This window comes from Hemitrygon akajei, chromosome 5 (assembly GCF_048418815.1).
Source record: "Hemitrygon akajei chromosome 5, sHemAka1.3, whole genome shotgun sequence".
Classification (NCBI taxonomy): Eukaryota; Metazoa; Chordata; class Chondrichthyes; order Myliobatiformes; family Dasyatidae; genus Hemitrygon; species Hemitrygon akajei.
The window spans coordinates 125,889,688-126,306,330 of record NC_133128.1 but is presented as its reverse complement, the minus strand read 5'-3'; the positions used below and the strand labels follow the sequence as shown (position 1 = coordinate 126,306,330).

Here is a 416,643-nt window from a genome sequence, read left to right as displayed (position 1 = left end):
CATCAACTCTATCTCAGCCTTTCAAAATTCATTATTTTTTAATGAAATATCCCCTCATTCTTCTAAACTCCAGTGAGTACTAGCCTAGACTCATCAAACGCTCCTCATACATTAATCCTTTCGTTCCCAGGGTCACGCTCATGAACTTCCTCTCGACCCTCTCCAATGCCAACACATCCTTCCTTAGACAAGGGGCCCAAAACTGCTCACAGTACTTCAAGAGCTGAATGACCAGTGCCTTATAAAGCTTGGACATGATATCGTTGATTTTGCATTCCAGCTCACTCGAAATGAATGTCAACATGAGATATTAGGCAGGTTCTCCAGATGGAGCCAGAAATTTGTGGCTGCAAATGAGATTCATACAGAATGCATGGTGGCGAAGGAGCCACATGGCCTATAGCCCCCATAAAACACAGCATAGCACAGTGCAGTCCCTTCAGCCCACAGTGTTGTGCTGTAGCAACCTTCTAACCATGCTAATGGAAAAGGAACACTCAACCTAATCCCTTCCTCCAGCCCTGGGCTCCCCAGTCTTTCAGGTCACGATTCTTGAAGTACACAAAAAGTCCTTATCTACCTTTTAATTCTATCAGTTATGTTAAATCTCAGTCACTTGGTGTTTCGTCTCTTAGTTCACAAAGATAGCTCCTTCCTGTTTACTCAGTTAAGCCTCTCCTCTGTTCCAACCAAACCAACCTGTCCAATCTTTCTCTCTGGCGCTGACTTTCCAAGCTTGGCCACACCCTGATGAATCTCCTCAGCAGCCCCCTCGAGTATATCTACATCATTCCTGCAACGCGGGGACCAGAGGAGTGCACAGCGTGACCAAGAAGTGCTAAATACAATTCTACAGTAACTTCCATGCTCTCACTTCCTAAGCCATGGAGGAAATGCCTCCCAAGTTCTTTTCTCACTGCCCAACTGTCCTGCCCAGCTCTCAGCACTGTTACTGAAGTACAAGAATAGTCATTGATTTTCTGACATACTAAAGACAGGGTGAGGGAGAGGTAACCTGGGGCTCCAATACTAAAGATAACAATCTTGACTGAAAAGCTGGAGCATATAGACATTAAGAAAGAGGATGTGGTGGAGTTTTTGGAAAGCATCAAGTTGGATTAGTCGCCGGGACCAGATGAGATGTACCCCAGGCTACTGTGAGAGGCGAGGGAGGAGATTATTGAGCCTTTGGAAATGATCTTTGCATCATCAATGGGGATGAGAGAGGTTCCAGAGGATTGGAGGGTTGTAGATGTTGTTCCCTTATTCAAGAAAGGAGTAGAGATAGCCCAGGAAATTATAGACAAGCGAGTCTTACTTCAGTGATCGGTAAGTTGATGGAGAAGATCCTGAGAGGCAGGATTTATGAACATTTGGAGAGGTATAATATGATTATGAATAGTCAGCATGGCTTTGTCAAGGGCAGGTTGTGCCTTATGAGCCTGATTGAATTTTTGGTGATGGGACTTAACACATTGATGAAGGTGGAGCAGTAGATGTAGTGTATAGGGATTTCAGCAAGGCATTCGATAAGGTATCCCATGCAAGGCTTATTGAGAAAGTAAGGGGGTATCGGATCCAAGGGGACATTGCTTTGTGGATCCAGAACTGGCTTGCCCACAGAAGGCAAGGACTAGTTGTAGACAGGTCATACTCTGCATGGAGGTCGGTGACCAGTGGTGCGTCTCAGGGATCTGTTCTGGGACACCTTCTCTTAGTGATTCTTATAAATGACCTGGATGAGGAAGTAGAGGGATGGGTTAGTAAATTTACAGATGACACAAAGGTTGGGGGTGTTGTGGATAGTGTGGAGGGCTGTCAGAGGTTACAGCAGGACATTGATAGAATGCAAAATATGGGCTGAGAAGTGGCAGATGGAGTTCAACTCAGATAAGTGTGAAGTGGTTCATTTTGTTAAGTCAAATATGATGGCAGAATATAGTATTAATGGTAAGACTCTTCGCAGTGTGGAGGATCAGAGGGATCTTGGGGTCTGAGTCCATAGGACACTCAAAGCTGCTGCGCAGATTTACTGTGTGGTTAAGAAGGCATACACCATGGGATTGAGTTCAAGAGGTAATGTTGCAGCTATATAGGACCCTGGTCAGACCCCACTTGGAGTACTGTGCTCAGTTCTAGTCGCCTCACTACAGGGAGGATATGGAAGCCATAGAAAGGGTGCAGAGGAGATTTATAAGGATGTTGCCTGGATTAGGGAGCATGCCTTATGAGAATAGGTTGAGTGAACTTGGCCTTTTCTTCTTGGAGTGACGAAAGATGAGAGGTGACCTGATAGAGGTGTATAAGAGGATTAGAGGCATTGATTGTGTGGATAGTCAGAGGCTTTTCCCCAGAGCTGAAATGGCTAGCATGAGAGGGCACCATTTTAAGGTGCTGGGGAGTAGGTACAGAGGAGATGTCAGGGGTGAGTTTTTTACACAGAGAGTGGTGAGTGTGTGGAATGGGCAGCTGGCAGCGGTGGCAGAGATGGATACAAAAGAGTCTTTTAAAAGACTCCTGGATAGCTACATGAGAGCTTAAAAAAATAGAGGGCTACGGATAACCCTAGGTAATTTCTAAAGTACATGTTCAGCCCAGCATTGTGGGCTGAAGGCTTGTATTGTGCTGTAGGTTCTCTATGTTTCTAATCATGTATGCTGCTGGTATTGCTGCAGCACATGAAAGCATGGAGCTTTTGCTGGAGTTTAGAAGAATGAGGGGGGGATCTCATTGAAACCCATCGAATATTGAAAGGCCTGGATAGAGTGGATCTAGAGAGGATGTTTCATATAGTGGGGGAGTCTAGGCCTTGAGCACACAGCCTCAGAATACAAGGACATCGCTTTAATGTTTTCATTGGAGAGATGAGATCGGGAGCCTGACTTCAAGGTGGGTGTTGTCTTCTGAATTTTTCAGGCCTTCTGAATTCTGACTATTAATATAAATTATAATAAGGAATGTATTTCAATTTAATGTGTGTCTATATATAAAATAAGTAGTACAAAAAGAGAGCAAAAATAATTCACGGATTGGTTTATTGTCTGTTCAGAAATCTGAAACAGGAGGGGTAAAAGCGGTTCCTAAAATGTGAGTGTGTGTCTGCAAGGTCCTGTGCCTCCTCTCTGATGGTAATGATTAGCATCATTAGCATTATAGGGTCTCATCAGCAAGAATGACGAGTCAGCTTACAGAGAGGAGGTGCAGCGGCTAACAGACTGGTGCAGATCCAACAACCTGTCTCTGAATGTGAACAAAACAAAAAAGATGGTTGTTGACTTCAGGAGGGCACAGAGCAACCACGCTCCGCTGAACAGCGATGGCTCCTCGGTAGAGATCATTAAGAGCACCAAATTTCTTGGTGACCACCTGGCGGAGAATCTCACCTGGTCCCTCAACACCAGCTCCATAGCAAAGAAAACCCAGCGATGTTTCCTGCGTAGACTGAGGAAAGCCCATCTCCCACCCCCCATCCTCATCACATTCTATAGGGGTTGTATTGAGAGCATCCTGAGCAGCTGCATCACTGCCTGGTTCGGAAATTGCACCATCTCGGATCGCAAGACCCTGCAGCGGATAGTGAGGTCAGCTGAGAAGATCATCGGGGTCTCTCTTCCCGCCATTACGGACATTTACACTACACACTGCATCCACAAGGCAAATCAGCATTATGAAGGACCCCACGCACCCCTCATACAAACTCTTCTCCCTCCTGCCATCTGGGAAAAAGCACCGAAGTATTCGGGCTCTCACAACCAGACTATGTAACAGTTTCTTCCCCCAAGCTATCAGACTCCTCAATACCCAAAGCCTGGACTGACACCTTGCCCTACTGTACTGTTTATTATTTATTGTAATGCACTACCTCTACATATTGATTTAGAAAACTTTCCTGAACACATTTTACAAACTCTAACCCATCTAGACCTTTAACAGTATGGGAGTCCCAATCAATAAGTGAAAAATTAAAGTCCCCTACTATCACAACTTTATGTTTCGTGCAGTTGTCTGCTATCTCTCTGCAGATTTGCTCCTCCAATTCTCGCTGACTATTGGGTGATCTGTAATACAACCCCATTAATGTGGTCATACCTTTCCTGTTTCTCAGCTCCACCCATATGGCCTCAGAAGGCAAGCCCTCTAATCTGTCCTGCCTGAGCACTGCTGTAACATTTTCTCTGACTAGTAATGCCACCACCCCCACCACCCCCCCCCCCCACCCACCCTTCATCCCTCTGCCTCTATCACGTCTGAAACATTGGAACCCTGGAACATTAAGCTGCCAGTCCTGCCCCTCCTGTAGCCAAGTTTCACTCATGGCTACAATGTCATAAGCTGCCATTGAGCTGGTGCTTAGCTATAGTCATGGGTGTAGACAGAGGAGAGCTTTACCATCCTCCCTCTCTAAAACAATAAATGTTCTAGTCACCCCTCTGTCCTTGCAGCACCAATTCCCTTGCCGCATGTAAGCTTCCAAATCTGCCTCCGCTGCTTCTAAACCCCTCACATAGTTGTGAGTCAGCGTTCAAAGCAAAGGCAGAAAAGAACCCTATTTATGTATGATGACACCAAAAGAGGCTGCTCAGCCCATTATATTCATGCCAGCCCCCAACAAAACATCCCCACTTCTATTGCCCTTCTTATTTCCCTGCACTTGTGTAACTTGGTCCCAAGCAACACACATAACATGCTGGAGGAACTCAGCGGGCCAGGCAGCAACTATGGAAAAGTGATCAGTTGACGTTTTCAATCCAGTCCTGATAAAGGATCTCGGCCCAAAACTTTTCCCCCTTCACCCTTAACCTATGTCCTCTGGGTTTTTTTCTCCCCTAGCCTCAGTGGAAAAAGCCTGCTTGCATTCACTCTACCTATACCCATCATAATTTTATATACCTCTATCAAGTCTCCTCTCATTCTTCTACGCTTCAGGGAATAAAGTCTTAACCTATTCAACCTTTCTCTGTAACTCAGTTTCTCAAGTCCCAGCAACATCCTTGTAAACCTTCTCTGCACTCTTTCAACCTTATTAATATCCTTCCTGTAATTCGGTGACCAAAACTGCACACAATACTCCAAATTCGGCCTCACCAATGCCTTATACAACCTCACCATAACATTCCAATTCTTATACTTAATACTTTGATTTATAAAGGGCAATGTACCAAAAGCTCTCTTTACTACCCTATCTACCTGTGATGCCACTTTTAGGGAATTTTGTATCTGTATTCCTAGATCCCTCTGTTCTCCTGCACTCCTCAGTGCCCCACCATTTACCTTGTATGTTCTACCTTGGTTTTTCCTTCCAAAGTGCAATACCTCACACTTGTCTGTATTAAACTTCATCTGCCATTTTTCAGCCCATTTTTCCAGCTGGACCAGATCCCTCTGCAAGCTTTGAAAACCTTCCTCACTGTCCACTACACCTCCAATCTTTGTATCATAAGCAAATTTGCTGATCCAATTTACCACATTATCATCCAGATCATTGATATAGATGACAAATAACAATGGACCCAGCACCAACCCCTGTGGCACACCACTAGTCACCGGCCTCCACTCAGAGAAGCAATCCTCCACTACCACTCTCTGAATTCTCCCTTTAAGCCAATGTCTAATCCAATTTACTACCTCACCATGTATACCGAGCGACTGAATCTTCCTAACTAACCTCCCATGCGGGACCTTGTCAAAGGCCTTACTGAAGTCCATGTAGACAACATCCACTGCCTTCCCTTCATCCAATTTCCTTATAACCTCCTCGAAAAACTCTAATAGATTTGTTAAACATGACCTACCCCATGCACAAAGCCGTGTTGACTCTCCCTAATGAGTCCCTGTCTATCTAAATACTTGTAGATCCTAACTCTTAGTACTCCTTCCAATAATTTACCTACTACCAATGTCAAACTTTCCAGCCTATAATTTCCCGGATTACTTTTTGAGCCGTTTTTAAACAATGGAACAACATGAGCTATCCTCCAATCCCTCGGCACCTCACCCATAGATACCGACATTTTAAATATATCTGACAGGGCCCCTGCAATTTTAATACTAGTCTCCTTCAAGGTCCGAGGGAATACCCTGTCAGGTCCTGGGGATTTATCTACTCTGATTTGCCTCGGTAGAAAGCACCTCCTCCTCTTCAATCTGTATAGGTTCCATGACCTCACTACCTGTTTGCCTTATTTCTATTGACTCCATGCCAGTTTCCTTAGTAAATACAGATGCAAAAAAAAATTGTTAAGATCTCCCCCATTTCTTCTGGTTCCATACATAGCTGATCACTCTGATGTCCAAGTGGACCAACTTTATCCTTTACTATCCTTTTGCTCTTAATATACTTGTAGAAGTTCTTCGGATTATCCTTCACCTTGACTGCCAAAGCTACCTCATGTCTTCTTTTAGCCCTCCTGATTTCTTTCTTAAGTATTTTTTTGCACTTTTTATACTCTTCAAGTACCTTATTTGCTCCGTTTCCTATACATGTCATACATCTCTCTCTTCTTTATCAGAGTTCCAATATCCCTAGAGAACCAAGGTTCCTTATCCTTATTCACTTTGCCTTTAATCCTGACAGGAGCATACAAACTCTGCACTCTCAAAATTTCTCCTTTGAAGGCCTCCCAGTTACCAACGACATCCTTGCCAGAGAACAACCTGTCCTAATCCACACTTTTTAGATCCTTCCTCACTTCTTCAAATTCGGCCCTTTTCCAGTTAAGAACCTCAACCCAAGGACCAGATCTATCGTTATCCATGATCAAGTTGAAATTAATGGTGTTGTGATCACTGGAACCAAAGTGTTCCCCTACACACACTTCCGTCACCTGTCCTAACTCGTTTCCTAATAGGACATCTAATATTGCATCCTCTCTAGTCACTACCTCTACATATTGATTTAGAAAACTTTCCTGATCACATTTTACAAACTCTAACCCATCTAGACCTTTAACAGTATGTGAGTCCCAATCAATAAGTGAAAAATTAAAGTCCCCTACTATCACAACTTTATGTTTCGTGCAGTTGTCTGCTATCTCTCTGCAGATTTGCTCCTCCAATTCTCGCTGACTATTGGGTGATCTGTATAACAACCCCATTAATGTGGTCATACCTTTCCTGTTTCTCAGCTCCACCCATATGTCCTCAGAAGGCAAGCCCTCTAATCTGTCCTGCCTGAGCACTGCTGTAACATTTTCTCTGACTAGCAATGCCACCACCCCCCCCCCCCCCACCCACCCTTCATCCCTCTGCCTCTATCACGTCTGAAACATTGGAACCCTGGAACATTAAGCTGCCAGTCCTGCCCCTCCTGTAGCCAAGTTTCACTCATGGCTACAATGTCATAAGCTGCCATTGAGCTGGTGCTTAGCTATAGTCATGGGTGTAGACAGAGGAGAGCTTTACCATCCTCCCTCTCTAAAACAATAAATGTTCTAGTCACCCCTCTGTCCTTGCAGCACCAATTCCCTTGCCGCATGTAAGCTTCCAAATCTGCCTCCGCTGCTTCTAAACCCCTCACATAGTTGTGAGTCAGCGTTCGAAGCAAAGGCAGAAAAGAACCCTATTTATGTATGATGACACCAAAAGAGGCTGCTCAGCCCATTATATTCATGCCAGCCCCCAACAAAACATCCCCACTTCTATTGCCCTTCTTATTTCCCTGCACTTGTGTAACTTGGTCCCAAGCAACACACATAACATGCTGGAGGGACTCAGCGGGCCAGGCAGCAACTATGGAAAAGAGATCAGTTGACGTTTTGGGCCGAGACCCTTTATCAGGACTGGATTGGAAGAGGAGAGGTCAGAGTAGAAAGTTGGGGTAGGGGAGGAAGAAGTAAAAGGTGAAATCGGGGGAGGGGGAGGGGTGAAGTAAAGAGTTAGGAAGTAGATTGGGGAAAGTGATAAAGGGCTGGAGAAGGGGGGATCTGATAGGAGAGGACAGGAGGCCATGGAAGAAACGGAAGGGGGAGGAGCACCAGAGGGAGGTGATGGGTAGATAAAGAGATACGGTGAGAGAGCGATACAGGAAAGTGGAATGGTGAAAGAGGGTGATGTAGATTACCCAAACAGACTCACAGGTGAAGTGTCGCCTCACGTGGAAGGACTGTCTGAGGACCTGAAAGTGGTAAGGGAGGAGGTGTAGGGGCAGGTGTTCTCACAGGAGATTAGTGTGCAAACTTAAAGCACACGGTATTGGGGGTATGGTATTGATATGAATAGAGAATTGGTTGGCAGACAGGAAGCAAAGAGTGGGAGTAAACGGGACTTTTCAGAATGGCAGGCAGAAACTAGTGGGATACCGCAAGGGTCAGTGCTGGGAACCCAGTTGTTTACAATATATATTAATGATTTAGATGAGAGAATTAAATGCAGCATCTCCAAGTTTGCGGATGACACGAAGCTGGGCGGCGGTGTTAGCTGGGAGGAGGATGCTAAGAGGATGCAGGGTGACTTGGATAGGTTAGGTGAGTGGGCAAATTCATGGCAGATGAAATTTAATGTGGATAAATGTGAGGTTATCCACTTTGGTTGCAAGAACAGGGAAACAGATTATTATCTGAACAGTGGCCGATTAGGAAAAGGGGAGGTGCAACGAGACCTGGGTGTCATTGTACACCGGTCATTGAAGGTGGGCATGCAGGTACAGCAGGCGGTGAAAAAGGCAAATGGTATGTTGGCATTCATAGCAAAAGGATTTGAGTACAGGAACAGGGAGGTTCTACTGCAGTTGTACAAGGCCTTGGTGAGACCACACCTAGAATATTGTGCACAGATTTGTTCCCCTAATCTGAGGAAAGACATTCTTGCCATAGAGGGAGTACAGAGAAGGTTCACCAGATTGATTCCTGGGATGGCAGGACTTTCATATGAAGAAAGATTGGATCGACTAGGCTTATACTCACTGGAATTTAGAAGATTGAGGGGGGATCTTATTGAAACGTATAGAATTCTAAAGGGATTGGACAGGCTAGATGCAGGAAGATTGTTTCCGATGTTGGGGAAGTCCAGAACGAGGGGTCACAGCTTAAGGATAAAGGGGAAGCCTTTTAGGACTGAGATGAGGAAAAACTTCTTCACACAGAGAGTGGTGAATCTGTGGAATTCTCTGCCACAGGAAACAGTTGAGGCCGGTTCATTGGCTATATTTAAGAGGGAGTTAGATATGGCCCTTGTGGCTAAAGGGATCGGGGGTCTAGAGAGAAAGCAGGTACAGGGTTCTGAGTTGGATGATCAGCCATGATCATACTGAATGGCAGTGCAGGCTCGAAGGGCCAAATGGCCTACTCCTGCACCTATTTTCTATGCTTACAAGGATAAGTGCCAGGAGGGAAATCAGAGGTGAGGGACAAGTGGACAAGGGGGTCACGTAGGGAGTGGTAACTGCGGAGAGCAGAAAGCGGGGGAGACAGAAAGGTGTGTTTGCTTTCTAGCTGCTGCCGCTCCACCAGGAACATGCCTGCGAAAGGACCTTCGCAATCTGCTCAGGTTTTTGGGCGAAAGAAAACAGCGACTGCTGTTGCTCATTGCAAAAGGGGAAATGGCCTCATCAAAGTGAATGGCAGGCCTCTGGAACAGATTGAGCCAAAGACTTTACAGTACAAGCTGTTGGAGCCAGTTCTGCTTTTGGGCAAAGAAAGGTTTGCTGGTGTCGACATCAGAGTTCATGTGAAGGGTGGTGGTCACGTAGCTCAAATCTATGCTATCCGTCAATCCATTTCCAAAGCATTGGTGGCTTACTACCAGAAATATGTAGATGAAGCATCCAAGAAGGAGATCAAGGACATCCTCATCCAGTATGACAGGACTCTGCTGGTTGCTGATCCTCGTTGTGAGGCCAAGAAATTCGGTGGACCTGGTGCCCGTGCACGTTACCAGAAATCTTACCATTAAAATGTTTTATTTTGATTTGTGGCAAATAAATATCTAACTGTCAAAAAAAAAAAGGTGTGTTTGATGGTGAGATCCTGTTGGAGGTGACGGGACCTCACTCTACGTCATGTCTCACAGATAAACAGGAAGCTACAGCGGGAGCAATGGACACAGTAGTCCCAAGCCTTCCCATCAATTCCTGTCACCCGTCACCCAAGCTAAAGGTCAAGTTACCGTGGCCAGCTTACTTACTATCTTATCATTGTGGCGTGGGATGGAACCAGAGTTTGGCGTTGCCATGGAGAGGGCATGCAAGCCACACACAGATGGCTCATGAGATCATGAGCCTGAGTTACTGGAGCGAAGAGGCGGCAGCAGCAAATGCCAGCGAGAAACAACGCACTCTGCTGTGGGAACTCAGTTACAGGCCGAGACGCTGAATCAGGACCTGGTGTTTGTTTGGGCTTTTGCTCCAACGTCTAGTGTCTGTACTAACCACAGCGCCCCTACCCTGGGAGTGTGAGTGCGCTGAACTGGGCCGAGCTCCGGGAGTGGGTCACCAGTGCCGAACTGAGCCCACGTGAGCAAGAGCACAGTCCCACTCCCAATGTCAATGGGAGGAAATCGGCTCCAATGTCAGCCCTCCAAATCTACTCATCAGGGCGTTTAGACAAGATGTTCTTTCTCCAAGTCGAGCACTGGTAGAGATCGATTCTCAGTGGCTGTCTTTTTTTTTCATGAAGTGCTCATTTGTTACTGTAGAAAGGCAATGTATTCCATGGGGCCCCTGCACCCCACTTCCGCCCTCGCAATCCACTGCCACCGGTCTCCAGCAAACGTCTCCCCTCCCCACACCCACCACATCTCCTACCCTCCCATTCCACCTCCACCAGTCCTGGCTGAATCTGACTGTTAGTCAGCTCTGCGCTGGTCTTGTGGTGAGTGATTTACTATAACCTAGAGTCAAAGAGAGAACCATCTCTCACCTCAGTCCAGATCCCTGTCAGTGGACGGTCCTGTGTCTGGCCCAGTGTGACCCACAGCTCAATGTGGCCAGAGGTAATGAACCAACATAATTTTTTTTAATTGCTGAAGCATTTTATCTTAGATCTTAGATGTTTTTGTGAAAAGGAGACATCAAAAATCTCTTCGGGGATCTCCCCGTTCTTAACAACTTGTTTTCGATCTGGAGCACATAGCTGTTCAGCTTCAGAATGTGTTGAGTCATCAATGTGATGAGGTGGAAGGGCAGATTCTGCACTGAGAGACCCAAAGGTGCTGCTCGATCCCCGAGAAGAAGATTTGTATTCTCTCTGAGCTCCAGGAGCTCTCCCCTCTCTGCTCCTGACGTTGCTGGGAGTGCAGCGGCAACAGCCACCCGGACACCACTCCCGTTCTTCACCGAGGAATGCAGTTGCCACCCAACCAGACAGTGCAGCTCGGGGCAAGCAAGTGTGAAGAAACGCAAACACACGAGGAAATCCGCAGGTGCTGGAAATTCAAGCAACACACACAAAATGCTGGTGGAACGCAGCAGGCCAGGCAGCATCTATAGGCACATGCATGACTGACGGTACACATGCATATTGTATGGCTGTGTGCCTCCATGAGAGAGCAGGTCATCATCTTTCAAAAAAACATCTGAGAGTCAATGCGTAACCAATAAAAGTATGCATCTAAATCTCCTTCGTCCACGTTGAGTCACATAGGCCAGACGCTGACCCTCCACTGATGGGACCAGTGTGTGTGTGTGTGTGTGTGTGTGTGTATATGCCAGCTAAAGTTTGCTCTTGTAGCATCTCAGGAGATTTATTATCATCTCCACTTGAAAGTCTTTCTTTTTGCTGAATTTAAAAGCTTGTACTTGGTCTGAAGGGTTTGTAGGTTAATGGATGAAGATGAATGAGTGGAATTTATAATTACACATTGTCGAATTCAAGTTATCTACTTCTTGCAGCTCCATTATGTCTGGGGTGGCTAATTAGCATAGCGATTAACATAATGATATTGTAATGCCCACGATTACCAACTGGGGTTAAGTTCCTGCCACTGTCTGTAAGGAGTTTGTATGTTCCCTCTGTGACCACGTGGGTTTCCTCTGGGTTCTCTGGTTTTCTCCCACACTCCAAAGGTGTGCAGTAAGGGGTAGGGGGTAGGGTTAGTGAGTTGTGGGCATGCTTTGATGGCACCAGAAGCATGGTGGCACTTGTAGGCTGCCCAGAACAAGATGGAGGGGACAGTGTCAAGGTTCATCCCCAGCAGCTGCGTGACAGAGGACTCTCTGATCTACGGGCTGTTCCCGGGGACGCACACCGAGACCAACATCCGCTGCTGCTGGCAGATCATCAACTCGGTGAAAGACGCTCTTTGGTCGGCCCGAAACTTGATGGTCTACCAGCACACGGAGATGTCCGTGGGGGAATGCTGCCGACTGGCACATTCTCGGCTGCGGGAGTACGTGCTGAGGGACGCACTCAAACTCGGTGCAGCCACCGCAAAGGCCCGGTGGGGAAGGACCACGGTCTAGGGTTCTTCTCCCGCGGGAGTTGAGGGGTAGGGGGTCAGGGTGTATACCCCTCAACAAGTGTATGTAAATATGAAGTAACAGAGTGCCACCTGGGTGGCAAAAGTGTGGGAATGTAAAGGAAACATTTGTAAAGGACTGAGAGTCATTGAATGGTTTATTGTACATAATTTTAATTTTGAATAAAATATATTTTGATTAAAAAAAGAACAAACCTCACAGATTTGATTTGACATGAATGAGACATTTCATTGTGTGTTTTGATGTACGTGGGACAAATAAAGCTAATCTTTATCTATAAAGACCTCCTTTATTCTATTAGATTGTGATAAAAACCTGCAGCGATGATGTTTCTCTGAAAGGTAGGGGCTGTGAGAAGAGGAAGAAGAGATAGATTTAGTTGCAGGTCAGTTGATGTGTCAGTGAACTCCCTGGACACAGCATGGCTACGGAACAAGAGGAGGACATTCGCTCCATCCACTCTGGTCCTATGTAAAGGCAACCTGATAAGTCTCACTCTCCTCACACTGTTCCCAGAATCATTCTGTGGGAACAGAAACACAAATTAGCCTGAGAGTCGGCTAGGTCTAGAGAGAACCAAGGAGCAACGAGGGATTGTCTCATATTTTCTCGTCTAATCAATTGACTGCATTACCAGTAAACTAAAAGAAAAATTGAACAATATTAATTAGGCCTCGTCCAGATGAAGTATGGACAGATGACGGGAGGGTAATACCATTGCAATCACTAGTACGAAACATGATTCATTACTCTAAAGTTGGATCACCTACCTGGACACACATATCCAAGCTCTTCAAAGTCCCACTGCAAAGGTGTCATTGAATATTAAAGAAAAAACAAGCAACAACTCATCACCTATTGACGTTTCTGTATCGCTCTGTCCCCATCTCAGAGGACATTATTCCTCACAAACACACACAAGTTTCCACCTACCTTGACTGTGCGTCTTCCTGCCCTATCCTTATATAGACTCCATTTCATTCTCCCAGTTTCTCCCCCCCATTATGTTGCTCCAGTTATGAGACTGTCCTTACAGTTGCCTCAGATGTATCCACTATCATCACACAAACCAGCCTCCCCTCTCAACTCCATCTACACTTTCCGCTGCCTCGAGAAAACGGTGAATGTAATCAAAGACCCCTTCCACCCCGGTCATTCTCTCATTCCCATCGAAGGCAGTACATCACTCGTACTTCTTCCAGTCTGTGCACCGCACTCGGTGTTCACAATGCAGTGTCCTCAACACTGGAGAAAGCAAACACAGACCGGGTGAGCAGTTTACGGAGCACCAGCGCTCAGTCTATGGGAGGAACCTTCAGCTGTGTGTTGCCTGCCACTAAAGCTCAGTATTTCGCTCTGACAATTTGTCTGTGAACTCCTGCACAAGAAAAATACACTTCATCTTCCATTGGGACATACTGAAGATTTCACACTCAATATCACCTCACCAATTTCAGATAACTCATTTTTTTTTGCTCACTCTTATGATTCTGGCTTAGCTTTCCTCCTCTACTACCTGTGGGGCACATGCACACATATACACAGACAAACAATTTGCTTCAATCTGCCTCTTTCATTCCTTTGGTCTCTCCCTATACTGATATTCCTTCTGTTCTACACATCACACACACACACACACACACACACACACACACACACACACACACACACACACACACACACACACACACACACACACACACACACACACACTTGTTTCCTCTCTTACCCAATGCTGGCAAAGGATAGCTGACTAGAGATATCAAGAGTTCAACTTCCTGGTTGTCAATTCTGGGCCCAACATATTAATACAATTATGAAGAAGTGACTCTAGTAAATTTCTCCAGATGTACTGTGGAGGGAATTCTAATTGGTTGCGTCACTGTCTGGTATGGAAGGGCCACTGCACAGAATTGGAAACAGCATCAAGGACATCTTCAGAAGGAGATGACCCAATGTGGCATTTAAAAATAAATTTAATTTGTGTGCGTATATATATATAATATATATCTTTCTTATTATGATTTATAGTATTTTATATGTATTGCACTGTACTGCTGCAGCAAAACAGCAAATTGTATGTCAGTGTTATTAAAGCTAATTCTGTGCTTCTCACTCCATGGTTGCTGCCTGACCTGCTGAGTGTTTCCAGCATTTCAGTTTTTTATTTCAGATTTCCAGCAAGTACAGTTCTTTTTTTAAATTTCATGCATCATCTATTATTGATTCAAACCCCTAAAGTATTAATGGATAGTATCACATTTCATAAGACATCATGGAAATACAAAGCTCAGAACTGAGACTACAAAAACACATCAATTACTGACAGTTTCAAAGAGCAATATGAATCTGAGGGTTAAAGATTGTGGTTAAACCATACCAGGAAAGAATTACTTGTGTGTCACATTGTTCACAAGGGCAACCATTTGTTATCACTAATGATAAAATAATATTCACTAAGCAGTTTCAATTTCCTGGCTGTCAACAGCTCTGAAGATCTATCCTAAGCCTAATATATTGATGCGATTACAGGGAAGACACTGCAGCTATATTTCGTTCAGAGTTCGAGGAAACTTCGTATGTCACCAAAGACTCTCACAGATTCCTACTGGGGAGCGTATTCTGACTGGTCGCATCACCATCTGTCTGGTATAGAGATGCCACTGCACAGGATCGGAAACAGCTGTAGGAAGTTGGAACGCAAATGTGGGAAAGCCTGCAGATGCTGGAAATCCAAAGCAACTCACATGGAATGCAGAAGGAACTCAGCAAGCCAGGCAGCATACAAGAGTAAAGAGTCGGCTGTTCGTTCTTTTCTATAGATGCTGCCTGGCCTGCTGAGTTCCTCCAGCATTTCATGCAGAAAGCTGTAACCTCAGCCAGCTCCATCATGGGCACTAGCATCGAGAACATCATCAAAAAGCGATGCCTCAAAAAGATGGCATCCGTCACTAAGCACCCCCATCACCCAGGACATGCCCTCTTCTCATTGTTACTATCAAAGAGGAGGTACAGGAGCCCGAAGACACACACAACATTTTAGGAATAGCTCCTTCCTCACCACCATCAGGTTTCTGATTGGGCAATGATGCCTTGAACACTACCTTTTCCTCCCCTTTTTATTTGCTCTTTTTGCATTACTTATTTAATTCAATGATATATCTATAATATTTCTTACAGTTCAGTTATTAAGTATTGCAAAGTACTGCCAACGCAAAGCAACGTATTTCATGACATGTGCCAGTGATAATAAACCTGATTCTAATTCAGCGAAGACCAGCACGTGAACCCAAGACCCAGATGCCCCTTGCCCACATGGAGGAAAAAGCTCAAGACAACTTCTAACCCTCTGTCATGAGACTATCCTCTAGTTACACTGAGGTGAACACTTGCCTTCACAGTCTACCTCATTATGGCCTTGAACCTTAATGTCTGCCTGCATGTACTTTGATTCTGTACCGCTTTATTCTGCTTTCACAATTACACCCATGTGACCAAGTACATGTTTGGAAGGTTTGAGGAAACTGGAACACCTGGAGGAAACACATGTGGTCATGAGGGGAACGTACAAACTCCTTACAGACAGCGACAAAATTAAACCTGGGTTGCTCGCAATGTAATAGCGTTACAATCACCATGACACTACCAAGCCACCCATACAGATTATTTCCTTACATTAGCACATTGTAGAGTTACAAGAGTAAACAAAAATTCTGTTATTGATTTTCCCTTGACCTATCACAATGTGATGAGATGATTGGTATGCAAAACAACTGCATCACAGTACATGTAATAATAATAAAACATTTACCATTTACCAGCCAGGACAATTCCAATTAGGAGTGGACTTGATTCACCAATGTCTTCAAGCAATTATTCCAACATCTCTCAAGGAGAGGCAACCCCCTGATAAAGGAACCTCCTCTGCTCTTAAGGAGAATGACCAGTTCCTTTCTACACCTGGTGCACAGAATGCAACACCAAGATCCTTCCTAGCCTCACTGGTTCCATCCCAGTAACAAATCAAGTACTAACGTTCCAACTGCATCTTATCTCACAGTAAGCACAAGAGATTCTGCAGCTGCTGGAAATCCAGAGTGCCACACACACACACACACACACACACACACACACACACACACACACACACACACACACACACACACACACACACACACACACACACACACACACACACACACACACACACACACACACACACACACACACACACACCAGCATCCCTGAAGAGCAATAAACAGTCGATGTTTCAGGTCGAGATCCTTCATCGGGACTGTCAGATGTCAGATCTCAGATTAATAAACACAAGAGATGAGGTGGTATCTGTGGAGGGAGGTAAACTGCAGATGTTTGGGCTGATGAAGGGTCTTGGCCCAAACTATCAACTGTTTGTCCCTCTCTGATTAATACCTGTCTACCTTTACTCTACCTCTTTCATTTAGCAGTCTTTTTGCCTGTTAATGCAAACCAGGGTCAAATGCACAACTTTAAACAGCTTTGTCAGCATATCCTTTTGGTAACTGAAGTGCTAGTTTTCTGTATCAATACTGTAGGTTTATATGTTTCATTTTCTCATGTGTCACGTTTTTCTTGCTTGCACAATATAACTCACTTCATCTGAGTTAAACTTAGTTAACTATGATCAATTTTCCCTTGGGAACTGGACTGTAAACTGGGCTTCATGCTTGGTTTCTTTTGGCTTCAATTATACCAGTGTCTAAGGAGAATGTGGTAACCTACCTCAATGACTATCGCCCAAAAGCACATATCCACTGTGATGAAGTTCTTTGAGAGGTTGGTGATGAAACATATCAACTCCTTCCTGGAAAGCGTCTTGGATCAAATCAAGTTTAATTATCATTCAAACCATACTTAGATGCAGCTGAATGAGACAAGGTGGCCAAGGTGCAAAATGTTCAAAGTAGCAAGCAAACATTCAAAAACAGCAAGTAATATAATTTAAAATATCAAGCAAAGAAGCATATTCACTCAGAAACAAAACACATGTAGGCCAGCAATCGATGATGCAGTCTCCCGGCAGTTTACAGACGCACACAGCCCAGCCTGTCCCTCCATCAGGAGGGCAGCACCGACGGGCGAGGCCAGGCCCAGCCAAGCTGAATCAACAGTAGTGCTTCCGCATCACTCAACTGGCCTGCAGCAGCAGGCAGACCCAAGGCTTGAGGCCTAGTTCTTGCAACAGCTGAGGCTACACAGCTCCTTTGTTGACTATCCCTTCACCAGACAAGGGTAACAGGCCTGTGGCAACTTATATTATCTGCTCCAATTTTCCTACCAGTCCAACAGGTCCACAGCAGATGCCATTTCATTGGCTCTTCACTCAACCCTGGAACATCTGGACAACAAAGATGCATACATCAGGACGCTCTTTATCGACTATAGCTCAGCATTCAATACCGTCATCCTCTCAAAACCAATTGATAAGCTTCAAGACCTTGGCCTCAATACCTCTTTGTGGAATCAGATCCTTGATATCCTCACTTGTGGTCCCCAGTCAGCTCAGATTGGCAACATCTCCTCCACAATCTCTATCAGCTCAGGTGCACCACATGCTATGGGCTTAGCCACCTCTCTATTCACTTTATATTTATGACTATGAGGCCAAGCACAGCTCCAATGCAATATTTAAGTTTGCTGACAGAACCGCTGTCATTGTCTGAATCAAAGGTATTGACGAATCAGCAAATTGGAGGGAGATTGAAAATCTGGCTGAGCAGTACCACAACAATAACCTCTCACTCAATATCAGCAAGACCAAGCAGCTGATTATTGACTACAGGAGGAAGAAACCAGAGGTTGATAAGTCAGTCCTCATCAGGAGTCAGCAACTTTAAATTCCTCAGTGTTATCATCTCAGAGGACACAACACATAAGTGCAATTACAAAGAAAGCATGGCAGTGCCCCTACTTCCTTAGAACTTGTGAAAATTTGGCATGATATCTAAAACTTTGACTAACTTCTATAAATGTGTGGTGGAAAGTATATTGATTGGCTGCATCACAGCCTGGTATAGAAACACCAATGCCCTTGAATGGAAAATTCTACAAAAGTAGTGGATATGGCCCAGTCCATCACAGATAAAGCCCTCCCAAACTTTGAGCATATCTACACAGAACGTTATCACAGGAAAGCAGCATCCATCATCAGGGACGCCCACCACCCAGAACATGCTCTCTCCTTACTGTTGCCATCAGGGAGGAGGTACAGGAACCTCAGGACTCACACCACCAGGTTCAGGACCAGTTAAAACCTCTCAACCATCAGGCTCTTGAACCAAAGGGGTCAACTTCATTCAATTTCATTTACTCCATAACTGAAATGCTCCCACAACCTATGGACTCATTTTCAAGGACTCTTCATCTCATGTTCTTGATATTTATTGTTTACTTATTTATCATTATTATTATTTCTTTCTTTATGTATTTGCACAGTTTGTTGTCTTTTGCACATTGATTGTTACTTTGTCCATCCCGTTGGATGCAGTCCTTTATTGATTCTATTATTTTTCTTGGATTTACTGAGTAAGCCCACAAGGAACTGAATTGCAGGGTTGTATTTGCTGACATATATGTATTTTGGTAATAAATGTACTTTGAACTTTGAACTTTAGTCAGATTCCCATCTGGAATCATGGTTTTGTAACCAGACATTGTCACTCAAGATGGTTGGGTTGGGACTTGAGCTGAGGTGGGGTCGTGGTCGTGGGGAGGCTTTGCAAAGTGACCTTTCATGAAGAATAATGAGGTGGCCTTCTTCAAAGAAAGAGGCTTTCCTTCCTCCACCATCAATGCCAGATGACCTCCTTCTTTAAAGAAGGGGTCTTCCCTTCCTTCACCATCAACACTGCCCTCACCTGCATCTCTTCCATTTCATGCACATCTGATCTTCACCCTATCCTCCCACCAGGGACAGGGGTTCCTCTTGTGCCCACCCTGCCAGCCTCTGTGACCAGCACATAATTCTCTTGTAACTTCCACCATCTCCACCACCAAGCACATCTTGCCCTCCCTCCCCCCCCCCCCAACAAACTGATTTCCAGAGGGATCCCTCCCTATGTGACTCCTCTGTCCACACATCCTTCCCCACTGATCTCCCCCGGTACTTATGCTTGCCCCACACCTGCCCCTACACCTCCTCCCTCACTACCAATCAGGGCCCCAAAGAGTCCTTGCACGTGAGGCGACACTTCACCTGAGAGTCTGTTTGGGGCATCTACTGTATGCAGTGCTCCCAGTGTGGCCTCCTGTATATCAGTGAGACCCAACATGGACTGGGAGACCACCTTGCCATGCTCCAATGCTCCATCCACCAGGAAAAGCAGAATCTCCTGGTGGCCAATTCCACTTGCCATTCCCATTCTGGCATGTCAGTCCATGGCCTCCTCTACTGCCACAATGAGGCCACACTCAGGTTGGAGGAGCAACACCTTGTTTTCCGACTGGGTAGCTTCCAAACAGATGGCATGAACATCAATTTCTCAAACTTCCAGTAATTGCTTCCCTTCTCTCCTTCGCCATTTCCCTCTCTCACTTTATCTTCTTGCCTGTCCATCACCTCCTTCTGGTGCTCCTCCCCCTTCCCTTTCTTCCATGGCCTCCTGTCCTCTCATTTCAGATTCTCCCTTCTCCAGCCCTTTCGTCTCTTACACCATTCGACTTCCCAGCTCTTTACTTCACATCCTCCCCCTCTCCCAGTTTCACCTATCACTTACCACCTCGTACTTCTTCCTCCCCTCCTCCCATCTTCTTACTCTGATTTCTCCTCTTCCTTTCCAGTCCTGATGAAGTATCTCGGCCTGAAACATTAACTGTTCACTCTTTTCCATTGGTGCTGCCTGGCCTGCTGAGTTCCTCCAGCATTTTCTGTGTGATGTACAGCAAGATTATCTCTGATCCCTTCACCTCTTCCTTCCCTTCCTCAGCCCCCTCTCCAAAGCCCAAGTAAAGTGCACCCTTTGTCACAGGAAAACACCACATCTTGCCTACCTGGGCCTTGTTAAAATTGGGACAACATTTTCACACAAAAAAAAAACACATTTGCAAAGCATCTTTCACTAATCTAATATGCTCCCAAGTTACATTCAACCAATTTGCTTTGGGAGTGTTCTCATTGTCATAGTGGAAAATTTAGCAGGCAATTTGCAATCCCTACTAATGTGACAATAACATTATGACTTTTTTACTTTAAGTGCCATTATGATAAAGTTTGGCCAAGGCTATTCATTTGCATATGGGCATCTTAGGATGTGATGGTATTGAGTTTGCTGTCTGCAAAGTTCAAACAAAAATCTTAAGCCCTGTACGATAGAGGTAGGTACAGGTACCCTCAGTAAAGCAGTTTATACTTTGACCACCTACTCTTTCAAAGGCTCAATCACTTCCCTGCTTATCTGCCATGGTGAGCTTAACTGCCAATACTCATTATTTGAGCAGTGGGTCCCCGTACCTACCAAGGAGGAGATGCTTCCAGCTAACAAAGTAGTTTGAACACAATTCATTTATCTTTTAGTGATACTTTAGATAATATTCTTAGAACATATTTAAAAGTCACAGAGGTTTTCTATCTCTTCAAAGGTTTCCAAATTACAAACAATTTCTAAAACAGAGAAGGATTTAAAGCACACAGGTACAATTCCAATAAGCTAAAAAGACATGCCAACAAGCTGCAGACAAACCAATAGTCCAGTCAAATGCAGAGGAATGGATTCTAGTCACACATTCTTTCTGTCATTCTTCTTATCATTTCTTGCCCATTTCCTAACAAGCCTGACTGCTCTAACATCTAGTCTGTTCTTTGCTACTAGGTAACTTCACCCACATGTGATGTTCTCAATGATATCCATCAGGCCAGGTGATGCATTGTTAATGAAGCTGAAGTGGACCCTACTGTTTTCTAGGGATTAAATAATGAGCCAACAAGAACTGTATTGTTCACTTGTTTACGACAAGAAGCTGAGAAAGGAATAGTGGTTTAACTTACTCAATAAACAACTGTTTAACCCCTTGAACAGGCCAATTGGTGTGCTAGAAAGCTGAGATTGGCAAAAAGGCCCCGAGATTGGTAGGTCAGAGTGCTGGCCACAAGGGTTGCAATCCAGCAGAATCAGCAGCAAGGATGTGGCACATAAAAGGGAATGGTTTTATTTATGAATTACAAGATGGTCTGAGCTGTGATGGTCCATTGAGTTGTGCTCATATCTAGTTTTTTTAAATTTTTTTAGGTTTGTAGGGATGGTTTTGGGACAGAGAGGAGAGTTAGAGGTCAGATTAGGTTTAGGGACAGGGATGTGGGGAATTAGTGATCATGACAGAGTCTAAATCTCTGCTTTCACGTTCAAAGGTCAGCGATGTGCATGTGGGACATCTGAGGCTGGTAGGAAGTGACTAGGGCCCTTTCCTTTAGGTCAGCGAGTCACTGCAGGTTCCAGAGTTAGAGTTCCAAGTGGCCAGGAGGAATGAGCTCTAATGAACCTGTTGTAGGGTCCCCGGCCCAAAACGTCGACTGTACTCTTTTCCATAGATGCTGCCTGGCCTGCTGGGTCCCTCCAGCATTTTGTGTGTGTTCCGATGTGGGTTCATGAATGAGCGTGACTGGAGTTCGAGGCCTAGTGTTCAGTAGGATCGGGCGTTTCCTAGGATCAATGCCAAGGATTGAAGCTCAAGTGTTGAATCGGAAGTCGGGAAGTCGAAGCCCGACGGCCAGAGCTGATTCTGCAAATCTCTGCGGGTCCACTGCCTAATGTTTGCAAGCCTGGTTCAAGACAGCTGGAGGCTGGGAGGCCTGTTAAAGGACCTGTGTTTGTGCATGGGTGGCGAGGGAGGGTAGGAGCTTGTTGTGCTGTTGTTGTTTGTTGCTTGTTGTGTTCGGTGTTGTTCTGCTGAACATTCTGGGCATGTTATGTTGGAGCTGGAATACGTGGCCACACTTGCAGTCTACCCCTCAGGAGTTTTAACACCAACAACACTTTCCCCTGTAGGTTTTAACATACATATGGTAAAATGACCCTTGAAACTTGAATGTGACTCCTGGGATTAACACTGGCATATATTAATGGGTCGAATGGCATTTGTCATCAGCAAACATGATGTGCAGACACTGGACAGACTCAGCAAGGTAACAGAAGGAACTCCTGCAACATTTACCTCCCCCCACCCCCACCCCCATGGTGGAGAACAAGGCATTAGACCTCCAGCCCATGCTTGGAGTTCCTGCATCTCCTGATTGGAAGCATTGACACTCCATCTCCACAGATTCCGCCTGACCTGCTGAGTATTTGCAGCAGCTTGTGTTCTTTCTTCCACTTTCTCAAGGGATGCGACCATCTTGGGACCAAGACCATTTATTGCCCACTCTGGGTTGCTGCTGGAACTTGAGGAGTGGTGAGTGACAATCAGACCCACTGATGCACCTGGAATCACGTACAGGCCAGGCAGGGCAAGGATAGCAGGATTCCTCCACTATGCGTTGCTAGTCACAAGTAGACAGGGTAGTGAAGAAGGCCTTTGCCAGTCAAAACCTCGGGTATAGAATTTGGATAGCATTCTACACTGTACAAGACGTTAGTGAGAACACACGGAGTATTTCGTGCAGTTCGGGTCACCCAACTATAAGAATGATGTCATGAAGCAGCAAAGAGTGTATTCAAATTGACAAGAATGTTCCCAGGATGTTACCAAGGATTCATTTATAGAGGCGCACACGGTAGATAAAATCATGAGGGGCCATCAAGACTAAAACGTAAATCATGAGGGGCCATCAAGACTAAAACGTATGCACTCTCAAAGGGCCGCACAGAAAGAGAGAGCACTTTGCTTGTAGAAGATCCAATCCATTCATCAATGTGATCGATTGGTCACATGTTCACTCGTCACATTCTCATATCCGATCCGACCTGAGGTAAATTATTCTCACAGAGGATGGGGAGGCGGAGGGTGCATGGATCAAGCTGCCAGAGGAAGGTATTGGGTGGGAATAATTACAATATTTAAGTACATGGATTAAAAAGGTTTAGAAGCATTTAGGCAAACTGGGACTAACTGAGGTAGGTAACCTGGCTGGCATGGATGAGCTGGGTCAAAGGCTCTGTTTTCAGGTGTGACACTAGGGTTCTGTACCCAACGTGACCAACTGGTACCACAGCATGCAGGTCACTGGTTGGTCTATCTCCAGTTTTCAGTCACTGTCGGAAAACACCCACAGTCCTCTGTAGCAGGCGTGTGTGTGTGTGTGTGTGTGTGTGTGTGTGTGTGTGTGTGTGTGTGTGTGTGTGTGTGTGTGTGTGTGTGAGAGAGTGTGTGTGTGTGAGTGTGTGTGTGTGTGTGTGAGTGTGTGTGTGTGTGTGAGAGTGTGTGTGTGTGTGTGTATGTGTGTGTGTGTGTGTGTGAGAGAGTGTGTGTGTGTGAGTGTGTGTGTGTGTGAGAGTGTGTGTGTGTGTGAGTGTGTGTGTGTGTCTGTGTGTGTGTGAGTGTGTGTGTGTGTGTGTGTGTGTGTGTGAGAGAGAGTGTGTGTGTGTGTGTGAGTGTGTGTGTGAGTGTGTGTGTGTGTGTGTGAGAGTGTGTGTGTGTGTGTGTGAGTGTGTGTGTGTGAGTGTGGTGTGTGTGTGTGTGTGAGAGTGTGTGTGTGAGTGTGTGTGTGTGAGTGTGTGTGTGTGTGTGAGAGTGTGTGTGTGAGTGTGTGTGTGAGTGTGTGTGTGTGTGTGTGTGAGAGTGTGTGTGTGTGTGTGTGTGTGCGTGTGTGTGTTGCTCTGGATTTCCAGCAGCTGCAGAATCTACAGCGCACGCAGTAGGCACTCTCTTCACATCTGCTTCATCCCCTGGATCCAGACACAAATGTCCTTCCACTTCTAAACTTCCATGGCAGCTGTGTGAATGTCTGGCAGCAGAAGACATGGGAGAGGTTGTTTTTTCCGAACTCAATCATTCACGAGTTCAATAGTTCCATTTAATATCAGGGAATATATACGATATACAGCCTGAAATTCTTGCTCTTTGCAGACATCCACGACAACAGAAGAGAGCCCCAAAGAATGAGTGACAGTAAACTATGTTAGAACCTGATGTACCATCAATAACTCTCGGAGACTGGAAGTGAACGATAGGCTTTTATTAACAGCAAAAGGGAGCACGACATCTCGGAGACTGAGGGAGGAGCAGTGCCCCAATCGCCTTTATACAGGGGTCTGTGGGAGGAGCCACAGGAGCAGTCAGCAGAGGGGCATGTCCAGACAGGTATACATAGTTTACCACAGAACCCCAAAGCCGCTTCTCCCAGGCACATGCAGAAGCAGAGATCGACCATCCGCCTCCCCCACTTACTTCACCAAAAAGCATCAGCACCCTCCAGTCACCAAGCAAAAAACAGCAAAGCCCCAAGAAAGTCCATGATCTGCAGAACAACCAGAACTAATTGTTGACCCAACAATTTGACACATCACAGACCCTCTCTCTCTCTCTCTCTCTCCTCTCTCTCTCTCTCCTCTCTCTCTCTCTCTCTCTCTCTCTCTCTCTCTCTCTCTCTCTCTCTCCTCTCTCTCTCTCTCTCTCTCTCTCTCTCTCTCATAAAGGGATAGAGAGGTGTCCCTCTTTCACAGCAAGAGGGGAGATCAACAAAGACAAACAACTCAAGGACTTATGGTGTTAAAGTCTGCCGCGTCACTATTTTCTCCGAGTTCTCCGACCCGAGGATCGGCAACAAATTCCCCGACCAGCGAGGGAAAGAGAGAGAGTATGCATTTCGTTAAATACAGAGTCTCTGACAGCTGATCCGCTGTTTCTGATTTCTCCCACAACGCTTCAGTCAGCGGCGCTGCCATAGAATCAGCTCGTCCCCAAAGCCCTCAGTTCCCCGAAGCTGCTCTCGTCTTCCAGGCCACATCCTTGGGATATGGAAGTAACGGCTGGTCAATGAGCTCCAACGCAAAGAACCAAAGCTTGAGTGTAGCTCCAGGTCAGAGTCTTCGACAGAACCCCATCCACCTTGAAAAGGGAACAGAGAGACATTAAAGGTAGAGATTAAGCAATTTCGCAGATGAGCTCGAAGGAGTCTCTGCTGGGTGCCATTGTAGCTCTGCCCACCTCCCCCAATAATGAGGTGGGGGAGAAGGAAATCACCAGGAAAGGACAATGAAGGAAACACTCAAGGGCCACCTACCTCAACCATTGCGTATACATCAGCCCTTGTCCCCTCACTGAGGCGGACATTACTTCCAAACCCACTTTGTCAGTAACGGTCAGATAGATGAGAGTACTAGGGATCAGGTCTGTCTGCCACAGGTCCACACACACACACACACACACACCACACACACACACACACACACACACACCACACACACACACACACACACACACAACACACACACACACACACACACACACACACACACACACACATTTTTTTAAATTAAGGGAAGATAGTTGAGAATGTAAAACTGCCTTAGCCTCACCAAAGTCCAAAGTTTAACAAATTCATCTTTACACACACAGTTCCAGCCGAGCCGGGCCCAACAGATGGGGAGGGAGTTTATTCATGAGAAATAGTCCTTCCAGCACCAACTTTATGGGATCTTCCAGCCTCTTCTACCCCCCCTCCAAATGCTCCTCTTGCTCACAGCCCCCAATCCAGTTCTGTCAGCACTCTAAAGCCCTTCTTCCCCGCCCTCCCACTAGCAAAATGAGCCTCTCTCCCCACCTCGTCTCAGCTCCCACCACAAGCGAGCGCAGGGCCTGGAGCCCACCCAGCAAGGAGGCCGGTGCTGTCCCTGTCCTGGAGTGTGAGGTGGGAACGTTACTCAGCATTGACCCTTTCCATGCCTGCCCTGAGGTTGGCAAAAACACTCTTACTTGCCCACTGCTTTATCTGGTCTTGAAGGTCTTTGCTGTTACATTATGGAAGCATTATTATTCTTGTCTGGCAGAGTTCGATGGGAACGTTTAGAGCACCTTTCTCAAAGTTCCAAGCTTAAAGTAAATTTATTATCAAAATACGTATCTGTCACCATGAATTCTTTTTCTCGCCGGCATTCACAGTAGAAACAGAGGAATGCGATGGAATACTTCATCAGATGTGCAAAAGAAGCAGACTGTGCGTATGCAAAAGAAAACAATTAAGTAAATAAATTGAATAAATAATACTGAGAACGTGAGTTGTAGAGTCCTTGAAAGTGGAATCAGTGCAGAGTTGAGGTGAGTGAAGTTACCCAGGCCGGTTCAGGAGCCGGATGATTGAAGGATAATAACTGTTCCTGAACCTGGTGGAGTGGGACCCAAGGTCCCTGCTCCTGTACCTCCTTCCCGATGGCAGCAGCGAGAAGAGAGCAAGGGTTGGATGGAAGTCCCTTGATGATGGATCCCCTTATCTATGTCAAGTATAGATATTTTTATTAACCACGCATCAACCGGTTCCACGGCAGCCCATCCCCCAACGTCACCACTTCCCTTTTGCATTTTGAACTTTTTTGATGACATTTGCAATTTCTGGCAATTGCTGTTCCGACCCTGTCGATTTGTGTGTATAATCTGCAATACCACGTGGGTGGGTAGCTGTCGAACTGCGGTCAATGTCATCGTCGGTTGCAGAAATATGTTCTAAAAACATATTTTTCGATTGTTGGATCGTGGTGAATTTTGCTGAATTGCTATTCACAATAGACACTCAAGAAACTCTCAGACATGGGGCTCAAATCCATCTGTGAACTTGCCACGCTGTGGTGAACTACATATACCTGTCTGGACTGCTCCTGTGGCTCCTCCCACAGACCCCTGTATAAAGGCGATTGAGGCCTGAGCCCGGCCTCATTCTCCAGGATGTAGTGTTGTTCATTCTTCCAGTCAATAAAAGCCGATACCTCACTTCTTACGTCTCAGAGTGAGTAATTGATGGTGCATCATTTTTATTGACTGGAAGTTAAAACATGGAAACCGTTTTACGTCCGGAACGATTGGATTTGGACCCCCAAGACCCTGAAGCAGCTCTTGCCTTTGAACTCTGGCTTGCATGCTTCCAATCATACTTGGAGGAGGTTCGTGCAACTGACCCCGCTGTTAGGCACAGAATTCTCCTCTCGAGAGTCGCCCCAAAAGTTTATTCATTCATCAGGGACCTCTCGACCTACGAAGGGGCGCTTGACGCCCTCAAAAGACAGTACCTGCGGCCGGTGAATGCCGTCTACGGCCAGACATCGCTTGGCCACGCGCAGACAGCGCCCTGCGGAGTCGACCGCTGAATTTCTCCAAGCTCTGCAGGCACTCGTGCGGACTTGTGACTGCAAAACGCTCACAGCGGAACAGCATGCGGAACTCTTGGTACGAGACGCCTTTGTTACAGGAATCAGGTCAGTGTATGTGTGCCAGCGGCTGCTGGAAACGGCTGATCTGACCTTACGCTCAGCGATCGAGACGGCTGAACTGCTGGAGGCTGCTCTGCACAACGCTGACGCTGTCCAGCCGCGCGATTCCCCCGCCGGGTCCGTGGACACCTTCGACCCCGCCGCCACCGGTTCCCGTGAGCGAATTCACCAACGACGCTGCCAGTCGCAGTTCCACGCACTCCCCGAACTCGTCAAACCGAAAGCTGTGTTATTTTTGTGGGCTTCAGAAACATTCTCGAAACAGTTGCCCAGCTCGAGAAGCGACCTGCTCCAGCTGCGGAAAACCGGGCCATTTTGCCAGAGCCTGTAAGTCTAAACCGCGCGCGGGGTCGAGCAGCGCTGCGTTTGAGACATGGGGGGCCGCCATCTTGCATGCCCGGATGTGAACGGCCATCTTTGCCGGCGTCACCATGCCCCGCCCCCGACTCACCGGAGTTTACCGGGCACCAAGACGGCATTTCAACTCTGGCCACTGTAACCCTCGACCAAAGCGCTCCGCACCAGCTTGCAAGGTCAATGATGGACATCCTGGTGGAGGGACACAGGACTAGCTGCCTGTTTGACACGGGCAGCACTGAGAGTTTTATTGACCCGGACACAGTGCAACGCTGCGGACTCGTGACACGGCCAGTAAGTCACAGGATCGCCTTGGCTTCTGGGTCGCATTCCACAGACATCCGGGTGGGTTGTGTAGCGACATTGGTGGTGCAGGGCACAGAATATCGGAACTTTGTGCTCCTGGTCATGCCTCGACTGTGTGCACCTGTGCTATTGGGGCTGGACTTCCAGAGCCATCTCAAAAGTGTGACTATGGCATATGACGGGCCCCTCCCACCACTCACTGTCAGGAATCCTCAGTTTGGTGGGACTTCGCCATATACTCCGTTACCACACGCACATACACACCGAACCACACATCCCGCCCAGCCACCATGCCGATAGCTGTGTTACTGACACTACTTGCAGCCTCTCCACCCTCAAGATCCCTCCCCCACCGCTGTTCGCCAACCTGACCCCCGACTGTAAACCTGTGGCAACTAAAAGCAGGAGGTACAGCGCAGGGGACAGGGCCTTCATTCAGTCAGAGGTGCAGCGGCTGCTCGGGGAGGGGATCATCGAGCCAAGCACAAGTCCTTGGAGGGCCCAGGTGGTTGTTGTTCGGACTGGGCAGAAAAATAGGATGGTCGTGGACTATAGTCAAACCATCAATAGGTTCACGCAGCTTGACACGTACCCCCCTACCCCCGCATCGCGGATATGGCCAACCAGATAGCTCAGTACGTGTACTCGACCATAGATCTGAAATCCGCTTATCACCAGCTCCCCATCTGCCCAGAGGACCGCCCCTACACCACCTTCGAGGCGGGCGGCAGGCTCTATCACTTCCTACGCGTCCCATTTGGTGTCACCAATGGTGTCTCAGTCTTCCAGAGGGAAATGGACCGGATGGTGGACCAGTACAACCTGAAGGCCACATTTCCCTATCTAGATAACATCACCATCTGTGGTCACGACTGGTCGGATCACGACGCCAACCTCCAACGATTTTGCCAAGTGGCCGAAGCTTTGAACCTTACTTATAACAGGGACAAGTGTGTGTTCAGAACCACCCGACTCGCTATCCTTGGGTATCTCGTGGAAAATGGGGTCATTGGCCCTGATCCCGACCGTATGCGCCCCCTGTTAGAACTCCCTCTTCCCACCACTCTCAAAGCCCTCCGGCGGTGCCTGGGCTTCTTTTCCTATTACGCCCAATGGGTCCCCCATTACGCAGACAAGGCCCGCCCCCTGGTCAAGTCTACCACTTTTCCCCTCTCTGCTGAAGCCTGTGCGGCCTTCAGCTGCATTAAAGGGGACATTGCCAAAGCAACGATGCATGCGGTGGACGAGACCATTCCCTTCCAAGTAGAGAGTGACGCCTCTGATTTCGCGCTTGCCGCTACCCTCAATCAGGAAGGCAGACCAGTGGCATTCTTCTCTCGTACCCTTCAAGGCTCTGAACTTCGGCACTCCGCAGTGGAGAAAGAAGCCCAGGCCATAGTGGAAGCTATTAGGCACTGGAGGCACTATCTCGCCGGCAAAAGGTTCACCTTGCTGACCGACCAGCGCTCAGTTGCGTTCATGTTCAACAACCAACAGTGGGGCAAAATCAAAAATGATAAAATTTTGCGGTGGAGAATAGAACTCTCCACCTACAATTATGATATCCTGTACCGGCCTGGCAGACTCAATGAGCCCCCTGATGCCCTATCCCGGGGAACGTGTGCTAGCACACAGCTCGACCAGCTATACACCATTCATGCCCATCTTTGCCACCCGGGGGTCACCCGATTTTACCATTTCATTAAAGCCCGGAACCTGCCGTACTCCCTTGAGGACATCAGGACGATGACCAGGGACTGCCAGATCTGCGCTGAGTGCAAACCGCACTTCTACCGTCCTGACACGGCGCAACTTGTCAAGGCCACCTGCCCTTTTGAGCGACTGAGTGTTGACTTTAAGGGCCCCCTTCCCTCCACCGACCGCAATGTCTATTTTCTCAGTATTATTGACGAGTACTCGCGATTCCCCTTTGCCATTCCCTGCCCCGACACCACTACCACGTCCGTCATAAAAGCCCTGCGCCAGCTCTTCACTCTGTTCGGATATCCCTGCTATATCCACAGTGATAGAGGGTCCTCCTTTATGAGTGATGAGCTGCGCCGGTACCTGCTAGCTAGGGGCATTGCTACTAGTCAGACCATGAGTTACAATCCCCGGGGAATGGACAGGTGGAGAGGGAGAATGCCACAGTGTGGAAGGCCACACTTTTAGCCCAAAAGGGTTGCCGGTCTCTCAATGGCAGGAGTTCCTCCCTGAGGCACTCCACTCTATCCGCTCCCTGTTATGTACGTCCACCAATGCCACCCCTCATGAATGCCTATTCTCTTTTCCCAGGAAGTCTGTCACTGGGACCAACCTACCAGTTTGGCTGACGTCCCCGGGGCCAGTGCTGCTCCGGAAACATGTGAGGAGTAATAAATACTCCCCGCTGGTCGAGAGGGTTCACCTTCTGCATGCTAACCCCCAGTATCCCTACGTGGTCTTGCCTGATGGGCGGGAGGACACGGTCTCTGTCCGCGACCTGGCGCCCACCGGAGCAGCAGACCACTACCCCGTACACTCCACGGTAACAATGAACCCTGTACCCGAGGTGACACCGCGCACACTGTGCCCCACACAGACTCCTCACGACGCTCATGTACCGGGCATCTCGTATGCGTCTATTCCGGGGGCCTCGCACACACGTGAGGGATCCCTGACACCTCCAGTTAGGCCAGAACCAGCACAACCTCCGTCTCCTGTGCAATCACCACCTCCGGCACCTGTGCAATCACCACCCCCGGCACCTGTGCAATCACCACCTCCGGCACCTGTGCAATCACCACCACCGGCATCTGTGCAATCACCACCTCCGGCATCTGTGCAATCACCACCACCGGCACCTGTGCAATCACAACCACCGGTAACTGTGCAATCACCACCACTGGCACCTGTGCAATCACCACCCCCGGCATCTGTGCAATCACCACCTCCGGCACCTGTGCAGTCACCACCACCGGCACCTGTGCAATCACCACCACCGGCACCTGTGCAATCACCACCCCCGGCATCTGTGCAATCACCACCACCGGCACCTGTGCAATCACCACCCCCGGCATCTGTGCAATCACCACCACCGGCCCCTGTGCAATCACCACCCCCGGCATCTGTGCAATCAACAACACCGGCATCTGTGCAATCACCACCACCGGCATCTGTGCAATCACCACCACTGGCATCTGTGCAATCACCACCACCGGCATCTGTGCAATCACCACCACCTGCACCTGTGCAATCACCACCACCGGCATCTGTGCAATCACCACCACCGGCACCTGTGCAATCGCCACCACCGGCACCTGTGCAATCACCACCACCGGCACCTGTGCAATCGCCACCACCGGCATCTGTGCAATCACCACCACCGGCACCTGTGCAATCACCACCTCCGGCACCTGTGCAATCACCACCACCGGCATCTGTACAATCACCACCTCCGGCACCTGTGCAATCACCACCACCGGCACCTGTACAATCACCACCTCCGGCACCTGTGCAATCACCACCACCGGCATCTGTGCAATCACCACCACCGGCACCTGTGCAATCACCACCCCCGGCATCTGTGCAATCACCACCACCGGCACCTGTGCAATCACCACCACCGGCACCTGTGCAATCACCACCACCGGCACCTGTGCAATCACCACCGGCATCTGTGCAATCACCACCACCGGCACCTGTGCAATCACCACCACCGGCACCTGTGCAATCACCACCACCGGCATCTGTGCAATCACCACCACCGGCACCTGTGCAATCACCACCTCCGGCACCTGTGCAATCACCACCTCCGGCACCTGTGCAATCACCACCACCGGCATCTGTGCAATTACCACCTCCGGCACCTGTGCAATCACCACCTCCGGCACCTGTGCAATCACCACCTCCGGCACCTGTGCAATCACCACCACCGGCATCTGTGCAATTACCACCTCCGGCACCTGTGCAATCACCACCTCCGGCACCTGTGCAATCACCACCACCGGCATCTGTGCAATTACCACCTCCGGCACCTGTGCAATTACCACCTCCGGCACCTGTGCAATCACCACCTCCGGCACCTGTGCAATCACCACCACCAGCATCTGTGCAATCGCAGCCGGAGCTACGTAGATCGCAGCGACAGATTCGACCACCTGATAGACTTAACCTGTAAATATACTTGTAAGAAACTTCGCCACCTGGGGACTCTTTTAAAACAAGGGGTGTGAATGTGGTGAACTACATATACCTGTCTGGACACGCCCCCCCCACCCCCGCTGACTGCTCCTGTGGCTCCTCCCACAGACCCCTGTATAAAGGCGATTGAGGCCTGATGCCCGGCCTCATTCTCCAGGATGTAGTGTTGTTCATTCTTCCAGTCAATAAAAGCCAATACCTCGCTTCTTACGTCTCAGAGTGAGTAATTGATGGTGCATCACACGCCAGAACAATGGAGCAGATGAACATCAGATCCATCTCCCCACCCACTCAATCACAGCGCCAGGGTGATGGCTGATGGCGAAAGGTTCCAGGGAATGAGAGGTTTTGAATCCAGTTTATTAACAAAAGAGGTTTAAAAACCTCTGAGTTATAGTTGCTTCAAAATAAACAATACCTCCTTTTTCATTGGAGGTTTTGGGAAGGGTACCTCCTAATTCAACTTGTTCCTCAGGTGACTTTTGACCTCACACAAGGAATTAGGGAACTTCGAAGAATTCTCAAAACACCGCCCTACTCAGGATGTGCTTTGCTTGTTTTCATGGGAGCCTTTACAAAACAGATAGCTCTGAAATCCTCCACGGATCACTCCCAACACCTGGATCAAAAGACTCCCACCTCTGGGCCAGGGGAGTGCCTGGGAGTGGCCCTACAAACCGGGAGAGCTAAGGAAGCAGGAGATACGAGAACTCTGGTGTTTAGTATCCACTTGTGTGTGCACAACAGGCCGGTTTCAAAATCAAATCACGTTTAATTATCATTCAAACCATACAGCCAAACAAGACAGCATTCCTCTGGAGGCAAAGTGCAAAATATTCAAAATAGCAAGCAAACATTCAAAAATAGCGAGTAACATAACTCAAATATCAACAAAGAAGCATATTCACTCAAAGAAAAAAACATATATTGTCCAAGACCCTGAGCGACAATGTCCAGCAACCGATGGGAGAGTCTCCCGGCAGTGTACAGGCGCACGCAGTCCAGCCTGTCATTCCATTGCTCGAACACAGGAGTGCAGCACTGACGGGCGAGACCAGACCCCAGCCGAGCTCAACCAGCTGTAGCGCTTCCACCTCTCCCACCTGCACTGCAGCAGCAGGCAAGACCGAGGCTTCGGGCCTAGTTCTCACTACAACTCAGGCTACACAGCTCCTATGCCGACTGTCCCTGCACTAGACAAGGATAACAGGCCCACGGTAACTTACATTTCACTGTCCAACAGAGTCTTGCGATCGCAAGTAAAATGGCCGAGACAATCTCCCATAGTCATACTGCACCATCTCCGAATAGCAGGCAGCAAGACAGTCTGCAGCCAAGTCAGCTCTTCCAAACACAAACCAGTTCCTCTGACATCCCAACCGGCTGCTTTGACACCTCGAAAGGCTCCTCAGATATCCCAACTGTCTCCTCCGATATCCTGACTGGCTCCTACAATACCCTGACCGGTTCCTTCGACACCTCAGCCGGCTCCACCACCAACACTGGACCAGCTACTCCAATTGGCCTAATCTCAAATAATAATGAGGCAGCCTACAGAGAAGAAGTCATCACCCTGACACAGTGGTGTCAAGAAAACAATTTCTCCCTCAATGTCGGAAAAACAAAGGAGCTGGTTGTGGACTACAGGAGGAATGGAGACAGAATAACACCTATTGACATCAGTGGATCTGTGGTTGAGAGGTTTAGTTTCTCAGCATACACATCACTGAGGATCTCACGTGGTCTGCACGTAATGGCTGCATGGTGAGGAACAGCACAACAGTGCCTCTTTCACCTCAGACGACTGAGGAAGTTTGGAATGGGCCCCCAAGTCCTACGAACTTTCTGCAGGGGCACAACTGAGAGCATCCTGACTGGATGCATCACTGTCTGGTATGGGAACTGTACCTCCCTCAATCACAGGACTCTGCAGAGAGTGGTGCGGACAGCCCAGCACATCTGTAGATGTGAACTTCCCACTATTCAGGACATTTACAAAGACAGGTGTGTAAAAAGGCCCAAAGGATCATTGGGGACCCGAGTCACCCCAACCACAAACTGTTCCAGTGCTACCATCCGGGAAACGGTACCGCAGTGTAAAACCCAATACCAACGGGCTCCAGGACAGCTTCTTCCAGCGAGCCATCAAGCAGATTAATTCACACTGATACAATTGTATTTTTATATTATATTGACTGTCCTGTTGTGCATACTATTTATTATAAATTACAATAAATTGCACATTGCACATTTAGACAGAGATGTAACATAAAGATTTTTACTCTTCGTGTATATGAAGGCTGTAACTAATAAATTCAATTCAATTCGATCAACAAGCAGCTCATTGATGGAGTAGCCCTGCACTACCGATGTTCTTGGAGTAAAGTTGTCTTTGGATCATAAAAAAACAAAATTTTACAAAGAACAAAACAGCTTTGGTTGGTCCACGAGAGGCCGCTGCATTTGCACGCGCCGCCATCTTCCCGGAAGTTAAGTATCTGCTTGTGTGTGCTCAGCTGGCAGATTTGCGTCAGCTACTGGCAAACATGGCCTGGAGATGACTGCAAATGCCTGGGAAATTTGGGTCGTCACTTCACTGGATATATCTTCGCATTCTCCACTGTACTGACACCACAGGGTGGAGGACTTACCCCCTCCAAATGGTGCACAATCCCCTCTTTCCATGTGCACTAGTCCTCAGGTAGAGACTGAAGGAGCTGTGATCTTCCTGGATGCGGACAGGCTGGGTGGTGGGGGGGGGGGGGGGCGGCCTGAGGCTGACTCCCATTCTGATGTTGATGTCTTCCAACTTCACTCTCAACTATGAGTTTAGACATTGTTTCTGTTACTGCATCACCAACAACGCTCAGTTCATCTCTACTGAAATTCGCTGGGCCTAGTCAATTCAGTCCACAGTGGCACAGTAGTGTAGTAGTCAGCCTAACGCTATTACAGCACCAGCAAGTCGGGTTCCTTTCCTGCCCTGTCTGTGAGGAAATTGTACGTTCTCTCGGTGACCAAGTGGGTTTCCTCCAGGTTCTCCAGTTTCCTCCCACAGTCCACAGACGTACGGGCTAGTAGGTCACATGGATGTAACTTGGCAGCTTGTGCTCGTTAGGGTGGAGGACCGTGTTACCGTGCTGCATCTCTAAATAATAAAAATAATTTAAGATGAAGGGTCTTGATCCAAAATGTCTACTGTTCATTTCCCTTCACAGAAGCTCCCTGACCCATTGAGTTCCTCCAACTGTGGTTCATTTTTTTCCATTCCAGGTTTCAGTATTTTATGTCTCCGAAGAGAATTGTCTCCTGAAAGCAATCCTTTAGTAAGCAAATAACTTCAGCAGAATCTCAATTCCAAAGCAATTTGCATCAAATGATTATAAATTTTCTCTGTCATCTCTCCTCTGGTTGTGGAACAGAAGGAATCCTCCTAGAACCCGGTGGGAATAGTGCCTGGGCGCAAAACAGGGGCAGCTATCTTATTCGAATTTTCCATCAACTGCATGGGTAACTTTTAAAATGTTCCTGTGGGTCATGAGCAGGAAGGGAATGTTGTATGGTGGGGGTAGGTCTCCACTGTTCAATGTAAATGCTCTGGGATTCGCTCAGCCCATGGACAGTGAGACAGCTTGGGTGACCACAGCACCTGAAGGTTCAACCATGGGGTGACTGGAGAGAAAAGAAAGAGCATTTGTCAATAGGACAGGATTCAGAGATGGTGGAAATCCATAAACGCAAGAGACACTGCAGACGTTGGAAATCCAAAGTAACACACACAAAGTGCTAGAGGAACACTGAAATGCAACCATTTTAATTCCACTGCCCATTCCCATTCCTACATATCGACCTACGGCTTCCTCTATTGCCATGGTAAGACTACTCTCAGGTCAGAGGAGCAACACCTCATATTCTGTTCGGAAGTCTCCAATCTGATGGCATAAACATCAATTTCTCCAACTTCTGGTAATTTCTCCTTTTCCATTCCCTATTCTGGCTCCCCTCTTAGCCCTTCTCTTCTTTTCACCTGCTTATCTGGTGCCCTTCCTCCTCCCCTTTCTCCTGTGGTCAGCTTTCCTTTCCAATCAGTTTTCATCTTCACCCTTTTACCATTTCCACCCATCACCTCCCAGCTCCTCACTTCACCCCCCTCTCCCACCCGCCTACCTAACCCCTCACCTGCATTCGCCTATCACCTTCCAGCTTGTACTCCTTCTCTCCCTCCACCCCACCTTCTAATTCTGGCATCTTCCCGCTTCCTTTCCAGTCCAAGTGAAGGGTTTTGGTGCCTCCCGTTGATGCTGCCTAACCTGCTGAGTTCCTCTGGCATTTTGTATGTGGAAATCCACCCCTTTCTCCCCACCAACATTGAAGACTTAAAGAAATGCATCACTGGATAAGGAGAAGGTTGGTGTTTTCTAACTCTTTCCAGCAACAGGGTGCTTTGTGTAGTCAGCCCTGTAGAGTCCATTGCTGCCTTGCAGACTTTATGTGTTTCCTCCCACATGCCAGAGACAGGGTTTAAGATCAGAGTTTTCCTTCTCCTAGATGATCTGCCAACCACTGCTGATGAGCCCCATCTTCCCAAAGTGTCTGGTTTTAAGGTGTCTTTGCCCCTTCTCCTGTCAGTAGAAACAGTTCTGCCAGATTTAGTAGCTAAGCTACTTGTGAAAGCTAGGGTCCGGACTTGGTTGTCAGTGGCTATTTGGGACGCACACCATTGGGAGCATTTAATAGGTAGTGGGAGCTTATCCTTACTACCTTCCCCGGTGACAACAGCCTTAAGGAACTCATTCTGTCTAAGGCTTTCAATGTTTGATAGGTTTCAATGAGATCATCCCTCATCCTTCTAAACTACGTTTGATAATAGCTGGCCAGGGAGACATGAAATAATTACACAGGTAACCCACGTAGGGCCAAAACAAAGTTTCATTGCAACACTCACTCATGAGGTCCAAGCATCATTGCTGGAAAATGAAACAGCAGATGCTGGAACCAGGAACAGAGGAATAAATGCTGGAAGAACTCGGCCAGTGAGGCAGCACCTACGGAAAGTTCTGATGAAGGAAGCGTTCACTGTTTTCTCTTTCCACAGATGCTCTTAGATTAGTTGAGTTTTTCTGGTATTACTGGCTTGATTTAAAAGAGCATTAAAAGAAATGATAAGGATGTGGAGGCGGACCGAGAGAGACAGCAGTTTTCAGTATAAATCAGCAGACGAAGAGAGAGCCATGATGAGCTGAGGAGTCTGTCAACACACCAGAGCAGGTACGGCCAGTGCCCAGGAACAGCCAGTGCTCACTGTTCCAGTCAGGATGGGGCCCTCAGCCCCGTCTCTCAGTGCCCAGGAACAGCCAGTGCTCACTGTTCCAGTCAGGATGGGGCCCTCAGCCCGGTCTCTCAGTGCCCAGGAACAGCCAGTGCTCACTGTTCCAGTCAGGATTGGGTCCTTAGCCCCGTCTCTCAGTGCCCAGGAACAGCCAGTGCTCACTGTTCCAGTCAGGATGGGGCCCTCAGCCCCGTCTCTCAGTGCCCAGGAACAGCCAGTGCTCACTGTTCCAGTCAGGATGGGGCCCTCAGCTCATCTCTCAGTGCCCAGGAACAGCCAGTGCTCACTGTTCCAGTCAGGATGGGGCCCTCAGCTCATCTCTCAGTGCCCAGGAACAGCCAGTGCTCACTGTTCCCGTCAGGATTGGGTCCTTAGCCACATCTCTCAGTGCCCAGGAACAGCCAGTGCTCACTGTTCCAGTCAGGATTGGGTCCTTCGCCCCATCACTCAGTGCCCAGGAACAGCCAGTGCTCACTGTTCCAGTCAGGATTGGGTCCTCAACTCATCTCTCAGTGCCCAGGAACAGCCAGTGCTCACTGTACCAGTCAGGATTGGGTCCTTAGCCCCATCTCTCAGTGCCCAGGAACAGCCAGTGCTCACTGTTCCAGTCAGGATTGGGTCCTTAGCCCCATCTCTCAGTGCCCAGGAACAGCCAGTGCTCACTGTCCCAGTCAGGATTGGGTCCTTAGCCCCATCTCTCAGTGCCCAGGAACAGCCAGTGCTCACTGTTCCAGTCAGGATGGGGCCCTCAGCCCCGTCTCTCAGTGCCCAGGAACAGCCAGTGCTCACTGTTCCAGTCAGGATGGGTCCTTAGCCCCGTCTCTCAGTGCCCAGGAACAGCCAGTGCTCACTGTTACAGTCAGGATGGGGTCCTTAGCCCCGTCTCTCAGTGCCCAGGAACAGCCAGTGCTCACTGTCCCAGTCAGGATTAGGTCCTTAGCCCCATCTCTCAGTGCCCAGGAACAGCCAGTGCTCACTGTTCCAGTCAGGATGGGGCCCTCAGCCCCGTCTCTCAGTGCCCAGGAACAGCCAGTGCTCACTGTTCCAGTCAGGATGGGTCCTTAGCCCCGTCTCTCAGTGCCCAGGAACAGCCAGTGCTCACTGTTCCAGTCAGGATGGGGCCCTTAGCCCCATCTCTCAGTGCCCATGAACAGCCAGTGCTCACTGTTCCAGTCAGGATTGGGCCCTCAGCCCCGTCTCTCAGTGCCCAGGAAAAGCCAGTGCTCACTGTTACAGTCAGGATTGGGTCCTTAGCCCCGTCTCTCAGTGCCCAGGAACAGCCAGTGCTCACTGTTCCAGTCAGGATTGGGTCCTTAGCCCCGCCTCACCCTTCCCAGGGACAGCCAGTGCTCACTGTTCCAGTCAGGATTGGGTCCTCAGCCCCGTCTCTCAGTGCCCAGGAACAGCCAGTGCTCACTGTTCCAGTCAGGATTGGGTCCTTAGCCCCGTCTCACCCTTCCCAGGGACAGCCAGTGCTCACTGTTCCAGTCAGGATTGGGTCCTCAGCCCCGTCTCTCAGTGCCCAGGAACAGCCAGTGCTCACTGTTCCAGTCAGGATTGGGTCCTTAGCCCCATCTCTCAGTGCCCAGGAACAGCTAGTGCTCACTGTTCCAGTCAGGATTGGGTCCTTAGCCCCGTCTCTCAGTGCCCAGTAACAGCCAGTGATCACTGTTCCAGTCAGGATTGGGTCCTTAGCCCCGTCTCTCAGTGCCCAGGAACAGCCAGTGCTCATTGTCCCAGTCAGGATGGGGCCCTCAGTTCATCTCTCAGTGCCCAGGAACAGCCAGTGCTCACTGTTCCAGTCAGGATGGGGCCCTCAGCTCATCTCTCAGTGCCCAGGAACAGCCAGTGCTCACTGTTCCAGTCAGGATTGGGTCCGCAGGTCATCTCTCAGTGCCCAGGAACAGCCAGTGCTCACTGTTCCAGTCAGGATGGGGCCCTCAGCCCCGTCTCTCAGTGCCCAGGAACAGCCAGTGCTCACTGTCCCAGTCAGGATGGGGCCCTCAGCTCATCTTTCAGTGCCCAGGAACAGCCAGTGCTCACTGTTCCAGTCAGGATTGGGTCCTTAGCCCCATCTTTCAGTGCCCAGGAACAGCCAGTGCTCACTGTCCCAGTCAGGATTGGGTCCTTAGCCCCATCTCTCAGTGCCCAGGAACAGCCAGTGCTCACTGTTCCAGTCAGGATTGGGTCCTTAGCCCCATCTCTCAGTGCCCAGGAACAGCTAGTGCTCACTGTTCCAGTCAGGATTGGGTCCTCAGCCCCGTCTCTCAGTGCCCAGGAACAGCCAGTGCTCACTGTTCCAGTCAGGATTGGGTCCTTAGCCCCATCTCTCAGTGCCCAGGAACAGCCAGTGCTCACTGTTCCAGTCAGGATTGGGTCCTTAGCCCCGTCTCTCAGTGCCCAGGAACATCCAGTGCTCACTGTTCCAGTCAGGATTGGGTCCTTAGCCCCGTCTCTCAGTGCCCAGGAACAGCCAGTGATCACTGTTCCAGTCAGGATTGGGTCCTTAGCCCCGTCTCTCAGTGCCCAGGAACAGCCAGTGCTCATTGTCCCAGTCAGGATGGGGCCCTCAGCTCATCTCTCAGTGCCCAGGAACAGCCAGTGCTCACTGTTCCAGTCAGGATGGGGCCCTCAGCCCCGTCTCTCAGTGCCCAGGAACAGCCAGTGCTCACTGTCCCAGTCAGGATGGGGCCCTCAGCTCATCTCTCAGTGCCCAGGAACAGCCAGTGCTCACTGTCCCAGTCAGGATTGGGTCCTTAGCCCCATCTCTCAGTGCCCAGGAACAGCCAGTGCTCACTGTTCCAGTCAGGATTGGGTCCTCAGCTCATCTCTCAGTGCCCAGAAACGGCCAGTGCTCACTGTTCCAGTCAGGATTGGGTCCATAGCCTTGTCTCTCAGTGCCCAGGAACAGCCAGTGCTCACTGTTCCATTCAGGATTGGGTCCTTAGCCCCGTCTCTCAGTGCCCAGGAACAGCCAGTGCTCACGGTTCCAGTCAGGATTGGGTCCTCTGCCCCGTCTCTCAGTGCCCAGGAACAGCCAGTGATCACTGTTCCAGTCAGGATGGGGCCCTCAGCTCATCTCTCAGTGCACAGGAACAGCCAGTGCTCACTGTTCCAGTCAGGATGGGGCCCTCAGCTCATCTCTCAGTGCCCAGGAACAGCCAGTGCTCACTGTTCCAGTCAGGATGGGGCCCTCAGCTCATCTCTCAGTGCCCAGGAACAGCCAGTGCTCACTGTTCCAGTCAGGATGGGGCCCGCAGCTCATCTCTCAGTGCCCAGGAACAGCCAGTGCTCTCTGTTTCAGTCAGGATGGGGCCCTCAGCTCAACTCTCAGTGCCCAGGAACAGCCAGTGCTCACTGTTCCAGTCAGGATTGGGTCCTTAGCTCCATCTCTCAGTGCCCAGGAACAGCCAGTGCTCACTGTTCCAGTCAGGATGGGGCCCTTAGCCCCGTCTCTCAGTGCCCAGGAACAGTCAGTGCTCACTGTCCCAGTCAGGATTGGGTCCTTAGCCCCATCTCTCAGTGCCCAGGAACAGCCAGTGCTCACTGTTCCAGTCAGGATTGGGTCCTTAGCCCAGTCTCTCAGTGCCCAGGAACGGCCAGTGCTCACTGTTCCAGTCAGGACTGGGTCTTCAGCTCATCTCTCAGTGCCCAGAAACAGCCAGTGCTCACTGTTCCAGTCAGGATTGGGTCCATAGCCTCGTCTCTCAGTGCCCAGGCACAGCCAGTGCTCACTGTTCCATTCAGGATTGGGTCCTTAGCCCCGTCTCTCAGTGCCCAGGAACAGCCAATGCTCACTGTTCCAGTCAGAATGGGGCCCTCAGCTCATCTCTCAGTGCCCAGGAACAGCCAGTGCTCACTGTTCCAGTCAGGATGGGGCCCTCAGCTCATCTCTCAGTGCCCAGGAACAGCCAGTGCTCACTATTCCAGTCAGGATGGGGCCCTCAGCTCATCTCTCAGTGCCCAGGAACAGCCAGTGCTCACTGTTCCAGTCAGGATGGGGCCCTCAGCCCCGTCTCTCAGTGCCCAGGAACAGCCAGTGCTCACTGTTCCAGTCAGGATGGGGCCCTCAGCTCATCTCTCAGTGCCCAGGAACAGCCAGTGCTCACTGTTCCAGTCAGGATGGGGCCCTCAGCTCATCTCTCAGTGCCCAGGAACAGCCAGTGCTCACTGTTCAAATCAGGATGGGGCCCTCTGCTCATCTCTCAGTGCCCAGGAACAGCCAGTGCTCACTGTTCCAGTCAGGATGGAGTCCGCAGCTCATCTCTCAGTGCCCAGGAACAGCCAGTGCTCACTGTTCCAGTCAGGATTGGGTCCTTAGCCCCATCTCTCAGTGCCCAGGGACAGCCAGTGCTCACTGTTCCAGTCAGGCTTGGGTCCTCAGCCCCGTCACTCAGTGCCCAGGAACAGCCAGTGCTCACTGTTCCAGTCAGGATTGGGTCCTGAGCCCCATCTCTCTGTGCCCAGGAACAGCCAGTGCTCACTGTTCCACTCAGGATTGGGTCCTTAGCCCCATCTCTCAGTGCCCAGGAACAGCCAGTGCTCACTGTTCCAGTCAGATAGATAGATAGATAGATAGATAGATAGATAGATACTTTATTCATCCCCATGGGGAAATTCAACTTTTTTTCCAATGTCCCATACACTTGTTGTAGCAAAACTAATTACATACAATACTTAACTCAGTAAAAAAAATATGATATGCATCCAAATCACCATCCCAAAAAGCATCAACAACAGCTTCCAAAAAGTTCTTAAGTCCTGGCGGTAGAATTGTAAAGCCTAATGGCATTGGGGAGTATTGACCTCTTCATCCTGTCTGAGGAGCATTGCATCGATAGTAACCTGTCACTGAAACTGCTTCTCTGTCTCTGGATGGTGCTATGTAGAGGATGTTCAGATTTATCCATAATTGACCGTAGCCTACTCAGCGCCCTTCGCTCAGCTACCGATGTTAAACTCTCCAGTACTTTGCCCACGACAGAGCCCGCCTTCCTTACCAGCTTATTAAGACGTGAGGCGTCCCTCTTCTTAATGCTTCCTCCCCAACACGCCACCACAAAGAAGAGGGCGCTCTCCACAACTGACCTATAGAACATCTTCAGCATCTCACTACAGACATTGAATGACGCCAACCTTCTAAGGAAGTACAGTCGACTCTGTGCCTTCCTGCACAAGGCATCTGTGTTGGCAGTCCAGTCTAGCTTCTCGTCTAACTGTACTCCCAGATACTTGTAGGTCTTAACCTGCTCCACACATTCTCCATTAATGATCACTGGCTCCATATGAGGCCTAGATCTCCTAAAGTCCACCACCATCTCCTTGGTCTTGGTGATATTGAGACGCAGGTAGTTTGAGTTGCACCATATCACAAAGTCCTGTATCAGTTTCCTATACTCCTCCTCCTGTCCATTCCTGACACACCCCACTATGGCCGTGTCATCAGCGAACTTCTGCACATGGCAGGACTCCAAGTTATATTGGAAGTCTGATGTGTACAGGGTGAACAGGACCGGAGAGAGTACGGTTCCCTGCGGCGCTCCTGTGCTGCTGACCACCGTGTCAGACCTACAGTCTCCCAACTGCACATACTGAGGTCTATCTGTCAAGTAGTCCACTATCCAATCCACCATGTGAGAGTCTACTCCCATCTCCGTTAGTTTGTGCCTTAAGATCTTGGGCTGGATGGTGTTAAAGGCACTAGAGAAGTCAAGGAATGTAATCCTCACAGCACAACTGACCCCCTCTAGGTGAGAGAGTGATTTGTGCAGCAAATACGTGATAGCATCCTCCACTCCCACCTTCTCCTTATATGCAAACTGAAGAGGATCCTGGGCGTGCCTGGTTTGTGGCCTCAGATTCTGTATTATCAGTCAGGATTGGGTCCTTAGCCCCGTCTCTCAGTGCCCAGGAACAGCCAGTGCTCACTGTTCCAGTCAGGATTGGGTCCTTAGCCCCGTCTCTCAGTGCCCAGGAACAGCCAGTATTCACTGTTCCAGTCAGGATTGGGTCCTTATCCCCGTCTCTCCCTGCCCAGGGACAGCCAGTGCTCACTGTTCCAGTCAGGATTGGGTCCTTAGCCCCGTCTCTCAGTGCCCAGGAACAGCCAGTGCTCACTGTTCCAGTCAGGATGGAGCCCTCAGCTCATCTCTCAGTGCCCAGGAACAGCCAGTGCTCACTGTTCCAGTCAGGATTGGGTCCTTAGCCCCATCTCTCAGTGCCCAGGAACAGCCAGTGCTCACTGTTCCAGTCAGGATGGAGCCCTAGCTCATCTCTCAGTGCCCAGGAACAGCCAGTGCTCACTGTTCCAGTCAGGATTGGGCCCTCAGCCCCATCTCTCAGTGCCCAGGAACAGCCAGTGCTCACTGTTCCAGTCAGGATGGGGCCCTCAGCCCTGTCTCTCAGTGCCCAGGAACAGCCAGTGCTCACTGTTCCAGTCAGGATGGAGCCCTAGCTCATCTCTCAGTGCCCAGGAACAGCCAGTGCTCACTGTTCCAGTCAGGATGGGGCCCTCAGCCCCATCTCTCAGTGCCCAGGAACAGCCAGTGCTCACTGTTCCAGTCAGGATGGGGCCCTCAGCTCATCTCTCAGTGCCCAGGAACAGCCAGTGCTCACTGTTCCAGTCTGGATGGGGTCCTTAGCCCCATCTCTCAGCTGCGCCTCTCAAGATCCCAGTTTGTTCAGATAAACCTGAGTACCTAATAAAGAAGCCACAGAGCGTATGTGTTATAACAGCTCCTTATAACCCTAATTTCCTTAACGCTGTGGTTTTAGGGAGTGCTGAATGCTAAAGGCGATGTATGTAATTACTCCCATTACAAACATAGAGAGCTACATTGGAGAGAAGGGCTAGACTGATCTTAGAGTAGCTTAAGTGGTTGGCACAACATCGTGGGCCAAAGGGCCTGTACTGTGCTGTAATACTCTATGCCCCAATAAATATTAGCCATAGAGTCAGGGAGTAATACAGCACAGAAACAGGCCCTTCGGTCCATCTCATCCATGCCAACCAGGATGTCAATAGTAATGTTTGGCCCTTATCCCTCGAAACATTTCTTATCTATGTACCTATTCATAAGTCTTTTAAATGCTGTTATTGTATCAACTACAACCACTTCCTCTGTCAATTTGTTCAACAGACACAAAACTCACTGCATTAAGAAGCTGCCCCTTGAGTTGCTTTGAATGTATGTAAACGTGTGCCCTCCAGCTTTTGATTCCCTTCCCCTGGGAAAAAGGTTGTGTCCAATCACTCTCTCTATGGCTCTCATGATTGCAAACACCTCCATTCAGTCAGCCCCTACACTACAAGCAATAAAATCCTAGGTTTAACAACTTCCCTCTATAACGCAGGCTCTCGAGCCCTGACAACATCCTTGTAAATTTCCTTTGCTCTCTTTCCAGCTTAATGATGCTTATATTCACAAAACCTCTTTCTCTGGAAACTGTTGGAGGCTGAATCAGGCTACTTGAAATTTCAGCCATCATATGTGCAGCGAGTCCTAATTCAGCTCCAGTATCTGCTCAACAGAGGCCAAAGCTCACAAACAAGCCTACAGTTATCTCTAAATTTGACTGTTTCAATCCACCCTTCATTGTAAAATCATTCTCTCATGGGCCTTCAGGTGTGGGGATTCTGAACGCTGGGATTCAAAATTCTCTTTCTCTTTAACTCCAGCCCAAAATCTCCATTTGTTCCTTTGCGTCAAATATTGGTCGATCAAGTTTTTTTTTACCCCTTGAGGTGTTTTCTCATATCTCTTCATGACCTGGAGGTTATGTGGCTTATCAGAGTTCCCCATTCCCAAATCAATTGTCCTATCACACATCTGCATGTTGGGGCAATGTGTGTAGTCAATTACCTACCCTATCAGCATGTTTTTGGGATGATCTTCGATGTTAAAAGTTCTGTGTACATTTTCCAGCATACTTTATTGAATATAGAACGGGCTGTTCAGCCCACAATAACATGCCAATGTTGATGCTTATTCTTACTAAATGTCCTCTTGCCTTGTATCATCCATGTCACTTCATGGTCATGTGTCTGTCTAAACTCCACAAAACAGTCTGCTTGCACTACTACCCTGGGTAATCCATACCAGGCAACTTCCACCCTCTACGTAAAAAACTTGCCCCACATGATGCATTTATACTTCCCTCTTCTAAATTTAAAAGCCTGTCATTAGGTGTTTGATATTTTCACACGAAGGAAAAGATTCCAACTGTCCTTATCTATGTTTCTCATAATTTTAAAAACCTCTACCAGGTTTCCACTCAGCACCTGACGCTGTAGGGAGTACAACTCAAGTCGAAATTTTCCACGAATTTTGCAATGTCATGACTAGAAAGAGTTGATATTCAGAGAAACTCATATTATGTTAACACACAAAACCAAAATCTGGAAGCCTCGCAGATTGTTGAAAACATTTCTCAACCACCTAAAATTGCCTGAGATCAGCAAGAAAGCCAACTGGTAAAATCCTCGATAATAAAACTGATGTCATGGGTCAAATCAGACACAGAAGTTCTAACCTTTATTACCTGAAATGATCATGAAGACATTGAGGTTAACTACTCAGTTCACAAGAATTTGATGTGACATAATTTGCTTAGCACACTTATAAGTGGTTGACATTAGGAACAATTTCATATGTTAAGTTTAATTTTCCCCTATCATTCCTTTGCCCCATAACTACCCATGTCTGGAAACTCTCCAGTTCCAGCCATGTGGGTGTTTCAAGGTTTGACTGCTCTGTCTCAGGCATCCATATTACCCAACAACCTCACCCTCCAACATCCAGGCTCTGGAATTCCAATCCCTCCCCCACTCACAACCCCCATCTTTACTTCTTAGTTCTCAAGTGAAAACGCACTTCAAAATATTTCTACTTGATAGAATGAAATCTGCTGCTGGCCTTTAAGTAAGGATTTTACTTCTCCACATTGTCAGAATCTACCTCTGCCTGATTCCATAAGGCCATAGGATTAACTTCCTTCCCTACTATAGACTGGGGCCTTCTTAATGCAGGAGGCTTAGATGGAGCAGAATTTGCTTGGTGCATCTAAGAGGATTCTTAAATCAATATGTAGATAGTTCAACAAGAGGAGGGGCTGTACTGGACCGGGTATTGGGTAATGAGCCTGGCCAGCTGACTGACCTTTCAGTGGGTGAGCAGTTAGGGAACAGTGACCACAACTCCTATAAGTTTTAAGATAGCTATAGATAAGGGTAAGTATGGTCCTTGCAAGAGAGTATTAAACTGGAGGAGGGCAAATTACAAGAGCATAAGGCAGGAACTAGAGAGAGTTAATTGGGAAACGCTGCTTTTGGGCAAGTCCACATCTGACTTGTGGAGGTCATTTGAAGACCAACTGCAGAAAGTACAGGACAGGTATGTTCCGGTCAGAAGGAGGGACAAGGATGACAAGGCAAGAGAACCCTGGATGTCCAGAGAGGTGAAGAATTTAGTCAAGAAGAACCACTTAGGATTATAAAGGTGCTGGAAAAGAACTCCGGAAAGGGACTGGGAAAGCGAGGAGGGGCCAAGTTCATGGCAAATAGGATTAACGAGAATCCCAGGGCATTCTGTACATTAGTCAAGAGTAAGAGGATACCCAGGGAGAGGGAAGGACCACTTAAAGGGGGGAACATTTGCTTGGATACGGAGGATATTGGTGAGGTCCTTAACGAGTACTTTACATCAGTATTTACCAGGGAGAAGGACATGGAGGGTAGGGAGATCAGTGCTGAGTGTATTGATATGCTAGGGCATTTTGAGTTAAAGGAAGAGATAGTGTTGAATCTATTAAAGGGTATTAAGGTGGGTAAATCCCCAGGGCCTGTTGGAATATGCCAAGGTTATGGAGAGAGGCAAGAGAAGAGACTGCTGGGGCCTTGACCAATATATTTATATCTTCTCTAGCCAAACATGAGGTCCTGGAAAACTGGTGTGTAGCTAATGTTCGTCCATTACTCAAAAGGGAACCAGGGTTAATCCTGTTCACACTGCTGATGCATGACTGTGTCGCAGGATTCAGCTCAAACCATGTCAAAGAACAAAAGAACAAAGAACAATACAGCACAGTACAGGCCATTCAGCCCACAATGTTGTGCTGACCCTTAAACCTTAAACTGTCATGACACAGCAGTGGCTGTCCTCATCAGCAACAATGATGGCTCGGAGCACAGAGAAGAAGTGGGGCGACGGCTGGACTGGTGTGAGAACTACAATCTAAGTCTGAACATGGAGAAGACCAAACACATGATTGTGGACTTTAGGAACCTTCCCCCTCTGCGCATACATGGCTCCTCCATTGAGAGTTAAGTGCACCAAGTTCACATCACCTCACCTGGTCCCTTAATATAATTTCCATGAATAAGAAGGCACAGCAGTGCCTCCACTTCCTGAGGAGAATGAGGAGAGTGAGGTTCTCCCTCCACCCTATATCTTAACTGAATTTTTCAGGAGCACCATTGAGAGGATCCTGACAAGTTACATCTTCATCTGGCATGGGAGCAGCAGAGTATCAGACTGGAAGTCCCTACAAAGGACTGTGAGAATGGCCAAGACAATCAAAGGGGTCTCCCTACCATCCATCGGGGATATTTATCAGGATGGTATACCTGTATATAGTTAAATGACAATAAACTTGACTTGACTTGACTTGACTTGAAACTGCAGGCCAGTGAGTCTCATGTTAGTGGTTAGGAAGTTACTGGAGAGAATTCTTAGGGATAGGATTTATGAGCATTTGGAAAAACAAGGTCTATTTAGGGAGAGGCTGCATGGCAAGTCATGTCTTAATAACTTGATTGAGTTTTTTGACGAGGTTATGAAGGTGATCGATGAAGGGAGAGCTGCGGATGTTGTTCACGTGGATTTTAGTAAGGCATTTGACAAGGTCCTCATGCGAAGCTCATCCAGATGATTAAGGTGCACGGGATCCACGGTGAATCAGCCGTTCTCGATTCAGAACTGGCTTGCGCATAGAAGACAGAGGGTATAATCAAAGGCACTTATTCTAGCTGGAGGTCTGTGATCATGGTTTTCCACAGGGATCTGTATTGGGACCTCTGCTGTTTGTGATGTATATAAATAAACTGGATGAAAATGTAGATGGGTGGGTTAGTAAGTTTGCAGATGATACGGATTGGTGGTGTAAATAGTGTAGAAGACTGGCAAAGAATACAGCGAAATATAGGTCATTTGCAGAGATGAGCAGAGAAATGGCAGATGAAGTTTAACCCAGCCAAATGTGAAGTGTTGCACCTTGGTAGGTCAAATGTAAAGAAATAGTACACTATTAAGATCAAGACCCTTAACAGTTTTGATGAGCAGAGAGGAATCTTGGGGCCCAAGTTCTTAGCTCCATGAATGTGGCTGCACAGGTTGATAAGGGTGGTTGAGAAGGCTTATGGCATGCTTCCCTTTATTAGTCAAGATATTGAATACAAAAGCCAGGAAGTTGTGTTATCTGGAGTTCTGCATACAGTTCTAGTTGTTCCTTTATAGGAAGAATGCCAAGGTTTGAAAGAAGGCCGAAGAGGTTTATCAGGATTTCAAGATTGCTTAATGTCATTTCCAGTACACAAGTGTAAAGGAGAATGAAATAATTGTTACTCCAGATCTGATACAGCCAAAAAAACCAATAAGAACACAATAATAAAGATAAAACACAATAAATACAAATACACAGATAGCTTACATACATTGATTATGGACATACAGTATATCCATAAAGTGATGCTAGGCACAGGAGTGTCTCTACATAAGTTGACTCTGACAGGAAATGGTGAAGCCGTGGTAGTGTGAGGTTTGGAGGGCTGGGTTAGTGAGTGCAGATTGTTGATTACCTTTACAGCTTGGGGAAATTAACTGTTTTTGAGTCTGGTGGTCCTGGCATGCAACGTAGCCTCCTCCCTGATGGGAGTGGGACAAACTGTCCATGAGCAGGGTGGGTGGGATCCTTCATGATGTTACTGGCCTTTTCAGGCACCGTTCTGTATATGTGACCTTGATGGTGGGTAGACTGATCTAGTGATATCTTACACAGTTTTGACTACCAGTTGTGGAGCTTCCTGTCCATTGCAATACAATTGCTGATCCAATTTCTTTTTAAAAATTAGGCTATTTGGCCCTTTGAGTCTGCACCGCCATTCCACCCTGGCTGATTTATTATCCCTCTCAATCCCGTTCTCCTGCCTTCTCCCAGTAACCTTTGAGCTCATACTAATCAAGAACTGATCAAACTCCACTTTAAATGACTTGGCCTCGACAGCAGTCTGTGACAAAGAATTCCACAGATTCACCATCCTCTGGCTAATGGAATTCCTCTTCATCTCTGTACTAAAGGGATGACCTTCGATTCCAAGGCTGTGCCTTCAGGTGCTAGACTCCCTAGCACCTGAAATATCCTCTCCATGCTCGTTCTATCTAGGCCTTTCAATATTCGATCACAAAGTAAAGAATGAATGAGCAGCACGTTGTTGAGGGAGGGTCGGGTGCTTGTTGAGGATGTTAATTCAGGCTGTTTAACTTCTACCTGGGGTCCAGGAAGCTATTGGGCAATTAATACCCCATCCAGAAAGCAAGCCCCTTATTTCAGGAGGATCTTTGATTCCTGACTCCAATCAGACTCTTTCCTTTATATCTCTGATACAAAGTGCATACTTACCAAAGCATCTCATGAAATCCTCGTCTTTGTCAAGAGACCATGGGTTCAAATGCCAAACCAGAGATAAGGAAAGAATCTAGTTATCAAGTGAGGAGCAATTGTAGTGACAAACAGAAGCTATACATGCATACACAAGTCATAAGATGGATGCCCTGGAATTCTTTCTCTTCATCAACAACAGATCAGTTTCTCTTATTTCACACTACTACTTACAGGACTTTATACACAACATGGCGCTGGTGTTAGACAAATGATCATATATATTAGAAGCAGTACATCAAAAAATCTCTGTGCGATTCGATAAGATCATGGATAATCTGACTCCACATTCTCACTTATCCCTGGGTTGTCCTTCCCCTCCCTTTACATATCAGGAATCTGTCTCGACCTGCCTTAAAATTTTTCAGAGGTTCTGTTTATAGCCTTTCCATAAGGAAAAATGTTCCAAAGACTTACAACACTGAAAAAAATCACTAATTTTAAGTGAACATCCCCTCATTGTTAATAGTTTTAGATTTATTTCATTATAACTGTCGTTGTTTTGCAGTATTACTTAAGTGAATACCACTCTCTGTAAAGTGTTTCGAAGTCCTAAAAGATGAGGGGTGGTGATAAGGAAAGAGGTACCATGAAAACAATCGTTTTAAAATCTTAAATCTGAATTTTAATGTAAAGGTTGAATCTTCATGTCTGTTTTTAATCTTCCCATACAGTGATTTCTGCTTCACATCCAATCTGTTTTCTGTTGCTTATCCCTCAGTCATGTTTCTCCTCTTCCTTTGATAGCCTCTTCACATTTCCACAATCTATTAACTCATTGACAATAATGGCCTTTTTCCTATCTTCTTATACTGATTTGCACTCATTTGAAGTGAGGCCATTAAATGCTCAAGAATGAAACAGCCCCAGAAGAAAGGAACCCTTGATGTTTCAGGTCAAAACCCTGCATCAGCATCCTGAGTAAGGGATCATGGGGTCCACATCCACAGCACCCTTAAGGTGGCCACGCATATTGATAGAGTAATAAAGCAGATGATAGTTGAGGCACTGAGTTCAAGAGTCAGGAAGTGGTAAGAAGAATGTACAAACTCTTCACAGAAATGGTGAGAACTGAACTCGGGTAGCTGGCGCTGTAACAGCACTTTGCTAATCATTATGCTACCCTATTTTTTGAGAAGGTAATCAAACCGATATGTGGAGTGCATTTGGGGAACTATAAACCTGACAGATTTATCAGGAAAGAGCCCAGAGGATAACATACAAAGAGCTAAATAGATTCAGCATGAGAAGGTAGAAAGTAATTGTCAGAGGTAGTTTTAGTGAATGGAGGGCTGTTTGCAGGGTCAGAATTTGGCATCTTGCTTTCTATGATATACATTCAGAGGCCACTTTATTAACTACACCTGTATGTCTGCTCGTTAATGCAAATATCTAATCAGCCAATCATATGGCAGCAACTCAATACATAAAAGCATACAGATGTGGTCAATAGGGTCATCTATTATAAACATGAGAATGGGGAAGAAATGTGATCTAAGTGACTTAGACAATGGAATGATTGTTGGTGCAAGATGGGGTGGTTTGAGTATCACAGAAACTGCGGATCTCGTGGGATTTTGCATTTATAGAGAACAGTTTGAAACACAGAAAAACATTCAGTGAGCAGCAGTCCTGTGGGAAAAAAACACCTTGTTAATGAGAGAGTTCAGAGAAGAAAGGCCAGACTGTTTCAAGCTAACTTACTAAACCATGCATTACAACAGTGGTGTGCAGAACAGCGTCTCCAAATGCACAGCACATTAAACCTTGCACTGGGTGGGCTAGATCAGATTGAGACCACGAACATACATTCAGTAGCCACAGGAGAAACCTAATGAAGTGGTCATTGAGTATACTTTTCTCAACACAACATGTTGAACCTTGAAGTGGTTGGGCTACAGGAGGTTCAGGAGGTCCCGGTGATGCATTGGCCACGTTTGACTGTCCGTTGAAGAGCCTTGCTGTCATCTGGAGTAGCTTCTGTACCATGCAGTTATTCAGTATGTTAGGACGCTCGCTACCCCACATTTGTAAAAGGACGTGAGTATAAATGTGCACAGCCCAGCTCTCGTCAGCCTGGATTAGAGGGCATGTGCTATAGGGAGATGTTGGACAAACTTGGGATTTTGTTCTCTGGAGCAGCAGAAGCTGAGAGGAGATCTGATAGAGGTCTAGAAGATTATGAGAGCCATAGATGGAGTAGACAGACAGTGTCTTTTTCCCAGGGATGAAATGCCCAATAACACAGGGCATGCATTTAAGGTGAGAGGGGTAATTTCAATGAAGATCTGGGGGGGGCAAGTTTTTTACCCCCATAGCGAGTAGGGGGTACCTAGAATGTGCTGTCTGGGATGGTGTAGAGGCAGATACATTAGGAACTTTTAAAAGAAGCTTAGATAGTCACATTAATGGAAGTAAAATGTTAGGGTATGGATTTTATGTGGGCAGAAACGATTACTTTAGTTGGTCATTTGAATATTAACTTAATTGGTTCGGCAAACGTTGTTGGCCGAAGGCCCTGCTCTAATTTCTAAAAAAATAGGTACACCTGTTCATTAATACAAATATCTAATCAGCCAATCATGAGGCAGCAAATCAATGCATAAAATCATGCAGACATAGTCAAAATATCCATGTCAGACCAAACATCAGAATGGAGTAGAAATGTGGCCTGTGACTTTGCACACAGAATGATTGTTGGTGCCAGACCGATTGTTTCAAGTATCCTAGAAACTGCTGATCTGGGATTTTCACGCACAACGGTCTCTAGAGTTTACAGAGAATGGTGTAAATCAGTGGCAGTTCTGAGGGCAAAAACATCTTGTTGATGAGCGATGTCAAAGAGGTATGGCCAGGCTGGTTCAAACTGACTTAAATAACCATCCATTACAACAGTGGTGTGCAGAAGAACCTCTCTAGATGCACACCGCGTCAAACCTTAAGTGGTCAGGCGACAGCAGCAGAAGACCACAAACATACTCATTGAGTGTACTTTTCTCAGCAAAGAGTCCGGGGAGTCCGGTGCTAAGTTAAAGGGCAGGACCTCCAAGGTTATCATCTCAGGATTGCTCCCTGTGCCATGTGCTAGTGAGGCCAGAAATAGGGAGTTTAACATGTGGCTACGGAGTTGGTGTAGGAGGGAAGTCAGAAGACTTTTGAATCAATGGGCTCTCTCCCGGGGAAGGTGGGATGTGTACAGAAGAGATGGTTTGCACCTGAACTGGAAGGGGACTAATATCCTAGTGGGATGGTTTGTTAGTGCTGCATGGTGGGATTTAGAGTTGCAGGAGGGTGGGAACCAGAATGCCAGGACAGTTTTGTGGAGAAGTTGTGGAGAAAGATGTTGTTAAAGCCTCAGACAAAGTCATAAGACCATAAGATATAGGAGCAGAAGTAGGCCATTCGGCCTGTCAAGTCTGCTCCGCCACTTAGTCATGTGCTGATCCAATTCTTCCAGTCATTCCCACTCCCCTGCCGTCTCCCCATAGCCTTTGATGCCCTGGCTAATCAAGAACCTATTTATTTCTGCCTTAAATGCACCCTATGACTTGGCCTCCACTGCCAATCGTGGCAACAAATTCTACAGATTTACCACATTCTTACTAGAGTAATTTCTCCAGATCTCTGTTCTAAATGGATGTCCTTCAATCCTGAAGTCATGCCCTTTTGTCCTAGACTCCCCTACCATGGGAAATAATTTTGCAATATCCAATCTGTTCAGGCCTTTTAACATTTGGAATGTTTCTATGAGATCCCCCCTCATTCTCCTAATCTCCAGGGAATACAGCCCAAGAGCTGCCAGATATTCCTCATACGGTAACCCTTTCATTCCTGGAATCATTGTCATGAATCTTCTCTGAACCCTCTCCAAAGTCGGTATATCCTTTCTAAAATAAGAAACCGAAAACTACACACAATACTCCAAGTGTGGTCTCACAAGTGCCTTACAGAGCCTCAACATCACATCCCTGCTCTTATATTCTATACCTCTAGAAATGAATGCCAACATTGCATTTGCCTTCTTCACCACTGACTCAACCTGGAAGTTAACCTTTAGGGTATCTTGCACAAGGACTCCCAAGTCCCTTTGCATCTCTGCATTTTGAATTATCTCCCCATCTAAATAATAGTCTGCCCATTTATTTCTTCCACCAAAGTGCATGACCATACACTTTCCAACATTGTATTTCATTTGCCACTTCTTTGCCCATTCCCCTAAACTATCTAAGTCTCTCTGCAGGCTCTCTGTTTCCTCAACACTACCTGCTCCTCCACCTATCTTTGTATCATTGGCAAATTTAGCCACAAATCCATTAATCCCATAGTCCAAATCACTGACATACATTGTAAAAAGCAGCGGTCCCAACACAGAGCCCTGTGGAACTCCGCTGGTAACCGACAGCCAGCGGAGTAGGATCCCTTTATTCCCACTCTCTGTTTTCTGCCAATCAGCCAATGCTCCACCCATGCTAGTAACTCCCCTGTAATTCCATGGGCTCTTATCTTGCTAAGCAGCTCAAAATCCAAGTACACTACACCCACTGCATCTCCTTTGTCTACCTGCTTGTAATTTCCTCAAAAAATTGCAGTAGGTTAGTTAGACAAGATTTTCCTTTCAGGAAACCATGCTGGCTTTGGCCTATCTTGTCATGTGCTTCCAGGTACTCCATAATCTCATCCCCAACTATCGATTCCAACATCATCCCAACCACTGATGTCAGGCTAACAGGTCTATAGTTTCCTTCCCCCCACCCTTCTTAAATAGCGGAGTAACATTTGCCATTTTTCAGTCATCCGGTACAACACCAGAATCTATGGATTCTTAAACGATTATTGTTAATGCCTCCGCAATCTCTCCAGCTACTTCCTTCAGAACCCAAGGTCCAGGACGTTTATCCACCCTCAGACCATTAAGCTTCCTGAGCACCTTCTCAGTCGTAATTTTCACTGCACATACTTCACTTCCTTGACACTCTTGAATGTCCAGTATACTGCAAATGACTTCCACTGTGAAGACTGATACAAAACACACATTCAGTTCCTCTGCCATCTCTGTATCTTTCATTACAATATCTCCAGTTTCATTTTCTATTGGTTCTATATCTATCCTCAACTCTCTTTTATCCTTTATATACTTAAAAAAGCTTTTAGTATCTTCTTTGATATTAATCACCAGCTTACTTTCATAATCCATCTTTTCCTTCCTAATGACCTTCTTAGTTTTCCTCTACAAGTTTTTAAAAACTTCCCAATTCTCTATCTTGCCACTAGCTTTGGCTTCCTTATATGTCCTCTCCTGCTTTTACTTTGGCTCTGACTTCACTTGTCAGCCAAGGTAGTGTCCTTCATCCATTCAAAAATTTTTTCTTATTTGGAATATACCTGTCTCATAGTTCCCTCATTTTTCACAGAAACTCCAGACATTGCTGCTCTGCTGTCCTTCCTGCTAGTGTCCCTTTCCAGTAAACCTTGGCCAGTTCTCTTCCTATGCCATTGTAATTTCCACTGAAATACCGACACATTGGATTTTATTTTTTCCTTCTCAAATTTCAAAGTGAACTTGATCATACTGTGATCACTGCTCCCTAAGGATTCCTTAACCTTAAGTTCTCTTATCATCTCTAGAACATTGCACAACAGTGGGCTCAACAATAAGCTGCTCTAAAAAGTCATCCCATAAAGACATTCTACAAATTCTCTTTCGAGGCCCTGGTTTTCCCAATCCACTTTCATGTTAAAATCCCCAATGATTATCATGACATTGCCCTTCTGACATGCCTTTTCTATCTCCTGCACCCACATCCCAGCTGCTGTTTGCAGGCCTGTATACAACTGCCATTAGGGTCCTTTTACTCTTGCCATTTCTTAACTCAACTTATAGACTCTACACCTTCTGATCCTATGTCAATTCTTTCTAATGATTTAATATCATTTCTTATACACTGAGCTACACCATCCCCTCTGCCTACTAACCTAACTTTCCGATACACCGTATATCCTTGGATGTTCAGCTCCCAATGGCAGCCATCCTTTAGCCAAGTTTCAGAGATGGCCACAAAGTCATACTTACCAATCTGTACCTGAATTTCAAGATCGTCCATTATATTCCTTATGCTGCGTGCATTCAAACATAACACTTTCAGTTCAGTATTTGTTGTTTCTGTTTTAACTGTACCACGCTCCTATTGCCCTGTAACTCATCCCACTGGCTGTGATTAAGCCTCATCTCCTGCCTGTCCTTTCTATCATCTCTGTTGCACGCCATCTTTGATTTATTTCTGTTTTCCCTTTCCTCAGCCCTATCACTCCGGTTGTCATCCCCCTGCCAAATTAGTTTAAACCCTCCCTAACAGCTCTATTAAAGCTGCCTGCTAGGATATTGGACCCCTTTGGGTTCAGGTGTAACCTGTCCTTTTTGTACAGGTCATACCTCCCCCAGAAGAGGCCCCAATGATCCAGGAACCCAAAGCTCTGCCCCCTACACCAGCCTCTCAGCCATGCATTAATATGCCTGATCATGCTATTCTTGTGCTTGTTAGCACGTGGCACAGGCAGCAGTCCTGAGATTACTACCCTGGAGGTGCTGCTTTTCAGCTTCCTACCCAACTCCCTGAATTCTTTCTTCAGGACCTCCTCCATTTTTCTACCTATGTCATTGGTACCAACGTGTACCAAGACTTCTGGCTGTTCACCCTCTCCCTTCAGAATACTCTGCACCCGATGCGAGACATCCTGTACCCTGGCACCTGGGAGGCAACATACCATGCAGATATCTCTATCAGGCTGGCAGAACCTCCTGTCTGTTCCCCTCACTATAGAATCTCCTATGACTACTGCATTCCTCAAATTCTTCTCTCCCTTCTGCACCACAGAACCAGGTTCAGTGCCAGAGACGCGATTGCTGTGGTCGTCCTGTGTCAGGTCACCCCCCTCAACGGCATCCAAAACGAGATAACGATTACTGAGGGGATGGCCACAGGGGTGCTCTCTACTATCTGAGCTCTTCCCATCCCTTCCCTGACCATCACCCACTTATCTAATTCCTGCAGCCTCGGGGTGACTAACTCCTTGCAGCTCCTCTCTATCTCCTGCTCACTTTCCCTAATAGGCTGTGTGTAGATCATCAAGCCGCAGCTCCGTCAGGAATCAAAAGGTTGAGCGTGCTGTGACTCGTGTCCTGAGCTGCATATATTTCAATGCAGGAAGTATTGTAGTAAAGGCTGATGTGCTTGGGTATGGATCAACATCTGGAATTATGATATTGCAGCCATGAGTGAGACTTGGTTGCAGGAGGGGCAGGACTGGCAACTCAATATTTCTGGGGTTGGGAGGATTAAACGTCAGGGAAAAAGTCACGGCAGTGTCAGTCTGGAGAACTCATCTAATGAGTCATTATGGGGGAACTGAGAAATAAGAAGGGTATGACCATATTAATGGGGCTATATTACAGACCACCCTGCAGTCCAAGGGATTCAGAGGAACTAATTTATAGAGAGATTACAGAATGTTGCAAAGAAACATAAGGCTTTTATAGTAGGTGATTTTAACTTTCTATGTATTGACTGGGACTTCCATATTGTAAAAGGACTAGATAGGATAGAATTTATCAGACGTGTTCAGGGAAGTTTCCTTAATCAGCACATTGTAATCCCAATGAGAGAGTGTGCTATACGTACTTGATCTGCTATTAGGGAATGAGACAGGGCAGATGACAGAGATTTGTGTGGGGAATATTTTGCACCTGGTGATCACACTGACATTGGTATCAAAGCAAATAAGCAAAAAGATAGGTCAGGTCCCCAGGTTGAGATTCTAAATTGGAGAAAGGCCAATTTTGATGGTATCATAAAGGACTTGGCAAGAGTAGATTGAAATTTACTGTTTTCTGGCAAAGGTGTACTTGGTAAGTGCAAGGCCCTCAAAAATGAAATTTTGTGAGTACATAGCTTGTATGTGCATGGCAGAATAAAAGGTAGAAAAAACTTGTAGGGAATATTGATCTTCAAGAGATATTTGAGGGCTTGGTTAAGAGAAAAAAGGAGGTGCATAGCAAATTTAGGCAAGTAGGAACAAATGAGGTACTTAGGGAGTATAAAAAATGCAATAGAACACTTAAGAAAGAAATCAGGAGGGCTAATGAAGGCATGAAGTTGCCTTGCACACAAGGTGAAGGAGAATCCTTAGGGATTCTACAGATATGTTAAATGCAAAAGGATTGCAAGGGATAAAAATGGCGCTCTGGAAGATCAGAATGGTCATCCATGTGTGGAGCCAAAGGAGATGGGGGTGATCTTAAATGACTTTTTTGCATCTGTAATTACTTAGAAGACAGGGCACAGAGTTTATAGAAGTGAGGCAAAGTGGCATCAACTTCACAGACCCTATACAGATTACAGAGGAGGAGGTCTTTGCTGTCTTGAGGCAAATTAGGATGGATAAATCCCCAGGGCCTGATAAGTTGTACTCTTTGGACCCTGTGTAAGGCAAGTGCAGAATTTGCCAGGGCCCTGGCAGAGATATTTAAATCATCCTTAGTGACAGATGAGGTACCAGAGGATTGGAGGATAGCCAATGTTGTTCAATTGTTTAAGAAAAGCTCTAAAAATAAACCAGGAATTTATAGGACAGCGAGCCTGACATCAGTTGTGGGAAAGTTACTGGAAGGTACTCTATGAGTCCAGATATATAAATATTTGGATAGACATGGACTGACTAGCGAAAGTCAGCATGGCTTTGTGTGTGGTAGGAGTCATCTAACCAATTGTATAGAGTTTTTGAGGAGGTTACCACGAAAGTGGATACCAAGGTAGTGGATGTTGTCAACATGGATTTTAGTAAAGTATTTGACAAGGTCCCACATGGGATGTCGGTCAAGAAGGTTCAGTTGCTCAGCATTCAAGATGTGGTAGTAAATTGGATTAGATATTGGCATTGTGGGAGAAGCCAGAGAGTGGTAGTAGATTGTTGCCTCTCTGACAGGAGGCCTGTGACTAGTGGAGTGCCACAGGTATTGTTGTTTGTCAACTATATCAATGATCTGGATGATAATGTGGTAAACTGAATCAACAAATTTGCAGTTGGCACCAAGATTGGGGATCTAGTGAACAGCAATGAAGGCTATCATAGTTTGGAGTGGGATCTGGACCAGCTGGAAAAATGGCAGATGGAATTTAATACAGACAAATGTGAGGGTTTGCACTTCAGTAAGACAAACCAGGATAGGTCTTACACAGTGGACAGTAGGGCACTGAAGAGTGTGGTAAAACAAAGGGATCTGGGAATGCATGTCTATAATTCATTGAAAGTGGTGTCACAAGTAGATAGGGTTGCGAAGGAAGTTTTAAGCCCATTGGCTTTCACACATCAAAGTATTGAGTACAGGAGATGGGATGTTATGATGAAGTTGTATAAGACATTGGTGAGCCCTAATTTGGAGAATTGTGTGCAGTTTTGGTCACCTACCTACAGGAAAGATGTAAGGTTAAAGGAGTACAGAGAACATTTACAAGGATGTTGCCAGGTCTGGAGGACCTCAGTTTAAAGGAAAGTTGAAAAGGTTAGGACTTTATTGAGAGGAGATTTGATAGAAGTATACAAAATAATGAGGGACATGGATAGGGTAAATGTAAACAGGTTTTTTCCACTGAGATTTGGTGGACTATGGTCATGGGTTAAGGGTGAAAGGTGAAAAGCTTAAGGGGAACATGAAGGGAAACTTCTTCACACAAAGGATCATTAGAGTATGGAATGAGCTGCCAGCACAAGTGGTGCATGTGAGCTCACTTTCAACATTTAAGAGAAGTTTCAATAGGCACATGGAGGGTAGAGGTATGGAGGGAGGGCTATGGTCCTGGTGCAGGTCAACGGGAGTGGGCAGTTTAAATAGTTCGGCAGACTAGGTGGACCAAAGGGCCTGTTTCTGTGTTATACCTTTCTATGACTCTAATAAATAGGGAATGCCTGTGCATCAGCACTGGACTTCGAGGCAGAAGGTCCTGAGTTTGAAACTGGGCAGGTCTGGCAATTTACTTTCATATCTTGCTATAAAAACCCTATGGGCAACTACACTACCCATAGGGTTGACAGAACTCAACAACAACAGTTATGTTATTAAAAAGTAACATGATGTAAGATTAACTTTAAACATTAACCCTGTTTCTCTCCTTACAGATGCTGTCTGACCTTCTACGTATTTCCTGCATTTTCTGTTTTTATTATAACTTTATGTTAACTTGTGGAAAAATCGGTGGAAGTCTATCATGAGTAAAGCCCTCCCCATCATTGAGCACATCTATATGAAACATTGTCACAGGAATGCAACATTCATCAGGGACCCCCACCATCCAGGACATAAGAACATAAGAAATAGGAGCAGGAGTAGGCCATTTGGCTATTCAATAAGATCATGGCTGATTTGGCCATGGACTCATCTCCACCTACCTGCTTTTCGCCATAACCCTTAATTCCCCTACTATGCAAAAATCTATCCAATTTTGGATTATATATATTTACTGAGGTAGCCTCCACTGTTTCATTGGGCAGAGTATTCCTCAGATTCACCACTCTTTGTGAAATGCAGTTCCTCCTCATCTCCATCCTAAATTTACTCCCCCGAATCTTGAGGCTATGGCCCCTAGTCCCAGTCTCACTTACAAGTGGAAACAATTTTCCTGTCTCTTTCTTATCTATCCCTTTCATAGTTTTATGTTTCTATAAGATCTCCTCTCATCCTGAATTCCAGTGAGTATAGTCCCAGGCGACTTAATCTCTCTTCATATTCTAACCTCCTCATCTCTGGAATCAACCTGGTGAATCTCCTCTGCAGCTTCTACAAAGCCTGTATATCCTTCCTCAAGTAAGGAGACCAGAACACTATGTGGTACTCCATGTGCGACCTCACCAGCACCCTGTATAGTTGCAGCATAACCTCCCTGCTCTTAAATTCAATTGCTCCAGCAATGAAGGCCAACATTCCATTTACCTACTTGATAGCCTGCTGCATCTGCAAGCCAACCTTTTGTGATTCATGCACAAGCACTCCCAAGTCCCTCTGCATAGCAGCATGCTGCAACTTTTTTATGATTACATAAAAACTGTATCTTACATTGTTCCTTCCAAAGTGGATGACCTCGCATTTACCAACATTGTACTCCATCTGCCAGACCCTTGCCCACTCATTTAACCTATCTATATCTCTCTGCAGACTCTCCGTATCTTCTGCACAATTCGCTTTTTCCACTCAACTTAGTAACATCAGCCGATACACTCCATTCAGTCCGCTCTTCCATATTGTTAATGTATATCTTGAACAGTTGCAGGTCTAGCACTGACCCCTGTGGCACACCGCTAGCACTGATTGCCAACCAGAGTACCACCCATGTATCACAACTCTCTGCTTTCTATTGGTTAACCAATCCTTCATCCATTATAATACATCACCCCAACTCTATGCATCCTTATCTTACAGATAAGTCTTTTATGCAGCACCTTATTGAAAGCCTTCTGGAAATCCAAGTAAATAATGCCCATCTGTTCCCCTCTATCCACTGTGCTCGTTATATCCTCAAAGAACTCCAGTAAGTTTGTCAAACAGGACCTGCATTGTGGATCTTTTCCCGTCCAGATGCCTCGCTATTTCTTTTTAATGATAGTTTCAAGCATTTTCCAAACTACAGATGTTAAACTAACTGGCCTATAGTTACCTGCCTTTTGCCTACATCCTTTGTTGAACAGTGGTGTGGCATCCACCTTCTTCCAATCTGCTACGACCTGCCCAGAGTCCAAAGATTTTTGGTAAATTATCACCAAAGCCTCTACTATATCTTCTGCCATTTCTTTCAGTACCCTGGGATGCATTCCATCAGGACCAGGGGACTTATCTATCTTCAGGCCCACAAGCTTGCTCAGCATTACTTCTTTAGTGATAGCTATTGTATTGAGGTCATCTCCCATTGCATCCATAACATCTCTCGTTGGCATGTTAGATTGTAAAGACCAACACAAAATAGTCAATAAAACCCTCTACCATTTCCTCATTACTCAGTGTCCATTCCCCCTTCTTGTCCTCCAAGGGACCTACATTCACTTAAGCCACTCTTTTCCGCTTTATATAATTATAACAACTTCTACTATCCATCTTTATATTTTGTGCTTGTTTATTTTCATAATCCAGCTATCCTTTCTTTATTGCTTGCTTAGTAGTTCTTTGTTGCTTTTTGAAGTTTTTCTGAGCTTCCTATTTCCCACCGCTCTTGGCCACTTTGTATGCATTAACTTTTCATTTGATGTCTTCTTTTATTTCTTTCGTTATCCAAGGCTGCCTTCCCCCACCCTTACTGTCCTTGCTTTTAATTGGAATATACTTTTGTTGAGCTCTCTTTGAAAGTCTTCCAGTATTCCTCAACTGTCTCACCATATAGCCTGTGTCCCTAGTCTACACTAACCAAATCCTCCCTCATCCTATCGTAGTCTCCATTGTTTAGGCATAATACACTGGTTTTAGATCAAACTATTGCACCCTCTATTTGTATGAGAATCTCAATCATACATGTTCTCCTCTTGCTGCTGCAATCAGGAAGAAGGTACAGGTACTCACATCACCAGGTTCAGGAACAGTTACTACCTCTCAACCATCAAGCTCTTGAACCAGTGATATAATTTCACTCAACTTCACACCTCATCATTGAACTGTTCCCACAACCTATGGACCCACTTTCAAGCACTCTTCATCTAATGTTCTCGATATTTATTGTTTATTTATTATTCTTTCTTCCTTTTTGTACATGCAGAGTTTATTGTCTTCTGTGCTCTCATTGAACACCCAAGTTGGGTAGTCTTTCATTGATTCTGTTATGGTTATTATTGTGCTGGGTTTAAATATTGAGTATGCCCACAAAAAAATGTATCTCAGGGTTTAATACAATGACATATGTACTTTGATAGTAAAGTTCCTTTGAACTTTGAATTAAGGCACCATGATGTGAGAGTGATGTAAAGGCACAGCTGGTAGAACTTCTGCCTCACAGTCCTAGAGACCTGCGTTCAAATCTTATCTCTGATCAAGTCTATGTGGAGTTTGCACATTCTCCCTATGACCATGTGGGTTTCACCTTGGCCTCTGGTTTTCTCCCACATCAGACAGTCGTATGGATTAGCCACGTAAATTGCCCCAGTGTGTAGATGAGTGGTAGAATGGGAAGGGGTGGTGTGGGGTGTATTATTGAGGACATACAGAATAAAGAGTATTTAGAATATAACTAATGTAAAAATGGGTGCTTGATGGTGGGCCAAATGGCCTGCTTCCATCTCTCTATGGTTATTAGTCATAGACACGACGGGTTGAGGATGGTGGGTGATTAGAACTTATCGGTGTAATAGTTGTGGAATACTTCTGCACATTTAAAAGGTATTTGTGTTAAAGAAGAACTATAACCCATAAAGCTATGGATGGAGAACTTAACAGTGGGAGCACCACCAAAGGTCCATCCTTAGCTTGTTGGACCAAATGTTTTTTTATTTCTATGATGAAGATCCCATTATACTCACCCATCAATCCTGGCAAATAAGTATCAGGTTCTTAGTTTTAAAGGGTCATGAATCTTTTCATTCTCTACGCTGTGGGCTTGGAGACAGTATTATGTACAGGCTGAGATAGTTATTTGGCCTGTAGAAAAGCTGATTGTTATGGAGCACAGTAGGAGAGTGAATCTGAAGTCACGATCAGATCAGCCATGATAATGAGTAGTGATGCAACTTTGAAGAACCATATGACCTGTTCCAACTCCTATTCCTTTTGCTCTCATGTTCTAACTTGCTTTTGCATGTCTGTGAATGGTGATGCTGAAATAAACCATGATGAGATGGCTGACTTGTCATGAATATGCTCTTTAATAAGCAGGATTTACAGCCAGCTAGTCAACCCAATTAAATCAGCAGGCTGTGCCAATAACTTAGTTTTGTTTTCCAATCATTGGAACCTGGAGCTACCAAAGCAATTTGATTACAGCACATATAGAAAACAGGTCATGGTTACAATTGTCCCTGTTGTATCAGCTGACATATTAATTACTAATTCTGAAGTAAATGGAAGATTGAATAGCTTCATTCAGACACATTCAACATTACAATAACCATGCAGTACAAACTTTACAAAACACACATCCCATCTACCCATTCATTATCTTATCCAGAAGTGGTGAAGGGCATCTGAATGGTTTTGATTTGAACTCATTATCAATACATGAAGCATTATTACTGGAAGTAACATCCCAAGGCTGTGACTTCAACTCTGAATTTGTCACCAGCAGGAATGACTGTGAAAAATATTCCTTTGTATCACTGGGCAGTGGTAGTGTTCTGATATACACATTTAAGAAAAAAAAAACAATCTCAACACCTTTATAAAATGCTTCCAACTGCTATAACTCCTCAATATTATAACTAAGGATGGTCTTATAATGTTTTATGTCAGAATAATTAACACATTTATATATTTATATAAGCAAGGTTTGTGAGGTACTTCATGACCCCTGGGTAACAATCTCAAAGCTGCAGTATATTACAGTAATGATGGCTGTACTTAATCAATTCTGCAATTCTTCTAACACAATATCATGATATAAGGTATCTATGCATTATTTCCAGCATCCGAACGTATCTTTGGTATAGGGCTAGAACTGATCCCTACCTCAGATAACTCCAGTGCTGCAGGAAACATTTTGCCTGCTATGGTAAACTTTCTCCATAAATCTAATAGTGTTCCTGACAATTTAATCAGACTCCTGACGTAATTTTTAAATTTACTCCTCTTGCTTTCTCCAAGATGAAAGTACTGCTTCCCCATTAGTAACTCACCCGGGGTCATGTTCTATGCAAATGCCTACAATAATGAGTGTTGGCAGGCAGTTCTAATGTGGCGGGGGGGGGGGGGGGGGGGGCATCACTCTGTTCGCACATGGATTCATTCCAACTGATTTTGTCCATTTTTACCCCGAGGACTTGGCTGAGATCAAAGCAGGACAGGGAGTCAGATCCCAGATCCTTTCTGAACCTTGTGAATTAATCATACAATATTGGTAAGCCGTCAGGATAAATGCTTCTCATTTACTGAAATCAACTACTCATGTCTAACATAACTAGTGCAATTGCTAATTATGGGAAGAACCTCAAGTCTTGATCATTACACCCTAATAAATGACATTCAGCAATCATTGAATGCTTTTGTCTTTTTAGTAGTGATTTTTGCTGGGATTTGGAACTGAATTTTCTTACTGAAAGCAAAATCAGCTTGCTTCCCCCCACACCAAAGATTGTCAAAACAAAAATGGCACAAATGAATACTGGATTGAAGTTCAGTCTAGTAACTAGTAACTTATAACTTTTCTACACTTAGAAAAGAACTAGTATTAAATCCATTACAATAAAGAGACAAAGGTCAGGCATAAGTGAAAATGATATTCAATTGAGGAAGAGTTCACCCTCAAAATTCTGTCCTGTCTATTCTCTTGCTTGTCAATTGCTTCTGTTTATCTTTCAATCCCCTAGCATTCACATCATTAAAAAAATATCCTTTAGAATTTCTAACTGGTGATTAAATGCAAATAGCTGAGCAATTCTGGCATATATTTTAGAATAACTGGGCTTGAGTTAGAGAGTTTAGGGCCAGGTTTCCGATTTCTCATTTCAGGCTGGAAGACTCTCACCAGATGCTTGTTAGTAGAAGCCCAATTATTAAGAAGCCATGCATGTCCACCTACAAACACCCGGCCTCCACCACTTGTTTCATGCAGCTGTTATCTGCCACGACACCGGGCACACAGCACTATGACACATCATTTTGTCTTTGAGTCTGTGGCACTTACAGTTTTCTATAGACTGGCAGTCCCATTCCTGTTTCTTCCACCTCACCCGTTTTGTTTTCTAACATTAATCCAGTTCAATGTGAAAGCCAAAACTGAATTTGCATCCAATATACTTCCATATAGCGCTTTGGTGAAAAAAATTCTTTGTGTCACCTTGGATCCCTTGTCAAGTGTTTTTATCTCTACCTTCTAACATTTTACTACCAGCACCCCCACCCCACAACATCACCTTATTTAAACAAGATTTTGTACACCTCCAACCAACTCTTCCCTCAGCCTTTAGTGCTCCACAATGAAAACTCCCAGATGGTCTATTTTATCCCCATCATGGAAATCCCTAATCACTAAAAACATTCAGATATGAAGGGAATCCCTTTAAGCAGCACCTGCTATAAAAAAAAACTTAGCAACAGGCAGCAATTGAGATTCTGGTGTGATTCCCATCAAACCATTCACCAAGGAGAACCCTGCCCTGAGTCTGGGGATTGGACTGCAGCAGCCAAACTGCTGGAGCACCTGAGATTCAGAAACTAGGACCAAATGTGAGAATTAATTCTGAGCCTGATTCAACGACTGGGCTGCTGTTTTCATAATTCATCGTGAAGTAAGATATGGACATATAAATTGTGCTGGATTTAATTCTTAAAACTGTTTATTGTCATTTACTGCAACTCGATATAACCAAACAAGCTCATCTTTCACACTGGAAGACAGAAATCAAGTATGAACTAAGCCAATAAATGTTATTCACCTGTTATTTATATTTACTGATATTCTGACCAAAGGCAAATAATGGCCACAAGGCCAATATCCTAATGAACTGCCTCCCCTGGAGACTGAACTACTAGCTATAGTGCAGCAACCTTATATTTTCAATCTGATTCACAGAAGCCATGTTTCAAATACTCCTCAACAAAGTGGACATGGTTTACTTTGCATACCTCCATTCTGTCACAAATCTGAAACTGAAGAGGGAATCTTGTCCCTTGTTCCCTTTTTGGCTGCTCTACCTGATGTGCAAGATTTAAATGGTGCTGTGTAAGCTGTGGTGATCCAGGACAAAAGCAGTAAAGGTCAGGGGATCTGAGAGCAGAATTTTTCTTTAAACTTCAAATAGGGATCAGAGTGTCATTTAAGATTCTGCTATTTTGATGAACTTCTCAGGGCTAAGGAAATTAGCACTTCAGAAACATTTTCTACTCAGAGCAGCTATTGTCAGCAACAAATACTCATAAGGCCAACTGTAGGCATAAATCAGGTAGAGGTTAAGGCTAATTACACCTTGTCCTATAATCCTCCCAGGGAAGATATAGCAGGAGTTGGATCCTCTTCTACGTCCCAACTGAGAAAGCCTTAAGTCCATCCTTAGGAGAATATCCAACTCTACCTGAGCTTTGTTTCCCTTATGGATATAATGGGCCCTCTGGAGTAAGATTATAAATCTAGTGTAAATCAGAGTTGTTATGTACAGCGTGTTCATACCAGCTAAGAACTGGACTGAGGCCATTTAATCTTCATCTGTGAAAGAGGCTTCGAGCCAGCACTCAGAGGGACTTGTCAACATATTGAACCCATGAACCAGAAATGAAAATTTACTGCATAATCAGAATCAGTTCATCCACATCCATGTTCACAATAAAGCATGAAACAATACAGAAAAACTGGTGCACCATAAAGACTGATCCATCAGTAAAAATTTCAGAAGCCAAGTAGGTGCAGGATCAGACACACCTTTAGAATGGATTTCAGTGGCTAAGAGTTGAGAGTGAATGGGGGGAGGGGGGAAGAAAATGGCAAGGTATTGGACAATCTAAGTGCTTGGCTCACTAACACAGAATTTTGTATTCATGGGTCTGATGAGAATACTGATTTGACAATTCTACAGGATGGAGGGGAGATGTCTGCCACTGCAATAACATTTGGGAACCATGCATAGTGCACCAACCCTCCATTGCAGGAGTGGCGGATGGGTGTGCAGAAGGGGTGGGTAAAGGGGCTGCAGAGGAGGAACAAGGTCACCACTGGCCCATGCACATTAAGCAACCTTCAGTGATATACAGAGAAGAGACACAACTTTTAAATAATAATTTTCTTTCTTTTTTTAAAAGCGTTGCTAAGCTAAGCCTATTGCACATTCCAACAAAAGATTTTTTTTGTCAAAAGATGATACTATACTCTTTATAATTCAGTAACAAAATCAGAATGTCTCCATACATGGCATCGATGGGGAGGCAAATAATTCAGTGTTTTCCACTTTGCTCACCATTTGTTACACCTGCCCTGAAACCCACGTGCATGATCTTCACCAGAGGCCCAGCTAATCCACAATGAGTGCTAATAAAGTTGTGTGCTGCTCGGTGACCTTGGTGAGACCCTTCGTAGTGCTTGCCTCAGGCTAGGCTTCACTCAAAGATTATCTTTCTTCCTTTCCAAAAAAAAAGTGCAAGAAGAAGGAAAACAAACAAAAAAAAGCTCTCAAAAATTACAGATTTTCTAAGCTTTGCTGCATAGCTGAACTCTAAAGCAAGTCTGAATTTGGGATAGGGGTGTAGTTTAAGTCTGAATTTGGGATAGGGGTGTAGTTCAAGGGTGGAATAGCTGTCCATTTACATTTGTTTCTTTCTCTCCTTACAAAGTACAAAGTAATAGTTAAAGTTTCACAAGCAGTTCAGTCCGGTCTCTGTGCCAACTGTTGCCGTGGCAGTGCCACCACTACCTCCCCCAATCAGGTAAACTGTAGTGCTGGATTTTGAACGCCCCACTGCACTGTTGCTGCCTGTATTGTTGTTGACCTCGCCATCGATGGGCTCCGTCGAAATAACCCATGTCAAGGGTCGCCATCTCTTTAGTGAGTATGGAGTTTTAACTCGTTTCTTTATTTTGTCCCCTGAAGAGGCCTGCTTACTTTCCTTTGTTGTCTCACCTGGGAGAAGAAAAGAGAAATTTGCTGCATCACTTGGTTATCACATTGCTTCAAATACATGGTCCATAATTTTAACATTGAAAAGCTTTCCAATTTTTAAGTTGAGTTGTGAAACAAATCATTCAATATTTTTATTCTTCATGGCAACACCATTAGACTAAAATAAAAGTAAAATGCAGATACTGGAAAGCTGAAATAAAGTCAAAGAAATTCCGGAAACATTTGGAATCCAGGGTGAGCTAGCCAATTGGATGCAAACTTGCTTTGTAGTAGGAGGCAGAGGCTGTTAATAGAGGATTACTTTTCAGACTGGAGGTCTGTGCACAGCAGCAAGGATCAGTGCTGGGTCCCCTCTTGTTTTTCATACATATTAATTATTTGCATGAGAATGTTAGTGGCAGTTGACACCAAAATTGGTTGTATAATGCACTGTAAAGAAGGTTGTCAAGTTTACAATAGGATGAGGAAGTGGATAAAGGAATGGAAGATGGAATTTAAGTCAGATAAGTGCAGAGAGATGCATTTTGAGAAGTTAAACCAGGCCAGGAAATGCAGAGTGAATGACACGGTCCTTGGGACTGCTGTTGAACAGAGATCCTGCAGTGCAGTACATAGTTCCCTGGAAATGGTAATACACATAGACAGAACTATGCGAAAGGCTTCTGGCTTGCTTGCCTCCATCAGCCAAGATGTCACCTTACAGTTGTACAAAATGTTGGTTAGGTCACACAGAGTATTGTGTGTAATTTTGGTTACTATACTATAGTGAGCATTACACTAGATTAAGCTTGATTAAGACAGAGAGCGACAAGAAATTCACAAGTATATTCCCTGGGCTTACGTTTTAAAGTCAGACTGGATAAACTGGGTCTGTTTACCCTGTAGCACATGAAGCCAAGAGGTAACATGATAAAGGTATATAAAATTATGTCAAATACACAGTAGATAGCTTAAAAGGCCATTGTCCGTTTCCAGTGATAGGGTAGACTAAAACAAGAGAGCATAGGTATAAGTGAAGGTGGTGAAGACTTAAAGGGAATCCAAGTAGTAAATTTCTCACACAAGGAATAATTGGTATCTGGAATGAGCTTCTAGAGGAAGTGGTGGAGACAGGAACAACAACAACATTTAAGAGACATGTTCAGTAGATTCCAGTTAATTGATCCATTGGTTTATTAGGGAAGTCACTTTTTTGGGACAACTCTTAAAGAACAAAAACTAATTGAGAAAACAGCCGGGATTTTCTTCATTTATTTGGCACAGTATGCTGCTTGATTGAGATAGCTTCTAACTAGTGTCAGTCATGTGTACTTCTGTGGCTGTAGACACTGCTTAGAGCAAGCAGTTTTTAAATAGTGTCAGTTGCGTGTGCTTGTGTTAAAAAAGCAGTGAGTGTTGTCACTGTCGTTGGTGAGAAATAAGCACTAAAACAATTTAGTACTGTTTTGCTCACCATTGTATCAAGCATTCAGACTTGGAGATGCCAGAAACAGCCAGGAGTAAAAATGAAATGATTTCACTACTTCAACAAGTTAGGACCTACAAAGAATTTGAAGGTATTGACAATCATCTTGAATGTTACAATGAAAATGAAGATTTGGAGAATGCAATCATCAAAAGCTTGTATGAAGTCAGTCCATTACTTGCACTAGGAGTCTGTACTGATTTTGTTCATTTACAACCAATCAAAAGAACACAGCAGGGTACACTGGATGAATATCTCTGTTGATAATTATTAAGAACTAATACACAGTTTTATAGTACAGTAGTACTTTTGGTAGTGTTCTACTTTGTTCTTTATTTCATTTAAATACATAAGCTGTTAAATGGTAGTTTCCATGAAACCTTAGCTAATTGGGGAAGCCACTTAGTTGGGCCAATATGTACTGGTCTCGCCGTGTCCCAATTAACTAGAATCCATAGTATTTGAATAAGCGAGGCACAGTGGAATATGGGATTAATGCAGTCAAATGGAATTAGTATAGATTAAAGATTAGCTTTATTTGTCACAGGTACACCTGAACATACAATGAATTTCATTGCTAGTGTCAATGACCAACACAGTCTGGGTATGTGCTGGGGATAGCCAGCACATGTCGCCATGTTTCTAGCATCAACAAAGCATATGCACAACTTTTACTAACCTAACCTGTATATCTTTGGAAGGTGGGGAGGAAGGCAGAGCACCCAGTCACACAGAAAACGTACAAACTCCTTAGAGTTAGTGGTGGGAATTGAACCCCTATCACAGGCACTCTAAAGAGCTATCAGCGTGGTGGACTGAAGCGCCTATTTTATACACTGCACAATTCTATGACTCTATAGCATTCAGCAGCTCAGGCAGCATCTGTGGAAGGAGAAACAGGGCTAATGTTTCATTCAAAGATTAAATCTTTCATTTCCACTGATGCTGGCTTGCCTGCTGAGTGTTTCAAGTATCCTCTGCTTCTAATATTGGAAATCATTTTGGGATTTAGAGCCAAACTATAATTCCTATCTGAGAATGAGGGTCTTTTCTTCAAAAGCCTATACATGCCCACTCCCTCTGGAAACAGGCAAATAATGTAAATGAAGCAATTTTTCAGTCTCCGGCTCCAAGTGAGTTCTTTAGCTACAATGTTGCTATATGAGGTAAACAGAAATAATAAGTATTTACTGAAAATGTCACCTACGTCTTCCAGTTCCATGCATAAGATTGTCACTTTGGCTCCTAGTGGGCACTGCCCTACCACTAATATAATCATAAAATGCTTCGGGATTTTCGTTGATCTTTCCCACTAACATTATTCCATGACCCCACTTTGACTTATAAACAATTTTTTTGAATACCCCCTTACACTTCCTATGCTCCTGTAAGGCATTACTATTTTCATTCTTTACACCTGCCATAAGCTACTTTTTTTTTAATTCATCCTTTGATATCTCATAACATCCAAGGTTCTTTGGACTTGTTTGATTTACCTTTTACCTTTATGCTACAAATTTCTCTCTAGACCTATTGTTCTTAACTGTTTCTAAGAGTATTTCTGTACCTTCCATGCAGATGGACACAAACATTTGTATAATTTTTCCGCCTTTTCTATAATTTCCAACACATTGGTCCTGAACTATATTTAATTCAGATTTACTCTAGCTGATCACATGTTCTTACCTGCAAGTAATAATTACCATTCCACTTTATCCAGGTCCTGGCTAATGACCTTCTAATTTGCCTTCCCCTAATTTAGGACTTAATTAGAAAAAACCTTTCTTGTCCTTTTCTATAATAACTTAGTTACCCCAAAATTCTCTCCCATTTACCACTCCATCACTTCCCTAAGATTCAGTCCAGTACTGCCACTTTTCTATTTAGATTATCTACGTACTGATTCAAATAGTTCTGGATGCACTGTAAAAAATCTCTCTTCCCCCCACCCCCTAACAGAAAGGTGATCCCAGTTAATACTGTGGAAGTTGAAAACCCCCACTATTATCATCCTATTATTTTTACAGTTTTCTGTGATTTGCCAACATGTCTGCCTCTCAGTTTCTCCAAATGGAGGCATACGATATGTGGTAACACCAGCAAAGTAATCACCCCCTCCCTTATTAGTCATGGACTCTTCGAATAATATTGCAATGCACTTTCATTCACTTCTTCATTATCTAGGGTGCAGAATATAAAAGCAAGGAGGAAATGTTCAATTTTATCAAGATGTGGAAAGGACATTTCCCATGGTGGGGGAGTCTAGGACAAGAGGGCACAGCCTCAGGATAGAGGGATGTCCATTTAAAAAGGAGATGTGGAGAGATTTCTTTAGCCAGAGGGTGGTGAATTTGTTGAATTTATTACCACAGGCAGCTGTGGAGGCCAGGTCTTTGGTGCATTTAAGGCAGAGCTTTATAGGTTCCTGATTGGACACGGCATCAAAGTCTATGGGAAGACGGGCGGGGAGTAGAGCTGAAGAGAGGATAAAAGGATCAGCCATGATTGAATGGAGCAGACTCCATGGGCCAAACGGCCTAATTCTGCTCCTATGTCTTATGGTCATATTACTTAGGCCACAGCTAGGACACTGTGTACAGTTCCCATCAACACACAATATAAAGGATGTCAATATACTGGAGATGATATGGAGAGATTCATTCGGATTTTATTGGAACAGAAAGTTTGAGTTATGAGAAAAAATAGGAGAAGCTGTGTTTTCCTTGGAGCAAGTGGGATGAAAGGTACTTGACAGAAGTAAACAAAATCATGCAACAGTAGAAAATCTTTCTATAAAGCAAAATTGTTCAAAACAAGAAGACGTAGGATTAGGCTAAGAGTTAAGAAAGAGGTTTAGAGGGGTTCTGAGGAGAATGTTTTACATTCAATGGATGCTTGGAATCTCAAGCACATTACCCAAGTAAATGGTGGAGGTACTTCTGCAACATTCGCAAAGCATTTGTCCAAGACCATTCAAAGATGAAATATCTCAAAACACTTCACATACTTAACTATATTTTGAAATAGACCAACTTTCTGCATGAAGGGCAATAGCAAACCCTTTGCTCTTCATGCTGGAAGCACAACAACTTTCCCCGTCCATCTACTGGATGGCAGCTTCATGCTCAGAGCAGCGCCTTCAAGCTTGTCTGTAGCGTGAGTATCATGTGCAACTGAACTAAGTGCCTCTTGTCTATGAGTTAGAAATAATGAGACTGAGAATATTTTTTAACTTTACAGAAGAATTTTTAAAATGCTTATCTCCTCCCCTTCATTCTACCAAGGCGAGCACTATGTTGGGGTCCATTCCCATCAACAAGAATTCTCCAGACCTCTACTCAAAAGCTCAGCTTCGTAGATTTATATGTGATTCAAGCCCCTGAATGTCAGTGGGCTTCTTGAGCATTTATTTGCATCATTAAAGGGCTCATCACTGTTCCTACTATACATGGGCATTTCCCAATAAGAAATGTTGGACTGTCATCACTAGACATTAGTCTTGTTATTTTCTTCTACAGTTGAAGTACTTCAAGAGTTACTCTTCACAGGACTTAATAGATTGTTATAGAATGGATCAATTATCTAATTATCTGCATGGATAAATACTGCTTTTGTGTACTTCATGAGATTACCCTGTGCTCCAACAACATTTAAACAGCTCCTTCTACTTACATGGTGTACTGCAGCCATCCAGAATACTGGCTGATGAGAGATCAAGTGAGTTTGGCCTTTCTGCCCTCTTTCCTTGCCGCCGTGCCACTGGGCCTTGCTGGTCATTTGTCAATGTACCATCCACTGTGCCACATTGATTGCTGTTGTTGTTATTGTTGGAATTTGTCCGTCCCTGGTCAAGCAGACGGTCCCTCCTGTCCATTAACCTCTCGGCAATGATATCGTCCCGAGTGGCTTGCTGTTCCCTCCTCAGCAATGGTTCATGTTCATCTGGACTGGAGTTTATGTTCACTCTGCTGTCCTCCCCACTAAACTGAGATTGAGGGGCTTCCTGGCCTCGATGGCTCACTACATTGGACTTCTGAGGGCCAGGTATTGATCCATTAGCATACTGAATGACCACTGGGTGTGGGTTCACAGCATGATCTCTTCTAGCAATGCCATTCACAGTGACAGTTACCACTTGGGGCTCTCCTGCATTTATGGTGTTCATTTTTGCCACTCCTGTCTCCACTTGCTTAAGGTTTGATTTGTGCTTGCTACCAAACTTCAGTCGCGATTCCTTTGCCATGTTTTTGGCATTGAGAGGGAGGCTGGTGGGACGCTTAGGGATGTTCTGTTGTTTGGGGAGGGGGTACAACTGAGTGGCTGGGATGTCAGGGATCAAACAAGCCTGACTGGTGCTGGGCTGGGGAAAATCCTGGTGCCCAGTTACCCCAGATGCCAGCTTGATCAGAGGGTACAGGAGACTGGGATTGCTGCCACTAAGAGGGTCAGATCCACTGAACTGCTTCAGAGAGTGTTCCATTAAGTTTTCGTCTGAGCTCTCTTTGAGGTTCTTGTCCACTTCTTTGGGATCTAGTTTGTTGGTCTCCAGGTCTTCTTCAGTCAGCTGCAGGCATACTGGGGTAGAACTAAGAGGTGGCAGTAAGTTGCCTACCTGTGTGTTAGTGTCCTCAGAGTACTGTGTTTCTGAAATTGTGGACATGGCAGTGCTGGGTGTGAGGCCTGCAGTGTTTGTAGTGGTAGTCGTTGCTGACAAGCTGGTGACGCTGGTCTCTGGACTAGGGATCCGTGCTTGAGCCTGCTGTCTTTCATAGTTAATTGAGTTGCGATTCTTCTCACTAGTGGTTGATGGCGTGCCAGATGTAGAGTTTTCAGTAGAGATATTTTTTACCATACCATCAGTGTGGTGAATAGAATCTTCAATGTATGAAGAGGAAGAATAATCAGGGTATGGTCCCAACTTCGGAGCTCGACGACTATGTGACAGGTTCCTGCGATGAGACAAAAGACATTAAACAACAACACTAGCAAATATAAGTTTTGGAATGCAGAATGAGGTAGTTAAGAGCTTGTAGCAGGAGATCACATTCTGTATCTCACAAATAACAAGATGGTGTCATTATAAGTATCAGATAAGAGAAATATATCTCAGCACTAAAAACATTTACATAGTCCTTGTTTCAGTTCCTGTTTCCCCACAACTTATTCTCCTTCACACTTTTCTATCAACTTCACTGTGATTCTTATCGTCATTAACCTATACTAAGGGGTGCAGGCAATTAATCTACCAGCACAAGATGTGGAAGGAGCTGGGGAAAAGCACAGAATCACAGGAAGATTGTGAACTCACAGAAGTACTAAGTCAGGCTTTAACTCAGGTCTCTGGACATGTGAGGAGTACCGTAGATGCCGGATTATAAGCCGCTACTTTTTTCCCACACTTTGAACAGCTTTGAACACTGCGGCCTTTACTACGGTGCGGCTAATGCATGATTTTTTTTCATGCCGCCAAAAACATTTTGCCTCGTAACAGTAGACCAATAAAATTGATGAGTAGTTCACAGAGGTCCAATGAAATTGTACGATAAATCAAGCGCACTTTCACAATTAAATTATTGTAAATCAGTCATTTGTACTCACCCTCATCAACATGGAAAACACTCGAAGAAAAGCATTGTGCTGCCTTTATGGCAGTTATTTAGTTTATAATATTTTCGCTTAGTAATTCATTTGTTAGTAATTTCTAGTTAAATTTAGAAGTGTTTTAACTATATTTGTTTTCTGTACTACATCGCGGGATGCTATGACGTCACACCCGGTTTCGCCGCGTCTTGTGGGAAATACCGGTTTGCGATAAACGGGAAGGAGGGGGCGAGCGGCATTAGATCTGAGCGAACGCTGCTTTTAAGTTAAAGGTGATCAATAACTTTTCCTGGTAGGCTGCAGTATATATATTTTTTACCAGTCGTTAGGAGATATTGGAATGTTGTTCAGTAAAAAAGTATACGCAACGTAATTTGTGTTACCGATACGTATGTATATTTAAAAGTAGCCGCGTTACAGGCACGGTTCGAAAAAAAGCATTTGCAATATGTATTTGTTTATGTTATCATATGGATTTAATTAAAAGTTAAAAAATCCTCACGTGTAATATCTTTCTGTGTAAATATCTCATATTACAACGTGGGACACCTGCGGCCGAAAATCCGGTGCGGCCTAAAATCCGGCGCGGCCTAAAATCCGGTGCGGCTTGTACAAGTACAAAATTGATTTTCTTTCTAAAATTAGAGCCAGCGGCTTTTAATCAGGTGCGCTCTGTAGTGCGAAATCTACGGTAGTTGCTACTGTTCTGCCCTAATAGTTTTGATTTTTAATGTTTAATATTATTAATAATAATAACAATTATTATTGCCAATTGTTATTAACATTATTGTTAATAATAACAATAATTTTTAATGTTAATGTTTAACTCAGGAAATTTGAATCCCTCAAAAGAAGAAACAAGACAACTGATGGCAGAACGCAATTGTCTCAGCATGTGAGACCCCATTTCTGAGTCAGTTGTGACTCTGGTTGTGATCATTCAATCTCTATGGAAGAGTGAAAGCCTGATTTAAAGATTAAAGAATAGTTTTATTTATCACATGTACTTTGAAACATACTGTGCAATTTGTCATTTGCATCTACGGCACATCCAAACACGTGCAGCGGGCAGTCTGCAAGTCTCACAATGCTTCTAGTGCCAACATAGCATGCCCACCAACTTTACTAACTCTAATGTGGGAGTAACTTGGAGCAGCTGGAGGAGAACCACACAGTCATGGGGACAGCATACAAAATCCTTACCAACAGCAATGGGAATTGAACCCCAATCGATTTTACAGCTGGCAGTATAAAGTATTGTGCTAAATGCTAAGATGGACATGGCCTCAAAAGTTTGCAGAGAAGATGATGGAGACAAATACTAATTTGAAACAAGGAGATATTTTTGAGGCAGAAATGATTCAAAAGCAAAGTCAATAAATAAGGTGTGAAGCCTTTACATTGTTAATTTGCATTATACTGTACCTTGGAAAAGAATGTTGTGTGATCAGCATTAATGGCAATGAGATCAAAGGAACAGCAATGAATTTACAAATGGCACAAGGAAGAAAAATATAAAGACTAAGATGAAGTTTGGCAGGATACTTGACTGGGTGGGGGATGGCACACTAGCAGAATTGACTGAATTGCCTAAATTATACAATAATGACATCACGAGCCCCCACATTTGTTGGAAGAGAACATAGGATGGATAGGGAGGTGATCTATCCAAGTATAATTCAAACCTAGACCAGCAATAAGAAAATATGGTGCAGTAGTATTTATATGACATGGGAGGTAAAGTATCAAAGAGAGAGAGAAAATAAACAACATCACTAGGTGATAGATATATGAGGAGCCAGAGGAGAAATGAGATAGGGGTAAAAAAAGGAGGAAATGGAAAATGAAATAATGCATTTATGTCTCAATCAAGAGGCAAACTGACGGAAATATTACTGCAAGACACAGAGATCTTACCACTGCTTTTTGTTACTCACCGTTCATTCTGCATGGCTGTTGTGGTAAACTGTGACATGGGATTGACTGTGGGACTCACAGATTTGTTTCGATCCCACATCACCATGAGTTCTGCCATTCTCTCTTCTGCACACTGGGCCGTGAGACGAGCCTCTGCATCCTGGTCCCAGCAGTCGTCCATCGTTTCCTTTAATGATCGCATTGCCTGTGTATGAGAGAAATGATTCTGTTTTCCAGGAATAGCATAATTCCCAAAAAAGCCTTTCCTCCCTCATCCTGCCTAAAGGTGCTCAATCTTCATCTGTGAGTGAAGTAAGAGACATAGACCAAGAAAATAAAAGGGAAATAAAGATTCTTAATAACCTGAGCTACGTAGCTCAATATACACCTAAGGACAAGGTCGTACAGACAACTAGGACCTACACTTCATCTTACAACCTATATTTTACTTAACATTCAATTCAGCAATTTAGGATTAAGAACTTTCCAGGCATATATATTTTAATTTCTGATTTCCAGAATCTTTAGCATTTTTCTTTGGAAATTCAAATCACAATTCTGCTTCGTTCGCTTACATTTACAAAGAAATTTGGCATGTCCCCTTTGACCCTCACCAATTTTATCACTGATCACAGAAAACAACGCATTCTGACTTGCTATGGCAACTGCTCTGCCTGCAGAAGCAAGCAGCTGTTGTTGTGGACACAGCTCAGCGCATCACAGAAACCAACTCCCCTTCATGGACTCTGTTGACACTTGTAATTAATTAATCTGTTTGAACAGTATGCAAGACAAGTTTTTCACTGTATCTCAGTAAGTGGAATTGGTTTATTGCTGTCACATGTACTGAGGTACGGTGAAAAGCTTGCTTTGCATACTGTTCATACAGATCACTTTGTTACAACAGTGCTTTGAGGTAATACAAGTTATAACAATAGCAGGACAAAGTTTAACAGCTACAGAGAAAATGCACTGCAGGTAGACAATGAAGTGCAAAACAAGGTGAATCATGAGGTCAAGAGTCCATCTTATTATAGGGAACCATTCAACAATCTTATAACATGGTAGAAGCTGTCCTTGGGCCTGGTGGTACATCCCCACGTGCTTTTGCACTTTTTGCCCATTGAAAGAGGGGAGAAATGAGAATGTCCAGAGAGGGTGAGGTTTTTGATTATACTGGCTGCTTTACTGAAGCAGTGAGAAGCATAGACAGAGAACATGGAAAAAAGGCTGGTTTTTAAGATATGTTGAGCTTTGTCCACAAAGGAGTTGCCATCCTAAGTTATGATACATTCAGATTAGATGCTTTCTATGACACATTGATAAAGTAAGGTTGTCATAGCTGGGGGTGGGATAGTGGGGATAAGCTATAAGCTCCCATTACCTATTAAATGGTCCCCATGAAGTGCATCTCAAACAGCCTTTGACAACCAAGTCTAGCTCCTGGCCTTCACGTGCAGCTTAGCTACTAAGCCCAGTGGAGCCATTTCTATTGACAGGAGAAGGGACAAAGGTAGGCGCCTTAAAAACAGTCACTTCAGGCAGATGGGGCTGATCAACCATGGTTGGCAGCTCATCTCGGAGAAGAAATCTCTGATCTCAAACATCTGATGCCTGCAGATAAACCCCAAGGAAAAAGCTGGAGCTGAAGTCTCTGAAGCAGTCCCACGTTGAATTCAACGCTGACTGGCAACTCCTGCAAAGCTGCAGGTGCCAAACTCTATCAGTCTCTGCCATTCCTTTGGACTCATCAGCTGCGTGGAGAGGGGAGCCTGCTGCAGGGGCATCTGCTTGCTCCCCACATCCTACTGGAGTGGCTTGCATATCACGTAGACAGCTAAGATGCACGGTCGACCCCAACCAGCAGAGGGCCTCAGATAAAAGTTGATAAGGGTCAATTTCTTTAACTTCCTGAGGAAGTAAAGGCATTGGTGATGTTTACTCCCAGGAACTTGAAGCTCTTAACCATCTTGACCTCAGCACTGTTGATGTAGTCAGGAACATGTACACCACACCCCTTCCTGATGTCAATGACCAGCTCTTTTGTTTTGCTGATATTGAGGGAAACATTGTTGTCATGATACCACGCTATTACGTGCTCCGTCTCCTTCTTATACTCTGTCTCATTGTTATCAAAGTTGATACACAACTTTTGTTATCATCTGCAAACTTGTAGATAGAGTTAAAGCAGCATCTGGCCATAGAGTCACAAGTGCATACTGAGTAGGGTAGAGGGCTGAGGACCCCGCCTCGAGGAGCACCAGTGTTGAGAATAATCACTCAGAGGTCTGCTGCCTGTCCTTACCGACTGCAGTCTGCTGATTAGTAAGTCAAGAATCCAGTTGCAGAGTGAGGTGTTAATTCCCAGGTCTTGGAGTTTGGTGATATACTTGAATTATATTATAGTATTGAAGGCAGAATTGTAGTCAATAAAGAATAGTGTAACATGGGTCTTAACTGTGCAGATGCTTCAGAGATGAGTGTAGGACTAGGGAGATGCTGTCTGCTGTAGACCTGTTTCAATTCTAGGTGAACTGCAATTGGTTTAGGTTGCCTAGGAGGCTGGAGTGTGTCAAAACCAGCCTCTTAAAGCACTTCATAATGATGGATGCCAGAGCTACTGGGCTCATGTGTACACGTATATGTACATTCTGTAAGTACACATGACAATACTGTAATAAACCCATTTACTAACTCTTCGCTAACAGAGAAGAGTTATAATTACCTTATCTCCCATTTTGCACTAGAATCCCTTTTGTCACTTAATATCTCATGCTTTACACTCTCAGGAAACTTCCCTTTAGCTCTGTTCTCCCTTGCCACTTTACAGTCCATCTTAATCTTTCCAAGGGTGTTGCCTGACCTGACGAGTTTTTTCCAACACTTTATTTCTAGAAACAATCCTGGAATTGAACTAAGAATAGTAGAGAAGAACAGCCAACAGGTAATGCATTGAGCTTATGATCCTCATTGTTTTATAAGCAGGAAAGACTTCCTACCAGCTATTAGGCAGTTAAAGGAAAAGCACAAGAAATCCTGTTTGCTTACCAGACTGTTCTCTTTCCAGGCTTCAGGAAACTTGGGTCGCTGCTTCTCCCTGGAGACCAAATGTTGCATATCCTCAAAGCTGGGGTGGTTTCCCACCTCAGCCTGAAAGGCCATTTGATAGTCAGGCACTGCCTCTCCTATTTATGAAAAAGACAAGATCATATTGGACGCTTCTGATTGGGAGTATTATCTAGAACTATTAAGAGTTTCTCATCTTCCACAATTAGAAAGGTACCAGAAAATGATCTCATCCTATAACATATTCACATTCCTGTCCCTGAGGCGCCATTATAGCAACTGGGCAATCATTTTTAGCTTTCAGACCTTTGGTTTACAAGGGTCATAAACAGGCTTAAAAAATCATTCCATTGACTGACACAATTGACTAATCTCTTTCCAATAGATTAGGATGGATCCTTTACCCAAGTTGTTACCCCAGGCAAAGACCATCCACATAAAATTCCTGTCAGCAAAGAACAAGGTGACTCTTTTGTTGGACTTTCCTTCCATTCCTGGTCAGCCCATGTTGTGTTAACGGGATTTGAGTGAGTTCCCAGAACACCCTTGGAAGTTCTTCCATTACAGTGATGGAGAAGAATAATGATGTTCTTTAATAACATTCCTGCCAAGCATCTTGGATATTTTACAATGTTAAGGTTCCCATATAAATGAAGCCTAATTTTTTACCTGGGAAAAGATCTGAACACTTCATGAATATTTCCCAGTAGATAAGGCCGAGCGCATACATATCCACCTGCTTGAGAGCAGATGCACAGTCCCGTAGATTTACTGCTCCCTCCAATACCTCAGGAGCCATGTAACGGACTGTGCCAACCTGTGGAGGAGATTATGGAAATGGAGGCATCACCAAAGGAAAAGGAAATTTACTTAATTTTTTACCACTTCACACTATAAACACTGATTGAATCTAGCATCCAGCATTTCTCTGATCAACTTAATGCCTGCACCATTTAGGATAGTCTGATGGGAAGTTGTTGCCTAGAATTTCAGTCCGCGTATTTCCATTTCAAGGAGGATGTATTCCAGTGCCAAGCAGCGAAAAGCCATAAAATAAGCAGAACTCCATTCACTGCCATGGTTTGAGATGTATTTTCAATTGTGGGAAATTGATGTGTACTACTTTCTAATGCTCCAACAATAAAAACATTTATTCAACGCTCTTGTGGAACACAAACCTTTGCTTTCCTTTTCAAGTTAACCAAAGAGAAGAAAAGCCTGTAATAATTGTGACATTGCTGTTAGTTCAGACGCTATTCTCAGCCAGGCCATATATGCACCAATTTATTCCTAGAACCATTGCTCTCACTGCATCTTTGATTCTATACAATGTCCTGTCCACCACATACTTTGGACCTCTCTCTTCAATAGAACCAATATAGGCTTTGTTGAAGTTGCCTAGGTTGCTGCAGTTCTATTTTCACCATGCCTCATTTGATGCTTTAACTAAATTTCCAGGATCACACAGTTCAAAGATTCTTGGGAGTGTTCATGAGTGTGGGGGGGGGGGGGTAATGATTTTTGGTCATTATGCGATTCAACCTTCTATAATCAATACATGGGTACAAGACCCCTTCCTTCTTCTGTTGGTTTTTGAAAGCTTCCCAATCCTCTGACTTTCCTCTAATCTTTGCTCTATTATATACCCTCTCTTTGGCTTTTATGGTGGCTTTGACTTCTCTTGTTAGCCATGGTTGTGTCATCTTTCCTTTAGAATACTTCTTCCTCTTTGGAATGTATCTATCCTGCGGCTTCTGAATTGCTTCCAGAAATTCCAGCCATTGCTGCTCTGCCATCATCCCTGTCACTATTCTCCAATCAATTCTGGCCAACTCCTCAAAACACGCCTCTGTAGTTCCTTTTACTCCACTTTAATAGTGACACAGTATTACAATCATCAGCTCAACTTTGAATTCTCTTCTAGCGTCTAGTTTAGAGCCCTGTCTTCATTTTAGTCTTGTAGTGTCTCAATTCTAGTCTTAGATACTCTAGCAGTTAGGTCCTAACCATGTCTCGTCACAACCTGATCCTCCAATCAACTAGATCATAGTTGATTGTTTACATCAGAGCCATTTTCCTGCCCTATCCCCATTATACCTGATTCCCCTATCAAGCAAAAATCTACGGAACCATTAAATGCCATCAATGACCAGGCTTCCACAGTTCCTTGGAGTGAAGAACTGCAAAGTTACATCACCTTCAAAGGATAGCAAACACGAGGAAATCTGCAGATGCTGGAAATTCAAGCAACACACACAAGATGCTGGTGGAACGCAGCAGGCCAGGCAGCATCTATAAGGAGAAGCACTGTCAATGTTTAGATGCTGCCTGGCCTGCTGCGTTCCACCAGCATTTTGTGTGTGTTGCAAAGGATAGCAAGCTTGCTTCTTCACAGTCAGAAATAAACTCTTCTTTATTTTGAGATTGAGACTCCTAGTTATGCACCCCTCATCTAGAGAGAACATTCTCCCACATTGAGCTACTTATTTTAAATGTTTCAATGAGATCACCTTTCATTCTTCAAAACTCTACAGAAATGAGGAACTGTCTACTCAAACTCCTACCATATGATTGACCTGTCATTCCAGCAACCAATCTGGAGAATGTAATGAACTCCCCTAGAATAATTATTTTTACACTCTTTAGTAAGGAGACCAAAATTGCACACAATATACCTGTGTTGCCCTAAAGGCATTTGTTTAGCTTTATCACATTTTCGCTTTAGTAATTCATTTGTAATTATTTTCTAGTTAAAGTTAAGGTTGTTGAAAGTAAATTCGTTGTCTGTGGTGTATCGCGGCATGCGATGATGTCACACCCGGTTTTGCCACGTCTTGTGGGAAAATACCGGTTTGGAGAAACGGGAAGGAGGGGGCTTGTGTGTGCAGGATCAGTGCGAGAAAAGTTTTCATTCTACGCACTAAGAAACATCATAGAAGCAACGCCGTAAGTTCATAAGATAATCGATATGTTGAAGTAGAAATGTTAACGCTGATTCTGTTAAAAGTAATGACGGTTGATAAAGTTTATGTTCTTTGTTATTTAAAGAGTTGCTGGATAGTTGTGTGGTGTATTTAAAGCCAGTCGATGGCGTAGGCAGATTCTGACTGTATGTCGTATTTTAATGTAATATAGTTTGTTGTAGTTTTACTTTTGCAAGTATTTATGACGTAAATGCGATGCCAAGAAGGAAACAAATACTGTATATATTTTGCATTGTTTTATCAACAGTTTTCACCATACGTTAATGTGGAAGAGTGAACAGTAAATGGTTTATCTTACTGGGATCCTGCTTCATTGACTACGGTTTACCTCGGTGTTTGGTTCAGAGTTTTTACACCTGAATGAGAACACTACAATACCAGTTGTGGTCTTCCCAAGGGTAGTAAGTCATCTTTTATTTTGTAAATAGCTGAATCTTCTTTCAATAAGGACCAACCATCTGGGAACTGTTCAAGATTTATTATGACTACAGGTCATCACCAGGTTACGGAAGGATTCTGTTCCCATGAGCTGTTCATAACCAGAACAGTGTGCAAGCCAGGAATGAGACAGCGAACAGAGGTCCCACACAGCAGAAGATTTCTGCAGGTGTGCAGCATCCAGCAAACCCATCCAACCTGTCATCCAAACGTTCACTCATATATATGGCTATACATATGTATTTTGGGTGTTCATAAGCTTGGAATCACAATTACACATCGTCTTGAAGAGGCCACACCTGGTGTGTTGTATACAATTCTGGGTTCCTGGATAGCAGATTTGTCAAATGATGAGAGATTCATTACTATGCCTTTATTCTTCTTTGGTTTCAGTTTCAGTGTCTACTTTATCCTACATTTCATAGCTTTAATGTGATGTTTTGTTTTCTGTTTCTCTAACTCATGGGTTCCCAACTATTTTTATGCAATGAACCCTTAACCATTAACCGAGGGATCTCTGGACCCCAGGCTGAGAATTGCTGCTCTAACTGTTCTCATTAATCTAGTAACCAGATGGCTTTGTAAGCATTGGAAACACCTGAACAATCCTGGTCTCTCACTATTGGAGTTTTTCCCTTTGGTGATTCCACTCACCACTTCCCCCCTCACCCCCAGCCCACAACCCTTTCTACAGCTTAAAATATTTTGTTTTCTTTACATTCTCAGGTCTGACAAAACCTCTTTCTCCTATTAATTAATTTTCTGCTGAGTATTTCCCGGCTTTCTGTCTTTTTTATTTACAGTGCATTGAGATTCCAGCTCCACAGCAATGTGGCTGACTAAAACGTGTGGTCAACACTGTCTCACTGCCATTAAATAATGGCAGACTAATAACATTGCTCTATACAAACACAAAATAGTACACAGAAACCATTAATAATTGTTCACACCCATCCCCATGTACATATCAGAATAATATTCTTTATTCTTGATAATGCTGCCCTCTTGTGTTGTAAATCCAAAAGAAAAATTGCAATTATACATCACCCTTTTACTGCTCACCTCACTGATGGCTGCAGTGTCCTCTTCTCCTGGTCGAACCAATCTATTGCCAGTCAGTTTCATGGAAAGGCCAAAGTCACTGATGGCACACGTTCCATCGTTCTTCACTAGTACATTCCTGCTGTTGAGATCTCTGTGTGTAATAGCTGCCTTGTATTGATCTGGAAACACCAAAAATTTCTCAGTGTTAGAATGCAGGTTTTCCTAGATACATCAGTCCCCAGTCACTGTCCAAAATTACCTAAACTCATCATTCTTTATTTAATATCACTGAGGGGATTGAAAACCTTGCTACCTGCAACCCCCAGCCTCTTCCTCTAACAAAAACAGAACATCTATGAACATCTTAGAACATCTATGGAAAAGTTGTCCTTTGTGTGGAAATAAAACTCTCAACTCTCTTTTGATACATCTAACAATCATTTCAAATAAGGAACATTATTTAAAGGTATTAATATGGTGTTAACATTATAAGGTAAAAATGGTTTGTCCTATCCAGTCTAGGCCCATCTCAATTTTATTCATCTCTATTAAATCTTCTTTTAAACCTGTTTTCAAATTCACCTGTTCCTGACTGTGATACATTTCTCAGTTTTGGCATCGTTGTCATCATCAACATTGGCATTCTCCAAGTAGAGGAACATTTCATGGATCACAGTTCATCATTGGATCCTGAGTTAGTAACTTTATTCTAGATCCGCAGGTCTAAACATGGCAAAAGGCATGCTTTCTGCAGCTTCTCTTGCAACATCATATCCTTCCTGTAACGTGATCAGAACTGCAAGCAGTACTTAGTGGGCTAACTTGTGCTTTATAAACTCTTAGCACAATTTCTTCGATCATCTTCATCTCCGTTCATTAAGCAAAAGTAAGCATTAAGAGAATAGAAGACAGTGAGTTCTCTTTCCTCATGTAAGATCTAAATCTTCCTGCCCAAAAGATGATTAGGAACATGCAGAAACGTTGTTATGCATAAGCTTTACTGACTTCATGCCTCTGATTTCTGATTCTTCTTCATTTTAGCTGTCCTTTAAAAATAAAGATAACTCACTTCCACTCCAGTTTTGAGGGTTCTGTGGTAGTTATTGAGATCAATATGAGAATTTTAGACTCTTCCACAAATGGGGCAGGACATGACTGATGGGATAGCTTGTTTGTGTGAATCAAATGTATCTTTGGTCAATGCTTTGGTCTGCATGGCCTTATGATTTTCAGTACCATTTTGAATGCTCCTTCTCATTCATAGTTCATAGGTTTCCAAAAGGTAAGAGGAGATATATCATTTATTTAAGGATGCATCAATCACATTCATGAATCCTTTTCTCTGTCAACCTGGTAATCTCCTTTCATGATAGAGCTCAGGAAAGAGTGTCAGTTTCAAAAGTCTGGTGTGAGGCATGTAAATGACGTGCCCTACCCAATATAGCCAATTGAGGTCTACTAAGGCATCACTGCTGGAGATGTTGGCCTAGGAAAGGATGTTGATATTGGTTCATTTTTACTTTTAGTGACGTTCGGAGGATTTTACATTGGCAGCATTGATCATATTTTTCCAGTAGGTTTAGATAATTGCTGAAGGCAATCCAAAGTCTCTGAACCATATGGGATCACTGCTGCCCAGTGGACCATGAGCTTAGGGCTAAGTCTGAGCTCTTGATCGTCAAATATCCTTTCCCTCAACAATCAGCTTTCACTAAGAGATGGCTTGTGAGATAGGGGAAGTGATTAATATTATCCAGGATTTCATCATTAACCTTTATTATCAGCAGGAAGAGTGGTAGAGAAGGGTGCTGAAGCAGCAGGGAACAGGTATTAGAAAACCGCTGCCTTGCAGGTTTTGAATTAAAGACCATCCTCATAAATGCTTCTTTCATGGACCTTCGCCTCCAGGCAAGCACAAACATGCACACAAATGCTGTCCATCATTGGAAGTGTCCTGACAAGCTGCATCATTGCCTGATATAGGAATTGCAAGGCATCTGATCACAAGTCCCGACAAAGGTTTTTGAGGACTCCTGAGAGGATCATTGGGTTCTCTCGTCCATCCATTCAAGTATTTATCAGGAGTGCTGCATACACAGGGCTCTTAGTACTGTCAGTGATACCTCCCATTCATCAAACAATCTCTTTGACCCCCTACTATCAGGCAGGATGTACTGCAGCATTTAGACAAGGACTGTTAGGAATGGGAACACCCTGCCACCACCCAGGTCTCATCACATATGAAGTGCCAGTGGCATTACACTGTTTACTTTTTAATTTGTGTTGTAAATGCCCCTTATTATTTGTTAATTTATTTGTGGAAATATTACTTTATGTATTACATGTGAGTTATATGTACTATGTTGTGCACCTTGGTCTGGTAGAATGTTGTTTCATTTGGCAGTATACGTGTGTATGATTGAATGACAATGAACTTGAACTTGATACTGCAGCTCAGCTGTCAAGGTTAAGATGGCCTTGATTTTGGAGTGTGGACACTGTAGGTTGAAAAGTATTTGATTATTTCTAAAGGTTAGCTCTACTCCCACAGGAAGTTTAGTGGAAGTGAATTGGCACACTGTGGCAAGAAAGATGGTGAAAAGATTTGGGAGGAATGCTGTCTTGTTTGATTATTTCTGATTTCCTCAAATGCTAAAGGGACTCTTCACATAAGCATAAGCATATCTGAGAAAAACATCTTACGTGAAATGGGCTTCCTTGCACATGAACGATCACAACACTCGTCCTTGTGCATGTGCAATCATGCCACTATTTCTCCAAGTGAACTATCATTTTTTTTTAAAATACCTTTGACTGAAAAAAAAGTGCTTAGCTTTGTCTTCTGTAAATAACTAGGCAGTTCCCTCCTGGAAACTGAAACTCTAACAACAAAACTGGATAGGTGGCCCCAGACATCGCTGGCTTTAGAAGATCAGTGTTTCAGTCAGAAGCTTTGGTAATATACTGAGAAAATGCGAGCCAGTTGCAAACTAAGTCTCAATATCACCAGCACATATAGTAACATTACACATCAGATTTTACAGATACCATCTTGGCAGTAAGCTTAATATACAAGCAAGACAACAAAATAAACAGAAAATGTCAAATCCTAAACACAAGCCAAGACTTAATACTAGCATCATGATAGCAAAAAAAAAGGAGGTCTGTATGCCTCCACTATTGCTTACCAGGTCGTAGTAATTCTGTGTGAAGGTAGGCAAGGCCTCTGGTGATGCTGTGTGCCATTCGGCAGGAGCCAACCCAGTCACTGCTGTGAAGACTCAGGTACTTACACAACGCCCCCTACATGAAAAGAAATAGATATGTGCATTCTGAAATGACCTAAATTTATGCAGCCACTTACATTTCTATAACAGTATTTTACCCTCAGAAATAAAAATGTGCTTTGTTAGCCCACTGATTTCTTCAAAGAACATTGTAATGTAGGCAAAGATGTACAATAAAGATGCACCAAATCAGAAATCAATATGTAGTTATGTCAGTTGAGAGATGAATGTTGGTTAGGACACTAGAAAAACTCAGTGACTACTTCAGCTGTGCTCAGGATTATTGCTGCAATATATAGAACTCCAGCCTCACTAATAAACAATAATTAGTTTATTATTGTTACATGTACTAAGATAGTTAAAAACTTATCTTGTATATCATCCAAACAGATCAATTCATACAATAGTGCATTGAGGTAGTACATGGTAAAAACAATAATAGGATGCAGAATGAAGAGGTTTGTCATGGCTAGAATCAACACCTGCTTCAGCAAGGACCTGGACCCACTGCAATTTGCCCATCACCACAATAGGTCTAAGGCAGACACGATCTCAATGGTTCTCCACATGGACCTGGACAATACAAATACCTATGTCAGGATGCTGTTCGTCGACTACAGTTCAATGTTTAACAGCATCATTCCTACAGTCCTGATCAAAAAGCCACAGAACCTGGGCCTCTGTACCTCCCTCTGCAACTGGATCCTCGACGACATACAGCAGTGAGATATGCCAGCTAGTTGAACGGTGTCACAGCAACAACCTTGCACTCAATCTTAATAAGACCAAAGAGCTGATTGTGGACTTCAGAAAGGGTAAAACAAGGGAACATGAACCAATTCTCATAGAGGGATGAGAAGTAGAGAGAGTGAGCAATTTCGGTGCCTGGGTGTCAATAGCTCTGAGGATCTAACCTAGTCCCAACATATCAATACAGCTATAAAGAAGGCAAGACCATGGCTTTATTTCACTAGGAGTTTAAGGAGATTTGGTTTGTTACCCAAAACACTCAAAAACTTCCACAGATGTACCGTGGCTGCATCACCATCTGGTATGGGGGGGTGGGGCTGAACTACCGCACAGGATAAAAAGAAGCTATTAAGGGCTGTAAAATTAGTCACCTCCACCATGGGTACTAGTCTACTTGTATTCAAGACATCTTCAAGGAATAGTGCCTCAGAAAGGCGGCATCCATCATTAAGGACGCCTATCACCCAGGACATGCCCTCTTCTCATTATTACCATCAGGAAGGAGGTACAGAAGCCTGAAGGCACACACTCAGTGATTCAGGAACAGCTTCTTCCCCTCTGCCATCAGATTTCTAAATGAACAATAAAACATGAACACTACCTCACTACTTTTTTTTGCACTACTTACTTTAACTATTTAATATACATATATACTCACTGTGATTCATTTTTTATTTATCTATCACGTATTGCATTGTTCTGCTGCTGCAAAGTTAACAAAAAATCCTAACATATGCCAGTGATATTAAACCTGATTCAGATTCTGATGAGGAGTTACAGAGAAAATGCAGTGGCGGTAGGCAATAAAGTACAATTATCAAAATGAGGCAGATTTTGAGGTCAACTGTCCGACCTTATAATACTAGGGGAACATTCTTATAATGGTGGGATAGAAGCTGTCCTTGAGCCTGGGGCTAAATGCTTTCAAGCCTTTTATCTTCTGCCTGATGGAAGCAAGGAGAAGTGAATGCCCTGTGTGGATGGGGTCTTTGATTACACTGACTGCTTCAGTGAGACAGCAAGAATTGAAGAAAGAGTCCCTAGAGGGGAGGCTAGCTTCCATATACTGAGCTGTGCCCACAACTTGTGGTTACAGGGAGAGCAATTGCCACATCAAGCCACGGTGCATCAGATAGGATTCTTTCTTTGGTCATCAAAAAAAATTGGTAAAGAGGACATGCCAAATTTTCTTAGCCTCCTAAGGTTTTACATTAACAATGACTGACAGCCATGAGCTGATATAACTAATCCAGAGCAATTCTGCACTGAGGGAGTGAGTTGTGTTATTAATGTCTCATTCAAAGTATGGTATTCTGACAACGGTGCATATCAAATTACCCATAAAGGCCAGCAGGTCAGGTTACATATCAAACACCTATAAAGACCAGCAGTCCATGTTATGGTAAACCAAGGTGCAACTTAAGCTGGAAATGGAATTCTGACCACAACCCACTTAATTTATTTGATGTCAAGACAATTTTTGTTTGTCTCTGGCAGGATTTCCTGGTCTCTGCTTGAACAGAAAGGCAGTACTCAACTGTGATCAAACGCAGAGACTGCAGCCTGAAGAATCTTCGTTAGTTTAAATTCCGAATATTTGTAAGAAAAAGAGGCTGAGGGATTGTTCCCTAATTAGGCTGCTTAAGCTTTAAATAATATTCCTCACCATCATTTAGTACTCCACCTTTACTTTGATTTTAATGCCATTACGTTAGAACACTGGACGTGAGAAAGCACTGTGGTCATTTCCATTCTACGTTGTAAAAGTGCAAGAATTATTCATAGATCATGATATATTCTCTTTGATTAGCCTGAGACCAAACACCAGCAAAAGAGGCAGAATATGGTGATCCATGGTAAATTTTCATTTTATGCCTTTGCCATTACATTTGGAGGAAAGTAAGGGTCCAGCATACATTCAGGTGCAAGAATGCAGAATGAAGTCCCCAGTTGAACTAGCTCTCATTCAATGTTTCAAAGATCTGTCTGCATTGTTCCATACTGTTATGTGACTCTCCTTTCACTGTTTGACATTGGTATATCATTTCTGGATGAAGAATTTCATATGACAAAGTACACGTTGCTGTAGTCCATGAACATTAGGTTTATAGACACCCATTAAAGGACCATGCATTTGTTCCTTTTGAAAAAGCAGTTAAAGAACAGATTACAATGGAAACAGAAAGTGCTGGAAAATATCAACTGGTCAAGCAGCATCTTTGGAAAGAATAACAATTAATATTTCAGACCTGCAATACTTCATTAGACAAAAGAGGTCTGGCTTGGAGGGCAACAGTGGTGTTGGTTCCATGCTTTTGATGCACTTGTCCTTCTGACAGAGGTCATGTCTGGGTGTATTGTAGATGATATAAACTGCTTCCCTGATTGGAGGATGGGGTGAGGTTGGGGGGGGGGGGGGGGGGGGAGAGAGAGAAGGTACGCATGCTCCATTCCTTCCCACCCAGCAGAAGGTACCTATAGCCCCAGAGTAGATAACAGATATATCTCTATCCATCCTACCAGACTCCCAAATAACCAGAGAAATACCCCATAATCCCAAATAGACACCCAAGAGCGTGCAGCAGCAGGCAAATCCATCCCATAGACACCATCAAAAAGCCAGCATAGCTGCTCAAACCAGTAATCCCTTCCAAAAATATCACCTCAGCCTATAGCTCCAAACACACTGCCCAACTCCAGATTACTTGACTCACCTCATACACACCTGTGAAACTCTGCCATATAATTAGAAAAGTTTAACATTGTTCAAAAATCATTTAAAAATTAATTGGAAAAATTTTGTAAAGTTGAAAATTTGTAAGTCAACTTGTTTCCATGTATAAGCGTTCATACATTGGGCTTTTGCAACCTGTAGGGCCTATATGTGAGTAAAGGGTGGAGCTGGGTGACCACAGTCACAATATGGACTGTTCACAATGTGCCACCTGATTAACAAGTTGCCACATCTTCCCTAACCTATTCTCTAGCAGCTGAGAGAAGTCCTGGCTTCACCATCAAGTTTTAAGCCTGGAACCTCCGTGATGTCAGTTACCAGTCAAGAATTCTGCCACTGAGAGGTAGGGATGACTTTAGTTGGTAGGATTTATAGTGCAATTATGCAATTTATAGATCAGTGCATCATGGTGTTTTAAAAGCTCTTTGTTAGTAGAAATAAAGGAGAGGATCATCACATGAAACTGGCCTTCAAATCTGTCAAGGCATCTGCACTCTATATATTGGGCTCTTGGTCCAAGCAGTAAAAAAACACCAGGTTTTCAGGAATCACCCATGCTGAATGGATACTCATAGTTAAGACTGACCATTCTGTATACCAACTCTTCCAGGAGAATGCCATTAAATCAATACGGTACTTTCAAGAATGTGCTTATTTTGTCTACTGTCAATGTGGAGTGGAAAGCGAGTTTGTAAATCTGGTAGAAGCAAAGGATATTAGGAATGGCAAGGATGGAGTGCCACTGGAAGGGTGTGAGAGGTGGCAGAGAAGGAGTGCCAGGGGTGCGGGGTGGTGTAGGAGCAGACACACCCAGCTGTAAGACACCAGGCAAGGTCATTTGATTCCAAACAATTGGTTTATTGATCATTACAAAATGTCTCTTGATGCTTCCTGCTCTCTCTCCTCTCCCTTACCCTTCTCCCAACCATGTCCCCCCTCTCCCTGTCCCCTTCCTACTCTCAGTCCACAACAGAGACCCCTATCAGAATCAGGTTTATCACCACTCACATATGTCATGAAATTTGTTTTTTTTTGTGGCAGCAGTACAGTGCAATACATAAAATTACTACAGTACTGTGTAAAAGTCTTAGGCACTGTAGCTCTCTCTCTCTCTCTCTCTCTCTCTCACACACATATACATAAAATCTACATGTATATGTACCCAAGACTCAGTCTATCTAAGGTAACAGGAACATATAATGCCTTTTATGATCCCATAGCGTCCCAAAGCATTTTACAGTAAGCATTTTGAAAAATATAGTCACTGCTGTAATGTAGGAAGCTTTGAAATCACTTACACACAAGCACATTCCCAAACCGATTGGATTAATGTTTCATATAGAGGTCAGATTAAAAATATTGACCAGACACAGAAATCAGATGGTGACGTTCTCTGCTCAGTCTAAGAAAGACCATAAACCTGGATGATCTCTGAGAGCTGTAGTGTCAAAGTGACCAAGATATTAAAAAAATGATTCATTTGTCACCCCTAGTAAAGTCTTTGAAAGAACACCCACATGTTCTTCTGATGACCTGGCTAATACCTGACCCTCCATAAAATATTCTCTTCACTCTTCATCTCACAGTTGCTGTGTACAATTGGCCGTTCTGCCAGCTGCACAGTACTCATGAGACTTAAGATTAGATCATTATAGGTGTTCCTTTGAGACATTTCAAATATATACAATGATAAATTGGGAAAGGGCATGTCTTCCTTTTTTATCCTCCACAGCACTGAAAACATTGTCAATAGATAATGTCTCCAAAAGGTGGCATCAATCATTAAGGATCCCCATCACCCATGACTTGCCCTCTTCTTATTACTACCATCAGAGAGGAGATACAGAAACCTGAAGAACCACATTTAAAGTTTTAGGAAGTTTGGCAGTGGAGCGAAGTGATGATGGTGCTAAACGGTGACTTCTTTGCTTGCATCTTCGGGAACAGTTCTATTTCTTTCTTCAATATCTCTTTTTTTATTCCTTTTCAATGTTCTTTTGAAGACCCTGACCTGGAGTTGCGTTCTGACTTTGGTTCTTTGCAGGAATGGAACCCGCTCTCAGGGCCTCACAATCAGCCACTTTTCAATATCCCAAGGAAGCAGCCTACAGGATTAGCACGCCTTCAAGGTGCCGGATTTTCATGACTCTGGAGACAGCCAGATTCAAGGCCGGTGCCTCCTACTGAGGCATCGCGGGAGAACACAGAACATCGACAAGCAGTGGGATAGCTGCTGTGGGCTGTGCATCCAGAGACCAGAGCCTTGGGGCCGACTCTCTGGGCGCAGAGTTCAGAAAAAAGAGACACAACAGACTTTTAACATCATAAATCAGCGAGTTGTTTGTTATGTCTTCCCTCTCGCTATGAAACAGGGACACCTCTTTTCCCTTATTAGGGAGAGAGAGACTCTGTGGTACGTTGAATTATCGGGTGATCGAGTAGTCTTTGGGGTAACGTAACTGTGTCTTTATTGATGCTTTGCTGCACACTTGACTGCTCGGTGAGGGGTGCCAATGCTTTTTTGCTGGTGGGGAGGGGGGAGCTCATTGTCTTGCTGCTGCTTGTGCGTGGGAGGGAGGAGCTGGCGGTGGTGCCTTTGAGGCTCTAACATTTAACTGTCATTCATTCTTTGGGGCACTCCTCTGTTAGAAACACAGAAAACCTACAGCACAAGACTTCGGCCCACAATGCTGTGCTGAACATGAAACTAGTTTAGAAATTACCTAGGGTTACCCATAGCCCTCTATTTTTCTAAGCTCCATATACTATGCAAGAGACTCTTAAAAGACCCTATCACATCCGTCTCCACCACTGTTGCCAGCAGCCCATTCCACACACTCACCACTCTGTGTAAAAAAACTTACCCGACATCTCCTCTGTATCTATTTCCAAGCACCTTAAAACTGTGTCCTCTCATGTTCGTCATTTCAGCCCTGGGAAATAGCCTCTGACTATCCACACGATCAACACCTCTCATTATCTTGTACCCCTCTATCAGGTCACCTCTCATCCTCTGTTGCTCCAAGGAGAAAAGGCCGAGTTCACTCAACCTCTCATACGGCATTCTCCCCAATCCAGGCAACATCCTTGTAAATCTCCTCTGCACCCTTTCTATAGTTTCCACATCCTTTCTGTAGTAAGGCGACCAGAACTGAGCACTGTACTCCAAGTGGGATCTGACCAGGGTCCTATATAGCCGCAACATTACCTTCTCGGCTCTTGAACTCAATCCCACTGTTGATGAAGGCTAGTACACCGTACGCCTTCTTAACCACACAGTCAACCTGCGCAGCAGCTTTGAGTATCTTATGGACTCAGACCCCAAGATCCCGCTGATCCTCCACACTGCCAAGAGTCTTACCATTGATATTATATTATGCTATCAGATTTGACCTACCAAAATGAACCGCCTCACACTTATCTGGGTTGAACTCCATCTTCCACTTCTCAGCCCAGTTTTGCATCTTTCGCTGTCCCACCGTAACCTCTGACAGCCCTCCACACTACCCACAACACCGCCAACCTTTGTGTCATCGGCAAATTTACTAAGCCATCCCTCTACTTCCTCATTCAGGTCATTTATAAAAATCACAAAGAGAAGGGATCCCAGAACAGATCCCTGAGGCACACCACAGGTCACCAACCTCCATGCAGAATCTGACCCGCCTACAACCACTCATTGCCTTCTGTGGGCAAGCCATTTCTGCATCCATAAAGCAAGGTCCCCTGGGATCCCATGCCTCCTTACTTTCTCAATAAGCCTTGCATGGGGTACCTTACCAAATGCCTTGCTGAAATCCATATACACTACATCTACTGCTCAACCTTCATCAACGTGTTTAGTCACATCCTCAATAAATTCAATCAGGCTCGTAAGGCACGACCTGCCTTTGACAAAGCCATGCTGACTATTCCTAATCATATTTACGCCTCTCCAAATGTTCATAATTCCTGCCTCTCAGGATCTTCTCCATCAACTTACTAATCACTGAAGTAAGACTCACTAAGTCTATAATTTCCTGAGCTATCTCTACTCCCTTTCTTGAATAAAGGAACAATATCTGCAACCCTCCAATCCTCCAGAACCTCTCCCATCCCCATTGATGATGCAAAGATCATTGCCAGAGGCTCAGCAATCTCCTCCCTCACTTCCCACAGTAGCCTGGGGTATATCTCATCCAGTCTCGGTGACTGATCCAACTTGATGCTTTCCAAAAGCTCCAGCACATCCTCTTTCTTAATGTCTATATACTCAAGCTTTTCAGTCCACTGTAAGTCTTCCTACAACTGCCAAGGTCCTTTTCCATAGTGAATACTGAAGCAAAGTATTCATTAAGTACCTCCGCTACCTCCTCTGGTTCCATACACACTTTTCCACTGTCATACTTGATTGGTCCTATTCTCTCATGTCTTATCCCCTTACTCTTCACATACTTGTAGAATGCCTTGGGGTTTTCTTTAATCCTGCCCATCAAGGCCTTCTCATGGCCCCTTCTGACTCTCCAAATTTCATTGTTAAGCTCCATCCTGCTAACATTATAATTTTCTAGATCTCTATCATTACCTAGTTTTTTGAACCTTTCTTCTTTTCTTTTTCTTTTCTTCTTGACTAGATTTTCAACAACCTTTATGTACCATGGTTCCTGTATCCTACCATCCTTTCCCTGTCTCACTGGAATGTACCTATGCAGAACGTCACACAAATATCCCCTGAACACTTGCCACAATTCTGCTGCACATTTCCCTGAGAACATCTGCTCCCAATTTATGCTTCCAAGTTCCTGCCTGATAGCTTCATAATTCCCCTTACTCCAATTAAACACTTTCCTAAAGGAGATAGAATTATGATCACTATCTCCAAAGTGCTCTCCCACTGAAAGAACTGACACCTGACCAGGTTCATTTTCCAATACCAGATTAAGTACAACCTCTCCTCTTGTAGGCTTATCTACATATTGTGTCAAGAAACCTTCCTGAACACACCTAACAAACTCCACCCCATCTAAACCCCTTGCTCTAGGGAGATGCCAATCAATATTGGGGAAAACTAAAATCTCTCATCACGACAACCCTGTTATTATTGCACTGTTCCAGAATCTATCTCCCTATCTACTCCTCCATGTCCCTGTTACTACTGGGTGGTTTATAAAAAACACCTAGTAAAGTTATTGACCCTTTCCTGTTTCTAACTTCCACCCACAGAGACTCAGTAGACAATCGCTCCATGACTACCTCCTTTTCTGTAGCCATGACACTATCTCTGATCAGCAGTGCCACGCCCCCACCTCTTTTGCCTCCCTCCCTGTCCTTTCTGATACATCTAAAGCCTGGCACTCTCAAGTAGCCAATCCTGCCCCCGAGTCATCCAAGTCTCTGTAATGGCCACAACATCATAGCTCCAAGTACTGATCCACTCTCTAAGCTCAACCACTTTGTTCATGATACTCCTTGCATTAAAATAGACACATCTCAAACCATCAGTCTGAGCTTATCCCTTCTCTATCACCTGCCTATCCTCCCTCTCACACTGCCTACAAGCTTTCTATTAGTGAGCTAACCGCCTCTTTCTCCATCTCTTCAATTTGGTTCCCACCCCCCATCAATTCTAGTTTAAACTCTCCCCAATAGCCTTAGCAAACCTCCCTAGTCCCCCTCAGATTCAAGTGCAGCCCATTCTTATTGTACAGGTCATGCCTGCCCCAAAAGAGGTCCCAATGATCCAACAATCTGAATCCCTGCCCCTTGCTCCAATCCCTTAGCCACGCATTTATCCTCCACCTCACTCCAGTCCTATACTCACTGTTGCTTGACACAGGCAGTAATCCCAAGATTACTACCCTTCTGGTCCCACTTTTCAGCTTCTTTGCTAACTCTCTGTAGTCTGTTTTCAGGACCTCCTCCCTTTTCTTACCTATGTCATTAGTACCAATATGTATCACGACCTCTGGCTGTTCATCTTCCCACTTCAGGATATCATGGGTGTGATCAGAAACAGTGGTTTGCGATATAAACATCAAAAGTGCTTAGATTTTAAAATGATTTTAGGATGGGGTCTATAGATTTAAAAACTAGTTTTAAATATTTCAGATATTATAAAAGTACATTTTAGAACGTATTGAAAATACCTTTGACAGCATTGAAGTAGGGTCTTAAGGTCAGCCATCTGAAACCAAATCATGACCGACGGGCTACGATGTTCTGTGACATTTCTGGCAGCAATGCTTTCAGAGGACTATGAAAAAATGAGTTAGTGACCATGTGAAGTTGTGGACAAGCACAATGTAAGTGCCAGGTGATCAAAAACATAAACCCTGACCCCTATGAGATAACAAGAGTAATTTTCCCATCTGTTATACTCCAATCTCAGTACTGTAACTAGATGGATTTTACATATGTTATTTATATTTCATAACTTGGTTCTTTCACTTTAGCTTATGGGAGAAATCTTATCAGATGAAACTAGTGTGGTTCGAGAGTTCTTTTTGTTGTAACTAGTGTTAATTCTTTTTAAACTAACTTGGTTACTGCTTGCTTTAGAGGACTATTTAAACAGACTTTTAAATACACAAATTTTGTTTATTCTGTAAGACTGAACAGCTCCTCCCATATTCAACTCACTAGCCAGATTCTAGCCGTTGTTTTCAGTAGAAATTACAGGATGGTGATTTAGTTTTACCATTCCTATAATCCAAAGAAGTTGCAGACAGAGCAAGATTGAAGTGAATGCACAAGAATTAGATCCTTTAACCCATTCTGTTGCCAAAAGACATGTTTCCCCCTCCTTTAAATCGAGTTAGCTAGATGGCTATGGAGGAAAGTACAGTCATAGTGTCATACAGCTTAGAAGCAGGCCCTTCAGCCTAACAAGTCTGCAGTACCGATCTGTTGTGGTAGTTAGTAGGGTTTGTCATTAATAGGCTATGTCAATCAGTTAGCCATTCCCACATTGGTGGAGTTCGCATATTGTACAAGCTGGTGGGGTCTCTGCACTCTCTTTCAATATCAAACACAATTTGGTGACATAAGTGGTTGTTCGTTGATGAACTCACACTACACACCAAAGAAGATCCCCAACAGTAAGACTGTTTGTGTTTGGATATATCTATGAATAACATCCAAAGTCTTATCAACCTGGGCGACCTATGGTAGTTTGCTAAGTGAGCTAAGACCTGTCCAAGATTGTAAGACACCACCTTCAGGCTACACCCAAAAGTGGATACATTGTAATAATCTGTGGACCACCGGCCTGGGGAAGTGCACAGAGACACAGACTCAGCAGAGAAGTCAGTCAAACTCTCAGGGAGAGAGAGAAAAGAACAAGACTTTGTAGTCCAAATAAATAAAATACTAAACAAACAGGAGAATGACACAAATACCTGCAGTACCTACCTCTACTTACCTAATAAAGCTCTCTGAGACATTTGATTTCTCTAAACCAGTGGACTTTGAGAGATGGCTCAGATGCTTTGAGAGATTTAGGGTTGCAAGCAATCTCACTCAGCCTTCAGAGGAACATCAAGTAAGCAGACTGATATACTGCATGGCTGACAAAGCAGATGATATCATGAATGGATTAGGACTGACAAATGCAAAATTTGATAAATCAGAGGAAACAAGGTGCAGTTAGAAAGACTGCAGAAAGAAGTGACAGTAGAGCTCAGTTCAAGCAAAACAGACAAGCAAAACAAAAAGCAGGTAAAATGCCCAACTGCAGGAGATGTGACAAGTCTCTAATCCATGTCAAAGAACTCTGTCCAGCAAAAGAAGTGAAATGCCACTAATGCAGTACAGTTGGCCATTATAAAAGCCAGTGTCACTCAAAAACAGTTCTTCAAGAGGTCAAAGAATACCATGATTCAGACGAAGAGAGAACTTTCTTTGGGGCTTTAAATTCAAATAGGCAATGCTGGTGTACCATAGTTCAGTTTCAAAATGAGGTAGTGATGTTTAAAATGGCCATAGCCACCCCCAAATGTCTGTTCACAAAGTTGGTGAACAAAACAGGCATTACGCTAAACCCAACACAGAAAGTACTCATGGGGCCAGGGAAACATATGCTCAGGGTGAAAGGAATGTTTTCTACTTCCATCTGTAAACATGAGAAAGAGTTAAAAGAGAATGTCAATGCTGTTCAGAATCTCTTCTCAACACTACTAGTACAACATGCCATCAAGAAGCTGAACCACATTGCAAGGTTGGATTCATTAAACAATGTTCAGTGGCAGGAAAAGTACCAGAGTTGTTCACAGGCCTGGGGATATTGAAAGAAGAGTACCTTACCATCTGAGGCCAGGAGCGACACCAAGGCATATATCTGATGACAGCAATGCATATATCATGATGAACAAAGTCAAAGTTGAACTTGAGAGAATGGAGGCACTTGACATCACAACTACAGTAAAAATGGACCTACTGACTGGTATGCAAGCACTGTTCCTGTTCCCAAGCCAGATGACACAGTGAGAATCTATGTTGATCTAACAAAATTAAATAATGCAGTGAGGTGGGAGTATTTTATTCTGCCCTCTGTTGAGTACACATTGGGTATGCCAGGTGAAGCAAAGTTCTTCACCAAACTAGATGAAAACTCAAGGCTCTAGTAGATTCATTTTAACCCCTGAGTCACAGAAGCTCACAACCTTTATCACACCGTATGGATGCTATGCCTTCAGGAAAATCCCTTTCGGCATCTCATCAAACCTGAACTCTTTCAGAAGAAAAACTTGAATGACTTACCGCCACATCTGCAAAGATTCAGAATGAAGCTTATGTGATACTGTTACCACATTGAACATGTCCCCAGCAAATCTTTCACAACACCTGACAGTCTGTTGAGGATGGCATGCAAAAGTGAGTAGACGGAAGCTGACTCCACCCTCATGGAAGATACCAACATCTACTTAGCTCAGGTACGTGAAAGCTTTCCTGCATCACATAATAAACTGTATGAAATTCACACTGAGTTGAAAAAGGACCAAATCTGCAGCAAGTTATTGCAATACCTTGAGCATGGATCCAAAGGGGCTCAGGATCTCAGACCTTACTGGCTTGAAAGAGATACACTCACCATTATTGATGGCTTGCTCCTAACCAACTCCAGACTCACTATTCCTGCTTCTATGCACATGAAAATGATCAATCAAATCAACCAAGGACATCAAGGTATCAAAAAAAATGTCACTTAAGAAAAAGGCAATCCGTGAGGTGGCCTGGTCTGAGCACACAGCTGGGAGATTATGTAAAGCAATGTGAAGCATGCAGAAAACTGCACAAAAATCATACTGAACCTCTCTGTCCTGCAAAATTTCCAAACTTTCCATGGCAAATTGCAGGCAGACATTTTTGAGCTGAAAAGAGACAAGCATCTTCTCACTGTGGATTACTACTCACATGATGAGATGTCCAAGCTGTCCTCTACGTCCTTAGCAGCAGTTATACAGCACCTGAAAACTGTATTCGTATGCCGTGGAATACCAGAAACACTTGTGTCAGACAACAGTCCACAATTCATCTGTTCAAAAATTACATCCATTACTGCTCTGCCATCATCCCTGCCAGTGTTCTTCTCCAATAAATTTTGGCCAACACTTTTCTCAAGCCTCTGTAATACCCTTTACTCTACTGTAATACTGATTCTTCTGACTTTAGCTTCAGCTTCTCAAAATTCAGGGTGAATTCAATCGTATTATGATCAATTGCCCCTAACGGTTTTTTTACCTTAAGCTCTCTAATCAATTCTGGTTCATTGCAGAACATCCAATCCAGAATAGCTGATCCTCTAGTGGGCTCAACCACGAGCTGCTCTAAAAAGCCAACTCGTAGGCACTCTAGAAATCCCTCCTCCTGTAATCCAGCTCCATTCTGATCTTCCCAATGTACCTGCATATTGAAGATCCTATGACTATTGTAACATTGCCCTTTTGGCAAACATTTTATATCTCTCTTTGTAATTTGTAGGCTACATCCTTACTAATGTTTGGGGGTCTGTTTATGTTTATGTGAGGAGCACAAGTTGCGTGCAATGGGTAAAGTGAGCTAAATCGCTCAATTTCAGTGACTAATTTCAATGCAGTTCTATAGACAAGAAGTATACACTTAGTGCTCCTTTTTTTCAAGGAGGGGCAATGTTGTGGTTGTTAATGCAATTATTCCTATGTAACTCATAAGGGAGGATTTCACACATTGAACAAGCAGCATTATCAAGAAAGTTCTGTTGAACATTCTGCATGCTGCTGCTGTGCTGGTGTGTGCTCTGCACTCTCCCTCATAACAAAGCACAACACCATCAAACACTCAATTGAACAAATCCGACATCAATCTCATTTTATTCTGCCCATGTTCCCATCAACTTCCCTGACCTGGAGTTACACACTGACTTCGGTTCTTTACGGGACTGGGACCTGTTCTCAGGGTTTCAGGACCGGCCGATGTTTGGGACGCCAATGGTTAGGTCTGAGAGGCAGCCTAGTGTTCAGAAACCTAAGATCTCGGGGCTCTGGAGATGGGTGGATCGAGGGTCGGTGTCATGGCAGGAGACTCGTGTGTCGCCGGGGAGGCCGGAAAATCTTTCGCTATGGTCCCGAAAACCCGAGATCTTTGCAAACTTTGGACACATAGCTTGTAAAAAAAAAGCGACAAAACAGTACCTCTACCAGCTGCATCAAAGTGATACTCCAATTACATAAAATTTAAAATGAAGATTACTTTCTAGCAGGAATCTATGGATAGAAATTGGGATTAGATGAACTCTGATGACTTTTCTTCCACCTAATGCAGCTTACTGACAATAAATGCAAGATCTTAATGCTGGTCTACTGCAGATACCCAGTGTTAGCATCAAGCATAGCAAAAAACACCTCAAATGTGTTTTTTTAGCATTACAGTTTAAGACTGTAAATTTGTTTTTCTTTTAAAATCTGGGTATGAAAAGCTTGTGTCAGGAAAATCAACTATTAAACTGCTTGGCGCCACAGTCGCATAGCGGCTAGCAAGGTGCTAATACAGTTTGAGGGCTTGGAGTTCGGAGTTCATTTCCAGTGTCTTATATAAGCAAGTTTGTATGTTCTTTCTCTTATGCGTATGGCTTTCCTCCCACTGACCAACCACGTAATGGTTAGCATGTTAATTGGTCATTGTAAATTGTCCTGTGACTAGGCTCAGATTAAATCAGTGGGTACTAAGCAGTGCGGCTCAGAGGGCCGCATCACTAAATGAAGTTTAAAAAAATAAAAGTAAACTGATTCTATGATATTCTTCAGAGAAATCTACCTATAATCACCCAGTTTGCTCTCTATGTAAAATAAATATTGTGGTAAAATGTTAAGAGGTTGGGTATTCTTTCACAAGCAACTTATCTTTACACACACCAAACAACCTCTAGTATCTGCAAAATACAAGTTAGGAGATGAATGTCACTGTATTTGCCAAGTTTAGTGGATTTCTATTGACTAAAACTTGGTGGACTGATTGCCTAAGCAGACTATTTGAACAGACTACTGAGTACACAAAATTTGTTTATTCTGTAGGAGACTGTTTTCTTACACCCCTCCCCATATTTAACTCACATGGAGCAAGCCATATCATTCTGAAGCAAAAGTCACAACTGTCCTGGAATCTGGGCAGAGTCTTATAACCACCTAACCAGATTATTAGAAACAAAAATAGAGGGTCAATCTAGTGCAGATGCAAATACCCAACCCCCAAAAGAGACTGGGAACTTGAGGAGCAGGTGTCTAGAGAAACTACTCATAGCTGTGTTACCTGTCCCGTGAGTTTCTCATGAGCATGATGTAACTGCCTTGTGATATTGGGATGTTGTAATTGACTTGTGATATTGGTATAATGTAATTCTCTTCTGATAGTGGGGTGATGTGATGTCATGTGATGGCATGTCCCGCTGGTATAAAAGGGGAGACAATAATTTGTTGCGTAGTTGTTTTGTTGGGAGTCACAGTCTGTGGTTACATATCGTAGACAGTGAGAGAGAGTGAAGGGATACCAGCTTCGTGTGAACCCAAAGAATTGGGTAGGAATCTACAGCATTCTGTGTGTATCGAAGTAATTGACATGAAGTGTGGCACGTACTTTTGGTTAACCCCTGCAAGGTCTTGGGTGTGTGTTGACCACCTCCAGTGAAAGGTCAGTTACTTTGAGAAATCTTATTCTTCGGGATCTTCGGAAAAGGCATTTATCGCCTTTCTTTCTTCAAGGCTCGGCTCATCGCTGGTTCGGGAAGTCTCTCCTCTCAATTATTTCATAAATCACTTGGACTTTTTAAACTACCACTTTAAGACTGTGCTTGAATAAGCTCTGTTAAGAATTCTCTCTAAGTTCGACTGTTTGATATAGACGCGTAATACTGTTAACTTCCATTTAAGTTAGTCGTTTATTTACTTTTTGATGTTTTTGAGTAGAGGTTAATAAATTTTCATTGTTTATTTATAAAAACCTGACTCAATTTCATACCTACTGCTGCTGGTGTGTAACAGCTGTCAGAGTAATAGGATCTACTAGCATTTAGATAGACAGAGTCTGATTAGGAGGAGTCAATATGGCTTTATGCATAAGTCGTGCTTGATAAACCTTTTAGAGTTCTATGAAGAAATAACCAAAAAGGTTGACTTTTAGGATTTCATGAAGGTCTCACATAGTAGTCTGGACAAGAAGGTTAGGCCCCATGGAATCCAGCGAGAGCTAGTTCGGTGGATTCAAATTTAGTCTGAAGGAAGCAAGCAGAGGGTTGTGACTGAAGGTAATTTCATATAATGATGGTTGATGACTAGTGGTATCACACAGGGTTTGGTGTTGGGACCCTTGTTATTTATATAATGATATGAATTGAATTCACAATGCTTTATCAGTATGTTTGCGGATGACACTGAATTAGTAGGTACTGTTTATAATGAAGGTGGTTATCATAGTTTACAAGAGAAGTGGGCTAAGGAGTGGCAAATTAATTTCAATAGATAAATGTAAGGTGATATACTTTGGAAAGTCACCCAGCATAAGATCTATACTATGAATAGTAGGGCATTAGGGAGAGTAGTGGAACAGAGGGACTTCAGACCACATAGTTCATTTTAAGCACATCAGAGGTAGACAGGATAATAGAAAAAGCAATTAGCACACTGTCTTTCATTTTACAGAGCAATGAGTATAGAAGTTGGGACATTATTTTACAGTTGTATAAATCATTAGTGAGGCTGTACTTAGAGTACTGTGCACAGCTTTGATCACCCTGTGACTAAACTGGAAAGTGTGCAGAAAAGATTTATGATGATGTTACCAGGACTAGAGAGCCTGAGTTATTGGGAGGGGTTGGCCAGGCCAAAGGACCTCTATCCATGCTGATTTGCACTAAGACTCTACAATTCTATAACTTATTCAGGCCAAAACAACCTGCTTTATCATTACCAACCTAAGTATTTAGTACTCCATCACCAGTGCACTGTGAGTACGATGTGTTCTATCTACTCAATTAGCAATGCATTTACTCACAAAGCCCCTCTAACATCTAAACCAGTAACCTTAAATCAAATTAGAAAGCATATGAGAACACCACAGTTTTGTCCCTTTTCAAGGCTTACAATATTCAGGAACACAAGAGATTCTGCAGATGCTAGAAATCCAGAGTAACACACACACTCTTTATTCTGCTGAGTCCCACCAGCATTGTGTGTGCTACAATAGTCAGGCTTGGAATTCCTTTATCTATCTTTCTCTGATCTAGTGCAGTGGTCCCCAACCACCGGGCCACAAAGCATGTGCTACTGGGCCGCGAGGAAACAATATGATTTGGTTATATGAAATGATATGAGTCAGCTGCAACTTTCCTCATTCCCTGTCACGCCCACTGTTGAACTTGAACACACGCGAGGTCATCAGTTGGTCATTAACCTACAACTACTCAATGAATAAAAAACAAATGTCGTTTGAGACTTTCTTTGGAAGAGGTGTTAGGGACATAAAAGGCCTAATGATGATGATAACGCAGAGACAGCTGAGGCCGAGACTGCCAAAAAAAGAAAGCTTCCTTCAACAGAAAATACGACGAGTCGTACATAAAATATGGCTATAATGCGACCGGTGACTTGCACGCTCCAAGCCCCCTGTGTGTGATATGTGGAGACAAGCTGTCTAATGAGGCAATGAAGCCCTCAAAACTGCTTCAGCACCTTGAGTCCAAACACCCTGCACTTAAAGACAAACCCATTGAGTTTTTTGAGTGGAAAAAAAGTGAGCAAGCAGGACAGAAGCAAGTGCTGAGAGCCACCATCTCCACAAATGCTGCTGCTCTGACAGTGTCGTACTTAGTGGCTAGCCGTATTGCTAAGGCTAAGAAACCTTTCACTGTTGGTGAAGAATTGATTCTGCCTGCTGCCAAGGACATGTGCCGTGAACTGTTGGGAGAAGCTGCAGCTAACAAGATGGCACAGGTTTCTCTTTCAGCTACCACAGTTTCAAGGAGAATCGATGACATAGTGGAGGACATCGAAGCACAGCTGTTGGAACGGCTTAACAAGTCACCACGTGACGAGGAGTGAATAGCAAAACTCGCTTATCTGTGTGACATCTTCAACCTGCTCAGTGAACTCACTTTGTCACTTCAGGGGAGAATGACAACTGTCTTCAAGTTGGCAGATAAAGTGTCTGCTTTCAAAGTCAAACTCGAACTGTGGGGACGGCGAGTAGACAGGGGCATATTTGACATGTTCCCAACATTAGCTGGGATTTTGGGAGAGACTGAGGCTGCACCGTCCTTCTCACAGCTGGTGCACGATCACCTATTTTCACTGTCGACAGATTTTGAGCGTTACTTCCCAACCGCAAATGACCCAAGACATGCAAAGGAATGGATCCGTGACCCATTTGTGAATGTCCCCGGTGAATCATCCATGTCAGTGCAGGAAGAAGATCAACTCCTCAAGCTTGCAAATGACGGTTGGCTGAAAAGTATGTTTGACATAGCATCTCTGCTGGCATTCTGGATCAAAGTCAAGGCTGAATATCCTGAGATAGCCACGAAAGCACTGAAAAAGTTGCTTCCATTTCCAACATCATATCTCTGTGAAGCGGGGTTTTCTGCAATGAATGCAATGAAAGCGAAATTGCAGAATAGACTGGACATAAGGAACCCCCTTTGAGTATCGCTGTCACCCATCACCTCTCGATGGGACCGTCTTGTTGCAGGGAAACAAGCCCAGGGCTCCCACTGATTCAGCGATATTGGTGTGTTGCAATAATTTTATATATTCATACGAGGAAAATATGCGTTATGTGTTTAATATCCAAACGTTATTTAAAATGTTATGATGCTATTGACTTATAAGTGACGTATAATTGACTTATCACTATATTCATGCGAGGAAAAGACACGCTATGTGTTTAATGTTAAATTCGTTAGATAAACCCTTTTAGAAACAAAATTGAGTGTATTAGCCACTTGTACGTGACTTATAGTTCACTTATCACCTATATTCCAGTCGTGATTAACACCCCCTCCGCCCCCCCCCCCGTCGGCCTGTCTGCAAGTATATTGTCAATATTAAACCGGTCCACAGTGCAAAAAAGGCTGGGAACCCTTGACCTAGTGTGTAGAACTTGCTATCCAACAACACAGTGGGAGTACTTTCTTCTAGCCTGAAAAAGTTCAATTTATTCTGACTCTGCTTTCTTAGTTATGACTAATCTGCAATCACCTCCCCAATACCATATTCTCTCATTGCCCTTTAAAATGGCACATTGTCAAATGCCTTAAAAATGAAAGAATATGGAACTTGGAAGAAGGTGGTTACTCTAGGCAATACAAGAAATGCCATGATGTTATAGAGCAGTGATCCCTCAACGAATGAAAGAGGGCAGAATAATAAATGGTAACTGATTGGTGCCTTAGTGGCAATTAGATTGAAGATACTTCAACAAAAAGAGTGAAAAAAGCATGAAAAAGAAACAGATAACATTAGCCAGTGTTTCAGAGAAGCAAGGTGAGAGTAACAATGACTGGACCATGCTTGAAAGGAGTTAGAAGCGTTTAAGAAGAAATGCTTCAAGAGGTTGTATGTTATTGAAAATTTTAAAAGGGTGTCAGAACAATGCTGGGTACAACATCTTCCTAAATTAAGGGAAATAATTTTGGTCAGTAGTTAGTTTAGTGTAGATTTAGGTCACAGAACATTCACTCAGTGGCCACTTCATTAAGTACAATTGTATAGCTGTTTGTTAATGCAAATATCTAATCAACCAATCATGTTGCAGCAACTCAATGTATAAATATATGCAGACATGGTCAAGAGGTTCAGTTGTTGTTCAGGCCAAACATCAAAATGGGGAAGAAATTTGAAGATCTAAGTGACTTTGACAATGGAATGATTGTTGGTGCCAGACGAGATGGTTTGAAACTGCTGATCTTCTGGGATTTTCATGTACTACAGTCTCTAGAGTTTACAGAGAATATTGTGAAAATGAAATATCATCCATTGAGTGGCAGTTCTGTGGGCAAAAATGCCTTGCTACTGAGAGATCAGAGGAGAATGGTCAGAGTGATTCAAGCTGACAAGAAGGTGGCATTAACTCAAAATCACACGTTACAACAGTGGTGTGTAAAAGAGCACCTCTGAACGCATAACACGTCAAACCTTGAAGTGGATGGGCTACAGCAGCAGAAGACCACAAACATACAGAAATATAGGCAAAGATTATATCATTCAATCTATCAACACCATCATCTCCACTGAACACAGACACGATGGCTGAAATATTTTTTCTTTGTTTTGGATAGTAGTTGCCATCTGCTTATAGGGTCTGTACTTGTTATGAAGATGTCATGATCAATCAGTGTTTCTTTTGAGAGATCAATGGAAATTATGAAGGTTTGTTGGAGTGATTGTAGAGAAATTATTTCATGAGTAGGTGAGGTCAGAACATGTGGGCTAAATAAAGGACATAGAACTTGCTGACATATGAACTGACAGCAGCAGATAGAACTGATTAATTTATGAGATGAAATGATGTCTGGATGAGGGAGACCTATGCGGAGATCTCATATAGACAATATGTGCTCTGTGTAACTAATATTCCATTTGGAGCGCAATTAGATTTACTAACATATCACTATTTATCAAGTATCAGATTTTTGACCAATTTCTTAATGTACTGAAGAAAGCTCTTTCTAACCTCAAACTGTTCCCTTACTAATACAAAGTCCAAGTCAGAGTTGAGTTTATTGTCATATGGGCAAGTACATGTATGCACTGCACAGGTGTATGGAAAAATTTAGTTGCAGCAGCACCATAAAAGCAACACTCACAAGAAAAATAAACATAGATTACAATATGCCAGAAACATATTTTATCCCAGCAACAGATCAGTACCTACCTGTACAATATCCGAGTGTCACAAAATAACGTGGATGCATACAAGTACTGTCCTCCAGTACTATATACCTCAAAACCCTATCTGGTATTGGTAAACGGAGAATTTATAATTATAATACTCAACGTTTCTCACAATTTGAAAGATGAGCCATATATGTAAAGGAATATACTATCTAATTACGAGGTTTTTTTTTCTAATTAAGTGTAGTGGTGACTATCAGACCCGCTGTGCTTTATAGAAAACAGGGTTCCTTAACAGTATCTCCACTATCAGAATTTATCAAGGACCAAAATTTCTACTGAATCTCACAACATGGTTTAAAAAGCCATTTACAAATGAAAGCAAAATATCAGTTCTTGCTATCCATGTTGAGCATTTTGATGTCTGCTGCTGGTTAATTTTTAAAGTCTGAGTATTTTCAATTATTGAGCAAAACCCATTACCTGCCCATGGGTTCCTGTCATAATGCTGATCAATGGGGAGCATCATAGCACACATGTTTTATAGTGCAATATTTTCAGCAGTATCAGTAAATCTTAGGTAACTGAGGAGTTTGATTATTTTTAACATACACAAAATGCTGGAGGAAAGCAGCAGGTCAGGCAGTTTCAATGGAGGGGAATAAACAGTCGACGATTCAGGCCAAGACCCTTCATCAAGACTGGAAAAGGAAGGGGAAAAAGCCAAAATAAGAAGGTGAGAGGCAATGGGAAGGAGTACAAGTTGGCAGGTGATAAATGAAACCAGGTGAGGGCAAAGGTAGGTGTGAGGGGAAGGGGGAATGAAGTGAAAAGCTGGGAGTTGATAGGGGGAAATGGTAAAGAGCTGAAAAAGAAGGAAACTGATAGGAGAGGATGATGGACCATGGGAGAAAGTGGAGGAGGAAGGACATCAGAGGGAGGTGATAGGCAGGTGAGGAGAATAGAAGGAGTAAGAGAGGAGCAAGACGGGGAATGAAAAGGGGGGGGGGGGGAAAGGAGAGAAGAAATTACCAAAAGTTGGAGAAATTGCTGTTTGTACCATCTAGTTGGAGACTACCTAGACAAAATATGAGGTGTTGCTCCTCCAATCGGAGATTGGCCTCAACGTGGCAGTAGAGAAGGCCAAGGAGTGACAGGTCACAATGGGAATGGACAGTGGAATTAAACTGGTAGGCCACCAGGAAATCCTCTCTGTTGCAGAAGGACTGAAGGTGCTCGACAAAGCAGTCCCCCAGCCTACGTTGGATCTCACTGATGTAGAGGAAGTTGCACTGGGAACCCCAAATACAGTAGACGACCCTGACAGACTTACAGGTGGAGAGCTGCCTCACCTGGAAGGACTGTTCTAACTGATTATTTTTAACTGTCCCATAGATCTATCCAAATGACTTACATTGGGGTAGTATTCCATCACCAGCATGTACTCGGTTCTGTTGTCACTGGATATCCTTTCCTCAGCCACAATGAAGTGGGCTATGTTTTCATGCTCCATCAGTGGGAGCCTGTATATGTCTCTCTCATTGATATAATTCTGACGGTTTGAAGCACTGAAGATTTTCACAGCTACTGGACGTTCATCCAAAGATCCTTTATATACTGCACCATATCTACCTCGGCCAATTACCTGAAAATGAAATAAGTGATGTATTTATTTCTAAATTCAAAGTAAATTCATTATTAAAGTACATACATGTCATTACATACTATGCCAAGATTCATTTTCTTGCAGGCACTTACAAAAGAACAGAAAAATACAATAGAATCAGTGAAAAACTACATGCAAAGACTGACAATCAATGTGCAAAAGACAAGCTGTACAAAGACAAAATAAAGCAAATAAATAAATAAAACTGAGAACATAAGTTGCAGATTCCTTGAAAGTGGTTGTGGAATTAGTTCAGTGCGAGGTGAGTGAAGTTGTCCGCACTAGTTCAGGAGCCTGATAGTTGAAGGGTAATAACTATTCCTGAATCTGATGGTGTGGGAACTAAGGCTCCTGTACCTCCTTCCCGATGGCAGCAGTGAGAAGAGAGTGTCGCCTGGATGGTGGGGCTCTTGAGTAAGGATGTCACTTTCTTGTGGCAGCGCTCTTGTAGATGTGCTCAAAGGCAGGGAAGGCTTTTCTTGTGATGGACTGGGCTATATCCACCACTTTATGTAGGGACTTCTGTTCTTGTTAATCGGTATCCCCGTCTTTCCAATTTCAACCCATTTTCTTCTCAACTCCCCAACCCTGTCATGAGGCTGTTACTTCTCCAGTTCAGTAAATAGCAATCAGGTCATTGTTAACTTACTCAAAAGGCTAAAGTTACCAATCCATAGTGAACCACGCCAGACATTGATCTCAGACAATTTTCCATTCCCTTCCTGAACTTCATAAACATAGCCTGACAGACAGAATTTCTTTTTGCTCCCTACCATTGAAAAACTACTCTTGTGTGGTTTCACTGATTCTATAATAACAACTTGTATGGTGCAACATGGTAAAATTTCCAAAGTTTATCAAACAAAATTTGAGATAGTTAATGTTTGATCAAAAAGGTCCAGCAGGGCAGTTGAGAGAATAATTTTAGGGAAGGAATTCCTGAACCATCTGCATGTTCACCAAAGTGGAAAAACATAAAGTCAAGAATGTGGAAAAGGCTGTGATAGCACAGTTATCTTGAAAGATTGTAGATCCAGAAAATGTTAAAGGGTTAGGAAGTGCAAGACCATGGCAGGATCTGGAAACTGAGAACTTTGCTATCAAATCACTGCTTATCTAGAAGCAATATGCACCAGTAACAAATGAGGTGATCAGTGAACTGAATTTCAAGTAAGGTATATTTTGTACAGTAAATGGATAATAGGACTCTAACCTATTTTGATTGAACACCTCTTCTGTTGAGGCATTATGTAAACACATGATGCCTCTTCTTTTAAATAAATCCTCCACACTTTAACAATATTATACCTCATCTCTTCAGTTTAATTGCTCACTGACTAAAGTTAAACCCCGTGATATGTTAATAATCTTAGAGAAGCCTATCATGCTCGAGCTTTGATTCTCATCAATAGATCCAACTGTATGCCTATATGTCCTCCGATATTCCTCTTGCTCTTTCCTGAAGTTACTGGATTACTTAGTAATTATAGCTCCATTATCAATGTACACCCTCTGGCTCCCAATCTTAGGGAGAAACTATTTTGAATAGCGGATATCGATAAACACACAGCATAAGCAGAACGCAGTCAAGATAGATCATGATCTGGAGAAAAAACAAAGGGGAAATGAGGACATTATTCACACCAAGTTACAGTGATCTGAAAAACACCATCTTAAAGAGTGCTGGAGGATTTACAATAGTAAATTTCAAAAGAGAAATGGATATTTGCTTTCAAAGGAAATGGCTTATATAGTTGTGCAAATGGTTGGAGATAACTGAATACATCTTGCAAAGTAAGTAGATGTGATAAGTCTTTTTTCAATAAGGTAAAACATACCAAATGCTCTTTATTATAAGCAAACATAAACAAGGAGTTTACTCAATTAACTTCTTTGAGGACACCAACAATACAAAAAGAAACCTGACCTAAATAAGTCAGTTCTACAAGACCCCAAGAAATACCAATTTCTGTCCTGTCAAGAGTACTCAACAGAAACTTGAGAGGGATCGTTGACATCTTCCTGCTTATAGGGAAGCATTCTAACACTAGGCTGAACAGTTTACCAATATACTGGTCCAGGATATCAAGAGATCTTACAGCTAATTTTTCTCCTTAATGACTGGATCTGGATAGAAGGGGCTACGCCAAAGAGAAGCTTTCTGCATTACTAATTCTTTCTACTCAAAATTTTGAGCAGCTTGGCTGATGACTGTACAAACTGATGGCTTTTCTCACACAACTGACACCTAGCTGAAAGTACAGGGAGGGTATCTAAGTTGGAAACATTACCAAATTCAATTTTTGATTCCCCAGTTTTCCAACAGATTTTAGGTATTCTTCACATCCCAAGTTTGTGTAACACTATAGCCAGCTAATGCCTACTTGAACTGAAATCAATCTAGAATCAAGTTTGGTCTATGATATATTTCTACACTGGGTAGCTGTTTCTCAAATGTATTTATAAAGTACAGTTGGATTTACCTACCTCAAGCAGCTTAAGGCTGTCCAAATCCAGGGAAGGCTCAGAAGGTGCTGCCTCCATCATGTTCATACTGTGAAGTCCATGCTTCCTGTCTCCTAATTAAATAAAAATCAGAACAAAATTATAAACATGGTAAACATATCAAGTCAGTACTTTCTGGTTTCATGTGATTTGTGAAATAAATGATACAAATTTGGATTAACATGTTCACCATATCTAATGTATGAAGAACCTGTAAGTGAAGCGGTGTATTCAGAATTTAGCAAGGAACTCTCTGAAGCTATGGGCTATCAGTTGATTAGAGGATCGAAAGTATGAACTAGCACTTAAAAATGTGTTCTTTGATTCAACAGTAATGATTCAAAGCTTCACTTTAACAGAATTAGGCTTCCTCTATACTGTATGTCCCTTGAATCGGTTAAACAAAGGTTAGACACAGAATAATGTTCTTAGGTTAGATACAAAATGAAGTTCTGTCTACACTAACCCATCAAATACTCCTGTGAAAGATACAATATCAAGTTGGTAACTGAATAAATACATATGCACTACAGGGCTGACCCCATCAAACATCAGGAGTTCAGTCCTGATGAAGGGTCTCAGCCTGAAACATCGACTGTTTATTTTTCTCCGTAGATATTGCCTGACCTGCTAAGTTCCTCCAGCATTCTGTGTGTGTTCCCCATCAAACATGCATATTAGTTTTAGCCTACATCATTCCACCATTAAACAAGTTAACAAGCTTTCCTCTACAAATATCTATCAGGCATAGAACATCATGCTCCACTGCACATAGATATTTTTCCATTTCTTGCAAAAGTAAGCTCGAGTGAGTTTTTGATTTTCTGCCAATTATTCAAAAGTAGAACGGAAGTTTCTGCTATTCCAAACTCACCAAGAAATAGATGCATATTGTCCAAAATTCACATGCAATGTGCAGAACTACCAGAATTGTTAGTCTAGATTCAACTTGAATGATGTCCAAGATGGAAAGACAGGATCAAACCAAAGCTACTAACAAGGTAACAATTAGTGCTACTGGAAATCTCACTCACTGAATTACTCATGCTATCTGGAAACTTTCAATATCAAAATTCAAAAGTTAAAAGTTCAAAGTGTGAACTTTTGAACTTTGACACTGAATTTTTTTCTAATAGCATGAGTTATCCAGTGAGCAAGATTCCCAACGGTATTAATTGATGAGGCACACTGCATCAGCTAATCTTCAGTGAAACTAATTTCAAGTCAACCTCACAGAGCCAGCCGTAGTAATTACACAAGAAATTAATGGTAAATGGTAAAAATATTAGTCAGTCTTCTCTCATATGGAACCTTCCATGTACCTCTGGCATTGCATTTTTTCTTTTAGTTGGTAGTTTCTGTGGAAGTCTGCCAATTATTCTATCAGATGCTCTCATTGGCCTAGTTGACACAAGTTGTCAAATTGGTTTCCATCTGACAGGGGAGGTAGCACTGAAGATTCAACCAAAATGCTATCTCACCCCATTGGACTTTTGTTGAGGATGAGGTTATATAGTAACTAAAGGGCTATCAAACCATGGATGGCATCTTAGGAAGGCTGTACATATCTTCACCAGGTTTCTAAACTAAATTATCCAGAAGGATTAATTGAATATTCATGAGGACTCAATGCCCTGATTGACAGTTTTTCCAATAGCACAAGACTATTGAGACCAACTATCACAGCCTTTTACCCAGCCAGGGTGAGAATTAACCTTGGTTCCTTGTGATTTTTGCTTAGACTCAGTGGGCCAAAGGACTAATTTTCATGATAAATGACTCTGACTATAGCTCAGGTGAATAGTGGCTTTATCACTGTGGCAACTAAATGCCTAGAGAGGTTCTTTTCAAAATCCATTGTATTATGAATATCTGTAATGGGGTAGTAGCACTTAGAGAAAGGAAATTAAAAGGCAATTAATCTGTTTCCAGTTTATCTTGGCATGGGGTAGGGAAACAATTGCAAAACTTAACTTTGTGAGGAAGATTTGAATAGTGATTCATTAACAAGGGCAAATAAAAATAAGGTAGGGACAAGCGGTGTGGCCATTGAGTTGAGTGGATCAGTGTAAGAGTGAGGAGGCTTTGGCTCATCAGGCTTCGGCAAGAACAGGCTTGGGTGAGGTACATATCTGGTAAGTTTCTTTTTCTTCATTTTTCATCCTTTAGTACATTGTTAGACCAGTGAGAATGGCTCCAGAGGCTGGGTTGCATTCTTTGTGTGAGATATGGGAATTCTGGGAGACCTGCAGCCTCCCGGATAATCACATCTGCACCATGGTGCACTGAGCTGCAGCTCTTCAGAGAATATGCTAAGGAACTGGAGCTGCAGTCGATAACATTTGGCTCATACTGGAAACTGAGCAGATGATAGATAAGATCTACAGGGAGGTAATCACCCTTAAGTGGCAGGGGGCAGGCACCTAGGTGACTGTCAGGAAAGGGAAAGGAATTGGACAGCCAGTGCAGATAACCCTATGGCTGTTCCTTCCCCTCAATAATAAGTATACCGCTTTGGATATTGTTATGGGGAAGGGGAGTGGGGAATGACCTATCAGAAGGAATCTGCAGCGACCAGGTCTCTGGCACTGAGTCTGGCTCTGGGGCTCACAAGGGAAGGGGGTAGAAGAGGAATGTAGTAGTGATAGGAGATTCCACAGTTAGAGGAGAAGACTCAAGATTCTGTGGATGCAGTAGAGACACCTGAATAGTATGTTGCCTCCCAGATGCCAGGGTCAGGGACGTCTTGATCAGGTACACAGCATTCTAAAGCAGGAGGGTGAGCAGCCAAAAGTCTTGGTACATATTGCCACCAATGACATAGGTAGAAAAAGGGAGGAGGTCCTGAAGGGAGAATTTAGGCAGTTAGGTAGAAAGCTAAAAAGCATGGCCTCCAGGATAGTAACCTCTGGATTGCTGCTTGTGCCGCAAGCTGATGAGGGTAAGAATAGGATGATTTTGCAGATGAATGTGTGACTGAGGAACTGGCATAGAGGTAAGGGCTTCAGATTTCTGGATCATTAGGATCTCTTCTGGGGAAGCTATGTTCTGTACAAAAGGGGCCTGTACACCTGAATTCAAGGGGGACCAATATCCTTGTGGGCAAGTTTGCTATAACTGTTGGGGAGGGCTTAAAATAACTTGACAGAGGGGTGGGAAACTGAGTGATAGGATTGAGGATCAGGCAGTTGGTATACAAGCAGAGGCAGTGTGTAGAGAGACCATCAAAAACATGCAGATTTGCAAAATTGGAGTCAGTGGGATTAGTTGCAGTGTAATACGGGAACAAACACAAAAAGAGTGACAAATACAGGATTGATGATGTTTTATTTCAATGCACACAGTATACAGAATAAGTTAGATAATCTTGTAGCACAGTTAGAGACTGGCAAGTATGACGTTGTGGGCATCACTGATTCATGGCTGACAGAAGAGTTAGGATCTTAAGATTATAGTTGGAAGGATACAGATTATATAAGGTAAGCACAGGGGGTAGCATGGCTCTGTTGGTAAAAAAAAATGAAATCAAATCTTTAATAGGTGACATTGTATTGGAAGATGTAGAACTTCTGTGCATAGCATTAAGGAACTGCAAGGATAAAATGACCCTGACGGAATTTAAATACAGTTGCCAGGATGTGGACTACAAATTACAACTGAAAATAGCAAATGTATGTCAAAGGGGCAACATTACGATAGTCATGGGGGATTTCAAAATGCAGGTAGATTGGGAAAATCAGGTTGCTGTTGATTTTGGATCCCAAGAGAGAATCTGTATAATAGCTACAAGATGGCCTTTTAAGGTAAAGGAACCCTTAGGAGAGAGAGTGATCATGATATGATAGAATTCAGTCTGCAATTTGAGAGGGAGAAGCTAAAGTCAAATGTATCAGCATTACAATTGAGTACAGAAGCTTGGGAGAGGAACTGGCCAAACTTGGTTGGAAGGGGACACTAGCAATGATGACAGCAGAGCAGCAATGACTGGAGTTTCTGGAAGTAACTTGAAAGGTACAGGAAAGCTGCATTCCAAAGAAATAATATTCTAAAGGCAAGATGACACAACTGTGGCTGACAAGTGAAGCCAATGCCAACATAAAAGGAAAACAGAGGGCACATAATAGAGCAAAAAATAGGGGCCAGTTAGAGGATTGAAAAGCTTTTAAAAACCAATTGAAGGCAACTTAGAAGACATAAACAGGGTTAAGATAAAATATGAAGGTAAGCTGGCAAATAATATTAAAGAGGATACCAAAAGATTTTTCAGATCTATGAAGAGTAAAAGAGGCCAGATATAGAACGGCTGGAAAATGATGCTGGAAAGGTAGTAATGAGGGACAAGGAAATAGTGGATGAACTGAATAACTATTTTGCATCAGTTTTCATTGTGGAAGACACTAACAGTGTGCTGGAAGTTTGAGAGTGTCAGGGGCAGAAGTGAATGCAGTTGCTATTACGAGGGAGATAGTGCTTGGGAAGCTGAAAAGTCTAAAGATAGACACATCAACTGGACCAAATAGACTACATCCCACAGTTGTGAAAAAGGAGCTGAAGAGATTGTGGAGGCAAGAGTTATGATCTTTCAAGAATCACCAGTTCTGGCATGGCTCTGGAGGATTGGAAAATTGCAAACATCATTCCACTCTTCAAGGGAGGCAAAAGAAAGCAAGTTATAGGACAGTTAGCTTGATCTCAGTGGTTGGGAAGATGCTGGACTCAATCGTTAAGGATGATGTTTCAGGGTACTTGGACTTAAGGGAAAACCCTGCCTGACAAACCTGTAGGAAGTCTTTGAGAAAATAATAAGCAGGATAGACAAAGAAGAATTGGTGGATGTGTGCACTTGGATTTTCAGAAGGCCTTTGACAATGTGCCACACATAAGGCTGCTTAACAAGATAGAACCCATGGTACTAACATGGATAGAGCATTGGCTAATTGGCAGGAGACAAAGATTAGGAATAAAGGGAGCCTTTTCTGATTGGCTCCCAGTGACTAGTGGAGTTCCAAGGGGGTCGGCTATGAGACCGTTTCTTTTTACTTTGTATGAAAATGACTTAGATGGAAATTGATGGCTTTGTGGCCAAATTTGCGGATGATATGAAGTTAGGTGGAGGGGCAGGAAATGTTGAGGAAGCAGGGAGTCTACAGAAGGACTTTTGTAGACAGACCAGGAGAATGGATAAAGAAGCAGCAGATAGAATACAGTCGCAGTAGGTGTGTGGTCATGCATTTTGGTGGAAGGAATTAAAGAGTAGACAATTTTCTAAACAAGGAAACAATCTAAAAAATCTGAGGTACAAAGGCACTTGGAGTCCTCATGCAGGATTCCCTAAAGGTTAACCTGAAGGTTAAGTTGGTAGTGAAGAAGACAAATACAATGTTAGCATTCATTTCAAGAGAACTAGAATATAAAAACAAGGATGTAATGCTGAGGCTCTATAAGGTCTCACCTGGAGTACTGTGAGCAGTTTTGGACCCCTTATCTAAGAAGGGAGATGATGACATTGGAGAGCATTTAAAGGAGGTCCATGAAAATGATTTTGGGAATGAAAGGCTCATCATATGACGGTTTGATGGCCTTGGGCCTAAACTCACTAGAATTCAGAAGAATGAGGGAGAATTTCATTGAAACCTATTGAATATTTAAGGTCCTAGATAGAGTAGATGTGAAGTGGATGTTTCCTATAGTGGAGAGTCTAGGAGTAGAGAGCACAATCTCAGAATTGAGGGATGCCCATTTAAAACAGATGAGGAGGAATTTCTTTAGCCAGAGAGTGGTGAATCTGTGGAATTCATTGCCACAGGTGGCGATGGAGGTCAGGTCATTGGGTGTATTTAAGATGAAGGTTGATAGATTCTTGCTAAGTCAGGATGTGAAAGATTATGGGGAAAGGCAAGAGAATGGAGTTGAGAGGGAAATTGTTCAGCCATTGTCAAATGGCAGAACAGACTCAAAGGGCCAAATGGCCTAATTCTACTCCTATGTCTTATGGTCTAAGATTTTGATATATAGGAAGCCCTGATACCACAATTGCATATCTGTATGGACATTTATCTCCAAACCACACTAAGGTATTACAACTTGTCAACTTAATGGCCCAAAATATTAATACTAACTTTCAATTTTAGAACACTGAGACTATTAAAGAGTTTAATAAAACAAATCAATATGTAAATAACAAGTATTTTATGAGTAACACTGCACCTAATGCCAGCTACAATGTTAGGAATTGTTATGTATGGGACATGCTTCAGGAGTTGTGGGGATAGTGGTCAATAAATACAAACTGGACCAGTCTTCAACCTAGGACAAATATAATTGCATGAACAAGCACCACTGACAGCACAGAGAGCCATCTTTTGCTGAAGTGGTAAAAGGTAGCTGTTTTGGCAGTTTGGATTCCCAACAAAAGTGCTTGAATATTAAGAGGTGTTCTTTTCAGTTGAGATGTCCTGCCATTGTAAGTATCCAATTCTATAAAACCACTTGTCTACATCAGGACATTAAAGTAAACTATGTGATTGAAACTACTGGAACTGTATATACAGGTGGCCCCCATTTTCTGAACATTCGCTTTACGACAGCTCGCTGTTACAAAAGACCAACGTTACTGATTTCGCCGGCCGAAGAGTGTTTTCGCTTTTACAAAAAAAGGCAGCGCGTGCCCCGGGCAGCCAAGCTCCTCCCCCGGAACTGCATTCTAGCTGCCATAGCTTAAACACGTGTCTGTGAGCATCTGTGCTTTATCTCGATTTATTTTGTGCATCCTTTAGCAAGATGAGTTCTAAGGTATCGGAAAAGCCTAAGAGAGCTCGTAAGGGCGTTACGCTTAGCGTAAAACTGGATGTAATTAAGCATTTTCATCATGGTCAATGAAGTAAGGACATTGTCCGCACACTGAAATTGCCTGCGTCCACCATTCGCACTATTTACACACAGAGAGAAAGAATTTTGAAAGCTGCTGATGTTACTATTGGTTCTGCTCGTAGCAAGGTGCTCTCTTTTAGTCGGCATCCAATAATGAATAAAATGGAAAGTCTATTGCTTGAGAGGATTGATAGGTGTACAAAGTGTGATGTTCCGTGAAGTTATCTTGTACTTAAGGAGAAGTCAGTCAGTCTTTTTAATAAGCTGAAACAGAAAGCACTAGGCGATGGTGATGAAAATGTTGCGAAAGTGGCATTTAAAGGTAGTCATGGGTGGTTTGATAGGCTTCTGAGGCGAGGGCAGCTTCATAGTTTAATGTTTACTGGAGAGAGTGCTTCGGCTGATACTGAAGCTGCCAAAAAGTTCCAAGCAGAACTGAAGAAAATAATTACAGAAGGTGGTTATTCATATAAGCAAGTGTTTAACTGTGACGAAACTGCAATTTATTGGAAAAAAAATTTCCCGTATGAATTAAAGACATTTTTGCGAAAATGGAATTTAAAGGTAGCCATGGGTGGTTTGATCAGTTTTCGGGCAACGGTAGCTTCATAGCTTAAAGGTTACTGGAGAGGGTGTTTCTGCTGAGAGCGCTTGCATGAGATTTACGCTATGCTTGACAGTGCTGCAATGATTGGAGAAAAGTATTTCTACTTTATATAGGCTGTGTATTTATCATATCATTCCTGCTTTTACTATATGTTAGTGTTATTTTAGGTTTCGTGTGTTATTTGGTATGATTTGGTGGGTTATTTTTTGGGTCTGGGAACACTCACAAATTTTTCCCATATGAATTATTGGTAATTGCTTCTTCCCTTTACGACATTCCGGCTTGCAAACAGTTTCATAGGAACGTTCTACGTTTGGATAGCAGGGGAAACCTGTAATTATCTGCTATATCTTTGTGCTTAAAACATCAATACACTTCAAGATTCTTCCAACAAATTCTACCGAGTTTCCACAACAAGATTCTACCAAGAGATACTTCCACCAACTCTCTTCCTAATGTTTGCTTATTCTGAATAAAGAACTTTTACATCTGTGGACCCTGCCTCCATGTGGCTCATTCAGTCAAAACATTTGGGACTTCATTTGGGATATACTGATCCCAACAACTACAGCAGTCTAATGCAGGAGTATATTTAAATGTAGCACCCAGTAGATCATTTGAGGCAAATAAATGTTTGTTTTTCCCCAAAAGATCAATAAGTACAGAGCAAAGAGCTGTCAAGCTACACGTAAAATTTAATTGTGTGAGTGACAGTGTCACTGATGAAAAGCATTTGGGAGACCATTGGGATAGATGGGTATGGATTTGCTGTCTGCATCTTCTGACAGGAGGGAACAAGGTACTTCCAAGTGCCTTCTTTCCCCACCTCAAACCACAACAATCATGAGCTGGGGTGCTCATATACCGAGTCAGTGTGAGTCCGGCTGGCAGCTGTTTCTCCCATGCCTGTCCATTTTTTGATTTTAGGTCTTTATTCGCTCCTCTCCCACACACTGTTTTTGGTGATTTCCAATTTGCAAACCATATCACAACCTGGCGACTTTATACCTCAGTAGGCCCTCTGAGGGGTACTGGTATTCTTGTCTGGGAGCCTATTTACCTGTACACTTGTTTTAGTGAGTGGGAGAGGGAGAAGGAGGAGGATAAACTTTGAATCAAATATCAGAAGGGGCAAGAATGAAAGAACACTTAATATTCTGTACAGAATGATACAGCAGGTATCATGAGCTTAGTGTCACAAAGGGGAAACTCATGGAATAGATACTTTTATTTTTCTCCTTCCCTTGTCCTTGTGTTTGATATTAGAAATCATTTGGAACTATTTGGAGAGGCTATACTCAGCAAAGCCTGTTAGAGTGGCTCTTAGAGGTCAAGCAATGGTCACCCTCATTTCAACTATTCATAAACCTTGGATGGTTGGAATGAGTCTTTAGGAAAGACTTCCATCCAATTTTCCCTCACAGAGTTGTGGTAATGCAGAGTTTTGGTATAAGCTAAAAGAGATCAAATTCACAGTATACATTTGAAGAAAATGGTCGATACACAAGCAGCATAGTATTGCCGAAGATTACAGAATGGTACATAGATTTCTAGCTGGAATGGGAAAAAAAGAGATATTGAAACTTAAAGGGCAATTCAGACTGCAACTGAGGGAAATGCGAGTAAATGGGGTATAATAATGCGAGTTGTTTGGAAGGCTGATGAGCCCACTTTGACAAAATTTATGAGTTGTACAGGGCAGGGTAATCCAATTTCCTGGAAATGATCAAGGAAGGACTGAGCTCAGCTCACCAGGAGGTCTTAGACTTGGAGAAAGTAGTGGGATCCAATTACCCTACAGCAGCACCAGGACAGAGACTAGAGGAGAGGGAAGAGAGGTCACAAGGTGGCTGTAGTGTCTGCAGCTACAGAGAAGGGAGAGAGAATTTGCTTTGTGGGTCACTGTCTAGAGCACTTAGTGAGGGACTGTTGCACTAGAGATAGAAGTGCAAAGGAGGTGATAAGTGAGAAGTGAGGCCACCCAGTCCATAGTTGGTTAGAGGCAGTAGCCTAACAAGGGAAGAAGGTATGAAAGTCAACAGTAAAATAGACATAGAAATACTGCAGAATCCTCTCTGTCTACATTTAGACAGCATCCAGGTCAGCCAAAAAGCTGATGGGGGTCCTCATTATTAGCACTGATTACTCATGGATCGATCAAGAGCATTGTAAGGAGGCTAGCAAGCTGAAATGTAATTGGACGTGGGGCATCAGTGTTGATAAATAACTAACCTTTCCAAATCACTGGAGATGTTATCTATACAACTAGAGTAGGAGATAAATCAATGAAGGCAGGCAAAGAAAAGTGAGTCAGGTATTTAAAATAGAGGGAGCATATTTTTCAGTAGAACTGTGTATGCCCACACAGTGAGCAAATCACCCCAGGAAAAGATATACTTGGGGAGGAAATTACTGGAATAGACTCACAGAAAGAAGGGATTAAATGGAGAATCCAGGGTCAAAAAACATTTACTGCTCACAGAGCAGAAGCACGGCCCACGTGGCTGCAGCAACTCCAAAATAGCAGGCCCTGAAGCCAAGATGACAAGTACGGATTATGTTAGAAATTCCCAGGGATACAAGCCAAACATGAAGAACTCTGTGAACAGATCAGAATAGGCCTGATTAGAATAGAATAAGTGGAAACAAGGGTCTGAAGTAAAGGATGTACAGGAAGAATGGGTTTTAATTGTTCTGAAGTGGGACTTGCCTTGTATTGTTCTAACTCTAAGACAAACCCATTCTTCCTGTACATCCTTTACTTCAGACCCTTGTTTCCACTTATTCTATTCTAATCAGGCCTATTCTGATCTGTTCATAGAGTTCTTCATGTTTGGCTTATATCACTGGGAATTGCTAACATAATCCATACTTGTCATCTTGGCTTCAGGCCCTGCTATTTTGGAGTTGTTGCAGCCACATTTCTGCTCTGTGAACTGTACGCGTTCTTTGACCCTGGCTTGTCCAACTAATCTCTTCTTTCTGTAAGAATATTGCAGCAACTTCCTCCCCAAGTATATCTATTCCCAGGATGATCTGCTCATTGTTTGGGCATACACAATGAGTTCCACTGAACTATATACTCCCTCCATCTCAAATACCTGAGACTCACTTTTCTCTGTCTGCCCTCACTGTTTTACCTCCTACCCTTGTCCGCAGCATAGCATTTCACAGACATTATCTTTTAAATATCCCTTCATATATTCTCTCTTCTTGACCAGTGATTCATGATCTACTTTTGGTGGTTCTGTTGGGTTGCTAGATTACAATGTATAAAAAGGTGGATTGCCATTTTAGAATTTAGCATGGGGGTACTGTTATAAGGTGCAGGAAGATTTTGATTGGTAGGCATGACCGTGTGACTGATCTAACTGCTCTACCAATTATCAAATAAACAATATATTTTACTTTCCATGATTAATTATTTGACAAAGATAATGAATGCTTACAATTCAGAGAATAGGGCTTAATTTTAATACACAAAGTATTATAGCACCAGTTCTATACCTTCATCATATATATTTTCTCATGTTCCATGCTATTCTGTCTGTGACATAAAGGAATACTGCATCAACTTAAAACTGAAGTTAAATATCCTGAACTAGTTGCTTTCACATCTGTGACATTTATTATCATAAGGTGGCACACATAAATCTCCAAGTTGCTCCCTATTTCTGAAAGAACTGAACCCAGAGCATCCACGGCATCTGTTCGGCTAAGAACGGATGCAAAAAAGCGATTTATTTCGCTCTAACAACACTTGTTGAATTGAATTGAGCAAACTTAGCAAAACCACAGTTGGAAGTAGCAACTTCCTGGTTTTATGGTGTAAAATATATTCCATTTTATGAAGTGACATTCTGGTCTCGTCACATCTGACTAACTGATTTGAATCTGCAGCTTTTGTCAGAATATGTAGTTATAACACTAGATGGCAGCCTAGCAATATGAAGATACTTACAACTATTGATACTACAGTAGTCTTGAACCTAGGATAATACGTATGCAGCGTTAATTATGAGACTTACACTGGGAATGTTGATGATTGCATTTAATGGACTCTATGCAATACTCACTCTCTGAATAGTGAGTATTTTTGCCTTGAACATCCTATGGAATTACATTCTACTGGCACATCTGATCACACCTACATTCAAATAATTTGGATATGCTACACACTGGACCATTGTTACACCACCATCAAGAATACCTACCGTGCTATTCCACGCCCTCACTTCAGGAAGTCTGATCACCTGGTTGTACTGTTCTTACCTGAGTATAGGCAGAGACTGAAGACTGCAACACCAGTACTGAGGACCAAGTAGGTATGGACAAGGAAAACACAGGAGTGCTTTCAGGACTGCTTTGAATCGGTGAACTACATTCAGGGATTCATCTTCGAACCGGGATGAGTATGCTGCACTTGTTACCAACTTCATTAAAACCTATGTGGATGAGCGTATGCCTACAAAGTCTTACTGTACATTCCCAAACCAAAAGCCGTGGATGAACCAGGAGGTACATCATCTACTGAAGGCTAGATCTGTGGCATTCAAGTCTGGCGAGCCAGGCCTGTACCAGAAAACCAGCTATGATTTGCAGAAGGCTATTTCAAGGGTGAAGAGACCATTTCAAATGAGGTTGGAGGTAACATCAGATGTACGGCAACTCTGGTAGAGTCTGCAAGACATTACTTCCTACAAAGTGAAACCCAATAGCATGAATGACAGCAATACTTCACTACCAGATGAACTCAACACCTTCTATGCCCGCTTTGAAAGGGAGAATATAACTACAGCTGTGAAGATCCTTGCTACACCTGATGGTCCTGTGATCTCTGTCTCAGAGGCTGATGTTAGGCTGTCTTTGAAGAGGGTGAACCCTCGCAAGGCGGAAAATCCCAATGGCTCTGAAAACCTGTGCCAACCAACTGGTGGGAGTATTCAAGGACATTTTCAACCTCTCACTGTTACAGATGCAAGTTCCCACCTGCTTCAAAAAGGCAACAATTACACCAGTGCCTAAGAATAATGCGGGCTGCTGTAATGACTATCGCCAGTAGCGCTTACATTGACAGTGATGAAATGCTTTGAGATGTTGGTCATGACTAGACTGAGCTCCTGCCTCAGCAAGGACCTGGACCCATTGCAATTTGCCTATTGCCACAATAGGTCAGTGGCAGATGCAATCTCAATGGCTCTTCACACAGCTTTAAACCACCTGGACAACACAACACCTATGTCAGGGCTATAGCTCAGTATTTAATACCATCATTCCCACAATCCTGATTGAGAAGTTACAGAACCTGTGCTTCTGTACCTCCCCCTGAAATTGGATCCTCGACTTCCTATTCGGAAGACCACAATCTGTGCAGTTTGGTGATAACATCTCCTCCTCGCTAACCATCAGCACTGGTGCACCTCAGAGGTGTGTGCTTAGCCCATTGTTCTGCTCTCCCTATACTCATGACTGTCTGGCTAAGCATAGCTCAAATACCATATATAAATTTGATGATGATACAACCATTGTTGGTAGAATCTCAGATGGTGACGAGAGGGTGTACAGGAGTGAGATATGCCAACCAGTGGAGTGGTGCCACAGCAACAACCTGGCACTCAGTGTCAGTAAGAAGAGCTGATTGTGGACTTCTGGAAGGGTAAGATGAAGGAACACATAACAATCGTCATAGAGGTATCAGAAATGGAGAGAGTGAGCAGTTTCAAGCTCCTGGGTGTCAAGATCTCTGAGGATCTAATCTGGTCCCAACATATCAATGCAGTTATAAACAAGGCAAGGCAGTGGCCATACTTCATTAGGAGTTTGAAGAGATTCTGTATGTCAACCAATACACCCAAAAACTTCTCTAGATGTACCATGGAGAGCAATCTGACAGGTTGCATCACTGTCTGGTATGGGGGGGGGGGGGGTGCAGGGCTACTGCGCAGGACTGAAAGAAGCTGCAGAGGGTTGTAAATTTAGTTCGCTCCATCATGGGTACTAGCCTACAAAGTACCCAGGACATCTTCAAGGAACGGTGTCTCAGAAAGGCAGTGTCCATTATTAAAGACCTCCAGCACCCAGTGCCCTTTTCTCACTGTTATCATCAGGTAGGAGATACAGAAGCCTGAAGACACCCACTCAGCGATTCAGGAACAGCTTCTTCCCCTCTGCCATCTGATTCCTAAATGGACATTGAACCCTTGAACACTACCTCACTTTTTAAATATATTATTTCTGTTTTTGCACAATATTTAATCTATTCAATATATGTATACTGTAATTGATGTACTTAATTATTATTATTCTTTCTTCTATATTATGTATTGCACTGAACTGCTGCTGCTTAAGTTAAATTTCACTACACATGCTGGTGATAATAAATCTGGTTCTGATTCTGATTATCCTTAACATGTAGTAACCATGTACAACTACATGAAGTTACATGTTGACAAAATGCCTTACACAAGTAGAGTCATTAGGGAGAAGAGAGGTCTGGACAGAATAGTTACAAAATTTGCAGATGGTGCCAAAACAAAGGTAGAAAAAACATTTAGGATAAACTAATAAGGCAGCAAATGAGCTAAAATGTGGCATATGGAATGAAATGACACGGAATGAGGGATTAAAACAAAAGAAACTATAATTAAACTGAATAGAATTATGTTGAGTGCTTTGTAAAAATAGTGATTCTTTGAGGCTAGAAGTTCGTATTGAAGAGCAGCTGATGAAGCTGTTAATAAAAACTAACGGCAAATGTTATTTTGTCACTAAAATATATGAAAAAATCATGTGTAAATGAGTTGCTGCATTCAATATTAGTAATGTGAGTTCAAATGGAAAATTGAATAGATTTACGGAATATGGTTCAAATACAAAAGCTAACTTCAAATTTAGCTTTCTTCATCAAAAGGATATAAATTAAATGGAAGATATGACCCAAGTCTTGAAAAGGATTGGAACACGTTAATAGAAGCAGACTGTTTCCAGTGGTTCAAGGATCTAGAATGAGGGACCACAGATAAAAGATTACGGTAAATGTTATATAGACCTGGAACAGGAATCAGGAGAAACATCCTTGCACTGAAAGCTGGATCAATGAGGGATTCATTTCTAGAGTCAGTAGTTGATGCTGAAACTCACAGAAACTAGGTTGTATTAGTGGCTGGAGGAAATCAGAGTGAATATGGACTATGTGAAGAGTAAACAACCTAGATGGAATTGCTGGGGGTGAAACTTTTGCACCAGTTTTACAACTCCTGTGAATTCTAATAATTAAAATATATTTATTTAATATGTTCAAATAAGCTTTTCTATTGACTCACTGAATACACAAATACCACAACTGCTATTAGGAAGTAGAGACCACAGGAAGCTTCAGTAACTGTTTCCAGTTGTTTTGGCACCCCAGGAAGGGAAGAGAGAAACAAAAGATCTGCATCATTTGCTGCTGATCATTATCTAGCTACTAATACAAGTTGAGTACCCCTTATCTGAAATGCTTGGGGCTGGAAATGTTTCTTTAATTGGATTTTTTCAGATTTTGGATATAATAAGATAGTTTGGGATCACCATCATTCCAACTCTGAATTTATGTACTATCAGTAAGCAGTCTTTGTCTAACACTTGTTCATCACACATAGGCACTTAACAGTAAAAATTATCACATACCATTAATATAATGAAAACATAATGTGTGGCCATTAAATTTCTATAACCACCCTGCTGAATATTCACAATTACCTTCAATTTTAAGCTCATCATGACAGATTTTTGCTTATTTCATGATCAGCATATTGTGAAGCAGCATACATTCACTCTGTCTCTAATGAATCGACTCCTTCTATACATGATCGAGATATCCAGTTTTTGCTTTATGCAATGTTTTCCTATTTTTCATTAACTTCTGTTAATTACATATGTGGGGTCACTTCTCAGAACTGTCTGTTGTGCGTTGCCTAAGAACCTCCCAGCGCCTTGTGGAATTTTCCATTTGCTACATCATTGTCAGCACTCAAAAATAAAATCTGGATTTTTGAGGTTTTCGGATAAGGGGTACTGAACCTGCACTGCAAACATCTTTTCTGAAGTCACATACCAATATATTCTCCACAAGAAAGTAAATCAGATACTATTAAGAGTATACTCAAGAAGGAAAGCTGCTTGGGTGGAGACACTGGAGGGCAACTGATACTTGCGGAATTATGTCTAAGCAAAAGATACCGCCTATGGAAGTGGAGAGTGGGGAGGGATGGAGTTTACCATCTGAAATGGTAAGTGCCAGACATTACACTCATTGGTAATGCCTCAATGGTAAGTGGCATACATCACTTCCCACAATTCTTGTATATTACTTCTTTATAAAATCCTGTCCAACTGCAATTTTTTTCCAGTGCTGAGAAGGGGTTGGACTTGGAGCATCAGAGACACAAATGAATCTACAGATGCTCGAAATCTTGAGTAACGCATACAAAGTGTTAGAAGAACTCAGTAAGTCAGGCAGTATTATGCAGGAAATAAAACAGTCGACATTTCAGATCGAGACCCTTCATCAGGACTGGAAAGGAAGAGGGCATTAGCCAGAGTAAGAAAGTGGGGGCAGGGGAGGGGAAGAGTACAAGCTGACAGGTGATAGGTGAGACCAAGTAAGGGGGAAGAAAGGTGGGTGAGGGAGGGGGGGTAATGTAGGAGGCTGGTATGTGATAGTTGTAAGAGGTAAAAGGCAGAAGAAGAAGAAAGCTTCTTCATAGGGCATGTCAAGGTAAGGAGGTGGAGAACCAGAAGGAGCTGATGGGGAGATCATGAAGGAAAGGAGGAGAAGAGAAATGGTGAGTGTAAAACCAGAATGGGGAATGGAAAAAGAAAGATAGGGGGAATGGAGGGAACAAAGGGCAAATATATTGGAAGTTAGAGAAATCAATGCTTATGCTGTCAGGTTGGCAGCTAGCCAGACAAAATATGAGATATTGCTCTTCTAGCAAGTTAGTTTTCTCCGCAGACCAGGCCTGCTAAGTACTTCCATGTATTTCTGTTCATATTTAAAAAATGCAAACTTTTATTCATATACATAGTCTGAGTGAAGAAGAACCTAATGATGCTTCAATAGTTAAATCATTTGCCTATATGTTGGAAGATAGGCCATACATGCAGAATAATAGGCTGCTAGAGATGCTTTTGCAATTGGTGAGAATTAGCTATTTTCAGTTCAAGACAGGAGAATTTGGAGAAAGGAATATTATTGCATAGCACATGCCACATTATGTTTTTTGGGGGGGGGGTTGTGTGTGTGTGTGTGTGAGAGAGAGACAGAGGGGGAGGAGAGAGGGAAAAGGGGAGAGGGGGAGGGGGAGGGACAGGGAGAGAGGGAGGGAGAGGGAGAGGGAGAGGGAGAGGGAGAGGGAGAGGGAGAGGGAGAGGGAGAGGGAGAGGGAGAGGGAGAGGGAGAGGGAGAGGGAGAGAGAGAGAGAGAGAGAGAGAGAGAGTGTGTGTGTGTGTGTGTGTGTGTGCACACCTAAGTGTGAGGGTTAATGAGAAAATATGAACACATGTGGTTACAATCTGTGTGTGTGGGAGAAGTTTGAGAGTGTGGGTGTGTGACAGTGAATGCGTCTGTGAGAGAAAAAGAACAAGCACATGTGCGTAGTGATGTATTTGTGTACACCCTCTTGTAGAGCATGTGTGTGGTTTCACGGTACTCCATATGTTCATTACTATGGTTATACAATTATGTGGTGCGTCCACATGCATGCATGTATGCTTTCATATGTGCAAGGTTGAATGTAATGCTGTGGTATGCTTCCTTATGCAGTGATGCTGTGGAATTTATATGTGCAGTGCTGTGGTTAAGTGCAATATGAAAAATGGCATATGTTTTGATGCATTAGCATATGATTGCCAAGAGTACATATCCGTGTAGTGCTGGTGCTCTTGCTGCAATAGCTTGTGTAAGGGCTATAATATGTATGCATGTGATTATTTTGAGCATTGCTAAAACGAACAGAAAGTCAACACAAATTTCACTATAAAGTAGACACTAACCTGCAAACATTCTATATCCAAAGAAGAGAGCTGCAATCAGGACAGCTACGACAGATACTGATGCCAAGGCAATTACAATTGGCTCCTCTTTGGAATGTCTACTTGAAGGACCTGTAATACAGTAATATGTATTCTCAGTGTTGTCAATCATTCCAGTTCATTTATTTTTATCAACAGGCTAACACATTTTAACAAAAAAAAAGAGAAATGTACTTGTTAAAATTCCTCAGATGTCCCAAAGCATTTTCAGTAATGAAATACATTGCAAAATCTCCAGAAAAACATTAAGCTGGCAAGTATTTTCTGGTTGAGGGAAAGAATGTGTTCCAAGATATTCAAAACACAGCTTGTTCTTCTTTGAATAATGCTCTACACTATTTGATTTCTCCTTGAATCCCTGGAAAAATCCAATGGGAACAACATTTCTGAAGGACAACACTTCCAACTCTGCAGCAAACCAAGCTTACTACTCACCAAGTCAAGACAGTTTGCCCCTTAATTTGTCAGCAGAATCAGACCACTTTTTAGTAGTTCATCCTAGTATTAAACAGCTCCAAATGCCCTTTTAAAGAGTCTCAAAAACACACTATTTATAATTATAACCAACTTTCTTTACACAGTTCAAGCAGTGATCTGAAAAGTTAGCATGCCCACAATTTCTCTCTACCGATCCATTAGAGAAAGGAATTCATTCTTGTTTACTACTGCTAAATTGATGCAAGAATCATGGCCTCAGAATTCTCTGACACAAGTTTCATTCCATTCACATCTCCTCAGCAAATGAAGTAACTATGCTTCTAAGCAAGGCCAAACAATGTTCAGACACGGGCTGGTTAAGTATCAGATAATGTTCACGCCACAAAGGTACCATGCAATGAGCAATTCCAACAAGAAAGAGTTTAGGCTCCTGGGCTTGACATTCAATGGTATTACCAATGCTGAGTCCTTCTTCATCAGCATCCTGGCAGTCACCATTGTCAAGAAACTAAACTAAAGCTGCCATATAAACACCATAACTATAAGAGCCGGTGAGAAGCTGACTATTCTAAATCATCAGAGCACCAGAAATGCCACAAATTTAGAGGGAACATTCGAGAAAATGGAGGATAGTATTTGCTGACATACACTGTATATACTTCAATAATAAGTTTACTTTGAGCTTTGAAATAAATCAAGTTAAAATGAATAAACTCCATGGGGAAAAACCAAGCGATTTGATTAATCTACTAGTATAATGTACTTTTGGACCTCAGGGAGAAGATGGAAATACATATGTCTGGTTAAGAAACTATAAGGTTGGAGGCTGTGAGGAGAAAATCTCTTGAATGACTAGCAATGATGGATTGATAGTTACTGGTGTGTGGCAGAGATATGAGGCAGCCTCAGAGAGTTAGTGCTCAAACTCCACAAGATAGAAGTCAGTTCTTGAAACAACCCTGTCTTTGTCAGCCTGCTGAAATGACAATTTAGAGCCCATACTTAGTGAACAGTGTTTAAGGCTCATTGTAGAGTGAATACAGGAATGTAAATAATTGAAATGGTCAATGTAATTATGGCAGTTTGTACTGAAAAGACCCAAGGAGGCAAGAGGCTTGAATAGGAGATGGGTCAGAATGGACTGATAATTCTGGAGATGACAAATTTTGTCTGTGCATAAGCATAAGCATGTGCTCTCTATTTATAGTTGCTGGTATTGAGAAGTATATGAAAAAGTTGTTTCATAGCATAAAATAATATTTAATGTTCACATTACTCTACTTTCAAATGACATAGAAATAAAGCAATGTAGAGAGAATGAGACACAAAGCATCAAATGGGCATACAACCTATCATATAAATATGCAGCAATGGAAAACAAAATTCAAGTGAAAAGGGATTGGATACCAGTAAGATGGAAAGGTGGAGAGTAACCAGTGAGGGGGTACCCTGGGTAGTAATTTAAAGTAGATTGATAAAACAGGGAGCAATGCACAAGAAACAACTGAGAACAGGGTAAAGTTCCCAGTTTCCTGAAATTACATGACCAACATTACATTTCTTGGTGACCTGCTTAGAATACACATAAATGCATTAGTGAGCGAGGCAGAATATATTCAGCCAAAAGCCTGCTGTTATTCACCAGCCTTGCAAACCCATCAATAACATGGCTGGAAATAATATTTGGATTAAAGCAGTTCAGAATATCCAGAGTACTCTTCTTAAACTCACTCATGAAAAACACTCTGATGTAGGGTCTTGGCTCAAAATGTTAACTATTTATTCCTCTCTATAGACGCTGCCTGACCTGAGTTCCTCCACCATTTTGTATGTGCTACTATGAAAAGCGGCTTATTGGATAAGGAACAAGAGAGATACCAAGAGGGACTCATATTCAGGTGAGGCAATGTATATGATAAACTAAATTAAGTACATGGGATTACTACGTAAATGCACCAAGTAGCCCATGCAGCAGATGTTTATAGTCCACCTGAAAACCCTCTCTATTTTCCTTATATAAAACCATAGGTGTAACCCACTGCTCCCTTCTTACTTGTATGTTGTCCAGTCTCCTCCAAATTTGTTTTCACTTCAACTACGCCCTGTGGTAGTGAGTTTCACTTTCTCACCACTCTTCAAGTGAAGACATCTGCAGAGATAGTATGCTTGATGCTTCTTCAGAATTCCTCAATTTTTTTTAGAAATGTACATATGTTGAACTCTTTTATTTATGCTCTTTCCCCAGAGGGGTTTCCATTCTATCAATCCTAATGAACCTTCTTTGTTTTCTTCTCATCTTTTACCATCCTTTCATATATCGTATCATTCTTGTTTACCTTCTATATAACCCTATCAACTTCCCCACAGCTTTTTATTTAGCAGCCAGAATTACACAGCACATCAAGTTTAACCAAAGTTCAGTACAAATTTAGCATTACTTAATTGCCTTTCAGTTTCATCCATCCACATACAGTACCCCTGAGTATTTGGTTTAATTTTTATAAGGGTATGCTAATCCTGTGGCACAACTTTTAATTACTGGTGTATTTGTACTCCCAGGACCCTTTTTTCCCCCACTTTATCAAGACTCACTACATTCAAGAAAGGACAGCCCTCTCGTATCTTTCTTCCTTTTTACTACCATGCATTAATCTGTGTTAAAATTCATATGCCAATAACTTGCTTACTCTGCATTGACGATTCCCCTGCATATATCTCCCATGATGTGGTATCATCTGTATATTTAGAAACTGTTTTACTAATTCCAAAATTGAAATCAATCCCAGAAATGTTCCTTTTGGAACACCTACCCCAATTTATTCCACTGCTATCTGGCTTCAATGCCAATTGTGCTACATTTTATTTATTTGTTTGTTAATTTATTTAGAGATACAGCACGGCAAGAGCTAAAAAGCCCACGCAGCCCAATTACACCCATGTGACAAATTAACCTTCTAACCCATAAGTCTTTACAACGTGTGAGGAAAGCAGAGCACCGAGAAGAAATCCATGTGGTCATGGGGCGAATGCACAAACTACTTACATGTAGCAGTGGAACTGAACTTGGGTAGCTGGAGCTTTAATAGCATTATGCTAACAGCTATGCTACCATTTCCCCAATAAATGTCCCCTGACTCTACCAAATACTTACTTTAATTAATTTGGCTAGCTTGGGATACACTATCAAAGGCCCTTTGAGAATCTAGATAAATTATGCCTATCACATACTTTGTATATATCTCTTCATAAGGTTCAACAAAATTCATCAAGAAAGGCCTGAAGCGCATGCTGAGTATTATTATACTTTGAGTCATAAATATTCTTTTCATTCCTTCCATTATTCTCTTACCATCCAGGTTAAACCAATCCATCTGCAATTTTTTAGCTATATTTTATTGCATTTCTTTAATGTTAGCATTATATTTATTTGCCAGTCCTCCAGCAAGAATCTGTCTCCTTAATTCTCTTAAGATGCATGGATGCACTTATCCTCTTTGAGTATGTTTAATTTATCAAAGTTCAAAGTAAATTTATTATCAAAGTATATATATGTCACCACATACAACCCTGAGATTCATTTTCTTGCAGGCATGCTCAATAAGTCCATAATATAACAATAACCATAGTAGAATCAATGAAAGACCACACCAAACTTGAACATTTAAGCTGTGCACAAAAGCCACGAACTGTGAAAATACAAAAAGAAAGAAATAATAATAATAATAAATAAATAAACAATAAATATTGACAACATGAGACAAGGAGTTCTTGAAACTGAGTCCATAGATTTTGGGAACATTTCAAGGATGAAGTGAAGTTATCCCTTTTGGTTCAACAGCCTGATGCCTGAAGGTTAATAAATATTCTTGAGCCCGGGTAGTGTGGGTACTGAGGCTCCTGTACCTTCATCCCGATGGCAGAAGTGAGAAGGGAGCATGTCTAGATGATTCCTACAAAGTGAAACCCAATAGTATGAATGGCAGCAATGCTTCACTACCAGATGAACTCAATGCCTTCTATGTATGCTTTGAAAGGGAGAGCACAACTTCAGCTGTGAAGACCCCTGCTGCACCTGATGACCCTGTGATCTCCATCTCAGAGGCTGATGTTAGACTGTCTTTAAAGAGAGTGAACCCTCACAAGGCAGAAGGCCCCGATGGAGTACCTGGTAAGGCTCTGAAAACCTGTGCCAACCAACTAGCGGGAGTATTCAAGGACTTTTCAACCTCTCACTGATACAAGCAGAAGTTCCCACTTGCTTCAGAAAGGCAACAAGTACACCAGTGCCAAATAAGAGTCATGCAGGCTGCCTTACTGACTATCACCCGGTAGCACTCACATCAACAGTGATGAAATGCTTTGAGAGGTTGGTTATGACTAGACTGAACTCCTGCCTCAGCAAGGACCTGGACCCATTGCAATTTGCCTATCGTCACAACAGGTCAACGGCAGATTCAATCTCCGTGGCTCTTCACACTGCTTTAGACCACCTGGACAACACAAACAACTACGTCAGGATGCTGTTCATTGATTATAGCTCAGCATTTAATACCATCATTCCCACAATCCTGATTGAGAAGTTGCAGAACCTGGGCCTCTGTACCTCCCTCTGTAATTGGATCCTCGACTTCCTAACCAGAAGACTACAGTCTGTACGGATTGGTGATAACATATCTTCTTCGCTGATGATCAACACTGGCACACCTCAGAGGTGTGTGCTTAGCCCACTGCTCTACTCTCTGTATACACATGACTGCGTGGCTAGGCATAGCTCAAATACCATCTATAAGTTTGTTGACGATACAACCATTGTTGGTAGAATCTCAGGCGGTGACGAGAGGGCGTACTGGAGTGAGATATGCCAACTAGTGGAATGGTGCCACAGCAACAACCTGGCACTCAACATCAGTAAGACGAAAGAGCTGATTGTGGACTTCAGGAAGGGTAAGACGAAGGAACACATACCAATCCTCATAGAGGGATCAGAAGTGGAGAGAGTGAGCATCTTCAAATTCCTGGGTGTCAAGATCTCTGAGGATCTAACATGGTCCCAATATATTGATGTAGTCATAAAGAAGGCAAGACAGCGAATATACTTTATTAGGAGTTGGAAGCGATTTGGCATGTCAACAAATACACTCAAAAACGTCTATAGTTGTATCGTGGAGAGCATTCTGACAGGCTGCATCACTGTCTGGTATGGAGGAGCTACTGCACAGGACCAAAAGAAGCTGCAGAAGGTTATAAACCTAGTCAGCTCCATCTTGGACACTAGCCTACAAAGTACCCAGGACATCTTTAGGGAGTGTTGTCTCAGAAAGGCAGTGTCCATTATTAAAGACCACCAGCACCCAGGGCATGCCCTTTTCTCACTGTTACCATCAGGAAGGAGGTACAGAAGCTTGAAGGCACACAATCAATGATTCAGGAACAGCTTCTTCCCCTCTGCCATCCAATTCCTGAATGGAATTTAAAGAGCAAACACGAGGAAATCTGCAGATGCTGGAAATTCAAACAACACACACAAAATGCTGGACGAAGGGTCTCGGCCCGAAATGTCGACAGTGCTCCTCTTTATAGATGCTGCCTGGCCTGCTGTGTTCCACCAGCATTTTGTGTGTGTTGCCTGAATGGACTTTGAAGCTCTGGACACTATCTCATTTTTTTTTAATATACTGTATTTCTGTTTGTGCACATTTTTAATAATCGATTCTATATATGCAATTGATTTACTTGTTTATTATTATGTTTTATTTTATTTATTATTATTTTTTTCTCTCTCTGCTAGATTATGTATTGCATTGAACTGCTGCTGCTAAGTTAACAAATTTCACATCACATGCCAGTGATAATAAACCTGATTCTGAATCTGATTCTGCTGTTTTTTTGCGACATTTTGTGTAGATGTGGTCAATGTTGGGGAAGGCTTTATCAGTGATGGACTAGGCCGTATCACTATCTTTTGTAGGATTTTCCATTCAAGGGCTTTCCATACCAGGTTGTAATGCAGCTAGTCAATATACTGTATTCTCCACTAAGAAGTTGTTAAAAGTTTTAAATGTCAAGCCAAACCTTTGCAAACTCTGAAGGAAGTAGAGTCACTGCTGTGCTTTCTTCATAATTGCACTTACGTGCTGGGCCCAGGACAGATCCTCCAAAATAATAACTGAGGAATTAAAAGTTGTTAACCCTCTCCTCCTCTGATAAGGACTGGTTCATGGACATCTGGTTTCCTCCTCCTGAAGTCAATAATCAGCTCTTTGGTCTTGCTGACAATGAGTAAGAAGCTGTTGTTATGGCTTGTATCCAGAGAGCTGTGCCTGTCACGTGACAGCACTGCCCTCACCTGGTCAGAAGGCACACCACATGCCAGTCAACATTTCACCCCTCCCGACTAGTCAATGCACACTTAACCACTGGCCACCTTAATTGGATTAACCCATCTAGCACCAAGCTGTTGGCCCCCCGGTGAATCACCTGGGCTGGACCCTCCAGCCCCCTGAGCTATAAAGGGTGCTACATGTGCTTGGCTTGCTTTCTTTTTGACATCCTTGAGGGACCACCCTACTTCACTCCAGGCTGAAGGCTGCAATACAGCGCTAGAGACACATGGTGAGCTGTGCATTGAATAGGGTTGTGGGAGCATTTATTGTTGTCACTGTAGCAGAGAGCCGTGCCTGCCCTTAGTCAAGGGGTGGCAGATTTTGTAGTTACTTTTCTCTTGCTTGTATGTGTACCTGTACTCTGTCCCCACACTGTTTCCCTGTGTATTATACTACCTACCTGACTTTTCCCACGCTCATCTATTCTAAGCACACTCGTGCAAATATTGTAGCCGCTTGTGTTGTTCCCAAGCTCTTTTCCCCTTGTAAATAACTCCTTATTATTAAAACTGTGTGTCCAGAGCCCTTGCCTTTGAGACCCAAAGAATCAGTCTCACTTCCATCACAATGTGGCTCTACTCAGCCAGATTTTCAATCTTCCTCCTATATGCTAATTTTTCATCACCTTTGATTCGGCCTACAACAGTGGTGTCATCACCTAACTTGAATATGCCATTGGAGCTATGTATTGCCACAAAGTCATAAGTGGAAAGCAAGTAGAGCAGGGGTCTAAGCACACAGCCTTGTGGGACACCTGTGCTGACGGAGATCATGGATGAGATGTTGTGCCAATCTGAACTGACTGGGGTATGCAAGTGAGGAAATCCAGGATCCAATTGCACAAGGAGGTACTGAGGCCAAGGTCTTCTACTTACTAGTTTTGAGGGGATGATGGTATTAAATGCGGAGCTGTAGTCGATAAAGCATCCTGACATATACACCTTTGCTGTCTAAATGTTCTAGGTCAGACACTTCTTACAAGAATATTTAAGTAATTTTCCATATATACAGGATTCTGACCTGTTAGATATTACTTTAAAAATGAACCCTTTAGTGAAAGGTTTTATTGGGAAAATTTATAATTTGTTACAACAGCACAATTACCCTTCACTTAAGATTAAGCAAGATTGGGAGAGAGAATTTAACATGACCTTGATAACAGAGGATTGGTTGCGGATTTTGAAGTTGGTTAACTCCTCTTCGATCTGTGCCAGTCACGCTTTAATTCAATTTAAAATTGTACATTGTTACTATTTGACAAAGGAAAGACTGTCTAAAATGTTTCCTAATGTTGATAGTCAGTGTGATAGATTTAAAACCGAGACAGCCACATTGACACGTTTTGGTCGTGTTCTGTATTGAAATATTTTTGGAAATCTATGTTCTCTACAATTTATAAAGTTCTAAAAATTAATTTACAACCTAATAAATTGACAGTTTTGTTTGGTATAATCCCTCAATATATTCATGGTATTTCTCTATCAGACAAACATGTAATTGCATTTGTTACATTATTGGCCAGAAGGGCTATTTGGTTGAAATGGAAAGATGTTTCTGCTCCTACTTTGATACAATGGTTCTCTCAGGTGATATTTCTTAGTTTGGAGAAAATCAGAAGTCAAACTTTTGATCGTCAATTTGATTTTGAGAAAAGATGGGGTTCAAATCCCCGCTACTATCATCTGATTTGAGTTAAATAATATGGTTTCCTTCCGATTTTTGTTTAAATGGATTTGAGTTGGCAGATTGATGTTTTTCTTCTATGGAAGCTTGTATGATGTATAGCTCCGGGGTTATGCTCCCAATGGGGTTTTTTCCCGTTTTTTTTTAAGTTAGTATGGTTTTTTTTCTTTTAGTTAGTAGGGGTTCTTCAAAAAAAATTCTTAACACTTTTTTTCTTCTTATCATTATTGATATATTGCTCAGCTTTGTTAATCAGTTATTTGCTAATTTAATTCTTCATTGTACATAATGACATATTGACCTGTTACTTTAACGTATTTTGTTGATCTTTAATAATAATTAATAAAAAAGATTTTAAATGAAAATAAATGTTCCGGGGTTGACTGAAGAGACAGTGAAATAGCATCTGTTGTGAACCAGTTGTGCCAGAAGGCAAACTGGAGCAGATCCAAATTGCTTCACAGGCATGAGTTGATATGTTTCATCACCAGATTCTGAAAACACTTCATCATTGTGGATGCAATTGCTACTGGACAACAGTCATTGAGGTAGGTTACCATGTTCTTCTTAGGCACTGGTATAATTGAAGCCTGCTTGAGATTGCCAAAGCAAGCAGTTAAAGATCTCAGTGAACCCTCCAGCCAGTTGATCAGCACAGGTTTTTAGTACTTGGCCAGGTACTCTGTCTGGGCTGGAAGCTTTTCATGGGATCGTCCTCCTGAAGGCTGCACGCATGCCAGCCTCAGAGACTAAAATTATAGGATCATCAAGGCCTTTTACTTTTACATGTTTTACTGTGTACTGTACCAGCAGTTATGGTCGAAATGACAATAGAAAGTGACTTGACCTGACTGTGGGAGTTTGTGATGGTTCTTCCATGCTTTGGCAGTTGGAGTATAGAAGGCATTAAGTTCAATTGGAAGCGAAGTCCTGTTGTTGCCTATGTTGCTTATTTAACTTTGTAAGAGGTGACAGTATTCAAGCCTTGCCACAACTGTTGAGCATGCTTTGTTGATTCAAGTTTAGTCTGAAATTACCACTTTGCTCTGGAGGTGGCTTTCCAGAGATTGTAGCTGGACCTCTTGTAACTTTCTTGGTCACCAGACTTGAATGCCTCTGATCTGGCCCTGCTGACAAGATTACAGATCTAATGGTTCATCCAAGGCTTCTGGTTGTGGAAGACTCTGAATGATATTGTGGGGACACACTCGTCTACAATTGTTTTAATATAGATAAATGGTCATTTATCATCTAGGAATGTAATCAATGAACTAAATCACTCAACTCATTATCCAATATCAGGGCCATCTAACCTACCTCCCTTAAGAATACCAAGTATTTTATCTCGTTTCATTTCCATAAGACCTTAAGACATAGGAGCAGAAATAGCCATTCAGCCCATCAAGTCTGCTCAGCCCTTTGATAATGGCTTATCCACTTCCCTCTCAACTCCATTCTCCTGCCTTCTCCCCGTAACCTTTCACATACTGTGTTAGTGAGAATCTGCTGACCTCCACCTTAAATACACCCAGTGACCTGACCTTCACAGCCACCTGTGGCAACAAATATCACAGATTCACCACCCTCTGGCTAAAGAAATTCCTCCTCAGCTCCATTCTAAATGGATGTCCCTCTGCTCTGAAGTTGTGTCCTCTGGTCCTATGGGGATATTTCCCATGGGGTATTTCAAATTTGTTCCAAAATTGGGAGTTGATTAGGAAGTGTTCTGGAAGAAACTGATCATTTATTTTTCAAATAAGTTATTGATACATCCACTAAGGCAATGCTTGTGTACGCACTGAGAGGGAAGCATCCTATTGGATGTGCCCTCTTTCAGACAAGACATTAAATCAAGGCTGTCTACTATATCAGGTCCATGTGAAAGTCCCTATACCCCTATTCAAAGGAGACTTTTTTATAACCTGACCAATATTCATCCTTTAGCAATGAAAGAGACTTAACTGGTCATGTATTTTATCATGGATTGTGAAATTTGCTCTGCACAAACTTTTCTTTCTGATTTCCCACTTTATAATAGGAATATGTGCTCAACACAAGGTTCTTTCTATGAGCAAATAGAGAGTAAAAATAGAAAATTATTAAAGGGCAGTTAGCATCGGTGTGAAGAGAAAAAGAACTAATGTTTCAAGTCAAAGACTTCACATGGAAAGTGATGAATATTTCCAGCAAATGTCATTTCTTAGTTTTTGAATTAATAGGGCATATTCTTTCACAAGATGAGCAGCTTTGTAACCAACAGTTGTACTTATTTGCCATTAAATGTGGCATAACTTTATGCATTTCAGACTGCCCAGTTATCAATTGAACAGTTAAAGTTAGTAAGAGCAAAATGCTGAGGTGAGATCAACTGAAGTTGACCTCAATGAGACTCAATTAGATTTTGAGCTTGGCTTTTTATAAAGGTGTGAATGATTGGCTTAGTAACAAAATAATTTTCAAAATGATGTGTTTATTAGGTAGATTGATTTAGAGTTCCACCCTCAAGCTGATGAACTGTATTTTGAGATTATACTTCAACAGAAGAGAAGATTGGTTATGAAAATGAATGGGCAGTGAGTTTATTTTTTAAATCTGAGGAGACCTCATGTATAATTGTAATTTATTCAGCATTGGTGACAAAGGCCAAACATCTACCCAATTTCCAAAGCATATTAGGGATTATCTTGAAGGAACACAGATCAACATTTAGGGGATGGGGTTAAACCATACGTTTATAGTTTGTACATTTGCAAACTACTAGATTGCAGTGGTGAAGTAATGTTTGCAGTAATGCTGATAATGCATTTGGCATTATTAATTCTGATGTCAGGTATATTAAATGCTGAGCTATTTTGAGAGAGACATTGACGTAGATTAGTATTTGCAAGCCAGCACCAATGACAATTTATATTTTAAAATTCAAGGTGAAAGCCCAAGTTTGGATAAAATTTCTTGGTTTTAGTTAACAAGGTCACATGGAAGCTGAACAGGAAATTTCACCTCAACAGGATGATTGAAAATAGCCAATGTTCTTTCACTCTTTAAGAAAGGTTCTAAAAATAAATCAGGAAATTATAGGCCGGTGAGCCTGACATCATAGTGGGAATGTTACGGAATGGTATTCTAAGGGATTCGATAACACAGGATCACAAAACAAAAGAGCAGGAGTAGGCCATTTGGCCCATCGAGTCTGCTCCGCCGCTCCACCATGAGCTAAACTATTCTCCCGTCTAGTTCCAATTTCCGGCTTTTTTTCCCATATCCCTTGATACCCTGACTAATTAGACACCTGTAAATCTCCTCCTTAAAAACCCTCAATGTTTGGGCCTCCACAGCTGTATGCGGCAACAAATTCCAAAAATCCACGACCTTCTGGCTAAAAAAATTTCTCCTCATTTCTGTTTTAAATGGGTACCTTCTAATTCTAAGACTGTGACTTCTTGTCCTGGACTCACCCATCAAGGGAAACAGCCTTTCCACATCTACTCCATCCAACCCTTTCAACATTCGAAATGTTTCTGAGATCCCCTCTCATTCTTCTATACTCTAATGAATACAATCCAAGAGCTGACAAATGTTCCTCATATTTTAGTCCCTGCATTCCAGGAATCATCCTCGTGAATCTTCTCTAAACTCTCTCCAACATCAGCACATCCTTTCTAAGATAGGGGGCCCAAAACTGCACACAGTATTCCAAATGGGGTCTCACCAGTGCCCCATAGAGCCTCATCAACACCTCCTTACTCTTATACACTAATCCTGTTGAAATGAATGCCAACATAGCATTCGCTTTCCTTACTGCCGATCCAACCTGGTGGTTAACCTTTAGGGTATCCTGCACTAGGGCCCCCAAGTCCCTTTGCACTTCTGATTTTTGAATTTTCTCCCCATCTAAATAATGATCTGCCCGATTGTTTCTTCTTCCAAAATGTACAACCATACATTTCTCAACCTTGTATCTCATCTGCCATTTCTTTGTCCACTCTCCTAAACTGACCAAGTCTGTCTGCAACCTTTCCGTTTCTTCAACACTTCCTGCTCCTCCACCTATCTTGGTGTCATCCGCAAACTTAGGCACAAAACCATTTAATCTATAATATAAATCATCGATATATAGTGTAAAAAGAAGAGGCCCCAACACCGACCCCTGCGGAACACCACTAGTAACCGGCAACCAACCAGAATAGGATCCCTGTATTCCCACTCTTTGCTTTCAGCCTATCAGCCAATGCTCCACCCATTGCAATATCCTTCCTGTAATTCCATGGGCCCTCATCTTATTAAGCAGCCTCTTACGTGGATATATAAATATTTTGATAGAAATGGACTGATTAAAAATAGTCAGCATGGTTTTGTGCATAGTAGAGCATATCTAACTAATTGTATTGAGTTTTTTGAGGAAGTTACCAGGAAAGTTGATGAAGGCAAGACAGTGGATGGGAATACAGGTACATAATTCACTGAAAGTAGCACCACTGATAGATAGAGTTGTAAAGAAAGCTTTGGGCACATTGGTCTTCATAAATCAAAGTACCAAGTACAGCAGATGAGATGTTATGTTGAAATTGTATAAGCCATTGGTGAGGCCTAATTTGGAGCATAGTGGAATATAATTTGGAGTTTTGGTCACCTGCCTACAGGAAAGATGTAAACAAGGTTGAAAGAGTGCAGAGAAAATTTACAAGGATGTCGGAAAGTCTGGAGGGCCCGAGTTAAAATGAAAGATTGAATAGGTTAGGACTATATTTGTTATAACATGGAAGATTCAGTGGAGATTTGATAGAGGTATACAAAATTATGAGGGGTATAGATAGGGTAAATGCAAGCAAGCTTTTTACACTGAGGCTGGGTGAGACTGCAACTAGAGGTCATGGGTTAAGGGTGAAAGGTGGAAAGTTTAAATAGAACATGAGGGGAAACTTCTTCATTCAGAGGGTGGTGTAAGTGTGCTACCAATGCATGTGCTACATGCGAGTTTGATTTCTATTTTAAGGTAAGTTTGGAGATGTACATGGATGGTAGGGGTATGGAGGGCTATGGTCCCAGTGCAAGCCAATGGGACTAAGTGGTTTTAATGGCTCAGGGTGGACTAAATGGGATGAAGGGCCTTTTTCTGTGCTATACTTTCTATGACTCTATGACTATATAACAATCTGAGTCTCAGCAAAATTGGTAAATCCAGAGCTGTTGCAAGTGCCATACAAGTAGAAGAAATAAATGCAGTGTCCACTTTATTAGGTACACCTGTACATCTGCTTGTTAATCCAATTCTCTATTCAACTAATCATATGGCAGCAACTCAATGCATAAAAACATGCAGATATGGTCAAAGGTTCAATTGTTTTTCAGACCAAATATCAAAATGGTGAAGAAATGTGATTCAAGTGACTTTGACCATGGAATGGTGCCAGATTGGATGATTTGAGATTCTCAGAAACAGCTGAACTCCAAGGATTTTTCAGTATAAGTCTCTAGAGCTTACAGAGGAAAGTATTTAAAAAAACAAAGCCATCCAATGAGCAGCAGTTACAGCTGTGAAAACACCTTGTTAATGAAAGAGGTCAGAGGAAAATGGCCACAGTTTCAACCTGACGGAAAGGTGAGGGCAACTCAAATAACTACGTGCACAACAGAGGTATGTAGTCGAACCTTGAAGTAGATGGGCTATAGCAGCAGAGGACCACACTAGGTTCCACTCCTGTACCTAATAAAGTGGCCACTAAGGATAGGTCATGATAATAACCATGGCCTGTAGTCTGAAATAGGGTTTGTCTGGAGTTCCCACATTTGGAACATTACTCAAGACATCTCTGTTCCACAAAATCAGATGATCTAACTAAGTCAATTTTTCACCATGGTTTACTGATCAATAAAACAAAGAAAGAAAACCTTAAAAAAAACTTGATCTCCATAAATCACTCACCAAGTTCTACCAACCTATTCAAGTTCAGATTTCACTACAAACTTAATTTAAACAGAAAAATATGTGGAATACCTGAAATGAGATGCCAGTGACTATCATTGATATAATGCAGAGTAGTACCTGGGATTTGTAGCAAAATGGATGTCACTGGGTTTCATGGATGCTTGAGTTAACCTAACACCAAAGATGATGCTTATACTTAGTGGAGGGCAAACATGTCATCTCTGACATTAGTCATGGAGTTGTTCATGAGTGCCATGTCTAATTAACTACTTTCTCACTGGAATCCAACCACCATAGTTTTGCAACCATAGGTCAGAAGTGAGGTTGAGCACAAATTCTCAGATAATTAGGCTGCTGCAAGATGTTAACAATAACCAGACATGGGTTTGTGTTAAGTACTAAGTAACATTCACTTCATAGAATTACCAAACAATGACTAACTGCAAAAAATGAGCCTAATTACTTTCCTTTGGTCTTCAAAGACTTAATCTCTGTATCCTATATCAATACCTCAGGCTTTGGGAGGAAGTGATTGGGATGGTCAAAACTGACTGGTAGCTGAATTGTACAAGTTTAGTAAACACACATATGGTGCAGCACATTTGAGGTTGGATATTCTACAGACCTATCCATCTTCTGACAGATCCATCCCAGTTTTCCACTAACTTGGATGATGCACCTACAACCATAAAGTGGTTAACAATATCCTGAAAAGAACATTCTGTATTTTAAAGTATCCCATTCATTTGCTTAAACATCCATTTTACACGAGGATATTTTGTAGAGTGTACTATCTACAGTAGGGGTTCCCAAACTGGAGTCCACAGACTCCTTGTTAAATGGTAAGGGTCCATGGTATTAAAAAGGTTGGGAACCCCTGATCTACAGGGTTAACTGCTCCAATTTACTCAAGATTCTTCAGCAGTACCTCCCAAACTCAGGATGTCTACAACCTATAAAAGAAAAATGCTCGAGGAAAAAACTTTAAGGTGGGATAGGGAGAGTTTAACAGAGGTTTACATGCCATTTTTTTGTTTTACACAGAATAGTAGTTGTCTGACAAGGGATGGGGTGGAAGAAGATACAATAATAACATTTAAGAGGCACTTAAGCACAAGACAGCTAGGAAATGGAGGGAAATGGACCACGTACAGACATGATGAGTTTAGGTTGGCATAGGCATTGTGGGACATGAATAGTCTGGTAGAACTTGATGAGTGGTTGTTCGAGATGAAATAAATTTTTTTGTTCACTGATCTTGTAAATAAGCTGCACTGCATTGTTCAAGGTTTCCAGATCAAAATCCCATATGTACTGTGAAAGAATCTTAATTCATTGTGCATTGTGGAGATTCGAGGCCAACAGCTCATCAGCAAATTCCCAACTGCAATTAGGGATGGCAATTAAATACCAGCCTTGCTAATATCACTTAGATCCAAGAATTAATTTTCTTAAAAGCAATAGGCAACTTATAGCTAAAGTCCCACAAATATTAAGATAAATATACAAACATATTTCTTGAGGACTAAGAGATGACAAAACAAGAATGTAATTTTTAGTTTCTTTAGTATCTTTAAAGTCCACAAGAGAAGGTGTTTTATTTCACAACATCACTTCCTAAGTAACACCATATTCACTGTAGACACAAGAGTAGCACTTGATCTTCTGGCATGACAGCTATCACTGATACAAAGGAAAGGATAAATTCTGGATTGAAATGAATGATGTTCATTAGGGCAAGAGCTTTGTAAAATTTCCAAAATATCATTCACATTAACTCATAAAATCACATAACTTGGTGTTCAATAGAATGGTCTTGTTTTGACCTGAAAAGCATGTGAATGATAGTCTTATTTATGACTCCTGTGATTGTATATACCCCTATCAGGCCATCACCTCAGCCAGGAAAAACAAACCCAGCCTATTCAAACTACTCATTCCCCAGTGCTTTTCTTTATAGATCTAATATTATGTACATTAAAGGTGGGTGCCCCTGCATAGTCACTGAGTCGAGGGCTACCTGGACTGGTTTCAGGAAAGAGTGAGTGTCTGACATTATCTTAGGCACAGTGAAAGAAGTTCATAACATTAGCAATATATTTATTCACCACTTCAAACTTCTGTTATCTGTAACAATTTGGGAAATTCTATTTTCACATTAGTTCAGATGGGCAAAGCAAAGGTATCTTAAAAATTTGACTGAACTAGCAGATTTTTAAAGGAATCCCTCTCTCCATGAATGAAAGCACAGATCTCTCTGATGGTGGTGTCTGAAAAGAGGATGCTATCCAAGTTGCATGCCATCTTGGACAACGTCTCCCATCCACTCCATAATGTACTGGTTAGGCACAGGAGTACATTCAGCCAGAGACTCATTCCACCGAGATGCAACACTTGAGCATCACAGGAAGTCATTCCTCCCTGTGGCCATCAAACTTTACAACTCCTCCCTCAGAGCATCAGACACCCTGAGCCAACAGTCTGGTCCTGGACTTATTTCCACTTGGCATAATTTACCTATTATTATTTAATTATTTATGGTTTTATATTGCTATATTTCTACACTATTCTTGGTTGGTGTGACTGTAACGAAACGCAATTTCCCTCGGGATCAATAAAGTATGTCTGTCTGTCTGTATGATTATGCATACAGTCGGCCCTCCTTATCTGCGAATTCCGCATGGGCGAATTCAACCAACTGCGAATCACAAAAACCCGTTAGTGCTCTTCCAGCACTTGTTGTTCAAGCATGTACAGACTTTTTTTCTTGTCATTATTCCCTAAACAATGCAGTATAACAACTATTTTACATAGCATTTACATTGTATTAGGTATTATAAGTAATCTAGAGATGATTTAAAGTATACAGGGGGATGTGCGTGGGTTATCGTGGATCAGGATCGGAAAAAAATCGGAAGTTCTCTTACTAAGTAAGTCAGAACAGGTACATCCGGTATTATTTAGCATCAGTTAGTCAAACGTTTGCATTCGTATCTAGTATATATTTGACCTTCCTATGCATATAAAACACTTATGAACGTATGTTTCAGCGCTGGGCTCGGGAACAGAAGTTCCCGAGTTCGATCTAGTGACAGATCGCTATCGAGTGCGCTCTCCACCATGCTGGGTTGATGTGGAGGATCAAAAACCCAAAACCCAATAATTAAACCACTGCGGATAAGGAGGGGCAACTGTATTTATTTCTTTGTCTCGTATTATCAGATTGAACCCTCCAGATTTATTTTCAAATACTAATTGACTTCCACATAGGCAATACAATCACTCCTTTGGGTAAGGAGGAGAAATAAGATCATTCAAAGCTACTGCTCTTGGTCATTATCCATTAAGCCTTGCTAGAAATAGAAGGTGTCAAGGCTGATACTAAATCAAGCTTGGTTGTGGTCTTTCCTGATCAAACAAACCTGTCCCCACATCTCCCTCCTTACCACCATTCCAGACCCCAGATAGTCCTTCCAGGTGAGGCAACACTTCACCTGCGAGTCTGCTGGAGTCGTCTATTGCATCCGGTGCTCCCAGTGCGGCCTCCTCTACATCGGCGAGACCCGATACAGATTGGGGGACTGCTTCATCGAGCACCTACACTCCGTCCGTCACAATAGACAGGACCTCCCGGTTACCATCCACTTCAACTCTGCCTCTCATTCCCATCTAGATATGTCCATACATGGCCTCCTCTACTGCCATGATGAGGCCAAACTCAGGTTGGAGGAGCAACACCTCATCTACATTCTGAGTAGCCTCCAGCCTGGTGGTATGAACATTGAATTCTCCAATTTCCGGTAATTCCCACCCCCTCCCCCTTCCCCTATCCCAGGTCCCTCTCTGCCTCTCTCCCCTTTCAACTTTCTGCTTCTTTATCTCTACAGTTCTTTCATGCTTATCCCCTCCCCCTCCCCCCTTTATCTTTCCTCTGATTGGTTTTCCACCTGGCGCCTCTAGGCCCTACCCCCTCCCCTATCTCTATTACTGGGCTTCGGCCCTCTCTTTCCCCCCCCCCACCCCATTCCTGATTAAGGGTCTCGGCCCGAAACGTTGGCTACTCTTTTCTCACGGATGCTGCCTGGCCCGCTGAGTTTTTCCAGTGTTGTGTACGTATTCGTTGATCCACAGCATCTGCAGTTGTATTTTTGTGTTTTGAAACACTCCTGTATTTGAGTGAGGCCCGATGTAGATTGGGAAACTGCTTTGTCAAGCACCAAAGCCGGATCTCCCAGTAGCCACCCATTTTAATTTCAGTTCGCATTCCCATTCCAATATATCAATTCATGGCCTCTGCTACTGTCGTGATGAGGCCATACTTAGGTTGGAGGAACAACACCTTATATTCCGCCTGGGTAGCCTCCAACCTGATGGCATGAACATTGATTTCTCGAACTTCTGTTAATGCCAACCCACCCCCCGCCTCCTTCACCATTCCCCATCCCTTTTTCCCTTCTCTTACCTTATGTCCTTGCCTGCCCATTGCCTCCCTCTGGTGCCACCCCACCCGCTTTTCTTTCTTCCATGGCCTCTGCTCTCTCCTATCAGACTCTTGCTTGTCCAGCCCTGTATCTCTTTCAGCAATCGACTTCCCAGCTCTTTACTTCATCCCTCCCCCTCCCGGTTTCAGATATCGCGGCCTTTTACTCTCTCCCCTCCCCCACCTTTTAAATCAACCCCTCATCTCCAGTCCTGCTGAAGGATCTCGGCCCAAAAAATCGACTGTACTTTTTTTTCCATAGATGCTGTCTGACTTGCTGAATTCCTCTTGCATTTTATGTGTGTTGCTTCGATTTCCAGCATCTACACATTTTTTCTTGTTTATCTATAAGAAGCCACTTGATAAAACTCTAATTACGTTCAGAATTCTCTGGATATACAGAAAACGACAAGGAAATCTATTTTCCTTGTATTAGGATTATTAAAAAGCTTGTGTTTTGGGTCTGTTGCAGTTTTTAAACAATCAGCTTCCACTGATGCAACTTTTCCAGCCTCATTCTAGTCATTCTAATCTTTCAAACCAACATTCAGTACAACGTAAAGCACTGTTGTCAGGAACAAATGGTTCAATTTACACATAATTAAAGAAAAATCCAGAACTTCCTGCCTGTTGATGAGATGAATTGCATGTCTGCTTGATAGAGCCCAGGGTTATGTTTACAAATTGTGGAGCCAGACCAGTCTCAACCCTGGAGGCACACTGTCTGTTCCCAGCTCCTGTTATGCTACTTTTGGCATGTTATCTAAACAATCAGCAACAACAACACTGAAAATACATCTTTATTCACCAATAGAACCCAGCCCAAAACAACAAGAAATGAATGAGGTCAGAGGCCCTTCATCCGCCTAAACTTCTGTTTACATAACCAAGTGAATATGATTGCTGTTAAAATTAAATTTTCAAACATTAAAATTAGTTTTTCCCCCTATGACACATTATTACCCTCATTCAATGACTAAACTTGGAGGACTGAATTTCATGAAGTTTTAAAACTATTGAGCTTCTTAAGGTTAATATTTCCTCTTCTTTTCGTGTGTCTGTGTGCGCAGTTACTAAGCTGGACAGACGACGTGGGAGACTTCCCAGTAGTTAATTTAATAAGAGCAATGTGAAGATGACTTCTACAGTTCAAAAACATTAAAAAAGTAAGAAATAGGAGCAGTAGAAGGCCATTTGGCCTTTCATGCCTGAACCTTCATTGTGAAGTTGTTTTCCTGCTTTCCCCTTGTCTCCCTTAATATCCAAAAGTAGATCAACTTGATTCGCCACCCTTAAGTAAAGAGACTCAGCTTTCCTGGTTTCTGTTCTTGTTTATCACCCAGGCAGGGGAAATAACAACTCCAAATCGACATGCTCAAATCCTGAAGAATACTGTACATTTCAAATGAAACCACCTCGCTCATTCTTCTAATCACAGAAAAATTGGGGCTGGTCTAATTTTAATCTGTCCTCTTCTAATAAATCTGCAACTCCAAGAATCAGCTCAGAGAACCTTTGTTGTTCAAGTGAGACTTCCTTTCTCATATTCTCAAAATTAAAAAAATCATAGTATTCTTTTTGAACTGCATTCTGAATCTGCATATTAATTTTTAGGTTTTGTGTACAAAGGACTCTTAACAGTTTACAGCCTTTAAACATATAAGTAGGACTGCAAAAGACCCCCATTCAATGACCACTACATCTATGATTTTCAATATTCCTGAGAACAATAAAAATCCTGATAGTTTGCACCCATATAGGGCTATAGTAGTGCTGGATTTGCAAGTTTTCTGGATAACTATGTCATTAGTTCACAAACACACTTTAATTACATACTTTTTCATTTATTATTATACACAAGTCATATAATTAATTTTCAAGTGATATAAGTGAGTTTAAATGGAGTGCGAACTATATGCACTTCAGTCCTCAACTGTGGCCGTCAACACACTCTCATTTCCGACCTCAATTCCAGCTTCACTTGCACCCAAAGCCTCTACCCGGATCCTAGACCCCAGCTTCAATGCACTCTGGAACTCCGGTTCTGCCTGCAAACCCAGTTACAATCTGAACCCCTGCCTCAAAGTCTGGATAAATGAGTAAGCAAGGGATTGGGCCACCTGGATTTCCAAAAAAAAAAAAGTTATATTCAACTGTTGAGTTGGAGAATGGGGGGAAAAAGTCATCCGCTCCTCACCTGTAAGGTTCTACCAGTGAACGCACAGATGATTTAATGACAACAAAACCACATATAAACAGGTGAAAAACTGAGCCAACCCCATTGAAGTAGGAGCAAAGAACTGTGGATGCTGAAACATCTGGAAATAATGGAACTGAACTTTTCTATTCACTTCAAGTCAAAGGTGCAGCTTGGTCACATGGACTTCATTTCAGTTCTATTCAGGTTGAGTTCTTTTCTCTTACACTGATTGCAGTATTGGTGCTGCTTCCTGTACTTGTACAAGAACTTGAAAACCCCATAAACAATTTTCACCCTGTTCTGCTTTGGTCACTTTTGATTCATTCCTCCATTTTCTTGACATCTATTTTTCCATCTCAAGTAACAGGTTACGTACCAATATCCATCATAAACCACTAACTCCCATATCTATCTGCACTACACCTCCTTCCATACTGCTTCTCTAAAGGACATCATTTCATTTTTCCAGTTTCTCTATCTGTTTGGCAATGCAACTTTCCACACCAGTGATTTTTTAAGCCTTCCTATTTTGTTTAAAACCATAATTTCCTCTCTACTATTGCTGACAGGACTCCCAATTACATCTCTTCTATTTCACAAATGCTTCTGTTCTTAATCCCTCTCTTCCAGCCAGATCAATAATAGGATTCCCCTTGACCTCGAGTTCCACCCCACCAGACAGTACATTCAATTAATCACCCTGCAGAATTTCCATCATCTCCAACAAGGTTCCACCACTGGACATATCTTCCCTTTCCCTACCCTTTCAGTATCCCAAAGGGACTAATCCCTTTGCAATCCCCTGGTCCACCCCTTCCTCTCCAACAAATGCACCCTTTTGATGGTACTCAATAACGTAGCTGCAGAAGATACAATACAGCTCTTCCACCTCATCCTTTCCAAACACCCAGGGCAACAATAAGCCTTTTATGTGAAGCATCAATTCAACTGCACTTAGCCTATTGCACTTGGTACTTATGATGTGGTCTTCCCTACATTCGAGAAAACCATATTCCAAATGAATATACCTGTTCAGCACCTAAGATTGGTTCTGATCTTCCAGACCCTGTGTCTTTAATTTTCTGTCCTAATCTTGTTTTATCTTTTATATTGTTCCATCGATACACAGCCTACACCGCAGAAACAATAACTCATTTCTGACTTGCTGCAAGACAACCTGGGGACTTAATGTTAATAATTTTGAGTAAAGCTCCCTCATTTCCCACAGATTTAACTGTACCTTAGTGTCAGTTTGTCTCTGGATCATTAGTTCTAACTGCTGATTATTATAGTAATTGTAATTCTGACTACTATGGTTAGAGTAATAGAGAAGTAAAACACAGAAAGAGGCTCTTCAGCCCATTTGGTCCATTGCAAAACCATTTAAACTGCCTACTCCCAACAACCTGCACCTAGACTATAGCCCTCCATATCCCTACTATCCAAACTTCTCTTAAACGTTGAAATCGAGCTCGCATGGACCACTTGCCCTCCCAGCTCATTCCACACTCTTACGACCCTCTGAGTGAAGAAGTTTCCCCTCATGTTCCCCTTAAGCTTTTCACCTTTCACCCTTAAGCCACATCCTCCAGCTATAGTCCTAGCCAATCTCAGTGGAAAAACCCTACTTGCATTTACCGTATCTAAACTCTCATAATTTTGCATACCTCTATTACATCTCCTCTCAATCTTCTACATTCTAAAGAACACAGTCCTAACCTATTCAACTTTTCCTTATAACTCAGATCCTCCAGATGTGGCATCATCATTATAAATATTCTCTGCATACTTTCAACCTTGTTTACATCTTTCCTGTAGGTAGGTGACCAAAACTGCACACAACACTCCAAATTAGGCCTCACCAACATCTTATACAACTTCATAAATCAATGTATTGAGTACAGGAAATGGGATGTTATGTTGAAGGCCACACGCCAAATGCTTTCTTTATGACTTTATCTATCTGTGATACCACTTTCAAAAAATGTACCTGTATTCTCAGACCCCTTTGTGCAACCACACTCCTCAGTGCCCTATTGTTCATTGTGTAAGACCTACCCTGTTTGGTCCTACCAAAACCTCGCAATTGTCCGCATATAATTCCAGCTGCCGTTTTTCAGCCCATTTTTCCAGCTGAAGCAGATCCTCTGCAAGTCATGATAGCCTTCCACACTTCACTCAACTTCATCACTGAAATATTCCTACAACCTACGGATTCACTCTTAAGGACTCATCATCTCATGTTCTCGATACCTATTGCTTATTTATTATTTCTTTCTTTTTGTATCTGAACAGTTCTATCTTTTGCACCATGGCTGAACGCCCAAATTGGTGCAGTCTTTCATTGATTCTATTGCAGTTATTATTTTATTATGGACTTGCTCAGTATGCCTCCAAGAAAATGTATCTTAGGTTCATATATGGTGACATACGTGCTTCGATAATAAATTTATTTTGAACTTTGTACTTTGAACAATGAACTTGCCACAACAAATTACTGCAACACGCACAAAATGCTGGTGGAATGCAGCAGGCCAGGCAGCATCTATAGGAAGAAGCACTGTCGAGGTTTCGGGCCAAGACCCTTCATCAGGACTGAGCCCGAAACATTGGCAGTGCTTCTTCCTATAGATGCTGTCTGACCTGCTGCGTTCCACCAGCATTTTGTGTGTGTTGCAGTAATTTCCAGCATCTGCAGATTTTGTCGTGTTTGCGACAACAAATTACTGCCACTTTTGGTCTTTATGAATACTATACCATTTTGAAATTAAATTATTATAGGTACAGGATAAGATTCTGAGACATTGGAGATGCCACATTATTTTGGAACAAGATTTTTTTTGAGTAATAAGCATGAAATGCTTGCATGTTACTCAAAAACAATGACACACATTGGGAGTGGCCATCCGGACTTGCTATCTAGTTGAGTAATATTGGCATTAATTCAGTAGAAAACTGAATGAATGCTTTATTGGGCAATTGTAAATTAAACAGGAGATTCACAAAGGAAATTCCATTGAAACCATGTGACAATACGCAAGTATCCTTCGTATTGCTTTTAACAAATGTAAAACTTAAGACATCAGAAAGAGTATTAATATTCCAATAACCTGCAATCCCACTGTTTGGAAAGCCTGAATGTTTAGGTTGGCTCACCTGGTCTCAGTTTCCATATTTTCTTTAATACACTTGGGCCTCATTCCCATATTCACATTAAATGCACTGAGCTGGTCCCAAGGTCAGTTTAAACCCACTCGAGCCCCATACCCATGCTTACTGTATTTCATCTATTCCCACAATCACTTTAAAGACACCAGGGCCCTGTTCAGTACTAAAAGTAGATTAATACACTCTGTCCAGGATAGAGGATGTCTTTGCAAACCTTTTTGGAGGGAAACACTTCAGCAAAGTGGACTTTGCCAGGGCTTACTTACAGATGGAGGTGCAAGAAGAGTCCAAAGTGTTTCTCATCATAAATACACCCACAGGGCTTTATTGTTCCATTAAGCTTATTTTGCAATAGCACCTGCACACACACTCTGGCAGAAAACTAGGGACTGGGTTCTGGAAGGCTGCCCAGGTACTCAGTGTTAGTTGGGTGACGTTATTGTTACTGGTAAGGAGGAAAAGGAACATATCCAAAATCTCAAGACAGTGTTAAAAGGTTTAGAAGATTATGGGGTCAGAGCACAACGCAACAAGTGTGAATTCTTTAAACCAAGCATCACTTGCTGTCGTTACACCATTGATGCACAAATATTACAACCAGTGTGTTGAGAAAATTTTAGCAGTGGTGGATGCCCCAAGGCCAAAGGTCATGTGTCACAGCTGAAGTCCTTTTTAGGATTTATCAATTACTACAACAGGCTCCTGCCAAACCTGGTTAATGTGCTCCATTCCTTAAAACTCATTACTACAGATTGGGAAGAAATGGCAATGGACAAAGCAGTGTGAGGTAGCTTTCCAAAAGGTAAAGGAAATAGTAACGGCAGACACTGTACTCACGCACTGTGATCGACATCCAGTGAAGCTTGCCTATAACACCTCACCTTACAGTATAGGTGCAGTCATGTCATGTTATGAGTGATGGAAGTGAGCGCCCCATAGGGTTTGCATCACGTTCCCTTATAGCTGCAGAGAAAATTCATGCACAGATTGACAGAGAGGCCTCGAGTCTGGCTTGGGGTGTAAAATTTTTCAACCAGTACATGTACAGTTGAAGTCAGAAGTTTACATACACCTTAGCCAAATACATTTAAACTCAGTTTTTCACAATTCTTGACATTTAATCCTAGAAAACGTTCCCTGTCATTGGTCAGTTAGGATCACTACTTTATTTTAAGAAAGTGAAATGTCAGAATAATAGTAGAGTGAATGATTTATTTCAGCTTTTATTTCTTTCATCACTTTCCCAGTGGGTCAGAAGTTTACACACACTTTGTTAGTATTTGGTAGCATTGCCTCTAAATTGCTTAACTTGGGTCAAACATTTTGGGTAGCCTTCCACAAGTTTCTCACAGTAAGTTGCTGGAATTTTGTTCCATTCCTCCGGACAGAACTGGTGTAATTGAGTCAGGTTTACAGGCCTCCTTGCTCGCACATGTTTTTTCAGTTCTGCCCACAAATTTTCTATCAGATTGAGGTCAGGGTTTTGTGATGGCCACTCCAATACCTTGATTTTGTTGTCCTTAAGCAATTTTGCCACAAGTTTGGAGGTATGCTTGGGGTCATTGTCCATTTGGAAGACCCATTTGTGACCGAGCTTTAACTCCCTGGCTGATGTCTTGAGATGTTGCTTCAATATATCCACATAAGTTCCCTTCCTCAAGATGCCATCTATTTTGTGATGTGCACCAGTCCCTCCAGCAGCAAAGCACCCCCACAACATGCTTCACGGTTGGGATGGTGTTCTTCGGCTTGCAAGCCTCACCCTTTTTCCTCCAAACATAACGATGGTCATTATGGCCAAACTGTTCAATTTTTGTTTCATCAGATCAGAGGACATTTCCCCAAAAAGTAAGATCTTTGTCCCCATGTGCACTTGCAAACTGTAGTCTGGCTTTTTTTTTATGGCAGTTTTGGAGCAGTGGCTTCTTACTTGCTGAGCAGCCTTTCAGGAAAAAGGGTTTTATTTTTTACCAGCAGAACAAAACCACCCCCTCTGTCTTCCTGCCTGTCCTTTCAATACAATGTATATCCTTGGACATCAAGCTCCCAGCTATAATCTTTCAGCAATGATTCAGTGATGCCTCCAACATCATACCTGCCAATCTCCAATTATGCTGCAAATTCATTTACCTTATTCTGTATACCAACATTCAAATATAACACCTTCAGTCTTGTATTCACCCTCTTTTCATTTTGTCCCCGTTATATGTTGCACCTCATCCAGATGACTGCAATTTTGCCCTCTCAACAGACTCTCACTACACATGGCCTTTGTAAACCAGCTACCTCACCTTCCGCATTATTTTCTGCCCTTCCTACAACACTTCATTCATTGAAACATATGTAGCTCGGGACATTAGTTGCACCATGCTCCACCTTTTGATTCCTAACTTTGTCTGACATCTTACCAACAACTGCCTTCACAACCATTCCACTAATTGTTCTGGCACTCTGGCTCCCATCCCCCTGCAACTCTAGTTTAAATCCCACCATGCAGCATTAACAAACCTTCCCATTAGGTTATTAGTCCTCTTCCAGTTCAGGTGCAAACCATCCCTTCTGTACAGGTCCTACCTTCCCTAGAAGAGTATTTTAAATGCTCTTGATGGTTTCACTATTTCTTTGAGCACAGATCACTCAGAATTTTCAGGCGTTTAGTCTGCAGAATGTCTATTTATAGCACAGTCATTTGTCTAAGAGAGGCTGCCCTGTGTTTTGATTGTTATTTCAGTGAGACTAGCTTTGTTCTGAGATGAAAAATGTATTTTTGTAATTTGTGTGGAAATGGCTTGAGAAACTCTTGCCATTAGAATTGAGACATACATAATACTGCTTATTTTGCCATACATGAAGCTGCTTAACAAGCTACGCACCCATGGTATTACAGGAAAGATTCCAGCATGGATAAAGCAGTGGCTGAATGGTAGGAGGCAAAGAGTGGGAATAAAGGGAGCCTTTACTGGCTGGCTGCTGGTGACCAGTGGTGTTTCACTGGAGTCTGTGTTGGGGCCAATTCTTTTTATGCTGTATGTCAATGATTTGGATGATGGAATTGATGGATTTATTGCAAAGTCTGCAGGTGATATGAAGATAGATGAAGAGACAGGTATGTAGTTTTGTGGTACAGAAGGACTTAAACAGATTAGGAGAATGGGCAAAGAAATGGCAAATGGAATATAGTGTCGTGAAGTATATAGCCATGCACTCTGGTAGAAGAAGTGAAAGGGTTGACTATTTTTTAAATGGAGAGAGAATACAAAATAGAGGTGCAAAGTACTTGAGAGTCATTGTGCAGGATACCCTAAAGGTTAACTTGCAGGTTGAGGACGGTAAATGCAATGTTAACATTCATTTCGAGAAGACTAGAATACAGGTAGTCCCCGAGTTACAAACGTCCGACTTACAAACAACTCGTACTTACGAACCGAGGAAGGAGAACGCCGTCCGCCATTTTAAGTCGTTGCTGTTGACACTGTGTTGAGTGTGTAACTTTGTATTTGGCTTAAATTTTTCTTAGAAAGATTCACCCTGAACGACCCCCACTTTTCTGGTGGGCTGGTGGCGCAGTGAGATCAGCACCAGGTTCCTGAGTTCGATCCAGTGACAGACGCTCCTGAGCGTGCTGGGTTGATGTCGAGCTCACAACTCGACCTCGTAAAAAAAACTGCCACCTCCAGTTTAAATTCCCACGTGGAATATTGAGGAGGAGCAAATACCCAAACCCAGCACAGCCCCCACTTGTCCCATTCAACCTGTCTCAGTGCGGTGGACTTTAGGACCCGGGAAATTCAGTGCAGTGGTCTTTAGGACCCAGTGGACCTTGGGACCCACTGCCTGCAGTGTTTCTGTTCCATTGGTGGGAAGTGATCACGATTGAAAATAAAGTGGAAATAATAGTGTTTGGAAAGAGGTGAAACATCATCGGTCAATGGAAAAGCGTTAGGCTACAGTCGGTCAACGATCGGAACAATTTTAAAGGATAAAGGATAAAGTGAGAATAATGGAGCATGTGAAAGGTCCTGCCCTGATGAAAGCTATAATTATTACTAAGCAATGCAGTGGTTTAGTTATTGGAATACATATGTTTCTTAATTGTTTTATATGCATAGAAAGGTAAAATATATACTATATACCACGACCAACGTTTGACTAACTGACACTAAATAATACCGGATGTACTTGTTCCGACTTACGTACAAATCCGACTTAAAGACGGACTCAGGAATGGAACTCGTTTGTAACCCGGGGACTGCCTGCATAATAGCAAGGATGTAACGTTGAGACTTCATAAAGAACTGATGAGGCATCACTTAGAGTATTGTGAGCAGTCTTTGGCCCCTTATTTTAGAAAGGATGTGCTAAAACTGGAGAGGGTTCAAAGGTGGTTCACAAAAATGATCCCAGGTTTGAATGACGTCATATGAAGAGCATTTGATGGCTCTGGGCCTGTATTCACTAGAATTCAGAAGAATGAGGGGTGACCTCATCGAAACCTATCAAAGGGGGAAAGGCCTTGACAGAGTAGATGTGGAGAGGATGTTTCCTATGGCGGGACCAGAGGACCTCTGAATAGAGGAGCATCCTTTTAGAACAGAGATGAGGTGGAATTTCTTTAGCCACAGAGTGGTGAATCCGAGGAATTCTTTGTCACAGGTAGCTGTGGAGGCCAAGTCTTTCTGTATATTTAAGGCAGAGGATGATACATTCTTTTAATCAGAGTATGAAGATTGAGAAGGGAGAAGGCAGGAGTCTGGGCCTGAGAGGCAAATTGGATCAGCCATGATGGAGTGGAGCAAACTTGTGGTCCAAATTGCCAAATCTGCTCCTATATCTTATGGTCTTAAGCAACAAATGCTGACCTGCAAAAGGATAAATGCAACCTGTGAAATGTTGAAGCATACCAGCTAGCTTGAGCAATGAGAATGAAAATTGGTCCATGCCTGTGGATATGTGTGGTGCTAATGTGTTCCTACCCATGAGGAACTGTGTTCAGCCTATTCATGCTTGCTTCCTATAGACTCCTTAAGGCAGAAGGTAGTCACTAGGTTTAAGCAGTACCATGAAAGTACCTCATTAATACTTTTTGCAAGTTGAACAATAGTAAGCTCAGCCATGTCCAGGAAGGACTCTTAACACAATATGTAGGCAGGCAACTAAAGAAGATGCCATACTAGATCTGGTGATAGGCAATGAATTAGGTGTCAGACCACTCAGTGGGTAAACATTTCAGAGACAGTGGCAACAACTCTCTGAACTTTTCCATAGCCTTGGAGAAGGATAGGAGCAGACAGTGTGGAAAGTACTTAATTGGGGAGAGGGAAATATGATAATATTGCGCATGAACTGGGGAGCATAGATTGGGAACAGATGGACTCAGAGAAATGCAAATTGAAATATGGACATCGTTTAGGGAGCACTAGCAAGGGGTTCTGGATAGGTTTGTACCATTGAGACAGGGGAAGGATGGTAAGGTGAAGATATCATGGCTGACAAGAGATGTAGAACATCTTGTCAAGAGGAAGAAAGAAGCTTATTAAGGTTCAGGAAGCAAGGATCAGAAAGGGTTCTAGAGTTAAAAGGTAGCCAGGAAGGAGCTAAAGAATGGACTTAGGAGAGTTTGAAGGGGACACTGCAAGACCTTAAGGAAAACTCTGAAGCGTTCAACACATATGTGAAGAACAGGAGGACAACTAGAGTTAGGTTTGGACTAATCAGGAATTGAAGAGGAAACATGTCTGGAGTTGGAGGAGGTAGCAGAGGTCTGTAATGAATACTATGCTTCAATATTCATTAGTAAGAGGGACCTTGACATTTGTGAGGACAGCGTAAAACAGGCTGATATGGTAGAATATGTCAATGTTAAGAAAGACTACATGCTGGAACTTTTGGAAAACATTAGGATAGATAAATCCCTGGGGTGGGACGGGATATGCCCCAGGTTGCTACAGGGACTGAGGGAAGAGATAGCTGTGCCTTTGGTGAGTTCTTTACATCCTCACTGAACTACGAGAGTACTATCAGACAATTGCAGGATGGCAAATCTTATTCCTTTGTTTGAGAAAGGAAGTAGAGATATTCTTGAGAATTATAGACCAGTGAGCCTTACTTCAGTGGTGGGCAAATTATTGAAGATTCTTAGAGACAGGATTTACAAACATTTGGAGAAGTATAGTCTAATTAGAACATGCTCAATCAGCACTGCTTTGTGAAAGGCAGATCATGCCTCAGGAGCCTGATTGAATACTGATGAAGGAAGAATTGTGGATGTAGTGTATATATGCATTTTAGTAAAGTGTGTGATAAAGTTCCCATGGTAGACTCGTTTAGAAAGGCAGGAAACATGGGATCCAGGGAAACTTGGTTGCACGGATTTAGAATTTGCTTGCCCATAGAAGGCAGAACATGGTAGTAGATGGAGTGCATTTTACCTGGAGTTTGGTGACCAGTGACATTCTGTTCTGGGACCCCTGCTCTTTATGATTTTTATAAATGACAGATGGGAAGTGGAAGGATGGCTTGATGAAAGTTGCTTAAGACACAAAAGTTGGTGGAGTTGTGGATAGTGTAAAAGGTTGTCATAGGTTACAACAGGACGTTGACACGATGCAGAGCTGGGCTGAATAGTGGCAGATAGAGTTCAACCTGGAGAAGTGTGACCATGAATAAACTCTTGTCAGGCTCCCAGCCAGGTACCAGTATCAATTTTAACTGATGTTTTGATGACTAACAATGCCATCAGAATGGTTAAAATTGATACCTGTACCCGGCTGGAAGCCCAAGAAGACTTTATTTGTCATGTACACTGGGAAAGCATTAGATCTCTGCTTAGGCCATACTTGGAGTACTATTTTCAATTCAGCATTAGAGAAAGTGTAGAGGAGTTTTACCAGGGTGCTGCTTGGATTAGAGCAGGGGTGTCAAACTCATTTTAGGTCACGGGCCGGATTGAGAAAAATGCAACCATGCGGGCCGGATCAGTTGTGCACGCGCGAATGCACGTGCGCGTGCTCCCACAGCTTTCGTTGCCTTCATTTTTTCAACCTGCTCTCATGTGTCTCAGTCTCTGCTATATCTAAAATTGTTTCACTTTACGAATTTCGTTTTTTGTGAAGCAGATTGCCTAGCAAGCATTCTTTTTATGATTGGTATTAACTTACAGTCGTAGATTACAAGAAAGTAGGCAACGAGAAAGAAACAATGCTATTTCGGCTAAGATTGTTTTGGGAGCCATACCTTTTCCATTAATAAACCGTTTGAAATCAAGCATTAGCAAACACAAATGTAGACCTAATGTTGTCCCGTGCATTGATTTAATGTTCAATATTTCCCCTGTAACGCACAAATTGGAGTCCACTCTTCGGATGAAGATAGCCAGCTGTGCAGTGTCCGTCATATCAGCACTTTCATCCACAGCAAGCGAGTATGCAATAAAGTCTTTGCTTCTTTCAATCAACTGTGTTCTTAAATCAGTGGCTATCTCACAAACGCGATCAGCAACCGTATTTCTACTCAGGCTTACATTAGCCAACATTTGCTTTTTGTCTGGACACACGACGTCACACACCTTCATCATGCAGCTCTTCAGAAACTCTCCCTCGGTAAAGGGCCGGGCTGATTTAGCGATCTCTGCTGCCAAAATAAAACTAGCCTTTACAGCAGCCTCACTTTGTGATTTGGTTTTTGTGAACATAGCCTGCTGTGACGCCAGACTTCTTTTCAACTCTTCTACCTTCTGGAGCTTCTGTTTCTTGTCCAGATGCTTGTATTTGTCGTGGTGTTTCGTTTCGTAGTGGCGTAAACCTGGTACCTGAATAAACTCAGCATTAGCCATATCATATGCCATAGGCGCTTCGATTACTGGGGCCAGCTTTAATAGTAATTAGATATTATCTCGCGGGCCAAAGATAATTCCACCGCGGGCCGGATTTGGCCCACGGGCCTTGAGTTTGACATATATGGATTAGAGAATGTCTTATGAAGCTAGACAGAGCGAGCTAGGTCTTTTTCTTTTTGGAGCAGAGGATGAGAGGCAACTTAATAAATGTATATAAAGTGATCAAATGGACAGCCAGAGACTTTCCCCAGGTTGGAAATGGGTAATACTAGGGAACATAATTTTAAGCTGATTGGAGTAAAACACAAGAGGGATGAGACAGAGATAAGTTTTTAAAAGGGAGTGGTGGGTGTGTGGAACACCCTGCCAGGAATGGTGATAGAGGCAGATACATTAGCGGCATTTAAGAAACTCTTAGATAGACACATGGATAATAGAAAATTGGAGGGCTATGTAGGAAGGAAGCATTAGACTGATTTTTGAGCAGGTTAAAATGGCACAACATCGTAGGCTGAAGTGCCTGCACCAGGCTGTAGTGTTCTAATTATTAAAAATTATTTTTGAGAAACTGTATAAATATTTTGTCTGAACATTAAACAAGAAGGTAGTTAATCTCTTGTGTCCTTATCAGTGGCTGTGCATGCACTGTGGCTCAATTATTTCTGCTGTCTGAATGGCCAACAGTCAAGTTGTTTCTCTGCAAAGATACTGGATCTTCTTCAAAATCTGATGTTTAGTCTTCGCCAATCAAGCAAATTATCCAACACGAATTTTCTTAACATAAGAGCAAATTAACTGAACTTCAGTAATCACATTCTCCAGTACTTCTGGTGGAATTTGAGGTTAACAACAACTGACATTGGCTGCATTACTACCAGCAATCCTCCAATAGGTTATCTGAGTCTGACCAAAAAAAGAGGTTCATGTTTGGCCATTTTAGTACTTGCAATAACAAGATTTTGCCCAGGAAATCTTCACATGCCAGGATTGTAGAAATAGATCTGTAAGCATCACACTTCTGTATGAAAATCAGGAGACTATTCTTTTTTCAAGATGGAGCCGAGCTGCAGTCTCCTTTGAGATCATGGCTCAGACTTGGCTGTTTTTTAAGTTCATGGGGATGGTTTAGGGGACAGAGGGGGGGGGGGAGTTAGAGATCAGTTTACGTTTAGGGATGGTGATGTGAGTAAGTTAAAGCTCAGAATAGCATTTAGGGACAAGAATGTGAAGAAGTTAGAGGTCAGGGTTCTGCCTTGCATTCGAAGGCCAGACACCTGGAGCCGTGATGAAGGACATCCACAGTCCAGCCCTCCACTCTGTTCTCTAAGACCAGCAACCAGGAGTCTGTACAAGCAGCAGGCACAAGGAGGCACTAGGGCAAGTCACTGCACCTGGAGTTCGACCTTGGAATTTGGGGGTCCCGTCATTGCCTAATATGGGGGGTAAAAATCAGAGCCCAACGGTTGTTGAGCATTCTGGGAATTGAAGCCCAATGGTCAAAGCCTGGAGATTGAAAACCTGTCCTGGAGTTGGAGGAACGTCCCTGTGGGTGGGTGGGAGGGCGGAAAGTAGTTTATTTCGCTGCTGTTGTTTTGCTACTTGCTGTATCTGTTTTGTTATGTTCTGTGGTTCTGCAGAGCATTGTGGTTATGCTATGTTGGTGCCAGAATGTGTGGTTTTCACATGTGGGCTGCCCCAGCACCTGCCAAGGTGTATTGGTTGTTAATTCAAAACCACTCATTTCACTGTATGTTTCAATGTACATGTGATAAATAAATCTGAATCACTCTGCTGAATATGACCTACAAATCAGCAGCTTTAAAATAGTTTGAGCAGAAAATTCTCTGAAGTGGTCAAATACCCCAGCCACACGTTCAACGATGTCAATGCAATAGCAGTAAAGATGTCTTAAATTCAGGATGGACAAATTGTTTATAAAGCTATGAAGCATTTGTCCAAGGCAGTATTTGCCAACAATATAGGTCATTTAGGCAATGTCTAAGCACTTTCAACTGGACTTACAGATTTGCACAGCGTCATTATAAAAATCAACATCAATAACAGAAAGGTACTTAAGATAGAAAATAAAAGCTAAGAATGGAAAGAGGGTATCAAGAAAATTGCACAGGAGACATAACCTCTACACTATGGTCAAAAGGAACTTGATTTCTCAACAGTGGGGAAAAGCAAACTATGAATGGAACCAAAAATTCCTCATCCAATGCTAGCTTTGTGTGTCTTCAGAGATTAAAAGGTCACAGGCTTAAACTGTGAAAACTCGGTCCAAGTCACAAGCGGGCTTTTTGCCAACATAAACTGTAAAATGCTTAGTCCTGAGGACCTGAGGACCAGTACCTGGGGCACATACTTGTTCCATCATGCCAACATTTGTGTATACTCTCATTCTTGTTACCTCCCACACCATCAACTTTATTTTTCACAATAACATTCTTCATCTGCAGAAGATCATACACATAGCCCAGCACATCACACAAACCAATCTTCCATCCTTGGACTCACTTTACACCGCATGCTGTCGGAGCAGTGCTGCCAGGATAATCAAGGACATGACCCACCCAGCCAACACACTTTTGTCCCTCTTCCCTCCAGGAGAAGGTTCAGGAGCACGAAGATGCGTACGGCCAGATTTGGGAACAGCTTCTTTCCAACTGTGATGAGACAGCTGAATAAATCCTGACCCAGATCTGGGCCGTACCTCCCAAATATCCGGACCTGACTTGCACTGCCTTACTTTCCCTTTTCTATTTTCTAATCATGATTTATAATTAAAATTTTCATATTGAAGTGCAGAATCAAATATCGCGGTGATAATTGTACACTCTAGTATCAATTGTTTGGTGACAATAAAGTAAAAGTAAAGTAAATCACATTACTCAATGAATGCTGCACTGTCAGAGATGTAGTTTTTGAAGACAATAAACAGGGCCTCATACCTGGAAAATCTGAGAGGCTTTCTTTTAATCAATATTTTTCTCTTGACCAACACGTAAAGCAAATTACAAGATTATCACGTTGCCACTGTTATGTTTTGTAACTTCAGAAACTAATTGAAAGAATGCCCAACCAAACAATACACTTACAACATTATTCAAATTTACTGAAACATTAAATACACTACAGCCACTTGATAGACTATGCCATAATCGTCTAACATACTCGTCTAACTGCACTACCTGGCTGGAAGGATCCCTGAAATGCCTCAAGACTGTGAAATGTGCAACCAAAAATGACTATGCAAATCCTTTTGGCTACCTGTTGCAGCCTCATTGATCTTGTTGAAGGCTATAGGAATTCATGTACAACGAAGTCTCAGAATGCAAATGGAACAATTTTTCAACATTGAGTGAAGTTGGATACTACATCCTCAAGCTCAGGCTTTGAGCAAAATCTCCAAGCTAGTTTGTTTTCATGAAATGGAGAGGTAAGCAGTTTGTAGTCCTGGAAATGATATCTAACATTTAAATATCTAACAATTGCATTTGATGATAGCAATTATGATGCAAAGGTTACCTAAGTAATAAAGCTATTATACAATCACCAGGACTGAGCTAACCAAATTTGGCAAAGACAAGTGAAAATGTAAGACATATCCTAAAGTAATTAATGCCAATGCACCTAAGACACTAGATTCCAAATTCACCAATCAAATTTAATAATGCTCAGTAGGATCGTTAACACTAACTGCAACACTACAGTGAAACTTTGACCTAAGTTACAGGAGAGAGAAATAAAACAATAAATACTGAAAAGTCAATAGATCCTCTGTGAGAACACAATTTAAAAACCAACCTAATTGAACTTTTATCCAGAAAAGTTAATGTGTAATTGATTTTTTTGACATTCATTATTGGGAGCAAATTAGGACATTTAGACACACAAACATCAATGTCTTTTCCAGCCAGTTAAGCTAATGTTTAAAAATTACAAAAAAAACACAAAATTCTGTATTTCATCAAGCCAAATTCAGTTACTTGCCAAAGTTCAAAGTAAATTTATTATTGAAGTACATATGTGTCACCACATACAACCTTGAGATTTGTTTTCTTGCAGGCATTCATAGCAAATTCAAGAAAACACAACAGAATCTATGAAAGACCATACCCAACAGGACGGACAAACAACCAATGTGCAAAAGTCAACAAACTTAATAATAGTAAATAAATAAGTGCTAAATATCGAGAGCTTGGGATGTAGAATCCTTGAAAGTGAGTCCCTAGGTTGTGGGAACAGTTCAGTGATGGGGGCGAGTGAAGTACCCCCATCTGGCTCAACAGCCTGATAGCTGAGGGGTAATAACTGTTCCTGAAACATGGTGTGGGTTCTGAGGCTTCTTCCTGATGGTGGGGGTCCTTGATGCTGGATGGTGCTTTCCTGCAACAGTACTCTGTGTAGATGTGCTCAATAGTGGGGAGAGCTTTACCCATGATGGACTGGGCCACATCCACTACTTTTTGTAAGATTTTCTATTCTAGGGCATTGGTGTTTCCACACCAGGTTGTGATGCAGCCAGTCAATATACTCTCTACTACACATCTACAGAAGTTTATAAAAGTTTTAGATGTCATGCTGAATCTTTGCAAACTTCAAAGGAAGTAGAAGGGGCACTGTGCTTTCTTCATAATGGATCCTTTGCTGGGCCTAGGACAGATCCACTGAAATGATAATGCCGGGGAATTTACAACTGTGATTAAAAAAACTGTGAATTTAAAACCCTCTCCACCTTTGATCCTCAATGAGGACTGGCTCGTGGACCTCCGCTTTCCACCTCCTGAGGTCAATAATCAGTTACTGGGTCTTGCTCACACTGAATGAGGGGTTGTTGTTGTGGCACCACTCAGCCAAATTTTCAATCTCGCTCCTATATGCCAAGAGCCTGTTCACAAAATTACACAGGTTGTTCATTCTTTGAAGAAAGTGGGGGGGGGGGGGGGGGAGAACCAGATTGCCTAATTTTAAAACTGGAAGTATGAACCCTCATATTTAAATGAAAAGAGAGCTGGGCTCTGTACATAACACTTCAGTCAAGAAAGGTGAAATCATGAGCCCATTCAAACAGCTTGTACTGAGAGCTGTTTACTACCAAACACCACTGGAGTCTATACAACAACCAACCAAATCTAATGTTCACTTTGAACAGAGAACTTCACAATCCTATTCTAGGTTATTACAAGCATACCTCAGATATCAGCCCAGATCTGAAATCAATTTGTCAGAGCAACCATAATTGTCAGTGGTGTGAGCTGTGGGTAGCATCCTTGCATGAGGCATAAAACTGTTTATTCAAGACTCACTCTGGATACTGGTTTGTGATATCTGTCTCTACTACCATCCCTGGTAATGCATTCAATGCACCTACCATTCTTTGTGTAAAAAAAAAGACCTCTGACAACCTCCCTATACTTTCTTCCAATCACCTTAAAAGTATGCCCTCTTGTATTAGCCAGTAACACTCTGGGGGGGAGGAACTGTCTGTCCACTCTATCTATGCCACTTATCATTTTACATATCTGTATCAATTGCCTCTCATCCTCCTTCACTCCAAAAAAAAAGCCTTCACTTGTTTAACCTTTTCTCGTAAGACATGCTTTCTAACCTGGGTAGCATCCTGATAAATCTCCTCTGTGCCCTTTCTAAAACCTTCCAAACTGTATCATTTCATACTCCAGGTGCCACCTCTGCATCCTGTCAATGTCCCATTGTAACCAATGATAACCTTCTACACTTTCCAGAATAGGTTTGTATCATCTGCAAACTTACCAACCCAACCCTTCCAATTCCTCATCCAAGTAATTTATAAAAATCACAAACAGCAGGGGTCCCCAAAAAGATTCTGGCAGAACACCATCACTCACAGACCTCCAGGCTGAATACACTCCATCTACTACCATGCATTGCCTTCTGTGAGCAATCAAATTCTGAATCCATGCAGCCAGGTTTCCCTTGGATCCCATGCTTACAGATTTTCTATATTAACATAGGAACCTTGTTGAGTTCTTACTAAAATTCATATGCATCATATCCACCACTCTACCTTCATCAATTCATTTTGTCACTTCCTTGAAAAACTCAGTCAGGTTTGTGAGGCACGATGGCCCCCTCACAAAGCCACACTGAAAATCCCTAGCCAGAATATGCTTCTCCAAATACTCATATACTCTCAATAAGAATACTCTCCAATAGTTTTCCCCTCACGGATTATGGCCAGGGACAACAGAGTGTGAGTGTGAATGAGGCAGGTAGAGGATCAAAGAGGAGCCTTAGCCCTTGAGTTTGCCAAACAAGTCCAAGTTTGACGTTCCCTTTAAGGAGGGGAGTTGGAGCTGTAGGAAGGATAAGCAATTGAACCGTAGCACTATAATTCAGGGAACCATTCAAGAGGGGAGTGAGAAAAGGAATGTAGTTTAATTGGGGATAGTATAGTCACGATAATATATACAATTCTATACGGATCGAGAAACCTGAAGGCAGTGTTGTCTGCCTGCTGCCCTGGTTCAGGACACCTCATCTAACCTTCAGAGCAATTTCGAGTGGGAGCTTTTGTGGTACATGTGGTTACTAACTACATAAGAAGTACAAAGTAAGAGGATTTGCTAAGGGAATTTGAACACCCGGGGACTAAATTAAAATGCAGAGCCAAAAAGGTAATAATCTCTGGATTGTTTCCTGAGTTATGTCCAAATTGGAACAGGATTAACAAAATCAGACTGCAAAATGCATGGCTCAAAAATTAGTGTGGAAGTTGTTGGTTTGAATTAATGAGACACTGGTACCAGTATTAGGGAAGGAGGATGTTGTTCCTATAGGAATATAGATGGGGCTTTAAACTGAATAGCAAGGGACTGAGTTCAACAGTTTGGAAAAGTAAAAGGGGAGGAAACTGCAGGAGAGGTTATTGAAATCTCCAGTATAAAGAATAAGCCAAAACTTTAGATAGCCATAAGAATTTAACTTCATACACCGTGGAAACAAAAAAGGGTGGTGTTAACAGGACTGAAGGTGTTATACTTGAATGCACGCAGTGTACAAAATAAAGTAAATGATCTGGTAGCGTAGTTGGAAATTGACAGACATGATGCTGTGGGCATCACTGACTGAGTCATGGCTGAAAAAAGATCATAGTTGTGATCTTAATATCTAAGAATAAACATTGTATTGAAAGGACAGGCAGGTGAGCAGTGGTGTGAGGTGGTTTTGTTGGCAAAAATTAAATCAAATCTTAGAAAGAGGTGACATAGAATCAGAATATGTAGAACCTTTGTGGGCAGAGTGAAGAAATTGCAATAATAAAAAGACCCTGATGGGAGTTATACACAGACCTCTGTACAGTAGCCATGACGTGGGGTACAAATTCCAAAGGGAAATAGAAAAGGCATGTCAATTGCACAATGTTATGATAGTCATGGAGGTATGCAATATGCAGTTAGATTGAGAGAATCAGGTTGGTGCTGGATCTCGAGAGGGATTTTGTAGAATGAGTACAAGATGACTTTATGGTCGAGCCCTCCAGGGGAAAAGAAATTCTGGATTGGGTGGTGTGTAATAAACCAGATTTGATTAGGAAGGTTAAGGTAAAGCAATCCTGAAGAGGCAGTCATGATAATATGATAGAATTCACCCTACTGCTTGAGTGGGAGAAGAAATAGTGGGGTAAAGGTAACTACAAAGGCATAAAACAGAAGCTAGCCAAGGTTGATTGGAAGAGGATATTAGCAGGAACGATGATACAGCACCAATAGCTGGGGTTTCTGGGAGTATTTTGGAAGATGTAGGATCAGTTCATCCCAAAGACGAAGCATTCTAAAGAGAGGATGAGGCAAACATGGCTGTCAATGGAAGTAAAAGCAAAAGAGGGCATACAACAACAAAACAAAAATTATTTGGAAGCTAGAGGATTGGGAAACTTTTAAATCACCTGAACCACATGGACTACACCCCAGTGTTCTCAAAGAGGTAGGTGAAGAGATTATGGAGGCATTAGCAGTGATATTTCAAGAAAAACTAGATTCTGGAATGGTTCCAAAGGACTAGAAAATTGCAAATGACACTCCACTCTTTATGGTTTCCTTAGAGGGAAATATTGCCTGACAAATCTTCTGGAATTCTTTGAGGAAATAACAGGCAGATTGACAAAGAGTCAGTGAATGTTGCTTGCTTGTATTTTCACAAGGCTTTTGATGTTGCTGCATGTGAGGGTGCTAAAGGAGACCACCTGATATTACAAAAAAGATACTAGCATGGACAAGAAAACTGGCTGACTGGCAGAAGGCAAGAAGTGGGAGAAAAGGGGGCCTTTTCTGCATTAGCTGTTGGTGACTAACAGTGTTCCGCAAATGCTGTTTCTGGGCCCACTTTTTTCATGTTAAGTGTTAATGATCTGGTTAACAGAATAGAGGGTTTTGTGGATGGCACAAAGAAAGGTGGAGGGGCAGTAGTGTTGAGGAAGTGAATCGTCTACAGAAGGACTTGGAGTAATAGAGTCAGAGTCATTTAGCACTACAGCATAGAAACATAACACTTCAACTTATCTAGTCCATGCCGAAACATTAATCTCTCTAGCCCCATCGACATAAACCCAGCCCAAGGCCTTCCATATCCCTCCCATCCATGTACCTCTCCAAATTTCTTCAAAGTGTTGAAAGTAACCCCGTATCCACCACTTGCACTAGCAGCTTGCTCCACACTCTCACCATGCTCTGGGTGAATCATGCTCCCCTTAAACATATCAGCTTTCACCCTTAACCAATGACCTTTAGTTGTAGTCTCACCCAACTTCAGTAGAAAAAACCAATATGCATCTACCTTATCTATACCCCTCATAATTTTATGTATCTCGCTCAAATCTCCCCTCAATCTTCTACGTTCTAGGGAATAAACACTTAACTATTCAATCATATTTGCATCTTTCCCGTACGTAGGTGACCAATACTGCACACAATACTCCAAATCAGGTCTCACCAATGTCTTATACAATTTCAAAACAACGCCTGTACTTAATACTTTGATTTACAAAGGCCAATCTGCCAACGCTTTCTTTACAACCTTATCTACCTGTGATACTACTTTCAAGCAATTATGTATCTACATTCCCAATTCCTTTGTTCTACCACCACCCCCCAGTGCCCTGCCACTCACTGTGTAAGACCTACCTATGCCCTGGTTGGTCCTCCCCAAGTGCAAGATCTCACACTTGTCGGCATTATATTCCATTTGCCATTTTTCACTCCATTTTTCCAGCTGGTCCAGATCCCGCTGGAAGCTTTGATAGTCTTCCTTGCTGTCCACTACACCTTCAATCTTGGTGTCATCCGCAAATTTGTTGATCCAGTTTACCACATTGTCATCCAGATCATTGATATAGATGACAAACAACAATGGACCCAGCACTGATCCCTATGGCACATCTCTAGTCATAGGCCTCCAGACAAAGAGGCAACCATTTACAACCTCTCTCTGATTTCTTCCATGAAGCCAATAATTAATCCAACTTACTACCTCATCTTGACCAACAGCCCATGTGGGACCATGTCAAAGGTTTAGACAGATTAGGAGAATAGGCAAAGGAGAAGCAGATAGAATACACTGTAGGGAGTTGCATGGTCATACACTTTTGCAGAAGAAATAAAGGCATAAACCATTTTCTAAATGGAAAGCAAACTCAGAAACTGGAGGCATAAATAGACTTGGGAGCCCTAGTGCAGGATTCCCTAAAGGTTAACTTGCAGGTTGAGTCAGTACTAAGGTAAGCAAATGCAATGTTGGCATTCATTTTGAGAGGACTAGAATATAAAAACAAGGATGTAAAGCTGAGGCTTTATAAGGCGTTGGTCAGATCACATTAAGAGTATTGTGACCAGTTTTGGACCCATAGGTGATCCCATCCCTGAGTATAGGCAGAGACTGAAGACTGCAGCACCAACAGTGAGGGCCAAGAAGGTTTGGACAAGGGAAGCACGGGAGCACCTGCAGGACTGCTTTGAATCAGTGGACTGGGCTGTATTCAGGGATTCATCTTTGAATCTGGATGCGTATGCTGCAGTTGTTTCCGACTTCATTAACACCTGTGTGGATGAGTGTCTGCTTACAAAGACGTACTGTACATTCCCAAACCAAAAACTGTGGATGAACCAGAAGGTACGTCATCTCCTGAAGGCTAGATCTGTGACATTCAAGTCTGGCAACCCAGGCCTGTACCAGAAAACCAGGTATGATTTGAGGAGGGCTATTTCAAGGGCGAAGAGACAATTTTGAATGAGGCTGGAGGTGGTATCAGATGCATGGCAACTCTGGCAGGGTTTGCCAGGCATTACTTCCTACAAAGTGAAACCCAATAGTATGAATGGCAGCGATGCTTCACTACCAGATGAACTCAATGCCTTCTATGTATGCTTTGAAAGGGAGAACACAACTATAGTTGTTAAGACCCCTGCTGCACCTGATGACCGTCATCTCTGTCTCAGAGGCTGATGTTAGGCTGTCTCTAAAAAGAGTGAACCCTCATAAGGCGGAAGGTCCCGAAGGAGTACCCAGTAAGGCTCTGAAAACCTGTACCAACCAACTAGTGGGAGTATTCAAGGACCTTTTCAACCTCTCACTGCTACAGGCAGAAATTCCCACTTGCTTCAAAAAGGCAACAATTGTATAACAACAGTGCCCAAGAAGAATGATGTGGGCTGCCTTAATGATTATCGCCCAGTACCACTCACATCAACAGTGACAAAATGCTTTGAGAGGTTGGTCATGTCTAGACTGAACTCCTGCCTCAACAAGGACCTGGACCCATTGCAATTTGCCGATCGCCACAATAGGTCAATGCATTTAATACCATCATTCCCACAATCCTGATTGAGAACTTGCAGAACCAGGACCGCTGTACCTCCCTCTGCAATTGGATCCTCGACTTCCTAACCAGAAGACCACAGTCTGTGCGGATTGGTGATAACATATCCTCCTCGCTGACGATCGACACTGGCGCACCTCGGGTGTGTGCTTAGCCCACTGCTCTACTCTCTGTATACACATGACTGCGTGGCTAGGCATAGCTCAAATACCATCTACAAATTTGCTGACAATGCAACCATTGTTGTTAGAATCTCAGGTGGTGACAAGAAGATGTACAAGAGTGAGATATGCCAACTAGTGAAATGGTGCCACAGCAACAACCTGGCACTCAACGTCAGTAAGGCAAAAGAACTGATTGTGGACTTCAGGAAGGGTAAGACGAAGGAGCACACACCAATCCTCATAGAGGGATCAGAAGTTGAGAGAATGAGCAGCTTCAAGTTCCTCAGTGACAAGGTCTCTGAGGATCTAACCTGGTCCCAACATATTGATGTAGTCCTAAAGAAGGCCAGACGTCGACTATACTTTATTAGGAGTTTGAAGAGATTTGGCATGTCAACAATTACACTCAAAAACTTCTATAGTTGTACCGTGGAGAGCATTCTGACAGGCTGCACCACTGTCTGGTATGGAGGTCTACTGCACAGGACCAAAAGAAGCTGCAGAAGGTTGTAAATCTAGTCAGCCCCATCTTGGGCATTAGCCTTCCCAAGACATTTTCAGGGAGAGGTGTCTCAGAAAGGCAGCATCCTTTATTAAGGACCTCCAGCACCCAGGGCATGCCCTTTTCTCACTGTTACCATCAGGTAGGAAATACAGAAGCCTGAAGGCACACCACAAACTCAACAATTCAGGAACAGCTACTTCCCCTCTGCCATCCGATTCCTAAATGGACATTGAAGCTTTGTACACTACCTCACTTTTTTAATGTACAGTATTTCTGTTTTTGCACTGTTTAAAATCTATTCATATGTAAAATCTAATCATATGTAATTGATTTACTTGTTTGTTATGTTTTATTTTATTTATTATTTTTTTTCTCTCTCTGCTAGATTATGTATTGCTTGAACTGCTGCTGCTGAGTTAACAAATTTCACGTCACATGCCGGTGATAATAAACCTGATTCTGATTACTAAGAAAAGGTATGCTGCTTTTTGTGATTTTTATTAACGACCTGGATGTGGGGGTAGAAGGGTGGGTTGGCAAGTTTGCAGATGACGCAAAGGTTGGTGGTGTTGTAGATAGTGTAGAGGACTGGCAAAGATTGCAGAAAGACATTGATAGGATGCAGAAGTGGGCTGAGAAATGGCAGATGGAGTTCAACCCAGAGAAGTGTGAGGTGGTACACTTTGGAAGGATAAACTCCAAGGCACAGTACAAAGTAAATGGCAGGATACTTGGCAGTGTGGAGGAGCAGAGGGATCTGGGGGTACATGTCCACAGATCCCTGAAAGTTGTCTCACAGGTAGATAGGGTAGTTAAGAAAGCTTATGGGGTGTTAGCTTTCATAAGTCAAGGGATAGAGTTTAAGAGATGCGATGTAATGATGCAGCTCTATAAAACTCTAGTTAGGCCACACTTAGAGTACTGTGTCCAGTTCTGGTCGCCTCACTATAGGAAGGATGTGGAAGCACTGGAAAGGGTACAGAGGAGACTTACCAGGATGCTGCCTGGTTTAGAGAGTATGGATTATGATCAGAGATTAAGGGAGCTAGGGCTTTACTCTTTGGAGAGAAGGAGGATGAGAGGAGACATGATAGAGGTGTACAAGATATTAAGAGGAATAGACAGAGTGGACAGCCAGCGCCTCTTCCCCAGAGCACCACTGCACCAAGAGGACATGGCTTTAAGGTAAGGGGAGGGAAGTTCAAGGGGGATATTAGAGGAAGGTTTTTCACTCAGAGTAGTTGGTGCATGGAATGCACTGCCTAAGTCAGTGGTGGAGGCAGATACACTAGTGAAGTTTAAGAGACTACTAGACAGTATATGGAGGAATTTAAGGTGGGGGGGTTATATGGGAGGCAGGGTTTGAGGGTCGGCACAACATTGTGGGCCGAAGGGCCTGTAATATGCTGTACTATTCTATGTTCTATGCTGGCATTAGAAGGGTCCAGAGGAGCTTTATGAGACTGCTCCTGGGAATGAAAGGTTTAAAACATGAGGAGCGTTTGATGGATCTGGGTCTGTATTCACTGGAGTTTAAGAATAATGAAGGGGGATTTCTTTGAAACCTATGAATATTGAAAGGCCTGGATAGATTGGACGTGGAGAGGATGTTTCTATTAGTGAAAAATTCTAGAGCAGAGGGCACAGCTTCAGAATAAAAGGATGTCCCTTTAGAAGAGTGATTTTAGGAAAGGGTGGTGAATCATTGTCACAAGCGGTTGCTGGGATCAAGTCATTGATATATTTAAAGCGGAGCATAACAGGTTCTAGATTCGTAAGGATATTAAAAGATACGGGGAGAAGGCAGAGGAATGGGTTGAGGTGGAAAATAAATCAGCTATAATCAAATGTCAGAATAAACTTGATGAACTAAATGGCCTAATTCTTCTCCTATGACAAAGAATGACATTTGCTATCTCCAGTATTATGGTACTACTCTTGTGACTAGTGAGGATGTAAAGATTATTGCGAATGGTGCAATCTCTTCCCTTGCTTCACATAGAAACTATGGTATATGTCAGGTTAAATATGTATGCAAACAAAAGTATGCTGTATACTCAGAAAGATTAAGGTTGACCCTTCAGTGTTGTATTTGGGAAGTGCCACCTTGGAGAAAGATTGAGGGAAAATGCAAAGCCTCTGCAATGCAATTGCTTACCATGAAAACACTGCTGTAATACACAGAGCTTGCTCTGCAATACAGAATTTGGATTTTGCCTCGACTACTCTGCTCTAGGCTTCATCAAAGCCTTGGACTAAGTACAGATAAAAGAGAAGATTTCTGAGCTGTGGAAAGAATGCTCTTGACATCAAGGCTGAATTTGACTAGGTGTAACACCAAGAAACACAAGTAAAAATTAAGTCAATGTACAATATTGAGAAAACACTCCAATGGTCAGTCATTCCTCGCACAAAGTAAGAAGACTGCAGTTGTTGGAAATCTATCATCCCCATGCCAACACAAAGCTCCAAAAGTTTCTTTGGGCATCTGTAGGCCCAACCATCTTCTACTGTTTCATCAGTGGCTTTGATTCCATCACAAGATCAAAAGCAGGAATGTTCAATGCCATTAAACAATCCATCCATGTGGCCTATGGTTAGGCCACACTTAGACCCCCTCCAGTTCGCCTACCAGCCCCGACTAGGATTTGAGGATACCATCATCTACCTGCTGAACCGTGTCTACGCCCACCTGGACAAGCCGGCGAGCACTGTGAGGGTCATGTTTTTTGACTTCTCCAGTGCGTTCAACACCATCCACCCTGCTCTGCTGAGTGAGAAGCTGACAGTGATGCAGGTGGATGCTTCCCTGATGTCATGGATTATTGATTATCTGACTGGCAGACCACAGTATGTGCGCTTGCAACAGAGTGGTCAGCGGCACTGGAGCTCCACAGGGGACTGTCCTGTCTCCCTTTCTCTTCACCATCTACACCTCGGACTTCAACTATTGCACAGAGTCTTGCCATCTTCAGAAGTTTTCTGATGACTCTGCCATAGTTGGATGCATCAGCAAGGGAGATGAGGTGGAGTACAGGGCTACAGTGGGAAACTTTGTCACATGGTGTGAGCAGAATCATCTGCAGCTTAATGTGAAAAAGACTAAGGAGCTGGTGGTGGACCTGAGGAGGGCTAAGGCACCGATGACCCCTGTTTCCATCCAAGGAGTCAGTGTGGACATGGTGGAGGATTACAAATACCTGGGGATACGAATTGACAATAAACTGGACTGGTCAAAGAACACTGAGGCTGTCTACAAGAAGGGTCAGAGCCGTCTCTACTTCCCGAGGAGACTGAGGTCCTTTAACATCTGCAGGACGATGCTGAGGATGTTCTATGAGTCTGTGGTGGCCAGTGCTATCATGTTTGCTGTTGTGTGCTGGGGCAGCAGGCTGAGGGTAGCAGACACCAACAGAATCAACAAACTCATTCGTAAGGCCAGTGATGTTGTGGGGGTGGAACTGGACTCTCTGACAGTGGTGTCTGAAAAGAGGATGCTGTCCAAGTTGCATGCCATCTTGGACAATGTCTCCCATCCACTCCATAATGTACTGCTTAGGCACAGGAGTACATTCAGCCAGAGACTCATTCCACTGAGATGCAACACTGAGTGTCATAGGAAGTCATTCCTGCCTGTGGCCATCAAACTTTACAACTCCTCCCTCGGAGTGTCAGACACCCTGAGCCAATAGGCTGGTCCTGGACTTATTTCCACTTGGCATAATTACTTATTATTATTTAATTATTTGTGGTTTTATATTGCTATATTTCTACACAATGCTTGGTAGGTGCAACTGTAACTAAACCCAATTTCCGTCAGGATCAATAAAGTATGTCTGTCTGTCTGTCTGTCTGTCTGCTTGCATGCAAATAGATTTTTAGTGGAAAGTAACATTCACATCACAGAAGTGCCAAATCAATTACATTTTCTAATAAGACTCTAACCATCTACCTTTTGATACCATCACTTGAATCCACTACCATCAATATTATGTGGAAAATTACCACAGATTCAACTGAACCACTTAGAAGAGGCTGTATTCTGATGAATGAGCTTCAATCTTGAATAATATCTCAAAGGCTAGGTGTCCTGCTACAAGTGACTCACTTAATTCCTGATATTCACAGCTTTTCGACCATTTAAAAGATGCAATTCTGCAACATAGTCAGATACTTTGCACTTGATTGGAAAAGTGCATTGCCAACAATTCTCAAGAGTCTTGATACATACAAAACAAAGTACGACTGTTACCCCATCCACCACCAGCACATTAAGGCTACAGTGTTTACTATTTATATAATTAGACTTTTTCTGTGCTGTAGTGCTCTGACTGTTACAAAATGCACTGTGGACTCTAACCTTTACTAGGAGGATAGCATCCTGCCAACTCCCAAGATGGTCAAAGGAAACAGACAACTGAGAGTACTACTACCTGCAAGTTCCCTTCCAAATTCCATACTATCCTCACTTGAGAATATATTTCTGTTCTTTTATTTTCAGTAGGTCTATATCCTGAAACTCCATACCCAATAAAACCATGGGAATACCTTTAGATTAGAAGGACTGCAGCTGTTTAAGGTGACTCACATTACCTTCTCAAGATGATTAGTTATGAGGAATAAACATTGCTTATGCTAGTAAAGCTCTCAATCAGTTAATAAACAGGAGCAGGGAGCTTCAGCTGATTTTACTTTTCCTTAGTCCTGGGAACCCAAGGGCAACTGCTAATAATCAATAGAAAGATAAGAGCAGCATTTACTAATTAATCACTAGGGGGAACTCTCGAAATTCCTTTAAGATTAAAAACTGCTTAAATGTTTAAAATGCAAAATTGCCAAGTGCTTTCTTCTGCAACGTTGTGTTGCAAATGGATAAAAAAAGGGATGGTTGGAAAATAATTCACACATACCATACCAAGTGGTGGACAGACCTTCAATAAGTTTTACACATGCTTGCTTGAATTCAGATTTAATTTCTTGCCAATCACTATTCAGGAATTTTTCATCAAGAGTGATGAAAGCACGAAATGAACAGCAAGCAAATTGTAAGATACTGCTTAGCATTCAGATGTTTAAACTTGCATTCCCCATTTCCATGTTTATGCAATGGTGCAACATGATCCCTAGCTGTCTTCTCTATGAAGAAATTATTGTTAATGGACACAGTGAGATGGACACTGGGTGTTCTCCTAAGTTAGTGGTCACCAACCTTTTTAAGCCCAAGATCCTCTACCTCGGCCTCAGTGAAAGGTGAGATCGACCCCAGATTGATTAGTTACACGCATGCGCACTGGGGCAGAAAAGACCAGAAGTAAAACCCCACAACCCGGAAGTAAAAATAATGCATAAACACCAGGGGTACCCCCCCCTTTTCCACCGTGGACCGGTTTAATATTGACAATATTCTTGTGGACTGGCTGACGAGGGTGGGGGGGGGGGGGGGGGGGGGGGGGGTTGGGAGGGTGTTAAACACGATGGGAATGCAGCGATACTCGAAGCAGGTTCCTTATGTCCAGTCTATTCCGCAATTTAGCTTTCGCAGCACTCGGCACTTAGCTGCTGTCCCACGCTGCTCACGTTTTTTCCACTGAAAAAGCTCAGCAGGTTCGTCTTTAAGTGCAGGGTGCTTGGACTCGGTACCGAAGCAGTTTTGAGGGCTTCATTGCCTCATTAGACACCCTCCCGGTCCAAACTCCAGCCTCTGCCCACCCACCACCAGACGCCTTGGCCAGGTGCGACTGGTCGTGGGTGGGGTGAGAGGACAAGCTCAGGGCCAGAGGTCCCCGTACCGGGGCCACAGCGGTCGCAGTCCGGAGAGAGCAACCGACCGAGCGAGGAGAGCGACAGGTCCCCGCCCGTCCCCCTTGTAGGATCTATCGGCCGACAAAACTTTGTTTCAGCAGATCGCAGCGAGGTAGCTGCTCTGCTCCCTACAAAACCTTGAGCCCGAATTAGGTCGTCTGCGAATATTTTAGCACCAGGTTCCCCACGAACATTCAGTATGCTAAACAGGTTCAGAGGCGGCGCCCATCTGTCCATACTCCAGGCCAGTAGCATCAGCGGTTCTCGCCGGCTGCACGAGGTGAACACTGGCATGAGGGTATCACTGCGTTTAGGTGACTGATGACCTCGCGTGGGTTCAAGTTCAACAGTGGCCATGACAGGGAATGAGGAAAGGTGCAGCTGACTCATATTGTTTCCTCACGGCCCAGTGGTTGGGGACCACTGAAGTACACTGTATAGTGCGGGGGAGCTATGCGCATGCACACTGGGCAGAAAGAACGGAACTAAAACCCCACAAACCGGAAACAATCTCTCAACAGTATTTGTGTATTTATTTTTCTCTTTTTTCGGGATCTACTGGGAAAGTCTCAAAGATCGACCAGTCGATCGCTTTCGACAGGCTGGCGACCACTATCCTAAGCTATTTATTTCTGCAGAGTTCCATTGGTAACTCCTGTGCCCTCCTTTTTTTGGAGATCTTAACCTTCTTTGAAATTATTGCCTGTTAACAGTTTAAATAACCAGTTCACATGGAAGCTTGGAGACTGAACATCAGCCTTATAAATTACTAGGGAGATTCCTTGCTTGCTTGAACTTATGTTTAAATAATACCTACTCCCACCATCCAGGGTGGTTTATTGAGCAAATGGGAAACTCAATTAACTAGCTTTTATTTATTTTCATTGAAATTGATGAGATTAACTCTAGTTTCCTCACTAGTGACCCCTGGAGATAAATTGAGGACTTTCAATCCTCGTACTCACTGGTTTATTGATTATCAAGGTCTGAGAGCTAACACTGTAAGGTTCAGTCTAAGACCATAGACACAGGAGCAGAGTTAGGCTATTCAGCCCTTTGAGTCTGCTTCGCCATTGCATCATGGCTAATTTATTTTCCATCTTAATCCCAAACTCCTGCCTTCTCTCCGTAACCATGATGCCCCTACTAATCAAGAACCTGTCAACTTCTGCTTTAAATATATCCAATGGCTTGGCCTCCACAGCTGTCTATGGTAATGAATTCCACAGATTCACCACCCCCAGCTAAGTAAATTCTTGCTTACAAAATAAATGACCACCCAGCCGGATGCAGGTAAGGAGTGAATGAGAGCTCAGTCCAGCATGTGGTTGGACATCAGCTAAGTGGACAACAGATGTTGAAAGTTAACATGAAAAGACTGTCTGACCACAAGGCTGCTGTAGGAGTCCTAAGAAGCAGAGTGGGACTGGATGGGACAAAGTGTCTGATGTCACTGATGCAGCAGCAACAGGGACAATGGTAATGTTAAAGCTAACAGGTTTTTAACCTGAATGTAGAAACTGTTTTTACACTTCAGGTGAATTACTGGCATGTGGTCAGAGAAAATGGGTGTGGCCTTATGTACCCATGTCATTACAGGGAGGGGCCTAAAAGGAAGGCATCGGATTATCTCAATGTAGTTAGTTAGTGAGATGGCAGCAATGGATAGAAGAACTGAAATTACAGAGTGCCATTGAGGCAGGTGTATGAGGGGACTAGGAATCAGGATGTCTGCAAGTCAAATCAGTTAGTAAAGGCCTGCCTAGGTTAGAACATCCCATCACACACTCCCGGGACCAGAAAGAAAGTGAATCCCCTCTTGTCCCACTGTAGAAAGCATCAGAAGAATCAGCAATATTTGTTCAAGTACCCAGCCATCTAGTTTTCAAGCACCTGAGAATCAAACTGTGGCTTTACAAGAGTTGCCATTCGGTGAGTTCTCCAACAACACAAAACCCTATGAGAAATAATGAAAAAAAACCTTTCAACCCCTTGTCCAACCCATTCCTCAGCCTCCACTCTCTATGACTTCAAGAGTCCCTCCGAATTTCACCCCAGCCATTCCACTCATCCAAAGAATTAATTCCTCTTCATGTGGGAACCCTTCATCCCTTGTCTGATTAGCTTGCAAGTCTGCCTTTACTGCATACTCTCCTGAGTTTTGTGTTGATACATTCCAACACCAGGCACAACCACTACTCCCTCCCCACCCATCCTCAACATGGGCGTCCTCCCCAGGGCTGTGTGCTGAGCCTATGGCTGTACACTCTGTTCACACATGACTGCGTGGCTGAACACCCAAACGATCGCCCAAGTTCACTGATGACACAACAGTGGTGAGACGCATTACCAACAAGGATGAAGTGGCCTACAGAGAGGAGGTGGAAGAGCACGATGTCTGATGCAGAAAAGTAACCTCTTACTTAATGTCAACAAGTGCAAAAGAGATAGGTACTGACCAGGAGCCCTCACACCACATACAGCTCCTTTTACATCAGTGGAGACAACAAGCAGTTTCAAGTACCTGACAGTGCACATTACACACAGCCTCTCATAGTCCCAGAACACATCATACACAGACAAGAAAGATCACCAACACCTCCACTTCCTGAGGAGTCTAAAGAGAGCTGGACTTTGCACATGCATACTCATGTCATTCTACAGATTCACAGTAGAGAGTACTCTGGCAAGCTGCATCACTGCTTGGTATGGAAACTGCTTTGCAGCAGACAGGAAGGCTCTACAACAGGTAGTCAAAACTGTCCAACACATCACCACCACCAACCCACCCAACCAAAGGACATATACATAGAAAGATGCTGGAAAAGGGCAAGTGACATGATGGCTCCCATCCTCCATGCTCATGGACTGTTTGCCCCATTCCCATCCATGCTAAAACCACAAGACTCTAAAACAGCTCTTCCCTCAAGCAGTAAGGCTGATCAACATCTCCACCCACTAACTTCCTGTGAATCACCTTGTGTACAGCCTAGTGTCATTTCATGAACATACAATCAATGTATATAAGCTATCCTATGTATTTATATTTATTGTGTTTTTTATTATTATTACTGTGTTCTATCAGATCAAGAGTAACAATTACTTCATTTTCCTTTACACTTGTTTTTCAAGTCATTTTCTGTAAACGATCTTGAATCCTGCCACAAGGAAGGCCAGCAAAAAGCTCACGGTCAACAAGAAATGGAAGGTATTGAACCTTCTAAATTACAGAGCAATACAGGGAGATTTTTAAGCTTGGCATGCTGTTACTCCCAAGAGCCCTCGGAAAAACGTATTTTCCAATGATTCACCATACCTTAAGGCAAGAAATTTTGTGCTCCCTCCTTCAACTGGTAGGCAGTGAAGTAATAAAACAGCCTACCTTTGGACCATAGGACTATAAGGCATAGAAGCAGAATTAGTCCATTCGGCCATTGAGTCTGCTTCACCATTTCATCATGGCTGATCCATTTTCCCTCTCAACTCCATTCTCCTGTCTTCTCCTCAATCTTTCATGCCTTGACTAATCAAGAATCCATCAACCTGATTTACTGCATGATTGTCTTAACGTGCATTAAACAAGAGATTCTCTGATGCCATTAATACCAACCCTAAAGATCATTAAATAGATGAAAGTAGTGTTTTCAGCCTGCTGTAGATGAGAGCAAGATACTTCAAGACAGCACCACACAGTCCCAGTGAATTGCAAGCAAAAAAAAATGTAATATGTGGATACTATAGAGAGAGTGCAGAGGAGATTTACAAGAATATTGCCTGAATTGGAGGATGTACCTTATGGGAATAGGTTGACTGAACTTGGTCCTTTCTCCTTGGAGTGACGGAGGATAAGAGGTGACCTGACAGATGATAAGGGGCACTGATCGTGTGGATAGCCAGAGGCTTTTTCCCCAGGGCTGATATGGCTAACACAAAGGGGCACTGTTGGAAACACTTGGAAATAGGTACCAAAAGGATGTCAGGGGTAGGTTTTTCACACAGGGTGTGTGGAATACACTGCCAGCAGCAGTGGTGGAACCTGATACAATAGGGTATTTTAATAGCCTCTTAGATAGGTACATGGAGCTGAGAAAAATAGAGCGCTATGTGGTAGGGTAATTCTAGGCAGTTTCTAGAGTAGGTTACATAGTCGGCACAACACTCAGAAGAAGAGTGAGCACTTTGATGATATTGTATTATAGGTCTCAACAGTTTGTGGAAATCAGAGGAGCAAAAAGGTAGGAAGATTGTGTATAGCTGTAAAGACAATAGTGTTATAATAATAGGCAATTTTAACTTTCCTAGTATTGATTGACACTGCCATTGTGCTAAGGGCTTGGAATGGACCAAAATTATTAAGTGTATCCAGGAAAGTTTTCTCAAATAAAATGTAGATGGCCCTACGAAGTCAAGTCAAGTCACTTTTATTGTCATTTCGACCATAACTGCTGGTACAGTGCATAGTAAAAATGAGACAATGTTTTTCAGGACCATGGTGTTACATGACACAGTAGAAAAACTAGACTGAACTATGTAAAAAAGAACAACACAGAGAAAGCTACACTAGACTACAGACCTACACAGGACTGCATAAAGTGCACAAAAACAGTGCAGGCATTACAATAAATAATAAACAGGACAATAGGGCAAGGTGTCAGTCCAGGCTTCGGGTATTGAGGAGTCTGATAGCTTGGGGGAAGAAACTGTTACATAGTCTGGTCGTGAGAGCCCGAATGCTTTGGAGCCTTTTCCCAAACGGCAGGAGGGAGAAGAGATTGTATGAGGGGTGCATGGGGTCCTTCATAATGCTGTTTCCTTTGCGGATGCAGCGTGTAGTGTAAATGTCCATGATGGCGGGAAGAGAGACCCCGATTATCTTCTCAGCTGACCTCACTATCCGCTGTAGGGTTCTGGATGTTCTATTGGGAAATGAGGCAGAACAAGTGACAGAGTTGGGGAACACATTGGGAGCAGTTACTATAATGCTATTAGTTTTAATTTTTTTTATGGAAGATAAGACTGATACACAAGTTATCTTACATTGAAACAAGACTGATATTGATGGCATTAGATAACACATTGCAAAGGTTAATTGAGAGAGGCTGCCTGTTGGTAAAAGAAACTCTTAATAAGTGAGAAGATCTTGAAGCATTCAAAGCTACTATCTTCCCAAGGCTAGCAGAATTAAGGATCTCTGGATAATAAAGGATTTACTTATTTAGAGAGAGAGAGAGTACGGGACAGGCCCTTCAAGCCATGTTGGCAGTAAGCCACCAATTTAATCCTAGCCTAACCATGGCAAAATTTACAATGACCAATTAACCTACTAACCGTGACATCTTTGTAGCGTGGGAAGAAACTGGAGTACCTGGAGGAAACCCACACATTCCATAGGGAGGACATACAAAGTCCGTACAGAGGACACCAGGATTGAACTCTGAACTCCAATGCCTTGAGCTCTGACAGTGTTGCGCTAAACTGCTACACTCCCATGGTGCCCCCATATTAAGACACATCAGGTACAGGCAGCTGGGATATTGAGACACCTCAGGTATAGACAGATGGGATCAAGAGAGTCACTTGAGGAGTACAAAGGATGTAATGGACACTTAAGAGCAAAGGTAATTAGCATGTTTTGTAAATTTGTGTGCAGTTCCAGCCACCCAGCTATAGGAAATATGTCATTAAGCTGAAAAGGGTGTAGAAAAGATTTGCAAGAATGCCACTGGGGCTGGAAGGCTTTGAGTTATAAAGAGAGCTAGATAATATGATTTTTCTTCCCTTTAGGAGGCTGAGGGATGACTTTATAGAGGTATGCAGTAAAAAATTATGAGAGGCATAGTAAAAGTGAATGATCATGGTCCATTTTTCCAGGGTAGAGCTGACTAAAACGAGAAGACATAGGTTTAAGGTGGGAGGGGGGAAGATTTAAAAAGAACAATCCTTTTGTGGATTTTCTATGTACAAATTGGCTGCCATGTTTCCTCAGAGTATTGTCATTATTGTTCCTTTTTGGGCCTTGTGGTGCATCAGGCGGCATTTTTTGCAGTTTCCTTACCGTTTGTCTGTTTTGTGCGAGGCTAAGTTGCCAGCTTGACGTTCAACCCAGCACGGATGGAAAGAGCACAAGGGGCAGGCCAGATTTGACCCGGGGTCATTCGCCTCGAAGTCCAGTGCTGATACCACTACACTACTGGCCAGCTTTCCCCACAGTATGCCACACACAGTTCACTTTGGAACACTACAAGTGATAAAAGCATACTTAATTGCATGTTTTTCTTGATATACTTCAGATAAAGGTGTTCAATTTTCCTCATTTAAGAGTTTTATTCGCATTTGTAAGCTATGATTGCCACTCTAATAGTAGGCAATTTCTTTTCCTCTAACGTCCTCCAATCCTCAGCTTCTGAAATGAAATTGCTCAAACTCTGCTGTCTGCACTCGAATCTTGCTGAAATCATGTTCATGCATCACTCTACCTCCTCCAGTGGTTGTTGATCTACATTTTCTTATGATCCCTCATCACATATTAATTTAAAATTCTCATTCTCACTATTTACTGTGCCACAGCTGAGACACAAGCAAAACCAACACTCCTCTAAATGATATGATCAAGCAGCTTTTATCCCTCATCAAGGAATCCCTTGGATCAAGTTAAAATGTGAAAAAAATATACTTTGCCAATAAATTCAGAAACTGGACTTGTAAGTACCTAAGACCTTATATTACAGTATAGCTGCAGTTTTGCAGTCCTCATCTAGGGAGATAAAAGCCATCCAACTCTTACATTCCTGGAAATATCCTCATTAAATTAAATTTTGTGCATCTCAAAAGATTTTAGCCAGTGTTGGATCAGAGATGGAGCAGATGGATGGACAGCTTGTGAGATGATGTGTTCCTCCTGCCACTTCTACAAGGCCTCTGTGTGCTCGCAAATAAGAGTTGATGTTCTCAATATCATCCTGAATACACCACCTCTCTTCTACTTTAAACGGTCACACACCAGGGATTCCCAGGAATTCCCAGGAATTAGTAGGGATGGATCACTTCTTTAAGGAAATTTTGAACACATCTTTTAATCTTTTTATCTGACTGCCTGATAATCCCCTGAACATGATTGAGCTTAGAGTAGTGTGCATGTTTTGGGACAGAAAACACACTGTTGGAGGAACTGTCCAGCAGGATCTGTTCTCAATCAGATGTTGTTTCATTGCCTACCAAGAATTTTTGTCAAAATTTAAGATTTCAAGCATTTGCAGTATTTTACCTTATACATACAATATACTGAGTACCAATAATGACGGTCAAGCCAATGACACAAGAAAAATAGGTGTTTTAATCAATCTAATTGAACATAAAAATCATATAAAGTCTAAAGAGCTGCTTATGGTCATTAAAGAAATGTTGAAAGGAACTTAAAATTTCACAGTACTTCCCTTCAACTGTACAGGTGGCCCCTGTTTTTCGAATGTTCGCTTTACAACAGCTCGCAGTTACGAAAGACCTACATTAGTACCTGTTTTCGCTAACCAAAGAGGATTTTCGCTTTTACAAGAAAGACACCCGCTTTATAAATGTGTTTACCCGGAGAAAGACTACCATGACTGTGAAAACTTGTGCGGGCAGTTGTGTGCGCATGCGTGTACATGCACAGGCACGTACGTGCCGGTTTTTTTCTCCAAATCGATTTTGGCTCGCTGTCTTCCCGATTTTGATAAGTGAAACTACACTGTACATACAGTATTTCTTCTTTATATAGCTGTGTCTTTATCATATCATTACTGCTTTTACTATATGTTCGAGTTATTTTAGGTTTTAAGTGCTAATTGGTATAATTTGGTAGGTTATTTTTTGGGTCTGGTATGCTCAAAAATTTTTCCCATATAAATTAATGGTAATTGCTTCTTCGCTTTATGACATTTCGTCTTACAAATGGTTTCATAAGAACGCTCTACCTTCAGATAGCGGGGGAATCCTGTACTATGTTCCAGGTTCCTAAGTTTACACTATCATACTGACATCAAAATCATGTCCTCTGCCATCAACACTTCTTCATTGGATCATCTGGGCCTTCCAGGTAAACCCTGCACTTTAAGGGTAAAACAACTGGAAGGCTGAATCCAGCAGTGTGAGTTACTGATCTGTATGGAGTAGATGTATTGCTGAATACTCTAGTTCACCAGTTCACCAAGCACAACAGTTATTACCTCCAACACCACCTCACTACAGCTTCAACATGTACAACCTACAGCATACTAAACACCAACTTATCAATATTATTTTACATATATTTCCGTCCTTATGGTAATGACAGATACATCCTCTCCAAGACATAAATTATTGTTAATTATGGGTATTATATAAATATGGCATTTCTCATCTAGGGATAAGTATTCTTAAAATAAGATGGACAGTAAATGTGCGATCATAAAACAAAAACTAACAAGGCTACCCACCTACAAGCTTCTTAAATAAATACCAACTCATATTTGGACATATAGTATTTCTTCTATTTCTTCATGAACATAAACTGCATGAATCAACGCAGATCACGCAACTGTACCCTTGTTTAAGTTGATAAACATGTTAACTTCTTAAGCAGCAAATTAAATATTACTTTAATAAGTTACAAGATACCTTGTTTATTGCAGCATTTTAAAAATGACAAGGATTCATGAGCCAATGTAAACATAGGCAATAAATTACTGTGATACAACATGAGTGTCAAGCCTGGACTAGTTACTTGTCACTGCTAGGAAAGGTACATTTCTCATGATTTTACAGTACGTTTGAGTGCAGGTGCAGAAGAGCAGCTGGTGAGATAGATGGTGTGGTGGGTGTTGGCATAGGGAAGAGATAAAATAATTTGGGCAAATAAGGGACACAGAGGAGGAGTACATTCAGGGGTGAGGATAGGCCAAATATAGAAGGAAAACTTAAGTCAGTCCAACAGACAGAGCACTGAGATTTGATAAGGCACAAGGGAGGAATGCAAGGCTGCATTACATCTATTTTAGGGCAAGGAGACTAACAAGTAGGCAGATGAACTTCTTGCAAAGGGAGGTAAATTCTCTACCCCAGAAGGAGGTGGAGACTAGATAATTGGGAATATTTAAAGAGGTAGTAGATAAATATTTGAAAGATCAGAAAACTGAGACCTGTGGCAAACTTGCACCAAAGAGGAAGTGAGGCCTGGGGCAGATCAGCCATAATTGGCAAAGCAGATTTGAGAGCTGCAGTGCTCCTATTTTCTTATGATCTCAGATTAACATATAGGGATACGATATTGTTGTTATCATGGGAATGTGGTTGATAGTGGCAACTCAACATTTCAAGATATTGAATCTTCAAGTGCAACAGTGGGGTACACAAGAGGGATGTGTCAACAGTTATCAAGAAGTCCATTAGTGCAGAACAAAGGGAGGTCTCCAAATAATCAATGGCAGAAAGGGAAAGATATACAGGTGTCCCCAGGTAATAAATTCCATTTTTACAAATGTCCTCAAGTCGATTTTGTCCATACTCAAAATCACTCAATGTGGTAATCATACCTCCACAGAATTGTAATGGATGGCTTCAGAAGTACAGGTTTCCCCTGCTATTCGAAGGTAGAGCGTTCCTATGAAATGGTTCGTAAGCCGGAATGTTGTAAAGTGAAGAAGCAATTACCATTTATTCATATGGGAAAATTTTGTGAGTGTTAGCAGACCCACAAAACAACCTACCAAATCATGCCAAATAACACATAAAACCTAAAATAACAATAACATATAGTAAAAGCAAGAATGATCTGATAAATACACAGCCTCTATAAAGTAGGAATACTTTTCTGCAATTATTGCAGCACTGTCCACAGCAGCGAAAATCTCACGCAAGCACTCTCGGCAGAAAGACTTGGCACAAGCGCTCTCGGCAGCACTTGCGGCAAAAACACTCAGCGCAAGCACGCCCGGCAGAAGCACACTTTCCAGTAACCTTTAAGCTATGAAGCTGCCAAATCATACCAAATAACACATAAAAATACACAGCCTATATAAAGTAGAAATAATGTACATCCAATGTAGTTTCACTTACCGGAATCGGGAAGACAGCGAGCACACTGATGATAGTGTGTTAGGCTGAGTCGTCGGAGGTTGGGGTGGTAGGAGGTAGAGGAGACTGGGGTGTCATCTCATTGTCATCTGATTACATCAGGGTAGGCAGGTCACCTTCTTCTATGTCTGTCTGCCTCGATGTCAAAGTTCGAGTTTCGTTGTCTGCTGTGTCTGATGTGGAAGGCTTGAGAAACGACAGTATGCTTGACTGCCTAGCCTCGCGCATTTTTCTATCATACAGTTCTTTCTAAGCACTCAAATCATCCTGAAAATATGCCCTAAACCTACGTACCCTTTCAAAATTAAAGTCATACTTTTCTGCAATCATTGCAGCATTGTCAATCGCAGCGAAAATCTCACGCAATTTCTTTACGTTCAGTTCCTAGACAACTTCGCTACTGCATTCAGCTTCAATTGTTATCCTTTCCTCTTCATCAGCTCTTCATCTCTCAGTTCTTGGTCATGGGATGCCAAAACCTCTTCAACATCATCTTGGTCAACTTCCACAAACCCTTAGCCATACTCAGTATATCCTTACTTCGTTTACCACGATCGAAACGGTTTATTATGTCTAGTTTTACGCTAAGTGTAACACCCTTACGCGCTCTTTTAGGCTTTTCCGATACCTTAGAACTCATTACTAATGATCACTAATGCTCACAGGCACGTGTTTAAGCAATGCCGGCTAGAATGCAGTTCCGGGGGAGGAACTTGGCTGCTCGGCGTGCCTGCTCCCTGTTTTCGTGCGCTGCCTTTTGTTGTAACAGTGAAAACACTTTCTGTTAGTGAAAACAGGTAACTAATGTAGGTCTTTCGTAACAGCAAGGTGTCGTAAAGCGAACATTCGAAAAACAGGGGACACCTGTACATAAAATCACTCAGAAAGAATTACTACTAAAAGTGGAGTAAAATAGTTAACTAGTCAACCATATATACATCAGACATTTGAATTTAATATTCTGACAGCTCATTTGTATGTAGGGGTGACCATATGCCAGGTATTCATAATGGCCTGTATGTAGAATAATCATAAGGAATTATAAAAATAATAGGATAAAAGTAGAAAGGGAATTTAATCTGCCCATGATAAACAGGATCACCTTATTGTGCACGGCTTACAAGCGGCAGAATTTCTGGCGAAAACTTTGATCCAGTACAGAGATATTTTTACTACAAACCTTTGAAGAATATAAATTTAAACAAGGAATTAGGATCACTAAGAGGGATCATGAAATGCTCAAGGCAAGTAGAATTAACGAGAATCCCAAGGCATTTTTAAATGTCTATTACAGAAAATACTGGGCAAAATGTGGTCCACCCAAGGACAAAGGAAGAAACTTACGTGTGGAGTCAAGGGAATGTGGGCAAGGTCCTTTTATGAGTATTTTGCAGTATATTCATCATGGACAAGGACAAGGATGATGCTGAGATCAGGAATAAGTATGTGATATTCTAATGCATGTCAAAATTAAAGAGGAGTTATGCTGGATGAGATGAAAATCATTAAGGTGGCTAACTCTCCAGAGCCTAATGGAATTTATCCCAAGATACTGAGGAAAGTAGAGATAGAGATTACAGAACCCTGTCAGAGATCTTCTATCCTTTTCAGTTATGGGAATGGTCCAAGAAGACTGGAGAATACCAAATGTTGTTCCTTTGCTTGAGGAAGGCAATAGGGATGATCCAGGAAATTACAGGCTGACGGACCTTATATCAGCGATAGGAAAATCAATGGAAATAAAAGGCACTGGATATTGTCTGCATGGAGTTCAGTAAAGCATTTGACAAGATCCCTCATAGTAGAGTTTGTCCAGTCATTTGGGATTCAGTGAGGTTATTAATTACAGAATCAGCATCAAGTTAAATATCATTGGCGTAGATCATGAAATTTGTTGTTTTGCAGCAGCAGTACAATGCAATACATATTTTTTTTAAACTATAAGTTACAAGCAGAAATATGCAGATTCTGGTTAATTGAGACACATCGGGGCCAGTACATTTTAGTCCAATTAAGCAGCTGCCCCAATTAACTGAACTTTCGTGGAAGTAGTTAAAAAAGGTATAAAAAAAGACAAACTACCAATTAAATGAGTAAGAAATTATGTATTTAAATGAAATACATAATAAATTAGAACACTACTAATATTATTTCCATGCTATAAAACTGTGGAGTTGTTCCTAATAGTTACCAACAGAGGAATTCATCCAATGTATACTGCCATGTATGGGGCGTCCAAGAAGGGGTAGCATCTCTGACGAAGGAGCTTGTCGTGTCCAAGGCAACTCACTCATTTTTGGCCCCCATCAGACATTCAACTCTCACTTGTGGCTCCAATTAGCTGTTTGCATGCAACAGCAGCCACACCATGATACGCCACTTCGATAAGCAAACCAATACCAGGTGAGGGTAGCCGACAGGCCTCATACACCAGTGAAATAATAATATGCCTATCCTAGCATACGAAGGCAGCTCCAGTGGACTGAGCAGATGAGATCAACAGTAATATTCAATGGCAAAAAAGGCAGTTCAGCAACACTTTGTGGAGAGCAAAGGGCATGATATGGCACAGAAGAAGTCATGGTTATCTACCGTATTAAAGGAAGATCCCACTTGATGATGTCTATTCGTACCAATGGGCCCAGAGAACAGAACTGTGCCAGTGCAATGGCTTCCACTTTAACAGCTCTCCAACAGATTTTGCTGTCATTGTCAGAGACGACAACTAACATGTTGCCATGTTCTTTTGATTAACTGAGCAACATTAGGGCAGATACCTAGTGCAGATAATGGACTGCATTCATACAATGATTTCAACAAATGTATGCTCCAAATCTTTATTTTCATTGTAACATTCAAGAAGATTGCCGATACCTTCAAATTCTTCATAGGCTCTAACTTATTGAAGTAGTGAAATCACTTCATTTTTACTTTTGGCCGTTCCTGGCATTTTCAAGCCTGAACACTTCAAACTGCAGCGATCAAAAAAGTTCTAAGTTGTCTCACTGATTATTTCTCACCAATTATCAGTGACAAAAATCACAACTTTTTGAACACAAACACAAGCAGCTGACATTATTTAAAAACTGTTTGTTCTAAAACAGCCACAAAATTTCATGCAACTGGTGCTAGCTAGAAACTGTTACTGGCAACAGTCTCCTGTCGCAATTAAGTGGCATAGTGTCCGAAATAAATGAAGAAAATTATGGCTATTTCCTCGATTAGTTTTTGTTCTTTAGGAGTTGTTCCAAATAAACGGCTGCCCCAGTTAACCGATGGACAAATTAACTGGAATCCACTGCATTTAAAAAATTAAATTAGTGCAAAGTGAAAACAAAAAAAAGAAAAAGAGAGGTGGTGTACATGGGTTCATTGTCCATTCAGAAATCTGATGGCTGAGGGGAAGAAGCTGTTCCTAAAATGTTGAGTTTATGTCTTCAGGCTCCTATCTCACTTCCTTGATGGTGGCAATGAGAAAAGGGCATGTCCTGGGTGATGGGAGCCCTTAATGATGAATGTCACCTTTATGAGGCATCGCCTTTTAAAGGTGTCCTCAATGCTGCGGAGGCTGATGCCCATGATGAAGCTGGCTGAGTTTCCAACTTCCCACAGCTTTTTTAAATCCTGTTCAGTGGTCCCTCTATACCAGAATGTCATGTAACCAGTTAGAATGCTCTCCACAGTACATCTGGCGTCTCTGGTGTCACTAAATCTCTTCAAACTCTTCATGAATTTGATACAAAATTTCCCATTGTAAGAGGTGAATCCGGTGAGGCCGGCCAACAGGGTTCTGGTGAAGCTGTATAAGCCAATTCCCTGTACAGTGAATACAATGGATTGCAGAGCACTGATGAGCTCCAACCATACCATCAACTTCAGAGGACGATGGAGATGGGAGGTCATCAATGGCTCGTGCCCCAGTGGGAGCAAAGTGTCCAAGAAGAAGACCACAGAAGACAAAAGGTTGTGCTGGAGGGTTGTTATTCAGACTGGAGATCTGTGACCACTGGTGTTCAGTGTTGGGACCTCTGTTGTTAAATGACGGATAAGAAAATGGCAATCAGATGAGTTAGTTTGCAGACTACATGAAAATCGGGGGAGTTGTGGATAATACCAAAGGTTGTCAAAGAATATAATAAGGTGGAATACAATATTACACATAATAAGTTGGAAATTTGAACAGAGTAATGGCAGATGGAGTTTAATCCAGACAACTGCTGGATAATACATTTGGGAGGTCAAATGTGAATGTATATAGTAAATGACAGGTGCTTAGGAGCACCGACATACAGAGACCTGGGGTGCAAGTCCACAACTCACTGAATGAAGCAACATAAGTGGATAGGGTGGCAAGGATGGTACACAGCACGCTTGCCCTCACTGGTCAGGGCACTGAGTAAAAAAAAGGCAGTCTTTGGTTAGGCCTTTTGGAATATTGTATGCAGTTCTGAATGCCACATTATGGGAAGGATGTAGCAGCTTGTGAGAGGGTGCAAAAGAGGTTTACAATGATGTTGCCTGGATTGGAGAGTATTAGTTAAAGAAAAGCTTGGATAAGCTTGGACTGTTTTCTCTGCAAGACTGAAGGAAGACATGATAGAAATATATAAAATTGTAAGAGACATAAAAAGGGTAGAGAGTCTTTTTCTCATGGCAGAAATATCACATACTATAGAGTATAAGGTGAGAGAGGGAAAATGTTTAAAGGAAATATGTAAAGCAAGCTTCTTTTTGCAATCGGTGCTAATTTATTGGATAAATGGGAAACCCTATCCTATGTTGCCTCCACTTTGGAACCAAGTTCATTCAAATCTTAGATTTCAAACCACAGAATACAGATGTGCTTGTGCTTCTGCATGTTTAACATTGGAGCCCAGTTACAAGCCATCAATGTGGGGATGATGGGCAGATGGAGAGGGTAAGGGAGGGAGAAGACCGAGCACCTTCACTACAACCAGTAAGCCAGCTGGGTCTCCCAGTGGCCAACTGTTTTAATTCCACTTCTCATTCTCCACACTGACATGTCTGTCTACGGCCTCCTCTAACCTCAGATTTGAGGAATAGCACCTCATATTCCACCTGGTGAATTTCCAACCTGGTGTCATGAACAACAAATTCTCAAACTTCCAATAATCACTCCACTCTGCTTTGTTTTTTCTTTTCTCTCTCTGCCTGACCATCAGCACACACCATCCTGCCTTTCCCTTCCCCAACCCTTTCCCCATCAACCACACACTCATCCCATTGATTCCTCTCCATTTATTCCATGATCCACTTTCCTTTCCTATCAGATTCCATCATCTTCAACCCTTCACCTATTACCTCCCAGCTTCTTGACATCAATACCATTCTCCCTCCCTATTACCCCCTCATCTAGATCCAACTATTACCTGCCAGCTTTGGTTCCACCCCTTCCTTTTTAGACTGGTTCTCTCCTCGCTTTCTTTCAATCCAGATGTAGGGTCTCAACCCAAAACATGAACTGTCCACTTCGCCCAACCTGACCACATTTGTGTGTTGCTCATCAGCTGGACAGCACGTTCTGTTTCTTTAAAATGGTATGTGTCTTCCTTTGTCATTTTGCAAAATGATTGTGGGGGAGTGTACTGATGAATGGGAGCAAGATGTATAGAATTAAATAGCATTTGTGAGTGTTTAGGAGAGGTGCAGAAGTGACTTGTAATTTCTTAATGACTTGTATTAATTTTCTGATTCTGCTGAGCTTCAAAACTGAATTTTATTGCGTGAGTTTTCAATGACCACAGCTCTTCTCCTTCCTCACAAATGGTACAGCCCACTCAGATCCTTCGGAATAAACTAGGAATGGGAGAACTGACTTTTTCTGGTTTGATCAAGAACTGTCATGTTTCTTGTTTATAAAAAACTCTACTCCACGGTTGGGGGATTTGGACTTTGAGCATTCTATATGCTTGACAAAGCCAGTTATCAGATTATACACATTACTATATTTTAATATTTTTATAAATGATTTTATCTGGCCTGAACCTGTTACTAAATTATTTAGAACAATTATTTCTAAATATGAGTCATTCACCAGCACTGTGCTTTTTACCGTGTAAAACACTTTAATAAAAGCATCATAGAAAGCTGAGAAAAATGGCTGGAGGGAGAAAAACTATTATCCATTTCTCCATTCCTTCATGTAACCCCTCCCCCACAAATCCAAAGAACAGAAAAGAAGCAAAACAAGAACCATTCATGAACTAGGCCGCAGCAATACAGAAAGCAGTGAATTCATAATGCCAACTCTTGTTTAACTCCCACCCATCTCCTTTCTATACGCACATACAGCCTTCTACCTTGCCAGGCTGCAATAAACACACATTAGAGATGATTAATGAGGGGTCTGATGAGGGCTGGCATTTCGTTTCATTACACTTCCTTCAAGAACAGAGGAACCCTTGCCAAGGCCTGACAGCTCTGCTCTGCTCACGTGACCAGGAATGCCTCTGGGAATCATTTCTGCAAATACAGCTGAATAGTGGTTAAACCTCGCCTTGCAGGGGTATATCAGTTAACACGCAGCTGTTGTTGATAACACCCCGTGGGGGGCCCCCAGCCCCAGTGCTGAGTTTTAAGTCTCAGTGCAGCAGTTTTCTTTCCCTCTTCTCTCTTTGTTTATCTGCCCATTTTGAAGTTCAATTTTCCGTTGATGAATGGATCAGTTCAATCCTAAAGTTGCCGAGAAAGATAGGAGGGCCTTGGCAGCCTCTTTGTTTCCGATTGCTACCTCTTTTAAACAGGAAAAGGAGCCCAATCTAGACAACAATGAAGACTGCTTATTGACAAAGGAAGAGGGCAAAGTCCGGCCTGGCAAACACAGTATGGAAGAGAAGGGGCTGCTGACTCTACAACAAGATAGTGGGATTCCATACAACACAAAAAAAGCAACAGCCTGGGGAGTTAGAGTTTGGGACGAATGGGGCAAAACGCGCAACAGCTACATTATGGAGCAAGGAGTCCAGCGCAATGAACTCTTCCTTTATGTGCCCGAACTCTGCTATGAAATCACTCATGATGAACTTAATTTCTGGTTGTGCAAGTTTGTGCTCGAAGTACGGAGGCAAGATGGTTCAGAATACCCTCCCAACTCTCTCCGCCTCCTATGCTGCTCAATACTTCGACACCTGCGTGAGAACTGCAGGCGATGGGATATTGATTTCTTCAACAAGCTGAAGCCAGACTTTGCCGAGTTCCGAGCCACCCTTGATAATCGGATGAAGCAGCTACAGCGATTAGGCATTGGGCTGATAAGGAAACAGGCCCAGCCATACACGGAGGATGATGAAGAGAGGCTATGGCAAGTGGTCTTTCACCTCCGTGATGCAAAAAGCTACAGTTATGCTGCCTACTTCTACATCTGCAAAGTCTTTGCTCTGTGTGCAGCTAAGGACCACCATAAACTAACAGTTGATCAGTTCAGATTTAGCTGTGACATGATTAGTGAATATGTGGAGTTTACTGGCAGACCTAGTAATCCTCAAGATAGTCTTGACAAGCTGAAAATTGTCCAAACAAGACAATATGCCGATTCCCCAAACCCAAGATGTATCGTTTCTCTGCTGCGTCGCTACCTCAGTATGATTCCCCGTGAAGGCCCATTCTACCGCCGTCCCATGCCGGGTACAATGCAATTCTCAGAACAAGTAATAGGAGTTCACACTTTGGAAAGATATTCCAAAGAGATATGCGAAGCAGCAGGAATTTCAGGACACCACACAGGGCATTCCGGAAGGGTAAGAAATCAGAAATATTATTTACTACTATCATTTCAGTAATTCTAAGCACATCTACAATACACCTGATACCTGAAAGTAAGAATATTTCTGTAATAGGGGATTAGGAGGGTAAACAGTACTGGCTAAGTGTACAATTCACCATGTGGGGTGTTTGATCTGTTCAACTGTGGTGGAGTCCAGACTTCCCAAGAACACAAGAATCAGCAATGGCCTATATCAATCTTGGAGTGACTTTCTGTAACTCCAAGCAATTAGTAACTAATTCCTCTACCTAATAGCCCCCCATCCCTCTCTGGGCAAGGATAAGGCCAGCTTCCACCCTGTCAGTTCTAAGATGCATTAGACGATATGAAGCTGATTAATTGAACCTCCAGCCAGACCTCTTTGTGACGACGGAAAGTCTGTAGTTGCATCAAGGCACTAGTGGAATTCAAATGCTTTAACTTGTATCCCACTTGTATTATAATATATAACACATAATAACTTATATTATGGTGCTGCATTTAATTTTTTATTGAGATAGTACTGATGTATCACTAGACTTGTAGCAAACAATGAGACTACTTGGCCAAATTATGCCATTGATGTTTCACTGTCGGGAAAAGGTGCCGTGAGAACTTGCATTGCATGAAGATATCTTACACACACATTGCTACACTTCATTGCTTCATTTTAGTGATGCATGACAAGAATGGCACTACTTACCAATGCCTCAGAAGCAAGTATAGTACCCTGAAGCTCCACAGACACAGAGCTGTTCAGTCATTGCACAGTGGTACTCCATGACCATGATATTACAAACGAACTTACCACAAGCATAGTGCTACGTGTACACTGTCCCATGGGTAATATCATTACCTGATGATATTTCAATGGTTTTATTCAGTGCCATTATATTCTCTGCTACTATTTAATACAGAGTTTCTATTATCAAGACCATCTTCTTCAGATGTGGACTTCAAATAGTAGTTCCACTGATGCCTATTGGAAATCAATAGACATTTCTGGTAGATAAAGGATAAAAGAAACCTTGGAAAATCTTACAGTGCAATTGATTATCATGGTATTTGTGAGTTTTGTGACTGAAAGAAACCTTGGAAGGTCTAATCAGAATGTAACTAATTATCCTGGTCAGATCATACACAGTACCAAACTCAAATCTCAGCAAGGCTATGTCCAAAAGTTAGTCATTCACTAAAATTAAACTCAGTATACACATTATAAATTGAAGATCCCAAGTGGCTATTTCTACAAATCCAACCAATTTGGTACCTAATTCTACCACACAAAGATTATTTTCATATATCATGATATGGACAAGTGAGGTGCCCGGCAAATAACCTCTTCCTTAATGTCAACAAGACAAAGGAAATAGTTATTGACTTAAGGAGAACTCATGCCACTCACAATGCCCTTTACATCAGCAACACAGCAGTGGAAACTGTAAGTGTTTCAAACCCCTGTGAGTGCACATCACATACAATGTCTCATGGTCCTAGACCATATCCTACAGAGTCAAGAAAGCTCATCAATTCCTCCACTTTCTGAGGAGGCTGAAGAGAGCTGGACTTTGCACATCTATATTCACATCATTCTATGAATGCACAGTAGAGAGCATCGTGACAAGCTGCATCACTACGGAAGGTACGGAATCTGTACCGCAGTGGACAGGAAGGCTCTACAATGGGTGGTCAAAACTGTCCAATGCATCACCAGCATCAACCTACCCACCAAAGAACATATATATAAAAAGGTGCTGGAGAAAGCAAGTAACATCATGAAGGATCCCACCCACCCTGCTCATGGACTGTTTGTTTCCCATCAGAGAAGAGGCTATGTAGCATCCTGTCAGTCACCTTATGTACAGCCTAGCGTCACTTTATGGATATAGAATTGATGTACTGTATATAAGGCATCTTATGTATTCATATTTATCATATTTTTTCTTAATTATTGAGTTCTTTATCTTTTTTGTGCTATATCAGATCACAGGAACAACTATTTCATTCTGCTTTACATTGGTGTACAGGAAATAACATTAAACAATTTTGAATAGCCAGTCATCCACGCTGCCAGTTCTAAAGTTTTTTCAGTTGATAAAGATGATTAATGGAATCCGCATATAGGCGTCTCTATGATTGCCAATTAAACTACCAATTTCATTCATATTCATTTTCATTTCCTATTTCTCAGAATCAGGAAAGTTAATTGACAACTATACTCCAGGTCTGGTTTATAAAGTCGATGTTCATTGCTAAAATGGTACTTGAATGGATTTAAATAGAATTTATTTGGAATTGGATTATTAAGCTCAACAGTCCTGCCTTCGACTTTACTCTTTCATTACTCCTTTCAATCCAGAGAATAAATCAAAACTATGCAAGTCTGTGGCAAAGAATTACTCCCTTCAACTACACATGACAGGATACAGATGAACTACATTGTTCGTGATTTTACATCTTTTATACACCATCCCTGATGCATGATAGAAATGGTCTCAGTTCGTGCTAACATACTCTTATTTGAGAGCTATATCCAATTTATTCTAAGGACTATTTTCTTCCCTGGTATTTTTCCTCTGCCCCTATGGTATTGCTTGAGTTCCATTCCTTAAGTATTTGGTTGCATCACAAATGCACAGTTATACAATGGGTGATATGCTGCTATTCACTAAACTAATAATAAGCTATTCCACTTTGATGTAGGTACAATTTAGTTAGATCTTCAGGACTGTGATTTTGTGATGGAATTCTGACTAACATTTCTTCTACTTCGCAGGAATCTAGTTGATCTCCACTTAAGTCTTGCCTACTGTTGCATAGTTGTTCATACAAATTCGTTTTCCTTTGGCATTCAGTTCTAGGTTAACTGGTTTTTACTTGTATGTGTGCATGTATAGGTCAGCAGTGCAACAACCCTGTATAATCGAGGCTTTGATGAGCAGTCGATTAAAGAACGGACAGGACCTGCAGCTAGTTTGGCAAAGGGCTACAGGAGACCCTCTCCTGCTCAAATGAAGGCTATGTCAGACTGTCTGCAACCGCCCAATCCTCTCAAAAAGATTTCAGCATGTTCACCTTCATCATCTACATCATCTGAAGACCACAGTTCCTATCAGGATGAAGGCCCAAGCAACATCATCATCTCTGAAGATGGAATCAATCACCCACAAGAAACTACAACCATATTGAGCAGGCCTGAGGTGACAATCACAGAACAGGATGGTGTACTAAAAATTGAAATACCATCTCGGACTCCCCCATCAGTGCCTTTATCTTCACTTCATACCATTAGAAAGTTAAAAATAGTAAAAGGGGAAATTGTATTAGAACTAAATTTGTAAGAGCTAATTTATTAACTGAAAATCTATGTTCACAGTGTTCATTTTAGTTTACATGCTCTAACATTGCTCTTCACTGTTTCTGCCGAAGTGTGATTGGATAAATACTAAGTATCTCGTGAAGTACAGTCTACGAATCAAAGTGCCACAATCCTGATGACTAGTACATACAAGCTTGTTCTATTATCCTCCTGTTAGTCACTGATAGCTGGCACCAAGACGAAGTGTTGCTTTATATATTTCTCTTGTATTGCTGAAGCTGGTGACTCTTGTGTACAGGTCCAGTAACCAGTCAGGTAACCTTCACAAGAATGAACAATGAGTGCTGGCAAGCTATACAAATAAGAAGGGTACATTTCCACAGCTGATTACAATTCTCTTGTCATATGACAAACAAATTTCCTTCCTAGTGGGAATGAGTGAATAGCTTAGTTAGCTGATAATAATCAAGAACAGGTTTCCATTCCACAGGCTAATGGTGTTAAAATTGTCTCTTACTACTCCAGATGAGCTCAATTAAGTTAATAATAATGGAGAGCCAACAAATCTTTGTTGGTTACAAATCTCAATGGTGTAGCAAAGTTACTGAGAATCTGAGAGCTGCATGCCTGTATATACACTACTGCTGATCAACTTACAGCTCACATTGTCATTCAAATATTAGTATGAACAGTAAGATCCCTACATTAAAAAAGTGTTTAATTGTGGTTCACCAGCACTACCCGGATTATATATTGGACTTGGTCTGAACCTCATCAAAATACTTTCACTTTTGATTCCTAAATTTAAAGCTAGCCCTGGTCTTATCATTCATTAAGCTCTACCAGAAATTGATCTGAACAATTCCAACATTATTTTGCTGGGCACAATTTTGTAGAACGAAATATTGCCAATTCAGCACTACCTTATCAATTTCACTCACTGAGGCCAGAAGATGCCTAAAAATAAAAAGTCCACACTAAGTCAATGATAATTATTTGTGTAGAATGAAAAAAGCTAAAATCTTTGAATCTATCAATGGACATTTTTTTTAAATGGGAGAGTACAGAAATGGTTTTGATCTACTTATCCTTGGAGCATTTGATGAGACAGTAGGGAAATTTATTCTAAAGTTACACTTTGCTGTATCTGTCTTTGGTATATTTGATATTGTTTCCTTTGCCTAATGAAGATAAATGTGAAATTGAAGTTCAATAAATTTGTGCCACAAAACTGAAAAGACAGACTATACATAGTGTTTTATCACATCAAAGAGCTGCATGTAAAATGAGAAGATTAATTTGAACCATAATATATGGACACTATTTTGTGTTTGAAAACAATAAATGAATTTGGAGATCTAGAACTTGGGAGGATTATGTATAGTCATAATAAATGAGAGGAGGCCTATACAAGCTCACCAAAGAATTAGTATTCATGGCAGCAAGGTATTTAAGAAAGGATATGAGGCGGGAAGAGAGTTGGTGTCATTGGTAATCAACTATACCATTTCTTAGAGAGATAATAATCTTCATGATTTAAAGACAAAATATTGTTGGTCAGGAAACAAAGGAAGAGCAAGAAAATTTGTGACCCATCAAATAATGGGAAGCAGATAAGAGAATAACTGCAGTTAATTTTCAAAAAGATTCAAGAATTACATTGAGTTCTAATTTTTGAACACTCTAAATAACCAAGAAATGTCTGGAGAGAGTAATTCCTGAAAACATTCTTGATCAGTATGCTTTCAGTTCAAGCAGGAAAGAAATCTTGCTTAGTTTGTTCTGTGGAATGAAGTGGCACATGAAAAGCCAACAATTAGTGAAACGATTATCATAATTGAATTGAACTGACTTTATTACTTACATCCTTCATATACATGAGAAGTAAAAATCTTTACATTACATCTCTGTTCAAATGTGCAATGTGCAATTATAGTAATTTATAATAAATATTATGTACAACAGGATAGTCAATACAACATCGAAATACAGTTGCGTCAACATGAATTAAGCAGTCTGATGGCCTGGGAGAGGAAACTGTCCCGGAGCCTTTTGGTCCTGATTTTTATGCTGCAGTACCGTTTCCCAAATGTTAGCAGCTAGAACAGTTTCTGGTTGGGGTGACGGGTCTCCAATGATCCTTTGAGCCTTTTTTATACATCTGTCTTTGTAAGTGTCCTGAATAGAGGGAAGTTCCTATTTACAGATGTGCTGGGCTATCTCTCTGCAGAGTCCTGCGACTGATGGAAGCACAGTTCCCATACCGGGCAGTGATGCAGCTAGTCAGGAAGCTCTCAATCATGCCCCTATAGAAAGTTCTTACAATTCGGGGGTCCATACCAAACCTCCAACCGCCTCAGGTGAACGAGGCACTGTTGTGCCTTTTTCACCATACAGCTGGTATACATAAGGCATGTGAGATCCTCAGTGATGTTTATGCCGAGGAACTTAAAGCTGTTCACCCTCTCAACCCCAGATCCATTGATGTCTATAAGGGTTAACTTGTCTCCATTCCTCCTGTAGTCCACAACCAAGCTCGTTTATTTTGCAATGTTGAGGGAGAGGTTTTTTTCTTGACACCTCTGTGTCAGGGAGATTACTTCCTCTCTGTAGGCTGGCTCATTAATATTTGAGAGGAGGCCAATCAGTGTAATCAGAAAATAAATCATTTGCATCAGTGTAACTAAAAAAAAGGGAAAAGAACAACATATTCAAATGACAAAAGAATAGTTTTGGAGAGTAGAAGGCGAATCCAGCCCAAGTGAACAAAACTACAACTAGAACAACAGATAGGCCCTAACAGAGTTTAAACTGCAGGCACTGGTTAAGCATTTGCCAATACAGGAAAAGAAAGCCATTCAAAACCTGGAATTGTTTGGATGACAAAAAAAAAAAATCAGAAATTCAAACTAATAAGACAGATAAAGGAAACACATCTTACGTGCCAAGCTAATAATAATACTTGGGGAACAAGATGAATAAGTGTAAAAACATTAACAGGAAAATAAGACAAGTGAGAGTACAACAGGTCACATGCAATATCAGAACCAGAATCACGTTTATTATCACCAGCATGTGACGTGAAATTTGTTGACTTAGCAGCAGCAGTTCAATGCAATATACATAATATACAAGAGAAAAAAAATAACAAATAAACACATACATCTATTACAGTATATGTATATTGAATAGATTTTTTTTAAAACATGCAAAAACAGAAATACTGTATATTTTAAAAAAGTGAGGTAGTGTCCAAGGATTCAATGTCCATTTAGGAATCAAATGGCAGATTGGAAGAAGCTGTTCCTGAATTGTTAAGTGTGTATCTTCAGGCTTCTGCATCTCCTACCTGATGGTAACAGTGAGAAAAGGGCATGCCCTGGGTGCTGGAGGTCCTTAATAATGGACACTGCCTTTCTGAGACACTGCTCCCTGATGATGTCCTCGGTACCTTGTAGGCTAGTACCCAAGATGGAGCTTACAAGATTACAACCCTCTGCAGCTTCTTTCAGTCCTGTGCAGTAGCCCCTCCATACCAGTGACGCAGCCTGTCAGAATGCTCTCCATGGTACAACTACAGAAGATTTTGAGTGCATTTGTTGACATGCCAAATCTCTTCAAACTCCTTATGATGTATAGAAACTGTCTTGCCTTCTTTATAACTACATCGATATTTTGGGACCAGGTTAGATCCCCAGAGATCTTGACACCCAAAAACTTCAAACTGCTCACTCTCTCCACTTCTGATCCCTTTATAAGGATTGGTATATGTTCCTTTGTCTTACCCTTCCTGAAGTCCACAATCAGCACTTTTACCTTACTGACATTGAGTGCCAGGTTGTTGCTGTGCCACCACTCAACTAGTTGGTATATCTCACTCATGTACACCCTCTCATCACCACCTGAGATTCTACCAACAATGGTTGTATTGTCAGCAAACTTATAGATAGTACTTGAGCTACGCCTAGCCACACAGTCATGTGTATATAGAAAGTAGAGCACTGGACTAAGTACACACCCCTGAGGTTGATCACCAGTGAGGAAGATATGTTATCACCAATCTGTGGTCTTCCAGCTAGGAAGTCGAGGATCCAATTGCAGAGGGAGGTACAGAGGCCCAGGTTCTGCAACTTCTAATCAGGATTGTGGGAATGAACAGCATCCTGATGTAGGTGTTTCTGTTGTCCAGGTGGTCTGAAACTGTGTGAAATGCCATTGAGATTGCGTCTGCCATTGACCTATTGTGATGAGAGGCAAAATGTAATGGGTCCAGGTCCTTGCTGAAGCAGGAGTTCAGTCTAGTCATGACCAACCTCTCAAAGCATTTCATCACTGTCGATCTGAGTGCTATCGAGCGATAGTCATTAATGTAGCCCACATTATTCTTCTTAGGCACTGGTATAATTGTTGCCTTGTAATTTTGAGGGTAAAATTACTGATGATGTAACACATCAGTGCTGAACACTCTCAACCACTAATATAAAAGAAAATGTAGAAGTTTTTTAACATAAATATTAGATTATTAGAAATTTACATTCTAACTGAAAAGGGGACACAGGAGCAAAACTAGTAATGGTGATATTTATTCCTTTTCCTTTTCTATTACCATATAACATTCTATTCCTTATGTTTATTAATATAATTTTAGTATCCACATTTGCGTTAACTGCTGATCTATTCTAAGACTCTATTTCAACTTTCTTTTCCAATTATCCTCTGTATTTTCTTTATTCAGCCTGGTTCTCCAATACATTACAAGCTTGGTATCATGTGTATGCTTTCCCTATCTATTTTGATACACAAAAGTACAGGATAGTGAATGACAGAGCATACAAATTAGTAAGGCTAATTCCAGTATGGTTGACAGTTTGGTGAAATTATCACATTTCGAAACAGCTAACAGGATCAAAAAATCATAGAAGAGGGCACAGGGTCTATGCTGACTTGTACCTAACTTTACATTTAAATTTAAGTGCAGTTGCTCTCTATGCTTGGTAATTTAGGCGTTCTTCAATGTTGTGAGACGACCTGCCTTCAACTTCTTCTCACTCAGATTCTTACCACCCCACAGGTGAAAAAGTTATTTTTTTAAATTCTCTCTTCACCTCTTGGCTACTTGCTTTAAACCTGTTTTCTCTAGTTTTTGACACCTGTTAAACTTCTCTTATATTGAATGGGACTGCTAAAGTACTAAGGGATTAAATGGGGGGAAATATGTTAGGTGCATACAGGAAAGTTTTCACAAGCAATAAGCAGACTGCTTCCTCTTGCAAAACAAGGCCGAGCAAGTGGCTAAAATATCAATGAGTGAAGCACCCTGGGGACTATCATTCAGTCAGTATTAAAATAGTTATGGGAAGAGATAGGATTAGTCCACAAGTTAAAGTCCTAGATGGGGAAATCTAATTTTGATGACATTAGGTAGAAACTCAAAGATTCAGATCAGTTTATCATCATGTACACCAGGATAAAATGAAATTCCTTGATTGCATGAAGCTCAGAGTAAACAGTATGAATGGTAATAATAAATACTACAATAAAACAATGAGTACAAAACGGTAGAATGATGCAAAAGACTGTAGTCCAAACTGAAGCAGTGCAAAAACAAATGCTGTAGTAACAATAATGGAATAACTGAGAGATGTAGAATTAAGAGTACGGGCACTGCCCAGAAGGGGATGTGAAAGAGGAGATTGGTTCAGAAGTTTGATAGCATTTGGGGGAAAGCTGGTCTTAAGCCTGTATTGCATGTTTGCAAGCTCTTGTAACATCACCTAGAGGATAGAAGAGAGAAGGGGAATGGCCAGGGCCAAAGGCATCCTCGACGGCACTGTTAGCCTTGCAGCAACGCATTGTGAAATGGATGATATAAGGAAATGATGATTCTGTGATGGACCAGGCACTGTTAATCACTTTCTGCAAATTTAATCTGCTATAACTCTTCCATTTTTAGATCATCCTTTTACTAATTTGTTACCCTAACTGAACTGCTTTGATCTTTTATATTTCTTTGATCTCAATGTTAACAAATTTTAAGCAGTTAAATGGTATTAACATGGTAATGCCTCAATTAATTTAATTCATCTTACTTAAATACTTGCCCTACAATGGAAATCAGCTGACACTCACCTGCCAACCAGCTCACTGCTCACATAAGGTATCAGTGATTTTTTTTTTCTCTCAACTGTTTCAAAAAATCCTGGAGATTATCACAATAAATTCCTGGTGACACTGACCATCACATTTCTAATTTATTTCCCTGGAAGCTGCTAGCAATCAGCTGATAAGATTGATTTGAGTATATCTACAGATCTCATTGTTGAGGAAAAGATTGGCCTCTAAAAAAGTATTCATTCAAAGTAAGAACAAATGCAAATAGTTCATTGTTGCCAAGAAAATCTGAGCCAATGATCATCCATCAGCAGATGTAACATGCATTCGTATTCATCACTCCCTTGATGCTCCCTAACTAGATATATAACATGTATTCAAGGGGAAAAAAATTATCACCACATAAACTCAAATTGACAATGATACTGCCTCCCTTCTTTGAAAAAATCAACTTATTTTCTTTTGGATCTTGTACATTAAAACTGAAAAGTATAACTAACTGTACCAACTACATTGTAAGGGAACAAAAATTGCTCTCCAGTGTGGTTTGTGCTTAATCAGAATCATAGCAAAAGTTACTCATTGATGTCAAACAATTATACAAAGTATCTGTGTTCTTTTACTAGATATAGGTATCAAAAAGTCCTTTAATCCAATGAAAGATCCACACATATGCAATAATAAAGAACATTTGTGGTAGATAATGATTCAAATTTTCCAATAAGAGCTGGCATTTATCTGCAGAATGGCTAGTTTTTAAGCTGCAACAGTCAGGACCAACAGAATTCACAAAGCTTCCAAGCAGCTGATTATGAGAACTTTCCAGACTAGACCCCTACATTGGACTCTGTACAGAGTTCAGAGACGGAGTACAAACTTCTGCAGATTGCCAGCACTTCTGCTGCTGAATCAAAGGTCAAAATTCAAAGTGCGTTTATTATCAAAGTATGCATACATAACACAACCTTGAGATTCACCTCCTCACTGGCAGCCACAAAATAAAGAAACCCCAAAAGAACCCATTAAAAAGACCGTCGATACCCAGTGTACAGAGAGAAAAAAAATACCATGCAAACAATAAAAGTAAGCATGCCACGGCTTCAGTTTGACACAGAGATAAGTAAATGTTGTGGGACTACAGACACAAAGCTTGGCATCACTGCAGCCAGAGCACACCACAACCTCACTTTAGTGCAGAGCTGAGTAAATGTCCTGAAACAGCGAGCAAAAGCAGGCAGAACCGGCCTGCCCTCATCTCCAGTCAAACTTTTCAATCTGGCCTCGTGTTTAAACCGTCCAAACATCGGGTCGTTCCTCACTCTCGGACTGCTCTGGGGCCTGGACCCCACCACCATGATTCAGCCTCTGCCCAACCTTTACAATTTGGCCCAGCACTTAAATCGATCAAACATCGGGATTTTCCTCGCTCCCACCTCCTCTTGCCTCCGCCATGCCTCATCTTCTCCTCCACCTCCCATCTCCACTCACCTAGCACACCTCTTCATTGTTAGCAATGATCGTTATTAATAAGGTGTTTAGTAATTTCCTTTGTTTTGTATTTTGTCGCCAATCAGTCACTGGGCATCACCAGTGCCATTTTAAACCAAAACATACACCAGATTAAGACCATAAGACACAGCAGCTGAAATTTAAGCATTCGGCCCATCAAACCTGCTCCATCATTCGATCAAGGCTGATTTTTTTTCCTTCTCAACCCCATTCTCCTGCCTTCTCCCCATAACCTACGAATCAAGAACCTTTCAACTTCCACTTTAAATCTACTCAATGACTTGGCCTCCACAGGCATTAAACCCAGCATAGGTTCACAAATCCGTTCATTTCAAAGGAGATAAGAGGTAACAAGGAAGACAGGTTACAGCTAATTCAATTAACTTTATGATTTGAATTATATATTTTACATTTACTTAATCATATGTTCTCTCGCTAGATTAGATACTGTGACTTTTGCAATATTAATTTTATGCTTTTTAAATTAATCTGCCAATGTTTGTCAATGTCAGAGTCATTCAAAAATGCTGAAACTCTTTGATGTCTGGTTTAGGCCAGAGGCTATCCAATTGGTAAAGCACTGCACTGCTCAAGGTTTGGCCAGACTTGCTGGCTTCTTTGGGAAAGTTCATACCAGGGAAGAGCACATTTAGAGTGCAGACATAAAACACCAGGTTTTTTTGCCCCTTTTCTCCACAAATACTGTGGATTTTCAGCATTTTTTATTTTTATTCAGATTTCCAGCACAATCTTTTTTCATTGTAATGATTCAAGTTTGGCTGCCTTCCACCCCATATCCAAACCTCCCTGAAAGTATCAATACAAGTAGGTAGATTGTAAAGGCGGCATATAGCACATATGCTTTCATTGCTAAAGTCACAGAATATAGGAATCAGTAAGGCCAGTAGTTCTGACCACCCTGTTATCAGAAGGAGGTGAAGACTTAAGAAGGGGGTTCAGAAATAGCTTACCAGGACTGGTTTGTTATTGTCACATGTAACAAGAGTACAATAAAGAAATTTTGGTTTGCATGCCATTGATACCAATAATTTCATCACATCAGTACATCGAAGCCCAAAAACGAAAAAGCAGTGCAGGCAGACAAAAAGTTGCAAGACCACAGCAAGTTAAGTTGTGAGGCCAGGATTCCATCTTATCATACAGAGGAACAGTTCAATGCCTGGATTAGAAGGCATTAGCTATAAGAAGCAATTGAACAAACTTGTTTTCTCTAGACCTGGATTGGGGGGGAGGGGTCTTGATGGAAGATTATAAAATTATGCTAGGATCTTTTTCGCAGGGTAGAAATGTTCAAAGACTGGAGGACATAGCTTTAAGGTGAGAGAAGGGGAATTTAAAGGGGATGTGCATGCCGGGCAAGTTGTTTATTTAAAACACAGTGTTAAGTACCTGGAACACATAGCTAGGGATGGTGTTGGAAACAGATTCCATGGTGGTGTTCAAAGGCTTTTAGATATTCACATTATCTTCAGGGAATGGAGGAATATCAATCACGTGTAAGAAGAGAATAGTTTAAATTTCTAAGAACGAGCAAAGAGAAACATAAAGCTGTATATACTGTATAAAAAAGCACTCCTACCCAAACTCACAGCCTATTAATTCAATGAGCTGAACTGAGCCCAACACTTTAGTTTTAAAGTTTTAGATGCAGACGGAAAATTTAAATTCTGGACTATTCTGTACATCTTCTAAGTACCTAAATTTCTATTCTGTATTGCAAAGATCTTTGAGAAGATCCTCCATATGTTGCTTGCAACAGAGATAGAAAACTCCTCATATACACATGAAAACCCTGTAATTCACCAAATGTACTTCACTAACCACACTTGTTCAAACACAAACTCCACATATAAATTACATAAGGGCATGGAATCAGTGTTGAACAGTAGGATCAGCACTGAAAGACTGTATTTAGCCCTTCTACCTGGCGCCAGCACATTCAGAAGTAGTACAGGTTGTTTTGGGGACTGGAATGGAATGGACGGGTAGGGGGAGATATAAAATGAGGTCAGTTAATCATTTTCATAAATAGAATATGAATAGAAAGTTAAAAATCCACTTAATACGATGAACAGTACCAAAATAATTTGTCTTCATCTGATCTTACTATATTGCAGAAGTGTTTGAGACAGATATTGGTTGTCATGAAAGAAGCACTATTTATCCAAGTCTTCGTATACTTTCATTTTCACTTTCTTGGCACTAGGTTTTGATGGAGCATGGAAGATCAGAAGCTCTTAATGGAGAGCTTTCCCCTTCTATACATTTATGGAACATGGGCTTTGTTTGTAAGGCCAGCAGTTGCTGATTAGCCCAACTGTCCTTCAATCTGCCCTGCTGAAAAGTTGTCTTCAATATTTACAGAGAGGTAAGCTGTTAATCCTCCTGTTTTTGTAGTGGAAAGCTTCAGGGGAGGAGTGGGTGGACAGAAATGTCCAGTTCAGGGAACTGAACTTCCAGTTGCATTTATTTTAACTCTTCCTCCCACTCCCACACCAACCTGTGTAGCCTGTTACAGAGAGACCAAAAGCAAACTGGGAGAAGAACATTTTGTAATCTGTCTGGGTAGTTTCAGCCTCTGTTCACCCATCTAATTCCACTCCCCCCCCCCCCCCCCACCCCTAACACTCTGTTTCCATCTGCCATCATTTCCTCCCTATCTGGATGGACTAGGTATATGAGAGGTCCCCTCTTCATCTTCCCACTTGCCAAACTCAGACCTACTATCACAGCCCAGCCCCTGTTCTGGCATATATCGGCAATCTTTCTTCTTCCCTCTCAATCACGATACAAGTCCTGACCGCCTGCCTCCAACAATGCTGATAAAGATGCTGAGTTCAGCCAAAGTTCTGTATTTGAGGATGTTAATGACATAGCCTATGCATCAGAGCCAAATGAGCGTAGCCAAAGCACAAAGGGACCACAGATTTCCTTCCCCAAAGAACATGGGCTAACCTGATATTTTTTTTTAAACATACCTGTACACCTGGTGCTTCTTCTGACCATACTCTTACACACTCATTAAATATGAATTCTTTTGTTGTTTAAACTGCTCCCATCAAAATCTCTCTTCAATCTGCTAAGTGCTTGCAATATTTGGTGTCTTTTATTTCAGACTTCTGGCATTCATCATAACCTTCCCCAACCCTGCCATCGCCGTCATGGTTCTCTGTACTTGTTTCTTTATCATAAACCTGAATACATTTCCTGCATCCTTCATGTACTCATTCACAAAATCCTCCTTTCTCACAACCTATGAAGCACAAGCCTCTTTCATTTTTGACACCTATAATTTTAGAATTCAAGGTTAAAATTCAAGCCATGCTTACTTTGTTACTCTCAAACTGTATGAAAGGCAAGTCACAGGGTTATGCTGTCATGCAGCTCCGCATAGGGCAGTTCAGGATAGCTCATCAAGTCTATGCTAACCATAAGCTATCTACCCGTGCATATTAATCCTATTTATTTTAAACTCTTGGTAAGTAACCCTTTATGTTTTGACAATTCAAGTATTGTATACCTCTTAAATATTGTGACAATACCTCCACATCCAGTCAGGAAACACATTCCAGATCCCAACAATTCTCTGGGTGAACAAGTTCTTCTTTAGAACCCCTCAAAATTTTATCCCTTTATCCACCCTTTAGTTCCTAGATCTAGTTTCTCCTATTAAAAAGAAAAATTGCCTTAATCTATCAAATGCAAACTAAGATTGCCTGTTGCGATTAATTGTCACTTACACAGCCTTCATATCCAACAAGCCAATAGACAGAAGGCAACAAACCTGATATGCACTACTTCGTTTTAAACCTTACATTCCTAATTTCATCCACTTCTAATAAAAGATTAGCAAGGTAAAACATGATTTCTGTTTCTCTTTGCATGGAGAGATGCCTGAGCTAATCATTTCTAGCTTGCTCTATTTTTATCATTAGCAAAAAAATATACTTAATACCTGTTATCGGTTCTGTCGGGGCAGGTTCTGGGATAATTTTCTCGGTGAAGTTGACGTTGCACATGTCAGTGCTACAGCAGCAGAAGCGGTAAGTCCCATTCTCTTTGTGGTTTGTCACCACACACTCTGGAGGGTGGCACTCCTCCTTGTCTCCGAAGTGAGCCCAACAGCCTGATGCAGAATCAGAAAGGGAAACGTAGGCCTGAGATATTGCAAAGAAACATCTGGGCAACCCATTAAAATCCTAAAGTTAAATGGTCTGCTCGTTTCAATCAATTAAAGAATTCTAAGTCCATATGATTAAAGGCTGGACTGTTTAGAAAGGCAGTATCACATTGTATCATCATCTGGTTTGTAAAATCTTAAAATTGTAAATTTTCATCTTCCAAACTTCAATTATGCCTGGGGCAGTACTTTGAGATTTTTATTGCTGCCAGGATATGAGAAAGGAGCAGAAACCAGCAAACCAACCCTATACTTAAATGTTCACTTTTGAATGTTCCATGAGTTGCTGAATAGATCACCAATGGAAACAATGTCAGTTTTCTCCAACCAAAAGATCCTAGTTTACCCACCATCCCAGCTGAAATCTTAACAGATTGGGACTTAACAGAGCTAAAAAAAAAAGAATGATTTTTTAAAATATATGTATATCCTAATATAATCCTGCCTTGAAAAATTATTGTGGTTTGCTCTATAGAATCAGAATTTCAACTAACCAAGAGTCATGAGTTCAATGTTTCACTGTGAGATTAGATTTCTGTTTTGCAGCTCAATGAGGAGAAAGAAATGGGCATCCCAAGTCACCACAATGAGAAGATAAGTTAAAAAGATACACTCTTGTATTCCTATTATATTCTCAGCACTTTTTGCATTTCATATACTCATAAATTTATGTTCAATCTTCTAAGAACAGAACTATGAGATCCATTAGGTTACAAACTAGCCATTTCCTTCAATGATGAATCAAATCTAATCTGAGCAGATGTCTGAGTGAAAAGACACAGTCCAATCCAAAGTTCACAATCCAATCCTTAAAAGATTGATGATCTACCAGACTGCAATCTCCCAGAACAATCATGGGAAGATGTCAAATGCTCCTATTCTTCTGAGCCTGAGACACACATGAAGATCTTTGTTCCACATCTTACCATCCCTCATCTAGAAATTTTGTAAAATAAATATGAAATAGATTTAGTTTCATATCCTGAGATTTTTTAACTGAAACACATGGCAACATCACATACCATGCTAGCTTGCCTGTGAATATAATTATTTTCAAGGATTCAATATGACATATTGGTGAATCATGCGCAACATTCAAAATGTTTGCTTGAGCTCCTACTGTGATTAAGTCTACAGGTTAAGATCACAGAGGGTTTTTTTATGTTTGAGGACAAAAAAGCAGGCAGAGAGACAGACAAATGAATAAACAGAATGCTAATCGTGTCAAAGTTGCTTGGCCAGACAACACTAGCAACTGCACAAAATCCAAGCTGTAAAAATAATAGGAGTGATTAGGCTTCACACCAGCCTTCCGGTCAAGATGGCGCCTGCGGACAACACTCCTTCAGTGATACCTTCTGGATAGCTCATATATATTTCACTTCTTTTATATCTTTTACATTTATTTTTCATCTTGGATGTGATTCTGGAACTGCTGGAGCCTGTGATTTGCTATTTAGAGATTGGGTGTTGCAGTGCTCTGCAGTCCCTGAGAGGATTCCAGGAAGCAGAGGAAGCATACACAAACCTTGTGGTGGGCAGGCTGCAAGAGATGGGGAACGAGCCAATGTTCGACTCCATTTCGGCTGTTAAAAGTTTCCACTGTTCACTGATTAAAGTGAAGAAGGAGATTGAAACATTGAGGTGAAGGTGGAAGTTTGGAGATTGTTTGGGTGCTTCAGTGCTCTGCAGTCTCCGAGAGGATTCTGGGAGGCAGAGGCAGATGCGTGAACCTCATGGTAGGCAGGCTGCAGGATGGGGTGTGAGGTGATTTTTGACTCCATTTCATTGTTCGCTGACTAATGCAACAGGGGAGAGTGAAACACCGATGCTGAGGGTGAGCAACGGTTGCCTGCCTTTTGATTGCTGAGGATTGCTCTGCTACACTACCGTAGAGGGGAGAGCCTGCCACTGTGCCTAGAGAATGGTGCCCAGGTTTTCTGCATTTTGGATATGGGCTTGGACAATAGACTTTTCTCAGTCTTATAATTTCTTTGTATTCCGTGCTTTTTGCCTAATCTTTTTCGATTTTTTTGTGGGGTGGGCAATTTGGGGGTCGATGTATCTCTTCCATTTTGTTCATTTTTTTGTGCAGGAGGAGGGGTTTGGGGGTTGATGTGCCTGTTACATTTTTGTTCGCTTTTCTGTGCAGGGAAAGGTATTTAGGGGTTGCTGATTGTGCTGCCTTTCCTTTCTTTTCTTTTCTTTTCTTTCTTGGTTTCATCACTAAATCATATTAATGATTTAGACAAGGGAATTAAATGCAGCATCTCCAAGTTTGCAGATGACACGAAGCTGGGCAGCGGTGTTAGCTGTGAGGAGGATGCAGGGTGACTTGGATAGGTTAGGTGAGTGGGCAAATTCATGGCAGATGCAACTTAATGTGGATAAATATGAGGTTATCCACTTTGGTTGCAAGAACAGGAAAACAGATTATTATCTGAATGGTGGCCGATTAGGAAAAGGGGAGGTGCAACGAGACCTGGGTGTCATTGTACACCAGTCATTGAAGATGGGCATGCAGGTACAGCTGGCAGTGAAAAAGGCAAATGGTATATTGGCATTCATAGCAAAAGGATTTGAGTACAGAGCAGGGAGGTTCTACTGCAGTTGTACAAGGCCTTGGTGAGACCGCACCTAGAGTATTGTGTGCAGTTTTGGTCCCCTAATCTGAGGAAAGACATTCTTGCCATAGAGAGAGTACAAAGAAGGTTCACCAGATTGATTCCTAAGATGGCAGGACTTTCATATGAAGAAAGACTAGATCAACTAGGCTTATACTCACTGGAATTTAGAAGATTGAGGGGGGATCTTATTGAAACGTATAGAATTCTAAAGGGATTGGACAGGCTAGATGCAGGAAGATTGTTTCCGATGTTGGGGAAGTCCAGAACGAGGGGTCACAGTTTAAGGATAAAGGGGAAGCCTTTTAGGACCGAAATGAGGAAAAACTTCTTCACACAGAGAGTGGTGAATCTGTGGAATTCTCTGCCACAGGAAACAGTTGAGGCCGGTTCATTGGCTATATTTAAGAGGAAGTTAGATATGGCCCATGTGGCTAAAGGGATCAGGGGATATGGAGAGAAAGCAGGTACAGGGTTCTGAGTTGGATGATCAGCCATGATCATACTGAATGGCGGTGCAGGCTCAAAGGGCCGAATGGACTACTCCTGCACCTATTTTCTATGTTTCTATGTTTGACATACTTATCAACCATAGCTCTCTACAGCAAAGAAGCTGATGTCACCAGATAGAAGACTTAACTGTAAAACATTACAGTGGAGACCTTATAACTGGTATCTGGAAGGAAACTAAAGAGTGATGAAACGGAATCATGGAGTTTTAACACTTTACACAGAGGCAGGTACCAATTCTATCTGTTTATATCGCAGCTTGCTCTGCCCAAGACCACAAATTGCAGAGGTGTAAATACAGCCCTAGCTATCATGAAACCCAGCCTCCCTAACACTGAAACTGTCTACGTTTTCCATTGCCTTGGGAACATAGACAACAAAGCAAAAGATTCTTCCCACCCTGATCATTCTCTTTTCTCCCCTCGTCCTACTGAGCAGAAGAAACAGAAGCTTGAGAACATATACCACCAGGCTCAAGGATTGCTTCTACCTTGCTGTTAAAAGACTTTTGAATGGACAATTTACCATAAAGATGAAATTGTGATCTTTCAGTTCTCCTCATCATGGCCCATGCACCTCAACTGTCTTTTCTCCAGAACTGTAACAATGTATTATGCATTTAGTTAGTGTTTTTCTTCTTTTGTATTACCTTGGTGTACTTATATATAGAATGATCTGTTTGGATGTCATGAGAACAGCACTTTTCACTGTATCTCAGAAGATGCAAAAATAATAAATCAATTATCATTTTGCCTGAGCAGCCTTAAAAAATCATGAGCTGCTACCAACACTGCTTAGAAGAGGAAAAGCAATTTCAGAAGGCTGCAGCCAAGTCGAGGAGTATTAAGAGCACATGTTTAACATTGACCAAGAATCAAGGCTTTGATGCATTGTGAATAGAGAAAGAACTACATTCTTTAATTGACAATGCTAAGAGAGTAACCAGAAGAAACAGACATAACCCTGTCAGTCTATATAAAACTTTTACAAAACTAATGTTGTTCTCTGAAAAGAACCAGACATCGAGATCCGAGAGCTGCTTACCTTGCTTCTTTATACGAACTCCTCCATCACTCATCTTTTCCCACAATCCATAGCACTGACTGCCCTTCGCACACACAATGGTGCCATTTTCTTGGTTGATGCGTTCTTCACTGATACCATGTTCTTCAGAATGTGTAAACGAGTCTTTAAAGGCACAGCGCCTCTCATTATTCTGGGCAGCTGAAATAAAGATTGAGACAAAAATTAACTTAAGACAGTGAAAAAATTTCATGGAGTTATCTGAAATACTGAATTCCAGGCAATGAAACACACAAATCTTCACAGTATAATCTATACATCATACTCTGTACGTAATTTAGAGAACTAGTTTCAATGTGATTTCTCCCGCTTTCCTTCCCATTTTCCAGCATTTCCATTATTTCAGTATGTAAATGACCAATTTTCCACACAATACTTTTGTTTTCTGATCTTAACACTTTCACCTGTGTTTTAATTGAAAGAAACCCTACCATGGAACACCTAAATTGGAGATGCAGTTGATGTGTTTTTAAAAGAGTATGTTACAGTCATCTTCCTCAACAATATTCAACAAAATAGAAGTATAAAGTATCTTCAGTTGCATTCATTCAACAAGAATTCCCTGCTCATAAGAAGTACTGAAATCTCTTACATCCACCTGAATCACTAACGTGTCTCAATTTAACTTATCTCCAGAAATCCATTTTTGAAGCAGTATTATGCTCCATACTGCACTGGATTAACATCCTAAACAGCAGAAAACCTTAATTCTAGAATGAGACTTGAACACCATATTAATGTAAAACTACAATAATTCTATCAGTTGCCTAAGAATGACATTGTATTGTAAAAGGGGAAAGCATGTCTTTCCTTAGATACAGAGCAAAAATTGCTCACAATATTCCAAATGCATTCTAGTCAATGCCCTACAAAACCTCAGTAGTACATCTTTGTCCTCTTAAAATGAACACTAACATTGCATTTGTCTTCATTACTACCAACTCAACATCCAAGTTAAACTGAAGAGAATCCTGAAATAGAATTCATCCTTAATAACGGACTCTAAAATACTACTGACCACAGAGGTACTCCTGTACACCTGCTTGTAATGCAAATACAGTCACCCCTCTTTATCCGCGAGTTCCGCATGTGCAAATTCAACCAACTGCGAATCGAGAAAACCCGGAAGTGCTCTTCCAGCACTTGTTGTTTGAGCATGTACAGACTTTTTTTCTTGTCATTATTCCCTAAACAATGCAGTATAACAATTAGATAACATAGCTTTTACATTGTATTAGGTATTATAAGTAATCTAGAGATGATTTAAAGTATACAGGAGGATATGCGTAGGTTACCGTGGATCGGGATCAAAAAAAAATCGCAAGTTCTCTTACTAAGTAAGTCGGAACAGGTACATCCGGTATTATTTAGCGTCAGTTAGTCAAACGTTTGTCTTAGTATATAATTTTACCTTTCTATGCATATAAAACACTTAAGAATGTATGTTTCAGCGCTGGGCTCGGGAAATTCCCGAGTTCGATCCAGTGTCAGACCATTTCCGAGCGCGCTCTCCTTCCATGCCTGGTTGATGTGGAGGCTCAAAAGCCCAAAACCCAATAATTAAACCACTGTGTTGCTTAGTAATAATTGTAGCTTTCATCGGGACAGGGCCTTTCTCACTTTATCCTTTAAAACTGTTCCGATCATTGACCGACTGTAGCCTAACACTTTTCCAATGACTGATGGCATTTCACCTCTTTCCGATCGCTTTATTATTTCCATTTTATTTTCAATTGTGATTATTTTCGTGAACAGAAACACTGCGGATTCGGAGCTTGGCCGCCGGGTCCTTATATCCTAATGCTCATTAATGTAAATATATAATCAGCCAATCATGTGGCAGCAACTCAATGCATAAAAGCATGCAGACATAGTCAAGAAGTTCAGTAGTTGTTGAGACCAAACATCAGAATGGAGAAGAAATGTGATCTAAATGACTTTGACCGTGGAATGATTGTTGGTGCCAGGTAGGGTGATTTGAGTGCCTCAAAAACTGCTAATCTCCTGGGATGTTCATGTACAACAGTATCTAGAACTTACAGAGAATGGTGTGAGAAACAAAAAACATCCAGTGAGCAGCAGCTCCATAAGCAAAGACGCCTTGTTAATAAGAGATATAAAAGGAGAATGGCTAAACTCGTTCAAGCTGACAGAAAGGCAAAAATAACTCCAATAACTACACTTTTACAACAGTGGTGTGCAGAAGAGCAACCCTGAATGCACAACATTTCATACTTTGATGTGGACAGGCTACAGTAGCAGAAGACCATGAACATACTCAGTGACCACTTTATTAGGTGAAGGAGCTATCTGTCGCATGTGCAATGAAACATACAGTGAAATGCAACATTTGCATCAATGACCAACACAGTCTGAGGAGTATGCCATACGGTCCTTTAAGCCTCCTCCACAAGTTAAAACAGCCACGTTGATCATCTATTTATACAGCAGATTCCTGCCTTTTCCCAAACTCCTTGATACATTGCACATCTAGAAATCTCCTTAGATGATTTCTCTTAATCCATAGAACCATAAAACATTACAGCACAGAAACAGGCCTTCTGGCCCTTCTTGGCTGTGCCGAACCATTTTCCTATCCCTATTCAAAATCTCTTGCTCTGTAAGACGAAGCTGTGAAACTAGCCACCTCCATCCCCGTTCAAAATCTGATTAAAATTCAATCATATTCAAGTTCAAGGTTAATTACCATTCAACCATACGCATGAATACAGCTAAATGAAACAGCATTCTTCTGGGGCCAAGGTGCCAGTAGTCATGCACAGCACATATAGCACAAACAAGTATCAAGTCAATTCAATCAAGTCAAGTCACTTTTATCATCATTTCGACTATAACTGCTGGTACAGTACATAGTAAAAATGAGACAACGTTTTTCAGGACCATGGTGTTACATGACACAGTAGAAAAACTAGACTGAACTACATAAAAAAAGCAACAACACAGAGAAAGCTACACTAGACTACAGACCTACACAGGACTACATAAAGTGCACAAAAACAGTGCAGGCAACATAATAAATAATAAACAGGACAGTAGGGCAAGGTGTCAGTCCAGGCTTCGGGTATTGAGGAGTCTGATAACTTGGGGGAAGAAACTGTTACATACTCTGGCCGTGAGAGCCTGAATGCTTCAGAGCTTTTTCCTAGATGGCAGGAGGGAGAAGAGATTGTATGAGGGGTGCATGGGTCCTTTATAATGCTGCTTCCTTAGCGGATGCAAATGTAGTGTAAATGTCTGTGATGGCAGGAAGAGAGACCCCGATGATCTTCTCAGCTGACCTCACTATCCGCTGCAGGGTCTTGCGATCCGAGATGGTGCAATTTCCGAACCAGGCAGCTGCTCAGGATGCTCTCAATACAACCCCTGTAGAATGTGATGAGGATGGGGGGGTAGGAGATGGACTTTCCTCAGCCTTCGCAGAAAGTAGAGACGCTGCTGGGCTTTCTTTGCTATGGAGCTGGTGTTGAGGGACCAGGTGAGATTCTCCGTCAGGTGAACACCACCAAGAAATTTGGTGCTCTTTACGATCTCTACTGAGGAGCCGTCGATGTTCAGTGGGGAGTGGTCACTCCGAGCCATCCTGAAGTCAACAACCACCTCTTTTGTTTTGTTCACATTCAGAGACAGGTTGTTGGCTCTGCACCAGTCCGTTAGCCGCTGCATCTCCTCTCTGTAAGCTGACTCATCATTCTTGCTGATGAGACCCACCACGGTCGTGTCATCGGCGAACTTGATGATATGGTTCGAGCTGTGTGTTGCAGCACAGTCGTGGGTCAGCAGAGTGAACAGCAGTGGACTGAGCATGCAGTCCTGGGGAGCCCCCGTGCTCAGTGTGATGGTGTTGGAGATACTGCTCCCAATCCGGACTGACTGAGGTCTCCCAGTCAGGAAGTCTAGGATCCAGTTGCAGAGGGAGGTGTTCAGGCCCAGTAGGCTCAGCTTTCAAATCAGTTTCTGAGGGATGATTGTGTTGAAAGCTGAACTGAAGTCTATGAACAGCATTCGAACGTATGTGCCTTTTTTGTCCAGGTGGGTTAGGGCCAGGTGGAGGGTGGTGGCAATGGCGTCATCTGTTGAGCGGATGGGACGATACGCAAACTGCAGGGGGTCCAGTGAGGTCCATAATAGCAGAAAACATAAAGTTACAAAACAGTATTTAAAAAAGAATATAGCCCAAGTGCCTGAGTGTCATGGCATGTGGATTGATGGTGCATGGAAGTTGTCCTGGAGCCACATTTTTGCAAGAACAGCCCAGAGCAGTTCTCATCTCGCACAAGTGCAGCCGCAGACTAAGGAAATCCAGCTTGTCTTCCACTGAGTGAACACTGAAGAACAGTACTGATGGGAGGGGCCAGATCCCACCCCAGTACAGAATCAAGCAGCACACAGCCAGCTCCAGCATATTCTTTCCTGACCAGCTCAACAGGTGATCCCAAGACATGAGAGTCTTGTCCGTGCAACAACCAAGGCAACGCAGCTCTCCCAAATCAGTCCCGCCAATTGGACTCTCAGTATTCTACATTACTGATGACTAACAGGGTCTTGCAATCACAACAAAAATGTCTAAGACAATCACCATTGGACCGTGCACCGTGCACTGTCTCACTTTGTGCAACAAGTCCAGCTACACCGCTATCAAACAACTCCCGGAGGTAGACTTGCAGTACTTGGTGTACTGAATATACAGCTGTGCATTGCCATTGTGAAAAAAATGTAAAGGATGAACCATTTCCACTGCATCTGAGCGCACTGCCTTCTTACCGGGGAAAAAGTCCTGTCATTCTTCCAAACTCTAGTGAATACAAATCTACCCTAGTCATCCTGATCTCTCCTCATGTATAGTCCTCCTATTTCAGAAAGAAAGCTGGTGAAGTGGCATTGCACTCCACCTATAGCAACTACATTCTTTGTTTGGATACACACAGCACTCCAGATGTGGTCCCAACTCGGTCCGGTACAACTACAGAGAAACATCCTTGCTTCTGTTTTCCATTACTCTTGTAATAAGACCAACATTATTTACCTTAACCGCTTATTGATCTGTGGCTAGTGTATTAAAAACAGCCAAGTCTGTTTACTCCACCACTTTCCGATATAAGACCATTTAATTAACACCTGCTTTTCTGTTCTACCTCCTGCATTTACCATGTTTTTGTCTATTCCTTCAGACTTGCAGATGCACTTTTTAAGCCTCTTCGCATTTCATCAAAATTCAAATCAATACCCACTTTAGTGTCAGTATACATCAAAATATTATTGTAATTGTAATACATGTTCACCTAAACATCCCATGGATCCCTGTGTTATCCCACTTGTTACTGTCTGAAAAGCCAAAAATGACTCTTTCCTTTCTATCAACCAATTTCAATCTCTATAATCACCCTATTCCTAATATCATGCCCTTTAATCAAAACCTATTTACAGCTGAAGTCAGAAGTTTACATACACCTTAGCCAAATACATTTAAACTCAGTTTTTCCACAATTACTGACATTTAATCCTAGAAAACATTCTCTGTCTTAGATCAGTGAGGATTACTACTCTATTTTAAGAATGTGAAATGTCAGAATAATAGTAGAGTGAATGATTTATTTCAGCTTTTATTTCTTTCATCACTTTCCCAGTGGGTCAGAAGTTTACATACACTTTGTTAGTATTTGGTAGCATTGCCTTTAAGTTGTTTAACTTGGGTTAAACGTTTTGGGTAGCCTTCCACAAGCTTCTCACAGTAAGTTGCTGGAATTTTGTTCCATTCCTCCAGACAGAACTGTTGTAACTGAGTCAGGTTTGTAGGCCTCCTCGTTCGCACACGCTTTTTCAGTTTTCAGCAATAACTCCACCACAATCATTCTCAGTATCAGTGCCCTACAAGGCTGTGGCCTTAGCTCTCTACTCTTCTCCCTGTACACTCATGTCAGATTCTGCTCTAACTCCATCTACAAGTTTCATCTTTGCTTGCTCTCCTGTTCATTCCTTTCTCCGCAGCAATGAGGCTGCTAACTGATGAGACTGCTGTGTGCTTCTGCCCCACTGGTAAGAAACTGGGGAGCGAGGCTTGGGCCTACTCTAGCTGCTCCAGGAACTGACCTGGGACTTAGTCTGATTCAGAATATTGTTGGCTTGCTTCTATTGTTTGCACAATGTGGTTTTTTTTCCTTTCTCTTTCTCTGCACAGTGGTTTTTGGTTTTTTTTACTTTTTTAACTGGGTTATTCAAATTTCTTGCTTAATGCAGCTAAATTCCAAGTGTATAATTTATACATTCTTTAATAATAAATGTTTTTAGAATCTCCAAAATTTGTAGATGATAATACCATAGTGGGCCATATTTCAAATAACGAGTCGGAGTTGAGGAAGGAGCATGCTCCTGTTTACATCAAAATTGTCAAGGTTGGGAGGATTGAATTTCAAGAAGTGAACACCACCAAGAGCCTAACCTAGTCCAACAACAGTGATGACACAGCAAAGAAAGCACACCAATGCCTCTACTTCCTCATGAGGCTAAAGAAATTTTGCATGTCCTCTTTGATCAATCATTGTAGAGGGCATCCTATCCGGATGCATTATAGCTTTGTATGGAAATTGCTCAGCCTGTGAATGCAAGACATGGCAGAAAGTTGTGAACACATCTCAACACAGCACAGAAACTAGCCTCCCCTCCATGAACTCTTTCTACACTTCTTGCTTCCTCAGTAAAGCAGCCAGCATAATCAGGCATCACCCACCCTAATATTCTCTCTTCTACCCCCCTCCCATCAGACAGAAGATAAAAAAGCCTGAAAGAACTTATTGCCAGGTTCAAGTAGTTTCTATTCTACTGTTATAAGACAATTGAATGGTTCATTATTATGGTAAGATGGGCCCTTGATCTCACAGTCTACCTTGTTATGACCTCTGACCTTATTGTCTACCTGCACTGCACTTTCTCTGTAACTATGACACTTTATTCTGTACTTTTATTATTTCACCTTGTAATATCTCAATGTAATGAATTGACCAGAAGAAGGTGAATCTGTGGAATTCATTGTCACAAGCAGCTGTGAAGGCCAAGTCATTTGGGTATATCTAAAGTGGAGGTTGATAGCTTCTTGCTTAGTAAGGGCATCAAAGGTTAGGCGGAGAAGGCAGGAGAATAGGGTTGAGAGGAATAAAAAATCAGTCATGGTGGAATGGTGGAACAGAGTCAATGGACCAAATGGACTAAAGTCTTGTGGGTTTGAGGACCAGTATGAACAGTATTCAAGACCAGCTTTTCATTGTACCAGAGCACATAAACCAATTTATCCCTTCAAGATATCCAAAAATTAGTCCACATGCAGCTGTCAAGGTTTGATGCTGTAACATTTTCTTCCTAAATCTCTCTGCTCCTTTCACTCTGTCCTTTAAGTTATTTAAGTTTTTTTGTCTCTCTCAACAATCTAATATCTCCTGTTACTTCTGTGATCTGCTTTTGCACATTTAATTAATTGAAAGCACTTTAAAAATTCATGTCGTTTCATGATGTTCTACAATATAAAGGCAAACATAAAAGGTCCATAGTACCAGTGAAGTACCGAAATTTCCTGGTGTACACAATGTCTCAACCAACATAACATTAAAATAGTTTAACTAGCCACTTATCTCACTAAAGCTTGTAAAATGAGCAAATATACTTGTGTGTTTGTCTGTATGGGATATCTGAGGGGTATAATAAATGTTACTTCTTCGTTATTATTTCTTCATCTCGAATGTTCATTCTAGAAACATTTTCTGTTCCATTTTATTCATACCCCACTATCTTCCCTTCTGCCCTGTACTCAAACATTCACTAGCAGAATATAATTGAGATTTAAATAAATCCAATGATAAAGTGAAAGGAATTAAGTATGAGTTTCCCTGCAGTAGAAAAACACAAAATTATCAGATGCACTAGAACTTTTGACGAGGGAATTGACTCATGACTCATGGCAGTTACTTGCATTTAAAGACCTTCACTGATACAGACACATATACAGTAGCTGCTCAATCCTTGGCAGGAGTTACAGCCCATCTTGAATTCTTGGCTGTTTGCTGCAACTATCCGGACTGAAGATTCAGCAGAAAGGGCAGAATACAATGGGATGCAAGGTCAAAAGGGCATTGGGTATTATTACAATTGAATAAATTTCTCGTTATTATAACACAACCTCTAAAATGAATGACATCAAAAATTCGAAGAGAGCAAGCATATGAATGACATTGTGAATCTGGTGATCAGTACTCTTTCCAACTTTCCTCTTCAAAGATGACCGGAAAACAGACAATATTGTAGTAAACACAAAGTACACTGCAGATGCTGTGGTCAGATCAACACATACAAACAAGCTGGAGGAGCTCAGCAGGTCGGGCAGTCAACGGATGCTGCCAGACCTGCTGAGTTCCTCCAGCTTGTTTGTATGAGACAATAATGTAGCTTTGGAGGATGGTAAGTCTTTATATATAGAATGACATCGATGGGTAGAGGAATGGCATGTGGAATTTAACCTGAAAAATATATTTTGCAAAGACAAGTAAGGCTTGCTTATACAGATTAAATGGCAAGCCCCAAGAAAGTACTCAGGAACACTATCTATACGTCCACAAAGGCAACATCACTGGTACTTAACTTGGCTAAAAAAAAAAAGCTTATGGGATATGCTTTCATTGGCTGGGGCACTGAATGTACAGGCAAAGAGGCTATGGTGTAACTATGCAAAACATTAGTTAGGCCACAGCTGAATACTGTGTGCGGTTCTGGTCATCACGCATTTTGGAGGGAACACCAGAATGTTGGCCAAGTTTGTTTTCCTTGGAGAGGAGGAGGCTGAGTGGTGATCTTACTATGGTTTGCAAGGAGGTTAACAGGCATAGAGAGGGTAGATTGCGAGAAACCTTTCCTTTTTTAGCAGAATAGATAAAATGTGTTTTAGGTTAGAGATAGGAGATTGAAAAGAAATTTCAGGAAGAATTTTATTACCCAGGCGGCAAAACTGGAGGACACAGATTTAAAATAATTGGTATATGTGACCCACTATTACGGAAATTGATGCTTATAGAATTCAAAAATTACCACCTGAAACCCTGAGGTAGGCAATAAAATTCAATCTCATTGAACTTATTTGAAAAAAACAGATAAATAAGTAAATAAATACACTTCTTCTTTGACTTGTGCAGATGATGTAGCTTTGCATTACAGAAAATTGTAGTGCAGAATTTTTTCTAAGAATGTGACCCCCCCCCCCAACCCGCCCAGTAATGTGTGTACTGCCTAGTTGATGTGCAGAGATTAGGAAAAGCTCCTTCATCTGGAACTCACTACCTCAAGAGATGATAGAGACAGACACCAATACAAATATTTTTGTTTAAATGCCTGGAGCTGTTCTTGAGTAGCAGTAACCCGGAGGGCAATAGACTCATGCTAGATAGTAAGATAAAGCTGTGTAACTCTACAACCAACATCAACATAAAGGCACAAAGGATAGCAGACATTTTTGGTAAATTAGATCCAACATTGGCTGAGTAATAGGAAGCAGATAGTAATAGAGGTTTTCTGACTGAAAATCTGTAACAAGTGAGACACTGCAGCAGTCAGTGATGGGACCTTTTATATATAAATGACCTGGATGAGAATGTTTCCAGACAACATGAAAATTGGTGAAGTTGTAGATAGCAGCAAAGAAGGTTTTCTAAAGGTACAGCAGGACATAATTCAATCAAAAAGATGGCAGTAGCAGATGGAATTTAATTCAGATAAAAGTGAGGTCATGTACTTTTGGAGGTAATGATGTACAAAGGGATCTCTTTTCAGCCAAGGTGGCATGCAGAGGGTGAGAAACATTGTCCAGAGTTGCCAGGATTTTCTGTAGTGTCCTTTGTTCTATCACAGCCTCCAGTGTGTCCAGTTTGACTCCTATAACAGAGCCAGCCTTTCTAATCAGTTTATTGAGCCGGTTGGCATCACCAGTGTTGATGCCAGTGCCCCAGCACACCACCGCATTGAAGACTGTACTGGTGACAACAGACTGGTATAACATGTGAAGGAGAGGCCTGCATACTCCAAAGGACTTCAGTCTCCTCAGGAAGCAGAGGCAGTTCTGGCCCTTCTTACACACAGCCTCTGTGTTGGTGCTCCACTCATGTCTCTAATCCAAGTGCACACCCAGGTACTTGTAGATCCTCACTACATCCACATTCTCACAATCAATAGTAATAGGGAGCATTGCAGGCTTAGTCTTCCTAAGTCCATCACCATCTCCTTTGTCTTACTAATGTTGAGCTGCAGATGATTCAGCTTGCACCATTTGACTAAGTCCTCCACCAGGGCCCTGCGCTATACACATGCTTCAAGGTGCCGTGCCTGTATTCCTAAGAGTCAAGTTCAGAGTCCTTCAGGAGATCATAAAATCACTGGTGCATTTAGATGGTTCAAGCGCATTTCTTAAGGAAAATTACAGGCTGCATATTGCATTGCTAACAGTTCAGAAATTGCATATCTATTAGTTTTGTGAGTTGCCTATAAATCATTACCATGTATTACCAGTGTGGGCTCAGAATGCATGGAAGAGGAAAAATGGCAGGGAACCCAGAGACACCATAACTGTGACCATCTTTAAGAAAGGCAACATATCTAACTGCAATAGTTATACAGAGGTCTTCTGCTATCAGCACCAGGTAAAGTCATTCCTAAAGTCACCTTCAACTGTCTTCCAACCTAGTGGCAAAAAAGCTACTCCCAAATTACTTTGTGTATCCATCTCGATGCAGAATGAATATAATCCAATACACACAGCAGCATCTTCTTTAAATTCAACTGATCCTCAGAAAGTCACTTCATCTTATGTTTCTTTCATAATACATACAAATTATGGTTCAAACCAAAAGGTCCATAAACCAATTTCAATGTATCAGAATCAGGTTTAATAACACTGACATATGTTGTGAAGTTTGCCATATTGTGGCAGAAAAGCAATGCATTACATAAAAATACTATATTACAATAAGAAATATATATATGTGTAACGCTTACGCGATCGGCTGGTGTATGTCTAGGGGAAGATTCGTCCACCCGCCAAACCGCACCTCCCGTATACGTGGATGCTGTGAAATGCACACTGGTACAAACTCGCATACACAATATCAAGCGCACACCACGTACTTTTACAGAATACACTTTATAAATCTTACTAGAACTAAGTGATTAATAGCGATACAGTATATATGAAAGAAAAGGCGCCAGAACTTATCAGGGTTCAGTCGATTAGTGTCCATCGTTGGAGCTCAACCATCAAGTCTTCAGTCCACTATTCGATCTTCTCCGACCTCCATGACCCGCGCGCCTGGGACCACCCTCAGTGATCGACCAGCAGCGCCTCCAGCACCATCCACCTTCCTTGCGATCTCCTCCCCGACTTCCCAAAAGTCCGCGCAACAACAGCTCACAGACCCACAAGAAAGAATAACATCTATCCCAATTGGTTAATAAATTCTCATTATCAGTAATTATAACCCAAACAAGCTGCGAGAGTGCTCTGCGAGAGAAAGCACTCTCTCACCAGTTAGCATTACTTTTAACAAAGAAGCCATTTTGATTAACATACGCAGTAACATAAGAACCCCTTTACATATGCATAAATGAAATTAATTAGCTAGTAGAAAAAAAAGAGCAAAAATAGCAAGATAGTGTTCATGGATTGGTTCATTATCCATTCAGAAATCTGATGGCAGAGAGGAAGAATCTATTCTTTAAATGTTGAGTGTGTGTCTTCAGGCTCTTTTACCTCCTCCCTGATGGTAGTAATAACAAGAGAGCACGTCTTCGGTGATGGGAGTTCTTAATGATGGATCCTGTGTTTTGAAGATGTCGTCAATGCTGGGAAGGCTAAGCCTATGATAAAGCTGGCTGAGTTTGCAACCCTCTGCAGCTTTTTTCCAATACTGTGCAGTGGTTCCCTCAAAACAAACGGTAATACAATCAATTAGAGCTCTCCGTGGTAGATCTGTAGAAATTTGCTAGTCTTTGTTGACAGACCAAATCTCCTCAAACTTCTAAAGAAAAATAGATGTTATTGTGCCTTCTTTTTTATTTATTTATCTATCTATTTATTTACTTTAACGAGATTTGAGTGCAGAATAGATTTTCAGAGATGTTGACGCCCAGGAACTTGAAACTGCTCATTCTTTCCACTACTGATCCCTCAATGAGGACTGGTGTGTGCTCCCTCGACTTCCCCTTCCTTAAGTCCATAATCAATTCCTTGGTTTTACTGTGACACTGAATGCAAAGTGGTTGTTAAGACACCACTCAACCAACTGATCTATCTCACTCCTGTATGCCTCCTCATCACTATCTATTGCCAACAACAGTCGCATATTTAGCAAATTTATGAATGGCATTTGAGCTGTCTCTAACCACACAGTCATGGTTGTAGAGAGAATAGAACAGCAGGCGAGGCACACATCCTTTGGGTGTGCTAGAGTTGATTATCATCGAGGAGATACTATTTCTGATCTGCACTTACTGTGTTCCAATGAGGAAATCAAGAATCCATTTGCAGAAGGAGGTACAGAGGACCAGGTTTTGAAGCTTAATGATTACTCCTTAGGATGATGGTGTTGAAGGTGGATCTATAACCAATAAACATTATCCTGGCATAGGTATTGCTGTTGTTTAGATGGTCCAAGGCTAAGTGGAGAGCCAGTGAGACTGCTGTAGACCTATTGTGGCAGTAGGCAAATTGTAGCGGGTCCATATCTTTGCTTAGGCAGAAGTTAATTCTAACCATGACCAACCTCTCAAACCACTTCATCACAGCAGATGTAAGCACAATTGCCCAACAGTCATCCTGCTCTTCTTAAGCACTGGTATAATTGATTTCCCTTTGAAGGAGGTGGGAACAGATAGAATACAGAGTAGGGGAGGGTGGGGGTTACACACTTCGGCAGGAAGAATAACTGCAGAGAAAATTCAGAAATTGGAGGTGCAGAGATTTGGGAGTCCCAGTTCAGGATTCTCTTAAGGTTAACGTGCAGGTTGAGTAAAGAAAAGAAGGAAATGCAATGTTAGCATTTATTTTGAGAGGACTTGAATATAAAAGCAAGAAAGTACTGCTGAGGCTTTATAAGATATTGGCGGAAATGATAGAGGTGTTTAAGAGGCTCTTAAATAGGCCCATGAATATGCAGAGAATGGAAGGATATGGACCATGTGCACTCAAAAGAGGTTAATGTAATTAGATATCTTTGGCTTATTTAATTCGGCATTTAATTAGCCCATTGCTGTACTGTTCTATATATTGTGAACAATTTTGGGCTCTTTATCTGAGGAAAGATGTGCTGTCCCTGGAGAGGGCCTAAAGGATCACAAAAATGATGATCCCAGGACTAAAGGGTTTAGTGTATGAGGAGTGTTTGATAGGCCTAGGCTTGTACTTGATGGAATTCAGAGGTTGAGGTTCAATGAAACAAACCAAGTACTAAAATACCAAGATAAAATAGATGTGGAGAGGATGTTTTCATTAGTAGGAGAGTCTAGGATCTGAGTGCAAATCCTCAGAACAAAAAGACATCCCTTTAAAACTGAGATGAGGAGAAATTTCTTCAGTAAGAGGGTGGTGAATCTGTGGAATTTGTTGCTAGAAAGAGAGGCCGAGTCATTTGGTGTATTTAAAGCAGAATTTGATAGATTCTCAATTGGTAAAGGGGCTTGCATGGAGAAGATGTGAGAATGGAGTTGGAAAAGCATTTACCTTTATTGAATGGCAGAGCAGACTCAATGGACCCAATGGTCTAATTTTGCTCCTATACCTTACAGTAAAACACAGCTATTTGTACGCTCGAGTGTCTGTGATGATTCAGAGCTTTGCCTTCAAATGTGCTCAAAAGCAAGTATCATGTGTATTGCACAGAACATACAAGTCTACAGCACATTACAGGACCTTTGGCCCACGATGTTGTACCGACCACGTAACCTATTCTAGAAATTGCCTAGAGTTTCCCTAGTGCATAGCCCTCTATTTTTCTAAGCTCCATGTACCTATCTAAGAGGCTCTCAAAAGACTCTATTGTATCTGCTTCCACCACCATCATCGGCAGTGCATTCCATGCATCTAACTCTCTCTCTGTGAATATCTCTCTCACTCTCTTGCTCTCACTCTCTCTGTCCTCAACTATTGAAGCTGTAGTGATGTTCATTCTGGTGTATAGATTTCCTGTATTAAATAGGTTTCCACTACTCCAGTTGATAAAATATTGGAAATGAAGTGCAGCATTGAAACAAAAATAATTAAGGGAAGCATTGTGGTAGGGATACAATCTTGCTTTATACTGGTCAGCTGTGGCAGGGTTTGCAGGCTATTACTTCCCACAAGGTGAAACTTAACATCATAGATGTTATGATGCATCCAGAAAGTATCCTATCTGGATGCATCACAGCTTGGCATGGAAACTACTCTGCTCTTGACTACAAGGAACTACAGAGAGTTGTGAACACAGCTTAGCACAAAACAAAAAGCAGTGTTCCCTCCGTGCCAGGATCGCCCAGTGGCCACCCATTTCTAATTCACTTCCTATTCCCACATCGACATGCCTGCGCATAATCTCCTCTACTGCCTCAATAAGCCAAACAGAGGTTTCAGAAGCCACACCTCATAATCTGTCTTGCTAGTCTCCAAACTGATGACATGAACATCAATTTATCTAACTTCCAGTAACCACTGCCCTTCGTCTTCCACTCCCCTTACTCTGGTGGTTCTCTTACCCCTTTTCTTTCCCTCAGCCCCCATGACCTGTTTTTCACCTTTTTCTGGTTTCCCACCTTCTTCTCTTGGTCTGTCCTCTCCTACCAGATTCCTTCTTCTTCAGCCCTTCACCTCTTCCACCTATCACCTCCCAGTTGCTCACATCGTTCCTTTCCCCCCTTCCCCACCCACCTAGCTTCCACCTCACTTGGACTTGCCTATCCCTCTGTTACACTTGTACCCCTTCCTCACCTTTTTTATTCTGGGTTCTGCCCCCCTTCCTTTCCATTTTTGTTGAAGGGTCTCAGCCCGAAACACTGACGTAGATGCTACCTGACCTGAGTTCCTCCAGTATTTTGTGCATGTTGCACTTTTCCAAGGACTCTGTCTGCACTTCTCGCTACCTCGATACAGGAGCCAGCATAATCCAAGACCCCACCCACCCGGATATTCTCTCTTCTCCATCCTCCCATTGGGCAGAAGATATAAAAGCCTGAAAAGCACATCCCACCTGGATCAAGGATAGCTTCTATCCTGCTATTATAAGATTATTGATCGGTTCCCTAGTACAGTAAGACGGACTTTTGACCTCATAATCTATCTCATTATGACCCTGCAATGTATTGTGTACCTCCACTACACTTTCATTCTAACTGTAACACTTTAATCTGTTATTGTTTTACCTTGTACTCTCTTGTACAAGGTTTTACCTTGTAATAAATTGATCTTTATGAATGGTATGCAAGTCAAGATTTTCACTGTACCTTGATATATGTGACAATAATCATCCAAATTACTAATTTAGCACTCTGAGGACACCCTTCTCACTACCATCACCACTAATTTTTGTGTCATTTGAACTAATATCAGCACAACTGCATGTTTCACTGCAGTCAATTAATAGTGAAGAACAAATGAAACAAGATTATTTAGTTGGTATTCTGCAATTACACTATTGCAATACTGTAAACTCATTTAAGGAAACTTTACCATGGTAATTAACCCACAAAATTAGTTTTAAGAGCAACAAATGTGAAGCAGACATATTGGGACTTATTCCAGATAATTTATTATTGCGCAGTGTGCACAACAATGAGTGGGATGCAGGATTCCGTTTAGTTTCAGTCAACGTTTCCGGTGGAGACCCTTTATCAGGATTTCTGTTTATTTGTTCCCAGTTAATCTGGGAAGAGGGATGTGACGCAAAGGAAAGAGAGTCTGGGTGAAAAAACAGATGTCCAGATTGTAAAACACCTAGCAGAAAGTTGAATCCAAAAACACAAAACCTAAAATTCTAGCTCTTGGATTCTTGCTCACAGACACAACAGGTCACAATGGAATCTATGGCACAAAAACTATTGGATGATAAAATGTCAAAGGAACATTTGTATTTTAAGTTTAGCAGAAAGCATAAAATATTTCCAAAATATGTAACTAGAAAATGATTAAAGGGTATCTTCTTTCATTGGCTATGAGCATATGTGCACTCCTCCTGCATATCTACACTAGAAAGCAATTGTGAAACATCTTGACACTATTCTGATACCGTACATGGGAATCTTCAGGAGGACAGATAAAATATTCAAGTTCCCTGATATCTCAAAGGAACAATCATTTATGATACTGAAGCACATTGATCAGAGGACCTCCAGTTCAGAGTTAGGCTAGCAATTAGCACAATAAATAGCTAAAAAATTATAAATACAAGCAAGTGGGACAGCATCTACAGACAGAGAAAAACATTTAGAATTGATGACATTTCATCAGAACAGTTTTGACATTTTCAGATTTGAAGGCACCAACTTGAAACCCTTAACTATATTTGATCCCCATAGATGCTGCACCACCAGCTGAATATTTATAGTATTTTTATTTTCAATTTCAGTATCTGAAGTATTTATTTATTATTTAGTAGTAAGCTATAAATGGAAAAAGAAATGTAAGCCAGACAACTACTTCTGAATCAATACATCCTGTAGGAAAGTAAATGTCACAGAAATGCATTGCGTCACTTGTATTAATATAAGGTAGCAGTTCTGTAATGTCCTACTTTAAACTGGTTGTATTGAAGTCAGTTAAACAGAATTTCATAAGCAAGTTAAACCTTAAACCCATTACTAAAATATGCATGTAGTTTATGAGTTCAGTTACTATCCAATATACATCTGCAAATCAGATGAATGCAATGCTGCAGGACAAAGAAGGAGCAAGAAACAGCAGGTGCTTTCATCCGGAGCAAAAAATAAATTGCTGGAGCAACTCAGCAAGTCAGACAGCATCTCTGCAGGGAAATGGATAACCCAACATTCTGAGTCAAGACCCTTCCGAAGGAGTAGAGGGGTTACTGCCAATATAGAAAGGAATTGGAGCAAGAGCTGAAAAACAATAGGTGAATTCAGGTGAAGAGGAAAGAATGGAAATACTGATAGAGGTCAGAGATAATTAGTGGAAGCAGCAAAAGACTGCAGATGCAATCTGATAGAAAAAGAACGTGGAGAATGGAATCAAATAGTAGAGGTGGGTGGACAGATGGAACAGTGGTGGGAAGAAACCCAGTAGGGGAAATGTGTGGGTAATAGGTAGATAAGAGTAATGGAAGAGGGAATACAACAGGGTGATAAAAGGTTGGGGATTGGGGTGGAGGGAGTGGTGTTTGTAAAAGAAATTGGGATCAATGGAAGCAGAGGGAGAGCAGATTATCTGAAACTGAAGAATTCGATGTGCTTGTTATTGGGTTGTACACTACCCAGATAGAATAAGAAATTCTGCTCCTATAGTCTGTATTTGGCCTTACACTGAAGGAGAGAAGGCTGAGGGCAGACAGGATGGTGTAAGAATGGAAAAGAAATTAAATTGGCTTGCACCCGGGATCTCCAGATGGCACAGCAGATGGAACAAAGGTGCTCAGTTAAATGGTCGTCTCAACTGCACTTTGTCTCACAGGTGTATATGAAACTTCAGTCTGTAGCTAAGGAATGACATGTCGTCTAGAGTAGTAATCTCATAATGGAGTGTGTGGTTTCATATAAATTATTCTTTACAAATGGCACAATTGAAGTTGGAGAGGACAAGCCATGGGATATATTAGCATAACTCAAAAAACATGACTGAAACAGAATATTAAACAAAATCAAGACATGCATGTCTTGTAGGTACATGGAACAGACAATAAAATACTTGATATTTCTTAGCCCCAAGATATTCCCATCTTAAATTCCTAGGAGCAATATCTGACTTTTAATCCTCAAACAACTAAACCTATACATTTTTGTGGTCTATTCTACAAACATTTGTAGATGGAATATCTTGCTTTTCCAATAGGAAATGTCACGGGTATCAGCTGAAATTTCCTGATCATTTATTGAGAAAATGCACCAAGTAACATGGAACTGAGCCATTCATGCAAGAGATTGTACCAAGCTTTGATTCACACCTAAACTAAGCTGAAAGAAATCCACCGAAACTCCAGAGTTAGGCACGTTTGTGCATTACACGTTTGTGTTTTGCAAAATGGCGGAAGTTGGAAATAAATAGGAGGAGACTCAGCTTAGCAGTGTAAGGCTGCCTTGAAATTATGGAATAGTACCCCAGACGAGGTTATTAGAGGAAGAAAAATTATATAGTATCTCAAAAGTTATAAAAACAGAAAATGCCACAAAAACTCAGCAGGTCTTTGGATTTTCTGTTGCCTTTGACCTAAAAGGTTAACTTTGTTCTGGTTTCCAGCATTGCTACTTGACCTACTGAGTGTTTCTCTACCACCTCTTACTCCCCCTCCCCCCACAATTTCCAGCATCTGCAGTTTTTTTATGCACAAAGATTACACCGGGATATAGAGATTTTGTCTCCAAATGTAGCACGATATTTAAAGATCTGTTTAAAGCAAATGTTTAAGATCTAAGTGAATTTAAGAAACAAAGAACTAAACGGCAAAGAACTGCATTTACATTGTGCATCTTGTAACCTAGGAGATCCCAAAACAATTTATAGATTATTAAGAATTTCATGTCCTTAATGTCTGAATGAAATTAGAGCAGAGTGTTCATAACCTTCGTGGCATATTTGATTCCCAGACAAACATTAAACTACGTACCCAGCTAACATTATAAAAGCTGTTCAACAATTCTATTTCCTTGGACTGTCCTGCTAGATCAAAAATGACTTTGTTACCAGATGTAGTTTACTGAGAATTGCAAAATGCATCCATATGACCTATATTAATGTGAAATAGCTATTGCACACTAGCCACCTACAGTTTTGGCAGAGCAAGGTCTTGCTCCAATGTCAAGGAGATTGAAGATGACTGAAGACAAATGGATATGCTATATGTACACACACATGCTTAGACACTCTAAGCACATGCCAAAGCTCTCTGATCTTATATCCACAACACACAATTATCCATTCTCTTGCACAGTCCCTATCTCTAACCTCCCTATTCCAGTCTGCCTCCTCCTTCAGTGTTTTATCCCTATTCCACCATCCTTACTATCCTGCTCTCCCCATCCACTGTCGTATTCATCTATCTCCAATGGGCTTTCTGACAAATCATAGGCAGAAAATGGAGATAACCGCCCCTCCTCCAAAAATACTGCCTTGGTTTAGCCATCTCATCCAAAAGATGGAACTTCTCACTCAAAACTGCATTGTGGAACGAGCTTCCAGTAGAAGTGGTAGAGGCAGGTTTGATATTGTCATTTTTTTAAAAATTGGATTGGTACATGGACAGGAAAGGAATGGAGGGTTATGGTCTGAGTGCAGGTCAGTGGGACTAGGTGAGAGTAAGCGTTCAGCACGGACTAGAAGGGCTGAGACGGCTTGTTTTCGTGCTGTAATTGTTATATGGTTATGATTATATGGAATGTCAGCCTTCAGTGCTGTCTTTGATTCTTGAATCCACTACCATATGACTCTGATATGAGAGGGCCCCCAACTGAACCAAACAATCTATTCTCCCTCCTGCCATCTGGGAAAAGACTCCGAAGCATTCGGGCTCTCGCGACCAGACTATGTAACAGTTTCTTCCCCCAAGCTATCAGACTCCTCAATACCCAGAGCCTGGACTGATACCTTGCCCTATTGTCCTGTTTATTGTAATGCCTGCACTGTTTTTGTGCACTTTGCGCAGTCCTGTGTAAGTCTGTAGTTTAGTGTAGCTTTCTCCGTGTTTTTTTTTACGTAGTTCAGTCTAGTTTTTGTACTGTGTCATGTAACACCATGGTCCTGAAAAATGTTGTCTCATTTTTACTATGTATTGTACCAGCAGTTATGGTTGAAATGACAATAAAAGTGACTTGACTTGATTCCATTTCTTAATAAACATTACCTTTAAAAACAGGCAACTGTAAATTCCATTTGATTCCCAGGTTACAATTTTTGGTTGTTTCTGTTCCATTTTCTTCTTGTGGGGGATGTTTCTTGTACGGGTAGGCATCTCAATGTAGTGGTCATTCTATAGCATACTGTATCAGTGGCAAGCTATTGCACACCATTTAGATTACAGCCAACCACTAACTTGCAATAGTTCCTACAGTGTACTTATATGCTTTCCACTTGTTCATTCATTAGCAAGAGTAGCCACAGAGAACCTACAGTTACTTCAAGATCAGGAAAACTCATACTGTCTGGCATTGTTATGGTCCAAATGGGTGATCCACTCTCTGAGCCATAAGGGAGTCAATTGTCTGTATCAGAGGCACAAAAATATAACCAGATGACAGTAGTATTAACATCTTTGTTAATACATCCATTATGGTAGAAGTGGCCAATGTATGATGGGTAGACATATCTCAAAATCAATCCAGCTAAGATATAATTAAGTAATGCAGTCCATATACAGTGCCCATAAAAAGTACTCACCCTTTTGGAAGCTTTCACATTTTATGGTTTTACAGCACTGAATCACAGTGGATTTAATTTGGCTTTTTTAACATTGATCAACAGAAAAAGACCCTTTTGTGTCAAAGTAAAAACAGATCTCAACAAGATGATTTAAATTGATTACAAATATAAAACACCATAATTGATTGCATAAGTATTCACCCCCTTTAAAATGACACAACAGATCATCACTGGTGCAGCCAATTAGTTTTAGAAGTCACATAATTAGTTAAATGGAGATCATCTGTGTGCAGTCAAGATGTTTCAATTGATTGCAATAAAAATACACCTGTATCTGGAAACTCAAAAACTGGCAAAAACTACACCATGATGACAAAAGACCAATCCAAGCAACTCCACAAAAAGGTTAATGAAAGCACAAGCCAGGAGATGGATACAAAGAAAATTTCCAAGGCACTGAATATTCCTTGGAGTACAGTTGAGCTAATCATGAAGAAATAGAAAGAATATGGCACAGCTGTAAATCTGTCTAGACCACGCTGTCCTCAAAAAATGAGTGACCGTGCAAGAAGTGGACAAGTGAGGAAGGCCACCAAGAGACTGATGACAACTCTGGAGGTGTTACAAGCTTCAGTGGCTGAGATGGAAGAGACCGCACATACAACTGTTGCCTGGGTGCTTCACCAGTCACAGCTTCAAAGGAGAGTGGCAAAGAGAAAGCCGCTGTTGAAAAAAGCTCACATGAAATCTTGGCTAGAATTTGCCAGAAGGTATCTGGAAGACTCTTGAAGTCAGCTGGAAAAAAAGTTCTATGGTCTGATGAAACCAAAATTGAGCTTTTTTGCCATCAAACTAAATGCTAAGTTTGGCATAAGCCAAACACCGCACATCATCAAAAATACACCATCCCTACTGTGAAGCATGGTGGGGGCTGCATCATGCTGTGGGGATGTTTCACTGCAGTAGGCCCTGGAGGGCTTGTGACGGTAGAGGATAAAATGAATGCAACAAAATACAGGGAGGAAAACTTGATGCAGTCTGCAAGGGAACTACGACTTGGGAGAAGATTGTTTTTCCAGCAAGACAATGATCCCAGGAAAGCTACACAGGAATGGTTTAAAAACAACAAAGTTAATGTCCTGGAGTGGCTAAGTCAGAGTCCTGACTTCAATCCAATTGAGAATTTGTGGCTGGACTTGAAAAGGGCTGTTCACTCACGATCCCCTTGCAATCTGACAGAGCTTGAGCAATTTTGTAAAGAAGAATGGGGGAAACTGCAGTGTCCAGATATGTAAAGCGGATGAAGACCTATCCACAAAGTCTCAAGGCTATAATTGCTGCTAAAGGTGCATTTACTAAATATCAACTTGAAGGGGATGAATATTTATGCAACCAATTATTTTGTTTTATATCTGTAATTAATTTTGATCACTTTGTAGAGATCTGTTTTTACTTTGACACGAAAGTCTTTTTCTGTCGATCAGTGTTTTTTTTAAACCAAATTAAATCCACTGATTCAATGCTGTAGACAATAAAACATGAAACCTTCCAAGAGGGGTGAATACTTTTTATAGGTGCTGTATTATCTCCTTTCCCCTTCCATAAGTGCCCATATCAAAACAAAATTTCTTATATTCACTGATTTTTGCTGTATTCTCAAAATAACTTCCTATTCCTCACTGTATCCTCTCAACCTATCTCAACTGCTCTGCATTCCCATACCCAATCTTCCCTTGCTATTGACTTCCCATTCCATATTTAAGCCTCATTTCCCATACCCCAATTGTGATCCCTTTGCCACATTGCCCATCACATTTTCTCTGATCTCTGTGTTGTATTTATAATCCTTTGCCTTTTTACCATGACAAATAAAAGCAGAAAATGATGGGCCCAGATGACAAGTCAGGCTGCATCCCATGGAAAAGGAAACTGAGTTAATATTACAGGTCCCTCTTTCCAGATTCTGTCTGACTTGCTTAATAGTTCCAGAAATTTTGATCTTTTCTCCCAAATTTCCAGCATTTTCAGTTTTTTTGATTTTGATCGACCTTAGAGGCCAGACATTCACTACCATCTTGAGAGAAGAATTTTCTGTGCACCTCAATATTAAACGACCAAACTCTTATTTTGGGATTGGGCATTCTACAGTATGATTCACCTGCTGACCTCTCAACCTACGTAGCTCATAAGGAGTGCCGAAGAATCTACAACTTTTGCCTGAGCACCACAACTACAACTAAACAAGCTCAATGCTATCTAGGAAAAAGATGACTGCATTGGAATAAGTACAGCAGAGTTTAAGGTGGGTTTTATCACCACTTTCTAATAGCAATTGGGGATGAATAATAAATGCAATGCAGTCTAATCCAAACTCTGAGAGATAGCACCTCAAGCCTCAGCAAGCACAAGCTGCTAGGCTTGTTTTCCCTGGAACAGTAGAGACAGAAGGAGATCTGATAGGGATTCATAAGATTATGAAGGACATAGATACAGTGGACATCCAGTATCTTTTCCCAGCATTAAAATATCTAATACCAGAAGAAATGCACTGAAAGTGAGGGAATTAAGTTCAAAGGAGACGTGCGGGGCAAGTGGTTTTGTTTTACTCGGTCTGTGTTGGATGCCTGGAATGTGCTGCCTGGTGATGGAAGCAAATATGATAAGGGTATTCAAGAGGCTCTTAGATGGGTACATGAACATGCATGAAATGCAAGGATATAGACTTTGTGTAGACAGATGGGATTAGGTTAGTAGGCATTTGATTACTAATTAGTTCAGTAGAATGCCTTGGGCCAAAAGGCCAGTCCCTGTGCTGTAGTGTTGTATGTTCTAAGCACTCCTCTCCAATAGCTCCCAGACGTACAGTAGAGAACTGGGATACCAGAAGTCCCAACAAAAGTAGAGACAAAAACAAAGATATGAGGTGGCAACAGAGATACAGGGATAGATGGGAGAGAGAGAGGGAGGGATGGGGAGTATGGTAAACAGACACAAACAGTTTGCTAACACAAGTCTAAACACTTAAAGAATGATTTGTATTATGACAAGATCCAGCATGTCAGAAAGTTAATGCATAAGGGATCCAAAGTGTATTTGCAAACTAGATCTGAAACATGCCAGATGATAGGAGGCGGAGGATAGAGGTGGATGGGTGACCTTCTGACTGAAAATGTATAACAAGTTGTGCTTTACAGGGATATTTGTTTATGTAGAGGGTACACTCATAAGTTTACAGATGACAAGAAAACATCACCTTGAATGTTCACTTCCTCTCATTTATGCATCACATCTGTAAGTGTCCCATTTACAAAACATGTCAGGACTTATAAAGCCAAAGGATCCAGATGGACTACCATGTAGTGTAATAAATTTGCATGATACAGCAGTGAAATTCGAGGTATTTACCTGTACATCAAAGTAAACTGGTTAAACTACATTTCATTCACCACAAAATTGAATTCTACATTTGATGTATATGTGGGCTCCTTTCAGTATCAGAAAGGATCAAGGTACAGTACAGCACTGTAAAGGTGTTTCAGCCCATGATGTTACACCAACCTTTTAACTTACTCCAAGATCAATATAATCCTTCCATCCCTCAGAGCCATCCACTTTTCTATCATCCATGTGCACTTCTAAGAGTTGCTTAAATGTCCCTAATGCATCTGCCTTTACCACTACCCCGGCAAGGTATTCCATGCACTTACCACTCTCAATGTAAAAAGACCTACCTCTGACATCCCCCTTATACAGAGTTCAATTCCGGTGACCTCTGTTTAAAAAAAAAAATTCTCTGTACGAACTCCCTGTGGAATGCATGAGTTTTCCCCGGATGTTCCAGTTTCCACCCACGGCCCAAAGATATATCAGATATGTTCATTGGTTATTGCAAATCATCCCGTGATGGAATTAGGGCTAAATCAAGGTTGTTGGGGTTTCCTGAGATGGTGCACTCGAAGTACCAAAGGGCCTACTCCACACTGTATCTCTATATAAAAAGAGTCCTTAATGAATACTATGCTTCACTATTCACCACTGAGAGGGACTGTGACATTTATGAGGACAGTGTAAAACAGGCTTATATGTTAGAACATGTCAACATTAAGAAAGGGGATATGCTGGAACTCTTGAAAACATTAGGATAGATAAGTCTCTGGGATACATCTCAAGTTACTATGGAAACAAGGGAAGAAATTGCTATGCCTTTGGCAATGATCTTTGCTGACTACAGAAGTAATACCAGATGATTGCAGGGTGTCAAATGTTATTACTTTATTCAAGAAAGGGATCAATGGAGCAAGGGATAACCCTGGGAATTACAGACCAGTGAGTCTTACTTCAATGGTAGGCAAATTATAGGAGAAGGTTCTGAGAGGCAAGATTTACAAGTATTTGGAGAAGCACCATCAGGGATTAGGGATAGTCAGCATAATTTGATGAGGGCAGGTCTTGCCTCACGAGCCTGGATGAATGATTTGAGGATGTGACAAAACACACTGATAAAGGTACAGCAGTGGAGGTGGTGTATGTGGATTTTACTAAGTCGTTTGATAAGGTTCCCCATGTAGACTCATTTAGAATTAGAGGGCAGGCCCCTCTCTGGCCTGACCTCTAATTTCCCTACATCTCAAACCCTAAATCTCCCCTCTCTGTCCCCAAAACCATCCTTAAGAACCTAAAAAAGCAATTAAAAATTGAACAATTAAAGAATTTAAAAACAACTAAATCTGAGCTGTGACTCAAAGGTCACAGCTCAAAGTCATTCTGAGGGAAAACTTGTGGCATTGCTTTCAATAAACTATGTACCAGTAACCCTAAATCCCCGTTCTATTACATACATAGGGTAGATATACCAGCATCTTTTTTCGCCCATAACATGGGTATCAAAAACAGGTAGACATAGGTTTAAAGTGAGTCTAAGGCAGGGGTGTCAAACTCATTTTAGGTCACGGGCCAGATTGAGCAAAATGCAGCTTCATGCGGGCCGGATCAGTCGGACGCGTGCGAACACAGCTTTCGTTGCCTCCGTTTTTTCAGCCTGCTCTCATGTGTCTCAGTCTCTGCTATAACTACAAAGTGTTTCACTTTACAAATTCCGTTTCTTATGAAGGAGACTGCCGAGCAATACTGCCAAATAAACACTAAAAACCCTGAAAACCTGGTACCTGAATAAACTCAGCATTAGCCATATCATACGCCATAGGCGCTTCGATTACTGGGGCCAGTTTTAATAGTAATTAGATATTATCTCGCGGGCCAAAGATAATTCCACCGCGGGCCGAATTTGGCCCGCGGGCCTTGAGTTTGACATATATGGTCTAAGGGGTTTTAAAGGGGATCTGCAGGATACTTTTTTTTAACACACACAGAATGTGATTGACGTCTGGAACTTACTGCCAGGGTAGATGGTGTAATCATATATATTTGCTTCATTTAAGAGACATTTAGGCAGCCACTTAAATAGGCATGGCACAGAAGGACAAAGACCTAGAGATGACAGATAGTATCAGGTTAGTTGGGCAAAAAGATCAGCATGGATATAGTGGGATTAAGGGCCCTTTCTGTTCTGTACAATACAATGACACCATTCTCCTGAGATGTAATGTTATCCCATGATTCCTTCTAATATGTCTTCAATTACTCAGAACCTTTCCCCATCTTGTTTGTTAAATATTATTAGAGTACATTTAATGTTTTGTCTGTGCTGGCCTGAAATATGTTGCATGACAACTTTACACCATATGAATTTACTGCTTCAAAGTTCAAAGTAAATTTGTTATCAAAGTACACGTATAATCACCATATGCAACCTTGAGATTTATTTTCTTGCAGGCATTCTCAATAAATCTATAATGGAATAATAACCACAACAGAATCAATGAAAGATCACACCAGCTTTGACTTTCAACCAATGTGCAAAAGACAATAAATTGTGCAAATATAAAAAGAAATAATAATAATAATAAATTAAGCAATAAATATCGAGAACATGAAATGAGGAGTCCTTGGAAATGAATCCATAAGTTGTGGGAACATTTCAATGATGAAGTGAAGTTATCCCCTTTGGTTCAAGAGCCTGATGGTTGAGGGGTAATCACTATTCCTGAACCTGGCAGTGTGGGTCCTGAGGCTCCTGTACCTTCTTCCTGATGGCAGCGGTGTGAAGTGAGCATGTGCTGGGTGGTGGGGGTACCTGATGATGGATGCTGCTTTCCTGTGACACCATTTCATGTAGATGTGCTCAACATATGATTTTCTATTCAAGGGCATTGGTGTTTTCATACCAGGTTGTGATGTAGCCAGTCAATATACTTTCCACTGTACACCTATAGAAGTTTATCAAAGTTTTAGGTATCATGCTGAACCTTCACAAACTCCTCAGGAAATAGAGGCGCTAATATGCTTTCTTCACAACTGTGCTTACGTGCTGGGCCCAGAACAGGTCCTCCGAAATAACAACACTAAAGAACTTTAAGTTGCTGATTCTCTCCACTCCTGATCCTCCAATGAGGACTGGTTCATGGACCTCTGGGGTTTCCTTCTTCTAAAGTCAATAATGAGCTCCTTGGTCTTGTTGGCATTGAGTAAGACGTTGTGTAATGGCATCACACAGCCAAATTTTCAATCTTCCTCCTAAGTGCTAATTTATTACCATCTTTGCTCAAGGCGGCCAAATTTTCAATCTTCCTTCTATGTGCTAATTTATTACCATCTTTGATCAAGGTCTTGGAGCTTATTGATTAGTTTTTAGAGGATGACAGCATTGAATGCTGAGCTGCAGGTGATCAGGAGCATCCTGATGTATGCATCTTTTGCTACCCAGATGTTTCAGGATTGAATGAAGAGCCAATGAGATGTCATCTGCTATAGACCTGTAGCTCTGGAAAGCAAATTGGAGCTGATTCAAGTCATTTCTCAGGTAGGAGTTGATCTATTTGATCATCAACCTCTCAAAACACTTCATCACTGTGGGTGTAAATGCTACTGGACAAGAGCCATTGAGACAGATTACCACATTTGTCTTAGGCACAGGTATAAGTGAAGCCTGCTTGATGCAAGTGGGTACCTCAGACTGCTGAAGCAAGAGATTAAAGATCTCAGTGAACTCTGCAGCCAGTTAATCAGCACAAGTTTTTAAGTACTTGGCCAAGTACCCTATCTGGATGCTTTTCGTGGGTTCACACTCTTGAAGACTGCTCACACGGCCTCAGAGTGTGAAATCACAGAATCATCGGGGGCTGTGGGAGTTAGCAGAGGTTCTTCCACATTTTGACAGTGTCAAAGCAAGCACAGAAGGCATCAAGCTCATCTGGAAGTGAAGCCCTGTTGTCACCTATGTTGTTTGGTGTAACTTTATAAGAGGTGATAGTATTCAAGTCCTGCTGCAACTGTTGAGCCTTAGATGCCACCTGGCCTGCTGAGTTCCTCCAGCATTTTGTATGTGTTGTTGAGCATCCTTCATTGATTCAAGTTTAGTTCAGAGTTGCTACTTCTCCCGTGAAATCCGGAAATACCATTTCTAGAGATCGTACCTGGACCTCTTGTAATTTTCTTGGACACCAGACTTGAAAGTGTCTGATATGGCCCTCAGCAGATTGCAGACCTCCATGACAACTATGGTGGAGTCATTCAAATCCACAGATAAGTACTTGAACATGGCTCAGTCCACTGACTCAAGGCAATCCCATAGCTGCTCCTCTGCCTCCAGCAACCATCTCTTTGTTGTTCTAATCTCTGGAGCTTTATTCTTCAGCCTCTGCCTATATGCAGGCAGCAGAAGGACAGCCAACTGATCCCATTTACCAAAATGTAGTCTGGGCATGGAATGGTAGGCATTCCTTATCTTAGTATAATCGTGCTCGAGTGTGCTACAGGTTATATGCTGATAGTAGTTGGACAGGGTTTTCTTCAAACAAGCCTGGTTGAAGTCCCCAACTATGATTTGAAATCCTGATGAAGGGTTTTGGCCCAAAATGTCATCACTCCCTCCTCCCATAGATGCTGTCTGGCCTGCTGAATTCTGCCAGCATTTTGTGTTTTTATTTATTTCCAGCATCTGCAGATTCACTCGTGTTGCCTTTGTATGATTTGAAATGCATCAGGATGGTCTGTTTCTTGTTTGGAGATTGGATCTTGTTGTATCTCAAATGCTTGATTATAGTCAGCTGCCTGTGGTATGTAAACTGTGATCATAATTATGGAGGAGAATTCACTAGGTAATTAGAACAGCTGGCATTTGACCGTTAGGTAGTCAAGGTTAGAGAAACAAGTTCAACAACACCACCACATTAGAGCACCACTGAGAGTTCATTATGAAACACGCACCTCCACCTTTTGCCTTTTCAGATCAGCAGTTCTGTCCATTTGGTAAATCAAGAAGCCTACCTGTCTGATCATAGTATCCAACATGCTGGAAGAAAGCCACGTCTCGCTCAAATACAGAATACAATAATTGCTCATTTCCCTCAGCAATCTTGTCCTCAGGTCCTGAATGTTGTTCTCCAGCAACTGCACATTTGTTAACAAGATGCTGGGAAGAGGGGACCTTATCCATCCGTGTTTCAGCTTGGCTTGGATTCTCCCTTCCTGTCTCGCTTCCAGCTATGGTACTGAACCTCTGTCCACTTAAAGTGTCATACCTGCTTGGTTCGCCAAGTCCTTCAGAGGATTGTGAAATCTGTAGATAAGTTAATTTAAAATACATTGCTGAAAAGGAAATTACGGCTGCAGATTGCAGTGAGAGTAATTCAAAAAGGGGTATATTTAGAAGTATTGTATGTAGCCCACAGAACATCGCTGTGGTTCATCTGCACCATCTTGCTTTAGCCAGCTTTAAGTATTTTCTTGCCCATTATTATTGCCAGTGTAGTACATTTACCCCTGTTGCTTCCAACATGTGTGGGCCGGTAGATTAACTGGCCACTATAAATTGCCTCTAGATGTACTGCACGTGCATTCTAGAATCTGAGGAGAATTGGTGAGAAAATGGGGAGAACAACAAATGGGATCAATGTAAATAGGTAGATGATGTTCAGTTTGAAGTCGATGGACTGAATGGCCTGTTTCAATGCTGTATCTTTATCTGGATCTAAGGATATATAGATATTGGAGGCCATCCTAAAGAGATTCACAAGACTAGCTCCTGGCATGAGTCCTACCACGAGTGGCTACAGAAATTAGATCCATTTTTTCTTCGGAAAGAATACTTAGAAGAATGAGACTTGATTTTATTTAAACACCTAATATCCTGTATGACATGGAAGAGTAGATTTTGAAGTATTTCCACTAGTAGAAGAATCTCAAACAAGGGGACATGGTTACAAGATTAAGGGGCAGTCATTTAAAATTGATGTGCATAGGTGGTGAATCTCTAAATGTCTCTATTCCAGATGACTAGAAGACAAAGGGCATTTAAAGGACATTGAACTCTATGAATTGAGAACTGGAGTAGGTCATATTAAATTTTAGGGTATGTATGACAGGCCAACTGGCCTATTCCTGCTCCTAGTTTCATATAGTACTTGAATAAGATCTTCACACCTATCTACTTCTAGTGCTAACTGTGGCATTATGGGAAAAGCATCTTTTATTGTAGACAAACAATGAGAGGTAGGCATAAATGTAAAATATCAAAGACACAAGAGAGACTGCATATGCTGGACACCTTGAGCAACACGCACAAAATAACGGAGGAACTCAGCAGGTCAGGCAGCACCTTGTTTATTCCTCTATAGATGACGCCTGACCTTCTGAGTTCCTCCGGCATTTTGTGTGTATTGCTCAATGTAAAATATCAGATGCGAGGTGTCTGAAAACTATAAGCAAACTGGGATTCTACAAATAGCTGCAACTCCTATCATTGTTATTCAGTCCAAAAACATCTACATTCTTGCACCAAATTGTTTGAGAAGTATTTTAAAACAAAATTTATAATTTAATAGGTGATGGCATTAATTAAGCCAGTGCTTAGTTTGGATAAAAGGTCAGTACTGAAACAGCTCCTTCTTCAAGCACTTGACTGAACATCTGTTGAGTAGAATGTGTGCGGATGTCAGGTGTGGATTTAAATTGGAACAGCTGCAATACTCTGACTGCTTAAGGCCTGACTTATTGATGCATCAAGAGCACTAATAACCATCTTCTTTGTGTGTCAATCTGTAAGATTATAATTGCCAGTGTACAGAATGTGTACTTTACACTAAAATTCCTACTGCACAATAGCAACAGATCCCCTTTAGGAGTCAACATTGACATTGAACCAAGACAAAATACAACATAAAGCCCAAATAGTACAACAGCAGCATAAGATTTTCTCTAATGGTTAGCAGACTGCTAACAAGGGGGTAGGCTCCAAAAGAAATTATTTTATACAGGTAGTTATTATTACTTCATATGTTTTCACAGAACTTCAAGTTGGAGATCTAGCACAAGTGGCCAATTTATAATCTTCCATGCCTTCACATTTTGAATTAGTTTTTCTTGACTAGTTTTTATTTTGTAGAATTCCTGGAACAGAATTCAAAGTTCAAAGTACATTTTATATCAAAGTATGTATACTAAATATAACCTTGAGATTCATCTCCGTACAGGCAGTCAATCACAAAACAAAGAAACCTAATACTGTAGAACCAATTAAAATATGGAGACCTTCAAACACTCAATTTGCAGAAAAAACACACAAATCGTGCAAACAATAAAAGTGCAAACTAAAATTCACAAAAGTGAGTCCACAGCTACGAAGCTAGCCATTGCTGCAGCTAATCCAGGAGCCCATTCGTTGCAGGTCACAGCCTCAGTTCAGCACAGAGATGATAAAAATCTCACGTAGTGAGCTGGACACCAGCCCATCCCTCTCCTCTGGGGGCCATGACATCCTGACCTTTTCAATCAGGCCCAGCACTTAAATTAGCCAAACCTCAGGTCATTCCTCACTCCCTGACCCAGGCTCTGCTGCTCTGATACATCTCAGGCCTAGACCTGTCACCTCGATTCAGCCAGTACCCCACCTTTCCATTCCGGCTCATCACTTAAATAGGCCAAACATTGGCTTGTTCCTTACTCTCGAGCAAGAATTATTACAATTTAGCAAATGACCATTTATTTTACTCTCTTTCTTTTACTGTAGCTGTAGAACCCATGCAATATCCATCTATGCTGCAAAAGATACAATAAGGTTCAGATTCATTTATTAATTTATCACACGTACATCAAAACACACAGTGAAATGTGTCATTTATGTTAACAACCAACACAACCTAAAGGATGTGCCGGGGCAGCCCACAAGTGTCACCAAACATTCCTGCGCCATGAAGGTATTGTGATGGTTCAGTCCAAAGTCCGTGGTCCGGTCCGCGGACTCCGGACTCCGGACTTTCTGGTGGTCCCTTGCTGCGGTTGGACTTAACTAGAAACACCTGAGGCTCATATTGGAACTGGGAATGTAAGTGGCCCTGGTATTGAGTGTGGTCAGGAGGGGAGGTCAGGTCTTGTCAAGAAACTGATGGCACAGATGGCTGGTGGAAGGCTAGAATGGACTCTTGCCATCCTTGGGGCCGTGTTGGAGAACCATGGCTTCTGGGAGCCTTGTTGGTAGTAGTTGGAGTGGTCACTGCGGTATGGATTCAGCTGTTTCCCGGGCCAGCTGGGTGGCTGTCAGCCACTCTGAGCTAGGTAAGGATCTGGTTGCTTCTGTAGCCAGCCAAGGCTGCCAGCCATAATGGCTACTCAGAGCTACCCCGATGCAGAAGTGGAACTGTCTGTCGTTCCTTGGTGTTTGTCTCTTCCTGTCCTTGCCCCCGTGGGGTAAGTCCGGCCGTTCTGCCGTTGCCCTGCGGGGGGATCTGTTTTGTCTTGTCCTTGACTCTGTGGAGTAAGTCAGGCTGTTCTGCCATTGCCCTGCGGGGGGAAATCTGTCTTCACCTCTGTCGGGTAGGTCAGGCCGTTATGCCGTTACCCAACAGATGGTCCTACCCCACCTTGATGTGGAGCTATAGATGAGTCCCAGCTTGTCGGTGGATAAGTCCCGGCTCTATGTCTGTGTACTGTCCCGTCTCATGTCAGTGTACTGTTAAAGATGAGTCCTGGCTTGTTGGAGGATAAGTCCCGTCTCCATGTTGATGTACAGTTCCTAGTCTGCCCCTAGCTCCAGCCTCTGAGTTCCCCAAGCTCCAAGCCTGCAGCCTCTAGCCTCCAGCCTCAACCCAAGCCTCGTCATGTCCTCGCCTGGGTTTGGGGGTCCAAGCCCGAGGCAAGACTCAGGTTCTGGGTCCTTGTCCAGTCTCGGGCTCGGAGTCCACTCCAGGCTCCTTGTTCCCAGTCCCTCAACCTGGTCCTGCTTCCCCTGCCTAGACTGCATCCATCCCGTCCTTGGGTTCCTTCTCATCCTGTTTCCGGGACTCCAGTGTCTGTATCCTGCAGTTGGGTCCTGATTCAACACCCAACTTATGACAAGTATGCCCATTATGTCCAGCAGAACAACATAAACAACAGCAGCAAAACAGGTCTGTTTCCTCCCTCCCTTCCACCCACTCACACATACAGAAAGGCCTCCAGGCCTCCAGTAGACTCATGAGTCTCACAGACAGTAATCATGCTTTCAACATCCAGACACACGAACCCAGGGCTTCAGCCGTTGGACATCAACTTCCATATTCTCTGACTTTGGTCTTCAGCCTTTGGGGTTTGTTCTTTGGTATCGACCCCAAGACCTAACTATCATAGGACCCTGATCTCCAGGCTTCGAACCCTGGACTCGCATGGACATCTAACCTTGGGACTCGCCAACCGGGGGTGTCACTAATCCTCTTGCCTCCTGTCCACATGGAGCTCCAATCCAGAGACCCACCGACCTGGAGGGACTCAGCAGTCCTCATCTGTGGGCCGTACTAACCTCAATGACCATGGGAAAACACAGAGTTAAAGATGGCGCCAGCGGGCAACTTCTCCCAGCTTATCAGTGAAACAGTTAAATTCTCCCTATCCAAATGTCACTATTTGCTATACATTCCTAAACCAAAAGCTGTGGATGAACGAGGAGGTCCGTCATCTGCTGAGGGCTAGATCAATGGCACTTAAGTCTGGCGACCCAGACCTGTACAAGAAAACCAGGTATGACTTGCAGAGCACTACTTCAAGCAGGAAGAAACAATTCCAAGCAAGGTTGGAGGCGATATCAACTTTGGAAAGGTTTGCCCAGGTATTACTTCCTAAAAAGCGAAACCCAACAGCATGAATGGCAGGGATGCTTCACTACCAGATCAGCTCAACGCTTTTTCTGCCCGCTTTGAAAGGGAGAATATAACTACAGCTGTGAAGATCCCTGCTGCACCCCATGAATCTGTGATTTTTGTCTTGGAAACCAATGTCAGGCTGTCTTTCAGGAGGGTGAAGCCTCAAAGTGGCAGGACCCAATTGAGTACCTGGTAAGCCTCTGAAAACTTGTGCCAACCACCTGGCAGGTGTATTCAAGGACATGTTCAACCTCTCATTGCTACTGTCAGAAGTTTCCACCTGCTTCAAAAGGGCAACAATTATACCAGTGCCCAAGAAGAGTAGTGTGAGCTGCCTTAATTACTATTGTCTAGTAGCACTCACATCTACTGTGATGAAATCCTTTGAGAAGTTGGTCATGCCAGAATCAACTACTGCTTCAGCAAGGACTTAGACCCATTGCAATTAGCCTATCACCACAATAGGTCTATGGCAGACACAATCTCAATGCTTCTTCACATGGCCTTAGATCACCTGGAGATCACCTGGACAACACAAACACCTATTGTCAGGATGCTGTTCATTGACTACAGCTCAGCGTTTAACTCTATCATTCCTAGAGTCCTGATCGATAAGCTACAGAACCCAGGCCTCTTTACCTCCCTCTGCAATTGGATCCTTGACTTCCTAACCTGAAGACCACAATCTGTGTGGATTGGTATTAATAACTCTTCCTCGTTGATGAACAAAACTGGCACACCTCAAGGATGTGGGCTTAGCCCACTGCTCTACTCTCTATATACCCATGACTGTGTGGCTGGGCTTAGCTCAAAGGCCATCTATAAATTTGCTAATGATACAACCATTGTTGACAAAATCTCAGATGGAGACGAGGGGGTGTACGGAAGCGAAACATACCAGCTACTTGAGTGGTGTTGCAGCAACAACCTTGCACTCAACATTAGTAAGACCAAAGAGCTGATTGTGGACTTTAGAAAGGGTAGGACTAACGACATTATGGCCTGCTTGGACCTCGAAAAAATTCATTATTCAGTTCTTAATTCGGATCTAAAGTTCCATAAGGTCTGGGGACCTTTTATCGAGTACTTTCATAACCTTCCTCCTGACTAGGGTTTTTTTTTCTCTTTTTTTTTCTTCTTTTCGGTCCCTTGCTTCCAGCTCCCTTTTTTTTCTGGTAGCAGGCATTATTATCCTCTGTTGCTAAGTGTATTCACAGTCTGGCAGTTTGACTGTCCGGACTTATACTCTTTATACTGTGTGGTGGTTGGTCTGGAGTTGTTTTTTTTCTTGTGTTGTGGGGCTTGGGGAGGACACTAAGCTCACTTGTCTTTAATTTAGGTGCTTTTTTGTTAAATTCTCTTCCTTTGTAGCATATTGTTATTGTATGCTTAATCTTGCACTGTATTAATGCTCCTCATTGGGATTTGGGGTTTTTAATTTTGTAAAATGTTTTGAAAAACTGAAAGGGTAGGACAAGGGATAATGAACAAATCCTCATAGAGGGATCAGAAGTGGAGAGAGTGGGCAATTTTAAGTTCCTGCGTATCTCTGAGGATGTACCTGGTCCCAACATATTGATGCAGCTATAAAGAAGGCAAGACAGCAGCTATATTTCATTAGGAGTTTGAGGAGATTTGGTTTGTCACCTAAGGCACTCAAAAGACTTCTACAGATGTACCATGGAGAGCTTTCTGACAGTCTGCATCATTACCTGGTGGGGGAGGGGGGCTACAGCAAGGATCGAAAGAAGCTACAAAAACTTGTAAAATTAGTCAGCTCCATCTTGGGTACTAGCCTCCGTAGTATCCAAGACACCTTCAAGGAGCAGTTCCTCAGAAAGGCAGCATCGATCATTAAGGACCCCCATCACCCAGGACACGTCCTCTTCTCATTGTTACCATCAGGAAAGAGGTACAGAAGCCTGAAGGCACACAGTCAGCAATTCAGGAACAGCTCTTTCTCCTCACCAATCCATTCCTAAATGGACATTGAACCCATGAATACGACCTCACATATTATTTCTGTTTTTGCAGAAGTTTTAATTTAACTGTTTAATATGTGTATATATATACATACTCACTGTAATTGATTTACTTATTTTTTATATTATCATGTATTGCATTGTACCGCTGCTGCTAAGTTAAATTTTATGACATATGCCAGTGATATTAAACCTCATTCTGATTCTGATTTTCCTTTTCAAGTTGGCTGGGGTCGTATCGGGATCTTGATCTACAGCGGCACTCAAAACTGCGGTTCCGCAGGTCACCATGTTCCCGTTCTTGAAGCTCGCCAATCAGCCACATTTCAGTATATCTGGGTTTAACCTGAAGTCAGGTGACTTCAGGGCCTTGTGCAGCCCCTGTGGAAACGAATTCTCGCCGGTGTTACAAACTGAAGCATAGCGGGAGCCGGAACATCGAAGACAGCGAGTGTGGCTGTCGGAGGGCTCTGCACTCAGTAATCAATTGATCTCTCTCTCTTGATGGTGAAAGAGAGTTTGCTGCCAATTCTCAAGTCAGAGAACTCAAAATAAAAAGCAACACTTCAGACTAATTAACATTGAAATAGCAACTGCTGTTCCCCTTCTCACTGTGAAAGGAGTGATATCTGTATCTCCCTTGTTAGTGAGAGAGAGTGCCTGTGGGATGTCAAAATTTTGGAATGAACATTAGTTTTTGATGTACTGTAGACCATGGTTTCTCTTTGGGGGTTTTGCTGTTGTTGGCATGGTGGGTGTTGGGAATGCTGATGCTTTACGCTTCAATAAGTGAGGGAGGGGTGGGGAAGGTTGGTGCTGCTTATGTGTGGGAGAGGGCAGGAAGCTTTGGGGTTCTTAGGGTTTTTCCGTCATTCACTCTTCGGAGGTTTTCTTCTGTTTCGGGAATGTCTGCAGAGAGCAAGAAGTTCAGGTTGTATGTTGTATACATTCTCCAATATTAAATGGAACCATTGAACTATTATATCACTGATCTTCAACTGGGATCGCTGTTCTTCGCTCTTTGCTGGCCCAACATCCATCCGTGAATAACACTGGTCTTTGACCGTGCAGCACTCAAACCTGGACTCCAGCCTGTCCTCTAACTCTTTCTCATCCCTGTCCCTAAGACTTAATCTAACCCCTAACTCCCTGCACGATCCCCTAAAACATACCTACAAACCTAAAAAAACAAGAACCATCACCTCGACAGACATCGCAGCTCAGCGCCATCTTGACCGAAAGAGACCAGAAGTGCAGCGGAAATAGAAGGGAATCAAGGGCGTATAACAAAAAAACTGGGATTTCTCTTTAAAATGTCTGCTATTGTTTTATCATTAGCAAACTTTATAACCCATTTCCCATTTTATCTTAGCCAGTGCATACTTCAACATCCATAATTGGTTGCTCAAGTGTCATTTTGAAATGTTATACAAAATTCTATCACATTTCTTGAGATTTTCAATGGTTTTAAAGTGTTACTTGCTGTTATATGGTCACTTTCATCTAAACATAAATTAAACATTAAATTGTCTGTGTACTGACACACATTATAACTGGCCTCTTGGCTTTATGTCAACCATGGCTAGTATTTCTAGTGTGACCTCATTCAAATGAATGGTCACTACCTATTGAAACATTTGACAAAAGTCACTCTTTTCCAACTCGCATTAACGTTTTTAATCAAATTACAACAGTTCAACCTGATTTTAACAAAATGTATTTTAATAGTTAAAACTATTTTTTAATAATTGCAAATGCTTCTCTTTGACAGACAACCCACAGAACAAGGTTTCAAAGCAGCCTTAAGCCACATGGCTACAAAAGATGAGTGCAAATGATTTTTTTTAAAGAATTCATTGAACAGAAGTCAGATTTGTTAGTTTAGGAGGCTGCCATTTTTACTACTTTTTTTCCAATTAGCTAGTGACAACCCTTAAAATATCAATACAGCAAAAGACACGATAAATATAGCAAAAAATAGTAAAGAGTCAAAGATCCAATGACATTAAGAAACACAAAGTTTCTCTTTAACTTATCTGCCATTGTTTTCATCAACAAATATTTTAACTAAATTCCCAAGTTCCTTCATCCAATGGACATCTCAAAACTCTGTAATGTTAATGGGGATTAACTCAAGTACTACTTGGGCTGCTGTATCTAGCTCCAATATGTACTGATCACCTTAATATTGCCAGTAGACAATTCAATATTCAAGACCAGAAAATTGCCAAAAAATCTACACAGTGAAAAGGGTAGATGATTTCTATGCATTCTCTGTGAATCTGTTCCACACCACCTAGTGTAGCAATGAACCAGCAAAGCCTAGATGGATCCAACTAGATTTGCTGTGGAAGCATGACAATTGGCCATGCTGCTCAAATGAAAGAGATAAAACTAAATCAGAGATTCACTTACCAGAAAGAGCGCCTAGAATAGAGCTCTTAATAATGTAATAATAGTTCAATAATGTAATAATCCACTCGGAATCCACAAGCGATCCAAAGGCCTCAGCCAACACCCTATAAATCTCACTTTGCATTATGCTGTGAATCATTCAAAAATAAATGTACCAAGCAGCATTGATTAAAGAGGAACCTGTAAATACCTTCTGTGGCAATGCTCCTCAACTTAAAAGGCTTCCCTGGTGATGTCAGCCAACTAAAGCCTGCCTTTTCATTAGCTACGTGTAACAGTTCATGTTCCAAGCCTTCCTTATTAGCTCTTCAAGCTCTCCAACTGAAAACACCCTCAACAATTTCTTTTGTCTCTTGCCACTTTCTCCAAACTCACATGGCGACCCATGTGGGCCCAAATATGCCTTTTTTTTTGTTGGCTATGTGGAACAATCCATGTTCCAAGTCTTCCCTAGTAATGTTCCCCAACTCCTTCTGCCCTATATCGACAACTGCATTGGAGCTGCTTTATGTACCCATGCTAAGCTTGTCAACTTCATCGCAACTTTACCTTCAATGGTATAAATGGGTGTTTCTCCAGTTGGCAGTCTGTAGTGAGTGGGGTGCCGCAGGGGTTGGTGCTGGGCCCATAGCTGTTTACCATTTACATTGATGATTTGGAAGAGGGGACTGACTGTATCTTAGCAAAATTTGCTGATGACACTGAGTGAAAAAACAAATTGTACAGAGGATGTGGAGAGTCTGCAGAGAGATATAGATAGGTTAAGTGAGAAGGCCAAGGTCTGGCAGATGGAATACAATGTTGGTAAATGCGAGATCATCCACTTTGGAAGGAATAATAGAAGAGCAGATTATTATTTAAATGGTGAAAGATTGCAGCATGCTGTTGTGCAGAGGGACTTGGGAGTGCTTGTGCATGAATCGCAAAAAGTTGGCTTGCAGGTACAACAGGTTATTAAGAAGGCAAATGGAATGTTGGTCTTCATTGCTAGAGGGATTGAATTCAAGAGCAGGGAGGTCATGCTGCACCTATACAGGGTACTGGTGAGGCTGCACCTGGAGTACTGTGTGCAGTTCTGGTCTCCAAACTTGAGGAAGGATATACTGGCTTTGGAGGCAGTGCAGAGGAGGTTCACCAGGTTGATTCCAGGGTTAACCTATGAGGAGAGATTGAATCGCCTGGGACTATACTCTCTGGCGTTCAGAAGAATGAGAGGGGATCTTACAGAAACATACAAAATGCTTTAAGGGATAGATAAGATAGAAGTAGAAAAATTGTTTCCATTGGTAGGTGAGACTAGAACTAGGGGACATTGCCTCAAGATTCAGGGGAGAAGATTTAGGACGTAGATGAGGAGAAACTGTTTTTCCCAGAGAGTGGTGAATCTGTGGAATTCTCTGACCAGGGAAGCAGTTGAGGCTTCTTCACTAAATTTTTAAGAAACTGTTAGATAGGTTTTTACATAGTAAGGGAATTAAGGGTTATGGGGAAAAGGCAGGTAGATGGAGCTGAGTTTACGGACAGATCCGCCTTGATCTTATTGAATGGCAGAGCAGGTTCGATGGGCCGGATGGCCTACTCCTGCTCCTATTCTTTAAGTTCTTATGTTCAACTTCCATCTTGCCCTAAAATTCACTTGGTCCATTTCTGATACCACTCTCATTTTCTCAATCTGTTTCCATCTCTGGAGACGAACTGTCTACCAATTCCCACAGCTATCTTGACTATACCTCTTCCCACCCTGTCTACTGTAAAAATGCTATTAATTTTTCTCAGCTCCTTTGTCTCCACTACATCTGTTCCCAGGACAAGGCTTTACTTTTCAGGACATTAGAGGAAGTACTGAGTTTTGTCAAAGGTTCTTCAAAGAATGGACTTTTCCTTCTTTCACCATTACTGCTGCCCTCTGCATCTCCTCCATTCCCCAAACATCCGCACTCACCCCATCCTCCCGCCGCCTTAACAGGGATAGGGCTCCACTTGCCTTCACCTATCACCCCATGAGCCTCCCCATCCAACACATCATTCTCCGCAACTTCTGCCATCTTCAACAGGACCCTACCACCAAACACATCTTTACCTCCCCCCCCACCACTCTCAGCTTTCTGCAGGGATTGCTCCCTCCAGGACCCTCTTGACAATCTATCCCTCTCCACACTTCCCCCTCATGCTCCTCCTCTTTCCCTGTCTCCCATGGTCCACACCCCTCTCCAATTAGATTCCTTCCTCTTCAGCTTTTTGCCTTTTCCAATTATCACCTCTCAGCTTCTTACTTCATCCCCTCCCCCACCCAGCTGGCTTCACCTATCACCACCTAGCATGTTCTTCTTTCCCCTCCCCCCCCCCCCAATCTTTTTATTCTGGCATCTCCCTGCTTCCAGTCCAGTCATGATGAAGGGTCTCAGTCCAAAACGTCAACTGCTGATTCATTTCCATAGATGCTACCTGACTTGCTGAATTCCTTCAGCATTTTGTGTGTGTTGCTCTGGATTCCCAGCATATGCAGAATCTCTTGTGTTTACACCCTGTAAATGTAATGTATTGAGGCTTGCAAAAAGCATCTGACAAAGTACTAAATAAATGGCAGCTCATTGCATTGGAGGAAGTATTACGTAGAAACTAGAGGGTCATTAAAACGGGTGTTTATCAGTTTGGAAGGATGTAACTAGCTGAGTATTTCAGTTATATGGATGGACTGGATAGGATGGGTTTGTTTTCCATGGACCAGAAGCCTCAGCCAACACCCTATAAATCTCACTGTTACCTTTGCATTATGATGTGAATCATTTAAAAACAAATGTACCAAGCAGTAGGGCAGGAGGTGACCTGATAGAATACCTGAAATTATGAGGGGAATAACTAGGGTAGACAGTAAAATAATTTTCCCAGGGTAGAGGAGTCTAGAACTAGAGGGCACAGTTTTAAGATGAGAGGGGAGAAATTTAACGGAAATGTAAGAGGTGTTTCCACAAAGAGGGTAGTGGTTATCCGCAACAAGGTGAAAACGGCAGATAAAACTGCAACATTTTTTAAAGCATTTGGACAACACTTAGGTAGGAAAGGCTTGGCGAAACGCAGCTGTAATGCAAGCAAATAGACATCAACAAAATGGGATCTAAAGGCCCATTTCTGTGTCTAACAAGAGGACATAGATTTAAGGTGAGATGTTTAGTGCGTTCCATGACAAGTTTTTACTACACAGACAGTAGCTTGAACCTAAAATGTGCTACCTTTAAGAGGTGGTGGACGCAGATACTCTCCCAACATTTAAGAAACACATACAGGTATTTGAATTGCAAAGGCTTAGAAAGCTACAGACCTAATGCAGACAAATGAGTGTAGATCGGTACACCAATCCCATGCATACAGTGAGCCATAGGACCTGTTTCCATGCCATTGGGGAAAAAAACAAAGACTCCACCCCAGGGATCAGTTCTCAGCTCTTGGTTACTTACTTTGGATTTTATTTACCCAGAGAAGGAAAAATGCAAAGTATCTAAATTTACCAAATAAATGGAAAGCCATGTTGTGATAAGTAGAGTGAATGAGTGTGCAAAAACTTGGCAAATGGAGTTTAATGTGGGAGAGTGTGAGGTCATGCTCTTCAGTAAGAGGAATCACAAACAGGACATAAAAATGTAAAACTCTTGCAAATGAGTGCAGTTCATAGGGGAATCTATCACAGTAAGGAAATTAAGGCCTGAAGTAGATGTGCCATGATTATACTGAATAAGGATAGTCTGGGGGAAGGGGAGCAGATCTAACCACACTGTTAATCCAAACTGCTTGTGCCCTTGTCTAAATGTGACTACAATGCATTGTCACAAAAAAAAATTTTGGCCGGTAAAGAACAGTGAAGCTGGCAATATCGCATTAATGTAAAAATAAAATCAATAATAGAATCAACACGTGCATAAACATCAATATACTTTTGGGAAACTAAAGATCTAGAAAGTCCGGACTCACAGCAAGAAAGGCTAAACCTGGCTTTAGTACCTCAGCACAGCTCAAATCACTTCACAACTTCAAACAATACAGAGAAGGCCAATGCAACAGTTGATCTGCATAGAGCAAACCTTAGGTTTAAAAGATATAAAATGACCAGAAATTCTCCTGCACTTTTGAATAGTACCATATTAGCTTTTCCATCTGACTGAACAGACACCATCTCGCTTTTAAATCTTGTCTGAAAGTTTGCACCAACAAGCTAGATTGTAGATTGAAATGCCTGGAATAAAACTGCTGTAATTGCCGCTATCTCTTTTTTTGAGGGACCGTGTTGGCGGTTTGATGTTATTGTCCCTGTTTTTTTGTGTGAGGGAGGGGATTGGGGAGGGGTTGGAGTTTTTGATGTTCCAGCTGCTGTTTTCCATGAGGGCAATCTGTTAATTTTCTGAGCAAGGGAGAGGGTGGTTTTATTTCTTTTTGTGATGGGGGAGTTGATACCTTTTCCTTCAAAAACTGTATATCTGTATTTCATAACTATCTGGAGAAGACAAATATCAGAGTTGTATTGTATACTTTGACAATAAAATGAACCTTTGAATCCATAATCTAAATCAATAGTTGCAAAAACCTGACACAAAGATAAAAATGCAATGTCTTGGACTGTAACTAAATTGCCGTATGTGAGTAAGACTGATGTTGATCTTGCACGCTGGAGCAGGAGCAAGTTACATACTGACCACTACTCCAAAGATTATAGCATATTGGTTAAAATATGCAAAAGCTTGGGCACTCCAAGAGATTTGAGCTCCAGATAACTTTTACCAAGGTCTCAGACCTTAATTAGCTTGTTAGGGCTATGGCTTTTTCACAGTCATCGTTAGGAAAGGCCAGGTGATGCAAATTTCAAAGCTTTATAAATACCCCAACTCCTCAAACCTTGTCCCACAATCAGCAGCCATGGGCTCCTCTAACAGCTGCCCAGCACTCTGAAAATTAAAATAAATGATGCCCACAAATCAGGAGAAGACTATAAGAAGATAGCAAAGTGTTTTCAGGTAGCTGTTTCCTCAGTTTGTAATGTAATTAAGAAATGGCAGTTAACAGTAACAGTGGAAGTCAAACTGAGGTCTGGAAGACCAAGAAAACTTTCCAAGAGAGCTGCTCGTAGGATTGCTAAAAAGGCAAATCAAAACCCCCGTTTGACTGCAAAATACCTTCAGGAAGATTGAGCAGACTCTGGAGTGGTGGTTCACTGTTCTACTGTGCAGCGACACCTGCTCAAATATGACCTTCATGGAAGAGTCATCAGAAGAAAACCTTTCCTGCGTCCTCACCACAAAATTCAGTGTCAGAAGTTTGCAAAGGAACATCTAAACAAGCCTGATGCATTTTGGAAACAAGTCCCGTGGACTGATCAAGTTAAAATAGAACTTTTTGGCCACAATGAGCAAAGGTACGTTTGGAGAAAAAAAGGTGCAGAATTTCATGAAAAGAACACCTCTCCAACTATTAAGCACAGGGGTGGATCGATCATTCTTTGGGCTTGTATTGCAGCCAGTGGCATTGGGAATATTTCACTGGTAGAGGGAAGAATGAATTCAATTAAATACCAGCAAATTCTGGAAGCAAACATCACACCATCTGTTTAAAAAAAAAAGCTGAAGATGAAAAGAGGATGGCTTCTACAACAGGATAATAATCCTAAACACACCTCAAAATCCACAATGGACTACCTCAAGAGGCACAAGCTGAAGGTTTTGCCATGGCCCTCACAGTCCCCCAACCTAAACATCATCAAAAATCTGTGGATAGACCTCCAAGAGCAGTGCATGTAAGACGGCCCAAGAATCTCACAGAACTAGAAGCCTTTTGCAACGAAGAATGGGTGAAAATCCCCCAAACAAGAATTGAAAGACAGAAAGCTGACTACAGAAAGCGTTTACAAGCTGTGATACTTGCCAAATGGGGTGTTACTACCGTAAGTACTGACCATGCAGGGTGCCCAAACTTTTGCTTTGGGCCCTTTTCCTTTTTTGTTATTTTGAAACTGTAAAAGATGGAAACTTAAAAAGTAATCTTGCTTAAAATATTAAAGAAATGTGTCATCTTTAATTTTATGCCTTTTGGAAATCAGGTCATCTTTTATTCACTTAGCTATTCACAGTAACAGAAATTTTGACCGGGGTGGCCAAACCTTTGCATGCCACTGTATTATATAGACAGCATATCAAAATACAACTCATATGAACATGCAACACCCACTCAGGGGGAATTGGACATGTTTTAAATCTTAACTTTTAAACTACCTCTTGAAAACTTTTCAAAGGAAAACAGGAGACAAAGGCATGCAATGAAGGTCAAATGCTGATTTAGGCCCAAGACTAAATCAGTATTTGACGTTCCTACACTGCCAGTCAACAGTGGAGGGTGGAAGATACACCATGTGGAAAAAATCTTAGGTTATCCATTTTGGTAGAAAATCACTTTAAATAGAAAGGTCAGGAGAACGTGGTTATCATTGTACACAAATCATTGACAGTAAGTCTGCAGGTGCTGCATATAATCAGGAAACTTAATGTTACACTAACCTTTGATGCAAGAGCAACTACTTAAAGCCATAGACAGATCATATATCATATCTAGAATTATAATACTTGTCTCATTTCAGCACATAACAAAGGATATAATTATGATAGAGGAAGTGCAGCAAAAATTCATTAGATTTATTCCCGAGACGTAAGAGGTTTGTTCTACAAGAAGAACTTTTAAAAATCTCAGTCCGTGGTTAGAATGTATCAAATAATGAAGGGTTACTTCATTGAAAATACAACATTCTGATAGGTCTAAATAGGTAAATGCCAGGATAATGTTTCACCTAGCTGAACTATCTGGAACCAAGAGTCAGATTCTCAAAATAAAGAAATAGCCATTTGAAAATTAAGTGAGAATAAATTTCTTCAGCCGATGATAGTAAATTCCTGGAATTCTTTATTCAGTTGGGTTCTACAAGCTCAATCATCAAGACAGAGATCTGTGGGTTTTTGGACATAAAGGGAATCAAGGGATATGTGGTCACCACAGAAAAGCGATGCTAATCTTACTGAATGGCACACTTCGATTTTATTTCTTATTAACGATGATGGAAACACTGCATTACACCAACATTACAGAAACCACAGAAAGCAACAGCGAATGTCTTAAAAATAGTCTTTGCTTGGCAGATACTTTGTTTTCTGAAAACAACGACAGAGCTGCTGTGAGTTTCTTTACCTACCGGTATTTTTCTGGATATGGTATAACAGCACAAAATTAAAAGTTGTAAGATGTGCCCTCCTTGAAAAGGCACTGAAAGCCTGTCATTATTAGTGCCTGTTTCAGAAAATCTCTGGATATTCTTTTCAACTTAAATCCTGAATTGAGGAGGTGGGGAGGAGTTATGGGTGAGCTACAAAGTAGAACTAAAATGTAAATCAGTATCACCAGATTGTTGCCTTCCCCATAATCACCTTGTTGACCTCAGCTGGGAAGTTGAGATATCCAACCTAAAGCCAATCCCTGGATGCCAGCAGTACTAATCTTTGCTGCAAAAGGTTCTCTGTATCCCAAGACAAGCATATCAAGAATTAAAGATTTCCTTGTGTTGGCTCCATTTCTTTATTTCCTGATCATCCTTGTGCTATTTATGATTTCTTAAATGAAGGGAAGAAAGTGATTTAAGTTCAGATTTGTACTAGCTCCATCAGAACTTCTAAATTCCATCCTAGCTTAGCAGAAAGTTTGAACTCTTTTAAGGGAGAGATTGAATCAAAACCATTAAATCTCCAGAATTTTGTCATTGATGCAAATTGTTTGTAAAATGTCTCTGTATGAGCCCAGATGTGAAGTTACAGTAAGGAGGTCAACCATGGAGACATCACAAATATCCCAATCCTGCAATAGTAGTGAAATGCTGGTATCTTCACTAACACTCCTTTATTTGGCCTGATGCTAATTTCCCTAGTCAACAGGACAGAGATAAACCCAGTTATAAAAGCAACATGGCTTTTATAAAATATTCAATTTGTTCATACGGTTTATGACATTAACTGCCCATTTTTATATGGTCATCCAATTAATAGTTTTGGGCAGGGGAATAGATTTCTTTTAAATTGAATAAAAATGCAGAACTACAATGCCCCCATGGTTAAAAAATATTGCCAGCACATAGCAAATAGACTGAGGGACAAAGGACAAATTTGTATGTACGGCAGTCAAAGGAATTTCAGTGTCCTAGAATAAGGAAAAAATTAACAGTACTCTGAATGCAATAATAAACTAAAATAGCATTGGCAAAATTGGATTGGAGATTTTGCCTCTTTTTCCCTTACATTTTGCCTGCTTTGGGTTCAGAAGAACCCTCATCTGCACAACACGATGGCGGCGCGACACAGCGTGCGGCGGCCACTTTGGAATGAATATCTGTAATCTGGCATGTAGGATGCTGTGTACAATCCTGATTTGATGGAGACGGACGTGTGAAGCACGGAGGAACATCTGGTGAAACTTTTGAAATGCCTGTTTCACTGCCGCTGCTACTGTGCGATTGGAAAAATCTCTGGGAGGAAGGCCCCAAATCCTCAGCTTTGCCTGTTGCTTGGCGGCCGATGCCGGGGTCGAAGCACTCGGCAGAGATGGTGCTCGGTGTCGGACGGCTGGTCAGAGGCTCGAAATTTTTGGACGGACTCGGAGTTTGGCTGTGGTCGGGGCTCCCAGAGTGCTGTATCGGCAAGCTGCGGCACTGGAGGTTCATGGCAGGAAGAGTTTTTCTTCCTTCTAACGTCTGCGTGAGATGATGGGCTGTCAGGACTTTGAGACTTTCTTTTAAACCGTGCCATGGACTGCTCTTTATCAGATTACAGTATTGCTTTGCACTGTTGAAACTGTGTTATAATTACGTGGTCTTTGTCAGTTAGTCTTCTATCAATTATGGTATTGTCTGCACTGTTGAAACTGTATGTTAACTATAACTATATGTAACTATGTGGTTTTGTGTAGGTCTTGTAGCTTTAGTTTTGTCTGATGGGTTTGTAGTTCCTTTCCGGGGAACGTGCTAAGACGGTAGCGTGATATCGATATGCAGCAGCCTCTCCGGACTCTGGATTGGGGATTACCAAACGTTATGTGGTTTTTCTTGTGTGGTCTGTTTTGTGCTTTTTCGTGATATCATTCCGGAGAACGTTGTCTCATTTTTTAACTGCATTGTATTTGTGGTTTATAAATGACAATAAACTGAATCTGAATCTGAAATGATATTAATTCCCATCCCCATTCTGACATGGCCTCCTCCACTGCCACAATGAGGTCGCTCTTAGATTGGAGGAGCAATACCTCATATTCCATCTGAGTAGGCTTTCACCAGCTTCCAGTAATTCCACCCCCCCCCCCCCCCCGCTTCACTCTTCAATTCTCCACTCTGGTCCCACCTCCTACCTCTTTGCTTCTCATCGTCTGCCTATAATCTCCTCCTGGTGCCTTTCCTCCTTCCCTCTTTCCCATGACACACACTTTCTTATCAGATTCCTTCTTCTCCAGCCATTTAACCTTTTCCACCTATCCTCCCAGACTTTTACTTCATACCCCTCCTCTACCAATCATCTATGGCTTCACCTATCACTTTCTAGTCACCTTACTATTCTGGATTCTTCCCCCCTTGTTTTCCAGTCTTGATGAAGGGTCTCAGCCTGAAACATCAACTGTTTATTCACTTCCACAGATGCTACCTGACCTGCTGAGTTCCTCTAGCATTTTGTGTGTGTTGCTGTGGATTCCCAGAATCTCTTGTGTTTGAGCGTACTGTTTATCAAGACTCATTTGGATGCTCACCACGATGTCAACATTTACCAGATTTGCTTCTCATAGATGGGAATTGGACAGACAATGTTTTGGGTCACTCCAGTTTCATGTTGCTCCAGGTTCTTTTGTGTCTTCATTCATGGAATTGACTGTTAACTCTAATGAATTTGGTAGCAGGTTGGTAGGAACAGAAAAAAAGTGAATTCTGTAATTGAGAAAATATTTAATACATTGTAGTATTCTGCTTGCTCCTGAATTTCAATTTTCTAAGTTTTATTTTCCATTGAGTGCACGGGAGACAAAATCAAAGTGACTTCAATCACAGCAACTACTGCTTGTACATAATTTGCTTTCTGTAAACTGAACAGGATGCAATGAAGAAGGAATTAAATTTTGGAAAAGTACAGATTAAATGAAATTTCCCTTTTCTTAAAAATATTTTAGGCACCAAATCTACATGTCATTTATAGTAGAAGATATCATTCTATAGACTCACAGTATATTTATTATCAAAGTATGTACTGTATGCAGTATACAACCCTGAGATTCGTCTTCTCACAGACAGCCACAAAACAAAGAAAGACCATGGTACCTTTTCAAAGAAAACAGTCTGCATCAAATTGCCCTGATCAAAATCGTGCAAAATAGTTACTTTTTTTAAAAAGAGTAACCAGATCCCCAAAACACATGTAATATGAACCACAGAGTCCTCTAAAAACTAATCCAATCCACAAGCCACACCGATCAAACCTTCCCCAAGACCCAAGGCTCCCGCATTTCCTCCGGCAGCAATGAACGAGAGGGAGAGGGAGTCCGGTCAAACACAGGCAGATGACATTGAACATCTACTTGCCTTCCACTCCCATCCTCAATCATTTTATTTTGCTTGACACTTTCATCAGCAAGATTGGCAAGTAATCGGCCCAAAATAAATTATCAAAATGTAAATTACAAGCTCCAATTGCACACAGATTAGTAAAGTATGTTTAAAAGAAGCAGTTTGGGATGTTGCCATTGGTTGCTGACACCATTTTGCCGGAAGCATGACAATAGGTTTTCTTTCACGTATATTCCATGAGAGGTTTTTAATATTTGTCTTTTATATTCCTGTAGAACCCAGAGTTGCATGGTACACAGCTGTACGGGATGAATTTGACAAAACTACTGCATCACTTTCTCAATAATACCTATACCAGAAGGAAATTAATGCTGGACTCATTCTAAACACAGCTATCTCAAGGCAGCGCACAATCCGTGTATGGAAATTCAATCAAAGAGAGCTCTTCTCCGGTGATGCGTCCCTCAAATAACTTGGACTGTTTGTTCAGGGATGTATCTGTCTAATAACTTAGACTGTTCAGGGAATGATCAAACAGGATTCATCATTTGCTATTCCACCAGGGCCTTAAGGACATTCCAGGTGTTCTTCTGCACATTGTTTTTTTTAAACATTAGAAAACTTCAAGATAGTGCCAGAGAAAATGCGACCAATGGCAATGTCCTGCAGACAGTTCACAAAACTACTACTTTTCCTTCTTTCCAGTACAATTCTACCACTAAGCTGCGTGCGATAGGAACATCTGATTTACATCTTGATAATGTATTTTGGGCCAATTGAATGATCTGGCATTTCGCTATCTCCAAGCAAATTTGGTGAAGTTGGGAGGGAATTGTGCAGCCTTGGTGGCCTGCAAGCCTGGAGACAGGGAACAAACCCATGATCAATCCCATTCCTGCTTCCCGATTAAGGCTGCGAATAAGGTTGCAGTCCACGAAGAGGAGAGTAAAGGACAGGCGGGTATCCAGTACCGTCTGCCTGCCTTTGACCAGTCTTCCTCTCTCTCTCAGCAGCTTGGGTTCCACATTGCAAGAATTGATCGGCAAGGTTCCTGGCTATAGACTAGTTCTGGGGGACTTTAAGGTTCTATTTGCTGGATTCCGGTTACTCTTTTTTGTTTACTGTTTTTGAGTGGTTTGATTGAAGCAATCAGTAAGAACAGGGGTGTGTGGTGAACTACATATACCTGTCTGGACACGCGCCCCCTGCTGACTGCTCCTGTGGCTCCTCCCACTGACCGTGGCTCCTCCCACGGACCCCGGTATAAAGGCGATTGGAGACACAGCCCCAGCCTCAGTCTCCAGGATGTAGTGTGGTGGTCAATTGCTGCTTGTTCTTTCTTCCAGCAAATAAAAGCCTATATCTCGCCTCTCGTCTCCGAGAGTTATTGATGGTGCATCAGGGTGCTTTGGTGAAGACTATCTCTATTGCCTCTATGATGTTTCTTTATTTCATGGCTACCTGTGGTAGGACAAACCTCAGAGTTGTATTCTGTATATGTACTTCGAACTTTTGAACTTTGACAGTGGTACAGCACAGTATAACTGAATGGGATGTTCCACAGCAGTATGCGAAAAATCAAACTTTGCAAGACAAGAAACAGCTGGGAACTCAGCAAGAATAACACTTGATGTTTGAATATCTATGGTCCAGGCCCAGTTTGAGGCAGTCACATACAAGATGAGGACCACTTAAGAGTACACTTTCCCCTTTAATCTGGAAATATACACATTACGTCACTTGCAATCTCTGTGTTAAATCAAAGACAGCTCAGGTTACAGTTCCAGCCCAGGAATAGGAGCAATGTATGGGTTACACTAGTACTACAAACAGCAACATCAAGGCCACCATCCATCTGGCCCTTGGTTCCTTATCATAGTTAAGGGGGAATGTCGCTCACACAATTGCAGATTTTGCTTCACCTTAAATGTGTGAGGAGAGGAAAAGAATAGGAATTCAGAAACTTAATTAATCATAAGTAGTATAAAAATGTTTGGTAACTTTAGTGAAGGCATTAGAATTGAGACAAGAAAAATTATTATTACTTGCTCATTTTACAGTACAGAGAATCTCTCACAACAAAGCATGCTACCATCAGTAGTCACAAATTGGCTTTCTGGCTTGAACACCATGACCTCCTATCTGAGAAAAAGAGATTATGAGCAAGCAAACAAAGGCAATAATCGAGAACATCCTGATCTACAATTTAGAGCACTGTGCAACTCATCTCACCCTTCCTAATCTTGCAAAACAAGATTTAATTTGAAAGGAGAATCAGATTATCTGAGACTAATACAAATAACCACAGTTTTCACTGATTTATTCCCTGTGACGGAACAGCTTGTAGCTTTTCATTTTGCACTGTCAATTGAAATATAGAAGAACGCTGGAGGTCAATCAAAATTTTTTACAAACGTTCTGTTGACAGCATCTGCTACACTTTTACACAACAATGACTGACATTTCTATAAAATGTCCATTGTCAAATCCAAGTGTTTCTTTTGTGTTTCAGCAAGCATAAACAGACAAAGGTAAAAACAGAACATTTCCATTTGAAATAACCTAGGGAGTGCCTGTCTAGGATAGATACTGCATCAAAAGAAACCAATTCTTTCAAAGTATCCTTTACATGCAAATAATCTAAAACCATAAATCAAATTTGATTATGAAAGCACATCACTGGGACATGTAAACTTCACACTGAAGAGTCATTCAATCACAACTGCCCACACTGTTTTCATCATTATTCAAATCGCACTGAGAATGTTCAGCATTATTTGCAGAACATCATGCCAGGAGAAATAAAGTTGAGAACAAAGCAGCAGCAATTTTTAAAAGACTTAAAAATAAGCACCTAGAAATTCAAAAAACTGACTAAATCAGCAGAAGAGATTGAAGATTAAGGATGGATGCAATCTGTCAGCTCAAAAGGAAATTAAAGCATTCAGATGACTGAAACTCTAGATCTCAATCATAAAATACCAATATATAAAGCGAACTTTCAGGACAAATAGCATGAGCATTGCAATATATCTATGCTTACCACTACAATGTGTCACTACAAGAAGTCACAATGTATAAATAAATCCAAAATAAGTGAAAATGATGAATTGTTAGCTATAAGACAATTAAAAATATAATCACAGGCTTTTATTATTGCTTAAGTAGAAAATTTCCACTGAAAGGTATCTTGTACTTTCTCATAAGCATATCTTTACAGGAAAACTTTTGACCAATTAATAGTTAACTCAGTGCTACTGTACAAGGGATTTCTAAATATGTAAAACAAAGATGTGGCTTTTTTGATATTTCTTTAAAGGTAACATTGCCAGCTCCACAGCCATCCACAGACAGTTGTCCATTTTTGATAAATTATATAGGGAATGAAGCACATGATTATTTTATTTTTAAATGATTTTCAGGATCAGGGTGTGGCTGTAAAGGCAACATTTATTGCCTGCCCTCAGTTGCCAACAAGAAGGATTGAACTTCTTGCACTAGTGCACTCCTCCTGGCAAACATAGGGAGATCCAGGTGTTGGATCCAACAAAGGTGGAGAAACAGCAATAGATTTGTACCGTAGATTCCGGACTACAGAGCGCACCTGATTAAAAGCCGCTGGCTCTAATTTTAGAAAGAAAATCAATTTTTTACTTGTACAGGCCGCACCGGATTTTAGGCCGCACCGGATTTTCGGCCGCAGGTGTCTCACGTTGTAATATGAGATATTTACACAGAAAGATATTACACGTGAGGATTTTTTAACTTTTAATTAAATCCATATGGTAACATAAACAAATACATTTTGCAAATGCTTTTTTTCGAACCGTGCCTGTAACGCGGCTACTTTTAAATATACGTTGCGTATACTTTTTTACTGAACAACATTCCAATATCTCCTAACGACTGGTAAAAAATATATATACTGCAGCCTACCAGGAAAAGTTATTGATCGCCTTTAACTTAAAAGCAGCGTTCGCTCAGATCCAATGCCGCTCGCGTAATGCCGCTCGCCCCCTCCTTCCCGTTTATCGCAAACTGGCATTTTTCCCACAAGACGCGGCGAAACCGGGTGTGACGTCATAGCATCCCGCGATGTAGTACAGAAAACAAATATAGTTAAAACACTTCTAACTTTAACTAGAAAATGAATTACTAAGCGAAAATATTATAAACTAAATAACTGCCATAAAGGCAGCACAATGCTTTTCTTCGAGTGTTTTCCATGTTGATGAGGGTGAGTACAAATGACTGATTTACAATAATTTAATTGTGAAAGTGCGCTTGATTTATCGTACAATTTCATTGGACCTCTGTGAACTACTCATCAATTTTATTGGTCTACTGTTACGAGGCAAAATGTTTTTGGCGGCATGAAAAAAATCATGCATTAGCCGCACCGTAGTAAAGGCCGCAGTGTTCAAAGCTGTTCAAAATGTGGAAAAAAAGTAGCGGCTTATAATCCGACATCTACGGTAATTGATGATATATGAAAATTGAAGGGGAAACTGCAGGTGATGAAGTTCCCCTAGCTATTGATGTGCCTATTCCCATCGACCTGCACATAGGCCTGCATACCCATCCCATCCATGTACCTATCCAAATTTCTCTTAGATGCTGAACTGGAACCCATATCCATCACTTCTGCCAACAGCTCTTTCCACGCTCACCACCCTCTGTGTAGAAGATCCCCCTCGGATACCCCTCAAACATTTCACTTTTCACCCTTAACCCATCACCTCTAGCTCTAGTCACCCAACTTCAGTAAGAAAAGCCTACCCTATTTATACCCCTGATAATTTTGTATACCTCTATCAAATCTCCCCTCATTCTTCTATGTTCTGAGAAATAAAGTCCTAACCTACTTAACCTTTCCCTATAACTCAAGTGCTCAAGTCCTGACAACATACAGTCGGCCCTCCGTATCCGTGATATAGATGACAAACAACAATGGAGCCAGTACCAATCCCTGTGGCACACTACAAGTCAGAGGCCTCCAATGAAAGAGGCAGCCATCGACTACCTCTCTGGCTTCTCCTTCTAAGCCAATATCTAATCCAATTTACTACCTCATCTTGAATGCAAAGCGACTGAACCTTAATGACCAACCTCCCATGTGGAACTTTGTCAAATACCTTGCTAAGGTCCATGTAGACAATATCCACTGCCTTGCCTTCATCAACTTTCCTGGTAACTTCCTCAAAAACACTTTAAAATTGGTTCGAGATGACCTACCATGCACAAAGCCATGTTGACTAACTCTAATCAATTCCTTACCTATCCAAATACTTATATATCCAGTCCCTTAGAATACCTTCTAATAACGTACCCACTACTCATGTCAAGCTCACCAGCCTGCAACTTTCAGGCTAATTTTCAAAGCCTTTCTTAAAAAACAGAACAACATTCCTCCAGTCCTCTGGCACACCCACAGCTAAGGACATTTTAAGTAGCTCTGTTAGGACCCCTGCTATTTCTGCACTAGCTTCCCACAGGGTCTGAGGGAATGTATTGTCAGGCTCTGATATATCCCAATTTGCTCAAAACAGTAAACACCTCCTCCTCTGTAATCTGTGTACGTCCATGACCTCACTGCTGCTTTGCCTCACTTCTATAGGCTCTGTGTCCGTGTCCCAAGCAATTACAGATGCAAAAGATCCATTCAAGGTCTCCCCCATCACTTTCAGCTCCATGGATAGGATGATCACTTTTGTCCTTGCTAGCCTTTTGTTCTTAATATATCTGTAGAAGCCTTTGGGATTCTCCTTCATCTAGTCTGCTAGAGCAACCTTGTGCCTTCTTTTAGCCCTCCTGATTTCCTTAAGTGTTCTCTTGCATTTGTTATTCTCAAGTACCCCAAGTGCTCCTTCCTGTCTATACCTGCTATGCACTTCCTTCGTTTCCTTAGCCAGGGCCTCAGTATCTCTTGAAATCCAAGGTTTACTAAACTTGTTATCCTTGCCTTTTATTCGGACAGGAATATACAAACTCTGTACTCTCAAAATTTCACTACTGAAGGCCTACCACTCACCAAAAGCATCTTTGCCAGAAATAAACCTGTCTAACTCCACACTTACCAGATCATTTCTGATTGGCCTTTCTGTAATTTAGAATTTCAACACAAGGACCAGACCTATCCTTCTCCATAGTTATCTTGAAACCAATGGCATTATGGTCACTAAGTGCAAAGGGTTCCCCTACACAAACGTCTATCACCTGCCCTGTCTCATTTCCTAACAGAAGATCTGGTATCGCACTCTTTCTGGCTGGGACCTCTATGTACTGATTAAGGAAACTTTCCTGGATACATTTGACAAACTCTATCCCATCCAGCTGTTTTACTGTATGGGAGACCCAGTTAACATGTGTAAAGTTAAAATCACCTATGACAACCTTATTGAAACAAATGTATCATTAAAATAAGCAGAGTCGTGATGATCAAATTCCTAGTGCCATACTACAAATTAGCAGAACTATTGAATTCAATTTCATTTCCCGAAGATGATAATCTAGGACCAGTTACCATGAATCAGAAATACAAGTTTAGGATTAAATAGGCCTTGACAACAATATTTCCGTAGTCAAAATATCGACCTAAGAATAAATACTTGCACACAGTATCAGCAAGTGAAGTAAATTGGAGCAAAAAAAAAGTCACATAACACACTTTCACAATGTAAGGGCAAAAACACAACAAAATCTAAATGAATGACTTTGCTGGCTGCGCCATTAAGTCAGTGCTTTATACAATCCAATTTGAATCTTGTCGACTTCCCAAAGGTCGGATTACTGCACTTGTAGATGCACTGTAATAATTTATATTCAGGGGTGACAGAGGAAGGTTGCTTTACTGGCAGAAATAGTTAGTTCTTCAGGAATGCTTTGGTTACTTTTTTTCTCTGTTTATGCTGTTACTTGAGATCAGCGAACAGTTCCAGTTATAGAGCAATATAACCTTCCTGGCATTATACAAGCTCATTCTTATCACAGGCCTCAATTACACTTTATTTTGGGTTAATTTAAGTTCACGGCTCAAGTTTTTACTTATCATTCTGGCACCAAGTAATCACTGCACTCTTCAGCTACAAGCACTCTGAAGGTTAGGATCCTCAATGCAAACCAGATAAGCACAGTACAAACAGAAGCCAACCACCTTATTCCTCCTTCAAACAAAATTCTGCTACTAAATAGTCAAAGTAGGAAAAATATAGAGTTTCTGCAGTCGATTTTTACCCCAGTGGCTAGAAACAACAGCATGCTGCAAAACTACATAAGGGATTTTATTTAAGTTGTCAGCAATATTCAGCAGCAGGACACAGTTTGCTGCCAAACTAAACTTTCAATCTGTCCATGGATGATGGAATCTAGACTCACCAGCAGCAATCATCAGAAAAATAAAGAGCAATTCTGCCCATTACTTTCACGGATCAATAGACAGAACTTTTACAGTTAATGAGATTTCTTGAATTCTTCCATTCTCTCTGAAGCAACCAAGCATAGTGCTGGAATATCACCCGCCTAAAAAGTGCAGTCAACAAAAATGAAATTCTACAACAATTAATAGTGTAATCTAAACATTCAATGTAATTTCTGACTAGGGGTCTTTAGCCTAAAATGTTAATTCTGTTTATTTTCTACAAATGCTGCCTGACCCAATGAATGTTTACAGAATTTTCTGATTTGTTTTGAATTTCCAGTTCTTCTAATTTCCTGCAATCACCCTGTGAGCTAATGCAAATAATGGAAAACTGGCCAAGACAAAAAAATTTTTACTCTTGTTTGTTTCATTCTTTAAATGGCACAATATCCATCGTGTTACTCCTAAACGAATAAAAAGTCCTGACCAATTATCTCAGCCCGAAATATCAACTCTTTAATTCTCTGCATAGACGCTGCCTGAATTGCTGAGTTCCTCCAGCACCATGTATGTGTTATTCTAGATTTCCAGTCAATTCAATTCCATCTGCAGAAAATCTTGTGTTTCAAATACAGTTCTGACTTTTTAAACTATGAAAAGAAAGTACATTCAATACAGCACCAAGATTCTAGCTGAGAAGCAATGCAGTAGATGACGAGAAGTGAGGGCAATCAGCCAAATTTCACACTCCTGATGGCTATTCAATGAACAGTGAACAGCCAGGCTAGTTTTGCAGGTCAACTGGATGTTGACTGAGAATAGCATCAGGCTTAGCTGCCATGTCCTCCACAAACACACTGTCTAGACTCATAAATAAAGAGTAGGCAATTGGCCAAGACCACAGTATCCACGGAACAGTAATCATGAGTTAGTATATTGAGAGGAAAACTGAAAAATGAAGCAGGGATGAGTAATAGATAAACAATGATATGCCTTTGATATTAAAGTCCTGCTATGATCAATAAGCAACAATAAAAAGCGCCGTATCAGTCTCCCTTACTGCACAGTAACTGCTAATGCAGTAGGCCATCAAGACTACCTGTTGAGAGAGTGATTTATTGGCTTGCTCTCTGCTAAATCAACAATCTGGATTGGTCAGCAAATTATGAATCTCAGAGTTCTACAGAAATTGTGAGGCTTCATCAGGAGTCGGTTACTAAAGAAGCACAATTTTATTTTGGATCAAAGGTTTGTATGTAAAGGACAGATTATTTTTATCTATTCCCCATTACACCATTGCCCTGACATATCAATAATCAAGTTTCCTAAGTAAAATGGAACATACTATATAATGAATATACTTCGGCCTTATTTACATGAAATGTACCACTCAGAAACAGAAAATTTAACACAATTACTTTGTGCTATACTCTTCATGAATATCAGCCCATTCACTGCATTTTCTTATTTTTGAAGTGCTTTATAAATAGGTGCTTTGCTTCTTATTTTAAAAGTTAACTTTACATCAAGTTCAACTGACACTAATAAGAATATCACTCAGAACTTTGCCAGTATTTTAACCCAATGTACATAGCATTTAAAAAATGCTTACATCTGTGAGAAATTACAGAGAAAAACATTCCTATAAAGGCTGTAATTATATTTTGACAAACCAACAATTAGGCAGATGATTTCCCAAAATTTGAAAGAAGATCTAACAAATCTGTGCCAATGTTTCTGCAGATCAGAAAAATATATCCCAGTCTCAATCTTTTCCCACTTTCATATTGTTCTTTTGCAACTTCTCATGAATTTTAAGTGACTCAAAAGTTCCAAAGATTCCCAGTTATGAAAACTATGTGCTCCAATGATCCAGCATGTAAAATAATTCCAATTTACCCAATCATGAGTGCTAACTTCAAATTTTCTTTCCTTCTCATCCATGTTATTTATGTATTTATAGATACGGTGTAGAACAAGCCCTTCCATCCCAATGACCCGTGCCACACAGCAACCCACTTATTTAACCCTAGACTAATCATAGGACAATTTACAATGACCAATTAACCTACTAACCTGTATGCCTTTGGACTGTGCGAAGAAACCCAGCGCACCCGTTTTCATCAACTATTAACTATTAGAGACACATCTACTTTTTCCTAATCTTTCGCATCCTACTTTTTCCTAATCTGTTTACATAACAATTTGTCTCCTGTTTACGAACCCAAAATGGACTACCGTTATTTGGACAGATTGTGCCATATATTTGTTCACAAACTATTCAAATAACACCCTTGTTTGTGACATCTGCAAACAATTACTTCATCTAAAAAACAGAAAAATATATTGTAAATAGCTGCGGTTAAACACATCCTTGCAGTACTCCACTAGTCACTAGCAAAATGGTCCAATTATTCTTACTCTATTTTATGTCAGTGAACCAATTCTCTCCCCATGTCAGCAATATCCCCTTGTGCTTAGCACCCAAATCTTGATCCTATTTACCCTTGATTCTATAGTTACCCTTTTGAAAGTCTAAATATACCACATCTATTTATTTCCCCACATTATTCTGAAACTTTGCTTAAACATTGAAATCAAACTTGCATGCACCACTTGTGCTAGCAGCTCATTCCACATTTCCACAACCCTCTAAGTGAAGAGGTTTCCCAAGTATGCTTGCATTTACTCTATCTGCACCCCTCATAATTTCGTATACCTCTATCAAATCTCCTCTCAATCTACAATGTTCTAAGGAATAAAGTCCTAACCCAATCAATCTTTTCTTATAACAAGTCCTCCAGACCCGGCAAAATCCTTGTAAATTTTCTCTGTACTCTTTCAACCTTATCTACATCTTCCCTGTAGGTAGGTGACCAAATCTGCACAAATTAGGCCTCACCAATGTCTTATACACCTTCAACATAGCATCCAATCTCCTGTACTCAATGCTTAATGATTTATGAAAGCCAATATGCCAAAAGCTATCTTTACTACTTTATCTATGACACCACTTTGAACAAGTTATGGACCTGTATTCTACACTGAATGCCTTACTCAGTGCCTTACTGTTCACTGTGTAGGAACACATTTTTCCAGCTGATCCAGATCTCTCTGCAAGCCATGATAGCCTTCCTCACTGTCTACTACACCCCCAGTCTTGGTGTCATCTGCAAATTTGCCGATCCAGTTAACCACATTATCATTGAGATCGTTGATATAGATGACAAACAACAATGGAACCCGCACTGATCTCTGTGGCACTCCATGAGTCACAGGCCTCCAGTCAGAAAGGCAACATCTACTACCAATGTTTAGCTTCTCCCACAAAGCGAATGTCTAATCCAATTTACTACCTCATCTTGAATGCCAAGTGACTGAACCTTCTTTCTAAAGTCCATGTAGACAACATCCATTGCCTTGCCTTCATCCACTTGCCTAGTAACTTCATCGAAAAACTCAGTAAGATTGGTTATACATGACCTACCATACATGAAGCCATGCTGACTATCTTTAATCAGTCCATGTCTATCCAAATACTTATATATCCAGTCCCTTAGAACACCTTCCAATATCTTTCCCACTACTGATATCAGACTCACCAGCCTATAATTTCCTTATTTATATTTAGAGCCTTTCTTAAGCAGCAGAACAACATTGGCTATCCTCCAGTCCTTCATCTTTCAATATCAGGGCCTCAATATCTCTTGAAAACCATGGTTCCTTACACTTGTTATCTTTACCTTTTATTCTAACAGGCACATGCAAACTTTGTACTCTCAAAATTTTACTTTTGAATGTCTCCCACGTACCAAGTACACCTTTGCCAAAAAACAGCCAGTCCCAATCCACATTTGCCAGATCATTTCTGATACCAGAAAAATTGGCCTTCCTCCAATTTAGAATTTCAAACCGTGGACCAGACCTACCTTTGTGCATACTTACTTTGAAAGAAATGGCATTGTTAAGGTAGCAACAAAATTAATAATGAACTAAAACTAGAGAACTCATTCATGGGTCTCACCTCTTTAAAACTAATTGCACAACATTTTCCAAACATTCTCCCAATGCCATTAACTCAATTTGCTTTTGGCTTCTCAATCTGAGGTACTGCCATCTCTCAGTATAGCTAGCCTCTAGTACCTAAGAAGAAGAAGGTAATGTGCCTTAATTGCTACTGCCATGACTTTAACATCCACCATCATGAATTGCTTCAAGAGACTGGTGATGGCATGTGTTAACTCCAGACTCCCAAATAAACTCGATCCTACCACCGAAACAGGTATATGACAGACACCATCTCCCTGCCCCAACACTCATCTCTGGAGCATCTAAACAATAAGGACTGCCTAAAACAAAAGTGGTGTGATACAGAGGAAGGATTATACAAACTACAACCATTATTATGCAAGTCATTAATACACACATGCAGTACTTGAATAATGCTTTTAATGTTGCAAAGCATGCCAATATACACGTCCAAGGATCATCAACTTGTCAGGGTGGAATTGCATGTGAGTTCCTGAAATCCCAAGACTGATGGTGTCTGGAGTTTAGCCATCTGGTGCTAAACTCAAGTGATTGTACTACAACTACTACTACAGATCAAAGATAGCACCAAGGATACAAACAGCCTGTTTTAGTTCAGACAACAGTCAGGCTGAAAACTAATTGGAGGCTAAGGACCTAATGCAATCCTTTGTTCATTCATAATATTTAAATGAAAGAAACTTTAGGCTGACATACTGTCTACGTATCAACAAGTTGCAGACTGCAGATGTGGGGTCAGAGGTGGAATCAACAAGGCAGGTGGCAACAGAAATGGATGACAGTATCAATTATGTGGAAATGGATCATATTTTTTAATGATGGTGCTAAAGGGAAAGATGTAGGTGAGGAAGAACAAAAGGGGCCATTGCCAGTGGTGCCACCATATTCTCATAGTCTCAATCCTACCTCTCTTGGTTATTTTATTATTGTCACATTAGAACTTCTATTTACACTAATTCAGACTGTACACTATACTGTTTTGTATTCACAGTTGTACCATTACACTCAGAAGCCACTTTATTAGGTAACCTGCTCATTAATGCAAATATCTAATCAGCCAATCACGAAGCAGCAACTTAATAGCTAAAAGCATGGTCAAGAGGTTCTTGGTCAGACCAAACATCAGAATAGGGAAAAAAATGTGATCTAAGTGACTTTGACCATGGAATATTTGTTGGTGCCAAATGGGGTGGTTTGAGTATCTCAGAAACCATTGATCCCCTGGGATTTCACACACAACAGTCTCTATAGAGTTTACAGAGAATGGAGCAACAAAACAAAAAAAAATGGCAGTTCTGTGGGTGAAACTGGTTTGTCATTGACAGAGGTCAGAGGAGAATGCCAGACTGGTTTAAGTTGATAGGAAAGTGACAATAACTCAAATAACTATGCATTGAAACAGTAGCATATGAAGAGCATTTCTGAACACACATCGAACTTTGAAGTGGATGGGTTACTGCAGCGTAAGGCCACAAACACACATTCAGTGGCCTCTTTATTAGGTACAGGAAGCACCTAATACAGTGGCTACTGAGTGTATATTTATTATAACCATGTATACTGTTTACTCTGAGCTTCATGCATGCAGAAATTTCATTGCATCCTGGTGTATATCACAATAAACTAATAATAAATCTGAATTCTTGGTTATCAACTAGTTTACAATCTGGGATGGGGTAAAGGAGAAGCCACTGCAGGTGATCACTGATTGCAGGTGAGTACAGTCAAATCCAGCCTTTCTCAACTTTTATGCCCTGGAGGAACCCTTGAAGTAATTTTCAGACCTCAGGGAAAACCTGCATAAAAATTATTATATCTAGAGTTCACGGTACATTAGCGCTATTAGTAAATTGTAGATATAATAATCCAAAAATAATTGTCAATGCTCTTTTAAGTGGAGAATGAATTTTTAGCCAACCTTTCTGAACAAAAACAGAAAGTTAAGTTTAGCTTACTTCCTTGAAATTATGTTTCTTTATCTTTCATAATTATTAAAAACTCAAGGCAAACATAATAAATTTCTCAATTCTGGGTTGAACTTGAGATAAGCATACACGAATTTCACCTTCATATGAAATGAGACAATTTCTATCCTTCCTCTTGATGCTTGTTAAACAAGAAAAAGCTTGTTCACATATGCAAGATGATGAAAACCACAGCAAAATATTCATTGCTTTCCTATGAATGTCAGGACACTCTTCTTTCACAGAAATCCAGATCTTGTCCAGGGGCATGTCAGTAAATCTCATCTCAAGTACATGATTAGAGCGCAGCTCACAACGTTATTCCTCTCCTCTCAAAGTTAAGTTCTCAGGCTGAACAGAAGATTCAGAGAAAGGGTCCCTCACCAGTCATAAACTTGTGTTGAAAGGGAGGAAAAATACTGTTCAATTTTGTTCTGCAGTTCTTCCAGGCGGTTTCCAATCAGACTTGAGACTTTCTGATATCCTTCCTCACTCTCAAGCCCAAGCTGCTGTGGAAACATTTCAAGATTTTCTTTAGCAACATCATTTTTCCAAAGATTCAGTTTCCTTTTAAATCCAAGAATCTTGACACTTGAAGTTGAAACATTTTCTCCAGGGCCTTGCAAAGACTTTTCAATTGGTTCATATGATGAAAAATATCTGTTAAGTAGACTAGTTTCTGCAGCCATTCTTCATCTTCAAATCACTTAGCAAAATCTGTCCTACTATTTTCTTGAAAGTACTCCTGCAATTCACCTTTCAGCTCAAACACCCTGTTGATAACTCTTCTTCTGCTAAGCTATTGGATTTCTGTATGCAGTAGGAGATTGGTGCGAACTTTGTCCAGGTTTTCACACAGTGAGTGAACTGGTCTTAAAGCTACTAAACAATTTGCATCCTGAAACTTTTTACTGACTGTGTCTTTATTTTCAAAGCTTTAATCTGTTTGTTTTGAGAATCCAATAGTCGTTTAAAATAATCAGCACTGTTACGTGTCATATGGCTGTGATTTGTTATTTAAGTGTCGTTTCAATTTTGCTGGAGCCATTGCTACATTTGTAAGATGTTTGCCACAGACTAGGAACAATGGAATAGGACGACTTGGATCACCAGTTCATGTAAGACCCACTGATAAGTTGTGTTCACTGTAAAGATATGGTACCAGCTGATTACTTTAGTGCCACACACTGTTTTTGTCTCCAAGATCCAGAAGAGGCTAGTGGACTTCTTCTGGAGGAACAGGAGGCATTGGGTCTCTGCTGCAGTTCTGAGTCTTCCAATCATTGGTGTGTGTTTGCGTGCATGTGTGCTCACTCCTAGCTGGGGGCTCTCCGCCTCAGGACCTTGCACAGATACCTATGCAGTTACCACCTCCGAGATGTCATGCTCCGGCAGCGTACTTTCTCCACCGAGGACACTGCCTGTAGGAGGACACGCGGCTTCCAGCAGACAGCATCAGCCGTACCCGTTTGAAGGAACTACCTCAGTTTTACCATGGGCTGTTGAGGGTCTGGGGTCTAGTCTCATGAAGACATGGTGCTCCGGTGCCAATGGGGGACATTGCTCTAGCTGCAAGGGGACTGGTCCCCATCCTATCATGATGGGTGTCAAGGGAGCTCGGGGAAGTGGAGAAGTTCCAGCTGCACCACCAACTGATGGTCACAAGTGCTGAACGGACCCTGGCCTTGGGATACCATACGGGGTGAACCATCCCGCGGCAATGCCTACCATGTACTTCCATGACGCTCCAAAGCGTTTCCTGTACAGGCTGCTCTTGCACTCCTTTCACTTCCTTGCCTTCATCTGCCAACCAGACTCACCTTGGCAGTCTGTTTTACCGTATGGCAGCGGAGGGGTCCCCCGTGGAAGTGAACGATAGGCTTTTATTAGCAGCAAAAAAGAGAGCCCACTACATCTCGGAGACTGAGGGAGGAGCAGTGCCCCAATCGCCTTTATACAGGAGTCTGTGGGAGGAGCCACAGGAGCAGTCAGCAGAGGGGTGTGTCCAGACAGGTATACATAGTTTACCACACTGTAGTAATCATATTTTAATTTGAATTTATTCACTGGCTTGTAAATACATAATGTTTGTACTTTGTGTATTTGTTGTGTGAATAAACTTTTATAGTTTTGTTTAAAAATGGCAGACTTTTTTGTGTCCGTTGTTGCAGACAAATGACTCAGAAGATTGTAACACTTCCATCATTAACCTTATCAGAGTTGTCCATAGGGCTAGGCCTCTTCCATCTCACACCTCCCCTTCAAAATTCCCCAAACTAGACAGTCTTTAGAATAAAAATTTCCCTCCAATTTTCAACTTCACTGGTAGAGTTTGTTTGCTCCCATAAGTCTGTCAAAGGTGCATAAGGGGAAGTTGGGGGAGGTCATTCGGGAGGGGAGATAATTCAGGGGTGGGTGGGGAGAAGTTGACATCACAGTCCCAGTTGGGCAAGTCCATGGAAAATGCACTTCAGGTTCCTCATCACCCTACCGTCCTCCCCTCCATGCAATACAGCACTCACCAATTATCAACAGCCTCTCCCATCTCATGTCAAAAACTGAGAATGAACATGGTCATACTGCGCACTGCAATACTGATCTGAGAAACCTCTAATGAGATTGCTAACAGGTGTGCTCAGTCACTGCCCACCATTTCGAGTGCTAGCATCACATGTACACAAAGTTCAAAAGACAATGTATTTTTTTAATCACGATCTCTCGCAGAACCCCTAGCGACCTCTCTCAGAACCCTGGTCTAATCAGATGATCATTATTGAAGAATAGTATAATTAATTGTATTAAAAGCTGCCTGCAGGTTGAGAAGACCAAGGAAGAATTGTCTACCTCAAGTCACAGTCACACATGATGCAACCTACAGTTTCAGTAAGAGCCGTTTTCTAGAGAAAGTAGTTCCTCCTGCTTTGAATTTGAATTTATTTAAATCTTACATCCATCCCACAACACGAGGGAGTAAAATTCTTTGCGTTATGATTCTGTCGCACCATACAGAAATGTGAATTTGTAAGTCTAATGGCTTGTAGAAAGAAGCTGTCCTGTATCCTGTTGGCCCTGGGTTTAATGCTGTAGTACCATTCACCAGACGAAAGCAGCTGAAACAGTTCATGGTTGGGGTGACTGGTATCCCCGATGATCTTCCAGGCCTCCTTTATGCACCTGTGGCTTCAAATGTCCTCAATGGAGGGAAGTTCACATCCACCTCAGTCTTCTCCTAGCAAGTGTGTTGACAGCATTAGGGAATTTTTCATTTGTAGAGCATTTTTGTACTACTCTGACATTGGCAAGTGCCTTTAAAGAACAATTTCTGAGAGTGAGAACTACTTGTTCCAACTTGTGTTTACACCGGCTCTGCAGTGACATCTACAACTAATTATTACTAAATATTAAGTCTGTATCTCTCTATGTCAACAAAAGGCAAAGCAGGAAATAGAATAATATTCTTGCATAAAAAAGCTTCCTTTCTAATTTCATTGTGCTACATAAACCATAATAATACCAAGCTTAATCTAGAGTTTGTAAACTAGCCTTCAACTGCCACTATGGATCTCAGCTCAATGAGGATGAGGTCAAGCGAGATAATCCCCCATACTAGGACACTCAGTACATGTCAGAGAAAATCTGACAACCATGCCCTCAGGACCCAGCCAGCTCAGTCAGAGGTGAATGAGCCATCCTTAGTGATAGATACTGAAGATTCCCAATGTAAAGCACATTCTCCATCCTTGCTACTTTCATAGTACCTTTTAACTATTGGTCAATGAATTTTAATGATGATAAAAAATTATACATTAAAACCCTACCTAAATCTTTGGAGAGGAAATCCACCACTTTCATTCAATCGGGCTGACATATGACTACAGACCTTTTCATTGACTCCTAAATGCCTTCTAAATAGGCCAAGAAAACCACTCAAATATATCATACTGTCATATTCAAACAAAGAATAAAGACAACCTGACACCTGACAACAATGCAGAATCAAAAAACAAGAGAAAATCTGCAGATACTGGAAATGCTACACCAAATGCTAGAGGAACTCAGCAGGCAGCATCTATGGAAAAGAGTAAACATTCGACGTTTCAGGCCGAGACCCTTCATCAGGACTGTAGGAAAAAAAGATGAGTTCAGAGTAAGAAGTCGGGGGAAGGGAAGGAAGAAATACAAAATAGTAGGTGATAGATGAAACTAGGAAAGGGAGAGGGGTGAAGTAAAGATCTGGGACATTAATTGGTGAAAGAGGTAAAGGGCTGGAGAAGGGAGAATCTGATAGGAGAGATCAGAAGGCCATGGAAGTAAGGGAAGGAGAAGGAGCACCAGAGGGAGGAGATGAGCAGGTAAGGAGATAAGGTGAGAGAGGAAAATGGGAATGGAGATGGTGAAGGGGAGGCCATTATCAGAAGTTCATAAAATCAATGTTCATGCCATTAGGTTGGAGGCTACCAGATGGAATACAAGGTGTTGCTCCTCCAACCTGAGTCATGCCATCAGAACCAAGAGTCAGGTTTAATGTCACCAGTATATGTTGTGAAATTTGTTAACTTAGTGGCAATGGTACAATGCAATATATGATAATATGGATACAAAGTAAATCAATTACAGTTAGTATTTATATATATATTACATAGTTAAATAAATATAGTGCAGAAATATAGATAATATAAAAAAAGTGAGGTAGTGTTCATGGGTTCAATATCCATTTAGGAATCGGATGGCACAGCAGGAGAAGCTGTTCCTGAATCACTGAGTGTGTGGCTTCAGTCTTCTGTGGCTTCAGACCTCTGAGGCCTTTTGCCTCATCTACAGGACAGACGTATTGGGAAAAAAAAGTCACAGGTGTACAAGTGGGAGAGAGTAGCCCCTAAATACATCAATAATTAACATCAGATCTCATGAAATCTACATGAAACATGTACAAGGATAGCTCATCCAGATTTACACTATACTCTTGATCTTATCCTTGCCGATCTAGCTGAGCAGACATTGATGGATATGGTCCTATTTTCACACCAAGATCAACCTCCACCATGTTGTGCAGCACTAAAATCATGCCAAACTGAAGAAACTCACACTAGGTCCAGGTATCCATTAGATATTAGGGACCACCTGCAACAATGTAAACTCCAACAATGTCAGTTCATGGTGCAGTATCTCATTCAAGCAACGGGATCAACCCTACTTGAATGAGGAGTGCAGAAGCATGATGAGAGCAACATCTTCTTGTGAAACTACGATCCATGAGATTTTCTAAACTACAAATAACAAATCCAATCAAAGCTCTGAAGTCCTACCACATCTAGTCATCAATGGTAGCAGACCATTAGTTGATGGGAAGCGGCACTTCCAAGAATATTCCCTGGCAAGATCCACCACTTGAGTTCTGAAGACAGTTGAATCATTTGCAACTATGTTCAGCTAGAAGTAATGAATGTGTGATCGATCTTGCCTTCTTCTGAGAGCGACACCTTCACAAAGGCTGGACAATTCAATTTAATCCATGTAATGCTTTAAGAAATGGCAAAGAATACTGCATTAAACAAAGGCTTTGTAACAAGACAACATCCTGCTATAGTACCAATGACTTGGCCTGCAGGACTAGCTTTAATTCCAGCCCTGCTGTTCCAATACACTGACAGTCACCTAACAAAGTGGAAAACTGCCCAAATAAGTCCACATCACAAAAAGCAGAATAAATCCAATCCAAGCAACACACACAAAATGCTGGAGGAACTCAGCACACAAGGCAGCATCTATGGAAAAAAAGTACAGTCAACGTTTTGGGCTAAAATCCAATCCAGCCAACTATTGTCCAATCAAATTATTTCTAATCATTAGAAAAGTGATAGAAGTGATAGAACTTGCTCAGTTCCTCACTAATGCCCAATTTGGGTTTCACCAGAACCACTTGGCTCCAAACATAGACTAATAATGCAAAGCATCTCAAGGCCCCCGTTTAGCCCTTTCTCTCCTTTCTATACCCATGACTATGGCTAAGCACAGCCTTCAATTAAATCTTGAAATCCACCGATGATACTACTATTTTTGGGTAAACCGTGGATGACAGTGAGTCAGCTTACCAAAGCGAGATTGGTCACCTGGTTGAGTGATGCCATAAAGTTCACCCCTCAACATCAACAAAACACTGTCTTCAGGAAGAGGAATGAGGATGAACATCCACCATCCTACACTGGCGAACTGGTGGTAGAGAGTCAGCGTCTGGACATTAACATATCAGATGACTTATCCTGTGCCCAGCACATAGATGCAATCACAAGCAAAGCATGTCAATCTCAACGTGAACCCTATTAATATGCAAGCAGTCAGAGATTGGCCACCACTATCCAATGTGAACCAGGTCCAATGACTCCTGTGGTTTGCCAACTTTTATCGAAAGTTAATCAGAAACTTCACTCAATGTCGGATCTGCTGACAGCACTAACCAAGAGATCCACAGGCCCTTTCGTTTGGACTACAAAAGTGTAGGCTGCTTTCGCAGAGCTCAAACAATGGTTTATAACAACTTCCATTTTGGGTGCACCTAACCCAGACCTTCCCATTATCATAGATGTGGATGCCTCGGACATCAGAGTAGGTGCAGTGTTGTCTCAACAGACATCTTCAGACAATAAACCACACTGTGTGCATTCTTTTCCAGGCAGCTACCTTGGCAGAGGTGAACTATGACATCGGTAATCAGGAGTTTCTTGCTGAATTCCAGGCAAGGCAAATGGTCTTTGTTCAATTAACTGCTTTAATTTCATCCTGACATATTGACCAGGGTCAAAGAACCAGAAGCCAGATGCCCTGTCCTATCAGTTTGACAAACCGGAATGAGAAGAGCAGCCTACCACAATTTGGCTCCAAGCCAAGGTGGTGGCGCCAATTCATTGGGGAATCGAGACTCTTGTTCACAGGGACAAAGCGCAAGGGGAGGTTCCTAAGAACATTCCTTCAGGTCAGCTGTTTGTTCCAAGTTCTGTATGGTCCCAGATACTCCAATGGGAACATTCATTGAGAATAACTGCTCACCCACAGATTGCCGCCTTGAGTTTATCAAGTGGTGGTATTGGTGACCTGGAATGACGAAGGAAGTACAACGTTCAACCAGGCATGCGAGATGTGCTCCCCGAACAAGGAGACCTGTACCCGACCGCAAGGGCTTCTCCACCCCTTTCTGTTGTGGACAGAGCATGGGTGCACACCTCTATGGACTTGTCACAGGCCTACTTCCTTCCAAGGGGAAGACTGTTATGGTAATTGTGGATCGCTTTTCAAAGGCCTGCAAATTCATCACCTTGGACAGACTACCATCTGCAGTGGAATGACCAAGACTATCCTGCATCAGGTCTTCAGGATTCACAGTTTCCTGGTGGATGTGATGTTGGATCGCGTTCCACAATTCGCATCACAACTCTGGAGGGCATTTTGCAAGCTTATAGGGGCAACAGTGAGTCTTTCCTCCGGGTTTCACCCACAGCCCAATTGCCAGACCGAGCAAGTGAACAAAGATCTGATACGAACTCCAAGATGCCTGGCCTCTGAAAGACAAGATAAGTGGAGCAACCATTTGATGTGGGCAAAGGTCACTCACAACACCTTATAGCATTCCCTCTCAGAGCAGAATGCAGGAAATTGATGTCTAAGTTCACTGGACCCTTCAGGATTCTCAGGAAAGTAAACCTGGTTGCCTACACCTTCTAGTTCCCCAAGATCCTCAAGATCAATCCCACTTTCCACATTTCCAAGTTAAAGCCTGTGAACGCCAGCCAGTTAGCCCTGGAGAACAGGTTTTCAAGGTGAGAAGAATTTTGGACTCATATTGTTTGAGGTGTTTGGCAATACCTAGTAGACTGGGAAGAGTTACTGGGTGTTTGAAAGTGACGTCTTAGATCTGGGTCTCATCCATGACTACAATAATCATCCCTCCGAACAGCCAGGGATGTCAGGAGTCGGTCATAGGGGAGGGGGTCCTGTTACAACATGCATACATCTGCGCAAGCTTCCGAGATTTAGACACTTATTGACTCTGCAGAGCAACAGATACAAAATGCTGGAGGAACTCAGCAGGCCAGGCAGTATCTAAGGAAAAGAGTACAGTTGACATTTCAGGCCAAAACCCTTCATCAAGACTGGAGGAAAAAAGAGATGAGGAGTCAGAGTAAGAAAGAAACACAAGCTGATAGGGGAAACTGAGAGGAGGAGGGAGAGATGAAGTAAAGAGCTGGGAAGTTGATTGGTGAAAGAGATAGAGGGCTGGAGAAGGGGGAACCTGATAGGAGAAGACAGAAGGCCATGTAAGAAAGAAAAGGGGGAAGAGCTGGAGGCCCATGAGTCAGTACTCATTAGGAGGTGCAGAGGGTCCGGAGCTTTAATTCCCTTGGCGTTAACATATGTCCTGGGACCAGCACGTAAGTGCCATCACAAAGAAGGCACAACAGCACCTCTACTTTCTTATAAGTTTGTGAAGACTTGGCATGTTATCAGAAACTCTGACACACTTACGGATGATTGGTTGCATCAGTCTAGTATAGAAACACCAAAGCCCAGAAATGCAAAAGACTGCAGAAAGTGGGGGACACAGCACAGTCCATCACAGGCAACGTCCTCCCCACCACTGAGCACATTTACATGAAGCACTGCCACAAGAAACCAGTATCCATCAAAAACCCGCAATATCAAAGTCATGCTCCCTTCTCACTACTAGCATTGAGCAGGAAGCCTTAGGTCCCACACAACAAGGTTCAGAAATAATTACTATCCTACAACCATTAGGCTCCTGAACTGGTGTGCATAACTTCATTTACCACAACTCTAAACTCATTCTACAACATACAGACTCACTTTCAAAGACTTTTTACGAATGATGCTCGCAGTATTTTTTATTTGCACAATTTGTCTTTACCCACATTGGGTGTTTGCTCATCTTCGTTTATGTATGTATGTTTTTTTGTAAATTATATTGCATTTCTTTATTTTCCAGAAAATACTCACATTTAACAAACTGAAAATTAGTCTATGGTTAACATATCACATACTTCGATAATAAATGTACTTAGATTTTGAATGTGATCAACCACACCAACAGGTGCAGACTTGAAAAATAGTTCAACATGGTTGCAAGATCAGAATGTGTGATACTGGTGTGGGTCTTTTTCAGAGTTATAAAAGTGACATGACCAAGACTGAAGAGACTCCGAACAAGCAGTAGAAAAGGTGGAAACTCACAAAGGTAACTGACAGAGTGTGAATCCATTCATCCTGTCAGGCAAACACATTGCAAACAGAAAGCAAGACCTTAATTTTTAAGAAAAGCTCTCTGATATACAATAAGGTATTACAAGATTGCAATGGGTACTGTAAATAGCAATGGCACACTTAAGGATAATTAATAAATGAGGATAAAAGAAACAATATGTTTTGATAGGGTTAGAAAAAGATAAGTGGCATAATCTCATTACCACCACCATAACTAATTTGACTAGAATGTCCCAATTCTATGTTTCAGACTCTTGCAAAGTCATCTTCTGCTGTAGAAATGGAACTCTTGGACTGATTCTCCATAGTAAACTACATTGAACTATGTGAACAAATAAATCACTACTAATGGAAGCAACTTAACTAATTGGCCATAGAGTCACAAAACAGCACAACACATTGTCTGTGCTGGCCTAGTCCCATCTATCTGCACCCAGACCATAGCCCTCTCTCATCCATGTACCTATCCAAACTTTTAAATGTTACAATTGGTCTTGCACCTGCCACTTCCATTGGCAACTCATTCCACACTCACACCACCCTCTAGTTTGCCTTGTTGATTTTATCTCCAATGCTAAATAATAAGAATCAAATTGTGCCTATTTTTTGATACAAAAGTGATTGTGTTGTGTCCATTGTCATCAAATTGCAGCGTAGCAGAGAAAGGGAGCATGGCCAATCTAACCTTGAGTCAATGGCCTGAGAAATCAGTTGAACACCTAACACTTTTAGATATGATTTTGCTAGACATAAACAAAAGACCTCAGAATCAGACTTTACAAAACAACTTAAGTTATTTATTCTACACAAGCTTGACTAAGCTTTCTGAAAACCTTCAGCTCAGAGTAGACTCGAGACTTAATATTGCTGGGGAAAGAGATGAAAACCTATGCAAAAAAAAACCACGAGCACAAGGGGAGAGAGTGAAAGACAAAGTATAGTTAGTTTTATAGATGTCATAAAAATACTGAAGCAAACTAAACAGAATTAGGCACAGAAGGAAAGGGAGGGACATTTATAAACAAAAAGGACAAAAAATGAAATTGAATTTTACCAACCCCCACTGAGCTTGAACCAAGAGCCGTTCAACATGCAGGCAATGAATACCTGGCTCGACTCCAAGCTATGCTTAATGAGCAACTCTCCTGCATTGCAGACAACTTGTACAGTACAGAACAAACAGAACCACATAGATAGGATTGCTCAAAGCATGAGAGAAACAGTGGGGGAGGGGGAAAGAGAGAATGAAAATCGAAAGAAAGACAATCAGTTCTACAGCTGAGAAATGTGGTTTCCATGAAACTTTCAAAACATCCTGGAGATTAAAAGAGAATTTTTTTTAACAAAAGTTGGCCTAATGTGTTGTGTGAATGGTACAGTATTTCAGACACAGAATTATGACTTTGAACAATATTGAATTAGACTGCAATCTAATGCCTGAAAAATATATTTCTGGTAAAGGAGACAGCATATGACTGGGAAACCATATAACCATATAACCATATAACAATCACAGCACGGAAACAGGCCATTCCGGCCCTCCTAGTCCGTGCCGAACTCTTAATCTCACCTAGTCCCACCTACCCGCACTCAGCCCATAACCCTCCACTCCTTTCCTATCCATATACCTATCCAATTTTACCTTAAATGACACAACTGATCTGGCCTCTACTACTTCTACAGGAAGCTCATTCCACACAGCTATCACTCTCTGAGTAAAGAAATACCCCCTCGTGTTTCCCTTAAACTTTTGCCCCCTAACTCTCAAATCATGTCCTCTCGTTTGAATCTCCCCTACTCTCAATGGAAACAGCCTATTCACGTCAACTCTATCTATCCCTCTCAACATTTTAAATACCTCGATCAAATCCCCCCTCAACCTTCTACGCTCCAATGAATAGAGACCTAACTTGTTCAACCTTTCTCTGTAACTTAAGTGCTGAAACCCTGGTAACATCCTAGTAAATCGTCTCTGCACTCTCTCTAATTTATTGATATCTTTCCTATAATTCGGTGACCAGAACTGTACACAATATTCCAAATTTGGCCTTACCAATGCCTTGTACAATTTTAACATTACATCCCAACTTCTGTACTCAATGCTCTGATTTATAAAGGCCAGCGTTCCAACAGCCTTCTTCACCACCCTATCTACATGAGACTCCACCTTCAGGGAACTATGCACTGTTATTCCTAGATCTCTCTGTTCCACTGCATTCCTCAATGCCCTACCATTTACCCTGTATGTTCTATTTGGATTATTCCTGCCAAAATGTAGAACCTCACACTTCTCAGCATTAAACTCCATCTGCCAACGTTCAGCCCATTCTTCTAACCGGCATAAATCTCCCTGCAAGCTTTGAAAACCCACCTCATTATCCACAACACCTCCTACCTTAGTATCATCAGCATACTTACTAATCCAATTTACCACCCCATCATCCAGATCATTTATGTATATTACAAACAACATTGGGCCCAAAACAGATCCCTGAGGCACCCCGCTAGTCACCGGCCTCCATCCCGATAAACAATTATCCACCACTACTCTCTGGCATCTCCCATCTAGCCACTGTTGAATCCATTTTATTACTCCAGCACTAATACCTAACGACTGAACCTTCTTAACTAACCTTCCATGTGGAACCTTGTCAAAGGCCTTGCTGAAGTCCATATAGACTACATCCACTGCCTTACCCTCGTCAACATTCCTCGTAACTACTTCAAAAAATTCAATAAGGTTTGTCAAACATGACCTTCCACGCACAAATCCATGCTGGCTACTCCTAATCAGATCCTGTCTATCCAGATAATTATAAATACTATCTCTAACGAGCATTTACATTCACATTCTACTGCAGATCCAACCCCTTTTTCCAAAAGTTTTAATGTTTTGCACAGCTGAACAAGCAACTGGGGCATGTTTGTATTTCTAATCAATAATATATTAACTGCTGATACAATATCTATGCAGGTAGAAGAAAATCAAATATATTATTACATCAGATATGCCACAAAAAAGTAAATTTAATACACTTCCATCTGTGATACTGTGTAAATAACAACAACTGTTTTCGGCAACACACACAAAATGCTGTAGGAACTCAGCAAGCCAAGCAGAATCCATGGAAAAGAGTACACCATCGATATTTTGGGTCAAAACCCTTTGATCTCAAGCATCTGCAGAATTTCTCGTTTGAGGAATAACCACTCTAACAACTCTTGATATGACAAACCAACAGAAAGCCCTTTGCTGTAAATAAACCTACTCAGCAAACAGTTATAAACCAATATATCATTCCCTGTTACTATTGATAGTATTACTCAGCATTTGCAGCTAATCTAATAGCTTGCAATACAGTAACCACAGACAGTACTAGTATTTGTGCTGCAACTAAACCATTTAATATTAATACCATAAATTCTCAGTAAGTGTTAAGATTTATAACAACAGAAAAAGTGTCATCTTATTACTGCAACACCAGACTATGTTCCAGTATTGATAATTCTACTAACCTAAGAACAGAGCGAGAATAATTATTATGCAAAAAACAAATTATCTACAGTTATGATCAAAGTAAACACTCACTCTGCATAAGTACCTGGCAATTTGTATACAGGTGGCCCTGCTTTTCAAATGTTCGCTTTACAACAGCTCACTGTTACGAAAGACCTACATTAGTACCTGTTTTTGCTAACCAAAGAGGATTTTCGCTTTTATGAAAAAAAGACACCCACTTTATATGTGTGTTTACCCCAAGAAAGACTACCATGACCCTGAAGCCTTGTGCGGGCAGTTGTGTGCGCATGCATGTACTTGCATACGCATGTACATATGTATGTGTGTACATGCGTAGGCGTGTACGTGCTGATTTTTTTCTCCAAATCAATTTTGGCTTGCTGTCTTCCCAATTTCGATAAGTGAAACTACACCATACATACAATATTTCTATTTTATATAGGCTGTATATTTATCATATCATTCCTACTTTTACTATATGTTAGTGTTATTTTAGGTTTTATGTGTTATTTGGTATGATTTGGTAGGTTATTTTTTTGGGTCTGGGAACGCTCAAAAATTTTTCCCATATAAATTAATGGTAATTGCTTCTTCGCTTTATGACATTTTGGCTTACAAACGGTTTCACAGGAACACTCTACCTTCCGATAGCAGGGGAAACCTGTACTAATAAATTAATAACATGGTGCTCTATCAGTAAATTGTAATCAAAATCAGGGCCTTAAAAACTATTATGATCCACATTATAAATTACACCTGCAACTTATTAGGTACAAATATATAGCCCTTTCATTAACAGAGTTTTAAAAAAGATAGGTCTCAGGATCTGTTGGTGAGTTTCAGGAGCTGGGACTTGGAGTAAGACTTTAAAAAAAGGTAGATAGAGGGACCTATTGGTGAATTTTACTTAATAGGACACTAAAAGTCACACATTTGTAAATGGTTAGTTAATAATTATTGGTTAACAAGCTAATTAACAGCAGCCAATAAAAAGAAGTTAGGGTCACTTAGTGCATCCATGTTGGAGTGCATGAGGTGGCTTTGGTGTGAAGGAGTAGAGGAAATGACCCCAGGTTGGGGGAGTAAGAGGAGCTCCTTTAAAAATATAGCTTCAGTGAGAAGGTACAGGTTAAAACAGGTAATATTTTAATTTGTTGTTTATCCTTGGTGTTTAATTCAGTGTACAGAGGATGTTAGAATGTTCCTGCAAGATATGGGAAGTGAAGAACCTGTGGTCTCCCTAATAACTACATCTATAGGAAGTGCAGCAGATGTAGCTCCTAATAAACCTATGGTAAGGAATTGGATATGGAGTTGGGTACTTAGGATCATCTGAGAAAGACTTCATGTGTGACATTCTGCCTTAGCAGTGAGTTCAAATACAGGTTTCCCCCACTATCTGAAAGTAGTGTTCCTATGAAACCTTTTGTAAGCTGAAATGTGTAAAGCAAAGAAGCAATTACCATCAATTTATGTGAAAATTTTTGAATGTTCCCAGATCCCAAAAAACCTACCAAATCATGCCAAATAGCACATAAACCTAAAATAACACTAACATATAGTAAAAGCAGGAATGATATGATAAATACATGCCTATATAAAGTAGAAATGTATGTACAGTACTTATCAGAAGTGGGAAGATTTAGCCAAAATTTTTGTAGAAAAAAATTGGCATGTCCATACATGCATGCACACCTGTCCATGCAAGGCTTCAAGTGGGTGCTTTTTTTTTTGTAAAAGCAAAAATCCTTTGTATTTCTTTCAGTTGGTGAAAATGGGTACTAATGTAGGTCTTTTGTAAAAGTGAAGTTGTGTAAAGCAGGGGGGATACCTGTAAATGGGAGGCATACAGAAGTAAAGGGAGTAGGCAGTCAGTGCAAGGTTCCCTGTTATTCTTGTCAGTAATAAGTTATGCTCCTTCAGAAGGGTGGGGGGGGGGGGTGAGTTGTATTGACCTATCAGAGTACAGCAGTAGCCCTGGTCAGTGACACTATTCCTGGCTCTGAAACTCAACAGGGAAAGGTAAAGTGGGACAGAGCAACAGAAATAGGAGATTAGTTAGGGAGGCAGAAGGAGGTTCTCTCTGAAAGAGTCAGCAGGATGCTGTGCAGCTCCAGGTTGTTAAGATTAAGGATGTTTCAGAGCTGTTCAAAACGGGGGGGGGGGGGGGTGCACATAGCCAAAGTGCACAGTGCACATTGGCATCAATAGCACATGCTTTTTAAAAAAAAAAAAGTTGTCTTGTGCAGTGAGTTAGGAAAAGCTGAATAATGAACTTGAAGATGGTTTCTGAGTTACTCTTGGTGCCACCTCATGCTAGTCAAGAACAAAGACAGAACAGATGAATGAGTGTCTGATGCACTGGTGTAGTAAGCAGGGTTTGAGGGATAACCTATACAAGACACTGGGACAGACAGTTGAAATGTGTATATTTTAATACTAGGAATATTGTGGGCAAGAGTGATGAACTTGGAGCATAGATCATTTCATAGAGCTATGATGTAACCATAATGAAAGTGATTGAAAAAGGGATAGGAATGGATGCTTTAGAAAAGATGGGTGTGGGGAGGAGAATGTGCTATAAATTAAGGACAATATCACATCTGTACTCGGGACCATAAATGAAGATTTGTGCACTGAGTCGAGAGGACTCTTAAGAAATTTGCAATCATTCTGATAGGATTATAATGGAGTCTGTAAAAAGGATTGTTGTGGATGACATAGACTTCCCTAATGTAGACTGGAACCTCCCTAGTGCAATAGGTTTGGCTAGGGCAGAATTTTAAGTGAACCCAAAAGGGTTTCCTGAGATGTGTGTACCTAGTTCAACAAGGGCTAAATAGGTATTGAGTAATGAGCCCGGCCAGGTGACTTTCCTTCCAGTGGGAGAACTAGGTAATGATGGAAATCTAGAAGATTATAAAGCTAGCAGAAAGGAGCTTAAGAAATTGAGAGAGCCAGAAGTGGCCATGAGAAGGCCTTGGTGGACAGGATTAAGGAAAACCCCAAGGCATTCTACAAGTATGAAGAGCAAGAGGATATGACAAGAGAATAGGACCAATCAAGTGTGAGTGGAAAAGTGTATGGAACCAGAGGAGATCAGAGGTACAGAAAAGAATCTTGGCGATTGTAAGGATGACTTGCAGTGGGCTGAAAAGCTTGAGCATGTAGATATTGAGGATGTGCTGGAGTCTTTGGAAAGCATCAAGTTGTGTAGGTCACTGGGACCAGTGAGATGTACCCCAGGCTACTGTGGGAGGCAGGGAGGAGATTGCTGAGCCTCTAGTGATAATCTTGCATCATCAATAGGGATGGGAGAGGTTCCAGGGGATTGGAGAGTTGCAGATGTTTCCTTATTCTTGAAAGGAAGTAGAGATAGCCCAGGAAATTGAAGACCAGTGAGTCTTACTTCAGTGGTTGGTAAGTTAATAGAGAAGATCCTGAGAGGCAGGATTTATGAACATTTGAAAAGACATAATATGATTAGGAATTGTCAATTTCGCTTTGGCAAAGGCAGGGAGTGCCTTACAAGCCTGATTGAATTTTGAGGATGTGACTAAACACATTGATGAAGGAAGAGCAGTAGATATAGTGTATATGGATTTCAGCAAGATATTTGACAAGGTACCCCATGCAAGGCTTATTGAGAAAGCAAGGAGGTATGAGATCCAAGGGGACATTGCTTTGTGGATCCAGAACTGGCTTGCCCACAGAAGGCAGTGGTTGTAGACTAGTCATATTCAGCATGGAGGTCAGTTACCTGTGGTGTGCTTCAGGAATCTGTTCTGAAACCCCTGCTCTTCATGATTTTTTTATAATGACCTGGATGAAGTGGAGGGGTGAGTTAGTAAATTTGCTGCTGACAAAGGTTGGGGATGTTGTGGATAGTGTGGAAGGCTGTCAGAGGTTAGTGGGACATTGATAGGATGCAAACTAGGCTGAGAAATGGCAGAGAAGGAGTTCAATCCAGGTAAGTGAGGTGGTTCATTTTGGTAGGTCAAATATGATGGCAGAATAATATTAATGGTAAGACTTGGCAATGTGGAGGATCTGAAGATCTTGGGGTCCAAGTCCATAGGACACTCAAAGCTGCTGTGCAGGTTGACTCTGGGTAAGAAAGCATATGGTGCATTAGCCTTCATCAATTGTGAGATTGAGTTTAGGAGGCTAGAGGTAATGTTGCAGCTATATAGGACCCTGGTCAGACCCCATTTGGATTATTGTGCTCAGTTCTGTTCACCTCACTACAGGAAGGATGTGGAAGCCATAGAAAGGGTGCAGAGGAGATTTACAAGGATGTTGCCTGGATTGGGGAGCATGCCTTATGAGAATGGGTTGAGTGAACTCGCTCTTTTCTCCTGGAGCAACAGAATGAGAGGTGACCTGATAGAAGTGTATAAGATGATGAGAGGCATTGATTGTGTGTATAGTCAAAGGCTTTTTCCCAGGGCTGGAATGGCTAGCACCAGAGGGCACAGTTTTAAGGTGCTGGGAAGTTGTACAGAGATGTCAAGGTTGTTTTTTTTAATGCAGAGTGGTGAGTGCGTGCAATGGGGTGACGGTGGTGGAGGCAGATATAATGGGGCCTTTTAAGAGACTCCTAGACCAGCACATGAAGTTCAAAAACAGGGCTATGGGTAACTCTGGGTAATTCCAAGGTAAGGACATGTTCAGCACAGCTCTGTGGGCCAAAGGGCCTGTATGGTGCTGTAGGTTTTCTGTTTCTCACAGAACAGTGATTGCAACTCAAATTTTAAGATCCTTGTAGATGGGGATAAATATGGACCTCCCAGAGGCTGCTCAGCCCAGAATGGAAGTGTGCAGTAGGACCATGTTTATTTGGTAGTCCATTCTGTTTTTGATGCAAGATAGGGGAGGTCATTAATAATTGGGAGTGCTATTTTGCATGGAGGGGAGGACAGTAGACCAATGAGGAGTATGAAGTGTTTTCTGAGCATTAAATGGACTTCTCCAACTTGCGCTGTGACATCAGCCTCAGTCCTGAATTACCACCTCTAAGTTTCTGGCTGCAGAAACTAGGCCACTTAGCAGTCATTTTTCATATGAACCAGTTGAACAAGTTTCCAAGGCCCTGGAGAAAATATTTTGACTTTGTTTCCTTTTAAATCCAAGAATCTTATCACAATCTTTGGAAGAATCATGTTGCAAAAGGAAATTTAACGTTTTCACTGCTTGCAGTTGAGTGAGGAAGGATATCAGTCTTGAGTGTTACTGAAAACTGCCTGGGAGAATTGCAGAACAAAATTGGATGACTATTTTTCTTCCCTTTCAACACAAGTGTATGACTGAAGAACCCTTTCTCTGAATCTTCTGCTCAGCCTAAACTTTGAGCTGCAGTCTCTGCATTCAAGATGAGACTTACTGAACTGCCCCGGACAAGTTCTGGACTTCTGTGAAAGAGTATCCTGCCATTCATAGGAAAGCAATGAACATTTTGCTGCAGTTTTCAACTTGGAATGAACAAGCTTTTTCTTGTTTAACAAGCATTAAGAGTAAAATCATCTCATTTCAGTTGAAGGTGAAATCTATGTGCTTATCTCAAGTCCAACCCAGAATGGAGAATTTGTGCAGCAAAAAACAAGCACAGGTTTCACATACTAGGCCTATATTTGAGCCTGATCATGTCACTTCATAATTTTTTTCCAAAATCTTGTATAGAATTCTTGGGTTATATTTTATTTACTACTTTGGTTTATAGCTTTTAGTAACTTTACCATTCAACATAAATTTTCATCATTAAAACCAATTTGTAAACTTAAATTAAATCTACTGAGCCTATTTTTAGAAAAATTAAATCCACTTTTGGCTTAAGCCAATTAAAAGTTTATTATGTTTGCCTTGAGGTTTTTAAATTTAAGGGAAAGAAACCTTACTTTCAAGAAAGGTAACCTAAGCTTTACTACCTGCTTTTTCAAGAAAGGTTGGCTAAAATTTTCTTCTCTTGAAGAGCATTAAAATGATTTTAAGATTATTATATCTACAATTTGCCTATCACTAATTTTACTGGGCTGTAAATATAATTTATGAAGGGGTTCCCTCTATTTGAAGAGTTCCTCCAGGGCAAAAAGATTGAGATTATATTAATCCCTTGCCATTAAAGCACCTTAAATTGAGCTAGTATATTAAAATTCTGAAGGCCAACACAATTAAGTCTTCAGTGCCGTGGATTATCTTGTAGGGAAGGATAGTTCATTAATTTCTTTTCAGTATTTTGAGGACACTGAAGGGACGGTAGTATTTCCCCAGCCTGCTATGATTTCCAAACCACAGCATACAAGAGGGCACAAATCACTGCTGTCCATGAGACCATGAACTTTGTGCTATATTTGAAATTTGCCCTTCAAATACTCTAGATTTGGGGGCTGTGCTGGCAGAACAATGGCAAGTTGTATCATTGATATCTGCCCTCACTAAGCATTAGCATGAGGCAGACGGAGGTAGCCCATGTTTTACAGCCTTGCCATGCACTTTTATTGTCAGTAGAGGGCCTTTGTTTGTGTTGAGCAAAATGCCCATCCTCTATGCTTAAAGAGAATGTATCATTGACTTTAACTCATTAGCTCTGCCTCTGAATTCACAAATGTTGCCTCTGTACTGTAAGATTTGGGTCTGCAATGTAGTCAATGGAACAATATTCCATTAGTTCTCTAGCTTGGCTCCACTCCAAGATGCAACTCTGCAGCAAGACTGATAAATGCTGGGGACACTGCAGTCTTCCTTGACATTGGTATGCACTGAGATTGCCTATTATCAGCCAATGTTTCTAATTATGATGCAAAAAAGGTTTGAGACGCAGGCTCCACATTCTTTTCAATTGGCTTTCATGAGGTTGAGAAGTTGTTGGTGCTCCCATAGTAATTTTATTTTCTGTCTCTGCAGGAAGTAAACAGTAGCATAGCAGTTAGCATGACTTGGGGTGTCAATTCTGACACCTGTAAGTAGTCTGTATATCTCATGGAATGTATGGGTTTCCTTCCAGTCCAGAGATGTACCAGTTAGTAGGTTAATTGGTAATGTAAACTGTCCTGTGATTGGGCCAAGATTAATTTGGGGGGTTTGCTGGTTGGTGCATTTTTTTTGCAGGACCTATTCCAAGCTGTATCAATAAATAAGATGCACTAGGCACAGCTCAAGCTTCTGCAAATCCAAATTTCAGATTTATTAATTTCAATTTTCAAAAAACAAAATTGCAAGTCTGACCAAAAACAATAATTCTTTCCACAGATGCTGCTCAACTTTTAATCAAATATTTCCAACACTTTGTTTTTATGGTTTTAAATACTGGTCCTTTTTTAGAATTTGCAAGCTTGTACGTTGTCAAAACTAAATTCCTCATAGGGGTGGGTGGGTAATGTCTCCAGAGATGAGGAAGGGGAGAACAATCCAAAAACAATTGTCCATAGACAATGAATGCAGTGCAATAAACACTTGCTGGAGTGCTGATTCTGCTTGGCCTCTTTTTGGACCAATGTCTAGAAACTGCAAAACAAGTGAGTAGTGAATAGCATTAACAATATACATTAGTGAAGCTGAGTATAAAAACAGCATGTCAGCAACCAATGGTAATGTATACATGCTCCCTACTATCCAACAATTGCAAATAAACTGCCGATGTACAATAAAGTCTCAACTCTTGTCTTTTATATTGATTTTATACCACTACTTGTCAAAAACTGAATGAGATGCCTAGTGGGGAACAGGAGGTGGGAGGGAAATTACCAGAAGGAAAAAGTCTGTTCATGCCATCAGGTTGAAGGTTACTCTAACAGAATAAGGTGTTCTCCTCTGCCTGAGAGTAGCATCATTGTGGTAAAAGAGGCCTGGACTGACATTTCTTGATAGTTGGGTAGATCACTTCTTGAAGGAATTAATGGCCATTTCTTGTACTTGTGACTATCAATTCCTGATAACTTCATGCTCATCAGCCAATCATCCTCCCCTCCATGCAAGACAGCATTCACCAATTATCAACAGCCTGCTCCATCTCATATCAAAAACTGAATTGACTCTACCAAATAAACACGATCCTACTATGCACTTTCATATGGGGCTGAAAAACTTAAGGTGATTGCTATTGGGGCTACTTGGTCACTACCCACTACTGTAAGCACTAGCATTGCATGTTCAAAGTTTTTCTCTCTCCCAGAACCCCTAGTGACTTCTTGTGGAACTCTGGTAGAGAGATCCTGTTCCAGACAGTGACTCTTAATGATAGACAATGTTTTCAGATATCCTTGGCAGGGAGGATTTTTTCCATAATGGAACTGAGTCTACAATCCTCTGCAACACACACAAAATGCTGGTGGAACACAGCAGTCCAGGCATCATCTATAAGGAGAAGCACTGTTGACGTTTTGGGCAGAGACCCTTCGTCAGGACTAACTGAAAGGAAAGATAGTAAGAGATTTGAAAGTAGTGGGGGGAGGGGGAAATGATAGAAGACTGGAGGGGGTGGGATGAAGCCAAGAGCTGGAAAGGTGATTGGTGAAAGTGATAGAGCTCCCTTCTCCAGCTCTATCACTTTCACCAATCACCTTTCCAGCTCTTGGCTTCATCCCACCCCCTCCAGTCTTCTATCATTTTGCATTTCCCCCTCCCCCCACTACTTTCAAATCTCTCAGTATCTTTCCCTTCAGTTAGTCCTGACGAAGGGTCTCGGCCCGAAACGTCGACAGTGCTTCTCCTTATAGATGCTGCCTGGCCTGCTGTGTTCCACCAGCATTTTGTGTGTTGTTTGAATTTCCAGCATCTGTAGATTTCCTTGTGTTTGCTCTACAATCCTATACATTAAAGCCTCCTTATCAGCTGGTTATGTAACCAGTCAGAATGCTCTCCGCAGTATATGATGTACCAAATCTCCTGAAACTCCTAATGAAGCATTGCCTCTGCCATGGCTTCTTTGACTGTATCACTGTTGAACCCAGGGCAGTTTGAGATGCTAACACCCAGGAACTTAAACTGCTGACCCTTTCCACCACTAACCCCTCAATGAGGACTGTTGTGTGTTCTCCTAACTTCCCCTTCCTTAAGCCTACAATCAATTCTTTGGTCTTGCTGATGATGAATGCAAGGTTGTTGTGACACCACTCAACCAGCTGATCTATCTCACTCCTGTATGACTCATTATTCATGTCTGAGATTCTGCCAACAGTGGTGTCATTAAGAATTTATAGTAGCTGAGTAAACCAGGATAAATTGAAAAGTTGTTGGGAGATTAGAGTTCAGAATGTGTTGCTGAGCTGGTGTCACTAGAAATTCTGCAGCTGCAGGAAATCTTAAGCAACTATGCTGGAGGAGCTAAGCAAGTCGGGCAACATCTATGCAGTCCTGATAGGCAGGAAATATGTTCCAGATGCTGGAAGAGTCCAGTACCAGAGGGCATGGTTTGAGAATAAGGGGTAGGTTATTTAGGACAGAGTTAAGGAAAAACTTCTTCTCCCAGAGAGTTGTGGGGGTCTGGAATGCCCTGCCTCGGAAGGTAGTGGAGGCCAATTCTCTGGATGCTTTCAAGAAGGAGCTAGATAGGTATCTTATGGATAGGGGAATCAAGGGATATGGGGACAAGGCAGGAACCGGGTATTGATAGGAATTGATCAGCCATGATCTCAAAATGGCGGTGCAGGCTCCAAGGGCTGAATGGTCTACTTCTGCACCTATTGTCTATTAAGGGTATCAGCCTGAAACACTTTATTTCCCTCTACAGCTGATTGACAAGTTCCTTCAGCATTATAGGTGTTGCTCTGTGGGTATCTGTTAGCATATGGAGGACTAACTTATGGGAGCGAACAAACTCTACCAGTGTAGTAGAAAATTGGAGAGAAATTTTCCTTTTAAAGAAGGCATTTTGCATGCTTTGGCTCAGCTGCTTTGCTATTGTAAACATGGCTCAAGGTGAATTGTACAGGTTAGAAGTGAATTGTATTATGAAGTTTTTGTATTTTTTGAATATCTTGTTTAATTGTGATGTTTTTATATTGTCCTGACCCTGTTGGGACAAGGTACAGTATGAGAAATTGAAAAGATTTCACTTAAACAGTATGATAAGTCAACATATGTCATGACACATGACGCCAAAGAGGTTTTGATAACCTGGATAGAAAGGCTCTTTTTCAGTTTGAGTCAACAGATTTCACCAATAAATGTCATGTTTTAGCATTTGTAAATGATGGCGAAATTCAAGATGACTTCTGTTGCAAAGAGCTGCCCGAAACAAGCAAAGGCCAAAATGTATTTAATGTTTTGTCTTCAAATCTGGAAACAAAAGGTCTGTCTAGGAAGAACTGTTGACTTCTGTATTTATTGACTCCATGAGGGGTTTCCTTTTCCTTTTTCTTAAAAAAAGTCTTAACATTGTCACAACGCACTGCTTTCTTTAGAGGTGCTGATGTCAAAAACTCCTGGAGATGAAATGAGAAGTTCTGGATGATGCTACAAAAACACAACTTCTATTAAACAAAGACCAGTTCATGTGAATGTTTATATTTTTTAAAAACTGAAAACCTGGACAAAGAGTACACCAATCTCCTGCTACATACAGATATCTGGTGGCTTACAGGAAGAGTTCTCAACAGGGTGTTTGAGCCGAAAAGTGAATTTCAGGAGTAATTTCACGAAAACAGTAGCCCAGATTTTGTTGAGTGCTTTGAGGATAAAGAATGGCTGCAGGAACTAGACTACTTAACAGATTTTTTTCATTGTATGAACCATTTGAACAAGTCTCTACAGGGACTTCAAGTGAGAAAATTATTAGATCTAAAAGGAAGCTAAATTTTTGGAAAAATCATTTTGGAGAGGAAATCTTAATGTTTCCACTGCTGCTTGAGAGTGAGGAAGGATATCAGAAAGTCGAGTCTTTTTGAAAACAAACTTGTTTGCCTTGAGTTTTTAAATTTATGAAAAGGAAAGAAAAATTAATTTCAAGAAATAGAAGCTAAGCTTAACTAATTTTAAGGTTGGCTAAAAATTCATTCTCTACAAGAGCTTTGACAATTATATTTACAACTTGCTGAACACTAATGTGAGTAGTAGATATGATTTTTATGCAGGGGTTCCATGTCCTGAAAAATTGTTTCAAGGGTTCCTCCAGAGCAAAGAAAGTTGGGAAAGGTTGGACTGAAACATGCCCACTTCTCATTATGACCACCAGGGAGGAGGAATAACAGCCTGAAGACCCACACTCCAATGATTTAGGAACAACTTCTTCCCTTCTGCCACCAGATTTCTGAATGGTCCAGGAACTCTACCCCACTATTCCTCTTGCACTTTTTTGTAACTTTTAGTAATTTACACTGTACTGCTGCCACAAAACAAAATTCACAACATACAATGATAATAAACAAGATCCTGTTTCTCTTGGCTGACTGGTTCCAACTTTCTCAACTTTGATTGCAGTGAGAAAACAAATTAAGGCACCTGGCAACAATTCCAATAGTGGCAACATTTTGATTAAAGGCCATGGGTGTAAGCTAACCAGATGAGTACAACCACCTACAGGAAAGGAGGCCACAGCCTCTCCCTATCAGTTGCAGCAATGTTCATGCTAACAACACCTAAAGAACCCCTCCCTCATGAACAGGGGATCTAGCCCTAGTGTAGTGCATATACCTATTGTGAAAATGACTTTCTCGTTTCATCTGTCACCACCTCTTCTTGCTTCTTCCCTCTTCCTTGTCCTGATAAAGGGTCTCAGTCAAAATGTTAACTGTTCATTCCCCTCCACAGATAGTGCCTGAACTGATCTCATCTGCCACTTTGTGTTGCTCTGGGTTCCCAGCATCTGCAAAATTTCTTTTATTTCAGATCTAAAGTCATCTCGAAGGTCACTGCCACTGACTTGCAGCACTATTTAAGAAAATTGCCAAGTGATGTCATTAAAACATCAACCAAAACTCATTTTTGTTGTGCAAATTGAATGTTCCCTGCAAGGTTATTATACACAAATCAATAAATACTGTGGCAAATTAGCATGTGGATGCCCTGCAGCAATGGACTTTGCTGACTTCCTACCTTCCACATGACACAAGTTAGCACTGCGCAATACTCTGCACTTGTTGGACAACTGTAGCTTCAACTATGCTCTCAGCTTGAGTAAATTAAGATCCCATGAGAACAGCTCCCTCTCTACACTAGTAAACACAAAGTACACTGCAGATACTGTGGTCAAATTAAGACGTACAAACAAGCTGGAAGAACTCAGCAGGTCAGGCAGCATCCATTGAAATGAGCAGTCAACATTTCCAGCCAAGACCCTTCATCAGGAGAGGAGCAGGCAGGGGCCCTATAAAGAAGGTGGGGGGGAGGGTGGAAGGTGCTAGGTGGAAAACCAGGAGAAAGATTAAGGGGTGGGGGAGGGGAAGCAGGGAAGGGATAGGCCGGAGAGGTGAAGGAATGAAAGGGGAAAGCACTATGAGCAGTAGAAGGCAGAGTCATGAGGGAGGTGATAGGCAGCTGGAGGAGGAGACAGAGTGAAAGTGGGATGGTGGAAGGGAGAGGGAGGGAATTGCCGTAAGTTGGAGAATTCGATATTCATACCAAGGGGCTGGAGGCTACCCAGATGGTATATGAGGTGTTGCTCCTCCAACCTGAGTTTGGCCTCATCATGGCAGTAGAGGAGGCCATGTATGGACATATCCGAATGGGAATGTGAAGCAGAGTTGTCCCAACAGTCCTTCTATATGAGGCAACACTTCACTTGTGAGTCTGTTGGGGTCATCTATTGCATCCGGTACTCCCGGTGCGGCCTTCTCTACGAGATCCGACGCAGATTGGGGGACTGCTTCGTCCGCAACAACAGACAGGATCTCCCGGTTGCCTCCCACTTCAACTCTGCTTCATATTCCCATTCGGATATGTCCATATATGGCCTCCTCTACTGCCAAGATGAGGCCAAACTCAGGTTGGAGGACCAACACCTCATATACCGTCTGGTTAGCCTCCAGCCCCTTAGCATGAATACTAAATTCTCCAACTTCCGGTAATTCCCTCCCTCTCCCTTCCACCATTCCACTTTCACTCTGCCTCCTCTTCCAGCTGCCTATCACCTCTCTCATGATTCTGCCTTCTTCTACTACCCATAGTGCTTTCCCCTTAGATTCCTCCTTCACCTTTCCTGCCTATCCCCTTCCTGCTTCCCCTCCCCCACCCCTTGATCTTTCCTCCGATTGGTTTTTCACCTGGCACCTTTCACCATAAAGAAGGGAGTTCTTTATGGGGCCCTGCCCCCTCCTTCAGTCCTGACGAAGGGTCTCAGCCCGAAACGTTGACTGCTCATTTCAACGGATGCTGCCCAACCTACTAAGTTCATCCAGCTTGTTTGTACATCTCTCCACTACTAATGCCAGAAACCCCTAATCTTAAGTCTGTGACCAACACTAAATTTTCAATCATGCATTTGACTGACATCAATGACTTTGTCAATTTGCATATGACACTGTGTAATCCAGAGACCTGTGGTTCTGCTTTTTAACTTGGACCCAGCTGCTCACATTCCCTTGGCAGTATCTCTTTTGGCTCTACCCTGGATGGTAAACTAGATTCTGCCCAAAAGAAAGGAGCTTGGTATGACAAGAGCAGGATCTAGTTTACTCTGGCATTAGGCAGATAATGGATTCATGCTTGGAGATGTAATGAACAGTGTCTATACCATCCAATAGAATGGCCTTTTATAATGACTATCCCAATTTAAATGTCTCATCACTGGTCGGTTTGCTCAACCTCCCTGCAGTCTTTGCACTCATCTACGTAAACTATAGGTGCAGCCCAAGTAACATGTAAAACATGCTGTCTAACCTGTTGAACAACATAGAAATGTAGTGGCTACTTAATAGCTACATTCTAGATTCCAATAAACTACTTGTTCCTGTCCATTGGCCAAAACCACACTATTTGCATTAGTCATACTAACAAATTTTACTGGAATCAACCCCTGCAAATGGTGGCAACAAAGTAATCTATTCCTCTTTACCATGCAATTAACTATGTGACTGTAGGCAACATGTCACTAATTTTACTGTAAGGTGAACAGAAAAAAGTGGGAAAATATACACCCAAAAATGCCATCGTTTAATGAAACTCAACATTCATGCTCTATATTTCACTTCCCGCCATCACGGACATTTACACAACACGCTGCATCCGCAAAGCAAACAGCATTATGAAGGACCCCACGCACCCCTCATACAATCTCTTCTCCCTCCTGCCGTCTGGGGAAAAGGCACCAAAGCATTCGGGCTCTCACAACCAGACTATGTAACAGTTTCTTCCCCCAAGCTATCAGACTCCTCAATACCCAGAGCCTGGACTGGCACCTTATTGTCCTGTTTATTACTTATTGTAATGTCTGCACTGTTTTGTGCACTTTATGCAGTCCTGGGTAGGTCTGTAGTCCAGTGTAGTTCAGTCTAGTTTTTGTACTGTGTCATGTAACACCATGGTCCTAAAAAAAAATCTCATTTTTACTATGTACTATACCAGCAGTTATGGTCGAAATGACAATAAGTGACTTGACCTGACTTCCAAAATATCCAGATGTGAGCAAATCACCTCATCTCCAGCACAGGAAACATTTATTTCATACAAACCCTTACCGCATTTCATTTAGACTGCAGTTTCCTCCCCTTTACTGCTTAAAATGACCATACAGGGATGTGTATTGTCTGAATCTTATTCAGAATCAGGTTTTCAACTAGATTAGCTGTATTTTCTTTATTCCTCAGAATCTCCCACACCACTAATTAATCAATAGAAGGACTTGCAGGCAAGAAGAATAAATCTTTAGCAAATGTTCTATCTTGAAAGTAAAGGTCTCCTGGGAGATGTCAATTACATTTTTAAAAAATGAAACGAGAACAATCTGTTAACAGAAAATATGTGCTCTCCCTTCCTAGATGGTTTTAGCTACAAACCATACATCTGATCTTGTACTTTGTTTTGAACTTAGTTGTCCTTTCTTTCACCTTACATTTTTGTCCTCTACTCCAAACTATGCTTGCCCTGTAATGGTTATTTTTAAGTGCCACACTGACTTCTTGAATTGCATCCTGTGTTCCAGAAAAGCAAGAATGCATGACAATGAACTTTTACCATAGCAGTTTCCCTTCGTGACACTTCACCAAAATGGATACAGAAATTCACTTCAAATGGCTTCTGATTCACTCAATGCCTTAAGTTGTTAGCTGAATTGTGTATTAATAGAACTTGCTTTACTTGTCAAGTTCTGACCTGAACTAATCTTCCCTACTTGTATATAAGCCAAAACTTTCCAAAAACATTTATAATTTCTAATGTTTGCATATTTAGGGATTTTCCATTCCCACTTGTGTTCTTAATGTTAAATGTTTAAGCAAGACAGTGGAGTGGTGAAGGAAGGGTGTGGTTGGAAGAATGAAGCAGGACAGGAAAAGCTTGATCACTATGCTCAGGCCAGACAATACAAGACAAATAAGGGAGGTAGACTGATCTTTCCTCTCCGGAAGGTGGGGTGTAGGAAATGGACAAGTGGGCACAAGGGAGGCCTATAGGATTGGACAGAAGGATATGCTAAGAAAAACATGTATTCGTGTAATAGAAGAAATACTTAACCATCAACTACAACCTTCCTCTGAGGTTTCAATCACTAACTATACATCACAGGGCTCAAGTTAAAAGGTACCCAGGAAGGAACTGAAGAATGGATTTAGGAGAGCTAGAAGGGCTCATGAGAAGGCCTTGAAGACTAAGATTAGGAAAATCCCAAGGCACTTGACACACGAAGACAATGAGGTAATGCAGAAAACAAGCAAGAGCTCAGTGCCGACTGCCTTTCTTTTGATCACTTCCAGAGAAGGAGTTTGTGAGTAGCCTATCGCTGTGTGGCTTACTCTGGCAGGTGGGTAGGCTTCTCTGCATTCAGGTGGTAGCCCTCTGATTATGTCAGAGGATGTTACCATGGTTCTGTGTATACAGATTGGACTACTGTATTTATAGACCGTGGACTTTTTCAAGCTTATGGTTTTTATTCTGTTTTTTCACCTGTTCCTTTTCAGTTTTGTTGTGCAGTGGAAGGGAGTTTGGGGAGTGATGTTCTTGTTCTGTTGGGGGGTTTTTTGAGTGGGTAGGAGGGGTTTGGGAGCAATGTTCATGTTGCATTTTGTGCAGGGGGAGGTGGTTTGGGTGTTGATCAGGACACGTTTTTTTAAATAACTTTCATGTCCTTTGTTTCGTAGCTATCTGGAGAAAACAAATCTGTGTAAATGAAACTTTAAACAGGAGGATGACTAGAGTGAGGATAGGCAAGACCAATGAGGGATAAGAGGAAATGTGTACCTGAAGTCAGAAGAGGTAGGGAAGGTTCTTAATAGATACTATGATTCAGTATTCACCAGTGAGAGGGACTTTGTAGGTGAGGACAGAGTACAAAAGCCTGGAACACGTCAAGTTTAAGAAAACATAGAAAATCTACAGCACGATACAGGCCCTTTGGCCCACAAAGTTGTGTCGAACATGTCCCTACCTTAGAAATTACCAGGCTTACCTATAGCCCTCTATTTTACTAAGCTCCGTGTACCTACCTAAAAGTCTCTTAAAGGACCCTATCATATCTGCTTCCACCACCATTGCCGGCAGCCCATTCCATGCACTCACCACTCTCTTAGTAAAAAAACTTGCCTCTGACATTTCCTCTGTACCAACTCCCCGGCACCTTAAACCTGTGTCCTCTTGTGGCAACCATTTCAGCCCTGGAAAAGGCCTCTGACTATCCACACGGTCGATGCCTCTCATCATCTATCAGGTCACCTCTCATTCTCTGTCAATCCAAGGAGAAAAGGCCGAGTTCACTCAACCTATTCTCATTAGGCATGCTCCCCAATCCAGGCAACATCCTTGTAAATCGCTCTGCACCCTTTCTATGGTTTCCACATCCTTCCTGTAGTGAGGCAACCAGAACTGAGCACAGTTCTCCAAGTGGGGTCTGTCCAGGGTCCTATATAACTGCAACATATGTTTTGAATCTCGGCTCCTAAATTCAATTCCACGATTGATGAAGGCCAATACACTGTACGCCTTTTTAACCACAGAGTCAACCTGCACAGCTGCTTTGAGCATTCTATGGACTCAGACCCCAAGATCCCTCTGATCCTCCACACTGCCAAGAGTCTTACCATTAATGCTATAATCTGCCATCATATTTGACCTACCAGAATGAACCACTTCACACTTATCTGGGTTGAATTCCATCTGCCACTTCTTAGCCCAGTTTTGCATCCTATCAATGTCCTGTAACCTCTGACAGCCCTCCACACTATCCACAACACCTCCAACCTTTGTATCATCAGCAAACTTACTAACCCATCCACCAACTTCCTCATCCAGGTCATTTATAAAAATCTCAAGAGTAAGGGTCCCAGAACTGATCCCTGTTGTACTTCTGGAAAAACATTAGTACACAAGTCCCTGACCCTGGATGGAATATGCCACAGGTTACTATGGGAAGCAAGGGAAGAGATTGCTGTGCTGTTGGGTAAAAGGTTGTATATTACAATGGGACATCAAGTTGTAGAGCTCGGCTGAGAAGAGGCAGACTGAATTCAATTCAGAAAATTGCTAAGTGATACCTATTGGAAGGTCAAATTTGATGACAGGGTTCCTAGTAGTGCAGAGAAATGGGGATATTGGGGTCCATGTCCATAGATCTCTCAAAGTTGTCACACAAGATGATAGGGTGGTTATGAAGGCATTAGTCGGGTATGAGTTCAAGAACCAAAAGTAATGTTGTAGCTCTAAATCTCTAAATTCAAATCACTTGAAATATTGTGTTCATTTCAGGTCACCTGTGGAACCTTTAGGAGGGTGCAGAGCAGATTTACCAGGATGCTGCCTGGATTGCAGAATGTCTGTTGTGAGGAAAGGTTGAAAAAGCTAGGGCTTTTCCCTTTGGAGTGAAGGAGGACAAGAGGGGATTTGGTAGATGTGTACTTGGAGTAGGTTAAATGGTCAGCACAAGATCATGGGCCAAAGGGTCTCTTCTGTGCTGTCTTTGTTTTGCATGTCATCCATACAGATTATTTCATCACATTGGTGATGTTGTACCTGCTTCTCAACGTCTGTCAAACAAGAACCCCCAATCTTCAGTCCAAAATAATACCTCACATTTTTTGAAGGAAATGGTAGAATACTAGTTCTCCCAATAATTTCATTACATGGTGTTTGGACATTTTACCTATAGATTTTCTTAGATCTACAAGAATGCTAGAAAGAGTCAATGGGGAGGGGGCGTAAGGGGAATATATCAAGATATTCAAAATCTTAGTGAATCAGTTCAGTAATTTTACTTGAACCTGACTGGTTAAATGCTTGAAGGTAATTATTTCAGAGCTACAGAGATGAGACTGATGTATTGTTATACCACAAGCCTGTACATGACTTGATGGGCCTAATGGTTTTCTTCTGTGCAGTAACAACCCTATGATTCTGTTGCATGTTAGTAATCATACAAAGCATCTAAGACAAGTAGGCAAGTAATAAAAATCTCATTTACTGCTCCATGGGATCTCTGCATGAAGCAAGTTAGTAACAGTGCAGTTGTCAAAGCTTAATGTCTTTAAGAATTTGTATGGAAAAGACAACATTAATAAACAGTTGTGTTGCAAATTTCAATGAGAAATTCTGCAGTTTAATTTCAGCTGATTAGACCTTTAACCAACATTGTGCCTAATACTTGCTGATTACAGAGATAGCAATGTATTTAGCATATCTCTTGGTAGAACATCTCATGAAATTTCAAGGAATCAATGATTCTGGCTAAAAGACAAGTGTGGATATCTGGACTCGGGTGTGAGGGCCTGTCAATGTATATAAAAATATTCCCTCTTCACCAGCCCCTCCCCACCCAGCTTTGAAGTCCTGCACAGTAAAACAGAAGTAGCCACCAAACTGAGCAATGCCTGTACCCGCTTGGTCACTGAGGCAAATGCAAACATAACCTTATCATGGAATCAGAGTTCAAAAACATCCCCTTAAGTTCATTGCCACAATATTTGCTCCTCTAAAAACAGAAGAGCACAGGTTCATATTCAAAGATTGAAATGTTTACTACATCAGTTTAGTTACCTGATCCTTTAATTTTGTTCCTTCCCATTAATTTCCATCCTTGCTCTAAATCTGGTATCCCTCTATGAAAAGACCTATTACTCAATTACAAAGGCCTATTACAAAGGATATTACTCAATGAGGCCCCTTTACCATTCAAATAGAAAATGATTGATCTTTAACTTAATCAACCATTTCCTGTATGAATGGTGGAACAGTCTTGTCCATAATTTTAAATAACATGGCCTAAACAAACTGATTTTATGAAGATTTTAACTGCTTCCCTCCACCAGGTTCAACAGCCTTCTATTAGTGAGTCATTTCTTCCAGATTTCCAATATCCTTTGTCTGTAGCAGTGTTTTTTTTTTTGCATAAACCCTCAGACAACCTAGTTTTAATTTTAGGTTAAGCACATTGTCCTGAATTCCCTCAACATGAAGTGTTTCTTTACAACCACCTATCAAATCATTTCATTTTTTTTTGAACCTCAATTAAATCACATTATTTTCTATACTCAAGGGAATACAATCTAATTTCTGAAACCTTTCATATTAACACATTTAGTTCCAATATCACTAATTTTTCCATCCAACCTGTCCAAAGTCAATTCCAGAATATCATTTTCAAAGCACTCTGTACAAATGAAGGTGGTTCCCCAGCTGCCATATAACTAGATCTCAATACAACTGTAGAATGTTTCCATCCTTCACACAATAAATTCATTCTGAAGCCATTTTCCAATTTAGAGGGGAAAACAAGTTATCCTCTCACCAATTATCTTCAATGAGATATTTTAATTTAGAATCTTAACAGTCAGGGTTACATTGTGAATAAAAATAAAGGAGGAAATTTGTCCTTTAAATCAAAGCAAGTGATTGAAGTAGTAATGAATGCTTTACATAAATATTTAGAGGTTTACAAAAGTTGGAGGATAGTGAAAACAGTGAGGCATGAGAATGTGCTATGGCTTTTTGAGATCAAGGGGGAGTAGTGTTAGGTCTTCTGAAAGCATTAAGGAGGCTACTGGATCTCTGAGAAGGATCTGAGTCCTCACTAGCAATAGGTGAGGTCTTAGAGACTAGAGAGTAGCAAATGTTGTTCCTCTTTTTAGGGTAAATGGGGATAATCCAAGTAATTATAAGCTAGTGAGTTTATTAATGGTAGGGATGCTATTGGAGGGGGACAGGATTTCTGCACTTTCAGAAGACACAGCCTACTTGGGGACAGGCAACATAACTTTCTGGAGGGCAGATCATGCCTTATAAATTTGACTGAGTTTTTTAAGTGACAAGGGGGCTTGACGAGGGTAAGACAGTGGATGTTATCTACATGGAACTCAGTAAGTTATTTGATAAGGTTGCTCATGGGAGACCAATTCAGAATATATTGCATAGGATCCAGGGTGAATTGCAGGTTTGGATTTAGAACTGGCTTGCCCATAGTAAACAGTAGGTATTCAAAGCTGTTATTCTGTCTGGATGTTCATGATGGGTAGTGTTCCAGTAATGATTGGTACTGGGCTCTCTGTTCTTTGTGATATACACTTAACAGCCACTTCATTACATACCTCCTGTACCTAAAATGGCCACCGGGTATATGTTTGTGTCTTCATCTGTAGGCCATCCATTTCAACGTTCAACATCTTGTGCATTAAGAGATGCTCTTCTGTACACCACTATCGTAACACATAACACCACTGTTGTAACATGTAATTATCTGAGTTACTATCAACCTTCTGTCATTTGAACCAGTCTGGTCATTCCCCTCCTGACCTCTCTTATTAACAACTGTTTCCGCCCATAGAACAGCCACTCACTGGCTTTTTTTTTGTGTACCATTCTCCAAACTTTAGAGCAGGGGTTCTCGCCTTTTTTTGTGCCATGGACCCCTACCAGGAGTACAAGGTCAGTGGACCCCAGGTTGGGAACTCCTACACTAGAGACTGTTGTGCATGCAAGTCGCAGCATATCGGCAGTTTCTGAGATACTCAAACTACCCCAATAATTCCATGGTCAAAGTCATTTGGATCACATTTCTTCCCTGTTCTAATATTTGGTCTAAACAACAACTGAACCTCTTGTATATGCCTGCATGTTTTTATGCACTGAGTTGGAGTTAAAGACTTTTAGATAGACACTTGAATGCAAAAGGAATAGGGGGATATGTATGATACTTTTGGAGCAGCAAGAGTGGGAACCACTGCAAACAGGAAGTCTCTTTGCACACAAGTTTCACCCAGGCCAATAAAATGTAAGCTTTAAGCAAAGCAGCCATTGTAGACAGGGATAGTGGGGGACAGAGGCTTTGGCTCAAGAAGCTTCAATGAAAAGAACCAGAGGCCAAGGTCCTGGAGTAAGATTTGGATCAGTCATTGTGTGAGTGGGCCTGTATACGAGTACAAGGTCTGAGGCTTTGGCTAAAAGCTTTAACAAGGAAGCACAGGTGAGAGGCAGATAAGAATAAGTTACTTGTTGTAACTACATGATATTGGAGCTGGTGGACCCCTTTGTGGTTCCTGGCGATCACATCTGCAGCTAGTGTTCATTGCTCAAGCAACTCTGGCTCAAAGTTGATTATCTGGAATCTGAGCTTGAAATACTGTGCATTGGGAGGGGAAAATCTAACTGGATATTGTGTTTCAGGAGGCAGTCACACCCATTAGATTAACGACTTTAAATTCAGTTTGTGGCTAGGGACAAGTGGGTGTGACCGTGAGTGAGGCAAATAGGGAGATCCAAGAGGTAGTGCTGGATAGCCACAGCCTATAAGCTTGCCTAACAGGTCTGAGAATGTAGCTCCCTGCGAGGATGTAACTGGAGGCTTTAATTAGAATAAGCAACCAAACCATGCTGCCATGGTTCAGAGATCCATTCAACAAAAGAGAGGGAAGAGAAATGTATCAAATTATTAAATTATTTATTGTCAAAAGGGGTTCAGGCAAGGATCGAGAGTCCCAAAGGCTGCCCGGGTTTAGGACATCTCATCTGACCTGCAGATCCATGTGGGTACCAACAATGTAAGAAGAACAAGAGGTTCTGAGGAAATTTGAACACCTGGGGTCTAAATTAACATGCTAAATCCAGTACAGTAATCTCTGGATTGTTACCTCAGCTAGATGCAAATTGGTACAAGGCTAATAAGAGCAGGGACCTAAATGTGTGGCTCAAGTGCTAGTGTGGGAGACGAGGGTTTGAAATCCCAGTACAATGGTACCAGAATATGGGAAGAAAGGTGCCGTTCTGATGGGACAGACTTCACTGGAAACAGGGTCATGGAGGCAGAGTCATAGAACACTACTGCATAAAAATAGGCCCCTTGGCTCATCTAGTCCATGCCATACTATTAATCTGCCTAGTACCATCAACCTGCACCCAGATCCCTCCATATCCTTCCCATCATGTACCTATCCAGATTTCTCTTAAATATTGAAATTGAACCTGCATCCATCAATTCCACTGACAACTCATTCCACACTCTCACCACCCCAAGTGAAGCTGTTCTCCCTACTGTATCCCTTAAACATTTCACCTTTTACTCTTAACTTCTAGTTCTAGTCTCACCCAACAGCAGTGGAAAAAAGCCTGCTTGCATTTTACCTTGTCTACACCCCTAGTAATTGTGTATATGTACATTCATAATTCTCTTATTTTTCTATGCTCTAGGGAATAAAGTCCTAACCTATTCACCTTTTCCGTATAGCTCAGATCCTCGAGTCCCATCAACATCCTTGCAAATTTTCTTTGCACACTTTAGATGCATATCATATTTATACTGAGTTAAGTATTGTATGTAATTAGTTTTGCTACAATAAGTGTATGGGACATTGGAAAAAATGTTGAATTTCCCCATGGATATGAATAAAGTATCTATCTATCTAATCTTATTTACATCTTCTTTGTAGATAGATGAAAATCCTCATAATACTCCAAATTAGACCTCATCAATGTCTTAAACAACTTTGACATAACATCCTGACTCCTGCACTCTCTACTCCTGATTTATGAAGGCCAATGTGCCAAAAACTTTTTTTAAACAATGCTGTCTACTTGTGATGCTACTTTCAAGGAATTATGGACCTATATTTCCCCAAGACTTTCAAAAACATTTATGCCCTATCTGGTTGTTCTCCCAAACTGCAACACCTCACACTTGTCTGAATTAAATTCCATCTGCCATTTTTCAGCCCACTTTCCCAACTGAAAGCTTTCCACTGTAAACTTTGATAGTCTTCCTTTCTGTCCATTACAGCCCTAATCTTCTCATCTGCAAATTTGTTAATCCAGTTTACCTCATCATCATCCAAATAGTCTATATTAATGACAAACGAAAAGTAACCCAGCACCAATCCCTGCAGCACACCACTAGTCAAAGGCCTGCAGTCAGAGTCCACCACTCTTTGGCTTCTCCCTCAAAGCCAATGTCTAATCCAATTTACTACCTCATCTTGAATGTGGGACCTTGTCAAATACCTCACTAAAGTCCATGTAGACAACATCCACTGCCATGCTCTCATCAACTTTCCTTGTAATTGCTCAAAAAACACATGTTTAGAGATGACCAACCATGCACAAAGCCATGTTGACTATCCCTAATCAGTCTTTGTCCATCCATTAAGGTATTCCCTTGAAATACCCTACAATAACTTGCCCACTACTCATGTCATGCTCACTGGCCAATAATTTCTTGATTATTCTTAATACCCTTCTTAAATAACAGAACAACATTAGCTATCCTCCAATCCTCTGGCACTTCACCTATGACTAAGGAAATGCAGCTATCACCATTCTGGTATTGCATCTCAAATTCTGCCATGAAAGCATGCAGATTTTTAAATTTATTCTTAAATACTAGGATAATTCCAAGTTTATCATATAGTAAATAAAATACGACTGAAGGACATTTACCTATAACAGAAATGCAACAGCCAATTCGCAAACAATGCAGCAATGTGAGTAACTAGATGGTTTGCTTTAGGAATGTCAAGATAAGTAATATTGGTCTGAACACCCCTATTCCTCAAAGTCATTTGGATCTAACAGAGACCTTGCAAAGGGCAAGTCCTCTAACAATGCGGCCTTCCATCTTCATTGCATAGAAAAGTAAAGGGCAAGACATTAAAAGCAGATCAGAGAAGGATTTCTTCCCCTGGAAGAAATTGTTTCAGGAATGGTGGCTGGATTCTGGAAAGCACTATCCAGAGGGCTAGTGGAGGCGAGTAATTTCACAACATTCAAAAAATATTTAGATAAGCACTTGAATCACCAAGGCATAAGTCTAAAGATTAGGTGCTAATGGATGGCCAATATGCTGGAGCACACTTTGATTTCTGTGCAAAATGATTTTACGACTTGATCGCTAGACAGAAACTTTAACCAACATCTGCCCAATTCAGTCAAGCGTGCTGTTACAGCAGGTCACTACCAAAACCTATTTTAAAAAAATATACTTGTTGCCCTGGCCAGAGCACAATCAATCTGCTCCCTAGGCCACACAAACACCACTTTGCAAGTAGCATTGAAGATAATGAAATGCCCACAAGGCTATTGACTGATAAAACTGTGCAGCCTCATCCTATTTCTGCCACTGGCTGAGCAGAATTGGCAGACAGCCCTTAAACATCAAGCTATTCAATTAACACACACAAAATGCTGGTGGAACACAGCAGGCCAGGCAGAAATGCGGAGAAGCACTATCAACGTTTCGGGCCAAGACCCTTCATTGACAGCGCTTCTCCCTATAGATCAGTGGTTCCCAACCTTTTTTTGGCCATGCCCCACCTAATCACCTCTAAAATCCTGATGCCCCCTGTGGTGATATATAATTCTTATTATTCAATAAGTGAACTCCTATTCACCTGGAGGAAGCCTAAAAGACCATTAACTTGGTTTAAACAAGCTTCCAAAGAACATGGCATTCATGAAAGAGAAAAATAAAAGAACCAAAGGACTGTTAAAGTTCTGAGGAAGAAATTACTAAGAAATTGTAAAAAAAAAGAACATTAAGTGATATTAAAATAATAATAATAAATAAATAAAACAATGCCGATTCGTTTCTACAGCATACAAAGACAGATACACCGTTTAAAAGAGATGACACAATGTACACACCTTCACACCACCAAGAACTGAAAGCTACTGCAAAAAGCAGCATTGGCGCGACCTCGTACAAGTTTCTTACGCATTTGGACTTGTTCATTCGTTCCTTCCTACATCAGTCAATTCATTAACTTAATTATGAAAGCCATTTGATGGTTGTAATGATGGTGATACACTATATATACAGTACATACGCAATTACACATGTACATACACGTAAGTATTTTTATGTATGCATACTGTATAAACACATGTATTAACTCGCACACACACTCATACTCACACAGACTCACTAGAAAAAATTCACTGTTAATAACTCATTCTCGAATTGCCCCCCTTAAAAATCAAATTACCCCCCCTGTGGGGAGTACGCCGCACGTTGGGAACCACTGCTATAGATGCTGCCTGGCCTGCTGCGTTCCACCAGCATTTTGTGTGTGTTGTTTGAATTTCCAGCATCTGCAGATTTCCTCGTGTAAGCTATTCAATTGCTGCTTCTAATGGTTCAGTTTACCCACAGAGTACAAATGCAACTCCACCAATGGAACTACTTCCATCTGGCCATTCACATTATGACACTCTTTAAATATTACTAATTATGAAATGAGCAAGAATAGAAACAAACAAAATGCTAACACTTTATTACAACCAGTTCTCTACAATAATTTAGATGGTAAAGATGGTCTAACTAAAACAAAAACAAATCACCAAATTCCACTTATGAATCCCAAGCACCACCAAACTGACAATATCAGGTCAATCAGGATCACACTTAAGTCATACAGTGCATTAAAAAAAAGTATTCAACACCCCCCCCCACCCCAAAGTCTGGAAGTTTTCATGTTTTGTTGTTTACAACAGTTGAATCACAGTGGATTTCAGCTTTTTTCCTCCACCGATCAACAGAAAAAGACACTTTCATGTCAGAGTGAAAACAAATCTCTACAAAGTGATCTAAATTGATTACAAACATAAAACACAAAATAATTGATTGCATAAATAATCTGTTGATACCAGTAACTCCTGCTGAAATGTTAGTATGAAGCAAAGACAATCATGTTCAGCTTAGATCAGTAGGCTTATTACACAGCCCACCTAGGATAAGGCTTGAAGTAACACACTAAATGCTGGAGGAACTCAGCAGGTCAGGCAGCATCTATGGAGAGGAATAAACAGTCGACAACTCAGGCTGAGACCCTTCATATGAAGTTTCTATTTGGATTGTATATGAAGAATGTGGAACTTCAGTCCATCAAGGCTCACCGCACTCGGCAAAAACAGCAATGTTTTAACTGAACAACAAATAAAATATGAAAGGTGATTAAAGGTGGTATTTTTCCATGTATTTTGTGAACTATCGATTATCAGAATACAATTTTTTACATTCCATCATCAAAACTCTTAGCTGAGGAACCTTAATTTTTCCAACAGGGCACTCCACCCTAACAATTTGTAACTTTCAAAATGGCTAGTCCAGCAGTGACACAGATACTTATTATTGTTGGCACTTGTAACTTGGATTGGAATGTTTCCAACTAAATCTACACAATGTTGCAATAAACTTTACATGGGTTATTACAGAAGTAGCATTATTAGAGCAAGTCAAATACTGAATCAGCATTATCACGAGTAGACAAAGGGCCACGCATTGACATAGCACAGAAACAGACCCTTTGGCCCAACTCACGCTTGCTGACCAAGATGCTTATCTATACTAATCCCATCTGCCTGCTTTTCAACAATCTCTCTCTAAGCCTTTCCTATCCACATACTGTCCAAATGTCTTTTAAATATTGTAATTGTATTCCCTCTATCAGCTCACTCCATGTACTTAAAACCTTTTATGTGGAAAATCCTGCTCCTCAGATCCTTGTTAAATCTTCCCCTCATCTTAAAGATGTGCCTTTAATTTTTTTAAGACTCCCTATCCCGAAAGACCATCTATTCTCATCTATCATGTAATATCATACACCTTCACCACTATCTACTGTGTTACCAACGTGAGGGAACTATGTACTAGTAGCCCTATGTCTCACTGTTCAACACCACCACCCCAGGCTCCACCTTTTAACATGCATCACTTTACAATTATCTAAATTAAATTCCAACAGCTCCTCCCTGCCCTCTTTCCTAGTTGATCTAAATCATTATGACACTCACAACACCAATTTTGATGTAATCTGCAATCTTACTAATTATGCCACCTCTATCCTCTTCCAAATCTCTAATAAATCTGATAACCATTAAAAGATCCATCCAGTGGCAATCCCTTAGCACTCTACTGGTTACAGGTCTCCATTCTGAAAGTAACCCTCCACTAGCACTAAAACAATTTTGGATATGATTTGTTATCTCACCCTGGATCCCAAGTATAGGTCCTCACCAGGTAATAACAGGGTTCCATTCCCATGAACTGTTCATAACCCAAGCTGTTGTAATGCAGTGATCCAGATGCCCAGCCATGTACTTAAATAAAAATATAGGCCAACCAACGGCACTCTGTAGTTAAACCAGGGTGGTTAACTCAACCATTCAGATTTCTCTGCAAGATGGAGTTCCCACACAGTGGAAAATGCCTGTAACCCCACCGGAGGTGGCAAATCCATCCCACCAGTCTCTCAAATGCTTGTTTATATGTACCTGCTGTATTGAAGTTGTTAGTTCATAACCTAGGGAGGGGCCAGTATCTTCTGGACAAGCCTACCATGCATGCAGCTCTTGTCAAAGGCCTTGCTAAAGTCCATGTAGACAATGTACAAAGCGTTGAGGTCACAAAAAAAACAGTTGAATTTATGAGAGCAACACACAAAACGCTGAAGGAACTCAGCAGGCCAGGCAGCATCTATAGAAAAAAGTACAGTCAACATTTCAGGCCAAAACCCTTCAGCAGTACTGGGGAGTGTTGAGTAGATTTAAAAGGTTGGGGGGGGGTGGATAGAGAACCAATGGGTAATAAGTGAAACCAAGAGGGGAAGTTGATTGGGGAGATGAGGAGAGAGGGAAAAGGGGATAGGAATTTATGAGACATGACTTCCCATGAGCAAAGCTATGCCAACTATTTCTAATCAGTTCCTGCATTTCCAAATGCAAATAAATCCTGTCCCTCAGAATCCTTTCTGGTAACTTCCCTGCCATTGATACAAAGCTAACAAGCCTGTTCTTGCAGTCCTTCTAAGACACATTAGCCATTATCCAGTTCTCTGCTAACTCATCCATGGCTAACGAAGCTACAAATTTCTCTGCTAGGACTCCAATAAACATACTTCTTAAACTGTATTAGGTACCACATCAGAAACAGAATTTTCCATACTAAACACAGTCAACAGTCCATCTCAAAGGAGCACTTAGTCAGCATCAGAATTGAGAAGCAACAAGCTTCATAACTTGCACAAGTTCTTAAATAGGCAAAAGTAGCATATTGTAACCCATTAAATTTTCCAGCTTAATTTAAAATCATTTTAAGACTTCAACACAGCTTCTCAAAACCTCCACAAGTATAAAGTCTATTCCAATATATTTCCCCTTTTTCTGAAACATTTTTCATCTAAAATATGAATAACCATAACATCAGAAATAGGAACATGAGTAGGCTATCTGGCCTGTCGAGCCTGCTCCGCCATTCAATAAAATCATGCAAACACAAAGAAATCTGCAGATGCTGGAAATTCAAGCAACACGCACAAAATGCTGGTGGAACACAGCAGGCCAGGCAGCATCTACAGGAAGAAGTACAGTTGACGTTTCGGGCCGAGACCCTTCGTCGGGACAAACTGAAATAAAAGATAGTAAGAGATTTGAAAGTGGGAGGGGGAGAGGGAGAACCAGAATGATGGAAGACAGGAGGGGGAGGGATGAAGCTAAGAGCTGGAAAGTTGATTGGCAAAAGGGATACACAGCTTGAGAAGGGAAAGCATCATGGGACGGGAAGCCTAGGGAGAAAGAAAGGGGGAGAGGAGCATCAGAGGGAGATGGAGAATAGGCAAGGAGTGATTGAGAGAGGGGCAGAGAGAGAAAAAAAGAGGGGGGAATAAATAAATAAAGGGTGGGGTAAGAAGGGAAGGAGGGGCATTAATGGAAGTTAGAGAAATCAATGTTCATGCCATCAGATTGGAGACTACCCAGAAAGAATACAAGGTGTTGTTCCTCCAACCTGAGTGTGGCTTCATCTTGACAGTAGAGGAGGCCATGGATAGACATATCAGAATGGGAATGGGACATGGAATTAAAATGTGTGGCCACTGGGAGGTCCTGCTTTCTCTGGCAGACAAAGCATAGGTGTTCAACGAAATGGTCTCCCAGTCTGCGTCGGGTCTCACCAATATATAGAAGGCCGCACCGTAAAAGCCATAAAATCATGGCTCATCTGGCCAGGGACTCATCTCCATCAAGCCACCTTTTCCCCATAACCCTTAATTCCCCTACTATGCAAAAATCTATCCAACCTTGGATTAAATATTTACTGAGGTCGCCTCCACTGCTTCATTGAGCAGAGAATTCCATACATTCACCTCTCTTTGGGAAAGCAATTTCTCCTTATCTCCGTCCTAAATTTACTTCCCTGAATCTTGAGGCTACGTCCCCTAGTCCCAGTCTCACCTACAAATGGAAACAACTTTCCTGTCTCTATCCCTTTCAAAATTTAATGTTTCTATAAAATTTCCTCTCATTCTTCTGATTCCAAGTACAGTCCCAGGTGACTCAATCTCTCCTCATAGTCTAACCCCCTAATTTCTGGAATCAACCTGGTGAACCTCCTCTTCACCGCTTCCAAAGCCAGTATATCATTCTTCAATTAAGGAGACCAGAACTACACACAGTTCTTCAGGTGTGGCCTCACCAATACCCTGTACAGTTGCAGCGTAACCTCCCTGCTCTTAAATTCAATCCCTCTAGCAATAAAGGACAACATTCCATTTGCCTTCTTGATAGCCTGCTGCACCTGCAAACCAACCTTCTGTGACTCATGCACAAGCACTCCCAAGTCCTTCTGCATAGCAGCATGCTGCAGTCTTTTCACATTTAAATAATAATCTGATCTTCCATTTTTCCTTCCAAAGTGTTTCTTGCATTTACCAACTTTGTACTTCATCTGCCAGACCCTTGCCCACTCATTTAACCTATCTTTACCTTTCTGCAGACTCTCCGTATCTTCTGCACAGTTTGCATTTCCACTCAATTTAGTGTCATCAACAAACTTAGATATGCACTACACTTGGTCCCCCCTTCTAGATCGTTAATGTACATCATGAACAGTTGCGGGCCCAGCACAGACCTCTACGGCACACCACTCACCACTGTTTGCCAACTATAGAAACACCCATGTATCCCAACTTTCTGCTTTCTATTGGATAACCAATCCTCTATCCATGCCAATACATCATCCTCAGCTCTGTGCATCCTTATCTTATGATGAGTCTTTTATGCAACACCTTATTGAACACCTTCTGGAAATCCAAGTAAATAACATGCATCTGTTCCCCTCTATCTACTGTGCTCATTATATCCTCAAAGAACTCCAATATGTTTATCAAACAGGACCTGCCTTTGCTGAATCCATGCTATGTCTGCCTGATGGATCCATTTCTTTCCAGATGCCTCGCTATTTCTTCTTTAATGATAGCTTCAAGCATTTTCCAACTACAGATGTTAAACTAACTGTCTTTTGCCTACATCCTTTGTTGAACAATGGTGTGACTTTCACTGTCTCCCAGTCCGCCGGGACCTGCCCAGAGTCCAGAGAATTTTGGTAAATTATCATCAAAGCCTCTACTTTAACTTCTGCCATTTCTTTCAGTACCCTGGGATGCATTCCATCAGGGCCAGGGGACTTGCCTATCTTCAGGCCCACAAGTTTGCTCACCACTGCTACCTCTTTAGTGATAGCTATTATATTGAGGTCCTCACCTCCAGTTGCATCCATAACATCTCTCTTTGGCATGTTAGACGAGTTTTCCATGAAGACTGACACAAAATAGCCATTCAAAGCCTTGGCTATTTCTTCATTAACCAATATCAATTCCCCCTTCTCGTCATTCAAGAGAAATACATTCATTTTAGCCACCCTTTTCTGCTTTATATAATAATTTAAAACTTTTACTATCTGTAATTTTCTGCAAGTTTATTTTCATAATCCAACTGTCCTTTCTTTATTGCTCATTTCGCGTTTTTTTGTTGCTTTTTAAAGTGTTCCCAATCTTCCAGTTTCCCACTACTCATGGCAACTTTGTACGGTCAAGCTTTTAGTTTGATGTCTTCCTTTATTTCCTTAGTTATCCAAGGTTGGTTCTCCCCACCCTTGCTATCCTTGCTTTTAACTGGAATATTCTCTTTAGAAGTCTTCCACTATTGTTCAACTGTCCCATCATATAGTCTGTGTTTCCCAGTCTACACTAGCCTAATCCTTCCTCATCCCATTGTAGTTTCCAGTGTTTAGAGATAATACACTGGTCTTAGATCGATCTGTTGCACCCTCCGTTTGTTTGAGAAACTCATTCATACTGTGATCACTCTTTCCAAGAGGATCCCCAGCTACAAGATCACTAATTTTATTTGTCTCATCGCACAGGACCAGAGCTAAGATAGCATGTTCTCTTGTAGGTTTAGTTACATGCTGTTCAAGACAGCTATCATGGATGCATTCTATTAAGTCCTCCTCAAGACTACCTCAACCAGCTTGTTGAGGTAGTCAATCTATATTCCACAATAACTGCTGTTCCATTTTTAGATGCCTCAAGTATTTCTCTGTTTACTGCCTGTGCCACTGTAATGTTATTATTTGGTGGCCGATAGACAACTCCCACCAGTGACTTTTTCACTTTACCTTTCCTTTTCTCTTTTTTTATCTTTTGCTTTTACCTTAACTTTATTCACACTTTTCTCTTTTACTTTATCCATACTTCTCCAATCTGTTGAACCCACCATTCTACTATTTAGTTTAAAGCCCTATCCAAAGCTTTAATTATGAAACCCTAGAGAAGGCTAGGCCTTTACTTACTGGAGTTTAGAAGAATGAGGGGATCTCATAGAAATCTATCGAATAGTGAAAGGCCTAGATAGAGTGGACACAATGAGGATGCTTCTTATAGTGGGGGAATCAAAGACCAGAGGACACAGCCTCAAAATAAAGGAATGTCCCTTTAGAATGTAGATGAGAGAGTATTTTTTTTATATAGCTAGAAGGTGATGAATCTGTGGAATTCACCGCCACAGACAGCTGTAGAGGCCAAGTCATTGGCTATATTTAAACTGGAGGTTGATAGGTTCTTGATTAGTAAGAGTGTCAAAGGTTATGTGAGAAGGCAGGAGAATAGGGTTGAGAGGGAGAACAAATCAGATTAGATGGAATGGTAGAGCAGACTCAAAGGGCTGAATGGCATAATTCTGCTCCTATGTCTTATGATCTTAGGACAAAAGCTATGATAAAAAGAAAAAAGGAACTGGGTGAAATTAGCCTTTATTTATAATTATGATAGAGAATGGGGCAGTGGAGAAACTGAGTAAAACTAGGAGCTGATGAGGGGCTCAGCTGAAAACAGCTTGAATATTACATGCACACACAACAAAAAATGGAAACAGAAGTAAACGAGCTGGCACCTATATGATCATGTCCTATCTACCTTTGGCCATATCCCTATAGCCTCACACCCATGTTCTTTCAAAATTTATCTAATTTATCCACTTTAATCACTTCTAATGAGCTAGCTGCCATAGTTTCTGGGGCAAAGAATTCACTGCTTTACCTACTTTTTAAAATGGCAATTTCTTGAAATTTTGTCCTCCCCTTTTGAAATTTTACGTAAGCCAAAAAACATTTCACCATCTACTGTGTCATGCTCCCAAGGATCTTGTGTTACAGAAAGATCACCTCTTGTTCTTTTAGACTCCAAATAATAAAGACCCAACCTCTTTAATAATTGATGGGATAATCATCTCGTTGCTGAAATTAGCTTGTGAATCATTTTTTGTTCTGCTTCCAATGCTGCTATCTTCTTTCTTGGGTAAGGGGGCCAAACTATGCATAGTACTCCAAGTGTGGTCTTGGCAATTCCCTTTGTAACAGTTCCCTCTGTCTAAATTGCAACCCCTCTGCAATAAAGACCGAGATGTCATTTGCTCACTCTACTTGCTGCACTTCTCTGCTGATGTTTTGCAATTCATACACAAGAATATCCCTGGATTTATTTGTAGTCCTTTTCCATTTGGGTAACAATCTGACATTAGACTTGTTTTCAGGCTGGCAAGGATACTATGAAAATTGGTAGTGACCTATCAGTTACTGTACAGTCTGTACTGATGACTTTTTTAAAAAACGATGGAGTGTAAACTTCGCAAGCATGCCATGATGCAAGCTATGTGGGCGTGTGAATTGAGGAGGCTGCAATGGATATGAACTCTGGCCACTTTATTGGGTACAGGAGTGGAACCAAATGTAGTCATTGCTGTAGCTCATCCACTTAAAGGTTTGACGTGTGTTCAGAGATGCTCTTCTGCACACCATTGTTGCAACGCCTGGTTATCTGAGTTATCGTTGTCTTTGTCAGCTTGAACCAGTCTGGCTATTCTTCTCTGACCTCTCTCATTAACAAGGCAATTTTGCCTACAGAACTGTTTGTTGTTCACTGGATGTTTCTTTGGTTTTTGAACCATTCTCTGCAAACTCTAGAGACTGCTGTGTGTGAAAATCCCAAGAGATCGGCAGTTTCAAAGATAGTCAAATTACTCCGTCTGGCACCAACAATCGTTATACAGTCAAAGTCACATAGATCGCATTTCTTCCCCATTCTGATGATTAGTCTGAAGAACAAGTGAACCTCTTGACCATGCTTTTATGCATTGAGTTGCTGCCACTGATTGGTTGATTAGACATTTGCATCAACAAGCAGGTGTACAGATGTACCTAATAAAGTGGCCACTGAGTGTAGATACTTTAAGTAAAACATACAAGAGCTGGAGCTACTCAGCAGGTGAGGCAACATCTATGGAAATGAATAAAGAGTCCTCCAGTATGTTATAAGTGTTACTCTGGATTTCTAGCATCTGCAGAATATCTTGTGTTTAGTTTGTGAATGGGTAAGAAGTGGATGATGGTACTGTGTGGCAAATTGGAAAGCTATTTAATAGGAAGAGTTGCAAAGAACAATACTGCAAGTAGTGAGAAGCTAGTGAACTTTGTTTTACAATTATACTGGAGCACTGAGGGAAGATCTGATGTTTCTATAAGATTGATAGATCCCAAAGGAAATCACAGTGTCACAGTAGCATTATAAGTGCACAAATATACAAATATTGGAAGAGAAGTAAGAAAGAATAAAAAAAAAGTTACCTCAAACAGTCTAACAGGAGGGGATCATCACTTCCTCGGCTACAGGTTGACTCATCATAGAGCCTAATGGCCGAGGATAAAAATGACCTTGTATAGCACTCTTAGGAGCAGCACAGTTGTCTTAGTCTGTTACTGAAAGTGCTCCTCTATTCAGCCAAGGTGGCATGTAGAGGGTGAGAAAAGTTGTCTGGAATTGCCAGGATTTTCCGTAGGGTCCTTTGTTCTACCACAGCCTCCAGTGTGTCCATTTTGACTCCTATAACAGAGCCAGCTTTTCTAATCAGTTTATTGAGCTTGGCATCACCATGTTGATGCTATTGCCTCAGCACACCACCGCATAGAAGATTGTACAAGTGACAACAGACATATAGATAGTATTTGGCCCTCTTTATCTGCTTGTTCCGCATGCACGGATTCAACCAACTGCAGATTGGGCAAACCCGGAAGTCCTCTCTCTAGCACTTGTTCTTTGAGCATGTACAGACTTTTTTTCTTGTCATTATTCCCTAAACAATACAGTATAACAACTATTTACATAATATTTACATTGTATTAGGTATTATAAGTAATCTAGAGATGATTTAAAGTATACGGGAAGATATGCATAGGTTACTGTGGTTCGGGAATCGAAAAAAAAAACGGAACTCTAAGTTGGAACAGGTATATCCGGTATTATTTAGTGTCAGTTAGTCAAACGTTTGTCTTAGTATATAGTATATATTTTACCTTTCTATGTATATAAAACACTTAAGAAATGTATGTATTTCAATAATTAAACCACTATGTTGCTTAGTAATAATTGTAGCTTTCATTGGGTCAGGGCCTTCACATGCTCCATTATTCTCACTTTATCCTTTAAAATTGTTCCGATCGTTGACTGACTGTAGCCTAATGCTTTTCCAACAACCGATGGCTTTTCACCTCTTTCCGATTGCTTTATTATTTCCACTTGATTTTTCAATTGTGATCGTTTTCCATCAACGGAAGAGAAACACTGCAGGCGGAGGGGCCTGAGCTCCACCAGGTCCTAAAGTCCACCACACTGAGACAGGTTAAATAAGGGTACTTGAGCATCCGCGTTTTTTGGTATCCATGGGGAGTCCCGGAACCAATCCCCCGCAGATAAGGAGAGCTGACTGTATAAAGATGATAGGTATCTTTTCCCCCCAAGGTTGAAATATCTTAATACTAGAGGGCATACATTTAAGGTGAGTGCAAAGGGGATGTGCTGGGCAAGTTTTTTTTTTAAACACAGTGCTGCCAGTGGTGGTATTGGAGGTAGATATGATAGACATTTAAGAGGCTCTTAGATAGACAAATGACTTTGCAGAGAACAAAGAGGTAAGGACTTGGGTAGGCAGATGGGACTAGTCCAGTAGGGTTTTAGTAATTGGTTTAATTAGTTCAGTAAAAGGTTGTGGACTGAATGTCCTGTTCCTTTCCTGTACTGTTCTATTGTTATGGAATATTTGCAGATACTGAAGAAGATGGGACAAAGACAGCATGGTTTCCTTAAGAGAAAATCTTGCCTGATGAATGTGTTGGAATTCTTTGAGGTGATTACATGTAGGATAGATAAAGCGGATGTAGTGGATGTTGTATATTTGGACTTTGACAAGGTGCCACACATGAGGTTGCTTGCCAAGTTAAGTGCCCATGATATTATAGGAAAGTTATTGGCATGGTTAGAGCATTGGCTGATTGGTAGGAGGCCACGAATGGGAATAAAAGTATCCTTTACTGGTTGGTTGCCAGTGTGTAGTGGTGTTCTGCATCTACTAAGTACTGACTTGATTTGAAGGGGGTGAATACTTATGCAATCAATTATTTTGTCTTATATTTGTAATTAATTTAGATCACTTTGTAGAGATCTGTTTTCACATTGAGTTTTTCCCTGTTGATCAGTGTCAAAAAAGTCAAATTAAATCCACTGTGATTCAATGTTGTAAAAGAATAAAACATGAAAACTTCCGGGGGGGGGGGGGGGGGGAGGTGTGAATACACTTTATAGGCACAGAATGTCTTGGATATAGTATATTATTTCCAAAAATTCTTATTATCAGGAGCAATTATTCCTGCTAAGGCTTCATATCAATGACAGTCATGAACAAAAGTCATTTTATTTTATTTGCTGCCTAGCAAAAGGGAAAACTTGTCAATGAATTAAAAATTAGAAAAGTCAGAGTGGAGTGCAGAAAAGACAAGTGCAAAAGAGACAAAGATTACCAGATTTTAAAAGCACAATGAGTGCAAGGGCACTTTTTTTGAATGCCTGTAGCATATGAAACAAGGTCAGTGAATTTGTGGCACAAATCAGTATAAAGGAGTATGATTTACTGGCTATTACAGAATTGTGGTTGCAGGGTGGACAGGATTGGGAATTAAATATCCAAGGATATCAGGTAATATGGAAGGTAGGAAGGAAGTTGAGGTAGGTGGGGTAACGCTATTTATTAAGAATGAGATCAGGGCGATATAAGATCTGAGGAGCAGAATGTTGATTCCTTCTAGGTAGAGATTAGGAACAGTAAAGGGAAAAATCACTGGTGGGAGTTGTCAATCGGCCAGCAGATAACAACATTACAGTGGCACAGGCAGTAAACTGAGAAATATCTGAGGCATGTAAGAGTGGAATGGCAGTTATAATGGAGGGCTTTAACTTGCACGTAGATGTAAATATAGGCCAGTTAGTTTAACATCTGTAGTTGGGGAAATGCTTGAAGCTATCATTAAAGAAGAGGCATCCTGGAAAAAAATGGATCCATCAGGCAGACAGCATGGGTTCAACAAAGGCAGGTCCTATTTGACAAAATTACTGTCGCTCTTTGAGGATATAACAAGCGCAGAAGATAGATGTTGTTTCCACTGGTAGGTGAGACCAGAACTAGTGGACATAGCCTCAAGATTCAGGGGAGTAGATTGGGGACGGAGATGAGGAGGAACTGCTTTTCCCCGAGAGTGGTGTATCTGTGGAATTCTCCATCCAATGAAGCAGTGGAGCCTACATCAGTAAATATATTTAAGACAAGGTTGGATAGATTTTTGCATAGTAAGGGAATTAAGAGTTATGGGCAAAAGGCAGGTAGGTGGAGATGGGTCCCTGGCCAGATCTGCCATGATCTTACTGAATGATGCAGCAGGCTCGACGGGCCAGAAGGCCGACTCCTAGCCCTATTTCTTATGTTCTTATAACTGCTGCTCCCATTTTAAAAACAACCGTTCTTCAATCCGAGGTACAATACTAATCACAAAACTGCAAGCCCCTTCTTCACAGAACAACCTACTCTGTAATAACATACCTTTTAGAAATTCAAATATGCCATATCCCTAAAAATAAAACTTAACAAGCAACTGAAACATAAATCTCAACTAAAGCTGCTTCTTCACAAATGTTGAACTATCCAACATGAATGTATGGTATACTTCTTAGCTGTTACCTTTCAGATTTCCTCAATCTGTAATTCTTCATATCATCTCTCCACACTATTTTAAATTATTTTCCTGTCATTCATCGCTGTGACTGATAATGAACACACAGTTGAAAGTACGCTCAATGCACTCAAACCAAAACAATCTCCACTGGATGAAATTCCACCTGTCCTTAATATTTCTCGAAATATCGCTAGAAGTTTTTTTTTAATATCACAAATTTGTAGCAGTTAGCGCAATGCTATTACAACTCAGGGCCTCAGAGTTCAGAATCCTGCCACAGTCTGTAAGGAGTTTGTATGTTCTGCCCATGACCATGTGGGTTTCCTCTGAGTGCTCTGGTTTGCTCCCACAGTCCAAAGGTATACTGATTAGTAGGTTAATTAGTCACTAAGTTATCCTATGATTAGGCTAGTGTTAAATAGGTGGGTTGCTGGGCGGTGTGGCTCGTTGGCCAGAAGGGTCTGTTCCATGTTGCATCTCTAAATAAATAAGGGTGCTCTGTGAATGTTTTGAAACCACACCTTGAGCAACTTTGTCATCCATGTGATTTTTATTTCAGATAATACAACACACAATTCTAGAGGTGCTTTAGAACATGTTTATATAGTCAGAAGTACAAATTTACAAATCTGCTTAACCACAAATGTTCCTTCACTAGTGATTTCTGGGTTATTTTTTTTACAATCAGGCTGAGGCAAATGGCAAGAAAAGGGGCACTACTAATCAAGCATCACCCACCAGTATACTTGCTTTGCAACTACACCCAATATCCAATAGTGATAAATGTCAGGACTTAACATAAAACAAGCACCCCAACACATTCTACAAATGTTTTTTTTAAACCCACCTTACATCAACAGCAACACTTATTCACAAATAATAAGAAAGGAATACAGCTGGACTGAAATACAGATATCAATGCGGCCTTGATATACTTGCTTTTATTCCTCTCTGTTCATTAAGGATGGATGTGGGCTGTACGATACTGCACAAAGAAGGCAGTGAGAGTTGGATATTCAGGTATTTATGGGAACTAAAACCAAACCAGACCTTATTCCAATCTCCCAGTGCTCTAAAATAAATGTATAACCAACTGACGGCAGTCTAAAGAAAATAATGTATCTGATTTTCTGCACGAGAACCAATCGCAAGTGAATATTTTCAAAACGTGAAGGCCAAGTCCAGGGTTTATGACTCAGTGATAACAACGACCACCCTCTCCCTCCCCACATACGCTCTTCCACCCACTATTTTTCGTTCTTCTTCCCCCTCCCCTTCCCTATTTCATACCCTCCCTACTCTCACCCCTCTGCCGGGGCCTCACCAGCCCCCATCACCTCGTTCCCTGCCGCCCCTCCCCCATCTCCTGGGCCTTGATCCCTACCACCATCTCTGTCACTACCCTCTGCACATACCCTCTTTTGAGTGACACAGAGAAGTGAGTCTCTTTAAAATCCGTCTGCAATTCGCAACTATTTCCCGCCGGCTCTTAAGCCTGCATGGAGAGAGGAAAAAATCAGTCACTTACCGCCCCCGGCGCTCGAAAAGGCGGCCAGCATTCCAAAGAAGAGAAGGCAGAAGGAAGCAGCCATGTCCTACGAGGATGAATGTACAAAAAAATGCAATCAGAAGGCGCCGTGTGGGCAAGTGTGCGACCCCCTTGCTTACTGACAGCCGGGCAGCACACCGCCAACAGCCCGTGACCTGGCACTCATCTTTGCTGCGGCCAGACAGGCAGCCGGGACAAAGTAAAGAGCCTCGAAATCCCGTCAGAGGAGAGCGGCGGGCCCCGCCAACCCGGCCGAATGCAGCCGACCGTCAGCTCGCGCCTCCCGCCGGCGCCGTCGCGAATCCGTGCGGCTGGCCGCCTCCGGCCGGACAATCAGCGGTTCCCCTCTTCCCGAACTCCCGGTCAGGTCGGACCTGTAATTGTTTTCCTTTTTAAGTCTTCGGTTATTTAAAAATCCGGGGCGGGGAGCCACCGGCTTCCAGACCAAGAGGGTGGGGAAAATCCTCTTTGAAACTTATTCTCTTCTGCAGGACACCATACTGAAGAATTCCATTTGTTGTTAAAATTTTCCTCAAAGTTTAATTCGGTGTGGAAGGGTGGAATCGGTAATTTAAAAAAAATAAACTTGTCTGAGGAGGTGGAATCGCTGTGTTTTTAAATTCCAACGATGTCCCGGTTTCTTTTCCTTTATCGACGATGCTGCTTTTCCGCTCTGAGGGAAGGGAGAGAAAAATAAACGTTCACTTATTAAACAAATAAGTGGTGTTTTGAAGAGATTTTCCCCTTGGGGTAATTTTTTCTCTCTCTCTTCGGCATGAAGTTCGAAATTACTTTTAATTTTCCTCGTGTGATCTGCTTTTTATCCAACTGCTGATGATTTTCCCTTCCATTTAAATTGCTCCCTCCGTCTGATCGGAGATTGTTTTATTCGTCTATTTTCTTCCCTCCCCCTCCTCCCTCGCCGCTTTAATTCTCCATTGACCGCCCTGCCGTTCCACGAAAGTAAAAGAAAATGCTCCGTGGCCGCGGGTTTCCCCCACCCCCCTCGCCCCGTGTGTCCCTTCCCTTGCCCCCCGCCCCCGGTCTGCTGCTGTTTGAGCGGAGCGGGGAGAGCGAGGGGGATGTCTGGGCCACTCGTACAGCAGCGGGGGACAGGGGCCAGCTCGATCCAGTGGATTTGCACGGCGTCGTACTCTCCTCTCCTCCTCGCCTGTGTTAAACTCCCAGATCGTGCCCCAGCATCGACGGATCCAAGCTACGGCAGACGTCGGGGTGCTGAAATCCGCACCGCCACGTAGATTTCCCACTCACTTTAATTTTCTGCTGCGGCTGCCGCGGGTTCCCGCTGTTGTATCTGGAGAAGGAAGATGGTGGGAAAGCAGTCGGCTGCGCCGAGAGGTGACCATGAACGTGGAGTGAGATCCGGAGCCAGACACACAGCACGGTAAAGAACCAGGGAAACGCCCGCCTGGCACACCGCGTTCAGACACCGAGCCAGAGGCTGTGTCTGATTTACAGTTCTGGAGGAACAGCTCCCTCTATTGTACAGGCTCTGCGATAAAAAAAAAGAATTTAACCCTCATATGGCTGATGAGAATAGGCGAATCCGGTCTCCCTCATGTTACGTACGTCTACATACATTTGCGTGGTGCTCTATAACATGGAAACGATTGCCCAAGCCACTTTAGAGCCATCATTCATGATAACTACGTAAATATCCAGTCACTGTTGTCCTCGGAAGATTTTCATTGCCATCTTCCCACACAGTCTATGGTCCAGACCGGCCAACACATTTGAGAGGAAATCCACGTGGTCATAGGGAGAATATACAATTCCTCACAGATGGCAGTGGAATTGAACCTGCATTGCACTGCTCTGTCACCCCTTGAACTTCATTGGAGCTCTCCTTCCCCCCCCTCCCCCCCCACACACACACACACACATACACATTTCACTGAGACTCCCTTCCCAATTTCAATTGTACATTGTCCTTCACTGAATGAATCAATTACATCCTTCCATTTACACTTCTGTACTGGAAATTACATTTACAAATCTTGAATCTTTGTATTTATGTGTATCATTAATGTTCTCTGCCAACTTTGGGGGTTCTCTGTCCTGAACTAATTTCTTCCATTGAAGTATTATTACCCTTTTACTGAGGCCCTTCACCCTGCAATGAGATCCTGTTCCTTCATCTGCCCTTTCTACACTCAGTGATATCTCCATGAAACAACTTTCTATCCCCTACAAAATATGTTTTCCTCTACTTTCTTTCCACTTTGCAACTTCCCTTGATGAGCCTCTTCTCCCCCCCCCCCATTACTGAGGTCTCCTTTTACACATCTGAGATCTCTCCCCCCCCCCACTTCACAAATGCCCTTCTCACTTTGCTGAAGTCCTCTTCTCCATCTTCATGCATCATCACACTTTGGTCTTTGATTTATTTGATCCCACTTTGGTGATGTTTCCTTCCTTCTATTTGAGGACTTTTGTCCACTTCACTGAGATTTTTCTTCCCATATCATGGAGATTCTCTGCATGGTTTTCTTGACCTCTTTCTCTCGCTTCATTGAGGATCCTTTCATACTTCATTGAGATCTCCTCCCCCTTTACATTAGGAATCCTCACTTTGCTTCTCTGAGATCCCTGTTCCCACTTTATGGAAGTCTCCTTTCTTCAGTCTTTAAGACTGACCTCCATACTTCATGCCTCCTTTTCATGACCTCTTCCTCCCTTCAAGATCCAGTTTCCTCACTTGCTGCTCTTCCCCACTGAGATCCTCTTTCACACTTCTATAACACTGTTCTCTCTTTTGCTGTGATTTCTGTTCTCCATTCTTATTTCATGGGAGTCCTTTGCCCTTTTCTTTGAGATATCTCATATTGGCACTTCACTTAGGATCTCGTCACCTTTCAGTAAGGTATTCAAACCATTTTTCACAAATCTCTCTCTGATGCTGCTGTCCTCTTCCTTTCATTATTCACAGTTCCTCTACACTAAAGTCTCTTTTTTTTCTATTGTCTAACTCTCTTTCTCTTCCCTTTCAATGACTTGTTCATCCTTTTTAACATTTCTCCCTTTTGTGTGATCTTCACTGAGATCTACTTCTCCCTCTCACCTGTTTCCACTTTCACCTCCACAGATTCATTAAAGCTTCTTCTCCCTTTTTCCTATGTATTTCTTTGAAGTCCTCCCACTGACTGAATTCTTCCCATTTCAAAGAGGTTCTAATTTCTCCATCACTATCCCTCTTCTCTTGTGTCCTCTTCCATTATGTTCTCCTTCTCTCATCATGTTAACCTTATCAGTGACATCTACCTCTTCACTAATCTTGCTGGTTCATTGAGGTCTTCTCCTCTGTCACTACTGTCATGTCATTGCTCTCTTTAGAGGTTCCCTTTCACCTCTGATCCACTTTTTGTCCACTTCACATTTCACTTCAGAAGTATCAACCTATCATTCACTGAACAAAATTGTCTCCTTCAATCAAGTCAAGTCAACTTTTATTGTCATTTTGACCATAACTGCTGGTATAGTACATAGTAAAAATGAGACGACGTTTTTCAGGACCATGGTGTTACATGACACAGTACAAAAAACTAGACTGAACTACGTAAAAAAAAAACAACACGGAGAAAGATACACTAGACTACAGAACTACACTGGACTGCATAAAGTGCACAAAAACAGTGCAGGCATTACAATAAATAATAAACAGGACAGTAGGTCAAGGTGTCAGTCCAGGCTTCGGGTATTGAGGAGTCTGATAGCTTGGGGGAAGAAACTGTTACATAGTCTGGTCGTGAGAGCCCGATTGCTTCAGAGCCTTTTCCCAGACAGCAGGAGGGAGAAGAGATTGTCTGAGGGGTGCATGGGGTCCTTCATAATGCTGTTTCCTTTGCGGATGCAGCATGTAGTGTAAATGTCTGTGATGACAGGAAGAGAGACCCCGATGATCTCAGCTGACCTCACTATCTGCTGCAGGGTCTTGCAATCCGAGATGGTGTAATTTCTGAACCAGGCAGTGATGCAGCTGCTCAGGACGCTCTTAATACAACCCCTGTAGAATGTGATGAGGATGGGGGGGTAGGAGATGGACTTTCCTCAGCCTTCACAAAAAGTAGAGACGCTGCTGGGCTTTCTTTGCTATGGAGCTGGTGTTGAGGGACCAGGTGAGATTCTCCATTAGGTGAACACCAAGAAATTTGGTGCTCTTTACAATCTCTACCGAGGAGCCATAGTCATTGGAGCAAAATCTTATACTTGCCACCAAATATTGTCGTGAATCTGTTCAAAAACAAAAAGAAACAAATACTAATTGAATATAAATGCAAACACATAGGATCATAGATATAGTTGTTATGGAACTGAAGAAAGTCATTCAGCACTTCAAATTTAAGTCAGCTTCTAGTAGAGAAATCCTGTCAAGTCCTTTTCACTACAAATTTCAGTTGTCCTCTTAGTTTTTGAAAAGAAAGCAGAAAGTGCTGGGAATACTCAGCAGGTCATGCTGCATCTGTGAGGAGATAAACGAGAGTTGATGTTTCAGGTTGCAGACCCTTTCTTGAAGAGAAGTGGCAGCTAATTCAACAAGTATGTGAAAACACTGGACACATATTTTTTCGATAGTGTTGCTTCCTCAAAAACTGCGCACATAATTTCAGACCATTTGTATCACATAGCAATTTGGCAAAAGAAATTAACTTATTAAATATAATGTGTTTAATTGTGTAACAGTGCTGACACTTTGCAACAGTTCAACTACCTAAAAATGTTTTGTTGATGATTTTTGTTTACACTCAGTGTCTAGGGCTTCTTGCTTAAGTATCCAATAATTAGCCAGCATTGATTGATTACAGTTGCCGTGATACTGTGTCTCCATTCCTGCAATGTTCTGATGAAATCTTTCACCATGTTTGTCACTGACAGCACCAAGGTATGAAGTCTAAATGGGAATGCAGAAAATGTATCTTTAGTGACATGTTTCACTTCATGGTTTTGTATGCATGAAGCATGTTGTCAACCAGCTGTACGTAGTTTGGTGCTCTATTGTTGCCAAGAAAAATTTTAACAACATCCTTGAATGCCTCCCATGTAATTTCCTCCAATCCCGAGAAATTCTTTGAATTGCCTGTCATTGATGACCTGTTTGATTTATGGACCAACAAAAATGCCTTCCTTAATCTTAGCATCAGTTATTCTGGGAAGCATCTGTCTCAAATATCGAAATCCTTCACAGAAATTTATAGCCTTTCTAAAGCCTGTCCTTGCTATACAGTATCCACCCTGCCTAAGCAAGCCTGGGCAAGATAGAAAACTCTTCAGCTTACGTTGTGGGCAACATTTTAATTGACTTGAATTATGAATTGAAATAATAAATATAGACAATTTCCAAAAAAAAAGGCACATTATACGGAAATTTCACAGTGATTTTCATGATCAGCAGCCCGAAATCCATAAGATACACCCTAAAATATTCAGGAAACAAAATCTTTGTTGTCCACTGAAATCAATAAGGGTATTCAACCTGCAACATAAATTTTATTTTTCTTCCCACAGACAAGTAAAAGCTGCTGATGATTTCCATCAATTTCTGTTTTCATTTTAGATCTCAGGCAACTGCAGTTTCTTTTTCCCTTTTCCCAAATTTTCCCTTTTGAAGGAATTAAATAATTCTTTTTCTACCATCCTTGAAAACAAAATCCTAGATCCCAAGTATTCAGATTCTGTGTTTAAAATAAAATCCTCAAGTGTAGCTTGTATATTTTGCTCATAGAATTGAATTGAATTGAGTTGAATGATCTTTATTGTCATTATACATAGGTACATAGTGTTTTTTTAAAACTTTTTTTTATTGTGTTTTCAAATAGTTACAGAATAAAAGTGTGTGAAAAAGAAAATATGTGTTACCCATCCCCCCTCCCCTTAACCCCTCCCCCCTAACATCCCTATTGAAAGAAAAAAGAAAGAAAGAAAGAAAGAAAAAAAAAGGAATGCCTGGATATTGGAAGATCCCCACATGCTCCACGGAGTTCGTAATAACTTTAGTATATATATTTATTTCTTTCCCCAAGTAACCAATTATTTCATCTTCTGAGCGCCTATATATTTAATCCTGTCTTTTGTAAGTAAGGGCGCCAAATTTTCAAAAATGTTTCATATTTATCTCTTAAATTATAAGTAATTTTTTCAAGAGGAATACAGCCATAAATTTCTTTCTTCCAACAATCTATACTTAAATATGTATCCGATTTCCAAGTAACTGCAATAGCTTTTTTGGCTACTGCCAATGCAATTTTTATAAATTCTTTCTGATATTTATTCAATTTGGATATTGGTTTTATCCCTTCAATATCACCTAGTAAAAGTAATATTGGATTATGTGGAAGTTGTATTCCAATAATTTGTTCCAGTAAAACTCTTAAATTTGTCCAAAAAGGTTGAATTTTAGAACAAGACCAAGTAGAATGTAAACAAAAAGTACCAATTTCTTGGTTACATCGGAAACACTGATCAGATAAATTTGGGTTTAATTTATTTATTTTTTGTGGTGTAATATATAGTTGATGTAAAAAATTGTATTACACTAATCTTAATCGGACGTTTATTGTATTTGTCATACTCTCAAGATATAGTCTTGACCAATTTTTTTCTTCAATTTTAATATTCAAATCACTTTCCCATTTTTGTCTTGACTTATGGACTCCAGGTACATAGTGTTAATTCTATGTCACTGATCCATGAACTGTGCTAATAAGAACAAAATCCTTCCACATATCCTGCCTAAACCAGTCATGTTCTTATACACTTCTATCAAACCTAATTAGGATGTCAGGCGTATGTTTTTTTTTAAAAAACAGAAGTGATGGATGCATGGAACGTGCTGTGAGGACTCATGGTAGAGAAAGTTACATTAAGGACATTTAAGAGACTCTTAGGCACATGAACAATAGAAAAATTAAGAGAAGGGTTAGATTAATCTTAGAGTAGGTTAAATATTGGCACATAATTGCGGGCCAAAGGGCCTGTACTATGTCGTAATATTCTATGTTCTATTTTTTTGTTCCAAAATGATCATTCTTAATTTCTACAGTTAAACCTTTTTACTGAAATCTCTCATCCACTCTCTCAACATGGCCTTGTATTTTAAGATATGTACACAAGCACACTCATGTACTGTTCCTGCACATCCTTTGTATGTTTCCATTTACTTTCTTCTTTTATTTTCTTATTCTTTCTACTAGCATATCACTTCATACTTGTGTTAAATTCTGTTTGCTGTTTCTCTTTCTAATCAGCCAATTTATCTGTTATACCTATTACCATCCTCCCTACTGTTTACCAGATTTACAAGCTTTGTGACATCTGCAAATTTAGAAGTTTCACCCTGCAAACCACATCCAAGTCAAAAATGCAATAAATGGGGGACGTCACGTGATGACGTAGGATCGAGACGTGGAAATCCAGCTCTCCCGTAAAAAACTAATAAATTAATGTTTAAGTGAAGAAAAGTTAGTAAATATTTTCTAAAAACTATGTCTAAACTACTCAGGATTTTCCTTAGATATGCCTCCTAAACAGACGCAGAAGAAAACTACTACATTGAAGAGAGTACAAGCTGGGCCGGCCACCATGAAGAAGCCTCGGACTCAAGTGCATCTTACCTCCGGCAATACAGAACAGGAATCGGCAGCAACATCAACAGTCTCCAAGAAGGAAGAACTGGAACTGCGTGTGCGCGAAGGAAGGGGCATGCGCAAACATGAGCAATTTGAACTATAAATCCCAGCTACGATTGGAAGTGGAAGTGAAAATGAATCCGAGGTGGATTCGGATTCCCTGGAACATACAGATGAAGATGAGGAGGCAAAAGAAGAACAACAGGAAGAGGTTGGAGGTGGAAGATCTTCTGGAGACATAAGAGAAGCTTTGGCGCAAATAATGCATGAATTAAAAGAATTAAAAACATTAAAAATAATAAAAGAAGATATTAAAAATATGAAGACTATGATAAAATGGTGAAAAAACAGGAGAAAATGGACAAGAAAGTTAAAAAGTTGGAAGAAATAATGGGAGACACTATTGATAGAGTGAATAAAATGGAAGATAATATTCTTGCCTGGACATCAGAAAGAAAACGACTGTTGGAAAAAATAGACATGCTTGAAAATTTTAGTAGACGAAATAATATTAATACTGTTGGTCTTAAAGAAGGGAATAGAGGGAGAGGATCCAATAAAATCTTTTCAAAAATGGATCCCGGGAAATTTGGAAATGGAAGAGGGAACCCAGTTGATTGAAATCAAAAGGGTCCACAGAGCTTTAAGACCAAAACCTCAACCTGATCAAAACCCACGACCAATCTTGATAAAATGCTTAAGATATCAAGATAAAGAAAAGATCCTGAAGGCGGCTGCCCAATGTGCCAGAAAGAGAAATGAGCCATTGATGATAGAAGGGAAAGCAGTTCTTTTCTATCCTGATATAAGTTATGACCTTTTGAAGAGAAAGAAGGAATTTAATCCAGCGAAAAAAGTTTTATGGGAAAAGGGTTATAAATTTATATTGTGCCACCCAGCAACACTGATAATTTTTTTGGATGACGGAAAAAGAAGATTTTTTACTGATCATCGGGATGCAAAGGAGTTTGCACAAGAACTTCCAAATATTCGCTAGACACAGTAAAGATTTAAAAGTGAAACAGATTAAAGATGAAGATGGGGACAGTGAAGTGAGTTGATGGACATTAAGGACAGAAGAATATTTAAATATACTTTTAATTATATGATACAGGGGGAGAAAGGTAAAAATTTGAGAAATATTAATCAAGCGTAGTGATATTATTTTTTCTTCTCTTACATATACTTTTTTCATGCTACGGGGTAGCTGGGGGAACTTCGGATCGATCACTATGGGATTCACGTGTGTAATCATGGCATTTGCCATGACCCGCACAACGGAGGGGGGTAATGCTGTGTTTTTTTCATTCACAACATTAGCAGGAGGGTTTTTTGTTGTTTTTTTCTTTATAATCTTTTTTTCTTTTATCTTTCTTTCTTTGCCTGGATGATCGGAGGGGAGACACATAGCAACATGGAGAATTTTAAAATAATTCCCCAAGGTACTACGAAAGTTGAAATATTATGTATTATTATAGATTGGAGTAACCCCATTAAAAATAATGACTAATTTACTAAATTTTTAAAGTTTTAGTGTTAATGGGCTTAATGGACCAGTGAAAAGAAAAAGAATTTTAACATACATTAAGAAAATGAAAATAGATATAGCTTTTATACAAGAAACACATTTAACAGAGATAGAACATCAGAAATTAAAGAGAGATTGGGTCGGAAATGTTATTGCAGCTTCATTTAATTCAAAAGCGAGGGGAGTTGCAATTTTGGTTAACAAAACTTTACCAATTAAAATACAAAATGTATTAATTGATTCTGTGGGAAGATATGTAATCATACATTGTAAAATCTTTTCAGAACTATGGACTCTTATGAATATTTATGCACCAAATGAAAACGATGTAAAATTTATACGAGAAGCTTTTTTGAATTTGGCTGACGCACACGATAAAATATTAATAGGTGGAGACTTTAACTTTTGTCTAGACACAGTTTTAGATAGGTCAACAAAGGCTGTTACAAAACCAAAAGTAGCAAAATTAACTTTATCATTGATGAAAGATTTAAATTTGATTGATATATGGAGAAGAATTAACCCAAGAGAAAGAGATTATTCATTTTATTCAAATAGACATAAAACTTATTCAAGGATAGATTTTTTTCCTACTATCAGCGAATATTCAAGACAGAGTGAAAAATATGGAATATAAAGCAAGAATGTTGTCAGATCATTCCCCCTTGATAATGACAATGATAATGATGGATAAGGAGGAATCGATTTACAGATGGAGATTTAATTCAATATTATTAAAACGTCAAGATTTTTGTGATTTTATGAAAAAACAGATTCAGTTTTTTTTAGATACAAACTCACATTCAGTTGATGATAAATTTATATTATGGGAAGCGATGAAGGCATATTTGAGAGGCCAGATAATAAGTCATACTTCTAAAATTAAGAAGGAATATATGGTAGAAATAGATCAATTGGAAAAAGAGATTACAAAATTAGAAAAAGAATCTCAAAGATATATGACAGAAGAAAAACAAAGACAACTTGTTAATAAGAAGCTACAATATAATACACTTCAGACATACTGAACAGAAAAAGCAATTATGAGAACTAAACAGAGATATTATGAACTAGGTGAAAGATCACACAAGATTCTTGCTTGGCAGTTAAAAACAGACCAGGCTTCCAAAACGATAAATGCAATTAGAACAAGTGTAAATAAAATTACTTATAAAGCTTTAGAAATCAATGAAACTTTTAAAAAATTTTATTCTGAACTGTATACTAAAACATTTGATTGATTTATGGAATAAGATAAATGTTGATGATGAGATAAAGAAATCTTTATTAGCAAAGAGACCTTTAATTCAAAATAAACATTCCTTTTACAATGGATAATCAACTTTAATATAACTGGTTTCACAAAGGGATTAGATATATAGGAGACTGTTTTGAAGGAGGTATATTAATGTCATTTGACCAATTAAAGAATAAATATAAAATATCAAATAACACTCTTTTCTGTTATTTCCAATTAAGGGCTTATTTAAGAGATAAACTGGGTCAAACAATGTTATTGCCGAAACCTAATGAAATAGAAACTTTAATTCATAAAGGAAGAATTAAAAACTTTATTTCTGGTATGTATAATTTGATTCAAAAACAGGCAATTAAACAAGGAATTCATAAGTCAAGACAAAAATGGGAAACTGATTTAAATATTAAAATTGATGAAACAAGTTGGTCAAGATTATGTTTTGACAGTATGATAAATACAATAAATGTTTGACTAAGATTAGTACAATATAACTTTTTACATCAATTATATGTTACACCACAAAAATAAATAGATTAAACTCAAATTTATCTGATCAATGTTTTCAATGTAATCAAGAAACTGGTACTTTTTTACACTCTACTTGGTCTTGTTTTAAAATTCAACCTTTTTGGACAAATTTAAGAGTTTTACTGGAACAAATTATTGGAACACAGCTTCCACACAATCCAATATTATTCTTACTAGGTGATATTGAAGGGATAAAACCGAAACCCAAAATGAACAAATATCAGAAAGTGTTCATAAAAATTGCATTGGCAGTAGCCAAAAAGGCTAATGCAGTTACTTGGAAATCGGATTTATACTTAAGTATAGATCGTTGGAAGAATGAAATTTTCAGCTGCATTCCACTTGAAAAAATTACTTATAATTTAAGAAATAAATATGATATATTTCTGAAAATTTGGTGCCCTTATTTACAAAAGATAGGATTAAATATATAGGTGCTCCGAAGATAAAATTATTGGTCATCTGGGGAAAGAAACATATATATACATTAAAGCTAATTTGAACTCCATGGAGCATGTGGGGATCTTCCGATATCCAGGCACTCTTTCTTTCTTTCTTTTTTCTTTTTTTTCTTTATTTTTTTTCTCTCTTTTTCTTATATATAGGGATATGTTAGGGGGGAGGGTTGATATATATATATATTTTTCCTTCTATTTTGTAACCCATTTGAAAATTCAATAAAAAAAAATTTAATGCAATAAATACAGTCATGGTGCAGTTGTACAAGACACTGGTGAAGCTGCATTTGAAGTATTGTGTACAGTTTTAGTCACCTAACTACAAAAAATGCATTATTAGATGGGAAAATGTAGAAAGATTTAGAAGTATGTAGCCAAGGCTTAAGGGATAAAGTTATAGAGAAATGTTAGACAAGCTCGGACACTTTTTAAATTTGAAGTGTAGGAAGCTGAACGGTGATCATATAGAGGTATATAAAATCATGAGGGGCATAGATAAGGTGAAAAGGATGATATGCCAATTCCATAGTTGGGGATGATATTCAGTAGCATTACCATCTCAAGCATTATCATCCTGAGGATTGGTTACCATTGACCAAAAATGCAATTGAAGTAGCTACATAAATTTAGTGGTTGCATTATCTAGTCAGAAGTTAGGGTTACTGCAAGTCAGGAACATGATGGAATAATTTCCCACTTGTTGTGGGAGTTGCACTCATTCAGACAAAAAGCTTAGCACCATTCAGATTAAAACAGTATGCTTGGTTATAACACCTCATCCACCACCCTAAACAATTATTTCCTCCAATATCAGCACCATCCTAGTTTACAAATATATTGTTTGTCCTTCCACTTCACTGAATGCAAATCCTGGAATTGCTGACTGAATAGCATTGTTAGAGAACCTTAAGCAGAAGGCGAACAATTGGAAAAGATGATTCACCAGCTCTTCAAGGACAATTACAGACGGACAGTAAATATTGTTATTTTCTGCAAAAGCCAAATGCCCCCAAAAATAATAACTAAGATAAAACTAAGGGTTAAGTGGAGATAGTAGATACATTTTTAAATGGCAAGTTTATGGAAACTTTAAAAAGTTACAGGGATCCACAGCTTTATCAACATCTGAAAAGGACAAGATTTATACTAAAACTTTATCAATTATAGGTGAGATCTTGGCTAAAGTATTCTGAGATTACACTTTAATCATATTTACTATAATATCTAGAGATGTAGGACTAAGTGGAAAGACTAAACAAGACAGCATTGGTCTCAGTAGAGAAGTTTAAGAGGGGATTTCATAATGATGCTCTTCATCATGAGGTATTAATTGAATAAATACAGCACACTATCTTGAATTCACATCTCCGTAGGGTACAATTGGGTAGGCAATCATGGCTGTCCAGTAGATTGGAGTATTGATCATCGCACTTCTCCCTCAGATTCCCCAACCTGATGCATTGAAGGGAATGATAAACATTCAATTGTTGTCTGCAATCACAGAGATGTGGCTCTTAAGACATGAAAAGTTCTTCCTTAATGGTATTGTCAATGAATCTTTGTAAGGTTGAAGAATTCCATGTGCAGCATTTGATAAATTTCCCTACACTTTTTTGGTATTATCACACAATGAACATTATTTCTATTGTACACCTAATGGATGAAATTTGGGGAATAATTCTTTGGCCATTGAAATGGGAAAGTGAGGAAGACAGTTCCGATTACCTTGTCGCTGGCAGACAGTAAGGAGAATACATCCATGGTTACCACAGTCAAATTTACAGTACCTATAACAAGCATTTACTCACTCCCCTGAAGTTTTCACATTTTATTGTTTTACAACTTTGAATCACAGTAGATTTAATTTTGCTTTTTTGACACTGATCAACAGAAAAAGACTTTTGTTTCGAAGTGGAAAAAACCTCTACAAAGTGATGTAAATTAATTACAAATATAAAACACAAAATAATTGATTGCTTAAGTATTCACCCCCTTTAATATGACACACCAAATCATCACTGGTGCAGTCAATTGGTTTTAAAAGTCACATAATTAGTTAAATGGAGATCACCTGTGTGCAGTCAGGGTGTTTCAATTATCTGTTGTTAAAAATACACCTGTATCTGGACAGTCCAACTTCTGGTGAGTCAGTATCCTGGCAAAAACTACACCATGAAGACAAAAGAACACTCCAAGCAACTCCACAAAAAGGTTATTGAAAAGCCCAATTCAGAAGGATATAAGAAAATTTCCAAGTCACTGAATATCCCTTGGAGTACAGTTAAATCAATCATCAAGAAATGGAAAGAATATGGCACAGCTGTAAATTTGCCTAGAGCAGGCTATCCTCAAAAACTGAGCAACTGTGTAAGAAGGGTACGAATGAGGGAGGCTACCAAGAGACCTATAAACAACTCTGGAGGAGAAACAAGATTCAGTGGCTGAGACAGGAGGGACTATGCATACAATTGTTGCCCGGGTGCTTCACCAGTCGCAGCTTTATGAGAGAGTGGCTAAGAGAAAACTACTATTGAAGAACTCAAATGAAATCTCTGCTAGAGTTTGCCAGAAGGTATGTGGGAGTCTCTGAAGTCAGCTGGAAGAAGGTTCTATGGTCTGATGAAACCAAAATTGAACTTTTTGGCCATCAGACTAAACACTATGTTTGGTGTAAGCCAAACACCACACATCAAAAACACACCATCTCTACTGTGAAGCATGGTGGTGGCTGCATCTTGCTGTGGGGATGTTTCACTGCAGCAGGCCCTGGAAAGCTTGTGAAGGTAGAGGGTAAAATGATTGCAGCAAAATACAGGGAAATCCTGGAGAAAAACCTGGTGCAGTCTGCAAGAGAACTACAACTTGGGAGAAGACTTGCTTTCCAACAAGACAATAATCCCAAGCATAAAGCCAAGGCTACACAGGAAAGGCTTAAAAAAAATGTCCTGGAGTGCCCAAGTCAAAGTCCAGACCGCAGTCCAATAGAGAATTTGTGGCAGGACTTGAAAAGGACTGTTCACTCACAATCCCCGTGCAATCTGACAGAGCTTGAGCAGTTTTATAAAGAATAGGGAAAAATTGTAGTGTCCAGATGTGCAAAGCTGATAGAGACCTATCCACACAGAAAAAGCTGTCAAAGGTGCATCTACTAAATACTGACTTGAAGGGGGTGAGTAATTATAGAATCAATTGTGTTTAATAGTTGTAATAAATTTAGACCAATTTGTAGAAATTTGTTTTTACTTTGATACTGAAGAGTCTTTTCTGTTGATCATTGTCAAAAAGGCCAAATTAAATCTACTGTGATTAAATGCTGTAAAACAATAAAACATGAAAATCTCAAAGAGGGGGTGAATATTTTCTATAGACATTGTATCTCCTTCCATGAAAATGGTCATGATCGTGTTGTCACAGAAATCCACTTCTTCCAAAGTAAGGGAGATGGGGCTAAAACTCATCTCCACTTAGTTATTGGATTCTCAAGAAATCATAAAGGCAGGAAAAGAAAGAGAATGAAGCTGTTCAAAAACAAGGATGGGATTTTTTTAATTAATGTGTTGCTTAATCTGGAGGCAATTTAGCTAGATAAATACAGGAGTGATGAGATCATCGAGCTGCATGTCTGGAGTTTATTTAAATGATTTGACTCATTGATTTGTGCCAAATATTTTAAATAATTTAAATTATCTGCTGAATAGATCCAAATCCAGGTATAACACTAGTGTTGCAGCTATACAGCTCGAGTGACAGCTTTGACACTGACTGTTGTGTGGAGTTTATACATTCTCCTCATGACTCCATGGATTTATCCTGGGTACTCTGATTTATTCCACATCCCAAAAAAAATTCTGGTAGTTTAATAATATGGTTCTATAAAATATGAACCACTTTCCTTATCACTTGAACCACCTCTCAAAGGCAGACGAAATGAAATTCACCATCACCTTCAGTACATCCACGCACAATCTGTCTGTAAGGAAAGTGTTTGAATAAACCCAGAACTTCTGTTTGTTTCAGAGATACAGGCTCCAGAAAATACTTCAAATTCATTGGGGTAATAAAAAAGTCAAAATTGTCATCCAGGTCAACATTCTAGCATCAAATCTAATTGCATTCACCTGGTTCTGACAGGCAGCACACATGAAAGTGCCAGATAGGAGCATAGATCAAACAGGAAGTTCTTGTGAAACTGCTGTTTCTATGCAGAGAGCTATGTTAGTTATGTCATGCAGAACCCACTTGCCACTATCCATGATATGGCAGTCTATGGAAGCAACAGTGGTAGACGTAATGAAAAATCTACACTGTGTAGAAAAGCCTACAAACTATTATTACTACTACATCGACTCAGGCCTAGGGGGCCAGCGTTGGGCACGATGACAGACTCTCCACTCCTCCCTCTCCCTCATCAGTGTGTTCAGTTCATCACATTAGCCGTGCCGCTATCTTCTAGGAGCATGTTGACCATAGTCTTGGGAGGGCGCCCAGGGTTCATCCTCCCATGCTTGGGCTCCCATGTGATGACTAGGCTGGCAGGTAGCTCAGGGTGGCGTAGACAGTGCCCCACCAGTTGCAGTCTTCTCATCTCGATTTTAGTGGTGAGCATCAGTAGGTCATCATAGAGCTCGACGTTCGTCATGTGCTTTTGCCAACTCACGTCAGGAGCCATCTGGAGCATTCGTGTATAGCAACCATCTAGTGACTTTCTCATGGTCTTGGTGAGTGTCCATGTTTCACATCTGTATGTGAGAATGGAGTCTATGACTGTTATGAAGATCCTCTTTTTGAGCCCTCAGGTCAAGTTCGACCTCCAGATTTCCTTCATGTCGTTCATAGCCCTTCATGCCAGCACCTTCCGTATCTTTATGTCCTTCTCTGAACTCATCATTCTTGACCCGAGGTACTTGAAGTCTAAGACTTTCTTAATGGTAGCATTCTTTATGGTCTTGAGAGTACCTTCATCACAGTTGAATGCCATGTACTCTGTCTTTTTAGCATTTAGGTGAAGTCCAACTTTATTGCACTCAGTTTCCACTTTTGTCAGTAGCTGCTGTGCTTCCTCCATCTGGTCAGAGAGCAGGATTATGTCATCTGCAAAATCGAGATCTGTGAGCGTAACTGGTCTGACCCTTCTGGTTCGTCCCAGTTTTATAGTAAAACCAAGCTTGTCATGATCTTTGGTAGCTTGACGTAGAGTGTAATCAAGGATGATTATAAAGATGTAGGGTGCCAGAGTGTCTCCTTGCAGCACACCAGCTAGGAGCTCGTTTCTCTGTCTGGTGATACAACTTTCACCATGGTCTTGGTATAGCTGGACTCTATTGTTCTCAGTAAACAGTCTGGTACTCCGTAAGCTTTCAGGATCTTCAGCATTTTACCTCGGTGAATGGAGTCAAAAGCTTTGCAAAAATTGATGAAAGTAAGCATGGCTGGTAGGTTGTTCTTCTTGACTTCCTTGATGATTCTACGGAGAGCAAGTATTTGCATTACCGTTGTGCACTTCTGCCGAAAACCATTCTGATTGAATCTTAGCTCAGGGTCAATGGTGGTGCGAATCCTGTTCAAGATCATCCGATTGTATAGCTTTGCTAAGATGCAGGTCAAGCTGATACCGTGGTAGTTATCTGTCTTTGTGAGGGATCCGGACTTGGGGACAGGGATGATGTTTGAGAGTGACCACTGCTGTGGTTTGTCGCCTTTCATCAGTGCCGTATTACATATGTCCAGCAAGAGGGTGGTGAATGCAACCTAGTCCATCACAGGGGAAAAACCCTGTCCAATATTGAGCATGTCTACGAGGAGCGCTGCCACAAGAAAGCAGCATCCATCATCAAGGACCCCCACCATCCAGGCCATGCTTTCTTCTCACTGCTGTCATCAGGAAGGAGGTACAGAGGACTCAGGCCCAACACCACCAGTTTCAAAGGTTCATTTATTATCAAAATATACAACTCTGAAATTCTTCTCTGGGCAGTCATGAAACCAAGAAAGGAAAAAAAAAGGCAGCACGAATATCAACCACCAAATCCCCTCTCCCTGCACAAAAAAAACAAACAAAACAGAGCAGGCATATTGACCCCCAAATCTCAACCCCCACCCCTGCACAAAAAAACAAGAAAGATCGAGCGAGAAAAACAGCAATCCTCAGTGATCAAAAGGCTGACAGCTAGTGCTCACCTTCCGAATTCATCTTGATGTTTCAATCTCTCTTGTTGCTTTAATTGGGGAAATGGAGTTGAGCATCAGTTCATGCTCCATCCCACAGCCTGCCCACCATGAGATTCACACACGCTGCCTCTACCTCCCAAAATCTTCTCGGAGACTGGAAAGTGCTGGAAATCCCAAATAATTTCCAAACAGCAAACCACAGGCTCCAACAGTTCCAAAATGACTTCCAGGATGAAAAACAAAAATAAAATACATAAAAGCTCCTGTAAATCTAGTCAAGAAGAAAAAACAAGCTTACCAGCAGTTCAAAAAATTAGGTAATGATAGAGATTTAGAAGATTATAAGGCTAGCAGAAAGGAGCTTAAGAAGGAAATTAGGAGAGCCAGAAGGGGCCATGAGAAGCACTTGGTGGAGGGGATTAAGAGGAACTCCAAGGCATTCTACAATTATGAGATGAGAGAGAATAGGACCAATCAAGTGTGACAGTGAAAAAGTGTGTATGGAACCAGAGGAGACAGCAGAGGTACTTAATGAATACTTTGCTTCAGTATTCACCACAGAGAAGGATTTTGGCAATGGTAGGGATGACTTGCAGTGGTTGAAAAGCTTGAGCATGTAGATATTAAGAAAGAGGATGTGCTGGAGCTTTTGGAAAGCATCAAGTTGGATAAGTCACCAGGACCAGACGAGATGTACCCCAGGCTACTGTGGGAGGTGAGGGTAGAGATTGCTCAGCCTCTGGCAATGATCTTTGCGTCATCAATGGGAATGTGAGAGGTTCTGGAAGATTGGAGGGTTGTGGATGTCGTTTCCTTATTCAAGAAGGGGAGTAGAGATAGCCCAGGAAATTATAGACAAGTGAGTCTTACTTCACTGGTGGGCAAGTTGATGGAGAGGCAGGATTCATGAACATTTGGAGACATATAGTATGATTAGGAATAGTCAGCATAGCTTTTGTCAAAGGCAGGTCGTGCCTTACGAACCTGATTGAATTTTTTGAGGATGTGACAAAACATGTTGATGAAGGTAGAGCAGTAGATGTAGTGTACAGTTGGCCCTCCTTATCCGCGGGGGATTGGTTCCAGGATCCCCTGCGGATACCAAAAAATGTGGATGCTCAAGTCCCTTATATAAAATCGTGTAGTATTTGCATATAACCTACGTACATCCTCCCGTATACTTTAAATCATCTCTAGATTACTTATAATACCTAATACAATGTAAATGCTATGTAAATAGCTGTTATACTATATTGTTTAGGGAATAACGACAAGAAAAAATGTCTGTACACGAGACCCGAAGCAAACAACGCTCAAACAATGAGTGCTGGAGAGAGAACTTCCGGGTTTTCCCGATCCACGGTTGGTTGAATCCACGCATGCGGAATTCGTGGATAAGGAGGGCCAACTATATATGGATTTCAGCAAGGCATTTCATAAGGTACCCCATGCAAGGCTTATTGAGAAAGTAAGAAGGCATGGGATCCAAAGGGACATTGCTTTGTGGATCCAGAATTGGCTTGCTCACAGAAGGCAAAGAGTGGTTGTAGATGGGTATATTCTACATGGAGGATGGTGACCAGTGGTGTGCCTCAGGGATCTGTTCTAGGACCCCTACTCTTCGTGATTTTTATAAATGACCTAGATGAGGAAGTGGAGGGTTGGGTTAATAAATTTGCTGATGACACAAAGGTTGAAGGTGTTGTGGATAGTGTGGAGGGCTGTCAGAGGTTACAGTAGGACATTGATAGGATGCAAAACTGGGCTGAAAAATGGCAGATGGAGTTCAACCCAGATTAGTGTGAGGTGGTTCATTTTGGTAGATCAAATAGGATGGCAGAATATAGTATTATTGGTAAGACTCTTGGTAGTGTGGAGGATCAGAGGGATCTTTGGGTCCAAGTCCATAGGACACTCAAAGCTGCTGCACAGGTTGACAGTGGTGTTAAGAAGGCATACGATGCATTGGCCTTCATCAACCATGGGATTGAGTTTAGGAGCCGAGAGGTAATGTTGCAGCTATATAGGACCCTGGTTAGACCCCACTTGGAGTACTGTGCTCAGTTCTGGTCGCCTCTCTACAGGAAGGATGTGAAAACCATAGAAAGGGTGCAGAGGAGATTTGCAAGGATCTTACCTCGTTTGGAGGACATGCCTTATGAGAATAGGCTGAGTGAACTCGGCCTTTTCTCCTTGGAGCGACGGACGATGAGAGGTGACCTGAGAGAGGTGTATAAGATGATGAGAGGCATTGATCATATGGATAGTCAGAGGCTTTTTTCCAGGACTAAAATGTCTAGCACATGTGGGCACAGTTTAAAGGTGCTTGGAAGCAGGTACAGAGGAGATGTCGGGTAAGTTTTTTATGCAGAGAGTGATGAGTGTGTGGAATGGACTGCTGGTGACAGTGGTGGAGGCGGATACGATAGGGTCGTTTAAGAGGCTTCTGGATAGATACATGGAGCTTAGAAAAATAGAGGGCTATGGGTAACCCTGGGTAATTTCCAAAGTAAGGATATGTGTGGCACAGCATTGTGTGCCAAAGGGCCTGTATTGTGCTGTAGGGTTTCTATGTTTCTTTTTTTTTGTAATTTATTCTTTTATTGAAGTTCATCAAACAAACATTTCCATAAGATGTATTTCAGACATTGTACATATATATAATATAATCATATATATCACAAAATCTCCACAAAGTATTTATCTGGGGTATACACTTATAGAAAAGAGTGGAAAGAAAAAACAAGCAAAAGGAAAGAACTATGTACAAGTAGGGAGTGATCTTTTTTTTACAACAGATTCATTGATTTGTGAGAATAAAATCAGGCCTATGAGGCATTATGTAGTTAAACCATTTTTCCCAGTATGAATGAAATTGTTCCAGCTTATGATTAACAGATGCTGTTATCTTCTCCATTTTGTAAATGTCCATTGTAATTTCCATCCATGTATTTAAAGTTGGGCTCTCCTGTGATAACCATTTCCTAGTAAGAGTCTTTTTACCAGCCACCAACAGTATATTCATTAAATATTTATCTCTTTTCAACCATTCTTGAGATATATACCCAAAATATATGGTCTTACTCTCCAAGGGTATTTCACATTTAAAGATGTCTTGTAGGGCATTGTGTATCCCCCTCCAATAGTTTTTGATAACAGGGCAGTCCCAAAAAATATGATAATGATTTGCATTTTGATTTCCACAATTTCTCCAGCAAACAGGGAGGTTACTATCATAATGGGATTTCTGAGAGGGTGTAATAAAATATCTTATCAAGTTTTTCCATCCAAACTCCCTCCATTTCTGTGAATTGGTACACTTCCATTGATATCACCATATTGTTGTCCATTCTTCCTCAGATATAATTATCCCTCCTTCCTTCTCCCATTTTGTTTTAATGTATGAAGTCGAATGTGTTTTAAGATTTGACAACCCCTTATACATGCTTGAAATGATTCTACTACCATTTTTAAGAAGTGAAATATATGGTTTCATGATTTATTCAGAAGATGGCAACCAAAGGAGTGTTGTACGCAGGCAGCAACTTGACTGGAAAGTTTCACCCAACAGTTTCAGGAACAGTTATTAGCCTTCAACCAGCAGGCTCTTTAACCAGCATGGATAACTTCACCACCTCAACTCTGAATTGATTCCACAATCTATGGATTTAGGTTTCAAGGACTCTACAGCTGATATTCTCCGTATTATTTATTTATTATTTGTATTTGCACAGATTATCTTCTTTTGCAAATTGGTTGTCAGACTGTGGGTAGTTTTTCATTGATGCTATTGTATTTCTTAGTTCTTCTGTAAATGCATGAATGGAAGAAAATTAATCCTGGAAGTATATGGTGACATATATGTACTTTGATAATAAACTTACTTTGAAATACCAAGTGCTTTATTGTACTTGCTATGAAACATGCATGCAATGTCAAGGAGCATGGAGTTGAGCATTAATCTTGTACAGAGATTGGAACCCATCTTTTGATAAATTTGTTTATTTTCAGATGTAGAGGTAGTGAAAATCTTGTCAGATCAATTCATTACAACAGTGCATTGAGATAATACGAGGTAAAACAATCAATAACAGTGCAGAATAAAGTGTACACTTACAAAGAAAGTGCAGCGTAAGAACACAATTTGGTGTACATTATAGTGAGGTAGACTGTAAGGTGAATAGTCTATTTTATCGTACCAATTACTATTTAATAATTTTATAACAGTGGGATAGGAGCTGTCCTTGAGCCTGGTGACACATGATTTCAGACTTTTTAAAAAATCTTCTGCCTGATGATAAGTGAGGAGAAGAGAGAATGTACAGAGTGAGAAATGTCTTTAATAATATAACTGCTTTACTGAGATAATGAGAAGGGTAGGCAGAGCAGACGATGTGAGAAATGGCCTTGTTCTTCTCCGATATCTTATGGTCATATGAACAGATACTAGTTTTGTGAGGTGCTAAGCTGTGTCCACAACTCTAGTTTTTTGCGGTCACATACTGAGCAGTTGTCATAACAAGATGTAATGTATCCTGATTGAATTCATTATTCAGCATACAGATTAAAAATTGGTGTGGGTCAAAGGGGATGTGCTAAATTTCTTTAGCCTCCTGAGGAAGCAGAGGTGAGCTTTCTCAATGATCAGGTCTCTTGTTTTGCTGACATGGAGGGAAAGATTGGCATCATGACACCATGTCACTGTGCTTCTTTCTTCCTCTACTCCGATTCATCATTATTGAGATACAGCCCACTACAGAGGTATCATCTGCAAATCTGTAGCTGGAACTAGAGCAGAATCTGGCTGCGCAGTTGTGAGTATAAGAGGTGTAGAGCAGGGACTGAGGACACAGCATTGTGGGGTACCAGTGTTGAGGATAATTGTGGAAAATGTGTTGCTCCCTATCCTTACTGATTGCAGTCAGGAAGTCAAGGACCCTGTTTTAAAAGGAAGTATTGAGTCCCAGGTCTAAGCTTGGAGATTAGATTGGTTGGAATTATAATACTGAAGGTGGAGCTGTAAATAGTCCAACAAAGATGTCTTTACACTCCAGATTCTCAGGAGATGAGTGTAGGGCCGGGGAGATGGCATCTGCTGTAGATTTGTTTTGGTGGTAAGTAAATTGCGGTGGGTTGAGATTTTCTGGGAGTTGATGCATGCCATGACAAGCCTCTCAAAGCACTTCATGATGTTGAATGTCAGAGCCACTGGACAGTAGTCCTTAGGTCATGTTACTTTGTTTTTCTTAGGTACCGGGATGATAGTGGTTTCCTTAAAGCAGGTGGAAACTTCAGAAGTGGGAAGAGGTTAAAAATGTCCTCACATATTCCCACCAGCTGATCTTAACAGGATCTAAGAGACACCATCTGGTAGTAGAAGAAGGCAGAGTCATGAGAGGTGATAGGCAGCTAGAAGAGGAGACAGAGTGAAGGTGGGATGGGGGAAGGGAGAGGGAGGGAATTACCGGAAGTTGGAGAATTCGATGTTCATACCAAGGGGCTGGAGACTACCCAGACGGTATATGAGATGTTGTTCCTCCAACCAAAGTTTGGCCTCATCATGGCAGTAGAGGAGACCATGTATGGACATATCCGAATGGGAATGAGAAGGAGAGTTGAAGTGAGTGGCAACCAGGAGATCCTGTCTGTTGTTGCGGACGGAGCACACAACTTACAACACACAGCCGTCTGGGTAGTCTCCAGCCCCTTGGTATGAACATCGAATTCTCCAGCTTCCGGTCATTCCCTCCCCCTCCCTTCCCCCATCCCACCTTCACTCTGTCTCCTCTTCTAGCTGCCTATCACCTCTCATGACTCTGCCTTCTTCTACTACCCATAGTGCTTTCCCCTTACATTCCTTCTTCACCTCTCCTACCTATCCCCTCCCTGCTTCCCCTCCCCCACCCCTTGATCTTTCCTCTGATTGGTTTTCCACCCTCCCCCCACCTTCTTTATAGGGCCCCTGCCCCTCCTTCTTTAGTCCTGACGAAGGGTCTCGACCCGAAACATTGACTGCTCCTTCCAACGGATGCTGCCTGACCTGCTGAGTTCATCCAGCTTTTTTGTACATCTTGATTTGACCACAGCATCTGCAGTGTACTTTGTGTTAACTGCCTCTTAGTTCCTTTAAACATTAAGGAGTTGTTTTTTCTTTGCTTAAATGTCCTCAGGCTAACCCTATTTGCATAATTTAATTGATTCTTTTCAAAAATCTTTTCCCTTGCATGTTTGTAATCCTAAAAATCTAACATTACATACTGACAGAAGGATTCCTGTGAGAGGCTGAATACTGAACAAAGGACCTGCAACGGAAACAATCTCTTTTCACTGTTTTAAATTCCAAATTCAACCTAATCTCTGAATGATCTTCAGCACTGAGTAAGATCAGTGATTTTTTAAAAAAACATACAGGATTCCTTTTTTAAGAAAGCCATAGAACATGTTAGACCACAACTTGAAAATTGTCTACAATTCTGATCACACCTTACAGGAAAGATGTGATTACACTGAAGGTAGCACAAAGATTTATGAAAATGTTGCCAGAAGTGGAATATTAGAGCTGTGTAGCTCAGATAAAGTCAGAATAGACAAGATTAAGAAAAGATTTAATCAGATAAAAATGGCATAAAGTTATCAAAGACCAAGGTGATGATGAATTACCTATTTCTTTAAGCACAGGTCAAAAAGCAGGAAATTAAATCAATAATTAAAGGTTGTATGTTGAGAATTTTGTTTTATGAATTTTTATTACGTTATTTTATATTTATTATGTTAAGAATTTTATTTTCACCCGAAGTGTGGCAGGGTTCTAAAAGGAAAGGGGTAAACTTTTAATGTGCTTAGATGTACTGTACTTAGGTGTACAAGAGCCATGACCTACAGCATTATGGGTCCAGTACCTAGTCCTCAGGAAGGTAATCTAAAAATTTGCAAATTAAGTTCAGTGTGGGAAAGAAGGAGGTCATGCACTTCCATAGAAAAAATATCAAAAGGCAGATTATGTATAAGCGTAGAGAGATTTTTACAAAGTGAAAGTGCAAAGGGATCTAGGTGTGCTTGTGGATGAATCACAAAATGTTAGCAGGCAGGTGCAGCAAGTAGTTATGAGAGCAAGTGACGTATTGGCCTTTAGTGCAAAGGAGCTCGGAATTTAGAACCAGGGAGGTTGTTACAATTGTACAGAGTGTTAGTGAGGCCATTCCAGGAATACTGCATACAGTTTTGGTCCCCTTACCAAAATGAATATAGTAACATTGAAGGCGTCCAACAGGAAATAGAGTTAGTCCACCAGGCTAATTCTTACATTCCAAGGAATAAAGATCTAGCCTGGCCAAAGACTGTCCCCATATTCAGACCCTCTAATCATGGCAACATCTTCAGCATTCCTTTTTCACTCATTCCAGTTTAACAACATTTTTCCTATATAGTAATAAGGTGACTAAATCTGCATACAATGCTCCAAGTGTGATCTTAATGATTTATACAACAGCAGTATAGCGTCTCAACTCATATACTTAAGGCCCTGGCTGATGAAAACCAGCATGCTAAATGTCCTTTTCACCATCCTGTTTCCCTGTGATAGTTTTTAATGAACTGTGCACTTGTATTTCCAAGTCCCTCTATTCCATTACACTCCCCACCATTTATAGTACAAGTCAGAAGCAGGTGTAACTTTCTGAAGTGTATTGCCTCAGTCATCTGTATCGAAATCTATTTGCCACTCTTCAGACCACTTCCCCAACTAATCAAGATCCCCTTATAGTCTTCAATAACTTACCTCACTATCAACTATTGTGATATGTTAACCATTTTTACTGATGTATTAAAATATAATTTAATAGAAAATATCAGTGTGGCAGTTTTTGTCCCTGAATTTCAGGTAACAATAAAGAAATGTCTTACTAACTGTTTATCAGTGTACACCGCAGAACTGGTTGCCATCATTTTGGGCTCACAGTGGGTGGAGGAAATCAGTCCTTGCAAAGTTATAATTTGTTTAGATTCTTTTTTGGTTTTGACTAGTCTTAAAACAGGTCATTCTAGCAGTAGGTCTGAGTTACTGCTGGAAGCTCTCCGAACTTTATTCAAAGTATTGGTCTCCATGTCATCTTCTTATGGGTTACTGCACGTAGAGGTGTTGAGGGAATGAGCAGGTTGATTATTTGGTTAAAAAAAAGCTGTTAAAAGTTCATCTGTGGATATAGACCTTCCACTTAGCAAATCAGAAGCCAAGGGGTTGGTGGGGCTAAGAATCAGGGGATTATGGCAAGACCTGTGGGTTAATGGGCATAAGGGGAGACACCTTTACAGAATATACAAAACTGTTGGATTGATGGCAGAAGAGAAGAAATTATATTGACTCGACGTAGAATTGGGCATACTATGCTTAGTTGTTCCTTATATCGTATTGGAAAACATCACTCTGGGGTGTGTAGGTGTTGTCATCATTATGAAACAGTTGAACACATTCTTTTACAATATGAAGCATACAAGGTTGAAGGAAAGCAAATGCAGGCCACTCTACTAGCTTTGGGGGTTGAAAGTTTTCATTTTTAAACTTTACTAAGTTATGGAAGTGACTTTAATTTAATTCACAATATTATCTTTCATTATTTAAAACCTACGGGGCTTTTTGAGGTAATTTAGTTTTCAGTTGATAAAGAATTAGTAGGGGTTTTATTTCCTATCTCTCTAAACCATGATCCGATTCAGTTGGTGGCGGTAATGCACCTTTAAGTTGGACTACCAACCACCATTGAAAGTTAACATAAGATGAAGAAGAAAAGGCACCAGACTTTATCTCTTGTAAACTCTCCGACTAGAAGCTAGGAAGTCTTATATCAGTGGTGGGAAAATTATTAGAAAGGATTCTGAGAAACAACATTAATTTGCATTTGGAAAGACTAGGACTAATTAGAGATGATCAACATGGGTTTCTGCATTTGTCTCATGAATTTGATGGAGTTACTTTTTGAAGAGAGACCAAGAGTATTGACAAGGGCAGGGTGGTACACATTGTCCACATGGACTTTAGCAGGGCCTTGGATAAATTGCTGCATGGTTGGCTACACTGGGAGGTTAGAACATATGGGTTATGGGGTGAGCTAGCCAATTGGATACAAAATTGGCTTGGTGGTAGGAGGCACAGGGTGGTGTCCTATGACTAGTGGTATCCTGTAAGGATCGGTGCTGGGCCCTGTTTGTCATATAAATTTATTATTTAGATGGGATGATTAGTAAATTTGCAGATGATACCCAAGGCTTGTAGTATAGTGGACAGTGAAGAAAGTTGTCTAGGGTTACAACAGGATGTAGATAAACTGGGAAAATGATCCACATCCTTTTGTAACCTTAGACAACCTTCTTCACAGGCAGATGGAATTTAACTCAGACAGGTGCAAAGTCATGTATTTTTGGAAGTTAAACCAGGGCAAGATATACACAGTGAATGGCAGGGCCTGGGAGAATTGCTGAACAGAGTTATCTTGGGGTACAAGTATATAGTTCCCTGTAAGTAGCAGAGCAGTGAGAAGCACATGTGACATGTTTGCCTTTATTGGCTGAGGCTGAGTACAAGAGTGATACATTATGCTACAGTTGTACAAAATATTGGTTAGGCTGCACTAGAAATATTGTGTGCAGTTCAGGCCGGCACACTACAGGAAGGATGTGATTAAACAAGAAAGGGTGCAAAAAAGATTCATAAGCCTGTTGCTTGCATTAAAAGAAGAGATTGGATAAGCTGGGTCCATTTTTCTTGGAGCAAGAGGAGGCTGACGTGATTGAAGTATATAAAATTATGTTCAGTGTAGGGAGGGTAGTTGGCCAGGGTCTCTTTCCTAAGTTAGGAGTGTCTGACTTGAGAGAAAACAGGTTTAGGATCAGAGGGAGCAGGTTTGAAACAGATCTGAGGGTAAATTTTTCACACAAAGTTATTTGTGTCTAGATTGAGCTGCCAGAGGAGGTGGTGGAAACAGCCTCCTCCTTGAAACAGTCACAATATTTAAGAGACAGCTAGATAGCTGGAATTAGCAAAGCATAAAGGGATAAGGAATTAATGCAGCTAAGTGGGATTACATAGATGGGCAGGGTGTAATGCAGCCAGCAGCCAATCAATATACTCTCCAACACCCAACTGTAGAAGTTTGTTAATGTTTTAGATGTCATGCCAAATCTTTGCAAACTTCTAGGGAAGTAGAGGCACTACCATGCTTTCTTCGTAATTGTACTTGTGTGCTGAACCTAGGACAGGTTTTCTGAAATGATAACACCAAGGAACTTAAAGTTGCTGATATCATCCACCTCTAATCTCCCAATGAGTACTGACTCATGGACCTCTGGTTTCCTTCTTCTGAAGGCAATAATCAGCTCCTTGATCTTGCTAACATTAAGAGGTTATTAATTTGGAACCATTCAGCTGTATTTTCAATCTCCCTCCTATATGCTGATTCACCACCTTTGATTTGGCCAATGACAGTGGTATTTATTAGTGGTATGGAAACAGCAATGCCCTTGAACGGAACATCCTGCAAAAAAAATAGATATGGCCCAGTCTATCATGAGTAAAGCCCTCCCCACAATTGAGCACATCTACATAGAGTGTTGTCGCAGGAAAGCAGCATACATCAGGGACCTTCATCATCCATGACATGCTCTCTTCTTACTGTTGTCATCAGGAAGAAGGTACAGGAGCCACAGGACTCAAACCAGCAGCTTCAGGAACTGTTACTACCCCTCAACCATCAGACTCTTGAACCAAAGGGGATAACCACTCAATTTTACTTGCTCCATCACTGAACTGTTCCCTATGGGCTTGCTTTTAAGGACTCTTCATCTCATGTTCTTGATATTTACTGCTTATTTATTTATTATTATTCTTTTTTTTTCCTTTTGTATTTGAACAGTTTGTTGTCCATGCTGTTGGTGCAATCTTTCATTGGCTCTTCACTCAACCCTGGAACATCTGAACAGCAAAGTTGCATACATCAGGATTGTCTGTATTGACTATGGCTCAGCATTCAATACCATCATCCTCTCAAAACTAGTCAACAAGACCCTGGCCTCAACACCTCCTTGTGCAATTGAACCCTCAATGTCCTCACTTGCAGATCCCAGTCGGTTCGGATTGGCAACACCTCCCCCACAATCTCCATCAGCACAGGTGATGGATTTCCTGAGTATTCCTGAAAGAAAATGAATCTCAGGGCTTTTATATGTTGACATGCATGTACTTCGATAATACATTTATTTCAAACTTTGAATGCTGAAAATGAGATTTACTTGAGTTAGAACGAATTTTTTATCATACTGTGCTGATTACAGACCAATCTTAACGAAAGCTTGATGACAGGGACAGCATATAACAATGTATATATTATCTGTTTCCAGTGTTATTAGTTGAGAATTAAATATTGTGCAGGTCAGAGTGAACACACATATCCCTTATTAATATGGTGCCATGTGTTCCATCTAAGAGGCTCAATTTAATTACTAATGTAAAATACAATATTTCATTCAGTGCAACAATCCTTTAATACTGTGCTGAAATGTCAAGCACGATTATCTACTCAAGAGTGAGTTTTCTACTTACAGTATTCAAACTTGGATCATAACTATCCAGTGAACCATAGCTGACGTTAGTAAATTCATTTTTACCACAGCAATTGAAAGGCTGCATTCAACTGTGCAAATGTTACTAGTCTACTCTTAATCAAAGTTGCCTATTTCTGGAGTACAATTTTAACATTAATCTTCTATTTTGTTGTTTAGATTGCTTAGTTTTTGGATTACATTTTAATCAATAACAATTTAAATTCAAATATGTAGAATATAACATGCATTTTTTGCAGTGTGTTGTAAGGTGGAATTCTGACATCTATTGGCTGAAAAAATACATCAGTTTTCCTTCAACATATTAGTATTCTTTTGTGCACTGAGGGTTTGATTAATTTATGTTACATAAACTGCATAGGCCAATCAGTTGGAGAGTTGTTCGAACCCACCACCCAAATAAGAATGCTTCACTCCTGTCCTTCTAAATACTTGCTACTTGCAGCTAACTTACAGAAGGTGTAAGTAGAAGTGCATCAAGTTTGTTTCCTTTGCTTCCTGAAATAATTGGAAATTAAACCTAATCCTCTGCCTTGATGCCTTAGTTAAGGGAATGAAAGAAGGTACAGAAGGGCAATTGCCCCTTGAGATGGCATAATTTCAGGAATAGAGAATTAAATAAAATGAGAATGATTGGAGGAAAACAAATAAACCTTGTTCAGTTAGTTGTCATTTTTCAATTAGCTAGAGATCCTATCAACAGTCATATGTGGTAAATAAGGCTAGATCTCTTTTCTCCCACAAAAGCTCGCCATCAAAATGTTTCACGTAACCACTATATTTTGTAGCTGCAGCTGCAATATGAAAACACTTCCAACACATGTGGAAATTTTAAAAAAGATCAAATAGTCTGATGTAGCTATTATATGCAAATAAACTACTGCTAAGACACTGGGGAGACATCCCTTCACTTTCCTTGAATTAGCAAATCCAATTCATAAAGTCATAACCCACAGAAGCTGGCCCTTTGGCCCACTATCAAATACCAACCAATACTAACCCTATTTACTAACATTTGGTCCATTGCCTTCCATGCCTTAGAAATTCAAGTGCTTATCCAGCTACTGTAAATGGTGTGAGAATACTTGCCTCCACCATTTTCTCAGGCAGTGCATTCTGTATTGCAACCACTCTGCAGGTGAAAATCAGATTTTCAGATTCCCTCCTGGGGAATCTCCACCCTTCCACCTCTGCAATTTTTCCTCTTTGTCTACCTCCATCTATTATTCACCTGTCATTGTCTCCCTACTTCATCCCTGTTCCCTTCTCCTGTCTAGCACAGCCGTTCTGCAATCCTACGCAACTTGTGGTAATGTCTTTGAAGAACATAGCTTCCCTTTGTAGAGCAGTGGGTTGGAGCCATTTGGCATACAAAGACAAGTTAAGGATGCAAGCAAATAATTCTAGTGAAGGATTCAACACTCACTATTGGTAAGTTACTTTACTAATTCTGAAGTATTTTTTGTCTTTATATGTAGATTTTATTAGTTACTTATGCCTGTATTATTCTAGTGATTGACTGCAAATAAGGACTTTGAACATCCACAAGATTAGCAATTGGTCAATATCTGTATCTAACTAGTCAATTTCTGCATAAAAATGTCTGTTGTTTGTTCAAACTTTAGAAAAGTTTGGTGACAGGGGCCGTGCTGTTCTCCTTGTGCACAACTATATAAAGTGTGATTGAGGAACAAGTGCGTGTTTTCAGCGTCCAGTTAATTGGCAACAACATCATCCTCAATCCACCACTCAGGCCCCTTTCTCAACCTCTGCAGACTCTTGTGTCTCCTCTGAATCATTTGAATTTACTAACCCAGTAGAGGAGGGATGAAAGATGGAATGGGGAGGTAGAAAGCAAAACCTCACACCTGAATTATATATCTTCTTCGAGTTGAAGAGAACATTTGTAGTGTCCACATTTTCCAAATAATTGCAGTAAAAAACAGAGCAAATCATATCGGAGAGATATTCTCAGTGGCCACTTTATTTGATGCACCTGTACACCTGTTCATTCATAGAAATATATTATCAGCCAGTTATATGGCAGCAATTCAATGCATAAAAACATGCAGACATGGTTAAGAAGTTCAGTTGTTGATCAGGCCAAACATCAGAATGGGGACAAAATGTGTTAAGTAACTCTGAACATGTAATGATTGTTGATGCCAGATGAAGTGGTTTGACTACCTCAGAAAAGTTGATCTCCTGGGACTTTCATACACAACAATCTCTACCATCAGACTGATTAACTCACGCTGATTTGAGTGTACTCTATTTCTATTTACATTGACTGTTCTATTTATTATAAATTATTAAAAATTAATGTGATTGCGCATTGCACATTTAGATGGAGACGTAACATAAAGATTTTTATGCCTCATGTATGTGAAGGAAGTAAAAATAAAGTCAATTCAATTCAGAGAATGCTGCGAAAATCAAAAAAAAAATTCAGTGAGCGGCAGTTCTGCGGGTGAAAATACCTCGTTAATGAGAGGTCAGAGGAGAATAGCTGGACTGGTTCAAGCTGACAGGAAGGTGACAGAAACTTAAATAACTGTGCATTACAATGGTGGTGTGCAGAAGATCATCTCCGAGCACACATCATATTGAACCTTAAAGTGTTTAGGCCACAGCAGTAGAAGACCACAATGGGTTCTAATAAACTAATAAAGTTTATTAAACTAATAAAGTAACTAATAAAGTGGCCACTGATAAATGTACTCTAAAAGTCATATGCCCCAACCAATGATTTCTGGAGTAAGAGGCATCACAGGTCAACAATGGGTTGTCAAGATGTCATGCATTCTTCAGGTCATGGATTAACAATAAAGCCAGAAATCCAAATGCAGTTAAGGTCTGAGCATCTGAAAAAGCCAGTTAGAGCTTGAATGCATTTCATTGGGGAAGTGGTATCTTTATGTAAATGAGTCTTGTCCATATAATTTAATGACATAATCACATGTGACATTAATCAACAGACCATCTCCTAACACATTACATCAGTGAGACTCTGTATGATACTTAACAAAATTAACTAAAGATGATTCAAAATGTAGCTTGAACAATCTAAAAAAACTTGGTTCTTCAAAGCTTCCTTGTCAAGAGAATGAGTAGAAATTTTGGCTAGGCTTTAATAAAGTGTGAATTAATGTTCTGAAGCTCTTAGTATTCTTCAGAAACTTATGCAATACCTGTCAAGTCCAGAATACTGATGCACAGACCATCCTCTAATATTCTACATTACCAGTGCAAATCATCCAGCAATTTTCAGAACTTCCAATTCGTATATTACTTCTGTGTCACAAGCTGCTGGCAACATGGTGGTATAGCAGTTAGTGTCTTGTCTCTTAGCTCCAGAGAAACAGGTTCCATTCTGATTCTGGGTAGTATGTGTCAGGTCAGCTCTTGTAAGCACCTCTCAGTCTCCACCCACCTGCCACTCATTTCCAACTCATCACCTGCAGCCTATTTAAACCAAAGTCTCATTCACAGTCCTTGTCCACCCACTGAAGCCAGCCTCAACCAGTTTTTCCTAGCCTTGTTACCTTGTGGCCCTGTCATATTAAGTATCTATTCTCTCTTGTTTCATGACCCCTTGTGGCTTGTTATTTTGCAGTTTGTTATTAAAGTCATCACATACCGCTAAATCAACTGAGCTGCTCTGCATTTGAGTCAAACCTCCTCTATATTTCTTGACAGGATGGGTGAACCTGCAATTGACCCAGAAGAGTTTGCTTGCTGAAAGGAAATTCTCCTTCGACATGAGCACATGACTCAGAAGTGGCAGGAAACCACCGACTATCTGCTCATCACTTTCAAACAACTGCTGAGAGGCACTGATGCTTTTTTGACCAGGAAGTACAAGGGGGCCAGCTGATCAGATACTTTGCCTGCATCAAGGCTCACACTTGGTGCTGGATTGCACCACAGAATTTAGGATCTTCTGGCTCAGTGTTGGATTACACGGTGCAATTCAGGACCCTCACGCTCGGTGCTGGATTACACTGGGGAATTCAGGACCCTCACGCTCGGTGCTGGATTACACGGTGGAATTCAGGACCCTCACGCTCGGTGCTGGATTACACGGTGGAATTCTGGACCCTCACGCTCGGTGCTGGATTACACGGTGGAATTCTGGACCCTCACGCTCGGTGCTGGATTACACGGTGGAATTCAGGACCCTCACGCTCGGTGCTGGATTACACGGTGGAATTCAGGACCCTCACGCTCGGTGCTGGATTACACGGTGGAATTCAGGACCCTCACGCTCGGTGCTGGATTACACGGTGGAATTCAGGACCCTCACGCTCGGTGCTGGATTACACGGTGGAATTCAGGACCCTCACGCTCGGTGCTGGATTACACGGTGGAATTCAGGACCCTCACGCTCGGTGCTGGATTACACGGTGGAATTCTGGACCCTCAGACTCGGTGCTGGATTACACGGTGGAATTCAGGACCCTCCCGCTCGGTGCTGTATTACACGGTGGAATTCAGGACCCTCCCGCTCGGTGCTGGATTACACGGTGGAATTCAGGACCCTCAGACTCGGTGCTGGATTACACGGTGGAATTCAGGACCCTCCCGCTCGGTGCTGTATTACACGGTGGAATTCAGGACCCTCCCGCTCGGTGCTGGATTACACGGTGGAATTCAGGACCCTCCCGCTCGGTGCTGGATTACACGGTGGAATTCAGGACCCTCCCGCTCGGTGCTGGATTACACGGTGGAATTCAGGACCCTCCCGCTCGGTGCTGGATTACACGGTGGAATTCAGGACCCTCCCGCTCGGTGCTGGATTACACGGTGGAATTCAGGACCCTCCCGCTCGGTGCTGGATTACACGGTGGAATTCAGGACCCTCCCGCTCGGTGCTGTATTACACGGTGGAATTCAGGACCCTCCCGCTCGGTGCTGGATTACACGGTGGAATTCAGGACCCTCCCGCTCGGTGCTGGATTACACGGTGGAATTCAGGACCCTCCCGCTCGGTGCTGGATTACACGGTGGAATTCAGGACCCTCACGCTCGGTGCTGGATTACACGGTGGAATTCAGGACCCTCACGCTCGGTGCTGGATTACACGGTGGAATTCAGGACCCTCCCGCTCGGTGCTGGATTACACGGTGGAATTCAGGACCCTCACGCTCGGTGCTGGATTACACGGTGGAATTCAGGACCCTCCCGCTCGGTGCTGGATTACACGGTGGAATTCAGGACCCTCACGCTCGGTGCTGGATTACACGGTGGAATTCAGGACCCTCCCGCTCGGTGCTGGATTACACGGTGGAATTCAGGACCCTCAGACTCGGTGCTGGATTACACGGTGGAATTCAGGACCCTCACGCTCGGTGCTGGATTACACGGTGGAATTCAGGACCCTCCCGCTCGGTGCTGTATTACACGGTGGAATTCAGGACCCTCCCGATCGGTGCTGGATTACACGGTGGAATTCAGGACCCTCCCGCTCGGTGCTGGATTACACGGTGGAATTCAGGACCCTCCCGCTCGGTGCTGGATTACACGGTGGAATTCAGGACCCTCCCGCTCGGTGCTGGATTACACGGTGGAATTCAGGACCCTCCCGCTCGGTGCTGGATTACACGGTGATATTCAGGACCCTCACGCTCGGTGCTGGATTACACGGTGGAATTCAGGACCCTCACGCTCGGTGCTGGATTACACGGTGGATTTTAGGACCCTCAGACTCGGTGCTGGATTACACGGTGGAATTCAGGACCCTCAGGCTCGGTGCTGGATTACACTGGGGAATTCAGGACCCTCACGCTCGGTGCTGGATTACACGGTGGAATTCAGGACCCTCACGCTCGGTGCTGGATTACTCGGTGGAATTCAGGACCCTCACGCTCGGTGCTGGATTACACGGTGGAATTCAGGACCCTCACGCTCGGTGCTGGATTACACGGTGGAATTCAGGACCCTCACGCTCGGTGCTGGATTACACGGTGGAATTCAGGACCCTCACGCTCGGTGCTGGATTACACGGTGGAATTCAGGACCCTCACGCTCGGTGCTGGATTACACGGTGGAATTCAGGACCCTCACGCTCGGTGCTGGATTACACGGTGGAATTCAGGACCCTCACGCTCGGTGCTGGATTACACGGTGGAATTCAGGACCCTCACGCTCGGTGCTGGATTACACGGTGGAATTCAGGACCCTCACGCTCGGTGCTGGATTACACGGTGGAATTCAGGACCCTCACGCTCGGTGCTGGATTACACGGTGGAATTCAGGACCCTCACGCTCGGTGCTGGATTACACGGTGGAATTCAGGACCCTCAAGCTCGGTGCTGGATTACACGGTGGAATTCAGGACCCTCACGCTCGGTGCTGGATTACACGGTGGAATTCAGGACCCTCACGCTCGGTGCTGGATTACACGGTGGAATTCAGGACCCTCAGACTCGGTGCTGGATTACACGGTGGAATTCAGGACCCTCACGCTCAGTGCTGGATTACACGGTGGAATTCAGGACCCTCCCGCTCGGTGCTGGATTACACGGTGGAATTCAGGACCCTCCCGCTCGGTGCTGGATTACACGGTGGAGTTCAGGACCCTCAGGCTCGGTGCTGGATTACACGGTGGAATTCAGGACCCTCACGCTCGGTGCTGGATTACACTGGGGAATTCAGGACCCTCACACTCGGTGCTGGATTACACGGTGGAATTCAGGACCCTCACGCTCGGTGCTGGATTACACGGTGGAATTCAGGACCCTCACGCTCGGTGCTGGATTACACGGTGGAATTCAGGACCCTCAGACTCGGTGCTGGATTACACGGTGGAATTCAGGACCCTCGCATTCGGTGCTGGATTACACGGTGGAATTCAGGACCCTCACGCTCGGTGCTGGATTACACGGTGGAATTCAGGACCCTCACGCTCGGTGCTGGATTACACGGTGGAATTCAGGACCCTCAGACTCGGTGCTGGATTACACGGTGGAATTCAGGACCCTCACGCTCGGTGCTGGATTACACGGTGGAATTCAGGACCCTCACGCTCGGTGCTGGATTACACGGTGGAATTCAGGACCCTCACGCTCGGTGCTGGATTACACGGTGGAATTCAGGACCCTCAGACTCGGTGCTGGATTACACGGTGGAATTCAGGACCCTCAGGCTCGGTGCTGGATTACACGGTGGAATTCAGGACCCTCACGCTCGGTGCTGGATTACACGGTGGAATTCAGGACCCTCACGCTCGGTGCTGGATTACACGGTGGAATTCTGGACCCTCAGACTCGGTGCTGGATTACACGGTGGAATTCAGGACCCTCACGCTCGGTGCTGGATTACACGGTGGAATTCAGGACCCTCACGCTCGGTGCTGGATTACACGGTGGAATTCAGGACCCTCAGACTCGGTGCTGGATTACACGGTGGAATTCAGGACCCTCAGACTCGGTGCTGGATTACACGGTGGAATTCAGGACCCTCAGGCTCGGTGCTGGATTACACGGTGGAATTCAGGACCCTCACGCTCGGTGCTGGATTACACGGTGGAATTCAGGACCCTCAGACTCGGTGCTGGATTACACGGTGGAATTCAGGACCCTCACGCTCGGTGCTGGATTACACGGTGGAATTCAGGACCCTCACGCTCGGTGCTGGATTACACGGTGGAATTCAGGACCCTCCCGCTCGGTGCTGGATTACACGGTGGAATTCAGGACCCTCACGCTCGTTGCTGGATTACACGGTGGAATTCAGGACCCTCACGCTCGGTGCTGGATTACACGGTGGAATTCAGGACCCTCAGACTCGGTGCTGGATTACACGGTGGAATTCAGGACCCTCAGGCTCGGTGCTGGATTACACGGTGGAATTCAGGACCCTCAGACTCGGTGCTGGATTACACGGTGGAATTCAGGACCCTCACGCTCGGTGCTGGATTACACGGTGGAATTCAGGACCCTCACGCTCGGTGCTGGATTACACGGTGGAATTCAGGACCCTCAGGCTCGGTGCTGGATTACACGGTGGAATTCTGGACCCTCAGACTCGGTGCTGGATTACACGGTGGAATTCAGGACCCTCAGGCTCGGTGCTGGATTACACGGTGGAATTCAGGACCCTCACGCTCGGTGCTGGATTACACGGTGGAATTCAGGACCCTCACGCTCGGTGCTGGATTACACGGTGGAATTCAGGACCCTCAGACTCGTTGCTGGATTACACGGTGGAATTCAGGACCCTCAGGCTCGGTGCTGGATTACACGGTGGAATTCAGGACCCTCAGACTCGTTGCTGGATTACACGGTGGAATTCAGGACCCTCAGACTCGGTGCTGGATTACACGGTGGAATTCAGGACCCTCACGCTCGGTGCTGGATTACACGGTGGAATTCAGGACCCTCACGCTCGGTGCTGGATTACACGGTGCAATTCTGGACCCTCAGACTCGGTGCTGGATTACACGGTGGAATTCTGGACCCTCACGCTCGGTGCTGGATTACACGGTGGAATTCAGGACCCTCACGCTCGGTGCTGGATTACACGGTGCAATTCTGGACCCTCATGATGGAGTGTAACCGTAAAGCAGGAGCACTGCTGTCACATTACCATTACCATCTCTCTGAGAGCATGAAAGACAAGCTGTCTACCAGGGAAATGATCACTGACTTCAAAATCCTCATCACTCTGGCCCTCCAGATCACCAGCCAAAAGCCCAGTTCCATTCCCACAACCATTTCAGGCTGCAGAACTCTCACCAGCAACACATCCAGAACCTATGCAGTTAGGGAGAGCTGCCTTAGTCCTCCAAGAACATGAACATTGGTGGAGAATCACCTTGTGTACTTACCGCAGAGTCACAGATCACCCATGCATGAAATGTTCACTGCGTCTGAGAAGTGGCATCACCAGGTAGAGACAAGCCGCCCTCTTATGTGGTAAACTTCCCGGCCCCTCATTCCAGCACCATAGCCCAACTCACACTCTGTCAGCTCTACGCACCCGGGAGACTCTGGTGGATCCCAGCACAGTTGCAAGTGTGTGTGTGTGTGTGTGTGTGTGTGTGTGTGTGTGTGTGTGTGTGTGTGTGTGTGTGTGTGTGTGTGTGTGTGTGTGTGTGTGTGTGTGTGTGTGTGTGTGTGTGTGTGTGTAGCTTGACTCCCTACTGATCCTGTCTCTCGCCCTTTCTGTATCAAGGCCAATGACTGATGTTGGGATGGTCAAAGCAGACACACGACCCAAGCACATGGGCATCATCAGAGAGCACCACAAGTCCATCCATATTCCTCCTGATCAACTTACCCAACACTTCTCTCACCTTGGGTTACTCTTGGCTCTGCACTCACTACCTTCACTTTGCATGGTCATCTGGCTCACTGCTGAGTTGGGGACCAACCTGCCAGGCCACCTACCTACATCCTCTGTTGACCTCACCCCGTAAAGTCTGTGGAAACGGGAGAAACTGTCAACCTCACTGAACTGCCACAGAAGTACCACAACTTAGCTATCGCCTTCCGAAAAAGGGAGCCAGCACCCTGCCAGCTCATAGACTACACAATTGTGTGATCGACTTCCTCCTGTGCACCACCCCACCCCAAAGCCATCTGTTCTCTCCCTCACCTCCTGAGAAACAAGTCATGAAGGACTACATTGCTGAAGTGCTACAACAGAGCTTCATTCGACTATCCCAGACCCCAGGTGGTGCAGGATTTTTCTTTGTCTTAAAGAAAGATGGGGGTCTTCGGCCCTGCCTCAACTATCATGAACTCAACAAAATCACCATAAAGAACTGCTACCCTCTCCCCTCGATGTATCGCATATACAAAACACTCTACATGGGCTCAGAGCTTCACCTAACTGGATCTACAGAACGTGTACAACCTGATCCACAGCTGCCGGGGATAAGTGGCAGGTGGCATTCAGAACACCCACTGGCCACTACGGGTATTTAGTGATGCCTTTTGGACTTTCCAAGCCTTCATTAATGAGATAACTGAGACATGCTACACAGGTATAGTATGTGTTTTTCTACCTCGAGGACATCCTCATCTTCTCAAAGGACCCCAAGACCATACTTGTTATGTCTGTTCAGTCCTTCAGCATTTCCTCGAAAACCAACTGTACTGCAAGTTAGAGAAAGCCAATTCTTCACTCCAGTCATTTTCTTCCTGGGTGATGCCCTTTCACCACAAGGCATAATCATGACACCAGGAAGTGCCACCTTTGATGACACCTAGAATGATTCCGGGAATGAGAGGGTTAACAGATGAGGAACATTTGACCGCTCTTGGACTGTATTCCTTGGAGTTTAGAAGAATGAAGGGGGACCTCATAGAAATATTTTGAATGTTGAAAGGCATGGACAGAGTGGATGTGGCAAAGTTGTTTCCCATGGTGGGGGAGTCTAGTATGAGAGGACATGACTTGAGGATTGCAGGGCGCCCATTCAGAACAGAGATGCAAAAAAATTTTTTTAGCCAGAGGGTGGTGAATCTGTGGAATTTGTTGCCACGGGCGGCAGTGGAGGCCGGGTCATTGGGTGTATTTAAGGCAGAGATTGATAGGTATCTGAGTAGTCAGGGCATCAAAGGTTATGGTGAGAAGGCGGGGGAATGGGACTAAAGGGGAAATTGGATCAGCTCATGATAAAATGACGGAGAAGACTTGATGGGCCGAATGGCCGACTTCTGCTTCTTTGTCTTATGGTCTTTGCTGAATGGCCCTGACCGCGCTCCCTCAAATAGCTACAGTGCTTCTTGGGCTTCTCCAACTTCTACTGTCATTTCATCAGAAGCTATTGCCAAATTGTTGCTCCTCTCACCTCCATCTTGGATAAATTGGTCTGGTGCTGTGGACCACACATTCAAGGAGCTCAAGAGACGCTTCACCACCATTCCCATTCTCCACCATCTGAATCCCTTCTGACCTTCTGTGGTAGAGCTGGAGACATCTGACATGAGTGCCAGGGCCATCCTCCCCCAGCAAGAGAATGGATAAGAAGACACATCCTTGTGCCTTCTTGCACAAATTCAACCCTACACAGCACTGTTATGAAGTAGGAGACAGGAAGATACTCACCATTAAATGGGCCTTGGACGAATGGAAATATTGGCTGATGGGAAACACCAAGCCCTTCCTGATCTGGACTGACCACTCGAACCTCATGTCCATGCAAAAGACATGCAACTCAACCCACATTAAGCTCGCTGGGCCCTCTTCTTCAAGCAATTCAGCTTCACCATCTCCTACCAACCCAGATTTAAAAAGTGGATGCCCTGTCACGACAGTTCGACTCACCTGAAATGGAGATCGACCTGCAGCCCATCGTTCCTTCCTTGTGAATCCTCACCATGATTGTCTGTGATCTTGAGAACCAGATCTTCCAGGTGCTAAAGCACGAGCCTGCTCTAGCCAACACACCTGACAACTGCATGTACGTGCCAGTGGCCGTGCACTCTGAGACACTCCGGAGGGCCTACTTCTCACTCTTCTCTGGCCTTTCAGATGCATGAGGGACTCTGGATTTACTGCAATGCTGGTTCTGGTTGCCCACTATGCTCTCAGATGTATGCCAGTTCATCGCTGTCTGCCTTCAAAGTGCCCTGTCCAATACCACAATTTAGTGGCTTTCTGGGCTCCTGCAGCCACTACGAGTCCCCTGATGCCTGTGGTCCCATGGATTTCATCACAGGTTTTCCGCCTTCTGAAGGGGCAATAAGGTCGTGACCGTGGTGGACCAGTTCTCCAAGGCGGCGCACTTCATTGCCCTCCCCAAGCTTCTGCCAGCTGCTGAGACAGTGAACCTGGTACTCCAACATGTAATTCACCTGCATGGTTTCCTTCAGGACATTGTGTCAGAGTGGGTCCCACCATTCATCTCCCACTTCTGCTCCCTCCTCCACCCCTCTGTTTGTCCTCTGGCTATCATCCACAGACAGCAGTCAGTCAGGAAGAGCCAATCAGCAAGTAGAGAAATATCTGCGATGCTTCACCAATTCTAACCCTTCCACATGGCAGAAGTATCTGCTCTGGGCTGAACTGTCCCACAATCTACACACCTCCTCTGCTAAGGGTATGTCACCCTTTGAAGTGCGTTGTGATTACCAACCCCCATTGATCCCCATGGAGTAGCCAATGGTGGTGGTCCTGTCCGCCAGGACCCTGGTTCGCTGAAGCTGGAATGCTCGGGGGGTGGCCATTCTTGCTGCCAACTGTGCCAACTGCTGCCAGGCCTAACCACCATTGGCACCCAGCCAGAGGACCATATCTGGCTGTGCACCTGAAATCTGCCCCTGCGCACCGACTCCTGCGAGCTCTCGACCTGTTTCATTTCTCCTTTAAGATTACCTATTACACCAACTCAGTCGCTTACCATCTCCTGCTGCCACTGTCCCTCATGATCACAACTTCCTTCCACATGTTCTGCCTTAAGCTCATAGTCCATGGATCACCCTTTCCACCTGAGCCTGCGGCACTGGACCCAAAGAAGATGAAAGGTGGTAAGTGTGCACAGTTCGCCAGTTGATGGATTCATGCCATTATGGATGGGCTGTGCAGTATCTGGTTGACTGAGAAGTGTACAGCCTAGAGGAGGGATCTCTGGTGTCAACCAGTTTCATCTTGAATCCATTGCTCACTGAGGATTTCCACCAGACCCATTAGGATCACCCTGGGCCATTGGACACTTCACGTAGAAGGAGGGGGAAGAGGAAATCATGTCAGGTCTATACAGGCAGACACCACCCAGTTTCCACCCAGCTAAATGGAGTTACCTGCCATCTGCTTCCAACTCATCACCTGCAGCCTATTTAAACCCAACTCTCAATGACAGTCCTTGTTCACCCATTGAACCAGCCAGCCTCAACCAGTTGCTCCTAGACTTCAGTTACCTTGTTGCCTTCTCATGTTAAGTATCTGTTCTGTCTTGTTTTGTAGATCCTCATGGCTTGTTGTTTAGCAGTTTGTTATTTAAGCATCACTCACTGGTAAATCGTCTCTGCTGCTCTGCATTTGGGGTAAGCCTCCTCTACACTTCCAGATAGTTTGTGTATAAAATTTGCACATTCCCCCAAAGGCTACATGGCATTTCTCTGGTTTTCTTTCTCATCTTTTTAAATAGGAAATGAACCTAGATTAATTAACTACTGTAAATTTAATGACAAAAGGTATGAAAGAGATTAATGGACATGGGTAAGAGAGAATAAGATGCAGGGATATAGGGAGATGGCCACCTTCTACACTGTTATAAAAATATAAAATTAATTTCCACTCAAACTATGGCAAGCATATTGTTATAATTTTCAGCAAAAGCATTCATATTTCTTTTAGCCATCCAGAAATATATTGAGTAAAGGTTATTAATGTGGTATTATTTTCTTGGTGGTACTGGAAATAATTTGCTGAGATTTTCATTTGTGAAGCACTCTCCCCACTTTATTTTCCCTTATTTTCCACTTTTCCTTTTTTTTTTTTAAAAGCACAACTTGCACTAATATCTTTAGCAATAAAGATTCCAGGCAGAATTGGTAGTTTATCTGCCAGGTTGTCTAATTTAAAGCAGTATATCTTTTTCAGGATGTGACTTATCCCCCTTCTTTAAGTGGGTACCCAACATCTCTCTGGGCAAGGATTTGTAGTTATAGCATTATAAAAAGTTTTCTCTTGTGTTTTAAAGATCTCCATAAAATTAGAATCAGAATCAAGTCACCAGCATATGTTGTGAAATGTGTTCTTTTGTGGGAGCAGTACATTGCAATACATAATAATATAAACTATAAAGTACAATAAGAAGCATATATTAAAAATTTAATTAAATAAGTAGTGCAAAAAGAGAGGAAAAAATACTGAGGAAGTGTTTATGGGTTCATTGTCTATTCAGAGATTAGATGGCAGAGGGAAGGAAGTTGTTCCTGGAACGTGTCTCCAGGCTCCTGTGCCAAACCTTGATGGTAGCAATGAGAAGAGGGCATGTCCTTTGTTGTGGGGGTCCTTACTGATGGATGTCACCTTTATGAAGCTTTGGCTTTTGAAGGTGTCCTGGATGCTGGGTAAGCTATTGCCTATGATGGAGCTGGCAGAGTTCACAACTTTCTGCAGGTTTTTCTGATGCTCTGCAGCAGCTGCTCTGTACCAGACAGTGATGTAACCAGTTAGAATGCTCTCCATGGTACGTCTGTAGAAATTTGTGAGTATCTTTGGTGACATACCAATTCTCCTCAAACTCCTAATGAAATATAGCTGCTGTTGTGTCTTCTTCATAATTGCATTAGTATGCTGGGCTCAGGATAGATCCTCAGAGATGTTGACACTCAGGAACTTGGAATGACTCAATATTTCCACTTCTGATCCCTCAATGTGGACTGGTGTGTGTTCCCTCAAGTTCCCTTTCCTGAAGTCCACAATCAATTCCTTGGTCTTTCTGACATTGAGTACAAGGTTGTTGCTGCGACACCACTCAACCAGTTAATCCATCTGCCAAGATAGTGAAAATGGTCTACACTTTCTGTAGATTTCACCCAATTCACTTATGGAATTGCTAGAGACATAAGTGGTTATCTCCAAGAATTAATTCTGTTGCCTCTACTTTTAAAACCAAGTCTTAATTAAGTGTCAGTGACTGCACAATTAAAGCTTGGAATCAATGATCATTGTGCCTTTTACACACTAAGCTACAATTTTCTATGTGTAGTTTACACTTTATAGTGATAGGAAATTGAAGTCTTATGGAATTACATACCAAGTCAAGCACTAGAAAGATTATTTTGAATGTTTACATTCTCCATGATGCTAGCAATGATCCTTTTAATTGCTATGCCTTAAAAATAAATAAGCTCAAATTCAGAACACAAGAAAATAGGAGTAGGAGTTGGGTCAACCGGACCCTTAAAGCATACCCCACCATTCAGTAGGATCATGTTGATCTATATTGTCTTCAACTCCACATCCATGCCAGTCCCCTATAATCAACTGTGAAAAGAAACAAGAATCTCAAAGTGCAGCCTACATCAACTAGTAAATCATATCATTAAAGAACTGGTTTAATAACACCATGTCAAACATTTTTGCTCCACTTATGGTTGCATTGGCTTAAAATTATATCCATTTACTTTCAGGTTGTATTAATCAGTCACACACATCTGTAACCTCTTTATATGATCTCACTGCTTACACTGGACTAGTGCACAGCAAAGATACGTACAAAGCCATTTTTGATAACCACAAATAACCACTCTAATCTTATTGCTGAAACACATATTTCACAGATTCTTTGAAGTATCTCAACATGAAGCTGAAGAACAAAAAAGCCTAAAAGAAGTAGTGGATACAGTCCAGTCCATCACAGGAAAAGCCCTCCCTCACCATTGAACACATCCACAAGGAGCACTGCCACAAGAAATCAGCATCCATCATAAAGGACCCCCACCATCCAGGCTATGCTCACTTCTCACTTCTGCCATTGGGTATAAGATACAGGGGTACAACACCAGGTTCAGGAACAGTTATTACCCTTCCACCATTAGGTCCCTGAGCCAGTATGGATAACTTCACTCACATCAGCACTGAATTGATTCCACAACCTATGGACTCACTTTCAAGAACTCCACATCTCATGTTCTCAGTAATTCTATATACTTCTCTATTATTATTGGATTTGCACAGTTCATCTTCTTTTGCACATTGGTTTGTTTGTTAGTCTTTGAGTGTAGTTTTTCATTGATTCCACTGTACATTCAGAAAGCACTTTATTAGGTACACTTGCTCATTAATGCAAATATCCAATTAGCCAATCATGTGGCAGCACTCAATACATAATAGCATGTAGACGTAATCAAGAGCTTCAGTTGTTGTTCAGGCCGAACATCAGAAAGAGGAAGAAATGTGTTATAAGTGACTTGGACAGTGGAATGCTTGTTGCTGCCAGACTGGGTGGTTTGAGTATCTCAGAAACTGCTGAGGTAGCCTTTTTTTGTTTGTGCTTATTACCCATTAGCAGCAGTCCCCAATCTCCACACTCTGCTCCTGCTTTGTTCCACCTGCCTCTGAAATGTTCCTTCTTTGTCTCCCTCCATCTATTATTTACCTGCCATTGTCTCCCTACTCCATCCACCCCTGTTCCCTTCCCCTATCTGACACAAGCTGCCTGTCATCCTACACCCCTGTGGAAGTCATGACCCAAGGGTTAGATAATATCCAGGCAAGGATAGTTTACAGTTGGTGTGCAGTCAACCCAGGCAAGAAAGGACTTTGAAACACATTGCTGCTCTTTGTACAGCAGTAGGTCAGAGCTATTTGGCATACAAAGACAAGTTAAGAATCCTTTGCTAGTGATTCTAGCAAAGGATTCAATACTCATTACTGGTAAGTTACTTTACTAATTCTTGGCCTTTAATATGTAGATTCTATTAGTTATTAATACCTGTATTATCCTAGTGATTGACTATGCAAATAAGGAATTTGAACATCCAGAAAATTAGCAATTGATCAATATCTCCATTTAACTATTTTATTTGATGCACCTGTGCACCTGCTCATTAATGCAAATATCTTATCAGCCAATTGTGTGGCCTCTGCTCATTGAATGAAAGCATGCTGACATAATCAAGTAGTTTAGTTGTTGTTCAGACCAAGCATCGGAATGGGGAAGAGATGTGATCCATGGAATTTGACCATGGAATACTTATTGGTGCCAGACTGGATAGTTTGAATGTCTCAGAACCTACTGATCTGGGATATTCATGCACAACAGTCTCTCGAGTTTACAGATAGTGGTGTGAGAAATAAAACATTCAGTGAGTGGCTGTCCTGTGGAACAGAACACTTCATTAATGAGTGTGTTCAGAGGAGAATGGACAGACTGGTTCAAGCTGAAAGGAAGGCAACAGTAACTTGTATATTCACACATTACAATAGTGGTGTGCGGTAAAGCATCTCTGAACACACATGGCAAACCTTGACGAGGATGGGTTATAGCAGCAGAAGACCATGAACATACACTTGATAGCCATTTTATGAAGTACCTAATAAAGTGGTCACTGAGTGTAAATTCCAGTTTCCCAATATTTCTGTAAATTACCTCTGTAAATTAACTCTAATCAGAAACTCGTTGACAGTGAGGTGCAACACAATAACAAATGAGATAGGGCTGGGAAAAAGCATTTGGCCTATAATGGAGCTTTACTGCACTGAAATTTAATTTTTGTATATCCATTGATTAGAATCATGTATTGCATGCCATTATGAAGCATACACTGCAGATGAACTTCTGTAGGTAGCAAGGCAGGCTCACTAAGAAATAGCACCCTTGTTGTTCAAAAACCTGGGATCTGAAACTTTGTTCTTACATTCATAAATAGAAGTGGAGGGCATGCCAAGCAACTTCAAGGATACCATAATCATGACCATCTTCAAAAACAGATAGATATATCTGATCTCTTTACTGTATACCACAGGAATGATAGTGCCAGAGACCTTAAGGCCACCAGAGTGGCTGAAGAACTGCTCTCCAGATCACAGTACAGGAGATACTTGATATTGTGGCCATTGGATGTATTCCTCTGTTCTACTGTGAATGCATTCAAGAAAATGAATCTCAAGGTAGTATAGGATGACATTATGTACTTTGATAGTAAGCTTACTTTGGACAACAAACATGATCCAAAGCCAATTTTGATAACCACAAATAACAATTTGAATTTTTTTTTGGCATTCAGTAATGGGCTTCCTCTCATTGTCTCTGAACAGTGTTGAGACATATTTGGCAGATTCTTTTATAAATCAATGTTATCAGTGCCCTAGGAGGTTTCTCAGTGTGAAGCTGCTCAAGTCCCCACAAATCAACCTCGATCATGATCATCCTAGATCAAGCTAAAATCATTGTGTCCTTAATTACTCAATGACAAGTTGATTGGTTAGGACCAGGAAATCAACATCGTTTCATTCCTAATTGATCTGTCAACCAGAATCCAGTCTGACCACATAAAAAAGAGATTCCTCTGCATCAGTCTGATGAGCAATATGTAACAATTTATATAAATTATACCATTGAGACCTTAGAGATAGCAAGAGCTCTCATGAACAAGGTTATACCCTGTGGCACATGTTTTATTCTTGGACTTGACCATGTAATCTTACTACTCTAGATAGAGGTGATGATGTTATATGAAGACACCTTAAACAATATGGCTAAAGGGCTACATTTAATTTTCAAAGACTTCAATGACTGGCCCACACATGAAAAGCCTGGAGTTTAAAAGCTGAAGAGATCCATCACCTCTTTGTGGAATCCCAATCAGAACACTCCTTATAATTAAGCTGTCCAGTCAAAGTGATTTCCTGCTACTTTCCTACGATTTACAAAATGCACAGCTCCATTAATACCTGTGCTTACAAAAGGGCACACGTTCACTAATGTTAACTCTCCTACTGCAAAGCACTGTATAGGTGTAGGCAATGAATAATCTGAAGTTTCAGTCCATGACGTCCTCCCCTGCCACGTTGAGGTCACTTTCAGTTAGAGGAGCAACACCTCATGTTCCATCTGGGTAGCCTCCAAAACTGATGGCATTAGCATCAATTTCTCTAACTTCTGGTAATTTCTTCCTCCCCCCTTCTGTTTTTCCATTCCCCACTCTGGTTCCCCTTTTACCTCTTCTCTTCTCTTCACCTTCCTCTGGTGCCCTTCCTTCTTCCCTTTCTCCCATAGTCCACTCTCCTCTCCCAGCTGCTCACTTGGCTTCACCTATCTCTTTCCCCTACTCCCATATCCCTATTCTAGCTTCTTCCCCCTTCCTTTCCAGTGTCTTGGTGAAGGCTCTCAGCCTGAAACTTTGACTCTTTATTCTTTTCCATAGATGCTGCCTGACCTGATGAGTTTTTCCAGCATCTTGTGTATGTTGCTCTGGATTTCCAGTATCAGCAGAGTCTCTTGTCTTAAGTTAAAGAGTTAAGCTGATTTAGAAATAATTATAGTAAATTGAAACATGGTCAAACCCACTACTGACCCTTTCATTGTGGCAACAGGTGAAGCACTCATTAACTAAATTGCTATGCTGGGCTCCCGCCCTCAGAAGCCAACTTCACCACCTTTCCAGCACGAATCATTACCGTGTTAGCCTGGAATTTATTATGCCTAAAACATATTAACAAGATACAGTGACATTTTGAAGGAAACTAAAATTATAAATTCTACAATGATAATTACAGCTCTGCTTTTTTTAATCACTGGTTTCCAGGCTAATTTGTAAGTGTTCTACTTCTATACAATACTCATGCTGTGACTACAGTCAAGTTGATGGAAGGCTGCTCCCTAGCTGTGGATGAAGCAGTGGCCACGAGGTTTAGTGTGATTATCGCTATAACTAGAAGGCTGAGATGGTGACGACATTGTTTCAGCATGAGCAGCAGCAGCACTTAGACAACAGTGGTGATAAGGCTGGAGAAATGGATGCAGATTTTTGGTCTACGGAGCCAATTGTACTCATCTAGGCTTGGGTATCCGACGGTTCCTGATCACTTCCAATTTATTAGGTCACTTTAATTACACACATTTGTATAAAGGAATACTCTTAATATCGTTCCCTCATGTGCAGGTTGTGCTTTTCATAGAGTCAGAAGGAGATGCAGTGCAGAAAGAGGCCCTGATGGGCCCTGCTGAATTAGATGAAATTTCATGCAGAGGACCACAGATTGATCCATTTTGTAAGAAAGAGTGGAAGAGGTAATGTAAACCATGTACAATTTTAAGAGAGGTACCACAGCAAAGAGTTCTAGGGTTCACATAAACTAGTTGCTGCTGAAGACAAGATGTTAAGAAAGCAGTTTAAAAAAGAGCAGTATCCCTGGTGTAAAACAGTGCAAGGGAAGGGCATCTCAGTGGTACAACATAGAAAATATGAGTGAGAGTAGAACTTCAACCCTTTCATCATCCTCTGTAACTCAACAAGATCATACCCAATCATTGCCTCAATACCATATTCCTAGCTCTGCCCTTATTCTTGGATACCTCTTGCATCTGGAAATTTACAAGTAATCTCCACGAATAGGTTCAGTAATTGGGCATTCAGAACCTTCTGTGATGCCTAGTTCTGTAGGTTCATCACACCCAGTGAAGGAATTTCATGCTTGTCTTGGCTATCTTGACCTACAACCCAAGGCCGATCTCAGATCAGACGGCAGACGGCCAAGGTCAGATTGCAACCATGGAAAAGATTAACATTTCAGATCAAAGCTCTCTTTTAAATTTTGTGAGCTTCACATAGATCCTCTCCCATTCTTCTAAACTCCTGCAAATACAAACCTGGTCAACTCAATCTCCTCCTAATCAGAATCGGAATCAGAATCAGGTCTATTATCACCGACATGTGACATGAAATTTGTTAACTTAGCAGCGGCAGTTCAGTGCAATACATAATCTAGCAGAGAGAGAGAATAAAATAATAAAAATAAATAAAAGAAACATAATAAATAAACAAGATCAATTACATATATTGATTAAATTATTTAAAAACATGCAAAAACAGAAATACTGTATATTTTTTTAAAAAAGTGAGGTAGTGTCCAAAGCTTCAATGTCCATTTAGGAATCGGATGGCAGAGGGGAAGAAGCTGTTCCTGAATCACTGAGTGTGTGCCTTCAGGCTTCTGTATCTCCTACCTCATGGTAACAGTGAGAAAAGGGCATGCCCTGGGTGCTGGAGGTCCTTAATAATGGACACTGCATTTCTGAGACACCACTCCCTAAAGATGTCCTGGGTACTTTGTAGGCTAGTGCCCAAGATGGAGCTGACTAGATTTACAACCTTCTGCAGCTTCTTTCGGTCCTGTGCAGTAGCCCCTCCATATCAACCAGTGATGCAGCCTGTCAGAATGTTCTCCATGGTACAACTACTGTATAGAAGTTTTTGAGTGTATTTGTTGACATGCCAAATTGCTTCAAACTCCTAATAAAGTATAGCCGTTGTCTTGCCTTCTTTATGTCTACATCAATATGTTGGGACCAGGTTAGATCCTCAGAGATCTTGACAACCAGGAACTTGAAGCTGCTCACTCTCTCCACTTCTGATCCTTCTATGAGGATTGGTATGTGTTCCTTTGTCTTACCCTTCCTGAGGTCCACAATCAGCTCTTTCATCTTACTGACGTTGAGTGCCAGGTTGTTGCTGCAGCACCATTCCACTAGTTGTCATATCTCACTCCTGTATGCCCTCTTGTCACCACCTGAGATTCTACCAACAATGGTTGTATCGTCAGCAAATTTATAGGTGGTAGATTTGTAGGAGTCCCAGGGATTAGTCTTGCAAATTGTCACAGCATTGTCTCTATAGCAAGAGCATATGTTCTTGGGTAAAGAGACCTATATTGTCTACAATACTGCAGGTGTCATCTCACAAGGACTGTGTACAGACACCTGTGTATGGACAGACATCTTTGCTCCCCTACTTTCATGATTTAGGCACCATGTAATGTAATGGTTAGCATGATTCTATTACAGCTTGGGGTGTTCCAGACTTCAGAGTTCAATTCTGATGCCATCTATAAGTAGTTTACATTCTTCCCATGAACCACATGGGTTTCCTCCGGGTGCTCCAGTTTCCTCCCACAGCCCAAAACATACCGGTTAGTAAGTTAATTGGTTATTGTACATTGTCCTGTGATTAGGCCAGTGTTAAATAGGTGGGTTGCCAGTGGTGCAGCTCGTTGGGCCAGAAGGACCTGTTTTGCAGTGTATCTCTAAATATGTCAAATAAATACTTGCCCTCTCAAAGGCCAACACATTACTTGCTGCAATAGTAACAGGTAAGAATGAACCGAAGTAAGTTCACTATATTTACAAAAAGGAACAAAGAAAAATCAAAATTGAAACCAGGAGATGACATTCAACAAGTAGTTTGTATTGGTTTTCACAGCAGAAAACAGTAAAAGCATAGCAAAATAGCAGCCAAGCGTGTTGGGAAAGAAAAACTGAAAAAGTATTAAGTATGTTATCCAGATGTCTGTGTAGCCAACAGCCCAACAACCAAAGTCCTGCACTTTTACCTAGTTCTCAACTCTCCTGCCCACTTCTAGCCCCAGCACCCAACACTGAGCAGGGACTCCTTGGTCTTCCCCAACCGATCCCACCATGCCTCCTCAACTACCCTTCTGAAATCTTATACCACCCAAATATTACCAAAAATATCCCTTGTCCCCCTTCCGCCCCCGCACCCATACCACTGACCCATTGCTGATCACAGCTCCAACCACTGCCGTCTATCACCAGCCTCTCTGAGGCAGAATGGCCTGTACTCTGAAGAGGTCTCACCTTTATAGTCCTGCATCCACACCTCAATGAGTGGAGCCTATTACAAAGTTGGACTCTTCTTCTGTCACCTTCACCACCTCGTCCATTTTTTTTGGCAAGAAGTCCTTAGCACCCCTCTCCCCCCCCCCCCCCCCACCCGCAATGATTAACCCTCCTCCCATTTCCAACACCTGCTGTCTTCTTGGAACCCCACCCTTCCGGGGGCTTCTTCGCAATTCTTACTGACACAACATCAACCGCCTTGACTTTTCCAATCCCCTCACCCACATCAACCTCACTGCAGGCAACACTGCAGAGGGCAGACACCACCTTTTGAACACCTCATAATATTTCTGGACCATGACCCATCAATGAAGCTCAGGCTACTGTCTCCTATAGCACAGGTTTCATCACTTCTGGAGATCGCCAATCCACAGCATCCAACCTGATAGTGTCCCAACCCCACTCTTCCCATTTCATTCTCCTACCTAAAACCTACTAATAGGACTGCCCTAGCACCTGGTGGGTCAGGCTAGCACCTGATCCACCAAACTTGCTTCCTCTTACTTTGACTCCATCATTTTTCCCTCTTGTCCAGTTCTTTCCCACCTCTGTCTGGAATATTCTACATGCTCGCCATCATTTTAACAATTTCCATTTCTCTGGCCTCCACCTCCTTATCTCCACCAATAACATCTAATCCATTTCCCACCAGGAAGGCCCTTAGGGTCCTCTGTTTCTTTTTAGAACCTAGATCTTCTCTACCAACACCCACCTGCACCTGGTGCAACATGCCATTACCCTAAACAACTTTGATTCCTCTCACGTTGTGCAAAGCAAAGGGCACTTGTATGAGCCCCTGTGCCTGCCCTCCATTGACTACGTAGTGCAGTTAATTTTTCAAACATTAGAGCTTCCTGTTCCTGAGTAGAACTTGAGTTCTCAACTTCACCACTGACTTCTGTCATGCTCTGAAATTCATTCGGTCCATTTATAACAATTCTACCTCTTTCTGGATATCTGTTTCCATTTCAGGAGACAGCTAATCCACCAAAGCAACAATATACTGGAGGAACTTGGCAGGACAAGCAGATTGCTTCTTGTCCAGATTCCAGCATCCACAATCTCTTCTGTCTCCAAGCTATCTATTGACATTTACTATGAACATACTAACAGCTACCTCGATTGCACCTACTCCCACACTGTCTATTATAAGTACGTCATTCCCTTCAGTTTCTTAATGAATTCTCCAGTTATGGGTAACCTCACCCTTGACCCTGCCCCTTTCTCTCTTTTCATCCACCCAAGTCCTCTCAAACATGCCTTTCTTTGCAAAGCCCTCATACTCAGCTTCTTTACTGTCCCTTGTCTGGTTCCATCTACCTGTCTGCACACACTGAACTGCCTATTCCCATTGTTCTCACTTGTAAATCATTCCTCCTTTACACTTCCACTCATCAGCTTGATTGCTTATGAAGTCTGATCTGCAGCCCTCTGTTCTGTCTACTTAATACCTCCTGGACTCTGTTGTTATCTCCATCCTTCCTTTCCCCAACTGAATCTGTCTACCAACCAAACCCCCCTTCACCTGGATCCACACGTTGCTTGCCAGCTCTTGCTCCACTCCTTCCCCTCACTTCTTTATACTCACAACTTCAGCTTTACATACTCAGTCCAGATGAAGGGTTTTGACCCGAAATGTCAACTATTCCTTCCCCTTCGGATGGCTGCCACCTGACCTGTGGAATTCTTCCAGCAGCTTCTTTGTTGCTCCAGATTCCAGCACCTCTGGTCTCAGCATTTGATAAACTCACTGGAGTTTATAAGAATGAGTTGGTATCTCAGATATTGAAAGGCCTAGATAGGGTGGATGTGGAGAGGATGTTTCCTGTAGTGAGGGACTCTAGGACCAGTGGGCAAAGCCTCAGAATACAAGGATGTCTATCTAGAACAGTGATGCAGAAGTTATTCAGCCAGAGGGTGGTGAATCTGCGAAATTTATTGCCACATACGGCTGTGGAGGCCAAGTAATTGGTTATATTTAAAGTGGAGGTTGATGGATTCTAGATTAGTAAAGGCATCAAAGGCCATGTGGAGAAGGCAGGAGAATGGGATTGAGAGGGATAATAAATCAGTCATGATGGAATGGTGGAGCAGAGTCAATGGGCAAAATGGCCTAAATATTGTTTCTATGTCTTATGGTCTCGTGTCTCATTTTTCTCTCTTAGTCTCGCTGACTAACATCTCTTTCTCTCAAACCTTATGAATATTTTGAACAATATTATCTAATGGGACTTGCAAGGAGCAAAACTCGGGCCATGCTACGAAGCATGTACTAGCGTCACATTCAGGAATAACCATCATGAGATGACTGAGTGCAGGGTACAAGAGTTAACTTAATGAGAAAAACAGAGGAGGGTGAGGATAACTGCTGTTTGGATCTTCACCTCCAAAAGTAAATTTTGAGTGGGGCTTTAAGATAGCACTACTAAAGACAGGTGACAGCTTACTGGTGGTTCATAAAGCAAGAAATAAAACTAAATACTTTATTAATAACAATTTTCTGTGGGGAAAACTGTGGTAAACGATCACCGTAAACAATGAAGTGGCAAGTAAAGGTGAGGCTGACTCAAGGGTCGAGGAGTGCTGTGCAATGCAAATTCAGAGTGAGGTCAAGGCATGTTCAAGGAGGAGTGGTCAGAGTGAGGTCAAGATGGAGTACGGGCATGTGAAGTGGAGAAAAGTCAGAGCGGAGCCCATCCACCTCGTGTGACATTGGATCTGTCTAAGTGCTGGGCCAGTTTGGAAATAGTCAGGTACAGGCCGGGTACAAGTCGGGTACATGGCAGTGATGGGGTCAAATCTCAGAGCCTATTGAAGCGATAGGGCCAGAATCGTAAGGCAATTGCAGCAGGACTTGGACATATTGGAAGGATGGGCCAAAAAGTGGCAGATGGAATATGGCGTTGGGAAATGTATGATAATTCATTTTGGTAAAAGGAATAAATAATAGTGCAGACCTTTATCTAAATGGGGAAGAAAATTCAAACATCAGAGGTGAAAAGGGACTTAGGAGTCCTTGTGCAAGACTCCCAGAAGGTTAATTTGCAGGTTGAGTCTGTGGTAAAGAAGGCAAATGCAATGTTGGCATTTATTTCAAGGGGAATAGAATGAGTCCATAGGACACCCAAAGTTGCTGCGCCATATTCCATATTCCAGTTGACTGCGTGGTTAAGAAGGCATACGGTGTATTGGCCTTCATTAACCGTGGGATTGGGTTTAAGAGCCGAGAGCTAACGTTACATCTGTATAGGACCCTGGTCAGTACTGTGCTCAGCTCTGGTCACCTCACTACAAGAAGGATGTGGATATTATAGAGAGAGCGCAGAGGAGATTTACAAGAATGTTGCCTGGATTGGGGAGCATGCCTTATGAGAATAGGTTACACCTGAACTGGAGCGGTACTAACATTCCAGAATGTGAGAGAGGATAGCGAGAGGAAGAATAAAGGACAGGTGGGGACTACACGGTTCCGGAATATTAAGTGTGTAGTAGAGAAAGGTGAGGCGGAATAAGTGATGAGGAGGACACATGTACAGAGGGATGGTCTGAGGGAACATGGAGTTAAATGTGTTGAAAGAATAAGTAAATTTAGGAAGGACAACAAAATTCTAGGGGCGTATAGCCCGATGGGAGTTCGGGGAGCTGGGTTAAGCACAATAGGCAGCGATTCAAACAGAGAGAGGAGAAATGGGCTAAAAATTCTATATCTGAATGCACCAAGTGTCAGAAATAAGGCGTATGAGCTTGAAGCCCAGGTGCGAATGGGTAACTATGATGTTGTTGGGATAACAGAGACATGGCTGCAGGGAGATCAGACCTGGGAAATGAATGTACAAGGGTATACGTGCTATCGTAGGGACAGAAATGGGGCAGAGGGGGTGGGGTGGCCCTGTTGGTGAGGAATGAGATTCAGTCCTTTGCAAGGGGGGACATAGGGTCAGGAGAAGTAGAGTCTGTGTGGATAGAACTGAGGAACAGTAAGGGCAAAAGGACCCAAATGGGTGTTGTCTACAGGCCACCAAACAGTAGCATGGATATTGGGTGCAAGTTGAATAGGGAGTTAACATTGGCATGTGGCAAAGGTAATGTCGCAGTAGTTATGGGGGATTTCAACATGCAGGTGAACTGGGAGAATCAGGTTGGTGCTGGACCACAGGCTAGGGAGTTTGTAGAGTGCCTACAGGATGCATTCTTGGAACAGCTTGTACGAGAGCCGACCAGGGACAAGACTATTCTGGATTTAGTGTTATGTAATGAACAGGATTTGATAAGCGATCTTGCAGTAAAGGAACCATTAGGAGGTAGTGATCATAATATGATAAGTTTTTATCTGCAATTTGAGAAGGATAAGGGCAGCTCGGAGGTGTCAGTGTTGCAGTTGAACAACTATGGAGCCATGAGGAAGGAGCTGGCCAAAGTTAACTGGACGGATATCCTAGCAGAAAAGACAGTGGAACAGCAATGGCAGGTATTCTTGGGAATAATGTACAAGGCGCAAAATCAGTTCATCCCCCGGAGAAGGAAGGATTCAAAGGGGGGAAAGGGGCCACAGTGGTTGACAAAGGGAGTCAGAGATTGCATAGCATTAAAAAAAAGGAAGTATGACAGAGCTAAGGTGAGTGGGAGGACAGATGATTGGGAAGTTTTTAAGGAACAACAGAACTTAACTAAAAAGGCAATACAGGGAGAAAAAATGAGGTATGAACACAAGCTAGCCAGGAATATAAAGGAAGATAGCAAAAGCTTTTTTAGGTATGTGAAGAGAAAGAAGATAGTTAAGAACAATGTTGGGCCCTTGAAGAATGAATTGGGTGAAATTGTTATGGGAAACAGAGAAATGGCAGAAGAATTTAATGAGTACTTTAGATCTGTTTTCACTAAGGAAGACACAAGCAATCTCCCAGATGCATGGATGGGCCAAGGACATAGGGTAACAGAGGAAATGAAACAGATTGACATTCGGAAGGAAACGGTGATCTGAAGACTGATGGGACTGAAGGCTGACAAATCCCCAGGTCCAGATGGTCTGCACCCTAGGGTACTAAAGGAGGTGGCCCTGGAAATTGCGGATGCATTGGTAATCATTTTCCAATGTTCCTTAAATTCAGGATCAGTTCCTGAGGATTGAAGAATGGCTAATGTTATCCCACTTTTTAAGAAAGGAGGGAGGGAGAAAACAGAGAACTATCGACCTGTCAGCCTGACATTGGTGGTGGGGAAGATGCTAGAGTCCATTATTAAGGATGAAATAGTGGCATATCTAGATAGCAGTGATAGGATTGGGCCACGCCAGCATGGATTTACCAAGGGTAAATCATGCTTGACTAACCTGATGGAGTTTTTCGAGGATGTAACCAGGAAGTTAGACGGGGGAGATCCAGTGGATGTAGCGTACCTCGATTTTCAGAAGGCATTTGATAAGGTCCCACATAGGAGATTGGTGGGTAAAATCAAAGCTCATGGCATCGGGAGGAAGACATTGACATGGATAGAAAACTGGTTGGCAGTTAGAAAGCAAAGGGTAGCGATGAATGGGTGTTTCTCAGAATGGCAGGTGGTGACTAGTGGGGTGCCACAGGGCTCGGTATTGGGACCACAGCTGTTTACAATTTACGTCAATGATTTGGATGAAGGCATTGAGAATAACATCAGCAAATTTGCTGATGATACTAAGCTGGGTGGCAGTGTGACATGTGATGAGGATGTTAGGAGAATTCAGGGTGACTTGGATAGGCTGGGTGAGTGGGCAGATACTTGGCAGATGACATTTAATGTGAATAAGTGTGAGGTTATCCACTTTGGGAGTAAGAACAGGAAGGCAGATTATTATCTGAACGGTGTAGAGTTAGGTAAGGGAGAAATACAAAGAGATCTCGGAGTCCTTGTTCATCAGTCACTGAAGGTGAATGAGCAAGTGCAGCAGGCAGTGAAGAAGGCTAATGGAATGTTGGCCTTTATTACAAAGGGAATTGAGTACAAAAGCAAGGAAATCCTCTTGTATTTGTACAGGGCCCTGGTGAGACCACACCTGGAGTATTGTGTACAGTTTTGGTCTCCAGGGTTAAGGAAGGACATCCTGGCTTTAGAGGAAGTGCGGCGTAGATTCACGAGGTTAATTCCTGGGATGTCTGGACTGTCTTACGCAGAGAGGTTGGAGAGACTGGGCTTGTACACGCTGGAATTAAGGAGATTGAGAGCGGATCTGATTGAAACATATAAGATTATTAAGGGATTGGACAAGATAGAGGCAGGAAATATGTTCCAGATGCTGGGAGAGTCCAGTACCAGAGGGCATAGTTTGAGAATAAGGGGTAGGTCATTTAGGACAGAGTTAAGGAAAAACTTCTTCTCCCAGAGAGTTGTGGGGGTCTGGAATGCACTGCCTTGGAAGGCAGTGGAGGCCAATTCTCTGGATGCTTTCAAGAAGGAGCTAGATAGGTATCTTATGGATAGGGGAATCAAGGGATATGGGGACAAGGCAGGAACCGGGTATTGATAGTAGATGATCAGCCATGATCTCAAAATGGCGGTGCAGGCTCGAAGGGCCGAATGGTCTACTTCTGCACCTATTGTCTATTGTCTATTTTCTATAATAGGTTGAGTGAACTCGGCCTTTTCTCCTTGGAGCAGAGGATGAGAGATGACCTGATAGAAGTGTCTAAGATGACGAGAGGCATTGACGGTGTGGATAGTCAGAGGCTTTTTCCCAAGGCTGAAATGGCTAGCATGAGAGGGCACAGTTTTAAGGTGCTTGGAAGCAGGTACAGAGGAGATGTCAGGGGTAAGTACAACGAGATCTAGGTGTTCTTGTACATCAGTCACTGAAAGTAAGCATGCAGGTACAGCAGGCAGTGAAGAAAGCTAATGGCATGTTGGCCTTCATAACAAGGGGAGTTGAGTATAGGAGCAAAGAGGTCCTTCTGCAGTTGTACAGGGCCCTGGTGAGACCACACCTGGAGTATTGTGTGCAGTTTTGGTCTCCAAGTTTGAGGAAGGACATTCTTGCTATTGAGGGAGTGCAGTGTAGGTTCACAAGGTTAATTCCTGGGATGGCGGGACTGTCATATGTTGAAAGATTGGAGCGACTGGGCTTGTATACACTGGAACTTAAAAGGATGAGAGGGGATCTGATTGAAACATATAAGATTATTAAGGGATTGGACACGCTAGAGGCAGGAAACATGTTCCCAATATTGGGGGAGTCCAGAACCAGAGGCCACAGTTTATGAATAAGGGGTAGGCCATTTAGAACAGAGTTGAGGAAAAACTTTTTCACTCAGAGAGTTGTGGATCTGTGGAATGCTCTGCCTCAGAAGGCAGTGGAGGCCAATTCTCTGGATGCATTCAAGAAAGAGTTAGATAGAGCTCTTAAAGATAGCGGAGTCAAGGGATATGGGGAGAAGGCAGGAACGGGGTACTGATTGTGGATGATCAGCCATGAACAGATTGAAAGGCGGTGCAGGCTAGAAGGGCCAAATGGCCTACCCCTGCACCTATTGTAAGTTTTTTACTCAGAGAGTGGTGAGTGCGTGGAATGGGCTGCCGGCAACGGTGGTAGAGGCGGATACGATAGGGTCTTTTAAGAGACTCCTGGTCAGGTACATGGAGCTCAGAAAAATAGAGGGCTATGGGTAACCCTAGGTAATTTCTAAAGTAAGTACATGTTCTGCACAGCATTGTGGGCTGAAGGGCCTGTATTGTGCTGTAGGTTTTCTATGTTTCTATAAAAACAAGAAGATAATGCTGAGGATTTATAAGACACTAGTCAGGCCCCACTTGGAGTATTGTTAACAGTTTGTGGCCCCATATCCCAGAGTCAGAATCAGGTTAGTATCACTGGTATATGACGTGAAATTTGTTAACTTAGCAGCAGCAGTTCAATGCAATACATAATCTAGCAAAGAGAAAATTAAAATGATAATAAACAAGTAAATCAACCACATCCATTGAATAGATTTTTAAAAACATGCAAAAACAGAAATACTGTATTTTTTTTTTTAAAAAGTGAGGTAGTGTCCAAAGATTCCAATGTCCATTTAGGAATCAGAAAGGATGTGTTCTCATTGGAGAGAGTTCAGAGGGGTTTCATGAGGATGATTCTGGGATTGAAGGGGTTAACACATGAGGAGCGTTTAGCAGCTTTGGGCCTGTACTCACTGGAATTTAGAAGAATATGGGGGGGGGGGGGGTATTTCATTGAAACCTACCAAATGTTGAAAAGACTAGATAGCCTGAATGTGGAGAGGATGTTTCGTACATGCGGGTGTCCAGAACGGAGGGCACAGCCTCAAAATTGAAGGGTGGCCTTTTAGAACAGAGATGAGAAGGAATTTTTTTTTAGCCAGAGAGTAGTGAATCAGTGCAACACTCTGCCACATGCAGCTGTGGAGGCCAAGACCATAGGAATATTCAAAGTGAAAATTGACAGCTTCCTGATTGGTCAGGGCATCAAAGGTTATCGGCTTAAGTGGGATCTGAGATCAGCCATGATAGAATGGTGGAGCAGACTCAATGGGCTGAATGGCCTAATTCTGCTCAGACGTCTTGTGCTTTACTGCTACCCAGAGGAGAAACACCATCATAAAGAAGTGATTTGTGCAGACGAATGGTTCCAAGGATAAAGTGCCAATACATCTGAATTGGTCAGTTCATTCGTAACGGTCTTGAAAGGAAGTTCAAACTGTGGCTGGTGTCAGCACCGTGACTAATTAAGGGAAGCACCCTGCTATCCAGCAATGAGCTCCAACATTGATGTGCACATTTAACTGTAATGGGCCTGATGCACCATCAATAACTCTCGGAGACGGGAGGCAAACGACAGGCTTTTATTAGCTGCAAGAAACGACCACACAACATGCTGGAGACTGAGGGGGGGAGCAGTGCCTCCAATCGCCTTTACACAGGGGTCTGTGGGAGGAGCCACAGGAGCAGTCAGCAGAGGGGGGGGGCGTATCCAGACAGGTATATGTAGTTCACCACAGTCACCCCCCCTTTGTTTTAAAAGAGAGTCCCCATGGGGCGAAGTTTCTTACAAGTATATTTATAGGTTAAGTCTATCAGGTGATCGAATCTGTCGCTGCAATCTACGTAGCACCGGTGGTGATTGTACCAGTGCCGGTGGTGATTGCACTGGTGACGGTGGTTGTGCTGGCTCCGGCCTGACTTGAGGTGCCAGCCCGTTAGGCATCAGTACCCCTCATGCGTGTGCGAGGCACCCGGTATGGGAGTGTCGTGAGGAGTCTGTGTAGGGCTCGATGTGCGCGGTGTCTCGTGGGTATACACCTCGGTGGGTACGGGGTTCATACTCACCATGGAGTGTTGGGGGTAGGGGTCTTGTGCTCCTGCGGGCGCCAGGTCGCAGACAGAGACCGTGTCCTCCCGCCCATCAGGTAAGACCACGGAGGCATACTGGGGGTTCACATGAAGTAGGTGAACCCTCTTGACCATCGGGGAGTATTTATTGCTCCTCACATGTTTCCGGAGCAGCACTGGCCCTGGGGACGTCAGCCAAACTGGTAGGGTGATCCCAGTGGCAGACTTCCTGGGAGAAGAAAAGAGTCGCTCATGAGGGGTGGCATTGGTGGACGTACATAACAGGGAGCAGATGGAGTGGAGTGCCTCGGGGAGGACCTCCTGCCAGCGAGAGACCGGCAACCCTTTTGACTTAAGGGCTAAGAGTGTGGCCTTCCACACTGTGGCATTCTCCCTCTCCACCTGTCCATTTCCCCAGGGAGAATAGCTCGTGGTCCTACTAGTAGCGATACCCCTAGCCAGCAGGTATTGGCGCAGCTCGTCACTCATAAAGGAGGACCCTCTATCACTGTAGATATAGCAGGGATATCCAAACAGAGTGAAGAGCTGGCCCAGGGCTTTTATGACGGACGTGGTAGTGGTATCGGGGCAGGGGATGGCGAAGGGGAACTGTGAGTACTCGTCAATTATGTTGACAAAGTAGACATTGCGGTCGGTGGAGGGAAGGGGGCCCTTAAAATCGACACTCAGTCGCTCAAAGGGGCGGGTGGCCTTGATAAGTTGTGCCTTTTCAGGACAGTAGAAGTGCGGTTTGCACTCAGCGCAGACTTGGCAGTCCCTGGTCATCGTCCTGATGTCCTCAAGGGAGTAAGGCAGGTTCCGGGCTTTCACAAAATGGTAAAATTGGGTGACCCCCGGGTGGCAAAGATCTGCATGGAGGGCGTATAGCTGGTTGAGCTGCGTGCTGGCACATGCTCCCTGGGATAGGGCATCAGGGGGCTCATTGAGACTTCCAGGCCGGTACAGGATGTCATAGTTGTAGGTGGAGAGTTCCATTCTCCACCGCAAAATTTTATCATTTTTGATTTTGCCCCACTGTTGGAACATGAATGCAACTGAGCGCTGGTCGGTCAGCAAGGTGAACCTTTTGCCGGCGAGATAGTGCCTCCAGTGCCTAATAGCTTCCACTATGGCCTGGGCTTCTTTCTACACAGCGGAGTGCCGAATTTCAGGGCCCTGAAGGGTACGAGAGAAGAATGCTACTGGCCTGCCTGCCTGATCGAGGGTAGCAGCCAGCGCAAAGTCGGAGGCGTCACTCTCTACTTGGAAGGGAATGGTCTCGTCCACAGCATGCATCGTTGCTTTGGCAATGTCCCCTTTAATGCGGCTGAAGGCCGCGCGGGCCTCGGCTGAGAGGGGAAATGCGGTGGACTTGACCGGGGGCAGGCCTTGTCTGCGTAGTGAGGGACCCATTGGGCGTAATAGGAAAAGAAGCCCAGTCACCTTTTGAGGGCTCTGAGGGTGGTGGGAAGAGGGAGTTCCAACAGGGGGCGCATACGGTTGGGGCCAAGGCCAATGACCCCGTTCTCCACGGCATACCCAAGGATAGCAAGTCGGGTGGTTCCGAACACACACTTGTCCCTGTTAGTCGTGAGGTTAAGAGCTTTGGCCGCTTGGAAAAATCGTTGGAGGTTAGTGTCGTGATCCTGCCAGTCGTGACCGCAGATGGTGATGTTATCCAGATATGGGAACGTGGCTTTCAGTTGGCACTGGTCCACCATCCGGTCCATTTCCCTCTGGAAGACAGATACACCATTTGTGACACCGAAGGGGACGTGCAGGAAGTGATAGAGCCTGCCGCCCGCCTCGAAGGCGGTGTAGGGGCGGTCCTCTGGGCGGATGGGGAGCTGGTGATAAGCGGATTTCAGATCTACTGTCGAGTACACCTTGTACTGAGCTATCTGGTTGACCATATCCGCGATGCGGGGTAGGGGGTACGCGTCAAGCTGTGTGAACCTATTGATGGTCTAGCTATAGTCCATGACCATCGTATTTTTCTGCCCGGTCCGAACAACAACCACCTGGGCCCTCCAAGGGCTTGTGCATGGCTCAATGATCCCCTCCCTGAGCAGCCACTGCACCTCCGACTTAATGAAGGCCCTGTCCCCCGCACTGTACCTCCTGCTTTTAGTTGCCACAGGTTTACAGTCGGGGGTCAGGTTGGCGAACAGCGGTGGGGGAGGGATCTTGAGGGTGGAGAGGCTGCAAGTGGTGTCAGTAGCGCAGCTGTCGGCATGGTGTTGGGTGGGATGTGTGGGTCGGTGTGTGTGTGTGTGGTCAGTAGCGGGGTATATGACGAAGTCCCACAAAACTGAGGATTTCTGACAGTGATTGGTGGGAGGGGCCTGTCACACTCCATTGCCACACTTTTCAAGTGGCTCTGGAAGTCGAGCCCCAATAGCACAGGGGCACACAGTTGAGGCATGACCAGTAGCGCAAAGTCCCAATATTCTGTGCCCTGCACCACCAATGTCGCTACACAACCCACCCGGATGTCTGTGGAATGCGACCCAGAAGCCATGGTGACCCTCTGGCTTACCGGCCGTGTCACGAGTCCGCAGCGTTGCACTGTGTCCCGGTGAGTAAAACTCTCAGTGCTGCCCATGTCAAACAGGCAGCTAGTCCTGTGCCCCTCCACCAGGATGTCCATCATTGACCTTGCGAGCTGGTGTGGAGAGCTTTGGTCGAGGGTTACGGAGGCCAGAGTTGAACCGCCGTCTTGGTGCCCGGTAAGCACCGGTGGGTCGGAGGTGGGGCGAGGTGGCGCCGACCAAGATGGCCGCCCCCATGCCTCGCACGAGGCGGGCAGGCAAGATGGCGGCGACCAAGATGGCGACCCCCATGCCTCGCACGCGGCGCTGCTCAACCCCGCTCGTGGTTTAGACATAGACCTTGGCGAAGTGGCCCTTCTTTCCGCAGCTGGAGTAGGTAGCTTCTCGGGCCGGGCAGTGTTTTCGGGGGTGCTTTTCGAGTCCGCAGAGTAACACTGCACGGACTTGCGACTGGCAGGAGCCGTGGTCGATTGCAGGGACTTCACAGGCTCGTGACTGGCAGCAGCCGTGGTTGGTTCACCAGAGGGTTGCGGGGAGTTCACGGAATCGCAAGTGGCAGCAGCTGTGGTCGATTCGCCGGCGGGTGGCAGGGTCTGCAGCGTCCATGGGACCAGCGGGAGATTGTGCGGCTGGACAGCGTCAGCATTGTGCAGAGCAGCCTCCAGCGTGTCGGCCAGCTCGATTGCCGACTGTAAGGTAAGATCGGCATTTTCCAGCAGCCGCTGGCGCACATACACTGATCTGATCCCCGTAACGAAGGCGTCTCGTACCAGGAGCTCCACATGCTGTTCCGCCGTCAGTCCCCTGCAGTCGCAGGCCCGCACGAGTGTCTGTAGGGCCCGGACAAACTCAGCGCTCGACTCTCTGGCCCGCTGCTGCCGCGTCGCTAAGCGATGTCTTGCGTAGACGGTGTTCACCGGCCGCAGGTACTGTCTTTTGAGGGCATCCAGTGCCCCTTGGTAGGTCGGCAGGTCTCTGATGAAGGAGTACACCTGGGGACTGACTCTGGAGAGGAGAACTCTGTGCATGATAGCGGGCTCGGTCATACGAATCTCTTTCAGGTACAATTGGAAGCACGCAAGCCAGAGTTCAAAGGCAATGGCTGCTTCGGGATCTTGAGGATCAATGTCCAATCTATCCGGTCGTAAAATGCTCTCCATGGTTTAAAATTGCAGCTAATTAAATTGATGCACCATCAATAACTCTCGGAGATGGGAGGCAAACGACAGGCTTTTATTAGCTGCAAGAGACCACGATTAGCAGCAAGAAACGACCACGCAACATCTTGGAGACTGAGGGAGGAGCAGTGCCTCCAATTGCCTTTATACAGGGGTCTGGGGGAGGAGCCACAGAAGCAGTCAGCAGAGGGTGTGTCCAGACAGGTATATGTAGTTCACCACAGGGCCCTTTCTCTATTAACTGTTTGTTAAAGTTGAAATATTTGTAAATATATTTCTAGTTCCGGCCAGTGTAGGTTCTGTTATTTCCTGGCAAATGATAACACTGCATGGGGCTGTATTTGTACAACATTCACCATAATTTCTGTTCCCTCAGTGGAACATTCCAACTTACCTGTTTGGTTGAACCCAAATCATACAAACCCTAAATGTGTGTTGCTTATTGAAAATGGCCTTCACCATTACCAATACAATGCTGACTAGTCACATGGCTGTTAGCCTGAGTGAGCTAATGACCCTGGTTAATTACAAGCTGCGCTGAGAAGGCTACGCAGCAAAGAGATTATACTGGAGAAAAGATGACTCCTGTGGGAATAACGTTTGTAACAGTGAAATACAACAATGGTCATGTATACGGTAAAAACTGGAGAGCCAGCATTGCGGGCCAGGATGGGCTGAGACAACTACAACTTGATTGTAGATCCATCCACCATTTGTGTGCAACTGAAAGTGAATTAAGAAAGGTACTGGATGATAGCTCAGCAGTGTTCAGGGATGGCACTGGAAAACTCAAAACATATCAAGGGTAAAATTGTGTTAAATGAAAATGCCACACTCGCGTGTTACAAAGCTCAGCAAGTTCTTTATACCATCTGTGATAAATCTGCCAGTGAGCTAGATCGCATGGAGGCTGAAGGAATTCTTTCCAAGGTTGAGAGGAGCCCATGGGCAATGCCAGTGGTCCCAGTAGCCAAGAAGAGTGGGTCTGTCGGGATCTGTGGTGATTTTAAGGTCACCGTCAACCCGGTACTGAAAGTAGATTAATAACCTCTACCTACAATAGAGGATACCTTCACAAACCTTTCTGGAGGAAAACACTTCAACGCAGTGGCATTGCTGAGGACTACATACAGCTGGAAATAGAAAAGTCCAAATGGTTTCTCACCACAAACAATCACAGAGGGCTTTATCACAATAACAGGCTTATCTTTGGAGTAACCTCTGCACTTGCACTCCGGCAGAAAGCTATGGACCAGGTGCCACAAGGCTGCCCAGGTACTCAATGGTACTTGGATGACATTTTTTGTTTCCAGTAAAGATAACAAGGAACATCTCCAAAATATCAAGACAGTGTTAAAAAGATTAGAAGATTATGGTCTCAGAGCGCGATACAACAAGTGTGAATTCTTTAAACCAAGCATCACTTGCTGTGGTCACACCATTGATGCACAAGGATTACACAAATGTGCTGAGAAAATTCAAGCAGTGGTGGCTGCACCCGAGGCTAAAGGATGTGCCACAATTGTGGTCCTTTTTAACATTTGTCAACTACTGTAACACGTTCCTGCCAAACCTGGCAACTGTGCTCCCCCCCTTGAACTCATCACTACAGATCGGGAAGAAGTGGCAATGGACAAAGCAGTGTGAGGTGGTTTTCCAAAAGGCAAAGGAAATGGTGACGTCTGACACTGTACTCACACATTGTGATCCATGTTGTCCAGTGAAGCTTGCCTATGACGCCTCCTCTTGTGGTGTAGATTCAGTTATGTCACATGTTATGAGTGATGGACATGAACGCCCCAAAGCCTTTGAATCATGATCCCTTACCGCTGCTCGGAAAAATTATGCATAGATTGACAGAGGCCTTGAGTGTGGTTTGAGGTGTAAAATGTTTCAACCAGCACCTGTACTTGTATACCCTCGTTACTGACTATTAATCATTAGTGTCCAGTTTCAATCCATGGAAGAGACTGCACAATGCAAAGATGGCCTCTGTTTCTTGGAGGACACAATTACATTATTGGATTTAAGAGGACATCTAATCATAGAAATGCTAATGGACTGTCCCATTTACCTTTGGAAAAGGAAATACCTGAGAAGTTTACAAAAGAGAACACACCTCTTGACGTACTCTCCCTAATACAAATTGAAAAAGTCTGCCTGTTCTGGCAGAGTTGATCCAAAGGGAAATCAAAAAAGACCCCACACTGTCTCCAGTCTACATGGCCACCCAAAATTCTGGAACGTGCAGCAGAAATTCCAATTTCGCCCATTTTTACCAGAACTGGGGATGAACTTGCTCTTGACGGAGGTTGCCTTATGTGGGGATTGAGAGTTTTTCTACCCTCCAAGCTGAGAGCTAAAGTGTTGGAGCTAATTCCAGTCATGTAGGCATGGTCAAAATGAAGGCCTTGGTTTGAAGCTCTGTCTGGTGGCCTGAGAAAGACCAGATTAACCAGTTCACTATGCACTGTTTGGGATGCCAGCACATTCAGACGACGCCAGGAGCAGCACATCTCCATCCCTGGGAATGGCCTGCAATACTCTGGCAGAGGATTCATGTGGTCTTTGCGGACAATTCATGGACACAAATTTCTTGGTGGTAGTGGGTGCTGCTACAAAGTGGTCAGATGTGTTCCCAATTGCCTCCTCTACACCCTGGCACACTGATGATGTTCCAGAATACTTGGTCAGTGACAATAGGCTGCAGTTTGTAGCAAAACATTTTCAGTCATTCCTAAAAATGATGGGAATAGGAGAGATTACGTCTGCACCATACAACCCAGTTATAAGTGGCTTGGCAAAAAGGTTTATCCAAAGTCAGAAGCTGGTTGATTTTCTCCTTGCATATTGCAACACAGCGCACTCCACAACCAATAACTCACCAGCTGTGCTGGTTTAGGTTGTCCTTTGTGATCTGAGATTGGGTTTGAGGAGCAGTATGCAGGACAAACAGCTGAAACAAATTGAAGGCTCCTCAAATAAGGAGGTTCGATGTTTCATTTCTGGCGAGGGACTACAGAGATGATCAAAAGTAGCTGCATGGAAAGATTAAGGACAGAACTGGACCACTCCTACACAGTGGAGATAGCGTCTGATATCATCTGGAAATGACACATTGATCAGTTGGGGAGAGCAGAGTTTATTGTTAGAGAAGAAAGGTGGCCAGAGCTGTCAAACCACTTTGTGCAGTCGCAGAATCAACTCCTACAACCCCCAGAGGAGGCCCCAGAACCTGAGATTGTTTCACAGGCACAAATCTCATCTGCCAAAGTGATACCCCTTTTTAGGAAAGATGTTATCCTGTAAGAGTAAGAAAATCTCCGCAGTGATTAAATCTTTAGGCCTGAATGAGACCATTTAAAATGTATTATGCTGTAGACATTTAATAATAGCTGTATTATATGGTATACTGTGTATATAAGTTGAGATGCATTCTATATTGAGTTGGAGTTTATAGCTAAGCAGAGAGGAGGGTTGTGTGTTTAAAAATTGAGTAATATTGTAAATGTATTGTTTGATTAAGCGTTCTTTGTTCACATAATGCATTGCAGGTTATATGTAAAAGAACATAAATAGCATACATCATTATGCCACCACGACATGTGTACATGCCTTGCTAAGATGTGTTATTCCCAACTCCATGTTTTCCTTTCAATTAGTTTAATGTTTGGAGTCAGAACACAAGTCAATGACCCAAGTGTTGCAGATAGAAAATTCAATGACCCATATTGTGAAGATGCCAATTCTACCATAATGACAAACAAGATTGAATCCTGTAGATTATGTCCACTCCAATGGGAGGATAACAATTATAAGACCATAACACCTCAGAGCAAAAGGCTGCAAGTTTTATTAAATTCTCTGTCAGATCCATTCTGCTAAATCATACTCAAGGTTGAGACTGAGGTTGTTGAAGTGCAGTAACTCAAAGATTCTGGTAGTTGTGTAGGAAAATGGAGGCAATGTCAAACAGTAAAAGAGTAACAATCATATTCACTGGTAGAGGAAGCTCAAGGAGGTAAATTTATGTTTTTGCCGTCTGGTGAAAGCCTATTTCCAATGTCTGCCTATTTAATTGCTTTACGTGCATTATAATGTTGCTCTTCTTGTACACAAAAACCCAGTGATAGAGCAAACAAATGATAACCAGGAAAATGGTAAACAACGGCAAGCCTACAAGAATAACATTGGGTATCAAGGATCTTCCCATACAGAAGCAAAGACAGGCCAAAACCTTTTTGTTAACAGAAGTTGCAATGAATTCTAATTAAAGCACATATCCGATGCAGAATATAAACAGGGTACCACAGTAGCGTATCCATTAGCATGATGCTATTACAGCTTGGGGCCTCAGTGTTCAATTCCAGAACAAATTTGTACATTCTCCCTGTGACCACATGGGTTTCCTCCCAGAGTCCAAAGACATACTGGTTAGTAAACTAACTGGTCATTGTAAATTGTCCTGGGTTAAATAGGAGGCTTGCTGGGTGGTGCCGCTCATTGTACCAGAAGGGTCTGTTCCACACTCTATCTCTGCACAAAATAAACGGCACAACAGGGGATGTTGATTAAAAATGGGTGGAGAGAGAGAGAGAGAGTGAATGAAAGTTAGCCTAATAGAATAAAAAAACCTTATCAATTTGAATTAACATAAAATTGTATATCCTTAATACAACTAGAATAAAAGACAGAATTAAATTTTGTGGAGGTAGATGGCTTTCACAAGGTGAGATACAATATTTGATAAAGGATACACTATTAAAGTTTACCAGTCTGAGCAAAATACATCACAAGCTGTGGAAGGAAGTCAAAAAGGACATATAAGTTCTGAAAATAATCTTTCAAACTCACATGGAGAAGTTTAAGTGAGGTTTGATATTTGATATTTGATATTTGATATTTGATATTTGATATTTCAGTAATATTTGAGTATTCTTGTGTGTGTGTGTGTGTGTGTGTGTGTGTGTGTGTTTATTTATTTATTAAGTTTTCTTGTTCATTTAAATAATTATGGGTTATGTGTATACATATGTTCCTCCTGGTAATGCATTGACCTATGGCTCAATGTATGATCAGACCATCTCGGAGGACAGGTCTTGAGTGGACTCGGGTATGAATCATAGTCTCTCAGATTTAAGGTGTGGTAGTCAAAGTTTACACACTGACAGGGTTGGTGAGCATAGACTATTTCTGTGATTTGGAAGTGTTCTCATCCCCTCATTGCATGTAGTGGAAGCTGTTTTCAACTACTATTTTGTGATTTCCAAGCTAGTGTGTGATCAAACAAAGAAAGCAGGAAACATCAGCTTCCATCACCATTTCATGATGGAAATGGTGGTGCTGGCAGTTCTCATCTATGGAAACTAGTATGCAGCCTTGAGCCTTGTCTCTTGGCACCTAAATTGCATGACCCAGCTAGTTCCAAGCCAGCCTTCACAGGCAATTTTTCCACACAAGTCCTGGATTGATTCATTGCTAGATCCATGGCATGTGCTACAATGGACAAGATGGGAGTTTCTGCCAGCTTCCTGTACAACAATGACCACTTTTAGAAATGATTTCATTAGTGTTCCATGGCAATACTTCCTGTGCACTACATACGGTAGTCATATCCTGGTGAATATGCCAGCTGTATTAGATTAAATCAGGATACTATGCGGAAACAGATCACTCAATTCAAGTGCTGTATTCCAGTGTTCATTGTCACTTTAGGTTTGATATAGTGAAGGAAAAGGGAACTGAATGCTATAATTTAGCAACAACTTTTCTCCTTTTTTGAAAGCTGTAATTGTAGAAAAAGGAGACTTACAAACTAGGCCACACAGTGGTGCATCTATCAGATTCGATGTCTCACAGATGCAGAGACTTGGGCTCAATTCTGACCTTGGTCTGTGTTGAGCTGCACGTTCTCCCTGTGGCCGTTTGTGTTTCCACTGAGTGTACTGGTTTCCAGCTACTATAAATAGTCCCTGGAATGTAGGTTAGTGGTAGAATCTAGGGAGAGTTGAGGAGAATGTGGGGAGAATTTAAAAAAAGGGGGGTTAATGTCGGATTGGTGTGGGTGGGTGGCTGATAATCAGTGGAGTGAGTTGAAGGGGCCTGTTTCCATGTTGTATCTCTCCATGACGCTAAGACTCTATCTCTCGTATGCCAACATTGTCAATAGTTGGACACTTCTCTTCAATTAGCAGCATACTTATTTTTGAGTTAAAAAGGATGAGAATTGACAATGCAGAAACACAAACATAATTCTAACAAAGGCAGAGCACTGAGGAATTTTGTGCTGTTGGAGATGCCAACGTTGATTGAGTAGTAAACAAGCAGCCATTCAGGAGTTCCCAACCTGGGGCCCACAGACCTCTCAGTTAATAGTTGGGGTCCCCTGACCTACATAATCAGTGGGTATAAAATCTATGAGGACTATTTAAAAGAAGACTAACGTTCTGGCCAATATTTGCCTCAGGAGTTAACCTGGATGTTTATTTGAAATTTATTTTCAAGTTACTGCTATGAAAAATCGATTATCTGGTCATTGCACTTGATGAGTTCTTCATTCAAAATAAGGACCTTAAAAGTTCAGCTTCATAGTCAGAGGCTTTGTCCCAGGGCTGAAATAGACAATAGATAGTAGGTGCAGGAGTAGGCCATTCACTGTGATCACGGCTGATCATACACAATCAGTACCCCGTTCCTGCCCTTTCCCCACATCCCTTGACCCCGCTATCTATAAGAGCTCTATCTAACTCTCTCTTGAATGCATCCAGAGACTTGGCCTCCACTGCCTTCTGCGGCAGAGCATTCCACATATCCACCCCTCTCTGGGTGAAAAAGTTTTTCCGCATCTCTGTTCTAAATAGCCTACCCCTTATTCTTAAACTGTGGCCTCTAGTTCTGGACTCACCCATCAGCGGGAACATGCTTCCTGCCTCCAGTGTGTCCAATCCCTTAATAATCTTATATGTTTCAATCAGATCCCCTCTCATCCTTCTAAATTCCAGTGTATACAAGCCCAGTCTTTCAACATATGACAGTCCCGCCATTCCGGGACTTAACCATGTGAACCTATGCTGCACTCCCTCAATAGCAAGAATGTCCTTCCTCAAATTTGGAGACCAAAACTGCACACAATACTCCAGGTGGGGTCTCACCAGGGCCCTGTACAGCCTGTAGAAGGACCTCTTTACTCCTATACTCAATTCCTCTTGTTATAAAGGCCGGCATGCCATTAGCTTTCTTCACTGCCTGCTGTACCTGCAGGCTTGCTTTCATTGACTGATGTACAAGAACACCTAGATCTCCTTGTACTTCCCCTTTTCCTATCTTGACTCCATTTAGATAGTAATCTGCCTTCCTGTTCTTGCCACCAAAGTGGATAACCTCACATTTATCCACATTAAACTGCATCTGCCATACATTTGCCCACTCACCCAACCTGTCCAAGTCACCCTGCATCCTCCTGACATTTCACACTGCCACCCAGCTTTGTGTCATCAGCAAATTTGCTAATGTTACTTTTAATCCCTTCATCTAAATCATTAATGTATATTGTAAACAGCTGCGGTCCCAGCACCGAACCTTGCGGTACCCCACTGGTCACAGCCTGCCATTCCGAAAGGGACCCGTTAATCACTACTCTTTGTCTCCTGTCAGCCAGCCAATTTTCAATCGATGTCAGTACTTTGCCCCCAATACCATGTGCCCTAATTTTGCCCACTAATCTCCTATGTGGGACTTTATCAAAAGCTTTCTGGAAGTCCAGGTACACTACATCCACTGGCTCTCCCTTGTCCATTTTCATAGTTACATCCTCAAAAAACTCCAGAAGATTAGTCAAGCATGATTTTCCCTTCATAAATCCATGCTGACTCGGACTGATCCTTCTACTGCTATCCAAATGTGTCGTAATTTCCTCTTTTATAACTGACTCCAGCATCTTTCCCGCCACTGACGTCAAGCTAACCGGTCTATAATTCCCTGTTTTCTCTCTCCCTCCTTTCTTGAAAAGTGGGACAACATTAGCCACCCTCCAATCAGCAGGAACTGTTCCTGAATCTATAGAACATTGGAAAATGATTACCAATGTGTCTACGATTTCTAGAGCCACCTCTTTAAGTACCCTGGGATGCAGACCATCGGGTCCCGGAGACTTATCAGCCTTCAGACTCAACAATCTATACAATACCGTTTCTTGCCTAATATAAATTTCCTTCAGTTCATCCTTTACCCTAGCTAACAGAGGGCATAGTTTTGTGCTTAGAAGCAGGTACAGAGGAGTTGTCAGGGGTAGGTTTTTTACTCAGAGAGTTGTGAATGCGTGGAATGGGCTGCTGGCAACGGTGGTGGAGGCGTATACGATAGGGTCTTTTAAGAGACTCTTGGATAGGTACATGGAGCTTAGAAAAATAGAGAGCAATGGGTAACCCTAGGTAATTTCTAAAGTAAGGACATATTCGGCACAGCATCGTGGACTGAAGGGCCTGTATTGTGCTGTAGGTTTTCTGTTTCTATATGTTAATTGCATATGTCATCACACTACCACATGATAGGTGCGTGCCTCTCTTAAACGTGAACTACACACATATTTTCAGACTTCCGTACGTTTCTTTAAATTAGTTTAATGTTTTGAAGTGACAAAACATAACACAACCTGCAGAGATTTATTAAAGCAAAACAAACCTGACAAATCTGATATTTTTTTAAATATGACCTGGCAGCGATGGTAGCACAAGAGATGTTCTGCAATCTCCCAGATAAACACAAAGATTGGAGGTGTTGTGGATAGTGTGGAGGGCTGTCAGAGGTTACAGCGGGACATTGATAGGATGCAAAACTGGGCTGAGAAGTGGCAGATGGAGTTCAACCCCAGATAAGTGTGAAGTGGTTCATTTTGGTAGGTCAAATATGATGGCAGAATATAGTATTAATGATAAGTTTCTTGGCATTGTGGAGGATCACAGGGATCTTGGGATCCAAGTCCATAGGATGCTCAAAGCAGCTGCGCTGGTTGACTTTGTGGTTAAGAAAGTGTATGGTGCATTGGCCTTCATCAATTATGGAATTGAATTTAGGAGCCGAGATTCAAAATATATGTTGCAGCTATATAGGACCCTGGACAGACCCCCACTTGCTCAGTTCTGGTCGCCTCACTACAGGAAGGATGTGGAAGCCATAGAAAGGGTGCAGAGGAGATTTACAAGGATGTTGCCTGGATTGGGGAGTATGCCTTATGAGAATGGGTTGAGTGAACTTGGCCTTTTCTCCTTGGAGCGAAGGAGAATGAGAGGTGACCTGATAGAGATGAGAGGCATTGATCGTGTAGTTAGTCAGAGGCTTTTTCCCAGGACTGAAATGGTTGCCACAAGAGGATGCAGGTTTAAGGTGCTGGGGAGTAGTTACAGAGGAGATATCAGGGTTAAGTTTTTTTACTCAGAGAGTGGTGAGTGTGTGGAATGGGCTGCCAGCAACGGTGGCGGAGGCAGATACGATAGGGTCTTTTAAGAGGCTTTTAGATAGGTACATGGAGCTTAGTAAAATAGAGGGCTATAGGTAAGCCTAGTAATTTCTAAGGTAGGGCCATGTTCAACACAGCATTGTGGGCCAAAGGTCCTGTATTGTGCTGTAGGTTTTCTATGTTTCTAAACGCATCTGCACCAGGTGCACTGAGTTGCAGCTCCTGGGAGAACGTGTTAAGGAACTTGAGCTGCAGCTCAATGGCATTCAATTCATACTGGAGAATGGAGGAGATAGGAGCTACATGGAGGTAATCACCCCGAGGTTGCAGGAGACAGGTAAGTGGGTGACTGTCAGAAGGAGGGGAAATGTACAACCAGTGGGGAGTACACCTGTGGATGTTCCCCTCAACAATAAGTATACAACCTGAGATACTATTGAGGGGAACCACCGGGGGGAGCCACAGTGACCAGTCTCTGGCACTGAGCCTGGTGCTGTTGCTCAGAAGAGCAGAGAGGTGAAGAGGAGTGCAGTATTGATGGGATATTTCATAGTCCGAGGAACGGAGACGAGATTCTGTGGACACGATAGAGATACCCGGATGGTATATTGCCAGGATCAGAGGTGTCTCGGATGTCAATCTCAAGGGTGAGGGTGAGCAGCCTGAAGTCTTGGTGCATATTGGCACCAATGACATAGACAAGGTGAGGAGGTCCTGGAGAGAGGTTTTAGAAAGCTGAGAAACAGAGCCTCCAGGGTGATAATCTCCAGATTGCTGTCTGTGTCACATGCCAGTGAGTATGAATGGAATGATTTGGTAGGTGAATGCTTGGCTGAGAAACTGGTGCAGGGGGCAGGGGTTCAAATTAATGAATCATTGGGATCTCTTCTGGCTGGGGAAGGTATGACCTGAACAAAAGGGACAGGTTACACCTGAACCCGGGGGCGGGGGGCAAGATCTTTGCAGGCAGGTTGGCTAGAGTTGTTCAGGTGGTTTTAAACTAATTTGGCTGGGGAGTGAGAACAGGAGTGATAGTGCTGGAGATGAGGTAGTTGGTTTACAAGCAGGGGGAAAATTACAGGCTGCAATGTGAAAGGTGGACAAAATTGAAAAGGATGAATACAGGACTGAAGGTGTTATATTTGATTGTGCACAGAGTACAGAATATGACAGACAGACATACTTTATTGATCCCGAGGGAAATTGGGTTTCGTTACAGCCGCACCACCAAGAATAGTGAAGAAATATAGCAATATAAAACCATAATTAAATAATAATAATGTTAATCATGTCAAGTGGAAATAAGTCCAAGACCAGCCTATTGGCTCAGGGTGTCTGACACTACGAGGGAGGAGTTGTAAAGTTTGATGGCCACAGGTAGGAATGACTTCCTGTGTGTTACATCTTGGTGGAATGAGTCTGGCTGAATGTACTCCTATGCCTAACCAGTACATTATGGAGTGGATGGGAGACATTGTCCAAGATGGAATGCAACTTGGACAGCATCCTCTTTTTAGACACCACTGTCAGAGAGTCCAGTTCCACCCCCACAACATCACTAGCCTTACGAATGAGTTTGTTGATTCTGTTGGTGTCTGCTACCCTCAGCCTGCTGCCCCAGCACACATCAGCAAACATGATAGCACTGGCCACCACAGACTTGTAGAACATCCTCAACCTCATCCGGCAGATGTTAAAGGACCTCAGCCTCCTCAGGAAGTAGAGACGGCTCTGACCCTTCTTGTAGACAGCCTCAGTGTTGTTTGACCAGTCCAGTTTATTGTCAATTCGTATCCCCAGGTATTTGTAATCCTCCACCATGTCCACACTGACCCCTTGGATGGAAACAGGGGTCACCGGTGCCTTAGCCCTCCTCAGGTCCACCACCAGCTCCTATGGTAGATGAATTTGCAGCAGTTACAGACTGGCATGTTGTAGGCATCACTGAATCATGGCTGCAAGAAGATCATAGCTGGGAGTTTAATGTCCAAGGATACACATGGTATCAAAAGGACAGGCAGGAAGGCCAAGGGGGTGGCGTTGCTCTATTGGAAAAAATGAAATTACCTCATTAGAAACAGGATCAGAAGGTGTTGAATTGTTGTGGATTGAGCTAAGAAACTGCAAGGGTATACAGACCCCCCAACAGCAGTAAGGATGTGGTCTAGAGATTACAACCAGAGATGGAAAATACATGCCAAAAGGTCAATGTTACAAGTCATTTTAATATGTATGGTAACATCAGGTTGGTGCTGGATTTCAGGAGGGGAAACTTCTAGAATGCCTATGAGATGGATAGTTAACTTGCCCTGTAATAGTCAACCAAAGCAATTGAGAGCTCCAAACCTCAAAAGAGCAGAGAACAGTACATAGCAAAACACATCCCAACTTGTTCGATACTTCTGTGTAGAGATGGTTTGGACACGTCCTCGAGTTCTACACTTATCGCCTTACAAATTTATTTTAGTCTCAAATGTTTATTCAGTGCACTTCTGAGATTCACAGTGGTAAAGTAACCTACGTGGAGGTGTTCTTGCTCTTTGTATACAGAATGTATAATTGCTCATTTGTTTAGTCTGGAAATGTAGACAGATTGTTTTTACATTAATCAGCCTTTGTGAAATTGCACGATCTGATTATTTTGAATCATTTTTTATTCTGTAGTTGGACTACAGCCCAATTCTTAACTTATCACTGAGGTTTTATTGTTTTTTTCCTATAATCAGAGATCTTGGTTTCCTCCCAGAAGGATCTGGAGATTATTTGTCTGACTCTGGTTCCTCCGAACATCTGCTGAAACAGATTAGATCACATCACGTCAGGGCAGGGACCAAACTGACATAGGGGCGCTGAGGCTCAGAGGAAGAGGTAAAGTTGGCAGTCAGACCCATTTCTGGATGTTCATAGAATGAGCTGAAAGACAGGATAACATACACAGGAGATTCTTCAGATGCTGGAAATCCAGAGTAACACCAAGAACTGGAGAATCTCCTGTCAGGCAGCATCTATGGAAAAAGAATATAGGCGACTTTTGGGCTGAGACCCTTCATCTGGACTGGAAAGGAATGGGGGGGGGGGTGGGGTGCGTGTGGGGAGAAAAGGAAGAAGCCAGAATAAGGTTATAATTCACCTTCTGCTCCTGCCCACCCAAATGAAGAATCTCAGCCCAAAACATCAACTCTTTATTCCTCTCCATTGAAGCTGCCTACATGCTGAATTCCTCCAGCATTTGATATGCTACAAAAGGACAAGTAAATATTGCTGAGGTAAGTCCAGGTTCTTATGATCATAAGCAGCAAGTAGAAATACTTCACTGCATTAAAATCTAAACAGAATATTTATTTATGTGGAGTTTAATACATTGAAACATTTCTACTTTCTGCTTAGGAACTAGGAGAGTAGACCATATTCTGAAAAAAAATTTTCACCCAACTTCTGAAAATGAGTTGGAACCAAATGACTGCAGCTGCTGGAAATGGAAACCTTGAACAGAAAATATTGAACTTGGTCAGGAGGGGAAAGGAACTGTTGATATTTCAGGTCCCAAAACTGGAAAATGGAAAAGCAAGCATGAACTAAGTTGCAGAGAATGAATATAGAACAGAGTGTATCCATGACGGGGTGAATATGCAAGTTGTCCAGGGAACAGTTATTTTAAAAACTAACACACAGAACAATTAAAACATTGAGCATAACATAAGGGAACAGGAAGCTCCACCTGCAGGAAGATAAAGAGGATTACCTCCAGATTTAAAACAATTATCAGATTCCTAGGGACATTATGTACCTCAGTAGAAGCACATTGCTGGACATTCTTGAAGCAATGTAGGAAGCCCAAAACAGGTAAATGTGCCTTGGAGGTTTAAAGCGGTTTTAAACTCAAGATTCCCTTTCAGACTGAATAGAAGAGTTTTACAAAGCGGTCACCCAATCCATGTTTTGGAAGTATTAGCTTAGTCACATGTACATAAATACATACAGTGAAATGTCATTTGTCAACAACCACCATAGTTTGGGGCTGTGCTGAAGTCAGCTCAGTAAGTATCGCTATGGATCTGGTCCCAACCTAGATGCCACAACTTACAAACCCATAGGTCTTTGGAACGAGAGAGGAAACTGGAGCACGCAGGAGACCGACACAGCCACAGGGAAAGCATTTAAATTCCTTACAAACAGCAGCAGGAATTGAACCCCAATCGCTGGTACTGTAAAGCAGTGCACTAGCCACTATGCTACCATGCCATAGTTTCTTGGATGCAAACACTACATTGTGAGCAGCAAATGCAGTACTCTAAAGGGAAAATGCCAGTTGATCCAAAATTCTGGAGTCAGGAGAAATAGCTAAAGCCAAGGAATTCTGGCCAAAGAAATGGGCACAGAGGTGAAGGTGATGGAAGTTCAACACAAAATCATGCCTTATAGACCTCGTGGATTACAAAGGAATAAAGCAGATTGCTTAAATCTATACTCGTTTAATCTGAGACGGGAAGATCAGAGGCATGCACTGGACTGAATTAGAAGTGGGATGGAATATAGTGACAGGGCAGGATTCAAAACTCAAGAAATGTTGGAACAATGTCATCTCCATTGCATGTTCATTTCAAGATTAGCGCCTTGAGGACAAATGTCTGTGCATCTAAGCACCAATTTGGCACGATACAAAAGACTCAAATTCCTACAGATGTACGGCAAAAGAAAGAATGCATCATTAAGAACAGAATTAGGCTATTTGCCCCATCAAGACTGCTCCACCATGGCTTATTTATTACTCCACCCCAACCCCATTTCCTGTCTTTCTCCTGTAACCTTTGATGTCCTGTCTGATCAAGAATCTGTCAACTCTCTCTGTAAATATACTTAACCTTTCAATATTCCATAGGTCTCAATGGGAATCAACCCCCCCCCCCCCTTGCTTATAAACTCCAGTGAGTACAGGCCCAGAGCCACCAAATGCTCTCATATTAACCCCTTCATTCCCAGTATCATTCATGTGAACTTCCTCTGAACCTTCTCCAATGCTAGCTGAGTTTCTTAGATAAGGGGCCCAAAATTGCTCCCAATGCTCCAAGTGCGGTCTGACCAATGCCTTGTAAAGACTCAGCATTACATCCTTGCTCTTGTATTCTAGTCCTCTCAAATAAATGCTAACATTACATTCCTTACCAACTCAACCTGCAAGTTAGGCTTTATGGAATCCTGCAAAGGAGTCCCAAGACCCTTCACTCCTGATTTTTGCATTTTATTCCTGTTTAGAAAATAGTCCATGTTTATTCCTTCTACCAAAGCGCATGACCATAAACTTCCTTGTGCTACATTCCATCTGCTACTTCTTTGCCCATTCTCCATGTCTAAGTTCATCTGCAGACTCTGTGCTTCCTCAAAACTGCCTGCCCCTCCACTTATCTTACCATCTGCAAACTTGATACAAAGCCATCAATTCCATTAATCAAATCATTGGCGCAACACGAAAAGAAGCAGTCCCTACAGTGACCCCAGCCTGCGCAACCCCGCTAGTCACTGGCAGCCAACCAGAAAAGGCCCCTTTTATTCCCATTCTTCGCCTCCTGCCAGTCAGCCAATCTTCTATGGCCTACCAAATGCCTTATAAAAATGCAAGCACAATGCCTATTAAAAAAGTATTCACCCCCCCCCCCAGAAGTTTTCATGTTTTGTTTTAAAACATTGAATCGCAGTGGATTTAGTTTAGCTTTTTTGACGCTGATCAACCAAAAAAAACACTCTTTCATATCAAAGTGTAAACAGGTCTCTACAGTGACATAAATTACAAATAAAAAGCACAAAACAATTGATTGCACAAGTATTCACACCCCCCTTAATGACCCACCAAATCATCACTGGTGTAGTCAATTGGTTTTAGAAGACACATATTAGTTAAATGGAGATCTGTTTTTGGAGACCTGTGTGCAGTCAAGGTGTTTCAGTTCATTGTAGTAAAAATACACCGGTATCTGGAAGGTCCAACTGCTGGTGAGTCAGTATCCTGGCAAAAACTACACCATGAAGACAAAAGAACACTTCAAGCAACTCTGCAAAAAGGTTATTGAAAAGCACAAGTCAGGAGATGGATACAAGAAAATTTCCAAATCACTGAATTTCCCTTGGAGTACAGTTAAGTGAATCGAGTGGAGAGAATATAGCACATCTGTAAATCTGCCTTGAGCAGGCAGTCCTTAAATCTGTGACTGTGCAAGAAGGGTCTAGTGAGGGAGGCCACAAAGAGACCTATGATAACTCTAGAGGATCTGCAAGCTTCAGTGGCTGAGAAGTCAGTATAGTAGATGGACCTTTGGCAGCAATTACAGCCTTGAGTGTGTGGATAGGTCTCTATCAGTTTTGCACATCTGGACACTGCAATTTTTCCCCATTCTTCATTACAGAACTGCTCAGGCTTTGTCATGACTGCATGGGGATCATGAGTGCAGTGCTTTTCAAGGCCATTCCTGTGATGTTTTGGCTTGTGCTTGGGGTAATTGTCTTCTTGCTGGAAAACCAATCTTCTCTCATCAAAGTTCACTTGCAGACAGCATCAGGATTTCCCTGTATTTTGCTGCATTCATTTTACCCTCTACCTTCATAAACCTTCCAGGACCTCTGCAGTGAAGCATCCCCACAGTATGATGCAACCACCACCATCCCTCATGGTGTGTTTTTGATGAAGTGCAGTGTTTGGCTTATGCCAAACATAGCATTTAGTCTAATGGCCAAAAAGTTCAATTTTGGTTTCATCTGACCATAGAACTTTCTTCCAGCCGATTTCAGATACAGTGCTCTCATGAGCCTGCTGGCAAAGTCTAGCCAAGAGTTCATGAGATATTCCCCCTCCCCCCCCCCCCCAACTGTGGCTTTCTCTTTGCCAGTTTCTCATAACAACAGTTGTATGCACAGCCTTCCATCTCAGCCACTGAAGCTTGTGACTCATCCAGATTGTCATAAGTCTCCTGGTGGCCTCCCTTACTCATATGCTTCTTGCATGGTTACACAGTTTTTGAGGACAGCCTGCTCTAGGCAGATTTACAGCTGTGCCATATTCTTTCCAGTTCTTGACTGTACTCCAAGTGACCTGGAAATTTTCTTGTAACCGTCACCTGTCTTGTGCTTTTCAATAACCTTTTTGTGGAGTTGATTTAATTATGCAACTTCTAAAACCAATTGTCTGCACCAGTGATGATTTGGTGTGTCATATTAAAGGAGGTGAATACTTAACGCAATTGTTTTGTGTTCTATATTTTTAAATTTAGATCACAAGTTTATATTTGTAGAGATCAGTTTTCACTTTGACACAAAAGTCTTCCTGTTGATCGGTATGAAAAAAGCCAAATTAATTTCACTGTGATTTAATGTTGCAAAACTACAAAAGATGAGAAGATCCAAGGGGGCAGAAATACTTCTTTACTATAGGCACTGTGCCCAAGAATTTTGCACTGTAGTGTAAATAACGTCCAGGTCTGTAACACTTGTCTATCCTCCCTGTTATTTCCTTAAACATCTTCCCAGCCACTGGTCTATAAGTGCCTCTCTTATGCATCTCTCCCACTCCAGAGTGGGGTAACATTTGCAATTTTCCAGTACTCCAGAAACATTGTAGTAGAATCTAGTGATTCTGGAAAGATCATTACCAATGTGACACTCTTCAGAAACCACTTTCAAACCCTGGGGTGCAAGTCAATCTGGTCCAGGTGACTTATCTACCTTCATACCTTTCAGCATCCCAAGCAGCTCCTGCTTAGTAATATCAACTAAATTCACTGCTGCCCCTGACACTCTCGAATTTCTGGCATACTGTTAGTGTCTTCCACAGTGAAGATTGACAAAATTTTAAGTTTGCTCTTCATTTCTGTCCATCACTATCTCTCCAGTGGTCCAATATCCACTCTTGTCTCTTTTATTAGTATATCTCAGGAAAAAAATTTGGTATCCTTTTTGTATTAGGGACCCCCAACACCCACTCATGTTTTAGGAACAGCTTTTTCCCCTCCACCATCAGATTTCTGAATGGACAGTAAACCTATACACACTACCTCATTTCCAACTTTTTGTACTAAATTTTTTAAAAATGTAATTTATTGTAATTTATAGTTTTATGTACTGCACTGTACTGCTGCTGCAAAACAAATTTCACAACATTTTTAACTTTAGGAAGTTAAAAAGCAGGACCTCAAGGGTGGTAATCTCAGGATTGCTCCCTATGCCACGTGCCAGTGAGGGTAACAATAGGATGCACACGTGGCTGAGGAACTGGTGTAGGGAACAGGGTTTCAGATTTCAGGATCATTGGGACCTCTTCTGGGGCAGGTGGGACCTGTACAAGAGAGATGGGTTACACCTGAACAGCAGGGGGACCAATAGCCTTGCAGGAAGGTTTGTTACTGCTATTGGGGGGATGGGAACCAGGGTGCCAGAGTAGATAGTGGAGTGGGGGTGAAAATAAATTATGTTAAAGATTCATGCAAAGTCACAAATACAAGGGTTGTGTGTGGTGGTAATAATCTTGAGGTGTCTATTTCAATGTGAGGAGTATTATGGGGAAGGCTGATGAGCTGAGGGTGTGGATTGACACATGGAATTATGACACTGTAGCCATTAGTGAAACTTGGCTACAGGAGGGGCAGGACTGGCAGCTTAATGTTCCAGGGTTCCAATGTTTCAGACATGATAGAGGCAGAGGGATGAAGGGTGTGTGGGGGGGGGGGGGGGGGGTTGGCATTGCTAGTCAGGGAAAATGTTACAACAGTGCTCAGGCAGGACAGATTAGAGGCCTTGTCTACTGAGGCCATATGGGTGGAGCTGAGAAACAGGAAAGGAATGACATTAATGGGGTGTTATTATAGACCACCCAATAGTCAGCAAGAATTGGAGCAATCTGCAGAGAGATAGCAGACAACTGCAGGAAACGTAAAGTTGTGATAGCAGGGGATTTTAATTTTCCACATATTGATTGGGACTCCCATACTGTTAAAGGTCTAGACGGGTTAAAGTTTGTAAAATGTGTTCAAGAAAGTTTTCTAAATTAATATATAGAGGTAGTGACTAGAGAGGATGCAATATTAGATGTCCTATTAGGAAACGAGTTAGGACAGGTGATGGAAGTGTGTGTGAAACACTTTGGTTCCAGTGATCATAACACCATTAGTTTCAACTTGATTATGGACAAAGATAGATCAGGTCCTCGGTTGAGGTTGAGGTTCTAAACTGGAAAAAGGCCAAATATGAAGAAATGAGAAAGGATCTAAAACGCGTGGATTGGGACAGGTTGTACTCTGGCAAGGATGTCGTTGGTAACTGGGAGGCCTTCAAAGGAGAAATTTTGAGAGTGCAGAGTTTGTATGCTCCTGTCAGGGTTAAAGGCAAAGTGAATAAAAATAAGGAACCTTGGTTCTCAAGGGATATTGGAACTCTGATAAAGAAGGGAGATGTATGACATGTATAGGAAATAGGGAGCAAATAAGGTGCTTGAGGAGTATAAAAATTACAAAAAATACTTAAATAAATCAGGAGGGCTAAAAGACGACATGAGGTAGCTTTGGCAGTCAAGGTGAAGGATAATCCAAAGAACTTTTAGAAGTATATTAATAGACAATAGACAGTAGGTACAGGAGTAGGCCATTTGGCCCTTCTAGCCAGCACCGCCATTCACTGTGATCACGGCTGATCATACAGTCAGTACCCC

The 416,643-nt window shown here is 42.1% G+C and overlaps 3 protein-coding genes across 3 annotated transcripts; 2 read left to right on the top strand and 1 right to left on the bottom strand.

Annotated features, from left to right (window-relative positions):
• The first annotated feature begins 9,424 nt into the window (after positions 1-9,424).
• On the top strand, positions 9,425-9,941 carry LOC140727369 (small ribosomal subunit protein uS9-like). The gene has a single exon (XM_073044644.1). The coding sequence runs from the start codon at positions 9,451-9,453 to the stop codon at positions 9,886-9,888; it is 438 nt and encodes a 145-aa protein (XP_072900745.1). The 5' UTR covers positions 9,425-9,450; the 3' UTR covers positions 9,889-9,941.
• A 54,616-nt stretch (positions 9,942-64,557) lies between these two features.
• bmpr2b (bone morphogenetic protein receptor, type II b (serine/threonine kinase)) lies at positions 64,558-334,723 on the bottom strand. Its single transcript, XM_073046416.1, has 14 exons — positions 334,218-334,723; positions 332,925-333,618; positions 218,424-218,603; positions 214,021-214,191; positions 131,775-131,885; positions 114,245-114,336; positions 111,506-111,736; positions 89,176-89,290; positions 86,006-86,166; positions 82,191-82,338; positions 81,504-81,640; positions 78,476-78,660; positions 74,610-75,886; positions 64,558-69,472 (listed from the first exon to the last, which is right to left on the bottom strand). Exons 2-14 carry the CDS (start codon positions 332,986-332,988, stop codon positions 69,207-69,209), a joined length of 3,138 nt encoding a protein of 1,045 aa, XP_072902517.1. The 5' UTR covers positions 332,989-333,618; positions 334,218-334,723; the 3' UTR covers positions 64,558-69,206.
• LOC140728160 (uncharacterized) lies at positions 197,871-203,781 on the top strand. Its single transcript, XM_073046418.1, has 2 exons — positions 197,871-199,100; positions 202,003-203,781. Exons 1-2 carry the CDS (start codon positions 198,021-198,023, stop codon positions 202,444-202,446), a joined length of 1,524 nt encoding a protein of 507 aa, XP_072902519.1. The 5' UTR covers positions 197,871-198,020; the 3' UTR covers positions 202,447-203,781.
• Positions 334,724-416,643: the final 81,920 nt, after the last annotated feature.

Excerpts from the sequence above, each read along its gene's own strand:
- LOC140727369 (XM_073044644.1), top strand. The coding sequence starts at position 9,451 with ATGCCTGCGAAAGGACCTTCGCAATCTGCTCAGGTTTTTGGGCGAAAG.
- LOC140728160 (XM_073046418.1), top strand. The coding sequence starts at position 198,021 with ATGGATCAGTTCAATCCTAAAGTTGCCGAGAAAGATAGGAGGGCCTTG. Across the intron at positions 199,101-202,002 it reads ACACAGGGCATTCCGGAAGG|GTCAGCAGTGCAACAACCCT; the intron begins GTAAGAAATCAG and ends GTGCATGTATAG.
- bmpr2b (XM_073046416.1), bottom strand. The coding sequence starts at position 332,988 with ATGGCTGCTTCCTTCTGCCTTCTCTTCTTTGGAATGCTGGCCGCCTTT. Across the intron at positions 218,604-332,924 it reads CTTTTCGAGCGCCGGGGGCG|CTGCCCAGAATAATGAGAGG; the intron begins GTAAGTGACTGA and ends TCTTTATTTCAG. Across the intron at positions 111,737-114,244 it reads ACAGCCTTAAGCTGCTTGAG|GTAATTGGCCGAGGTAGATA; the intron begins GTAGGTAAATCC and ends TTTCATTTTCAG.